This window comes from Canis aureus, chromosome 27 (genome assembly GCF_053574225.1).
Source record: "Canis aureus isolate CA01 chromosome 27, VMU_Caureus_v.1.0, whole genome shotgun sequence".
NCBI classification, from domain to species: Eukaryota; Metazoa; Chordata; class Mammalia; order Carnivora; family Canidae; genus Canis; species Canis aureus.
Window position 1 is genome coordinate 19,460,096 of NC_135637.1, and position 566,482 is coordinate 20,026,577.

The following is a 566,482-nucleotide window of genomic DNA, read 5'->3' on the forward strand; positions in this document are numbered from 1 at the left end:
ACAGAGCAAGGATCTTAGGGCTCGTTCTGGGCTCTCACAACTCACATAAAGCTCAGAAACTCATTTATTTTGCATTTCTGGCCATTGATAAACTCTCCTTGCACAATGTTGACCTAAGGGCAGGATTCAGAAATGATTTGGGACCTCCAAATATGATCGGAAGAGTGGCTGCCCTTGTGGGAACTGATCAGATAATTCATTTTAATCTCTTCCTGTTGCTAACTTATGATAAGGAAGTGTGAGCTCCATTTTGTGGATAAGGCAAATTGAGGCCTATGGTGGTAATAGACTCAGCTATGGCGTGTCAGGCACTAGCAAGGGTACTCACATTTCATGCTGTGCTGAGCTCTTAGATCACTTCTGTCACATATTATCTACCTGCCTAGACACCTAAAAATAGAACTAGAGACTCCTGAGGGCTTAGGAGGGGCAGGCCAAAAAAAGAGAAGGAAAAAAAAAAAGGTCAGGGTTTTAAAATTATAAATCTAGTTTAAATGATCAGGACATGCTTTATAGTGACACAGTGCAGGCGCTCAATGGTGACTGACTTTTAAAGAATTATTAAAGTGGTCCAAAACAAATACTGATCCTTCCACAATTTTATGGGTAGAAATCAAATATCATGAGTAAGTATGCAAATTAACAGGTGCTCACATGCCAAAGGTCTAAAAAAAATAAGTCAAGAAGTTATTCTAAGATAACCTGCAATAGATTTTGCTTTCTCCTTTATTAGCATTTGGTTCAGTTTAGTTTAATAAATATTTATTGAAAAAATAAATAAATAAATAAATAAATAAATAAATATTTATTGAGTACCTTCTCCATGCACAGCACTGGGCATCATGTTTCCATTTGTATGATGGTCAGCTGTCACCTCAATTTTCTCACTAAGCCCTTCCAAGTAGAATACTGTCTTTGTATCCTAAGGCTGCCATCACAAAGTACCACAGACTGAACAGTTTGAACAATAGAGTTTTATTCTCTCATAGCTCTGGGGGCTAACAGTCCAAAGAGAGGTGCCTACAGAGCCATGCTCCTTCCAAAGGCTCCAAAGGAAGAATCTTTCTTGGCCTCTCTCAGCTCTGGTGGCCCTGGTGTTCCTTGGTTTGTGAGTACTTCCCTCCAGTCGCTGCCTCTGTCTTCATGTGGCCTTCTCTGTATCCATGTCTCTATGTGTCCCCTCCTCCTCTTCTAAAGATCACCAGTCATTGGACTTAGGACCTGCCTAAGTCCAGGATAATTTCCTCTTGAGATCCTTAAAGAGTTATATCCGCAAAGACCCTATTTTCAAATAATGCCACATTCTGAGGTTGTAGGTAGATATGAATCTTTGCAGGGGAGGGGGTACTATTCAATCCACTATAAATGCTATCTCAAAGAAGTGTGAGTGAGCAATGCCAATTTCACCAAAGCTTTTGGAAGACAGGAGGAGGAGATTTAGATTACTCACTCAACCCACGGCAGATACCTTGAAATCTCATTGGGTTCCCAGGAAGCAGACTCTAAGATGGAGATTAATATAGAGGATGTTTATCAAAGAATGCTCTTGGGGTCTCAACCCTTGCAAATGAGGGGAAGGACACAGGGGTTGGGTGGTGATACAGGCACATCAAAGGCCTGAGTCTGTCACCAGCTAGATCCCAAGACCTGACCATTATTGCTCTTGTGCTTATACCCCAGTGACCGTTGATCTACATTTTCCCTCAAGCTCTTCTTTCCAGCTTAACTCTTTTTTTCTTTAAATATTTTACTTGTTTATTCATAAGAGTCACAAAGAGAGAGGCAGAGACATAGGCAGAGGGAGAAGCAGGCTCCCTGTGGGGACCCTGATGCAAGACTTGAGCCAAACGCAAATGCGTTAGCACCAAGCTACCCAGGCATCCCTCCAGCTTGACTTTTAACTCAGGCAAAAGACCTGATGGACACAGCATCTATAATGGAAACCAAAACTACCCCTCAAGAAATAATGACTGCCTGGACAAAGAGCTCTAGTGGCCCAGACCACCCAAACCAGTTTGCGCTTAACCCCTGACTCAAGCCTGTGTGGATGGACCATGGAGTAAGCCACAACATGACCAATGGCTACCTTTTCCTCATTATAATATAAACATCTCAGCCCAAAGAGGAGCACAAGCCTCATTTACATAATCTACAATGTATGTATAGGTATGTTTCCTTAAGGTACATGCACACACCTTATGCCTGCCTCTACCTATGATGATAAGGCTCCCCTCCCTAAATAGTCCTCCTAAACTGAAATGAAAGGAACCCATTCACCCTTGCTCAGGGAGCTATGGCTTCGGACCTCCTTCCCCATGATCTCTTTACTTGCTGCAAATAAAGTTTTCTTGTGTGACCACTCCAGCTGGTGTAGTTTCTATCACCAGGCACAAACTCATGGTTCAGTTACACATTGACCCCATGAAGAGCCTGGGATGAAGGGTTACTTCAGAGCCTTGGTGTCCCCCACTGATTTTTGGATGTAGGATTCCGTGGAAAGGGGCGTGAGTAAATCCTTCAGCCTTAAAGAAGATCCAGGTAGCACATCACAGTGCCTACCAAACCTCCACTGTCATTTTTCTCTCCCCAAGGCCACTAGCAGGCAGGGCTCTATTTTTCTCCTGTTTTTTTCACAATGCTGAGAGGAAGAGCCACTCACATTTCTCACCCCCACAGAAGCTTCTTTCGCCAAACGTGCAGATGCAAGCCCATCCACAAAGAAACTGTCTGTGTTACTGTTAGCTACAATGCAAAAGAACTACTCCAGTAAGAAGGCTGAAAGCTATCAGCAGAAGGGAGGAAGGAGACAAAAGCAGGGAATGGATATGTTTTGTTTTGTGGAATCATCAGTTCCAGCCAAGGAGACAACCAAGTAGGCATTTTACCTGATGGCCTCTTGGTAGGTGTGTCTCTCCTGATAGACCCCTCACCTAAGCCAGTTTGAGCTGGAGTGGAGCTGAGAACCTGCACAGAAGCCTCCCTGGGTTGTCCCAAAATTACCTTTAGCTCGTGATACTAAGATCTCTATAGATGACTACTATAATACTATGATTTTTCCATCATTGTTTGAACATATGAAGTAGGCACGAGCATGTTGACATGCTAGGCTATGCAATTGAACCAAAATGGATGGGTGGATGGATGGATGGGGTGGATGGATGGAGAAAGGGAGGAAAGGGAATATATGACAGAAGAGGGAAGGATATTAATGAACTCACTCTAGTTACGTTTTGCTAAAGGGTCTGATTGCATATATTTTTGTGGTAAAGGATTTCAAAATATTGAGTTAGGTTTGGATTCTTTAAAGAAAATAAGCTATAGAAATCACTATATTAAAATCCTAATGAGGAGGAAAGATAACCAAGTATATTTTTCAACATATCATCAGAATGAATGAGCTTTGCTTTGTTGAATATACTGTAACTTTCAGAGCTTAGTAAGTTTATGGGAAGTCTTTTGCAATTGATATAGTTTCACAATATCATTAATTTCCACTCTAAACATCTAATACATGTTGAGCACTTGATGTAAAAAAAAAAAAAGTTTGCCATGCAAACTCCCTGCCCCTGCCTCCTCATACACTGAATGAAAGCTTCCTGTACTAACCCCATGCGGAGATAGTGCTTTGAGAGCTAGCTCCCTGTCTCCTTACTTATGACAAGTAATAAAACGGTCTTTGCTTTCAACACTTCCTTCCACTGTATTCAATATGATGCACCTCAAGTGGCAAACCTCTTGCGTTCAGTTACATTACCACTATTGCTACCTCCCTAAAAGATACTGAAGGGAGTAATAAATAGCAACCACGGTGTTTGTTAATGTTGTTTATTGCATAATGAAATGAGTGCTGGGTTTTGAGGAAGACAGAGTCTATGTGCTAGCTCCAGCACTAGCTGTGTAACCTTAGGAAAATCACTAGTCTACAAGACTTGAGGACATGGACTGTGTCTCTTCTGATTATCACTGATTATGCACCACCCAGGATAGTGAACTCGCATATAGCAGGTTTTTAGTAAATATTCCCTGAGTGTGTGAAGGAATACCAGTTGTGCCTAAGGATAGATTTCCTTGGAGTAATACTGAATTAGTAAGGATAGGCAATGTAATGATTCCCAGAATGTGATCCAGGCACCAGGAGCAGCAGGATCCTCCAGGAACTTGTTAGAAATGCAAATTATTGGGCTCCACCCTAGATCTGCTGAATCAGAAACTTTATAGGAGCAGTCCAACATTTCCCCTTTTATTTTTTTTAAGATTTTTTATTTATTTATTCATGAGAGACACACAGAGAGAGAAGCAGAGACACAGGTAGAAGGAGAAGCAGGATCTACGCAGGGAGCCTGATGCCGGATTGGATCCCGGAGCTCCAGGATCATGTCCTGGGCCGAAGGCAGGCACTAAACCACTGAGCCACCCAGGGATCCCCATATTATGTTAGTTTTTAAATTAGAGTAAAATCTCTACCGATAATCTGCAGACCCTGCTAGAACATTTCCCACCACTTACTAACTTTCCACTCGAAAGCTACGCTGATCTTTTTTTTTTTTTTTTTTTTTTTTTTTTTTTTAGAGAAAGAGGGAATCCTAAGGAGGCTTCATACCAGCTCAGAGCCCCAGCTCAGGGCTCAATCTCACAACCCTGAGATCATGACTTAAGCTGAAATCAAAAGCCAGATACTCAACTGACTGAGCCACCCAGGCATCCCTGAGCTTCTTTTTCTTAAGATTTTTTTATTTATTAGAGACACACAGAGAGAAAGGAGGGAGAGAGAGAGAAACAGGCAGAGGGAGAAGCATGGAGCCTGCATGGAGCCTGACGCGGGACTCGATCCCAGGTCTCCAGGATCAGGCCCTGGGCGGAAGGCGGTGCTAAACTGCTAAGCCACCGGGGCTGCCCTGAGCTTCTTTTTCTTAAAGAGACCAAGCTTATTCCTGCCTCAGGGCTTTTGCACCTGCCATTCCCTCTCCCTGGGCTCTTCTACCAGCCCCACAGATGGCTAGCTATCTTGCAGCTTATTTATTGGTTCAAATATCCCCTCACTATATAAAGATCATCATGTTGTACACCTGAAACTAATATGATGCTATATGTCAATTATATGTCAATTTTAAATTGTGCCCTCCTATATGGGTGGCCACACAATCCAAAATTAGCCATCTTAAATCATTTAGTTCTTTCCTACCACCACAGCATTTTTTACTTTCTATAACCATCTTGTTCATCTGTTTACCAGTTTATCTTTCTCATCATTTATATATATTTATGTCATATCATTTTCTTAAGAACAGGGACCTCAAGTATTTCCTTTACCTTTGGAACCCAAACCCCAAAACAATACCCAAAGCGTTAAGTCAGTACTCTCTAAATGTACGCTGAATGAAGGATTCAGGACTCTGCTTCCCTTTTGAGATACTGGCACTCTGCTCTGTGAGGATATCCTCTCTATAAACTTGAGATGACAATGAATTTCTGCAGCAGAAACATTTTTCACATTAAATAGATGGATCCCAAAATGAAGTGTATCTGGGAGCCATGTGTCAAGGAAGTGCCATTTTTAACAAAGGGCTTGCAGGGTCACCGTTCCAGCTGATCCACTTCACAGCCTCTCCACAGATGCCCAGCAAAATATTGTACTCACAGCCAAATTATTTTTGCACATTACTATACAAGAGCTATGCACAATGTCCTAACAACTGTGTATAGATTTGTGTAGAGAAAAATAACATTTCTTGTAAGTTTTTAAATTTTCTAATCTCAGAAGAATCTCAAGCTCATTGCAGAAAATTTGGAGGATAGAGAAAAGCACAGAGAAAACACCAATCTTCCAAACAGTAGAATATTTTGATGTATGTACTTACCAGTCTTTTTTTTATGAATGTTTTAAAAACAAGTCTACACTGGGGCGCCTGGGTGGCTCAGTCTATTAAGCATCTGACTCTTGATCTCAGTGCAGGTCTTGCTCTCAGGTTCATGAGTTCGTGAGTTCAAGCCCATAGCTCCACAATGGGCATAGAGCCTACTCAAAAATACATACATACATATACACATATATACATACATACATAAAAACAAGTCTGTACCATCTAAACTGTCTTGGAGTCAAATTTTTCCCTTAGTAGTATATCATGGATATTATTATTTATTTAATATACTTCTACGAAAATGTTTATATATTATAATCTATTTAAATAATTTAAAATTGTATAAAAATACATGCCCATGGTAAAAAAAAATCTCAACGGTAGAGAAGAGTAGAAAAGAAAAAAAAAAAAAAACTTCATGCTACTCCTGTTGCTGAAGGTTTCTTCTGAATCCTTCCAGAATATATGCAAATGACACCACTGTATTATTGTTCCACAAGTTATTATTTAATGTAACAATATATTTTAGACCTATTTCTATGGCTACATGGTGTTCTGTTGCATAAATAGGCCATAATTTTTTAACTAGTCTCCACTTGGACACTTTTGTAATTCTTAGTTCTTTTATACACACAATGATGAAATATTCTTTATTGCTTTGCGTCTCTCTCATAGATAGAGGTGCATGTAAGATTATCTATCTATCTATCTATCTATCTATCTATCTATCTATCTATCTATCTGTCTATCTATCTATCCCTCTTGTAAATTGCTTAGAATAGTGCCCACATAGAGTATTTGGTGTGGTGTGGTTTCTTAACCTCAGCACTACGGACATCTTGGACCAAACAAAGCTTTGTTGCTGGGAGATTTTCTGTGCTTTGTAGAATGTTTAGTAGCATCCCTGGCCTCTACCCATTAGATCCAGTAGCATCTTCCTTCCCAGTTGTGACAACCAAGAAATGTCTCCAGACATTGCCAAACGTCCCCTGGGTACAAAATGCTCCCTTACCTTCCCAATCCCCAACCTCAGTGGAGAACCACCAATATACTGTCTTTAAGTCCCCAAGTGAATCTGCTATGTAAGCAGAGGTGAGAACCACTGATGTAAATAATCCAACAGTCAATGTTTGGGGGTTTCTTTATTTAAGATTTTATTTATTTATTTATGAGAGACACAGAGAGAGAGGCAGAGACATAGGCAGAGAGAGAAGCAGGCTCCCTCAGGAGAGCCTGATGTAGGCCTGGATCCCAGGACCCCAGGATCATGACCTGAGCCAAAGGCAGATGCTCAGACACTGAGCCACCCAGGTGCCCTGTTTTGGGGTTTCTTGTTTTTTTTACTTTATTTTTTTAGATTCGTTTAGGTATAATTGACATAACAATATATTAGTTTCAGGTATATAATATAATGATTAGATATTTGTACATATTGTGAAATGATCTGTCACCATATCTAGTTACAGAATTGTTTCTTGTGATGAGAACTTTTAAGATCTTCTCTTTTAGTAACTTTAAAATATATGATATGGTATTATTACTTAACATCGCTGTGCTGTACATTGCATTCCCAGGACTTACTTTATACCTGGAGGTTTGTACCTTCTTCACCAATTTTGCCCATCCCTCCACCCCTTGTCTCTGGCAGCCACCAATCTGTTCTCTGTATCTAGGAGCTTTTCTTTCTTTGACATATAAATGATCACATGGTATTTGTCTTTCTTTGCCTGACTTATTTCACTTAGCACTCAAAGTCCATCCATGTTGTAGCAAAAGGCAAGATATCCTTTTTTATGGCTGAATAATATTCCATATAATAAACACACACCCCACTTTCTTTATCCATTCATTCATTGATAGACATCTAGGTTGTTACCATAACTTAGCTATTGTAAATCATGCTGTAGTGAACATAGGGATGTGTATATCTTTCTGAGTTAGTGTTTTCATTTTCTTCATATAAATACCCAGAAGTGGAATTGTTGGATCATATGGTAGTCCTATTTTTAATTTTTTGTGGAATCTCCATGGTGGCTGCACTAATTTATATTGCCACTCACAGTGGGCAAGAGTTCCCTTTTCTTTAATCCCCACCAGTACTTGTTATTTCTTTTCTTTTTGATAATAGCCATTCTGACAGCTATGAGGTGATACCTTTTTTTGTTTAAGATTTTACTTATTTATTCATGAGAGACACACAGAGAGAGGCAGAGACATAGGCAAAGGGAAAATCAGGCTCCACACTGGGAGCCTGATGTAGGACTCAATCTCAGGACCCCAGGATCATGACCTGAGCCAAAGGCAGATGCTCAACCCCTGAGCCACCAAGCGTCCCACGGTGATACCTCATTGTGACTTTGATTTGCATTTTTCTGATGTGTTATGATGTTAGGCATCTTTTCATGTCCCTGTTCGCTGTCTGTATGTCTTCTTTGGAAAAATATCAATTCAGATCTTCTGCTCATCTTTAAATGAGATCGTTTGGGGTTTTTTGCTATTGAGTTGTAGGAGTTTGTTATATATTTTGAATAGTAACCCCTTATTGGAATATGATCTACAAATATCTCCCATTTGATACATTGCCCTTTTGTTGATGGTTTCCTTTTCTGTAAAGTGAACAATTTTAAGCAAATAATGTTGCATACATCTCTAATTATTTCCTAAGGATAAACTCAGAAAGTTTGCACCTCTTAAGACTTTTGACACAGTTTTGTCAATCACCCTTCAGAAATTATACTAGTTACTCTCTCATCAACACTGCTTGAGAATGTCCTCTTCCACTCACCTTTGCCAATTCTGAATATTATTTTGTACCAACATGATAGGTGAGAAATAATATCGCATTTAGAAGTTGACATTTCAGGGGCACCTGGGTGGCTCAGTCAGTTACACGTCTACCTTCGGGTTAGGTCATGATCCTGAAGTCCTGGGATCAAGCCCTGCATCAGGCTCCCTGCTCAGCTAGGATCCTGCTTCCTCCTCTCCCTCTCCTTCTCCCTCTCCCTGGTCCTCTGCCTGCCATGCAGTCTCTCAATCTCTCTCTCTGTCAAATAAATATATATATATTTTAAAAAGAAGTTGACATTTCATAGACCACATTAAAAAGAAAATCTAACAGAGAATATACCAAAGGTGACATTCAGACCAATCTTTTTCATCATATTTCCTAATTGGTTCTATCACTTGTGAAAGCCTGAAGGGTTCAGATAAATTTCTATGCTGATCCAGCACCAGTCATGTGCTGGTAAATGTTTAACAACTGGCTCTTTGTGAGCTTAAGAAAAAAACATCACAAGAAACAAAAACCTAATTTGTTATGTTTGCCAATTTCTGTGGTATAAATAGGCCTATTGTAGACAATTTCAAGTTATTGATGTGATGTCACTGAACTTGGAAGTAGGAAGAGATGTACACAGCAGTTTCTTGGTGGCTACTCAGAGGGTCTGGCTCTAGCCCACTACAGCCTTGTACAAATGTTTGAAATGATTATATAATTCAGGTCAAGGTTCTACATCTGAGAGTAAGAACTTAACCTATTCCCATTAGACTAGGTCTATGTTAGCAAAGTAGACAACAAGCAATTAAGTGATGAATTTGGCCTATGAGTTAAGCTTGTTTATACAAGCTTATTGTATAAAGCTTTATTGTATAAATTATGAAAATTTGGAAAAAGTATAAGAATGGCAAGTGACAATGAGAGCTTATGTCATCCAAGATGCTTATCTGAATGTCTAATGACCTAGAGTATTACCAGCTCACCATTTTGTATAGTATAACCTGTCTTCAGGGGCTCTAGATTTGACATTGACACTTGCAAGATATCCAACCTTGAGCAGCTCCCTTAAATTTCTGTGCCTTATTTTCTCCTTTGAATTGGGGAGAAAAGGAGGTATATTTTTTCACAACTGTGGAAAGCAGTTGACAGGCACCAGGTACTGCAGAAAGGCCATCTGCCCCGCTGATTAACACAAAGCCCCAGAATGACAAGTCAGCCGACTCCAGCTCTGCCCACACTCAAGATAATTTCAAGACTTTAATAATCATCATGCCCAGCACAGAAGAGAATTGCATGACTTGACTTGCTAAGCAATTTCCCACTGACAGCAGTCAAAACAAGAATGAGTTTTCCTCCTTCCCAACATAAAAAAAGCAACATATAAGATCAGATTCCAGAGAGAAAATCACCTCCTAACTGCAGAAAACATTCAATTCCATTATTCAGGGATTGTTTAACTAGTTTAAGAATTTCCTAAACCAGTAGTTCTCGATCCTGCCTGCAAAACAGAATCACCTTGGGGAAGTTTTAAAACAATATAGGGTCCCACTTGCAGGGATTTTGGCTCAGGTGGTCTAAGGTTGGGTCTGAGAATCTTTTTTTTTTTTTTTTTTTTTTTTTTTTTTTTTTTTTTACCATCCAGGTAATTCTCATGTGCAACCAGGTCTGAAAACTCCTGACCTAAACCAGTAGTTCCTAAACTTGAACCTAAACTTGAACATGCAGCAGGATCTCTTGGGGAAAACTTATCAAGTGTGCAGGACCTTTGTCCTTGCCCAGAAATTATGATTGGGTGGGCTTAGTCTAGAGACCTGGAATCTGCAGGTATCCTGATGCTCTCTTCCTCTTCTTTTTTTGTTTTTTGTTTGTTTTGTTTTTTGTTTTTTAACCTGCCCAGTCATATTTGCAACAGAAATAGAAAAAGAAAAGAAAGGAGTTGATATTTGAATCCATCGGTTTTGCAGATGCCCCAGAGCCCTTTGAGGAAGCTGGGTGAAGCTCTTCACTGTAAAAAGGTTTGGAATAAGCAGTCAAATTCACTATTCTGTGCTCTTAACCTGGCAGGACACACACACACACACACACGTACACACATGTATACACAGGTACACAGGCTTCCACACAAGTCCCTACTATGCAGCCAGTATGTCCACACTGATTGCTAAAATGTTGAAACACTTCTATCCCCATTAGTAAATAGCTGTTTCCTTCAAAGTTTTCTTCCTGCCCTCCACCATGCTACTATTGAGATGATCTGGGGAAAGCAAGAGGGACTTGACTCCTTTGAAGCCGCTGGTCTAAGGCAAGAGTTAAGTTTGCACATGCTGGGGCATTTTGGTGGATCAGCTGGTTAACATCAACTCTTGATCTAGGCCCAGGTTGTGATCTTGGGGTCCTGAGATTGAGCCCTGAGTCAGGTGCCCTGTTCAGTGGGGAATCTGCTTCTTGCTTTCCCTCTGCCCCTAGTTTCTCTTCTCTCTGATGGATAAATAAATATTTAAAAAATAAAATAAAATAGGGATCCCTGGGTGGCGCAGCAGTTTAGTGCCTGCCTTTGGCCCAGGGCGTGATCCTGGAGACCCAGGATTGAGTCCGTTGGGCTCCCGGTGCATGGAGCCTGCTTCTCCCTCTGCCTGTGTCTCTGCCTCTCTCTCTCTCTCTCGGTCTCTCTGTGTGACTATCATAAATAAATAAATAAATAAAATTTAAAAAATAAAATAAAATAAATAAAAAATAATAAAAAAATAAAATAAAATAAAAAAGTTTCCATATGTTTAGAGACAAATACTTCCTTCAGGGAAAGAGAACAAATGAGAGATAACAGCCTTCAGGGAGTAATGATTGTCTGGGCAAAATTAGAAGTAACAGTTTAAAGCCTGCTTGCACAAGTATTTCTATTTTACAGGAGCCCAGAAAAAATGTCGACCCTGTAGAAAGACAACCTGTGACTATCTCATGTCCAGCAAAAAGTAACAACCAGATGATAATGACCAAGAAACTAGAAGATGCTTCACCACTGCCAGCCCCTCACCTTTTGCAAAAGTGCCCTTATAAGCCTTGCCCACCACCCCTTCAGGGAATGACATTCTTCTTTCTTGTCAGCTCCCTGGTACCAAACTATCTCTAATAAACTGTGCCTGTTTTCTTTCTCTCAAGTTAAGTGTTCATTTCTATGACATTGAAACTCAAGAATCTGGTCTTGGGGATCCAGGAACACTACTACCCAGTCCTTCCTGGGGTGATTCTCCCCACAAATCAAACACAAGAATGTCTCAATCTTCAGAGTTCTTATTGACCTGGTCAACATGCCATACTGTTGTTGAATATTTTAAACATCCCACCCACCCCTCTCTACAATAAAAATGTGATACTGGAAGTGTGTCCAGAGGGGTATGAAGGTATAGCGAAGGGAGTGATTAATTTCCACCAAGAAGAGTCAAAGAAAGACTTGGAAATAAGTAGCTTTTGAAATGGACCCCAAAAGATGTGGAGGTTTTTCAGCAGGTAAGAAGAAGAAAGTATTTTAGACAATGAGCAAAGGTACACAAATGTAAACTGTAGTTTGAATGGGAGGGTAGCTGACATCACTAGAGTATGGAACAAGAAAAGCATAGGTTGGTGCCAGGTCAGGATGAAAATTGAATGCTATGTTTTATTTCTCTGATATTGCAGTGTTTCTTCAAAGTATGGTCTTAAAAAATAAAACAAAGTATTGTCTTAAGAACTGCCCCACAGAGAATTACCTATATGTTCATTGTTTAAAATGCATATTCCAGATCTCCATCGAATAGTAAGTTAATTGGAAGCTCATCTCTACAGCACAATCTGTACTTTTAACAAACTCCTCTGTTCAGGACTCACTGTTAATTTAGACAGTGGGGAATGGTCCAAGAATGGAGCAGTGATGGGGTTTGATCATACTGGGATTGTAGTAAGATGACTCTGGAGAGGAGAAAGCCAGGAGTAGTCATCAGGGAGCCCTGGGAGAGTTGATGGTGAGTTAACTCATCCATTAACTCAGGTTCATGGATGCCTGAATACTATCCACATCCTCCCCAAGGATCTGTGGATCCTGGTTAGGAACTCCTAGTCTAGTGAGTGTTGGGGAAGAGGTGACATGGAGAGACCAGAGGAATAGGAACAGAATCAAGAAAGTCATGACCAAAGTGTGGAAATGTTTCCTATGAGCTACTCTGGAAATGTTGAGGCAAAAAGTGGGGGGGAGGAGGGCAACCAGTGTCCCAACTAAACTATCAGCCCTTTGAGGACAAGGATGGTGTCCTGTGCCATCCAGGGGTGAAGGGTCATAGAGTTATCAAAGAACTCTGTGAAGTCAATTCAATCCATCACCAGCTATAGACTAAAGAAATGTTGCCTTCAGAGCACATACACAATGAGGAATTTTCAGTTATGTATAGATGATGTCGTAATAAATAAAATAAATAAAATGGAAATCTATTGAATGTCCTTGAATCCTCATAGCCTTTGATCACTGTACATTTTCCCCATTGGAGTGCACTAAATTTCTATGGAAGTCTTCGGGCCATCCAGTACACTATAGCCTCTATGTAGAGGGCTCTTACACACTCTTTCCTCCCTCCCTGTTCCTTCGTCTAGCCAGATCTTACCCATCCCTGGATCTCAGCTTAAGTATCACTTACCCAGGGAAGCCCATCCTGACCCCTCCCAAAATTAAATCACATTATTATGCATCTCCATGGTTCCCTAGGTGGGTCATGTCACACATGTAATTAATTACCTGTCCAATATCTGTCTCTCTTCTCTCCATGAGGATTGGAACTGCACCTGTATTCCCAAGCCAGGAGTAAATGTTGAATGGATGATGGGTGGATGGATGGCCCTGGGATAGGAGCTTAGAGAACACGTAATCTGTTTAAGTACTTCATTGCTTCATTGATTTTCACTGATTTTGCCCTAAATTTAGTTCATAAACCCCCTAGGTTGAATCCCTATTACCAAGTCATATTAACTTCAGGCTCTGAACAGAAAGATTGCTGTCACTCCCAATCTATCCTTCAGTGCTTCCTTGCTTGCTTCTTGCTTGCTTTTGTAGCTTTATCATGGTAGGACATATGGGTGGGTTTGGAGTAGGGAAGAGTTGGGGAGGGGCTAGTGAGTGAAGGGGAATCAGCTTACCGGGGATCAAGGAGAACCCTGTTTATTCCCCTTCTAAAGCCCTCATGGACGGACCAGAGGGAGCCTCTGAGGGGAAACTTGCTCTTTGCTGCCATCTGGTGGCTTTTATTGGAGCAGTTCCCATAGGGAAAAAAAAAATCCAACAGTTATGAGGCGCGTACGGTGTTCAAGGCTCTGTGCCAGACAATTTAGAGCTAATTCCTTACGTTGTTGTTTCTTTACCAATGAACCATTTTCACATACAATATTTCAACTCATTTTTATAGCCTTGAGCAGGTAAAATTATTCCCATTTTGCAAATGAGTAAACCAAGACTCAGCTTGCATAGAGCATTGCAGCTGGTGAAGAGTAGGGTTTATTTATTTATTTATTTATTTATTTATTTATTTATTTATTTTAGGATTTTATCTGATTTATTCATAAGAGACACACAGAAGGAGGCAGAGACATAGGTAGAGGGAGAAGCAGGCTCTCTGTGGGGAGTCCTGATGCAGGACTCAATCCCAGGAACCCAGGATCACGACCTGAGCCCAAGGCAGTCCATCCCTGAGCCACTCAGGCATCCCAAGAGCAGAGTTTAGACGAGACTAGAACTCGGGTTCTCTGACTCCCAGTTCACTGACTACAGCAAAATGAGTGTCACTTCTTTGACTTTATCCAGGGCAGAAGACAATATATATATATATATTCTAAGTTCTCCAACAGTGAAGACACGTAGATCCTGGAAAGTGACAAAGAAAAGGAAAACAGATGAAGAAGAGAGAGAAGGAAGAAATGGCATCTCTACTTTTTTTCCCAGTTCTAAATTTATTGATTCCATGTAATATCCCCAAATGTTAATATTTCAGATCAGTGAGAGACAAATAAGAATCAATGAAGATAGTAAGTCCTGAGGATAACTTAGAGAATGGCGACTATAGTTAACAATACTGTAGTGTATATTTGAACGTTGTTAAGAGAGTAGATCTTAAAAGTTCTCATCATAAGAAAAAAAATTGTAATCTTGAGATGGTGGATGTTAACTAAACGCGTGGTAATCATTTTGCAATATATAAATATATCAAACCATTATGTTTTATACGTAAAACTAACACAATGTTATATATCAATTATATCTCATGAAAATAAATAAATTTTTAAAAGAAAAAAAAGAGGGCAGCCCCGGTGGCGCAGCTCTTTAGCGCCGCCTGCAGCCCAGGGTGTGATCCTGGAGGCCCCGGGATCGAGTCCCACATTGGGCTCCTTGCATGGAGCCTGCTTCTCCCTCTGCCTGTGTCTCTGCCTCTCTGTGTGTGTGTGTGTCTCTCATGAATAAATAATAAAATCTTAAAAAAAAAAAAAAAGAAAAGAAAAAAGAGATCAACCAGTGCTTGACTTGAGGCTCAACATTAGAAGGAACCCAGAAAAAACTCTTCCTTCTAAAGCAAGTGTCTTCTACACAATGGTCTCCAACCTCACTGTGCACACAAACTCCCTGGAGGTTGTGTTAAAATGCAGCTTCCAATGAATTTCAGTCTGGGGTAGGGTTTGTGTTTCCACCCATCCTCTAGGTGATGCTGATGATGCTGGACCAGGGATCATACTTTGGGTAGCAAAGGTCTGGAGAAGGGTCTGCAAACTTTTCTGAAAAGGACCAACTGTTTAAGGCTTTGAAAGTCATACAGTCCCTGTGTGACTACTCGACTCCATCATTGTGAGTTCTCGACTCTGCCATTATAATGCAAAAGCAATCTTAGATAACACATGAAAAATGGTTATGGCTAGGTTTCAATAAAACTTTATTTACCGGGGATCCCTGGGTGGCGCAGCGGTTTGGCGCCTGCCTTTGGCCCAGGGCGCGATCCTGGAGACCCGGGATCGAATCCCACGTCGGGCTCCCGGTGCATGGAGCCTGCTTCTCCCTCTGTCTGTGTCTCTGCCTCTCTCTCTCTCTCTCTCTGTGACTATCATGAATAAATAAATAAAATCTTTAAAAAAAAAAAAAACTTTATTTACAAAAATGAAAAGCTAACTCAATTTGGCCCACAGGCCATAGTTTGCTAACCCCTACTCCAGATACTTCTATTCCTGGATGAAATTCATGTATATATTGAAAATGTGTTGGCTGAGTTGTGTGTGGAGTACTGTCCTGGTTGAGATCACATGTTCTTAAACTCAAAGACCCTTATCACCACTCCATACTAAGCCATTACCATTCATTTAAACCTTTATATTGTGTTTGTGTATCAGTCTGACACCAAATGTCAATAAAGAAGTAGAGAATTGAAAATAATCTTATTAAAAAAAGAAAGAAAATAATTTTATTCACACATAGTATTTGTTATGTTCCAGGCACCATTCTAACTTCTTTATATATATTAACTACTTAACTCACAACAACCTGAAAATGAGGTACTATCATCATGTCCATTTTAGAGATGAGAAAAATAAGATTAATTAAGCCATTTGCCCAAAGTCATATCAATAGTAATTAGTAGGGTCAGGATTTGAATCAAAGCAGGCTGAAGCCAGAGTTTCTGCCTTTTTTTTGCCTGGTTATATTACTTCTGAAAATAAGAAGAGTTGGTAATATTAGTTGTTAAAACTATTGTCTGTTGTATAATTTGCTGAGACCAGACCTGTTAGTGGGGTTTTCTTACATTCTATTTTGTCATTCACTAAGTTCCCTTAATGATAGTATATGAATATCATTTTCCAAGGGTCAGAAGAGAAATAAACCAAACACTGGAAATTCTCATGTTTATTTGTAATCTGAGCTATCCTTCTTTTACTAAAGTGCTTTAAACACCACTCTTAAAGCAAAGAGTCCCGCAGAGCTTGGAAGATTGAGTTTTCTAAGCAGTGTAGCACTTAGAAAGCACTAAGCACTGGGCACCTTGAAAGCTTTTACTTGTCATATTCAGTGCCCTCCTTCCAAAATTGGAAAACAGGACCTCCAATGTATCTCAATACACCAAAGTCAGCCATAGAGTATGCTGCCAAAGTTTTTCTGTAGAGGCAAGCCTTCTTATTGAGACCATATCCAAAACCAAAGACCATATCTATTTGTATAGATCAGGGATTCTCAACCTCAACACTATTGAGATTTGAGCAAGATAATTTTTGGTTGTGGAGAGCTGCTATTCATAACATCATAGAATGTCTAGCAGCATCCTGTCCTCCTATTCACTAGAAGCCAGTAGCATTGCCCGAGTTGTGGACTGTCAAAAATGTCTCCAGATATTGCCATTATCCTCTGGGAAGGCAAAATCACCCTCAATCAAGAACCACCAGTATAGATCAACGACAGTTTACAATTCAAGAATGCCCACCACCATCTGTTTGTGGGAGTATACGTTAGCACAAACCCTTTGAAGAGTGATTTTGGAAGTAGTCTTTGGAAAGCAATCATTAAAATATTCAAAATATTTGCTTTTGGAAGGAAAGGGCTACTACTTATAGCCCTGAAAATGTAATAGATTCATGAGGAGTAAAGGTTTGACAAAGTATAAGACTGTATTTTTACTGAATAATAGGCACAGATCCAGTGGCTGCTAGCTCCCCACGATCCCTAGAGACCCTGGATAATTGATCTGAGGTGTGTGCATCTGGTTTAACTGATTTAGTCTACACATTATTCCTTGAACTACAGTGGTCAGCCCAAGGGTGAGCCAATCAGAATATTTCCCTAGGGTTCTTCTGGGGGACATTGTTGAGGAAGAGGGTGTCTTACCACTCTGGTCACAAGGCTATAAAGATGAGAGCCCAGCATCTAATAGCCATGTACCACTCTCACCTAGTAAAGAAGTTGTTCTGAGAAAATGAAGCCCATATGCAGAGAGCAGCATAGGTGAGAGGCATGGAGAGTCCTTATATGTTCAAGTGTCAAGTTCTTCCCATCCCTGTAGCCAATGCCAACCAGGACATTCCTATAATTTTATTATGTAAGCCAATTTATTCAATCTAATTCATGTTGAATTTTTGTGTCTTGCAACCATTAGGTTTTGACTAATACACTCTAGCAAAGATGTAAAGAGAATTCACATAATGACCAAGAATACTGACAAAATTCTGACTTGTAAATGTCCTGAGGAAAGAATTTTTGTGCAAACTGGGGTGTGGGGGGGTGCAAATTCTCCTATAGTCCTATTTTGTAAATCTTGTGATGGCTCTTGAAAACTCTCAGCCCATCTGGCTACCTCTTTCCATATACAGAGAGCCTCCACAATGGCTCCCATTTGTTCAAAGGTTCTACACTTTTCCAGAGCTTTTGTACTCATTACCTCATTCACCTTCCACCATAATTCAACCAGACAGGAAAGGAGAGTCTACCATCCCTGTTTCCAGGTGAGAAAATGGGGACACCATGTGGCTAAATGACTCTTTTATGTAATGCAGGGATTTGGAACAAGATCAGCAGTTCTCAAATTCGATCAGTCATGAACTGTGTCATGCGTGATTTGATGCTAATGGTTAAAGTACTGAAGCTTGAGAATGATTCATCTTTTTTTAAATAATACATTATCTCTATAACAACCTAATTCTCGCCAGCATTCACTATGCTGTCCCAAGTGGAAGAAAAAGGAGTACAGTTACAGCTGGTATATTGGGAATTCCCATAGGGATGTTAGGCTTGTGAATGCCCAACCATGTGCATCGTAATAGAAAAAGGTTAAGAGTCAATGGATTAGCCAGGCCTGGAAGTTGCTTCCAGTGATAAAACTTGATGATTCACCCTTAATAAGCAATGGATTGATGGCATTCAAGATCAAAACCAACAACTTTCCTGTCCATGTATCTTATTAAGGATTACTCAATTTAAATAGTGGTAGAATGATCATTGAGTATGTCATCCAAACCAAGATTTTTTTCCCCAAACATTCTCTTTATTAAACCAAGATATTTTTAAGAGAGAAAGGGCATCAATAGAATGGAACATCAGGCCACCAGATAAAACAGGAATTGTGTTGAGAAAACCAGAATTTGAGTCACTTTAAGTATATGTAAGTCAAGAAAAGTAAATGTATATAACCAGAAACCAACAGACCTGCCCCTAGGAACATCTCTCTAAAGAAGTTGAATATGTTTTGGTTTCATTTTCCCAGAAGCAGACCCTGAGACAAGGATTTAGGTACAAGTATGCAGTTTATTGGAGTGGTGAAGGAAGTATCTATAGGAGAGTGGGAAAGTAAAATGAGAGAAGAAAGGCAGCCCACTCGGATGCCTGGGTGGCTCAGTGGTTGAGTGTCTGCCTTTGGCTCAGGATGTGATCCCAGGATCCAGGGATCAAATCATGCATTGGGCTCCCCGCAGGGATCCTTCTTCTCCCTCTGCCTGTCTCTCCTTCTCTCTCTCTGTCTCTCATGAATAAATAAAACAAAATCCTTAAAAAAAAAAAAAAGCAGCCTATTACAGCATGCTGTCAAGCCAGATACTACTGTGGCAACTGGAATATGCTCCCTATTAGTTGTCATGGAGTGTGCTACCCAAATCCCCCTTCAAGAAAAACTTGATGTTTAGCAGGTGGCCCCCAGTTGTCGGCTTCTTCAGGGTCTGCCTCACTCAAGGTTATGCCCTTCCCAGAATAGCCTGTACCTGCTAACCAAGCAAGACGAGGCTGTAAAGGCTGGCCATTTCCACCTGCGGCAGGACCTTTCAATGGGCGATCCTCACTCCAGAGCTTTCCTCTGGGTTGGCCAAGCCTTTGTCAATCCCATATTGCAACTAGACTTTTCCTCCCCTTTGAGAGGGGTTGACCCCAAATAAGCATCTTTATCCCAAACTCCCTATAAACATCTGCTTGCAGGGAACTTATCCCTAAAACCAACCCTCTAGGGAAACTCTGTGTATTGATCACATTTTCTCTTTTCTGTATCTTATGATGTTTTGACTTTGGGGGGCCAGGGAAAGACTGCCTCTACCAGGCTAGCTAATTCCTAGGACTGGCAGACAGCTTGCCTGGAGCATGCCCAATCATGAGCAAACCACATGATTCAGTGTCATGCTCCCACGTGCCTGCTTATCTAACTTTCACACACCAAGCTAATATGTCCCCTGCCCTGAATCAACCCAGAACCAGAAACCAAAGCCCACTGGATTTATTCAAACTAGCCAATCCTAAAGTGTTTAACCTGGCTCACCTTTTCTGTCAAACCAGGAAAGCTCTGGCTTAGGCTTTCCCCTCATTCCTGCTTCTGCCTTCTGATCGAAACCTGATGCCTCTTCTATGGACCTGTATGGCATGGCATACCCCTCTTCTTTTGGGAACGTAACTAATAAAAAAGCTTTCAATGTCATTGGCCTCTCCGTGTCATCACTCAATCACTGAATGTCTGTAGCAGCTTTACTCATAATTGCCAAAAACTGAAAGCAACCAAGTTGTTCTTCAAAAGGTGGACAAACAAGTGAACGAAGCCAAACTGAAAAGGCTAAATATGGCATGATTCTAAGTACGTGACATTCGGAAAAGACAAAACTATAGAAAAAAGTCAAAGAGTATTACAGTAGAAAGAGACAGTAAGAGAACAGTGCTTGCCAGCAGTTTGGGGATAGGTGGGAGAGAAGAAGAAGTGAAGCACAATCTTTAAGGCAATGAAACTATTCCATATGGTTCTATAATGGTGGGAATATGTCGTTATGTATTTGTCAAAACCCATACAATCACAGAGCACCAGAAATGAACTCAAATGTAAAGCTAGGGACTTCAGAGGCACCTGGGTGGCTTAGTCAGTTAAACACCTGTCTTCAGTTCAGGTCATGATCTCGGGGTCCTGGGATCTAGCTCCACCTCAGGCTCAGTGGGGAGTCTGCTTCTCTCTCTGCCCCTGCCCCACCTCCACTCTACCCCCCCCCCACACACACACAAACACATACTCATGCTCTCTCTTACTCTTTCTCTCTCAAATATATAAATTTTTAAAAAATATTTTATTTATTTATTCATGAGAGACACAGAGAGAGAGAGAGGCAGAGACACAGGCAGAGGGAGAAGCAGGCTCCATGTAGGAAGCCCCACGTGGGACTCAATCCCCGGTCTCCAGGATCACACCCCGGGCTGAAGGCAGCACCAAACCACTGAACCACCCGGGCTGCCCTCAAATAAATACATTTTTTAAAGATTTTATTTATTTATTCTTGAGAGACACAGAGAGAAGCAAAGACATAGAGGGAGAAGCAGGCTTCCCACAGGGACCGCCTATCTGGGACTTGATCCCCTGACTGGGATCACGCCTTGAGCCAAAGGCAGACACCCAACCGCTGAGGCACCCAGACATTCCAATAATCTTAAACAAACAAACAAACAAACAAAAACTAGGGACTTCAGTTAAAAATGTATCACGGGCACCTGGGTGGCTCAGTGGTTGAGTGTCTGCCTTCGGCTCAGGTCGTGATCCCTGTGTCCTGAGATAGAGTCCCACATGGGGCTCCCCAGAGGGAGCCTGCTTTTCCTCTGCTTATATCTGTGTCTCTCATGAATAAATAAATAAAATATTTAAAAATAAAAAATAAAAATGTATCACTATTGGTTCATCAATTGTAACAAATGCATCACACTAACATATGACCTTACCAAGAAGGCAACCTGAGCAGAGAAGGTGCATATGTCAACTCTATACTATCTGCTAAATGTTCTGTAAACATAAAACCGTGCAAAAGACAAAACAAAACAAAATTTGAAAGCATGTGAAAGAAGGAAGATGGAAAACAACACTGGAGGGAATGTTCCAGAACAGGTGTCCCTGGGCTTGGACAGGACAGAGGAAAATTAAAGCTTTTCCAAAAAGTAACAGAAGTAACCCATAAGACACTGCTTCACATCCATTAGAACAGTTATAATTTAAACAGCCACAAGAATGAATGAATGAGGGGCAACTGGGTGGCTCAGCGGTTGAGCATCTGCCTTTAGCTCAGGTCATGATCCCGGGGTCCTGGGATTGAATCCCGCATTAGGCTTCTGAAAAGAAGCCTGCTTCTCCCTCTACCTATGTCTCTGCCTCTCTCTGTGTGTCTCTCATGAATAAACAAATAAAATCTTTTTTTAAAAATGTGGTATATCCATTTACCGATGGAATATTCACCAGCCATAAAAAAGGAAGTACAGATATGTGTTATAAACAGATGAATCTTGAAGTCATCATGGTAAGTGAAAGAAGCCAGACATGAAAGGTCACATATGGTATGGTTCCATTTATATGAAGTATCTATAAGAGGCAAACGCATTGAGACAGAAAATAGATTAGTGTTTTCCAGGAGCTAGAAAGAGGAAAGTGAGTGCTAATGGGTACAGGGTTTCTTTTTGGAGAAATGGAACTGTTCTGGAATTGGATATTGTTGATGGTTACATAACATAGTGATTATACTAAAAACCATGGATTATTCACTTTCAAGGGATGAATCTTATTTTATGTAGATTATGTCTTAATTAAAAAAACCCATAAATAACAGAAGTGCCAAACCATCTCTCTCCTCCTTTGCTAAGATCTACATGAAAAATGAAGCTTCCTAGAATAACCTACTTGTGGATAATTGAATGGCAAGGATTCCTCTTTCAAAGGCTAGACTTTTTTATTTTAAGATTTTATTTACTTATTTTAGAGAGCGGGCATGCAAGTTGGGGGAGGGGCAGAGGGTGAGAAATCTCAAGCAGGTGCTCTGCTAAGTGGGCAGAGACCCGGCTTGATCCGAGGATCCTGAAATCACGACCTGAGCTGAAACCAAGAGTCAGGTGCCTAACTGAGGGAGTCACTCAGGTGCCCCTCAAAGTCTATACTTTATAGTTTCTAGTTAGTGCTTTATTAAGTAAAACTACTGTGCTGGCCTCTTTTTTTTTTTTTTAAGGTTTTATTTATTTATTCATGAGAGTTGTGCTGGCCTCTTAAAGGAAAAATGTTACAGCCTCAAACTACAGACAATGACATGCCTGTGACCCATGACTTAAACAATTTTATCTGATTCATGGGATAGAAAGCAGTTACTCAATTTTTAGTATCTGAGAATCCTAGGGATCCCAGTTTCCAGCACTGCTGGTAATTCCTTTCTCAATAGGGATGTTATTGAGAACAGTTTGCCAGGACACCTACAAGCAAAGATTAGGTGCATAAACAAGCTGTACTTGAATTACCATTGGGTGTGTTTAGACACACATAACCTGCTGTGTATACATTTTAAAATACCATCTCTAGATCTATCTTTAGTGCCTACTTTCAAGCTTGTGCCCACAAAAATAAGTGCACCCACATGATAGTAATTTCAAGGGCAACCTTGACCCTTCTGAAACACGCAATTCCAGTATGTTGGTGGAGCTGTAAGTGGTGGTGTGTAGGAAGCCTTATTGTACATAAGTCCTAAAAATATCAGCTGCTCATTTTACAAGTTATTTACTGGGCACCTACTGTGTGGCAGGCACTGTTATAATCATTGGGTTCAAGAAGGAAGAGGCCAGAGACTCCTCTGACTCTGTATCTGCATCTGGTCACAGAGCTGGGTTTATAAACAGTCTGTGTATCTTTGTGCTGTGTGCCATTCTGCAGAACAATAATGAAATGCTTTCAATGCTAAGCACAAGTGAAAAAGGCTCTGTTCCAAGAAGTTCAAAGAAGCGGGGAAAAGGGTCAATAAATAAAGGAGAAAATGTTAGACCTCAGTAGTATTTATTTATTTATTTGCAATAAATAAATTCTGCTGTGTTCCAGAAAAGATTTAAGGCAGCTTACTAGGATATGTAAAACATAATCAGTTCCCATGATAAGAAGAAAGGAACAGGGCCAGAAATGAGAGTAATACAGAGATCAACATGATAAATTCCTCTATGCTCATAGCCATTAGTATAGTAAATGCTGTGCGGGCCCCACCCCACCCCTCAACACTCATCTCTATACACCAAAGCATACTCATTGTTATACCTCAGACTTTCTGAATAAGGGCTCTGTTCTGGCTTCTAGGATAACCCAGAGTCTCAGGGAGTTCGTGTTCCTAGAAACAGCCCCACATGATGATGGATGGGAGCTGGTAGATGAATATCCCAGCTTTCTCTCTCTCTCCACTGAGATTACATGAGACTTGTTCTCCACAGTCTCCCAGAGTTCCCAGGGGCACTAAGCTCCAATCCCAACTCTGACCAAATATTGAGTAGGTTCCACACCCAACGTGGGACTTGAATTCATGACCTTGAGATCAAGAATCACATATTCTACTGACTGAGCCAGCCATGTGCTCCTTTTTTTAAATTTTGAACTTTGTTTTGAGTCAAATTTGTCTCTCCTTTTGATGCATTACCTCCTGGGAGGTCCCTAGGTCCCTTGTGCAAACAGGATCCATGTAAAATACACAAGGTTTCTTAGAATATGAGATTATTGACTAAAATACTGTTGAATATTGGAGGGCATCTACCAAAATTAGTTCTTAGTTCTTCTTCCAGCATTAAAGAACAGAGCTATTCTTTGAAGCTACTACTAGATCATCTGTATGAAAAATGCTTCTGATTACTCTTGTGCTCTAAAATTATCAATGGCTCCCCATTACCCTTAAAATAAAACTTAGATATCTTAATACAGCCTACCGGCTCCTGCTTGCCAACCCCATCTGCTAACCCTTTCCTTTCTGCTCATCACATTCTAGCCATATGACTTTCCTTTCCTGTTCCTTAAACACATCAAACTCTTTCCAACCTCTAGGTCTTGACTTCTGTTGTACCTTCTGCCTGAAGTATTCTTCCCATGGCTCTTCTGTACGTTTTTTTTCTTTAACTGTTGTCTTCTCCACGAGATTGCCCAGCTACCTTGTGTAAAATAGAGAGGACTCCACCTCAACTTCCCATCATTGGATAAAATTACTTTTTTATCAAATCAATATATTAATTTTTTTCATAGACCTTATCACAATCTATGATTATCTTACTCATTTGTTTTCTGTCTTCTTTCCCTGGAATGTAAATTCTATGAGGGCAGGGACTGGCATTTTTGCAGTGAAATTCCCAGCATCTACCACAGTATATAGCAAACAATATCCCGCTAATATACTGTTAGTGAATGAATGTGTATAAGAAAGTGCTTATCTGGGACCCCTGGAAGGGCTCAGCAATTGAGCATTTGCCTTCTGCTCAGGGCATGATCCTGGGGTCCGGGGATGGAGTTCTGCATCAGACTCCCTGCAAGGAGTCTGCTTCTCCCTCTATGTCTCTGCCTCTCTCTCTGTGTGTCTCTCGTGAATAAACAAATTAAAATCTTTAAAAAAAAAAAAAGAAAGAAAAAGTGCTTATCTTTCTGTTCTTAAGAGCAGAAAGGCATATACTTTTGATTTATCCCAAACAGATAGTAATATTGTTAAGTTATGGGTTAAAAAGCAGGAAGACCAGTACATAATGCTTATTTTCCCTCATTTAAAACATTTTGATGATTGTGTTATAAGACCTTCTCTAGCGATTCTGTCTCTCTTTGAGCATCAGTAGCTAGTAGAAGAGGAGGAAAGCTTTGTCAAACTCTTGCAACTTAATTCATAGACAATTTCTGGTCCAGGCCAAAGTCTAAGGAAAGGTCAATAAGATTGGCAAACATGTTATTCCTAACTAGTTTATTCCACATGTAGCAAAAAACTATACAAGTCCACAGCAGGTACTCAAAATGATTTTTTCAAAAAAATTACTGTCGGCTCAAGTTAGATCTTTGACCAAACCAGTACCATTCAATATGTGAATCATATTCCATAATTTTGAATTTTCTAGTAGCTACAATGTAAAAAAGAAAAAGAAAATAGTTGAAATTAATTTATTTAAAGACTTAATTCATTTATTTATTTGAGAGAGAGAGAGAGCAAACACAAGGGGGCTGGTTAGGAGCAGAGGGAGAGAGAGAAGCAGACTTCCCGCTGAGCAGGAAGCCCTAACTCTCCACACTAGGCTGGATCCCAGGACCCTGGGGTCATGACCCAAACCGAAGGCAGACACTTAACCAACTGAGCCACTCAGATACTGCCAAAATTAATTTTAATAATACATTTTATTAAACCCAATATATCTAAAATATTATTGTTTCAACATGTAATCAATATATTTTTAAAAAGAGATAATTTACTTTTTTTCTTACTAAGTCTTTGAAATCTGGAGTGTTATTTTATACTTACAGCACATCTCCATTGGGATGATAAAATTTGGGGAGGGGGATGATAAATTTGAATTGGAAATAATTGCTCTGCATTTTAATTTCAAAAATTTATACTGGAAAAAGTAGATTCATTTACCCAAGTAATTCCAAACATACTTAAAATTGTTTCAATAGCAGAACCAAGTACCAGTTTTTATTTTTATTTTTTCAGTTTTTAAATTTAACATGACAACTAATTACATTATGCTAAGTAGGAGAAGCCAGACACAGAAGGTCACATATTGTATGATTCTATCTATATGAAATGTCCAGAATAGGGAAATCCATAGGGACAGAACATAGATCAGTGGTTGTAAGAGGTTTGCAGGGAGAGGAGAATGAAGAGCAATTGTTTAATGGGTTTGGGGTCAGCTTTTGGGGTGATAAAAATGTTTTGGAACTAGAGAGAGGTGGTGGCTATACAACACTGTGAATGTGCTAAATGCCATAAAATCGGTAATTTTAAAATAGTTAATTTGGGGGCATCTGGCTAGCTCAGTTGGTGGAGCATCCAATTCTTGACCTCAGGGTTGTAAGTTTGAACCCTACATGTCAAGACTACTTAAAAATAAAATCTTGGGATCCCTGGGTGGCGCCGCGGTTTGGCGCCTGCCTTTGGCCCAGGGCGCGATCCTGGAGACCCGGGATCGAATCCCACGTCGGGCTCCCGGTGCATGGAGCCTGCTTCTCCCTCTGCCTGTGTCTCTGCCTCTCTCTTTCTCTCTCTGTGACTATCATAAATAAATAAAAATTTAAAAAAATAAAATAAATAAAATAAGCAGGGATCCCCAGGAGGCTCAGCGCTTTAGCGCCTGCCTTTGGGCCAGAGCGTGGTCCTGGAGTCCGTGATCGAGTCCTGCGTCCGGCTCCTGGCATGGAGCCTGCTTCTCCCTGTCTCTGCCTGTGTCTCTGACTCTCTCTCTCTCTATCATGAATATATAAATTTAAAAATCTTTAAATAAAATAAAATCTTGGGACATCGGTTGGCTCAGTGGCTGAGCATCTGCCTTTGGTTCGAGTCGTGATCCTGGGGTCCTGTGATCCTGGGGTCCTGGGATGGAGTCTAGCATCGGGTTCCTCCTGGGGAGCCCACTTCTCCCTCTGCCTATGTCTCTGCCCCCCCTGTGTGTCTCTCGTGAATAAATAAATAATCTTAAAAATAAAATCTTTAAAAAATAAATTAAAATAAAAAGGTTAATTTTATGTGAATGTCGCTGTGATTAAATATTTGAAATTAATGGAATTCAAGTAGAAGAACAACTTGACCTCTTCCAACACACGGCCTCAATCCAAGTGCTTAACAGCACCAGACTATGACATTGTACGACACAAGACCAGGTAATTCATTCCAAGCAGAGGCTGCAGCTTTTTTAAACATGTATTTCTGTTTTTACAGGACCTGGCTTCCCAGCACTCACGGAAAGCTTTCAAGGTGAAGTGTCCCAGTTTATTTAAGCACCACCTGGCAGCCACTGAAGTGTCACATTTCTATTTCACGAGAGGTAGCCATGAATCTGATTGCTACTGTTCCACATGATTAGCACGCTTTGGGTGACAGATTGTTAGGTTCGCCACACTTTTGAGCATGTTGTGATTCTTTCATAGTTTTTCTGAAGGGCGTGAGGCATCCAGAAGTTTGCAGTCTGTGCTTCAAGAACTGACTTTCCAGCAGCCCCCACCCCTCACCACCACCAGGGAGTTAGAGAGACATAGACAGGGAATGAACTCACGGACAGTGAGCATGTGCCGGTAGTGACACATATTAAAAGAATAATTTAAATGATGAGGGGCAAAAACTTTAAGAACCCCCAAGGATGATTCATAGGACTTAGAAGGATCTGCTGAGCTCACCTAGTCCATCCCTGATGAATAAGAGCAACTCGCCCATTTCTTTCAACTCTCCAGAGATAAAGATCCACAAGTACTCTTGTTTGCTCATTGCACTGAAATGTACCTCTTGGGTATCAAGAAGTGTTTTTCTAAGTCTTCCTTATGAAAACCTCTCTTATTAGTGTATCTTTAAACCTCTTAGCTAAGTCTGATATCATTCCATGATGACTGTCCCCTGAAGGTCATGACATTTTACCTGGAAATTAATTACCTCTTTAGCATTTTCTCACCTTTTTTTTTTTTTTTTTTTTTTTTTTTTTTTTTATAGATAGAGAATGGCAGGGGTGGTACAGTGAGAACCTTTTTTTTTTTTTTTTAGATTTTATTTATTTTTTTTATTTTTTTTAATTTTTTTTTAATTTTTATTTATTTATGATAGTTACAGAGAGAGAGAGAGGCAGAGACACAGGCAGAGGGAGAAGCAGGCTCCATGCACCGGGAGCCCGACCTGGGATTCGATCCTAGGTCTCCAGGATCACGCCCTGGGCCAAAGGCAGGCGCCAAACCGCTGCGCCACCCAGGGATCCCAGATTTTATTTATTTATTTATTTATTTATTTATTTATTTATTTATTTATTTGAGAGAGAGGGCATAATTAAGATGAGGGGCAGAGGGAGAAGCAGACTCCCCGCTGAGCAGGGAGCCCTGATGCGGGCTCAATCCCGGGACTGGGGGATCCTGACCTGAGCCGAAGGCAGATGCTTAAGGGTCTGAGCCACCCACGCGTCCGGGAAAGAGAGAATCTTATGCAGGCTCCACGCCCAGCAGAGAACCTGACTCAGGAACTGGATCCCACCCCCCTGAGATCATGACCTGAGCCGACACCAAGATTCAGTTAACCAACTGAGCCACCCAGGCACGCCTAGAATTCTCTCACTTTTGATACTTCATTCACTTTTGATGCTTCTGCATCTCAATATGATTATTCAGTTTGTAGATTGCCTGGACTATTTTTTCCCCTCTCTTGCCGCCCATTGCCTTTTTTATGTTCCTCCTCATCAAATTAAAGGGAAGAGTAAATAAAATTTCTACCTGCTCTTTTTTTTTTTTTTGGCCAGTGTAATAGTGGAAATGTGTTCAAATTTTATCTAATATTGAAGTGATAGCTATTGCCATAAATCTATACCTCTCTCATTTATTTGTAACACAAGCCTTGGGTAGTTTCTTTAGAAAACAACAACAATAAAATATAAACCGTGGTGGCACATTCAATCCTGTTGCTGACAAAAGTGATGGCTTTTATGGATGCCTCTAAAGAAATGACAAATATTCTCCAAAGACTTGCTGTCATTTATACCTCTTTCAAGGTTAAACTTGGCTGTATGCAATGTTTTGTTTCTAAAAGTTTGATTCCAAGTAACAGAAATGTCCTATGGCTAGGATAAACCAAACAAGAAAAAAGGGTGAGGCAGATGAGAAAGTTAATAAAGGGATGCTAGAGATAATTTTGTAGCATCAAAGGAAAAGTTAAATAACTAAAATTTAGAAAAGGAAGAAACTAGGGTCAGTTTTTTGAATTCAGTAAAACGTAGAGTTTATTATTTTTCAGGTATAAGGAGGCCAACAGTTCAGTAGATGGTTGCCATTGAAAACAGAATTTGTTACTCAAGATGCCAGAGAGGAAGGTGTGCACCATGCGAAGCAGGGCCACACAAGGAGCAATAGGTCAGTCAGGTGATATGAACAGCCAGAGTGTGGGGTGTGGAGGGAAAGTGGGGAGGGAAGAAGGAGCCTTTATTGTGGTTTCCATAGGAAGGAACATAGAAGGCAGGGTAAGTAGGTTTAAGATTGGCTATTTGAATAATTTCACTAGGCTCTAGGGTGTAGGGGCTGTCTGCAGGTGTGTGGTACCTGGCCCTGAAATAGGGCAGGTAAACAATGGCCCAAAAGTATAAGAGCCCAATAGACAAGGTGGAAGGGCATATGGGCTCTGGGTTGGTTGGTTTTGCAAATGAAAGACATGCTCACAGGCAAGTCATCTACTGTCTCTAAGAATTGGCTAGTTGTGGGTTGGGGGGGAAGCAATCTTTCCAGGGTAAGCAAGGCCCCAGATGTCAAAACATCAGAAACACATAGTTACTACAATAGGCTGTTCTATCATTCTATCAGACCAGCCATTTTGGGGTGATGGGGTACTTAGTAAGAGCAGTAAAGTCCATGGTCACATGCCCATTACCATCTTCCTTTGCTGTGAAATGGGTCCTTTGATACTCAAGTGAAAACTTGAGGATATAATGCCATTACATGCCATCTGCAAGCCACCAGATGGTGATACTAGTAGAGGCACTTAGAAAGGAAGGGAAACCTATATCTGGAGTATATAATAACTTGAAAGGATGAATTTTTAACTTCTCCAAAGTGCAGGTCTCTGACTGATGTCTTGGACCTGCCACCTGGTAGCTATGGCTGATTTCCCATGAAGATTGGTGCCACACTGATCTCTACTTGCTAGCAAGTGGATATTTGGCAATGACGTTGCTAGAGATCCTTGGGAGGGTTTGTGGTGTTGTTGGGTCCATACATGATCTCCATCCCTGTTGCCATTCACTTTGTTTATGAGCCATTGTAAAAGTTATGAGGGCATTGGACAATTAACCACACTGAAGATACAATTTTTTTATAACCAGCATAATAATGCCTTTTACATAGTCGTTAATAGATGTCATTGTAGTTGATTTAACAAACATTTAATGAAGACCTATAGTGTGGTAGAAAATGAAATCGGTTAAGAATTATCAGCTACAAGTTTCTGGAAGCAAACACTAAGTTTTGGGCTGGGGTCGGGGTCACTCAGTGAGCAGGATATTTAAAGAATGTGAAAAGGCAGAAATCAGTTTCTACTACAAGTCTAACAGGGCCTTGGTCAACCCTTATCTTAGTCCATCTGGGATGCTATAACAAAATATGAAAGATTTGGTGGCTTAAAAATAACAAATTTATCTCTCACAGTTTTAGAGGCTGGGAAGTGCAAGATCAAGGCATTGGTAGATTCAGTGTCTGGTAAGAGCCTTGGTTCATAGTATTTTCCTGCTCTAACCCCACATAGCAGAAAGGAGAAGGAAGTTCTCTGGGATCTGTTTTGTAAGGGCACTAATCACATCCTGAAGGCTCTATCTCCAAACAATATCACATTGAGGATTACGTTTCAGCCTATGAATTTTTGCAGGGATCCAAAAATTGGGTCAACCCAGCAGAAAACTCTTAGGACAAAACAGTCATCCCTTTATATGCCCTCATCTCTTTTAGCCCAGATGCAGGCTGCTCTGGGAAGGGTGGAATCTTCCCAGAGTGTTGCCAAACTCTGAAGGAGCTGATTACTGGAAGCCATCTGCTGACCACCGTCCTCACAACTGGACAGGAAGCCCTTTCCTGAAGAGGAAATGGCATATTTCCATGTCTCCCAGAGTCCACCTCTTGCTCTGCTTGAATTCACGTCTCCATGTACCCTCAAGAACCAGCTCCTCCATGGCCCCAGTGGGCTTCTCTTCCTGAGGGAGGACTCAGAGAGGAAAGGATTAGTTGGATGAGCCACAGCCCCCACCACAGCAGTTGATCTCAAGGATGCAACTGAGACCCATCCTCTTCCTCCTCCACCACCTCTTCAGGATTCACCTTGGCCTCAGCTACCATCTAAGCTGGTTTTGATGTCTTACCCAGTGATATGATTCAGACTCTCATCACTAGAGGTTAGCAAGCAGGAAGTTTATTAGAGAAAGCTGTTGGCATGAACAGCTAGGTGGCAGGGCAGTGAGGGAATGGAGGAAGCAAGGTTAGACAGAGGGAGATGTTATGGTATGGTCACACAACAAGATTTCATCTCATCCCATAGGGAGATCTGAAGGTGGGCTCAACCTTCAGAGGTGTCCCCAATGGGGGCGAGAAGACCAGGACTTTTTGGCTCCTGCATGGACATCTCATTGGATGCAGGCTGCACTGGGGGGGTAGGGGTGGGGGGTGTGAGACTGGGAGAGATGGCTTTCTTTGGCAGAAGGCAATTCCCACAAAGGGCTGACAGCTGAGGGCTAGTATATGTGGTGTGTCAACCAGCAGCACTCACAGCAGCTGGGGCAGGTATCCTTCAGTCCTGGGGGGAAGCTGGGGTGCTGCCAAACACAATAACCCTGTCTGTGTTCAGGACCTAATGCTTGTCTCTCCCTGTCACGGTCTCCAACTCATCATCAACGTTGTTTCTCAATGACTCCTCTTCCCAGGACTTTTCTTTTAATTGTGGTAAAATAGACATCATATAAAACCATCTTAATCACTTTTAAAATTATTTTTAAAGATTTGCTTTTTTTTAAAGATTTTATTTATTTATTCATGAGAGACACAGAGAGAGAGAGAGGTAGAGACACAGGGAGAGGGAGAAGCAGACTCCATGCAAGGAGCCTGACATGGGACTCCATCCTGGGTCTCCAGGATCACACCCTGGGCTGTAGGTGGCACTAAACCGCTAAACCACCTGGGCTGCCCCAATTTACTTATTTTTTGAGAGAGATTGAGAGTGAGCACAAGTGAGGAGAAGGGCAGAGGGAAGAGTCTCAAGCAGACTCTCCATTGAGCGTGGAGCCTAATCTGATGCTTGATATGGGGCTCGAGGCAAGGCTCGATCTCATGACCAATGAGATCATGACCTGAGCAGAAACCAAGAGTCAGACATTTAATTGAGCCACTCAGGCACTCCCCACATCTTAACCATTTTTAAGTTGTACAGTTTGATATTGTTCAGTATATTCACAATGTTGTGCATCAGATTTCCAGAACTTGTTCATCTTTCAAGATGAACTCTACAGCCACTCATTAAACAACTAACTTCTGGGCAGCCCGGATGGCTCAGTGGTTTAGCACTGCCTTCAGCCCAGGGCGTGATCCTGGAGACCCTGCATGGAACCTGCTTCTCCCTCTTCCTGTGTCTCTGCCTCTCTCTGTGTGTCTCTCATAAATGAATACATAAATAAAATCTTAAAAAAACAAACAAACAAACAACTAACTTCTTGTTTTACCTTTTCCCAGACCCTGGCAATCACCATTTGACCATTAGGAATTTTACCACCCTAGGTACCTCATATAAGTGGAATCACAGATAGTATTTGTCTTTTGGGGACTTTTTCACTTCGCATAATGTCCTCAAGGTTCATCTACTTTATAGAATATGTCAACATTTCCTTCTTTTGTACGGCTGGATAATGCTCCACTGTGTGAATATACCACATTGTGTGTATTCATTCATCCATCAATGGATACTTGGGTTGCTTCCACCTTTGGCCATTGTAAATCATGCTGCTAGGAGCATGAATATACAAACATCTCTTTAAGATTCTAAGATGTTTTTGTCCAAGATGGGTTTATTTCTCATTAGCTGAATTCTTTCTAGGCCCCAAAAGAGGCAAGAATGAATGACCTTCCGTCTTCCTAGGGAGGCAAATCTTACAAGTCGGAACACTCTGGTAGGGTCAAGTTGATGGATATTAAACCTGGCTCATGATTAATTATGAGCCAATATATGCCATGAAATAGTTTCTGCTTTTTCTACCAAAGGGAAAGAAACCATCTGTAAAGGAAATTTCCCACATGCTGCTTGAACTGCTTCACCTTTTGTTACCCTAACTGCCAAGGTTAGTTAATCACAAACAGGACTTTGAGAAATAATTTCTGTGATGAAAGAAATTCAAGCCTTCAGGGGGCCAGCTCATTACCATGCTGAAGTGGATGAGGATACCTTTGGAATGATAAGGGGAAAGCTGGGGCTGACAGGGGAGAGGAAGACACAGGGAGGGGAAGTTAGGTGGAATTGAAAAAAAAAAAAAAAAAAAAAACTTTGTTAAGAATATAACAGTTACATCATTTTGTGGGCCTCCTTGTATTAGGCTGAGCAATACAGGTTTCTGCTCCCCACTCCACCCCTGCTCCAAAAGTAGAGCCACATTGATACAAAGCAAATAAACAATTACCATTTTGTGAAAGCAAAAATCCTCTTCAGATTTCTTTCAGTTGAAATAGGTACTGTTGTTAAGTCTTTCATAAAAGCGAGGTAGCATAAAGCAAACTTTCAGATAGCAGGGGTAAACCATTCCTGAGATTTCCAATAACAGAATGAAAAGTGCCTTCCTTATGAATTTTTTAAAAAAACTCGGGCTTCTTGTCTAGAACCTATAAATTTGGAAGAACACATACACTTCAGGGTTTATTTCTTCTGTTCCTATTAAAGTTAAATCCAAACTGCATGACTCAAACCAAAAGTTAAAAGCAGCAGCAGATGTCTTTTGAGCTTTTCTTCATCCCAGGTAGCCAGATGAAACGGGAAAGTGATAAAAGTAAACTTAAAATTCAGAATTCATTTTCTTAAGGAAATTCTCAACTCTGCAACTCACCCACACAGAGCTGTGTGCAAGTGGATAATTGATACTGAATATATTAATAGCGAAATCATAAGCATGCTTCCTAAAATAAGCAGAACTGTAGCACAGTGGTTGGGAAGCAGCCTTCAAAAATAAATAACAGAACTTTCTACCATAGACAACTCATTTTTAAAAAAGATTTATTTATTTATTTGAGAGAGAGAGAGAGAACATAAGCAGGGAGAGGGAGAGAGAATCCTCAAGCAGACTCCTGCCAAGCTTGTAGCCCGACATAGGGCTTAGTCCCAGGACCCCAAGATCATGACCTGAGGCAAAATCAAGAGCTGGACACTCAGCCAACTGAGCCACCCAAGTGCCCCTAGATGACTCAATTTTAATGATCATTTTAAATAATATTAGATGACTGTGCTAGACACTCCCAAGAATGTGTTCTGAAAAGATCAATCAACCCTAAAGATTACATTGTTATGGTTCAATGGTCAGTTAGCTGTAAGACAATTAAAGCTGGTAGAGCAGTTGTGTGTGATACTGTATATGTTTTCAGTTTGGTACAACAATTCTTTATCTAAAATGACTTGCCTTTTTTTCATTGAAAAAAATTGACAAAAAACAGTACAAAACAAACAAAAAACTCCAGGGCACCTCTGACTTTCTCCATAGTTCTCCCTTTAATTGGTAGAAACAGAGACAAATTTAAAACCTCCTTTCCTTTGTTCCCTTTGGCAAAGATGAGATCATCTATAATTTTCAAAAGAGGCTTCACTAGTAAACACAGGAAGTACCAAAAACAAGAAAAGAAAAAAAGCCAGTTGAAAAATATAGGTTCCCAAGTTTCTGATTCTATAAAAGCTTGCTAGCTTACTGAGACAGCTGGTTCTGATCTGACACCTTGCTCAAACAATTTCCGCTTTAATTTCTCTGTTCTTTCTCCTCTGGCTCCTATATTTGCACCCACCCAGAAGAGGGTTCCACTCACTCAAAATTTCAAGGGAAAAGTTAATGGAAGGTAAGTGAGGTTAGGGACCTGAACTTGTATGAGCAATGAACTTTTTTTCACTCTTTTCCAGGTAGTTTCAACATAGAAAGGCTTCCCCAGCCCTAGGAAATGGTCTAGGTAGGGTTCATTCCTTAAAATAACAGTTTGAGGTCATATGTAATTTGTAATACCTATTACACAAAAATCTAGTGAGCTTCTACAACCCAACTAAAGTCCTGGAGACTTACTCTTAGCTTTAAAGTCAAATACCATTTATGTGACAAGGAAACTAGTTTTTATCATGGCAGTTGTGACTGTCTTTTTTTTTTTTTTTTTAATTTTTATTTATTTATGATAGTCACACACAGAGAGAGAGGCAGAGGGAGAAGCAGGCTCCATGCACCAGGAGCCCAACGTGGGACTCGATCCCGGGTCTCCAGGATCGCACCCTGGGCCAAAGGCAGGCGCCAAACCGCTGCGCCACCCAGGGATCCCCAGTTGTGACTGTCTTTGATATAGAATTGTACCCTTCACTTTTTACTTTCAAAACTTCCTGCAGCTGAAATCAACCATCCTGATCTGTTTTTCAACAATTCAAAGAAGCCCAATTACCCTAATAACCTAAGTGCTAAATTAAGGGCAAAACTTTCTGAGAATGTTATTACTACATGTTGATATAAATGTCCAATATAGTGAATCAGCTTAGGTTGACACAGACTAACTTCTGTTTTTATGGTTGATTATAATAAAGTGCTACGGCGGAAGAGATTAATAAAAAGCTCATTTGTGTATTACTCATTCATATTTGGATGTTCACCATGGCCATACCCTTCGTAAGCAAGCCATACTATATAAACTAGGTCCTAGCTCACATTCCAACTTCTTTTTTTTTTCTTTTTAAAGATTTTATTTGGGGATCCCTGGGTGGCGCAGCGGTTTGGCGCCTGCCTTTGGCCCAGGGCGTGATCCTGGAGACCCGGGATCGAATCCCACGTCGGGCTCCCGGTGCATGGAGCCTGCTTCTCCCTCTGCCTGTCTCTCTGCCTCTCTCTCTCTCTGTGTGTGTGTGTGACTATCATAAATTAAAAAATAAATAAATTAAAAAATAAAGATTTTATTTATTTATTAATGAGAGACACACAGAGAGAGGCAGAGACTTAGAGGGAGAGGCAGGCTCCCTGCCGGGAGCATGAGGCAGGACTCACCAGGACCCCAGGATCACGACCTGAGCCAAAGGCAGATGCTCAACCACTGAGCCACCCAGGTGCCCCCCATTCCAACTTCTTAAGCAGTCCAGAGTCAGTAAGCTAAGTGAATGATTCCAGAGTCAGGCAATGAGCATTTTCAGAAAGTTTTATTTGATTTGAATTAACATCCTCAGTGCAAATGGAGAGTAATTGATCATTGCTATGAAGGTTAATTTTATATGTTAACCAGACTGGGCTAAGGGAAGCCCAGAGAGCCGGAGAAGCATTAATTCTGGAGCATCTGTGAGAGTGTTTCTTGAAGAGATTAACATTTGAATCAGTAAACTGATAAAGAAGATTGCCCTCACCAGAGCAGGTGGGCATCACCTAATTTGTTGAAGGCACAAACCGAACAAAAAAGCAGAGGTGGGGTGTATTACTTTTTTGGCTTGAACTGGATCATACACCTTCTCCTGCCCTCGGATACTGGTGCTCCTGGTTCTCAGGCCTTTGGAGTCAGACTGAAATACATCAGCTTTCCTGGCTCTCAGCTTGCAGATGGTAGATCGTGGGACTTCTCTGCCTCCATAATCACGTGAGCCAATTCCTACAATAAATATCCTCTTATATATGTATCTTATTCGTCCTTTTTCTCTGGAGAACCCTAATACAACCACTTCCAGTAAAATAACACAGGGTATGTTATTACCAACTCAGGTTAAATAATTCTATTCATTCACATTTTCTTTAAGTTCTATTTACCAATTGTTTAACCATATTTCATGACTCTCTGAACCATCTGTAGTTTGGGCTTCATATATGGACTCATAATTAGAAAGTAGCCAAATGGATAGTGGCTAGTCTCTCTCCTCACATCAGGCCCTCCGGACCAAGCCTAGTTTCCCCCAGAAGAAATAGCCTGTGCTTGTCCTAGACTCAGATCAGCTTCTGTTCATATTACTCTTCTGCCTCCCATCCCAAAGTACGTCATACTTATTATTCAGCAGCTTACTTGCTCCTGAAACTAGTAGTTTAGCCCAAGAATTTCCCTAGTCTCACCCAAAGTCCTGCAAATCTCATAAAATCCAGTTCACGCAAGAACAGAAGTTCTTTTTCTGTAATGGCTCAGAATTTTTTAAAGGGACGATGGAGAGGGAGGCCTGGGTGGCTCAGCAGTTGAGCATCTGCCTTTGGCTCAGGGCATGATCCTGGGGTCCAGGGATCGAGTCCTGTATCGGGCTCTCTGTGAGGAGTCTGCTTCTCCCTCTGCCTATGTCTCTGCCTCTCTCTATGTGTCTCTCATGAATAAATAAATTTTTTTAAAAAGAGGGACAATGGAAAGAAAACAGTACACCTGAGAGGTGGCACTGAATAGGCCTCATATGACCCCAAAGGTTTTTCCCCCTAAACTAATCTCAGTCAGTTAAATTCTATAATTTGAAAGCATTCATTAGGATGTTGGCAATAAATTTCTGGGAAGGTTAAAACATACACATACATATAATCATTATCAGTCATGACTTCATTGGCATCAATAAATTTCTCATACTGGTCACAGTAACCCTGCCAAATCCAAGTAACTTGCAAGATGGTTATGTGAAGGCCAGTGCTAGGGGTACTGCTTGGGGGGGCACTGGCTTCATCTTGCTATGGCAGAAAATCCTGCAGGTGTGAGGTGCTTAGAAGCAGAGGGATGGGCACCAAAAAAAAAAAAAAAAAAGAAGTTAAAAATAGGCAACCAAAATAAGTCTCACAACTTTGCTTGCACTTTGCATATGAACTATGCAGATTCCAACAGAAAAGAAGAGTGTGAGCTCTGTGAGGTCAGACTGTTTCTATCAAGAAATATCATAATGTAAGAACATCTTGGAGAATTTCCTATTAATAACAGGATTCAACCTTTATGTGGTACTTATTATGTACCTGGCACTGTTCTGAACATTGTATATAAAGCTACTTATTTAATCATTACAACAACTCTAAAAGGTAGGCACTATTTTAATCTCCACTGTCATATAAGGAACCTGATGTTCAGAGACATCTGTGGCTTGGCCCTGGTCTATGATCTGAAGGATTAAAAAGCTAAAAGGATTGATTTTGCCAGGACATCAAGAATTGGTCTATATTTTTTAATTGAACTCACATTAATTAGAGCTTACTAAGTGCGACATTCAACACTGGGAGGCTAAATTATTAATTTATGATGAGAAATTTAAACTCTCTAATATCACAATGCTGAGACTGGCATGACTAAAGCATCCCCCCCTTTTTAGGGCAGAGAAGCCAAATTGCAATCAGAACACAGTTTAAGGGGACACCTGGCTGGCTTAGTCGGTAAAGCATGTGACTCTTGATCTTGGCCTTGTGAGTTCCAGCCTCACACTGGGTGTAGAGATTATTTAAACACACACACACACACACACATATGCACGCACACACACATACACACAAAGCTTAAGGAACATATCATTAGAATGAAGAGAATTAGATAAATGAGCTAAACAAGCATCCCTCAGCTTCCTTTTTTAGATACATTCTGCCCTTCTTGGGATGACTCTGTAATACTAGGAGTCCATTACTGAGCCATATTTTAATAGGATTCCTCTCCTGATATTTACCCCTGTATGTCCTTATTCTATGCTTTCATATAAACCAACTTCTCTTCTGGTAGACAATGTTCTTAAAAATTGTGTTGAACCCCTGAATTCAAGCCTTGCTCTGGCTGAGGAGTGACTGTATCTCTCTATCCTGAGACGTTGTATATTAGTTTATAGATCTTTATTGTACTGTCAAACTAGTCATATTTGTAAACTTCTCAGAGCCTGGCACAGTCAGGCAAGTCCTCAGTAATGTTTGTTGAAAGAATGAGCATGAAGGAAGGAAAGAATAAATGCACCTGATGTCCAATGACTTAAAAATAGCTCTCCCATCACTATGGAAAACAGAATGGTACTTCCTCAAAACATTAAAAATAGAATTACCATATGATCTGACAATTCCTCTTCTCGGTACATACTCAAAGAATTGAAAGCAATTTGAAAGGACTCAGAGATATTTGTACACCCGTGTTCATGGTGGTGTTTTTCAAAATAGCCAAATGGCAGAAGCAACCCAGAAGTCCATCAACCGATAAATGGAAAAACAAAATGTGGTCTATATGTACGATGGAATCTTATTCAGTCTTAAAAGGGAAGGAAATTCCAGTAGATGCTACAACATGGATGAATCTTGTTGACATTATGCTAAGTGAAAGAAGCCAATCACAAAAAGGACAAATACTGCATGATCCTACTCATGTGAGGTACCTAGAGTAGTCACATTTGTACAGACAGAAAGGACAATAGTGATGGCCAGGGGCAGGGGAGAGAAGGGAATGGAGCTTTAGTGTCTAATGGGAACAGAGTTTTAGTTTTGTGAGACAAAAAGAGTTCTTCAGCTGGATGGTGGTGATGGTTGCTTGACAATATGAATGTACTTAATGCCACTGAACTGTACACCTTAAAATGGTTAAAATGGTAAATTTTATGTTGTGTGTATTTTACCACAACTGAAACAAAAGCAAAAACAGAAACACAACAGGGGCACCTGAGTTGGTTGAGCATCTGACTCTTGATTTCAGCTCAGGTCATGATTCAGGGTCTCGAGATTGAGTCCTGCATCATCTCCAAGGGGCTCTAAGTTTGCAGGGGAGTCTGCTTGAGAGTGTCTCCCTCTGCCCCTCCCTGGCCTCAAATAAATAAATCTTAAAAATAACACACACACACAAAACCAATCAAATGAAAACCTCCTCCATGCTGACTCATGGCTTGTGTTTTTAAATCTGAGCTCTGTTTCCACAAAACCAATATGTCAACTCCTATATTTGTCCTCATTTAGAGCAATGGCTTGTCTTGTTGGATTTAATCTGTTTAAGACTCCCTACTCTGTGATGTCAGGTATCAGTTATACCACAGAGTTGTGCAACAAAGAACAGAACATTTCAAGTAAAACCACATGCCATATTGTCCTTACTTGCCTATTAAAAGGACAGACTTTCAATCAAGAAAATAAATATAGGGGCACCTGGGTGGCTCAGTGGTCGAGCGTCTGTGTTTGGCTCAGGTCATGATCCTGGAGTCCTGGGATCAAGTTCCATGTCAGGCTCCTCACAGGGAGCCTGCTTCTCCCTCTGCCCATGTCTCTGCCTCTTTCTCTGTGTCTCTCATGAATAAATAAATAAAGTCATTAAAAAAAAGAAATGAAAAAGAAAATGAATGCATTATTCATGGTTGATAAACAAAGCAATTTGATGGGGTTGACATCTACTTTTGCCATCTTAACATACTTGGTTTTTTTAGATCTGCAAGGAACAATCTACCAGCTGAGTGCTGTTGAACAAAATCATTATAGGATTAGCAGTTTTCTGACCCACTTACTAAAAAAAGCTGACTCACTCAGTTGAGACCCCCGGGAAATGCAGATTTATACCTTTTACGTATTGCTTAGTTTTTTTTTTTTTTCTTCAAGTAAATTAAATTCTGTAACCAGTTTTCAAGTCCTGGCCATCTTCTCTTCTTTTAATTGGGTAATTTCATACGTCTTCGTGAATATAAGCCTTTGTAGACTCTTGATATTTTACCTTTTTTTTAGACTCTTGATTTTTTTTAATGCAAATATATAATAAAACATGCATATAGCTTTCTTCTATGCAATTATTATCTAAACCCATCAGGAAGGCCTGCTTTTCTTCCTAATCCTTTCTTTTATTAGATGGGGGTGGGGGGGAGGCTGGGTGGAGTGGGCTGTTGGGAAGAGAAGCCCCATGGGCTTTGCTGCAGATGGAGCTCTGGGAAGATGGGAAAATTGGTCACTCTGCCCACGGTTACACAGACCTGGTGAAGGAGAGGGGCTTGCATTCCCAAGGCAAGGAGCCATGGTTACCTCTTTATTTCCTACCCCCAGGTCTCCACAAGTATTTTTCTAAACACAGAGAACTTTTCTCTTCCTGTCAAATATTCTAGTCCTTCTCCACCCAGTGTAACTTCCTTTAAGAAGCTTCCTTCCAGATGAAAAATTCTTCATTTACAAGCCCACTGATACAATTCCAAACCCAATATCTCATCAACAACTCACTCATAATTGCTATATTTATACTGATTACATACTTGTCTTATTTCTCTGCCTAGGCCAGATGTCCCTGGCCATAACCAAATAAAAGGACCTAATTCTGTAATTATCTCTCTTTTTCTGGCTTTCCTGTTTCTGGCAATAGCACCATCATTCTGTTGCCCAGGTTAGTAACCTCAGAGGCATCTCTGCATCCTCCTTCTTCCTCACTCCCACTCCCAAATATCCAATCAGTCTCTAAATCCCAGCAACTCTTTCTTTATTCTGACATCTTTTTTCATTTCTATTGTATCTTCCACCTAGACTGTTCCAGCCTCAGCCCAGCTGGTCTTCCAGATTCCCAACCTCCACCTTGAGTTCATCCTTAACAACAGTGCCACATTAATCCTCCTGAACTACTTATTCAGATCACTTTCCAGTTTTAACATGTCAATGGCTCCTTGTTATCTTTAACATTCAACACTAGATAGATGGAGAGACTACAGGTTACATAAGCAACTCCCAATGTTCCCCTTAACTGGTTGCAAGATTTGGGGTAAGACCCTCACCCTCTCAATACCTCAGCTTCCTCATCTATAGTGTGTGGGTAAAAATACTCATCTGAAATGGTTGTTGTAAGGTTCAAGCAAGACAATGTAAGCCAATCCTTTTTTTCTTTTTTTTAAGATTTATTTATTCATGAGAGACACAGAGAAAGAGAGAGAAGGCAGAAACACAGGCAGAGGGAGAAGCAGGCTCCATGCAGGTAGCCTGACGTGGGACTCGATCCCGGGACTCCAGGATCGCGTCCTGGGCCAAAGGCAGGCCCTAAACCGCTGAGCCACCCAGGGATCCCCCCAATCCTTGGGTGCCTAGAGTAGATACTCAATAAATGGCATCTTTCCTTCTTCCTCAAGCTAGGACCAGCCTACCTTTTCTCCAACTTATTCTTCCCCTCCTTTGCTCTTCTCCAAGACAACTTCCTGGCCTGTTTCTTCGGAAAAGCTATTCCATCTACTTGCCTTGCCTTCCATATTTGTCTATGGAAACTTCTATGTCTTTTAAGGGCCAATCTCATGAACCATTCATGACAATATTCGGCATGCCATTGTCAAACATTGTCAATGGCATGCCAAGGGGAGGTGAGAGCTTGCTGCCATTAACACTGTTTAGAATTGCCAGCTCACAGTGATAACAAAAAAGCACACTTTTACTTTTATGCCACTGTTATCTATCAATCTCTTCCTTCTCTGAATTCCAAAAACTATATAGTATAACTTATAATGTGTTTCATATACTGTTTACTATTACTCAATACTACTTACAATTGACCCTTGAACAACACAGGGGCTAGGGGTGCCAACCCCCACAGCAGTAAAAAAATCTGTGTATAGCTTTTGACTCCCTCAAAATGGAACTACTAATAGCCTGCCAGTGAGCAGAAGCCTTACATAAACAGTCACATTAACATATGTGACTGTTAACACATATGTTGTGTGTTATTTATATTATAGACTTTTTAAAAATATTTTATTGATTTATTTTGAGGGTGCACGTGCAAGTGGGGGGAGGGGCAGAGGGAGAGGGAGAGAGAATAACTCAAATAGACTCCATTCACACTGAGCACAGAGCCTAATCCAGGGCTGGATCCCATGACCCTGAGATCATGACCTGAGCCAAAACCAAGAGTCAGATGCTTAACCGACTGAGCCACCTGGGAACCCCTAGACTGTATTCTTATAATAAAGTAAGCTAGAGAAGAAAAATGTTATTAAATCAAAAGGAAAAGAAAATATATTTACACTACTGTACTGCAGTTATCAAAAAAATCCACGTATAAGTGGACCCACGCAATTCAAACTCAAACTTGTTAACACATCAACTGTATATTTATAGTTACTTCTTTTTTTTTTTAAGATTTATTTATTTGAGAGAGCAAGTGAGAGGGAGGGAGAGAAAGAATCTCAAGGAGACTCCCTGCTGAGCATAGAGCCCAATGCAGGGCTTGATCTCACGATCCTGAGATCATGACCTGAGCTGAAATCAAGAGTCTGATGCCTGACTTACTGAGCCACCCAGGTGCCCCTATAGTTGTTTCTGTTCCTGTTTTCTATCCTTTATTAAATTTTAAATCTTTTGAGTACAAGTACCATAGCATATATGCCTCTGTTTTACCTGTATAAAAACCAACCAAACACCACAGAACAATAAATGTTCTAAGTAAATGAAGAGCTTACTACAAACTATATAGACCATGTTAATCTGTGATAAATCTGGCATTCTAAGATCAGGATCCTTTTTCAACATCTTATCTATGAAGAAGTAATCTCTTGGTGTTTTACATGCATATTCATTCATCATAAAAATTTATCTAGTTCCTACTATATGTTAGGCACTGTACTAGGTCTTAAAAACATTAGTGAATAAAAATATTAGTGAACAAAATTATTTTCTACACAATACCTGGTTACACAGAGGTTAGCTAATTTGCCCAGGGTTATTCAGCTATTAACTAGTGAAGCCTTAGCTTGAAACTGGGTCTTCCCCTGGAAGTTATGTTCTTAACCACTATATATGTATTTCCTCTGATGTAAGCTATAGACAAGCCACAGTGACTGGTGGACGCCCAGCCTGACCACACTCTTTTACACAAACAATGATAGAATCCTCCTTAAGGATAGGGATCATGTTTTCATAAACCCTATGGTCTCATATTTTAATACCAAGTCCATAACAATTTCTGATGGTTATTCAGTAAATACTCACTGCCCACTGTCTTGATAAACTATACAACTCACTGACTTTTCTTATAATTTGGGAATTTTATTATGATTTTTTAAAGACTTATTTTATTTGAGAGAGACAGAGTGTGAGCACGAGTGGGAGGAATAGAGGGAGAGGGAGGGAGAATCTCAAGAAGACTTCATGCCAAGCACAAATCCCAATGCAGGGCTTAATTTCATAGCCCCAAGATCATGACCTGAGCCAAAACCAAGAGTCAGGTGCTTAACAAACTGCACCACCCAAGCACTCCTATAATTTATGAATTTAAAAAAATTAAATTCACCCATAAAAATATTTAATCACCAACAAAAACATAGTTCTTCTAGTTGCTGTTAATTAGAAATTAAATTATATTAGCTGGTGTGTTATTCCAGCTATCTTCCAGGAACACCTAACATGCCTACATATCTCACATCTACACATACACTCCAGAAGACACAAACATAGCTACGTTCTATAGGACATGCAGTGAAACCTTGACCCTTCAGAAAATGACAATTTTTCTTCTGATAACAGGAAAATATCAAGAAGCCCACAAAGACTTTTTACTAAAAGCAAGGACAATAGTAGCAATGATAACACAAACTACGAAAAATAGATTAAAGTTATATTACCTACCCACCAGTGGAAGTTTTCAGTTGGCCTGGCAACTGGATGATAAACCATTTCTACAATCAGTTTCCTTTAAATGGACAAGGTGGAAATTCACTGTAGAAATTATTTTTTTAACATGTTTTTTTAAAAGATTTTATTTATTTATACATTCATGAAAGACACACACAGAGAGAGGCAGAGACACAGGCAGAGGGAGAAGGAGGCTCCATGCCCGGAGCCTGATTTGGGACTCAATCCTGGGTCTCCAGGATCTCACCCTAGGCCAAAGTCAGGCGCTAAACCTCTGAGCCACCCAGGGATCCCTAAGAAATTGTTATTATGAGCAGTATCAATAGATATAAATAACTTGCCTGCCAAACAGATTAAGCCAGAACCTGATGCAGAAAGGACAACATGCAACAAATGTTTGGCAAATTCTTAAAATGAAATAAAAGGAGGAAATGTCTAAAAATAGCATCAGATGAATGATATATATGCAGCAAAACACATCAGCAGTATGTTTAGGCCAAGATTGCTAAAAAGAAGCAGGAAAACATGAACAGCAAGAAAATTAAATCACAAATCTTTCTAGGTGTGGGCTTTGGAAGAACCAAAAATAGCCAACCCTTGAACATAAAGCAGTCATTTTCTGATGAGTTTGGGCAGTGAAGACAGTCACATCATTAGAAGAGGGAGGGGAGAATAGGGAGTAAGTCAGCCCCAAACAGAAGAGTTTTGTTGTTGTTTATCTATTTGTTTACCTAAGTGTATGGCTCTAGCCGGGCTGGTTTCCTGGTAGGAATTCCTGAAACCAGCCAAAAATACCCTTGGGCTCACATACATCATGTCCTCTCTTGTGCAGAGCCAGCCCATTTATAACTTTCTCAGGCAACAGCATGGTCAAATTTAGCAACCTGTTGTTTTATTTTATTTTATTATTTAATTTTACTTAAAGTAGGCTCATACTCAGTGTGGAGCCCAATGCAGGGTTCAAACTCATGACCGTGAGTTCAAGACCTGAGTGAGATCAAGGGTCTGATGCTTAACTGACTAAGCCGTCCAGGCACGGACCCCCCCACACCCGCCCCCAAGAAGCTAGTTTTATCAGTTTCTCAACTTCTGCACTATTGACAGCTAGGGACAGATAATTCTTATTGTGGGGCTGTCCTATACATTGTAGAGTGTTTAGCAGCATATCTGGACTCTACCCACTAGATACCGAGTAGCCACCACCGTTCCCAGCTATGACAACCAAAAATATCTCGTCCAATGTCCCCAGGGAGAAAAAAAATTACCCCCAATTGAGAACTACTGGTTTATAGGATGAAGAGAAGGTCATCCAGCCCAACCTCGTACCATACAGATGAGGAAACCAAAGCCCTAGCATGTTGAATGCCTTGTTCCAATGTACTTAGCTGCTTAATGGCAGATCTCAGCCAGGAACCCCAGATTGTCACTTTCAATAATTCTACTATACCTCAACTTTAATCATTTGCATGGCACTATGGTTTTGCCATACCTGCTGCCACCTATATTATAATTTTTAATTTAATGCATTTATTTTATTTAAGATTTTATTTATTTGAGAGAGAGTGTGTGCACATAAGCAGAGGGAAGGTCAGAGGAAGAGAGAGAAGCAGACTCCCTGTTAAGCTGGGAGCCCAATGAAGGCCTTGATCTCAAGACCCTGATATCAGGACCTGAGCCAAAGGCAGACACTTAACCAACTGAGTCACCCAGGCACCCCATAATTTTTTGGCACCCCATAATTTAATGCATTTATTTTTTTTTAAATTTTTTTATTTATTAAAAAAAATAAAAAATAAATAAATTTTTTATTTATTTATGATAGTCACACACACAGAGAGAGCGAGAGAGGCAGAGACACAGGCAGAGGGAGAAGCAGGCTCCATACACCGGGAGACGTGGGATTCGATCCCGGGTCTCCAGGATCGCGCCCTGGGCCAAAGGCAGGCGCTAAACCGCTGCGCCACCCAGGGATCCCTAATGCATTTATTTTAAAAGGAAATATGTATATGGGGGAAAAGAAAACAAACATAAAAGTTAAGAAAGATCATGGTGTCAGAGGGAAAGATCTGTGCTCGGTTGTCTTACACATTCGTTTCTTTATCAAGCACCTACATTGTGCTACCATGTGCCTAGAACCATTTTAAGTGCTTTACAGGTGTGAAATCTTTTTGTCTTTATAACAACCTCATTAGATAAGAACAATTAAATGAGGTTACTGAGGCATATAGGTCCCAGATCAATCACCCAACTCTTAAGTCAGGGAAGCCTGGCTCAGGAGTCCAAGCTCTTAATCATCGAGGGGAAAGATGGAAATGCCTGATGAGAAGGAACAGAGAGGAGTCTGAGGCTGAAAATAACTGTAACCAGGGTATAATGGGCAGAGGTAAAAGGACAGGGGACCTGAAGTGTTAAAACAAATCTTTGGGGGCATCTGGGTGGCTCAGTGGTTGAGTGTCTGCTTTTGGCTCAGATCATGATCCCAGGGTCCTGGGATGGAGTCCCACGTCGCGCCCCCCACAGGGAACCTGTTTCTTTCTCTGCCTATGTCTCTGCCTCTATCTCTCTGTGTCTCTCGTGAACAAATAAATAAAATCATAAAAAAAAAATCCTTGGGAGAGGGGAATTCTCACCTGAAAAAGTGGACAGGAATAGTGGTGGGAGGGGATAGAAGCTCAGAGGAGAGGGCATCAGGGCAGGGGCAAGATGAGAATTCAAATAAGTAAAGTAGCTGGTACTGAGAGAAACTAGTGGCTAGCAGGATGGGGGATGGGGAGGTTGGAAGTGGAAATTTAGGCAGAATGTTAATCTGGGAATAGGGTTACAAGAAGTGTGGGCTGAGGATCCAGGAGAGGACCCTGGGAGGGGTAAGGGGGAAGATGTGAGGGGGCTATCAAAGGTGAAAACCTATTGATGAGAGGGCAGCTGGGATTTAGGTGGGGCTTGGGAGGGGTCCATGCAGGGAAAGGGAGGCACTGTAATGGGGAGCAGAGGAAACACACTCCCACACCAGGCAAGGCTGATGCTAGTGAACGCCAGCCATGGAAGTTAATGTTTTACCCTTAAAAATCAAATTGAGAATCACTAGGGGTGTACACACTACATTTTGCAAAATGTTGAACCAATTCGTCTCCAAAAAATATAAAAAGCTTTTGGGTAACATTTGAAGAATTTTTGAGACTTTTATGTTCCCACGACGAGTTCATAAATAAAATATACAACTGAAAAAGCGCGTGCATGCGCACACACACACACACACACACACACACTTGTAATTGCTGAATGAGAATACCAAGCTCAGAACTGCTTTATCACATGGTTTGCCAGTTTTTCATGCTTCTTCAACACCTGACTTTTCAAAAACAAATTTTCTGGAAAAGATTTTGTCTTTTACACTTTTTGCAGATCAAGATGTTAATAAAAAGTAAACAACTGGGAGGAAATTTGATGAGTGTTGTCATATTTGGAAATATCAGGATCTCTAAAGAAAGACAATTTCACATTTGCCCTTAGTGATGTAACAGCGCTCATGCAGAAATCCATCCATGGTATGTTAAGATGGGTTGTACCCAGGTTTAACCAGAATATCGAGTTACCAAAAGCAATGCTAATGCACGTATATCTAAAGTAACATGTAAATGATTAAAATGTAAAGTGAAGCATAGTAACTCAGGCAAGCACTTTAGGGTCCAATGGGCCTAAACTACTAGCATCATATATTGGTGTTCCATACTAGCATTATGGAGTGATTATGAGGATTAAATCAGATGTCATATAAAGGATGTAAGGAATATAATGCTAAATATATTTTGGATATTATCATTCTAATATAAAGCAGAATAGGCTAAACAATAAGCTTCTCAGAAGCCTGAGGGTTTTCATAACTTTGCTTTGACGAATTTTGATTCCTGGCACTAATTTCCATGTAGGCAGGTACTTGTTCATTCTTCTATGTCAAGGCCAACCAGAGGATTTTATTTTTTATTTTTTATTTTTTATTTTTATTTTATTTTTTATTTTTTTTTATTTTTTTTTTTTTGTTTTTTTTCCAACCAGAGGATTTTAAATGGCTCTAAGCCAACAGTTCTCTAAGTGTGATTCACAAACTCCAGGATTCACAAACTCCAGGAAGTCCCGAAGACTCCTTCAGGGAATCTATGAAATAAACACTATTTTCATAATAATTCCAATGCTAGTAATTCTAACTTTGTTAATAATAGCAAAACTGATTTCTTAATGATATTAATTGTCTAGGGAGGGCTTAGGTGGCTGTCAGTTAGGCGTCTGTCTTCGGCTCAGGTCATGCATGATCTCAGGGTCCGGGGATTGAGCCCCACATCATCAGGCTCCCTGCTTAGTGGGGAGTCTGCTTCTCCTTGTCCCTCTGCTCCCCCACCCTCACTGGTGCTCTCTTTCTCTCTTTCAAATAAATAAAATCTTAAAAAAATAAATACCTGAGTGGCTCAGTCAGTTGGATGTCTGCCTTTGGCTCAGGCCATGCTCCCAGGGTCCTGGGATTGAGCCCCATATGGGGCTTCCTCCTCAGCAAGGAGCCTGCTTCTCCCTCTCCCTCTTCCTCTCCCCCATGCTTGTACTCTCTCTTGCGCACTCTCTCTCTTTCTTAAATAAATAAATAAATAAATAAATAAATAAATCTTTTTTAAAAAAAGATTGGAGGGCACCCCCAGTGGCCCAGCGGTTTAGGACCGCCTTCAGCCCGGGGTGTGATCCAGGAGACCTGGGATGGAGTCCCATGTCAGGCTCCCTGCATGGAGCCTGCTTCTCCCTCTGCCTGTGTCTCTGCCTCTCTCTCTCTCTCCCTCTCTCTCTCTCTGTCATGAATAAATAAAATCTTTAAAAAAAAAAAAAGATTGGAGCTTTTCTTTATTAATTAATTTGAGGTGGGGGGAGAGCACAGAGGGAGAGGGGGAGGGAGAAGCAGACTCCCCACCAAGCAGAGAGCCAGACATGGGCTTGATCCCAGGACCCTGAGATCATGACCTGAGCCAAAAGCAAATGCTTAATGAAGGACGCCACCTAGGCTTCCCAAGACTGGATTTTAGGTGGAAGTTAGAATTTTGAAAAATTCATATTCGCCTCAATGAGCTTGATAGCTTGCCAATACTTGAAGACTTTTCTGATGAGATTAGTGGTGATATTAATGACACTGATTTTTAAAATATGGTATAATGACATGTTACAATATTTGGAAGATCTGTACAGTTTAGTGAACTGATATTTTCCAAATGACCAGTATGTGCTGTTACAGAATCAATCATACATGTTGTGAAACATAGATTAGTGTATTTCCTTGATAAAGTTTTAGATTCTACATAGCAAATAATCTTTAAGAAGCTATTATTTGCCGAGTTTTGATGTAATATCAAGGAAAAATATCTACAGAGATCTGTAAAAGCTATTAAAATATTCCTTCTTTTCCTAACTATATCTTTGTGAGACCAGATTTTCTTCATATATTTCAATCTAAATAAAATGTCACTAATTGAAAGGAGAAGCAGATATAAAAATCCAGTTTTCTATTACGAAGTCAAACAAAGAATCGTGTAAGTGAAAAATGCTGCTACTTTTCTCACTTTTTAAAAAAAATTTGGGAATATATATTTATTTTCATAAAAATACATTATAGTAACATGTAACACGTTTAAGTGTTTTTATTTTTATCTATTTATTTATTTATGTATGTATTTATTTATTTACTTATTTTAAGCAGGCTCCATGCCCAGAGTGGAGCTCAATGTGGGGCTTAAATTCATGAGCTGAAATCAAGAGTCAGATGCTTAACTATCTGAGCCACCCAGGTGCCCCATAACCATGATCCTAAATAGTTCTCCAAACTTGAGCTGGTCTTTGTTTACAGAAAGATAGTGCTTAGGGCAAATATACAATAGCAAATCATCACCTCCTCGTCCGTTTAGGTGAGTGAACATTGTTTAGAAGAATATTTAGGGGATCCCTGGGTGGCGCAGCGGTTTAGCGCCTGCCTTTGGCCCAGGGCGCGATCCTGGAGACCCGGGATCGAATCCCACGTCGGGCTCCCGGTGCATGGAGCCTGCTTCTCCCTCTGCCTGTGTCTCTGCCTCTCTCTCTCTCTCTCTGTGACTATCATAAATAAAAAAAAAAAAAAAAAAAAAAAAGAATATTTAGGACGTAGAGTTATTTGTAGTTCGTTTTCACATTAACAGGTATGTCTGGTAGAGTAGGGCCATTGAATTCAAGAAAGGCAAGTCAAAGACCTTTCAGGAAAAATAGGCTGCCAAGTCTGCATCAAGGAAAAAATAAAGAGCTGACCCCCTTTTTTTTTGTACATCTACATGCCTACACACTATTACTATTGGTGTAGATATTAAAGTTATATGCTTCATTAAAAGCATTTGAAAGATTCCCACCCCCCCTGAAACTTTTTCTTGATAAGGATTTCTATTTGCTCTTGAGATTTGTGTCTCTATAAATAGATTATGGAGAAATGCATCTTTTTTTTTTTTGTGATCCAAAAAGACCAAAGGGGGTTGCAGTTGGATCTCACCGCGGGCCTGCGATTTCCACTCAAGGGGGCATAATAAAAAGGGTTAGAACAGTCCACTGTTGCTAGAACAGTACTGTGATCAACTTCCTGAATTTAGCTCTAAGATCGATGAGGGAATCCCTCAGTTGTCTGTCTCCTTTCCAATCAACAAGCAAACAAAACCAGACCCGCGGTTCAGTCTAAGGGTAGAAAGTCATGTCTGCACTAGAATATTGATAGTCTCTGAATTTAATAGAGAATAAAAATCCGGAGAAGCCATTTGACCCATTTCAGCCTCTTGGTGTCCTGAAATTTCCACCTCACTGTGATGAAAAGAATCCAGGTATGACCTAACTCAAAAGTGGGTTGTTATTCAAGAGGAAAAGAATAGGGACCAATTCTAGCTTCAGATGGGATTGTTTCTGAAAATAGGAGACAGAGCATCACCTGTCTGGTTAAAGCAAGAACTGCCTGGAATCTCCCGGGAGGCTCTTCGATTCTCGTTTTGACCATCGCAGGAAGCTTCCTGATAGCCACCTTCTATATCCAGCCGGGCCACCTTGGTCACAAATTACTATTTCTCTTCCTCGAGACTTCTCACGAGTGAGGAAAGGAAGGAAGAATGATTTACGGGAACTCTGGAGTCAGCCCGCCTGGATATGCTCTCTTGTAATGACCTGGGCCGCTGACTCGACCTCTTGAGGCCTCAATTTTCCTGCCTGTAGAATGCAAAGAGCGACAGCACCCACTTGATAGGTTCTCGTGAGGGTTATCTAAGATAACGCGTGCAAAGCACGCAACACAAGTACCTAATAGACAAGATCATGATCACGGCGATTCTTTGCTTCAGATTCCCATCTGTGAACAGTTTCCGTTATTTCTCAACATAATCGTTTCTTTCGGGGCTGTGGATCTCCAAGGCATCTGGTCCCTCATATCCCTGAGTCATCATCACCAAGATGCCGGGGTTCTGAAGTCATCCCTCCCCCGCTCCTGCTCTCTAGGGCTCCCTCTCCTGACTGCCGAGCTCCGGTGGGGGCCCAGGCCGAAATCCCGTGACCACGAGTCTCTCTCGGCCTTGGAAGAATGTCCGCAGTCCTCTCGGAGGCCACCTAAGGCGCGACAAAACTGACGTCCACCTGCCCGGAGAGACGCCCAGCCCCGAGTGGGCGCGAGCCCGGAGGCGGGGCCGCGCTCGTAGGTGGGAACGCGGCGGGGGGCGGGGCCGCGCTGCGAGGTGAGCGCGAGGCCACACCCCGAGGTGAACGTGCCGGGGGCGGGCCCACACCCGACGCGGGCGCAAGGCGGGGGGCGTGGCCGCGCCGGGGAGCCGCCCGGACCGTTAGGGATGCGCCAGCCGCCTCCGCAGGCGGCGCGCGCAGCCGCCCTCAGGCTTGAGGCGGCGCAGGGGTTAAGGCTGCCGGCGCCACCTGGGCGCTGCTGAGGAGACCCGCGAGCCGGCGAATCCCGCGCGGGCGCGGCGAACAGGTGCCCGCGCGCGTCAGGCGCCGGCAAGGGGCGGGGACAGGGGGCGCGGCCGGAAGCCCGGGGCGGGGTGCGGCCGGCCCGGTAAGCGGGAGGCGCTGAGGGAGGCAGGAAGGAGCCCGCCCGGCTGCGCGGCGCGCGATGTGGAGCCGCCGCCTCGGCGCCTGCAGCAGCCGCCGCCGCCGCCGCTGCTGCTGGAGCTGCCGCCGAGCCGAGGGACATGGAGCGCGGCTGCAGAGAGCGGCCGCCGGCAGCAGCAGCAGCAGCAGCGAGCGTCGCAGCGACAGCGGAGCGCAGCCCGCCCCGTGAGGCGCTGCCCGGCCGGCGGCGGCAGCGGCAGCAGCAGCAGCAGCAACAGGGCGGCTGAAAACTCGGCGGCGGCGGCGGCGTTCCTCGCAGCCTCCCCTCCCGCTTCGCCGCTCCTCGGTCTTCCTTTCCTCAGCCTTTCCCCTTTGCCACCCCCTCCTCTTCCCCAGCGCGCGCCGAGCGGCTGAGCTGAGCCCCGGGGCGGGGGGAGGGGGCGCGTGCCGCCGGCGCGGGGGAGGGGCGGGCCGGCGCGCGCCGCGCCCAGGGCTCGCGGGGACCCGGGGGGCGCGTGCCGCGGCGCGGGGCGAGGCGCGGGGCGCGGGGCGCGGGGCGGCGCGGCGGGGCCCCTCCCCCCTGCAGCCTGGCGCGCGCCGGCCGGGCCGCACCGCTGCGGGCTCCGCGCGCGCGGGCCATGTCCGCCTTCTGCCTGGGCTTGGCCGGCCGCGCTTCAGCACCCGCCGAGCCGGACAGCGCCTGCTGCATGGAGCTGCCCGCCGCGGCCGCGGACGCAGTCGGGAGTCCAGCCGCCGCCGCCCTCATCTCCTTTCCCGGGGGCCCCGGGGAGCTGGAACTGGCGTTAGAGGAGGAGCTGGCGCTGCTGGCGGCCGGGGAACGGCCGTCCGACCCGGGGGAGCATTCTCAGGCCGAGGTCGGGCCTCCGGCCGAGGGGTCCGAACTGCAGCCACCGCCCGCCCAGGATCCCGAGCTGCTGTCGGTGATCCGGCAGAAGGAGAAGGATCTCGTGTTGGCGGCCCGGCTGGGCAAGGCACTGCTCGAGCGGAACCAGGACATGAGCCGGCAGTACGAGCAGATGCACAAGGAGCTGACAGACAAGCTGGAGGTGAGGACGTCCCTCGTGGTGGGCTGGGTAGGAAGCGTGGGGAGCCACTCACCCACCCCATTCCTTCCTTGCTCACGCTGCCTCTACGGGAAACCACCCGGACGGAGGGGTAGGATGGAGGTTTTCAGTGATCAGGCCGGGACAACATTGAATCCACCTGACTTCAGCAAATGAGTCCAGGCACAGCCCCAGACCCGCTGTGGGCCGTTCTATATATGTGCTGTACACTGCTTCTAAAATAGAGCTTACAGTATGGCTAATTTATACAGCGCTGAGGTGATGTCTACACACAGAAATGAGAAAGTCGGGAAGCATTTAAAATATGCCCCAGGTTTCCAGAGTAGTTAATCTCTAATCAGGGTGTTAGCCTAAAGCTTTCCAGTTTTGGCGTTAAGGCCTCCAGATGCCCTTGTCTTAACTTCTCGGCAGCTCAGAGTTGTGGGAAACAACTGCCCCTAAAGGAGCTTTATATAGCCTTCAAATACTCAGGGATTAGGAAATGTGGTCCTATTGCAGAAATCAGGCAAGCCTGGGCTCAGCATGTGACTGTTGGTAGTGGATTTAATTTGGACCTCGGTATTTATGTGTATTTTGTATTTAAACAGTACCCTTCTGTGTTCTGGGCCTCATGCATGCAATTCAATGGCCAGTGCAATTTATGAGAACCATATTACTTTAGCTGTTATAAATACCTCTTAAAGTGTCTAAGATTTCTACCAGTTTTCTGGACCAAAGTCTTTCAGAGCTATGCCTGTTTGTTTTCTTGCCCCTTCCTGGAAAAGGGCCTTGAAAGTGGTATGGAATGCCAGCTTTTCTAAAAATCAAAGAGATTTTTTTCAAAAGGGGGTGGGGGGCATCTGTGGCGGTAGAGAGGAGCTTATTTTTTTCTGCCTGTGCATTTACTAATGTTACCCAGTATGGTTGCAACCAGTTCTTTTTCTTAGCTACAAGAATACAGTCCTGAATAAGGTGTGAAATTGACCCTAGTCGGCTTCTGTATCTATGCTACTGGTTGAACAGTCAGAATGTAGATTCAGAAACTTTTCTGTAATAAGATTTAAGCCTGTGTTTGTAGTCTAGTGACCTATCAATCACAAATTAGGAAGGAAAACAGGAAACCGGTGAAGGCCCTGTAGTTCAGTTGGCCTCTTAACTAGGTCTGCCAGTCGATGAACTCCTGAGATATCTCTCTGAAAAGTGGTTTGTGAAACCTATAGGTAGACTGCCAAAAAAGCAACCCAATGAATTGAATTGCTTAATTTTCACTTGAAATAGAGGTCTAAAATAAAAGGGTGTCTTTTTTTTTTTTAAATGGGATTCGGTTACATGACTCTATATAGAAGGACTACTGCAGAGATTTATACTTGTGATTTTAAATTCCTTCAGTGAGGGACTTGATTGAAGAGACAGCTAACTTGAAAGGAACATATCAGTTTGATTACTGATAGATTTCAGAGTAATTCTTAGTGTGCAATTACACACATCCTGGGTTCCATGCAGAGCCTTTGTACATTTCTTCAACAAAAGAAAAATATGTAAAAATTCTGTAACAAGAAGGGTTCCTTTGTAAAAGAATAATCTTTGACTTTTTGCTATTGACAAATAGACAGTAATAGAATAGTTTAAAGCTCTTAAACTAGTTTTTAAAATCTTCATTCCTCTACAGGTTACCATGTGAACTCTAGTGTTAAACATTTATTCTAATTTATGGAAGTTGTGGTTGCACAAGAGTGTGAAAGTACTTAACACTATTCAACTGTATACGTAAAATGGTTACGATGGTAAATTTTGTTATGTATACTCACATTTTTTAAATGTTTATTTTTTTAAAAGTGTGAGTATACATAACAAAATTGATCATTCCTGCAGATGAGTATTGAAAGGTTCAGTTATACTATTTCTTCAAGGTATATCTCAAGATGATCATTAAAAATTTTTAGTTTTTTTAAAAGTACATTTAGAAATCTCTCGTAAAGATATTGTCATTGTTCCCTTGTTAATTCTTTTATTTCTTGTTAGTTGACAGAAACCGAGTAGAGAATGATTTCATTTGATACCTGCAAGTGAATTTTCCTCCCAGTATATTTTTTTAGGCAGCCTAGATTTTAGATTTTTAGATAAAATACTATCTGAAGTTTAACGCTGCCACTTTGCTATATTTTCAATTAAATTAGATATTTAAGAGTAGGGGACTGGCCCTTACTTTAAAAAGCATTTGTAATTTTCCACAAAATGTCAGTGGAGTCAAACACATTTTCTCATAGATTTGGTTTGAAAAATTAACACGAGTGGACTCCTAGAGAATGTTGGCTTAACTGTTAAATAATGAGACTTTTTTTCTTAGTCCCCTTTGTTCTCTTACTATTTCAAAATTGGCACCTTTCTAATTTGAGGACCAACAAGCCACTGTCAAGGTTTTTTTCTACCTATTCATTAGTTAATATTTGAATACCTTTCCAGTTCTGTATGCCAAACCTAAGATCTTATTTTGTCATTTAAAACATAAAGTCTTGGGGATCCCTGGGTGGCTTAGCAGTTTAGTGCCTGCCTTCGGCCCGGGGCGTGGTCCTGGAGTCCTGGGATTGAGTCCCACGTTGGGCTCCCCGCATGGAGCCTGCTTCTCCCTCTGCCTGTGTCTCTGCCCCCCCCCCCGTCTCTCTGTCTCTCGTGAATAAATAAGTAAAACCTTAAAAAAATAAATAAAACATAAAGTCTTGATTTTATACTGCTCTCTCATTGAGGGCACGTTTTTTAAAGTCTTTAATGGTTTAAACATTAACAGAATATTTTTTAGCTGTGTATCTCTTAGGGTTAAAATGAAGGTTAAATTCAATTTGAAAGACTGGAAGATTTTGATTATTTTTTCCCACCCTTAAATTGACTATATTGTATTCATTCACAGAATTATATTCTCACATGCTTAAAAGTTCTAAAGTAATTTTTAAAAGATTTTATTTATTTAAAGATTTATTTATTTGTGGGGTGGGTGAAGGAGAGAGAATCCTGAAGCAGATTCTCCACCGAGCACAGAGTCCCAAGTGGGGCTTAATCCCAGGACTCTGAGATTATGACCTGAGTCCAAATCAAGAGTCTGGGGCTTAACTGACTGAGCCACCCAGGCACCCCTTAAGATTTTATTTTTTAGGTAATCTCTAGCCCACAGTGGGGCTCAGACTCACAACTGAAGACCAAGAGTCTCACACTCCACCAACCGAGCCAACCAGGTGCCCCCTAAAGTTTTCTTTTTTTAAGATTTATTTATTTATTTGAGAGAGAGAGAGAGAGAGAGAGAGAGAGAGAGAATGTGGGGGGAGGGGCAAGGGAGGAGAGAGCTCCACACCTGGCTCCCATCATCTCAGGGCCCTGAGATCAGACCCCAGTTGAAATCAAGAGTCCCACACTTAACGGACTGTGCCATATAGGTGCCCCACTCTTAAAGTTATTTATTAAGATGTATTTCTTCTGGGGACACCTGGGTGACTCAGTCTGTTGAGTGCTGGACTCTTGATCTCATCTCAGGTCTTGATCTCTGGGGGGTGAGTCCATCCCCCTCCACTGGCTCCACACTCAGCATGTGGAGTTGTTTGTTTGTTTGTTTTTTTATAGATTTAAAAAAAAAATCTGCATCTACAGTGAGCCATTTTGCTTTTAAGTCTTTTTTTTTTTTTGCTTTTAAGTCTTATATCCACCCAAGTCCTTAGTTTTTTCCCCCAAAATGTGAACTAAGACATTAACTTGCATTTAAACACTTTTCTTCAAAAATTAGATATTTTGGTTTTTAACATGCAAGATCCCCCTTTTTCCTATTCCAGCTGAGAGTGAATTATCTCTTACTGCAGAGGTAGTCTTTTTCCTCAACTACATTTTCTTCTCTCTTCCCTAGGCTAGTTCTTAATGATTCTAGTATAGTTTTTAAAGGGCAAAACAAGTAAAATGAAAGTTATCACATAATGACAGTCACTAGTAGAGTTGGGGAGGCAAACCCAGAGGCCCTTATTTGTATTCAATACTTGGTCCACTTAAAAAATGGTACTTTTTCATTGTATTTTTCAAGAACCATATCCTGGACTTAGGAGAATGGTGTTGCTTTTTTGATTCTTTGCAGAAATCCACTTTTTGTAACAACCAATGTTAGATGGACTGATGATATTTTTTCAGAGTTTTCAGTAAACCTTATTTTTTTTATTTTTTATTTTATTTTATTTTATTTTATTTTTTTAAGAATGGTTTCAGATTTACAGAAAACATGGAAAGATGGTACAGTAGGTCTCCATATGCTCTGCACCCAATTTCCCCTGTTATTAACGTATTGTTATGGTACACTTGCCATAATGAAAAAAATCAACACTGATAAATTGTTAACTATATACTCCTTAGTTTTTCCTTAGCCTTTACCTATTGTGTTTTCTATTCCAGGATCCCATCCTGAATACATTGCATTTAGTTTTCCTATCTTAATCTCCTCTTTGCTGTAACACTTTCTTACACTTTCCTTGTTTTTGATGACCTTGACAGTCTTGGTGTTAACTTTCCTTCATTTGTTTATTGAAAAATAATTAATATATAATGTAACATTATTATTCGTTTCAGGTGTAGATATTAACTTTAAAATAGCATATAAACTAAAAACATATACAATGACACATAATATAAAACAAAATGACATATGACCCCTGACTGTCATACTTCTAATATGCTGTCTAGAGTTTCCTGGTTAATTTAACACTTAGTTGAAAATACAATTTTAGGAAACCTTTTTTTTCTCTGAGTAAACAAAAGGCTAGATTCTGTATATTCATTAATAGGAAAGTCTTGATTGTTTTTTTTTTTCAGTGTTCAGGGAAACCTGAATTAGGAAGTTTGTCACATGACCAAAGAACTATAAGGACAGACTACACTGATCAGCACCACCTGTATCAACCCCTCCCCCAACTCCAAGTGGATTGGATTGTTTGAGTTGCTTGGTTGGGCTGTTCACTAACAGCTGTTTGCTGAATATTTTTAAGTCTCTCTGTTCTTTTAGAACACAAGCCTAATTTATCTGGCCTCTCAGTAACACTGTGATTACTGAGTTCTTGCTGTTGCCTTCTGCTCAGTCTTTCTCATTTTGGAAAAACTGAATAAAACCAAGTATCACAATTTTAGGATTGCAATTAGCATTTGTTTTTGCATTTCATCTTTCTGAAGTCTCTACAGTGACTAAAACATTCTCGTTTTTGGAGTTTAGCAATGTGAGGGAAGTATAAAGCAGAAAGTTCTCATGCTGTTGAGTAGAAGTCCCTCCCTTGTCCTTCCTTTCCCTTACATGCTCCAAACTGAAGCTGTATAAAGTATAACTATAATGTAATTTTTTTAATTTTTTTTATGATAGTCACACACAGAGAGAGAGAGGCAGAGACACAGGCAGAGGGAGAAGCAGGCTCCATGCACCAGGAGCCCGACGTGGGACTCGATCCCGGGTCTCCAGGATCGCGCCCTGGGCCAAAGGCAGGCGCCAAACCGCTGTGCCACCCAGGGATCCCCTATAATGTAATTTTTAAACAAATACGGTAGAGACACTGTATCCAAGTGAGTTATCTCCCAGAAACTGTCAACCTGGGAGACCATACATTTATTTTTGTAAAAACTGCCTTTACTAACGTGATCAGAATTTTCATTTTGGATCACTGGTTTTATCTTTTGGCACGTTATTTTGACTGCTTTGTCATGATATATTTTCATCTTTGGGGGATAAATTTGACTTTTAGATACATCAACAAGTCACTCAGCAAAAGAGGAGAATAAGATGACAGGATGAAATGGAGTGATCTCTTTTTTAGACACATCTTAGATGTGAAGTAAGGGGACTGGTTTTCATTTTCTTGTATAACTATAAACTGGCCCTTAAGGCTTTCCGAAAGAAGCATTCCAAAAAATATTCAATGAGTGAGAACTTGGGTAGAATAAGAGCATAGCTTCCCAAGTAGAAGAGATGACTGACTACCTTGAAGAAGATGATTCCTGTGCTCATCTTAGCTTGTTGAAACAATAGCAGTGCTTGTTATCAACCTTCACTGCATCAGAATTTCCTGTAGAGCCAATATAGATAGGCAGATAGATGGATAGATAGACGCACGTCTAGGTTTCATCCCATTCCTAACTAATCACAATCTTTAGGATTGGGGTCCAGGTGGATATATGAGCTTTTCTGAGAGCTCCCCTTAATTGAGGACCATTGCTTTAACAACTTTTTAATATACTCCTTGGGGTATAGACTTTGCTTTCTTGTACATAATGTGCTTTTTTTTTAAATAAATATTTAATTTATTTATTCATGAGAGACACACACAGAGAAGCAGGCTCCATGCAAGGAGCCCGATGTGGGACCCGACCCCAGGACTCCAGGATCATGCCTTGGGCCAAAGGAAGGCACCAAACCACCGAGCCACTCAGGGATCCCCCATAATATGCTTTTTAAGTAGAGCATACTTGCCTCTGTAAAGAGACATCCATATTTATCTCACAGAAACAAACAGATATTTCCTTCAAAAACATCCTTTTTTATTGAGCTGCTGCTTTAAGACATCTATACTTTTACTGCATACCATTTGTCACACACAACTTACTCCTTTTATCAGTCTTTTCCACTAGAATGAAAGCTCCATAAATCCAAGGACCAGGTCTGTTTTACTCTTCACTGTATCCCCAGCACAGTGGCTGACCCATTGGCACTTAGAATGGTATTTAAGGTACTTAAGAAAGAATGGATGGACCAGAAATAAATATACAAGGCTAATGATTTAAAGTAGACCTGAAGCTGAACTTACTTGATATCGAAATACAATGCTGTATATCACAAAAAATATTTATTGAATTGTGATTTAGAGCACTAAACAGAGTCAGATGATTTAAACACAATCCTAGCTCTGCCGTTTACTAGTATTGACCTTGAGCTTGTTACTTGACCTCTTACCTTCTGTTACCTCATTTGTAAGAAAAGATGGTTAATCTGAAGGATCTCTGGAGTTCTTTCCATTCTCTGAAAATTCTTTGAATCTAAGTGCCTGGTATTATGCCAGGCATAATAGATGATTCCAAAAGAAGCCTTAAGCACTCATCTTAAGTTGTTTAAATGTATAGTTCACCAGTTAATTGGATGACTTGCTGAATTTCAAGTGAATTCCTAAGTCCACAATCCCATTTTCAAGGACAAGAATAAACATAGTAATATTAAGCATTTTAAATAGGAATGACATTCTCTTTGTGAAACCAACTCCTTCTCTACTGTGAAAGAAGGGAATATTTTCATAGCTGTGAAACGGGCAGCTTTTCCTATGTGGCAGAGTGTTTTGTTGTGCTGACTGACTGGGAAAGAGAAGTTAGGAAAGTGTGAGAAGAGAAAAAAGGAAAAGGCTGCGAATTTTGAACAATTTTAAAATCTCTTTGCTTCTCACCCAGCACTTAGAACAAGAGAAACATGAACTAAGAAGACGATTTGAGAACCGAGAAGGGGAATGGGAAGGACGTGTGTCAGAACTGGAGAGTGATGTGAAACAACTTCAGGATGAGTTGGAGAGGCAGCAAGTTCACCTACGGGAAGCAGATAGAGAAAAAACACGAGCTGTCCAGGAATTATCAGAACAGAACCAGAGGTTATTGGATCAACTCAGCAGGGTAAGTCACAAGTTAAGAATTTATGGTATCAAATATTGAAAGTGGAAGCCAGAGTGACTGTGTGATGTCAGTCATACATACGGTAAGGGTAGTTCTGATTTTTGTCGCCTTTGGCGTTGACATCAACAAGTTAAATATTTTTCACCTGAGAACTTTAGCTATACAAACTAGGAGTCAGGAGCTAAAACCCATATCTGTCATTAGCTATGAGACTTTGACAATCACTTAACTTGGGAGTTTTTTCGTTTTTAAAGTGAAAGAGCTGTGCCTAATGATTTCTGGTGTTCAGAAAGCTCTAAAGGTCTGATTCCTTACTTAGAGTAATTAAGTCTATCATAGACAAAATTATGTTAATGCATTTAGTTCAAATATTAAATGGTGCCTTCTTTAAACTGAAAAGCTTGGGGAAAATTACTAGAGCAAATGATTTTCATTGATGTTACATTTGTGAATGTACCTTTCTTCATATTATTTAAATGTGAAAGGAGATATGTGTGTCTGTATTTAAAATTTGTTCTTTTTATTTCATATTAAGTAAAAATTGTTTACTTGTACCTGTATAGGGTGACATGATAAAAGTATTAATTAACCAAGGTCAAAATTACAAAATCATTGCAAAGAAGAAGTTTGAGGGCTGAATAGGTAGAAATCTAATTTAAATACAGAACATACCTTTATAACAAATGCAGGAATGTTGTTAATGCTCTGGTCTCCAAATCCACCTACTTTTGAAAATTAAAAGCTGAATTTACTATGGTACCTCAGTCCTTCTTATGTGTTGAAAAATAGAACTGTTAACTCTTTAGTCATCAGAGGAATAAAGAACTTCTAGTCTGGTGTCATTCCATAGGTCATGCTTAGATCTTCGGAAAAGGAGAGCAACACATGGTAAATTCTTGGCATTCCCACTAATTCAGTGGGTAGTAATGTGTGACCTTATTTCATTAGTTTGTCATAGTTGCTTCCCATGGATACTCTGAGACTGGTCAAAACCTTCATGCCTCACTAGGAAGTGTGAGGTAAATGCTACTACTAGAGAAAGGGGAGAAGAGGTTGAGGAGAGACTGGGAGTGGGGAGGAGGGGGAGGGAGACAGGGAAGGAAGGGGAAAAAAAGATGCCTAATACCTTGGAAAATAGCTACTTGCAGGAAATATCAACACATGTGAAAGGTGAGAATCCAGATGATAGGTAGAAATAAAGATCTTACCTGCACACCGCCCCTCTAGGGGATTAAATCATCATTTGATTATCTGGAAAGGAAGAATTGGACAGTTCTTCAAGAAGTTATTTCAAGGCCAGGTTAGTAGCAACATTTCTGATTCAGTTCTAAAACCTTTTGCAACAACTGGGAAGGGATTTTGTAAGATTTTTTAGGTTTTGAGTCGTCATTCATTATTTATGAAAGATTAAACTAACTGGATACACCTAGCCAGATTTATTTGTTCAGCAGCATTGACTTAATACTTAATTCTGCACAAGTGTTTCTTATGGACACCTATGCAAGGAATACAGCAAACCAGAATGATTAAAGGGGAAATGAACATAAACAGTCTCAACTTCGCTTTTCGACCTGGTGAAAGATAGATGGCCAAGAGAGATAAAGGGACAAAGCAAATATTAACATGACACAGCAAAAGAGCAGAGAACTTGGGATTTACATGGATGTTGAATCTTGGCTCTGCTTCTCCTTGACTGGATGACTTTGTGCCTCACTTATCCATAAAATGGGGATAAAAATCTGTACCTTATATAAATACCATTGAAATGAAAGTATGATAATGTGTTTATGTTATGCTGAAGCATATGAAGGTAAGGATTTTAATGTTGACAACTGTTTTAATGAAGCAGTGTCTTCGTAGTTGAGGTTCCTTTGCCTAATTTCTCTGTAGAAAATCCTGGTAAGCTGTTCCCAAAAGGATATACAGGGATAGCATTTCTACTAGATATAGATTCTTGTTATCCTTTCTGGCCTTGAATGTAGGCCCTTGGTGAGTATTGAGGCTTTTTTTTCCCTTTCTCTTTTTAAGCAGGACAAGCCCCGGGGGTTTCCATCAGCAGCCAGTTTAGATTATCATTTTATTAACTGGGTATTCAGGACCTAGAGGAGTTGAGTACTTTGAAGTGAATTAAGATTCTCCTTGAACAAGATAACAACCAGCAGAGGTAGTAGAAGAACAGGATTTTTTTTTTTTTACAATGTATTTAACATGTCTTTATAAGCATGAAATGTATAATATATAAAGTATAGTACAATATTTCTTTTTTTTTTAATTTTTAAAAAATTTATCTATGATAGTCAGAGAGAGAGAGAGAGGCAGAGACACAGGCAGAGGGAGAAGCAGGCTCCATGCACCGGGAGCCAGACGTGGGAATCGATTCCGGGTCTCCAGGATCGCGCCCTGGGCCAAAGGCAGGCGCCAAACCACTGCGCCACCCAGGGATCCCTAGTACAATATTTCTGTGATGCTTTTGTCCAAAGTATTTTTTTTATTTTAAAGTTCATTTTTTTTAGTAACTTCTGTACCCAAAGTGGGGCTTGAATTCATGACTTCGAGATCAAGAGCTGCATGCTCTTCACACTGAGCCAGTCAAGCATCCCCAAAGTATCTTTAAGTATATTTCTTTTGCCACAGTGGCCTCCAAAGTTTTGTTTTTTTTTAAATAACAGCTTTATTGATATGTAATTTATAGACTATAACATTCACTTTTTGAAGGTATAAAATTTACTGGGTTTTAATATATTCAGAGTTGTGCAACCATCACCACGATTTAATTATAGAACATTTCACCCCCTGAAAGAAAGAAATCTTATACCCATTAGTAGTCACTGTTCATTGCTCCTAACCTGCTACTCCATTCCCTGACTTCCTAGTAACCACTAATCTGCTTTCTGTTTCTATGGATTTGCCTATTCTGGACATTTCATATAAATGAAATCATATATATGTGATTCTTTTGTCTGGCCTCTTTCCCTTAATATGTTTCAAGGTTCATCTGCATTGTAGCGTATATCAATACCTAATTTTTATGGCTGAAAAATATTCCATTGTATGGACATAACACATTTTGTTTCTTCATTAGTTGATGGACATTTGGGTTGTTTCCATTTTTTTGGCTATTATGAATAAGGTTACCATAAACATTCATGTACAAGTTTTTATGTGACCAAGCTTCTTTTCAGCTCTAACATAGGATGCTGAGAGCATATGTATCGCATAAACTTCTGGATCCTCATTATCATGAAGGAAGAGATAGGTATTCTAATCTTATAGCTGGGAAAACTTGAGAGACAGAAAAGCATGTGGCTTTTTTAAGGCTTTTCTAATTTAAGACTCAGGGTTTCTGTGCCTCAGTTTCACATTTCTGAGGCAGCAATTAAGATCACAGTTGGAGCCAGATGGCCCTGGGCCAAACACCAACTCCTATTACTAGCTGGGTGAACATGGGAAAGGTTTTTCGCCTTTTTTCACCTTAGTTTCCTTCCTCGTAACATAGAAACAATTATTACTATTTCCTGGTAGTGTTTGGAGGACTGAGATAACATATGTAAAACTCCAACTATAGTGTCTAGCATATTGTAAATACTTAGTTGATAGTAGCCATGATTTATAATTATCGTTTCTTCTTTGCGTAGAAGGGATTTTTGTATCTAGTCAAACATGGATTCTCTAACCTGATGACAGAAAAATCTGAAATGTCCCCAGCATATATTAGTGCCTGAAAATGTTTTGTCTCACAGTTAAATCTCTATTCAGAAATATTTGAGTAAAAATGATCCTTCTAGGAGTTGAGTCAGGTTCATTATATGGCATCTTGTATCCTCTAGAGTATCCTTCATATACTCTGGGGATACCATTTTTTTGAGTTTATTTGTTCATTTTGGGTAAAATGCCCTCTAAATTCTTTCCTAGTGTCTAAGATTCTGTGAGTCTTATCTTTATGAAACTCAGGCTGACATATTTGGAAAACGTGTAGTTCAGTTTTGGAGTTATAAAGTAACACCATGATGGCATTGACAGTGGGGTTTAATAGGACGTGTTAGACACTTATAATCCTACCTCAGAAGTAGAAAGAATACAATGGGTCTTGCTTTTGGGAAGAGAATAGGAGAGACATGGGCTATGCTTGTCGCTTAAGAAGAGTATTTCATGTAGAACTTAAAGTGGAGGTTTTTTGAAAATCCCTCTGATACATGTCTAATACAATACTTTTCGTTAGCATTATAGCAGAATCCTCCAGAGAGCCCCTAGATGATTTTCTCCCCAGCAGTAGCAGCAAAACAGAGTGTTCTGATCAGTGTGAAAGTGTTCTGAAGTGATCTTTCACTAATTTAACCTGCTACAGCTTATACCACAGTTTAGGACCTGTGGAAACTTCTTACAGTTTGTGTGTAGGGCAGCAAGCCAAAATAGGGATTTCAACAGTATAGACACAGTCTTGTTCATAATGTCAGTAGCCTTTTCAGCCTTCAGAAGCAGTTGATGTTAAGATATTTTCAAAATGAATCTCCATAGTATTAGAAACTTCAGTAAGAGTTAAGTCATTTTCACAGTTTGTACTAATTAAAACATTGCTCACGCAACTTTGTAAATGCTAAGGTCAGACTTGTTGACCAAAGAATAGAAAAAATTATTGATTTCTTCTTAAAAAAAAAAAAGAGGGGGAGGATTTAAAATTGCTTAGGGACTTCTAAAGTTTTCCTTCCCCGAAATATAGTTCTAGAGTTTGTAGAAACTGACTAGGAAATTTTCTTATACTTTTCCCCTACAGTTTTATACATGAAATATCATCTGTACCTTTTACCCCCCCTCCTTCCCTTGCTTCTCATCCTGCCAACAGCAGAACCATATGTTTAATCCTAATCGCATTTTCTCTACTAGGGGTCAGAGCTTCATACTGCAGGACTGAATATATACAGACTTAATGACTGTTGAGTATGTACTGGGCTATAATACAGATTTTTGCTTTTTCCATTTAAAAAAACATAACAGGGCAGCCCCGGTGGCGCAGCGGTTTAGCGCTGCCTGCAGCCCAGGGTGTGATCCTGGAGACCCTGGATCGAGTCCCACGTCAGACTCTCTGCATAGAGCCTGCTTCTCTCTCTACTTCTCTCTCTCTCTCTCTCTCTCTCTCTCTCTCTCTGCATCTGTAATGAATAAATAAATAAAAATCTTAAAAAAAAAAACAAAACATAACAGGGCAGCCCCGGTGGCGCAGCGGTTTAGCGCTGCCTGCAGCCCAGGGTGTGATCCTGGAGACCCTGGATCGAGTCCCACGTCAGACTCTCTGCATAGAGCCTGCTTCTCTCTCTACTTCTCTCTCTCTCTCTCTCTCTCTCTCTGCATCTGTAATGAATAAATAAATAAAAATCTTAAAAAAAAAAAAAACATAACAGGGCAGCCCAGGTGGCTCAGCGGTTTAGCGATACCTTCAGCCCAGGGCGTGATCCTGGAGACCCAGGATTGAGTCCCATGTCGGGCTCCCTGTGAGCCTGCTTCTCCCTCTCCCTGTGTCTCTGCCTCTCTCTCTCTCTCTCTCTCTCTCTCTCTGTCTCTCATGAGTAAATAAATAAAATCTTTAAAAAAATTTAAAAAACCATAACATACTTCAAACAGAAAACTGCAGAGAATGATATAAATCCAGCTTCATAAAATCTTAATATTTTGTTGTATTCGTTTTTTTTTTTTAATTTTAATTTTTTAAAGATTTAATTTATTCATGAGAGACATGGAGGGAGAGAGAGACATAGGCAGAGGGAGAAGCAGGCTCCATGCAGGGAGCCTGATGCGGGACTCGATCCCAGGACCCCAGGATCACACCCTGGGCTGAAGGCAGTCACTAAACCGCTGAGCCACCCAGGCATCCCTGTATTCAGGTTTTTTTAAAGAGATAAAACTTAATTGATACATTTGAAGGTCTTATGTCCTCTCCATTTTTCCATTTATTCTTCTTATTCATGTGTTTGTACTACATACATGTACACGTGTGCATGCATGTGAACATATATATCCTATTATATATTCTATATCCACTAAAAATGTATAATAATATTCCCATGTTTCAAACATAATAAATGGCAGCATCATATTCACATCATTCTACACTTCATTCTTTTTGCTCAAGGTTACGTTTTAGGGATTGACCTATATTAATAAATACAGTTCTAGTTCACTTATTTCAAATGTTATTTGTGCAATAACACAAATATATTTGTACAATATATTTCCATTCTTTTTTTGATAAACATTTAAGTTCCCAATTTTTCATTATTATACACTTTCCTATAGTGACTGTTCTTGTGGTTTTGAGTTACTGTGGTTAACCTAGGAGTGGAATTGCTTGGTTCTAGAGTAAAGACCTCTTCAGCCTCATGAGATATTGCCAAATGACTCCAAAATTGTTGTACAAATTTACATCTTCACATCTTCAGCAATGTTTGTGAGAGCCAGTATGTGTGATTGTTCACATCTTCACCGACACTTGGTTACTTGTCCAGTCTTAAAAATTAGTCTAAAAAAAAAAACAAAAAAAAATCAGTCTCCCAGGGATCCCTGGGTGGCGCAGCGGTTTGGCGCCTGCCTTTGGCCCAGGGCGCGATCCTGGAGACCTGGGATCAAATCCCACATCGGGCTCCCGGTGCATGGAGCCTGCTTCTCCCTCTGCCTGTGTCTCTGCCTCTCTCTCTCTCTCCCTGTGTGACTATCATAAATAAATAAAAATTTTAAAAAAATCAGTCTCCTGTATGTGATACGGAATTTTTATTCTTAGGGGTTTCAAAATTTTTTATTGTTTTAATTTTTATTTCATGAATTGCTAGTGAGGTTGGACATCTTTTGTTTTTGTTTATTGTGAATTGCCTGTTTATATCCTTCACTTGTTTTCTTATTGGTGTATAAGTATGTTTTTACAAGTTCTTGGTATTATTCTATTTTCTCTTTGTTTCTGGAATCTTTTACTAAACAGAAGTGTGTCCTTTCAGTGAAGTTAAATTTATTAATTATTTCCTTTATGATTTATCCTTTTGTGTTTTGTTTTATCCTGTTTTCCAAGTCTTAAATGTATTTTCCCATATTAATTACTTAAAAACTTAAGGCATTTTACATTTAGATCTTTAATCTGTCTAGAACTTTGTAGTGTGAGATGACATAGGAATCCAGTTATGTTTTCTATATGGATTACATCTCAACACTGTTTATTTCTCCATGGATTTCCAATGCTATATGGATTTTTTTTTTTTAGCGAAAAAAAATCCTAACATTTATTCATGACTGAAGAGCCAAGATAACAAAATAAAGATTTCAGAAGGTTTTAGAAAACTATAGTGTGCTAGGGCTGCTGTGCTACGAAGTACCGCAGACTGGGTAGCTTAAACAACAGAAATGTATTGTCTCACAGTTCTGGAGGCTGGAGGTTCAAAATCAAGGCATTATAAGGGTTGATTTCTCTCTAGGACTATGAAGGAAGGATCTGTTCAGATCTTGCTCCTTGGCTTATAGATGGCTATCTTCTCCTTATGTCTCTTCCTTTGTATATAACTCTGTTTCCAAATTTCCTCTCTTTATAAGAATAACATATTGGATTGGGGCCCAGCCTAATAACTGCTTTTTAATTGGATTGCCACTGTAAAAAAACTTTGTCTCCAAAAAGGTCATTTTCTGAGGTACTGGAGTTTGGACTTTAACATAATGAATCTCAACCCATAGCAACCATTTTGAGGTGTTTCTTGCCAATAGGTCCGACTCTTGGATGGATGTTAGTGCTATGTGTGGTAGGTGTTCACAGGGATGCCACTTTCCTTGGAGGTTCCATACATTCAATAATATATGGTCACACCAAAGATACATATGCCTGTGACCATATGACTGAGGGCTACTATGACCAGTGGGGAGAGATTTCAGATGCTTTTTGTACTCTTAATTGTAGTCTTTGAAAATGTTCTAGATCCACCTCTTTCTCCTTTAATGACTAACTGGCTTTCCATTCTTTTGAATAAAAGTGAGATATTTATTTATTTATTTCTCCTTTAATTCAACATTCAGTAAATATTTATTGAATAAGGCACAGGGGATACAGTGGAGAACATAAGACGTCTGATATGCGAAGCTTGTAAGAAGAAGTATATAAATAACTAAACAAATCCACCAGATAATTATAGGTTGTAGTAGGTCCTATGAATGGTGATGTGATGGCAAAAGGCCAGAAAGAAGAGAGCAACTTTAGAAAGGGCAGGTAGCGGGATCCCTGGGTGGCGCAGCGGTTTGGCGCCTGCCTTTGGCCCAGGGCGCGATCCTGGAGACCCAGGATCGAGTCCCACATCGGGCTCCCGGTGCATGGAGCCTGCTTCTCCCTCTGCCTGTGTCTCTGCCCCTCTCTCTCTCTCTCTCTCTCTGACTATAATAAATAAATAAAAATTAAAAAAAAAAAAAAAGAAAGAAAGGGCAGGTAGGGATGGGTTCTCTCTGAGGAGATAAAATTTGAGGTGAGACCTGCAAGGGTGAAGAAGCAGCCATAGAAGAGATGGAAGAATAGCATTCTTTGATGGATGCTATTAGACTGCAGAGTGTTTGGGATCAGGGACTATGGTCTGGATATACACATCTGGCTTGTTTATTGTTTGTTATAAACAGGTATCCAGTGGAGTGAGCATTAAATAAATGCTGGTTGTTTTTTTGTTAAATGACAAGGAAAGATACTTAATAAAGGAATGTTTAGAACTATATTATCTTTCTGAAAAATATTCTACCCTTTCATGCACTCTCTTGAGGTACTCTGGACTGTTTCAAATGCATTCTTAGGCTTATGTGTGCTGTTTGGAAACCAGTGATCCAAGAGACTGGATGTCAACACTGTGACAGACAAGGTACAGATAATGGTGACTCAGTTGCCTAGACATCTAGTGTTGTCTTCATAGATACTCCTGGAATTGCATAAAAACTCAGCCTTCCTGGGCAGTCCTGATGGCCCAGCGGTTTGGTGCCACCTTCAGCCCGGGGTATGATCCTGGAGACCCGGGATCGAGTCCCACATCGGGCTCCCTGCATGGAGCCTGCTTCTCCCTCTGCCTGTGTCTCTGCCTCTCTCTCTCTCTCTGTGTCTGTCATGAATAAATAAAATCTTAAAAAAAAAAAAAAAACTCAGCCTTCCTTGAATTGAGAAGAGTGACTACAAAATGAACAGAGTTTTTGTGTATTTTTTTAAAAGATTTTATTTATTTATTTGACAGGGAGGGAAAGAAAGCACAAGCAGTGGGGCAGCAGAGGGAGAGGGAGAAGCAGGCTCTCCATTGAGCAGGGAGCCTGACCGGGGGGGATCCCAGAACCCTGGGATCATGACTTGAGCCAAAGGTACATATCTAACTGATTGAGTCACCCCCCAGAGCTTTTGTGTATTGACTTAAAGCCTGCAAGTACTTTTGTGTTGTGCTGTGGTTTCTCCAGTAACCTTTATGTTGGTCAGTTTCTGAGTGACTGGCCCTGTGGTCTTCTGACCTTGCTAATGGAGATAGAAATCAGCATTTTAGGTTTTACGAAAAAACTTTGTTGTCTCATAGGAGGATTGGCTGTTATTTGAGTTTGGATGTCATTATGGCTCCCTCGCTCCCTTGCTGGGTGTATACACTCTAGACAAAAGACCTCTCTACCTCCAACTGTCTTGTCATCTTACCTATCTTAGGATCCAAAATGGCCTTTAGTGTGGAGACTGTCAAAGGTTTCCCTTTGGAAATCTGATAGTGACTGCTTTTGAACAGTCTCACGAGGATGTATAGTTGTTCTGTGTGCAGCCCTGGGTGCTAAACTCTTGAGAATTCACCTTAGAAGTCATTATCTTCTGGCACCTGGGTGGCTCAGACAGTTAAGTGTCTGACTTGATTTTGGCTCAGATCATGATCTCAGGGTCATGAGATTAAACCCTGCATTGAACTCTGCAGTGAGTAGAGTCTGCTTGAGATTTTCTACTTCTCTGCCTCTTCCCTCTGCTCTCATGTACTTTCTCTCTCTCGCACTCTCTTAAAAAAAAAAATCGTTATTTTTCTCCTTTTTTTTTTTTTGTTAAATTGTATTTATTAATGATAGACACAGAGAGAGAGAGAGAGGCAGAGACACAGGCAGAGGGAGAAGCAGGCTCCCATGCAGGGAGCCTGACACAGACTCGATCCCAGGTCTCCAGGATTAGGCCCTGGGCCAAAGGCAGGCGCTAAACCGCTGAGCCACCCAGGCATCCCAGTTCTTTTCCCTGTCATTGCAGTTCTGTAAGTGTCTCTAACAAATCTCTCCCTCCTTCCTCGCAACCAGAATTTGATCATGTGCCTAGTCACTGTGGCTTTGGGTATTACTAATTGTGCCAAAGGGAGAACCTGTATTGGGGGCAGTATACAAAAAGACCTGTTCCAAAAGGTGTGTGAAACCATAAAAGATTGTTACTATAGAATCACAGATAGGGAGGGGGACAGAAAGAATTTAACAGGAAGTCAGGCGTAGGTCCAAGGCCAGGAGACATCAAAGCCTACATTTTAAACTGGAAGGGTTTAGACCAAGAGATGCCTGGAGGGATAATCTGGAGATGAGTAATGAAGAGCTTGAAATGAAGGAACAAAGATTCACTTGTGGTTAGGTGAAGCCAGGCAGTTTGAAATCTATTAAAATTTTGCACCCAGTGAAACTTAGCTTATCTAGCTAAGATAGGAGTAGCTTCTTTTTTTTTTTTTAAAGATTTTATTTATTTATTAATGATAATCACACAGAGAGAGAGAGGCAGAGACATGGGCAGAGGGAGAAGCAGGCTCCATGCAGGGAGCCCGACGTGGGATCCAATCACAGGTCTCCAAGATCACAGGTCTCCAGGATCACGCCCCGGGCCAAAGACAGGTGCTAAACCGCTGTGCTACCCAGGGATCCCGATAGGAGTAGCTTCTTAAGGAACTAAGCCTCGCTGAATATTTTTTACAAGATATCAAGGATTCTAAGTTTGCCTCTGCCCTAAGTTTCCACTCAGGTTTTTCATTTAAAAATGTATACAGTGCTTTTCCCCCCCAATGGCAAAAAGAACTCATGTTTCATTGTTAAGTAAATTTAGACAGTAACAGAAATATTTGATATAAATGGTGAAAATCCCCCATGATCCTGTCAAAATACTAATAACCGTTTGATGTTAATATATTTGTATTTTTCCATGTCTCTCTTACACACTTTTCTGTTTTCGCTTTGTTCTTTATAAACAAAAATGTCTTGTTAACTTTTTTACTTACAGTATCTTGGAGTTTTTTTCATATTTTTTTTAAAGATTTTATTTATTTATTCATAGAGACACAGAGAGAGAGGGGCAGAGGCACAGGCAGAGGGAGAAGCAGGCTCCACGCAGGGAGCCCAACGTGGGACTCCATCCAAGGTCCCCAGGATCACACCCCCGGCCGCAGGCGGCGCTAAACCACTGTGCCACCGGGGCTGCCCTGTTCATATTTTTAATGATTGTATATAGTTTCTTACATTTAAAAGGGTATACATTAAGAAAAAAAAAAAAGGGTATACCATAGTTAGTGTAACCATTTCCTATTGAAAACCATGTGCATTGGTTACAACATTTTAGTTATAAATGCTGCAGTGAACATCCTTGTTTACATTTTTGAACTCTTATATCAGCCTTTCTCTGGGATGGATTCCTAGAAGTGAGGTATGTAGGTCAAAAGATATATACATTTAAATTTTTAATAGATATTGTCATGCCCCCCCCAAGTGTTTTCATATTTTTATTCCCCCTAGCACTTACCTTTATTTTTTTTAAAGATTTTATTCATGAGGGACACAGAGAGGCAGAGACATAGGCAGAGGGAGAAGCAGGTTCCCTGCAGGGAGCCCAGTGCTACACTTGATCTGAGGACCCCAGGATCACGACCTGAGCCCAAGGCAGATGCTCAACCACTGAGCCACCCGGGTGCCCTGCATTTATCTTTAAGCTGAATAGCTTATCATTCTTCATGCATAAGCAGTAAAACTATAAAGAATGCTGAAGTAATTTTTATCACAAAATTAAGGATAATGATTACCTGAGGAGTGTGAAGGGGAGAGAGTTGTCATCATGGAAAGGTGCTTGGGGAGGAGGATATTCTGCTTCTTGGCATTGGTGGTAATTAAATGGATATTTGCTTGACAATTATTTATTAAACAGTACATATGTGTTTTATGTAATTGTCTTTATATATGTTTGGTAATAAAAAAGAAAAGTCATTCAACAAATATTTATGGTGTGTACCAGCTATGTATGAAAGCACTGTTCTGTGTAATAGAGTTACTGTGGCGAACAAGATAAATTCCTGTGAAAAATAATGTAGGAGGTTGACAGTAAAGAAAGAAATACATAAATAATATAAATGAGGAAGTGGTAAGTGCTAGACATAAGGTATAGCCAGGTAAAAGGGAGAAAGTGGTAGCCATAGGGACAACTTAATTTTGGATAGGGTTGTCAAGTAGGAACCTTTAAAGAGATGAGGTTTGAGCAGACATCTGATAGATAAAAAGGAGTGCAAGAATATTCCAGGCATTTAAAAGCCTAGGAATAAATGGAAAGCAGGTTGATGTGACTGGAGCATAGTCAGCTTGGGAAGGGTGTAGGTGATGAGGTCAGAGGGAGTCTATAGCCATATTCTGTAGGGCCTTACTAAGCTATGACACAGATTTGGGATTTTATTCAGTGTGCTGAGAAGCCAGTGATCTGTTTCTGGCAGGGGAGCATCATGACCTAACTGATAACTGTTTTTAAAAGATTATGTTAGCTACTTTGGGAGAATGGATTGTGGGGGCCTGTAGTAAAAGCATGGAGATCATTGAAGGACTCTCCAAGGGGACAGTTGATGGTAGGTCATGGAGGTGGTGAGAAGGGTTAGATTGGGTGTATGTTTTGAAGGTAGAACCAATAAGACTTGTTAATGGGATGGATAAATGTGAGAAAGGGAATAAGGAAAGAAATAAAAAATGGTTCCTAGATGTTTGTCACAAGCTACTAAGTTAAGAGACCAAAGACTAGATGAGAGGTAGGTTGGAATATAAAATCGAATAATTGTTTTTAGACTATTAAATTTGAGCTATCCTTTAAACATCCATGTTAGGGGCAGCCCCAGTGGTGCAGTGGTTTAGCGCTGCCTGCAGCCCAGGGCGTGATCCTGGAGACCCTGGATCGAGTCCCACGTCAGGCTCTCTCCATGGAGCCTGCTTCTCCCTCTGCCTGTGTCTCTGCCTCTCTCTCTCTCTCTCTCTCTCTCTCTCTGCATCTCTATGAATAAATAAATAAAATCTTAAAAAAAAATAAAATAAACATCCATGTTTCACATTAGTAGAAAAATGAGAATTCTCTCATACTGAGGTGAAATTTTGAGTGAAATCTCCCATCTGAGCTCTCTGAGTACCTGAGATAATATTCTGGTGCTTTTTGTTAGGTTGTCACCTGAGTATTTACTCATTCAGAGCTTCTGGAGCTGTATTCTGATGAGTGCCCACTTTCCCTCCCTGACCTTGCCCTGTGATGCCCCATCTCCTCACCCACTCCCACACTCTAAGCTCCCAGAAAAGCTACTCTTAGTGAGTTGGTATCTGAGGTGTGACACATGTGGGAGGAAGTTGTGCAAACAGGTGCTTTGTCTGTTTCCTGCCTTTGGGGAGCTGTATTCCTCAGTCTGCCTCTGACAGTCTTCCCCACACACAAAGGATACAGTGTGCATACTAGCTGGAGCTAATCTTCCCTGAAAAGACTAATTTTCCTCTGAAGAGTAAACAGATCCCTCTTCTTTAAACAGCTCATTTGAGATTTGCAGCTCTGCATCTGGCACACTTCGTGAAGCAAATTTCTCCTGGGTTTCCTTCTCTGGGTTAAAGGCGTTTAAATAGTTGCCATTGGTGTCACAGTTGCTCTGCCACTGGTGGGTGACATGTAGCCATCCTTGCTTCTGGAGCCCTTTACAGTGAACAGCTGCTCATCAAAAGTAGTTTTAATTACTGAATGCACTTTTGTACCTTTTGGGGTAGGGGCTGTATTACTATTTTCTTTTTCAAATCTGCCTTATTTATAGGTCTTTGTGGAAAAAGACGAGGAGTTTTTAGTCAGCCTATCCCTGAAAGAAGTTGTGAAAAAAAGATTACTTCCCAACCAAATAACAGTTTAAATTTCCAAAGGACATCATACATGGTACCTACTCAAATAGAAAGTAATGCTAGTTATTCTTTATTTGGCAAATAAGGAAACTGAAGATCAGAAGTTTAGTGACATTGCCCAAGGCCTTACACTGGTTACAGATTAACCACTGGTTTAAAGATTGGTTTTTGTACATTTTCAAGAATGGGTAATTGATCAGAAATAAAAACCTCCCCAACAAATTGTATTTCCATCTCGTTGAATTACTTTTTAGTTGATATTTGCTGGGTATTATGGTCTGGGATGCCCCTTAACTTCAGAGTCCCTGAATAAAATGAATCCAAAGGTTGGGATCCACTTTTTAGTAATTTCTGTTTGTAATGTCAAACGTGTGCTAAAAGAATTGAAAATGATTTGTTGAGAGTATCACTTCAGCTAGAGCAGAAAAGGGGGTTTTGCATCTAGGAGCTCTCCTTTCTGAAGACAGTATTTCCAGCTTTTTCCAGATCGGTAGTACTGCTAATTAGTAGGTTAAACACATTAGGGTGGTAATTGCTTATTCTTTCAGCATATGTGTGTTTTTATTAGTGGAGTCATGCCTTGATTATTTGAACCTGTTCTTAATTATTTACAAAAGAGAGAGCCATGCCTGATTCCAGAATCTTCAGTTTGATAGTATTTACAACTGTATCTAGTTCTGATGATCTTTTTCAAAGAGGAGAGTCTCAGTTCTAGCATATTGTCTAAATTTGGGGAGTTGCAAGGCTCACAATTCAGATAAATCACTCTAAGAGTAGATCTTAATGCTTCTAGATTTGACATAATGGCAATCAGCCTTTTTTTTTTTTTGGACATTGACTCTAGATTCCCTCCTCCCCTATAGACAGCTTAGTGTTGGAAGTAGAGTTAAATGAGCTGACTCTGCCTGATGTGAGATGGGACCTTTAGATTTTATACCTGGCAAATGGGTTGCAGGTGGTAGCAAGATTGGACTTTATTGGCAGCAAACAATGCACTATTTTGTTATCTATGCTGGTTAACTGATGGTTCTGACCTCTAATTAATGTTGCCATGGGGCACCGAGTGGCTCAGTCTGTTAAGCATTTGCCTTTGGCTCAGGTCATGAACCCAAGTCCTGGGATCGAGCATCACATTGGGCTCCCTGCTCAGCGGAGAGCCTGCTTCTCCCTCTGTTGCTCCCCCTGCTTGTGCTCTCACACGCTGTCAAATAAACAGTCTTTTAAATAAATAGTCTTGCCTTAAAAAAATGAAATATGTGTATTCAATGAGTAAACACAATCAGCAGAAAAGCAGGTGGTATTTTGACTCTTGTAGCATCTTCTCCATTGCTCTTCATTGGAGTCCAGGACAATAATCCAACTCTAATTGTAATTTTCAGAACTGAAAAAGAACTTCTAGTCTAGCTGGACTAGTGGTTTATAAAATGTTTGCTTTTCAGAGATTCTGCAAATTTGATTGTTTTTAAGAACTTGTAACACTTTTAGACACCATTACCAAAACAAATATCATGTATTCTCTTGAAATACACGATGCCACATTTAACATATGAGGTATTTGGTACCTCAGTTTGTGCTGCCAGCTTACGTTGTCTTTGTGGAGACATTGGCATACTGCCTTCCTGTTGTCCATCTCTCATATGCTGTGTAAGATGAGCTGTGTAAAAATTGGTGGCATTTATACCTACTTCACTGAGTGAATAAAAAATGTGTTTCCAGTACTTTATTTTTTTTTTTTTTAAGATTTTATTTGAGAGCGAGAGAATGAGAGAGAGCAGGAGCACGGGGCAGAGAGGACAAGCAAATTCCCCACTGAGCAGGGAGCCCAACTTGGGGCTTGATCCCAGGACCCTGGGTTCATGACCCAAGTCAAAGGCAGACACTTAATGGCCTGAGCCACCCAAGTGCCCCTGTGGATTTCAGTTTGACATTAAAGTACTGAAAACAGGGGCACCTGGGTGGCTCAGTTGGTTAAGAGTCTGCCTTCAGCTTGTTTCAGGGTACCATGAGCCCAGCATCACAATGGGCTTTCCGCTCAGTGGGGGTCTGCTTCTTCCACTGCCTCCTTTCTGCCTTGTGCTCATGTGCACACTCTCTCTCAAATAAACAAAAAATTTTAAAAACATAGTAAAATCCACAGATACATTATATAGTCTAATTTCAGATTTTTTAAAAGCCTCATTGTTTTTACGGAGTTTAAAAATTTTATGCACTTAAATTTATAAGATATTTAATATTAATAAAAGATTAGCTTTATCTGTTTATTGAGGCTTCAAATAAGATTTCATATGGAAAAGAGTTCTGAAAAAAAAAAATCAAAAACCCAAAACAAAACCTCCACATAATTTGGAAAACTACTGGCTTAGGTTTTTGAGGGTTTTTTTTTAAAGATTTATTTTTTTATTTTACTTTATTTTAAATATTTTTATTTATTTATTCATGAGAAACACAGAGAGATAGGCAGAGACATAGGCAGAGGGAGAAGCAAGCTCCCCTCAGGGAGCTTGATGCGGGACTCAATCCTGGGATCCCAGGATCATGACCTGAGCCAAAGGCAGATGCTCAACCACTGAGCCACCCACATGCCCCTATTTATTTATTTTAGAGAAGGAGGAAGGGAGAGGGAGAGAGAAACTTAAGCAGATTCCACACTGAGCATGGAGCCCAATGTGGAGCTTGATCTCACAACCCTGAGATCATGACCTAAGCTGAAATCAAGAGTCAGACACTTAACTCATTGAGCCACCAGGTGCCTCAACATGTTCATCATTTTGTTCCAAACAGAACTTGTTGTGTTTTTTGTACTAAGGTAAGATCTCTGGTAATCACAGATTTGGGTAAATTTCTGTGATGCTGTAACTAATCCAGAATCAACAAAAATTTTTAAAGTCGGTGTATTGTTTAGATTGTCTTGGGGTAGGATAGACCCATTCATGGTTATATTAGGTAGGATAACACTATTATAAAAGATAAACCCCAAGGTCTCAATGGCTTTACATAATAGAAATGTATCCCTCATTCCTATAAGTCCAAACAATGTTCCTGTTAACATAAGGAAAAAATACAGCAGCATGTTTTAATGGAAAGACTTGGCCTGGAAAACAGAAGACCTTCTTCTAGCCTGTGCTCTGTCACTTTCTGATCTTAAATATGTCTTTAGACTGGGTGTGAGTCAGTAAAACAAGGGGATTGAACTAAATGGTTCTTTCACTCTCTAAATATATACATATACATATATATGTCTCTACATACACATATATATGTATGTGATCTCTTTTAAACACAAGATTCTTAAGGGGCATTCTCACATTATGTGGTATGTTATGAGTCTGGTAGCTTTGTAATGCTGTGTTCTTTACATGCAGAACCTATCCATCCTTCCCTAGAACCAAAGGCAGTACCCCTCTCACCAAAATTCAGTGCCTCTATATAGTGAGACCCAGAGAGGTTGAGATGTTTGGTGCCACAATGAAATTTATTTTCCATTTCAGTCATGACACATAAGGTACTTTCCCTGCACACGACTGCTGTTGTGGGCAGTGAGGAAGTGTTTGCTTGCTTTTCCTGTTTAAGATTATGCAGCATAGTACTAAGGTTTTATGAGGCTGACATTCCCAGCCCTCTACAAGTAAGTCATATTTTCCACATTGCCCTGGTATTACCAGTCACATTCAGTACTGCATGTTTGGCATTTGCAGAACTGGAGGAATTCCCCCCACACACATCTCACGTCATCAGTTGCTAGGTTACAGCTTTTTGCATTGTCCCAGTCTGGTGATGCTGCCATGGATACCAGTTATTCCTCTGCTTATGACATTGTTCTGGTCAAGCTCAGAGCACAGGCAAGACGCAACTGTGATGTCAGAGATGTTTTAGCATATGGCTTTCCCTCTACGTTAGTGATAAGGTCTAAGTAATAGATACCAATTCCATGTCGTCTAACATTATATAAATTAAAGAAAGGAGGTATTAGCTGAATCCAAGACATGCTCCATCATATAGGACCTTTATTCCATTATTATTTTACAGAAGTAAAACTAACATTGTGAACTATGAATGAGAAACCTGCCACACTGTGTCCAATTCATGTCCCACACCAGCGTGCTGCCTCCTCTAAGGGAGGGTTAGCCATAGAATATAATCATTATTTTTGACGTTGCCCTCAAATGTTAGGGGCATTTGGGGATGATATTTGTCTTAATTTTTTTTTAAGATTTTATTTATTCACTCATGAGAGACACAGAGAGAGAGAAGCAGAGACACAGGCAGAGGGAGAAGCAGGCTCCATGCAGGGAGCCTGACGTGGGACTGGATCCTGGGTCTCCAGGATCCCGCCCTGGGCTGAAGGCGGCGCTAAACCACTGGGCCACCAGGGTTGCTCTATTTGTCTTAATTTATTAAATTATAAAGCCTGCAGTCTAAATTTTATTGCCATTTAATATCATACATGGTTATGTTTGTCTATCTTCAGTGTTTTAGACCGCACGAAGGCAGGGACTATCTTTAACTGATTTATACCCCCAGTAATGATTAGTATAGTGCCATACACATGGCAGCAATGGGTAAAAGGCTTATTGATGTGTTCTAAAGACCAAAATAACAGGCAGTTACTAATTTGACTTTAGACTTCTAGCATAATGTTTTAAGTTAGTGACAACTGTTTCATATTATAGTAGTTGAAGGTCAGCTTAACCCATGTTACTTAGCTTCTACCTGGTCTGTTTGATCTCACAGTTGAAGAAACAACTAAGGCCTTAAGAGGATGTGACTCATCTAAGGTCACAGAGCAAATAAAGCTGTGGCTTAGGCAAACGTGTTATAAAAAAATCTGTAAAAAGCAGATTTTAAAATCTTTACAGTAAAAATAATTGTTTACTTAAACAGTAGTTTGTTTTATGCCATTAGTTTACCTAAAAAGCTGGTAAACATTATTAAAGAGGAACTTCAGTGTTTAACAGGAGCTTTGTGAAGAGCATACCAATTTTTATTTTATGTCAACTCAAAGCCTTGTAGTCTACCTATTTTACTTATTCCTCAAAACCAGGTTGAAATTGAACATAGCATAGGATTGAGGACAGTCTTTCAAAATTAAGATACTATTTTAAAACTTGCAGAATTTGAATTAAAAAGTCATCCCTTGGGGTGCCTGGCTGGCACAGTTGGTTAGGTGTCCAACTCTTGATTTCAGCTCAGCTCATGATCTCAGGGTCATGAGATCAATCCCTGGGTGGCTCTATGCTCATTGTGGAGTCTGCTTAAGACTCTCTGTCCCTCCCCTCCCTGTACGCATGCTTGCGTTCTCTCTTTCAGATAAATAAGTAAATCTTAAACAAACAAACAAAAAGGGTCCCGGGGTGGCTCAGTTAGTTAAGCATCTGACTCTTGATTTCAGCTCAGGTCATAATCTCAGGATTGTGGGATCACCCCTCCCCACCCCCACCATGTGCTCAGTGTGGAGTCTGCTTGACTCTCTCCCTCTGCTCCTCCCCCCTGTTTATGGTCTCTGTCTCTTAAAATAAATAAATAAAATCTTACCAAAAAAAAAGTCATCCCTTGAATGTGGTGGCGCTTCCCTAAGTGAAAGGAATTTATTTACCAAATACAATCCTTTTGTTTGAGGAAAAAAACCAAAATGAATATAAATGTGTCTTCTGAAACACATACTGCCAAAGATATCGGTTATGGACTTTAACTATCAGCAGGACACACAGACAAATCCCTGAGAGTCAGAGAAAGCAATAAGGCAGGAGCTCTCAAAAGATGAAGTGTAGGGCAGCCCTGATGGCTTAGCGGTTTAGCGCCGCCTTCAGCCCAGGGCATGATCCTGGAGACCCAGGATCGAGTCCCACATCGGGCTCCCTACATGGAGCCTGCTTCTCCCTCTGCCTGTGTCTGTGTCTCTCTCTCTCTCTCTCTCTCTCTCTCTGTCTCAAATAAATATAAAAAAAATCTTTAAAAAATAAAAATAAAAAAAGGAAGTTCAGCCACTTTCTGATTAAAAAAAAAAAGCTTCCTATTCTAAAAAAAAAAAAAAAAAAGATGAAGTATAATTCAAGATGAATGTCCCCTCCTTCCTAGGACTAGAGAATCAGAGTCTGCCCCCTCCTTTCTCTTCTATTGCCATATCCCCTGTTGAGGCTCTCTGAACTTCATGCAGTAATCTGCCATGTATCTCCCTGCCGTGATGCTCTGCCCCTCCATTTTCTCCCATTGTCAGATGACCAGGGAGACGTGATCCATGGATGTGTCAGACAGCTCATGCTTCAGGAGCTTTTTCTTTGCTTACTAAATAAAGTTGGAGCTCCATGATATGGCTGTCAAAGACCTGTACCATCTGGACCTAGCCTAGCACATATTTTGAGCCTTTACCTTTCTTTTTGGAGCTCCATGCTTCAACCAAATTGGCCTATTTCCTGTGAATGTCCTGTGCTTTCCCACCTCATATTGTCTCCTCACCTGTTAGAATTTTACCCAGTCCTTAAGGTCGAGCGTACTTGCCATGTCCTTCATAACACCTTTGCTCTCCTTCCCCCACCAGTTGTCATTTCTCCTTCTACTAACCAGCAAGAGCACTTTAGTACCTTTCTTTTGTCACTTACATTCTACCATCTATGATGGTTGATTCATGTACTTGACTCTGTTGCACCAAAGGCTGTATACTCAGGGTACTACCCACAGAGGGCAGAGCCTTGCATGAAATATGGATGCTTAGTTAGTATTAAAACTACATTCACAGTCAAGCAAATATATATTATGTAGTTCTGTGATTCAAGTGTGTAACAAATTTGAGTGTTTACTGAAAGATTTTACACACCTAGATAATTAATATTTTACTTCCTTTAATGTACACTCTTTTTTTTTCCTTAGGAAATACTTATTAACTTTTTTTAAAGATTTTATTTATTCATGAGAGACAGAGAGAGAGAGAGGCAGAGACACAGGCAGAGGGAGAACGAGGCTCCATGCAGGGAGCCCGGCATGGAACTCGATCCCGGGTCCCCAGGATCACACCCTGGGCTGAAGGCGGCGCTAAACTGCTAAGCCACCGGGGCTACCCACTTACTAACTTTTTAAAAACTTTTTTTTTTTTTTTTTTTTTTTTTTAAGATAGACAGAGAGAGAGAGAGAGAGAGAGGCAGAGACACAGGCAGAGGGAGAAGCAGGCTCCATGCACCAGGAGCCCGACGTGGGATTCAATCCCGGGTCTCCAGGATCGCGCCCTTGGCCAAAGGCAGGCACTAAACCGCTGCGCCACCCAGGGATCCCACTTTTTAAAAACTTTTGAGATAATATTGACATGTAACATGTTAGTTTCCAGTGTATAACAATGATTTGATATTTGTATGTATTGCAAAATGATCACCAAATGTACACTCACCCTTGTTGATTTCCTTCACCATTGTCTACATCACTGGCTTCCGGTCTTTCAGCATGAGGACTCTTGCCTTTTAAAAATCTAATCAGGGGTGCCTGGGTGCCTCATTTGGTTCGGTGACCAGCCCTTGGTTTTGGCTTAGGTCGTGATCTTGAGCTCCTGGAATCCAGCCCCACATCAGGCTCCCTGCTCAGCAGAGAGTCTGCTTGTCTTCCTCTCCTGCCTCTCTCCCTGCTCATGTGCAGGCTCAGGCTTGTGTTCTCTCTCTCTGAAATAGGTAAATCTTTTAAAAAATTAAAAATAAAAATCTAATTGAATACCCTTTATAGTATTTTTGGATACCCTTATAAAAGCCTTATAAAAAACCTTATAAAATTTACCCATTGGAAGTGTTACAACTGAGTTATTTTTAGCAAGTGTATAATAGAGTTGTGCAGCCATCACCACAATCAGTTTCAGAACATTTCTGTAATTCCACCCCCTACCCCTGCCCAGAAAGGTCCTTCATGTCCTTTTGTTTTTTTGTTTTTTTGTTGTTTTTTTTTTAATTTATTTATGATAGTCACAGAGAGAGAGAGAGAGAGGCAGAGACACAGGCAGAGGGAGAAGCAGGCTCCATGCACCGGGAGCCTGATGTGGGATTCGATCCCGGGTCTCCAGGATCGCGCCCTGGGCCAAAGGCAGGCGCCAAACCGCTGCGCCACCCAGGGATCCCCTTCATGTCCTTTTGTAGTCAGTCCCCATCCCACCCTCAGCTCCGGGCAAACAATCTACTGTATTGTCTGTATTGACTTACCTTCTCTGGATATTTCATATAATTGGAATCAGAAAGCATATAGTTTTCTTGTGTCTGGTTTCTTTCACTTAGCATAATGTTTGTGAGGTTCATTTGTGTTCTTGCACATATTAGTAGTTCCTTTTTATTGTTGAATAGTATTCTCTTTTATAGCTATACTGCGTTTCACTTACCCATTGATGGACATTTGGATTATTTCTAGTTTTCGACTATTATGAATAGTGCTGCTATGAATATTCATGTATAAGCCTTTGTGTAGACATATGTTTTTGTTTCTCTTAGGTAGATAGCTAGCAGTGAAATTGCTGTATGGTATGTTTAAGAAACTGCCAAACTATGAGGATGTGGAGGAAAAAGCCTTCGTGCACTGTTGGTGGGAATATAAACTGGTGCAGGCACTGTTCGAAACAGTCTGGAGGTTCCTCAAAAAATTAAAAATAGAACTACCCTAGGTATTTACTCAAAGAATTTTATTTTTTTTAAGATTTTATTTAGGGATCCCTGGGTGGCGCAGCGGTTTGGCGCCTGCCTTTGGCCCAGGGCGCGATCCTGGAGACCCGGGATCGAGTCCCACATCGGGCTCCCGGTGCATGGAGCCTGCTTCTCCTTCTGCCTGTGTCTCTGCCTCCTCTCTCTCTCTCTCTCTCTCTGTGGCTATCATAAATAAAAAAAAAAAAAAAAAAGAAACTGCTTTAAAAAAATAATAATAAGATTTTATTTATTCATGAGAGAGACAGAGAGAGAGGCAGAGACACAGGCAGAGGGAGAAGCAGGCTCCATGCAGGGAGCCTGATGTGGGACTTGATCCCGGGTCTCCAGGATCACACCCTGGGCCGAAGGCAGGCGCTAAACCAGTGAGCCCCCCAGGCATCCCCAGATTTTATTTCCTAAATAGCTTTCTCCACTAAAAAGAACCAAGGCTCGGAATAACAACTAATTCCAAGTAAAGTAGGAACTTAACAGAGTGAGCTTGAGACATTATCTTGTGCTAAACACATGAAAGCTTTCAAAATCTAATGGATATATACTTCAATTAGAAATGGAGTTGTGTCAGAAGGACAGAGACATCTGTTTGAAGGAATTCCCACTGGCAAAAGTTGGAAGTACTGGAGCATTAGGGAGAAAAATGGCTGCAATTAACTTATACGCATGAATTTGTAAAAATCTGAGTCCACAATACTCAGAAAAAATAGTCCCCCACACAAACACAATTGTCAGCATTAAAAATTCCTCTAATGTTATTAGCTCATTACTCTAAATACTGATAAAAGGAAATAACTGAGTATTTTTCCAGGAGCTCTTTATTTTTTAAGGTAATTGAATAACTCTAAGTGATGATGGAATGTTCTTTCACAAGAATGCCAGCTAATATTTTTAGAAGGAATGATATAATTAGAGAATCACCATTTCAACTCCTAAGAAAATAACGGATTCAGGCAAAAATATCTATAGATGGTAAAAATAATTAGGTAAAAGAGAGCTGGACATATCACCCCACAGATTACTTGATTATTTCTTTTCTTTCTTTTTTTTTTTTTTTTTTTTGATTATTTCAACTTTACCATAGAGGAATCGTCTTAACCTAGTGATCTGTCTTGGCATCATGAATCATGGGACAACAGACATTATGTGCTTCTTGTTGAGATGCAGCATAAAGGAAACAGCTTCACCTATGATGGATTTGTGTGAACTTGTTTAACTTGATTTAAGGCTTTTAGAGTGACTTTGAGTTTACGGAAAATACTGAGATGAGAGCAGGAGTCAGCAAAATATGACCCTCAGGCCAAACCAGCCTAAGCCTTGTTTTTCTATAACCCTTGAGCTAAGAGTGGTTTTTACATTTTTTTAAATTTTTATTTATTTATGATAGTCACACAGAGAGAGAGAGAGGCAGAGACATAAGGCAGAGGGAGAAGCAGGCTCCATGCACCGGGAGCCCGACGTGGGATTCGATCCCGGGTCTCCAGGATCGTGCCCTGGGCCAAAGGCAGGCGCTAAACCGCTGCGCCACCCAGGGATCCCATGGTTTTTACATTTTTAAATGATCATAACAACAGCAACAAAACATGCAAAAAAGGGTATGACAGAGATATTATGTGGCCCACAAAGCCTAAAATATTTACTTTCTAGATCTTTAAAGAGAATTTGCCAGCCCTGAGTTAGAGGAACAAGTTAATTGATTTATAATTATAAGGGTGCAATCAGACAGATACAGAAAGTGGACATCCTACAAGAAAACTGGCTAGGTCACAGAAAAACTAAAGAGAATTATTAGCTTTAAGAGATACATTGGTAACTGCCATTTCAACTGAGCTGGAATAATAGGAGCCAGATTTACCTTCCTGCTTAAAAATACCAAACTGGGGCTCCTGGCTGACTCAGTCAGTAAAACATGTGACTCTGATCTTGGGATTGCAAGTTCAAGCCCCATGTTGGGCACAGAGCCTACTTAAAAAACAAAAATTAAAAAACCCAGCAAAGTATGAAACAATGGTTTTCAAGACACTGGGAATCAGGAAATGAAGGACAGTGATCCCTGAGAGATGGCAAACAAAAGAAGTGAGCCCTACAATTCCCCATTCTGCCTTGAGTTTCCAGGCTCTGGCATCAGGAGCAGGAACTGAAGGAGAGCCCAAGAGACTGCCTGAGTTGACAAGGAGCTGTGAGTCCAGGAGATCAGTGCAACTATAGTTCATAGGACAGAGCACCAGAATGAAGAGAGATAACAGAACCACAGAGATCTATAGAAGGTCTCCCTTGAATACTCAGAAGAGACTGATCAACGCAAGCATTTGAGCAAACTACTCCAGACTAGAGTTTCAGAGTTTAGAAGGAATGGAATCCAGTGTTCACACAGTGGTAGCAATAGGAACTGTTACTACCAGCCAAATTAGAGAATTTCATAATTCATGAGGCATTAGGTAGAGTACTTGGGACAGTCTTGAGTTAATAGTAGGGAATAATTCACTCTAGACTGAGTACTGCTCTGTACTTGCCTAACACAAATATTAAAGCAAGATTCAAAAGGATCAAATTGTGCCTAAGTAATTTTACTATATCCCAGAAAAAAACTCAAGCAGAGTTGTAGGAATACAAAAATACTCAACACCTTACAAGATAAAAATTATAATGTCTGGCATCTAATAAAAGATTATCAGGAATGGAGGGAAGCAAGAAAACATCCATAATAATCAGTCAATTGAAATCAGTCAATTGAAACCCATCCAGAGCTGACAAAGATACTAGAACTAGCAGAGAAGAACATTAGGGTTCTTATAACTTGCACTCTGTTCAAAAGATAAGTAGAGACATGGAAGGTATAAAACAGACCCAAATAGAATTTCTAGAAATGAAAATTATGTCTTAGATGAAAAATAGAGTAGATTAATGGCAGATTAGACATTGCAAATGAAAAAATTAGGGAAATTGAAGGCATAGTAATAGAAATTATCCACAGTAAAATACAGAAAGAGCATCAGTGAGCTCTAGGATAACATTAAATGGCCTAATATATGTGTAACTAGAGTTCTTTAAGAGGAGGAGGTGGTACAGAAAAGATATTTGAAGAAATAATGGCTGAAAATTGTCCAAACTTGAAGAAAAGTATAAACATACAGATCTAAGAAGTTCAGTCAAGCCTAAACACAAGAAACATGATGAAAACCATAATTTATCTGTTTATTACCTTTCAACTCCAGATGCATCCTTCAATATTATCTGAGAAAAAGGAATTCTTTTAAGTCTGTTGTCTTTGAAGTTGAGTGCATGATGTTAAGCTTTCTTATATAGGGCATTGGTGTTGGAAGGAATTATAGGAGACGAGCTCTCTTGTTTCTGGTGCAGGTTGTGAGTTGGAGGAATGGGTGTGAGGATATCCAGTGAGCCTCACTGGAATGTGGTCTCTGCAGTGTTTACACCTCAGTCCTTTTTCCAGTGTTCACAATGTATAAACTGGAACTTCCTTGTGACCTTGTGCTCTGAAGGCTTCCTGTCCCCCCACCCCCACCCCTGCTGACATTCATAACCCCACTCCACCACATGTCATTTCTTCTGATTACCTGCTTCCAATTTACTCCAGAGAATAGCTTATTGTTTGCCCAGGAACTCAGGACTACCTCTGGTCTGGCCAAACGAGCAAACTTCTCTGCTGTCCAGGGAGCTAAATTGTATCTTCCAACTTTGTCCTTTATGGGTACTTTCAGTCAGCTATGGGTACCATATAGGGTTTTCTTATTTCTTTTAGTTACTCTTTTGTTATAGTTAGAATCCTTTGTTTTAAATTTTTCCTTTTAACCTACTGTGTGCTTTCTGTTTCCTGATTTGACCCAATTTCTACAGACACCAAGGCATATAATAATCAAACTGTTAATAAAGAGAAAATATTAAAAATAGCCAGAGAAAGACTCTACCTAAAGAGGAACAAAAATATGAATGACATCAGATTTCTCATAAAAAACAATGCAAGTGAGAGTATAATGGAGCAATATCCTTAAAGTTCTGAAGGAAAAAAACCTGTCAATCTAGAATGCTATACCCAATAAAAATATATTTCAAAATGAAGTTTAAATAAAGACATTTTTCAGATGTAAAAAATTCCAAAAAACTTCATCAGACCCACACTACCACAAATGTTAAAAGAACTCATTCAGGTAAAAGGAAAATGATATCAGTTGGAAATCTAATTCTGTGTAAAGGAATGAAGAATACTAGAAATAGAAACTGTATGGATATTTTTTCTTATTATGTAAATCTGTTTAAAAGATAATGACTCTTCAATAAAAAATGACAGTGTTTTATAGGATTTATAACATAAGTGAAAGTAAAATGCATGACAATAGCTTAAAGGCCAGAAGGGAGAAATGGAAGTATACTATTGTAGAGTTCTTTTTTTTTTTAAGATTTTATTTATTTATTCATAGAGACAGAGAGAGAGAGGCAGAGACACAGGCAGAGGGAGAAGCAGGCACCATACAGAGAGCCTGATGTGGAACTCGATCCCTGGTCTCCAGGATCACGCCCTGGGCTGCAGGCGGCGCTAAACCGCTGCGCCACCGGGGCTGCCCATAAAGTTCTTGTATTATATGTGAAGAGTTGTGATATGTTAAAGATAAATATTATACACTTTAAACCAACCACTTAAATTACAAAGAATTACAGCTTATAAGCCAACAAACAAGATAAAATGGAATCATAAAAATACTCCATTAGTGATGCCTGGGTGGCTCAGTGGTTGAGTGTCTGCCTTTGGCTCAGGTTATGATCCCAGGGTCCTGGGATTGAGTCCTGCATCGGACTCCCTGCAAGGAGTCTGCTTCTCCCTCTATGTCTTTGCAACTCTGTGTCTCTTATGGATAAATAAATAAAATCTTAAAAAAATACTCCATTAATTTTTCTAAAGGCAGTAAAAGAAGTCAAAGAACAGATCGCTCAAATAGAATACAAATACAAGATGACAGACTTGAACTTTAACATAATAAAGCACATTAAATATAAATGATCAAAATGTCAATTAAAAAGCAGAGACCATTTGAATAAAAAAGCAAGAGACTAATAAGTTAAAAATTAAAGGGTGAAAAATTATACTTTGTTAACACTAGTGAAGGGATGCCTGGGTGGTTCAGGTGACTAAGTATCTGCCTTTGGCTCAGGTCATGATTCTGGGGTCCTAGGATCAAGCCCCAAGTCAGGCTCCTGCTCATCAGGGAGTCTGCTTCTCCCTCTGCCCCTCCTCCACTCATGTTTTCTCTCTCTCTCTCTCTCATAAACAAATACAATCTTTTTAAAAAGCTGTAGTAATGACATTGTTTAATGTAAAATACAGTACATTTCAGAACAAAGAATATTAGAGAAGATAATTTCAGGATGATGAAAAAGGTCAGTCAAGAGGACATCATGATTGTAAATGTATATGCTGTAAATAACAGTTTTAAAATACATGAAACAAAAAATGGTAGAACTATAAGCAAAACAAAATAAATTCACAATTCAGTACAACTCTCCCACCTGATAGAACAAGTAAACAGAAAATAAACAAGGATATAGAAGATTTGAACCAACTGTTAATCAACTTAATCTAATTAGAGCTAGACCTGATAGAACACTCCACCTAACAATAGCAGAATGTACATTATTTTCAAGTGTACATCCTACCAAGATAAACCATATTATGGGCCAATAAAAAAAAGTCTCAGTAAATTTAAAAGGATTCAAGTCCCAGAAAGTATGTTCTGTGACCATGATGGATTTAATTAGGAATCAGCAGCAGAAAGATCACTGGAAAATCCAAAAACATTCAGAAAGTAATACTTTTTTTAAGTGGGCTTCCTGCCCAATGTGGGGCTGAACTCACGACCCTGAGATCAAGACCTGAGCTGAGATCAAGAGTCAGACACTTAATCCACTAAGCTACTCAGATGCCCCTGGAAAGTAAATAGTACTTCTGCATAACCCATAGATAAAAGGATAAATCAAAATGGAAATTAGAAAGTTTTGGGAACTGGATGAAAATGAAAACATATCATAATTGGTGGAATGTTACTAAAGCAGTATTTGGGGTACTTTATAGCACTAAATGCTTATACAGATAAGACAGTCCCCGACTTACGATGATTCTCTAACTTAATGATTGAAAAACTTCATGACGGTGTGAAAGCAATACACTTTTAGTAGAAACGACACTTCGGGTTTTGGAAGTTGAGATTTTGAAAGTTGAGATCTTCCCTAGTGATATGTGATATAGTACTCTTTTGTGATACTGGACAATGGCAACAAGCCACAGCTCCCAGCCAACCATGTAATTATGAGGGTAAACAACCGATACGCTCAGAACCATTCCATACTCATACAGCCATTGCAATCATTCTCTTTTTTGCTTTCAGTACAGTAGTCAATAAATTACATGAGATATTCAACACTTTATTATAAAAGAAGCTTATGTTTTTAGATGATTTTGTTGTTAGATGATGTTGTTAGGCCAATCTAAGTGTTCTGAGTACATTTAAGGCTAGACCAAGCTATAATATTTGGTAGGTTAGGTGTATTAAGTGGATTTTCAATATTTCCAATTTACAGTGGGTTTGGGGGGATATAATCACATCATAAGTTGAGAAAGATCTGTATTAAAAAAGGAGAAAAAGGATGCCCGGGTGGCTGTGTTTAAGCAGCTGCCTTCAGCTCAGGTTGTGATCCCGGAGTCCAAGGATCGAGTCCCACATCGGGCTCCCGGCCTGGAGCCTCCTTCTCCCTCTCCCTCTACCTGTCGCTGCCTTTCTCTCTGTGTGTCTCTCATGAATAAATAAATAAAATCTTTAAAAAATGAGAGAGAGAAAAGTTTTAGCTTCCACCTTAAGAAACTAGGAAAAGAATAGATGAAACTTGAAGTAAGCAGAAGAAAGGAAATAAGACTAAAGCAGAAATCAGTGAAATCGAAAACAAAAACAGCAAATAAAATCAGTAAAACCCAGAGCTGGTTCTTTGAGAATATCAATATAATTGATAGACCTTTAGCTAGAGTGAGCAGGGAAAAAAAGAGAAAAAAACCACATTATTGATGTCAGGAATGAGAAAGGCAACATCACAGATTCTACAGATATTAAAAGGAAGATAAGGAATTTTTTTTTAAAGATTTGTTTGTTTTTAGAGAGAGCACAGGTGAGAGGGGCAGGAGACAGAATCTTAAGCAGACTCTGCTGAGCATGGGGCCCAATGCAGAGCTTGATCTTAGGACCCTGAGATCATGACCTGAGCTGAAACCAAGAGTTGGATACTTAACCTGCTGTGCCACCCAGGCCCTAGAAAATAAGGAATGTTATGCCAACATATTTAATAACTTAAGTGAAACGGAAAAATTCCTTGAAAGACAAACTACCAAATCTCACTCAGGAGCAGTCTTAACTCTTTATCTATTACAGAAATTGGAATTATAGGGTAGCCCCAGTGGCTCAGCAGTTTAGCGCCACCTTCAGCCCAGGGTGTGATCCTGGAGACCCAGGATCGAGTCCCATGTCAGGCTACCTGCATGGAGCCTGCTTCTCTCTCTGCCTGTGTTTCTGCCTTCTCTCTCTTTCTCTGTGTCTCTCATGAATATATAAATAAAATCTTAAAAAATAAATAAGAAATTAGAATTATAGTTAAACTTTTCCCCAAAGAAAAGTCCAGGTTCAAACATTTAAGGAAGAAATAATTGTTCTATACAAATTCTTCCAAAAACTTGAGGAGAAGGGGATATCCCTAACTCATTGTATGAGACCAGCATTACCCTGATACCAAAAAAAAAAAAACAAAAAAAACAAAAAAACAAAAAAACAAAAAAAAAAAATGCAGACATTACAAGAAAACCACAAACCAGTATCCTTCATGAATATAAATGCAAACACTTTAAACAGTATTTTAGTTCATTGAAACCAACAATATATTAAAAAGATAAAAGCCACGGGCAAGTGAGATTTGCCCCAAATATTTAGGGCTGCTGTAATGTTCAAAAATTAATATAATTCACCATTTTAATAAACTAAAAATCAAAGATTACATAATTATCTCATGGACACAAAGCACTGAACAAAATCTAATCTCCATTCCTAAAACTCTCAGAAGACGAGAAACAGAAGAGAACTTTTTTAGCCTTATAAGAAACATTTGCAAAGAAAACTCCAGCTAACATTAAATTTAAATGGTAAAAGACCTCTCTCTAAGGTCAGGAATGAGACAGGGATGTCTGTTCTCACCACTTGTATTTATTTATTTTTTTAAATTTTTTATTTATTTATGATAGTCACACAAAGAGAGAGAGAGAGGCAGAGACATAGGCAGAGGGAGAAGCAGGCTCCATGCACCGGGAGCCCGACGTGGGATTCGATCCCGGGTCTCCAGGATTGCGCCCTGGGTCAAAGGCAGGCGCCAAGCCGCTGCGCCACCCAGGGATCCCTCACCACTTGTATTTAGCATCATCCTGGAGGTTCTAGCCAGTACAGTCAGGAAAGAAAAAGAAATAAAAGGCATCCAGAAAAGAAGAAGTAAAGATGTCTTTTTCACAGATAATATGATTGTCCATGTAAGAAACTGTGATGGTACTACACACAAAAAAGCTACTAATGACTCAAAAGTTGTTTTAGGAAGGTTGCAGGATTCAAGATGAATATACAAATAGTAATTGTATTTGCATACCACAAGTACCAATAAGAAATTGAATTTTTAGAATGCTACTTAGAACAGCATCAAAAAATAGGAAATGCGGGGCAGCTCTGGTGGCGCAGCGGTTTAGTGCTGCCTGCAGCCCGGGGTGTGATCCTGGAGACCTGGGATCGAGTCCCATGTCAGGCTCCCTGCATGGAGCCTGCTTCTCCCTCAGCCTGTGTCTCTGCCTCTCTCTCTCTCTGAATAAGTAAATAAATAAATCTTTTAAAAAAAAAAATGAAATGTGGGACACCTGGGTGGCTCAGTGGTTGAGCATCTGCCTTTGGCTCAGGATGTGATCCCAGAGTCCTGGGATCAAGTCCCACATCAGGCTTCCTGCATAGAGCCTGTTTCTCCCTCTGCCTTTGTCTCTGCCTCTCTCTGTGTGTCTCTCATGAATAAGTAAATAAAATCTTTTTTAAAAAAAAGTGAGATGCTGGGGCACGTGGGTGGCTCAGGCAGTTGAGCCATCTGCCTTCAATTCAGGTCATGATCCCTGTGTCCTGGGATTGAGCCCCACATTGGGCTCCCTGTTCAGTGGGGGTGTCTGCTTCTCCCTCTCCTTTTGTCCCTTCCCTTGCTTGTCTCTCTCTCTCTCTCTCTCTCTCTCATAGTCTTTTTTTTTTTTTTTTTTTTTTTAGTGAAATACTTAGGTAATCTGATGAAAGATGTGGAAGACCTGTATATCACAAAGTACAAGAGGCACCAGTCTGGTTCAGTTGGTAGATCATGACTATTGATCGTGACTATTGATCTCAGGAGTTGTAAGCCCTACATTGGATGTAGAGATTGGTTAAAAATAAAATCTTTAAGAAAAAAGTAGAAAACACTAATGAGTGAACTTAAAAAACTAAATAAATGGCATTATATGCCTTCAGAATGTCTTAAAGGGGAAAAAATTATAAGGGTGGCAACAGTAGAAATGTGAAGCACCTATAACAAGGAAATACACTAATAACAGAGGCAAGGGGGCTACTTCACCTTGGAATTTTATGGCTTTCTGTAGAAGCAAGGAGTAGTAACCAATGGGACTTCCAGTACTGCTTTGGACTAGGGTTTGAGAAGGTGGTTTGTGCTGGTTTGTCACTAGGCTTTAGCTTACTACTCAGCTTTCTTGCTTTACTTGCTGTCTTTGGATGTGCTCATTAGTATGAAATCTCTATGCTATGGCCTCACAAGAGCCTTGGGGCTGCAAAAAGTTGTTTTCCTCATATCCAACTCAGTTAGAGTTGGTATTAAATTGTTGTGGGAATTCCATGAGGAAATTGAGATCGTATAAAGAATATGAATTACTGTGTTTCAGTGCTTGAGATGAGATGAGAATGATGGATCACATGCCTTTGAAATAAAGGTTGATTCTCCTCCTATATTCCCTTTTAGGTACCAATTGCTAAGCAATTTAAATGGTACCTCAAATTGCTTAGAAATTGCTTAGCAATAATATTTTTGTGCTTTAAAGCTTGGTCTGTTTTCATGCTAATTTGAGACTCACAACTGTATTGTTAGTTTCCTTATTGTAGGAAAGAATGATAATATCTGAATTAGTTATGTATTATCCCCCTATTTTGCAGTTAAGGAAACTGAGACCCAGACAGTTGTTGATCAGCTAGATCCTGCACACATTGTCATATTATTATCACTTTCTGTGTTCTATCATAGCTATTTTTCCTCCGACTTCTTTGAGATCTTTAAAAATCTGATTGTACTCCCCAGGTGTTGTTGAAAATATGACTTTCCTTGTTTGTGCCCCAGAATTTTCTCTTGGGTATAATGTAGCTAGTATCCAAAATATCTTTGGTCCTAGTAGGACTAGTTTAGCTATTTTCATCCAAGACCAAGGCTAACCTCTCTTAACACCACTATTTCTAATTAACAGGTTTGTTTACTCTAAATTTGCAATTATAATACAAGGTAGACAAACAGCAAGAAGATTCAGATTCAGAAGCACTAAAATGCTGATTTTCGTGTTTGTAAATGGATGTTTTAAGACAGAGTTTTAATGGAGGCAGCGGTGGTTATTAATCTCACTCTGCTTTACAATAACCCTGAGCTATTAACTCAGAATTCATCCAGGAAATTGGCTCTTTTGGAAGACTAGCTGTTAAATGGCTTTTTCTCTTAATATGGGATCACTGGGTCATGACTTTTAATTTGGTTAAGACTCTGGAATTGGAATGTAGCTCTAACATTATCTGGGACTACAGGCTTTGTTAGGAATATTACTTTAGAAATCTTTCCCACTGTCATTCTTTTTTTTTTCTTTTTAAGATTTTATTTATTTATTCATGACAGACACAGAGAAAGAGAGAGAGAGAGAGAGAGAGAGAGAGAGAGAGAGAGGTAGAGACACAGAGGGAGAAGCAGGCTCCATGCAGGGAACCCGACATGGGACTCGATCCTGGGTCTTCAGGATCACACCCTGGGCTGAAGGCAGCGCTAAACTGCTGAGCCACCCAGGCTGCCCCCAGTCTCATTCTTACTAGAGTTTTAATTGATAAAATATCTCTAATTCTGGGTTTTGCTTTCTACTTTCTGACACTCCTATTTCATTGGCTTCACCAAATGTTTCAAAGGCCCATTGTGAGCCAACCTATTTGAGAACTGGTTCCCCCCAGAATGATGAATATTTAAAATAAAATGTGCTGTTTTACGAAATAGGCAGCAATGGGACAGGAGTGGCCAGGAGCCTAGCTATTGAGGCAGAGTGTGCAGATTCCGTAGTCACAGGTAGGCAAGGAATCAAGTCAAAGGGCAGCCAGCTAATTTAGGAAAAAGCAGCCTTCATTTAAAAAAAAAAAAAAAAAAAAAAAAAGATAGCTGAGGTGGTCTCAATCCAAGAAGCCAGTGAGGAGACTCTAGTAAAGCCTGCTGAGAAAAGGCAGGCCCTGATCTGAGAATGTGGGGCCTTAGAACCATGACTCTTAATGCCTGTGGTCAGAGGCCCAGAGTGGCTCTGCTCTAAGGCATACAAGGTAGACATGCTAAGTTCACAAGAGGTACAGAACAGAGTGTACTATGGAACCCCAGAGCAATACTCTCTGTGCTGTGAATTACATAGCTGTAATTTTACCTAAAGGTTAGCAGCATTTTTCTTCTCAATAGGTAGAACAAAGTTTGCTCAGCTTTATTCTATAAAACAGTCTCTGACATTGTCATTATTATAATTGAGTGGGGTTTTTTGGTTTTGTTTTTAACTTGGCTGCAATCAGTAGAGCCCTGAATTGAAATGTAAATCTGTTTAGAATTTTCCAGTATTTACAGCAACTTTCCCCAGTGTGCCATTATAGCATCCATCGTGAGAAAATAAAAAAGATTGGAATAAAAAAGATTCCATAGTCAAATGAGTCCAGGAAACACGAAATACCGTGTCCTTCTTTTGGAGATTTGCAGTGCATATTAGTAAACTAAAGGACTTTTGTGAGTCTTAACAGTAAAGAAATGTTTGATCCAATGTTTCTCAAAATTTTTTTGGCTTTGGAATTTTGTTTTTTTGTGACTAATATCTGCCAGTCTTCTTTTGAACTAGTATCTCTTCAACACTTGGGAAACATACTCTTGGAAGTAATAGCCATATGCCTAGTGGATTGAGCTTGAAACAAGTAAAAGATCTAGATTATCATAAAGGTAGTCATATGATTTAGATTTTATTTATTTACTCATGAAAGACAGAGAGAGAGGCAGAGACATAGGTAGAGGGAGAAGCAGGCTCCTCGCAGGGAGCCTGATGTGGGGCTCAATCCCAGAACCCTGGGATCACGCTCAGAGCCAAAGGCAAACGCTCAACTGCTGAGCCACCCAGGCGTCCCTAGAGAAAATTTCAAACCCTCATTAAAGGAACAGATAAAACCCAGGAAAGGGGCTGTACTGACGATCCACTCTATTTTCCCAATGAGGTAGGCATATTATGGAAAATGGGACAGGCTTGGGTCACTTAGACCTAACAATGATAAGGATACCTCACATTTGTACTGTGCTTAAGGTTGGGACACGTAGGTGGCTCAGTCAGTTGAGCCTCCAACTCTTTTTTTTTTTTGAGTCTCCAACTCTTAATCTCAGCTCAGGTCTTGATCTCAGGGTTGTGAGTTCAGCCCCACATTGGGCTCCATGCGGGCATAGAGCCTATTTAAAAAAAAAAAAAAGTATTAAGCTTTAAGACTCAGAAAACTTAAATTTTCATGATCGGAACTCTGTGTGGTAGAAAGGTGGAATATATATTGTCCCCATTTTACATACTAGTATATAGGAAAGCTAGTATGTCTAGAACTCTGAGCTTTCATCTCCACATCCAGAGTTTTTGCCCACATCCAGAGTAGTTGCCCACATTTATGATAATGAGTGTACTTTTAAGAAGGGTACACTTTCACTTACTTATTTTTCCCCTTAAGTACTTCTTATTGCATTTCTGTCCTGAGGTTCCTTTTGCCTTTGCTAACTGCCCATAGCATCTGAGTGATGAGCCCAGTCTGGGCAAAACAAATACCCAGGTTGTCTCAAGGCAGACAAAAAGATCAGAGGATCAAAAACTGAGCAAAATTTCAGATTTCTCTTCTAGAACATGTTTTCAGATACAAATTTAAAGCCTACTGTGTTTAACCTTTTTTTTTTTTGGTTTCATAAGTTAGGCAAACATTTATTCAGAACTGCCTACCAGCTGTAGGCAAGGCATTAAGCTGTATATATTTTTCCCCAACGTTTCATTTTAAAATAATTTTTTGGTAAGGCTGTATTTTTTAGAGCAGTTTAAGATTCATAGCAAAATTTGAGAAGGTATAGAGAATCCCCATACACCTCCTCCCCCATACTAAAAATTTCCAAATATGCAGAAAGTTGAAAGAATTATTCAGTTAAAAACTATATATCCAACACCTAGATTTTACAGTTAACCTCTTACTTTGTTACTTTTTTTTAACCACGCATCTATCCATCTTTCTATCCACCATTGGTATTATTTTCTGATACATTTCAAAGTAAGTTGGACACATCAGTACACTTTATTCCTTAATACTTCAGAATGTGGGGGTGCCTGGGTGGCTCAGTGGTTGAGCGTCTGCCTTTGGCTCAGGTCGTGATCCGGAAGTCCTGGGATTGAGTCCCACATCAGGCTCTCCGCAGGGAGCCTGCTTCTCCCTCTGCCTATGTCTCTGCCTCTATGTGTCTCTTAGGAATAAATAAATAAAATCTTAAAAAAAAAAAAAAAAAAAAAAAAAACCTTAGGGCAGCCCGGGTGGCTTAGGGGTTTAGCACCGCCTTCAGCCCAGGGCGTGATCCTGGAGACCCGGGATTGAGTCCCACATCAGGCTTCCTGCATGGAGCCTGCTTCTCCCTCTGCCTGTGTCTCTGCCCGTTTCTCTCTCTCTCTCTCTCTCATGAATAAATAAATGAAATCTTAAAAAAATAATAAAATACTTGAATTAAAAAAAAACTTAATGTAAAAAAAAAAAACTTAATGTATATCATTAACTAGAGGTCAACATTTGTTTACTGTTCCTTTTGTGTTTGTGTATGTAACCTTTTGTGTGCCAGGCACGATAGGTGCTTCTCAAATGTCAATTGAATGTGTAAGTGACTCAGGTCAACTCACAGAGAAGGGAAAGAAGACTGGAAGGTACACATTCACAAAGTGGTATAACCGTATACATTTCAACAAGGCCACATTAATGTTGCCATCTTGACAGTCTCAAAATAAAATTCTTTCTACCATATCTTCTCTTTACCCCCGTGCATGTATACAGAGCCCCACACATACCTGTGTTAGAACATTCCATTCTCAGAGGCGAAACATTCCATTCTCAGAAGTCAAAAGAGGCATCTTTTAGGAAAATGAGGCCAGAATAAATCAGTGCTTATTTCTTGGTAGTGGCTTTTAGATCATGAGCAATGACAGAAATGAGAAGCAGCTGACTAGAATTTGAAGGGAGAGGGCTTTTTGCTCTAAGTGTCTCCTGGCCTACCTAGCCAAGCTGTCCTCTATATAGCCCTTTCACTTTTAGGCCAACTGATGGGATTAAAGAAGTAATAGTTTTTACCTGTCCAAATAATGCCTATTTTTCCAGGACCAGATCATAATTCATCTCTACCATGAAGGAATCATCTTGTTGGCATAGTGATTGCTTCATTTTCTGAACCCACTATCATTTATTATTCACTGCCTTGGAGACTTTATTTTTTTAACCTTTTATTTTTTTTGACTTTTTATTATTGCAAAAGCAGTACATGTGCACTGAAGAAAGAATATAGAAACAAGTCAAATAATTAAAACATTTTTACCTTCTAGAGATGACCATTGGAGCAGTTTAGTACAAATCTTGAGAGACCTTTTCCTAGACATATATAAATGCAACTATAATTTTTAGACATAAATCATATCATATACTGCACATACTATTTTGTAACCTACTTTTTTTTGTTTTATTTTTTTAAGATTTTATTTATTTATTCATAAGAGACACACAAAGAGAAGCAGAGACATAGGGAGAGAGAGAAGCAGGCTCCCTGGTGAGAGCCCTATGTGGGACTGGATCCCAGAACTGCGGGATCACGCTCTGAACTGAAGGCAGATGCTCAACTGCTGAGCCACCTAGGTGTCCCTGTAACCTGCTTTTTAAATCCGTGATCTCCACCTTTCCCCTCCAGTAACTTGTCATTATTCTACTCTAAGTCCATATTCAAATTTCCCCAGTTGACCTCAAAAAAAGTCCTTTACATTTAGTTTGCAAATCAGAATGCATGCGGTCAAGGACCATGCATTTTATCTATTGCGTTATGTCTGGTCCCTCAAGTATACTCATTTTAGTACAATTCCTCTTTCTGTTGACATGTGGACAAACTGGGCCAGTTGCCCTGAAGAAAGTTCCAGCTTCTGAATTTGTCTGGTTGCTCCCTCCTAGTGACATTTAGCTCACTCTTCTATTCCCTGGCATTTCCTATAACTGGAAGCTATATATTAAAAGCTTGATGGGTTCAAGTCAAACATTTTGGCTAGAAGATGTGTATTTATGATGTGTTGCATCAAATATGTTACAATATAGCGGTTGTCCTTTCATCGGTGATACTGACATTGACACCTGGACTGTGGTAGTGACATGAGATTGATTCTCCATTGTTCAGTTATGTTTTCCCCCTTTTTGTAAAGAAAACTACTTGGTTTATTCATGCATTGATTCTTCTTCCAACACCACCAAATACTGGAATATAAGGTCTCCTCCTTTGTGGTCATTGAGCACCTTAATAAAAGTAGCATATTACCAACTAACTTTGTAACTTTCCTGCATGCTTTTGGTCCATATAATTTAACTGTTCTTATTTCAAAAAATGAGCCAGTATTAGTTGCAGACTAACAGAAGTTATACTTTATCTAAAATAATGAAATTAGGAAGATGAAATGTGCCCCCTTAAGAAATAAATAAGAATTATCTCTTATTGAAGATAGGTTTAGGAACATAGAAAGTTCAGACAAGACTACTTGAGTATAATCTCAGGAAGACATGACTGGACTATATTTTTAACTAAAATTATATTAAAATTAACTAAATACGAAGGGGTTTGAGAGCTTCAGTCTGATAGTGGGTCTCCTTCCCTGAATTGGGAGTGCTGGGCTTAAAGAAGCATCTGGTCCTGAGCAGTCGATCCCTGGAGAGAGCATGACATATGACTTTATGACCATTTGGGACTTCAGATCATCCAATTGGCTTCATATGCCAATTTCTTTCGAGGGATACCAGGGATCAGCAAACTTTTAATTTATTATACCATTATTACTGGTGATTAGAAATTGGGCACAGCTTAACTGAGTCCTCTGCATGGTCTCACAAGCCCAACCCCCTTCTTCCTAGATAGAGGAGTCACTATCCAGACTTTTATGATAATCAGTCCTTTCCTTTACTTTAGAGTGATTTTCACTAGCTAAGTATGTACCTATAAATAATACTGTTTTGTTTTGCCTGTTTTGGAGTTGAGCAGAAGGGGAATCATATAGTGTGGATTACTGTGTCTGATTCCTTTTGCTTAATATTTTGTTTTTATAGTTATCTTTGTTGATATGTATAGTTTAGATAATTCATTTGCTCTGGTGTGTTATATTCCATTGAGGGAATATGTAACACACCTAGTTTACTGGGTGGTAGCTATTAGCAAATAATGCTATTATAATAAACCATCTTGAACATATATTCCGGTGAAAATAAGTACACAGTTCTGTAGGATATATCCCTAGGAAATTGCTGGGTACGTAAATCTTTGACAGCTTCTTTGATTATTCCTGAGGATAGATTCCTAGCAGTGAAATTAACAGATCAGAAAGTGGAAGGTGGTTTCAGGACTTCTGTGAATTTACTCCAAAATAATAGGATAACCTTTTTGCCAGTCTAATTCTTTCTACTGCAGTGTAAACCAGCTACACTTTGTTCATTCTGTGGAAACAAACTCTAGAATCAGTAAGCAATTTCCTTGTACTTGAGAGCATCAGACTTGCTTTTCTCTTAAGGTTATTTGAAAATGTATCTCATGAGGCATGTGGGTGGCTCAGTCAGTTGAGTGTCCAGCTCTGGATTTTGGCTCAGATCATGATCTCAGGGTCCTGAGATGGAGCCCTGAAAGGGGCTCTCTGCCCACGGAAGAATCTGCTTGAGATTCTCTTTCCCTCTCTGCCTCTCACCCTGCTCACGGGCTTGCTCTCTTTCTTTTTTTCTTTCTCTCAAAAAAAAAAAAAATCTCTTTTAAAAAGAGTTGAGGTATTTCATGCTGTGTTATAGCCTATTCTTATGGCTGATTGGCTGGAAGCTTAAAACTGTTAGTGAGTCTTATTGTATAAAATTAGCATATATCAAAATTCACAATACTCAAATGTATAAAGACATTGATTCAGTATGCTTTGAGGATCCACTATCCATAACTTAAGTTCTGCCAGTTGAATGTTTTAATATATGTACTTCTATGTTGTTGCTTTTACTTTAGCAAATGTGATCCTTAGTGTTTCATGACTTTTCTGCATCTTATTTAGTGCCTAACATAATTGCCTTGCCTGTGTTGTTCAGTAATTGTATGTTGAAATGGTATTGGATTAACACAGTATTTTGAATTGTTGTATTTTTGTTCCTCCTTAATGATCATTTTGATTTATAGAGTACCTTCTGTCCCGCTAGGAACTCTGAGGTGACAGGTTATTTGAGTTCTCTTTGCCTTGGAATAATCATTCTGACATTTAAATGAGCCTCTGTCTGAATGTGCCCCAAATTTTCATTTCTATCTTTTTAAGCCTCCCTGCTTCTGAGAATTTTCAAGCTTATTTGACTGAAACTAATTAATAATCTCCTTCATGGCATCCCAGATAGACATGGTAGTTGACTGAGAGAAAGGAAGCAGAAACAAGTTTAAATAGAATAATGTTTAGCTGCAAGATAGCACTGTATACCACCTGAAAGCCTTCACAGACATTAACTAATCAATTTTCCAATACCTTGGAGAAGTAGAAAATGGGTTTTTCTTATGTATTTAAAAGCTGAAGAAGTGAGATATGCCTTTAATTTCTTAACTCTTCCTGAGAAGTTAATGTTCACTTGGGAACAACTTGCTTTGTTTAAAATCATTAAGACACTTTTTTTGTAGCCTGGTTCACATAATATATTCTATTTTTTTAATCTGACTTTTTTTTTTTTTTTTTAACAAACTCATCCTTTGACCCTCCATTTTTCTCAGAAAGAGACAACTGAGTCAGCTTCAAAACTTACTGGTTTCATTTTTACAAAGACAATCCGCTAGGCAATTTCTACAGTTGCCCCCTTACCATTCAGAAAAACAAGAAAATAGAACATACGCCAACTAAGAACACTAAGTAATGTGTCTAATTGCCCCTAAAGGATAGTCTGGCAGTAGGTGGAGTTGGTTTGTCCCATGTTTTTGAAGTCCTGAGAAGATAGAGGCCACATGGCTTATCTGAATTGCTTATGTTCACCCAGTGAGCCAGAAACAGTTAGGAATGGGGTCCAGTGACAGGTGATCCATTCCTGTCACAATACTTTTTTTTACTAGTGGTTCATAAACTTTTTTTCCATCAAGACATACTTTCAAAATGCTTCTGCAGTGTTTGCTTTGCCAAGAAGGCTAGCTCTAACTATAGCTTTCCTCTCCTACTGGAGAAAATGTAGTAAGTGAACATTTTGAATTTGCTGCTATTGTTATTTTTTGAAGTATTTACTTCATTACTTTATTAGTAATAACAAATGAATTGCAACATATCTCACAGCTAATCATGACCAAACACCAGTATGTTCGTAGCTATAGCTTTATATAAGATAAAAAATTTTTTTTTCAAAATAGTACATGGACTTTGTTAGAAGTCTCTTACTACTTTTGATTTTTTTTTTTTTACTACTTTTGATTTTTTTTTTTTTTAAGATTTTACTTTATTCATGAGAGACACAGAGAGAGAGAGGCAGAGACACAGGCAGAGGGAGAAGCAGGCTCCGTGCAGGGAGCCCGACATGGGAGTCAATCCCGGGTCTCCAGGATCACGTCCCCCTCCCCCCCCCTCCACCAGCCAAAAGCAGCACCAAACCGCTGAGCCACCGGGGCTGCCCTACTTTTGATTTCTTAAGAACATACACACAACATACAAATAGCAGTCTCTGGCCCTCTTAGCTATTCACATAAAATTTAGTTCTTTATATTTTTTTCATTGTTGATTTTCTTTAAATCATTTTTTGTTCTTTGATCACCTGTTGTGAGCCACCCTTTCTGAATACTGGAGAACTGGCAAGAGATGGTGAGCCACCCTTTCCTTTGAGGAACCTATAGTCTGATGCTAGTGATAAAACTTGTTTTAGGAAATAAATTGTTTTGGGAAAGCCATTTGATCTCTCCAAACTTCAGTTTCCTCATTTATATAGTGGGTTCATAATACCTGTCTAATAGGCATTATGAGGACTTAGTGAAATAATTCACGTGACAACACTTGGCACTGGTGCCTGGCTCTGGGTAGGCACTTAGTAACTGTTCATTCATCTTGGATGTAAGGAACCATTCAGGGCAGGGCACTATCATTGGATTCTTAAATTATGATATGAAGGCCATTTTTTATTTTGTGGGTTTTTTAAAAGATTTTTATTTAATTGAGGGAGGTGAGGGGTAAGAGGAAGGGAGAGGGAAGAACAGATTCTTTACTCAGCATGAGGATTCCCCAACCCCAAGATCATGACCTGAGTCCAAACCAAAAGTCAGATAATCAGCTGACTGAGCCACCCAGGTGCCCCTGAGGCCATTTTTAAAAGTGTGAATTGAGAGACAGCAAGAACTGATAGCTAGAGTTTATTAGGATAGGCTTCATGGAGGATGGAGGATTGAAAGAGGCTCGGAACTTAGAGGATGTGGCTATATTAGGGTGAGGAATGGAGGTGCTGATTTGGAGGAGGAGCTAAGGGACCCTATCCTCCCCCACTTATAGGGGGTTCTCACCAGCTCTTTGTCCCTACATGATATCTGTGTTGCTTCCCTAGTGACCTCACAGAAAGTAATTCTGCACCCAGTGGTAAAACCCTGTGGGGCTAATCCTTGTTAGCATTACTACTATTTCCATGGCAACCATCAGAGGATATATAATGTTACTAAGGCAAGATGTGAGAAGTATTTTCATCAACAAATACCCAAATTTACTCGTAAAATGTCCCACTGGGAGATTGCCCAACTATTTAGCTGCTGTCTCCAGAATCTTAAGCCCTGCTTTTCCACATTTTCATGTTTAAACATTTTATAGGAGATATTTTTCAGAAAAAAATCTTGCCATGAATTTTTTCTCTAAGGAAATAGCATTTTGCAAAATAGACATAACAGATAAGGTAAATCTCAGTAGTTTTATATCTAATTTATATAGAATCTTTGTGACTGTTGATAATGAGAGGCAAAGATAAAAATTGGCATTAATCATTTTCTGTCTATTTTACTTAAATAAAAGGAAAGATTTTTAAATGAAATTTTTAATATTTAAAAATAAAAATTTCCTGCTGAACCTGAACTCATTCTGTAATATGCAGATTTTAAAGAATTTGTTTTGCTCCCTGTGACATTCAGGAGTATGTTCTAGACAACCCTAAGGTTGAATGTGAGTGAATACATGCATGTTTTACCTGTCCTCAACAAATAAGTCAACTGTGTTCCTGGTACGGTTCTCAGTAGTGGGGTTGTGAGCGGCAAATGAAACAGAGGCCCTGCCCTTTTGGAATTTGACATCAAGGGCGGAGAGAGAGGCAGTAACTCAATTAACAAAGAGCTATATGTCAGCTAAGTGCTACAGAGAAAAATTAAACAAAGAATAGAAATAGAGACTGACGCATGTAGGGTAAGGTAAACAAAGCAGACCTTTCTGATGAGATGACATTTGAAAAGAGACCTGTGTGCGTGACTGAACAGCCTACGAAGAGCTAAGGGAAAAAAGTTCCAGGCAGAGGAATAGCAAACACGGACATCGTGATGTAAGAGAATGCTCAACAGGGCTGACTTCAACAAGGAAGCCAGTATGAGTGGAACAGAGAGAATACAGTGGGTAAGAGTAGATGAGAGATGAGGTTGATGTTGGGAGGGAATCTTGTGGAATCTTTTAAGCCATGTTAAGAACTTTCTCATATTTTATTCTGAGTAAGATGATAGCTTCTAGACCATTTTGAGCAGGGACATGATCTGACTTGGGTTTTTAAAAAATTACTCTGCTGCTTGGAGAATGAGCTGTAGGGGAAAAGGCTGAATGCAGGGAGACCAGTTAGGTGATTACGGTGGTCAGTAGTCTAGGTGAGCAATTATTCTCGCTGGAAGTAGGGTGGAATAATGGAAACAGAAGTGGTAAGATGCTGAATATTTATTTTTACTCAGTAAGTACTCATTCAGTGCTTGTTATAAGCCAGGCAGTGTTCTAACAGCTTTTTAGATACCAGCTCATTCATGCTCCTAACAGTCCTTTGTGGTAAATTTCAAAAGTATAGACCACAGGATTTGTAGATGGACTAGAGGTGGGTGTTGGGGGGAGAAGGGAGTCAACGATGCCTCCTGTGTTTGGGCCTGAAACTCCTCTAAGAATGGAGTTACCATCTCCTGAAAAAGGGAGGACTCAGGAGAAGCATGTTTTGGTGGAAGTCCTATAATCAGGAGTTTGGTTTTTGTACATGTTGAGTTTAAGGTGCACATTAGCTTTCCCAGTGGATGTATTGAGTAGGTAGTTGGATATCTGAACTTAAAGTCAGAGAAGAGATCAGGCTGGAGATAAATTACAAAAGTAGTCCCAAAGCATTCAGGAAGAAGTGTAAACTGAATGTCTGGATTTTGCTGCTAAACCTAACCAGTAGATTTGAGGACAGTCTTTTTTACCTCAGGTGTGGTCATGTGGTGGCATTTTTGTTGTCTTTGGGGTCAGACCTGCATTTGAATACTAGCTCTGTTTACTAATTAAGTGACCTCAATTATGTGACTTAATCTCTTCTAGTTTCAGTTTCTTCATCTATAAAATGGGTTAATTGGACTCATCCCATAGTGTTGTTGAAATTAAATGAAATAAGAGCAATGCTTGGACATAGGAAGTACTTAATAAATATTTATCTACCCCTTTTTTAGGTTTAGTTTCTTGCATTCAACCCAAACTAAGAGAACATGAGCTTCTCTTCCAAGATAAAAGAAATCTGAATTTAAAGCCTACTCCCGCATACACTTTTTTGGTGATGCCTACTTAATAACAAGCCCCAAAAGGGATCTCAAGTCTATTTCCTATCAAATGATAACAATCTTTTAAAAGAAAGAACTCCAGTGAAGTTTATAGAAGGGACAGGGAAAGAAGTTGTAGATTCTATTTTTTAAAATATTTTACTTATTTATTCATGAGAGACACACAGAAAGGCAGAGACTTAGGCAGAGGGAGAAGCAGGCTCCTTGCAGGGAGCCCAATATGGGACTCAGTCCCAAGACCCCGAGATCACGACCTGAGCCGAAGGCAGACGCTCAACTGCTGAGCCACCCAGGCGTGCTGTAGGTTCTAGTATTAAAAGGTTTCACATACAAAAGCAGAGTGAAGGTTCAGGTAGAAGCACCAAGCAGCAAATCCACCAATCAGTCGTGGGTAATTTACATCAAAGCCTAAGTAAATCCACATGAGCCATGATGATGACCTATAGAAAAAAATAGTGCCCTTTGCAGGCTGGACTATTTAAATCAAAGGGAATTATCTCATTAATTCCCTGATGATCCTGGTGGAGCTTTGCTAATGGGACACTCCTGGGATTTAGCTAAATCCCACATCTATTTTCTATAATCATAGCTTGACTGTCTCAAAAAGTACCCACTTAAGGTGTTCACATTTCATTCATTTCATACAGTGAATATTTGAGCACCTACTATGGGCCATGTACTTCTTGAGGGAAAGAATGATAAATAGGTATAATTCCTGTCCTTAAATTCTTCACAGTAAATAAGTAAATAAGAAAGAAAACAATACATGTAAACAAATAGAGTGTATGCTAAATGCTGGAATAGAGTATTACAGCACTGAAAGTAATGTAGTCATTTTACCCTGGGAGATTATAAAAGCAATATAGAAGTTACCTCTAGACTGAGCTGTTAAGATTTAGAATTGCTCACGTGAAAAATTTCAGGTAAAGTCATTTTAAAAAGAGCACACCATAAGCAGAATCATGGAGGCATGTTCAGGGAAAAAAGAAAAAGGCATAATTTGATTAATAGAAAGTTTTGTTTTTATGGTGGTGGGAAGGAGAAAGTGACCACTAGTTTGGAAAGCAATTTTTTCCCTAACCCTTCTCCAGCTCCAGACAAGAACATTTTAACTTTCTAACCATCTTTTGATGAGTTCCCTAGTGAGCCATGTGACCAAAAGACCAAAAACAACCAAAAAACATTAAAAATACTAGAATTTTCTTTCTTCATTAGGATTAGACATGACATTTATTTTCTAGGGGAATCCTGAACTGGTCTCTGTAACATCATTTGTCTTCCAGTGAAGGACACCTAAGAGATTACCCCCAGCATATTCTCATCACTGTCCTAAATTAAAATTTATTAAGTAAAACATCATTCAGAGTAGCTGCCTTCTCCTCAGCCTTCCTGTTTGTTATGAAAAGGTTCTCAGTTTCTCCTCCAAGCATCTTCCAGCAGTCTTCTTTTGAAAGCATAAATATTTCACATTGCAGGAAATCCATGGTACTCAGTATTTTCAGCCCTGAGGTAACAAGAAAGCCTGTTCACAGTGCCTTGGTTTAGCTAGATAGTAATTCCTTTAGCTTGGTTCCCTTCTCATATCTACTCCTCCCTCTGCCCCTAAGAACTTTCAAGTTTTCTCTACTATTACCACCAACCATGGATGAAAGAGAGTGCCTACATTTTCTGCAACTCTCCCCACCCTCCATCAATCCCTGTGCCAAATTTTCTCGGTCGCTTTCTTTTTTTTTTTTTTTTTTTAAAGATTTTATTTATTTATTTATTCATAGAGATGCAGAGAGAGAGAGAGAGAGAGAGGCAGACACAGGCAGAGGGAGAAGCAGACTCCATGCAGAGAGCCTGACGTGGGACTCGATCCAGGGTCTCCAGGATCACGCCCTGGGCTGCAGGCGACACTAAACCGCTGTGCCACCGGGGCTGCCCCTCGGTCGCTTTCTTTGGGCTTTTTAAGATCTGCCCTCATTTACTTTTTTGTGCCAGTAACTTAAACACCAGATCTTCAGTTAGCATTGATCTTTGAGATTAGAGCTAATGATGATGACGATGATGGCAGTAGTGACAAGTGCTACCACATGGAGTATTTACTGTGTACCAGACACTGTCCTAAGCACTTTGCCTCTAATAATTTATTTCATCCTCACAGCAGCCTTTTGAGATAGCTACCACTTTATCCTCACTTCACAGGTAAAGAAATGAAAGCATGGAGAGTTAAGCAGTCTGCCTGAGGTCACACAGTATAGTATCTGGTAGAGGAGTACCCCATTCTGTTTCAGACCCTGAGTTAGCAAGGCAGTTTTCCTGCAAGAACTGAGTCTTATTCATTTCTGCATCCTCAATTCAAAGCATAGAAAGCAAGTGTTCCATCCCTGTTGGAATTAGTGCAAAGTGCCAGACCATCAAGTTAATACAGAGGATTGTGTCATTTGGGGTAAAAAAAAAAAAAAAATGTACAGAGAGTGATTCAAAACTCTGGTTGAGAATACAGTATATTGGGACCATCTGGACCTGTTTTATTATGAGTCCTCATAGAACATTTAAAAATAAAATCTTTTTAGTCTCTTCTCTCTGGCTTCTGAAATATTTTTTATTAACTAGCAATAGGGATCTGACATTGAGTAATGGCCCTCTTTCAGAAACAAAAGTGGATTGACATTTGTCCTTTTTTATTTTTCTATTAAAGCCTGTGCTGCCAGAGGTGCTGGTCTTTGATGTTAAGGTATTATATTTGTGACCATGATTAAAAGGATGATAATAAAACCATTAGAGTGTTCTAATTTTAATATTAGTTCAAATACAACAAAATTAGGCATGGCCTCTATCTCATGGGAGTACTCCATCTAAATGTTAAAGAGCACATAGTTGATATAAATAGGACCAACAGTCATGCATTGACTATAATATCAAGCATTCCCTAAGTATAAATGCTGTTAATAGCATCCAACTTGCCTCATTCCAGGGGATGAATTCAGCATCCCTGAAACTTGTTCACTATGTGATTATTAAATTTTCGTCTTTTAAAAAAATAATAAAATGGAAAGAAACTGGAACAGGAGTCGAGGGTAATTCACTCTGTGATCTAAGGGAAGTCCCTTGCCATCACTTACTCCCATCATGTCCTGTAGACCTGACTTTGTTGACTCACGCCCCATTCCATCACGTGCTGTATTCAGGGTTTAAAAAATACGGTCTCGGGTAGCCCCAAGTGGCTCAGCGGTTTAGTGCCGCCTTCAGCCCAGGGCCGGATCTTGGAGACCCAGGATTGAGTCCCACGTCAGGCTCCCTGCATGGAGCCTGCTTCTCCCTCTGCCTGTGTCTCTGCCTCTCTCTCTATGTCTCTCATGCATAAATAAAAGTCTTTAAAAAATAAATAAATAAATAAATAAATAATAAAATAAAATAAAAAAGATGGTCTCTGAGGTTTTAACTTTAAAATTACATGTTTCCTTTTGAATGAATGCACGCTCTATTTGGGGTTTTTACTTTGTCAGAAATAATAATAGCTCAATATATTACATATTTAATCTGTGTTAGATGTGTTGTCCACATTATTGCATTTTAATACTGGCATAACTTGAAAGATCTTTTAATTACCATTTTTCAGACAATAAAACTGAGATATTGTGGTTGTATAATTTCTCAAGGTCACCCAGATGTTTACTTTGTTCTTCCTCCTCTCAAGACTTACTGTATTTTTTCTCAAGTTACTTGTGCATTTCTCATACCATCTGCCATATGTACAATATTTACTCTGTGATTTATATTGGCTGTTTCATGAGTATTCATCTCATCTCCTTCAGCTATTTGAGGATGGAGATTTTGTCATATTTCTTTATATTCCTCGTAGGGGTTTGAAACTTTGTCAATTTTCAAACTTAAAAAGTAAGAAATAAGTGAGTAACTTCTCTCACCCCCTCAACCTTTCTAAGTTCATGCTGTTTGAGATTCCTTGTGACTATTGTATCACTCTCCCCAGCCTCATATTACTGAAGATCCTGGTCTTTAATTCAATGTTTACAATATTATTTTCTTTCTTTCACTTTTCTCCCTAGGTTGATGTCTTATAAATTTACTTATTTTTTAAAAATAAAAATATCTTTACTTCTCTTTTTTTTTTTAAAGATTTTATTTATTCATGAGAGACACAGAAGAGAGAGAGAGAGAGGCAGAGACACAGGCATAGGGAGAAGCAGGCTCCATGTAGGGAGCCTGATGTGGGACTCAATCCTAGGACTCCAGGATCACACCCTGAGCCGAAGACAGGTGCTTAACTGCTGAGCCACTCAGGCATCTCTAGCTTTACTTTTTTTTTTTTTTTTTTTTTTTTTACTTTTTTTTTTTATATCAAGATAATACATACTTCTGTAGACTATTCAAAAATTACAGAAAAATAATTTTTCCAAAGTAAAAATCTTTAGGAATCTTATTCCCCAGAGGTACAGATATAACATTTTAATCCTTCCAGACATTCGTACAGAAGTGTGCATTCTTATATGCATGTGTGCATATAAATATGTCATAACTTTGATAGAGTGAAATGTGCTATTTTTTTCTTTATATTATGAAATCTTTCCATATTAATACAGGTAGATGGGCAGCCCCGGTGGCGCAGCAGTTTAGCACTGCCTGCAGCCTGGGGTGTGATCCTAGAGACCCGGGATCGAGTCCCACCTCAGGTTTCCTGCATGGAGACTGCTTCTCCCTCTGTCTGTGTTTCTGCCTCTCTCTCTCTCTCTCTCTCTCTCTGTGTGTGTGTCTCTATGAATAAATGAACAAAATCTTAAAAAATAATAATAATATAGGTAGATGCATATAGCATTCCATGGCATTGATTGACATTTTATATCCAGTCTGCTAACTGCAAACATTTAGGTGGCTTCCAGCTTTTCACTGTTAAAAACAATGCTGTGGTGAATATCATTGTATAGCCATACCTCATTTTATCGTGCTTTTGCTTTATTGCAATTTGAAGTTAATACAGCAAGTCTGCCAATGCCATTTTACCGACAGCATTTGCTCACTTCATGTCTCATGTATTGCATTTTGCTAATTCTTGCAGTATTTTAAACTTTTTCATAATTATTGTATTTCTTGCGCAGATCTGTGACCCGTGATCTTTGATGTTATTATGGTAATTGTCTGGGGTGCCACAAAATATGCCCATATAACGTGGAGAATTTAATCAGTAAACACGGAGTATGTTCTGACTGTTTCACTGCTCTTCTGACAGCCATTCCCCCGTCTCTCCTCAGACTTCCCCATTCCATGAGACACGACAATGGTGACATTAGGCCAGTTACTAACCCTACAGTGGCCTGTAAATGCTCAAGTAAGAGGAAGAGTTGTACATCTCCTCACTTTAAATCAAAAGCTACGGGGATCCCTGAGTGGCTCAGCAGTTTAGGGCCTGCTTTCGGCCCAGGGTGTGATCCTGGAGTCCCGGGATTGAGTCCCACATCAGGCTCCCTGCATGTGTCTCCCTCTGCCTGTGTCTCTACCTCTCTCTCTGTGTCTGTCATGAATAAATAAATAAAATCTTTCAATCAATCAATCAATCAATCAAAAGCTAGAAATGATTCAGCTTAGTGAGGAAAGCACATCAAGAGCTGAAAGAGGCCAAAAGCTAGGCCTCTTGTGCCATCCGTTAACCAAGTGGTGGATGCGAAAGAAGAGATCTTGAAGGGCGTGACAAGTGCTACTCCAGGGAACACACAAATGATAAGGAAAGAAAACAGCCTAATTGCTGATCTGGAGAAAGTGTGAGTGATCTGTAGGGAAGCTCAAACCTGGTGCAACACTACCCTAATCCAAAGCCTAACCCAGAGCAAGGCCCTAACTCCCTTCAGTTCTGTGGAGGCTGAAAGAGGTGAGGAGGCTGCAGAAGAAACATTTGAAGCTAGCAGAGGTTGGCTCATGAGGTTTAAGGAAAGAAACCATCTCCATAACACAGAAGTGCAAGGCGAAGCAGCAGGTGCTCATGGAGTAGCTGCAGCAAGTTCCACAGAAGATCCAGTTAAGATCATTCATGAAGGTGGCCACACTAAACAACTAATCAGATTTCCAGTGTAGATGTAAAAGAGTCCACTACCAGAGGAAGATACCACATAGAACTTTGGTAGCTAGAGAGGAGAAGTCAATACCTGGCTTCAGAGCTCCAAAGGACAGGCTGACTCTCTTGTGAGCTGCTTATGCGGCTGGTATCTCTGAGTGGAAGCCAGTGGCTCACTTACCATTCTGAAAGTCCCAGGGCCCTAAAGCAGTATGCTAACTCTACTCTGCCCGTGCTCTGTAAATGGAACAACAAAGCCCGGATGTCAGCACATTTATTTACAACAAGACTGCCTGAATATTTCAAGCCAGCTGTTGAGACCTGCTGGTCAGAAAAAAAAAAAAAAAAGAGAGAGAGAGAGAGAGATTCCTTTTGGAATCTTGCTGCTCACTGGCAGAGCACCTGGTCCCCCACAAGCTCTGATGGAGTGGAGATGTAGGAGATTCATGTTGTTTCCACGCCTGCTAACACAGCATCCTTTCTGCAGCCCATGGACCAAGGAGTCATTTCAATTCTCAAGTCTTACTATTTAAGAAATACATTTGAAGGGCTAGAGCTGTTGGAGATTGTGCGTCCTCTGGTGGGTCTGGGCAAAGTAAATTGGAAACTTTCTGGAAAGGGTTCAACATTCTAGAGAACATCGAGAACATTCCTGATTCACAGGAGGGGTCAAAACAGCAACATTAACGGGAGTGTGGAAGAGGTTGATTCCAACCTTCATGGAGGACTTGGAGGGGTTCAAGACTTCAGTGGAGGAAGTAGCTGCAGATGGGGTACAAACAGCGAGAGAACTGGAATTAGAAGTGGAGCCTGAAGATGGAACTGAATTGCTAGAAACTCATCATAAAACTTGAACCAATGAGAAGAGTTGCTTCTCGTGGATGAGCAAAGAAGGTGGTGTCTGGAGATGGGAGTCTACTTCTGGTGAGGATGCTGTGAAGACTGTTGACACGACAACAAAGCATTCAGAACGTTCCATACACTCTGTCAATAAAGCAGCTGCAAGGTTTGAGAGGACAGACTCAGTTTTTTTTTAAATTTTTATTTATTTATGATAGTCACAGAGAGAAAGAGAGGCAGAGACACAGGCAGAGGGAGAAGCAGGCTCCATGCACCGGGAGCCTGACGTGGGATTCGATCCCGGTTCTCCAGGATCGCGCCCTGGGCCAAAGGCAGGCGCCAAACCGCTGCGCCACCCAGGGATCCCCAGACTCAGTTTTGAAAGAAGTTCTGCTGTGGGTAAAATGCTATCAAATACTACTGCCTGCTACAGAGAAGCGGTTCGTGAAAGGGAGAGTCCATTGATGTGGCAAACATTTTGTTGTCTTAAGAAACTGCCGCAGCCTCCCCAGCCTTCATTGACCAGCACCCTGATCAGTCAGCAGCCATCAACAGGGAAGCAAGACCCTCCAACCAGCAAAAGGAGTCTATATGGGGACACCTGGGTGGCTCAGGGGTTGAGCGTCTGCCTTTTACTCAGGGCATGATCCTGGGGTCCTAGGATCAAGTTCTGCATCGTGCTCCCTGCAAGGAGCCTGCTTCTCCTTCTGCCTGTGTCTCTGCCTCTCTCTGTGTGTCTCTCTTGAATAAATAAATAAAATGCTTTAAGAAAAAAAGAAAAGGACTATCTGAACGCTCAGATGATGGTTAGCATTTTTTAGCAATAAAGTTTTGGTTTTGTTTTTTTTTTAAGATTTTATTTATTCATGAGAGACACACAGAGAGAGGCACAGACACAGGCAGAGGGAGAAGCAGGCTCCATGCAGGGAGCCTGACATGGGATTTGATCCCAGGTCTCCAGGATCATGCCCTGGGCTGAAGGCTGGGCTAAACCGCTGAGACACCTGGGCTGCCCCAGCAATAAAGTATTTTTAAACTGAGATATATAAATGTCTTTAGACATAATGCTATTGCACACTTAATATAGTGTAGATGTAACTTTTGTATGCAGTATAAAACCAAAAAATTCTTTTGACTGTCTTTATTGTGATATTTGCTTTATTGTGCTGGTCTTGAACTAAACCAACAATATCTTCGTGATATGCCCGTAACATAAATTTTAGGTACAGTGTGAGTTTCATTTGCCTATATCATGTATCTGAAGAAAGTATTGATTAGCAAATCAGTATAGCAGATGTCTATAGCCATACTGTTATCATGTAGCAGCAAAAATGTATGAGAACCCAGTAACACAACATGGATTATGTGGATAAACCTCTGCCTTTATAGGCATTAAACTTTGGGTTTTCAGAAAAACGATTCCTATTAAACATTAAAATGAAGGGCTTGGGGGCATCTGGCTGGTTCAGTCAGAAGAGCATGTGACTTTAGATCTCAGGGTCATGGGTTTGAGCCCCACATTGGGTGTAGAGACTACTAAAAAATAAATAAAAGGGGAGCCTGGGTGGTCATTCCATTAGGTGTCTGCCTTCATCTGAGGTCATGATCCCAGGGTCCTTGGGATCAAGCCCTGCATTGGGCTCCCTGCTGAGCAGAGAGCCTGCTTCTCCTTTTGCCTTTGCTGCTGCCCCTGCTTGTGTTCTCTCTCTCGCTCACTCTCTCTAATAAAAAATAAAATCTTCTTTTTAAAAAAACTAAAAATAAACTTTGGAGTGCCTGGCTGGCTCCATTTGTGGAGCATGAGACTTGACCTCAGGGTCATGAGTTTATGCCCCACATTGGGCATGAAGCCTGCTTAAAAAAAAAGAATTTTTGTTTGTATGTTTAAATAAAATGGGGGTACCTGGTTGGCTCAATTGGAAGAGCATGCAACTCTTGATCTTGGGTTCATGAGTTCAAGCCCCACATTGCATGTAGAGATTACTTAAATAAAAATTAAAATTAAATGAAAGGCTTCAACAATATAAAACTTGATTTCGTTCTGTAAAATCTCAAATTTTTCACTTGAAAGAATTATTAGATGCTTATTTCTGTTTGCTCTGTCTTGGTAGTAAAGTTGTACTTTGCAGAGTTTAAAGAGGATGCTCTATATTATAAAATGGAACATAACTTCCTAGGAAAACTGATTTTCTAATAAGAAAACATATACCATTCATTCTCCAAATATGCATCAAACACCAATGGTTTGCTAAATAATATCCTGGATACCAGAGCTCAAGGTCTAGTAGGAGACAGATTAAAATAATTAGTAAAATATGCTCCACACTAGTTGAAACCTGAGAGACCAGGAAAAGAAAATGCTTTAAAAAAAAAAAAAAAAAAGCTAAAAAAAAAAAAGAAACTAAAATGTTTTTCTTTGAATATCTGCAAACATTAGTATGACTTCACTTGTATGCCTCATGTTTTATTTATTTTGCTTGGGCTTCTTGAGGACTGAATTGGTGTATTCATCAGTTATGAGATTACCAGCCATTATCTTCTCTCATTCCTTCTGCCCTTCACAGACTTAGGTCAGCATATGCTCTGTAAGTATAAACCCTATCTCTTCTGTTTTCCATCCCTGTCTCTGTGTACTATTGTCTGGATAATACCTCTGACTAGTCTTCTTACTCCTTCTGATTAGTCTTTAAATTGGTAATTTGCTCTTAAATTGTTTCATGCGTTCTTAAACTCTGTTTATAAAAAATGTAAGGCTTTTGGGACGCCTGGGTAGCTCAGCTGTTGGGCATCTGCCTTTGGCTCAGGGTGTGATCCTGGTCCCAGGACTGAGTTCTGCATCGGGCTCCCTGTGAGGAGCCTGCCTCTGTCTCTCATGAATAAATAAATAAAATCTTTAAAAAATTAATATCAAAAAAATGCAGGGCTTTTTCCCAAAGTAGATTTTGCCATTTTACATTCCCATCAACAATGTATGAGAATTCTAGTTGCTCCACAATTGCCAGGATTTTGTGTTGTCAGTCTTTTTAAATACAGCCTTCTTAAAGATGTGTAAGGTTATCTCATGATTTCAGTTGACATTTTCCTGGTGACCAGTGATGTTGGGCATTTTTTCATGTGCTTATTGGCCATTCGTAAGTCTTCTTCTGTGACATGTCTGTTCTACTTCTTTGCCCATTAAAAAAATCAGGTTGTCTTTTTTTTATTGAGTTAGGGATTTTTATATATTCTGATACAGGTCCTTTGTCAGATATACTTTCTCTCAAACTGAACCTTACAGACTTATTCTTTTAATGATGTCTTAGAAGTCTTCAATTTTGATACTATCCATTGGGTTTTAATTTCAAATATTTTTTCTTTCTAGACATTTTGGGTTTTAATCTTTTATGTATCTAAACATTATGGTCAAAGTCATCTTATGATTTATATTTAATAATTGTAGGATTTGAAGTCTTTTGTGGATCTCTCTGCTGGTTCTTGCTCATGAGTCCTTTTTTTTCACGGGTATGTTTGGCTTTGTTTTTATTTTACTATAATCTGACTTTTTTTTTATTAAAGATTTTATTTATTCGAGAAGGAGAGATAAAGAGCATGAGCAGGGAGAGGAGCAGAGGGAGAAGCAGACTCCCTGCTGAGTAGGGAGCCCGATGTGGTGGGACTCAATCCCAAGACCCTGAGATCATGACCTGAGCCAAAGGCAGACACACTTAACCAACTGAGCCACCCAGGTACCCCAATCTGATTGTTTTTATTAGAAAATTGTGGAGGTAATTTGAACTTTGGGTGGAGGTACTATCCTCCAGAGAGGATTTATTTTCTTCTGCTGTGTGTCTGGGGGCACTACCATTCTGACTTTTAAAAAAATGATGTTAATCATACAGAGAAGTTAGAAAAACAACATAGAAATTCTCATGGGGGGCAGTCCGGGTGGCTCAGCGGTTTAGCGCCACCTTCAGCCCAGGGTGTGATCCTGGAGACCCGGGATCGAGTCCCAGGTCGGGCTCCATGTATGGAGCCTGCTTCTCTCTGTCTCTCTTCTCTGTGTTTTTCATGAATAAATAAAATCTTAAAAAAAGTATATTCTCATGGGCATCTTGGTGACTCAGTTGAGTGTCTGACTCTTGGTTTCGGCTCAGATCATAATCGCAGGGTCGTGTGATCAAGTCCTGTGTGGGGCTCAGCATTCAGCTTGGGATTCTCCCTTTCCCTCTCCCTCTCCTTCCCCCTTTGACCCTCCCCCCATACGTACACTCATGTTCTCTGTCTCACTCTCTCAAATAAATAAATAGATAAAATCTTTTAAAAATTCTCAAAGACCCTTCATCCAGCTTCCCTTGATGTCAACATCTTATATTCATATTACAGTACAGTGGTACAGTACAGATTAACACTTAGACAGTTATGTTAACTAATCTCCATACCTACTGGGATGTTGCCAGTTTTCCCACCAATGTTTTATTTTCTTACCCGATCCAGTTCAGGCTCCTATACTGCATTTAGTTGTTATGATGTCTTGTTGTTTTGTTTTGTCTCTTCCAGTCTCTGACAAATCCTGTTTGTCTTTGTTTTTCTTGAACTCGATATATTTTAAGAGTAGTGACCAATTATTTTGTAAAAAGTTCCTCAATTTGCATTTGTCTAATATTTTGTCGTGATTAGATTGAGGTTGTACAATTTTTTAAAAAGATTTTATTTACTTATTCACAAAAGACGGGGGGGGGGGGCAGAGACAGGCAAAGGGAGAAGCAGGCTCCATGCAGGGAGCCCGATGTGGGACTCGATCCTGGGACTCCAGGATCATGCCCTGGTCTGAAGGCAGGCGCTAAACCACTGAGCCACCCAGGGATCCCCTGAGGTTGTACAATTTTACAGCAATAGCACAGAAGTGTAGTTGTGCGCTTCTCAGTGCAGCCTATTGAGGACATGTGTTGTTGTTCCTTTTACTAATGATACTAACTTTTATCACTTGTTTAAAGTAATGTCTGCTTGGCTTCCCCACTATGAGGTTACCATTTTTTACTTCATAATTAATCAATCTTATGGGGAGATACTTTGAGACTGTGCAAATATTCTGTTTCTCATCAAACTTTTGCATTCATCCTCTAGTTCTTGCCTGCAGTGGTTATTACTGTGACACTTGCCTAATGGTGATTTTCTGTTGTCATCATTCTTTCTACATTTATTAATTGGGATTCTTCTGTAAGAGAGAAGGCCTTTCCCCCTGACCCCTGTTTATTGGTTTATTCATTTATTTATCAGTGTGAAGTCATGAATATTTCTCTTATTCTACATGTTATAATCTATCCCTGTCATTATTTTATTGACCAGATGGTCCAGCCTTAGCCATTGGGAGTTCCTTCAAGTTAGCACCTATGTCTATTCAATATGCCTCCATCATTTTTTGAACACTTCCTTTCTTTCTGGCATCACAAAATGTTCCAGGCTCATCTTGTATTTTTCCTGCACTAACCCCAGAGTCAGCCATTTCTCCAAGGAGCTTTGGTTTATTTATTGGAGAATGGCAATTAGAAACCAAGATCTAGGGACACCTGGGTGGCTCAGTGGTTTGGCGTCTGCCTTCAGCCCAGGGCATGATCCTGGAGTCCTGGGATTGAGTCCCACATCAGGCTCCCTGTGTAGAGCCTGCTTCTCCCTCTGCCTCTCTCTGTGTCTCTCATGAATAAATAAATAAATAAAATCTTTAAAAAGGGATGCCTGGGTGGCTCAGCGGTTGAGCGCGTGCCTTCAGCCCGGGATGTGATCCCACAGTCCCGGGATCGAGTCCCACATCGAGCTCCCTGCATGGAGTCTGCTTCTCCCTCTGCCTGTGTCTCTGCCTCTCTCTCTCTCTGTGTCTCTCGTAGATAAATAAATAAATCTTAAAAAAAATAAATGTTTCATAATACCCAGTAGTGGCAAGGTATTGAGAAACAGACATCTGTATACTCTTTTTGGTGGGATGTAAACTGGTGTGATGTTTTTGGGGATTGGTTTGGTGATACTTTTCAAAGTGAATATGCATACTCTTTTACCTAGCAATGCCACTTTTAGGAATTTATTCACTTATAGGATATTTTCCCATAAGCACAAAGATTGTTAAGCTAGGATTTTTTTTGCAGTGATGTTTATAATAGCAAAGAATTGGAACATTCTAAATGCTCATAAGCAGGGATTAGTTAAATTTATATTCACATAACTAAATACAGGCAATTGTTAAAAAGGGTAAGGTAGGGATCCCTGGGTGGCGCAGCGGTTTGGCGCCTGCCTTTGGCCCAGGGTGCGATCCTAGAGACCCGGGATCGAATCCCATATCGGGCTCCTGGTGCATGGAGCCTGCTTCTCCCTCTGCCTGTGTCTCTGCTTCTCTCTCTCTCTCTCTCTCTCTCTCTCTCTCTCTCTGTGACTATCATAAATAAATAAATTTTTTAAAAAAGGGTAAGGTAGATCTATATATTGACATGGAGGGATGCTGGGGTAGCTCTGCAGTTGAGCGTCTGCCTTTGGCTCAGGGTGTGATGGAGTCCCAGGATCAAGTCCTACATTGGGCTTCCTGCATGGAGCCTGCTTCTTTCTCTGCCTATGTCTCTGCCTCTCTCTGTGTGTCTCTCATGAATAAATAAAATCTTTAAAATATATACATATATTGACATGGAAAGGTGTTAAAATTACATATATATATATTTATATATATATATTTTTTATGTATGTATGTATGTATGTATGTATTTTTTAAGTAGGCTCCATACCCAGCATGGAACCCAGCACGGGACTTAAACTCACAACACTGAGATCAAGACCTTAGCTGAAATCAAGCTGGATGCTGAACTGACTAAGCCATCCACATGCTCTATATGTATTTTTAAAGGCTAAACTTTTGGGATGCCTAGGTGGCTCAGTGGTTGAGCATCTGCCTTCAGCTCAGGGTATGATCTCCGGGTCCTGGGATTGAGTCCCACATCGGGCTCCCTGCAAAGATCCTGCTTCTGGGGATCCCTGGGTGGCTCAGCAGTTTAGTACCTGCCTTCGGCCCAGGATGTGATCTTGGAGACCTGGGATCGAGTCCCATGTCGGGCTCCCTGCATGGAGCCTACTTCTCCCTCTGCCTGTGTCTCTGCCTCTCTCTCTCTCTCTGAATAATAAATAAGTAAATCTTAAAAAAAAAAAAAAAAAAAAAAAGATCCTGCTTCCCCCTCTATTTCTCTGCCTCTGTGTCTCTCATGAATAAATAAAATCATTTTTATTTTTTTTTTTTAAATTTTTATTTATTTATGATAGTCACAGATTGAGAGAGAGGCAGAGACACAGGCAGAGGGAGAAGCAGGCTCCATGCACCGGGAGCCCGATGTGGGATTCGATCCCGGGTCTCCAGGATCGCGCCCTGGGCCAAAGGCAGGCGCCAAACCGCTGCGCCACCCAGGGATCCCATAAAATCATTTTTAAAGGCTAAACTTTGGGCAGCCTGGATGGCTCAGTGGTTTAGCGCCGCCTTCCGCCCAGGGCGTGATCCTGGAGACCCGGGATCGAGTCTGCGTTGGGCTCCCTGCATGGAGCCTGCTTCTCCCTCTGCATGTGTCTCTGCCTCTCTATCTCTCTCTAATAAATAAATAAATAATCTTTAAAAAAAAAAAAAGGCTGAACTTTTTGTAATGTTTTAAATATGGATAAACAATTTCTAGGATTCACATGAAATATCTGTAATATAAACGATATTAAAGATCTCACTGGAGAGTGGCACTGATGACTAGGGATAAGTATGGACTGTAACTCATTTCAGTCCTTTAACTTTCAGTTATATCCTCTATTTTTACTCTGAACATTTGTTACTCTTTTTATGGAAAAAATTTTGATTTCAAAAAGCAAAGAACAAATACCTGAATTAAAATTATACTATCTTTCTTATATTCGCCTATGATTACAGATATCATACTTTGCCACAGTTTTGCACAGCTATTCCTGGCCACTTAATTAGGCATAGTAGCCAAAATTCATTTTGAGAAGTCCACTGTGCTAGTCCCTGCCATTTTCTACTATATGATTGAATTAGGGGCACCTAAGTGGCTCCATTGGTTGAGCATCTGCCTGAGGCTCAAGGTCATGATCCAAGGTCTGGGGATTGATCCTTGTATTGGGCTTCCTGCCCAGCAGGGAGTCTGCTTCTCCCTCTTCCTCTGCCCCTACTCCCCCTGCAAGCTTATGTGTGCATGTGTTCTCTCTCAAATAAATACTTTAAAAAAAAAGACTGAAAAAAATAAATAAAAATTTTAAAAAGACTGAATTAGGGGCACATGGGTGGCTGAGTTGGTTAAGCATTTGGCTCAGGTCATGATCTCATCAGTCAAGGGATGGAGCCCTATACCACATTCAACACTCAGTGGGTAGTGTGCTTGAGATACTCTCCCTCTGCCTTTCTGCCCATGTGTGTGTGCTCCCTTGTTCTCAAATAATCATTAAAAAAAAAACAACAACCCTGAATTATCCTAATATTACCCCCTCCCCATTACCAAAAAAGGTCTCAGGGCCATGACTGCTGTCCCAAAACTAGAAGTAGGAAAATTTGTATCTCCAAGAGGGATGTGGCTCCCGAATACTGGCTATCGACCTTTGAAAGGCCACCAGTAGATCATTACTGAAAGATATGGCTGCCATATATTTGTTTCTCCATATTTTTTTTAGCTTGACCCACCACCTCCATGATGTTGGCCAAGTCACTTAACAGGCTGTTCTCAATGCAAGTGCCAGAAGTGGACTGTGCTTATGACAGCACCCTATAACATACACATGGTGTTCTCAGTAGTATTTTGTTTTCAAACAAACCAACCGGAAAAACAACTGATCCTTAGGTCCTTTAAAATTTCCCAGAATTGTCCTAAATTTGTACACATTGTGATATTTCTTTCCTTCATTTCCCTAAACTTCAGTGATTCAACTCAATCTCACAAAGTCCTGAATTAGAAATAAGAAAAGGACATCCCTTTAGACCTGCCCTTTTGTGGTAGTATGGAAAAGAGGAGTAAGGCTATAATTTCGCAAAATGAGACTCAGATTAAATGACTCCTGTAACTTGTACACACACATGTATGGTAGGAGAGGAGCTCTAATCCTTATCATTTGACTCAACTTTTTCCCTTCCATTATACCATTCCGCTTCTCAACGGCAAAGCAAGTCCCTCTTCAGAGACCACTTTTGTCCTGGCTTACTCTGCTACTTGAGGAACTTCAAAGATGGTCTGAAATTCATTATGGTACTAAGACTGGCTTTGCAGGCTTCCCCATATTTTGATCAGGAAGCATCTAGAACATTAGCATTATGTACAAACTTAAGAGATTATTATTTCATTTATGTGTATAAATAGCTAATATTCATTCTTTTAGGTCTAAAGATCTGAGCCAGGGTCATCTCTGAAGAAGAAGAAAATAATTTACTTACAGCAGTGCATTAGCTCTTGCACAGTAGGTTTATTGTTCTGAGTGATGCAACCCCTCCATCATTATGACAAGCAAATGACTGGCCATGTGGCTAGAGGTGGCTGGCTGTATGTGGTAGGAGAGAGCAGAACTGGGAGACCAAAGAACAAGGTGTTGCCACATTTTTTCAGCCTCTACCTTCTTGTCTGCAAAACAAGGCCACTGATTCTTGCTTCTTAGGACTTTTGGAGATTCAAGTGTAGTAGGTTAAACCCTTTGTGAATATTACATCCCTGGGCACATCTGAGGAGTCAGACTTTTAAAGGAGATACATGGGATGCCTGGGTGGCTCAGCGGTTGAGTGTCAGCCTTCGGCTCAGGGCCTGATCCTGGAGACTCAGGATTGAGTTTCATGTGGGGCTTCCTGCATGGAGCTTGCTTCTCCCTCTGTCTGTGTCTCTGCCTCTCTCTGTGTGTCTTTCATGAATAAATAAATATTAAAAAAAATAAAGGAGATACATTATAGCTTAGTGGTTAGTAGCTCAGACTCTGGAGTCAGGCTACCTGATGGGAAGAGACTATTTTTATGTCTAGGAAGATCACTTGAGGAAAGACCAGTGTCCAAGAGCATCCTCACTATAGCTTGAGCTACACTGATGGCATTCAGTGCACCTTGGTGCCTTGGTTGTCTCACAATTCCAGTCAGGCTGTGATATTCAGAATAAGGTCGGCTGCCTAAAGTACTCAGTGCTTTTTGCAAATCGAAACCTATTTGAAACCTTGGTAGTTAACTGAACTCAGTACAGGCAATCAAACTGCAGCATTTATTAGAGGGACTTTTCCTTCTTTTATGAGCCCTAAACTCTATTAGAAGAAATTTCAAGAGGCTAAAATAAAATTTCTTATTGAAGAAGGAGAAAACAAAGAAAAAGTCTTGCTAACTTGAACTGGTTAAACTGCTAAAGTTTTGGTTTTAATAGTGGGACACACAATTAGGAAAAACTGTTTACAAGATACAAAAATCCTACCTCAGAGATACTGCCCAGTTCGGTTCCAGGTCACCACAAAGAAAGCCAGTCAAATGTATTTTTGGTTTTCTAGTGCACATAAAAGTTGTATTTACACTATACATAGTCTATTAAGTGTGCAATAGCATTGTGTCTGAAGATATTTACAGATCGGGCAGCCCCGGTGGTGAAGCGGTTTGGTGCCGCCTGTGGCCTGGGGTGTGATCCTGGAGACCCGGGATCGAGTTCCACATCGGGCTCTCTGCATGGAGCCTGCTTCTCCCTCTGCCTGTGACTGTGCCTCTGTGTGTCTCTCATGAATAAATAAAATCTTAAAAAAAAAAACAAAACCAAAACTTTATTGCTAAAAAATGCTAACCATCATCTGAGCGTTCAGATAGTCCTTTTCTTTTTTTCTTAAAGCATTTTATTTATTTATTCAAGAGAGACACACAGAGAGAGGCAGAGACACAGGCAGAAGGAGAAGCAGGCTCCTTGCAGGGAGCACGATGCAGAACTTGATCCTAGGACCCCAGGATCATGCCCTGAGTAAAAGGCAGACGCTCAACCCCTGAGCCACCCAGGTGTCCCCATATAGACTCCTTTTGCTGGTTGGAGGGTCTTGCTTCCCTGTTGATGGCTGCTGACTGATCAGGGTGCTGGTCAATGAAGGCTGGGGAGGCTGCGGCAGTTTCTTAAGACAACAAAATGTTTGCCACATCAATGGACTCTCCCTTTCACGAACCGCTTCTCTGTAGCAGGCAGTAGTATTTGATAGCATTTTACCCACAGCAGAACTTCTTTCAAAACTGAGTCTGGGGATCCCTGGGTGGCGCAGCGGTTTGGCGCCTGCCTTTGGCCCAGGGCGCGATCCTGGAGAACCGGGATCGAATCCCACGTCAGGCTCCCGGTGCATGGAGCCTGCTTCTCCCTCTGCCTGTGTCTCTGCCTCTCTTTCTCTCTGTGACTATCATAAATAAATAAAAATTTAAAAAAAAACTGAGTCTGTCCTCTCAAACCTTGCAGCTGCTTTATTGACAGAGTGTATGGAACGTTCTGAATGCTTTGTTGTCGTGTCAACAGTCTTCACAGCATCCTCACCAGAAGTAGACTCCCATCTCCAGACACCACCTTCTTTGCTCATCCACGAGAAGCAACTCTTCTCATTGGTTCAAGTTTTATGATGAGTTTCTAGCAATTCAGTTCCATCTTCAGGCTCCACTTCTAATTCCAGTTCTCTCGCTGTTTGTACCCCATCTGCAGCTACTTCCTCCACTGAAGTCTTGAACCCCTCCAAGTCCTCCATGAAGGTTGGAATCAACCTCTTCCACACTCCCGTTAATGTTGCTGTTTTGACCCCTCCTGTGAATCAGGAATGTTCTCGATGTTCTCTAGAATGTTGAACCCTTTCCAGAAAGTTTCCAATTTACTTTGCCCAGACCCACCAGAGGACGCACAATCTCCAACAGCTCTAGCCCTTCAAATGTATTTCTTAAATAGTAAGACTTGAGAATTGAAATGACTCCTTGGTCCATGGGCTGCAGAAAGGATGCTGTGTTAGCAGGCGTGGAAACAACATGAATCTCCTACATCTCCACTCCATCAGAGCTTGTGGGGGACCAGGTGCTCTGCCAGTGAGCAGCAAGATTCCAAAAGGAATCTCTCTCTCTCTCTCTCTTTTTTTTTTTTTTTTCTGACCAGCAGGTCTCAACAGCTGGCTTGAAATATTCAGGCAGTCTTGTTGTAAATAAATGTGCTGACATCCGGGCTTTGTTGTTCCATTTACAGAGCACGGGCAGAGTAGAGTTAGCATACTGCTTTAGGGCCCTGGGACTTTCAGAATGGTAAGTGAGCCACTGGCTTCCACTCAGAGATACCAGCCGCATAAGCAGCTCACAAGAGAGTCAGCCTGTCCTTTGGAGCTCTGAAGCCAGGTATTGACTTCTCCTCTCTAGCTACCAAAGTTCTATGTGGTATCTTCCTCTGGTAGTGGACTCTTTTACATCTACACTGGAAATCTGATTAGTTGTTTAGTGTGGCCACCTTCATGAATGATCTTAACTGGATCTTCTGTGGAACTTGCTGCAGCTACTCCATGAGCACCTGCTGCTTCGCCTTGCACTTCTGTGTTATGGAGATGGTTTCTTTCCTTAAACCTCATGAGCCAACCTCTGCTAGCTTCAAATGTTTCTTCTGCAGCCTCCTCACCTCTTTCAGCCTCCACAGAACTGAAGGGAGTTAGGGCCTTGCTCTGGGTTAGGCTTTGGATTAGGGTAGTGTTGCACCAGGTTTGAGCTTCCCTACAGATCACTCACACTTTCTCCAGATCAGCAATTAGGCTGTTTTCTTTCCTTATCATTTGTGTGTTCCCTGGAGTAGCACTTGTCACGCCCTTCAAGATCTCTTCTTTCGCATCCACCACTTGGTTAACGGTTGGCACAAGAGGCCTAGCTTTTGGCCTCTTTCAGCTCTTGATGTGCTTTCCTCACTAAGCTGAATCATTTCTAGCTTTTGATTGATTGATTGATTGATTGAAAGATTTTATTTATTTATTCATGACAGACACAGAGAGGTAGAGACACAGGCAGAGGGAGACACATGCAGGGAGCCTGATGTGGGACTCAATCCCGGGACTCCAGGATCACACCCTGGGCCGAAAGCAGGCCCTAAACTGCTGAGCCACTCAGGGATCCCCGTAGCTTTTGATTTAAAGTGAGGAGATGTACAACTCTTCCTCTTACTTGAGCATTTACAGGCCACTGTAGGGTTAGTAACTGGCCTAATGTCTCCATTGTCGTGTCTCATGGGGAAGTCTGAGGAGAGACGGGGGAATGGCTGTCAGAAGAGCAGTGAAACAGTCAGAACATACTCCGTGTTTACTGATTAAGTTCTCCACGTTATACGGGCATATTTTGTGGCACCCCCAAGACAATTACCATAATAACATCAAAGATCACGGGTCACAGATCTGCGCAAGAAATACAATAATTATGAAAAAGTTTAAAATACCGCAAGAATTAGCAAAATGCAATACATGAGACATGAAGTGAGCAAATGCTGTTGGTAAAATGACATTGGCAGACTTGCTGGATGCGGGTTGCCAATTTGGAAAAACAGTATTTGCAAAGTACAATAAAGCAAAGTGCAGCAAAACAGGGTATGCCTGTATTGAATTATGAATTTGGAAACAAGACACAAACCCAAAGTTTACCATTTTAATGCTGTTACTTAGAAGTTGGCAAGTTCTTTCATTTCCCTGAACCTGTTCCCTCATTAGTAGATTGAGGGAGGGTGATAGGCCCTACTCTGGTTATGACAATTGAGATAATGCATTTAAAGCATTTAGCACAGTTCTTGGCTCACTATTCAGTACTGAGTACTCAGTACATATTACTAATGTTAGTTTAGGCCAAGGATGACTAACATTGTGTTTCTGACTGATTAAGAAAACTGAAACAAGGGGTGCTTGGGTGGCTTGGTTGGGCATCTGCCTTTGGCTCCAGTCATGATCCCCCCACGTCCAGATCTCTGTTTGGCAGGGAGCCTGCTTCTCCCTCTTCCTCTGTGTGCAGCTCTGCCTGCTTGTGAGCACCTGCTCACTCTCTCCCTCTCTGTCAAACAAACAAATAAAATCTTTAAAAAAAAACAAAACAAAACAAGTTGATGGTGTCTGAAATTAAATTTAGAATAAGGGGCAGCCCCGGTAGCGCAGCGGTTTAGCACCGCCTGCAGCCCAGGGTGTGATCCTGGAGACCCGGGATTGAGTCCCACATCGGGCTCTCTGCATGGAGCCTGCTTCTCCTTCTGCCTGTGTCTCTGCCTCTCTCTCTCTCTGTGTCTCTCATGAATAAATAAATAAAATATTAAAAAAATAAATAAATAAATTTAGAATAAGGAAAAAAAAGTGATTTTGTTGTGTATTTTTTTTTTTAAGATTTTATTTATTCATGAGAGACACAGAGAGAGAGAGAGACAGAGACACAGGCAGAGGGAGAAGCAGGCTCCATGCAGGAAGCCTGACATGGGACTCAATCCCCGGTCTCCAGGATCAGGCCCTGGGCCGAAGGCGGCGCTAAACCGCTGAGCCACCTGGGCTGCCCTTTTGCATGTTTTATAACTGTTTAAAAATTAGAACTATAGCCCGAGATTCTTATAAAGCTTTCTTGTGCAGGGGAGCAACATTTGTTGAATCTGTGGGACCAAAACAACGATGAGCAATTGCTTATATAGCACTTGAAGATAAAAACAACCATGGAGGGGCACCCAAGTGACTCAGTCCATTGAGTGTCCGACTCTTGGTTTTGACTCAGGTTGTATCTAAGAGTCATGGGATTGAGCCCCACATGGGTTCTGTGCTCGACAGGGAGTTTGCCTGGGTATTGTCTCTCCCTCTGTCATCCCCCACCCCTGTACTAAATAAATACTTTTTTTTAAGTTAAAAAAAGGGACGCCTGGGTGGCTCAGCGGTTGAGCGTCTGTCTTCGGCTCAGGACGTGATCCCGGGATCCAGGATCGAGTCCCACATCGGGCTCCCTGCATGGAGCCTGCTTCTCCCTCCACCTGTGTCTCTTCCCCCACCCCCTCTCTGTGTGTCTCTCATGAATAAATATATAAAATCTTAAAAAAAAAAACTATCAAACATGTATCTATTAATGGGAGAGCCTCACTGAACAGCTAGCCTACCATATCAACATTATTACCATCCCACCTCCTCCAGAAGCCTTTCCTAACCATTTCAGCACACGGTGATCTTTCCCAAGAACTCTTAAAGCTTACTGACCCCTTTTAGCCTCAAAAAAGCACTGAGGCAGTTACTTAAACTATCCTGTGGCTATCTTCTCTCAACTGGGCAGCGTTCAGGGCCAGTGCACACAGGAAGCTGGGGTGGGCCTTCAGGAGAAAGACGAGAGTTCAAATCTTATCAAGAAAGCATTCTTTCAAAATACTCTCCTGCGTATTCAAGAGAAGGTGCTGATATACTAAATGTCTTTGTTGTTCTGTGATGGAGCATTGGAGAATAGATGGATTAGGGTGGAAAATAACTGCCTTAGCCAACACTCCCCAGAGAATTAAAAATTGCAAAATATATCCTTGAGGAATAAATGGCAAAAATCTTTTTTTTTTTTTTTAAGATTTTATTTATTCATGAGAGAGAGAGAGAGGCAGAGACACAGGCAGAGCAAGAAACAGGCTCCATGCAGGGAGCCTGACGTGGGACTCGATCCCAGGTCTCCAGGATCAGGCCCTGGGCTGAAGGCGGTGCTAAACCGCTGAGCCACCCGGGCTGCCCAATGGCAAAAATCTTAACAGATATTGGTGCCTGACTGGCTCAGTTGAGGGAGTGTGCAACTCTTGATGCCAGGGTTGTGAATTTGAACCCCAAGCTAGATGTAGAAAAATTCTTTAAAAATAAAAACTTAAAAAAAAAATCTTAACAGACAAGACAGAGAACTTCAAATAGTGCCTGTGTTGAATGGAAATAAGAAATGTAGACAGAGATGATTTACCTGGGCTCTGCTAAGGAAATGAAAATAAAAGAATGAGAGAATATAAATACAGAAATTTCTAAGAAATAAAGGGATTTCTAAGGTAGTAGGTTTATCTGTCATACTCTTACATAAAACACTGAAACCTTCTCTCAATTTAGTAGATGTTTGCTGAGGTTCTGCTGTGTACCGAGTAATTATAATTCTATCGAACATTTGAGAGCTTACCATTCCTAGGCCTGTTTCTTCTGACTAGTAAAGTGGTCTTTACCAAGACAGACTCATCCATAGTGAAAGCAGGGATGGGAGTTTGTCTTGTTGGAGCACTAGGGAACACATGAACTGGGGTGGGAAGCCAATATTTCATCCTATTCTCTTTACGGAGTAGGAAATTGGAAAGGGATCCTTGGGAAACAAAAGGCTGAAATCTTAACAGACTTCCTTTGCACAGCCTCTGAATCCACCCTGAAGGTCTCCTCTGCTTGCAGGCATCAGAAGTTGAGAGACAACTCTCCATGCAAGTCCATGCCCTCAGAGAAGACTTTCGGGAGAAAAACTCATCAACCAACCAGCACATCATCAGGCTTGAAAGCCTTCAGGCTGAGGTGAGCCTTCCCATGTGGCAGTGCTTGAAGATGGAAGTGCTTTTCTCAGTGGAGGCACTGTGCTAGATGTTTTGGATAAGGAGTCTTCTGAACTGGGAAACAAAACCCTGCTATATGTAAATTCTCTAAAGAGAGATGTATCTGTAGAAACTAAATGAGAAACATTCGATTCATGTTGCAGTGGGTAGCCTGTTGTCTGGAAGAATAATGTTGCTCAGAGTTACTGCTGAGTGTGTTGAAATCATGAATGACCTACTTTTACTGAATGTGTTGATTGGTCCAAAAACATTCTTGCCAATCCTAAATAGAAGATGGGAAAGAGCATTTTCCCTTTCTCCGTTCCATTTAGGTCCAGTTCAGTCTACTTTGATGGGATCTCTTATATTCTCACATATAAAATGAGAGAAACACAAGTAGCTACCTCATCGGGTTGTTGTATTTGATGAATTAATACATGAAAAGCACTCAATGTGGAGTGTTTGAGAGGCCAGAGCATGGTAGTCAGGGTCTGTGGCCCTCAGTGGGCCAGAGGGAAAGAAAAAGTAGCACTTAAGGTCCAACTCAGTGAGAACCCAGTTGTGGGAGGTGAGGAGAGGGGAGTCTTATCACCAACCCAAATGGGCTCTTCCCCGCCAGAGGCTTGCACCTAATCTGATCCTAAGGGCCCTTAAGCTAGTTTGTCTGGACAGCAACCCTTTGGCTAAGTTACACTTAAAGGGATGGTCTAGAGCCAAATGAACGCACACACCCCCTGTGGTTAAGGAATCAGTAGGTGTAGTCAGGCCCAGAGAAACCCAGATGGCTGCTCCCTTTTTTTGGAAATGACCTGAAGATGTTTTTCCTAAAGTCTGTCAATATCTTCTCTTTTCTCCTGCCTGTCATTCCCTTCCCTTCTCCCTTCCCTTGGAAATACTACTGGTATTGAGCAGCAGGTTCTTGAAGTAAGTAGTTGGTTCTGGTGGGGTTTGGCATGCCTGTCTGTGACCACTTGTGTGCATGACTTGCCGTTCAACTGCCTTTACCAAGGTCTGACTCCTTCGAGTTGCCTGTTTTCCTCTTCCCTCTGCTTACTCTTTCAAGACCTTCGTGACTCAGAGTCATTCCCAAGAATGTTAATTGGCAGATTTGGTCACAAGTCTCAGGGTGTATAGGGTGGAGTTAGGCAGTGCCGATGCCTTACTTCATCCAGTAACACTGCTACTTTAAAAAGCCAACCTATGAAATTATTTAAGCATGTTTCCTCATGGAGCTCTGAACTTCTACGTTTTTTTAAAAGGGCTAGGATTGCCTGTTGGAACTGTATTATCTCATTATTTCACTGAGTGGAACTTGAGAAACAAAGATTATTCATGGAAGGAAAATATAAAGGTCAGAGGGTATTTAAATGAAAATCAACTAGAGTAAGAATTTCTTCATGTGGGTAAAATGCTTCAGTGTGGGGAATAGTGGCCGCATTCAGAAAGAGCTCTATTCCTTTTTGTCCCTTACCCAGGTGCACACTTGAGACAGTATTTCTTTGTTTGGCCAGATACCTGATCTCTCTGAACAAAGGCCACATACTTCATTTCCCCAGGACAGCATCCTATCTGATTGATTGGTGGCCAGGGAAGATCTCTGCCCTCTGAACAGAATTCTAGTGTGGCAAGTGAGAAGAGGCAAAAAGCAGAAGGAAAGGTGGATTTCAGAGAACTTCAGACATGTTAGACATTCATTTCCAGATCTCCCAGGAAAGAAATGGACTGTTCTCCAAGCCAAACTGGAATGCATGGAGAACATCTTAGCCATGTTGGGAGCAAGAAGCTGGTTAAGGGATGAGCCCAGCAGGGAACTGATAGTCAGGAGGAGCCAGTGGGACCTGCCTGCAGGACTTGGGAAGGCTTCCATAGCCCCTGAGTGGGGCAGTGTTCTTGGGGTGAAGCATCACTGACCTTGTGGAATGCTGGCACAGCTCCTGAGCCTATAGACTGTGAGGCCAAAAGGCTTGGCATATCTTTTCTCCTTTCCTTTGTTTTCTCACAGACATTGAAGAGACTAGACAGGCCTTACTAAAAGAAGATTTATATCTCTTGAGACTGGATAGCTATGCAGTGTACAGACATACCAACCTGTTTAATAAAAGGAGTGCAATTGCTCCTATTCATAGATTACTTGCTCAGGCAAAAAGACACTTTGAGTAAAATCAGTTACTATGTCCATGTCCTGTTCCTTCCAGGACACAGGCTGATGCAGGCACTACTTTGTTTTCTGTACCCTGCTGGCTCCCACATTAACGTGGGGCACCAGGTCTGTACTGCCTGGTGATCCAGACCTGTTAGCAGTAGGGGAAAGTACAGAAGAGAGCCATCAAAGTGTATGACAAGATAGCAGCTCAAGAGGCTGTCTCAGGCATTTTCCTGAAAAGGAAGAATGGAATGGAGGGTGGGTTCCACTCCCCCATAAATTGTGGGATTGAGGTGAAGTCACGGGCAGGCAAGGTGGAGCCCTTCGCTGTCTTATCTGTGGAATTTCCAGAACACTGACCTTCCCTTCCTCTGCCTGGCATCCCACATTCCAGCTTCCCCAAAGCTCATCTCCCACCCCTTCCCAGACAGGTTTCTAGCAGGGAGGGGCTTTCTCTTCAGCTCAGGAGTTTGCAGCTGTTCTTTCAGGGATGGGGGCCCCTGGACAGACACTTGCCTTCATGTTTGAGGCTAGTGCCTCTTTTCCTCCTCCTCAGCCTGGGTGTGACTGCCCACCACTCCTGTGACTCTCCACCCTTTCAGATCAAGATGCTGTCAGATCGGAAACGGGAGCTTGAGCATCGTCTCAGTGCCACCTTACAGGAGAACGACCTGCTGCAGGGGACCGTGGAGGAGCTACAGGACCGGGTGCTTGTCCTGGAGAGACAAGGCCATGACAAAGACCTCCAGGTACTGCGGCAAAGAAGCTGTCCTGTAGGGCCAGGGCCAGATGAAAGGCTTATCTGCCTAACCAGCACCCCATCAGGGGTCAGGACAGGATAAAGGCAAGGCCCCTCTGTTGGCCTTGTCATTGTTCTCCTTGGGCACTCACCAGCTAGGCCAGTCTGGCTCTGCCGAAAACAAACACATTGCTACCCACGGGTCATCTTTCCAATTTGTTCTGAGCCAATGGCCCCTGGAGCAATTTCTGAGAGTTCTTTCTGGGCTGTTAACATGACTGGAACATGGGGCGTGTCATTCTGCCTCCTAGGGTTTGTGAAATCTGCTAGAGATTTCAGAGGGAGCCTATGACTTTCTGTGCTTGGCTCACGATGCTCTTTGCGGCTGCTTTCCCAGGCTCATGCACTTAGCTTGCACTGAGCAGAATTCAAGAAGCTGCCTGCTGAACACAGCAAGACTTACATCCTGCTTCTAACAGTTACTAGAAAAGGCATAGGTTGACCCCTTTGTGAACCTAATTGGCCTCTTTTTCCTTCCTAAAGGAAAGTGCTTCGTGGCCATATTTGTCCTTATTTGGGACCTGCCACTAGTCCTCAGCTGAATCCCCAGGCTCACACTTGACAACCCCCTAAACAAAGATAACCGCTCCTAGCCTCCTCAGAAATAGTGTGTGACATCTGCTACAAAGGCAGCTTTGCCATAGTGGCCTAGGAGCACCTGGGGCCAGTGGCTAAGAGTGTACTGCTCCCCCTTGGGTACCCTCTGAGCATGCCAGCCAGTGGGGGAGATTGCAACAATGTCATTCATGTGGAGGCGGTCAGCCAAGCCCCAGATGAATCTCTCCCCAAAGACCAAGCCACGGCAGACCCCACTGGGCTCAGTGGTCAGCCATTGAGGAGAGCTGTAGGATGTGGGATAAAGTAACATCTTAAGCTAACATCACTTGTTATTGACACCATCAGCTAAGCTGCCATCTGAGTAATTAATGTCTTTCAGGGCAAATGAGCAGTATTACACCTTCCATGGTTTTTTTGTTTTTTGTTTTTTGGTTTTTTTTTTTTTGGTACCTTCAGCTTAGAACTTTGCATACAGTAGGGCCTCTATAAATGTTGAAAAGAGAATGATGCTGGCCAAAGCCTCATAGCTATTCTCAAGGTGGAAAAGAGTTGGCTCATACTCTAAGCTGATGATGATAATAGTGGTGAACATTTGTATACTTCTTTACAGGGAACAGGGTGCTTTTGTATACATTCTAAAATTGAGGCTTAGAAAAAAGTGGATCATTTACCAAAGTATTATAGTTAAGTCCTGGTAGAATTGAAATTAGAGCCCTCCCACCTGCTTCACGTGGTGCTCAATGATAACATCTAGTGCATCCCTTGCTTCTGCCAGTCAGTGTCTCACCAGAATTTCTTACACCATCAGGCATTCTTCTGAGGTTGAGTATGAAGAAGGAAGAGAAATACAGGAAAACGGGTAAATGACCCCTGCCTAAAAGAGCCTTTCAGTCTAGCTTGAATTCACAAATGAGAAATCCTTATATCAAACCAAGAATTGGGGACCGAAGGATGGGGAAGAGCAGGACCAGCGTGCACCATCCAGTCCCTGGCTAGCACTGTGGGTTGTAAGCTCTCTGGCAGAAGGAGCTCCAGGTCACACCACATTTACATTCTCACTGTCCGCACATCCACTGTCTTCTGGCTACGTTCTTCAAGGATGAGAGTTAGTGCCCCCACATCCTTTTTTTTTTTTTTTTTAAGATTTTATTTATTTATTCATGACAGACAGAGACAGAGGCAGAGGGAAAGAGGGAGAGAAGCAGGCTCCATGCAGGAGCCTGACGTGGGACTCGATCCGTGGTCTCCAGGATCACGCCCCGAGCTGCAGGCAGCGCTAAACCGCTAGGCCACCGGGGCTGTCCAGTGCCCCCACATCCTATATCAAGTCAGGCAGTGTACGCTTTGATTGGTAGAATCTGGGTTTGTGGGCTGAATTCTTATCTTTCCCACCTTTTTGTGATTCTTTTCCTTCAGCTCATACGAAATTTTCCTTAAGCTGCTGCTAATTAACAGTGTCCTCCAGAAAGCCCTTTCTGTTGCTGACATGGCCTGTACTGAATACAGAAATAAAAATGCCAACTTGTCCAGGTAGTAATTGAGGGGTCTAAATCAGACTTGTGGAAGGTAGAGCTGGTGGCTTTAGAATATATATAATAATTCCATGATTTTAATCCTTTGTTTCAGATAAAGGACGAGAAGAAGGCTGAATAGGCAGGGCATCAGGCCTACATGACCAGGGTAGCCCCTGTCTTTAGTTCACTCTCTCCAGTTCACTATGTAGTTGGGGTTCTACTATCTAATGTGGATTTTTAAACCACCAATCAACTCCAGCTCTAGTTATTTTTCAGACTGACAATAGGTATAACAATTATTATTTGTTGAATACCCAATAAATTAAAAAACTGGACATTTTTCTGAACTCTTAATACCCAGTAAAGCGGGATCCCTGGGTGGCGCAGTGGTTTGGCGCCTGCCTTTGGCCCAGGGCGTGATTCTGGAGACCCAGGATCAAATCCCACATCGGGCTCCCGGTGCATGGAGCCTGCTTCTCCCTCTGCCTATGTCTCTGCCTCTCTCTCTCTCTGTGTGTGTGACTATCATAAATAAATAAAAATTAAAAAAAATTAAAAAAAAATACCCAGTAAAGGATTTTGTCCCTCTAAGGACCACTTAAATGCCATATATGACTCGATTCATATCCACGTGGGCATCTTACAGATATGTGCAGGAGCCTTGTCCCAGGATTTCATCAGCAGAAAACATAGCCCCCACTCTGTGGGGTGACCCAGGAAGCAGGTGGCCTGCAATATAGACTGCTTTGACACTTAACATCATACCATAGTCTTAGTTCCCTCAGTGTGAAATGGGAGGGGGCTCCCACTTGCACCCACTCTAGGGGCATGAGCATTGTAAGCTTAAACCTAGTGTACTACACCAACACAGGAATTTGGTGTCTTTCTTATTTGTACATATATAAATACATTTAGTGTCATCTTTGTTATACAAAATATGGTATTTCTTATTTTAGAGATTTCTTATATTTAATAGACTCCTCTGGTTCAGTTTTTCTGCATATGCTTGTGGATCAGTTATTGACCAGAGAGGGCAGACCTGTTCTGGTCTTTTGCTCTCTCACTGTTATAATTAATTAAGCATCCTCTAGTGTGCATGAGTAATTGAACTAATCTTGTCCAGTGCATAAGAACTTGTACTTGTCTGTGCTGAGCTTCTCCTGCTGAGATGTACGTGGAGTTGCTTAGAAAATAATTGTAAAGCATTTTGCTTATTAGTATGCCATTTGTAATTGTGCCAAATGCTTCCTAGGAATGTCCTTTTTTTTTTTTTTTTTTTTTAACCCTACTTTCTTCTTTCTGAGTTTTCTCAAAACTGGGGCTGGAGGAGTTCCCACTGACCAGCAGGTATTGCTGATCCATGGGAACTCTGTAGAAAGAGCAAGGTTGCCAGTTCCATTTTCATTCTCTGAGCAGCCAGGCTCCAGACTCTTCCTAGTTAAGGTACATCCGGATCACTGGTGCCATTAGGCAACTGTTGTCTGATGCTGATCAGCAGAGGCAAGGCCCTAGGACACCTAAAGTATTGGCTAGAGGCTCTGCAAGGCAGCTTGCCTCATTCATGAGAATGACAGAGCTCTGAGTTGCTACCCACTGCTGCTCAGTGTCTGCATTGCTGCAGGAGCCACAAGCCGATCTGGCCAGTAGTCTGGAACAGGCAGTAACATGTCTGCTCTATTTTTAATGAACAGGGGTAACCCCAGAAATCCTTTGTTATAAAAGAATAAATTAGTTAAAATTAAATCCCAGGAAACTCTTTTCTCCTGCCCCCCCCCCACTGCCCCACCCCAAAATCTCTTAAAAAGGGGTGGGTGGGCAGTCCACAAATACGGGAGTGGAAACATTGCTCTTGTGTAGGTGTATGTGCATAATGGTTAGCAAGCAGATGAAAATTCTGCAGTTAGGATCTGTTGTGTTAAAAGCAAGTGTAGTGATGGAGTGCACTAGTAGAGTACAATGTTTAGCAGCCATGGTGGAGTCAACATTGAGCAGTGCTAATCTTAGCAGGTAGCAGGGCCCTGTTTGGACTCCACAGGAAAGAGGCCACAGAGCATGCAGAGAGGAGTGAAGTAGCAGTAGCAGGAGAGAGGGAAGGAGCCCAGGCCTGTAAGTCACGATGGCTGCACTGCTGTCCCTTCTATCACTGGCATCCCTCTCCTCCTCTGAGCCACACATGCTGCATAAGACCCCTCCCAGGCCTGGCCTTATCTGTAAACTGAGATACGACACAGACAGTAGGCAGAGACCACTTTTCTCATGGGTTTGGGAGTTCTTGGTGTTTCTACCCAGATGTTATTCCAAATCCTACCCCTAACTTCATTACAGACAGCCCTTTTCCCCTTAAATTTTTTCACTAAAATACAACATACATACAGTAAAGCATACAAATCTTAAGTGGACATCCCAGTGAATTTTTACAAATATATACCCCTGTGTAACCACCTCCCAGAGCAAGATAAAGCCCATTATCAGCACCCTGCAGACTTCCCTTTTGTGCCTCCCAGTCAGTACCCTGGTAGTTCTCAAAGGCAGACTTCTCTTCCACTTTTATCTCTTCTATCTCAATGAAGTTTCAGAATTTTTTATGGAACACCTGGGTGGCTCGGTTGAATAAGCTTCTGCCTTTGGCTCAGGTCATGCTCCTGGGTTCCTGGGACTGAGCCCTACATTGGGCCCCCTGCTCAGCAGGGAGTCTGCTTCTCCCTCTACCCCTACTCCTGCTCACTTTCTCTCTCTCAAATAAATAAATAAATCTTTTTAAAAAGAGAACTTTTTAATATTATAAATGAATTCTATATTACATATTGTTTTATGTCTGGCTTTTCCTTGACATTATGTCTATGAAATCCATCCATGTTATGGCATATAGTAGCAGTGTGTTCTTCCATTTTTCACTGCTGTATAGTATTCCAGTTTGACTATATCTCTCCATTCTATATTGGCATTTGGATGATTTCCCATTTGTGGCTCTTAAGAATAATGCTGCTGTAGACATCCTTTCTATCTTACGGGCACATACACAGCCATTTGTGTTGGGTCTGCACCTACAAATGAACTTCTGGGCCATGAGATAGCTGCGTATTCCACCCAGTAGAAAAGCCAGTTACCCCAGAGTGGTTGTACATCTTCACTCTCAACAGCGGGGAGACTCTCGGGTGTTCCACATCCTCATCAACACTTGGTATCATTATTTTATTATTTATTTTAGTCATTCTGGTGAGAATTGTACCTTACTCTGTGTGCCTTTATATGTGGTGTGTTCATTTTTTTAGTATGGAGAATTTTATACAAATTCAAAAGTAAAATAGTGTGATGATGCCCCATGTACCCCATTGCCAGCTGTACAAATCATTGAGTCCCAGCCAGTCCTGCTCCAAGTTCATTACATCTACCTGTTTCTCTTTTGTATTATTCTGAAGTAAATCCCAGAATTTTTATACTTTATCTATAAATAAAGAATACCTCTAAGTGATAAGAACTTGAAAAAAAAAAAAAACATAGCCATGAGGGGCACTGGGGTGGCTCAGTCAGTTAAGCCTCTGCCTTCAGCTCAGGTTGTGATCCTGGGGTCCTAGGATCGAGCCCCATGTTGAGCCCCTTGCTCAGTGGGGAATGTGCTTCTCCCCCCACCCCCCGTCCTCCTCTCTCTCTCTCTCTCACACACACAAATGAATAAAATCTTAGAAAAAAATAGCCATAGGACTATTATATCTAAGGAATAAAAACAATATTTTCCCTGTTTTTTTCTACTTTTTATTTTTCTAAGTAGGCTCCACGTCCAACATGGGGCTCGAAATCACAACCCCAAGATCAAGAGTCACATGTTCTACAAACTGAGCCAGCCAGGTGCCCCTGCAATATATTCTTAATATTAAATAGCCAGTGCTCAAATTTTTAAACTGAATTATAAATGTCATAATTGGTTTTCACATTTATTCCTTGAATCAAGATACAAATTAAAATAAGCCTACACATTGCAGTTATTATGTCTCTTAAGTCTCTTTTAATCTATAGATTCTCCCTTTATCCTTTCTTTTTTTCTTAAAATGTGTATGTCGAAGAAGCTGAGCTGTTGGTCCTGTAGAATTTCCCAAATCTGAAGTTTACTGCCCGCACACACACCCCTAGCGTAATCTAGCACGTTCTCTCGGTATTTTTCTATAAATTGGTGGTTGGACCTAGAATCATGATCAGATTCAGGGTCATGTTTTCTTGTTTGTTTTTGGCTTGGGAAAGCCTCACTACCGTTTGTTGTCTCTTTGACAGCTACATCAAAGCCAGCTGGAGCTTCAGGAGGTACGACTGTCCTATCGGCAGCTGCAGGTGAAAGTGGAAGAACTGGCTGAGGAGAGGAGTCTGCAGAGCTCTGCTGCCACCAGCACGTCCCTCCTGTCTGAGATAGAGCAGAGCATGGAGGCTGAGGAGCTGGAGCAAGAGAGGGAGCAGGTACTGATACCCTGTCACTCTGGCATGAGAGGTTGCCCAGGGATCCCCTAGGGGCAGTCCCCAGACTTCAGGAGCCAGTCTGCGTCGTCACCTGGTGCCTCCTGTTTCTACTTTATCCCAGCCAGGGCCCTGGCCCTATACCTGCCTAAGCCTTGGCCTGCTGGCTAGAGACATCAGGAAGCAAGCCCTGACCAAAGCATGTCCCAGGCTCACTGTTGCCCCAGCGCCTCTTAGGAAATGCTTTTTGGCTAATCCTCAGCCTGCTACCTCCTACTAACTGGGTTCTAGAACATTCATGATCCATTCAGTTGGCTATTTTTTCATGCTACTCCTAACCACTCACTTCCCTAATCATGACTTCTAGCAAAGGAACCAACAATAAAAGAAGGGCTTTTTATGACAAATGATAGGGGAGTAGAGGGCTGGGGTGTTAATAATTGGGAGTCTGGATAGATGTACTGGGCTCAGAATAAGTATCAGTATTTCTTGGGACAGAGGATTTAAAAAAGAAAAACTCCTTTTCTTGGAACTAGTCTCTTGGGTGCCAGTATGCTAGGTTCCTACACTAGAAAATGATGAGCAGCCAGCAGTCTTCTCTAGAGTCTGTAATCAGGAACGATTCTTTGTGGAGCAGCTAAGACTGCAGCTCTGGGAGGCCTACTGCCAGGTTCGCTATCTCTGCTCCCACCTCCGAGGGAATGACAGTGCCGACTCGGCCGTCTCTACGGACTCCTCGATGGATGAGTCTTCCGAAACCTCGTCTGCCAAGGATGTGCCAGCCGGCAGCTTGCGCACTGCCCTGAGCGAGCTCAAGAGGCTGATACAGAGCATCGTGGATGGCATGGAGCCCACGGTAAGTGGCCGGGCCAAGAAGCCCCTCACCCTACACGACCTGGCTGGTCGGAGGCTGAAGGCAAGTGCGGGGGATGAGGTTAACCCTGGAAGCAGAACCTTACAAAATCTGCAAGAATTTCTTGTCTGAGCCCTTATTGCCTGAGAGCACTGAACACTGGTGATGGGGCAGAGTGTCAGGGAATGGAAGTTCCTTGGTCATCTTCCTGAAGACACTGGCGTGTGTGTGGAGCCCCTTCTCCATGTGTTTAAGTCCAGGCCATAGTGGCCTCGAGTTCAAGGGCTTTCCTTAGAAGCTTTGAGTAGAGGAATTTGGATCCAGCTGCAAACTGCAAATTTCTTTTCATTGGTCCTAGTGGTGGAGTTAGCTGTGAATAGGCAAACTTAAAAGATCTTAAACTCAAAAGATATAGGGGAGCACAGAAAGTTGAGAAGATCAACAATGGCCTTTTAGAATTCCAGGTGCGGCTCCTCTTAAGGAGAGGAAAGTTCCTGTGGGCCTCCTGGGCAGGCTGGCGTTTCTTCCAGCTTCGTGACAGATTTCTGCCGTACTTACTCTGCATTCACACCCCCGGCTCTCAGGCAGTTGTTTCTCTGCAGGGCCCACCCTTCTACAGAATAGTTAACGTCTTTCTGCCCCTATCAGATGAAATCCTGTGAAAGGGTGGTTGTCTTTACCTGAACATGCCATGTGGATTTGTGGAATGTGCTGTGGGTGTGGAGGCCGGGACATTGTGGGGCAAGGGAGAAGTCAGAGTGAGATGTGCTCTTCATGTGACTTCCCTCCCCTGAAGCCTGAAACAAAAATAAGTGTCTAGCTAATGTTTGCAGATCAAAATTGGGCAAGAGAGTCTCTCTTCTCTAACCCTTTCTTTCTTCCCTCCTGTGTCTCTCCTCTTTCCTCCCTCCACCTTCCCACCCCATCTCCTCTCTCCTGCTTTCCTCCACACCCACCCATCTCTGCCTCCTCCCCGTACCTCCCCTCTCTCTCTCTCCCACTAATTGTCTCACCACACCCACCCCCACTTGCACCATCTCTCTGGTTTGGTGGCTTTCTCTTTTGCTGTCAGAGCTCCCGGAGAATTGATGATGACTCCTTAGAAGAACAGATAAGGCAGACCAGTGAGGACTCGAGAGCCCTCAGGGAACTCATGGAGGGAGAGAGGGGTAAACTGAGGCAAAGCCTAGAGGAGCTGCAGCAACTGCACAGTCAGGTGAGCACCTCCAGGCTCTCTGGGCCCCTCATGAGTTTCCCTCTCTCACATCTATTTGAGAAGTGGCTCTCCTCTGACGAATCCTCAGAGGACGGTGACCTGATGTTGAGGTGAGCTGGGAGTCTTCAAGAGAAGAAGCCAGCCTTCTGGTTTAGCCCAAAGTAAAATTGTTAGAGGTAAGAATAGCTGACCTTCCATTTCCTCCAGTGACATGCTGCCTGCCACAGAGCCCAAATTATCTGGCGGATTCTGGCAGTTTAAAGTGCTGTAGCTCTCAGGATATTCATGGTTGTTTTTCCAGCAGCTTCTAAGCAGGGAAGTTTGCAAACCAAGAAGTAATTGATCTTTACAGGCCTGTTCTCTCTCTAATGCCATCACCTCTGCCAGCCTGTTTTTAAGCTTTAGAAGCACTTACTGCTGGTCTTGCTGTTCCATTCCTGTTTGATCATGATTTCATCTTTCTCGAGAATCTGGGAGAAGGGCATCTGTATTCCAATCTGAGAAGTTCTAAAGGGCTTAGGAGCACCCCCACCCAGAAAGGAGCTTTTAACACAAGCTAAGGAGATGGATAAGGCTTTTCCTCTTGACAAGGGTAATGTGTGGTATTCTGTCCCATTTGTGGGGAACACCAGACAGGTAGCGTTTTAAACCGTGCCCCCACCCAGCCTGCCCCCTTTCTTCTTCAACCAAAGCTAGTCATCCCTTCCTGCTGCACCAGAGTGCTGAGAGAGGGAAGTTCAGCCTGGCTTTTGCTTCAGTCAGTATTTCTTAAATTTAAAGGACCTTAGAGAAATAAACTCCTTTTGGGAGTCATAGTTTTTGGACATCCTAATATAATTCTCTTGTAAGATACTGGGAGGCCTTCCCGCAGCTGTTGCTATAATCTTGCATCTTGCTGGGAGTGACCAGATAGTGAGGAGAGATGTTGTTGAGAGCTGTCGCTGGTCTCTGTCCAAGCCCCAAAGAATGGCATTGTCATGCCTAGAACCTAAGTCCTTCAGGTGGTCGTTCAGCCAGACTTAGCACAGGTCTTCAAACTGTAAGAATAAAAACTGGAAAAAGTGGTTCTAAAAGTTCTTTGGGTTAATAAAAGTGTTATTTACTTTAAAGCCTATTTAAATTTTTGTGGGGGTGCTTCTGCTTATCAGCTCCTTGAGGTCGGCTGGTTTGTTTCTTTGCTTCTCAGAGTAGCAGAACTAGAAATAGCAGGGTCGTTACTCAGAAACACGAGCAAGGCACAGGTTGCTGAGGGCCTGGACCCAGCTCTTTCGGAGCCTTTCTCCACCAGGGGATGCTCCTTAAAAGTTCAACTGATAAGTGGTTTCTGCCATTTCCTGTGGATTCCCCCTCCAATAGCTCATCAGGCAGATAGTTATCCTCAGTCCCATGGGGGATAGGACTGTGCCCCTTCAGCAGGTCCTCTCTGCCCAGAAGCTTTGTCAAAGCAACAGCTCTCTCAGCCAAACTCCATCCATCCAAAAGCATCCCGTGACAGGAACACACTGACCTCCCAGGGCAGGGGTTAGGATGCAGATTGAATCGCAGAATGCCAGTGGAGACGTGGTGGCTGTCAGAGCGGGCACAGCACTCCTTGTGCAATTAGTATGGCAGCTCTTGAGCACTGCCCTCCACTGCCCTAGACCCTGAGATGCTCAGGAGTGGCTTGACTATGCCCTGTGCTCCCCAGCTTCTAGAATTGTGAGGAGGGGGCTCACACCAGCTCTGTATCCTGGTGGGGCTGGGGATGAGGTGGACAGAGCCCAGACAAGGTTATGTGAAACCAAAGTCCCAGCAGACAGCTCCAAGACTAAGAGGAAACCTCATCCAAGGGATGATCCTCCAAGCCCACTGCTTTCCTACCCAAGAGTGTTATTTTTTCTCCTGGAAACTGAGCCAGAAGTAAAAGGTGGGGGACCTAGAACGTGAAGTGACCAGACCCTCAGAAACCTATCCAGATTTTTATTTTATTTTTTTTTTATTTTTTAAAAAGATTTTATTTATTTATTCATGAGAGACACAGAGAGAGAGAGGCAGAGACACAGGCAGAGCGAGAAGTAGGCTCTATGCAGGGAGCCCGACGCGGGACTCGACACCGGGTCTCCAGGATCACGCCCTGAGCCAAAGGTGGCGCTAAACCGCTGAGCCACCTGGGCTGCCCTATCCAGATTTTTAAATAAAAGAGCACTCAGGTTTAATTTTAACTGATAATTATTTTGAGACAAGAATCTGTAACTAGACCTGAGGACTACCCCACACCCTTGTGCCATGGAGAGCTCCCTACCCCCTCTCTGCATTCTCCACAGCTTTGCAGGCTCCTGTTCCCTCCTGATCAGGGTTTACTGGGATCTGGAGCAACAGCTGGGAGGCAAGGAGGATGTTCAGAGCAATCGGAAAACCAGTTATCTATGGAGCCTCTCCACCAGTTCCCAAGCCAGCAAGCCAGGCTGTGGGAGATGCAGTGAGAAACAGTCCCAGGCCTGGGACTCCTGGGTGGCTCAGTTGATTAAGTGGCTGACTCTTGATTTTGCCTCAGGTCATTATCTCAGGGTCCTGGAATCGAGCCCTACATCGGGCTCTTTGCTCAGCAGGGAGTCAGCTTGAGATTCTCCCCTCACCCTCCCTGCTGCTGCGTATATGCTGGCTCTTTCTCTCTCTCTCTTTTTTTTTTTCAAATCAACCAATCAGTCTTAAAAAACAGTCCCAGTCCTGTGTTGGGCTCCTTGATAGGGCTTGACTGGAGCACTAGCCAGTTATTCCAGAGGAGCATGAAAACACAGTGGAGCATGTACTGGGGACATGGAAGGCCTTGGCTGATGACCTCTTGGTGACCCCTCCTGTGTGAAACTCACTGTATTTTTTTTCCTTGCATCTTAGCCACTGCCCTACTTCAGACCTTCATTCTATCACACCATGGCTTTGGTCATCACGTCCCCCACCCACTTACCCTCCACATGATTTGGGTTGATTTTCATGAAGCACAGCTTGAGCTCTCTTACAAATTCTGGACTGACTTCCTATCAGCAAGTGGTGGGAAGCCGCCAGCTCCCATGGCCCCACAGTCTGACTGCATACTGACCATGTAGCCTTCTTCCTTATTGTTTGCATCTCCCCTCCTTGGCTTTCACCAACTGAAAGGGTTGCATCTCCCCTCCTTGCCTATGAAAGGGCATGACACACACACCCTGTGCTTCCCCCCATCTGGGCCTTTTCTCCAGCCCTTCGCCTCTACCCAGAAGACTTTCCCTGGCCACCTGCACATATCAGCCCTACTCATCCTTCAGGTTTCACTTCCTCCTTCCAACTCCTGATCCCCTTCCTCCTGGAGCCCCTGGCCCTGCTGGGTCATGGTTACTATCCTCACTCACATCTCATCTTCTCAGTTAACACTTAGACCGCGCCCCCCCATGAGGACAGGCTCGAGGTTTGGCTTCTCTTTGCCTTTTCCTATAGCATCTGGCACAGGCCTTACCAAGTAGGCACAAAAATAATTACCAAACAAAAGGGCAGATAAAGCCCTAGATATATGACTTCAGCATGTTTTCTTAGATCCTATTCATTCTCAAGAACACCTACTTTGTGTAGGAAAAGTGGATTTAGGGGTGGCTGCAACCTAAGTCCCTGTATAAACAAGCCAGGTCAGTCCTCATGATAGCCATCAGTAGGTCCACACAGGTTCAGAGAAAAGAGAGGAGTAGAGCTTGCCACCAAGTGCCAGGCATTGAGCTAGGTCCTTCGAGTCATCTGCCTCATTTGATCCTCACAACAACTTGATGGTGGAAACTAGTTATTTTGATTCCTGCTTTTTATGAAAAGTTTGTGCAGCTCAAAGAAGGTAAGTTCCCTGCTACTTCTAAGGCAGATAGCTGATGGTCTCTACCTTGACCACATTTTCCAGACTAAAGCACAAAATTCTTGTTGAGTTTTTTCGGGAGCATATTAAATGTCGGCATTTCCTCTATTGCATGTAGTTTTCTCTATAGCTTACTCAGCTGACAAAACCCTTGTCTGGAGCATAGCCAGCCCAACGTCACATTAGGGCTTACTTGGTTGGAGGAGGTCTGGTTTTCTGATATTTCCTGGGTCTTGAGTTTCTGGCCTACCAGGCTCCAGAACCTACTAGTAAGTAGGGTGAGGCTGGGTTTCTCACCTGCTGCCTGCTTGCCTCAGGACCAGCTCCACCCTGTGGCCTCTGCAGGCACCCCAGCATGCTCTTCCCTATAGCTTGTAGCCCTGCTCACCGCAGCTGTCGCCACCATGAAAGCACAGAGCACTGGGTCCTAATGTTTCCTACAAGGCACCTAAGTGTTCTAAGATACAAAGAATATCAGTCCCAGGAGGCACGTAATGTTTCCTACGAGGCACCAAAATCCATGGCCCACAGTAAGAACATACTGTCCTGTACACCTCTTCATTGCTGGGTGTCCCCTGATTTCTTCCCGAGCGCCTCTTCCCCAGGAGCTGGCAACTCTGCCATCTCAGTCCAGGGAGTCCAAAGCATCTTCAGGGAAGCTCGATCTTCAGCCTTGTTCCTGGGGTTTTTGTACCATTTCAATCCATCTGAAGATGTTTAAGCCTGGGACTTGAGAAGGGGGCGGGGAGTACACTGGAGGGTGGTATCTGTCTCCTTGTGGGAGGGCTGGACCGGTATAGATGAATCCTCTCTTGGAAAAATGTCCAAGTATGTGTAATATTTAACAAGAGGGCAGAGCCAGTCTGACTCCCAGTCTGAGCCTATTGACTGAGAGCTCCCACCCTTCCATTCATTCAAATATTTACTGAAAGTTCTACCAAGCTGGGTTTCTGGTTACAAACAAAAACTCTCTCTGCTTAACTTAAGAAGACAGAGACTATATTGAAATTAAATCTGATACCTGACAGAATCAATAGGAAGGCTGGGGAACTGAACTCTAAAACAGGAAGGAGCCATAGGAAGTGGGGGCCACAGAAACAATATGCTGTCACTGTAATAATTTCCCCCTGGCCTGTGGCTTTGCTGAATCCTCAAGAATATCAGTCCCAGGTAGGGGTGTGTGACTGGCACATCTAGGTTACCTGTCCATGCCTGTGTGCCTAGGAAAGGACATGTCTCTCCCCTTTGGACTTCCTTAGTGAGAGAGCATCCCCTATCTCCCACCAAAATTCCTGAAACCAAGAATGTCCTCCAAATAGGAAAGGATTTGGGATGATGACTGGCAAAAAGAAGACCACTGTCTACTGCATAAGCGTTTGGGGATTAAGCATTATACAGTCAGGCTCTGAGATGCACAGATGAATAGAGCATGCTTCCTGCCATTGCAGAACTCTAGGTGTACAGAGGGTAAGTTGTGGTCACTGAGGGAGCCACTAGGAAGGGCACCTTACCACCAAAGGATGACTCCCAATGAATGGGCTGTGGGACCACTCACGAGGCGTGGACCACAGAAAAGTGAAAGATAATGTCTCATAGGTGTCTAAATTTCATATGGCTTTGACCAGGGAAGCTGAATTACAGGTTGCATCATGTACTGCTACAGAAATGGGAGCCAGGTCCCAGGCTTTGCTTTGGGGTCCTGCCAGGGCCCTGTGGATAGCAGTATTCCAGGTTGAGTGGAAGGTGGCTGGAAACAAAACTTGAGTCCCTACCCTTAAACGTGTGTTTCAGAGCCCTGATGCATGTGGGGTCTTCATTAGCTCCCTGGGAATGCCTTGAAGTGGAAGCAGTGGTGTGGCGTGCCACATACAAGGGGGACCAGCCCCCGTGGCTGCTGTCCAGGGCTGACTTTCATCCCCTACCCTCACCCCTACCTGGCCCCTGGCCAGTGGGCTCCAGCCCAGCATGTGGCATCTTTTCTCCAGAAGAGGTGGATGTCTTTCAGAGCCAGGGGCCCCAGGAAGCTACAAGCACCCATCTGGAGCTGCTTGTTTCTTTCTGCCTCTTCGAGAGCAACACCCCAGGCCAGCAGCAGTGGTGTCCCCACATTCATCCCTGTGGTCCCCTGTCAGGTAACACTGCTGAGTGTGGAGATGACTGCACTGAAGGAGGAGAGAGACCGACTCAGAGTGACATCTGAGGACCAGGAGCCAAAGGAGCAGCTTCAGAAGGCCATCCGGGACCGCGATGAGGCCATTGCAAAGTGAGTGGGCATAGCTTGCTAAATTTTACTTTAATCACAAGCAACAGGAGTATATGCTCAGTTTTAAAAGTAAGATTATACAGAAGAAGACAAAAGTGAAAGGGTTTCCCTGCTACCCATACCCACCCTCACCCCCAGTCTCATTCTTCTCCCCATACAGATACTACTGTGGAAAGTCGTGTGTGTCTCTTGCAGATCTTTTTCCTATGCGTGTGCAGGTGTGCATGCAATAGTTTCAGCTTTTTAAGTATCAATAGTATGTATCCTGTACATGTAGCTTTGTATCTTAGCTTTTCAATTTCATTATATAGATCGACCTCAACCTCTTTATTTTTAGTGTTTTTTAGGGGAGTTGTTATTTTTATTATGGGCATATTCAAGCATACACAAAAGTAGAAAAAAAATAAGATTAATCCCTACCTACCTGTGTTTTAGTTCTATCCCTAATCAGCATATGGCCTACTGTTTCATCTGTATCCCACCTGCTTTGTCCCCCTCCCCACTGGATTCTATGGAAGCAAATCATAAGATACCTCCTCATCTCATCTGGTATAGATTCTACTAGAAAAAGACTCTTTCTGGAAAACACGCAAGCACAATACAGTGGTCACACTTGAAAAAACTTACACTAATTTCTTAATATCATCTAGTAACCAACTGGCCTATAAATGTGTTTTTATGATTGATTAGAATCAGACTCCAAAATCCACATACCCCATTTAGTTAATATGTATGTAAATCCCCCTCCATCTTTTTTTCATACTGCATTTATTTATTGAAGAAACTGATCATTCATCTTCTAGAATTTTCCTGCATTCTGGGTTTGATGCATCCTTAGAGAGTCATTCAGCAGTTTTTCTCTATCACCTTATATTCCCAACAAACTGGGTCATATCTTAATGTTTTGGGTTTTCTTCAGAGAAGAAATGCATTCTCTCACATTAAAAAAAATTTGGACATGCGTAGGCAAAAATATACTTCCATATTCCCCATCCCCCTCTAAATGATTTCTTTATCTTTCTTTATCTAAATGATTTCTAAATGCATGCAATCTACCCTCTTCACTGTGAGGAGATAAAATGTACTGCAAATGTGTCTGCTCATTGCACTTTGCAACACATTTATAACGTCTGGGTCACTTCACTGCTGACAAAACATTTCATCTTTTAATCCTTCCATCCACAACAAGAAGTAAAAAATTTTTAATCCCAATTTTTACAGATGAGGAAACTGAGGTACTTTCCCCCATTCCACAGCTAGTGGTGATCACTGGCCTCCACCTCTCAGGTCTCTTGACCCGGTCCCCACATCCTTTCCTCTTACCACACAGGCTGCTTGTGAGCAAACTAAAAGCCCACTTGAAACAAATTGTAAATAGATACTATATACCTTTTTAAAAAGTAATAGGACACATTTTAATTTCTGACTTTAAAAATTCCTCACTCCTTCCCCCTCCTCACCTGCACACATACTTGTCTGCTCCCTTCTGTTCTCTCTAATCATTTCATCATCTGCACTACTTAGTTTTACCTTTGGGTCCCTTTTCCAGTCTGGCCAGGACCTTCTGTGAGGCTGGCTGACAATTTCCAGTTCATTTAGGAAGTATACACTGAGGTTCACAAACCTGTGTGTCTCTGCCACTGGATTCCTGGTGAATATTTGATTCAGTAGCAAATACATGAATAGCAGTATAATATTTTGGAGTGGGAGCATACTTTCATGAATAACAAAGGGTGAAATTGTGTCATACAATTAGGGAATAAGATAATAAAATTAAGGTGCTAATTGTGGAAGCCTGTTGGGAATAAAAAGAATGAAGTTAGAAGTAGGGAATGGCTAGTCCCCTTCTCTTGGCTGGACAAGCATAAAAGAGTTGAACATCAAGCTCTGACCATAATCTGCCATCAGCATGGGAGGTGGGAGATACAACCAGAGAAGTACCAGGGTGCAGGAGAGAAGAAACAAGTTGTCTAGTCCCTTCCCTTAAAATAAGTGGAACCTAGCTCTGACATGTAAGCCAGCAAGTCTCCATGAAACCTTGAAATGCATGCTGTCAGCTTCTGCCAGAGGAGGCCCAGTGAACCTCCTGGCGTCTGACCCAGCTGATGAGCAGATTCACCTGCCCGAGTACCCAGGGAGGATTCTGCAGTGAGGCCCTGTCCTTCATGGACCCTACATAAGGCTGGCCCTGAGGGAGGGCATTAGATCACTCCAGGAGGAGAGCTCTTACTCTGTCCCTTAGAAATTAAACTGGTGGTATAAAGAATTGAGACCGCAGTCCTAAAGAATCACTTAAATTGTGTAGGACCTTATGAGTTTTACAAGATGCTTTCATAGCCATCATCTCTGATTCTCCATCCTGACTGCACTTTAGAATCATCTGGGGAATGCCCTAGATGCCAGGGCCCTCTCCAGAACAATTCAATCTGAATCTCCTCGTTTGGGGCTACTTTTAAAAAGTGTCCCCCTGGCAGGGCAGCCCAGGTGGCTCAGCGGTTTAGTGCCGCCTTCAGCCTAGGGTGTAATCCTGGCAACCTGGCATCAAGTCCCACGTCCGGCTCCCTGCATGGAGCCTGCTTCTCCCTCTACCTGTGTCTCTGCCTGTGTGTGTGTGTCTCATGCATAAATAAATAACATCTTTAAAAAAATAAAAATAAAAAGTGTCCCCCTACCCCACTCCCTGATTCTAGTGTGCAGTCAGTAGTGAGAACCCTCAAAAATAACTTCTCTCTGTCCCTGGGCTGCAAAAACCTTAAGGTGTTTTTATCTGACACAGTAGTGAGTTCCAGAGAACTTAAGTAAAAATTTTATATCCTTGCAGGTACAGGGCCCTCACCCAAAATATCTGGGGTTAGCAGTCTGCCTCACAAAAACAAAAAGGCAGTTACTAGCGGTTTCATTTTAATAAGGAATTCTTCAAAAAAAAAATACATATATATATAAGGAATTCTACTAGCCCTTTGAGACATTACTTTTTAAAATTACGATTAATAGATCGATCAGCGGCCTCTGCGGCTTAGCTCTCCTGGTCCAGGGTTTCCCATGAATTAAGCACCGAGATTCCCCGGTGAGCAGCCTTTCTCTGGGGTACAGTCCGAGGCTGGGAAACGGAGGTCGCCAAGACCGCCCCGCTTCGGGGGTTTCCGGAAGGAAGGGGACCCCCTGCGAGCCCAGCCACGCCCCTGCGCCCGGAGGTCTCCGTCACCACATCCCGGGCTCTCCCGGCTTCTGTGGCGCCACCTGCCGGGAGACGCCCAGCTGCTCCCGAGGCCGAGGCCGCCGCGTCTCCAGCGTGGGGGGGGGGGGGGGGGGCTGCGTTCGCCGGACCGCGGGGGTGGCGGCCGGGCGTCCATGGCAACCGGCGCTGCGCGAGGGGTTCCGCGGTGCGCCGCCAGCCAATGGCAGCGGGCGTGACAGGCAGCCTGGGGCGTGTGAGACGCCGGCGCCCATTGGGTGGCCTCTGCTCCTGTGCCCCAGCCGCAGTGCGGCGGGCTGAGCCGGTGCTGCGAGCCGTCCGGGCGCCGTCCGGAGGCCCCGAGGTGTCAGGGGAGGGGACTCCCTGACCCCCGGACGTGAGGCCGGAGAGGAAGCGCCGGCCCGGCCGCGGCCCGACTGCTTTAACCAGCTGCCCCGCCTCCCGGCCGCGCTTAGCACTTAGCTCGCTGCAGCCGAGGCCTCTGTGGGCGGGGCCCCGCCGCCCGTGGATGCGCCCGCGGGCCGCCGCCGGGCTTGAGGCGTGCGTGCCCTGCCCTTGCAGACGCAAAAGGTGGTCGCTGAGGGGGACTAAGTAATGCCCATTTTGGCATTTGGGCAACCAGTGCCGCCTTGACAGAAGCTGCTCAGTCTCTCACACTTTTTATTCCCATTCCCCCACTCCTGAAAAAAAATTAATTTTCTTTTGCATTGAAGGACCGTGATTTATCAATGTTGGAAAAGGCAAACCCAGTAGTATATGAAACATTAAAATGTGAAAATACAAAATGCAAAAGTAGGGATCCCTGGGTGGCGCAGCGGTTTAGCGCCTGCCTTCGGCCCAGGGCGTGATCCTGGAGACCCGGGATCGAGTCCCACGTTGGGCTCCCGGTGCATGGAGCCTGCTTCTCCCTCTGCCTGTGTCTCTGCCTCTCTCTCTCTCTCTCTCTCTGTGACTATCATTAAAAAAAAAAAAAAAAAAAGGGCAAAAGTATGGGGGAATCCCATCAACGATCATCATCCAGAGATAGCCAAGCAGAGCTTGTTGTGTATGACCTTTAAATACCCTCCGGCAGTTTGTCTTTTACAGAGCTGGTGTCCTACCAGACCTTGTCTTGTGATGCGTTCCCCACTCAGCAATACATCATGTCTCCCCGTTGTGAGTGACTATTCAGTGTCATGGTTGTTACTGGAGACTGTGCCCCATCACATAATTTACCACCAGTGTCCTAAATTGTGGGCGACTATGATTAGCTAAGCTTTGATCATCACCTCTGTGTGGCTACTTTGCACACCTGTGTACCATTAGGACAGATCCCCGATCCCTTTAGAGGGGGGTTGCTAGTGAAAAGAAGGGGACCAGGAGGACATGGTCCCTACCTCCCGTGGGAACTGGCGTGTTGGGAAAGGAATAGCAGCTCTTTAGTGCCTTGTGAGGCCTTTGAGGTCCTCTGGGTTCCAGTCCTCCTCTATCCTTGTTTCTGAGCCCCCTCTTCGTCTGGAACATGGGGAGGACAGATAGTCCCTTCACTACACGTTGTTAACACCGGTTAAGGAAATGGATGTGAGCCCATGCTGTGGACTTTCCAGCTCTCTGCAAGTAACATCCTAGTTACTGTCACAGTTCCTATTTGTTTTGAGTTTGGTCAGAGCCTGTTTCCTCATCCTGTGGACTCCAGGTGCCCCAGGTAGAGAGTCACATGCCTCTGGCACGAGGCATCCACGCTCACCCTGACTGGTCTATTTTCAGGAAGAATGCTGTGGAGCTGGAACTCGCCAAGTGCAAGATGGATATGATGTCTCTGAACAGCCAGTTGCTGGATGCCATTCAGCAGAAACTGAACCTCTCGCAGCAGCTTGAGGCTTGGCAGGTAAGGAGAGCTCTGAGACCCAGGGTGAGGGAAGACAAGACTGTGGCAGCAGTCTCTGAACCCAGGCAGAGTGTAAAGAGAGTTTATTACGAGAGGGTCCCATGCCAGTAGGTGAGTAGTAACCCACCTTCACCTGGTGAAATTCAGAGGTTGTGCTCCCTCAGCCCCCAGGGAAGAATGCCTGAGGGTGCTGTCCAGAGCGGTGAGCCCCGGGCTCTGCCGCTTAGAGCTGCAGTGCCCTCCAGGTTTGGAGCAGACGCTGCCTTCAGCTGGTCATCTCAGCTTTGTTTCAATTAGCTGGAAAGAAACATCTGTTAACACAAAGGGCCCAGGAAGCCCTATATGGCAGGACAAAAATTTGCAGCTGGGGGTGTCTGTAGTTCCACAGTCCCTGGGTTGCCAGCAGCTACTGCCCTTCCCATTCTCGAAGGCCAGCTTCCTTTTTCCAAAGAGCACTACCCGGGGGAAAATGAGTCAATGTGTCCTCTCTAGGACCACCATTTTCAAAATCCCTCTGCCTAGGCCGCCCCATCCCCAGCACAGCTCCCCACTGGGCCAGGGCTGTACTTTTTGTTAGTGAAGTTCACATCGTACAATTTCAGGATATGGGTGTAGCCATTCATGTCTCTCCCCACGCAATCCTAAGCAGACAGATGAAAAGCCCTCCACTGGCGGGCAGGTTAGCGGTGACCGTTCCTCCAAGGGCCCTGCCGGCCTGGCTGCAGGAGCACTTGTGTGTGTCGTCCCCTCAGCCTCAGGGAGATGGTTCCTGGCTCCTCAGCTCCTGCCCTACCACCAGCTGGTCAATCCCTGGCTTACCGCCCGTTCTTCTCTCTTCTCTCCCGGCTACAGTTTGCTTCCTCAGGGCTTTTTACTATCTGGCTCCTTTGGTTTCTGATCTAGTGGCCTTTCTCAGTTCCCGTATCAACAGCTTTAGTTGTACACCCCTCCTGCCTTTGAGGTGAGATCGAGCCCCTATTCCACCTACCCTGTCCCCTGCTGCCATCACCCCCGCCTTCCTGTGGCCCACCACGTTGTGTGTGCCGGCGTCCGGCGTCATCTCTGTGCAGTGTGCCATGCCATCACCCGCAGCCCCCCTCCCGTCACCGCCACGTCCAGTGGGCGTGCAGCACGGAGGCCAGGGCTTGATAGGCCGACCCATTTCTGACTGGCTAAGCCCTGGTCTCTTGGTGCTGTCTTCTCATGAATGGGCTGTTTTGCCCACAGAAGTACTGGCTGGTGTAGAATTATAAGCGGTTCATGTGTGTGTGTGTCTGAAGTTCTAAGGTGATCTAGTTTGTGGGATTGCCTTAATGAATTTTAAAGTATAAAAAGGTACAGTTTGCAATGTGCCAGAAAAAGCATGGGTGCTCTGAAAGGGTTTCTTTCTTTTTTTTTTTTTGAAAGGGTTTCTTTCTGAAGGACCCTATAACATTCCTAGTGTTCCATGTAACTGATGTTATTGAGCATGTCCTGAGTGCGGGGTGCTGTGCCCAGAATTTGCCACTGGGACACCAGAGGTAGAGAGCATGTCTCCCATTTCTGTGAGTAGGAGGAAGGCACTGGAAAGAAGTAGAGTGTGAGGAAAGAGGAGAGGAAGCCAGGAGAGCAGGACATGAACGAGGGGAGGAGCAAGAGGCCCATACTCGCTTCTTGCTACCTGGTGCAGGGTAAGGAAAGTCCCTTTGTTTCACACTGAAACCTACAGAGTGGCAGGAGCGTGGGTGTGAGTGCAAGAGGTGATGGATGGGGGGCGGGCGCCAGCCCCACTTCCTGCCTTGTCAAGCATGCGGCTGCCCAGAGCTCAGCCACTCTCCCGCACTCAAGCAGGACACGATCAGCTGACACACCCCAGGGTTCAGCCAAGGTTTGGTATCTTCACCAGGGCATCCAGAGCCCACTGAGTTTAGGGGTAAAGGAATCCGGCAGATGCGTGTTCCGTTCCTGCTGATGTTAACTAGACAGGGCCGTTTCTATTTCTACAGCAGTAGCTTTCATCCTTTGTCAGCGGCAGAAGGCCTTTGCCGAGTGGAGTCTTGTGCAGAATTGGAATCTAACAACTAGAAGGGAGAGTGAGTGGAGCTGCTGTCTAGAAGCCCCTCTGTGGGGTAAAAGCTGCTGTGCTGTAAGGCAGTCGGGGTGAGGGAGGCATTTTCTAGGCAACTTTAACAAATTGGGGAAAAGTGCTACCCCAGTGAGGAAGGCAAGGATATGGGCCTAAGCAGGAGGAAGGCAGGCCCTTAGCTAGTGACGCCCGTGGCCTGTGCCACAGGTGGGACCATGCCCGGGGAGGCCTGCAGCGTGTGGTTGGTTGTGGGCAAGGGCCGCACCAAGGGAACCGTGTCCTGGCCACGTGGGGCTGCTGGTGGTACCTGGGCATCAGCGGTGCAGCCTGGTAGAACTTCAAGGGGGCAAGGAGGCCGGAAAGGCCCCCTGAGGCTGACCCTTTGGACTAGAGAGCTGGCAAGCAGAGGTGGCCCTGGGGCCTGGGGAGGGACGCGAGGGAAAGGCACACTCAGCCCCAAGGGATGGAGGAGGCAGGACGGAGGAGGCCAGTCACAAGCAAGGCCCGAGTAGAGACAGGGAATTATCAGCTTCGGCCCCAAGCCTGCCCCTCTCTGGGCAGGGATAGGGATAGACCACTGGCAGGGTCAGCCAAGGAGCTCATGCTAGCAAGGAGAAGCCCCATGCCCTGAGGATACGGAGGTGTCGGTGGCTCCTGTGTGGCTCCCTTGTGTCCGGGCATCGTGTCTACATTCGCTTTCTCGCTCGGGCTGACCTGGCTGCAGCCATTCAGTCATCTCATCCCATCCCATCCTCATCTGGCATCCCCCTGACATTTGCTGCCCTTGGCACCAGGTCAGAGCCCTGCTCAGCCCCTCTGCTCTGCCCCCCGCAGGATGACATGCACAGGGTCATTGACCGGCAGCTGATGGACACCCACCTGAAGGAACAGAGCCGGCCTGCTGCCCTCTCCGGGGCCCAGGGCATGGGACGCGGGGACGAGCCCAGCACCACTGAAGGCAAGAGGCTCTTCTCATTCTTCAGGAAAATTTAGGTCGGGAGGAGTCAGGCCAGCAAGGATGGGTGGACTAGAGGTGACTGAAGCAGGGTGCGTGCAAGGGCTCATCGCGCCATGCTGGCACACGAGGGCTCCCCTGGGCCGGCTCAGCGGCCGCACTGCCCACCCACACCAGAGCCGAGTCGTCCGGAAGGGCCCACTCAGCCTCTGAAGGTTGCCCTTGACAGAGGGACGGGCAGGAGCCCTGTCCCCACTGCCAGGCCATGCCTAGCCCGGGCTCCCCGACGGATCGCTGTTGAGTGGGGCTCAGGCTGCCTCCAGCGCGGCCCCTCGGTTGGGCTCTGCAGCTCAGACGCGGTGGATCGCAGCCCACCCCGCCCACCCCTCAGCGGCTCCCGCGTCCAGTCCCAGGCACTGCTGCCCTCCTGTTTTGGAATACGGGGAACAGAAGGAATGGAGGCCGTTCTCTGCATGCCTCAGGAGGCTGTCGCGGCCCCCAGCTAGCCTGAGCTGCGGGGGCCTGGTCCTCTGGGACACCGGCCCGAGGCTGAGCCTCTAACTCTCCCCCAGGCTCTGGCCCAGGGAGTAAGGCGAGGCAGCTCCTCACCCTTGTGCATGCACCTCTGCCCGGAGCGCCTGTGCGGCAGGAGGCCCAGCCTGCAGGGGCCTGACGGCTAGGGCCGTTCTCTTGCATTTAACCACGACGGGCTCTACCGGGGCTTGGCTGTCGCCGTCCCAAGCTCAGGAGGAAGAAGGGCCCTGCCCTGGTCGCCCCTGTTCTCCCTCCCTGGCCTTCAGGCCAGCCGGTGTTTTCATGGGCCCTCTGCAGGCTTTAGCCATCTAGTCCTTTCCCCTTCATGGGGCCAGAGCTGGGAGGAGGGTCTCCTCCTCTTCCCACCGCCCCCTGCTCCCCTCCACATACAAGTTCTTGGCTCAGCCAAGCAAGTCCAGGCCACAGAACAGCCCCAGAGGGGTCTGCAGTTGGCCACCTCCACCTCAAGGGCAGCATTGGCACCAGAGGGCGGATGCCACCAGATACTGCCCACCAGGCCTGCAGAAGGATGAATCCTGCAACCTGCTGCTTCTGCTCCTTCCTCAGCAGCCATTCCACCCTCTCTGCTGAGGCCCCAACTCAGAGGCACCCCCGGGCTGAGCCAGCCCGAAAGCTGCTTTACAAAGGATCATCTCCCTCCCTCCCAAGGGAAAAAGCACAGCAGGGATGAGCGGAAAGAATGTACCTATAGATATGTACATACCACAGTGCTGTAATTTTGTATGTAGCAATCATGTAAATACGTGTATGGATTTTATAATATACATATTATATATAAATCTATAAAGGCATATTTTTAGAAAAACAGCGCACCACTGCTTCTTTTGAAAATAGTCTAAGAATAAAATGAATTTCTACAGAGCCTCCCGCCTCAATCATTGGGTACCCAGAGGGCTCGTATGGGCAGAATGCAGCGCACATCTCTGAGCCACCACCAGCTGGCTACAAAGCGGCAGCAGTAGTAAGGCCTCCATGTGTTGGGAGGTCACCCCTATCTTGGTACCAGTGAGTGGACTCCGCCAGGAAGGGGCACCTCCCCTGGACGGTGCAGGCATCCTGTCCAGGACAGCTCTTAGGGGACGGCCTCCACACCCACCCTGGCCCTGGGCGCCCTGCCAGGGCCACAGCTGCCCAACTACAGGCCAGCCCTGCCAGTGCCGCTCCCCAAGCTTGAGCAGGCCCCACAGCTTGGCAGACTTTGAGCCAGAAAGAAATCACTGCAGGCAAAGCTTCCACTGCATCCTTCCGGGCATGCAGAGAATAAACACGGCGCTTCCCCCTGGCATCTTCCCACGCGTGCTCCCAACCTATGCATCCAACCAGGGGCGGGGTTGCGGGGGCCTCAACCTGGGCCAGCCTTCTGTGGAGAAAACACGTTTGGCTTCTCCAAGTGTCCCTGGGCTTCAACAGGCACCTGTGCTGGACTCAGACCAGAACAAACAAGTGCTGGACACAGTGGGTGGGAGGAAGGCAGGCCCACCCAGAGCACAGCTGGAGGAAACAGACCCTGGAAGAAAATTTGGCAGCTTGAACCTTTATTTTTAGTATTTTTTTAAAAAGCATAATTAGAAACTTTCAATACAGAAATAATCCTAGCAAACCATTTAAAAGTTTTGTTGTTCGACAGGAATTTCACATCAGGTCCACCAGGACGTCAGCCCAGCCCTGTGAGTCCCCCACCCCCACCCCCACCCTTCATGCGTGTAACACTCAGTGGGACAGACACTGTCGTCACCAAAATCACCCCACCACCTGGGTCTGGACATCCAGTTGCCAGACCCATAGTGTCTTCTAGCCTGGGCTGGAAACTTCCAGGACCCCTTCTCCCCTTATTGCTTGAATTTGCAAGCACTGCCACACTGATGTCACGTGAATGCTGAGTTGAGTACGCCGCCCACCCCAGGAGTCTCGAGCTCTCTGCGTCCTACACAGGCCTACGGTCACCCAGCACAGCCCTGAGGATGGAGAAACCACACTTTTGCTCCTGGCCCCCAACCAGTCAGAAAATGCCTGTCGGCTGGCCCCATGGCCACCCTCCACAGCACTGCTTCCCAGGCTCAGAGCTCCCCCACCTCTCCAGGTGGCTCTAGTGAAGGCCGGCTCACAGAGAACCACAGGCTTTTGGCAGTCTGGGGAAGTGGAGAGACAGGTCAGAAGAAACCCCCAGTTTTTATTGATTAAAAACCCATCAACAATGTTAACAGGGAAAATCTGCAGTGTGAACTGTAACGTGATTGTCCAATCAGGGCTTTGCCTGGAAATCGCCTAGGAAAGGAAATCTAAAACATCATGGTGTTGAAATAAATTATTCCCAGGTTACATGATCCTTTTAGGGGAAAGGTGAATGGTGGAAGTGTCCCGAGGGGGGACAGTAATCCAGTACAGATGACCCTGGTTTCTTCCCCCAGGGGACCAGGGATAGAGCTGGCTGGCTCCTGGCCCCGGCCACCATTCCTTCCCACCCCCTAAGAAATCCTCCTGCTGCCTTTGTACTAAAAAAGTTCTGTCGGTGATCCAAAGCTGCTTGCCGTCCAACTCCGAGGTGGCGTCCCCATGGTCCAGCACCAGCACCCACTCCTCACATTCAGAGGGACCTGGTGCCACAACGGAGACCCAGGAACTCCGGGGAAAGCCCTCTGCTGACACAGATGAGGGTGGGAGGCCCGCTCTCCTTCCCCACCAAGAAATGGCCAGGAGAAGGCAGGGCTGCTCTGCCAAGAGCCCAGCCCCACAATGGCAGGAAGCCATTCGATTTTTCTAAAAACACGGACCCAAAGTGAGGAGGCCACAACTTTTGCTGCTGTGCCAACCAAACCTCAGGAAGAGAAAGTGTAAGGAACTTAATTCATTTGATTTGGCTTCATTTTATGTTAAAATAATGTTCCTCAGTGCCCCTACAAGCCCCATCCCTACACAAACACACCCCTACCTTTCTGTGGGAACTGAAACAGGTTGGTATAAATTAAAAGCCAAGGTTTCCCTGGGTTGTAGTTCAGAGGCATCTAGAAGGCAGGACAAGAAATCTGGTGACCAGAAGGCAGGAGCAAGTCTTTCTGCAAGCCAAAAGGCTAGACCTCTAATGGGAAGCCCCAGGCCTACCTCAAGGCCAGGTTTCCCCCAGCTGCCAGGATGGTGACGTGGGCAGGGGACAGGGAAGGGTGGGGAGGGAAGGGAGCTGGACTCGGAAGACACACAGCACAGGCCCCGGAGAGAGGCGAGACCCTACGTGCCAGGAGAGGAAGCCGACAGCCTGTAGGAGAGAACAAGAAACGTGGAAGGCCCACTCCACCAGCCCAGGTTGACAAAAGATGTGGCTAGAACTCGATCCTGTCTCCTCAGGAAGCTGCTGGCAGTAAGATGGGGCGGGGTGGGGAGGGTCTACTGCAGCAGGCTGGCATTAAGGAGGCAAAAGCCAGAGCAGGACGAGGGTGATGCGGCTGGTTAAAGCAATATACATTATGTACAAACTCTGGTTAATCAGTCCGCTCGGCTGGCAGCGTCCTCGCCGGGCCCGGGTGCCTTGGCCGGGGGCAGGGGCACCAGAAGGGAAGGGCAGGTCGTCCAACACCTTCTTGGCACTCAAAGGGGGAGGGGAGGAAGTGCCGATGGCGCCTCCCGATACAAAAACGTGGAGAGAATTCTTTAAATAACGGCACGAAACTGAGACTGTCCCCGAGGAGCCCCGCGGGCCTCGGGCCGGGGAGTGGCCGCAGTGCAGTCTCTGCAGTGGGCTGGGGGGCATTAGCAGCAGCGTTTCTTTCGTTTACTGTTCTTCGTGAGCTTCACCACGTCGTTCTGTTGTTGCTGCTGCTGTTTGGCTAAGTTGTCTTTCTTTGCTCGGAGGACCAGCTCTGTGATGCAGTTGAACATCTGTGAGGACGAAGGAGGTGAGGTGGCCTCAGACCCAGCTCAGAGTCTCTGCTGGCCGCCACGGCCGCCTCCCCGGGCCCCGTGTCCCATTTGCTATTTCTACTCGTGAGAGGGTTTTGCATGTATGTTCTCAAACCCTTTCCAAAAAAAAGTCAAAAAAGAACATCAAAGCTCCATGAGCTGTGTCTTAGAGAAATCAATCTCAGGGATTTTCCAGTCTTTCTTTTAAAAAGAGAAAAAGAACCTCTCCAGCTGGAATCTTCAGACAAGATAAAGGTGCCCCTGATCTGGTGACAGGCCAGAGGGACCCCACAGCCTGCCCACTTCATGCCATGTCACCACATGTCCTGCGTAGAACATGGGTCCCCAGACCCTACCCCAAGATGTCCTTGTGGTGCCAGGATCCAATGGGACTCCACCTGCCAACCCACAGGCCTCTCCTCCACTGTGCCAGGAAAGGTGTCAAGCACTTGACGTAATTTGCTCCACTTACCCCTCACGACCCAGGAGGCAGGGGTGCTCACCCTACCCCGATCTAAGGAAGGAACAGGTGCAACCTAGAGAGGTTAAGTCACCACCTCAGGTCACACAGAAAGGCCTGTACTGTGATCCCAACCTGACTCTGAGGCACCCGGGCTCCCTGCCATGATGCAGTCGGGTGTCCAGGACACACGAGGGGGATCCTGGCTTCCCTGGGTCTCCAGATTCCACACACTGTGGGACAGGACTCGCCCAAAGCTACGAGCATGGCCGCCTGGGCTTGTGGCCAAAAGTCCCACTTTTCTCCCACAGACTCCCAGCTATTTTCCAGCAGGCCGAGTGGAAGGGAAGCTGCCCCTGGCCGGAGGCTCAGCTGCTCCACGGGGGACGGGTCTCCCCAAGAGCCTCTGGGGCCTCGCAGCAAGTGCCCACCTGAACTCTTGAGGCCACAGGAAAGCAACCAGCTGTCTGCAGGGGCCCCAAGGAAAGCCCAGAGAGCAGGAAGGCCTGGGGCCGGGGTGGGCAGTGTGGCTGAAGGCTGAGCGGGAACCCTGCATAGCTGGGCTACAGAGTCTCCATTTGACCTGGCTTCTTACAAGCTGGGTGATAGTCCTCACTCCAGAACCTCAATTTCCCATATAAAACATGGAGGTGACTTAGAGGACGGCTGAGATGTGAGCTAGCGCCCGTTAAGGGCCTAGCACGATGCCTGGCTCTCAACAGGCACCGAGAAATGGCAGTTACTAAGAGGTTTCCTGTCAGCCCTCTGGGCACTCTGGGCAGGCTAGAGGCGGGGAGAGGGGGGCTGTGGTGGTTGCACGGAGTGGGCCCCGCTCCCTCCCTGCCCCCACTCTGGGCCCTCACCTCACCTCTTCCACATTGACGTTTTCCTTGGCGCTGGTCTCAAACAGCTGAATCCCCATCTGCCCTGCGAATTTGTAGGCATCTTCTGTTTCCACCACCTTTCGCTCGGGGTCATCATTCTTGTTCCCCACTTAAAGGCAAAAAGCAAAGTCAGCCCAGCCCTGCGGGAGCACCCCCCTCCCACCCTCCAGGCCAGCGTCCCCACAGGGGGTCCAGCCTCACCTAATATTCGGCACACATCATCACAGTTTTGGTTGATTTCATGAAGCCACCGCTTGACGTTGACAAAGGACTCGGCACTGGTGACATCATAAACCACGATGACCCCGTGGGTCCCCCGATAATACCTGGAGGGTCAGGATCTGTGTCAGAGCTTCAGCCTGGACAAGAGTAGCCCCTTCACTAAGACACAGCCTGCCCACATCCGGACAGCAGCCAGGGAAATGGTGATGGGGCGAAAGCTCTCCTGCAAGACACCCAGCATCTGTCCACCTGACCCCGGCTGGACATACCGGAACCAGGCCCCAGCCCAGCACTCAAGAGCACTGCTGCTCACGCTCATGCCCAAGGCACCAGTGAACGAGGAGCCGCCTTTGAGGCGGTCAGTCAAGTTGTTCAAGTCTGCCACTAACTCAAAACTTCTTTGAAGTTCTTGTTTTGTTTAAAATGCAAGTAATTTTTGTATTTGATGCTATATTCTCACTGTCTTTGTTTTACCATTCAAAGATTTTTCTCTCCTCCAGCCAGGCTTTATAAAATGCCATTCCAAGAAGACACACCATTTGAGAAGCCCCGCCAACGTCTCATTCACTCCTCTGGGGGCAGGTGGACACCTCCCTTCCGCCATTCTGGGCTCATCCACGCCGGTGGCAGAGAGAGCATGAAAATGGTGTGGGGCATCCAGTCCCAGCCAGGAAGGTGTCCCAGATGTGCCACCGTCCAAACGTGCAGACCCTATGGCGTGAGGTCAGCCAGAAGGTCTGGAAGGCAGGAAGATGTAAACGTTCCCCTCCAGACACCGTGACCCCACTCATTTACAGTTCAGAGGGACAGCTGGAGGACATCGACCCCACGCACCCCGCCCGCCCCTTAGGTTTAGCAGGGCTGAGCACTACTGGGCCCTCAAGCCTGTGGGGGAACAGCCCCTCCGCACCAGAGCCTTAGTGAGGATGGAGCCGGGGAGGCCGTGGGTGCAGCCGTCTTCTCACCACTAGCTCGTCGGCGCTCTGGCCACTCTTGCTTTCTACACCCAGTCACAGGACAAAGGCTACCGGGCACCATCTCTGCAAGGCGGTGGGAGCCCAGGAAGGTTACTGCAACGCACCTCAGCGCATCTCCTTCCTCAGCTATTAAACGGATGTATCAGTCCTAGCTTTGGGGACAGTTGCGAGGAATAAAGAAGATAACTTATGTTTTCACAAGGGCCAGGGGGTTGTCAACCGTCAAGGAATGGTGGCTCTCTACCGTTATTAATATTCCTTCAGTGACAAGCCGGGGCCTCTGACACCAGTGGAAGAAAACCAAGGGACGGCATCAAGGCAGCTTTCCCAAGCCAGCTGTCAGGGCTGCGGGCAGAAGCAGCCCGTGCCGTGCCCAGGGGCCTAGCCCAGCTGGTGTCCCCTACCCCGTCTCTCTGCCCCTCAGAAGCCCGCTGGGGTCCCAGGGGCTTCATTCTGCCCTGGCTCTGCCTGCCGGGGACATGGTGTCCCTGCCCTGGGAGCCCAGACTGTCAAGCTGTGCAGGTGCCAGGCCCTCAGAACCAGCTGCTGCCCAGAGCACCAGGTCATCACCCAACTGGGCAGGAGTGCACACCAGGACCAGGACAAGTGACTGTCCCCTGCTGGCAAAGGTAGTGCAGGCAGAGGCACACATCACCAAGCTCTCCTATGTTGAAGACCATTGAGAATGCCAAGAAGTGCTGAAAGGGACTTCACCAGAGAGCGAGAATAGTTTGAGGACAAGACCGGGGGCTCAGAGCTCTGACAAGGGGGTCACTGGTGCTTCTGGGCCTCCTGTCACCGCCGCCACCAGTAATCACACACACTCACCTGTGCTCAGCTCTGTGCCCGGCACAGCGCCCAGCACTTCATATCCACTGCCTGTTCATCTGAAGCAACCTGCTATGACGGACACGAAGGTCGCCATTTCAACAGTGAGGACATGAGGCTGAAGGGAGTGACTGTGCTGAAGTCACAATGTCTGGGTCTGACTCCCAGGCCAGGGCCAAGGCTCCAAGGGGCTTCCCTTGCCCACCATCTGGCACCTCGTTCCTCCCTCTTCCCCAACCTGCACCCCAGCCACGCCTCTCAGGGGCAGCAAACCCCAGCTACAGAGAAGAAACAGGGTGACAACAGGGCAGGATGCAGTTTTAGTTTCTCTTTTAATGCCCTGAATCACAAAAGGCCATACTACTCCACCCCGACTGCCCCAACCCCTGAGAACAACTCCTAAACTCTTTCAAGACTCCCTTCCTCACCAGCCGCCCACACAGGACGTCAAGTCTTTCCATGGCCCCTCGCATGGCGTGTGCAGTGCCTCCTGCCTCATGAAGCACAGAGCGGGGACCCACAAGATGGAGCTTCCTCAGCTTCCCCAAGACAGGCAAGATGGCCAGCAAAGGCTGAGCCGGTGCCCACAGACCCCCACTGTGCAGCATGCCCCCTCCTCGAGCACCCCAAACACACACATATTGCCCTCAGGTAGCTGAGCTGTTCCAGTGTCCCCAAAAGAATGAAGGAGGTGCTTCACCCTCTTCCCACCCTGCTCCTAAAGGAGCTGACCTCAAGGTGGCCACGGGCTCCTCTGCACCCCAACAAACCGCCCTGCAAAAAGCCCTTTTCATGGCCATGGACCCAGTATGCTCAGCCACCCTGAATGCCCTGAGTGGTTTTAGGCCACAGGAGACACCAGAGCATCAGCCTCGGCCCCAGTCTCTCAAGGTGGGGACTACAGAGAGCAGAAGGCTGAACCAGAAGGCAAGAGCTTTGGCATCAAACGAACCTGAATTCAACATGTAACTTACAGACCAAACTAAGTCACTTTACCCTCTCTCCATAATTTTCTCCTCAATTTTCTCATCCATAAAATGGAAATAATCACAGGACTCTTTATCTGGGATTCAGTGAAACAAACAGGTAAAATCGTCAGTGACAGTCGCAGCTCAGAGGAAGGACGTCTGGGGTCAGTGTCCAGACCTGACACAGATGAGAGGTCTTGTTCAGGTCTGGATGCTTGCGCTGCCCGTGACGTCCGTCCTCCCGCAAGGAGCCTCTGAGCAGCTGCCCTCCCCAAGGACTTGCTGGCAGCTGCTAAGACACAAAAGGACTCAGGGAGCTCATCAGCAAGAAGCCACGGAGAGCTGCACTGGGCAGCCCCCAAGCGTGGGGACCCACAGAGTTCAGGGAAGCACAGGCCACGGCACAAACGTGCTCCCCACAGCTGACCCAGTGACAGAAGTCTCTCCCGCTCAGGGGCTGCTCAGGCTCCAGCCGCTTGAACCAGGGCAGCTCTGGCCTCACCCCTCTCCTTGCACGGCAGCACCCCCAATAACATCCCCCAATACTCCCAGCCACCACTGTAGGGGCTTCTCACCCCTCAGCAGATCCTCACAAGCCACAGGATGGGCAGCCAGCCTGGGGTCTGTCCCATTTCCATGCCGAAATTTCCACGCCACTTCCCCAAGAGCCTCCAGTCACACAGGAACTTCTGGGGGGAGGCAAAGGAGAGGCCTACCAAAGCAGCAACTACTGCAGGCCAGACACTGACTCCTAGTCTGCACCCGCCACAGTGTGGAGCTCAGGCTTTGCTACTCACTGGGAGGACCCCTCTCAGAAGTCCCCCCCACCTGTAAAATGGGGAAAATAATAGTTCCAACTGCAGAGCTTAATGAGATCATCTGTGTGAAGCACCTGGCACAGAGGACTGAGCATTAAAGCAAATCCTAAGGAGAAACCCTCTGGAAAACCGAAGCACAGAGAATTTAGGCAACCGCCCAAGGTCACACAGTAGAACAGACATATAAATTCTAAGCTGTCTGCCTTCAAAGCCCTCCTCTTTCCTGGAAGCTTCTCTATTAACAGCACAGGAACCAAGAGCCCCTCCCCAGGACTCCTGCTCTCTGGGGCTCCAGCGGGGCTCCCCCATTTACAGCTGAAGACCACAAAGATGCTGGAACAACAAAGGAGGGCAGCCCACAGGGTGAGCCAGGTTCTGGGTAAATGGCTTTGGGGAGGCAGAGGAGAGGCCTCCCAATGGCCTCCTATGTACCAGTACTCCTTCCTAGCCTCTCAAAGGAGAGAAGCCGCCTCCAGGTGACAGGAGCCTGCACGCCAACCCTGGCTGTCGCAGCTGGCCCCTAACAAGAAGCACTCACCAAGTATGTGACCATCTAGGTAGGCAGCATCACCATGCTCCCATTTGCCTACAAAGGAACTGAAGGCTAGAGGGGAACTGAAGACTGACTCGTACTCTCCTGCCAGGCACCCCGCCACTGGCCCCTGTGGGCTGCAGCCTACCTCATCACCTCCTCCTCTCACACAACACCAGCTACTGTGGCAAGGAGTGCCTCTCCTGACGGCTCAGGGGCCCACCCCAGGGACATTGCTATGACTTGGGACCCCCGACACTGCATCCAAATGTAGGTGGCAAGGGGTCAGAATGGGAGTGGGCCAGCCTGACTCACGTGGAAGTGATGGTGCGGAAGCGCTCCTGCCCGGCCGTGTCCCAGATCTGCAGCTTCACTTTCTCCCCATTGATCTCCACAGTCCGAATCTTGAAATCCACTCCGATTGTGGTGATGTAGCTGCCTGCGCGCACACACACACGCACACACATGCACGCACACACACATGCACACACATACATACACACATTAGCAAGGCCGCCAGGGCGCCCCGATCGGACGCATCTGCACCCGCACAGGTGACCCCAGCCTCTGCCATCCCTCCCCACTCACTCTTTGCACCCAGCAAGTTCGAGGTCCCAGGGACACAGTCCTGAGCAAGAAAGACAAGGTCCACACCCCAGTGGTGCCCGCAGTGGAGGTGAGGGTGAGACAGGACACAATGACACAAAGTGATAAAGACCACAATTTCAGGAGTGAGATGCACCACAAAGGAAATTAAACCAGGTTGAGACAGGGGAGGGGACAGGCTCCTTTCGTTAGAAGGGCCAGGGCAGATGTGTCAGCAGTGGCCTGAGTCCTGGGGTCCCCCAGCACACAGTGTGGGGGTTTGCTTCCTGGGCTACACCCAACACTGTAATGACCCACAACGTTTACTTCCTAACACACAGGTCACAACTTGTATTTTGGAAAACACTGCTCCGGGAAGAGGAGATGATAGCAAAAATAGCAATGGGGGAGGCTGAGGGGGGTGGGGGGTGGCGGTCATGTGAGGTCAAGCATGCGGTGGGAGGCAGATGGGGGGGGCCCGAGGCCAGGTCTCAGGGCCTTTGTACCATTTTGGCAAGCTTGTTTCTCTGGTTGTGGCAGAGTGGCAGTGAAGGGTCTGAATCAGAGCCTGAGCTGTGCTGTAAACAGTTCGCTCGGGCATCTGTGTGAAAGACGGAAGAGAAGATCTAGCCGATGTCCTAGTCCTGCCCAGGCTGACCAACAACTCCTGTTCCCGCTGTTTGGGGCTTACTGTGTAACGAGAACACAGTGCTGCAGAAACACACAGCCCTCCTGACCATACGGAGTGTATGGAGGGCTCAAAGTTCACAGAAGGGTGGAGATCCAGGAAGGCTCTGGGGAGGAAGTCACACGTGGGCCTCACTTGAAAGAACAGGTACCGTTTCCAAGGCCGAGAGAAGGCAGGGGGCGCAGAGCTACCAGCCTCTAGTAGGTGGGGCCCCGGGCTGCAGCTCAACATCCTTACATGCACAGCAGCCCCTTCCACAAGGAAGCATGGGGCCCCAGCGTCCGTGATGACCACATGGAGAAACTCTGATATAAACTCCACTCACGTGAGGAGGCCTTGGAGGTCTGTACTGACAAGGTGAACCGAGCTTCAGGTACAGGGTGGGCAGAAGCTGCCATGACGTGTCAGGCCAGAACCTACGACGGTCTCCACTAAGACACTGGCGGTAGGGACGGAAAGGAGAGAGAGCACATGGGGAGACCAGAGCTGGAAGCCACTGGGGCGAGGAACACGAGGGACACCAGGAGGAAGAGCGGGGATCCCGAGTCTGAGGAAGCTGCCCAGTAGTTACCACCCCTGAACAGAACAGAATAGCAACAAGCCCTAGCTGCCACTTCTGACCTGGGCCGGTTCACTCCTCCTTAGGCAACCTGGTGGTCCCCCGCTCCCAGGAAGTCACCATATTGATGCCGAATTTAGGGCGGACACCCAATTGGCATAGCGCACTACAGCCCAGAACTCTTGGGCCCATCGATCCTCCTGCCTCAGCCTCCCGAGTAGCTGGAACTACAGGCGCGCGCCACTGCGCCCAGCTGGCTGCCACTTCTGAAGGGACTCCTTCGCCCAGGCAAGAGAACACGGGCATCTCCGGTAATGCTCGCAATAACCCTACGCTGAGTGGTCCCATTTTCCAAATAGGCTGAGGCTTAGCCATGCTCAGGGGCACAGGGGACAGACAATTCTTTCCGCCATCACACCACCAGTGGCCCACTTCACCAAGAGGGAAGTGTTCGCCATGTAACTGCTTCCTAACTCTAGCTCGATGGTCAAGCATAGCACACGGAATCCCGATGACAGAGTCACATTTGGTCCTTGATCAGAGAGGCCAAGCCAACTCAAAGCCTCTACTATGAACCTGATGTATTCAACAAACAAAAACAGGTCCAACTTTACCGGGGATCAGGAAAATGCAAATTTATATGATAGCACTTTCTGCCTATCGGCTTAGCAAACGTGAAGACTAAGACACAGCATGGATCAGAGTTGACAAGGAGCACTTCTGAGCCCTTCAGTGGGAGTGTCACTTAGCACAGCTTCTTTGAAAGGCAAGTCGGCAGTTTCAAATGCATTTACCCCCTGACCTAGTAACTCCACTTCTATACAAAGATAAACATAAGACGCATCCCAAATAATGCATAACTTAAAATAGAAGCAGCCAGAAAGCACGCACATATCGAGAGCAATGCTGGTAAATGATGCAGATCAGAACCAGAGGTCTGCTAGAGATGGGGAAGGATGGTCCGTGATGTGCTGAGGGGAAGGCCAGTTGCCAACCCACTGCATGTGGAGTTGAAAAAACCAGGAGCCACGCACTGCGCCGAACAGTGGCCACAAAGGCACCAGAGTAGGAGCAGGTGAAGGGACAGGTTTCTCTCTCCACCTCGGAGTCTGCCTGTCTGAAATTCTACCCAGGCATGTACTAACTCGTAATATTTTAAGGAAGGGAAAAAAAGTTAACAATGGGGCACAGAAAGTCTCCGGGTAGAAAAAGGGATGGGCCTACCAAAGGATTTTTTAAATAAGACAGACATCAGGCAAAGGCACCAGGTAAAGGGATCTCAAACCCAAGAGCCCAGCAGCACCCCCGGGGCACACTCACCTGAGAAAGTGTTGTCTGCAAAACGTAACAGTAAGCTGCTCTTGCCCACACCTGCAGGAAAGAAAGCAGGAGATGAGAGGGGCCACGGGTCCCTCCCTCTCACCCTGTCCTCCAGGGAGATGGCACCCAAATGCTAACTCTTAAGAAGCTCAGCAGACCCATCTCCCACCTCAATGCTGCTTATCTCCCCGACCGGCCATATGCTGAGAGCATCTCTCCAACCCAGTGTCTGACCTTTGCCTCTGTCCCGAAGGGAGAGAAGTTGCCCCCGAGTCCTGCATGATGAGATGAGAAAGGGGCTCGTGGCCCTATGCTGAGGAGACCCAGAGGGAGACACCAGATGACAGAAAAAAAAGCAGGGGGAAGGTAAACCAAATGATATGGATTCCAAAGCATGTCTAAAACACACAGTCCTGGGGATCCCTGGGTGGCTCAGCAGTTTGACACCTGCCTTCGGCCCAGGGCGTGATCCTAGAGTCCTGGGACCAAGTCCCATGTCAGGCTCCCTGCGTGGGGCCTGCCTTCTGCCTGTGTCTCTGCCTGTGTCTCTGCCCCCGCCCCCCTCCTCTGTGTCTCTCATGAATAAAAATCTTTAAAAAATAAATAAATAAATAATAAAACACACAGTTCCTAGAAAAGTGTACACCATGTGTGGAGCTGCAGTCTGTGTACAGCATCACACGAGGAACTGTGGACCTGGAAGAGACTCTTGATCAAGGCCATTTTGCAGGTGAGAAAACTGAGGCCCAGACAACACAAACCAACTGACAGCCATCTTCCCCCTGCCAATGTCACTGCCAGCTGGGTTGGTGAGGAGGGGCTGTCTGCCTTACATCTGTCAGCCCAACAGCTCACATGTGCTCAGACGACTTCACTTACCACGGCACCCCCTGACACAACCTGACCCAAGGATGAGCAGAACCCTATAAGCTTGGCTTCTCTTTACCTCCAGACTAGCAGCTTCAGCCGGGGCCCCTGCCTTGTTTCCCCCGTCCCATCCCCTATCCTTGCCAGCCCTAAGGCCAACTGGGTGACCCAACCACAGAAGGAAAGAATCTGTACACACAGAGCTGTGTGTGTGGCAGGCACCTGAGCTCTATGGGAGGCTGAGCAGCTGGCCTTCGGGCCCTCGGCAGGGAAGCGTGGGGCTGAGCTGTGAATCCAGGGCGGTCTACCCCAGGGCTCTACAGCTCTCTCCAGTACATACTGCGAGGGGAGTCTTCCTGTGTCTGTTTCAGGAAGTGGAATAAAAGATGCCGAAAGGGCTCCTCATCTCACTCCTGTTAGATTCAGAGCAGCAGTGCTACCACTGCTAGACGTGAGATCTTAAACTGGGGTCTCAAGAGCCTCCAAGCTAAGTGCAAATTTGTGGGGAGAAGCCCACAAGGTACATGAGCTCCTGAAAGGGCGCTATGACCGCCCCCTTCCCCTGCTGTTTCTCTAAACCTGACCAATCCCAGACACCCTCTCTGGCCAGTCCTCTCTGAGAATCTCTTCCGGGGACTTCTCCAATGAGTGAGCTGTGTGGGGATAACCCAGAAGAACTTGCTTCATGGAGTGAACCTGGGGCTTACTCCCCCAACACAGGCTGGGGTGCGGCTCTGGGCAGACGGGTGCTGCGCCCACAGTACCTGCAAGCTCTTGCTCAGAGGCACTTCCTCATTGCCGCCTCTGCGAGGCTTCCTGCCGAGTGAAGGAGAGCCCAGGCCCTGGGCTGGGTCCCTCACAGCGCTCTGCCCAGTGCCAACACCCCATCGGGCCTACCGGCTCCTTGGCTTCCTCCTGGAGCCTTCTGGGTCCGCTTACTCAGCTAAAAGCTGTGTCTGGGCCACTAGTTGGGAGTTCCCCTAGGAAGGAGATCGCGCCTTCCTCACCCTGGACATTTACAGTGCTGGGAGCTGGGCCCGGCACTTAGGAGACACCAGCAAAACACGGTTTAATGAATTTAGGACAACACAAATCACATTGACAGCTATGCCATCTAATGCTATGACCGCGGCATTCACAGAAGCCAAAACAGTAGTTTTCAAACTTTCAGGGAGCAGCACAGTCCTTCTTTAAAATTAAATTTTATCTGAATCCCATAGATCTAAAACAGGTAAGGGGGGTGCGCCTGGGTCAGTTAAGTGTCTAACTCTTGATTTCAGCTCAGGTCATGATCTCAGGATGAGACTGAGCCCTGTATTGCTGGGTGTGGAACCTACTTAGGATTCTCTCTCTCCCTCTGCCCCCTCCCTCCCCGACTGCTCTCTCTCACTCTAAAAATACATAAAATAAAAAATAAGAGGTAAGGGGGAGGTGTTTTCTCTGCACGAAGCAATGAAGCAGCAGTGTGCCCTCCAACCTGGCCTCTCCGAGTCCCCTCCCTCACCCCGCTGCTCTGCAGAGCTGCTGAAAACCACCAGGCTGCAGAGAGACCACTACAGCCACCACAGTAACTGTTGCTCTGACCTGACACCAACCTCCGGCACTGCTCTTTCCTTTGAAAGGAAGAGAAGCCCACCCTGAGACATGACATCTCCCAAATATCCTTGGAAGAGGCCTCCTCAGGAAAACAAGCTGCTTCCATTTATCCCACAGCACTGGCCTAAGAGAGGAAGTGATAGGTACCAATCTACCTTTACCACAGCTGAAGTCAAAGGCTTTGCAAGGGCCATACGTAGCATGAAACCCAACTAGTCCAGCCCCGTCACCTTCTACCCAGCAAAGAGTATAGGCCCCGGCACCCAAGGCCTCCTGGCAGCCAGGAGACAGATTTACCCACAAACACCACGCATGCCCCTCTCAGCCATCACCGCTCTCCCCTGCTCCCTGCTTCTTGGCCTACACAGGTGCTCTGGTCCTCAAAAAGCCCCCACAAAAGTCCCCACCCCGGCCCGGCTCCTCCCCTGGGCTATAGTTAGTCCCTCACTCATCTGGACTTCAGTTCTAGACTGCTGAAGACCCTTAGACCTTTGAGTAAAGCATTTGCAATTTTAATCCTGGCTCAGCCACCCATTCACTGTACAACCTCAGACAAGTCACTTCCTCTCTCAGAGCCTCAGCTCACTCATCGGTAAAGTGAAAGGCTTTAACTAGTTCTCTGATGGCCACTCCAATCTCCAGGTTCTAAGAATAAGGATGGCTGGCCCCAGAGATCAGATGAAATGCTGTTATAACCGAGCTAATGTCAGAAGAGCACAGGAGAAAGTAGAGAACTTTAGCCATAAGGAAGAGCTGCAAAAGCTGAGGGAACGTGTTCCAGAAGCTTGTACAATGTGGCAGAGTGGGAAGAACTCTAGATTCATAAAGAAAGAAACGAATATTCATTGAGGGCCCCCCTTCGCCAGGCCTGACACCAGCTGCTCACGCATAGCACCAATGTGCATTAACCCCAAGCTTTACCTGGGATGAGCTGTATGACTTTGGGCAAGTCAGTCAGCTCCTCTGAGCCTCAGTTTCCTTTTTGACAAAATGCACAGGCAGCAGGTGAGAATCAGAGGAGAGCGTCTGTGAAATTATTTGAAAAACCTTCAGAAAGCCTCCACGTAAGGAGCCAGTCCAGGGCAGTGTCCGACGTTTGCCTCCTCGCTCAGCTGCCAAGTTTGGTCTGAGCTTCCTGGCTACCATCTCCCAGTCTCACGAGGGTCCAGCTGACTCCTGCACCCGATGTGGTTCTACAAGTGCAGACTGAACTAGGAGCCAGCCACGGAACTTAACAAGTCTTCTCCCACACCTGACTTCCCAGTGAGAAATCAATATACCAGGCAAAACAGACTTTGAGAAGGCGGGGGCGGGGGGGTGGGGGTGGGGGGGTGGACCAGAACCATCCCCTGGGTTTTACAGAGGAGAAAAGCCAACAAGCTGCATCTCCTTGCAGAGTTTATGCTTTTCAGTTTTGGATATCAACACACAAAGCCCTAGATGTCTTGCAGAGGGCTAAGGACCCTGACCTTGGTGGGCTTACTTTAACTCCAAAAGGAGAGAAACTACCCTAATGTCAAGTCCCTGGGAACCATGGCCGGGGCTAAAATCAAATCCTATAAAGGCCTAAGTCTTGGGACACTGAGGAATGCCAGAGTCCACCCTCCAAGGGTCCACCACCTCCACCAAACACAGCTTGTCTGGTTTTCTTTCATTCAAACCACAACGAATCCACCCTCCACCCATCTAACTCCTTCCTTGACCACAGCTACTCTGCATCTCCCTCGTCGGCCCCTAACTTTTCCCCTTACCTCTCCCTTCTACCAGGAACCGCAGAAACCTCAGCCGTCCTTCACCGGATCCAAACCACCAACCACATCCCAATCTAGCTTCACAGTTGAGACCAAAACCCACTCACTTCCATGGCCATCACCCAACACTCCATCAGGGTCTTACAACCCCTGTGATTGGTCCCTTCTTTCCTTAACAATCCATGGGCTCCACCACCAACCTGGCCTTCAGTCCTGTGACTGCCTTGCCCATACTCAACTCAGGTCTGGTCTATAAACGTGGCATGCTCCCAAGCCTCCTTCCCCATCATATAATCCCAGCACCTCAGCTATGCTCCCATAAACCTCCCAGAGCCTGCCTCCCTGACCTCTTGATCACCTCATAAACCAGCTTACCTGCCACAAACACCTCTAAAACCCTCCACCCTCTCCCAGAAACCAACCTATCTTTTCTAGGGATACTTAACATTCATTCACTCATTCATTCATTAGATGTGTTTTAGGTGCCTACTGGGTGCAGGACACTGCACCAGGCCGTGGAGAAGGTGCAGTGCGCTCAGCTAGGAGCTCTCCCAGGGTGTATATATGGTCAAAGCCCTTTTGTGTTACTGGCTGACCCACCTCCAATACCCGTCTAGGATACCGTAGAGCGAGCACGTACTGAGCACTCACTACGTGTGGGCATGGTCCCAACACTATGTGTGCATTATCTCACTGAATACTCCGTCAGCCCCATAAGGCAGATCCTGCCTACTATTATTCCACTTTGCGGATAGGGAAACAGAACGATACAGATGATAATTCAGCAGGAATGTGCCAGGCCCTGTGCGAGGTAATCCCATGAGACAGGTTCTGGGATTATCTCCATTTGACAGAGGAAGAAACTGAGGTTTACAACGAGCACTAACCACCACATCAATAGCTAGCATCTACCTACGGCTGACTTTACGCCAGGCTGGGCGCTGAACACTTTCCCAGCTTTATCTCATCACAGAGTCATACCACCCAGCCAGGCACGTCCCCACTTCGCAGACGAGGGAACCGAGGCTCAGAAAGGCTAAACAATTTGCCCAAGGTCACGGAGTGAGGAAGCTGGTAGTCCCAGAACTCGAACCCGGGTCTGTCCAACTCCAGACATCGCGGGACTTGACCAAGGTCACACGTGAGGCAGCGGCAGGCGCGGCAGGAGGACCGGGCGCCCCGGCCCGACCCCTGCGCGCCCCGCGCGCCCTGCCCTGCGCTCCGACGCCGGGCGCCCCAACCTCAGCCCCTCGGCGCGCCCCTCGGGCCAGCGGCCGCCCGGCAGCCCCGCCCCGCGCGGGCCGGCACCTCCCCGCCCGCCTGCCCGCCCCGAGGCCCCCGCGGGCCGCGCCCGGCAGGGCCCACGCCGCCTCCGGCCGCCGCGGCCCTCACCGCTGTCGCCGATGATGAGCAGCTTGAAGAGGTGGTCGTAGTCCCGGGCCATGGCGGGCGGGGGAGGCGCGCGCGGGCGGGCGGGGTCGGTGCTGGCCTCGCGATCCGCAGCTCCCTCCCGGCTGCTTCGGCTGCGGCGGATCCACTTCCCGAACAAACAGCCGGAACTGACAGAAACACCTCCCTCCGCTCCCCCCCCCCTCCTCCTCCTCCTCCTCAACAGCCGCCGCCGCTGCCACCGCCTCCCTCCTTCCCGCCCCGCCCCGCTAGTGCGCAGGCGCAGCACTTGACACCGCCTCTGCGCAGCCGCAGCCGCGGCCGGCCGCGCCCTCTCCGCGCTCGCCCGGCGCGCAGGCGCCCAGGAGGATCCCCGCGGGCGCGGGCTCGCCTCGCCTGCGTCTGCCCGGGGGACCTGGGCGCAGCCGCTGGCGGCCGCGGGCGTCGGAGGACGGGGAGGCCGGGAGCGCCGGAGGACGCCGAGAGCGCCGGAGGAGCTCGGCCGTGGCCCGCGACAGCCTGGCTGCCTCATCTTCGAGAGCTGCAGGCGCCGCGGAGACGGAGAGACCGGCGCCCAGTGACCGAGGAGGCGGGGCTACGCCGGGCCCCGGGCCCCGGACTCTCCGCCGCCTCCGGGGCGCTGGTCGCGGGCCGCGGACTGAGCGCCGGGGGCCCCTCGCCGGCCGGCTTGGCAGGGCGGAGTCGCCTGCGGAGCGGAGCGGAGCGAGAGAGGAGTGTGGCCTTTGACCCACACCTCGTGCCGGTGACCGGCGCGGCCCGAGCTGCCTCGGTGGAGGAGCGCGGAGGGCAGCTCCAGAAGCCAGCCGGGGCGAGCGGCGCCCGGAGCCCGGAGCCCGGAGCAGCAGCCCCCTCGGCTGCGGTGTCACACCGCCCGCGCAGCCACATCCCGAAAGCGTGTGGTTAGGAAGACCTGGGCTGCCAAGAACTAAACGGGATTGGGCTTCTCATCAGCTCGTTTTTTCCCCGTTTTAAATTCCCACCTGCCCTAAAAGTGCGACGCTCCCGCTGCCGTTCTGATTAGAGAATTGCAGAGATTTCGAAGTTCCTTATGGCCCCTATCCCTTGCCAGACAAGTACCTGTTGAATATTTCTACTCCTTTCATCATTTTTATTTTGATGTTCTAAAAAGTGATGCTCGTGGCTAAAGAAACCAAATATGCAGAAGCTTACCCAAAAGTACAAGTTACTGTTTTTCCTTCAGACTCACTCCTCACAGGTAACCCTTGTTATTAATTAAGGTCCTTGGACACGTTAAGAGGCTCAAAAATATTTGATGAATGAATTAATTGGTGTCTTTCAATGAATTTCTGTGCCTGTGCAAGCACATATATGTATGAACGTTGGCCTTTTTTACAACATGCCTGAACGTTCTGTCTTTTAACAGTTGCGTGGTATCGTGCGTTGTCATAAGGTTATACTGCAATTTAACCACTCTGCTGTTGGTAAGTCTTCGTGTTATGATTTTTCGTTATAAACAAGGCCGCAGGGAAGATCCCTGAACAGCTCATGGAATATTCAACTCAAGTTTTGAGTTGTTTTTCCAGGAGCTAAGAATTAAGTGTGGTGATGTCAAAAGAACATGGACTTGATGACCCTGAGGTCAGGAGTTGCATACTGTACGAACTGAGGCAGCCAGGCGCCTCAAATGCTAGCTTTGAAATCCTGGCTCTATCCCTAAAAGCTTTGAGATTTAGGGTAAGTCACAGCACATCTCAGAGCCCATTTCTTCACAGAATAGTTGTGAGGATTAGAGAGGTTTGTAAATTGTCTGGCACATACAAGCATGAGATAAACAGCAACATGCTGTTAGCCACAACCATTTTGCACTGACTCATTCATACTTTCAGCCGTTTGCTATTGTAGATACCTGTTGCACACATTTCCAAGGCAGCCTCCTGATATCTGGCTGCAGGATACTTTTACTCAAGTGGAACAGAGGGGCACCTGGGCAGCTCTGTGGTTAAACATCTGACTCTTGATTTTGGCTCAGGTCGCAATCTCAAGGTCATGAGATGGAGCCCAGTGTTGAGCGGGGGTGGGGAGGGGGCCTTACCACAGAGTCTGCTTAACTTTCTCCCTCTTCCTCTGCCCCTCCCTCCCTTGAGCACATTCGCTCACACTCACTCTCTCTCCCCAGAATAGGAACCAATCTTTAAAAAAAAAGGTAGGGCAGAATTGGCCATTGTGAAGACCAGATTCCTGACGTGCCTGTACCTGTCTTCTGGAAAGCAATAGGCATTAATCATTTATTCAGTAACTGTTTATTCTATGCCACAGGTTGTAGAATAGAGCCTGTTCCCTCTAGGAGCCAATAGTCTTGTCAGAGGTGAGACATGCTTGTAAGGAATTAAAAATACAAGACAATGCAGTAGATAAAACAGCTGTCAAATAAAGGAGTCTAGACTTCAGAGGAAAGAGAGCTATCACTTTTAGCTCAAATGATGGGGAAGATTTCATCATAAAGACTTCATGATGGAATTGGAACTTAACAGCCTGGAATGACAGGTGTATTTAGACAGCTGCTGTCACATTCTGTAAGAATCCAATTTTGGTTTTGAGGGGGAATTCCCTATAGGCCAGGATATGTGCCTGGTGTCCCCCAAATGAAATGGAGTGTATTTCCTCTAGAAACATTGGTCGGGTTTTTTATTTAGCTAATTTTTTTAGGAGGGTGAGAGTGGGTAGAAAGAATCTCAAGTAGACTCCAAGCCCTGCATGGAACCCAGCGTGGGGCTCAATCTCACAACCCTGAAATCACGACCCTAGCCAAAATCAGGAGTCTGACACTAAACTGACAGTCACCCAGGCGCTGCTAGAAACGTACGTAGTTTTGCATTTATTTAAACAATTCAGGGATCCCTGGGTGGCGCAGTGGTTTAGCGCCTGCCTTTGGCCCAGGGCGCGATCCTGGAGACCCGGGATCGAGTCCCACGTCGGGCTCCCGGTGCATGGAGCCTGCTTCTCCCTCTGCCTGTGTCTCTGTCTCTCTGTCTCTCATGAATAAATAAATAAAATCTTAAAAAAAAAAATTCAGTGGTGTGCTATGTTCTGGTAGGTGCGTAGGTAGATAGGTAGATAGAGATAAAGAGACGGAGAAAGAAACTGTAAATGTACAAAGACATGAACTGCAGGGACCTGAAGTAGACATCCGTATGCGCCACTGATAGGAAACTTGTCCTGCTGTTCTGAACAGCCAGTTTATGGATGAGATTCTGCGGCGCCACCTGCTTGCATGGCAGAAACTCTAAAGGGGAGGCGATGAAAGTTTCTGAGCAAAGGAGCAATATCAACATACTATTTTAGGAAAGCAGTCTAATGCAAGCACGCAGAGTGGATTTCTGCTGCTGAGCTTTCAAGGAGGTTACCGCTGAAGCCCAGATGTGAGGGTAGCAGCAGGGACAGATGCAAAGGACAATATGCAAACAACAGTCCACTAGAGAAAGCAGCATTGCAAAAAACAATCACAGAACATACCTGGCAACTGGATTCGTTTGCTAATTCAAAAAATACTTGTGCGCCTACTAAGGTGCCAGGCACTGAAGACCTAACATGAGCCAAATAAGGCCCATCCATCCTCATGGAGCTTTTGAATATCGGGGGCATCTGGGTGGCTCAATCAGTTAAGTGTCCAACTCTGGATCTCAGCTTGGGTCTGGATCTCAGTGTCGTGAGACCTGGTGTGGAGCACACTTAAAATATGTGTCTGAAGAGAAAGGAAGAGTGAGGGCAGCAGCGTGCAGGGGTTCATAGGAACAGACAGTGACACCATGGAGCAGGACGGTTTGCTCCTTGTTCTGGAAGTTGGGTGGTGAAGGAAGAGAGAAATGGAGTGGTGGTGATGAGAACAGCGGGGCCGAGTCATGTATATTTCAGGATCACAGAAGCAGAGGATGAGCACCCGGTGGGGAGTGAGGGTTGAGTAGTAAGGGTTGGACATGGGCTAAGGGCACTTTATTTTTTTAAAGATGTATTTATTTAGACAGAGCATGAGAGGGGACCTCAAGCCTGAGGCCTTGTGACAGCCAGCAGTCTCTCCAGGGAACGGTAGGAGAGATGAAGGGTGGTGCAGCAGAGGCCTGCAGAAGAACCTGTGAAATCTGGATTTCAGGCTGGCCAGCAGTGAAATCTGCAGTTGCGAGAGAGGCAGACGTGCTGCGATCCTAAGTAGGCACAAGTGGGTGGCAAACAAGAATTTAGAGCAGGCAGGTAACCTGAAGACAGGGACTTCCAAGAGGAGCCACAATGGGACGTGCCCAACATGCTGGCCCAAGAGAGAGAGAATAAAGGAAATGTTGATGGAACTGGAAATTGGCTTGATCCCAGCCCTGCGTACCTGGTCGCACAGAGAGACTTCCAGTGGCCTTGCCCTGCCCTCAGGTAGCCCCCAGAACCAAGTGAGCACGAAGTCCCTTGATTGCAGGGACCATCATGGTGTTCTCCAGGACCCAGCACATGCATGGCAGGCACTAGGGTCTGTTGCATTAAAGTGAAGCCACACACAACTGGCAGAGTTTGAAGGAACATCAGAAATAATGCATTTGAACTCTCTCGAGTTTGCGTTATATGGGGCTTGGGCCAAGTATGGGGCCTGGCACCAGACCACAGGGTCAGCCCCTCACCCTCTGAACCAAACACTTCAGTAGGATTTCTCTCCCCTCGTCTTTTGGATTAGATCAGTGGGGGACGCCTGAGTGGCTCAGCGGTTGGATGTCTACCTTTGGCTCAGGGCAGGATCCTGGAGACCCAGGATTGAGTCCCACATCAGGCTCCTTGCAGGGAGCCTGCTTCTTCCTCTGCCTCTCTCTGCCTCTCTCTGTGTGTCTCTCATGAATAAAGAAAGATTAACGACAACAACAAAAAAAGATTAGATCAGTGGTTTTCAAAGTATGGCCTGGGGAGCCTAGGACTCCGTAAGACCCTCTCAGAGGACCTGTGAAGTGAAAACATTTCCATAATAGTGAGATGTCCCTTGCCTTTTCCACTCTCACCTGCTTACGAGTGTATAGTGAAGGCTTCAAAGAACCCATGTGCTGTGGTATTGCAACAGATTTAATGCAGAAGCACACATGAAAATCCAGACATTAAAGATAGATGTGAAAAATGTAAAACAATGCCAGTCTCCTCACTAAAATAACTTTAGTTTTGGAAGACTTAGTTCTATCTCTTATGGTTACTTATGGTAACATGTAACAGGCTTATTTTTTAAAGGGTACAATTTATAAAAGCTAACCAGTTTTGATGTCTGCAGTGTAAGTATCAATAAGAGATGTATAAGCAAGAGCTCTTTGCAGTTTTCAATACTTTTTCAAAGTGTAAAGAGGTCCTGAGGCCAATGTGTTTAAGAAATGCTGGATTAGATACTGCTGTACCCCAGCTTCCCACCTCCCTTTTGGATGGGAGTCCAAATGGTGAGAAGGATCTAATGTAACTTCTGACTGGCTTATGCCATCTCAACCAGAGAAATCAGTCTCAGAGAAGGTGACAGGGGCGTGTGTTCCATGCGGGGCCCACACAGGAGTGTTGCACAGACACCCCACTGAGGGAGTAATCCTTGGACCAGTTCTTCCAGTTCCCTGAGCTTCATTAATATCAACACTATCTTTCCAGCCACACAGGCTGCGGGGAACCCTCCTGACCCAACTGAGTGGCCACTCAGAAAACCCAGTACAATAACTGGGCTCCATCTCTTATAAAAAGTGAAACCCAGTCACTCCACAGAACCACATGCCAACAACTTGGCTAGTGTCTCTTGTTGAATTCACCTCAGATTATTTTTACAGAATGACCCTGGGGCCTGGTGACCAGTCTATCAAGAAATAGAGGTTTTTCCCAGTTCTGCAAGCCAGCTGGCTACATGATCTTAGAGACACTCCTTTCCATCTGTCTCTCAACTTCCTTCCTCCTAAAATAAGGACCAGCTCCTTCTGGCCTCCCAGGCTCTGCTCGAACAATGATGTTAAAGGGCTTTCCTGCCCGGGGAACAGTGAAGACTCATCCTGGTGCTTAGTGCACTTCTCACGCAGTGTCTTATGTATCCAAACACAGTAGTTCATCACTTCTCAGAAAGAATCTGATTTTAAGTTCAGAACTCTTTAACTTTCAGGCTCAAAAAGTTACCAAGGCATCTGCAGATTCTGGGTCTGACAGGAACTCCTGAACAAGAGCCCGGGACTTGTGACACGCTGTCGTGGTAACAGTACTATGGCTCAGTCTCATCCCACTGACATGGCTTGTTTCAATGCTCATCATCCACCAAGTGAGCACCTCCTGTGTGCTGGGCCTCGTGGGGGGTGTCATCTCACTCCCTGCAGACAAGCCAGTGACTGTCCTGTCACTGTACAATGAGGACACGTGGTGTCCCAGGTGAAGGAACATGCTCCAGATCACCTGGCTTAACATCAAGTGGTGAAGCTAAGGTTCCAACCTCCTGAGAGTTCACACGGCTCTGCAACAGTATGCCATGTGAACAGAGCAAAAGCGTGCTCTGCGTTTCCTTAAAAACTTCTCAGAACCTAGACCTTGTGGGGAGGCTTTTCCTGTTTCTCCCTATTGTTCTAATTTAGAAGGCTTGAAGCAATTTACCACACATTCATACAGATTCATACCTAGAAAAACATTCCTAACTCCTGATCTTGTTTCAGAATCTGCTCTCAAGTAAAATGATGTCTCCAAACCCCTATAAACAGAAGAATCAGTTCTGCAGGTCCCCTGCCCCTCTCCCAAGTGGGCAGGAACCTCCCAGTAGGTTTGATTCCTAGAAGGATGGGAAGCATGTCACAGTCTCCCATATTTTATTTTATTTGCTTATTTGTTTTAGTCTCCCATATTTTAAAATAATCTTGATACTCGTGATTCCAGAGGCTCCCAGGGTTAGGTGGAGTGAGAGTTTAGTTTTCCCTGGGTTAGCTAAGGGCACGTCATTTTGTCGCTGCCTTTTGGCTACGTGAAGAGAAAAATGGGGGTGTCTTCCCTTGAGGACCACTGGAAGTCATAGAGAGTAACTGTCTTATAAAGCAAGTCTCCTGTGAATGGGGTGAGTGAGGTATTGATCAGCCAGGACGGCGTCTGGGTAGAGGCCTGGGCCCGCCACTCAGAGCCGCTCGGCCACATACTCAGCGTGCTGCACCAGGGCGGGAAAGCGCTGGAGGCCTGGCTACAAAGAATGGAAAATGCTCAGGCCTCACTAGCAAGCACCGAAGAGCAAAGCCAAGGATATGTGCTCTGGGGACAGACTGCCATTGATTAGCCCTATGACCGCAGGCGGATGCTCACTCTCTCCAATTCCCTCCTCTGGAAAACAATAACCACATAGAACCTACTTCATAGGTTGAGAGGATTAAATGAATAAAATGCCAAATGTCATCGATTATAATCACTATTTTAACTTTGAGAACAAGAGATTCTTAGAGCTTCGATGCCAAATCCCTCATTTTACAGATGAGAAAACTGGCTCAGAGAGGTCGGGTGGCTTGCCAGGGGCAAAACAGCTCTACCAATCACCAGGGCAAAGAGCTTTGCTTCTCCGCTGTGGAGTGCCACTTCCTCCAGTGTTCAGACAGGGCTGCTGTTCCTAGGACTGCCAGGCCTCCTCCCTCTGGGCCCACAGGGACCTTTGGGCTTGCTCCACTGTCAGGCCTAGGACAGCCCCTCGAGCCCACTTCCCAGGAGCCCACGGCACCCCACCCCCCCTGAAGATTCAGGGAATGCTCTGGGAGACTTTGAGTCATCTCTGAATCAAACTCCATCTTCCATTCTCAACAGAGATTCCCTTCCTCCTCGTTTCTGGAACTGGAACCTGGTGTTTTTCCTTTGGATCTTGCTGAAGGTCTTCTACTTCTCAGCACATCAGGCTTCCCTCCTGATTTCACAGTGGGGGCTAAATGCCAGAGATGGACAAAGCATCTGTTCTGAGATCCTGGAGGACATGCTGAAGACGACAGCCCTGAGCTTCCGGAGCTTTCTCTGCCTGCCCAAGGCCCCCTCACACACAAATTGCATGTACCTCCCCATGGCTGACTGGCAGAGGCAACCACAGCTTGCTGGACATATGCCCCTGGCAGCTGAGGAGACGCTGATGACCATCTGAATCCCAGAAGCAGGGAACAGTTGCCATAGCTACCAAAAGCTGCGCCACCCATTGGTTGCTCTAGCTCTGGGGACTGACTCGGCTGGTCTCAAGGCTCCCCGCAGTCCTGGGAGAGTCTGCAGTTACGCTGAGCCAGCTGAGCCCATGCCTGCTGCAAGAAAATAGGAAGTCCTGTGACACAGAAGGTTCGGGCATAGAAAGCAGGGATTTCATCAGAAGTATCTTGGAGGTCACCTTGTCTGACTCCTCAGAATTGCTGAGTCACGGAGCTACTTTCTATCTCTGCTGCATTAATAAGCCTCGTCTTGCTTTTTTTTGATACATTTTAGACCTTTTACATACTGAGTTTGCTACCACCACACTGAATTTTCTTTCCTTTTACAGCTCTGGCCAGTCATTTCAATGGAGGTTTATTCTATATTGTGACTAAGGAACAGCCCAGAAAACCTTGCGTCACTGGGGCCAGAGGGGTGTGCTCCATCAGACAGGACATGTGGATCACGAGCCTTCTAAGAACCAAGAGGAAGGAAGTCATTCATAAAGGAGGCAGATGCTGAGCTGGAACTTTGCTTCCCCCCCGCCCCCCGCAAGTCCTCTGACTACAGGAATGTGGTTCTTTCTTACTGCATGGAGGGGATGGACTTCTCTTTAAAATTTGACTGTCAGAAGCAGCCCACCTTTCTGAGTCAGGACAAAACAGGCAAGTGGCTTATTTGACCCCTGCATGCTCCATACTCGGTGAGATCACTGGCCTGGCTGCACACTGCCCGAGGCCCAACATCAGGACAGAGAAGTGTGTAGATTTCTGCAAGACTTGCTAGAACAGGAGAGACGCCCAGAAGCCAGAGCACAGCCGACATTCACAAGAACAGTTGTGAGCCTTGCCTTATTCCTGATGCAGAAAGCTTCATGTTTAATGGATGCTTGGAGATTTTTTTAAAAATCTGCTTATGTTAAGATTAAATCAAAGCCTTTATTAAACATTCCTCCTTCAAACAACCTGCATTTAAACCAGTACCCCTCCCCGACTTGTGAACTGCCAGGGCGCTGTGAGTGTCATGTTCACCCGACAGGGGTCAGATCCATTCAGGCCACACATTGTAAAGCCAGCCACGCCAAGACACAGCACCCGGGCCGACCTCCATGGTTCAGTGCCCCACTCAGGATCTAGGCAAAGGCTAGTAGCACTGGCTCCCAAAGCAGAGCTCAAGCACAGGGGAAGGGGAACCAGAAGTCTGACCCCTCGTGTTCCAGACCTAGCCATGCTTAGCTGGATTATCAGCTCCTGGCTACCATTTGGTGAGGCTCACACATGTGCTTTTTCGTCTCTTCTCCAAAGAAAAAGGTGAGAGATGAAGGAGGCAATTTTGAGTTGTGTGTGGGTTTGATTTAAGGCTTTGGCTGTGGTCTGTTGAAATATTAAAATATTTTCTGGGAACTTTCTGCCATCTTCTAAGCTCCTCATCAGAACAAACGTATTTTCAAAAATGAAAACATTGAACAAAGAGGTGGAGCCCAGCGGGCGGGGCCCAGTCCCATCAGGTCAGAATGGTGTCATCCACCTGCTCCATGGAGTCGGCCTGGCTGGCCAGCTTCTTCAGGGACCGGCGGTTGCACTCATTCAGCACCTCCAAACTGGCCACATCCAGGATCTTAGAGAGGGCCTATGGGGAAGACGGAAAGGAGATGTAGTCAGAAAATTTGGCTTCGGGTTTCTCCAAGCCAAGGCAAAAACCAGTTAACCTCAGAACTAGATGCGTTCTGATGGAATCTGACAAAATAAAGGAGTTTGATAGATCCCTGGGAAGCCAAGACAACTGTGCCTCATGCTTTTCCTGTGCTGAGATGGGGTGCACCTGGGGGCAGGGAGGGTCTTCAGTGCTTTAAAGGTGACTGGGGAACAGGGGGTGCCTGGCTGGCTCGATTGGTGGAGCATGCGACTCTTGATCTTGACGTGAATTCAAGCCCCATGTTGAGTGTAGAGATCACTTAAAAAAATTTTGGGGGGCAGCCCGGGTGGTTTAGCGCCACCTTCGGTCTACGGCGTGATCCTGGAAACTCAGGATCGAGTCCCACGTCGGGCTCCCTGCATGGAGCCTGCTTCTCCCTCTGCCTGTGTCTCTGCCTCTCTCTCTGTATCTCATGAATAAATAAGTAAAATCTTTAAAAAAAAATTTTTTTTTTTGTAGGATGCCTGAGTGGCTCAGTGGTTGAGTGTGTCCCCTGGCTTAGGACCCTGGGATCCAGTCCCATATCAGGCTCCCCACAGGGAGCCTGCTTCTCCATCTGCCTATGTCTCTGCCTCTCTCTCTTATGAATGAATAAATCTTAATTTTAATTTTAGTTTTTTGTTAAAAGGTGCCTGGGGGTGGAGGAGCGCATGAGCAGGGCTCTGGGTTTCACCAGGCAGTCTTCCTGGGATTGGTTTCATAGGTTTGGGTGCCATGTAAGACTTTATTTGGAGAAAGGGCTCTGTTGCTGAAAGAAGCCTGAACGCCACAAGAACAGAGGATTGTTTTTAGGTACTAGACTAGTCACCTGACCACAATCTGCCCCTAACATTCAGCATAGGGGGTGGCTGAGCAAAGTGTGATACTTGAAGATGCCTCACAGAAGGAGCCATTAGCCAAGTGCCCACAGCAGGCTCTGGGGAGGCTGCCAGCCTAGGTGCCCACCTGAAACACTTCTTCACCCTGCCGCATCTTGAGGAGGTTGACAATTGCCTGGTCGCTGTAGGCCCTCACGACAGTGTTTTTATCCTTGGTGTTGTCCAGAAGAGCCTTTAGGATGGGTTTGATGGCCTGAGGGTCCAGAGGAGGCAGTGGGTCCTTGTTTGCCCACCAGATCATCTTCTCGGCTACCAGCCTGATGTCACTGGATGGGTTCTGCAGACACTGTGGAGAGAGCCAGAAGCTTTTAGTCAGGTACATCCAGTCTGTTTCTCAAGGAAGCCCAAATTTCCACCCTGACACTCCCTCCTCGTCTGGAAACTGACCCCACGGCTCCTTCCCGATGCCTTCCGTCCCCCTCGTGGGTGATAGACAGGCTGTGACTGGATGCCTCTCTCCCACCTTCTCTCATGCCACTTTTGCTCACTACTCCCTTTTGCTCACTACTTTTGGCCCACATGGGGCTTTCACTTCCTCAGACACACATGCTCCTTCCTACCCTCGGGGCTCTGTGCTGATTGATCCTACCGCTTGGGATATGCCTGCCCCGCTTGGGATATGCCTGCCCCGAGGCCTCCCGTACTTGGCTCCTCCTCCTCCTTCAGGCCTCAGTTCAAGTGTCTGCCCTTGGAGGTTTCTCCTGATGACCCCTCTCTAAATCAGGAGCCTCCCCACCCCCACAAGTTTTCTGTTGCTCTCCAACTCTGCAGATCTGGTCTGCCCTGTGCACCTCTATGCCCTGAGGGTCCAGCCCAGCTGGGCACACAGAGGAGCCTCACTTGATAAACACGGAAGTAGAGCTGTGTGCAAGGTGAAGCCGTCACACAGGCTCAGTCTAATGGGAGCCCTGAGAACTTTCAGCAGGGCTCTGGGGGTCTCCAGGAACCTCACCACTCAGATCAAGGTCTGTACACCAGCAGCACTGACTTCACCTGGGAGCTGGTTACAAAGGCAGAGTCTCATAGGTGGCTCCGCCTCTTAATGCAGACTCTGGTTCTGAGGGTGTGCCTGCTGGTGTTTGAGAAGCATGCAGTAGGGGCCCCACTGGCTCCTGGGCTTCCGTAATTGGGGCCCTGCAGCCACCACAATAACCATAATAAGTGCCATACAAGCAAAAAGAAGGCAGGGAAGAAAAGATTTATCAAGATTTGAACCCAAGTCTATCCCAAAGCTTACTAAATCCAGATGCCTAGAGAAAATGCCTAAGATAGTGGTTCTCAAAGTTCTTATGTGCAGAATACATAAATAGCTCTTAATACTTCAGTATCAGAAAAGAAAGAATGCAATTTTAGGAACCGTAGAAGATTTCAATAAACACTCCATCGAGTGAATGTGGGAATGGCTACTAAGCACATAAAAATTGTTCTACAGGGGCACCTGGATAGCTTAGTCGGTAAAGCAGCCAACTTGACTCTTGGTTTTAGCTCAGCTGGCAATCTCAGGGTAGTGATATTGAGCCCTGCAATGGCCTCTGCACTCAGGTGTGGAGTCTGCTTGAGATTCCCTCCCCACTCTACCCCTCCCCTCAATCATGTGTGCACTCTCCTCCACTCTCCACCGAGGAGGAAGCCCAGTGTGGAGCTCCTGGGATCATTACCTGAGCCGAAGGCAGATGCTTAATTGAATGAGCCACCGAGGTGCCCCAAATAAAATCTTCAAAAAAAAAAATCTGTTCTACATCATTAGCCATAGACAAATGCAAATTACGATGTGATACAACAGAACACATTTGAGAAAGGATAAAATTAAAACATGTCTTTTAAAAAATATAAAATAGTGGTTCTTGATTTGCAGTCGCAGGTCTACTTGAGAATTTGGCAAGAAGTCAGGCACTCTTCCAGAGAAAAAAAGCAAACCGAGCCACTCTTGTGTTCCACGCCCAAGGGTTCAGAGATGTCCTGTAGGTTATGTGCAGAGAACTCCTGAAACACATGCCAGTCTGACAGCACACTCCTAGTGTTCTTCGGTCATGGGTCCTCTCACAAGCCAGCCTGCCCCCACTCACCTTAACGAACAGGCTGGAGAGTTTGGCTGGCAACTGTCCTCCTCCTGTCTCAATGTGATGCTTCATTAGGAAGCCCATGCCCCGGATCCCGCTTACCGCAATGGGGATCTGTGGGGAGAGGAGATAGTTAGACGGGGCGGCACCCTGCTCCTTCCTCGGAGCAGCAGGGACAGGCTCTTTCCCATTCCCAGGAACCTCCAGGACCCTGGCCCCTCACACAAGCAACCCTTCCACACATACAACTTCACATCCAAGACTCCTTGACAGCTCTCTTGCAGACAGGCTGCCCTGGCTATAAGGCAGACAGAGCCCGTGTCTCTGCTTCCCAGGAATGAGGTTCAGAGACCTTCTGACCCAGAAGGGACCTCTAGATGCTCCCACCCAAACTCCTTATTCTTTACAGATGATAGAACTGAGGCCCAAGGGCACAGAAGGTTATTGGCAAAGGCAAAATTCGAGCCCAGGCCTCTCACCGCCCCAACCTATGTTGCATCAGCCAGCCTATGGTAGTGGATTTTGGGCTAGGGAAGGGGGAAGACAGGTCTGGTGGCCCCTAAGCCTTACCCTGTCTGCCATGGCATTGCTGAGGATCATGTCCTGAACTTCACTGCTATATCTGCCCACACAGAGTCTGCTGGGAGCCACGTTCACAGCCACGGACAGTGCCAGGCTCCGCCCATGCCGAACCATCCAGTCAATGCCAGACACATCCGCTGAGTGGAAGGACACAACTGGGTCAACGTGCACTTTACTGTAGGCCCCTACCACCCATGACACCCCCAGACCTACCCCACCTAAGCCTAGCAGAAATCCCTGTGAACACTGCCCATGGAAAACCCTCCCCCCCCCGCCCCCCGCCCACCCAACGTGGCAAGTTAAGGAGAGGTCTCTCTCAAGCTGCTCCAGACTTGCAGCTGTGTTCTCTGAGCAGAGACACAAGGGGCTACAGGACCCACTGGAGACTCCATTTTGTTTCAAGGGCTCAATTCCCTAGGAGAAGCTAGCTGCTAGACAACCCCTCAAGGCAAAAGGGAGACAGGCCCTGCAGGGGGTCCCCCAGGGGACCTACCCAGCAAGCACTGCTGAAGAACAGCGCTGAGCTCCTCTTCAGTCAAAAAGGCACACAGCTCACCCAGGCAGCCGGCTGAGGAGACGCGAGTATTGTCCTGACAGAGCACAGAAGCGAATGAGGCAGCATGAGCCGCTCCACCAGCTCCAAGGTCAGCGGGGCCAGCCGCTGTGCCCAGGATGGAGGGCCGGGGAGGTGGCAGACCAAGGCAACTCGGGAGCTCTACGTCCTGTCCTCACTCCAGGCACTTTGTGCTCCTGCTGCCAGAGCAGGACTGCCATTCATGGCAGCCGCCGCTGGGTGTGGAGTGAACCACCACACGCCCAGCACTTTGCTCAATTATAGAAAACTCCAGTGTGTGCATATGGTAATTGTCATCATAACAGCAGTAATAACCGTACTGACGTAGCACCTTCCTTCTTGAAAAGTCGGCATGTTTTCTGTGTATTATCTCAATCACTATCAACAGCCCCGGGAGGCTGAGAGGGGCACAGAGAGGGGAGGCCCCTGCCCACGACACTGGACATCAGCTAGAGAACTGCTCTGGGCTCCTTTCCCTCCCAGCACTCCTCCCAGCCACATTGTGTGTCATCCTATGTCCAGAGCGACACCCTGTTATCTCTCTACTGTGTTGGTCCCCTAGTTCCACCTTCATTATTTTGGGTTTGTCCTAGGAAGTCAGAATGAAGCCAGCCACTCATCAACCCAAGGAAAATAAGTGAAAACTGAGCACTTTCTGTCAAAATCAGCCAGACAGCAACCTGCTCCTTGCTGCTCCTCCATAGCCAGCTAACTATGGGAGAGTGAGGAGGTGGGTTTTAAGTTATGAGTTATTACTAATATGCACCAACCTGATGTGTCTCCCCCCAAACCAACCAACCAACCAAGCAGGAACTAATGACCTGCTGAGAGGCTAATGCCAGGATGGCACCCTGGCTACCACTGATCCATGGGACGTTCTGAGTAGGGAGAGAACAGTCTGACCACAGTTTGGGCCTCTGAGCTCCAAGCAGAAGCCCAGGTGCCAAGCAAGGCTAAAGCTGGCTCTCTCTGACACCCACTCTCTCCAACAGGATCTATTTTAAGCTTCACTGTGGTGAAATGCAAATTGGCCTAAATACTAACTTTTGCTTACACTGGGCACGGCTGTGTAAAAACCCTGACAGGCTGTGACCAAAGGAAAGCAGAGTCTCCCATCTGTACCCTGAGAGAAGGTGGGGGCTCCAGTTGGAGAGCATCAGCTGGGGACTAGGCTGGACTTCCTGAGCAGGGTTAAGCCCAAGAGCAATCAGGGCCAGGCCCCTATGGGCACATACCAACGTGCAGACTATGTGAACCCCAAGGCTCACTCCAGACGTTAGCCCCACAGATGTAAAGTAGGTCGCACCACAGAGGGCTAGCTGTCAGAGGAGAAAGAAAATTCTTATCCATAGACTGACTCAACCCACAGTTGGACCTGCCACAGCGCTGAGCTGCCAACAAGTACTTAACAGATGCTTCTAGGCTGGAGAAGGAAGGAACTAAGACCACAGGAGAGGTCACAGAGCTTGGACTCGGGCTTTGGTCCCACCTCTTGCTAGAGGGCAGCCCTGAGGGAGTCTCGCCCTCTCCAACAGGGCCAAGACCTCCCACCTGGTGTCCCAGACCCCAAACTCCGAGTTTCTTAAGGGCTGCAACAACACTTGCCCCACCTCTGTGCTAGGCTCTTTGTCTCAGCAAGTGTTTCCTGAACCAATACACGAACTTCTTCGTTTTACACGTGGGGAAATGAGGGGCAGAGACAGAAAAAGTGGCTTAAGGTTAGACGGCAAGTTCATGAGAGGCCTTTACTTTCCTTACTGTGAAAACCTGACCTTTCTGTGAATCAGAACCATCAACACTACCCGCCCCCGTGTCCCTCACAACTGAACGCTTGGCAAACCATAAGGGGCAACAGGAACATCAGGAATGACTATTGGGATCCCTGGGTGGCGCAGTGGTTTAGCGCCTGCCTTTGGCCCAGGGCGCGATCCTGGAGACCCGGGATCGAATCCCACGTCAGGCTCCTGGTGCATGGAGCCTGCTTCTCCCTCTGCCTATGTCTCTGCCTCTCTCTCTCTCTCTGTGACTATCATAAATAAATTAAAAAAAAAAGAATGACTATTACCATCGAGTGGGTGGCAGCTGTACCAAGTTCTTCTAACACAAACCAGAGACACCAACCAAAGCAAAGAGAAGGGGAACCAATGGAGCCCACCAGCCCTGCTATCCACCTGCAGTCATACCTCATCGTGTCCCAGCATGCTTAGCAGGAGTGAAACAATGTTCTTCCGAATGACCACGTCCACTTTGGCCCCTGCTCCCTGAATCACAAACCTCAGCGCCTGCAGCATGGTGTCCCTACAGAACCAATGCACTCAACTTAAACCCTTCCTCTCCTTTACCACTGCTCCCACCCACATAGGCCACCCCGGCCCTGGGAGGCGTCAGCAGCTGCCTGGCCTCCTCATGGCCATAGCATTGCCCCAGCAGCACCTCACCTGACACCCGGGTCTTCCATGACACGGATTCCATTTAGGAGCTCTGTGAAGAGGGGGTCCACCTTGATATGGATGGAGATGAGCTTCCCTAGCGCGTCAGCAGCCTTCAGACGTACCCCCCGATTGGAGTCCTGCAAGGCTTTGGTAAAAGTGGTCTGTAGCTGGGGCAGAAAGGGCTTCAGGGCAATCCCAACCTGTTTGAGAGACCCACACATGAAAGCACAGCTGTGGTAGAATCCAAGGCCACAGCAACTACAGGCACGAAAACAATCATAAACCACCATGGGCGGAACCAGCTCCTTCATGAAGGCTAGAAATAGATATTCCACAAGAGAGGACAGCCAGCATGGACAGGTTCTGCTCAGTTCCATTTTCAGCATCCTTCCCTAAACTGGGAGGAGCAGGAAGAGGACCACCAGCACCGCCACCACCACCACCACCACCACCTCCAAGGGAGCCATCAGTTGGCTTTAGTGGAGACCAGTCCACATGGACTAATGACATGAAACCTCCATCTCCATATATATGAAAGAGCAGGGCAGGGACACCTGGATGGCTCAGCTGGTTAAGCAACTGACTTAGTTTTGGCTCAGGTCGTGATCCAGGGTCTTGGGATCGAGCCCCACGTTGGGCTCCCTGCTCAGTGGGGAGTCTGCTTGTCCCTCTCACTCTGTCCCTCCCCGGGGAGGGGAGGGGAGGGGAGGGAAGGGAAGGGAAGGGAAGGGAAGGGAAGGGAAGGGAAGGGAAGAGCAGGGCCGGGCCGGACAGGACAACGGCTGTCAGCCCTACTGAAGGCCTTTTATAGCACCAAGACAGGGCAATGGACTAGATGCATAAAGGCAGATGCATCTTCTGAACAATCGATATACAGGATAAGCGGCTAAGCACTAATATGAAGCCCTCAGAACAATCCTATGAAACAAATGATCTCAGAAAGAGATCCCCTCCCAAGACTGAAGATTTATCCACTGCTAAATGGGATAATCAAAGTAGCTACTTGAAGGTGGGGAAATACTGGGGTCAGGGGTTACAGGCTGCTGGGAGGCACACTATGGAATGAATCCAGTCTATCGGAGGTAGGAACCATCCAGCCATGGATGACATTGAATTATGGCCCAAGAGACAAATTGTGTGAGGGAAGGGCTCCATTTGGTTTTTTTGTTTTGTTTTGATTTATTTATTTATTTTTAATGATAGTCACAGAGAGAGAGAGAGAGAGAGAGAGAGAGAGGCAGAGACACAGGCAGAGGGAGAAGCAGGCTCCATGCACCGGGAGCCCGATGTGGGATTCGATCCCAGGCCTCCAGGATTGCGCCCTGGGCCAAAGGCAGGCGCCAAACCGCTGCGCCACCCAGGGATCCTAGAAGGGCTCCATTTGTATACCAAGCTATAGAACACCATAGAAAAGAACAATACAGAAGTGCCTGGGTGGCTCAGTTGATTAAGCATCTAACTCATGATTTGGGCTCAGGTCATAATCTCGGGGTCATGGGGTTGAGCCCTGCATCAAGGCTCAGTGCTCAGCAGGGAGTCTGCTTCAGTTTCCTTCTGCCCTCCCTCTGCTCATGCTCACACACGCATGTTCTCTCTCAAATAAATAAAGAGAACCTTTTTTTTTCTTTTTAAAGAGAACAGCACAGGGCAGCCCGGGTGGCTCAGTGGTTTAGCACCGCCTGATTGATCCTGGAGACCCCGGATCAAGTCCCATGTCAGGCTCCCCGCATGGAGCCTGCTTCTCCCTCTGCCTGTGTCTCTGCCTCTCTCTCTCTCTCTCTGTGTGTGTCTCATGAATAAATATATTTTAAAAATTAAAAAAAAAAAAAAGGGATCCCTGGGTGGCACAGCGGTTTGGCACCTGCCTTTGGCCCAGGGCGCGATCCTGGAGACCCGGGATCAAATCCCATATCGGGCTCCCGGTGCATGGAGCCTGCTTCTCCCTCTGCCTGTGTCTCTGCCTGTCTCTCTCTCTCTCTCTCTCTCTCTGTGTGTGACTGTCATAAATAAATTTAAAAAAATTTAAAAAAAAAGAGAGAGAACAGCACAGAACGCAGATGAAAATGATACTTAACTTTTTAAAAAAGACCCCATCTTCTATAGAGTAAGACTGATGCTCATAAGACCATGTTTTATCTGGGAAGTTGCTCCCCACACCTTTCCCTCAACAGGGGAAAATAAAGCTACAAATTTCAAACTTGCTTTAGTTTCCAAACTGCAAGTAAGAATTAAAAAAAAAGTTTTTGTAACAACAAATATTAGCTCTGTTTATAATTTTTTAAATTGAAAGGGCTTAATAATTGCCCCATAAAATGTTAGAAATGGTTAATATGCTGGCTCTTTGCTTCTTACACTTTTGGCAGACTGAAGTTATTCCCAGCTGCTCTAAAACTTCTTTTCATCCCTGATCAGACCCTCTGCATCCCTCTTTATAAGATAGCAGTAAGGAACAGAAGCATATCTAAACAATGTGCAATTGCATTTATGTAGCCCAGGATTTCTTCCTTTGAACCAACAGTTCTTCAAAAACCAGCAATGTAAAAAAAAAAAAAAAAAAAACAACAAAAACCAGCAATGTGCATTAGTCTGGAGTGCTCAGGATGTCAGGCAATGTGCCCAGTGGCACCTCTTCTGGCTGGGCACCACTCCCAATCATAGGAGACAGGCTCAGAGATCACTGGACTTTCCCAAGGTCATTCCAGCCACATAGGTACTAAATGGTAGACTGGAATTGACCACTGGGTAGAGAGCATCCAATGTCACAACTGCCTCTACCATGCTGCTTCTCCATCATAAGCTGTCACTTTGCTGCCACGTGACACCAACGGGCACACAGATCTAAGACCCAAACGGACTGAGAGATGAACGCATAAGTGGCTCACCTTAGCCAGCAAGAGACTGAGTGTTTCAAGCAGGGCTGCCTTCACGTTCCAGCTGAACCGGTCCCCCAGGATGCGGATCAGAGGACCAGTGATGCTGACCACAGAGGGCCTCAGGGCATCAGCAGAGGTCAGGCGGATCACCAAACCTAGAGCTTTAGCCGCTTCCTCTTTCTGTTCTGGGCTGCCAGTCAGGACACCCTCCCGCAACACTGGAAGGATGGAGGTTACTCCCTGACAAGAGAACCACACGTGAGAGTCCAATCTCAAAGGCACTGGGCTCAGCAGTCTCCTGTGCAAAGCACAGCCCTCCTGTCAGCTATCCTCTCTGTGACTCCACAAGAGAGACTGGTTCAGGTGCCACAGTCACAGCCTAAGAGGGTGCTGGCTGGGGAACAGTCCTGACTGGGCAGTCACGAGAAGCGAAGAGCTCTGGCAGGCCCATCACACATAGGTTCACAAGTTGTCCCCTCTGTGACTGGCTTCCTCTGGCTAAGATGGCCTCCGCAGTTTAAACTGAAAGTGGCACAGGCCCTGTCCTCATGTGGCCACCACAGGGAAGAAACAAACTTCTGTGAGGGTGCAGAACAGCACTAAGAACTAAGTCCTCTGCCCTGCCACAGAGCTGGGACTGAGGGTGGCAGCAAAGGAAGGCCGCGTGCCTGTAGCACCGCCCCTTGTGGGGCCCTGGCTTACCTTCTTAGGGAGGCAGAACCCTGGCACATGCTCGCCTTTGCTCTCGTTCCCTATGAGTCGGATTTCTTTGTGCAGTTCTTCAATTAGTGCCAGTTGGTTGCCAGCATCAAGCTTCTGTAGGAAGCCAGGAAAAAGCAGAGAGGATATCAGTGCTCTAAGTACAGCCCTCCCAAGACTGCTTCAAAATAATACAGCAGGGGGAAGGGTGTGGGTGGGAGTATGAGAAAGATTGGCCATGGACTGATGAACACTGAAGCTTCCCGATAGGTACGTCATGGTTTATTTTAAGAGTCTAATTTTCCAAGCATCTGGGCTGGTCTATAATCAAAAGCTGGTTATGCAGTCAGTAACCCCCTCACCTTGGTGATGGCATTCAGGGCATCCCAACTCTCTTCCAGAACCACTGAGCTGGAGTCATTGAAGAGGCGGATCAGGCCAGAGACCAGGCTCCGCAGGTGGCTGGTGTAGTCAGCCTTTGAGCGTGAACAGTAAATGTTGAGGATGATGGCGGCAGCCTGCCTCATGCCCACCTCAGGGCTGCGAGTGGCTTCCAGCAGATCCTCGATGATGATCCGATGCCCAGTATCATCCTCCACTGAGAGGATCACGGCCTGACAGTTGGCCATCTCCTGAAACCACAGGGGACACCCAGGCTGAGCACAGCTCTTCCAGGGCAGATCAGGATGGCTGTTAGAAAGCTGCCAGGAATAATCGTGACACTCACCAGCTGCTCATCTGGAGTCCCAAGCTTCTCCTTCAGGGCCAACATGACCGCCGGGAGGATCACTCCAAGATGACGGGTCAAAGCATCACCGGCCACAGATGAAAGGAAAGCCAGCACCCGGGTGTTGACAGGTGGAGTCGTCAGCTGTAGGACGATGAAAGTCAGTAGAGTGACCGTTGCCCCGTGCTGGCAGCTTTGCTAGGCTCTGGGAGATCCCATCGCCGCTGTTCCAGGCAGTGTCTGCTCCAGGGCACCCTGCGCCCACCACCAGCCTCCCCCAACGTCTGAGCTCAGAAGAGGGTCTCCACAGCAGGCCTGGGAATGATCACATGGCTGTGGTTTCTGGGCCAGCGGGGATTTGCCACGGGGTGGGATTTACCTTGGGCACGAGGTAGGGGAGCACCACACGACTCTTGATAGCCATAACTTGCTTCAAACCATCCAAGGCAAATTCTGACACTTCCTCATCATCCTGCAGAGGGGCATCAGGGGGTAACGCTCAGGAGCTGGCTCCTGTCCCCACCTGTGCTGTCTAGACCAGCCACCAACTTCCTTCACTACTTTCCTCCCTCCCTGCCTGCTGCACCCACATTTACTGACTGTTGAAGGAGAAGCACAGAGCCAAGTCTGAGCCTGCTGCACCCACTCTCTCAGGGGCCCACACTGTGGCTGCCTTGGCAGAATAAGTCCCCTGCATTTTGCTTCTACAGAGACAGCAAAAGCCAAACTGGTAGGTGTGTGGCAGATCCACTCACCAGCTGCTTCAGTAAAAATGGAAGGATGTCCTCCAGAGCCTGATGGCCGATGGTGGAGTGCAGCTGCTCAAAGGTCTTGGCCGCGGCCTCTCTGACCTCCTCCAGTGGGTCACACAGAGCCTTCCTCGCCGTGGGTACGAGGGACTCAGAGAAATACAGCACCTATGAGAACACCCGTGCACTGTACCTGAGGTGGCAGAGGTGGTGAAGGAGCACACGCAGGTGGGGGGTGTAGTGAGGGGGGTGATGAGGACCTCTGGCCCAGCCTGGCTGCCACCACCCCTAGGCCTGACTTTTCTTTTAACTTACTGGTTTAGTGAAAATGGGCAAGTAGAAAGAAGCAGTGAGGATATGCAGCCTACACTTAAGGAGCCTGATTTTTTAGATGAGTTCTCCAGATCCTGTCCATCTCCCACAGGAGCTCCTTCCCACAGCAGGACCTTGCATGGCGTGGCTCCTCTCCTGATTCTCTCTCTTGCTCATCTCTTGGAAAACTCCAAGTCCTTTAAGACTCAACTCAAACACTTGCTCCTCGGTGACATCTTTGGGGTGACTGCAGGACTGAAGATAGCTCTGCTCCCTTTAGAACCAGTCCCCAACAAAGTAAAGCCCACTATGAATCAGAGGGCTGATTATGCATCAACCTCATCAATAGAGAGGTCTCAGCCTTTGAAGGGACTCAGTAACTATTTGATGAATCACAACTTTAGATGGTGACAATTTGTATTTTTTGCCAAATGCAAAGGTGAACCCCCAAATGTAATACCTATACTGATACACATAGGAGAAAGGGCCAGTAGCTCAAAGGAGGACGCTCACTCAGGCTAAACAATTGGCCACATGCTTACATTTCTTTTTTTTTTTTTTTTTTTTTTTTTAATTTTTATTTATTTATGATAGTCACAGAGAGAGAGAGAGGCAGAGACATAGGCAGAGGGAGAAGCAGGCTCCATGCACCGGGAGCCTGACGTGGGATTCGATCCCGGGTCTCCAGGATCGCGCCCTGGGCCAAAGGCAGGCGCCAAACCACTGCGCCACCCAGGGATCCCACATGCTTACATTTCTAACCAGCCACTTCACAGCTTTTATGCCAACTGAGAGTCCTATGCCTGCTCCATCTATTTCCCAGGAATGTTTCGAGGATCACTCTCAGAAAGTAAGCTAAGGGCAAGGATCACCGGCCTCCTGAATGTGGCTGCTACAGGACAGCATCACTGGCAGAAATGACACATTTCCACCAATAGGGTACTTACACTCATCTGCTCTACTCTATAAGAATGCGCACACCCCACCCCCCTCGGCTTTTGCAGCCCTAGCATACCCATGCGTGTATGCCCTCCCCTCTCCACCAAGGATAGCACACATTTAAATGAACTGCAGTAGAGGCACAAAAGGGAATAATCTGGAGCAGCCTCAGTAGTGGTTAGAAAAAGATCATCTCCAATTTCCACAGGCCACTCAAGGCTTCCAAAGTGTTTCATTCTTAGCCTGTGAAACTGACGAGGAAACTCTAGTCCAGCTGGTTGCCAGCAACACCCTCCAGCAACACCCTCTGGAGTAAGGCTTGCATGTCCTGAGGGTGAAGTATTCCTAGCTTCTACTGTAACCTGCCCACAGCCCTGCACATTGGGTCACCTGTGGAGCCCTTAGAAGACACTCACGGCGGGACACCTGGGTGGCTCAATGGTTGAGTGTCTGCCTTCGGCTCAGGGTGTGATCCTGGGCTTCCCACAGGGAGCCTGCTTCTCCCTCTGCCTGTGTCTCTGCCTCTCTGTGTGTCTCTCATAAATAAATAAATAAAATCCTTAAAAAAAAAAAAAAAAGGAAAAGAAAAAAAACACTCACGGCATCCCGGCTGGTGGACTTCATAATCTCGCTCAGCCCAATGCACACGCCCTGCCTCTCGTCGCTCTTCTGAGACCGCAGGCCTTCCTCGAGGATGGGGATGATCTCGGGCAGGATTTTCTCCCCTAACTTCCGGACGAGATCACCCAATGTCCTTGCTGCAATCTGTCAGGAGAGACAAGCCAGAACATCAACGCCTTACAAACGCCAGGGTACCTGGAAAGCAACTCCAGAGTGAGGGCCCTGGACCTCCTAGATTTTATCTGAGTCACTCACAACTTCCCCAAATGCTCTTGGCCCTGAAGAGCCACCAGAGTGCTTGCAAAACATTAAAAAAACACAATTATTTCTTTGTGTCACACATACCTACACAACCTAACGCAAGAGCCAGCACCTTATATATGAACAGAAAACTCATCATATGATGCCTGATCAAGAGCCAGCTTCCCTAAACTGATAACCACAGCCTAGAAGTCACTTCATTCTGCACTGTTGCCCAAGGGGAAATGAACTGGACACAAATGCTTTTAAGGAAAAAACAAATCCATCTCCTCTGAGGCCTTATGCAAACCCTTCTTTAGAGCCAATGCGTAGTTTGCTTGCCAGGGATGGGGCTGGAAGTGGGTCAGAGGGGATTGGGAGAAGCAATCACGAGCCCAGGCTGGGCCTGTCTTCCCAACCATAGAATATGCTTGGCCCCACCCCCACCTAGGTCAGCCCCAGCTCATACACTTGCCTCAGTTTCTCACTCTAGACCCAGCAGCCCCTGTCCAGCCTCTACTGATGGCTTCTGCACATCCTACCCTTACATCTAAAGCCTTCTCCCCCTGGTGTGGAATTGACTTTCACACGACCTCACCAGGTTAGTGCTTACCCATTTTCTATCCTTACGAATCATTTCTCCTGAGCAGTTTCTCCTGTCCCCCAGCTGGTCAGAGGCCCATTATATGCATCTGTGGCACTCATGCATTTGCTATAGCTGCATTTACATCTGTTTGTGTGATGAGCTGATTAACATCTACCTCCTCTATCAGAGTATAGCTCATGAGGCTAAGTCTGCCTTTCTTCCCCATCATATCCCCAAGTTTTAGGCCCCTGCTTAGCACAGAGTAGGTGCTTAATAAATATTTGTTGTGGGAAAATTAATAAAAGGAAACCTCCTTCAGAATGGAGTCAGGAGGGGTGCCTTGGTAGCACAGTCAGGCATCTGACTCTTGGTTTCAGCTCAGGTCCTGATCTCAGGGTCATGATATCAAGCCTGGCACTGGAACCCTGATGAGCTAAGCACTGAGTGCAAAGTCTGAAGTTTCTCTCTCCCTCCCCCTCTGCCATCCCTCCATGCGCTCATGCATGCATGTATGTATGTGCGCACTCTCTACCAAATGAATAAATCTTTATTTAAAAAAGTGGGAGCCAGGAACCCAGAATGGGACACTCCCACACCCTACCGCTCTTCATCAACTCAGACACAACAGGAAAAGATGAACCTTGCAGACTGAACAGGAAGAAACATACTTTACTGGGCCAGCAGGACGAAGGAAGATTTTCTCCTCTGCCAGCAAGAGCCCAGCCAATGAGAGACTATCACAACTCAGCCAATGAACAGCCACTAATCTTCAATCTCCCAGTTTCCGCCAACAGACCTTTTTGTTTACAACAGCCCTCCTGACGGCCCCTTTCCCTCTATAAGAGAATGTATCACTCCTTTGTTCAGCAGAGTTGCCTATAGTTTTGCCAAGGCTTACATTTCCCAAACTGCAATTCTCTGCTATTCCTGAATAAATCCATCTTGCAGGCAAAATATCTGGCTGTTTCTTTTTTTTTTTTTTTTTTTTTTTATGATAGTCACACACAGAGAGAGAGAGAGAGAGAGGCAGAGACACAGGCAGAAGGAGAAGCAGGCTCCATGCACCGGGAGCCCGACATGGGATTCGATCCCAGGTCTCCAGGATCGCGCCCTGGGCCAAAGGCAGGCGCTAAACCGCTGCGCCACCCAGGGATCCCTGGCTGTTTCATTTTTAAGAGTAACCATTGAATGACTACGTAAATAAATAAATGCTCTCCTCTTAGATATGGGGTGGCCCTAGGCACCCTAGCCTCTGATGCTGGTTCAGAAGCAATGTCCAGAAACTTACAGTTCTCTTATCTGCACACGTGCTAGCCAAGAAACCCAGCAGCAGCCCAAAGAGGGTGGGAAGGATCTCACGCAAGGTACGGGGGGTATTAGAGACCACAATCTTCCAGACGTGCAAGGATGCCTGCCGTACAACCAGCTGGGTGTCTGAGCGGCCCATGTATAGCCCTGCCAGCACTCGGTTCCGTCGATCTACACCCAGGGCAGTAATGATAGCCTGCAGCAATAGAAAAGAAGGGAGAACACAGGGCAGTGAACCTCCACAGCATGAGTGCCAGAGCACATCCCTACCATCACCAAAAGCAGAAAACCAACCCAAGGTACACACCTTGTTGGACTGGGCAGTTCCAAAGTTATCATCTTCAGAAGCAGTTTCTGTGGTCATCTTCCCAGTGACCCCGGAGATATGGAACAGCAGATCCCCCAGAAGCTGAACAGAGCTGAACCTGAGGAGGATGCCAAGAACAGAGTCACAGCACCACAATGGGCAGTCTCAGAGGAACAATGGAACCCTGGCCAAAAAAGGCGCTGGAAAGAAGCGCACCCAAAATATTCCTGGTCATTATCTTGGAATGAGGGAAGTTACAGATAATTTTCATCTCTTTGCACTTTCCCACTTTATTTTCTTCCTAAGTTTACTACTAATGAACATATTTTAATAATGGGAAAAACATTTTTAGAAAACATATGTGAACATTTCTGTAATAAAGTTAGAAAGAAGAGAGATGGAGGGTACATAAGAAAGCATTAACAGGAAACCAGGAGTGCTGGTCATTAGAACTGGACATGTAAGGGGAGGCCTAGAAGGATAAACTACATTTCTCTTCAAATTACATTAGGTTTATTGTTTTTAATAACTGCAAAAATAATAGTGCTATTCAAAGCAAAGAATCAAAAACCACAGAAAAACACAAAGAAAGTGAGTGTAAACAACCACCCATGGAATGCCTGAGTGGCTCAGCAGTTGAGCATCTGCCTGTGGCTCAGGGAGTGATCCCGGAGTCCTGGAATCGAATCCCACATCGAGCTTCCTGCATGGAGCCTGCTTCTCCCTCTGCCTATCTATGTCTCTGTCTCTCTCTGTGTGTCTCTCATGAATAAATAAAATTTAAAAAATAATAATAATAACCAACCACCCAAACTCCCCCTACCAAGGCAGCCACCCCGACACTCTGGTGACACTCCATACAAGTCACTATCTAAGAGACATGCACAGTCCCTCCCATCCAATGTGGGAAGTGGGCCTGCACCACAGGCACTGGGCTGTGGCCCACACTTCCTGCGTCAGCTAATGTGGTCTTCTTATACCATTTCTTGTAGTGGCTGAATAAAAGCTCACCATGTGAATAGGCTGGCTTTTTTAAAACCAACTTTCAATTTTTTGAATGATAAAGTATACTGCAACAAGCATCCTTCTACATAAATCTTTACGTGCCTGACCAAATCTGTCCTTAGAATCAATGTCTAAGAATCAACTTCTAAGTTAAATTTTCAGATTAAAGAGCATTCATGTTTAAGGTTCTAATACAAACTGAAGCACTAAGTAGAGCAAACTTTTCAAAAGAGAATCAGGATAGAGACACTGTTACACAGAACTGGAGAGTTACTGAATGGCTAAGAGCAAGAATCTAGAGAAGTTGAGAGTTCCTGGCAACATTTTCCTCCTCATTTCTTAATCAGAATTCCCAAAACACAAAGCTAGAGCCGCTGGATCTTTCTGCTCGAGGCCTTACCTTATTCTCCAGAGATCGTCAAAGAGGCCTTGCTCCAGCTGGGGCAGCAGCAGGGCGATGGCCGTCTCGGCATACATGGAGATGACCCTCTGGCCTGCACGCAGGGCGGTGTCACGCACAAATTCATTCTCATCAGCAAGAGCCTGTACACACAGAGGGTGGGTCAGCCATGGCTGCCTCCCCCAAGGCACCAGACCCAAAGGAAATGGGACCTCCTGAAGAGTAGGATGAGGATTCTGGCCACCCAGTCCCAGCTGGCAGGGAGCCCTGACTCCAAGGAGAGCACGTGCATCCTGCCCCATTCAGTAATGCTACCCTTGGCCTAGTCCCTGGTGCCTACTTTGAGGATACAGGGGATGATGGGCCCCACGTAAGGAGTGAACTTGTCCCCGAAGGTGATAGGCAGGTAGTTGAACATCATGATATAGCCATCTCGGACGTGGGGTGCAATGTCGACTTTGCTGGCTGTAGCCACAATTTCTGGCATCAGCTTCTCCAACTTCTCCACCCCCAAGCCAGCCATGACCTCGGCCAACCCTGCAACAAAAGGAGGAGTGACCCACTGGATCTGAGGGCCCCTAGATGGCATTCCCAATTTGGTCCCTGGGCCTGCCCTGGCCTCACCTTGTGCAGCGCCTGAGCGATCCACGGAGCTCTGCTCATAGGTCAGCGTCTCCATCAGCCACGGTAGCAAGTCCTCAAAGCACGACTCCCCCATGCCCTTCACCATAGCCCCAAGGGCCTTTGCAGACACTGTCCGTACCTGTCAGGGAGCCAAGAGCCAGGGCCATAGGAGTTGCAGCATTTCAAAACGAGGGGCTCATGCAGGAGTAGGGAGAGGCCCCTCGGTCTCTTTCCTTCTACCAGACAGGCACAAAAGCACCTTATTGGGAATTCTCAGGAATCAATCTTCTGAGGAGTAGACTAAAATACCCCCAGCCTCACCTCAGGTACAGGGTCCAAAAGGGAGGCTTTCAGGCCAGGCGTCACGCTTGGTAGGTAAGGAGCCAAGTCCTGCAACAATACGAAAGGTGACCTGGTAGAAGCCTGGCTCCTGCTTCCTCTGGAACTGGTTCCACCATGGACCCTGACCTCCTCACTCTGCTGACAAGGAAAGCTCAGTAGGGCCGCTCACAGGGCCAGCAGGGAAGAGCACCTGGTGAGGAACCCCCCCTGACTGGTTCCCTGGAGGCCCCCGTGACTGCCTGGGAAACGACAAGGGACCTGAGGCCCACCCTTCATATGCTGAAAAAAAACCCTCAGCTAGAGATCAGTGCTCTTCCTCCTCTTGCCCTTGTCTCAGAACCAAGGCCCACCTCACCTCTGGAATCTAGGAAATCATTTCTGGCACTTCCCTTTCAGAACAATGTTATCATCTTCCCATTCTCACCCTAAAAGGTTTATGTCTCTTGGTATAGCATTTGGGTTTAGGCAACAGTTTTAAATATAGAAAAAACCTTATGTTCCCTGAAGCATCATTTAAAATAGCAGAAAACCTTGGACGGTATATGACCAACAAAAGGATTATGTAAGTTATGGTAGATAAACTTGTTAGAATATTAAAGAACTATTAAAAACCATTTTTGTGAATAAATCATTGTAACTTAAAAATAAGCTTATGTTCAGGAATATAATTTTTATATGCAATAAAAAACGTGAGTAATAATTGTTTTAGTGTTGGAACTATGTATACAATCATTTGTTTTAGCAATTTTCCCATTTCCTAAATTCTCCAGGATTGACATCACTTGCCTACTTTACCTCTTATGCCCATAGCCTCAGCAAGCAAAGCATGGCTGTGGGAGACCGTGAGCTCACACATGGAAACCCTTGGGATAGAGTAAACAAAGTAAACGTCCCAAACTAGCCTAATTTCCTCTAATTTGGAGGCTTATAGAAGCAAATGCTTGTGACAAGAGAACTGCAAGCAGTCAAAACAGCAGCCATGTTGCCAACATAGGGCACGGCTGGGCCTTTCCTCCTCCTCAATCTGTAAAAGAGCCCAAGGATGGCCTCATCTGGTGGCTGAGCTAGTAAGAACTTCAACCACAGTGCTCTATAAGATGCCCAGAGAGCCTAGTTTTCTACCCTCTACCCCAAAATGGTCTTCTTCCTCTAAACATAATCAGGGACCAAAAGCCTATAGCCCTGTGTCTGCTGTGGGCAGAGATTCTGTGCCCTGAACCAGCATCTACTGGTCTGTCCTACACCAGCCCCAGTTGGGCCGCTACCTTCTGGTCTGTCAGGGAGTACATGTTGCCAATAATCTGGGCTGCCATCTTCCGCGTGTCCGTGGAACGGTCCTGGAAGGCTCTCTGGACAATGGGCATGATGAGGGCCAGGGATGGGGCATCAATGAAGTGGACAAACTTGGTATCCAGCAGAGTCTGCAAGCATTTCTGGGTCTTCCTGGAGGGGTCCGTCAGGGCATCCAGCAGGACTGGGGCAATGGCTGCATGTCCAAACAAGAGGGAGGCTAGTTTACACAAGTCTCAGGTGTGGCAAAGCTGCCAGGTCCCCAGAACTACAGGCAGTCAGAAGAGAAGGGAATCTGGGGACACCCCTCCTTGGAGCCCCCCAAGTCACCAGCTGTGGAAGCCAGTCTGCTATGCTTGCTTCGGTAGCACATATACTAAAACTGGAAGCCAATCTGCTTGCAAAGAGCAATCCTTGCTCAACTAGGAAGAAGGTATAGCCATTACCCCTTTGCACTGTGCAGCCTGATCTTGCAAGACAACTGGGGGGTGACCTTCAGTGGGCACCGAGCCACAGCCACAGTACTGAGCCTCCATGGGAACACTGCTCAGATACCACGTGCCTCCTCATGGAAATGGCAGCACAAAGTGGTTTTGCAAAAATACTGTTTTGAGACACCAAAGGCTGCTGGGCCAGTGGTAGCAATGAAGCACACGATGCTCAGAGCAGTTAAACCCACATAAAACAAGCTCTCCAAGTCAGCACCATCAGCCTAGCAAAATAATTGCCAAGAGAAATACATGGCTTCTCTTTTCCACAAGCCCAGGGAATTCAGCCACTATAAAGACCCATGCTAGTCAATAACTAAAAAAAAAAACTAATAACTCAAGTAAAAAATGGACAAAAGATTTTAACAGTTCTCCAAAGAAGATATGCAAATGGCCAATAAGCCCACAAAAAAACAAAAGACATTCAACATCATTAGTCATTAGGGAAATGCAAATCAAAACAACACTGAGATGCCACTTCACACCCACTAGGGTGGCTATAACCAAAAAGACAGACAGTAACAGTGCCAGCCTTGGGAACTCTCACACATTGCTACTGGGAATGTCAAATGATCCAGTTGCTTTGGAAAACAGTCTAGCAGCTCCTCAGAAAGGCAGGCAGTTACCATACCAGGACCCAGCAATTTCCATTCCTAGGGGTCCAACCAAGAGACCTAAACACATTTAAAAAACCACTCAGGGCAGCCCGGGTGGCTCAGCGGTTTAGCACTGCCATCAGCCCAGGGCCTGATCCTGGAGATCCGGGATCAAGTCCCACATTGGACTCCCTGCATGGAGCCTGCCTCTCCCTCTCCCTGTGTCTCTGCCTCTCCCTCCCTCTCTCTCTCTCTCTCTCATGAATAAAAAATACAATAAAATAAAATAAAAAAATAAATAAAATAAAATAATGAAATAAAATAAAATAAATAAATAATAAAATAAAATAAAATAAAATAACCACTCATATACAAATGTTCACAGCAGCATTATTCTGAGCAACCAATAAGTGGAAACAACCCAAATGTCCATCAACAGATGACTTGATAAACAAAATGTGGTCTATCTATATGATGGATTATTGGGCCATAAAAAGAAATAAAGAGGGGATCCCTGGGTGGCGCAGTGGTTTAGCGCCTGCCTTTGGCCCAGGGCGCGATCCTGGAGACCCGGGATCAAATCCCACGTCGGGCTCCCGGTGTATGGAGCCTGCTTCTCCCTCTGCTTGTGTCTCTGCCTCTCTCTCTCTCTCTCTCTGTGTGACTATCATAAATAAATAAAAATTAAAAAAAAAAAAAAAAAAAAAAAAGAAATAAAGAAATGACCCATGCTACAATATGGATGAACCCTGAAAACATGATGCTAAAGCTCAAGAAACTAGCCAAAAATGATCCTACCACATGAAGTATCTGCAACAGGCAAGCCCAAACAGAAAGTAGATTAGTGATTGTCAGGGCCCAGAGGAAGGGAAGGGAAAGAAGAGGTATGGGGTTTCTTTCTGGGGTGAAGAAAATGCCCCAGAACTAGACAGTGGTGACATTTATGTAATTTTGTGAATATACAAAAAAACCCACTGAATTGTATAAATTTTTTAAAAGTGTCTTTAACACTATGCAAATCATATCTCAGTTAAAAAAAAAAAAAGACCCATGCTGGATTTCCAAAAATGCAAGCACTTCCCCTCATCTGATAGAGACTGAGACTGCATTAAGCCCTAGGAATCCCCCAGGCTGCTGGACATTGCGGAAAAACAAAACCCAAGGATACCTATTCATCTCTTGCAAAACAAAAACACACAAATCACAAATACTGTTTTCTGAATGAAAATAAGTCTGGTAACATCCTAAGTACAGTGAACAATCACCTATGTCCCACCCTGATGTTTAACATTTAACAAGTGATATGCTGGGTGAGATAGTAGCTGGGTTTTGTTTCTAGAAATCAAGTCTCCTGCCATCACTCCATCAGAAACCACACTACAGAGCATAGAGGACTAACCCTTCCCTAAGCTTCTCCTCTATCACGTCTTCTGGAATGAGACAGAATAGAAAGTTCTCAAAAAACATTTGATACTGATGTGGTCCAGAGCATGTCACTCATTTCTCTTGACCTCAGGGCTCAGCTGAGTGCGCAGGGTTCCCTGGGAGCCAAGCTCAGCTGAGCTGATGACTCAGTTTCCCTATCTGTACAGTCAATGATGAATGCTCCAGGGACCAGCGGCAAAACTGCTTCCAAACTACTTCCCACTAATTATCTTAGAAATTAGAGGTTATTATCCCAGAATTTCAAGGTTATTTCAATGTGAATCTATCTTTAGAGGGGAAAAATCTTTGCTGAATGCACACATTTCCTGCAATGTCCAGGAATGGAAGAAGAAGCCATAGCCAGTGTGCTCATGGGAGAAGCATACCTAGGATCTCTGGGTTCCTGATGACGGAACCAATCTGCCTTAATGCCTGCTGTCCAGCCTTCTGCACTTTGACGTGGGAGTCAGTGAGTACCTCCGTGAGCTTGGGCACGATGTTGGGCAGGCAGGATGACAGCTGCTTGGGAGCACAGTACGCCATTGCCCCAAGCAGCTCCACTGACCCTGGAGACAAGAGACACAGGCCCAGCATGAGATCACTAAGCATAGGCCAGGGAGCCACTTGTGCTGGCTGCCAGGCCAAGGGACAACCAGCCGGCTCCTCTGCAGACTGTGCTGAAACAGGCCCCAGTAAGTAAGTAAGTAGGGGTGGGTGCCCTCCAGCAGAGTGAGCACAATGCTCCCAAGGCCTGCTGAGCCATGAGATTCTGGGTGTGATGCAAGGTGATGTAGGGGAGTAGGGGAAAGAGGTAAGACCAGGATCGGGGAAGACCTGGCTGAGTCCTGGCAATGACCCAAGGCCAATGCACTGAATTACTCTAGCCTAGTTTCTTTATACATATATGAAGAAACTCATTTAGAGCTGTGATTTTTCAAACTGCAGGGTGGAGCCTGAAGGCCTGAGGGGGAGGAAGGACCAAGTGGGAGGGCCCCGATGTTGACCCTGACCAAACCAAAACAGCTCCACTTGTATCTGTTTTGCATATTAGGATGCCAGAGAAGATTCTATTTTTAAAAAGGGACTTGGGGGGGGGGGGGCTTTAAAGTCACAGAAGTTGCCACAAACTAACTTTAAAGCTCTAGGACCTCCTCACTTAGGGCTACAGTTCCCACGAGAGGCCTGTTCTTTGTATGAAAGCACACAAGCTATTGAAGCTGCCTGATTACTCTGAGGGTCTCAGCCTTGTCTGTGGGCTGGGGAGCACACATACACAGGACAAGATCCCTGGATGGCTCTCTTGATCCCTGCAAGGGCAGTCTTCAGAAAAGGAGGCTGGGACACAGACACCAAAGGGGAGCAGCCTTACCAGCTTTGGTTCTCCAGGATTCCTCCTCCAAGGCAGCCAGTAAGGAGGGGAGCACCAGCTTCACCCCGTGAGCACTCAGGTTGCTCATCACAGCTTTGGCACAATCATCTGCAGCCTCAAGGGAGGAGAAAAGGTGTTCAGGGGCCTCCTTGCCCAAGAAACGGTCAAGGCTGATTTAGATCGAATGTTCCTCCTGGCAACCAACACTGACTAGAGGTCTCCTGTGTCAGACCCTGTGTACAGACATAGCTGAGGAGAGTTCCTCATCTTACAAAGCTTCAATACTTTACTGGAAATTGGAGGAGTCCATACCAGTAACTGACGTCTGGGGGGGAGGGGGGGTTCCCAGCAGTGGGCCCTCCCATCTCCTCAGACCTTGGGCGGAGACTCACAGGCACTGGCGGCCCCAGCTGGCAGCAGGTCTCACATGCAGCCTCAGGACTTACCTCACGCACATACTGGTTCCCATCTCCGAAGCACAGCAGCAGATGGGGCAGCACATGAACCACATACGGCTCGAAGAGCTTCCCCAGCATGGTGCACAGCATCTCAAAGGCAAAGAGGGCTCCTGGGGGTGGAGGAACAGGTGGAAACAGATTGTGCTCTGGAGGCAGCCACAGGATAAACTCCCTGCCATCTCCTCCTCTCAAGGCAGTTGTGGGACTACAGCACCCTCTACCTCCCCAAGAGCATGGATGTGGCTGAGCAGGAAGGAGGAGAGAACAGGGCAGTGTCTGTCACTTCGTGGCACTAACAGCTAGTAAGGCCAATTCTGTCTCAGCGGATGGTCTCAAAGCTGAGTAAGAAATAAAGTCCAGGCTACAGGAGCAAGGACGGGATGAAATGGGTTACACAAACTGCCCCCTCGACAGGACACACACAAACACCAGGCCTTCAGTGGGGAAGGAAAGGCCAGATTCCTTCCTCTGGAAGCTGTGGGGACTGACTTCCCAACCTGGGCAGCCCCAAGCTCAGAGACACTCACCTTCTCGCCGGCGGAAGTTCTTCTTATCCTGGATGGCATCAGTCAGCGCTGCCATCATCTCCTGCTGCTTTAGCGAGAGGATGCCCAGGCCTTTCACCAGGCCTGCCAGTCCGTAGGCGGCCCCTTTGCGCTCTGCGTACTTGTCTGACTCCAGCAGCTGCTGCATCAGCCTCTGGATCATCCCTCCTGCGTCCTCTTTGATGGCTGGCACGAGAGGTGGTAAGCAGCTGGCCACGGATTCCTGGACCTATGGGAGGGGCCTGCCTTGTTGCAGCTCAACCACAGCCACTCCTGGGGGCTGCCACAGTCCTATGCAGTGCCTCACCACTAGATGTCCCCAAGCCCCATCTCAGCCACTGCCTGTCAGACAACACAAGGCATCAGACAAGCAAACAGTGTTAGGTGCCCGTGGATGACACGGGCTCCATCAGGGGGCACACTTGATCTGTGAGGCCTAGTCAGATGACAGAAAACTCCAGGAAGGCACACTCACATAGAAAGATCTAGAGAGAAGTGCGTGACTGCGCCTTCTTAAAAATGGCCTGAGTCTCTCAGTGTTCTTGTCAAAGGCACAGGGAATTCAGCCTTGCCTTACAGGGCGAGGCCCAAACTGAGTGGTATCCAAAGGCTGCACCAGTTCTGCCTTCCAACCACAGTTCATTAAGCTCAACAAGAGAGTATACAGCAAAGCATTGTGCTGCCAGAGGCCCAGGCAGATCCTTTGCAGGTGAGTTTTCAAATTTACTTGACCACAGTTTTGTGAACCTACATTTGAAATACTATGGGTGACCCAAAATGCAAGTCACTTTAGGGGGGAAAAATACACACACACACACGCACACACACACGTTTTTCAAAAAAGAAAACAACAATCCTTGCACTATGCTTACAGTCCACATTAGAAAGCCCCTGAAATGTGTAAGGAACACACAGAGAGGGACACCTGGGTGGCTTAGAGGTTTAGCGCCTGCCTTCCGCCCAGGGCGTGATTCTGGAGTCCCAAAATCAAGTCCCACATCGGGCTCCCTGCATGGAGCCTGCTTCTCCCTCTGCCTGTGTCTCTGCCTCTCTCTCTCTCTGTGTCTCTCATAAATAAATAAATAAAACCTTAAAAGAAAAAAAAAAGGAACACACAGAGGGTCAGAGAAAGCTCAGCAGAGGGAGCTGTCTTTTTTTTTTAATCTTGCTATCCCTAGTGCTGGGTTTATTCTAAGTGCAAAAAGAGATTATTAGTAAATAAGTAGGAAAAAAATCAAAGTACTTAGGAAATCTACTAGAGCAAAGTAACTCCTTCTCCAGGGGTGCTCTTCAGTATAAACCAGGCTGCCCCAAGAAAGAGGATGACTCCTTGCTGAGAACTAGGCCTCCGGGGCCCTGATACCCAACTGGGCCCTAGTATCCCACTACACACATGCAGTCTGTCTCAATTCCCCAACTGGCTTGTGGGGCCCAGGCCAGGAGGCAGGTACCTGTTGGGAGGGGGTAGAGAGAGCAGCGATGAGCTTGGCAACGATGGGCTTCACTTTGGGGTCACTCTTGTCCAGATGCTTAGCCAGAGAGCCCATGAGGACCACTACACTCTGCCTCACAGCATCATAGCTGGCATCGTTGGGCGCATTCTTCAGAAACTCCTCAAACACTGGCAGCAACGAGTTGACATTCTCCTGAAAAGCCAAGCCCACCCAAAGCCTCATGTCAACTCTACACGCTGCATCAGGGATGACAGTTTCTGCCTGAGGATGAACCCCAAGTCTGGCTTGGGACTGGCAGCCCAACAATGCCAGCGGGTTTCCCAATTTTCTGGCAGCAACGCAGCAGACTTACAAGAATTTAACAGCCTTTTGGGTCTTTCTGGCTCAAAAAAAAAGAAATGAAATTTTCCATGGGGGCCAGTACCCAGCCAGGCCTCCTGGCACTCAACCTCACTAAGTCCCACCACTCAGTCCCGCCTCCTATCCTGGCCCAGCCTGCTGAACCCACCCCTCGACTGGCTGAGATCTCTCACCTTCCCATGGGTGTTGAGTGTCGAAAGGGCTGCATCTAACATACACTTCCGGACATCTGGGTTTCGGTCATTGAGAGCATCAGGGACAAAAAACTGGAAGAGAGGCTTCACCTGAGAGCTGTCCAAACACTGGGAGAGCTTGTTGAGGGCCAGAGCCAAGCCACACCTGGGAAGAAGGGGGGATATGTCAGGCGGTGAGAGCTGACCAGGGGCCTCCTCTGCTGATGGAATCTATCCCAGTATGCCACAAGGAAAGGGAGTTTGCACCAGCTCCCTCTGAGGTACAGAACCAGTACAGAGCCCATTGCCTCGTGTTTACCCACCAATCTACACCATGGCCTCAAACACCCATTTGTCAAATAGAGACCTGCCATCTGCCCAGAGTTTACCTCCTACAAGGGTGACTTTGGGCAAGGACCAGCTCTGCCTCTGTTTCCCCACATGTGAGTGTAATGCTTACCCTTCTACCTCCAGGGCAGGCTCAGGAGGGTAAAGAGGTAAAAGAATCAAATGTGAAGTCACTTGACTGTGAGCATACTCTACAAAGACAAAGTACTACTATCTTTTTCAGCTACAGAACAGTAAAAAGGTCCCCAAGGATCTCTGAGGAACCAGGCCCAAGAAAAAGAAGAAACACACCCAATATCACTTGGCTAGCCCAAGAGGAGCCAGGACTTGAATTCAGGTCTCTCTGACTCAGAGGGAGGTCTTGCCCTTTCCTTCCACTGTCCCATGACTCCACACTATCTCCTCTCAGCACCCAGCCCAGCCAATCTGTGGTATCTGAGAAAGCTCTGAGTGGAACAAGACTGCAACAGCTGTTACTGTACCTGGCTTCCCACTGATCTGGAGGAGATTCGGAGATAACTCGTCCCAAGGCATCCAGCACTGGGGGAGGCCGCTGCAACAGACAGGTTGATAAATGCACTGCAGTGCTCTCCCCAGCCGAGCTATGTGAGCTAGTACTTTGCTTGTTATGTGAGGTAGGAGATCAGTCACAGCCACCCTAGGCCACAGTGAGTTCTAACAAAGCATGTTGGAGGCCAAGCAGAGTCCAACCTACCCTCCCGTAGCCCAGCCTGCAGCAGGGTGCGCAGGCCACTCACATAGAGCTTCTCCTGGTAAATCTCCATAAGTCTGCCCATGACCTCTGCCGCCTGCCGCTGGTACCGGGCCACAGCTTGGGAGAGGGCTTCGGCTCCGGCCTGCCTCACAGCTGCCTCATGATAGATGACATCATCGATTAGCAAGGAGCAGAGGTCTGGCTGCAGATCTAAGCCCATTGTCGACCAGAGCCTATAGGAGACCAGAGGCAGGGACTAGTCAGAAAAGGATCTGTGGCACCCACCCTGCCAAACCCAGCCATCTGGTCCTTCTCTTATTGTTGGCTAAGCACTCTGGGGCCAGTTTTTCATAAGTGGAGAGAGGATAGAACTGGAAAAAAAAAACAAAATCTTCTAGTGGCTCCCACCTCTCGGCCAGCTTCCGGATCTCCTCCTCCTTATCAAACTTGACCACCCAGAGCCTCCGCAAAAGATTCAGGCCATTCTTCTCATCAGTATCAGGCGCTGGCAATACCATGTGGAGTTCCATCAGCCCCTGAAAGGGGGTGAGATGGGACTCAGTGAGGTCTGACTTTTTGTAAGAGCCTCTGACCTGTCTCTTCACCTTCCTCTAACGCTGTACTAGCCAAGACATAGCCACCAGCCACACATAGGTCTTAATTAACTCTAAGTTCCTCAGTCACACCAGCCACATTTTAAGTTCTCGACAGCCATACATTGGCTAGTGGCTACCACACTGATCAGCACAGATATTAAATATTCCCATCATTACAGAAAGCATCATTGGACAGCACTACCAGTACCACGCATCAATTCAACTCATTAGCTGCTCTGGCTTCTCCCACAGCTTTTCCTTTGTGAGATGATGGTGGTAGAATCTTTTTTAACATAAAATTTAAAACCTCTCAATGTGGGGTGGCTGGGTGGCTCAGTCGGTTAAGCATCTGCCTTTGGCTCAGGTCATGGTCCCAGAGTCCTAGGATCAAGCCCTACATCAGGCTCCTTCCTCCCCCCCTCCCCCCCGCTCATGCTCTCTCAAATAAAATCTTTAAAAGAAAAATAATAAAAACTTTCAATGTGTAAGACAAAACCTCAGAAAAAGGACATTCCCTTGGTCTTCAAGAAAAATTCACATTGCTATTGTTTTCCACATTTTGCCAAGAGCCAGTGAAAACTCTGTCACAGATCAATAGCATGGGGCTGAAGACAGGCATTTGGGAAGCCCTGTCTCATACTTCAAGGAGAGTATGCTTTTTTGATCCAAAAGCACTAAGAAAAGCCAAGTATAAGGTGATAGGTTGAAAAAACAAACTAATCCTCTTAGTTGATCATTGATCTATCTATAAAAGAACCAAGAGACCACATTCATTTTAGAAAACTAGTGAAGCCAGGGCACCTGCGTGACTCAGTTGGTTAAATAGCCAACTCCTGATTTTGGCTCAGGCCATGATCTCAGGGTGGTGAGATCGAGCCTTGTGTTCGACTCTGGGCTGAGCATGGAGACTGCTTAAGATTCTCTCTCCCCCTCTCCCTCGGCCTCCACCCCACCCACTCCCTCTCAAAAAAAAAAAAAAATCACATAAAGTCTTCCAAGGTAAATTCAAAAATAGCCAGTGATACATTGTGACAACTGCTTCATCATCCCCCTTCCTAGAATGATCCTGACCCACTCCATGACTTTTTCCCTTTGTCTCCAGGATACACAAGTGCAAATGTGAGACATCTCCTCTATCATTTGAAGGAATGTCTCATACAGTTCAAACACCTGCACTGAGGGAAGAGGAATACCACAGTGGTCCTGCAAGAGAGGGGGAACGCACCCGGAGCGCAGTGTCCCGCACGCTGGCACAAGGGGACTGCAAGGCACAGAGCAGCACATCTACCTCCTCCTGCTCTGCGAAGGCACAGCCATCCTCGCCACTGCTGCTGGCACACAGGGTGGTCAGGGTGTCTGAAGCCAGAACCTAAGGAGGACATTGATGCACTAAGCTCAGTTCACCAAATTATTGACTTTTATGGGGCCAGACATGGGGCTGGGTGATGGATGGAAGAACCCAGAGAGGGATCTGAACTGAGAATGCCTACCCTGAAGCCCTAGTGGAGACAAGCCCCCTGCTCCAGCCCAGGACAGTGGCAGGTCCCAAGCAAAACCCCTCACTACCTGAGAATGTCCAGGCTGGCTCTCTCAAAAGCAGCCCTTTAGCTCAAATAGAAAAGTGAGGGCTGAGAAAGATAACAAGGACTCAACACCACCAAGTGCTAGGACCAGAGATCAAGCTCACAAACTCAGGTGCAGCAATAGCCAGCTGAAAACCAGATCACCTGCAGGCGGGGAGAGCCCGTCCCGATCACCCAAGTCAGAAGGCGCAGCATGGCCACTCGAGGCAGCAGCTCCGGGCCATTCTAAAAGAGAACAGCACATAAGTCAGGGTGAGGCTCTGGGAGGTATGTAACAACGCCTGGCAGCATGAGCAGCAGCATCCTCTCCCCGCAGGGAACCCTGTCAGGCTAACCACTAACTCCATGGGAGCCAATTCCAGTTAGCCACACCAGCTTCAGGGATTCTGAACAAGTACATTCTGAAACATATTTGAAACTCACAGACAGTGAAATACAGATGGCCCCTAAACACAGGGATGCTTACCTTGAAAGTAGGAGAGAAACAAAATAAAACGGGATACTATCTTTTTCCCTTTTGTTGGCAAGATTAATTACTATCTGAGGCTGCATTAGGTATGGAGAGACAGGAACTCTTGGTGAGTTCAGAACATGCTCCATAATCTAGTAACTCCACACCCAAGAATGTGTCCTGTAGAGTGCTCACATGGGTGCACAGTGGGGCATGTGTGGACAAGGACGCACACCACAGTGCTGTTCAAATTAGGGAGAAGTTGGAAACAATCTTAAAATACCTATCAATAGGTAAAGACTTATTAAATAAAACATGGTGTACTCAGAGCATAGAGCCCTACACAGTCCATGAAGCATGAGAGGAAACCAGAATATACAGTCATATGAAAGAAGCAGGGCAATCCACCTATGCCTTACTGTGTGGAGCAATATTTCCTTTTTTTCCCCCTGCTTTCGTGTTCATGGAATTTTTAAACACATGCACGAATTTGGCACATTTTCAGAATACAATCTATGAAGGAAATCCTTCAGTGAATGAGGTCCAATCCCATAACCACAAGCAAGTCAAAGGAAGAGTGATCACTATTATCTTCTGAGTTATATAAAAAAAAAAAAAAAAACTAACACAATAAATTGATTTAAAATCCTTCAATGTCTCTAGGTCAGAAACTTTCAGGAAACCTGTAAGCTGCTTTGAGGCTGTGAGTGCTACACTAAAGAGAACATCTGGGTTCTCCTTACCAATGACTGCTGCTATAAATACATGCACACACTCCACTACCCTGCCAGAAATGCTGATGGTCCAGGACATATGGAGGGCCCCTGCCTCCCTGACCCCACTCAAACCAAGGGTGGAGCCGAGCTCCTCTGCCAACCTCGTCCACACGCCCAGGGGGATGGCTGGGTGAGGCCCTCAGCTGGGCATGGATGGTGAGGATCTGAAGAATCTGGGCCATGCGCTCCTCCTCTTCCTCGCTATTGTGGGGCAGCTCAGTCAGCACCATCTTTAAAAATGGGAACACTAAGGAGAAGGCTGGCGCAGACAGGGGCGCAGCATCTGTGAGGGCAAGAAGCAGACACAATCTTGCAGGCATCTACAGAAGCTGCGGCCTGAGTTTCCATCCTCCAGGTGAGTGGGGTCAGGGGTGAAGGAGGCTGGAGACCCTTTCTGATGCCCAGGAACACAAAGTATGATAACAGGGACAATAGCCAGCAGCCCAGCTCTGAATCTTACTCCTACCCCAAACACTGCTCAGTTCCAGGAGGAGAGAATTAAAAGACACAGGTAGATCCCAGTGAGGAGAAGCAAACTCTCAGTGGGGGTCACAGTGACTCAGAATACCAGGACTCAGAAATTCCACCATCCTCCCAACCCTTTTCAGAGGAGGAAATGAAGGCCAGGAACAGAAGTGACTTGCCCAAGGCCACAGCCTCAGAAAGCCTTGGAGGGACACTGAGACTCACAGGCTTGAATGAGCACACACACTGCCTTTACTTGCCCTGTTCCTTACCTGGCTCACCCTTGCCCACCCTGCTGGTGATGGTGTGGCTATGCAGCAGGGTCACCGCCCTCTTCACAGCCACCGACAGCTCTTCCTGGCACCATGACTTATCCAGGGCACACTCTGGCTTCAGCAAGCGTAGAGTCACATGGCTCACCAAAGTGCCTGTGTCCAAGAGAAGGAACCCAAAGGGGATGACCAATGCAAGGACACGGACTCTGGCCTGGGCACAAACCAGGGACCCCCAAGCAGAGATGCCTCATCTCTCTGACTTAAAGGAATTAATTCTGCTATGCCAAAACGTCCTCAACCTGATATCTCATTTCATCTTCATGACAGCACTGGGCGGGGAACAGTGCAGGTAGGCAGGCAGGAACTGTCCTTATGCTAAGAAATTAAAAGTATGAGCCACCCAGGGTTGTTTAGCTAAGGGTATAAGCTCTACTTGTCACCTGGAGCTCCCATCTTCCATGTAATAAACCCAGCCAGTCAGTAACAGTTTCAGGAGGCTCCATTAAGTACCAACTAATTTTTCCACTCTGAACTAGATTCTAGCCTCATACCTAGGAACATACCCTTCAAGCTATGAAGTCTGCTTAATGCCATTACCCCACCAAAGTGAGGCCATCGCAGTGCCCGGCTGCCCCACCTAGTCTGTGTATCTCCGTAGTTAACCAAACGCTAAGGGCCACAGGGACCTCCCATCACTGAGATGGGGCTGCACCAGGAGCTCTGGGCTGCACCAACTGGCCATATGGTACCAAACCAACCCCGTTACCACTTAATTTCTGACTCCTTAGTTTGAAAACTTACAGACAGATCACACTGATTAGTATCTAAAACTTCGTACTCAGAGTGAAGGCACAGCAGATGTGAAACATGAGGGAGGAGGCAGCTCTATGTGGCTCCTAGGGATCTGCAGCCTGGGGTTCCAAGACTGTTTCCAGATGGGCACAGAAGTCGATGCCTAGACCACTCCCTACTCCCCATAAGCACTCAGGTGCACCTCCTGCCCCCCCTCCCAACCTGCCCAGGGCCATGCCCAAAACCAGCAAACAAGAACTGACCCAAAGCCTTGAGCCTAGGGGGCATGACGCAGGCAGCCAAGGACAGGAAAGGGTTCTTGATCCTGGGAGCAGCCAGGGGAGATTTCAACAAAGGCAGGAAAGAGTCGACCAAAACTGGGATATACTGGGTCAGGCCAGATGGGTTCTTGGCCAGGATGGTGTCCAGCAGGCCCAACGCCGCCTCCAGCTCACCGTCCAGCTGCAAGCAGAGTTGGCCCGGTAGGCAGGTCAGCAGGGCCTGCTCCAGACAGTGAGGAGCAAGCTCAGCCTGTGGTGGCAGCAGCCCCTCACCTCTTGCAGCCGCCTCCGGATCTGCGCCTCCTTGTCCAGCTGGGCCTGCAGCATCTCCTTCTGCTTACTGGTCAGCTGCACTTCCTCTTTTATGCCTTTCTTCTTCTTTATCTCCTAAAGGCAATGAGCAAACCAATTCCATCTCCTGGAATAGACCTCCCTGCCTACCACAAAGCAGGGCAAGATCAGTCCAATTGGCACCAAGCCGGCTGTAAGTCTATGACCTGGGCCTACAAACCACCATATGGCCTCCCTGACCTCCCACAGAGTCCACAGCCACCTGGTTTCCAGAGGATGGAGACAGCAGTAGAGAAGTAATTTCTTACTGGATTCTCAATTGACAAAGGCAAGAAGAGCCTTTTATATGTGAGAAAAATGAGAAGTCCCTCAATGTGCTGGAAATGGTATGCTAATCATGCGGCTTCAGAATCTAAACCTTAGCCTCCCTCCAACAGATGCTCTCCCCCAGTATAAGCTGCAGCCTGGAAAAGGCCAAGAAATCACTCATTCATTCAACAAGCATTTACTGAGCACCTCCATTGGTAGGGGAACCCAGGACTGGTGGAGGGTTCAGAAGAGTGTGCATGGACCTCAGGATGACCCCAGGGAACTGTATACACGAAGCACAGAAAGTCGCCAGGCTGAGGCCACCAAGCTCAGCAGCTACCCTTCTTTGCACTCACCTCCTTGAGCTCCAGCTCGATGATCTGCTCCTTGAAGGAATAAGCTTTATTCTCTCGCTTCATGTTGGCCTTCTTTATACTGTCCTGCTGGGCACTGAAACATCAAAGCAGGTGATCAGCCAGCTCCAAACAGCCAATAGGTCCTCCTGTCTCCTGCCAGCAGTGAAACCTCAGCTGGCTTTGAAGTTGCATGCACCAGCAAAGTGCTAGATACTTGACGTGCTCTTGTATCCCAGGCTTAAGCATGTGCCTGGAACAGAGCAATACTTGTCCAATAACGAATAAGCGATCTGATTTATTCCTTAAAACATTTATTCCTTAACCCTATAAAAGACACCTCTTTCTCTTACAGGTAAGAAAACCAAGGCTTAGGGCAACTGAATCCACGAATGGGGACTCACCTCTGGATAATAGATTTGTCATACAGCTCCCCGGCAGGGGTCTGCATAATGGCAAACTCTTCCCGTGTCACCTGGCAGAGCGCAGGGTTCTGGACGGAAGCAGTGATGGTGCTAATGAGCTGTGGGAGGACCCGGTCCGGGGACAGGATGGAGAGGGAGCCCATGGCATTCATGGAAGACTGTCAGACAAACACCAACTCAGTCAGGGTGTGCCATAGGCTGGCACTGGAGAGGGGTCCTACCATGCCTAATGCTCCCAGCTACAGGCTCCTCTTCTTGCCCCTGCCTATTCTGAGCACTGCCCGCCACAGTAGACAGCTGCAGTGTGTGCCTGCCTTCTCCCCAAGCATTTCCCAGCTTGTGGCACCAGCATCCTGACTGGGTTTCATACTACCCCTCTACCCTCAATCTCTGTGGTGCAGGTGGAACTGCTCCTACCTTTTCCGGAGGTGGGCATGTGACTTTGACCAAAAGGACAGGCTCAGAAATAGCACAGGGCCCAAGCCAGGTCAATGAGGGTAGTGAGCCCCCATGCCAGTTGAAATGACTGGAAAATGCAAGCTTTTTCCACTGCAGGTGATGGGGTACGAGCTATAAGCCTGGAAGTGTCAGCTGTCCCACTACCAGAGAGGAGGAGACTGCTGGAGAATAGAGCCCCCCTCATGGAGAGCAGAGAGGAGACACAAATGCCAGAGACAAAGAGAAGGAAAGCAAGAAAGACACCACCTATATAGCGTTCTATAGCCAGCATCATGGGGGCCAGTCATACCCTGTGACTCAGCAGTCAGAAGCAGCAGGAAGCCCCTCCTTATGCTTAAACCACTTTGCATTTTCTGTCACTTGCAACCCAAGAATTCCAAGACCACATTTTACAACACCTGCACCTATTTCAATTTCATTGAAGCCTCCCTCTGACACACTGAACCTGAGGCCAAAATTAGTCCACATGCCAGTCACCTGGTTCAGGGGACTCTGTGTGGTGATCCTAGGGATGATCTGATCCAGGTGCCTGGTGATGAAAGCTTCCAGGTCAATCTTCATCCTGGTAAGGAGCGCCGGCCAGAGTCCTGACTGCACTGCCACTGCAGGGAAGTGGAGCAATTTGAGGCCTCTTGCCTGGCCTGCCCTTATCCTGCCCAATAGAGTCCCTGGCCCTCCTGCAAGTGCCCCTGGCACAAACCTAATGACGGGTGGTGTGAGATGATCAGCATCTCCTGGGCCAGCTGCTCGGTGTTGGTGACGTCACCCTCCAGTCCTGGCACCCCGGAGATGACACAAAGAGCTTCCTGCAGGACCCTCGGGGGTATGTAGGCCCTGCCTGCCTCAGTTACCTCCCCAGCATCTGTCACCAGAGCCTCTAAGGGTAGCACCTATAAGGAAACAACTCATGAGACTAATGCGCAGAGCCCTGTGCTAACTGGGGACACAAGGGACACAGATGCCAGGAACACAGCTGCCTTTCACACATGCTGTTCTCGGGAGCTCCCACTAGAGTGGAGGCTGATGCCTGGCTCCCCACAGGCTGGGAGATGTGCCTGGAAGGAGGAAATACATGTGACTTGGTACCTAAGAAGCCCATAGGGGGAAAAGCAGCCACAGAAGCTGGTCCAGGAGACCCAGTCAGAGACCACAAGTCTGTCACTGGCCCACATCCCTCAAGAGCGATTAGGGAACAATGAAAAGGGACCAGGTCTTTGGGGTCACTTCTGCCACCCACTGACTGGGAGCCCTGCCAAGTCATTTCAGCTGCCAGAACCCTGGACAACTCATACAGAATAAGTGTATTTAGTCTATCTGCCTTTTAATAGCAAGGTGAAAAAAAAAAACAAAGGAAAGAATGGGTAGCAAATGCTCTAAAAATCATTAAGTGCTTCAAAAACAAAGTGTTATTTCATCACTCAAGAATAAAAAGGTTGAACTATATGTCACAACACATGGGAAGAAAGAAAAGCACCTCAGGGGAAAAAAAAAAAAGGAATTCTGTGAAACAAGATGTTATCAGAGCTCAAGGGCAGGGCAGAAGATTCTGGCATCACATGATATCTGAGTGAGAATAGCCCAGGAAGAGACCAGCCAAACTCCCTCAATAACTGGGGTGATTAGCTAACCGTGTCAGCAAGCCCTAGTTCTGGACCCCAGATACCCTCACCTTATGAGAACTGAGGACAGCCTTCAGCTCCTCCAGAAGCCCAAACGCCAGTTTAAAGCCCCCAAGAGAGGACAGCAGCTTCCGGACTGTGTGCTGGGCTTGCCTGCGCACGCGCCAGGTGCGGCTCAGGAGCACGGCCACCAGAGCCCGGTGGTACTGCCTGCAAGCACAAGAATACAGCATCCTGGGGAGGGTGAGCGTGGGGCTCTCCACAGCCAGCCCTCCCACCCTGCACACACCACTATTTCGCAGGCTTTTGCCACGGTTTGCCCCACTTGACCCAAGAGGAAAGGTAAACAAATTTCACGTACTGAACTTTGTTGCCTGTGAATCTATGTGGGTGGTCAAGGAAAAGCCTCTCCGTCAACTGTAACACGGTACACAGGGCTGGGAAGGGAGACAAACAGTGGAAGTGTTTTTATTTATTTTTTTAAAAGATTTTTATTTATTTATTCATGAGAGACACAGAGAGAGAGAGGCAGAGACACAGGCAGAGGAAGAAGCAGGCTCCATGCAGGGAGCCTACATGGGACTCAATCCCGGGTCCCCAGGATCACACCCCAGACTGAAGGCAGTGCTAAACCGCTAAGCCACAAGGGCTGCCCTGGAAGTGTTTTTGTTTTTTTTTAAAGACTTATTTATTTCATTTTATTTATTTATAATAGACATAGAGAGAGAGGCAGAGACACAGGAGGAGGGAGAAGCAGGCTCCATGCCGGGAGCCTGACGTGGGACTCAATCCCAGGACTTCAGGATCGTGCCCTGGGCCAAAGGCAGGCACTAAACTGCTGAGCCACCCAGGGATCCCCCTGGAAGGGTTTCTAAATCATAGAACACATCTAGAGCACCTGTGTGGCTCAGCTGGTTAAGCGTTTGGCTCAGATCGTGATCTCAGGGTCATGAGGTCAAGCCCCATCTAGAGCTCCGCACCCAGCAGGGAGTCTGCTGGAGCTTCTCTCTCTCTCTCTCTCTCCCTCTCCCTCTGCTCTCACCCCATGCGTGCACACTCCTTCTCAAATAAATAAGTAAAATCTTAAAAAACATATATAGAATACATCCAAAAAGAACTGGAAAGTCCTGAAGAATTAACACTAAAATGTACATGTGATTAACACTGCATGTAAAATTACAGCTCATCTGAAGTTCCTTTTTTGCTGACAATGTATTTTGTACTAATGAAAAAGATACATTTTATTCTAATTAATTTAAAATTACTATGCAGTTCCAAAAAAAATGAGGACACATGCATACTGAAGTAGAATGACTACAAGTCTACAATGCATATAGCAGGCATATTACCATTTGTGTAAAAAAAAGGTAAAGAACTAACACAAAAAGTTATCTGCTGGTATGAATTATAAAATACTAAGGATATACAGAAGCTAATACAACTGGTTATCCATGGCCAGGGATACTAGGTGGCCAGAGATCAAAGCGGGGGTATGATTTTCAACATAGGCCTTCTTGGATCTTTTATTCTTTGAATTATGTGACTGTATTTCCTATACAAGAACTAATTTTTTTTCCTAAATCAGGAAGTGACTAACAGTTTTAGTTCATTAATAGGATGTTGTGATTTGTGAGTCAAAAGACTTTTCAAATCACCGATTAGCAGCAGACACCCCTAAGGCAACCTAGAATTTTAAACATACACTTAAAGATCAACTGTTCCTTCTCTGCCAGGAGAGAAACCAGTAGTTTTGTGTCTCCTAGTGGGGGAGTGCAGCCAGCCACACTCCACCAGAGCTTTTCAGCTGTCTTGTAATATAAGAAAACCTCCAAGACAGCACCAATTACCCAATCAGCTATAATTACACCTAACATCGCAGCCCCGCAACCATTAGTGCTCTGTTTCCACAAATCTACCCACTCCCCCACTTCTCAGCTTCCATGCCACACAATGCGTGTGTGTTCCATGTGTGTTCATTCCCACAGCAGCCTATGACACAGTAGCTGACCACAGCACTCTGACCCGGGTTTTTGCAGAGCTGACTGCTAAGGTTACAGGCACTCAGGAAGGGTCCTCTCTGAAGACCCACCAGAGGGACACAGGCCCAATCTCAAGTTCAAGTACGTTCAACTAAGTAACTCACCATCCTCTGAAGCCATGAGCAAAAATTTCTCAGAAGTGAAAATCTGCTTCTTTTCATCTACAATCAGCTGCCAGAAACCACCGAGTTTGGCCTCTGCAAGAAACAAAAGGTCACTCCCTGATATAGCTCACTCCGCCCATCACGGTTGGTCCCCTCCTGCCTGAAGATACTGGGGCCAGCTACATTGACAGACCCTCTTCTGCAGTAGGCAGTAGGGCTCCCCCAGCATGTATACATCACTCCTAGGCTAACTGTCTCCCCTCCCAGTCCTGCAAACTAACCCATCCTTCCGGTATCATTGCCTATATGTAAACTTTCAGTGGTTCTCTGCTGCCTACAGGAGACCAGGCAAGCATTTCCCACCTGGAATTCCCACCTACTCCAGGTGGCAGGCTGCGATACTTGATGTTCACACATGGTGCCTTCCCTGCTGGAGGCTAGTCTGAACGCATCCTGGGCTGTTCCCTTCCAGTTGGTGAAATCCTTCCTAGCCTTCAGGGCCCTCGTCCAAATGCTCCCTCCATGAAGCCTTTCGTGATAGCCAACACCTAACTAAGAGCAATCCCTCCTTCAAAACTGCCCTAAGGAGGTATATTGTCTTATAACTACAGAAATATTTTTGCATCTCCTCTCTCCCACTGGAGTAAAGCAGCTTAAAATTAAAGCCTGGTCATGTTCATCTTTGCCTCCCTGCCAAGGCACCTGATGAAACATGACCAGAGCTGAACTCCACTTCCAACCATGGAAGTAAGTTCACGTCCATGTGCAGGCAGAGTATGACTAAAGCAGACATAGAATACCAGGTGGCCACAGAAAGAAAGAGAAAGCTCTTTGGGTTGCACTGACTAGGACTCTTGTCCAAGGAGTGTTCAGTACTTAATATGGCATATACACAGAACACTACCTGGTGTTGGTCGATTACATATTGACTATTTCTGGACAGTAAATGGTAATACTAGCCAGAGATGGGAACTTAGGGCTAGAAGATTAGCTAAGGGGAAGCTTTTCAAGTTACTCCCTAGAAAGGTATAATCAATTAAAAAATGCCCCACTATACTAAACCCAGGCCAGTCTGGGCATTATATACAAACCCCCATCCTAGAGCACTAGAGCAACAGAGCAAAGGAGGACAGTGACAAGAGTCCCCTGGCTATATTCCCACGTCCAAGTGTGACCCTGAGGCTCATCCCTGCAGATGACAAGGGGCACCATGGCCGAGGCAGTGTGGTAGTGACCACACCAATCCTGTCAAATTCTAAACATCAAAACACTCCTCCCGGGGACTCTGAATGAAGCCTCATCTGCTACCACGGGGAACAAGTCCAGACCCTTACCAGCCTGTGAGTCAGCCACAGAAAGCTTTGAGAGCAGCAAGGCTGCAGCGGCCCCTTCGGTGACAGTGGGAACCTGAGTGCTTTGGGAGGCTGCCTTCTCCACTGTCTGGATGAGCAGAGGCAGCAAGTCCAAGGCCTGCAATAGTGTGTCACCTGTGGAGAGAGGACTAGCACCTTACAAAACACTATCAGGGGTGACAAGCTTACTCAAGAAAGGAGTTATCCATTCACGTCTGAATTGGTTGACTAAAATGCTTCACCTTGTCAAATGCTGTGAAGTAGGAGAAAGAGAACCAACCATGTTACAGCTAGAAGGATCCTTACAAATCCAACAGTCCAGCTGTTCATTTGATGCGTAAGAAAACAGACCAAGAGAAGTTAAAAAAGATGCCCAAGGCCAAACAGCTGGTTCAGGGAGAGCCAGGGGCACTGCACACCTACCAATTTCTGTCTGGGGCTCTTCCCCAGTACCAGACAAGTTCCCGATCCAAATTCCAAAACCAGAACCAATCTGCTGACCTACAAACTAAACCCACTTAATAACTGAAAAAATAAAAAAATAAAAAAAATAAAAAAATAACTGAAAAAATATTTTGGAAATCTATTAAAACTATAGCTAAATCCATGTTTTCTTAACTACTAAACATATTTCATTTGGAAGAGGTCATGGATTTGAAACCAAAAAATATTTAAAGGCTTATTTTATATCATGTATATTTTAAAAGCATCAAGCAGAAACATCTCAAACTGAAGAGCCTAGTTTAAACCAAGTCTCTGCTATCTAGAACTCAATCTAAAAATCAAGATTGATCAATGCAGCAGAACTGCAAATTGACAAACAGGCACTGTAGAGAAGGGATACCCTTCTGTGGAATCAGCAGTTCTGGACTCTCTTAGATGTTTCTTTAAACACAGTTCATCAGAAGTGTACTTTCTTTTCTTTTCTCTTTTTTTTAAAGAAGTACAAGCCTATCTCAAAGGTGGAGATCAAGTTCCTAAGCAGATTGGAAAGTTTCCTCTAGCTTTGCTTAGGAAAGAGGTGGATGCCCACACTCAAATGACAGGTTTGTCAACCTGAAGAAAGGGCAGTGGTTGGTTTTTAGTAAGTCAAAAGTCAAGTTTCTATGAAGCTGGTCCTTTTGAATCAGGCCTCTTGCAATCAATCACTTCCCCATGACCCCAGATAATATAGTGACACAATCTAGTTCCAGACCCTCTCCAAATAAAGCTTTGTGACTTAAAAGTCTGATAAAGGGGAGAAGCTGGAGTCGGTTGTGAAGATTGGGCACTGATTCCAGGCTTTATGGATGACTAAGCCCGATGCTGCCCGAAACTCAAAGAGAAGTGATGCCAAGTAAGCTGGGCCACCAAGGGAAGGCCTGGGATGGTGAGGATGCCCAGAAGACGCAGTCACCCCTGCAGGGAAGGCATCTCACCTCGGAAGCAGGCCAACATGCACTGCAAGTAGGCATGCCTCACTGCAGAGGTGGAGGTCTTAAGGCTGAAGGCTTTCTTAAACCATTCGGTGAGCTTCTTGGGCACTTCTGTGGTAAACCGGTTACACCAGAGAGCCAGGACAGAGACGGCATGCACCAAGGTGCCTTCGTGAACTAAGGCAAGAAGTAGAAGTCTGGTCAGTTCAGCATCTCAGGCCCACGTCCAATTGCTGCCAGCAGAGCCCCATAGCAAGCAGGAGTACAAGGGGGAAGAAGCAGTAATGCTTCAGGGGAGTTTTGCTGTGAGAAGGGGTTCATGGCTGCTCTGAATGTGAAAATGAGTTGGAGCAGGTCTAAACTGCATCCTCCCCATGCTGCACAGTTACCTTCTTGGTGCAGGAATGGGATGAACAGCTCAGTCACAGTCCCATTCAAGACTTGACTAGAAGGCCCAGACACCACATGATGACTGACACTCCCGATCCCTGGAAGGCAGGGGATTTCCTGCTCAGCACAAAATCACAAACACGAGATTCTTCTTGCCGAGGCCCACTTCCCTAGCAGCCATGCCTCTCCTCTGGCCATCAGTGTCTTTCCCTCAATCCATCCTCAAGATGATCCTGACTTTTATAAAAACCAGGCCTCCCGCTGGACTCAAACAAGTCCCACCTGCCCACAGATAGGCAGCAGAGTCCTAGGAGCCATGCTGGGCTGTCTATCAAGAGTCCAAATCCAATGAAGGACCTGCCTTACCTAACAGTTACGTTACACCTCATCTACTTCTTCACTTACCGCTACCCCCAGGAGAGATTCTATACCTGAGAGGACGCTGATCTTCTGGGCTACAATAGTCAGTTTTCCCTCCGAGCCTGAGAGGAGAGATGGTAAAGATACAAAATTCATATCTACCACATTTCCCAAGGGGGTGATGATTAATCATGTGTGTGACACCAAGACACAGTTTCTGATTCCAGAAGTAGCCTTTCTTTAATGAAGCTGGATTTAAAATAACATTTACTAGATTTTTTTCTGACTAAAACAGCAGTAAATTCTTACAGAAAATCTGAGAAACAAAAAACATAAAAATATTTAAAAATCACCCACGTGCCCACTACCCAAAGACACTATGAACAATTTGATGTATTTCCCTCTAGCTTTTCCCTTCATACATACAATAACGTCCACACTTAAATTAAAAACAAAACAAAACAAAACAAAACCCTGAGATCACCCCTGTCTTCACTGCCCAGCACATGCTTCTGTTCACTTCACATGTCCACATCCTAATGCAAGTGTTCCCTTGGCCACACGGCTTCAACACACACAGACTTGGAGCCCCGAGTCCCAGGCAGGTCCCGGCACCCACACCTCAGTCATCCCCATAGCCAGGAAGGCTTACTCACCGCCAAGGATAGCAAACAGGTGCCTGGTCAGGGCTTCTGTCGCCGAAGAGTCACTGCACTGGCGGGCCAGGTTCCGCAGCGCCAACACGGCTTCATCCATCAGGCGGGGACTGTTGGACTTCAGCTGACCTGGACACAGAGAGCTGCAGCTCAGAAGCTGCCAAGAACTGAGCATCCAGGCTTTCATTTCTGTCTTTTCCACGTTCCCCATTCTCCCACCCCAGCAAAGTGTTCTTATAAGGATCTCGAGAAACTGTGCAAATGTAGTTTCTTTCTAAACTGAGCTATCCCCTGCCCTTTTTCCTAAAATAATTAGGAAAATACAACCAAAACCCAAGGTGCCACTCTAGGAGCTGGAGAGGGGTCACAGTACTCACTAGCCAGTCCTTTCACAATGTCCAAGGCATACTGGCTGAGATCCAGAGTCACTGATGCCAGCAGACTGGAAATAGCTAAGGAGGACAGAAAGTACACAACATGTCTGTCTCAGATATAAATGCCCATTTCTGCCCTACACTCCTATGCTGTAAGGCCTGCTGTCTGGTCACAAAGAACCCAGACCCCTCTTTATCTCCATATGGTCATGTGAATGGTCACACCTTTGTTCCTACAGTTTCTTTCTTTTTTTTTTTTTTAAGGTTTTATTTATTCATGAGAGACACAGAGAGAAAGAGAGAAAGAGAGAAAGAGAGAGAGAGAGAGAGAGACAGAGAGACAGAGACACAGGCAGAGGGAGAAGCAGGCTCCATGCAGGGAGCCTGATGTAGGACTCGATCCTGGAACTCCAGAATCATGCCCTGGACTGCAGGCAGCACTAAATCGCTGAGCCACCTGGGCTGCCCATTCCTACAGTTTCAAGTGCCACCTCCACACCAAGTTCAAATTGTGTTGAGCAGAGGTTCTTAACCTGGTTTCCAGAAAGTTCTTGGATCTCTAAAATTGTTTGCAGTATATACTTTTGTGCATTCTTTTAGCAAAAGGGCCCATGACTTTCAACATATTCTCAAAAGGGTCCCTGATCTCTCTCCCAAGGTCCCAATGAGGAACAAAGTGAATACATACTTCACCCCACCCACACCACTTCTGCTGCCAAGTATCAGAGAAGCAGCTCATCAGTCAACGCATCTCCCTTCCACCAACCTGTCTGGCAGTGACCTACTTTCAATAACATTCTCTGGACTCCTAAGTAAGGACTTCTGTATGGTAGGCAGTATCAGATCCTTAAATTCCGAGTGGGACATGTATCGGAGCAGAGGGGCACAGTTATCCTACAAAGAGAAAGGAGTCAGGCATCCAGACCTCATGGGAACAAAGAATAAAGGATAGCTTTGAATCAGAATTTAAATTGGATTTAGCTTGTCCAGCTAAGGTCCACTTCTCACTCACCAACAGATATTTCGGAGGCTTTACTTTGCTCATCAGGATGTTCTTCATATAAAAATCCAGCAGGGCACTCTAGAGAATACAAAGACTATTTAGACCAACATTCTGAGCATCTCATCGCTGGCCTAAAAGATCCTTTTTGTGGGAGTGCCTCTGAAAATTACAAATCAGTAAAAAATAAATAAAATACATACATACAGAAACAAAATACAAATCAATGCCCAAATTTCAGTGTCACACACAGAGGGCCCACTGATCATGCCACTCATCATTTTAAAACCTTCCACAGCTTTCCAGAGCTGCTTGGATTCAGTCCAAAGTCCTTGGCCTGGCTGCCAGGCTGCCTCTCACATCTCTCCAGCCCCAATCGCCTCCCCTGCCTAGCTTCTCATGGGCTGCTTTCTCTGCCCAAAATACCCCTCCTCACATACTGACCTTGCTAATACTATTCACCTTTTAAGTTCCTTCATAAGAGCTATGCCCCCAACACATGGCCTCTGTCAGGTCCCCCAATACACAGTATTACTGCTTCCTGCCCTTTTTCTTTGTAGCACTTATCACATTTGTAATTAGATGACTATCTGTCTGATGGCAGACTCCTCATATGCAACTCCCCGAGGGCAGGGATCACAGCTCCCTGGATCCCTGCTGCAACCCAAACAGCTAGCATAGTGCTTGGCACACGGCAGCTGCTCAGCTGCAGGAGAATAAATCACTGCATGAACAGGCAAATTATCATCCCAATAATTGCCAGGATTCTCCCCAAGCCAGAGCTGGAGGGAAAACTTTCTGGCTCCAAAAACTTCAGATATCATGGAGAAAAGGCCAGGGTTTCATATGAGAAAACCAACGAGCTCCAGATGAGGACAGGAGCTGGGGCCACCAGAGCAAAGCAAGCTCCCCCTCTTTGCCCCCAGCAAGTCCACCTGCCTTGTGTCTGTTGACCACATCCATCTCCTTGTGGCTCGTGCAGAACTGCACCAGCAGCCCCAGCATGCCTGCATAGTTCTGGTTGGGTTCTAGGCTGAGAATGGCTGACAAGTACTGTTCCACCAGTCCAGGGTTCTGAAGAGGAAAGTATAAAACAGGTGTTATTATCACATGGCAGCGGGGGTGGCACAAAAGAAGCGATGCCCACCACCCTCTATGCCTCCTGTCACCTCTTTCCACAGCTTGCTGAGCTTCTTCACAGCACCATCCACGGCGTGCCTGTGGGAGCCACCCAGCACCTCCACCAGGAGCAGGCACTGCACCTCCACCTGTCAGGACAGGGAGAGGCTCGAGTCAGGACATGAAATGCAAATGGAGGTCCCGTGGCCCTCACAAGGGAGAAAAAGATACCACAAAATAAAACACACAAATGAATATATAATTCCAGTGAAGTAAGTGCCATTCAGGAAAAGGATACGCACCCTGTTTCATACCTGCCTTAACTCTTCCTTTATTAATTCCACAAATACTTGCTGAATATTGACTAAATGGCAGGCACTACACTAGGCACTTGAAATATAGAAGTGAAGGGATCCAATAGGATGATCCTAGCCTGTGTGGAGAGATCACTATTCAATCCAGAGTGAAACACATCATCGGTGCTCAATTTAAAAATCCTAGAGATGGGCAGCCCGGGTGGCTCAGCGGTTTAGCACCGCCTTCAGGCCAGGGCCTGATCCTGGAGACCCGGGATCGAGTCCCATGTCGAGTTCTCTGCATGTAGCCTGCTTCTCCCTCTGCCTGTGTCTCTACCTCCCTCTCTCTCTCTCTGTGTCTCTCATGAATAAATAAATAAAATCTTAAAAAAAAAAAAAATCCTAGAGACTTTCTATATCACAAACACCCACGGTGACTGGCGAGCAATGTGACTGGCCACCCTGAGACAAAGGGTATGCTTAGGAAGTCTGCTGTGCTCCATTTGCATGTATACAAAATGACACATGTACAAGTTTTTTCACTGTAACATTGCTTACAGTAAAAAATTGTAGATAACATAAATAGTCATCAGCAGGGTACTTGTTACATATACTGCAGGACAACCACTCAGGATCATAAATCAAGAATGAGAAACTCTGGGGCACAAGGGTGGCTCAGTCGGCTGAATACCCAACTCTTGGTTTCACCTCAGGTCACAATCTCAGGGTCTTGAGATCAAGCCCCACCTTGGGTTCCACACTCAGCAGAGTCTACTTGTCCCTTTCTTTCCCCATCTGCTCCTCCCCACATGTGTGCACACTCTCTCTGTCTCACTCACAAATAAATAAGTAAATCTTACAAAAAATTCTTTAAAAAAGAGGTGTAAAGGGGCGCCTGGGTATTCAGTGGTTGAGCATCTGCCTTTGGCTGAGGTAGTGATCCCGGGGTCCTGAGATTGAGTCCTACATCAGGCTCCCTGCAGGGAACCTGCTTCTCCCTCTGGCTGTGTCTCTGCCTCTCTCTGTGTCTCTCATGAATAAATAAACTCTTTAAAAAAGAAGAAGAAGAAGGTGTAAGCTCCAAGAGGGCAAGGTCCTCTTTCTTGTTCCCAGCTTTGCCCCAGCTCCTAGAACAGGGGCCAGCACATAGAGGCCCTCAACAGATACTTGAGTAACTGAATGCATTTCAACCTATGTGTATAGTTGAAGTCAACACTGGCAACAAGTAAAGGAAAAACCCAGATTCAAGACACAGGAAAAACAAACATGGTCTCATGCCCCTGATGTGTTTTGTACCATAAACACAACACTCCAGGGATGATCCCTGCCCCTCACTAACCCACAAGCATACTTACTTACCTGGGATAATGGCTTTAAGAGATCACTGGAGATATCTTCAATGAGGGAACCATGATAAAGCATCTTATAAAGAGGCCTTGGTAGCAATGAAACCCACACTCTGAAGGGGGTCCAGTTCCAATATCTATTACCTGCCAGGTTTCAGTGTTCTTATCCTTCAGTCATCACTGATGGCCACTCCATGGTCATCCCCAGAGGCGTGCTAGGTAAGCTCCCAGGGACAGGACCGTCACTGTTTCCTACTAGTAGGCTACTTCGGGAGAGGCGTTACAGTTTTCTAGTGCCACTCCTCATTCACCTGTACAGCCCTCTGTACATTTCCATGGCCCTTTCACACTTCGTCTTGAGCCCCTCTTCATAACAACTCGTGGAGGTAGATGGGGTAGGTAGCACTTTTTCCCACTTTGCAGACACGGGAAGCAGGCTCAGAAGTTACATATACAGCCAAATATAATGACTGAGAATCACAGCCATACCTCAGGCTCCTTTTTAATGAACCGTAAGACCATTCCTCTTGCCCTCCACTAAGCATATCTAGATATTCAAAACAACCTCCTGACCTGGCCTATTGGACCATCTCTGATTAGCAGATATGTAGATAGGCAAGGCAGGGAATGTGGAAGAAGAAGGCACAGAACAAGAGGAGAGAATTAAAGGACCAAAACACATGGCAAGAATTCCATTCCATTAGCCAGTTCAACACTGAAATCCAAATACAGGGAAAGGAATGATAAACCAGGAAAAAAAAATTATTTACATTATTATATTTTCTGATTGACTTGCTGTCTTTCTTGCTGTCTTCCCTGCTCTGGCCTGTCAAGTCTTCCACATATGCCATGAAGGCAGGAATTGCCTTTCTTTTGCTCATCAGTGGACTCCCAGAACCCAGTACCACGCTTGACAGAAGCTCAAAATATGTGATAACCAGATGGGTGTAATGATGTTACACCCATGCTCAATCCACTGAAGTCACATACCTCGGGACAATTCACAGTGCTAAGTCACCCAGCACCAAGAAGAGCCATTGGCCAAAAAAGGTGCTTAAACAAGTCCTAACTCTATGCAGAGAGCCGACCGTCACTACTCCAAAGACCTAGGGAACCTACCAGTTTGTTCCAGATGTCTCCTTGCCGCTTGGCTCTTGAGGGAAAGACAATGTGCACCAGTAGGCAGGTCCAGGACAGGGCCAGCAAGGCAGCAGAGCCACTACTCTTACTGTAGAGGGGAGGGGAGGCAGAAGGTAAGTGCAGGTCAGCACCCTCCATCTTGAGGACAAATGCTCAACACAAGGCTCTGCCTGGTATATAGGACTCTCCCTTGACCTACAACTGGACAGAACTGGAAACTGGCTCCTGATAAGTCATCTGTAACAACTCATGACAAGGCATGCAAGCCTCATTAGCCAAACTCCCACCTCTTAGAGCTCACAACTATAGAAACAAAAAGATGGTTTCCCATATTGTGTCCAACGGGTATACGGTTCCCCTCAAAATGGCCTCACTTCCACTGGTTTCTCAACCCTGTTCCTTGGGAAAGTGGTTTGCGCACTGGGCCTGACATCCTGGCTCCTCCTATCGCAATGGGTGGACTGCTGGCGTCACTCAAAGTTTCAGAGAGGAAAGAGAGACATGCTCACACCTGCTCGGCGCAGCTCATCTGCACCAGCTTCTCCTGAACAGGACTCCAGCAAGCCCCAGTAGGCCGTACCTTTCTCTCTTACCTGGGGGCACCAGCTTTGGAGCCAATGCCTGAAGACTGCAGAGAATGCAGAAGATTCTTAGCAGTGGCTTCTGGCTGGGCCTCTGCCAACTGCTGGATGGCTGCCTGCAGGGCCCGGCGGGAGGCTGCATCTCTAAGGAAAAGAAAGAAAGGAAAAGGTGAACACTGGGGGCAGGGACAAGGTGGCTTAGGCTGAGTGCTGATCTTTCTCTGGAAGACTGGATTGTACTGTATTCCAGTGGATCACAGAGGATGGGATGAAGAAATAACTAGAGAAATCTACCTCCTTCTGGAGTTCTGGAGGCAGCTAATAAGGGCAAAGGAGACATCAAGGCTGTGAGGGCAACACATTTATGGAACACTGACTTATGGACCTCAAAACTGGGCCAAGTGCATGCATGCCTGTTGACAGCATACAGACTCATGACGTAGCAGACACTGTTCTGGAAGCTCTACACTTACCAACTACCACCTGAGGGGTGGGTAACAGTACCACCCCCATTCTGCAGATGAGGAAAAGAGAGGCACAGGGAAGCTGAGTAACTTGCCCAGGATCCAATAGCTAAGATGTGACACAGCTCCAAAACCTGGACTCTTAACAGCTCTCCTGCACCACCTCTTTGCACAAAGGGCTGTGGGCACAGGGCCTTCAATTGAGACTCACCTGTACCGGTGCAGAGTCAAGCAGAATAATTTGCAGAGCCCTTTCACTGCTCCCTCTGGCAGATCTGAAACCAAAGATCACACACAGAGTAGTCAATACAAGCTACTTCGTGAACACCTGCTTGAGCCAGGCATTCTACCAGACATGAGCTCCTACCCATCAGACACTTCCTGTAGGTTAGAGATGGAATTCCCTGGAGGAAAAATCCACAGCAAAATCGGACTCCAGGAAAAGACTCTCGGGGGTGCCTAAGTGGCACAGCCGGTTAAGTGTCTCTTGGTTTCAGCTCAGGTAGTAATCTCAGGGTTGTGAGATCAAGCACCATGCCAGGCTCCCTACTCAGTAAAGAGTCTGCTTGTTCCTCTCTCTCTGCTCCTACCCTCACTTGCTCCCCCACGCCCTCACTCTCTCTAATAAATAAATTAAAAATTTAAAAAGGCTCTCAGGTAGATACCCATTACACGAACGAAACTAAGGTGATACAGTGGCCTCAAAAACCTAACATCTGGGCAAGTGGCACTTCTGGGGCACAAGGAGTATTCTGCTGCTTAGACCTGGGTGCTGGTTACACAGGTTTGTCTAGTTTGTGAAGACTCAGTTGGCTGTTTGCTTATGGTATGTGAACTCCTTGTGTTTCTTCTAACAAAATTTTCTAAAAATAGGACAAAATTAAAGTGCTCTGAGGGATCAGAGAAGGGCAGAGCACCTCTAACTGGAGTGGCTTCTGAAGGTTCTAAGAACATAAGTTTAGCCTAATAGATCTGTAAGCTATAGAAAAATGGCAAGAAAAAAATGTACACCCTGAGTGATGCTAACCACAGGAGCACAAGTGCAGAGGCAAGATGCATGATGGCCATCAGGACACATGAGGAGGAAGAGAAGGAAGACTTAATTAGTACTCCCAAAGTGCAAAGTGCCAGATCCTGCCCTAAGCATTGACACATGGTTCCTCACCTAATCCCTCTATGATGGGTATATGATATATGACTGAGGCCACCTCAAGATGAAGAATGGAGGCCTAGGAACCCGAGCAGGCCAGCCACATGAAAAGAGATACTCTGGCTGGAACGACAGGGGTCAGTAATGGAAAACCAACCTGTGGCCATTTCTGCCTGTCAGACGCTATTCCCCTGGACTCGTGGTTACTTCAGTGACCAAGGAAAAGAGAGATGGGGACCAGAAACCGGTGTGGCCAAGGGCTAACATACACTGGGTGCTCACCAGAGCCAGGCACAGTGTTAAGCGCCATCCACACGTCTTCTCATTTACTCCTCACACTAACCCTGCGGGGGACGTACTATTGCAATCTCCATGCTCAAACCAAGGAGACAGGCTCAGACAAGTTAAGGAACTTGAACCGGGTCACACGGACTCACTTCATTATCTACTATTCCAAATGAAGGAGAGGCCAGAATGATTATCACTGTGCAATACCTCCTCATTAGACTCAGAAAATTAGAAAATTGAGAACTAAAGATTTCATGTGGGGTAGTTAACTTTCCACCATCAACGTGCACATCAAAGGTGACTAAACATCTTACATGGGATGCCTGGGTGGCTCAGTGGCTGAGCATCTGCCTGGGGCTCCGGGCATGATCCCAGGATCGAGTCCCACATGAGGCTCCCCATAGGGAGCCTGCTTCTCCCTCTGCCTATGTCTCTGCCTCTCTTTCTCTCTGTCTCTCATGAATAAATAAAAAAAAGTTTAAATAAATAAATAGATAGATAGATAGATAGATAGATAAAATGTTTAAAAAATAAACAACTTACAAGTATTATTCACCCTGAATGGCAGAACTTTAGGGTGGCTAATGAGTAAAATCACCCTGAAAAAGTCTTGAATGGTTCATAAACTTCACCTGTGTGTCAAATGCCTTCCTCCATAAGATGGGAAAAATGTAGTATTCAGCAGTTACATAGCAGGAGGGTCAACCACTAAGGCTTGGAAGGTGTGTACAGCCAGTAAGTACCTTGTCACATAGCAGCCTCTTCTAAGTACAACTCTGTTACGAAAGGTGACGAGAGAAACTTTTGAAGGTGCCATAAAACTCATATATTAAAGTGTTAATGCAGAGGAGACTCTCTTTGAAGCTGACAAACAGGAATGTACAAAATTTACATGCAACTTGAAAAGGCTTGGGTATGGGACGCCTGGGTGGCTCAGCAGTTTAGCGTCTGCCTTTGGCCCAGAGCGTGATTCTGGAGTCCTGGGATCAAGTCCCACATCGGGCTCCCTGCATGGAGCCTACTTTTCCCTCTGCCCCCGCCGCTCTCTCTCTGGGTCTCTCATGAATAAATAATAAATAAAATAAAATGCTTGGGTATGTAACCAGGCAAAAGTGAATCAGAAGCAGCAAATGAGCGATTGGGTGAAGCAGGCTCTTTACTAACAAGAAGTGAAAGCTGGGGGACAGGGAGACCCAACTCTACAAGGCCATGATGCTCAGACTTCAGCAAACACAGGAATCACTTAGAGGGCTTGCTGAAACACAGATGCTGGGCGCTGCCCCCATGGTTTCTAAATCTGAGTTTCTGGGATAGAGCCAAGAATCCGGATCTCAAACAAGTTCTGACGTGATGGTGATGCTGCTAGTCCAGGGACCACGCTTTGATAATCAATGCTATACAGTAAAAACACACCAAAGGTAATTCAAAAGCTAATTAGGATTTATTGGATGAAAGCAAACTAGTCTTTTTTTTTCAGTTCCAGTATAGTTAACAGTGTTATATGAAGGCAAACTAGTCTTACACATCCCAACTGAATGTAGGGATAGACCTCAGTTGCGGAACAGTCATGATAACCACATGTGCTCAGGATTTCTCAAAATGTGTTCCCCCAACCCTGAACAGGCTTTCAGGAAAAAAAAAAAAAAAAGAGGTTGGTTCAAGGAAAGCACTGGATTAAAAAAAGCTTAATGAAATTAGAATATCTTCCTGGAATATGCTGTGAAATCTCCCAGAGGGAAGTAGAAAATGTTGACATTTCCCAAACTTATCTGAACTTGAAATCTTTTTTTTTTTTAAGATTTTATTTATTTATTCATAAGAGACAGAGAAAGGCAGAAACATAGGCAGAAGGAGAAACATGCTACCCCCATGTGGGACTTGATCCCAGAATTCTGGGATCATGAATCCTGGGAGCCAAAGGCAGACACTCAACCACTGAGCCACCCAAGCATCCCTGACCTTGTAATCTTTACTGGTCAATCCCCTGTTACCATCTTGCTGACTTCCATGGAACACAGCCTGGGAAAAATGGTGCCCCAAGTCATAAAGAAAATGTTTTTGCTTCTAGTAAATTACTTAAGATTCCTAGTATCTTTTAGAAATATTTCCAATCAAAATGGTGAAAACTGTAAAAAAAACCTTTGGTACCTAAATGGATCAACTCTCTGCTAAGCCAACTGTTTGTTTGTTTGTTTCTTTCTTTCTTTCTTTCTTCTTTTTCTTTCTTTCTTTCTTTCTTTCTTTCTTCTTTTTCTTTCTTTCTTTCTTTCTTTCTTTCTTTTTCTTTCTTTCTTTCTTCTTTCTTTCTTTCTTTCAAGATTTTATTTATTCATGAGAGACACAGAGAGAGAGAGAGGCAGAGACACAGGCAGAGGGAGAAGCAGGCTCCCTACAGGGAGCCCAATGTGGGACTCGATCCTAGACCCTGGGATCATACCCTGAGCCAAAAGCAGATGCTCAACTGCTGAGCCACCCAGGCATCCCAAGCTAACTGTTTCAATGCGCAGGACAACAAGCAAATATGGCAAGGGAAGCAGCAGCCATGGTTCTACACAGAGAGCACAATTTACTTTGAAATGGAATTGTCTCTTGGCCACATGGATAGAAAACAAATACCTTTTCTGGCAACACATTTCCCCAGTTCACTGAGGATTTCTCTCCGTTCCTTCACACTGGCTGTTGTCACCTTCCCCGCAAAACGTTTTAGTGTCTCGGAAACCTGTGAAGACCAAGCCCACAAAGAAAATTTCAGCAAACTACAAAACCATGAGTGTGTATGCTGGGGAAGTGGGTACAGAATTCAAGGTGGTTCTCTTTGACCCAAGGTCTCTCAACCTCCACACTACAGACATTTGGGGCTAGATAATTCTTGCTGTGAGGCTGTCTTCCTATATTGTAGGATTCTGAATGGCATTCCTGGTCTCTACCCTCTAAATGCCAGTAACAGTACTCCACTCCTCCTGCCTCAGTTGACAATCCCAACTGTCTCCAGACATTGTGAAATATCTCCTGGTGGGCAAAATCACCCCCAATTGACATGTACTACTTTAACCCAGTCAACCGGCCAATACACCTTACTCAAATTTACACAAAAAAAGGCAAGGCAGAAGGCCAAACCCTCACCACAGAAAATATCCTTCCAGAATTATGTAAAATCCAGTGAGGACCCACTATATGCCAGTGCGTTTCCTTTATTCAGCTCTTGTTAGCCTCCCACATGGGGAATATCCACATCCTGGCAGGTCATTAGCAGAATGGAAGTACAGTGGCTGAAAGATGGAGAGCAAAGAGATTGAATCCTAGCTCTGCCTCTTACCAGCTGTAGACACTCCGTCAAATTATGTCATTTCCCTAGGGCACCTGGGTGGCTCAGGAGGTTAAGCGACTTGATTTTCGCTTAGGTCATGATCTCAGGGTCTTGGTATTAGGCCCTGCACTGGACTCTGTGCTTAATGAGGAGTCCACTTAAGATTCTTTCTCTTGGGCACCTGGGTGGCTCAGTGGTTGACTGTCTGCCTTTGGTTCAGGGTGTGATCCCGGGGTCTTGGGATCAAGTCCTGCATCAGGCTCCCCACAGGGAGCTGCTTCTCCCTCTGCATCTGCCTCTCTCTGTATCTCTCATGAATAAATAAGTAAAATCTTTAAAAAAAAAAAATTATTTCTCTGCCTCTCTCCAAGCAGGCTCTCTAATAAATAAATCTTAATATATATATATCTCCTCTCCTTGACCATCAGTTCCCCATCTATACCATGCAGGTAATAGCACCTATCTCATAGGACAGTTAGTGGCTAAGCGAGAGAACCTATGTAGAACATTTACTCTTCTCTTGGCACAGGTCAGCTACGAAACTAGCAACGCTCGAGCCTCTGAGGTAGGCATCAGTATCCCCACTTTACAGGTGATGAAAGAGCAGATTCCCAGTCACTGCTCAGACTGGGTTGAAAGCCACAGCACCTGTATTTTTGAAACTAAGCCTGAAACCGATAGGTCTATAAACCACTGCCAACTGGCCCTTAGTTTTCAACCACCAACCATGTTAGCACAGCTGCACGGCAGGGGGGGTCACGGGGGACGGGTCGGGACAGGACAGATTTCAAATACTCCTGAAAATCTGCTCCTGAGCAATATTCCAATATTCTCTAAGCTAGAGAACAGAAAGTCATGGATACATGAGCACTAGGAGAGGCCATGGTAAGCCCCAAGTAACTAACACACTGGTGCCCTCATCTTTTTCTTCTAAGGCTATTTCAGAGACAGGCCTTATAGTAAAGTCAGATTCAAGGGTTTATAGAGAAACAAAATTATGCTAAGGTTTTTTTTTTTTTAATATTTAATTCCCTGATATAATTCTACCAGCAGTGAGTAAACTCATGTCAAAACTCTTTCATATAAGTGATTGTTTTAATACTGTCTTTTCTTTTTATAGTCATACATACAGATAATTAAGGAGTCAACATCATGTCAACTATACTTGAAAAAAAAAAAAGTCAAAGCTGAAGAGTTCTGGAAACTCTGCCAGAAAAATCAGTCTCTTGTCTTCACTCCCCAAGGGCACCCTCTTTTACCAATTCTGGCTCATGATTTTGGGAGCTACCTCCATAATCTCTATAACTTGTCTGTGCTACTACTACTTGTTTTTCAGTTGTATTGCCTTCTATAGTAGCTCTTTCTCCAACCCCACCTCCTACCCTCCCCATTTCCCCAACATAATTCCTCAGTTTCATAATATGGGCTAGCTTACTATTCAGTGTTTACACTGTATGTAAATGGAAGGCATTTAACCACTAATTTTTTTTAAGATTTTATTTATTTATTCATGAGAGACACACACACACACACACACAGAGGCAGAGACACAGGCAGAGGGAGAAGCAGGCTCCACGCAAGGAGCTCAATGTGGGGCTCGATCCCTGGTCTCCAGGATCACACCCTAGACTGTAGGCGGCGCCAAACCGCTGCGCCACCGGGGCTGCCCAACCACTAATTATTTTGTTAAGATTTTATTTACTTAGAGAGTACACGCATGTGCATGCACCCAAGCATGAGGAGGGGCAGAGGTACAGAGAGAATCTCAAGCTGGCTCCCTGCTGAGCTTGAAGCCTGACCCTACCACTCTGAGATCATGACCCAGAGATCACGACCCGAGCCAAAAATCAGGAATCTGACACCCAACGGAACCCAGGCGCCCCACTTGACCTCCATTTAATACATTATGTTTACTATCCTACACAGCTTTATTAACCCTGGAGTTAATAAATGCACTTTTCCACCTGCCCTCAGTTTGCTTTATCTGTTCTAATTTGCACTTTGATCCCAAACTTTTTACCACTTGTACATTTGGGCAGACCAGGTATTCTACCAAATTCCAGCTTCCTAAAGAAGTCTCTCCCAGAACTTGATGACCTGGCCCGATTTGGTAGGTGACCCTCTATAGCTGCAACACAGTGTATCACCCTAAAAATGTACTTTTTCTTGTGTTTAGATGGAGCACGTTCTCCATTTTGTGAAGTCCTTGCAAATCTGAAAATGTTCTAGCTTCACATTTAAGTTTGTTTGGATACAGAATATTAGGTTGAAATCATTTTCCCTCAGACTACTGGAGACATTCTCACTGAGCTACAGCTTTTAGTGTTACAAAGTTCAATGCTGTTAATTTTTTTTTAATATTTTATTTATTTGAGTGAGAGAGAGAGAGAGAGAGAGAGAGGCAGGCAGAGGGAGAGGGAGAAGCAGGCTCCCTGCTAGAAGCCTGACTCCAGGCTCAATCCCAAGACCCTGGGACCGTGACCTGAGCCGAAGGCAGGCCCTTAACCAGCTGAGCCACCCAGGCACCCCTGCCATGCTGATTTTTGATTCTTTGTCTAAGACCTGACTTTTGCCCTGCAAAGTTCTAGGATCTTCTCTTTGTGTCCAAGGTTCTAAAACTTCACACAGGGCACCTATGTGGCTCAGTTTTTTGGGCATCTGCTTCGGCTCAGGTCATGACCTCCAGGTCCTGGGATTGAGCCCCATGTCTGGCTTTCTGCTCAGTGGGGAGTCTGCTTCTCCCTTTCCCTCTGTCCTCATCACCCCCACCCAGCTCGTGTTCTCTCTCAAATAAATAAAATCTTTTTTAAAAATTAAAAAATAAAATTTCACACTAATGTGCTTTGTTGTGAGTCTATCTTCATCCACTGTGCTGAGTATTTTTGATCTGGAAACACACCCTCCAGTTGAGGACAAGTTTCCTGAATTACTCTGCAGATGATTTCCTTGGATATTGGACCTCCTACACTAGTCCTCACAGTGATCCTGTTTTACACTTTCCAGAGAGAAAAGTTCAGGCTTTTGCCAAGGTGGAGAAAGACAGCCAGCGGGGATCTGACTGCATCAGAAAAGGGCTTTCCACCAATCTCCTAAATTAGCCCCGCCCAGTCACCCTCACTTCCAGAGGGTAGCTGATCCCCCCAGCTCCCATCTGTCAGAGATTCTGCCATGTGAACCAGCTGGCTTCTCAGCTTTCCCAACCGCTGGCTTAGGATTCATTTTCCTTAGGTCTGCTAAATCCTTCCCAGTCATCCCTTTCTAGTTTCCAAAAGTTTGCTGCTGTTGTCTGCTCTCTACTCTCCCAATCTCTGTGGGAATCCTTTTAAAAACCTTTTATTACTTTTAGTGAGGGTTGAGGAGACAGCAAAAATAGATGCATGAATACAACCCACTCTCTACCTAGAATTCCCACAGAGCTGCCTTTCCTGGATAATATTAAATTCTTGGCTATAGTTTCTCTCAAAAAGTTGAAAGAACTTTTTAGGTTCAGGGCTCTTCTTTCTCTTCATCAGAAAATGAATTGAGACCCCGTCAGAAAACTAAAGAAATGCATACCATGATCTTTCAGAGAAGTCTTTTGTTGGTGTGACCAGATGCAAACAGCTTTAAAGTTCACGTTTCTCTCTAGAGTGGCACTGTCCAACTCTGTGATGATGCAAATTGTTCTTTTGCACTGTCCAGTACAGTGGCTACCAGCCACATGTGGCTATCCACATGCTGAAAAGTGGCTAGTGCAACTGAAGAACTAAATTTTTCATTTCATTTACTTTTCACTAACTAGCCATTTAATACCCACATGGCTAGTGGCTACCATCCTGAATAACACAGCTCTAGAGAAAGGTTTCTGCACTTGAGTATTAATGTTAAACATTATGTGTCCCCCTAACTCCTTCCAAAATACCCAACAGACTAAGCTTTTCTTTCCAGGATTCAGTATACCTGAACTGAAACAAATTACCAGCTCCTTGCACAGGAAGTTCTCAAATACACAACTTCCCAATGTTCCTTAAGTGCTCACTCTCCGGCCTCAGAACCTCCCCATCAAAATCAAATTTAGTCTCTTCTCCCTGTTGATCCAAGGAAGCCAAGCTGACCCTTAGACACCGGTTCCTTTTTCCATATGATTGTCTTTTCACTCTAAAACACTCACAACTACAAGCAAGGCTAAGGTGGAGGAAAAAGTTTTTCCCCAAATATTTTCCTGAATTACAAGGAGTGATAACACTCGAGGGTCATAAGGCCCTTCGAAGGTAGTAAAGCTTCTTTTATTTTTAAGCAGGCTTTAATAACAACCAGCAACGTATAAAGTGCCCTACTTTATCTCCCTGAATCCTCACAGCAAACCTCTACCGTAGGTACTACCTTAGCCCCATTTTATAGACGGAAAGAGGCTTGGCGGGACTAAGTAACTTGCCCGGCATCTCGTGGAAATCAACGAGCTGAGACTCAAACTCGGCTCTGTAGAAATCCAAAGGCTGTGCTCTAAGTCTCTGCACATAGCCGGTACTACAGAAACCTCTGCTGAACGTAAAGTTTGAGGAAAAGTCGGTGTTGGCCGGGGCTTCGCTGCCGGGGGACTCGGGGAAACGCAGCAGAGACTCGTAAAGGCGAACTTCTGCAACTCCAGGGTGAGGGAGGGCCCCGCCGGGCGCCGCTGCGGAAGCCGCGGCCGGAGTCCCGGACTCCTCCAGCCCGGGGACGGTCTGCGCCGCGCGGGCCGGGCCGGACCAAGACCCGCGAGGAGCCCGGCCGACGCGGCCCCAGGGTCGCCCCCTCCGCAGCCACTGACCCCCGCCCCCCCGGCCCCTCCGGCCCCTCCCGCCCCTAGGCCAGCGGCAGGAGCGGTCTGGCTCGGCGGCCGCCGTCCACACCCAGTCGCTGGCCGCGTTGGCCCCGCAGCCGCCCGCCTCACCTGCGTGTCCGCCGCCATCCTGCCGGCGCTGACTCCGGAACCGCTTCCGGAGCGCTTCCGGGTCACAGCGCGGGCCCACGCGGCAGGGCGAGGCCGGGAGCCCGCTGGGGACGGGCCTGGCGCCCCCGGGCGGGACGGCGGCCGCGGCAGCCCCGCGGGGAGGCGGGCAGCGGGATCGGGTGCCTGGGCCGGCGCTGGGAACGGTCGAGGCCCCCCTCCCCGGGGCCCCCTCCTCAGCTCGGGGGCCCCTCTCAGCCTGGCGTCGTGGGGGACGAAGGTCTTTGAGAATTTGTAATGCGGGGAGACCGCCCCGTAGCCTCCGACCCGCCTTCCCGGACTCCCCCACGTGGACCTGTACTGAGTGAAGACCACATCCTTTAGAGCAGAGTTTTAGGTGGCAGAACTGACCCAGTAAAAGGGACACCTCCATCTACCATCTTCTCCCGAGCTGGTAACCCAGGGGTGGACGACCCAGCAGCTAGGGACCAAGGGGCGGTCTGGCTGCCGGCGGAGGATCCGGATGAAGAGGGGCCTGTCCAGGCAGAAGCCTGCCAGGCTGGGGAGTTGAAGGCAAGGCCATAGAGTGGGAGGCGGACATTGGGAAAGGGCCTCACCGTCCACAGGGCACGGTCTGAATTTTCAGTGTATGGATGGGCCAACTACATACTAATGTAGGGAAGGGGGTCTGGGGATCCCTGGGTGGCGCCGCGGTTTGGCGCCTGCCTTTGGCCCAGGGCGCGATCTTGGAGACCCAGGATCGAATCCCACGTCGGGCTCCCGGTGCATGGAGCCTGCTTCTCCCTCTGCCTCTCTCTGTGTGACTATCATAAATTAAAAAAGAAAAAAAAAAAAGAAAGAAATGATAGGTTAGGGACCCCTGAGGACCCCTGGGTGGCTCAGCGGTTTGGCATCTGCCTTCGGCCCAGAGCACGGTTCTGGAGTCCCAGGATGGAGTCCCGCGTCGGGCTCCCTGCATGGAGCCTGCTTCTCCCTCTGCCTGTGTCTCTGCCTCTCTCTCTCATAAATAGATGAATAAAATCTTAAAAAAAAAAAAAAAAGGGAAGGGGGTCTGCACAGCTTAGCTCTTGGAACTCTTAGCAGTGGCCTCCAAACCATAGTCAGAAACCCAGTTACAACAAATACCTTTACATCAGGACCCAGGTACATATTTCTAATCAGAAGGAAAACACCTACCCATGCAGCAATCACGTTTTATCTTAGTCACCACCTCTCAAGAATTGGATCTCCATGGTTAGATAATGCACTGGCATCATCTGAACGGACACTACACCTACTCAAAAGTATCTTAGAGGGACGTAGGCTAGTAGCCGGATGGCCATGGAAATAAGAAATCTGGTATCATAGAGTTAGGGGCACTGGCTGCTCTGTCAGTGGAGCATGCACCTCTTAATCTCTGGGTTGTGAGTTTGATCTGAGTTGGGATTAAGAGATTAAAAATAAAATCCTTAGAAAATAGTTAAAGCTGGGTGGTACTGAATGCTGGGAAAGCAACACCTCACTTAATTACAAAAAGAACACTGGAAAGAAAAAAAAAAGGAAAGAAACATCCACTTCAAATAAAGCTCTACTGCTCTACCATGGCTCTAATGTCTAGTATACAGCACTGTAAACCTCAACAAGTACAAAATGAAAAGTTCAGAGACTTTTAAGAGAAGTAAGCCTTTATTTCCTTGTTTCACAAATAAACTTGGCTGAATTGGTTGCTTTTTGGTGATTAGTCAAAGAGACCAAATCCCATATCCTCGTCCGATTCCTCCGACTCTTCCTTTGCTTCAACCTTGGCTGGGGCTGCGGCAGCAGCAGGTGCAGCAGTGGTGGCAGCAGCCACAGGAGCAGCAGCCACAAATGCAGATGGATCAGCCAAGAAGGCCTTGACCTGAAGCAAGCAGAAAAGTTCATGATCAAAATGGTCACCCACAACCCCTACTAACCACAACCCCTCAGCTCTAGCTCAATGGCCAACAACTTCTAAGCCACTGAAGCCTTCCCCAGAAATGATCAGACAAGACAGCTTGAGTATGGCCTGGTAAGTCTTAAGCCCCACTCTTATCCATCAACTAACCTCTTCCAGTCTCCTGTCATTTTTAAAGTCCAGGACACACCTCCCTGCTCCCAGCTTAAGTATACTCTTAAAAACGTATCTGCTTTGTAAAATACGATTAAAGCACAACTCCACACACTGCCATCCATTTATCCCATTTAAGGCCACTGTGGTCCTAGTGGGTTTTTACCTTTTCAGCAAGTGGAAAGGTGTAATCAGTTTCCACAGACAAAGCCAGGACCCGCTTGTATCCATTGATGATAGAATGGGGCACTGATGCAACAGTCGGGTAACCTATCTGCAGACATACGCTGGCAACGTTGCGGACACCCTAGAGAGAGGAAGAAATTAATTTCATTTTTAAAAAAAAATTTTAAAGACTATTTATTTATTAAAGAGAAGACACAGAGAGAGAGAGAGAGAGAGAGAGACGGAGACACAGAGGGAGAAGCAGGTTCCATGCAGGGAGCCCAATGTGGGACTCGATCCCAGGTCTCCAGGATCAGGCCCTGGGCTGAAGGTGGCGCTAAACCGCTTAGCCACCTGGGCCGCCCAGAAATTACATTTCAATTGAGGTATCTTACAGACAAGACCGTGAAGCTCAAGCAAAATTCAACAGCAGATAAGACTTCAAGACTGACTTGCTGTGTCTCACACCAAATGCTCCTGGCAAGGCAATTCAGACCCAGTAATTCATAAACATTTTTTGCCCTTACTCTAAACAGGAGTATTTCATACACCACAATGATGGCATTTACTTCAACAGTCACCATTCTGTCATCATTCAGTTCCATGAGAAAAAAAAAGTTAAGCTAATTCCGATGAGAATTTCATCCACCATGAAATTTCCAAAAACAGCAGTATACGTAACTGCAAATTTTTCATTTGTCCAAGAAAAGGAATTACATCTTTTATCACCTTACTTATCCATTTAAAAAATTTTTAATGGGGATCCCTGGGTGGCGCAGCGGTTTGGCGCCTGCCTTTGGCCCAGGGCGCGATCCTGGAGACCCGGGATCGAGTCCCACATCAGGCTCCTGGTGCATGGAGCCTGCTTCTCCCTCTGCCTGTGTCTCTGCGCCTCTCTCTCTCTGTGACTATCATAAATAAATAAAAAATAAAAAAAAAAAATTTTAATGCCGATGCCTGGGTGGCTCAGCAGTTGAGCGTCTGCCTTCAGCTCAGGATATGATCTCAGTTCTGGGATCGAGTCCTGCATCGGGATCCTGTATGGAGGCTGTTTCTCCCCCAGCTGCCTATGTCTCTACCTCTCTGTCTCTCGTTAATAAACAAAACCTTAAAAAAATTTTAATGGTAAAATCTTTTTTTTTATTTTAAAGATTTATTTATTTACTCATGAAGACAGAGAGAGAGGCACAGACACAAGCAGAGGGAGAAGCAGGCTCCCTACAGGGAGCCCAATTCGGGACTCAATCCCGGATCCCGGGATCACGCCCTGAGCTGAAGGCGGACTCTCAACCGCTGAGCCATCCAGGTGTCCCTAATGGCAAAATCTAAGCAAACTAATCTCAGATAAAGTCAGTTCTCCCCAGAGTGCTTGGCAACAACATTTATGTATCACACAGTCCTCACTTTTCTTTCTTCTTTACCTCAGGATACTACTCAAAAATTCCATGTTTTATTGCAGTCGCTAGAATAACAACGGCCCTCACTTCGTGCCCAGAGCTGCTAGAAAGCTTTCTATTCGTTATTTCTTTAAATCTGGGACGCCTGGGTGGCTCAGTGATTGAGCATCTGCCTTTGGCTCAGGGTGTGATCCTGGGATCATGGATGAGTCCCACACTGGGCTCCCTATGGGGAACCTGTTTCTCCCACTGCCTATTTCTCTGCCTAGGTCTCTCAGGAATAAATAAATCTTTAAAAAAAAAAAAAAAAAACAACAAACCAAACTCTTTAAAACTTCAACAACCTTATATTATTTTTATATTATTGCTGTTCTACAGATGAGGTAACTAAACAGATTAAATAACCATCTTGATTATGCGGCTGATTTCAGCTGCACAGCCGGAATCCAGTCTGAAGCTAGCCATACTCTCAACCATTAATGTACCAAGGGCCTGAAATGGACAGCTTGTACCTCCAGGAAGCGAGAATGCAGAGTTTCCTCTGTGATGTCAAGCACTTCAGGGTTGTAGATGCTGCCATTATCAAACACCTGCTGGATGATCAGCCCAAAGGAGAAGGGGGAGATGTTCAGCATGTTGAGCAGTGTGGCTTCGCTGGCTCCCACTTTGTCTCCGGTCTTAATCAGCTGCACATCACTCTGAAGAACAAGTAACAGTGGGCGGTCAACACCTGAACAGCCAGCAGGTCCACAGCAACCAAGCCCCCACCACTTGCCTGGCTAGCACTGGCCAGCCAAGTCCACTCACCAAGATTTCAATGGTGCCCCTAGAGATCTTAGTGGTAATGCCTAAAGCCTGGAAGAAAGAGGTCTTCTCGGGCCCCAGACCTGTGTTCTGGGCTGGCACAGTGACTTCACATGGAGCTATGGCACCAGCACGGGCAGCAGCAGGAACCTGAAGGGAAACAATATTAATTAGTCTCCTCTCCACAAATACAAGCTGAAAATGGTCAATTTTCCTTGTAAGAAGCAAAATTAATTACGAGACTCTAGCCAACCTGATTATCTTCTTACCTTATTGGCCAGCAGCATGTCCCTGATCTCAGTGAGGTCCTCCTTGGTGAATACAAAGCCCACATTCCCCCGGATATGAGGCAACAGTCTGCAAAGAAAGTTTGCAAGAGAGTGTCACCATTCAGTACTGATTCTTCTCTGGGAAAGGGGAGAAGGGTACCGAGAAAGGAGGACAAAGATGCCCAGGAGAATGAACTGACTTCTCCAGGGCTGGGTTGTTCTCCAGATGCCCTCGGATGGCCTTGCGCATCATGGTGTTCTTGCCCATCAGCACGACAGCCTTCCCGCGGAGGGACATGCGGATCTGCTGCATCTGCTTTGAACCCACATTGTCTGCTCCCACAATGAAGCATTTTGGATAATCATCCAAAAGTTGCTACAAAGACAAGCCAGAAACAACGTTTAGCAGGAGGAAAGAGAAACATCAAGAAAAACCAAACCCCATAATCACCGGCTTCCATCTCACTCCCTTCCTTCTAGGCTTTTTAAGTGACTCAGAAATTGGGACAAGTCCTCCCACTGGGAGCTATGAGTTGTAAAACTGTCAAATTTATCAAAGATTTGTACACTGAGTACGAATAGTGAAAATGAAGTTTCTAATTCAATCCCCCAATTTTTTTTTTTTATCGTAACATTCATTTTTGCGGCACCTGCATGGCTCAGTTAAGCGTCTGCCTTTGCCTCAGGTCATGATCCCAGGGTCCCTGCATTGGGCTTCCTGTTCATGCTCTCTCACTCACCCTCAGATTTTTTTTAGACTTTATTTATTCATGAGAGAGAAACAGGCAGAGACAGAAGCAGAGGGAGCAGCCTCCATGCATGAAGCCCGATGTGGGACTGGATCCCGGGATCTCACTCTGAGCCAAAAGGGCGAGATCCTGGGATCTCAAGATAATCTTCCCCAATTTTTAGGGATTCATTAAATGGCTGCATCATCAACAACAACAACAAAAAAGCCATTCCAAAAAAGGTAGGCTTAAAAAAAAAAAAAACAAAAAAAACAAAAAAGGTAGGCTTACTGCAATAAACAAATACCAATAAAACAAACAACAAAACGCTACCTGCAGGATCTAGATTGTGGATATGGGACTACTGGACAATTCTTTTAAGTTTTCTGTGTCTGAAAACTTTCATGATAAATAGGGTAGAAGAGACTAAGCTCCACAAGGCAGCCTAATGCCTGCAAAACAGGATGGTCTGCATTTCTGGGCAGGGAGGATTCCCCCACCCTCAAGACCATCCATGAAAACACATTAACGGGATTTTTTTTTTTTTTTTTTAAGATTTGAGGATCCCTGGGTGGTGCAGCAGTTTGGCGCCTGCCTTTGGCCCAGGGCGGGATCCTGGAGACCCGGGACCGAATCCCACGTCGGGCTCCCGGTGCATGGAGCCTGCTTCTCCCTCTGCCTATGTCGCTGCCTCTCTCTCTCTCTCTCTCTGGGACTATCATAAATAAAATAAATAAATAAATAGGATTTGAGAAAAAGGTGCACTCAGGAGCAGGGAGGGGCTGAGGGCCAAGCAAACCCCCCACTGAGCAGGGAGCCCCAAGCTGGGCTAGTACCCAGGACCCTGGGATCATGATCCCAGCGGAAGAAGGCAGATGCTTAACTGTCTGAGCCACCCAAGTACCCATGAGGTGTTTGGTATCGTGATAAGACCTAATATGCAACAAGTTACCACTTTATAATGAGTCACTCATTGGCTCAGGCGTTCCCAAAACGGGGGCAGAGGAGCATTTAGTATAAATGCTATTTGGAAGCCAGACAGACCAGAGTATGAATGCTGTCATCTTAGGAGCCACTCAACCTGCCTGAGCCCATTTACCTGCAACAAGGAGGGGAGGAGGCGCAGATCTCCGCACACTGCGAAAATTAAACGAGATTTGCCTAAAATGGTCATTTAGTAGCCGGTACCCAGGAGATGCTCATCACCCGACAGACAGCTCACGGTCCCTGTCAGTGCCCAGGGCCCAAGCAGCAAAACGGGTTACCGCGACCCATCTCCGCACTTACGATGATTTTAAGGAAGTAGTTGGATTTCCAGGTCGCCCTGTCTTCCCTGGGCATCACGGCGGTGCGTCAGGGATTGCCACGCAGGGTTTAAAGACGATGTCACTGCGGGGAGAGAGGGAGCTCAGACAGCCCTCGACACCCGTCACCTCGGCCCCACCGGGCTCCAAGCCCGAGGCCTATGCGGGGCGGGCCACACGTGAGCGCGCGCCCGCCCGCCCGCCCGGCTCGGGGTTGCCGCCGCCGCCGCCACTCGGGGAGCGCAAGCCCCCGCCGAGGCCCCAGGCCCAAGAGCCCTGGGCCCGGCCCCCCCCGTGATCTCACAAAGAGCCCCCCCATCTCCCCGCGGCCCGGGCCCGGACCGACGGCAGCGGCCACACGAACCTCCCACGAGGACGCCTGGAGAGAGGAGGGCCGCGCGCCGGCGCACACCTTTTATATGTGAGCCGAGCGGCCAATCAAAAGACCCAGACCGTCTCCCCACCCCTTAGCTGGCGCCGACGTCTGCCTGGTGACGCCACCCTGAGGTCGGCAGCCATTGGACGATGGTGCTGCCACTCTAGACAACGGGAAGCCGCCTTTAAACCAAGCGGTTAAGGAAGACGCTGTTTCCTGTTGGAGGAGCCGGCTCCAAGCTGCTGCCCTCTGCTGGGCTGGAGGTGCTCGGGTGCAAGGGCTAGAGCTCGCGAGCTGAGCGCTGTTTCCGCCTGCCCCCTGGCCAAACCGCAAACTGAAAAGAATACTATGTGGAACTGAGGAATAATTGCACATGCTTTTTAGAAACAGCATGGTCTCTTGTCTACTTGACAATTTGTTCTTCTCCCTACCAAAACGGAGGAACCCTTTAAAACCTAAGTCACGGGCCGCCCGGGTGGCTCAGCGGTTTAGCGCCTGCCTTGGGCCCAGGGCGTGACCCTGGAGACCTGGGATCGAGTCCCACGTCGGGCTCCCTGCATGGAGCCTGCTCCTCCCTCTGCCTGTGTCTCTGCCTCTCTCTCTGTCTCCCATGAATAAATAAATTATTTAACAACAACAACAACAATAATAACAACAACAAAAAAAAGCCAAGTCAGGGGCACCTGGGTAGCTCAGTCGGTTAAGTGCTTTAGGCTCTAGTCATGATCCTGGGGTCCTGGGATCCAGCTGCGCATGGAGCTCCCTGCTCAGCGGGGAGCCTGCTTCTGCCGCTCCTTCCTGTTTCTGCTCTCTAATAAATAAATAAAATCTTTACAAAATAAATAAAACCTAAGTCAGATCATTACCTCATCTGCTCAAAATTCCTCAAAGGTTTCCCATTTCCTCAGTATAAAAGCCTAAAACTTAAACTGCGTACGATCTGCTCTGGACCTCCCCCTCTGTAATCTCGACTCTTTTCCTCCTGACTCATTCCCTTCCAGCCTGTCGAGGCTCTTTGCGTTTTTCCAAAGCATGCTCCCACTTGAGGGGTCTTGCACTAGCTAGTGCCTCTTCCTGGAAGGCTTGCTGACATTCACAAAAGTAACTCAACTTCATCAAGTCTTGGCTCAAATATCATGTGTTCAAAGGAGCCCTACCCTAATTGCCCTGTTTAAAATTACCCAAAAAATCCACTACCACTCCTCCCTTAACTCTGCTCTATTTTTAAGGTAGCACTTACACCTTTTTCTTCTTTTTTTTTAGCACTTACATCTTGTAACAGTGTATAATTTACTATGTTGTTAGTTGTCTGTCTCTCACTGCGGGAATGCAGGCTTCCCAAAGCAGAGCCATTTGTCTTGTGCCTGGCACATAGCAGGCATATAACAAATATTTATTGAGTGAATGAATGCAAGGTTTGCAGTCAGAAGACCTAGATCCTTCTTCTACCACTTGCTAACTGTGTAACTGTGTCCATCCTAGGAAGCGATTGATTGATTTTTAAGATTTTATTTATTTATTTATTCATGAGAGACACACAGAGAGAGGCAGAGACAAGCAGCCTCCTCACAGGGAGCCTGATGCAGGACAATCCTTGGACTGGGATCACTCCCTGAGCCAAAGGCAGACACTCAACCACCAAGCCACTCAGGTGTCCCTTAGGAAGTAATTTCATCTTGCTGACCCTCCGTTTCCCTTTCCTTAACTGTAAAAATGGGAGTAATGAAGTATCCCCATTCTAGAGTTGCTATGAGGATTAAATGAGATATGTGTTAAGACTTAATATAGTCCCTGGAATGTAGGCAGAAATCACTAAATTCTTGTTTCTTTTATTATACATTCATTCAACACTTATTTGAATATTTGTGCTATATCTATATATCTATATCTATATGTTTTTTTGGTAATGATTGAGGTAGATTCTAGGCCTGAAGGAGTGTTTCTATCTTCACCCTTTCAAGTTAGAAATTTCTGTGTTTTTCAAAGCTTCTGATGTTGCTTCTGGTGACCAGCTGTTTAGAGAACTGTTAGAGTCAATTACTGCTAAGATCTTTTTTTTTTAAGATCTCTTTTTAATGACAATATATTACTGCATGCTCAGCATTGCACTAAGTACTTTGTCCACATTACTGCTGTGAATCCTTGCAACAATTCCCTGAGGAGGTACAGTATTAGCATTTCCGTTCATCAATGATAAAATTCACAGAGAGGTTAAACAACTTGCTCAAGCCCCAATAAACACTGACTTGGGAAATGAAATCTAGGAGCAAGTTCAAAGCCCATGGGCTTCATGATGCTATACATTGCCTTCTAAATTCTGAGGCTGTCTCTCCCTAAATGCCCTTTTTCAACTATATACATACTCACATGGTACCTTTCCAAGGACATCCTGGCTCTGATGATATGAATATCTCTAATTGTAGTACATCAATATAATGGAACATCATGAAGCCATTAAAAAATGATGCAGGTCTCTATTTATTGACATGGGAAAATACTCACAAAGTACAGTTGAGTGAAAAAGCAAATTACAGTGAAACGTGCCATATCCATTTCTATAAATAAAATGAATTCAACATGGTCCAGAAGAATAAACCATCAGCACTTTCAGTGATGGTCGAAGGTACTTTCCACTTGAGTGCACCGTGAAATGGCCAAGATTCCAACTAAAATTCAACATGCTGCTTTTGGAAAACCATTCTAGAGAACGGAGAAATTATGAAGCATCTCAAAGGGGAACAATGCTATCCAGGAAGCTCCTGAGGCTCAGGACTATAGCATGCAAATATGGATACAACCACCAGGGGGCAGAAAAGACCCACCCTCAAATGTAAATTTGCCAACTTCCGCTGGGAAGGTTCCACACCCAAGGTGTGGTGCCAGCACGTGGGGTGGGGGGTGTCTGGCCAAAGCAGGAACACAGGCAGAGGCAAGCCCCGGGTTCACATCCTGCCTCTGTGCTCACTCAGGACCGTTTTGTGCATGTCAGTTCTCTTCTCTGAACCTCTTTCCGGAGCTGTAAATAAGGGTGAGGCCACCCACAAGCCCACCTGAGGGTGCCCTCAGCAAGTCTACAAGCAAAGCACTAGGGCAGGGCCTGAGCCACACAAGGCCCAACAACACTGTTCCCCCTGCTTTTCCTCACCAGCTGCTGGAGAAATGCAAAGCTCACACAGGAATCCCATCCCCCAGGGCTGTCTGCCTCAAAGAAGGGAACATCACTGAGTTACCTTCAATATGGTCCCCCTGAGTCTGGGGAGGGTTTGGTCTCTCTTCTGGTACTAAGTTGCTACCTCGGACTGCCAAGAAAAGGAACTAGGCATGGGTGAAAATAATGGCAAACTTTATTGGCATAAATCACAGGAATTGACATGGGGAAAAGCCAGGTTAGAAGTTTACAGAGAAAAAAATAAAATCAAATCAAATAACCATTGACCCAGAGGGTGGACCCCAGACACCCCAGTCCCCCTAGGGGAGGGGCCTGGGGCAGGTCACTGTAAACAGAGCAATAAGGCTTATGGGTGGAGTGGAGTTATCAGACCTTTGGAGGGGCCTGGCTGACCTCCTCAGACCGGGGCTGCTTCCAGTCCTGCCTCAAGGAGGGGACCCTCTTCTGAGACCCCCACATGCTCAGCCTCTGCTGTGAAGCTAGTGAAGTGGTCTGGACCTTCCTCACTTTAGACCCCACGGGGGCCCCTTTCTGCTGACTCAGAAGCCCAGGCCTACCTGTTCCTGTTTCATCCTTGAGGGACAGAGCTCTGGGGGCTTCCTGCTACTTTAGCAGGATCCTGTCCCGCTGCCCAGAGTCCTATCGGGCTCTGTTGCCACATCCTGGGCCCTTTCCCCTAGACCTCCAGTCTCCAGGGAGGGCAGGAAATTTGGGGAAACGGTGGGCCCAGTGGAACCAACAAAACTAATGGTCAAAACAACACACCAGCTTTCTTGACAAGGCAGAAAAGCGGTGTGGAGGCCAAGAATGTTCAATGGGTTCTCTTGTTGCCAAAAAGTTCACAGGGGAGCAAGGCTCCTGATGCCTTACTTGGGCAGGAATCAGCACCCCTAAAGTATACTTTCCCCTTTTCCTCCCTCAGGAACAGGACAGATGAGGTTCAGAGTTCTAGGCCCCAAAGGGCAAGACATCCTGAGGCCAGTGTCATTAAGAGCTTGCTGGCCCAGGTAGTATCCAGGAAGGGGTTTTAAAATACAGCAGTTTATAAAACAGTCCTGGTGAGCTGTGAAGTTAAGGAAGGGGAGTCAGAAAGCTGCTCCCAATTCACCTGCTTGTGCTAAGAAAAAATAAAATACAAATTGCTTCCCCACCCCAAGCCCTCAGTACAAGGCAAACCCCATACCACAGCCATCATCACCAACAGGACCAGTGGCCATGGATGAGAAGAGTACAAAAAGGGACAGCTTTAAAATCTCTTCAAAATCATTTTGTATAGAGAAGTAAAAGCAACTCAGACAATATGAATTCAAACCTCAGTGTAGAAATCTATCAAAGTCGATACAGTGTCCAGGCACGGGGTGAAACTCCCCACCTCACACCACCCCAGAGATGGAGGAAGTGACTATAAAACATTATTGCTGGAGAGAGGCCTTTCTCAGTAGAACCAGAGCAGTTGTGGGGGTTTGGGGGGCAGCTGCCCAGGCCTGGGGAGACTGGAAGGGCAAGAGGAGCCCGAGAAACCCTCTGCGGCCCCTCGAACACTTCCACCCTTGGACAGATGGATTTATGCTGGCATTGTCTGAAGGGAGTGGGTATCCCCCATTACTCTCAGGACAAGGATAATTAGGTTGGGACTGGGTGGGGGAGAAGGATAAAAAAAGACCCCATCTGACCCTGCCTGCCCTTCCCCTGGCTCCACTGCCAAAATATGAGTAAGAGATGGCTCCAGTGTGGGGTGCTGGCCTGGCCAGGCGGGTGCAAGGGGACAGACGCAGTGGAGGCTGGGGCCCTCCAGCCTCCACCTCCAGGGAGGATGAAGAGCTGACAGCCTGGGGAGGGCTGCAGGAGAACAAAGGCCCAGAGGCTCCGGCAGGGGAAAGAAGAGCAGGCCCTCTTGCCATCCTGCACCAGCCAAAGACATGCGTTCCAGTTGCAATTGGGTTTGTCCCTTCACCCCTGGGCAAGGCCTCTGGGTCACAGTAGCAGTTGGGGAGGCTGGGCCAGGGCAGGGGGGCCATGGAGGGTGCCTAGCAAAAGAGTTTGAGGAAGCAGTTCTGACAGTAAGGCTTGTCGTTCTGCTCCTTGAAGGTGCCCTTGTTGAGCTGCTTGAGGCAGAAGGCACAGACGAAGTGCTCCGGGTGGAACTTCTTGGCCATGGCGGTGATGCAGCGGCCCGTGATGGGTTTCTGGCAGCCAGAGCAGAGTGAGCCTCGCCGCTCATGATAGTGCACCTCACAGTAGGGCTGCCCATCGTGCTCGAAGAAGCTGCCATTGACGAAGGGCGTGAAGCACTCCTGCCAGGCAGAAGGGGGTGAAGGGGGCTCAGGCCGGGGCTAGGGGCTGAGGCCTCTGCCACTGGGATGGGCAGAAGACAGTCATGGTCATGACTCTCACTTGCAGAGCACTTCATACATGCCAAGCGCTGCACTAAACTCTGACTAGATTCTCCCAACAGAGGAGGCAACTGAGGCTTAGAAGTTCAGTAACTTGCCTAAGATCACACAGCTAGCTACTAAGTTGCACAGCCTGGACTCTAGCATAGGTCTGACTCCTGGGCAAGTGGCTGCAACACTGTGCCCAGAAACCAAGCTGCATACTTGGGTATAAAAGGCACTGAGAAGGAACGCCTGCCTCAGTGGCTGAGTGGCTGAGTGTCTGCCTTCAGCTCGGGGCATGATCCCGGGGTCCTGGGATCAAGTCCTGCATTGGGCTCCACCCAGGAAGCCTGCTTCTCTCCCTTCTCCCTGCCTATGTCTCTGCCTCTCTTTGTGTGTCTCTCATGAATAAATAAATGAAATATTAGGGGGCCGGGGGAAGGCACTGAGAAGTCCTGCAGTGAGTAGTGTTTCCCAAACTTATCTGGTCTGAGAGCCCTTGTCAGACCCCTAACATCTGTGGACTCCCATTACCACCAGAACACAGTTTAGAGACCAGTGCCTATTTCCACTGTAGCTTGTCCACACAGCACAAAGCTGGGGGATGTGTCTAGCTTCCTCTTGGTTTCTCCCAGTCTCACTCTGAGCCTTGGCCCAGGACCCACTGTATCCCCTATCTGCTCACCCCTTTAAGAATCCCCAAGTTAGATCCAGAGAGCATAAGGGGGTGAGGATAGGGGGGACCTTTTCTCCCAGCTGCCCACTCCCAGCTCCCTCCAGACAAGGGGGCTCCTTACCCGGCACACAAAGCATTCAGGATGCCAGAGAGTGTTTAGGGCCGAGATGTAGTTCTCCAGGATGGCCCGGGCACAGCCGCCACACTTGGGTGCGAACATGTCAAAGTAATCCTTCCGGCAGTAAGCCTTGCCATCTTTCTCATGGAACCCTGAGAAGTAGGGGTTTGGGGGGCTGAGTGAGGGTCTCTAGAGATGGAGCCATCCTGACTCAAACAACAGCAGTCTCCTGCCCCTGCTTCACAGGAGCAGCAGGGGCGGGGGCAGGGGAGGGGCAGCGGGGTAGTCTGCCTGTGGGTCATAGTCATACCTTCAGGACCAAAGAAGGCCCCACACTGGGCGCAGAAGAAGTGCTCAGGGTGCCACGTCCGGTCAAGGGCTGTCACCACTTTCTGTGAAAGCAAGGTGTGGGATCAGAGCTCAGGTCCCACAGCAGAGACTCCCAGGCAGGACTGTCTTTCCTGCCCCCACCCTACCCAGAGATCAAGTCTCTCCTCACTGTGCTCTCATTACCACCAGGAATTCCAATTTAGTGAAGGGCTGTGACATGCCAGCCACACTCTCTCCTCCTGGATCTTCACATGCAGTTAATGTCACAGGTTCTATTGTGACTCCCATTGTATAAATGGAGGTATCAACAGCAGGAGAGTGAGGGAGCCAGCACTCCATTCCATTTATCGGGGCAGGACTCCTAACCCCTGGAGTGTCAGCAGAAAGGAATCTGGTGTGGGAGGTGGAAGGGCGGCAGAAGGGGCCTGCACCCAGCCCGGGTGTGAATTCCAGTCCCATTTCCTAGCTGTGTGAGCTCGAGCATGAGTGACCTCTCTGAGCATCAGATGGCACAGACAACAGTGAAGAAGGAATGTGCCAGCACGGCTGGCCTCCTGCCATGCCACAGGGACTCACATCCAGGATGGGACCGTTGCAGTAGTAGCAGCGTGGAGAGAAGAGGTTGTGATAGTCCTTTTCACAGTAGGGCTGTCCATCCCGCTCAAAGAAGTTCCGGGATCCAATCTCCTCTTGGCAGTGGGTGCAGACGAAGTGCTCCGGGTGCCACGTCTTTCCCATAGCAGTCACGACCTGACAAAGGAGGCAGAACGTGGCTCGGGGTCCTGCCTACTGTGGAGCACCCTCCCCAGAGGAGCAAAACTCCCTGTGCCGCTGCAGCTCCCACCCCCACCCCCATCCCCATCCCCATCCCCTTCCCCCTCCCTCCACCCACTCCACTGCCACCTTCATCACCTGCCCGGCAATGGGCTTCTTGCAGGCCCCGCAGACCCCTTTGGCAACTGTGGCGACCCCCAGTTTGTTCAGGTCAGACTGTAGGCTCCCCAGCATACTATCAAGCTGGCTCCCAGGCTTTGGGGGCCCCCCGGGGGGAGAGCTGCTCCCCGTCTTCCCCTGCGCCATGAACTGTGGAGAAAGAGAGAGGGGCAGTCAGGACTTCCAGGCCTGGGATGATGCCTTGTGGCACCGTGGCACCGCGGCACCGGGGGCTCGTCTCCCTCCTGGACAGATGGGTCAATAGGGGCAAGCAGTACAACCTCTTTCAGGGCCTCTAGAGCCCAGAGGGAGGGAGTGGCCTCCACAAGACATCCTGGTGGTCAGAGGGCTCGAGGCACCCCACTGGCCTGACCAAGGCCCAGAAAACAGGCAAGCAGGACCCTAAGCCCCCAACCTCAGCACTGACCCCTCCCTCGTCCTGCCCTTCGGGACTGCTCTGCCTGTCGTTCGGAGGCCAGCCGGCCGCCCACGCTTCTCCATCCGCAATTTGTTCCAGGCCCTGGATCTTGGATAGGGGAGGAAACGAGGACAAGAAAATGTTTTTTAATTAAGGAAAAAAAAAAAGACCTCAGTATCGGACCATTTCACAAAAGGGAATCTAGGATGAGATAAGAGGTTTCCACCACTGCCCTCCCACCCCCACCACCACTGGCAGTACCAGAATCAGGAGGAAACGTCAAGGGAAAAATGACCCAGAAAGAGAGGCCCAGGGAGGGATGAAGGAGGGGAACAAGGTAAGCCAACTAAAGGCATGGACCCAGGAAAGGAAGGCAACAGGCGCTGACAGCAAAGAGGCCTTCCAGGTACTGGCCCGGGGGCTGGAGGGGAGGAGCAGGCTTGGTTTCCCTTTTGGGAATGGTCTCCTCATTGGAGCCTGGGGCAGGGCCAAGGGGCATGGGGAAGGGGCAGCAGAGAGAAGCCCCACTGGGAAGCAAGACATCAAGGGGCTGGGAGAGTGAAGAGCAGGTTAAGAGAGGGTCCAGGGTCAAGGCATGGTCTACGGAAGGGCTGTGGTACTATCCTGACTTGTGGACAGAGGGCCAGAGGGTGTGTGCATGTCAATGTGCCCGCAGGTGTGCACAGTGGGGATATAGCCTGGGCAGCAGGACGGGGACAGGGAGGCCTGCCTGCATCAGGGGGAAGAGCGGGTCCTCGTCAGTCTGGCAGCCCACGGACCTCAAGGTGAGGGGTGCAGGAGGGGGAGGGGCAGGGCCCTGCACACCCTCCTCCCGAAGCCCGGCTGCAGCGCTCGGGACCCCAGGGGAACCTCGGGCGACAGCAGAAGGCCCCAGGGGGGAGGGGGCACGCAGGCTGGGCGAGCAAGAAGAGTCTTTGCACTGCTGGAGCAAAGGGACAGGAGGAGAAGAAGCCAGAACAGAGAAGGTTCTTCTTAGGGGAACGGGGGAGCCAGGAGGGAAGACGACCTGGGAAGAAAGGAGGGAGAGATGAAGCAGAGCGGAGGAGAAGGCAGCGGTGCCATCCCCAGGCTCCCCCCTGGGCCTTCCCACCCTGGCACCAAGAGTGAGGCCAGGCTCACCAGGCACACGGTGCAGGACTCCTCCCCCCCTCCTTCCCCCACACAGTACATCTCCCTTCCTGGGGAGGATCAAGATGCCTGCTGGCCCTGGCCCAGCCCCGGGCACTGCTCGCTACCTTCTCTACAAGCTGCCCCCCAGCCCGCCTCCCACGAGGCTGCACGGTGATGACGACGCCCTCTGTCCGCCAGTCCTCGGCAGAGGCCCCCGCCACCCCCGTGGCCTCCTCTGCCTCCAGCTGGATGCCCAGCCGCCCCTGCAGCTCTGCGATGAGCCGCTCCTGGGAGGGGGTCCTGCTCAGGGTGGCGGGATCCAGCCGGCGGCGAGGGGAGGGCTCCCGGGACATGGGGTGCGCGTGGCCAGTCTCCCGGCTCCTCCTGATCACAGAGCGGATCTGAGGGGGGAGGGGGAAGCCGTCACAGTCCCACTCGGGACTCAGCCAAGGCTGCTCAGTCCATACAAGGTGCCGCGGGTGGGAGAGAGCAGAACAAACCGCCCAAGAGCCAAGCTGAGGTGAGGTGGAGGCAGGGGGCAGAGCAGACACCCAGTGCTCACCTCCAAGTCACCAATGACCTTGGGCAAGACTTCACTTTCAGGGGCGTCAGCTTCCCTAAGCCTTGAAATGGGGTTAGAGTATTTTCTTGGCTGCCTAAAGGGGTTATGGCAAGATTAACTGAAAGGATGTAAGTGGACATTCCTGAAAAGGCATAAGGCTCTTTCTTTTTTTGGTCTGTAATAGAAAAAACGTGATCTTTCCTCTCGGTAAATCTTTTAATTGTTTTTTTTTTCCTTCGGTGTATTAGAACCTGCTTGTTTGTAGTGGTTTTGGTTTTGTTTGTTGTTGCTTCACTTTGCTTTTGAAAAGGACATAAAATTTTAATCAACCAAGAAGCAAATAAGAATAGTAACGTCAGCCATGGCTTATTGAGGACCAAGAGCTGAGTTCTCAGCAGTTTCCAGGCATTACTTCATTAACCCTTGGACATGACAGGGGAAAATGGTCTATTATAACTTCCCTTCTCTTCTTTTTTTTTTTTTTTTTTAAGTAGGCTCCACATCCAACATGGGGCTGGAACTCACGGTCCTGAGATCGAGAGTTATATGTTCTACTAACTGAGCTAGCCAGGCCCCCTTACTATCACCCCCATTTTAAAGATGAGAAAGCTGAGGCTGGTGGGGGATTGCCCAAGGTCACACAGGGTGGCAAGTACTGGAAGCGTGGCTTGAATTCAGTACTATCTGGTTCCAAAGCCCATGCTTTTAACCATTTTGCACACATCACCTCAGGAGGTCAGGGACAGCCCATCTAGAGGAAAGAGCCTTAAAACAAGCAAGAGGCAGGTTGTCACTAAGAGAATTTCCAGGGCCCAGAGGTTCCCTGCCCCACAGAACCCACTGCTGGTCAGTAGGGTCACAGGCCACGCAATCTTGGGATTTGCTGCCCAAGCAGACATGCACAGAGTGGGAGGCTACATGCAGTTAGCCAGGAGTGGCCCACACTCAGGCCTGCCAAGGGCCATGCCTAGCAGCCGTGCGAGCTTGCGCCTGCCTGGCCAGAGGTGGAAATCCTCTCAGTGGTGTTGGGTGTGTCCATGACCATGGCAGGTGGAAGCTCCGGCTGTTCCCTCTTGGCCTCAGCAGCAGCTTCGGTGGTGGCCCCTGGCCGCTTGGGGGTCTCAGGTCCCTGGGTTGGCCTAACCAGGCTTCCCCTCACGGGATTCTGTCCACCTAACTGCTCCTTGTCAACTGGGGCCAGACAGCTGCTTTCTGGCTCCCCTGGCTCTGGCTTTGCCCTCTGCTTCCACTGTCCACATTCCTTTGTGAGACTCCAGGTATCTGGGAAGATAGCCTGACGGTCCACGGCCACGACAGCTGGCTCAGTTACTTCCTGGAAGCTGGGTGTGGCTCCGTGGGGGATCTCAGGCCTGAGTGCCTCCAAAACCCACAGCTGCTCCCGAGTGACAGCCATGGCTTCCTCTGGGTACAAAGTGTTGGCCAGCAGCCCATGGGAGTCTCCAGGCTCCTGGGGACCTGCATACCCAGCTTGGCAGGGTGGCGTGTGGCAGGGGGGAGCCCTGGAAAGCTCACTAGTAATGTTTGGTAGGTCTTTCCAAACCTGAGCCTGGCTCTCTGCACCACATGGCCCCAGAAAACCCTCCACAGAGGGAGACCTTGAGTTGAGAGTGTCAGGTGTTGCCTGGAGACCAGCCAAATCTAGCCAGCTGGGAGCCATAGGAGGCAGAAGGCCCTGCCTGTTATCAGGGTCTTCAAAGCAGAGGACCTCCTGGGTGGGAGCATGGCCTCCAGAGGAGAGCTTAGCAGTGGATGGCAAGAATCCAGAGGGCCCAGAAGGAGGAGGAGAAGGAAAAGGTATGTGGTGTGGGGATGGAGCTGGTTTGGGCAGCAGCCCCGGGGAGTTCAAGGCCACAGCAGAGGAACTGGTCTGGAGAAGGAGAAAGACAAAAGGCAGAAGAAGGGAGAGGTGAGGAAGGGTGCTCACTGCATGGGGTGGGCTTGGCCTGAGGTTTCTGAGAGGCCATCTACACTTACACTAGACTGACGTGGCTGAGAAGCTGAAGCATGGGGACTGGTCTTCGAAAAAGGCCCAGAACCCAAAAAAAGGTTTGCCTGGGATCCACATCCTAGCAGAAAGCAGCCACTGAGCCCTGCCTGCAGGGCCACCCCAGTCGGAGTAGGAACAAGGGAGAAAAGGCTACAGAGAGTGGACCATGAGAAACAGGTGACCAGGAAGGGCAGCCCAAGCACCAATCAAGGGAGAGTCGGCCACAGGCAGCTGCTCTGCTTCTTCCAAACTTGGCTCAACTTGGCTGTCTCCCCCCGACAATCCCAGCCTTCCTGTGTCCCCCAAAACTTCCTCTCAAGACATGGCTAGAACAAGCACAGCTTCTTGTGGGGCACAATACTGGCTGTCTCAGAAAGTAAAAACAGGGGCACCTGGGTGGCTCAGTCGGTTAAGCGTCCAACTCTTGATTTTGGCTCAGGTCATGATCTCAGGGTCCTGGGATTGAGCCCTACATTGGGGGCTCCGAGCTCAGTGGGAAGTCTACTTGAGATTCTTTCCCTGTCCCTCTGTCCCTTTCCTGCTCATACTCTCCCTTTCAAATAAGTAAACAAATCTTAAACAAAAAAAGTAAAAACAGCCTCAAGGGTGATAGCGCAGGGCTTCTCCAAGGCCAACACCAAAGTCCAAGGAACTTATTTCTGATGGTGGCCACTCACCACCCAGAACAGTGGCACAGAAGGGTCATAGGGCCAGGCAGCTCCCATCCCCCACTGTGAAACCCCAGCTGGAGGGACTCTTGGAGATATCCTTAGAGCCAAGAGCACTCAGACTGCTTGCTCCCCTTCTCATGTTCCCTCCTTCATGTCCCAAAGGTCCTGGGCAGACCCACATGGAAGGGTGAAGTCAGCAATTGCCAGAGAACAGTCAGTATCAATCCCCACAGAGGCATAGCATCTTCTAAATAAAACATCTTGGGTCTAGCAGGTCTGGGAGGCCCAGGAAGGAGGGGAAGGGATGCCTCATGCAGGACAGGCCCAGAGCCCTGTGGTTAGGTTTCCCACAGACATAATCTGTGGGGACTCAGGCCTGTGGAGGGTGGTGGGAAAGATGGGGGGAGGCTGGCAGCAGAGACCTGTGTATTCAGGAGCCAGAGGCAGAAAGAAAAGGGATGTGTTGAGGACAGCCAGCCAGTGTAGGAGATGGGGCTCCAGGGCAAATGACCTCTCAGGCACAGGATCCCAGTCCCACACGGTCCAGCAGAGAACACCCTCCCCCACCAAAAGCAGCCATTAACACAGAGGCCTTTGTCTCAGCCTCCTGATCCCCTTGCTTGGTGGTTGGGAGCTGGGAGCAACCCAGGAGGAAGGAATTTCCCTGCTAAGTGCCTCTCTGCCTTCATAGGCTGTGGGGCAGCCCAGTTCCCATGAAGCCTAGACTGACCCTCCTTCCCTGGCATCCTGGCAAACCAGAGTACAGTAGGGTCCCAAACACTGAGGGCCCAAGTTCCCGCTACTCACACTGAGGTACAGAGGAAGAAGGAGGGGGCAGGGAAGAGGAGAGGTCTTGGGGCACCTTGAAATCCGATAGGGAGGCCATCAGCTCGTCCAGCTCCCTGGTGGCAGAGGAGGCTGAGATGCGTGTCTGCTGCTGGCTGGAGGTGACTCGTTGAGGGCTGCTCATCTCACCCTGGTTCACAGTGATGGCAGGGCTATAGGGCAGGCACGGCATCAGCAGGGACCCCAGAGTCCAGCTCTGGGTTCCCCCAGAATAGCAGCATCTTAGCTTTCACATTGGAGTCCCCCCACCCCTGACTCCAGAGAAGCCCAGCAGCATTCCTGAGAGGGAGGGGACAGCCCTCAACTACTGGGACAGAGCTGAGGTGAACAAGCTGGCATGGGAGAAGAGGGCAGCTCAACCAGCACCCTTCTCAGGAGGACACCTTGGCCCTCCTAGCCCGAGTTCAAGCTCATCTATGAAACAAGTCCGAGCCTGTGTGCGTCCCCCCACAACATGGTACACATCCATGTGAGATGCTTCCAACAACACGGTAACATGGGGAAGAAATAACATTAGTAACCACCAACCACGTGTGAGCCCGAAACCATTCCAGGTATATTACGTGTACTATTGGGTCTCATCCCATCAAGGTAGGTGGTCTTATCGCCATTACCCTATATCCCTTTATCCCATTTTATAGACAGGAAAACTAAGGCTTGATAAACAACAGAAAAGACAGAGGCAAAGTCTGAACCCTTACAGTGTGGCTCCGAAACCCCTGCAGACAGCCACTGGCACCCTCGGCGCGCACCGTGTCATCTTTTCTGATGGGTGGTGGCTCACCAAAGGCAGGCAGGGTGTCCATGGGACTCCACTAACCCCCCAGGGCCTGGTCCGGGGCCTGGCAAACAGCAGGCCCTTGTGGAGGGAATCGGTGACAACTGGGCCAAGTGGATGGACACAGATGCAAGGGTACTGCTGGGCAAGACGTTCCCCACCCAGGAGAGCCCGGTGATACTCACACGGGGCTGGGCACGGAGCTCTCCAGTTCGTCCAAGAGACTCTCCACACTGGGCCGCACGTCCTCCAGACCCCGGCCCCCATTCCGCTTGGGCTTCTCTTTCGTTAGGGGCCCGGCTTTGCCCCCCACTGGGCTGTTATTTTCTGGGATGCCATAGTGGGGGCTCAGAGCCCCGGGTAGCGGGGGGCTTGAGTTGGCCTCATCTTGGAAGAGCAAGAGAGAAAGGCTGCTTAGTCCTGCCCCCCTGGGGATCCAGAGCCCAGCAGGTGGGCCCCGAAGGCTCCCAGGAACCAGTCCTACCTGTAGGGAAGCCTGGGGGGTTATGCTGCACCGCGTTCAGTTCCAGCAGCAGGCGGTCAAGTTCAGAAAGATTGCTGCCGAGGGAGGAGCTCATCACCGTGGGTGAAGGCTCGGCCGACTTCTGCTTGTTGGGGAAACTGAGAGGCAGAGGGGAGGCCACAGTGAGAGGCGCCTCTAAAGTCCTCAGGGAGAAAAAGGGAGGAGGACTGTGAAGTCTCCCCCAGCAAGAGATGGGAGAATGGGGAAGGGATGTGGTGAGAAGAGGGGAGGAAGTCTTGCCTCAGCTCCTCAACGACACAGGGTGACGTGACAACCCCGCCACTCCATTGAGATGGCAGTGCTGAGGCAACTGGGCCAGTTCAGAGGCAGTGGGAGCTGGCCAGGAGCCTCGGGGCCTTCTGCGGGCTGTCACCAGGCCTGATCCCTGGCCTCAGGCCTTCCAAGCAGGAGGGGGAGGAGCGCACAGAGGGCTGCACCAGTACCTGTAGACGTGCTCTTCCTCACCAGCTCGGGGACACGGAGGGCCAGAACTGTCCTGGGGGACAGGGGCACTGGAAGTTTTGGTACTGGAGCTGTACACAGGTGACGGGGGCTGAGGCTGCAGGGAAGAGAATGCTCAGGGCCTCCCCCAAGGGGAGGAAAAGGAACAGCCCGAGTCACCCCCAGGAGGCTCCTGCTCACAGTCAGTCTCACCAGGGAATTTCCACACTCTGGCCAGGAGACAGGTGATTAACACTTGGTCACTTGCCCCTTCACGTGGCATCTGGGAGACCCAGCTGCTTCCTGGCCCCTCTCCCCATCCCCCTGATCCCATTCCTCCCCCAGCTCCCCAAGCTGCTGCCAGACAAGCTCCTACTACCCCAAAGCCTCTGTTCCCTGTCTTCCCAGCCCCTGTCCCCACCTTACCTGCTGGTGGGTGAATCGGGAGGCGCTGGGCTGCCACTGGTCTAAGGGGTCAAGGATTGTCCCATTGAGGGCCTCACTGGATGGGGGTGGGGGGACGGGGGGTGGCACAGCGATCTCCTGGTATGTGTGGTTTCCAGTTGGGTATGAGTAGGGGGTCTCCTCAGACAAGAACACGGGCCGTTTGGAGATGTGGGAGGTGGTGGACTCCAAGTCTGCCAGCAGGGCGTCTGCAGAAAGAACACGCTGAGAGCTAGTAGAAACCAGGGATCCTGGGAACACACTGTCCAGTGGCAGTGCCCTCCCTGCCTGCTGCACCCAAGAGTCAATGACTTCTGAGCACCTGCCCCACCCCTGGGAGAAATAACCAGCCTCAGGGCAGGAAGCAATCAGCCCAGACCAGCCTGGGTAAGACCAGCTTCTAAAACTAACCTATTCTCCCCAGCCCAAGACCCAAGATGCTGTGGAAGCTCCTGGGCTGCCCTTGGGGCTCTCCTACCTCTGGCAGTCGGGCACCTGCATTCCCTCCCGACAGGGCTGTACAGCTGGCTGGCTGGAAGTCAGAAATGCCTGCCTGGAACTCCGCACTCTGACTTCACAGGGCAAGGCGGGGAGAATGGGCGGGAGGGGCCCCACGTCACAGGGGAGGGGCCCAGGCAGTGCCAGGTCCCACTTAAATTCCAGGAGCTTAGGCTTTCTCAGCAACATCCCTCCCACCCCAAACTGGAGTGGTCTCTGGCGAATAGTACCTGCCTTTCTGACCAGGTAGAAGCAAAACCCCAGGCTCCATTCTCCTTCCAAGGCCCTGGGCTACAGGGTGAGGTACGTGGGGAGGTGGGGGCTGGGTGGAAGCTGGTGCAGTATTCCCCACCCCCTCAGCAAAGCAGGGGGCAGGACTGCTCTGTAGGCTGTTTCTGCGGAAGCCTGGCAAGCAGCCTGGGCCCAGAGGCTCCAGGGCCCCGCTACTCTGCTTTTAACAGCAGAAGGGAGCCGAATCGAGTACAAGCTTCCATTACCCGGGCACTGGGCAGACAACAGGAGGGCCCTGGATCTTCCCAGTCTCCAGACATAAGAATAGCGGGAAGGGCAAGAGGAGGAACTGCTGACAACCCCTCAGCTTCAATCCTCCCCTCCTGAGACCCTCAACAGCCCCCACAGCCCAGAGGGCCTGGCCCCAACACCACACCCTCATTCCTATCATATTCAAGGACTTGCTCACTCTCATTTCCCTGCCGACCTGCTGGGGGTCAGGAATGCTCAGTCCCTGGCCCTCAGGATATTACTTATCAGAAAGTAATGGCTGTATCTATTGTGAATCACTAGTAACAAGCACTACTCTGTGCACTGTGCTCTGCAGTGTGTGTATGTGGTCTCTCCATTAACCTAATACTGGATAAAGCTGAAATTCTGATCCTCCCTTCATAGATGGGGAAAGGGGCTTCAAGAGGTGGTGGAACCTGCCCAGATAACAGAGCCAGTGAGAAAGGACTGTCTGGCTCTTCAGTAGCCCCAAACCCCAAAAATCTGACCTACAAGAGTATGCTATGATCACAACATGATGTAATATTTAAACGGTACAAGCTTTGCGCAGTGGCAGTATCGTAGCCAATGAGGATTATCCGAGGCGCGATTATTGCTAATTGAAAACTTAAACGGTACAACTTCCTGAATATCTGGGCCAAGGCTTCCTTCCTTACAGCCCTGTCCTCAAGCCTACCCCTGCTAGGTAGAGAGAAGCAAGACCTCCCAGCTGTCTGCCCTGCCCTCCTACCCCCAAGGCTGACCACATCTACCCCCAGCTCCTACCCAGCTGGTTGGACGGGGAGCCTGTCACAAGGTTGAGGTCCCTGGCGCCAGCAGCCCAGCACAAGGGTCTCCTGACTTCCAAGCAAGGTCAGTTCCTATAGCCTCCTCCCCCTACAGATCTGCTAGAAGAGTCTGGCTTCCTGTCTCTAACAAAGCAGAACTAGAGGCAGTCAGTGTATGCCTAGGTAATGACAGACCAAGAACCGGTGTCGAGGGCCAATCTTACTGGCCTCTGAACGACTGCACCTGCTGCCTTGGCTTCATACATTTCCCCCGCGCCCAATTCAGTAGGGGCAGGGGCTCCCCTTCTCCATTAAAGGCAGTTTGGAAAACCCCACAGGGTTCCCCAGTGCAGGCACCATGTGCAACCCCACCAGGAATAGCAGGAGCAGCTGCTATGCTTGACCACCCACCAGGACCTTCACTTGTGTTGTTTCCCTTCCTCCTCACAGCAACACCAGCATGGAGGGTAAAAGTGAGGCACAGAGAGGTGAAGTATGTGCCCATGCTGCCAATGCTGGCTGACGGGATACAGCCAGGATCTGAACTCAAGTCTCTCATGTTTCACACACTCAGTAGAAGATAAATGGTTCCCCTCTCCCATCAGACTCTCTGCATGAGGCCTTCTATCTCCAATACCCTCCCCTAACTTGCCTGACTCTAAGTCTAGTTTACAATTTCACCAGGCTCTTTTGAACACAGATACATGTCTGTTGGTCAGAAGGAGCAGTCCTGGGGGTACGGAAACCAAAGATCCCAGGAGTTCAAGTCCTAGCTCCTCTTTTTACTCTCTGCAGCCACACAGAAAAATCCCTCTGCTCCACTGAGCCTCAGCTGGTGGGGTAAGCCGAGGTTCCTAACTCCTACCTCCCAGTATTGGTGTGAGGTTCTGGGACAGCAGATGCTACAGCGCATTGGAAGCTGCAAACATCAGATCTTGTTTGTTTTGTGAAATTCTGAAAAACATCGTCCTCCAAGGAGATCAGAGTAGGAAGCAAAGTACTGACAGCTCCTACATCTTCTATGGGTAGAATCTGGACAAGACATGACCAGGGCAACCTTCGTGAGAAAAGTGAAATACAGTAACGTTCAAAGTGAAGTGTGTGTGGATGCCGGGGGAAAAGCCATCAAACTTATGTCTATCTGAGTGAGAGAGCATATGCACAACCCAGAGGACCTCTGGGGTAGCTTCCTTCTCTCTATGCACCCCTTATTACTTTGCTCAGTGACTGCACAGGACTTGGTATCACTGTCTCCCAAAGCCCCCCACAAATGCTTCAGGGGAGGCAGCCAGGAATATAGGAAGCAGGAAAGGAGGCCTCTGGCCTCTACTTCAGATTCCTATGGGGGCAGAAGGCTGCCATGTCTCCAAAGCCTGCAAAGTGGTTACAGGCCAAAGTCTCCTTGCCAGCTCAGCAAACTCCTCCCCTGCTTGAGTAAATAACAGACGGCGAAGGAAGGCTGCTCCAGGGAGTCCACTCACAAGAAGTAGCCCATAGGTGGGTCCTCCAGTTTTCAGCTACACCTACTACCTGGTACCTAACTCTAAATACCTGGCTCAGAGTCCTTCTAAACCCAGACCCCAAAGGAGGTGGGATATCATCCCTCTCCCAGTGTTTGTAGGATATGCTCCAGATACACAGAGCAGTACCGGAAGCAGGCTAAGGAAAGCTCCTTACTTCCTGAGGATTTCTCCACTAAGTTTCTGGATCTAATGCTGAAACCGTGCAGACAAGTCAGAGCCACTGGGACCACCCAAGCCATCCTGCACAAGGAAGCTCTCCCTGGGGCTTCCCTTCCCTCTTCTGGAAGAAACCACCCAAAGTGCTACTGGCTTTTTGCCTCTCTGGGCCAGCTGATGCACGTCCTGGCACTTCCACCCACACAAGAGGGAAAGCGGAAGTCTCTGGGTGAGACAATCTGACGTGTTGGGGGGAGGGGTACTCCTCTCCAGGTACGTGGGGGAGGGGATGGCAGGCTGGGTGCAAAGTCTCCAGCCCACCAGGGGCAAAGGACACCCAGCTCCGCCCCCGGCGAGGAAGGGGTGCGGCCCGTCCGCCGCTTCCCGCCAGAGGGCGCTGTTGGCCCGCCTGCTCCCGGCCGCCGGCACAGTAACCGAAGGTAAACTCGCGCAACCACGGAATTTCGAGCCGGGGAAGACCTGGGAGCCCCTGGCCATGGGCTCCCTGGGGAAGTTTCTATCCCGAGATAGAAACTCGGCCGACGGGAGGGAGGGTGCAGCTACGGGAGGAGCACGAGGAGGCCTGGGTGCCAGACCTCCCACCTGGGGGCCCGGAGCACACGAACATGAAAGGCTCCACCGAGGGGTGACGCAGCCCCGCGGGGCCCCGAGACCCCCAGGGACGCACGCCCCCTCCGCAGGCGCAGCGCCCGCGGGCGTCCCCGTCCCCAGTCCGTCCCCGTCCCCAGTCCGCGGCCCCGCTGGGCCCAAGCAGCCGCTCAGATCAGGAGCGCCTTCGGGCCCGCAGGCCGCTCGCTGGGCAGGCGGCCTGGGCGGCCGGGGGCCGGCGTTTACCGGACAGGCCCAGGCGAAGAGGCCCCTTTCCCGGGCCCCACGTAATCCTGAGGGTGGGGGTGGGGGTGGAGGTGGAGGTGGGAGCGGGGGAGCCTCGGGGTCTGCAGCCCCGAAGGGGTTGAGGGGGTTAAGACGCAGACGTCCCTAGCTGGCTGCCCAGGGAGGGAGGGGATAGAGGGGCCGGTCTGCCTGCATTCCGGGATGCGAGCCACAGCTGCGCCCCTCACATTCCCAAACCAGCCCAGCGACGCAGGACAAGGGCCGCCAGGACTAGGGCAGCCGGGGCCCTTTTCATGGCCTGCAGACTGTGGCTCTGGGGACCCAGGCTGACCCAATGACACATGACACCCTATAATAAGTTAAAGAGACACAATGGACCCCTTCCACCTCCACCCCTAATGAAGTATTAAAAACAAGTTAGACTCACAAGCCTGGCTTCCTCCTACCCAAGCCCTGGCCACTTCTGAGTGTGTGATAAAGACTGTCAAGACCAGAGCTGGACAGAAGCCAAGAGATAAAAGTCTATCCAACAGGATCCCTCAAGTATGGGGGGGGGGGGGGGCATTAGTGTGGGTGAGGGAGGACCCAGGCTACTCCATCCTCTCCTCCCAGGATTTAGACACTAGATGTGGGACACCTGGGTGGCTCAGTGGCTAAACGCTCTGCCTTTGGCTTGGGGAATGATCCTGGAGTTCCAGGATTGAGTCCCACATCGGGCTCCCTGCATGGAGCCTGCTTCTCTCTCTGCCTATGTCTCTGCCTCTCTCTTTCTGTATCTCTCATGAATAAATGAATAAATTCTTTAAAAAAAAAAAAAAAGACACTAGATGTTAAACTTGCACAGGGGGATTCTCAGTCACACAAACTCTGCTCAGTGACCAAACTGCTTCGCTGGGCTGCTTAATGGTTCTTGTGTCTCAGTTTCCTTGTCTGTCTGATAGGAATTCCACCATTTGACTCACAGGAGCAAGGATCAACATGAGAAAATGGATACACAGTGCTTGCTTAGCACTGTCCCTGGAATAGAGCACACTCAGTAAATTGCTAACCTGAGGAGATCTGGTTCTCAGAGAGATGATTAGCCCTGGAGGGGCAAGAGAATGTACCTCTCCTTCTTTTTTTTTTTTTTTTAAAGATTTTATTTATTTATTCATGATAGTCACAGAGAGAGAGAGAGAGGCAGAGACACAGGCAGAGAGAGAAGCGGGCTCCATGCAGGGAGCCCGATGTGGGATTCGATCCCGGGTCTCCAGGATCGCGCCCTGGGCCAAAGGCAGACGCCAAACCGCTGCGCCACCCAGGGATCCCGTGTACCTCTCCTTCTTATCCCAGGCCTGAGGCTAAGGATGCTGCAATCCTGGATGAGTGGTTAGAGGTATAGTTCTGGGGAAAAGAAAGCCACCCTGGAGAAGTGTCTCCACAAGGTCTTCACAGTTGGGGCAGGTACATGGGGTAGAGGGTGGGGGAGTTGTCATCCCTTTCCAGAGGCCACAGGATCCCCTGCCACACTAGCCCAAGTGCTGGGCCCCTCACCACTCTTCCACTGGCAGCCCTAGGCTGAACAAGAAGAGGTGGGGTCCTTTAGCCTTCAGGAAGACCCCACCTCAAAATGCCTTGTATTCTTAAGGCCTGGCCTAGGAGAGTCCAGTCACCCACCTCCTTTCCACAGGCTTTAACTCAACTTTTGTCACCCCAGGGCAGGGGTTGGCATGGCAGCTCCTTAGGAGCTAACGAGCAGAAGGAAGGAGCAGCAAGCACCACCCTGAGAGCTCCAGCACAGGAGGCAAGGGGCTGCCATTGCACAAGAGACCTCCCAACAGTCCAGGGCCAGCTGTCCACCCCTGCCATTTAATATGATATCGAACACCGGCTCAGCAATTCTCTTTCTCACAAGTCCTAGAGAGGCCCAGTCTTGGGCCTGTCTACACTGCTGGGTTCAGAACTCTGGGCAAGGGAAGTTTCAGCTCCTTGCTGACCAGCTGCTCAGTCCAGTGGCCTCAAGTGTCAGAGGAGAAGCTGCCCAAGCTCAGGGGTACAAGCAGTGAGTGGGCTGGGGTTCAGCCCTTCCTAAGGTAGGAGCTATGTAAACAGCGGGACAAGCTATTCAGGGATGGTCTCATCTCAGCCCCTTTGCCGAGAGACTCTTCCAGATTAGGAAGGAAGCAGGACAAGAAGGAGGGTTCCCCCTTCCCCCAGCCCTGAGCACATGAGCAGTTAGAGTAGAGGTAATCTAATCCACAGCTGGGTACTTTTACTCTGTGAGTAACTCCCCAGGAATGGGGAGCTGGGTATATTTATCCTGATAACTGTCCTCGGAGGAAAAGGCAGATCTGTGACCATAAGGGCCAATCCACAATTAGGCCAGATCAACTCTGCCCCTACTGGGCCCAGGCACCCAGGGCCTGGACACTGTCTAGGAGGTCAATATCCTGGAGGGGCCTTCCCTGCCAATTTGGGTCTTTGTCCACTCCAATAATTAAGCACTAGAGAGCAGGCGCCTTGTCTATCTTGCTTGATGCCTCTCCCCAGAAGCTGGGATGGCAGGGGCTGTGAGGCTGAGGAAGACGGGGAGGGAGCTGTGAGCAGAGCAAAGCCAGTGCAGAGTAGGAGCCGGGATGCAAGGATTCCAGGGCCAGCCTGCTGGGTGCCTGGCAGCAGGTCGAACCACCTGCATGGGTCATCCTCTCTTCTGTCTATAAAATGGGCAGAACCCAATCTGTCCCCATTCCTGGGAGCAAGCTCTAGGGAGGAGAGAATACAATTTCAGGTAAGATTTATAGGGCATGTCTGAGCTCTTTGGAGTTGTCTAAATCCAAGACATTGCAGTTATCTGAATCCCAGACAGGAACTGCTCTCCCTAAGGGGATGGATGAGAAAACAATCAATACTGTAGTGTCATTTAAATATTTCATAGCCATGCCTGGAGGTTATGAAGACTTAGCCACCATTCTCCTTCGCTGACTCATGCCTCACTTAACAGGAACTGCCATTTCACTGTCTCAGCCCTAGAGGAAGTGTGGGCTGGGGGTGACACACGGGAAACCAGGGGGGCAGGCCGGAGTCCTCCAATCTGCTGCCAAGAAAGCTGGGAGGTGGCCCTCTGGCTAAGGCATTTCTTCCCTGGGCTTTCCACATGCCATAAGAGGGTGGTTTCCTGTCTGCCAAGGAGCCCTTCCTTGCAGGCGCTGACACAACATGAATATGCCAGCTGGGTCACCTTTACTGGGTGCCTGGCTTGTGCCCAAGGTCACAGAGCTCAGGTAACCCCAGAACTCGAGAGAATAGAGGCAGAAAGGCAATTCCAGAGGTCACCCTGAGCTGTAGGCAGAAGCCCCGACTGATCAGGCCCCTGGCTGCTACTGAGGCTTCCCCAGGCAGCAGCAAGTGGGAGGAGGCTGCTCCTCCTGTCCAAGTTTACCTGCACACCTCCCTGTGGGAGGGAGGCAGGTCCAGGCTGGCCAGACAGCAAGTCTCTTCTATTGTAAGGAACTCCTCTCCCGTCTGGGATCAGTAGGCCCTGCCCTCCCTGAGGTCCCAGAACTGCTTGTGGACGCATCCCATTGGTCAGATTTCATTTACCTCTTGGGGGCATCCAGAGACTGCTGTTCAAGGTCAAGCTAGGGCCCAACCCCAGGCCCATCCCACAGTTCCTTCAACATAGATTTACATACAAAAAGAACCACAAACCCAGGAGGCTCAGGTGCTAGAAATCTCGGCTATTTCACACTCACTCCAATCCACTCCTGCAATCAGACTCTTGCAGTCTAGTCGGTCCATTTCTGTTGCAGGACAGGGTGGCTCCTTGGGCCTCTTAGCCTGGCTAATCACTACCAGAGGTTAGGAGGAGCTCAGAAGTGAGTCATCTGCCCTACAGAGACCCGAACTGAAAGTTCAAAAGTTTGCCTATTGCAGGTCTGAGCTACGCTCTTCCCAAGTTTGTGGATTTGACAGCAGTAGTTACCCAACTCTTTGCCCATCAAGTTCTGCTCAACAAACACAGCTCGAGATGGCTGGAGAAGGGGCCAGTGCTTCCTGATCTTGGGCAATTGGGTCATTTCCCTAATTCAGCTCTCTCCCTCCTGCCTTTCGAGTTTTCTGACAGCAACCCTAAGAGCTTCGGCCCTCCCCAGCTCCCACACTTCCTGTCACGTTAATTCTTCCTTCCCAGGTGCTTCTCCCATTACTGGCTTCCTTTCTTTTCATCGACAGCTTAGACCAGCACCCAAAGCCACATCAGCCCCTTCTCAGCTTTGCCTGCAGCCCCCTGCCCCGATTCCCCAACTCTGATCCTTTCAGCAGACACTAGCAGTGTGAACTTCTTGGAACTCCCTTTTTGGTGTATGTTATCTTGCCCAAGAGACCACACACCCCATGTTCCCAGGGCAAGAACTCCCTTCCCTCTCACTAGATCCATAGCACAGATACCCTCATAAGCCTCTCCTACAGTGAGTGGATGTGTGCCAAGCAAGGAGGAGTCACAATGTTCAGCCACAGATGGCCCTCTCTACCGGCAGGATAAGATCAGAAACCTTGGGGTTAGCACTTCCTAGTCTTGAACTTAGAATATGGCCTCAAACTAGCTTTTATCTCCTCCTGGAGCACACTCACTGCAACCTGCCCCTCTAGACAAAGTGGACCCCCTCTTACCTTTCCCCAGCTGTGTGCCAATATTCACAATGCTAAACATGCCCCCTCAATCTTCTGTTGGGCTATAAATAACCCCAGGGGACACATGGAGGCCCGGGGCACAGGATAAATACATTCTGAGGATCACATTTGCCCAGGAGAAAGAAATTTAAATCATTGCTTTAATACAAGCAAGGCTACCTTATGGAGCCAAACACAAAATGCGAATGAATTGTAGGACAAAAAGTGAGGCTTCAAAGAGACTCTTTGCACGTGCACTTGGGGACTTTGGCAAACAATTTTAAGCAGGACCACAAAGCTACCACTGTCCACACATAAAGCCACCCCTGTCCATACCACAAATTTGGCTGCTCTAGGGGCATTGGGAGTGTGGGGACAGTCACATAGCTCTTTGTATGCTCTCAGCATCCCAACCCCCAGGGTAGTGTGGCAGGAGGGAAAGAATGCTCCCCCACTCCCCCGCCACCCCAGAGGAGCAAGGCAGATGGGTCCGAGTCCACCACTCACCAGCCTGGGTGGCAATTTAACTAGATCATTCCAGGCTGCACTTACTCAGACAACCCATAGAACACATGGTAAGGAAGCAATGACAAAGTATGCAAAAGCCACGGTGGTGGCTGGGGAGAACCTCCTCTGCCCTCCCACTGTGACACAGAGGGGACACTCAGTAGATAAACCCACATCACTGGTTTTCATCTCCCTTAAGGGTGGGAGGGGTGGAGGTGGAGCCAGGGACAGCAGCCAGGAATCTTGGGAGCTATGACAGGCCCGTCCCTAACTCTGGCCTCCTTGCTGAGTAAACCACTGACCTCACCCCTCCGTGCCTGGGGTTCCTTCCAAGTCCTCCTCAGAGTACATCATCTGAGCCCAGAAGCCTCAGACTCACTCCCTAGCAAGGACAGAGGCAAGAGAGAAGCTGCAGGGCTCCAGCACAGCACCCCCCCCACACACACACACACACACCCGCCCAACACCAGCACTACTGCCTGCTGAGAGCCCTGTGGCTCTGAACCTGGAAGAGTGACAATAGAAGGAGCTGCCCAAGCTTCACAGAAGCTGTCAGCCTCTGAACTCCCAGAGGAGCAAGCCCAGGACAGGGCAGCCTCAGCTCCTGCCACTGAGGCTCCAAACCCAGCAGAGTGCCACAAAGGAACCCAAAGACAAGGAAGACCACAGGGCCAGGAAGAAGCTCAGACAGGGTGGGGGGGAGAGGAGTAATCCTTACTGAGCATCTACTAGGAGCCTGGCCTCACAACCTCATCTTACAGGTAAGGACAAAGAGGCTCAAAGATGTCCACTGAGGTACTCTATAGGCAAGAGGAGTCCCTGTAAGGGCAGCTCTGCCTGACTCCAAGAGCTTATCCTATCCTTTCCACAGGTCCACAGGGAGAGGACCAATCACCTCCTGTAACCATCTCTTGTTCCACCTGTCCCCAACGTCCTGCTTCTAAAGCAGTCTCCGGAGCACCTCTTGCAACCCAGAAAGGTTGGCCGTGGGGCTGCTCCACCACTGCCTCCTCCAGGCCCCTTGTTCTTGGTCTCTCCTGTTCTCTCTCCCCTCCTTCCCCGCCTCCTCAGTCTCCAGCAGGGTCCTGAGCCCCTGCTGGGCCCCTAGTAATGGCCCCCGGAGCCCAAGAACTCCGAGAAGGCCGGAGTGCCACGGTCTAGGCTAAAGCGTTTTTCCCTCTTGTGCCGCATGGACAGCTGCCAGATCCCAGCGGCATGATGCAGGATGGGGCTGCCCCAAGCACTGACCTCTGACCTGCTGCCAAGCAGCCTTCTTACTGCATGACAAGGAGGAGCCTGGGCCACTATTTTGAGGGGACAGACAGACCAGTGGCTCCACAGCCTCCACCAGAAACTGGCAAAGGCAGCATGAGAATCATCAGGAGACAGATGCTCGGGACTTCACTGAACTCACTAAACAGCCAACTGAGGGACAGGCAGACAGCTGGCCTAGACTCTGCAACCCAGTCAACCTAGATCCTTCAAGATTTTTTTTCTTTCTTTTTTTTTTTTTTTAAGATTTTATTTCTTTAGTTGAGAGAGAGAGAGAAAGCAAGTGGGGGGAGGGGTGAAGGGAGAGGGAGTAAATCTCAAGCACTCTGCACTAAGTGCGGAGCCCCACTTGGGGTCCAATCCCATAACCCTTAGATCACAACCTGAGCTGAAACCAAGAATTGGACACCTAACCGACTGAGCCATCCAGGTGCCTGTAGGTCTTCCTTTAATAGATACCCACACGTCTCACCCAGGCACTTACTCTTCCCAGCAAAAACGTGGCAGGCTCTGGCTTCCTTTCTCTGTAAATGCTGTTCCCACCTCCCACCAGGGGCAAGAGGGTGTGGAGTGCACTAGCACACCAGGGAAACACAAGCTCCAGTCAAGAGGCGAGAGGCGTCCTCACACTGGTTCTCACACTAGCTCTTAGGTGGGAGGGGGACAACTAGCCCTCCTCGGCTAACCTTCATAAACTACTGACACTTGCAACTGATTTACTTTTAGTTTTAGAAAATAAGCTGAAGTGGGATCCCTGGGTGGCTCAGTGGTTTGGCGCCTGCCTTCGGCCCAGGGCGTGATCCTGGAAGTCCCAGGATTGAGTCCCACATCGGGCTCCCTGCATGGAGCCTGCTTCTCCCTCTGCCTGTGTCTCTGCCCCTCTCTCTCTCTCTCTCTGTGTCTCTCATGAATAAATAAATAAAATCTTTAAAAAAAGAAAAGAAGCTGGAGTGGGTTTAAGACTGCTCCGTGACTGTCAGTCCCACCCACATGTGGTTTAAACTGCTTTCTTAAGAGAAAGAGCTGGGAAGGGCACAGAGCCCCAGGCATGCCCTCGGGAAAAAGGATGGGCAGCATGTGATCTTTATGTGCCTGAAGTGTCACCTGTAGGATACATCCTGGTGGAACAAAAGTTGGAACCACTGTGAGACAGTCAAGAGCTCTGAAAAGAAGGGGCAGGTGGGAGAGAGAGAGAGACAGGGCCAGCTGCCCTGGATTCCCAAGTTGACCCCCAATGACACTTTCACTTCCCTAGAGGCATCATTTCATCTAGCTGTAGCCTTCTTTGGTCTCACATATTTTGGAAGCCTCCTGCTTCATTCTGGGCAAGACAAAGCTCTCCAAAAACCATTTGGCAGCCAGTGCCACAACTGACAGCTGGCACCTCCTAAGTAAGAGGATGGAAGGTCTAGGGAGGGCCCATCACACCCACAGGAGCCGTAAGTCTTATTTTCATCCCTCTAGTGCTCCCCACACTCGCAGGTGGTGGGCCTGGGTGGGATGGTGTCACTAATCTTTGAAGGAAGGATGCCTCCAGCCATTGTCCTGAGGAGGGCAAGACGAACTTCTCTGACAGCCCAGATCCTTGCCAACTCTCCGCATTGGGAAATCAGCCTCAACCTGGACAGGAAGGGAGCAGATGCGGGCCACAGTCCTCTGGGCTTGGGGTAACCAGAGTCACACTGGTAAACCACAAAAGAAAAGAAGGTGGGAAAGACAGACTTCCCAGAAACAAAGAACATCCAAGGAGACCTCTGGACTGTCGGCCCTGCTGGCAGGGCTCACACATAGGGCTACGAAGGTGCAGAAGAGTAGGACAGGGTGGGAGAACTGAACCAAAGTAAGACCCTGCAGTCGGCCTGCAAGAAGCCCACCAACCCCAGAGCTGAGGCAGTGACCAAGCAGATACCAAGCATCTGTGGTCCAGGGCTCATGCAGCACAGAGGGGTCCAATGCTCCAACTTGACCTATCATGGCTAGCCTCCCTACACCCCCATCTGCTGGGCCCAGCTGGTTACAGGAGATGGAGGCAGGGGAGGGGAAAGTATCCTCCTCAGTGCTGATTTGGATTTTATTGCAAGAGACATGCTGAGGCCCTGGGAATCCAACCCAGCAGAGCCAGGACAGATGGCAACAGCAGTGCCCAGCCATAGTGCCCAAAAAGCATCACACAGGAAGTCTACAGTGTACATACACAGAATGTTCCAAAGGTTTGCTTGGAGTTGGATCTGAACCACAGGGAATGTCTTCTAAAAGAAACAACGTTCTGAGGGGAAGATTTGGGGGGTGATGCTTGAAAAGACCATTTCTATCACTGACACCACTGGACACTAGACTCTACAATATTGACAAGGATTGCCTTCTCACTCTGAGGGGCCACGGGAGAGGCCCACCTGGGGTGGCGGGGGGGACAGGCCAGCATGACTCAGGAGCATTGAACCCCATCATTCTTCACTCACAGCGCCTGCTCCGTGCCTGGCAGTGTGCAGTGCACCAGGGGGTACTGCTGCCCTGGATGCTCCTGGTCTCAAATTCCCAAGGATGGACTGGGCAAGAAATCCTATGCTTCTGCACCTGAACAACTGTCTGGAAAACCAGGGAGCCACATGGTTAACCTGACAACCTCTGATTTGAACAAGCCTGCCACTGAAGCTGCTGCTTCTCCTCCTGTCTACCTCTACATCCAGAGAGGAAGTGGTCATGACGCAAGTCAGCCAGCTGATCAGATACCACCCACTAACTGCCCTCTTTCACATCAGTTTCTCTTCCAAAAGTGGAAACCTCAGTCTCCACCTGCCCCAGACCCCACTCTGTTGTGCCCCAAACTGCATTGTCTTCCTCCATGGTCACTGACCCTTGGTCGAGGTGGGGGCTGTATGCAAGCAAACAGGGTGCCTGGCCCCATTCCACATCCTTAGTCCAAACCAAGCTGAGGTAGGAGAGAGGAGTCAAATCTCACAGACTAGGAACAATAGCTCCAGTTTCCACGTGACAGGGAAAAATCTGAGAACCCAGGCACAAAGAGTAGCCACAGCACTCTCCCCTGGTGTCCAGATCCTCTGAGGGATCTGGGGCTGTGCCACCCTTAGAGCCGTGGGCAGCTCAGCATGGAGTAGCAGACAACCAGAAGTGCCAGTGGCCTCTAGAAGTGAGAAACAGGCTCCCCAGGAATCAGAAGGTCAAGTCCAAACTGCTCTGGCCCATGAGCAAGGGCTCCCGAGTGTAGATTTCCCTGTTCCTCACCTTTCCACACCTCCTTATCTTTCTGGTGAAACAGGCATCATAAATGGCTAAGGGTTGGCCCAGATAAATCTTCCAAGATCCCTTTCAACAATAAATTCTGATTCTTCTTCCGGGATGAGGGGGAGGGGGGCTGAGGGAGGCAACAGAGAATATAGCAAAAGGCCATCTGCCCGAGCCTGAAAGCCTGTGCCCCACTCCCCGGTGAACGTCATTATGCTTTCTAAGAAATCTGAGGTGGTCCTAAGAAATGGAGAGATTGGGCACCTCGGTGGCTCAGTGGTTGGGCATCTGCCTTCAGCTCAGACCATGATCCCAGGGTCCTGAGATTGAGTCCTTCATCAGGCTCCCCATAGGGAGCCTGCTTTTCCCTCTGCCTATGTCTCCACCTCTGTCTCTGTGTCTCTCATGAAAGGATAAATAAAATCTTAAAAAAAAAAAAAAGGAAAGAAAGAAAGAAAGAAAGAAAGAAAGAAAGAAAGAAAGAAAGAAAAGAAAAGAAAGAAAAGAAAAGAAAAGAAAAGAAAAAAGAAAAGAAAAGAAAAGAAAAGGAAAGAAAAGGAAAAAGAAAAAGAAAAAGAAAAAGAAAAAGAAAAAGAAAAGGAGAGATGTCACTTGAAAGCCAGGATTACTAGCTTTCTGGGAGCAGCCCGAAAGCTAGCAATAACAGTCTACTTCCCTGCAGAGCAACCACCAGCTGCAGCAATGAAATCTAGCTTTCTCCTTTGGCCCACTTCATCTGTGCATAGCACCTACCTGGTCTCAGCAGCTATGTGAGTTTGCCACACAATGCAGTGTGGGTTTGCAGCTCAACAACTTTGGTTCAAGTCCAAGCTCTGCCCCTTGCTAGCACTGCACCTCTCTGAGCCCGGTTCCCTCAGCTCAGAAGAGGCGTAACAATAGCCCCTCTGTCATGTGGACTGTGGAATCCCCAAGCCTCCCTCAAGCCATTTGGAGGAACAACTCAGATAATGAATAGAAAGTCTATCTGGCGAGTCACAAGCACACAGTCCGTACATATCCTTCATGCCAACTTCACCAGGTGACAGCAGATGACAGATGGGGGCTGAGTGGCTATCCCACCCATACAGCTAACATCCCTGACTGCCCCACCTGAGCAGGTGCGAGACAGCAGCCAGCACTACAAGCCATGAGCAATTGTAGAGAAGGTGCTCTGAAAGGTCAGGCGGGCAGCCCAACCCCACCACACAGCCCCCTCTAGGTCCAGTTAATACACCAGAACCCATCTCTGGTCTTTCCCAACAAGGAGATCTTGGCTGAAAAGCTGACAGGCTTCTGCAGAACCCAACCAAAACTGTGATCTCTCTCCCTGGCTTCAAAGACATCCCCAAGCTCAAAGGCATGCCAACTGGAAGCATCTGGAGTGCCCCATGCTCAGGCATGGGGAGCTCAGTGTACAAAGCCAACAGGAGGAAGGGTACTCACTGCTGGTCCTCCCGGGAATCTGGTCCAAAATCCAACCTTCCAGCCCCACAGTACCATCTGCTCCCAACACTCCAAGTTCTGAGGAGTAAGCCCAGGATGGGCCGAGGTAGTCCCTGCTGCACATGCCCATCTAAGGGCTCTAACTTCTAACTCGGCCAGAGCTCAGCCTTTGCAGCAGCACTGACACGAGCCTGCCCTGGACTTACTCTGAGGGCCCCCAAGCATCAGGCATGACAAGTACTTGCCTGCAGCCTGCACCTGGCCCGCATTCCCCCTTGTCCTGCTGACTTAGTTCACCTCCCCACCTATGGGGTTCCCCCTTCCAGGTGGAGAGAGCCAGAGAGCCCCCACAGCAAAGGAACTTAACCTTACTCCAGAGGTATGAACCTGACACCCACAGATAACCCTCCAGGGGATGCACACGCCACCTAAAATTATACACAGAACATCTTGCGCGCATCCCCCCACAGCATTACTCAAGGGAGATGGTTCATAATATTCATGGTCCAAAGGGGCTGGGAATCCACAAGGTGAAACCATGGTGGGAACCGAGGGCTGACAGTGGCCACTCTGCACCTGTAACTCACTGTCAGGTCCTTTGAAGACAAGTCTGACTGCCTGGGGCTGAAGCAGCTGCAGCTCCAGCTCAATCCCAGGTGACCAGAATTTCTTCCGAAATGACCCTCACTGGTCAGTGACCCAGGCAGCACACAATCTCCTCTCCAGCGAAGCTGCTGCCAGTCAGAAGGCACGAAACGTGGAAAGCCCTATTTGGGTATCCAAGGCTAGCCCTGAAAATGGATGAATTCTGCTTACTTGTCCCACCTGCCCCTGCCAGTGCTTCCACTCCTCTCCCTGGGGGCCACCTCATCTTTACCAGTGGTGGCCCAAGTCACATCCATGAACAGGTACTATGCACAGGTGCCGTGCTGGGCAAGGGGGAGACAAAGGTACAGTATCTATCCCCAGGGAGAGCTCACTAGTGGGAGACCATCACAATCTGGGCTGGCGGGAGAAGGAAGGAGGGGCTTTCCAGGCAGACAGAGGAGTAAAGGTAGAAGTAAGAAAGAGCCTGCTAGACAGAGGTGGAGCTCCGAGTACAAGTCTCAGCTTGGTGGAAGAGGAGTCAAGGACCCAGGGCCTGTTAAGGAGTCTGGACTTAGAAGCGCAAGCCATCCAAGACTGTTGGCAGGGGATAGGGAAGGCAGGACCAGGCTTGTGTTTTAGATCACTCAGGCAGTGTGTGCACGAGAAGGGGGGGCTCAACTGGCGGAATGCTCTAGATATAACTAGGTAAAAGCAACGAGACCTAGTAATTGAGTGGCTATGGAGAAATAGGGAGGAACAGAGGCATCCCACATTTGTTTCCTGTGGGAGTACGGAACATCCAACAGATGAGATTGTAGGATGGGAGAAGGAGCAGCGTGAGGGCAAGAAGGAGCATGGAAGGGTCAGCAATTGAGGACAAGCAGGACACGGGGCCATGGAGCCAGGCCTGAGGGACTTTCTTTTCCCTTGGCCACATCACCTATGAATCTCTTAGGGGCCCAGAAGGTAGCTATTTGGGAAATGATCAGTAATGCCATTTAGTTTGCTCTTCCTTTGAAAACCAATAGTTCTCCCAGCAGGGCCTGGCAGGAGCTGTAAACTACAGGCAGTCTGTTCTGGGGGTCCTCAGAGTGTCTGGTAATACTAGGGGCTCCCTTTCTTGGCCAAGTCTTTTGGTGAAGCCTGTCCTGAAATCCAAATACAAAGGTATCTCCATCCCCCAACAGCCCCCGTCCGGAAGAGGGACCAGGCCAAGCGTGTTATCACAGGAACCAGGTCCTTCCTGCCACATGGACTCACCACTGGGGCCAGTGAGCCCAGGATGAAATCTCAGGCCCCAAACTCTCAGAGAAATGCCCTTCCGAACTGGCCCAGAACCCCACCCCAGCTAAGCCTAGGCAGTTTACACACACACACACAGAGCTCAACATCTGACCAGAGGATAAAAGAAGCCCCAGAGATGGCCCTATATCAGCTGTCATACCAAGGCCACCCCAAAAGATCATTCCACTGAGGAAGCAAAGGCTGGTGACTGTCCTGGGCCTTGCAGCTCAGGCTGTCTTATTAGTTTGTAAGATCAACTAAAAGGGCACAGGATGTGAAATCACAGCCAACAAATTTAGCGCACGCGCATAAAAGCCTCCTCCCTCCTGCCCTCCACATGTGTTGTTTCTGTGCCTAGACGACCCTCTATTTTCTTTACTAGGATAAATCCTTTCATATCCCTGATACTCATCACAATTCAGTTTCCTCTTCTACAGCATGAAGATAAAGACTTTGCTTTGCCTACCTTAAAAAGAAAAAAAAAAAAAAAAAAAAGGTATGTGTAGTTTTTATGATGGGGGCCTCTTCTGTAAGAAATTCCCAAATCTTTTTACGGAATAGTATTAAAGGATGAAGGTTTGGGGCTCATATAAATGTCAACATTCCTTTTTTTTTTTTTTTTTTTTGAAGATATTTATTTATTTATGAGAGACAGAGAGAGAGAGAGAGAGGCAGAGACACAGGCAGAGGGAGAAGCAGGCTCCACGCAGGTTGCCCGATGTGGGACTCGATCCCGGGACTGCAGGATCAGGCCCTGGGCCGAAGCCAGGCACCAAACCACTGAGCCACCAGGGATCCCAAATGTCAACATTCCAATTAAAATAAACACACAATGAAGAGTCAGCTTAGGATACCATTTCTTCCAGGAAGCCCTCCCTGATCAGATTCCCTGCACAGGGTTCAAGGCCCCCCTCCTTTGAGTTCCAAAGCAGCATGCACTTCCACTACAAGAGCATGTATCCAACTGGTAAGAACCAGTCTGCCTAAGTGTCTGTGTCCCACCAGCCTGTGAGAGCTTGGTGAGGACAGGAAGTGTGTCTTTATCCATCTTCACCTCCCCACATTAAGCAGAGCCTAGAACACTTGGAGCTCCAGGGACAAGTGCTAAATGAAGGAATGACCTTGCCAAGCCCATTTGCAGCAGAGATCTACCTCACCACCTCAGTCTGTGCTGCTTCCAGGCCCTCCATGAGCACGCACTACATGCAAAGCACGGGAAGGGTGAGCAACACATGCACACAGGGCCCAGGCCTCTCTAGTCCTCTAACCCAGGACATTTCCCTCTACAGTGATCTAGTCACCACCACCTTGCCGAATAGCACCACTTCCACCCTTCAAAAAAAAAATTAGAAAAGGAACACTCCACAAGACTTTGTGGCCAGAGCACAGCAACCCTTTGTGGGTACTTAAGGTTTAAACTCCCTGTGTGGCCTTGTCTAGCTTCCTCTGTGGATGGGTGAGGGCGAGTCAGTGAGGTGGGCGAGGCGGGCCGGCTCCCAGGAGGCCAGCACCTGGAGGGCGTCTGCATAACCCAGGCAGAGTCGAGACCTGGGACTGGGAAGCACTTTCACTTGGTGTTGGAGGAAGAGGATGATGGGCGGGCAGTAGCAAGCGACAGGGCAAGAAAGAACAGGGAGAATGGCAGCCCTAGAGCCCAGCAGATCTCATCTTATCACACCTCTCCCTGTGGGGGTAGGGGAAGCAGGAGAGGCAGGAGAGGCAGGAGATGGAAGCTGGAGTGTGAGGATTTTCTGAACTGTGTGCCACTGGAACGTGTTAGCAACACCAGCCATGGGCTCTGCAGCCTGGAGTGGCAGAGAGCATCGATTATCATGGCAGAGCCACAGAGGAGCCGAACCACAAAAGCACACACAAGAGATACTGATGCTGAGGGAAGTTCCATGGGCAGGGAAAGCTAGCTAGAGAACGACAAAGTTTTTTGAAAAGGGAAAGGAAGTGGGGAAACACTGTTTTGCAAACATTCTTGTTAATTTCTTTTGATTTTAAAAGGCCCTTTTTGGGACACCTGGGTGGCTCAGGGGTTGGGCGCCTGCCTTTGGCCCAGGGCATGATCCTGGAGACCTGGGATTGAGTCCCACATCGGGCTCCCTGCAGGGAGACTGCTTCTCCCTCTGCCTGTGTCTCTGCTCTCTCTCTCTGTGTCTCTCATGAATAAATAAAATCTTTAAAAATAATAATAATAAAAAAATAAAAGGCCCTTTTTACCAAGGAAGAGAGTGTACTAGAAAGAGTAAATTTGCCTATCAACATAGCATGAGTTTTATAATATGTGTAGAAATAAAATTTAGGACTACAGTAACACAAAAGACAGGAAGAGAAAATGGAAATATATTGTTGCCAGTCTTACGTTATGTGTGAAATGGTATAACATGACCTGACAGCAGACTGTGATGAGTGATACGTGTAAACCATATAGCAACCACTTAAAAAGATAAACCAAAGAAGTATGGCTAAATAAGCCAATAGTACAGAGTCGATGGAATCCTAAAAAAAAAATACTCCATGAATCCAAAAGAAGGCAGGAAAAGAAGATTAAAGAACAGATGGTATAGGGGCACCTGGCTGGCTCAATAGATAGAGCATCTATCTGACTCTTGATCTTGAAGTTGTGAGTTCAAGCCCCTATAGGGAAAATAATGTAAGTAAGGCACTTAGAGCAATGTCTAGCACAGGGTAAACATGGTAATGGTGGAAATTATTCCATTATGTAAGTATAAATGCACTGAGAAGATTTTACAGAAATGCACTAAAATATTGTGGTTCTGATTATTTTTTTTAAGATTTTATTTATTTATTCACAAGAGGCACACACACTCACACACACACAGAGGCAGAGACACAAGCAGAGGGAGAAGCAGGCTCCATGCAGGGAGCCTGACGTGGGACTCGATCCCGGGTCTCCAGGATCACACCCTGGGCTGAAGGTGGTGCTAAGCTGCTGAGCCGCTGAGCCACTGGAGCTGCCCCTCTCTGATTATTTCTGTGAGTTTTCATCATTTCCTTCTTTGTGCATTTCCGCAGCTTTTTTTTTAAGTAGGCTCCCCACCCAAGGTAGGGCTCAAACTCACAACCCTGAGATCAAGGGTCACAAGCTCTACCCACTGAACCAGCCAGGCACCCTTGTAGTTTTCAAATTTTCCACAATGAATATGTAGGACATTGATAATCAGTAAAAACATATTTTTTGAAGATTTATTTATTTGAGAGAGTAAGCAAGAGAACACAAGAATAGGGGGGAAGGGCAGAGCGAGAGGGAGAAACAGACACCCCCACTGAGCAGAGAAGCCCAACTTGAGGCTTGATCCCAGGACCCTGAGATCATGACCTGAGCTAAAGGCAGACACTTAACCAAAAACACAGTTAAATATTAAAAGTAACATGGGGTGCCTGGGTGGTTCAGTGAGTTAAGAGTTTGACTCTTGATTTCCACTCAGGTCATGATCTCAGAGGTCGTAAGATCAAGCCCAGATGGGTTTCTGCCCTGGGTGTGGAGCCTGCTTAAGATTCTCTCTCTCCCTCTGACCACACACACCCCCGGCTCCGCTACCCACCACACACTCTCAGTCTCTCTAAAAAAAAAAAAAAAGATTCTCTCTCCCCCTCCCTCTGCCTCTTCCCCCTCAAAAAGGTAATATGAATATGATTAGTCCTTTTATTGGGCATTTACAACAATATAGAAAAATAAACTTTAAAAGCAGTGAAGAGATGTAAACCAAAAAGAACTGAAAACAGGTATGCAAATAAAAACTTGAACATGGGGGATCCCTGGGTGGCGCAGCGGTTTGGCGCCTGCCTTTGGCCCAGGGCGCGATCCTGGAGACCCGGGATCGAGTCCCACATCAGGCTCCCGGTGCATGGAGCCTGCTTCTCCCTCTGCCTGTGTCTCTGCCTCTTTCTCTCTCTCTCTGTGACTATCATAAATAAATAAAAATTAAAAAAAAAAAAAACTTGAACACGAACACAAATGGTCAGAGCAGCATAGCCAAATGCAGAAATCACCCAAATGTCTACCTATGGACAAATGAATAAACAAAATGTTGCATATATCCATACAATGTAATATTATTCAGCCACAAAAAGGAACGAAGTATTGATTCATGCTACAATGTGGATGAACCTCAAAATCAGCATGCTGAATGAAAGAAGCCAATTACTAAAGGCCACATACCCTAAGATTCCACTTATATGAAACATCCAGGAGTGCCTGGATGGCTCAGCAGTTGAGTGTCTGCCTTTGGCTCAGGGCGTGATCCAAGGGTCCAGGATCGAGTTCCACAACGGACTCCTTATGGGGAGCCCACTTTTCCTTCTGCCTATGTCTCTGCCTCTCTCTCTCTCTGTGTCTCTTGTGAATAAATAAATATTTAAAAGAAAAAAAGAATGAATGAATGAATGAATGAAGAAAGAAAGAAAGAAAGAAAGAAAGAAAGAAAGAAAGAAAGAAAGAAAGATCGATCGATCCAGAACAGGCAAATCCATAGAGACAGAAAGTAGAGTAGTGCTTGCCAGAGGCTGGGGGAGGTGATAAGGGGGAAAGACTGCTGAATGGGTATGGGGACTCCTCTGCAGTTGATGAAAATTGTTCTAGGGGACCTGGGTGAATCAGTCAATTGGGCATCCAACTCTTGATCTCAGGTCTTAATCTCAGGGTCGTGAGTTCAAGCCTCCACACTGGGCATGAAGCCTACAAGAAAGAAACACAGAGAGACAGAAAGAAAGAAAGAAAGAAAAAGAGAAGGAGAAAGAAAAGAGAAAAGGGGATCCCTGGGTGGTGCAGCGGTTTGGCGCCTGCCTTTGGCCCAGGGCATGATCCTGGAGACCCGGGATAGAATCCCACATCAGGCTTCCGGTGCATGGAGCCTGCTTCTCCCTCTGCCTATGTCTCTGCCTCTCTCTCTTTCTCTCTCTGTGATTATCATAAATAAATAAAAATTAAAAAAAAAAAAAAAAGAAAAGAGAAAAGAAAACGATAAAGAGTTCTGGAACTAGATAGAGGTAATATTTACACAAACTGTAAATGCACTAAATGCCACTGAATTAATTGTACACTTTAAAATGGTTAATTGTGAGGGCACTTGGGTGCTTCAGTCGGTTAAGTGTGACTCTCTTGATTTTGGCTCAGGTCATGATCTCAGGGTCCTGGGATTGAGCCCCTAGTTGAGTCAGGCTCCGCACTCAGCAAGGAGCTGCTTCTCCCTCTGCCTCTGCCCTGCCCCTTGTTTGTGCTCTCTCTCTCTCTCTAAATAAAAATTTTTTTAATATTTAATTAAAAAATAAAGTAAAATGGTTAATCACATATGAATTTCACCTTAGTTAAAAAAAAACACAGTGAAGGGTATGTATATCATACGAGTGCTTACATAATTACAAATGTACAGAAAATGGTTGGGAAAGATAGACACCGAACTATTAACAATAGTTACTAGTTATCCCTGGTGGGAAAAGGTCAAAGGACTTTCTGTTTTGTACCTTTTTAAATTTTTTGTAATAAGCATGTATCTTTTTCTTTGACATAAAAACTTTTTACAGGGACACTTGGGTGGCTCAGTGGTTGAGCATCTGCCTTTGGCTCAGGTCGTGATGCGGATCCTGGGATCAGTCCCACATCTGGCTCCCCACAAGGAGCCTGTGTCTCCCTCTGGATACGTCTCTGCCTCTCTCTGTGTGTCTCTCATGAATAGATAAATAAAATCTTTAAAAAACTAAACAAAACAAAAACAACTTTTTACAAAAGTAAGTAACACTACAGATACAAAATGACATGAGAGGGCAGCCTGGGAGGCTCAGCAGTATAGCGCACCGCCTTCGGCCCAGGGCATGATCCTGGAGACCCAGGATTGAGTCCCACGTCGGGCTCCCTGCATGGAGCCTGCTTCTCCCTCTGCCTGTGTCTCTGTCTCTCTCTCCTCTGTGTCTTTCATGAATAAATAAATAAAATCTTTAAAAAAAAATGACATGAGAAAGGTCCCTTGAGGACGCCTGGGTGGCTCAGCAGGTGGGTGCCTGCCTTTGGCTCGGGGCGTGATCCTGGAGTCCCGGAATCGAGTCCCACGTCGGGCTCCCTGCATGGAGCCTGCTTCTCCCTCTGCCTGTGTCTCTGCCTCTCTCTCTCTCTGTGTCTCTCATGAATAAATAAATAAAATTTAAAAAAGAGAGAGAGAGAAAGGTCCCTTGAGAAAAGCAAGCTTGAGGCTACACTGTGGCAGGTGTGTAGTAATGAAGAAAACCAGGACCCCCACATATCTCCCAAAAAGGGGAAGAATGAGAAAAAAGCACAGTTCTGCTCTCCTACTAAGTGTTGTGGGCAAGTACTTTCTCCTCAGTGGCCTCAGTTTGTCCATCTATAACACACATGGATTGAATCTTGTAAGTGATTTTCAAATGTTTTCACACTGTTATTTTCCATGTCTTAAAAAGCCACAAAACTCCTTATGTAATTGCATTCTTGGATAAAAGTCCAATACATAAACTGCTAAAAAAAAGTGAGTCACCCTGGTTGAGGAAGATGATGGGCTGGAGACCCCCACACACATGTGTACCCAGAGTGGATTATCCTAAGACTTCTTCCAGCTCTGGAAGCGTAGGGAGGCATCTAAGGAAGATTGGATGGGTCCAGGACCACAGAAAGAGGAGTGTTGACTCATCACACCCAACAGAACATTCAGAGGACAAATCTCACAGGCAGAAGAAGCAAGGGAGAAGAGGAAGGGCAGAGGAGAGATGACATCCAAGCCAGAGATGCCAAAAGGAGCTACTACCAGCAACACCATCAACAGCCAGTGACCAGCAAACCAAAGGTTCCCAGGGACAGATGGACTGTGACACCCTGGCCCGCATGCCGCTGAACAAGGTCAGGCAGAGAACAGCTGTCTCCAGGTCAGTGTTCCTGCTGCTCTCGGGGTGCAAACAGGATGTTTGGAAGCAGATGACCACAAGTGACCACAGGAAGCTGTGACAACCACCTCCAGGTGACATTTCTCTTCTTTCCCCAGCTTGTTTCCGGCATGACTGCCTCAGGCCAGCAAAAAGACATCAAGTGCTAACTTCCAATGAGGGAGAAGGGGCAGAAATTCTTGGAAAGTTCAGGATACAGGAGAAAAGGCATCTGAGATGGTGAAGGGGAGAGGAAAAGAGGCCACTCCACTATCCCCCCAGGGTACAGCTAGGCTGACTCTACTAAGAAAGGGGGAGGAAGTCACACATCCACTCACAAGCCAAGACAGGCAACACATGACCAAGCAAGAACTTTTCCAAGACAGGCACCACATGACCAAGCAAGTCCAGGAGGGTAACCACTTCTGGTCTCTCTCCTTTAAGCCCACCCTAGAAGAACCAGCCCAACTTGGCTGTCCTGGACTTCAGCAGTGATGAGAAACCACCCCAGTGGGTCAGCCAGGCCAGGAATCCAGGGGCGGGGGATGGCAAGTCCAGAGGAAACCAAGTGCAGGCTGTGGGACACTCCCATTTCCACCTAAGGAAGAGGAATGTTCCTGGAAACAGAGAGCGAGAAAAAGCCTGGCCAAGACTCTCTGAGCCATTTCTACCTTCCCATAGGCCCCAGGGCTGACCTAACAGATCAACTACCCCTAAAAGGCACAGAGGCAAGCAGGGCAGCCTAGCCACTGGGACAGCTTCTTGCTTTAGCTGGACTCATTCACTGACAAAGACCTCAGCTTATGGTCCAAAAACCAAACTCTCCCTTTCTTTACTGATACTTGGAGCCTCATTGGCCCAGACCCATCCTATGAGGCTTTAGAGATGTCACAGAGCATCCTTCACAGCCTTCCTTGACAGAGGAAGGCCTGTGGATTCTGGGACAAGCCCAGTGCTGAACTGGAAGTGGATCCTAGGGCCAGTCTCTGTGGCAGCTCTCCAATGTTAGTGTTAGATGAGCAGTTAGTATAAACCAAGCCACGGAACGACCTCCTTCCCCAGCCACTTCCTCTCCAAAGCCACCAAAGAGGCTCTGGGGAAATGCAATGTCTTATAACCAAAACCAAACCTAATACCACCAGCACTAGGGGACAACTATCTTATCTGTAGAGCTGTGCCCCCAAGCTCTCTACCCCACAGGGCCATAAGAGTCCCAAATCACATCCTCCCAGGAGATAACCCAGGTCAGATTCAGCTGAATGCTCAACCAGGCTCATATGCACTACATGTTTGCCACCTATCCTCTTTACCCACTACTATTCAACACTGTAAAAAAGTAACAAAATTTTAAAATTAAAAATAAATAAATGTTTTCCACCAAGACCACAGGCAGCTGACTAGCAAAGTGAAGAGGTGACAGAGAAAACCAAGACCCCAAAGCAACGGCTAGAGTTTTACAAGGAGGAGGTGCCTGGGTGGCTCATTTGGTAGAGCATCTCCCTTCAGTTCAGATAGGTCCTGAGATCGAGCCCCTACATCTGGATCCCTGCTCAGTGGGGAATCTGCTTCTCCCTCTGCCACTCCTCCTGCTTGTGCTCCTCTGTGTGTTCTCTCTCTCAAATAAATAAAATATCTAAAAAAGAAAAGAAGCCCAATTTACATTAGATCTGTGAAGTTATATTGAAGTGGGAAGGTCAAGAGGTTGGGTGGTTGGAACCAGAAAAGAGCCTTCTCAAGGACCAGCTGCAAAGATATAAAAGGAGGAAGGGGAGGGGAGACAGGTAAGGAGGCAATTTCCTGCAACTTGGACAAAGATCCAGACTCTAGGCAAAGCTAAGTGCTTGGAGTGGTCAGAAGTGATATCTAATGCAGAAAATGAAGCTTAAGAAAGTCCCTAGATGGGGGCAGCCTGGGTGGCTCAGCAGTTTAGTGCCACCTTCAGTCCAGGGCATGATCCTGGGGACCCGGGATTGAGTCCTGCATCGGGCTCCTTGCATGAAGCCTGCTTCTCCCTCTGCCCGTGTCTCTGCCTCTCTGTGTGTGTCTCTCATGAATAAATAAATAAAATCTTTAAAAAAAAAAAAAAAAAAGAAAGCCCCTAGATGGGATGCCGGGCTGGCTCAGCCAGTGGAGTATGCAACTCTTGGGTCTCAGGGTTGAGTTCGAGCTCCATGTTGGGTGTTGAGATTACTTTTTTATAAGTAAATTAATTAAATCTTTTAAAAATCTTAAAAAAAAAAAGAAAAAAGAAACCCCCTAGATTTAGCACATGTGCATATGCCATAAACATGAGGCAGAAAGATAGCATTCTTAGAACTTCCCCTGGCAGGGTCAGGCAGGAATATGTACAAAGGAGCTCAGCCTACTGTAGGCAACAGAAGAGGACCGACAAGAGGGCTGGAGCTGTAGAGGCCAACCCAGTGGTGCCTTGGAAGAGGGGCATCCAGTGCAGCCAACTGATTCTTCAAAAGAGACAACATATGGATTTTTATGTGTAACTCCTAATGTTTTAAATGTTGGCAACCATAGTTGACAGTTGAACAACATGTGGGTTAAGGACACTGACTCCCTGAGAAGCTGAAAATTCACATAGAACTTTTTTTTTTTAATAACATCAAAACTTTAATAAGCAGCTTATGTCAGTCAATAATGAAAATCCACATATAACTTTTGAGTCCCCCATATTTTAACTGCTAATAGCTTACTAGTGACCAGAAGCCTTAATAATAATACAAAGAAAACATACTTTGTATGTATATCTTATGTACATATTTTGTATGTTACATACTGTATGCTTACAATACAGTAAGCTATAGAAAAGCAAATGTTAAGGAAATCATAAGGAAGAGAAAATGCATTGACAGAACCATACTGTATTTACTTTTTTAAAAAACCATGTATAGGAATGCCTGGGTGGCTCGGCAGTTGAGCATCTGCCTTTGTCTCAGGGCGTGATCCCAGAGTCCCGAGATTGAGTCCATCAGACTTCCTGCATGGAGCCTGTGTCTCTGTCTCTCTCTCTCTGTGTGTCTCTCATGAAAAAATAATAAAAAAATAAAACAAAACCTTTTTAAAAAACCACGTATAAATAGACTCACACAGTTTAAAACCATGTTGTTTAAGAATCAAACTGTAAGGACGCCTGGGTGGTTCAGTGGTTGAGCGTCTGCCTTTGGCTCAGGGTATGATCCCGGGGTCCTGGGATCGAGTCCCACATCGGGCTTCCTGCATGGAGCCTGCTTCTCCCTCTGCCTGTGTCTCTGCCTCTCTCTGTGTCTTTCATGAATAAATAAATAAAATCTGTTAAAAAAAAAAAAGAAACTGTAATTTGGAATATTTTTAAATACTAGGAAGGCCAAGTAACACAGGTCTTCAGGTCAAATACAACCTATGGTTCCAGTACGAAGAACCAAAAAGAGAATGAGTTTGGTGCCAGAAGACCTAAGGTCACACACTCAGGTCAAGCTCTTGCATCAGGATCTGGGTGACACTGGGTGTGTCCCTAAGTCCCTTGAGCTGCAGTTTAGCTTCCTCATCTTCAAAATGCGGAAAACTAGGGATGCCTGGGTGGCTCAGCAGTTGGGCAGCTGCTTTCGGCTCCAGTTGTGATCCCCGGATCTGGGATTGAGTCCCACATAGGGCTCCTGTGAGGAGCCTGCTTTTCCCTCTGCCTATGTCTCGGCCTCTCTCTCTGTGTCTCTGATGAATAAATAAATAAATCTTTTTAAAAAAGGGGTGGGGTGGGGAACAAGCATCCACCTCAAAGGACTGCAGTCAGAGTCACATCAACAGTGATGAGGCACACAAAAAATGTTGCCTAAATCTCAAAGTGTTGAGCAAAGGCCTGTGATGTCACATAGGCCAAGAGAAGAAAAGGGGACAATAACAAAGAGAGCAGACAATGCCTGAGGCCATGAAGAGACAGTGAGGAGGAAATGAGCTGAGTCTTTGCTGGTGCGCAGGCTGGCCGGAAGAATCTGGACAATAGAATCCACGTCAGGGGTGGAAATATAAATTTAGGGAGTCGCCAGCACGTAAGTAAAAAAAAGAGGTCACGCAAGTAGATAAACTGACCTAGGTACCTAGGAGCAAAACAGGGAGCCAGCAAAAGCCTCTGGAATAACACAGAGGTAGACCCCCATGAAGGGATTAGAGAAGGAAGTGGGGAAGGAAGTAGGGGGGAGTGTGTCTGTAGAAAAGAGATCTCAAGGGAGAGAGGGGGAAATAAGGCCACTAAAGAGTAGGATGCATTCTTAGCAAAAGAGAAAATGTGAAAGAATGGCCCAGGCTGTGCTAAAAACAAAAAAAAAGGAGCAAAGTAAAGACATGATGAAGAAGTTAGAAGAGGTAGATGGGTAAAGAGAGAGAACCAGAAGAAAAAGGGACCTACGGATGGCCACATCAGGTCTACACTGATGGGATATAAGGGGAAGAGGGCTACTGAGGCTTATAAAAGGTGGTGAGGTGGAGAGACATGTGGGGTGAATGAACAGACAGCCATGGAGGGTCTATCTATTGTGTGCCAGTCCCACACCCCTCATCTCCTGCACACTCCCAACACTGCAAGAGGCAGGCTGTAGGCCCATTTTCAACAAGATTTTTCTGTTGTCGAGAGTGGGGCCCAGGTCTCCATGGCTTATTCAAAAGGATACACAGACTGTTGTCCAGAGGTGTCTCAAGCAGCATGAGGATCCATGAGCTAAACTGAAAAGGGCTCCCCAGAGGCTTCCACCCACCTTCATGCTTATCCAGGGCTCTACTATTCAAAACAGCTGGAAATGTGCACCCTGCTCTCCCCAACAAGAAAACAGAACAGAACATGGCTGTCTCTGCCAAGTGAGTTCTGAATAAGCTGCATTCCATTTCATTAAAACAATTACCTGAGTCCCAGCCAAGAATTACATACGGCTTCCTCACGGCACCGCCCCTCCCCCCCATAAAACACACATCGTGCTGTGTTTCAAACAGGCAGAGAAAGGCCATGACACACCACTCTGAGACCTCACTAGGAAGATCCCTCCTTCATCCCTACCAAGTGGCCAGCCTCTGCATCCTTGCATGCTGACAGACAGGCGTGAGTCTCAAAGAAGACCCTCGAGTGAAGTGCTCCCCTTACAAGAGCCTGCTGGCTTCCCAAAAGGTTTCTAGTAGGCATCAGGCCCTCAAAGCCAAGGGGCCACTGGCTATTTCTCCCAAACAGATGGGAGGCCAAGGTGGCCCATCTTTGAGTTAGACAAGAGGGACCTGGGAGTGGGGATTCCAGGACTGGGGATTCCAGGACTGGGAGCCTAAATTTGGAGGATTGAATGGCCAGATCTGAGCTGCAGGGAAGAGCCCAGGGCCACTCTGGCCCACACTGCCCACAGGCTAGTGGTGTTCTTTGGGCCACAGATAAGAGGTTCATGATGTGAAGCAAATGGCATTTCATCCCCTCCCCCAGGCTCCAGCTGCCCAGAGGCTATTCTTTTGTAAAGCCTCGCTCTGCATCCCACCCAAGCAACCCTCTCCAAACTCTGACCGGAGCCCAATATCTCCCTTGTCCTGACCCTGGTCTGATTAATGTCACCACACCCAAAATAACCCCAGAGGCTGCCTCCACACTATGGAAGTTCACTGTCTCTGGCTGGCCCCATGCTTTTTACTGCATGGGTCATTGTGGCTGTGTGCCCCCACCAGAGCTGAGGGTTACCAGTCTTGATCATCACGGGCCTGCCTGGCTCCTGTCTGCCCACCCAGCCTTTCAACCACTGGCACAGTATCACAGGAGGCCGAGACACTATGTACACTCCTGGCTGAATAACCCTGAGCCCACTATGGAATAAGCAATGTTTTCTTAACTTTTTCCCAACTTTTGATCATGACAGTGTCTAAACATACAGAGAGAGAGAAGTTGGAAGACCATTTCAATGAGCACCCATATATTCTCTATCTAGATTCAGTCATTAACAGTTTGCCATTTTATAAAAACACATGCACGCATGCTTGCAGGCTGTGTGTATACATACACACACATATATATATGTATGTATGTATATACACACACACGTATATATACCCCTCCTTTCTACTGTATCATTTAAAACTCAGTTGCAGGGACACCTGGGTGGCTCAGTGGTTGAGCATCTGCTTTCAGCTCAGGTCATGATCCCAGGGTCCTGGGATCAGGCCCATATCAGGCTCCCCATAGGGAGCCTGCTTCTCCCTCTGCCTATGTCTCTACCTCTCTCTGTGTCTCTCATGAATAAATAAAATCTTTAAAAAAAAAAATGGGGGGCAGCCCAGGTGGCTCATTGGTTTAGCACTGCCTTCAGCCCAGGGCCTGATCCTGGAGACCCAGGACCGAGTACCAAGTCAGGCTCCCTGCATGGAGCCTGTGTCTCTGCCTCTCTCTCTCTCTCTCTCTCTCTCTCTATGTCTCTCATGAATAAATAAATAAAATCTTTAAAAAATTAAAATTAAAAAAAATTTTTTAAATGGGGATGCCTGGCTGGCTCTGGTTTAGTGCCTGCCTTTGGCCTAGGGCATCATCCTGGAATCCCAGGATCAAGCCCCATATCGTGCTCCCTGCATGGAGCTTGCTTCTTCCTCTGCCTATGTCTCTGCCTCTCTCTCTCTCTCTGTGTCTCTCATGAATAAATAAATAAAATCTTAAAAAAGAAAAAAAAATGAGTTGGGACGCCTGGGTGGCTCAGCGGTTGAGCATGATCCCAGTTTGGGGATTGAATCCCACATCGGGCTCCCTATGAGGAGCCTGCTTCTTCCTCTGCCTGTGTCTCTGCCTCTCTCTGTGTCTCTCATGAATAAATAAATAAAATCTTAAAAAAAAAAAACGAGTTGCAGACATCATGACACTTCACTCCTAAATACTTTTAACATGCACCTAACAATGACAATATCCACCCATAAAACCACAATACCACAATCACACAAGAAATAAGCATTAAAAAGCCGTTTTTAAGGGAAAACTTGGCCACCAGGGGCTCTGCTGGGCCCGGCCAACCACACGTTCTGCCTGCCACTGGCCCAGCATCCAAGGCCTCCCTGGAGAGGCCAGCCCTGAGTCCCACTGGTTAGGCAATCAAGTCTTTAGCTGGAAGACTTAACAGGACGTGAATGCACACTTCAGGCCAGATGTGAGACTCCTAACAGGACCCCAACTGAAAAGGCAAAGTGGGGGCTGGGGAGGCTATGGGCCTATCCCGGGTAAGGAGATAATTCCTGGACACCTATTTTAATCAGGTGATTTGTCAAGGTTTCTGGGAAAACTCAGCCCCCTAACTGTCTGTCTCCCTCTCTCCCTCCCAGAAGACACCCTCAATTCTCCACCTTAAACATTTTCATCGACTTCCTCCTCTGGAAATGGGCTGGCTCCAACTGACAGAAATGTACAAACACCTGAATGAAGACAGGAGCATGTCTGTATGGGCCAGGGGCACAGAGGGCTTTATTCCAACCAGGAGTAGAAGAGGGACCTCAAAGGACAACACTCTGTCCTGAGGAGAACAGGTGACTGGGGATGGGAGGGCACTGAGAGGGAGACTCTGCCACAAGTGCCTAGCAGCCCATCCCAAGAAAGAACAAATGAGTAAAAGATAGGGAAGAAGCCCAAAAGCAGGAAGAAGATGGATGTGGGAGACCGAACAGAGAATGGGGGCTGTGCAGAGAGGGCAGGAAAGATTTTTAGCATATGGAAAACCACCAAACCAATAGGCAAGCAAGATCCGATCCAGTTTCACGAACAGAGGTGTAAACACGGTTACAAGCCTGACTCTGCATTTAAACCCCAGCCCTGCCAGTCACTAGTTAACAGAATCTGGGCAAGGGAGCTAACCCTCTCTGTACCTCAGTTTTATCATTTGTAAAATGGATAGCAGTAATAATAATTGAACCCATGACTCCTACAGCCAACATGAGTCAGTGAAACAATGCATGTAAGGTGCCCAGTACAGTGCCTGTACATAGTAAGTGCTCAATAAACATTATGGGAAAGAGTTCTACAAATGTTTGTTATTGAGACCAGGCCAACCCAGGGAAGAACTGCAATGAGCGTGAAAGTTTTCAACTTTCTGGCCTTGGGCCAAGGCAGAGGCCCAGGGAAGCTGTAGAGGGCCAGCACACTCCATGCAAGAAGAGTTATATGGGGGAGCGGTGCTGCTCGGTGCCTCAGCGGTAACTCTGGCCTTCTGTGGGCCCCTCCAGCCAAGGACCCACCCAGCTTCCCAGTGCATGGCTGTCACTAGGGAAGCTGGAGGGAATACTGCGATGCTCCCTTGGAAGGTCTCCAACCCACAGCAGCAGGGCTGTGGCCCCAGCAACCCAAACCTCTCTACACTGACCTGGGGCTGCCCAGGAAGCAGACAGCTTAGCACAATGGAAAGGGCACCTGCTTAAGAATCAAATACCCCGGGGTTCAGAGCCCAGGAGTATTTGGGCTCACCAGTGTACAGCCCCGAACAAGATCAGTGCTGACGCAGAACACACCATCACTCCCCGGACTGCCTCTGCTGCAGGCCCAGCAGCTGGGTGCCCTGACCCTGGCCTAACACACAGAGCCACCACAGACAGGCAAGCCCAAAGTCCAGACTTTCCATGGAAACAGGGAGGCTCCATAGCCCGGAATGCCCCAGGCAACTCCCCTGCCCCCCTAGCACTCCCCCTAAGGACAATGAGGCACTGTTTTTCAGGGGGTCAAGACTGCTGAGAAGCTGAAAGAAGACATGTCCAGATTCTAGCAGCAACTGGGCATGGCCAACAGCTGGCTGCTCCCCCTCTAAGAGATGGGAAGGCAAAGCTATCAAGGTCTCAACTGGACCCACCCTTTTCGAGAGGCCATTTATACAGGATGGCCCCCAGGGCACAAATTTTGAAGGTAACAAGCAATTACTCAGCAGACCCATGGCTCACCCCCCAGTTAGTCACCTCACCAAGCACTTAATCTTATGATGATTTAGATGACCAGATCTGGAATTAGATCAGTCTGGGTTCCAATCCCAGCTTCCCCCCAGTGAACCTCCCAGAGCTTGTTTCTCCATCTGTAAAGTGGAGATAAAACACCTCCCAATTGGAACGGCAGTGATCAGACCCCTAAAGTGCTGAGTCCGATGCCTGTCTCTCATCAAGCACACGTGACCATTACTGGGCCGCAGCTGTGATCACAGCCCCCCAAGAGCAGGAGCAACATGAGCAAGGGGAGAGCGAGGAGTTGGGTCCGAAACCGTAATCAGAGTACATCTCAGTGTTGTGGGAACTCTGTCCAGGAAACTCTAGCCAGAACTCAACAGAGCAAACTCCAGGCCAAACCAGCATCTAAACAGTAATGGGAAAAGCCACCAGCAGCCACCCCACAGCACAAAGAGGAGAGAACACACAGGGAAGGGCAGTGTTTATGCTTTCCTGCCCAAAGAGCTATAAATTTGTAACTTATTAAACAGCACATGGTGAGTCTGTCACTAGCAGCTATAAGGAGGGAGGAGTTCCCCAATTTTTAAGACCAAAAAAAACTAAAGTCGCAACAGAGACTGCCCCCTCCAGCCTTGCCATAAGACAGACCATAAACTCTGTTTCAGGGACCAGGAGGCTCACAGCTGAGAGCACTCTCAGGAGAAAAATAAAAACAAGAGGCCTGGCCTTTGTGTCCACCCTAACTAAGGAAAACAGCTGACAGGCAGTGTGTTGAGCAGCCATCCAGACAGCTGATGGGGCCTGAGCACAGAGGCAAATTCCTCTCCCCTTCCTGATCGCCCCACTGCTCCCACCCTGGGGCTGCAGTGCAGCCAGGCATGGCTGGCCTCCTGGGAGCTTAGGCCAAGGAAGTCAGGCAGCCCTGACAACTGGGGAGTCTGTGCTGGAAGGCAGCAGAAATTACAGGTGGCAGCCGTCACCCCTGCGACCCCTCCTTCACCCCCTCCTCAGGAAGAAAGGCCTCTTGATACACAAGAGCTGCAGATCTAGGAGCTAAGGACTCGGTTTAGTCATGTTTTTTTCATTCTGTGGTGGTGCAGCCTTGGGCAAGTCTGTCTCTGTTAGTCTGTTTTCTCCAGTTGTAAAAGGCAGGTACTAATGACAGCAGTGGCCCTAATAAGGGGCTCTTATAAAGGGCTGCTGGAAGGGAGAACGGGACAAGTTGAGGTATGGGGAAATACTCCATAAGCAGCAAATTTCAATTCCTGCAGTCTCCTTCTGCCAGTATACTCTTTCCTTGAGATTAACTCCGTTTCCTGGCCCTAAATGGAAGACTGTCAGAGGACAGGAATTCTGGACTCCAGCAGCAAACTCTACAAAACTTTCTCAGACCTTCAAACAGTACCGTGTGGAAGGGACCGTATAAAAGCAACAGAAACACATCAGCATTTTAGAAACTCTAACTCTGCTACCCGGTTCCTGCTGGGAAAGCCTAGAGACTTTCAGATCCTGATTCAAAAACTATGCCCCAGTCTCCTTTCAGCTTATTTTTTATGTGAAAAAAAATACCTGCCTGCAAGCTATGCCAACCTTGAGCGTGTTGGAAAAATGGGTGCCAATCCTGACCCAAAGGCAGAAGTATGCTTGGCAGCCATCACGCTCTGCAAAACAGGCAGGACTATACACCATCCCCATCACCAGGTTCTTTCAGCGGCACCCTGATCTTTTTCAAAAGGAAGCTGGCGGTCCTCCTCCCTGTCCCCTTGGAAGTCCAGGGCCTACGAACAGCCAGTCTTCACTCAGTGCCCTGTGTGCTTGGGGGAGGCCAGTCAGTGCTGTCTGATGAATCTACTTCTCAGAGCCTGGGACACAGAAAGAATCAGTGGTCACACAAGCCACCCACAGTCCAGAGTGGGAAGACAAGGCTCCTACAGAGAAGAAACTACCCCCACCCCTTACCTCCCCAGCTCAGAGGCCCTCTGGCTACAGGCATGAAGGGCAGGGAGACAGAGGGAAGAGTGAATCCTCTCACTCTAGGGTTCAGGCCATTCAAGGCATTCCTAGAACCCTGGCATCAACCCCCTTGGGTTTAGTGTCAGGTTCCAGGAGATACCTTTCCCTGTCCTAACACCAATCAAGACTGGACTGAAAGGAGTAGTTTTGGAGCTCTGATAACATGAAAACAGTAAAACTCTGTTCTGGGCATCCTGTCCTCCTTACCTGTGTGGCCTCCAGCAAGGAGGCCGATGCTGGGGGGTGGGAGGAACCCTGCCAGCCGGGGCAAGTCCAGAGATGGCCATACCCTGGGGCCCGCTTCCCACCTCACTCCCCTGGCGCTGCCCCAGAATCTGGGAGTGGGGGGGGGGGATCATGTCTCCCCGGCTTACTCTTCTAGGATTAGGCTGATCTGTGATAGGAAAGGGGAGGGGCTGGTCCAGACTGGACAAGGCACCCGGCGAAATGCAGTGACCGGAGACGAAACAGGGCGCCCAGACCTGGGGTGGGGGGTGGTTAATGGGGACAGATGAGAAACTTGTCTTTGTGGGGGTGTGGTCAGCGGAGGCTCTGCTCTAACTTGCGAAATGAAAGGGGTGGGCGTGGAGGGGCTACCCCTGAAGTCGGGGCCCTTGAAGGGGTGGGCGCAGGTCCACCGGGAGTGCAGGCAGCTGCTCCCCCGAGCTGGGCGGTCGATCCGGGAGGTGGGGGCTGGGGGAGCCGGCTGTGAAGGGAGGGTCCCACGGAGGGGGGGGCGGGGCGGGGCGGGGCGGGCGGCAGGTCCCTAAGGTGCAAGCTGACCCCGGCGGCTGGGTCTCCGGGGTCCGGGGTCCGGGGTCCGGGGTCCGGAGGCGCGGCCGTACCCGAGGCGGGGGCTGGCGGCTGTGAGGACCGCGGCGGGGCCGGCCTGGCCCGGGACCCCCGCCCCGCGGCCCCCCGCCGCTCGCTCGCGCCCGCCAGGCCCGGGGCCGCGCGCCCCTCGCAGCCTCCTCCCTCGGCCTCCCGCTCACTCACCGAGGTCGTCCATGGCGGGGCCGCGGGCGCCGGGGGCCGGCTCGGCGTCGCGCTCTGTGCCCGTCCCGGGGCCGCTGCTCGCCGCCCCGCAACTTTTCCGCCGCGAGCCTCGGCCCGGAACGGAACGCGCCGCCGCCGCGCGCGCCCCGCCCCCGCGAGCACGCGCGCCCCCCGACCCCGCCCCCCGCCCCCCGCCCGCGGGCGCCCCCGGGAGCCGCCGGCCCCGCCCCGTGCGGACGCTGGCCCCGCCCCGCCGCCGGCCGCGAGCGCGCGCCCAGCCTGCAGTGGGCCGGGCCGGGCCGGGCGGGGCGGCGGCGCCCCCTCGCGGCCGAGCCTGCAGGCGGGAGGCTCCCAGACCTGCGGGCCCTGCGGTCAGTCTCGGCCTCAGTCACATGCTTGACTGTCTGGCTGACAGACCCATCGGCTTCGACATCTCACAGTCTGACCGGTGTCTGTCCATCCACCAGTCACCCACGCATCCGCTGGAGACTCAGGCTTGTCCGCCAGTTTGTCCGTCTCTCTTCCAGTAGGTCATCTCCCAGGAGGACCCCAAATCAGTACCGAGCAAAACAAGGAACCTTTGGAGGACCTTTCTTGGGGTCGCTCTCTGGTGCAGCCTGCAATCCAGCCTTTGAAGCCAGATTCAGTACTTTCAAGGTTGTATATCCCTTAATGTTCCACATGTCCACCCTCCCTAAAGGGAGGCTTTTCCAAAACTCTGCATGGAGCAGAGGGGAACCCACCTTAGTAAGGCATTCAGGAAAAAACTTCAAGGCGATTACACCCAGTGCCAGGCACAGTTTCCTGAAACACCCACTGCTACCCCAGAGCCCAGAGGGGCTCTGCTCCTGTGCACTCGAAAATCAGGTAATAATAACAGCTGCCATTCATGGAGTGCCAGATACTTCATAGCTACTATCAAAATTAATTCTCGGGATCCCTGGGTGGCGCAATGGTTTAGCGCCTGCCTTTGGCCCAGGGCGCGATCCTGGAGACCCGGGATCGAATCCCACGTCAGGCTCCCGGTGCATGGAGCCTGCTTCTCCCTCTGCCTGTGTCTCTGCCTCTCTCTCTCTCTCTCTCTCTCTCTCTCTCTCTCTCTGTGACTATCATAAATAAATAAAAAATAAAAATTAATTCTCAGGGCAGTCCAGGTGGCTCAGCGGTTTCACACTGCCTTCAGCCCAGGGTGTGATCCTGGAGACCCAGGATCAAGTCCCACGTCGGGCTTCCTGCATGGAGCCTGCTTCTCCCTCTGCCTGTGTCTCTGCCTCTCTCTCTGTCTTTGTCTCTCATGAATAAATAAGTTAAATCTTTAAAAAACAAAATTAATTCTCATAGAGGCATTTATTACTATCAGCCCTTCCCCACTCTTTGCAAAGGATGATGATAGTTTGTCCATTCTACATAAAAATGCTCTGTAAGTACAACTTCAAGTCTCCTTGCCCAAAAGAATCCAGCTCCCAAGATCCCAAGACCCTCTAGGTCAAGTCTTGGAGGACCCTTCCAGTCCTCCAGAAAGCAGATATTGAGTTAGAGGGGGTGGAGGGTGGGGCAGTTAACGCCCATGAAAGAGAAAGGGGAAGAAGTAGGATTGGGCAAGGACTCTGATCTGACAAAAATAAATAACCTAACAGGGGGTGCCAGAACAAAAACTCATTGGAGGAGGCCCACTGGGCAGAAGTGTTCAAGCCCCAGTACCCCCATTGTGTTCAGCCACAGGCTGGGGATGCCCTGGAAGAGTGTAGCCTTGCCCTGAAAACCCTGTATCTGGAAGCCACTATTCCTTGATCTGGGTAACAAGATCATTGAAGGCAGAATCAAGTGGTTCACCTCTGACTGCCACATCCTCTTGTATTAAAATTCAAGAGCCAAGATTGCTCCCCATCTGGGCAGTCACGATATCTCATGCCATCCAACACCTTTAACGTATCTCTGTTTTGTAGGCACTTCTCATTACTGCAATTTACATGTAGTGGTGGGATTATTTGATAAATGTCTCTCATCCTATTAGACTAAAAGCACGTGGGGCAGAAACCGTGTCCATTAGTATGTGTGTGGCATAGAGGAGGTGCTGCTCAATATATATTTGCTGAATGACTGGTGCATTATGCCGACAGTTGGAACAGAGCAAACCATAGTGCCTTTCCTCAGAAAGTTCAGTTTAATTGAAGACACAGAAGATCAGTTGTGAAGTCACTCATTAATTCACTCAGTGGTGAGATATTTAACAGTGTCTTCACTGTACCAAGAGCTGTACTCAGGCTGGAGATACAGTGATGAATAAAATTGATATGATGCCTGCCTTCTTCGGGTTTCCAGACCAAAAAGGCAGGCAGAAGAGCAAATAGGTGTGTATGAAGGATAAATAGCCTTCCACCATTCCCAGCTGCCTAAAGCAGCATATGCAAAGCCTGTGGAAAAGACAGAGGCCATGGTGCCTTAGAAGGAATTTGCAGCATGAAATATGAGGTGGGAAGTAAAAATGGGGAGACAGAAGGGTCAGCAGAGCCATATTTTTTTTATGTTGATTACAAGTTGATACAGTAACATTTAGGATATACTGGGAAGGTTTAACATTAATTTTACTTGTTTCTTTTTATCTTTTAAAATATGGCTACTAGGAAATTGTAAATTACACACATGGCTTGCATTTTGTTTCTAGTGGATAGGGCTGAGTTAGTGCTTAGTGGACCTTTATAAGTATGCTTCCTGGGGGCAGCCCCGGTGGCGCAGCGGTTTGGCGCTGCCTGCAACCTGGGGCATGATCCTGGAGACCCAGGATAGAGTCCCACATCAGGCTCTCTGTATGATGCCTGCTTCTGCCTGTGTCTCTGCCTCTCTCTGTCTCTATGAATAAATAAATAAAATCTTTTAAAAAAAATAAGCATGCTTCCTGGGATTCCTGGGTGGCTCAGTGGTTGAATATCTGCCTTTGGCTCAGGACGTGATCCTGGAGTCCCAGGATCAATTCCCACATTGGGCTCCCTGCCTGCATGGAGCCTGCTTCTCCCTCTGCCTGTGTCTCTGCCTTTCTCTCTGTGTCTCTCATGAACAAATAAGTAAAATCTTTTAAAAAACCCAATAATCATAGATTTTTTTAAAAGAAGATTAACTTGCATTGACAAGGCAGACAGACACCGCTGCTAAAACTGAATTCAGAGTTTCCAGGATAAGGAAACAGCCACCAAGAAAGCAGAGGTCCATCTAGTCCATGGAATGTCCCTGTGCTGCTCCTTCCACTCTGATGGCTATGGATGTCCCAGCACAGTAGAGTTAGGTAGAGGTTAAGTGCACATTGGTTAGGCAGAGGGACTCCTACCCAGGTTCAAACCCCCGCTATACTCCTTGCTGGTGATGAATCTCTGGCCATTTACTCCCTGCACCTCAGATTTCCACCTCTGCAGAAAGATGAATACTAGCCACCTCTCAGAGTCAGTGTAGGATTAAATGAGATACTACATATTTAGTACTCAGAACAATCCTTGCTGTCAGTAAGTGCTCTCTGGCTCAGCCCTATCCACTAGAAAGAAAAAAAAAAAAAAAACGCAAGCCACATAGGTAATTTAAAACTTTCTAGGGGCACCTGGGTGGTTTGGATGGTTGAGCATCTGCCTTCAGCTCAGGTCATGACCTCCAAGTCCTGGGATCCAGCCCCACATTGGGCTCCCAGCTTGGTAGGGAGTCTGCTTCTCCCTCTCCCTCTGCCTCTCCCCTGCTTGTTCTCCCTCTCTCTCTCTCTAAATAAGTATAGAAAGAAATAAAATATTTTTAAAAAATAAATAAAAAGGTAGAAAGCAACAAGTAAAATGAATCTTAATATATTTTATCTAATCCAATATATCCTAAATGTTCTCATTTCATCTTTATTTCTTTACTTTTTTTTTTTTTTTTTTAATTTCTTTACTTACTTAGGATAGAGAAAAGCTTTGCAGGGGGAGGGGCAGAGGGAGAGAGAGTGTTAGGGAGACTACAGCAGAGTACCAAGCCCACACAGGGCTGGATTCGTGACCCTGTGATCTCAACTTGAGCAGAGACCCAGAATCAGATGCCCAACTGCCTGCACCACCAGGTGCCCCTCTCATTTCAAAAAAAATTATTTTAAGATTTTGTTTATTTATTCATGAGAGACACAGAAAGAGGCAGACATAGGCAGAGGGAGAAGCAGGCTCCCACGGGGATCCCTGGGTCACTCAGCGGTTTAGTGCCTGCCTTTGGCCCAGGGTGCAATCCTGGAGTCCCGGGATCAAGTCCCGCGTCGGGCTCCTGACATGGGGCCTGCCTCTCCCTCTGCCTGTGTCTCTGCCTCTCTCTCTTCCTCTCTAAGTCTATCATAATTTTTTTTTAATTCTCATTTAAAAAAAGAAAAAAAGAAGCAGACTCCCTGCGTGGAGCCCTATGCAGGACTTGATCCCAGAACCCCAGGATCATGCTCTGAACTGAAGGCAGATGGTCAATGACTGAGCCGCCCAGGTGCCCCTCTTTTATTTTATTTATTTCAGAGGAAAGAGAAGAAAGTGCAAACATGAGATGGGGGAAGAGCAGAGGGAAAGGAAGAAGTAGAGTTCTGGGTGAGCAGGAAATCCAAGCCACCGACTGAGCCACTCAAGCATCCCTTTCATTTCAACATTTATTTATTTGTTTCTTATTTATTTATTTATTTATTTGGACATCTGCCTTTGGCTCAGGTCATGGAATGGGGTCTTGGGATCAAGCCCCATGTTGGGGCTCTGCACTTAGCCAGGAGTCTGCTTCTCCCTCTCTCCCACTGTCCCTCCCCCTGCTCATGCTCTCTCTCTCTCTCTCTCAAATAAATAAATAAAATCTTTTTTTTTTTAATTTTTTTTTTTAATTTATTTATGATAGTCACACAGAGAGAGAGAGAGAGAAAGGCAGAGACACAGGCAGAGGGAGAAGCAGGCTCCATGCACCGGGAGCCCGATGTGGGATTCGATCCCGGGTCTCCAGGATCGTGCCCTGGGCCAAAGGCAGGTGCCAAACTGCTGCGCCACCCAGGGATCCCCAATAAATAAAATCTTTAATAAAAAAAAGTAAAGATCCAAGTAGAAAAAAAAAAGTATCAGAAATTTCTCACTCTTTTTGCATGTGAAGTCTTCAAAATCCATTGTATATTTTGCATTTAGAGCACATCTCAGTTTAACTAGCCACATTCCAAGTGCTCAGTAGCCATATGTGGCCAGTGGCTACCCTATGGGACAGTGCAGCTTTAAATGTGAGCTGGCATCATTATTTTTGGGGATTTTGACCCAAAAGCCATTTCCTTAGAAAACCATGCCCTGACCTGCAGTGCCCCTGTTATTAAGATCTTTTTTTAGCACCAGGAAGGCACTCCTGACAATTATAATTAAACAGTTCCTGTGCACTCGTTTGCAGCTCTGTCTCATACTTGACTCTAGACTTCAGAAAGCTAGAGACCATGTCTTAACTGTGAACTGACTGACGTTGGGAAGACAGAAGGGATTAAGGGGAGGGGGAAAGATTTAGAAAAGTAAATTCCAGGGCTTGCTATATAGACGTGGAAGTTTTCTTTATAGTAGTTGTTCATGGTAGGAAGACATTTAGAAAAAAAACAGATCAACTAAAAGATTAAAATCAAGTGTCCAGGGATCCCTGGGTGGCGCAGCGGTTTAGCACCTGCCTTTGGCCCAGGGCGCGATCCTGGAGACCCAGGATCAAATCCCACGTCTGGCTCCCGGTGCATGGAGCCTGCTTCTCCCTCTGCCTATGTCTCTACCTCTCTCTCTCTCTCTGCGACTATCATAAATAAAAAAAAAAAAAAACAAAAATCAAGTGTCCAGGAATGCCTGGGTGGCTCAGCGGTTGAGCGTCTGCCTTCAGCTCAGGGAGTGATTCCCAAGGTCCTAGGATTGAGTCCTGCATTTGGCTCCCTGCATGGAGCCTGCTTCTCCCTCTGCCTGTGCCTCTGCCTCTCCCATGAATAAATAAATGAAATCTTTTTTTTTAAATACATGAAATCTTAAAAAAAAAATGTCCATAATTCCCTCCCCTTGGGCAGCCCCGGTGGTGCAGCGGTTTAGCGCCGCCTGCAGCCCAGGGCATGATCCTGGAGACCCTGGATGGCGTCCCACATAGGGCTCCCTGCATGGAGCCTGCTTCTCCCTCTGCCTGTGTCTCTGCCTCTCTCTGTGTCTCTATGAATAAATAAATAAAATCTTAAAAAATATATATAAATAAAATCTTAAAAATAATTCCCTCCCCTCAAAAAAAAAAATCTTGAAGTACATCCTTAATTATTTTCTGGAGATCAGTTTCTAGGTGTGGAAGTGCTGTTTCAGAGATTAAGTGTACTGTTGCTGTTGGTTCTTTTGCTGGGTGTTGACAAAGTCCTGTGCAAACCAGCTGTGTCCAGAGAAATGTATAACCGATTATTTCATACACATTGACCTGCACACAATACTTTAGGGTGACCTCATGAAGAAATCCCCCCAGATGTGGTACAAGGACCACCAGGGGAATGAGAGAGGTATAAATGGTATATAAGTGGAGATTTCTTATTTTAATAATTATATATTCACATATGTTAGAAAAATACCTAAGTAACCCATAAAACCAATAAAGCTATCCCTTGAATAACACAGGTTGGAAGTGTGCAGGTCCACTTATATGGGGATGTTTTTAAATAAATTCAATATTAAAGAAGTGACTGGATTGCTCAGTTGGTTAAATGCCTGCCTTCGGCTCAGGTCATGATCCCAGGGTCCTGGGATTGAGCCCCACATCGGGCTCCCTGCTCAGCGGGGAGCCTGTTTCTCCTTCTCCCTTTGCCCCTTCACTCCTGCTCTCTCTCTCTCTCTCACTCACACTTGCTTTCATTCTCAAATAAATAAATAAATAAAATCTTTAAAAAATACAATATTATAGTTTAGGAAGAGGCTAAGTTAAATAAAAAAGTGAGTCATTTACAGAGAAATATATAGTAAGTTACAGCACAGTGGGTTTTCAGTGACAGCAACACTCATGGAGTTTGGGACACTTCCTGATGTGCAGCCACTCCTCAAAAGCACAGGTTAGTTGAAGGAGTCTAGCTGGGGCAGAGGAGCACTCCGGAAAAACTGGACAATAGAACAGAAAGTGAGACCTCAGCTGGAATCCCGACCTCCTGTTACCAGTCTCCGCCATAAGGTGGGGCAATGGTGAGGATTCTGCTCAGTAACTGACACTCCGTATCTGCCTGGGAAGGGAGGGATTTTACACCAAGAATTGTAGGGGCAGGAGGGATCCCAAGAGACTATCAGTCCTTCTGTGGGTGAAACGGGCTGGATTCCCTCCAAAGCTGCTCCACATTCAGTGTCCCCATGGCAGCTAAGATCCCCACATGTTGACAGGTGCACACTGAGAAGTCATTCCCAATCCTCTCTGTCCTCCTTTATACATAAGACACACCTAATCAAGTGTACTAGTTCAATGGGCTTTGACAGATGGATATACCCATGTAACCACCAACTCAATCAAGACACAGAACATTCCATTGCTCTTTCTTGTCCTTGGTTTTTGATCCCCTGTCCCCTGACTGCTGGCCCCAGGTAACCACTGATTTGTTTTCTGTGACTATAGATTATCTTTGCATTTTCATTTTCATTTTCTTTTTTTTTTTTTCACGATTGTATTTATTTGAAAGAGAAAGCACGAGTGTGGGGGTGGGACAGGGAGAGGGAGAAACAGACTCCCCGCTGAGCAGGGAGTCCCTGGGATCATGACCTGAGCAAAGGTAGAGCTTAATTGCTTAACTGTTTGAGCCACCCAGGCGCCCCTGCATTAACTTTATAATGCTTTTATGTAAATGGAATCATACAATATGTATTCTTTCGCTCTTTTTTTTTTAAAGATTAATTTATTTATTTGTGAGAGACACAGAGAGACAGGCAGAGACACAAGCAGAGGGAGAAGGAGGCTCCATACAGGGAGCCCAGTGTGGGACTCGATCTTAGTACTCCAGGATCACACCCTGAGCCAAAGGCAGACGCTCAACTGCTGAGCCACCCAGGCGTCCCTCTTGCTCTCTTTTTTTGCAGGGTGTGTGGACGCCTGGCTTCTTAGGCCTCAGCATGTTCACAGGATTCATCCATGTCATGTGTATCAAGAGTTTGCTCCTTTTTATTGCTGAGTAGAACTCCTGTGTATAGGTTCTCCACTGTCCTGTTGATGGATATTTGGGTTATTTCACCAGTTTTGGCCTCTGTGAATAAAGCTGCTATGAATATTCATAGAGAAATCTTTGAGCGGACATATGTTGTCATCTCTCTCAGGTAGTCACCTAGGAGTGGAATGCCCAGGTCTCAAAGTAATGTCTAAAAAATGTACATGGTCCAGGGTAGCCCGGGTGGCTCAGCGGTTTAGTGCTGCCTTCAGCCCAGGGCATGGTCCTGGGGACCCGGGATCGAGTCCCACGTCGGGCTCCCTCCATGGAGCCTGCTTCTCCCTCTGCCTGTGTCTCTGCCTCTCTCTCTCTCTCTCTCTCTCTGTGTGTCTCTCATGAATAAATAAATAAAATCACAGCTATGAGTCTCTTTCTAGAACGTTCTTCCCAGTTCTTGTTCCTGCTCATCATTGAGATCTCACTTCACAAGTCACTTCTGTGGATCCTGGACATGCTATCTACAACCCCTCAACCTCCATGTCAGACCCTATATCCCTTTATGCCAGCTTATTTTATTTACTTTCACCTTTTGACATTGTGTTCTGTGTTTATTTGCTTATCTGTTGATTATTTGTCTCTCCCTCCCCCAATAAAATGTCAGTGCTATGAGAAGAGAGGCCAGGCTTATCTTCTCCACCAGTGTCTAGAATGGCAGGTGTTCAGTAAATATCATTTGAAAGAAGGAAAGGGGGGATCCCTGGGTGGCTCAGCGGTTTGGCACCTGCCTTGGGCCCAGGGCACAATCCTGGAGTCCCGGGATTCAGTCCCATGTCGGGCTCCCGGCATGGAGCCTGCTTCTCCCTCTGCCTATGTCTCTGCCTCTCTCTCTCTCTGTGACTATCATAAATAAATAAAAAAAATTTTTTTAAATTAAAAAAAAAAGGATGTTGTTTTAAAAAATAAATAAATAAATAAATAAATAAAATCTTAAAAAAAAAAAAAAAAGAAGGAAAGGCTGGGACACTGAGGCATAAAGAAATATATTGCCTGGGCTGTGGGGTTAGTTGCATCTGGATGAGAACCCCAGCCCCAGTCTCTCTGCTCAATCACACACCATGCACAGAGTTTCCCAGGATTGACAACAACCTCTCAAGTAGAGGGGTCTTAGCTACAGTGCTGTTTTGTTTTAAGATTTTATTTTTAAGTAATCTCTATACCCAACATGGGGTTCAAATTCACAACCTCAAGATCAAGAGTCACACACTCTACTGACTAAGCCAGCCAGATGCCCCTGCAGTGCTGTTTTTAAGAGCAAAAGACTGGAAACAACCCAAATGTCCATCCACAGGGGAATGGTTAAATAAACTACATAAGGTCCTACAACGGGAAACTGTGCAGCCACAAAAGAGATCTGGGAAGATTATTATGTACTAATATGAAACAGTTTCCAAGATCTAAAAAAGAAAAAAAGAAAGAAAGAAAGAAAGAAAGATGAACAGTGTGTGTAACATGTGCATCATTTGTGGGGGAAAATGGGAAAAATATATTTGTTTATAAGCTGCTGCTATATGCTGGAGATACCTGTAAGAATACATAAACACTCCTGTTAACTGGCAGGCCATCGGGGTGGGAAGGCGATTTCACTAAATACCTTTTTGAGTCTTTTGAACTTTTTTTTTTTAAGATTTTATTTACTTATTTGAGAAAGAGAGCTAGCATGAGCTGTGAGAGGCAGAGGGAGAAGCAGACTCCCTGCTGAGCAGGGAGCTGGACAGTGGGCTTGATCTCAGGACCCTGGGATCATGACCTGAGTCAAAGGAAGGGGCTCAAATGACTGAGCCACCCAGGTGCCCCTTGAATCTTTTGAATTTTGAGCCATATATGGGATTTTATGTATTCCCATAATGAGTTGATATTTTATTTTTTTATTTTTATTTTTTAAAAGATTTTATTTATTTATTCATAGACACAGAGAAAGAGAGGCAGAGACACAGACAGAGGGAGCAGCAGGCTCCATGCAGGGAGCCTGACGTGGGACTCGATCCTGGGTCTCCAGGATCACACCCCAGGCTGCAGGCAGCGCCAAACCGCCGCGCCACTGGGGCTGCTCTGAGTTGATATTTTAAAAATAAAATTACAATTGCATTGTAAAAATGACACTGCAGACATGAACATGAAGGGGAATCAGCTGCTTAAGAGTAATTCAAGGGAAGCTTGGAAATATTTTCTGGAAAAGAATGAACACTGACCTGGTTTTTGGTGAATGGGAGGCAAGCGGTGAGAAGGGCATTCCAGAAGAAGGGGCTGGTGTTTCCAATATATGAGAGCCCCAGAGTAAGGGCAGCAAAAATGAAAGCTTCCAGCCTCCCCTGCTTATATCCCCAGAGAGTTCAGAGGGTGGATCTTCGCAGGAGCATCAGCCCTCTGGGGGAAACCCTTAGGGTCCAGGAGTCGCAGGACAGACAAAAGTTTAAACCCTGCCCTGCCACCTGCCAACTGTACAACCTTGGGCATGAGACTTCATATTTCTGAGCCTCAGTTTCCTTATCAATGAATGTGTGTGAGGTTGCAGGTCTGATATTTACTTAGCTGGGTGGTTTGAGGCAAGTGCCTTGACCACTCTGAGGCTTTGTTGCTGTAACTGTAAAATCTAGATAATAAAACATATGTTTCCCAAGGTTGTTATGCCATTTCAACAGCCAGAAACATGCAAGAAAAGGGCTGAGAAACTGAAGCCCTAATTATCATGGGAGTGGGATTTTAGGGCTGGGAAAGAAAAACACAGATTTAGGGGTATCTATCTAGTCACCAAAGAGTTGCAGAATCAAGACTGTGAATATTATTAATCATATTAATAGCTATCATTATATGATCATTATTATATTAGAATAATTATTATTGGGAACATTTATTGGTTGAAATGTGGGATGCACCATGTTAAGTCTTTTACATTATCTCATTTAATCCTTGCAAGGGATCCCTGGGTGGCGCAGCGGTTTGGCGAAAAATCTGGGGCACCTGGTTCAGTGGTTGAGCATCTGTCTTTGGCTCAGGTTGTGATCCCAAGGTCCTGGGATCAAGTTCCACATCAGGCTCTCTGCAGGGAGCCTGCTTCTCTCTCTGCCTGTCTCTGCCTCTCTTTCTGTATCTCTCATGAATAAATAAATAATTCTTTAAAAAAAATCCTTGCAAAAATCCAAGGAGGGGTTGGTTCATGCCTATTTTATAGGTAGGAAACCAAGGTTCATAAAGTTACCTGCTGGTGGCCACATGGGTACAAAGTGGTCAAGTCAGGATTCAAAGCCAGAACTTGAGAGTCCATGGGCTGGTTCATGAATGGGAGTACGAGGGTTGCATTGATGCTTTTTGGAAGGTTGGAGCTTCCCATCTGGCTTGGACACACAGCCTTAGGAAGGCCCCTATCTCTGAATTAGGAGGGAAGGCATGGTCTGGGTCTCTCACCAACCTGCTGAAATCCTTCAGGACACCAGAATAAAACCCAGTGGCTTTCCATGACCTCTAATCCCATGAGAAGACCCAGTGTAGGGGCACCTGGGTGGCTCAGTGGCTAAGCATCTGCCTTTGACTCAGGTCGTGATCTTGGGGTCCTCGGATTGAGTCCTGCATCGGGCTCCTCAGAGGGAGCCTGCCTCTCTCTGTGTGTCTATGATGAATAAATAACTAAAATCTTTTTTTTTTTAATATTTATTTATTTATTCATGAGAGACAGAGAGAGAGAGAGAGAGAGAGAGAGAAGCAGAGACACAGGCAGAGGGAGAAGCAGGCTCCATGCAGGGAGCCCGATGTGGGACTCGATCCTGGGACTCCAGGACCACGCCCTGGGCCAAAGGCAAGCGCCAAACCGCTGAGCCACCAAGGGATCCCCTAAATAAATAAAATCTTTAAAAAAAAAAAAAAGGAATAGAATAATTTGGAAGAATAGTCTCACCTACCTGTGGCTTTCTCCTCTAGTAGTGAAAGTGGGCTTATGGTGGGGGGGATCTTTGACAGTCTTTTCATATATATAATGCTTGGATATTATATGCAAAATTACATGCAGTGATTTTATAATCAGAAAAATTAAGTGGTGAAATAGAAAACAATATGTTATTTTTATTTTTTTAAAGATTTCATTTATTTATTCATGAAAGACACAGAAAGAAAGAGGCAGAGACATATGCAAAGGGAGAAGCAGGCTCCCTGCAGGAAGCCTGATGTGGGACTCAATCCCGGGTCCCCAGGGTCACACCGTGAGCCAAAGGCAGACGCCCAACCACTCAGCCACCCAGGCGTCCCAGAAAACAATATGTTAAAATCACACAGATTCGCCTTCAAACAGCTAATTTTATGGGGTTTTTTTTAAAGATTTTATTTATTTATTCATGAGACACACACACACAGAGGCAGAGACACAGAGGGAGAAGCAGGCTCCATGCAGGTAGCCCAATGTGGGACTCGATCCCGGGACTCCAGGATCATGCCCTGGGCCGAAGGCAGACACTCAACCACTGAGCCACACAGGTGTCATCCCTATTTTTTACTGTTTTACATCATATTTTACTCCAATTAAAAAAAAAAAAGTCATCACAACTCAAATTATCCAGCCAAAAGAAGATTCCAGTAGACTTGAGAGCAAAATATCATATGGATATTCTAAAACTTTTCCCTTTTAAAAAATAAAAACATTATTTTGTTTTCCTTAAGCTATTTGTTCATCTCTTCTGTGGTCTTTCTTTCTTTCTTTCTTTCTTTCTTTCTTTCTTTCTTTCTTTCTTTCTTTCTTTCTAAGGTTTTATTTATTTATTTATGAGAGACAGAGAGAGAGGCAGAGACATGGGCAGAGGGAGAAGCAGGCTCCCCGGGGTTGGGGGTGGGGTGGGGCGGGAGAGCTGGATGTGGGACTTGATCCCAGGACCTCCGGATATCGACCTGAACTGAAAGCAGACATTCAACCACTGAGCCACCCAGGTGTCCTTATTTATTTATTTATTTAAATTTTCTTTTCATGCTTTTCTTTCTTGTGTTTGCCCACAAATTAGTCACCATTTTACTTACTTGCTGTTATAATTTCTAAGGAAATCACTCACACACACACACACACGCATGTACATCACATCATATGGGTCAGTATTTACCAGAGCATCAGCTGACATTCTGATCAATACAGAATTTGCCAGGGAAGCACTATCTAGTTTCCTCCAGACCCGGTTCAATACCCTGATTAGCCATCTTGGCAATCAGCGAAGGTGGAAAGAAATGGTTGGGGTGAATTTCTAAACCACATTATCAAGGGTATTTATTTATTTATCTATTTATTTTTAAAAGATTTTATCCATTCATTTGACAGAGAGAGCATAAGCAGGGGGAGTAGCAGGCAGAGGCAGAGGGAGGAGCAGGCTTCCTCCCTGAGTAGGACCATGACCCAGGTGAAGGCAGACACTCAACCAACTGAGCCACCCAGGCAGGCCCCCACCAAGGATATTTATATTGGGACACCTGGGTAGCTCAGCGGTTGAGCCTCTGCCTTTGGCTCAGGGTGTGATCCAGGGGTTCTGGGATCAAGTCCCACATCGGGCTCCCCCACAGGGAGCCTGCTTCTCCCTCTGCCTGTGTTTCTGCCTCTCTCTGTGTCTCTCATGAATAAATAAATAATCTTTTAAAAAAGGATATTTATATTGAAATTTCAGCCTCTGGGTAGCACTTCTGGCTCCTCTTGAAGTTTTTTTCAAGATTTTATTCATTTATTCATGAGAGACACACAGAGAGAGGAAGAGACATAGGGAGAGGGAGAAGCAGCCTGCACGCGGGGAGCCTGATGCAGGACTGGATGGATCCGGGACCCCAGGATCAGGCCCTGGGCCAAAGGCAGGCACTAAACCGCTGAGCCACCCAGGGATCCCTCCTCTTGAAGTTCTTAATCAATGTGGAGTCTCTAGGATGCCCCCCATTTTGCTTCCCAGGATCCTCCTTTAAGCAATTTTCACCCCCCTCTTTTTTCCATCATGTTCGCTCAGTTCTGATACATTAGCTTATCAGGGGACTCTTATCAACTTCCTGCGACCACAGGTCCTGAATGCAGGACATCCCCCAACCCCTATTCTGGGTTCCAGAGAAGGAGTGACATTAATTTATCTTACTCAGCCAGATGTGATGACTGATCAGGAAGTAGTTTAAGAAGGTGGTCATGGAAAGCAAAGGGCTTTTAGTATCAAATGGTTCCTAGGGCAAGTGTTCATTCCACAGATTACTGATGACTTTTACAGTAGAGACAGAGCAGTTACTGTCTTAACCAGGCGATTAAATTCAGCATCACAGACAGTGGAAGATGTGGTACAAAGTTCACAGAATCACCCTTCAACTTCTCTTGAATCTAATCAAGCCAGGAAGTCTTGGTTACAGGAAATATATGGTGATAAAGGAATATGTTAATCAACACCTCCCGGGGATAGGATCAGATGAAGTCAGAATGTGGAACTTCTACAAGATATCTGTCTTGGGCTTTTCAAAAAAAATATATCAGTATAATGAAGGAAAGAAAAAAGGCAGACAGACTTTGTCTAGATTTTAAAAGACCACACATGGAAAGTAAAATGATGCAGCCACTCTGCCAAATAATCTGGCAATTTGTTACAAAACTAAACATGTAATTTCCCATATGGCCCAGATAATCAAAACTTTATGCTCACACAAAACTTGGAATTGTTTTTTATTTTTTCTTCTTCTTTAGTAAGCTCTATGCCCAGTTCGGGGCTTGAACTCATGACCCCAAGATCAAGAGTCACATGCTCTACTGACTGAGCCAGCCAGGGGCCCTTGCTCACATGGAACTTGTACACAAATGTTCTTAGGAGCTTTACTGGTGACAGTAAAGTACTGGAAGCAACCCACATGTCCTTCAGTGGGTGAATGGTTGAACACTCTGGTACTTCCATAAACAGAATACTACTCAATGAGAGAAAGGAATGAACAAAATATTGATACATGCAACAACCTGGATGGACCTCAAGGATGTTATATTTGGTGAAAAAAGTTAATCTCAAAAAATCACATACCCTGGGACGCTTGGGTGGCTCAGCGGTTGAGTGTCTGCCTTCAGCTCAGGGCGATTCCCCCTCCTTCCCAGGATCAAGTCCCTCATCAGGCTCCCTGGGAGCCTGCTTTTCCCTCTGCTGTGTCTCTGCCTCTCTCTGTGTGTGTCTCTCATGAAGAAATAAATAAACCTTAAAAAAAAATCACATACCCTATGATTCCATTTATATAGAACTCTGGAAAATACAAAGTCTAGTGACAGAAGAGAGTGGGGGAAGAGATGAGAGGTGGGGATGGTTTACAAAGGAACATGAAATTTTGGAGGAGCGATGAATGTGTTCACTATCTGGATCACAGTAATGGTGTCATGAGTGCACAAGTTTCAAAACTTAGAAAATTGGGTGCTTTAAATATGTGTAGTTTATTGAATGTCAATTATAACCCAATAGAGTTATTATTATTATTTTTTAAATGGAATGGGGGGAAATCCCTGGGTGGCGCAGCGGTTTGGCGCCTGCCTTTGGCCCAGGGTGTGATCCTGGAGACCTGGGATGGAGTCCCCTGTAGGGCTCCCTGCGTGGAGCCTGCTTCTCGCTCTGCCTGTGTCTCTGCCTCTCTCTCTGTCTACTGTGAATAAATAAATAAAATCTTTTTTTTTTAATTTTTATTTATTTATGATAGTCACAGAGAGAGAGAGAGAGAGAGAGAGGCAGAGACAGAGGCAGAGGGAGAAGCAGGCTCCATGCACCGGGAGCCTGATGTGGGATCCGATCCCAGGTCTCCAGGATCGCGCCCTGGGCCAAAGACAGGCACTAAACCGCTGCGCCACCCAGGGATCCCAATAAATAAAATCTTAAAAAAAAAAAAAAAAAATTGGAATGGGAGGGCAGCCCCACAGGCCCAGCGGTTTGGCGCCATCTTCGGCCCAGGGTGTGATCCTGGAGACCCGGGTTCGAGTCCCACATCGGGTTCCCTTCATGGGGCCTGCTTCTCCCTCTGCCTGTGTCTCTGCCTCTCCCTCTCTATCTGTCATGAATAAATAAATAAAATCTTTATTTTTTTTAAGATTTTATTTATTTATTCATGATAGTCACACACAGAGAGAGAGGGAGGCAGAGACACAGGCAGAGGGAGAAGCAGGCTCCATGCACCGGGAGCCCAACGTGGGATTCGATCCCGGGTCTCCAGGATCGCGCCCCGGGCCAAAGGCAGGTGCCAAACCACTGCGCCACCCAGGGATCCCTAAATAAAATCTTTAAAAAAATGGAATGGGAGAACGGTTTCTGTGAGAATTAAATGAAATGAAGCATATTATGCACTTTTTGTGTAGTGTGGCATATGGGAAGTGCTCAATAGTGGCTGTCGGAATTTGACTGGTGTTCTGAATGGCTCCATCACATTTTCCTGCTTATTTTCTTCAGAGCACTGAAATAATCTGTAATTTTCCTAGCTTATCTCTTCATTTACTTATTTATGGTCTGTCTCAAGACTGAGCTCCAGGGAGCAGGACTGCGTCTAATTTACTGCTGGGGCAGTTTTCCCCAGGGCCGCCCGGAACCAACAGATGCCCTTTCACTACCTTCGCCCTTAACCACATCCTTTTGCTTACAGACCAGAGAAGTGTTTGATGGGTGTTGGCCCACGCGTGTCCAGCTGGATCTGCTATGCACAAGGGTAGGCCTCTCGGAGGCTTCTGTCCCGGGACACCCCTGGCCTCCCTCCAGGCAGCTGGGGTAGTGGAATCCAGCACACCACTGGAGGTGAGGTGACTTGGTTTCAAGAACAGCTCCTGGAACTCCACAATGGAACCTGAGTAAGTGTGCTAGGTCCGTTTTCCCGGATTGCTTTAAAAAGCATTTGGATAAGAGAATTGCGCATTCTCCTATTTTTTGCAAATCTTTCAGAACAGGATGAGTAAGTGTATCGTGTCCATTTTCCCCAAATGCTTTAAAAAGTGTTTGGGTAGGGATTGCCTGGGTAGCTCAGCGGTTGAGTGTCTCTCAGGGTGTAATCTCAGGGTCTGGGACCCCGGATCGAGTCCCGCATGGGGCTCCTTGCGGAGAGCCTGGTTCTCCCTCTGCCTCTCGTGAATAAATGAAATCTTAAAAAAAAAAAAAAAAAAGGCGGGGGGGGGGGGGGGGCAGCCCGGGTGGCTCAGAAGTTTAGCGCCGCCTTCAGCCCGGGGCGTGATCCTGGAGATCCAGGATCGAGTCCCACGTCAGGCTCCCCGTGTGGATCTTGCTACTCCCTTTGCCTGTCTCTGCCTCTCTCACTCATGAATAAATAAATAAAATCTTAAAAAAAAAAAAAAAATGGGTAAGAGAATTGCACATTCTCCCACTTTCTCGCAAATCACAGCTTCACAATGGTATTGTTCATCTCAAATCAACAACAAAATAGCAAACTTACTTCTTTATTCGGCGTTGACAGTCCGCACGATGTGTAGCCAAATAAGCTGAACTTTCCCGGCGCAAACACAGCCAGGAGGAAAAGTAAAAGGCGAAAAAGCCACCAAACTACCTAGTTCATTCTCAACGCCTAAAGCTTCCAAGCTTTCTTTTCAGACAAAAATATTCAGTCTCCGTAGAGACTGTCAAAAATTGCCAATGCCGACTATATTTCAAGTCGTCATGGCGGGGTATTGGGAAAAGTTTTCAATTAGCAATAATCGCGCCTCGGATAAACCTCATTGGCTACGATACTGCCACTGCGCAAAGCTGGGGAACGTGAGCACGCACCCTGCTCCCCCACGGATGACAACGGCCTTTGCACTGAGGGTGAGCGACTGCCGGCGAGTTCGTGGATATGACGCGTTCTGCTTCCAGCAATTACATTCGAGGTCTGTCTGCACGGGAGGCTTCCTGTTGTTCGATCATCTCGTGTCGAACATTCAGATTTTGGAAACGGGAGTGCATCCGCTGCGAATGCTGGGTAATATTATGCAAATCTTCATGACATCACAGAGACGGCCAGGTTAGTTGAATTTTGAGTAAAAACAAAAAACAAAAAAATACCCTGAGCAGCCGGAAGGCAGGGAAAGGGCGAGTGAACCAACCTAAGAAAGAGCAGCTGCGGGCGTAGGTGCAGACGGACCGGCGGGCAAAAGTTGCAGGAAGCATTTGTACAACCTCGAAGGCTAACGGAACAAACGAGGGAAAAACAAAATGTAACTAACGCGACGCAGGAAACCCCTAATCCGACTTCTAACACGGACCATACGTACAGAAAAACCTCACGGTAGCATCACTAAGAGCTCGGAACTCTTCTTACACTGAATCGCCGAATATATGACCTCAAGGTACTATTGTCTTTCTTGAAAACCTCATAAATCAGTCTCCGTAGAGACTGTCAAAAATTGCCAATGCCGACTATATTTCAAGTCGTCACGGCGGGGTATTGGGAAAAGTTTTCAATTAGCAATAATCGCGCCTCGGATAAACCTCATTGGCTACGATACTGCCACTGCGCAAAGCTGAAGAGCAACGCCCCCCGCTCATCATCCCCAATAGGCAAGGTTCCTATTACAGAAAGGCGAGTTTGAGTCTCATGGAAAAAATCACTAATTATTGCCTGGTTGGAAATTAAACAATCATATGAAGATCTTCCAAAAATGCATAAGCTGTTTCCAAAGGTTTCTTTTCTTGCTATCACGTAACTAAGTTCTGATGGAGCATAAAGCAAAGCATTATGGGACGGAACATGCTAATCGCTTCATTCATAGAGTGAATTGGGACGGATGAAAAATGCGCTGCGTCAGCATGCTGCTCGCTTCTCTACAGATTCACAACGTAACTATCATCTCCAAAATTGTTTATTTTTTTTAATAAATTGTGGTAACCGATATATAACAAAATTTACCACTTTAACCGTTTTAAAATATACAGTTCAGTAGCAGTAAGTACATTTGTTCTTTGCTACCCTCATCACTCTACCTCTCCAAAATTTTTTCATCATCCCAAATTGAAACTCTGTACCCATTAAACACTAACGCCCTCCCCATTCCACCCTTTCCCAGCACCTGGCAACTTCTGTTTTCTGACTCTACAAATCTGACTCCTCTAACTACCTCATATAAGTAGAATCATACAATATTTTATTTTTTGTGTCTGTTTTTGTGGGAAGTTTTTAGGTTTATTTCTTTAATCTCTATACACAATGTGAAGCTGGAACTCAGGATCTCTGGATCAAAGAATTGCATGTTCTTCCCATGGAGCCAGACACCTGTCTGGCTTCTCTCACAGCATTTTTTTTTTTTAATTTATTATTTTTTTTAAATTTACTCACGATAGGCACACAGTGAGAGAGAGAGAGAGGCAGAGACACAGGCAGAGGGAGAAGCAGGCTCCATGCACCGGGAGCCCGACGTGGGATTCGATCCCGGGTCTCCAGGATCCCGCCCCGGGCCAAAGGCAGGCGCCAAACCGCTGCGCCACCCAGGGATCCCTCATAGCATGTTTTAAGGTCTATCCATGTTGTAGTATATATCAGAATTTCATTCCTTTTTATGGCTGACTAATATTCTACTTATGGAATTTTATTATCCATCCATTATTCTATGAATTCACATTGCTTCCACCTTTGGCTATCGTGAATAATCCTTCTACATGACAGTGGCATACTAGTATCTGTTTGAGTCCTTGTTATCAACTCTTTTCTGTGTATAGTTGGAAGTGGAATTTCTGGATTATATGGTAATTCTTTATTATTGTTATTATTGTAACTAAGATGTAAACAGAAGTCTCCAAGAAAGTGACATTTTCCCATTTTATTACATTTTTACAGGTTTTATTTACTTATTTTAAAATATGTTATTTATTTGAGAGAAAGAAGGAAAGCACAAGAGGAGGGAAGGGGCAGCAGGAGGGGGAGAAGCAGATTCCCCCCTGCCCTGGAAGCTGGAAGTGGGGCTTGATCCCAGGATTCAGATCATGATCTGAGCCAAATGAAGACACTTAACCGATGACCCACCCAGGGGCCCCCTCCCAACATTTTATTTTATTTTTAAAGGTTTTATATAGGGCAGCCCCGGTGGCGTATCGGGCTCCCTGCATGGAGCCTGCTTCTATTTATTCATGAGAGAGAGAGGCAGAGACATAGGCGGAGGGAGAAGCAGGCTGCCTGTGGGTAACTCTGTAGAACTCGATCCTAGCCCGGGATCTTGACCTGAACCGAAGGCAAACACTCAACCACTCCCCCAAACATCTTACTATAAAAAATTTCAAACATGAGGGGTGTCTGGCTGGCTCAGTTGCTAAACCAAGAGACTCATGATCTCAGGGTTGTAAGTTTGAGCTCCACTTTGGGTGTAGAGGTTACTTCCAAATAAACTATAGTTGTTGTTTTTTTAAGTGTTGTTTTTTAACATGGGCTCGAATTCACAACTCTGAGGTCAAGACCTGAACTGAGGGCACTTGGGTGGCTCAGGTCATGATCCCAGGGTCCTGGGATCAAGCTTGGCATCCGGCTCCCTGTAGAGCCCATTTCTCCTTCTCCCTCTACCTGCCACTCCCATTGCTTGTGCTGTCAAATGGATAAATAAAATCTTTTTTTTTTCTTTAAGTAAAAAACAAAACAAAACAAAATAAATGCCCAAACCTGAACTGAGATCAGGACTCGGCCAAGTAGGGCAGCCCAGGTAGCTCAGCGGTTTAGTGCTGCCTTCAGCTCAGGTGTGATCCTGGAGACCCGGGATCCAGTCCCACATCAGGCTCCCTGCATGGAGCCTGCTTCTCCCTCTGACTGTGTCTCTGCCTGTCTCTCTCTCCTCTCTGTGTATTCTCATGAATAAATAAATTAAATCTTAAAAAAAAAAAAAAAGACTTGGCCAACTAACCGACCGAGTCACCTAGATGTTCCTAAAATCTTTAAAAAATTTCAAACATGAAATATTCAAAGTATTGCTCAGTGAACATTCATACAGTCATCATCTAGTTGCAAAAATGATATCTTTAAAAGTCCTGTTTGGGAGTGCCTGGGTGGCTTTGTCGGTTAAGCATCCATCTTTGGTTCAGGTGTGATCCCAGAATTCTGGGATAGAGGCCCCCTCTCCATCTGGCTCCCTGATCAGCAGGGGAGTCTCCTTCTCTCTCTCCCTCTGCTCCTCCCCCTGCTTGTACTCTCTCCCTCTCAAATAAATAAATAAAATCTTTTTAAAAAGTTCTGTTGGATGCTGATGTGTAACCAATGTTTTTTTCCACAGGGTAGGAAAAATTAGTGGAAAAAAGGACTAGCAACTTGATTGATTTTAGATTATTTTACTTGATCCAATCAATGACTTAGTCATTAATTCCTGGTGTGGTGAAATTGTGTGTTTGACCAGCTGCCTTGGATGACTTCATCCTCCATGGAATGAGTTTCCAGCACTAAGAGAAATGGAAAAGTCAGCTCATTTCTCCCCAGAACCTGAGATTCTTTGGGACCTAAAAGCACAATAGCTCTGTATTAGCAGTCTCTCAATTAATGGTGCTCAGTCCACTTGGCAAGCTGAAAAACAATATGGGTTGGAATTTTTTTTTTTTTTTTTTTTGGGGGTTGGAAATTTTGTATAACAAAATTTGGCTGGGGGAACATCAGTGTTTTGGCATTTCAATAGGTTTTGGTGAAACACCCATAAATGCAGAAAATATTCCTGATTACAATTTTTTTTTGACTTAGTAAAAATTTTCAGTCTACATTTTGGTCCTTTCTTTTAGCCAGTGTGGTCAGGTTAAGTAAGACACAAAAAGCTGTCATGTCAAGTGATTAGCAAGGTGACCTATCTGAGCTGTTGCTGGAGGTACTTCTCCCAAACTACTGAACTGGGTGACTTTACCAATATTTACCTCCACACATTCAACGAGAGGACCAGGAGTCAAACTCGGACTCCAGCTTTTACAATACTCTTCTGGGCTTCAGTTCATCTTAAAATGGGGGAAGTGGGGTGCCTTGGTGGGTCAGCGGTTGTGTGGCTGCCTTCTGCTCAGGGGTGTGATCCCGAGTAGGGAATCTAGTCCCGCAACAGGCTCCCTACGAGGAGCCTGCTTCTTTCGGTCTCTGCTTCTCTCTGTGTGTCTCTCATAAATAAATAAAATCTTTATAAAAATAAAATAAAATAATAAAATAAAATAAAATAAGATAAAATAAAATAAAATAAAATAAAATAAAATAAAATAAAATAAGGGAAGCTATTTCTTAGGTGGTCTTCAAGGTCCTAGTTAGCTGGCCTTTGATTATGTTCTAAATGCAAATTGATTGGTATCTTAATTTAGGTTATGCAAGAGCACAAAGGTTCTCATCGGCTGCATATTAGAAACAACTAAGAAGTTTGTAAACCAACTTGATGCCTAGACCAATTAAGTCAGAATCTCTGTAAATGAGACGTAGGCATTAGTTTTTTATTTTTAAAAAAGATTTTATTTATTTATTCATGAGAGACACACACAGAGAGAGACAGAGATATAGAGGGAGAAGCCGGCTCCTCACAGGGAGCCGCATGCGGGACTCGATTCCCAGACCTCGGATCACGCCCTGAGCTGAAGGCAGATGCTCCGCCGCTGAGCCACCCAGGCGTCCCTAATCTAGATCCATTATTAAAGCTTCTACCTTAACAATGAATTCCTAACTTAGTGCTTTTTGGATGTACTATTTTGCACCGAGCACACTGTTATGGAAACTAACCACTTCTCTTAAAGGGATGCCGAATGTTAGTTTAGGAGACAGCGATCTATCTCCAACCAAAGTTCAAAACCTCTGGCCACGAAAACCAGACAGGAGGCAGTACTAGACAATCTGGGCTCCTGAACAGTGAAGCCCAGAGGATTGTGGGACTTGTAGTTTATCAAGCATCACTTCCGCCTCGTGAACTACATTTCCCCAAATGCAAAAGTAGCCAGGCAGCTGCGTCGTCAGTCGTAAAGTGTCGCTTCAACTGAGAGAGGTGAGTGTGTTCTGCGTGGGCTGCGGGTTTCTAGACGTAGGGGGGTTGTTGTAAGGGGTACCGTATTAACTCCTTGACTTTGGTGGTACCTGGCGGAGAGCTGCTGTTCTCAAAGAGCGTGTTTTCGGCAGGGTTTCCCGAGCCCTTTGGCTCAGGGATCCAGACTAGCTATGGAATGTTGAGAGAAATCGGCGTCCTGGATCTAGGTCTGGAAAGCCAAGCATATATGATAATGTTTACTTAGGGGGTGCGTATCACTACAGAATTTCTGCATTATGTTAAGGAATATGTCAGAGCCTTGTTTTTACAGCTACAAAGCTGGGGTAGAATGGCGTTCCAGGTGTCACTATTGTGCTGTGTCCCAAGTAGCAGTGTTTGCAATTAAGGGTAAACTGAAAGAATATGGGGGAAATAGAATAAAAGATATGCATGCGCTTCGTTACGTTAATGAATAAAAAATCATAAAAATCATACATCTGAAAAATGAGTAACGACTTCGTCAGCACCTGGCACACTAGAATTCACATGTGCTCTTTAGTTTTTGTTTTCTATTTTTATTTATTTATTTTTAAATAATTTATTTATTCATGAGAAACACAGAGAAAGAGAGAGAGGCGGAGACACAGGCAGAGGGAGAAGCAGGCTCCATGCAGGGAGCCCGACGTGGGACTCGATCCCGGGTCTCCAGGATCACGCCCTGAGCTGAAGGCGGCGCTAAACCGCTGAGCCACCAGGGCCGCCCTGTTTTTGATTTTTAAAGATTATATTTATTTATTAATGAGAGACACAGAGAGAGGCAAAGCAGAGACACAGGCAGAGGGAGGAGAAGCAGGCTCCATGCAGGAGCCCCATGTGGGACTCCATCCCGGGACTCCAGGACCACATCCTGAGCCGAAAGCAGACGCTCAACCGCTGAGCCACCCAGACGTCCCTGCTCTTTAGTTTCTCAAGAAATACTTCTGATTTATAAAATGGGAAGTAGGTTTATGGAACACATGGTCTCCCAAGGGATGGGAGTAACCGCATTTATAAAGGTAGTCCTCAGATGGAGACGTCTTTAGATGTAGTCATAGATGGAATAACAATGAGTTATTAAAGGATTTAAAAGATATTGGTAGTAGGCCATTAATCTTTTGAGATTTATAAGAAACAATTTCTGACCAGCGAGATTTTGCTGGGAAAAGCAGAAGAGGCCTCACGTTATGCTAGAATCCTGCTTCACCAACTTTTATTTTACACTCCCTTATTATTATTAATTATTATTATTATTTATTTATTTTGAGAGACAGTTTGTGCTCAGGGGAGGGGCAGGGAAAAGGAGAGGGAGAGAGAGAATTTTTAAAAAGATTTTATTTATTTGACAGAGAACACAAGCAGGGGGAGCAGCAGGCAGAGGGAAAGGGAGAAGCAGGCTCCCCTCTGAGCAGGGAGCCTGATGTGTTTGGCTCCATCCTGGGACCCTGGGATCAAGACCTGAGCAGAAGATGGACGCTTAACTAACTATACCGAAGCACTGGGAGAGAGAATCTTTTTTTTTTTTTTTTTTTAAAGATTTTATTTATTTATTCATGAGAGACACAGAGACTGAGAGAGAGGCAGAGACACAGGCAGAGGGAGAAGCAGGCTCCATGCAGGGAGCCCGATGTGGGACTGGATCCCGGGTCTTCAGGATCATGCCCTGGGCTGAAGGCGGTGCTAAACCGCTGAGCCACCCGGGCTGCCCTGGGAGAGAGAATCTTAAGCAGGCTTCACACTCTGTGCAGAGCCTGACTTGGGGTTCAGTCTCACCATCTGGAGATCAGCCCTGAGCTGAAACCATGAATCTGCCACTTAACTGACAGTGCCACTCAGGGGCCTCCACTCCCTTTTAAAAATAGACATTTTTATTTTTAGAGTCCCTTGCGCCATTTTTTAAAATAAAAAGTGTACAGCTTTTCTTGGATGCAGAAATCCTTGGCAGATTCAGCAACCATTTTAAGTTCATTTCCATCTGATGGCCATGGCATAGGAGAGCTCTGGTTGTAGGGATTTTTTTGTTTGTTTGTTTTTATTTTTTATTTTTTTTAATTTTTTATTTATTTATGATAGTCACAGAGAGAGAGAGAGAGAGAGAGGCAGAAACATAGGCAGAGGGAGAAGCAGGCTCCATGCACCGGGAGCCTGATGTGGGATTCGATCCCGGGTCTCCAGGATCGCGCCCTGGGCCAAAGGCAGGCGCCAAACCGCTGCGCCACCCAGGGATCCCGTTTTTATTTTTTTTTTTAAGATTTTATTTATTTATTCATAGAGACAGAGAGAGGGGGAGGCAGAGACACAGGCAGAGGAAGAGGCAGGCATCATACAGAGAGCCTGACGTGGGACTCTATCCAGGGTCTCCAGGATCACGTCCTGGGCTGCAGGCGGCGCCAAACCGCTGCGCCACCGGGGCTGCCCTTTTTGTTTGTTTTTAAAAAAGATTTTATTTATTTATTCATGAGAGACACAGAGAGAGAGGCAGAGACAGAAGCAGGCTCCATGCAGGGAGCTGGACATGGGACTCGATCCTGATTGTAGGTTCTTAAGAGGTCAAAAGGACAAGTTTGACTTGGGCTGTTATGAAATAGTCCAGTGTGGAGATTTTATTTTGTGAAAGGTATTAGAAATTCTTGACCAAAAAAATTATTAAAAAGATAATAAAAAGATAGCCTTGTTGTTTTGGGTTAGACTCAAGAAGGTGTGTTGGAATTAGTTTTTACTGGTGAGGGCCAGTTGTTAAATATTCAGGGACTTGCTAGCCAATTGCTAAACCATTGGTAGCCTGAAATATGCCTTGATGGCATTATTTTCTTGTACCTTTTTGGGGGGGTGGGAGACAGTGGTGGGAGAAGGTAGTTTACCAGCACAAGCCTGGCAAGAGTTAGTTTTCCTATAAGCCTGGAGCCCCAGTGTTCACTACATTCTTAAGTTCTCAGATCCTGAGCTAGCTCACTGTCTCCCAAATTATACAAAAGATTGACTTGAATTACAAAGTAAAATTATAAATATACTCTAGATGTGTGTGTGTGTGGGGGGGTGGAAGGTGTACATTTCCAGTGAAAGATACTCTTCTTTTAAAGATATTTATTTGAGGGATCCCTGGGTGACGCAGCGGTTTGGCGCCTGCCTTTGGCCCAGGGCGCGATCCTGGAGACCCGGGATCGAATCCCACGTCGGGCTCCCGGTGCATGGAGCCTGCTTCTCCCTCTGCCTATGTCTCTGCCTCTCTCTCTCTCTGTGACTATCATAAATAAAAAATAAATAAAAATAAAGATATTTATTTGACAGAGTGTGAGTGCATGAGCAGGGGGAGGGGCAGAAGGAGAGGGAGAAGCAGACTCCCTGCTCTCAGGACCCTGGAATCATGACCTGAGCCAAAGCAGACACTTAACTAACTGAGCCACCCAGGCACTCAGTGAAAGATGTTTATTTGGGTGCCATCCTTCAAGATACCGAAGTCACTAATTCATTATCAGTAGGTTGTTCATAAAAGCATACAGTCTGCCACCAGAAATAGTATGGTCTGGATTATCTACCTTATTTTTTTTTTTTTAAGATTTTATTTATGTATTCTTGAGAGAGAGTCAGAGACACAGGCAGAGGGAGAAGCAGGTTCCATGCTGGGAGTCTGACGCAGGACTCAATCAGGGGTCTCCAGGATCATGCCCCGGGCTGAAGGCAGGCCCTAAACCGCTGAGCTACCAGGGCTACCCGATTATCTACTTTTAAAGTGAAACATTCCACATTTTAGCTTCTCTTCAAACTGTTTTGTTCTTTTTTTTTTCCCCTCACTTAAAAAAAAAAAGTTTTTTTTTATTTATTCATTTGAGAGAGAGTGTGCATGTGCACCTGACTAGGGGGGAAGTTCAGAAGGAAAGGGAGATGCAGATTCCCTGCTGAGCAGGGTGCCCAACTCAGGGCACAATCCCAGGAATCTGAGATCACGACCTGAGTCAAAAGCAGATGCCCAACCAACAGAGCCAGGCAGGCGCCCCTTTCTCTTCACTTTTCTGATCATATCTTTTAAGTCTTTAAAATATTCAAAAGAGCCCCTCCCCCCCAATATACACTCTTTATATATATAGGAGCAAAAAAGATTAACTGCCAATAGGGAGGACCAGACTCTCTTTTTTGTGATGTTGAAAGTGGAGGAAGCTATTGATGGTTAATGCCTAGGTGCTCCTTTACTTTTCAGCTATAAATAAGATATCACCTTATACCTGCCAGAATGGCTAAAATCAAAGACACAAGAAATAACTAGTGTGGGCGAGGATGTGGAGAAAAAGGAACTCTCATGCACTGTTTGTGGGGATGCAAGCTGGTGCAGCTAATGTGGAAAACAGAATGGAGGTTCCTAAAAAAATTAAGAATAGAATTATTATATGATCCAGTAATTCCACTACTGAGTATTTACCCAAAGAAAACAAAAACATTAATTTGAAAAGATACATGCTCCTCTATGTTTATTGCAGCATTATTTACAATAGCCAAGGTATAGAAGCAATCCAAGGATGGAAGCAATACATTCGTAGATGAGTGGATAAAGAAAATGTCAATACATGCACAGAAATATTATTCATCCAAAAAAAGAAGGAAATCTTGCTATTTGCAATCAACATGGATAGATCTAGAGGATATAATGCTAAGTGAAATAAGTCCAAGAAAGACAAATACCACATGATTTCACTTATGTATGGAATTTAAGAAACGAAACAAATGAACAAAAAAGAGACATTGACCACTACATTTGAAACTAAGGATGTACTACATGTCGGCTAATTAAAAAAAAAAAAAAAGAGAGAGACACAGACTCTTAAATATAGGGAAAAAACTAGTGGTTGCCACAGGGGAGAAGGGATGAAAAGGTTGGTGAAATAGGTGCAGGAGAGGGGTGCCTGGGTGCCTCAGTTGGTTAAACGTCTGCCTTCAGCTCAGGTCATGATCCCAGGGTCCTGGGGTTGATCCCTGTGTCAGGGTCCCTGCTCAGCAGGGAGTCTTCCTCTCCCCTTAACTCCCTACCCGCCCCCCCCCCCCCCCCCCCCCCCCCGCTAATGCTCTCTCTTGCTTTCTCAAATAAACAAATAAAATCTTTGAAACAAATAGGTGAAGGAGGGACGCCTGGGTGGCTCAGAGGTTGGGCGTCTGCCTTTGGCTCAGGGCGTGATCCTGGAGTCCCAGGATCGAGTCCCACATTGGGCTTCTTGCACCCAGGTGTCACCTTAACGTAATGTTTTTTTTTTTTTTTTAATTTTTATTTATTTATGATAGTCACAGAGAGAGAGAGAGAGAGAGAGAGAGAGAGAGAGAGGCAGAGATATAGGCAGAGGGAGAAGCAGGCTCCATGCACCGGGAGCCCGACGTGGGATTCGATCCCGGGTCTCCAGGATCGCGCCCTGGGCCAAAGGCAGGCACCAAACCGCTGCGCCACCCAGGGATCCCCTAACGTAATGTTTTTAATGTTTATTTACATTGTAGCATAGATCAGAACTTCATGCTTATAGGTAAATAACATTTCATTGTATAGATAAGCCCCATTTTGTTTATCCATTTATCAGCTGATGGTTGCCTCAGTTTTTTGTTGTTGTTGTTGTTGTTGCTTTAGTTTTTAAAACCAAGTTTCTCACATCAGGTTTCTTTCTCTGTAGAACGAGGATGAATTTGGGTTTGACTTTAAAGGCACCAAAAGGCCTCTTGATGGTGAACATCAGCAGGCAGTACTCACGCAGATCCATTGGGTTCTTTGTGCCATCAAGTCCTCCTCTGGACCCTGAGAAGGTCAAAGAGTTACAGCGCTTCGTCACTCTTTCCAAGAGACTCCTAGTGATGACAGGGGCAGGAATCTCCACTGAGTCGGGGATCCCAGACTACAGGTCAGAAAAAGTGGGACTTTATGCTCGCACTAAGCAGAAACCCATCCAGCATGGGGATTTTCTACGGAGTGCTCCAATCCGCCAGCAGTACTGGGCAAGAAACTTTGTAGGCTGGCCTCGGTTCTCCTCCCTGCAGCCTAACCCTGCACATTGGGCTTTGAGCAACTGGGAAAGGCTCGGAAAGCTGTACTGGCTGGTGACCCAAAATGTGGATGCCTTGCACACGAAAGCCGGGAGTCAGCGCCTGACGGAACTCCATGGCTGCATGCACAGGTGCAGGAAGGTCTAAATGGTTTGAATGCAGAAATGTGGGCTCCATTAGAGCAGGGACCATGGCTATCTTGATCGCTGTTGTTTTCATTAGGCCTTGAGAAAAGGATTTGGAGCAAGTTGTTTTATTTATTTCTTTAAAAAGATATTTCATTTATTTATTTGCACCTGCTCGAGAGAGCAAAAGAGAGCCCAAGAAGGGGGGAGGAGAGGGAGAAGCAGGCTCCCCGCTGAGCAGAGAGCCTGATGTGGGGCTCGATTCCAGGACTCCGGGAGATCATGACCTGAGCTGAGGGCAGATGCTTAACTGACAGAGCCACCCAGGTGCCCCTGCAAGTTGTTTATTGTGGAGTCGATCTCAGCAAACTCACTGAGGAACAAACTCAGTGGGGAAATGAAAAGCCAAGAAAAGGGTAAATTAATGAATGGGTTACTGCTTTGGTAAGCTAAAGCTCGATCCTTTGAGGAGCCCTCTGACCGTTTAGAGCATGCTTCAGAATTGTCTCACTAAAGGTTGAGGAAACTGGGGTATTTGTCCATCATGTCTCATCCCTCATTGGTTGAGGGTAAGTCTAGGGGAATTAATTCCCTAACACTGACTCTGCAGCTCTGGAAAAGGCTTCCTTGGCCAGTGAACACACTAAGAGAGATGCAGGAAGTTGCTTATAAGAGAACTGTGTGCTAGCCTGAAGGGTATTTTGAGGGGACTATGTGCAAAGTGTCAACAGCATAGGCTATAAGCTGGTGGATATCTGGTCCTAGACACGCAGAACACAGTACAGTCTGGCATATAGTCAGAAACCAGTAAATATTGATGGAATGAACACATGTAGCCCTGGCAATAACTTGAAGCTAATTGGAAACCATTTCCTTATTTTTAAGCCCCAGAGATCCTCCTGCCAATCTAGAATATATCTTGGGTGCCTACAACATGTGGTGTGCTACCTGGTGGTGTATACAATATATACAATGTGAGAATTTTATTTTATTTTATTTTATTATTTTATTTTATTTATTTTATTTTATTTTTAAATTTTATTTTATTTTATTTTATTTATTTTTTATTTTATGACTAATGAGAGACAGAGAGAGAGGGAGAGGCCAAGACACAGGCAGAGGGAGAAGCAGGTTCCATGCAGGGAGCCCGATGGGGGACTCGATCCTGGGTCTCCAGGATCACGCCCCAGGCCGAAGGCAGTGCCAAACCGCTGAGCCACCCAGGCTGCCCCAATGTAAGAATTTTATATGTGAGAACTTTGTGATCTCTTTGAAGTGGGGGAGGGATCTAAAAATAATAATGTTTAACAATAAACAACTTCACACAATTGTTAAATTATGAGGTCTTTAAATTTTTTTTTTTTCTTTTTTAAGATTTTATTTATTTACTCATGAGAGACACACGGAGGGAGAAGCAGGCTCCATGCAGGGAGCCCAACGCGGAACTCGATCCTGGGTCTCCAGGATCATGCCCTAGGCTGTAGGCGGCGCTAAACCGCTGGGCCACCGGGGTTGCCCAAATTATGAGGTCTTCCATAGACATGTTTTGCAAGTTCAGAGAAAGTTTTGTAAAGCTTGGAGTAATTGGTCAAGCTTTTATAGGAAAGGTGGGGCTTAAATCTAGCTCAGGTCTGACTAGCAAAAGAAGGGAGAGGGCTTTCTAAATGAAGAGGACTGGCAGCCCGGGTGGCTCAGTGGTTTAGCGCCTGCCTTCATCCTAGGGCGTGATCCTGGAGACCTGGGATCAAGTCCCATGTCAGGCTCCCTGCATGGAGCCTGCTTCTCCCTCTGCCTGTGTCTCTGCCTCTCTCTCTGTGTGTCTCTCATGAATAAATAAATAAAATCTTTAAAAAAAAAAAATGAAGAGAACTTGTAGAGCCCAGAGGAGTCTGGCCTGGCATCTGTGGGGACTACTATGAAATCAGATTGTCTGGGAAGTCTAGACCCAGATCATGGGTACGTCTGAAAATAGTGCAGTGCAATTTGGGTCTGTCTTTAGAGACCAAAGGGGAATATTAGTGGTTTCTGAGCAAGAAAGCAACATGATAAAAATAGCATTTGAGGAAAGTCACACAGGATTAGAGAGAGTGGCTCAGGGAGGTCAGCCTGAAGGACCTAGATCTAGGTGGTACCAGGGGAATTCAAGAGTTAATGATGGCCGTGGGTCCATTAAAACTTTCTTTTCATGATGAAAATTTCAAATGTTCCTAAAAGGAAAGTAGTATAATGAACTCCCATATACCATCACTCAGATACAAAGATTTTATGATGTCTGATTTATCCCCTTTTCATGTCTCTTAAAATATTTTATTTTTTTTTAAGATTATTTATTTATTTATTCATGAGAGAGAGAGAGAGAGAGAGAGAGGCAGGCAGAGACACAGGCAGAGGGAGAAGCAGGCTTCATGCAGGGAGCCCGACAGGGAACTTTATCCCAGGTCTCCAGGATCACACCCTGGGCTGAAGGCGGTGCTAAACCACTGAGCCACCCGGGCTGCCCTCTTAAAATATTTTAAAATAAATCTAAGACTTTTCATTTCATAGGGGGCTGGTTTTTCAAGATAGAATTAATTAATTAATAATTATTATTTTAGAGGAGGAGAGCACACACACACACACACACACACACACAGGTGGGAGGGACAGAGGGAGAGGGAATCTTGAGCAAACTTCCTACTGAGTGGGGAGCCCAATGAGGGTCTTGATCTCATGACCCTGATATCATAACCTGAGCCAAAACCAAGAGTCAGATGCTAAACTGACTGCACCACCCAGGTACCCTCCATTTTTTAAAAAAGATTTTCTTAAGTAATCTCTCTACCTAACGTGGGGCTCAAATTCACAACCCTGAGGCCAAGAGTCACATGTTCCACCAACTGAGCCAGCCAGGCACCCCTTGTTAGGGGGCCTAATAAGTAAAATAATCAACATAATCTGATACTGACTAGATAAAAAGGAGCAAATGAGTAACAAGCTTTCCCAAGGGTTCCAACCCAAGTAACTGGAGAAAGGATGGTGATGGAGAAGTTGGGGAGGGGCAGGTGAAGACAGAGACAGAGGGAAGCTGGACGGGACAGTCAAGAGGACTTGGGAGTTTGGGAGGTAGAGTAGCAGTGGAGTTGTTTTTTTTTTTTTTTTTTTTAAGATTTTATTTATTCAAGAGAGAGAGAGAGGCAGAGACACAGGCAGAGGGAGAAGCAGGCTCCATGCAGGGAGCCCGATGTGGGACTCGATCCTGGGTCCCCAGAATCATGTCCTGGGCTGAAGGCAGCGCTAAACCGCTGAGCCACCCAGGCTGCCCCAAGCAGTGGAGTTTTGTACAGGGGAGGGGACCATTAGCACAGAGGCATTGCAGCAGTGAAAATGGAGCATCCCCAGGGTGGAGAAGATAGAAAACTGGCCTACTCCTACTAAACTCCTACTGAGGAGTAGAGAAGAAATCAACTAAACCACCTTTTGTTCTTTCTTTTAGCAGCTATTTAGTGAACATCCACTGTCTGTGGGCACTGTTCGAGGTGGTGGGCATAGCACAGTGGTCAAAGGACTGAGAGTTCTTGCCCTCTTGGAGCTCATGATTAGAGAGGTAAGAAGAGACACAGAAGACACTGGGTAAGGACACCAAGGGGGAAGAGAGTTTTAAAGAGATGATGGTGATGGACAGCAACAGTCACCCCAGAGGGAAGGAGAGGGAAAGAGGGAAAAGCACTGGTTTGGCCACTAAGGAAGTCATTTGCAGGTTTATTAAGGATAAAAATGAGCCACGAGGATAAGCAGGGAGTAGTGTAAGTAAGGAAAACAGATGTACACTACTTGTTCTACAAGGTTGGCAGTAGAAGGAAGGTGAGAAGTGGTAAAAAGGTCATGAGAAGGGATTCCTAACGTGGGGGAAAGAATGGCTGTTAGGAATGGCAAGGACGGGCAGCCCGGGTGGCTCAGCAGTTTAGCGCCGCCTTCAGCCCAGGGCCTGATCCTGGAGACCTGGGATCGAGTCCCGCGTCAGGCTTCCTGCATGGAGCCTGCTTCTCCCTCTGCCTGTGTCTCTACCTCCCTCTCTCTCTCTCTGTGTCTCTCATGAATGAATAAATAAAATCTTAAAAAAAAAAAAAAAAAAGGAATGGCAAGGAATGTTGGAGGAGTTAAAAACGTCAGGGATGAGACGTCTTTGGCACCTTCAGGCCTCCCCAGACCAACCATTCAGTCAGCCTCTTCTTTGGTTTCAGGGTCCTTTGCTTGGACTGTGGTGCACAGATTCCTCGGGGGGTGTTGCAAGAGCGTTTTGAAGCCCTGAACCCCACCTGGAGTGCTGAGGCCCATGGCCTGGCTCCTGATGGTGACGTATTTCTCACAGAGGAGCAGGTACAGAGCTTTCAGGTCCCATCCTGTGCTCAATGTGGAGGCCCCCTGAAACCAGATGTCGTTTTCTTCGGGGACACAGTGAACCCTGACAGGGTTGACTTTGTGCGCAGGCGTGTAAAAGAAGCCGACTCCCTCTTGGTAGTGGGATCATCCTTGCAGGTATCTGCCTTGGTCAGGGTGGTAACTGCCCCTTTTGTGGGATAGAGAGCCCCGGGGTGGCTCCCTATTTGGTTTCTCTCTTCCTGCATTGAGACCTGTGTCTTCTTCTTGTAAGGTATACTCCGGTTACAGGTTTATCCTCACTGCTCGAGAGAAGCAGCTCCCAATTGCAATACTTAACATTGGGCCCACACGGTCGGATGACTTGGCATGTCTGAAATTGGATTCTCCTTGTGGAGAACTGCTGCCTTTGATAGACCCACACTGACCACAACCTGATGTTTCTGAGCCAGAAACTGGGACTTTCACTTTAATCCTATTAAAGGTAAGTTAAAGGCTTTCTTAGATACCAGTTTCCAGTTTGCATTCAACTGAGAGCACTGACAAAATATAGAAAGTTCTAGGCTTTTTAATGTATGGCCATTCTTTTTTTTTTTCTTAAAGATTTTGTTAATTCACGAGAGACACAGAGACAGAGAGAGGCAGAGACTCAGGCAGAGGGAGAAGCTGGCTCTCTGCAAGGAGCCCAAGGTGGGACTTGATTCCCAGACCCCAGGATCATGGCCTGAGCCCAAGGCAGACACTCAACCACTGAGCCACGCAGGCGTCCCTGTATGGCCATTCTTTTTTTTTTTTTTTTTTTTTTTAATTTTTATTTATTTATGATAGTCACACAGAGAGAGAGAGAGAGAGGCAGAGACACAGGCAGAGGGAGAAGCAGGCTCCATGCACCGGGAGCCCGACGTGGGATTCGATCCCGGGTCTCCAGGATCGCGCCCCGGGCCAAAGGCAGGCGCTAAACCGCTGTGCCACCCAGGGTTCCCATGTATGGCCATTCTTAATTAAAACTAAGTTTGTTATTCTTTTATTATTTTTATTCATTTATTTTATTTTATTTATTTGAGAGAGAGCATGAGTGGGAGGGAAGGGCAGAGGGAGAAGCAGACTTCCCCCACTGAGCCTGGAACCTGACACAGGGCTTGATCCCAGGACCCCAACAACCTGAGTGGAAGGCAGCCACTTAACTGAGCCACCCAGGTACCCCACTTATTTTTAAAATATTTTTATTTTTAAAAAATATTTTATTTATTTATTCATGAGAGACACAGACTGAGAGGCAGAGACACAGGTAGAGGGAGAAGCAGGCACCATGCAGGGAGCCCGATGTGGGACTCAATCCCGGGACCCCAGGATCACACCCTGGGCGGAAGGCAGGCACTAACCCACTGAGCTACCCAGGGATCCCCTATTTTTAAAATATTTTTATTTATTTGAGAGAAGAGTGTGAGCATGTGAGCAGGGAGAGAGGCAAAAGGGGAGGGAGAGGGGAAAAATCTCAAGCAGACTACTCACTGAGGGCACAGTTGAACTTGGGGCTCAATCTCATAAACCTGAGATCATGACCGAGCCAAAAGCAAGAGTCAGCACCCAATGGACTATTATTTTTTAAGATTTTATTTATTCATGAGACACACACACACACAGGCAGAGGGAGAAGCAGGCTCCACGCAGGGAGGCGCTAAACCACTGAGCCACCCAGGGATCCCCTGGACTATTATTTATTTATTTATTTATTTTAGACTTTTGTTTATTTATGATAGTCACATAGAGAGAGAGAGAGAGAGGCAGAGACACAGGCAGAGGGAGAAGCAGGCTCCATGCACCGGGAGCCTGATGTGGGATTCGATCCCGGGTCTCCAGGATCGCGCCCTGGGCCAAAGGCAGGCGCTAAACCGCTGCGCAACCCAGGGATCCCGACTATTATTTTTTTAAAACATTTATTTACGGGCAGCCCAGGTGGCTCAGCGGTTTAGCGCCGCCTTCAGCCCAGGGCCTGATCCTGAAGACCCAGGATCGAATCCCATGTCAGGCTCCCTTCGTGGAGCCTGCTTCTCCCTCTGCCTGTGTCTCTGCCTCTCTCTCCCTCTCTCTCATGAATAAATAAAATCTTTAAAAAAAATTTTATTTGGGATCCCTGGGTGGCGCAGCGGTTTAGTGCCTGCCTTGGGCCCAGGGCGCGATCCTGGAGACCCAGGATCGAATCCCACATTGGGCTCCCGGTGCATGGAGCCTGCTTCTCCCTCTGCCTGTGTCTCTGCCTCTCTCTCTCTCTCTCTGTGACTATCATAAATAAATAAATTAATTTAAAAAAAGAAAAACAATTTACGTATTTGAGAGAGAGTGTGCACACGCATGTGTGTGTGAGTGGGGGCGGGGCAAATGGAGGAGAGGGAGATGGAGAGGGGGGGGGAGAGAGAGAGAGAGAGAGAGAAAAGCAGACTCCTCACTGAGTGTGGAGCTCCACTCTGGCTTGATCCCACAACCCAAGTCAAAATTAACAGTTGGACGCTTAATCAACTGAGCCCCCCAGATACCCCTTAATTAAAATTAATTTTTAAGTATGCATTAAGCTATAATGTTCCAGATCTAGGCACGTGCCATTCATTCACTCATTCATGAGGGAGGGAGGAGAGAGGGACAAAGGGAGAAGGAGAGCAAGAATCTTTAAGTAGGCTCCACACTCAGCTTTATTGAGACATAACTCCACCCTTTTGGTTTTTTTTGTTTTTTTTGTTTTTTTTTTTTCTTTTTTTCTTTTTTTAATTTATTTTTTTAACTCCACCCTTTTGAAGTATACAATTAAGTTGCTTTATAGTACACTCAGAAAATTGTACATTTTCACCACTAATTCCAGAATATTTTCATCATCCCAAGAAGAAACCTTATACCCATTAGCAGTCACTCCCCATTCCCCATCCCCACCACCACTCCCCAGTCCCTGCCAACAACTACTCTATTTCTGCCTATTCTAGACATTTCATGTAATATGTGGCCTTTTGTGCCTGGCTGCTCCACTTGGTGTAATTTCAAGATTCATCCATATTGTAGCATGTGTTGGTACTTTTTTATCTACTTTATGAATATAACCACTTAAAAAGCTTTATTGAGATATAGAGTTCACAAACCATACAGTTTACTTATTTAATATGTACAATTCAATAGTTTTTAGTATATTCCAAGAGACGTACAACCAGTTTTTAAAAAGAGACTTTAATTTTTAGAAGAGTTTTAGGTTCACACTAAAACTGAGCAGAAAGTACAGAGTGTTCCCATACCATAGTCTCCTTTGCCCTGTACACTCACACAGTATTTATCATTCACCTCCTGACATCTTGGTTGTTTCCAAGTCTTTGGCAATTATTAAGTTGCTGTAAACGTGTGTGTGTTTTTGAGGAGTAGAGAACTTATGTGGGCCTAAGTTTTCAATTCATTTGGGTAGGTACCAAAGAGCAAGATGGATGAATTGCACGATAAAACTATGTTTAGTTTTGTATGCAGCTGCTAAACTGCCTTCCAAAGTGGCTGTATCATTTTGGATTCCCACCAATGAATGAAAGTTCCTGTACAACCACTCTTTAAGAACAATTTTAAATTGAAGTATACTATACATGCAGAGAAGTGCATGTACTATAAGTGGACAGCTTGATGAAGACACATAGCATCTTGATGAAGGAACAGAATACTACTAGACTAGCACCAAAGAAGCCCCCTTTGCACACACTTTTTTTAAAGTAGTAGGCTCCATGCCTAGCGTGCCCACAACCTTGAGATAAGACCTGAGCCAAGATCAATAGTTGGAGGCTCAACCAACTGAGCCACTTAGGTGCCCCAACATACATACTTTTTAAACTAGGTTATTACTAGAATAATACATATTTATTGTAGAATGTTTAGATGATACAGATAAGTAAAAAGAATATAATACAAATTACCCGTTATTTCACCACCAGGATAACCGAAACTTAACATTCTGGTATAACTAAATGTTTTTACAAAAATCAAATCAAGCTATGCATATTTTAGCGCATCCCATTTTCATTTAACAAGATACGTTGACCATCCTTACATGCCCTAAATGCTGTGGTTTTTTCAGTGGTTGGCTGATGTTCACCATCATTACCCACTCTCGGCTTACTCAGCATTAACCTGTTTCATTTCTTTTCAGATACTTAAGGACTCCTCCATTCTTCCTCTAAACAATCGAAGCTCACTGAGTGCAGCCTGTAGAGGGCAGCAAACTGACTCTTTCTCCCAGACCCTCTCTGAACTGGGCAGGCTTCAGAGTCAGGTTGCCAGAGATTTGACCCTAAGGACTTTTTCAAAGCAGCAACCGCTCTTGATAGGGAAACTGCCTTTACTTGCTTTTTATCTCACCAGGTAGAAGAAATGGCCCAGGAAATATGTAGGCCAGAACGGTCTTTGGAGTGCCAACCCAGAATCTCACTAATGTAGAGGGTGAGGGGAAAAGAAAATGACTTAATTTATAATTACAAATGGTTAAATGTCTCTGAAACGTTCTGATATATATTTTTTAAAGATGAGCAATAGTGTGAATGAATTTTTTATTGACTAAGGAATAAAGGGATCATAACACACCAGGTATGTGGGCTGTACATTTATATTCTTTGTTTTGTTTTAAAGATTTTATTTATTCATGAGAGACACACAGAGAGAGGTGGAGACACAGGCAGAGGGAGAAGCAGGCTTTCCACAGTAGCTGGATGTGGGACTCGATCCCGTGACTCCAGTATCACACCCTGGGCCGAAGGCAGGCTCTCAACCACTGAGCTACCAAGGCATCCCTTCTTTTTTTTAATCAGCTAAAAGAGAATGAGGCTTTATGATATGGTTCTCTAAGGATTTCTGCTGGATTTCAGCTGCCAGAATGAGACACTTGCCTCCAACCTGGTTTGTAGAAAGGAAACAAGTGGGCTCTTAAACTGGTTTCTTGCCAAGTAAGGCAGCAAGACCTGTTTGATAATTGTATTAGCCAGAAGGAATCACCGTACCAGGCTAAAGGTTTCAGGACAATCTCATCACAAAGTAAAGCGGATGAAAGAATCACAGTCTATTCTAGATGGTTTTTGTCTAAGATTAGGGCAAGCAATACATGTTCATCCTGCATCTGCCTAAGAAGTGAGTTTTAGTGAACTGGGATAATCCAGGATCTTGAAACCAACACAGTTCTTTAGTCTGCACAACTGGATGTTTTCCCATAGTCATTAATTCTGAAGAGGTGTAAGGTTGTTGTAAATCTCCTTCTAGGTTTTTTGCAGAGGAGGATCTGAAGGTGCTTTGAATCCGATTTGCTCAGTTACCAAAAGTCAGTACCAGTAACTGTATTCAAATCTGGGTCTTTGGGATCCCAACCACAAATTTCATCAGTGGTTACTGATAGACATTGTAATAAAGTACTAAGGCTACAAAGATATAACTTCTTGGTTTAAAGTGGCTCACAGAGAATGTACCATTTCCTTCTCCTTATGCTCTACCAGAAAACATCACAGATTCATGCATGTAATGACAGAACGAGAGCAAATTTAATGCATCCCCTCTCATTTTATTTTGGAGGAAACTAAGATCCAGACTTACCAAAGACCATAAAACGTTGTTTCAGAGCCAGAACTAGAATCCAATACTTTGCTCCCAGGTCTTTTCTTTTTAAACAACTGCTTCGTATTTGTCCGAGGATTATGCTTACAAAGAAGTCAGCCTGAAACAGAAGTAGAAGCCAGCAGTACAACTGGCCAAGGAGACCAGGAATGGTTAAGATGCAGGAGACAGTGGAGAGCATGTTAGGTTGCTAGGGAGGAAGGCAGGCTCTATCACCTAATGCTGGCACAATTCATGCAACCAAGTCTTCAGGACCTCAGGAATGTTCACATTGTTCAGTTCTTCCTGAGGTGGAATTCCTCCCCAAAGATTTGTCCCAAAAGGAACTTGGCATTTCCTGAAGTTGATGTTCCTCATGTCTCACCTTACGTTTTTTGCTTTCTACCAGCATGGCAGTTCCTAACCCACTATAAGTGCCCTTTGTTGTAATAACAAACTGACTAGTGGCCGCTATCAGTTTGTCATTGCCCTGGTTTCAAGCTTTTAACTGCATAAGCCCAGCTTTGGGCATGACTTTCCTCAACTGCTATGGCTCTGCTATCACAGTTTTAATAAGTAGAAGTTACAAAGGCAAACAAGTACATAACACTCAAAACCAATTTTCTACTAACTCATATTCCTTCTTTTATGCTGTCATAAATTGAGTATCTCTCACCTCTCCCTTAAATAATAGCATTCTTTGAGCACACTGTATCCCAAACACTATTTTATAACACATTATTAGCTCACTTAATGAGTTAACCCCACAAGAAATGCTTGGCCATGCATAAGTCAGTTTCAGTGAATGCCAAACTTTTCCTGAGAGGATCAATTTAAGGACCAACAGGAAATTCAACACTCCTAAGGGTGACCAGCTGTCCCAGATTGCCCAGTACTGAGGGGGTTTCCTGGCTTGCAAGACTTTCAGTGCTAAAACCAGGGTGAGTTGGTTACCCCTGTTCCTAGGAACAGGGTATAATAGTTAATTGGAATAGTTAATCTGGAATAGTTCATTCCAGATACTCTATCCTTGTTAGACTGACGGTGCTCTGAGATCCAGATTTTTAATTTAATTTTTACGTCACAAAAACACTTTGTGAAGAAAAAAAAAAATCGTCTGAGAAAGGAGTGTTTTTTGTTTTTTTCTCTACTAGAAAAGGGATATAACATGGCATCGAAAGCACTGAGATATACACAGACCTGGGTTTCCATCCCTGTCTTGCCACTTACTAATTACGTGAATTTGGGCAAGTGGTTAATCTTCAATCTCTTTATAGATGAGGATACTAGTAGCTACCTCACTGGGTTGTTAGGGAAGATTAAAAAAAGGTAGTGATGCATCTGAAGCTCATAGCACAGTGGCTGGCACACAGTAAGCAAATATCAGCCATTATCACTAGGCCAAACCTTTCTCTTCTCTTGAGTACTCCTTTAACTAGACTCGGGTGGATCTCCTCCAGAGCCACATTCCCTTTTTGTATACCTGTCTTTTTAAAAAGATTACAAAAGCTAAGTCTTGCTTGATATAATAAAGCCTTTCTAAAGTAAAGAGTATCCTTCTCTCTCATTCCCCATGGGAAAGTAGTATTTATGGAACATTTACTATAAAACAAGCACTGCAGGAAGCCTTTTACAAGGCGTTGACTCACCTAATTCCCACAACCCCATGATCTGCACACTATTAATTCTTTTGACAGATGAGGATCCTGAAGCTTGGAGATTTTATGTAACCAGCCCAAGTTCACCTGGGGTGACCAGGCCAGAAATCAAAGCCAGTCTATCCAGTTCCTAACTGTCTTTAATGATCCAGAAGCCCGGAGGGGAACTGCGCAATGGCACTTTGGGAGGGAAGAAGGGCAAGACTCCAGGCACTTCCCGAGGTGACCCCCCCCCCCTCCACTAAGTCCTGAGAAATGAACAGGCAAGCACCAGGCGGGAAAGGGAAGAGCATTCCAAATGGAGGTCAGAACTGCAAATCCCTCCACCTTCCCCTCTTGAAACTGGGGACTTGGGGCGTAGAGGCCCTCGGCTCGCCCAGCGTCCACCTGCCTACCTCCTCGCCCCAGTCTGGCTCCCGGCAAACCAGCTTCTCCGCCCCCTCGTCCCTTTCCGGATGGAGGCCCCGGAGGAGCATCAACCAGAAACTGGCAGGGGGCTGGGGGAGGAGGGCCGTGGGGGGGGCCGAGACGCCCAGACAGGCACGCGCACCGCAGGAAGGTGGGCCCCAACGTCATACCCACGTGAGCTCGCCCTTTTTTCGCACTTGGCCCGCCCCTTCTTTTCTTCCTGCCGAATTCTGACCCTGGAGAACAGCGCACGGAAGACCCAGGAAGCCGCATCCGAAGCCCTGACCGCCACCTCACCCTGACGCCGCCTGGAGCAACCGGCACCGGCCACTGCGCCTGCGCCAGCTCGGGCCGACGCGAGAGGGGGCGGGGTCAGAGCCTGGGGGCGGAGCTTTACACTTTTTTTTTTTTTAAAGGAACCCGGACCACGTGTCCAAGAGATACCCAATCACATTTCTTACTCGGAAGTCCCGGCGGGGCCGGGGAAATGATTGGGTTGAGCTCAGGATCACGTGATCTGAAAAGGTAAATAGAGCCACGTGGTTTTTTCCTCGAGTGCCGCAAGCCTTGGCGCCAAGATGTACCTTTGTTGAACAATTATTTAATGAGCGTATGAGGTGTGCTAAGCACTGCGAAGGTACTGTGGCTGCTGGGATATGACTGCTACCTTAGAATACCCAAAATTCAGTTCATTAAATTATTTATTTATTTAAATCTCAGCCACTGTACTAGTGTTTCCCATATCCATTTCCCTTAATGAGCACCCAGCGGATACTCATTAAAAGATTGTTAAAGGGGTTTGTTTTCTCTCTCCCCCCAGCCCTTGGGATAATGAAAAAGAGGTAGGGTTGTTTTTTCTTTTTAAAAATATTTTATTTATTTATTTATTTGAGAGAGAGAGCCTGAGTAGAGGGAGAGGAAGAAGCTGACTCCCTGCTGAGCAGGGATCCCAGGTTAGGGCTCAATCCCAGGACTCTGGGATCATGGCCTGAGCCAAAGGCAGAGAGGCTTAATCCGCTGAACCGCCTAGGCGCCCCAAGAGGTAAGTTTTTACCTCAGAAGATATATATTTTTTCCATCTAGCACAGAGTAAATAATCAGTGATTATTAATCATTATTCAGGTCTTATGGTGTTCACTTCCTAGAAGTATGCCTCTAATTCCACTTCCAAGCCTCGAAGGCATGATGCTCACAAAGAACTAGAAGAGACTTAGTCATGTTCCACAAACAGAATAAAAGTCTCCAAACATGAGGCCTTTCAACAAAGTGCTTTATTGGAGGACACAGGGTAGGGTGAAGGCCACGAGGCATGTAGGAATGATGCTTTCCAGAGAGGAGACTCAATTCTAGCAGTACTTCTTAGTGTCCAGGTTCTTGTGCTCCTTGTTATACGGAGCCTTTGAAAAGCAGATGGCAGCACTGCGGTCACAGTTGCAGATAAAGGCCTGGCAGTCTTTGTTTTTGCCTGGAAAAGAGCAAGAGGAGAGGATTGAGCCAAGGAGATCCTGCTTTGTTCAATCCGGAGGCAGGAATAATTAACTGAAATAATCTGGTGGCCATTCCACTGATACAAATTTAGTGTTGACAGATTTAGCAAATAAAAATACCAGAATATCAAATAAACAATAAGTGCAGTGTTTGTAAGGTAGAATAAAAAATGTTAATTGTCTAGCTGAAAGGTGAATTTAACTGGGCAACATGTGTTTAATCTGGCAATCTTAGGTGTGATGGGTGCCTTTTGGAAGGTCCTATTTGACTTAAAATGAGCTTGAAAAACCCATATAGTTATAGATCTTGGATAATATAAGCAAGCAATTTATAAACAATATGAAAAAAACAATATGGAAAACACTAAAACATATACTCAAGGCAGCAAAGTATTGTATATTTCAATTTAGTGAAGTTTAGCAAGGCAATTTCTCTATTTTATTTTTTTAAAGATTTTATTTATTAATCATGAGAGACACAGAGAGAGGCAGAGACAGGCAGAGGGAGAAGCAGGCTCCATGCAGGGAGCCCAATGTGGGACTTGATCCCGGGACTGCAGGATCACGCCTTGAGCCAAAGGCCGATGCTCAACTGCTGAGCCACCTGGGCGTCCCTCTATTTTTATTTTTTAAAGATTTTATTTGAGAAAGAGTGAGCACAAGCAGTAGGGGCAGCAGAGGGAGAAGGAAAAGTAGGCTCCCCGCTGAGCAGGGAGTCCCACGCAGATTCCAGAACCCTGGGATCATGAACTGAGCTGAACCCAAGACTCAGATGCTTAACTGACTGAGCTACCTAGGTGCCCCATTAAAAAAATATTTTATTTACTTATTTATTTTAGAGAGGATGGAGAAATACTCTCCAGTAGACTCAAAGCTGAGTGTGGAACCCCACAGGGGAGTCAACTCCAGGACCCTGTGATCATAACCTGAGCCAAAACCAAGACTCAGACACTTAACTGACTGAGCCACCCAGGAGCCCAGGCAATTTCTCAACTTTAAAGCACATGTTCTAAAAATTACAGATTGTTCTTACAGTAGAGTATTATATAGATATTTAAAATAATTAAGTATGTTTATATGTGGAAATGTTTCCAAGATATTTTATTAAAGGAAAATGAAGAGCAATATATACAACTGGTTATTTGGGGAGGTAGTATTATAGGCACCTTCCACTTTCTATGATACATTTCTGAAGAGTTTAAAATTACATTACTTTGGCCTTGTTTACTTTTTTAACCAAAAGAAACAATAACAATAAATTTTAAGATACATTTCAACTTTGTTAACCATAATTTCATTATGTACCTCTGCTTACACTCAATAATTTTATTTAAGTTTTGTTTCTCTCTGATCCTTTCAAAAATAACAAATGTGGGATGCTTGGCTGGCTCAATTGTGGGAACATGCAACTCTTGATCTTGGGTTGTGAGTTTGAGCCCCACATTTGGTATAGAAATTACTTAAAAATAAAATCTTTGAAAAAACATCAATCACAAATGCTTTTCTGGCCCAGTCCAGTGAAGCATAATTAGCACTTAATTAGATTATAAAGTGTGCATAATGAGATATTTATATATCGAGTTGTTAATATAAATGCCCTTTGATGCAGGCTTCTTTTAAGATTTTATTTATTTATTTGAGGGAGAGAGACCGAGCAGAGGGGAGGGGCAGACTCCCCACTAAGCAGGAGCCCTACACGGAGCTCAATCCCAGGACGCTGGGATCATGACCTGAGCCGAAGGCACTTAACCGACTGAGCGACCCAGGCACCCTTTGATGTAGGCTTCTTAACTTGCCTTTGGGTGGCAGCTGTATTAGTAAGTTATTTGCAAAATGTGTGTGTGTGTGTATGTGTGTGTATTTGTGTGTGTGTGTTTTCTGGGGAGAGGGTCCATAGCTTTTATCAGATTTGTAAAGGAATCTAGAATCCATAGAAAGGAACCCTGCTGATCATGTGGTAGTGCAAAAATATGATTTCCCATTATATTTGTCTTTCTAAATTGGAGCACAACCAAAATAGCTGGGACCAGGGGACTATGAAAGCAAATTAAACCATGCCTTGCAGAGATTAAAGGAGTAACAAGAAAGACTATGAGGCAACATGGAAAAATAGAACATGGTGATAAGTGAGAAAAAGCAGAACACAAGATTGCATCTAGACTGTGGATTCAACAGATGTTTTCTGAGCACCTACAATATACCAGCCGCTGCTCTAGATTCTGGGCATAGAGTAGTGAAGAAAACAGAAAAGAATCTCTGTTCCTATGGATCCTGCTTTCTAGTGGAGAGATAGAAAAAGAAATAACATAAACCTATTAGCTGCTGAGAAATTCCATGGAAAAAACAATGCAGACAAGGAACATAAAGGATGCTGGAGAGATGGAGGGAGTGTGTATGTGATTTAAAAGAAAGATTCAGAAGGGAAGACAGTATCGAGAAAGAGACACACAAAGTCCTGGACCGAGACTTCAGGTGGCAAGTGTTTCATGCAGAAGGAACAAAGGATTTGAGGTGGGCACATACATGCCTAGCTATGATTATGATGATATACAGCTTATTCCAAGGATAAGCACAAATGAACACAGAGCTATGAAATCGTTTATTCCTCAGGACGATGGGATTCCTGATAATTTTTTTCTCATCCTTCTGGATTTGGATTGTGGTTATTCCAACACCCTATGTACAGTTTTGAAAAGTGGGACCCATATATGGGTGCATAGTAAAGAGCAGTGCAAATCCAGAAAGTACCCTTCACCTCTCTAAATTGTCTGCTTTTCAGACAATTAGAAGGACATGCTTCACCATGAGTTCTGCATAACTTAATGGTTAAGACCGGAACCTTTGAAATCAGACACAGCTGAGTTCAAATGTCAGCCCTACCACTTAGAAGCTATGTGATTTGGGGCAGGTAGCTATTTTGAGTCTCTGCTTCTTCACCTGTAAAATGGGGTTAATAAAACCTATCTCATATATCGCTTGGCCTAGTATCTGGTATGTAATAAGAAACTCATAAATGGTAGTTCTAAGCTCTTTTTATGAAATAACGAAGCTGTATAGCATGGCAGTTAAGAGCAGAGACTTTGGAGTCTATAGATCTGTGTCCAAAACCAAACACCACCATTTACGAGCTGTGTGCCCCATGGCAATTGGCTCAACCTTCTGAGGCTGTTTTGTCATCTGTAAAATGGGTATAATAATAATTCCGATCACCTAGGGCTGTTGCCAAGATTCAAGGAGACACAGCCTAGCACCAAGGATGTGATTGATCAATGGTGGATGTCATTATTATTCTTTCCTCCCATGTCTACTGAGGGCTGACAAGCCAACAAGGGGCTAAACCTACTGCTGCAGGTGATCTCAGAGCCGGAGCATGAGTATGAGTAGATTTTGGTGTAGGGGTTGTCCAGGAGGAATTTACAGCTGTCCAGTTTCTTGGCTTCTGAGTAGCAGTGGTCATGCGTCTGGCAACACCTGGAGAGGGAGAAGAACAGGGCTGAGGAAGGGGTAGGGAAGCAGCTCAGCCTCAGGAATAGGTAGGGAGGGATGATTTAGTGGACATGCTCCAGAAGTTATTGGTCCTGTGGCTCAAAAAAAAACTTAAATCCTTTGATCAGGTTTATTTATTTATATTTTGTATTTTTAAAAAAGATTTTCAAAGATTCATTCATAAGAGACACAGAGAGGCAGAGACACAGGCCGAGGGACAAGCAGGCTCCCTGAGGAGAGCCTAATGTGGGACTCGATCCTGGGACTCCAGGATCACACCCTGAGCCAAACGCAGATGCCCAACCACTGAGCCACCCAGGCGTCCCTGATCATGTTTATCGAAGGCGATGTGACAGTGGTTGCAGGCATAGAGTACAATATATTCTGAAGATGCAGCGGGAGTCTTCCCCAGCACGGGGAGAGGACAATTGAATCGTTGCGGTGGTGTCTTGTGTTGCGACATTCTGCCACTAGAGGGCAGCCGCCGCCGCGACTACTAGACCTCTCCACCTCTCGCTTTTCCTCCTAAGAGAGCATTGGATTCAGGGGCCTCTTGGAGCCTGTTTGTTTATACGATAAGAGGTGAAGCTGTGTTATCTTTATCAAATATGCAAATCCCCCTTCTGTGTCTCCTCGTGAGGTCGTTGGCTTGTGCCCTCCCCCCACTCCAAGAGCACCCTGCTTTCCCTGCAGATCCATCACTCACTTGTCCAACTCATCCACAGGGGTGCCGGATCCACCCAGGCCACAGTAGCAGCCGTAGTCGTTGTAGTCCTTCAAGGGGTCACTCTCGGGGATCGTGCACTTGATCATGTTGCGGAACTGCCAAACTGCCCGCGGGCTGATGCCCCCCTCGGCAGCGGCCACTGCAAGAAGACAGGGCCAATATGTTAAAAATAAAGTCTGTTCTTGAGAAAAAAGAAGAAGAAGAAGACAGGGCCAGAGTTTACATCGGTCCTGATCAGCTCTGCCAGTGCCCAGGGGCCCCGCTGACTGCCTGTGCTCTCTGGCCCAACGCGGCCTCTGGGAAGACAGCTGGATGCAGGAACCTGGTAACTGGGTAAGGATCCTTTCTGTAACACTTTTTTAAAAAAATAAGTTTTTATTGAGGAAAAATTCACATAACTGTAAAATTCACCATTTAACCACTTAAAATGTACATTTCAGCAGATTTCAGCAGATATTCACAGAGTTGTGGAACCATCACCACTAATTCCAGAACATTTTCATCATCCCTAAAAGAACTCCCTCTACCCACTAGAAATTGTTCCCCCTTTCTCTTCTGGCAATCACCAAACTGCTTTCTCTCTATAGATTTGCTTATTCTGAACACTTCATGTAAATGGAATCATAGAGTATGTGGCCTTTTGTGATTGGATTCTTTCACTTAGCATAATGTTTTGGGTTTTTAAAAAGATTTTATTTATTTATTCATGAGAAACACACAGAGAGAGGCAGAGACACAGGCAGAGGGAGAAGCAGGCTCCCTGCTGGGAGCCCAATGCAGGACTGAACCCCAGGACTCCAGAATCATGCCCTGAGCCAAAGGCAGATGCTCAAACACTGAGCCACCCAAATGCCCCATAATGTTTTTGAGGTTCATCCACATTATGCCATATAACAGTACTTCATTCATTTCATAACTGAATAGTATTCCACTCTATGGATAGACCACATTTTGTTTATCTGTTTATCACATGATGGACATTTGGGTTTATAAATTTGACTCTTGTGAATAGTATGTTATTAATATATAATATAATATAATATAATATAATATTAGTATATAATATTAGTATATAATATTAGTATATAATATTAATAGTATGCCCTATTAATAGTTGCATACTAGTTTTTGTGTGAACATATGTTTTCAATGGGTTCCCCATTTTTAAAAAGATATTTTATTTGAAAGAGAGCAAGAGAGAGCACAAGCAAGGTGAGGGGCAGAGGGAGAAAGAGACTCCCCACTGAGCAGAGAGCCTGACGCAGGGCTTGATCCCAGGACCCTGGGGTCATGACTTGAGCAGAAAGCAGATGTTTAACTGACTGAGCCACCCAGGCACCCCAAGGGTCCCCATTATTTATCCAACAAGTATTTACTAAGCACCTATTATGGGCCAGTCACTATCCTAGGAACCAGAGATACATCAGCAAGCAAAGAGAAAATCTATAACCTCATTGAGCGTACGTCTTACTAGGGGAGAAAAACAGCAAGCAATAAATGAAATAAATAAGGAAATCAGATATTGTTTTAGGAGATGGAAAAATTGGAACATGGTAAGGGGAATCTAAAATGGGTTAAGTGGGATGCCTGGGTGGCTCAGCGGTTGAGTACCTGCCTTCAGCCCAGGGCTGATCCCCTGGAGTCCCGGGATCAAGTCCCACATCGGGCTCCCTGCATGGAGCCTGCTATTCCCTCTGCCTATGTCTCTGCCTCTCTCTGTGTCGCCCATGAATAAATAAATAAAATCTTAAAAAAAAATAAAATGGGTTAAGTGGGGGTGGTGGTGGTGGTGGTGCCTTTGGCTCAGGTCATGATCCCCCAGATTGAGCCTCGTGTGGGGCTTCCTGCTCAGCCAGGAGCCTGCTTCTTTCTCTCCCTCTGCTCCTCCCCCACTAGTGCTCTCTCTTGCTCACTCTCTTGCTCATTCTCTCTCTCAAATAAATACATTAAATCTTAAAAAAAAAAAAATGAGTTAGGCGAGAAGCGAGGGGAATGGCGAGGTTGAGATAGGGCAGGAGTATAAGGAGTGGTGAGGAGGCCTGTGTGTCCTGCCATCCTCAACAGGACAAGCTCTCTTCTGCTTCAAAGCCTATGTACCTGTTGTTTCCTCTGCCTGGCACACTTGTCATCTCACTTTTCAAAAAGCTGGAGGATCTTGGTTTAAATCCCACCTCCTCAGGGCACCTGGATGGTGCAGTCAATTAAGCATTTGACTCTTGGTTTTGGCTCAGGTTGTGACTTCAGGGTCATGGGATCAAGCCCTGCATGGGGCCCCACACTCGGCAAAAACAGACCAGCCTGTTTGGAATTATCTCTCCCTCTCTTTCTGCACATAAATAAATAAATAAATAAATAAATAAATAAATAAATCTTTAAAAAAAGCCACTTCCTTTTTCTTGACCACCCAAGCTATGTGGCTTCTCTACTATCACCTTTCTTTATGTTCTTTGCTTCCTCATACCTCTAGCAGTATGTATCCGTCTATTTATTTAATGCCTCCCTCTCACTGGACCATAAACTCAAGGACAGGCCTCAGGGCTTTTATTCCCCCAGGGCCTGACACATGGTAGGCACTCAGTAAGTGTATGAGGAGTTATATAAATGAAATAATCAACATACCAATTAAAGAAAGTACCTGGCACATAGTAGATGCTCAATAAATATCTAACAAATAAGTTTTTATTTTATTATTTATTTATTTAAATAAAGGGTTTATAGTTTTCTTTTTTTAAGATTTTATTTATTTATTCATAGAGACAGAGAGAGTGAGAGGCAGAGACACAGGCAGAGGGAGAAGCCTGACGTGGGACTCGATCCAGGGTCTCCAGGATCATGCCCTGGGCACAGGTGGCGCTAAACTGCTGCGCCACCAGGGCTGCCCACAAATAAGTTTTTAAAAAGTCTGCTTGTAGCTGAACACTTGCCCAACCAAGCAGTGTTTCACACAGCAGACTCAGGAAGCAGGACCCCTTTACCTCATTTTCAGAGCCATATGCTGTGAGATTTGGTGCCCTAAAGAGAAGAGGCACTATATGATTTTGGGGGCCCCATTCAATCAGCCACCAGTATCATCTGTTTGCCCCACACCTTGCTTTTTCTTCCCTTGATCTGCTGTGCACACTCGAGCTGCTGCATATGTTTAAACCCCAGGGCAGGGGTGCCTGGGTGGCTCAGTTGGTTAAGCATCCAACTCTTGGTTTTGGCTCAGGTCATGATCTTGGGATTGTGGGATCAGGTTCTGTGCCGGGCTTATGCTAAGTGTGGGGTCTGCTTAGGTTTCTCTCCCCTATTCCCCCTCACCCTCCTCAAATAAATAAATAAATCTTAAAAATAATTAAATCCCAGGGCAAAGAAAGGGTGGCAGCTGGACACTGTCCCCTGTGAGCAGCCTCCACACTAGCAGCAGACAGGAGTAGCCTGGCTACATTGGTCCATCTCTAGACCTCCCTCCTGGTTCCCTGGTTTTCTCTGTCTCTGATCCAGCCAGCTCTGCTCTTTGCACAGGCCAGACCTGCACAAAGCTGCTTCTCATGTGTGTGTGCACGCACGTGCGTGTGTTCCTTAGGGAGCATGACTCGTTCATCTGTGAGTCCTTAGTCGCAACCCAGAGCTGGATCTTAGAGCCTCTGATACATCAATGTTGAATAAATGAAAGAATGATAAATGAATGAGGTGGGATCTGAATTCTAATGCATCTTATTTCATTCATTCAGTCAATAAATGGTACAAATAGCTCTATCACTGCTCTCATGGAGCCCACGCTTTGGTGTACGTGGAGAAGAAAAAGGAACTAGCTCAGTTGGTAGAGCATACAGCTCTAATCTCAGGGTCTTGAGTTCAAGCCCCACTTTGGGAGTAGAGTTTACGTAAAAATTAATTAAAGCTTTAAAAAAAGGAAATCTTGTTGATACAAGAAACAAGATACAAATTGCAGGCAAAGGTGGGTAATTGAAGACACCATGCCAAGGCCATATGGTAGAGAGAAAGGAGAGAGTTCTCTCTTTTCTCAGGTGGGCAGGTAGGCCCTTCTGAGAGGGGTCATCTGACCCCTAAAGGTTGTAAAGGTGCCAGCTATGGGGGGAATTTGAAGGAACCCCAGGATGGGAGCTGTTAAGCCCAATAGAGAGCCCAGAGTAAAGGCTTCAGGTCCAGCCAACCCTGTGACCCACGGCCCCCATTCCTGTGGAGTGAGATCTTAGCACCAAAGGGGTGGGACTGGGGGATACTCGCCTACCTGTGAGCAGAGCAGCCAGTACGAGGAATTTCATTTTGTGGTCAAGTTGCTGAGCAAGAGAAAGGACTAAAATCACTCATGGCCTCCCTCTTTATACCCATGCTATGTCCCCAAGATAAGGCTGTAGTGTTTGCTTTGCTCGGAACCTGTTCTCAGTTGGCCTTGAATCTGTCTGTCGCAGAAATAACTTTTACGAACAAGCAAGCCCTGTCAGCAAGAGATCATTGGAAGTGGTGTATGTATTTTCATTGGCACCTTTTAATGGAAGGGATTGTTTTGGGGGTTTGCATGGCTTGGAACCTTAACCCTCACCCCATCCCTTTGCACTCAACCTAATTCTATCATTGCCTGCATGTCTTCTCTTGGGCCTAGGTCTCAGCTGTGGGTCTCAGTGAATAGTCCCTACCAATCATGCATTTGGCAGATGAGTAAACAGGTTCAGAGAGGTGAAGTAACTTTCCTGAGGTCATAGAGCCAGCAAATGGCAGAGCAGGGGCCCAAAGATAGGCATGTCTGATTCTAAGGCACATGTTTTATTTTTCCCCACTACATTAATATCCCCCATCCCCCATTCCCCAGTGTAGGTTTGCAAGGAAATCCCTGGCTTTGAAGTTTCAAAAGCTTGGATGTGATTGTAGAAGAAAGAAAAAAGATCATATCGAATGCTTTTTTAAAAAAATCATTTTATTTATTTTAGAAAGAGTGAGCGAGCAAGCAAGAGAAGGAACATGAACAGAGGGTGGGGGAGGGGCAGCGGGAGAGGAAGAAACAGATGGGGTGGGGGGGCAAAGTGTTGGGGGGTGAGCAGGGAGCCTGACAACAGGCCTGATCCTGGAACTCCAGGATCATGATCTCATCTGAAGGCAGACGCTCAACTGACTGAGCCACCCAGATGCCCTCAAATGTTTGTATAACATTTTTTAGGGGAAATTCACATAGCATAAAACTAACCATTTTATTTTTATTTTTATTTTTTTAAGATTTTATTTATTTATTCATGAGAGACACAGAAAGAGGCAGAGACATAGGCAGAGGGAGAAGGAGGCTCCCTGCAGAAACCCCAGTGAGGGACAGGACCCCAGAACCCCAGGATCACAACCTAAGCCAAAGGCAGATGCTCAACCACTGAGCCACCCAGGTACCCCCCATTTTATTTTTAAAGTGAACAATTCAGGGGCACCAGTTGGCTCAGTTGAAAAAGCATATGACTCTTGATCTCAGGGTTGTGAGTTCAAGCCCCATGTTGGGTTTAGAGATTGCTAAAAAAAAAAAAAAAAAAAAAAAAAAAAAAGCAACAACAACCAAAAAACAAAAAACCCAAGACTTTTTTAAAAAGTAAAGTGAAGGGATCCCTGGGTGGCACAGCGGTTTGGCACCGGCCTTTGGCCTAGGGCGTGATCCTCGAGACCCGGGATCAAATCCCACATCGGGCTCCTGGTGTATGGAGCCTGCTTCTCCCTCTGCCTATGTCTCTGCCTCTCTCTCTCTGTATGACTATCATAAGTAAATAAAATTTAAAAAAATAAAGTGAACAATATAATGGCATTTATTACATTCACTGTTGTGCCACCATCTCCAGTTCCAGAACATTTTCATCCCCTAAAGCCTGCAAAGGCAACCCTCTACACATTAGCAGTCATTTTCCCCCAGCCCCTGGCAACCACTAATCTGCTTTCTGTCTCTATAGATTTACTTATTCTGGATGTTTCACATAATATGTTCTATTTTGTAATTGGTGCCTATCTTTTTTTTTAAATTGATTTATTTATTCATGAGAGACACAGAGAGAAAGAGATAGAGGCAGAGGGAGAAGCAGGCTCCCCTGCGGGGAGCCTGATGTGGGACTTGATCCCAGGACCCCAGGGTCATGCCCTGAGCCAAAGGCAGATACTCAGCCACTGAGCCACCCAGGCACCTCGAGGCCCTCTTATTTTTATTTTATGTATTTATCTACTCATTCACTTATCTTTCCAGAGCAAAGAGTTCCCACTTAACCTCCTCCGCCACCACACCCTATCCCATAGTTTCCACCTGTTATTTTTTTTAAGGTTTTATTTATTTATTCATGCGAGACACAGAGAGAGAGGCAGAGACACAGGAAAAGGGAGAAGCAGGCTCCCCGCAAGGCGCCTGATGTGGGACGTGATCCCTGACCCCAGGATCCTGCCCTGAGCCGAAGGCAGATGCTCAATTGCTGAGCCACCCAGGCGTCCCAGTTTCACCTTTTATTAATATCTTAAATTACTAACATATCTAACATTAATAAATGGTACTTTTGTTATAATTAGCGAACCAACATTGATATAGGATTACTATCGGAAATAATAGGGATCCCTGGGTGGCTCGGCGGTTTAGTGCCTGCCTTTGGCCCAGGGCACGATCCTGGAGTCCTGGGATCGAGTCCCACATTGGGGTCCCGGCATGGAGCCTGTGTCTCTGCCTCTCTCTCTCTCTCTGTCTATCATAAATAACTAAATAAATCTTTAAAAAAAAAAAAAGAAAGGAAATAGTAATAAACTCAAGCCCATAGTTTATTCAGATTCTCCTAGTTCTCACCAAATGTCCTTTATTTTGTTCCAGGATTCCATCCAAGATAGCACCTTATATTAAATTGTCATGTCTCCATAGGCCCCTCTTGGCTGTGATAGTTTCTCAGACTCACTTATTGTTGATGACCCTGACAGTTGTGAAGAAAGCAGTCAAGTGTATCACAGGATGTCTCTCTGTTAGAATTTCTGTGATGTTTTTCTCATGATTACAGTAGGGGTTGGTTATAGGTTTGAGGGAGGGGGATCACAGAGGTAGAGTGCTATTTTCATCACAAGGCCATGTTATGTTTAATCATCTTTTGTCTTGGGGCAGCCCCGGTGGTGCAGCAGTTTAGCGCCTCCTACAGCCCGGGGTGTGATCCTGGAGACCCGGGATGGAGTCCCACATCGGGCTCCCTGCATGGAGCCTGCTTCTCCCTCTGCCTGTGTCTCTGCCTCTCTCTAGCTCTCTCTGAATGAATATATAAATAAATCTTTTTAAAAAATCATCTTTTGTCTTGAGATGCTTCCTGGCCACTTTCCGGATGAGGGCACTGAGGCTCAGCCTGATGTGGAGCTGGAAGTGGCTGCACCTCTATGTGAACCCATACCTGCCTCTTCCCACTGAACCATTTCCCTGCACTCTGACATGATCATGCTGTGTCTGAAACAGTACAGAGTCCATTGGCTTAATCCTAACCCTGTGGACTCTGCTGAAGCACTCCAGGATTCTAGCTCCTCTCTACTTTTCTCTTGAGCATGCACCAGGGCCAAAAAAGAAGAAATCCATCTGAAAGAGCTCCCCTGTTTTGTGCCAAACCAGAGTCCCAGGAAAACTCCTTCAGCAAATGAGATAACACTGAAACAGCATTTAGTGAGTAGGCGGGGAAACTGAGGCCCAGAAAGTGCAAGTGGTTTATTTACTTGGGCCTGACCCTGTCTCCATTCACCATTCAAGTCATCCTACTCTTCATATGTGTCTGAGGTTTCTACATATGTCCAAAATGGTAGCCGTTAGCCACATGTGGCTACTTAAATCCATTACAATTAAATAATATTAAAAATTAGTTTCTCTGGGAGCACCTGGATGGCTCAGTCGGTTAAGTCTTGCGTTCTTGATTTCGGTTCAGGTCATGATCTCAGGGTCGGGCTCTGTGCTCAGCAGGAAGTCTGTTTCTCTCCATCTCTCACTGCTCATAGCTTCTGTCTCTCTCAAATAAATAAATGCATCTTTAAAAAAATTAGTTTCTTGGGGCACCTGGGTGGTTCAGTGGTTGAATGTCTGCCTTTGGCTCAGGTCATGATCCTGGGGTCCTAGGATCGAGTCCTGAGTCAGGCTCCCCAAGGGGAGTCTGGTTTTTCCCTCTGCCTATGCCTCTGCCTCTTTCTGTGTGTCTCTCATAAATAAATAAATAAATAAATAAATAAATAAATAAATAAATAAATAAATAAAACATTTTTTAAAAATTAGTTTCTTCGGGTGCCTGAGTGGCTCAGTTGGTTAAGTGTTTGACTTCATCTTGGGTCATTATCTCAGGGTCCGGGGATCAAGCCCTATGTGGGGCTCCCTGCTCAGTGGGGAGCCTGCTTCTCCCTCTGCCTGCTGCTCCCCATGCTTGTTCTCTCTCTCTCTCTCTCTCTCTCTCTCAAATAAACAAAATCTTTTTTTAAAAAAGAAAAAAATTAGTTTCTCAGTCCCACTAACCATTTTTCAAGTGTTCAGTAGCTACATGTGGCTAGTGGCTGCTGTGCTGGACACAGAGATGTAGAATGTTTCCAGAGTTACGGAAGATTCTATTGGACAGTGCTGCTCAGGCTGACACAGAGATTCAGCGCCTGCCAAGAGGTGAGTGGGGGCTGGGAGAGCCTCTGGGGGGGGAAGAGTAAGGTTAGCTCAGGACCCCACATCAGCCTGATAAACGAGTCTGCCTGTTTAGCCTCCAGAATAGGTGACAGCTGTCCAAGGAAAGGGAAAAGTTGGCCAGCAAAATGCTAAGTCCCTCTTGTGTGGGTTCCCTGGGGTCGGAATGAAACAGAGGAACAGACACTGCTCCTGTCGGTCTGAGGAAGGAGGGGAAGCTGCTGCTATGAAATCCTCTAAGGCTAGTAGTATTAATCACCATTTACTGAGCACTAACCCTACTCCAGGGCGCATGCTCAGAACCCGGGCATAAACCTCTGAGGTGGGTCCAATCACAAAACTCCATTTTGCAGAGAAGACGATTGAGGCTCAGAGAGGCTAAGGGGCTGCCCCAGTGTCACATAGCAGGCCCAAGATGTGAGCTGGGTGTCACCTTGTGACAGGGAATTGTAGCAGCAAGTGGGAGTGCTAGAGGCCCCCTTGAGGCCAGAAAGAGGGTAAGTTCTACTTCCCTCCTTTTTTCCTCCTTCCTCCACCAACTGGAGGCCTTCTACAAAGGCAGGCTGAACAAAGTCCCATGTGCATTTGGTGCAGGGGCATAGGCGAAGTCCCTGGTGGGCGAGGTGCCAGGCTACTACCAGACCCTCTCCCTCTGGAAAGAGATATGCTAAATGTAACAATGCACACCTCTGCAGAGGACATCAAGATGGCAGAGGAGGGACCCTGCAGGCACCAAGTACCCTGCCAGGCCACTACACTCTGTACCATGACCTCATGCTGCCCCAGACTCCTGCACAGGTGTGTGCCACACAGCTTCTCCCAGCCTGGGAAAAGCACACTATCCAGTGGAAAGAACAACTAAGGATAGCTTCTTGGCTCCTTCAGGTGACGGTGTACCCACACTCCAGCAAGGTCACCCCTGCCGGGCCCCTGAAGGACAAGGCTCTTGATTTCAGGAAATGCTTAAAGGGAAGTATCAGCTACCACGTGCTGAGTGCTTCTGTTTGCTTGGCACTGTGCGGAGAGCTTTGCATACATAGTACTCTGGCCTAGCAACAATCTTCTGACATAGTTATTATTGTTTTCACCATCTCCTTTTTACAATTGGTGAAACAGGTTCAGAGAGGTTAAGTCACGGGCTCAAAGTCACACAGCCAGAAAGTGGTAGGGCTAGGATGTAAACCTGAACGGACCTGCCTCTTAGTCCAGAGCTCTCTTCAACAACAACAACGCAACAGCAACAGCGGCAAATGCTCCTTGAGTGCTGAGCCAGGAAAGATGCTAAGAGCTTTACACAGGTGACCCTACGATCAAGTGCTATTCCAGTTGAGCCAATTGAGGCAGTACATCAAAGTATCTAAATCTTTTTTTTCCCCACACTCTAGCCATCCAGACAGAAGAGGAGCTCTTCGTGTATTCCGGATACTAACTTCTTACCTGATAGATCATTTGCAAATCTTGTCTATTCTGTAGGTCACTTTTCACTCTGTTGTGTGCACAAACATTTTTCAATTTGATATAGTCCTATTTGTCTAGTTTTGCCTATGCTTTTGGCGTCATATCTAAGAAATCATTACCAACTCCAATGCTTACATGAAGCTTTTTCTATATGCTTTTTTCCTAGGAGTTTTGTAGTTTTGGGTCTTACGTTTAGGTCTTTAATCCATTTTGAACTTTTTTTTTTTTTAAGTTAACTCTATTCCCAACGTGGGGCTTGAACTCACAACCTCAAGATCAAGAGTCACATGCTCTAGGGACCCATGGCTTGCTCGGTTGGTAGAGCTCAGGCCCCATGTTGGGTGTAGAGATTACTTAAATTTTAAAATTGAGAGAGAGAGAGAGAGAGATAGAAAGAGTCACATGCTCTACCAACTGAGCCAATCAGGTGCCCCTGAGCTAATTTTTGTAGGTGGCATAGGTTAAGGGTCCAATTTCATTCTTTTGCATGTGGGTATCTGATTTTTCCATCACCATTTGTTGAAGACATTGCCCTTTCTACAATGAGTGGCCTTGGCATGCTTGTTGGAGATCATTTGCCCATGTAAGTGGGGTTTATTTCTGGGCTCTCTAGCTCTCTATTCTATTCCATTGGTCTGTATCTGTCTGTATGCCAGTACCTCAATGTTTTGATTACTATAGCTTTGTAATATGCTTTTGGTTTTGTTTTAGTTTTTTGTTTTCCTTTGTAATATGTTTTGAAACCAGGAAGTATGAATCCTCCAACTTTTTCAAAATTATTTGGACTATTTGGGGTCTCTTGAGATTCTATACGAATTTTTCTATTTCTGCTAAGAATGCCATTTTAATAGGTATTGCACTGAGTCTGCAGATCGCTTTGGTAGTATTGGAAGTAGACTTCCAATGCACGAACATGAGATGTCTTTCCATTTATTTCTGTCTAAATTCTTCAATTTTTTTCAGCTATGTTCTGCAGTTTTCATAGTACAAGTGTTTTACCTCCTTGGTTAAGTTTATTGAGTAACTATTTTATTAGTAGTATTATTTTTAAAGATTTTATTTTTAAGTGATCTCTATATCCAATGTGGGGGTTGAATTTACAACCCCAAGACCAAGACTCACATGTTCCACCTACTAAGTCTGCTAGGCACCCAGTGTTTTTATTATATTTGATGCTACCATAAGTGGAAATGTTTTCTTACTTACCTTTTCCAATTGTTCATGTTAGTGTGTAGGAACATACTTGGTTTTTGAGTGTTGATTTTATATCTTTCAATTTTACTGAAATTGTTTATTAAAAATATTTATTCATGAGAGACAAACAAAGAGAGGCAGATACATAGGGAGAGGGAGGAGCAGACTCCCTGTGGGGAACTTGATGTGGGACTCAATTCCAGGACCCCAGGTCACAACCTGAACCGAGGGCAGATGCTCAGCCACTGAGCTAACCCAGATGCCCCTAAGTCTGGCTTCTTTATCCTTTTCCTTTGACACATGAGAAAATTGAGGCTCAGAGAGGTTGGGGAGCTTGTTCAATGTCCTTCTGCTAGGAAGGGGAAGAGCTCAATGTTAGAACCCCTATGTCTCACCATTTAGCTACACCCATACCCCAACTTCAGCCAGTTTCCCCACCTTATCCTGTTAAGATACTCTGAGTTAAAAGAAAACTGGAGCAAAAGGTCCAGTGTTCAGTTTTTGCTGGTTTTAGATATTGGACTATAGCAAGAGATAACTAATATTTATGTATTTATTTATATTTTTTAGACAGCAAGAGAGCACAGGCAGGAGGAGGGGCAGAGGGAGAGGGAGAGAGGAGCTCAATTTCATAACCCTGAGATCACAACCTGAGCCAAAATCAAGATTATGCTTACATGACTGAGCCACACACGCGCCCCTGTTTGTTTTGCCATCTCTACACCCAAGATGGGGCTTAAAACCACAACCCCAAGATCAAGAGTGGCATGTTCTTCCAACTGAACCAGCCAGGTGCCCTAGTTTTTTTAAAAATTGTGGTAGAATGTACATAACAAAATCTACCATTTTTACCATTGTAAGTGTACAATTCTGTGGCATTAATTATATTCACAATGTTGTGCAACGTTCTGTTCCCTCTATTCTACATTGTCCCAATGAATTTGCCTATTCTAGGTACCTTATAAAAGTGGAATCACACAACATTTGTCCTTTTCTCTCTGGTTTCTTTCATTTAATATAATGTCTTTCTAAAAAAGACTTTATTTTTAAGTAATCTCTACACCCAACATGGGGCTTGAACCTACAACCTCGAGATTAAGAGTTGCATGCTTTACCTACTGAGCCAGCCAGGTGCCCCTCATTTAGTGTAATGTCTTTAAGGCTCATCCATGTTGCAGCACATATGAACACTTCATTCCTTTTTATGACTGAATAATATTCCACTGTATGGAGAGAGCACATTTTTGTTTATCTATTCATCTATTGATGGATACTTGGATTGTGTCCACTTTTTTTTTAAGATTTATTTATTCATGAGAGACACACACACACACACACACAGAGGCAGAGACACAGGCAGAGGGAGAAGCAGGCTCCATGCAGGGAGCCTGGTGTGGGACTCGATCCCGGGACTCCAGGATCACGCCCTGGGCTAAAGGCAGGTGTTAAACCGCTGGGCCACCCAGGGATCCCTGATTGTGTCCACTTTTTAGCTATGGTGGATAATGCTGTTATGAACATTGGTGTGTAGGTATCTGAGTCCCTGCTTTCAGTTCCTTGGGATATATGCCTAGGAGTGGAATTGTTGGATCATATGGTAATTCAATCTTTAGCTTTTTGAGAGACCACTAGACTGCTTCTCATTGTAGCTGCAACATTTTATCTTCCCACCAGCTATGCATGGGGTTTCCAATTTCTCCACATCCTCATCAACACTATCCCCCGCCCCCACATATATTTTTTTAAATAATAGCCATCCTTTTTAAAAACATTTTTTTTAAGATTTTTTTTTTTTTTAATTCATGAGACAGAGGCAGAGACATAGGCAGAGGGAGGAGGAGCAGGCTCTCTGTGGGGAGCCTGATATGGGATGTGATCCCAGGACCCCGGGATCATGACCTGAGCCAAAGGCAGACCCTCAGCCACTCAGCCACCCAGGCGCGTCCCTATAATGGACATCCTAATAGGTGTGAAGTGGTATCTCATCATCAATGCTAAGCTTTAAAGCTGGTCAAGAAGTTGTAAATGGAAGCTGGGTCAAGTGGGAAGTGCAGACTTTCAGGAAAAGACAGAAGGTAAGAGAAAACAAAGTGTCATGAGCGTACCTTGACTTGAATGTACACAGAAATGCAAGAGACTCACAAAGCCAGCACCGTTTTCAAATAATTTATTAGGAATTTAAAACTGAAAATAAAACCTGGAAAAAGAAGTTACAGATGTGGAGAGAAGAGACACCGGAGGGTGGTAACCTGCTGGCTTGGAAACACCGTGTAACATCTTTTTAAAAAAAAAAATTCCCCAAACAAATCAGAAAACGGAATTCTGGGGTCCTGAGCCCATGGGTGGGCCCAGTGGGGTTGGGATGGGGTCACAAGAAGGGGAGGAGAAGGAAGCTGAGTCTCTCATGACTCAGCTCAAACGTGTAGAAAATTAAAAATAAAAACCAATAAAATGCAGCTTCTCTTTTATTAGGAAACATTAAAAAAACAAAACAAAACAAAAACAAAAACAAAAAAACAAAACAAAAAAAAAAAACACGAACAGCCGCGCATCTCAGTAACAAAGATTATTGCTTTGTGTTCTCAGGGCTAATAGGTTAAGCACCTCACACAGACAATTAACTCTCCAAAGGGTGTTTTCAGGGATGGGAACTTTGATGGGGAAGAGAGCTTGGGTCCCCAGCCTCAGACCTGGGGTTTGGGGGACACGGAGAAGGGGACAACAGGTAGGTGGGCCTCTGCCCTGCCGTGCCGTGCCGTGCCAGCCAGGTCACTTGCTATTCATGAAGAGTCAGACCCTGAGCCTCTTTTTCCTTTGAAGGGGGCTTGGGGACTCGGGGCTGCCAAGGGGCCCTGGCCGTGGGACCATCCTGGTGCGAAACTTCAGTGAGAGAATGTGGGGGTTCCCTGAGAAGCCTTTTGCTTTCCCCTGGGGTCCACCCCTTCCCAAAGTACCCCCTCGATGCCCACTCCTGGGGGCTCAGAGCAGAAACCATGAAGTCCTGACCTAGGTAGAGGGCAAGGGGAGACCTTTGGAGAGTTAATTCCTTTCCAGCAGTGGCTCTGGGCGAGCCCTTCTCTTTCCTCACCCCTTGTCCCCACGCTGGGTTTTTGGGGTGAGCAGGCCCAAGGCCTTGACCCCTAGGGCCTGAACGAGCGGGCTTGCCTTGGCCACAGTTGAGACCTGCAAGCTTACAGTAACGGTGTCTGAGGAGGAGACAGAAACACAGGGGGAGACCTTTGCCAGGTGGGGCGAGGCAATGCCCTCACCTCCAAGGAGTAGTAGAGAGGGGTAGGGGCTTCACCTCACAGTATTTACATATGATACAGGACGGGATGGTTCCAGGGGCTTGGCCTGGCCTACGCAACCCTGTCCTCCTTTCCAGGGCTGGAGGGAGGTGGCCAGGGGCCCACACCCACATAGACATTTTGTTCTCAGCTGGTGGGGGGCACCTGGCCCCTTGCCCCCTGCGGCCTGGGGCTTCACATTCACAAACCTAGAAATAGTTTAAAAAACGGTTTCTTTAAAAAAAAAAAAAAAGAAAGAAAGAAAGAAAAGAAAAAAAAGTTAAGAGAAAAGGAGGGGGAAATCAGAATAAAAAACAAGCATAGGGCTTTCGGCCTGTAGCAGACCCCCTCCGCCCTCACTCTAGCTATGAACAAATACAAAAGCCTTCGGGGTGGGGGGGTCCTAAGGGGGCGCGGCGGGGGGAGAGGGGCACAGACCTGAGAGGGCAGAACCAGGAGGGTGGAGGGCAACCGGCTAATCCAAAATAAATAAAAGCGGGCAGGATAGGGGTGGTGGTGGGGTTTGGAGCCAAGGACGTAAGAGGGGGAGGTTAGTAGGGGAGCCAGACGCGGGCGGTCCGGGGGCTGCAGGGCAGGGGCCGAGCCCTGGGAGTTGGGGGCAGGCAGTAGCGGTCCGAGTCGCTGCGGGGGAGGGGGCGGCGGCTGCGGCTGAGGTGTCCCCGCCCCCTCGCTGGCTCACTGTGGTCCTCAGTCAGCTGCAGGCCGGGGCGCTGCAACACAGCGGGCGGTTAGGGCCCCCCCTGCAGCAACCTGTCGCCCCCCCCCCCCCACCTCGGGACTCCCAGAACGCAGGCAGCCTCTCCTGGAAGAGCTCTGCTCGCACACTCCGCAGGCTCTGTTCCCTCTTTGCTTCTTCCCTAAGATTTTCAAGGAGTGGATTTATTCGGTTGCCACCATAGCAGAGGCACCTTCTCTGAACCTCTGAAGTGGCCCCTTCACACGTGATTTGGAAGTCCCTCACATCCCTCCTTCCAGAAGCAGTGCTCCATACATACTGGCTGGAGTGTAGGAAGGAAGGAACAGACGAAATGTCGCAGCTTCACATAGAACCCCCGTGTGACCACGTGTACAGAGATGCCACTCTCGGGACATGCCTGTATGTTGACAGACTCCTGTTTCAATGGCTGCGTGGTATGCCGACGCATGCATACACTCTGATGTATTTAACCACTCTCCTTTTGATGGGCATTTCAGTGTTTTGCAGTTTTTAATTTTTTTTCATGTTATACTTATTTAAGTAATCTCTCCACCCAACGTGGGGCTTGAAAACTCAAGATCCTGAGATCAAGAGTCACACGCTCTTCTGACTGAGCCAGCCAGGCCCCCCAGGTTTTTCGCAGTTTTTAAAAATAAATGCCTTGAAGTGGAATGGTGGGGTCCAGGGCCTGAATGTTTAAAATCTGGATAAACAGTGCCAGTCTGCCCTTTGGAAACGCTGAGACAATTTACATGTTGTTTCTCCTATACTTTCATCAATGTTGGGCATTAGCAATCATAAAAAATCTCTGACAGGTGGTATGTACGGCCTTATTGTGGTTTTCATTTACATTTTTTTATGTAGCAGGTTGAGCAGCTTTTCAGGTTCTCTGGCCACTGCTGTTCTGAAGTTGTCTCCTCCCTGGCCTGCAGGCTCCATGAAGATGGAGACAAGGTCTGTGGCCCACACGGGGCGGCCCTCCCCCGTGCCAACCCCCGCCCCAGGCCCCTGCCCACCTCCTCACCTCCTGCTACCTGTCTCCTGCTTCAGTGGTACCCATTGGTGAAAGCTGTGGCAATCAAAGGGCCCTGGGGAGAAAAGAATTTGACTTCTAGGTTCCTGGGGGAAGCAGAGAAGGCATAGGGTCTCCTTTCTTCTGGGGAACACCGAGTGTGAGGCACAGACCCTTCTGGAGCCCTGTCCATTATCACCCCCACTGCACACCCACTAAAGGACTCTCTGGGGTAGGGCTTGGAGTCTGCATGTTACCAGTACCCTGGGTCAAATGAGGGCACCCCTGAGCTAGAATCTAGCCTCTGAAGAGGCTAGAATCTGGCGGGCAGAGATGGTGAATCTGCGCCACATCCCCGGTGCCCACCTCATGCCTGGCAGACGGAATGAATGATGAGCCTCACTGTTACCCCCTGGTGACAATCTTTCTCCATCCTTCCTCCCTCGGTCCCCTTCTGCTCCTGCAGAGACAAAACCTCTCCCTCCTCCAACTTCTGAGTCTTCCAGGACTGGCCACTCACCCCAAGACTGTGGCCAAAGCCGGTGCTGGGGGCGGGGCTGGCAGCGCTGATGTAACTGCTAACCCCCGAGTCCTGGTTAGCTGCCCCATAGAGCTCAGCCATGGGGCCAGGGCTTGTGGTCCCCAGGAAGCCCCCTGTGCGGCTGGGAGTTGAACCTGGAGGGGGAGCCATCGTCCAGGGGTGAGAGCCTGGCAACCCAGAAAGAAGATGGTGAAAGCCCCGGCGCCCACTGTTGCCCCATTACACCTGTTCTACCCACCCTGACGTTGACCCCTCCCTTTCCCTCAACCCTCCATCCCGCGGGGCCCTGTGGGTCTACCTCCTGGAGGCCTTCACGAGCCCATCCGCCGCCACCACCTGGTCTGACCACTTAGTAGCTTCCTCACTGACTTCCAGGCCTCCCCTCCTGATCCCCTGCAAACCTCTCCCCATCCTGCTGCCAAGTGCATTTTCCAAAATCGACATCACTCCACTGCTTACATGTTTGGTGTCTCCCCAGGACCCGGTTCCTCCTGCCTCCTCTTCTCCACTCCCCATTCTCATACTCCCCCCATGCTAACTGGCCTCTACTGGGGACACTTCTCTTCCTCTTTGCCTTCAAATTGAAAGTTAAGAGGCCTCTCCTCCTGGAAGCCCTCCTGAGAGGCTCCAGCTGTGGGATCCTCTGGTACCTGACTTCCCCCAACAGATCAGGGTCATCCTTCGGAAGGACTGCCTTTGTCACACCTGACACCCACCCATCAGCCTGCAAGCTCTGGGTGACAGGGAGTCTTTCTTCCTGGCTGGCTTGCCAGCTGCTCAGTAAATACTTGTGGAGCAAAGAATAGATAAGTCCCTCTGGTAAAGGGTGGCCGTGGCTACCTCCTCTCCCCTCTAGACTTCTCTGCCCCCTACACCCCTCCTGCTTCCTACACCCCAGAAGTCCTCACCTGTCCCTCGAACCACAGCTGCTGCTGCCGCTGCTGCTGCCATTGGTCCATAAGCAGTGAGAGGAATGGCTGAAAGGAAAGGTATGGGCAGTTCAGTGTGGTGGGTGAGGGCACAGAGGTAGACAGCGGAGGCCCCCTCTGGGCAGAGTCTCTCCAGCCTTACCCCACCTCAGAGGGTCAGGGCAGTGCCAGCACTGGGGCAGAGTACTCCCTTGGGCCACCTCCTATGCCTTGACCCAGGCAACGGATGGAGAAAGGTAGGAGAGTGGATGGCTTTCTGGCAATGGACTCAACCTCAGTTTTCCCCCTGGACTCAATGGACATGCTTGAACAACACAAAACTCAATGGTGGGGGAGCGGGGCATCCCACTCTGAGCAATGCCCCTTTCTCTGGAGAGTGCCCTTGGCCGCCGGTTGGGCCCACCCTCCCCAGGAGGTTATGGCCCTCATCCCAACCCCAGCTGTCTGGAGCCAGACAGGAGGTACAAGAAGCCAGGCCTGTTGCCTCGAGGTGGGACCAACTCAGAGGGGCAGGGCCTGCCCCAGAGCTCCCTGGGGGGGTCAGGGGAAGCCAGACTCCAGGCAAGGCCACAGTCCGGCTCCAGTGCTGACTGTCCTGTTTCTCTCACTGTCCTTCTCCTGAGACCACACCCTTGGTAAACTATGTGCACCCAGTTCCCTGCTTCAGGGTTCCCCTGACTGCCACCCAATCAGAAATGGCCACTATCTCCCCCAAATTCCCCTACCCCCTTTTCTGATCCCCTCTTCAGACAGAGACTGCCCGGCACCCTGTCTTAATTTATACACAGTAGATGTTTAATAAGTGTCTGCTGAAGGAGTAGACACTCCTTTTTTTTCCTTCAAGATTTTAAGTAATCTGTACACCCAACGTGGTGCTTAAACTCACAACCTCAAGGTCAAGTCGCATGCTTTAGGGACTGAACCAGCCAGGCACCCCTAAAAGGAACCTCTTCCTAAAATAGTGGTTGGTTTGAACCTGGAGCTCCCTCGGGCTAGGGTAGTGGGGTGAGCGCCCCCTACTGCTTGGCTCTGCCACTGCAGCCCCTGAGGCCACAACCCCACCCAGAGCCAGAGTCTTCTGAGTTGGCATTCGCCCTCAGGAGTACCAGTCTCCCACCCCAAAAGGCATCCTTTTGGGGGCTGTTTTGATGACCTTCGCCCTGAACTGCTACTGGACTTGGGGCTAGGGACTCCGGAAACGGCCCCTGAAAATTCTTGGCAGGCCCTTTGGTCTGGGGGATTCCCACACTGCAGAGGAGCCTTGTCTAAGAGCCATGCAAGCGGCTCCTCACCCAGACATCCCCCTCCTTCACCACCCTTGTTGAGGCAGCCCCTTGCCCCTGGTCCTAAGGCCTTAGAACATCTCCCTGTTTTATTTTCCTTGGGGAACTTCTCACCCTCTGCAATTATTTTGTTCGTGTGTTTGTTCCCTTGTTTACTGCTGTCTCCACTGAAATATCAGCTCCAGGAGGGCAGGGACCTTGTGCATCTCATTCATTGCTCTACCCCCACCTGGAACAGTGCCTGGCCCAGTAAGTATCTACCGAATGCACGAAGGAAATACCTACATCTCCTGAAGGCAAGAGAAAAAGTTTAGATCTCAGACCTCCAGGGAAAACCTCTTCCTCTATACAAAGCTATCTGCTGAGGGGGACATTTCTTCTCTCACTTCTTTTAAGGGCAGGGGCTGGGCTCTGAGGTCTGGTTCTTGGTCTGGTTAGGCACATCCACAAAGCAAAGTCAGCGTGGCCAACCTACATAAGTGCTTATCACAACTGTAAAGGATCACTCATTTATATAATAAGTATTTGTTTTCCTCTCTAGACTGCAAGTCCTGTGAGAGCAGGGCCTGGCCCCGTCTTGTCCCTGTTCTAACCCCAGGACCTGGCAGAGTGTCCCACAGAGTAGGTCCTCAATACAAAGTTCTAAATGAGTAGAAAAGAACCCCCATTTCAATACCCACACAGTGGGTCAAAGCCAGCTCTGCTCAGGTAAGGGCCCCCTACCACCCACATCTACAGGACTCTTTACTCCCTCCCTTCTCCTCACCCCTCCCCCATTTTGGGGGGTCCCTGAACACCCCTTGGAAGGAAGGTCTCATCTAAAGCAGCATCCATGCTCGCGTCCTCCACACACGGCCAGGTTGAGGGGGAGAGTCTGGGGTGGGGTGGGGGGAAAGCAGGTTGAATAGAGAAACCCCTCCCCTCGCACTTGGCCGCGCCCCCCCAGCTCCAGAGCAGAGCTGATGGGCCCAAGCGGAAAGCTTCAGCTGGACAAATGGCTCCCGACAGCCAAGCGCCTTCATCCCCTCTTGCTCAGAAGTTGCAAATGGGCAGCCTGAGGGCTGGATTTGGCCCTCCAATAGGTTTCATTTGGCCTGCAGTGGTTTAACAGTTTGGAATTTGTTGCCAACATTTGAAAACGATTGAAAATCCCATTCAAAAGCAAAAGCTGGGTTTCTGGCTTCTCTTAGAAACCAAGATCTGAAGGTACAAGGTGTGCATCCCCTCTGGGCAAGGGTCAGCTGGCACAGCGTGGAGGCATGCATGCTCCAGTCTGTCAAACACCCCACCTGGCCCATGCTACTCAGAGTTTGAGACCCTGGCTTCTTCACTGCTGGATCCCAAAGTCTACTCGGTGCCTGGCACATGGGAGGCGCTAGATAAATATTTGCCAAATAGATGAATGAGTGATTTCTCCTCCATCTGCTGGGCTTGGCCCCATGCCCCACCCTTAAGGGCCGTGTAGCTACACAGACTGGCCAGGGCCTGGGCAGAGTCTGCGGTGTCCCCACAGCCAGAGGGCTGGTGGGCAGGGGGAAAGGGTCCCACTAGCTTTCCCCAGCGAAGACCCCTGGGTCCTTCTCTTTCTCCCCGTGTGGCCTGTGAGGTGTAGGAAATCCGAGCGACTGACCTGTAAGCTCGGGGAGGACTGGGGCGCTCGGGAGAGGGGTCCGCTCTACACGGAATTCTAAAATGAAACGTAAAACAGCTTAGGAAGATACAGGGGAGGCCCCTGGGGCACGGCCCAGGGAGGACAATGCACCCACAGGGACACTGGGCGGGGGACAGGCCATGCACAGGACCCAAGAGCTGGGATGGGGAGAGCACGGTGCCCAGCAGGCAAGGTGGAAAAGACACAGGCAGAGAGACAGGGAGAGAAAGAGCAGGCCAAGTTGCCACCTACACCATGGGCAAGGGGCAATGCTGGAGTGACCATTCTGGTGTTTCTTAAAAGATTTGAGATTGCACCAAAACACCTTTCAGAATCCTCATCTTTATCTGTTTGTTTTGGGGGAGGAGCTGGTGAGGCAGCACTGATGAAAAACCAGTGACCCCAGAGCAGGTCAGACTCAGGTTGGGTTCCCAGATCTACTACTTTCTAAATGGGTCGTCTTAGCAAGTCACTGCACTCTGAGACCATTTCCTCACCTATAAAATGAGGATGAGTGTTATCAGGATTAAGACAACATAATGTATAGAAAAGGACTCCCAAGCCGGACAGACTGAGAGGCACAGGATGCAAGTGCTTAGGGACCCTCTAAAAAAAAAAAATGAGGCCACAAAAAAAAAAAAAAAAAAAAAAAGCTTGCAAAAATTTGATATCTGATATTTCAAAGAAAACAACACTGAATAGCCATCACGGCAAAATTCAGAACTTTGTTGGGCTTCCTGCCACTTATTCTAAGGTCTAGTGTTATTTTTATTTTGAATTACAAATCAGGGTGGTGATCATCAGGCTCTTAGATTGTTTTTCAGCAGTCAGGGCCACAAAAGGTCTGTCGGCCTTGAAAGGGCTCAGCGTAGCACGTGGTCATTATAAGTGTGTCTATAAAGACACAGCTGGCGGTGGCCCTCCGGGACGCTTCCACCACAAGTCTGATGCCTTCTTTGGGTGGAAGTGGCAACTCAGAATGGCGTGAGGAGGGAGAAAGGGAGGAGGCAGGCAGAGATCAGCCTGAGAGAGAACCGTGCCATGCAGGACCACGCAGGGGTGGGGATGGGGGTGTCCCCAACTTCTGGGGAGGAGGGGAAGAGGGGATGGGTGGGGAGAGGTGCTCCTTCCTCAGACATGCCCTTCCTTCCAAGCCTCCAGCAGGCAGACCACCCCCGCCCCCCCAGCCATGCACCCTCAGACACCGCCCTGAGGAGTCAGACTGCCTGGGAACCGGGGACATGCTGGCGGCAGAGGGACACCAAGCAGGACTTACCGGGGAACTGGTAGGTGTAGCCAGGGGCGAGGCCTGTATAACTCCGGCTGGCATAGGTTGTGGCCTGGAAACCGGGGTAACCTGATAGGGCAAGGGAGCCAGTGTCAGAGGCCTCACCTCCTGCTCAGATCCTGCTCGGCAGGGAAGATCCGAGCCCCTGAGCCCGAGCAGGGAAGGTTTCCCTCCCCACCTTGTAGCGCAGATAATGATCACATTTACCAAACACCTTCTGCATGCCAAGCCCTGTGCTAAGCGCCCTGCACATAGTTTATTCTCTCCTTAAGCCTCACAAGAATCCTAAGAGGCAGATACTCTTGGGAGCCCCATTTTACAGACAGGGAAAACTGAGGCTCAAAGAGGTGACACATTGGCTGAGGATAATCCAAACCCTTACCAAGACCCTTGGTGCTCTGGATTCTGCCTCCGTCTCGTCCTCATCTATGCTCTCCTCCAGTCACATGGCCTCTCTGCTGTTTCTCAAGGCCACCAAGCTCCTTCCCACCTCAGGGCCTTTGCACAGGCTATTTCCTCTGCCTGGAAGGCTCTTTCCACCCCCCCACCCCCAGGGTTTTCCCATGACTGTGTCCTTGTCATTGTGTAAGTTGCAACTCAAATGTCACCTCCTTGGAGAGGTCATTACAAGAGTCCTCCCTCCCATTGCTTACAATGTTTAGCAATTTCCCCACAGCACCAATGATCATCATCTGAACTTCTCCTGGGTTGTTGTTAATTTTTTATTTATTTATTTTAAGTAACCTCCACACCCAGAGTAGGGCTCAAGCTCACAGCCCCAAGATCAAGAGTCACATGTTCCTCCCACTGAGCCAGCCAGGTGTCCCTCCCAGGGTTTTTAAAAATAGCTGATCTTCTGTTTCCCCCATCTTTTATTTCTGTATCTCCAGGACAAGCTCCCAGTGCCTGCGACTTGTGTGTATCTAATAAATGTGTGCAGCTTTGCCTGAAAAATCAGATAGTAACAATGGGTAGCAAGAGTAATAAATGTGTAACTGGGATTTGCATTCAGAGCTAACTGGTTCCAGGCCTCTAAACCATCAGTGTCACTCTTTCCCTCTTCGTCATTTTTTTTTTTAATATTTTATTTATTTATTCATGAGAGACACAGAGAAAGAGAGAGAGGCAGAGACACAGGCAGAGGGAGAAGCAGGCTCCATGCAGGGAGCCTGACGTGGGACTCGATCCTGGGACTCCAGGATCAGGCCCTGGGCCAAAGGCGGCACTAAACCACTGAGCCACCAGTGTCGCTCGCCCCTCTTCGTCATTTTTAACATGGACTGAAACCAGTTAATGAATCACCCTGACAAGAAAACAGGTCTCAATGTTCCAGACCAAAGGAGGCTAAAGACATGGGACAACTAAATGCATTACTTGATTCTAGCCTGGATCTTATTTGAAGGGCAAAAATATGCTAATGATCAAACTAGAAAATAGATTGAAATACTGGATCAATATAAATGTATCCGGTGGATTATTATTGTGTGGCTTCATGAGAAAAATACTGCTAATCTTAGGAAATACACACTGAAGTATTTAAGGGGTGAAGGCCATAATGCATGTAACTTGAGCTCAAATGATTCAGTGGACTATCACAACTGTAGTGTGTGTGTGTGTGTGTGTGAACATCTATATGTATATGTACGTACATATATATGCATACAGAGACAAAGTAAAAGATAAAGTGAATGGGGTATAATATTAACAGGTGAGTCTGGTAAAAGGTATGTGGATATTCTTGGTATTGTGATATTTTTGCAACTCTTCTGAAAGTCTGGAATTACTTAACAAGAGAAAGTTAAAAGAAAGCTTCAAGAGATGACAGTGCTGTTTGGAGGGTGCTCTCCTCACCCACTCTACTTGTGGTCCCCATCTTGACCCTCTGGGCCATGCCATGCACCCCGCCTGAGTTTCCAGAGCAGTCCTCCCTCTGTACCTAATAAAAAGGTACTGTTCTCTTTCTGTGTGGATATATCTTGTCTCTCCAGGGAGACTAGGAGCTTCCTAGGGAGCCCAGCTCAGATTTTCCCCCTCACACTTGTGGGCCTCAAGCCGTGCTGACTCCTGCTTACCTTTCAAGACTCATGGTGACCTGCACTTACCCCAGGGACCCTCTATGGGTTTAGGTGCCTCCTTGGGCCTCCCACAGCCTCCCTATGCTATGTGTTATCATTACCTATTGATTCTTGCCTCCCACTTGATGGGGAAGCCCATGAGGGCAGGTCCTGCCTCTCTAGAAACTGCTCTTTGTAAATGCTGTTCCCTCTGGCTGCAATACTTTACCCTTCTCTTCTCCCCTGATCTCCTGTAACTAGCACCTCTTCAACCCACAGCCTCAGCTTAAATGTGACTTCCTTTCTGGCTTCTCCAAATCTTGGTCCAGTTCTCTATGCCTGTGTTCTCTGGGCACCCTATAATTCTCCATCCTAACCCTATTTATTTATACTCTTACTTCTTTTCCCTACCAGACCATAAAGCTCCCAGGAAAGTCACTGTTGTATTTGTTGGCATAGTTCCTAGCATTTACAGTTGCTCAATAACTACTGGATGGATGGATGGATGGATGGATGGATGGATGGATGGATGGATGGATGGAAGGAAGGATGGATGAACAAATGGACAGATGGACAGAAGGATTGATGAATAAGGAGCAGCTGGGCCATTTTCTGGCTACCGCCAGAGGGCAGCACCCTGCAACCAAATCGCCCCACCCTAGGTTGGCTTGGAGGCTTGAGATCCTTGGTCCCCACTCCTGCCCAGTGATTCAGGCAGGAGGGCAGACCACAGAGAGGCAACACCTACACAGCCGCTGGTACTCCTGGGAGCAGTTCCGGGCAGGGAAGGAAGTACCCACAGGTGTAGGCCTAGCACATACCCAGCATGCCGATGCCCAGCATGAAGGCGTCCATCCCATAGGGCATGACTCGAGACCTCCCCCGGGCTGAGCCTGTCGGCGACATCACCTCTTTTGGCTGAGCTTTCTTACATTCCACCTGCAATGAGACCTGATGGTCAGTCTCTCCTCCAGACATAGGGTCACAGATCTTCTGGTTCCCTAACAGGCCTCCTTTAGTTTCATAGATACCATTTATGGAGTGCTCGCTAGGTGATAGAGATTATGTAAACGGCTTTGCAGGCAGTAGTGGTTTACACCAACCCCAAGATGGAAGCAGTATTGCCAGCTCTCATTTTACAGATGCATAAAAGGGCTCAACTGGGGAAGTCATCTGCCTAATGAATAGACTAGCAAGTGGTAGAGTGAGGATGTTAATCCAGGTATCTCTGACTCCACCAGCCATGCTTTTTAACCACCATGAGACACTGGCTTCCTGTCCAGATCTTCAGGAGGTAGGAGAACTGGCTCTGCCCCACTGACTGGGTGGTCCTTCTGCCTGCCTCCAGAACCTCCAAGCATCCCCTATCTCTCCTTCTCTGCACCTCCACCTGTCCAGTCCCCCCTCACCATTTTGTTGTTGATTTCATGGAAGTGGATTTCACACACTTTCTCCACGATGTCCTCGCTCTCAAACGTGACAAACCCGAACCCTAGAGGGCAAAAAGGCAGGGACAAAGCCAGGGTTTATGGTCAAAACCCAGCCCTGAGTTATAATACACCACCACTCCTCTCTCATGGGCGAATGCCCGAGAATTAAGGAAAGCCTCTGCCCGCAGCCTAGGAATCTCTCAACTCCTCGCCCACTGAGACAGGGTTTCTAGCACCCAAATTACAGATGTGAAAGCCAAGGCTCAGAGAAGTGAAGTGACTTGCCCAAGGCCACACAGAAAATTAGAAAGCTTTAGAGCAGTCATGAAAATACGCTCAACATGCCTTTTCTCTTAGATGCTTTCCAAAAAGAAAGAACACACACACTTACTTATTTACACAAAAGTATAGACACCCAAACATGTGTTTGTACGTGGTCACATATATACAGGACATAGAGATACATGCACATGTGCACCCCGCCCCCACACACACATATACCTAGGGACCAATATATCATACAGATACTTGGGAGTGCTCACAAAGGCCTCCCTACATATGAATAGTTACCATGACACACCAGACCCTACAAATATTCAGACACAGACCCTCTCACATGCACAGATACAAATATACACATACACATACATGCACACACACACCTCCCAGCATATATCCCAATCCTCAAACAGGCTAATATGCCCAAAGCCCTGAAGCAACTGGAGAAACAACCCCATCTCCTCCGGGTGTGCCCCAGGGGTTGGAATGGGATTTCTCAGAAGGCAAGGCCCTTGGGAGAAAAACATCCAGGCAATGCACACTGTGGCCCAGATGCTCACAGGTTCAGGGGCAAGGGGGGTGGGGGCTGGGTTCAGTCGGGGGCGGGGGGGAGGGGGGGGTGCGGAGGGCAGGAGCAGGAGCAGACTGCCCGGGGCTGTGGAGTCAGCCTGACCCTGGGGCGGCCTGGCCTAAGCTCTGGTTACCAGGGACAAGGTAAGCCCCAGCAGACACAGGCTGGGCAGACACAGGCTGGGATGGGGGCGGGTGGAGGGCTCAGTTTGGAAGGGGGAGGTTGCTCCTCTGCTCCTCTCGGGTGTCTGCAATTGGGCAAGTTTCTAGCACAGGAAATGGCGGGACAAAAGCCTTCTGTAAGGCCAGGCTGGGGAGAGGATGCAGATCCTTGGGGATAGGATGTCAGGAGGCAAGATGAAAGGGCAGCTGTGACCTGCAGCCCCCTGGCTGACCACAGGCCCCCAGCCTGGCCTGGGAAGGGGGAGGGGGCCACACTCACCTCGGTGCCGGTTGGTGGTTTTGTCGAACATCAACATGGCATCATCCACCTGAAATAGAGCCTGCCATGGTGGACCAGATACGGGGGACCTGCCACAACCTAGCAGCGGCAGCTCCCACACCTATGCCCCTCTTGCCCAGGCCAGGTTTTATCTTAAACTTGCTCCCTGTACAGGGGATGACTTTCCATCCACAACCCCAGCCCGGTTGCCATGGCACCTCTCATCCAACCACCAGATTCTCAGTGGACCAGCCTGCAAATATGAAGCACCAAGTATTTGCCTGGCACTTTGCCCTGTCATCCTCTCTACGGTCCCTGCAATGTAAGAGCCCCATTTTGTAGATAAGGAGATGGACTCAGAGAAGGGAAGTCACCTGCCCAAGGTCACACAGCAAATCCTAGACCAAGCTTGGGAGGAGGAGAAGGCATGGAGTGGGTGCCAAAGAAGGAAACAGGGGAATAAGATAGAAACAGGGAAATGAAAGCCTGTTCCCTTTCTGCAAAAGGCCAGAAGGACAGCAGCCACTCCAGCCAGTCTTGACTCCCCTCTCCTGGTTCCTCTAATTGAGGTTTCCTTTTGCTAGAGGCTGTAATTAAAGCAAGTAGAGTTCAGTGCCTGGGCTGCTTGCCTCCCACTGACTGGGGGGAGGGGCAGGGGGCTGAGGAAGGGGGGTGGTCTACATGCTTCCCCCTCTCCTCCCTTGCACCCCAGTCTTCTCTTCTTGCTGCTCCCTCAAGGCATCCCCTTGGATACACAGACAGCCAAAGGCCTTAGCTCCCTCCTGCAGTCCCATCTCCCTCCCTTTGCCTGCAGCTGGTGCTTCCTCCTTGTCCTCTTAATTCTTCAGCCAATGTCAGCCACCTCATGGGGTTAAGCTAAGGTCTGATTTGTCCTTGGTGAAAATCCTCCCCCCACCCCACTGCAACACACACATCCCACTTCAGCTGCTGACCCTCCCCTAAATGGTCAGACACCCAAGGGATGAAGGAAGACTTCCTGAGGCCATGGGGTACGCCTTTCCTCCACTCTCCTTGGCTCTCTTTCCAGCCTGTCATCTGCCTCATTAAAGTGACGAGGGCAGCCTCTGAACAGGGTGGTCCTCCAGCTCTCCTTAGGTGCCTACAGCACCAGGTCTCTGGTGCCACCCACCCCTGGGAGAACCAGGACCCCACAAAGCCAGGAAGCAGCTGGGTCCCTGGAGGATCTCAGAGGGACATGACACCTCCCTCCCCGAGGAGCTTCCTGCTCCAGGGGTCTGCAGGAGAATGCCACTGCCACTCCTATCCATATGGACCTCTTCTGAGTCCCAATCCCAAATCAGCTAAATGGCCCAAACTGGGCAGACACTGCAGGCTCAGCTCATCTCCCCCCACCCCCTTGCTTAAACAATGGAAAAGAGAAATCTAGAAAAGAGAGTTGTAATAAAAATACAGGCTTTAAGTAGGGCAGACTGGAATTGGAATCCAAGGTCCTGCATTTGCTGGGTGGGTAACCCTGGGCTAGGTTTCCTCATGTGTAAAATGGCAATGGGCATCACAGTGTCTATGAATTGTATAGAGGGGGTAAATGACATAGCACCTGTAACACTAATTCACAGCACCTGCGATACAGTAAGCGTTTAAGAAACAACAGCTAGTATTACGGAGGGGCTTGCCCAGGGTCCCATGGAGAAGCAAAGCAAGAGAGCAAGCAGCCCAACACCCTTGCTTTAAAGGTTCCATGAGGACAGTCCCTGTGTCAGTTACGGTGACAACGACGGCATCCTATGGACCATCTTGGCTTGTGCTCAGGAGTTATTTTTTGACTTAATGAATGAATAAAAGCCACACCCTCTTCCCTAATCCTATAGCTGAGTTCCTGCCTGACCCAACAAAGTGATTCAGCCCAAGGCCCTTCCGGCCTTGCCTCACCAGCTCCGCCATCCCTGGCCCCTGGGACCCTTCAACCTAGGCCTCGGAGGGACAGACCCCTAGCGGGCCAGCCGGGTGGAGGCCAGGGCAAGGAGCAGGGAGCAAGGCAAGTGGCTGGGGGTCCCGGGGACCCCCACTGGTGTCCCCTCCTGGGGCCAGCGGAGAGGAGGGAGCCTCCCAGCCGGGTGTCCTTAATAGGCTTTGGTCTCCATGGGAACCCGGGGGCAGGGGGGCTCCGGCAGGGGGAGGGGAGGCGGCCGGGGCCTGCTGACCAGTGGGAGCCGCCAAGTTCGGCGGCCGCTAAGCCTGAGTGGCAGCCATGGCGGCTGACCATTGTTCCCCCCTCGGCGGCGGCCCCTCGATCCGGGCGGGGGGCCCCCCGCCGCGGGGCCCTTGGCATTCCCGGCTGTCCCCCTCGCTCCCTGGCAGCCTATTCTCCGGCTCCCCCTGGCCTCCCCGGGCCGGTTTCACATGCCAACGCCGATTTAGGCCCGAACAAAAGACGCGGCCGCTGACGGCTTCTCCTGGGGCCCGGTTGCCATGGCAACGCCGGCCCCGGGGGCAGGCGGCCTCCAATCACAGCTGCTGGATCAGATTAGTGCGAGCTCTAATGCTCGGCGCTCAGACACAAAGACACCCCGCCGGAGCCGAGCGGGCCTGCGCTTCCCAGGAGCGCCCTTCCCTCTGGGGCCCAGGCCACCGACCTGCCCTCAGTCCTGTACCCGGGTCCCCGTGGGCGCGCCTGAGCCCGGGCCTCTGGCCCCCACGCCGCCAGCATCCGCTGGCCAGGGGACCTCCCATCCTCTCCCCTTCTACCCTAGAGACGGGGCCCTGGAAACCCACCCAGTCCCCAGCTCATGTCCCATTCCCAAGGCCTCTGCCCTTTGCCTACCCAGGCCACTGAAAATACCTCGCTGGGCAGGTAGAGAGACCTGGCTCTAGCCTGTCTCCTCTGACAGGGACCCCAGCACTAAGCACAGCAGCCCTACTTCGCCGCCAGTCTTAAAATTCGGCCCCCTCTTTGCCATATCCCCATGGGACCTCAACGTTCACAATACTCACCTTACTGGGGACACCCTATTGTCTGATGATGCCACATCTCCTCTGTAAGCTAAATGGTCCAGCTCAATGCACCTCAGAGCTGAGGGCCAATCTGTTGGGCCTGATCAGGAATTTAGGGTGCTCTCCTTCACCCCTCCCAAAACAGCTAGGGGATCAGTGCCTCCCCCAGCTCCCACCTGTACAAGCAGGGTGCTGAGTGCAATTGGGAATCATATTTATTGCCTCCTTATCATCCTCACCAGGAAGGAGTGGGGGAAGGTGCAACCGCCCATGGCCTGGACAGGTGCAAACTCCCAGGAGGCCAAGGGGTGACTGGATTGAACTGGCGAGGGGGAGAGCAGCCTCCCAAGGGAGAATCACGATAAGCGAGAGAGAAAAACACAGGGGAAGGGCAACAACAGGGACAGCCACTGTATGGCTTCCGTCCCTGGGGATGTGTCCAGAGGCTGAGGCCCACAGATAGGACAGGATCCTGAACCGTGAGGAGCCGGGCCTCGCCCACAAAAGGAGCCGCCTCCACCCGCCCCCACCCCCCCCACCCCCCCCCCCGCCGTCTTTTCCCCTCTTTTGCAGGAACTGGAAGGACCTCATTGGACTCTGCTTAATACTAACCAATTCTACAGGGCTTCCACAGTCCCCGAGAGCACCCCAGCAAGCACCCCCAGTTCTGACCCACCTTCCCAAACTGCTCAAAATATTGCTTCACGTCCTCCACCGTGGTGTTCACTGACAGCCCCCCCACAAAGATCTTCTTCGTTCGAGTCACCATCTGTTAGGGGGAGGGAATGAGAAAGTGGGCATCTGAGTCCTGTGGCCTACTGCCACCAGCAGGGGCTCGAGCCCTCCTGCCAGGGTGCCAGCTGACAAGCTCTCTGTGGCCCTAGCTACTCGGAAGCCCCCCCGCCCCCCGCAAGCTCCCCTTTGGACCCCCGCCTCCAGGCCTGTCATAGGCAGCTGTGCACCCCACACACTGGCTGGCTTGAGTGTGCCTCCCGCCTGGCCACCAGCCTCCATCACTGGGGTCTGTGTAAGGGGAAATGCCTTCCATGAGGACCAACACAAGGAAGGGGGCAGGTTAGTGATCCACACTTACAGTGCAACTCAGAGACCCCACCAGCACTCCTGGGAGAGACCAAGGCCCACCGCAGGGTTCCCCTGAACTCAATGCCGACATTTTCCTCATCAACCTTCTCCCAACCCAACCTCTGGCAGCCCTGTGGCCCCAGCCCTGTTTTAGGAAGAACACATGGTCCTAATTACCCCAGGAGCGCATGGCTAATCCACAGCAATTCCCAGCCCCATCCTAACACTAAAGCACCTTCTGTCACCAACGTGCTTAATGGAATTAACCCAATTCCGACCATGTGCTCCCTGGTGCGGCTTCCTTCGAATACCTGCTTCATAATTGCTTTCAGGCCCTCTGCTGGATCCTTCTAGAGATGTCCCCTTCCTGTGTCCTAAAACTTGTCCCTCTCCCTTGGCTGTGGCAGGAGCTGGGCACCATGGTGGAAGCCACCTGCTCAATACCTTAAAGCATCCTGGTTCCTGCCAAACCCCCTGCGAAGGGGGAAACAGAGCTCCTGGAGGGGACCTAGTCCTAGGACACAAGTTAAGTCAGCAGCCTCAGAGGTCTTCAGCTCCCTGTACTGTAATCGGCCTTCCTTCCTGTTCCCTGTATTTAACCATTTTAAAAAATAAGGTCCAGCTAGTTACCTTGAGGCCAGGAATGAGATCTCAGGCCCCTGCCCTGCACCAAAAGTTTCGAATGCTATATAGCTCAACTGCTCAGAATTCACCCACACCCAGAAAAACCCACCACAGCACAAGGGAAAGAGAGCCTTGGGAAAGCAACCACTTGCCCAAGTTGAAAGACAACAGGTGACCAACTCCATGGTCCCCTCCCTCTCTGCAAGCTGAATACAGTGAACCCCAGAGGTAGGAAGGTGACTGGGGCGGGGGTGGTCAGAGATAGCTCCCTGGCCTGATCGAGCTCGGCCTCAGGGGGTGTCTATCCTGGGTTTGACCTCCCCAGGAGCATTGGGTTTAGAAGCTGTGATCTATGAGGTCAGAATTCGACTCAGAGTCCAAAGAGTAGTGGCTTCCAATACAGGACAATGAATCCCCTAAGGGGCTCCTCCTTCACCCAACACATGCAGTCCCTCCCAGTCCATCCCAGAGCAGAGCACAGATGGAAAGATGAAGGATGTCTTCAATCCACAGAGCAAAGACATTAAGAATCCTCCCTCTTCCCATCCCAGTCTATTCCAGACACACTCCAGAGGTTCCAGAAGCATTTCCCATAGAAGGGAATGCTGGGAAGATTGTTGCCTGAAGTAACACAGCTCCTCTCAGACACACACATACCCACCTTAGGCTGTGCTCGCCGAGGAAAGGCCACCTTGGGATCAATCTGAAAGAGAAGGGAGAGGTAAAGGGGCCTTGGTTATCACACTTCAGATGGGTGACCACACAACTTTCAGCCCTGAGGACTTCTCTCATCCCATGACACAGAGGTGACACAGAAGTGACAGAAAAGTGTAATGGCTAAGCATTTAGGCCCTCATGCCAGGCTGCTGGGTCCAAATCCCACTTATACCGTTTCCCAGCTGTGAGACTCTGGGAGAGTTACTTAACCTCTCTGAGCCTCAGGGCCAGGCTCACCTGCAAATATGGGCAAACGGTAAGATCTATCTCCAATGGGTCGTCCACAGACTATTTGAGATGATGCTTACAAAGCACTTGGCAAGGTGTCTGGCTCACAGCAGGAACCCCCACAAAGTAAGCAAAGTCTTCTTCCTTCAAGCACTTGAGGTCTCTGCTCACCTAACTGACTTCACACAGGTAGATATCTGTCTAGGGGAGGCATTCAATCCACACTTTGGAAGCCTTGTGGATGGAAATACTCTTTGCTTCAAGATAAGAGTTCATAAGTCACCAGGAATGGACTCAGTTCTGTTCCCCCAATACTACTGACATCTAACAGCCCTCTTGGAGGCTGCAAGCAAACAGCTCCCTGATAATGCATCCAGCCTTTGGTAATGTGCAAGGGCATGGGACTTGGACTCTGTGAGAAACTTTGGGCCCCAGGCCAAATCTCTGATCTTGATCATTTGCTCAACCATCTGAGCCTCAGTTCCCTCGTCTGCAAAGTGGGGATGATCACAAACATTTTTCCCAGGGGCAGCCTCAAGGAATCAAATGAGATAACATGGGTGAAAGCAACCCTTTGTGAACTGCCCTTCATTGTGCAAACAAAGGTGCTATTACCAGCGGGCCACCTTTGCCCTTGGCTGTGAACAACCAAAGGAGAAAAGCAAGATGCACCTGGGTGCTCCTGGGTATATACTCATACTGATAAACAGCAAAAGCCAGGGCACTGAGACATCGTGATCAATGCCAGGACCTAGGGGGCCTGGTCATTCCAGAGTTTCTTGCCACCCACATGGGTAGATACCACTCAGAAGTTCACCAGCCAATCGCAGGGAAGATCTATCTTTTCCCAAAGTTCCTTTCATTCACAACTCAGCCTCGTTCTAGACAACTGGCTCTGGCTCCTCTCTGCCTAAGTGGCATGAACCAGGAACCAGCCTCCTCTGGGCTCCCCTACTGGATCTGCCCACAGAGCTGAGGCAATGTCTCCTCTCTCCCAAAGTCCCACCGGGCTCCAGGGAAAATCACGACTGCCCATTTCCCCTGTCTGAATGGGTGATTTCATACCTCTACGGACATTTTCATCCTTCTCTCTTTCTCCTGGAAGCAGCCTCCCCAGCCACCAGAGCACCTCAGACAGTCCCCCTGCGCAGACCCTGATGGGGAGACGGTACCCAAGCCACGTCCCACAGACCCACGCAACCCGATCCCTGACACACCCCACCTCCACTCTGACTCACAGCTGGTAACATAAATAAAACCCAACAAGTAAATAAAAGGTGAAAGTCAGAACCCAAAATAGATTCCCCACAATAAACTGCCCTCCCACCCCCCCACCAGGCCAGCGAATGCCAAACACAAAAGCCCAAACCTCAGAAGAATGCCCACTGTGCCCTCCTTCCCCTCTTCTCCTTATCAATCTTCTATGACCCCGCCCCGCCTCCAGCCCCAGTCCCTAAATCTCAGCTTCCTGAGCGCTGCTGAAGCCATCAGTGCATTCTGAGGACAGGGGATGGTAGGAGAACTGGCAGCTAGATGGTAGATAATCACCAAAAACAATAGGCCACTGTCTCTCCATTCCCAGCCTGGGTCACTCAGTCTGCGCCAAGAAGATCCTTTCAGAGCCGGCAAAGTTGAGGCCTGGCCTCATTTGCTCATTACTGCGAGCAGGAGTGGGAGCCACTGGGCAGAGATAACAGGAGCTGGGGACAGGCGGTAATTTAGCAAATTCTTGGGCACAACCAGCTATTGTTGCAGGTAAACAGGAGCCAGTGACTGACCCAAGCAGGGAGGCCCAGGGCTGGGGAAGAGAGTGGGGGAGTGTGGAGAGAGATCATACTGTCCCAGCCCCTTGGCCTCCCGTCACCCCATCACAGAGTGACCCCTCCTCTGACTTTCTCCTCTTCCTTCTCCCCTAGAGCAGGGGCCTGGGCCAGCGCCCCCTGGAGGGCCCAAGACACTGGGGAGCAGTGGGACAGCAGGAAAATGTTTTAGGAGTTTGAATGCTAGAAAAGCAGCGTCTCCTCGGATCCAGCCCTCAGAAGGTTTGTTTCCAGCAGGCCAGTTCCCTTCTCATAAATCCCTTCCTGGGCAAAGCAGGTTCATGTCTTCCACACAAAGCAGGGAGCTCATAGACCAAAAGGGTGGGGGGGGGGGGAGTGGGGAGAGGGAGGGGGATTCAGTAGTGCTTTGCCATTGGTTTGGAATGGTGGCGGTGGGGAGCCAAATACTAGAGTCCAGAGAAGCCACGGGGTGGGTCACTGCAACCCTGACTCACCCAGTTTGGGCTAGGGGAGGGACCCAGCCCCACCCCAAGCTGCTCCGAGAGGCATCAAGATTACTAGGTATAGGGAGGGGCTGGGGGATGTAGCATCTCACCGCAGGCCTGGGATTTTTCTCCTCCCTCTGCCCCCGGACTCTAGTGACAAAGTTTCAGAGCTTGGCAGCCGTTCTGCTGCGAAAACTCCCTCCTTCCTTGAGGACCCCGTCCCTTCAGGGCTGTCCTCTGGGGAGAGTCCTGACCCTCTCCTCCGGCGGCCTCCCTCTCCCAAAGGACCCCCGAAGCCCGGGGGGCCACTCACTGTTTTGGAGTCGAGCTCGTGCCGCGACTGCGCCAGCACTTTATCCACCCCCGCCTGGTCCATGAAAGTGACGAAGCCGAAACCCCTGCGCGCGGTAGTGAGGGAGAGGCAGATGGTTACAAGGCAGCGAGGGGCGGTGGAGGGGGGCTAGCCGGGAGCAGGGGAGGGGGTGAGGGGCTCACCTGGATCTCTTGGTTAGAGGGTCCCGCATCACCAGACACTCCTTCACTTCCCCGAACTGGCCGAAGTACTCGCGCAGCCCTTCTGTAACCACACACTCGCCTTCGGACCAGCTCGGGCCCCGCGCCCTTCCCCCCTCCCCCGTCCTTTGCCCCCGGTGACCCCGCCGCGGCCCGGCCGCCCCCGCGCCGAGCAGCCTGCGCGCTCTCCACTGCCCCCCCCCGCCCGTAGCCCTCACCCAGCTCCGGTGGAGCCTTCTGGCGCCCACGGGGGCTCCAGGAAGCCAAGGGCCGAGCTGGGCTGGAGGGGGGACGGCTCCGGCCGGGTTCCCGCCGCTCCCGGAGCCGCCTCACAAAAGTTTGAGCCGCAGGTGCGAGCGGAGTTGGCGCTGCCGCCGGCGGGTCCCGGGGGCCCAGCCCACCCCCCGATGCCCCCTGAACCCCTCATCGCCTCCCCTCCACCCGCTGGGCCGTGCGCGCTCGCCGGTCGCCCTGCGCTCTCGGGGTCCCCGGGCGGGGCGCGAAAGAGGGCGCGGGGGCGCCCGGGGTCAGCAGGGCGCGGGGCCGGGCGGGGGTGTCCGGTTCCGGGGCGCCGGGGGGTCCCGGGTGCCCTGCCTGGCCGGCGGGCGCTCCCGGGCTCGCTCACCCTGCGTGGTCTGCCAACTGAGTCCCCCGATGAACATCTTGCTGCGGGAGGAGGAGAGACACAAAGGGCCCGCGTGAGCGCCGGGCGCCAGGGCGCAGGGGGCGCGGGCCCGGGCCCCGGGGAGGCCCGGCCCGACCCGGATCGGCCATGTTGGCGGGGTCGGGGCGGGCGCGGGCCGGGCAGGCCGGGCCGGGCCGGGCCGGGCCGTACCAGGGGTCGTGCGGGGAGTCCGGGGAGGCGAGGCCGGGCTGGGGCGCGTCAGTCTCCATCGGGAGCCGCGGGCGGCGCGGGCAGCGGAGCGGCGGCGGCGGCGGCGGCGGCAGCGCTCGGCGCGGGGCAGATGAGGAGCGCGGCGAAGGGGGCCGGACGGACAGGCCATGCTGCCCCCTCCCCCGACCCCGCTCGGGCGGGCGGGCGGGGACGGCCGAGGGGAGGGCCCGCCGGGGGCCGACCTGCCGGCTCCTCCCCCCGCCGCCCTGCGCGCATAAAGCCCCGCGCTCGCCCGCGCGCCCGGGCGCCCGCGGAGGCGGCGGCGTCCGGACCCCGCTCCCGCCGGGCTCCTGGGTCCCCGAGGGCGAGAGAGACCCCGAATCCCGAGGCGGGCCGGGACCAGGGCGCGGCCGCACCCCCCACCCGCCCCGGCGCGGGGCCGGGCCGTGGGAACGCCCTCCCGGAATGAAGCGCTTCCCGGTGCCTTCAAGGTAGCTCGGTTCCGGATCGGGGACCCCCTAGTCCTCCCTCTCAGGTCCCCGCCACCAGAATCTAAGAGCTCCCCAATCTCCCTGGGTCGGGGGGGAGATGGCCCCAGCGCCCCCCAACTCCATGCCCCCCGCGCTCCAACTGGTGGAGAAGCCTTCCGCGCCCCCAGTGGGAACGAGAAGCTGCCCCCAGTTTCCTCCGACCTGATTCTGGGCTCCCCCTCAGCAGCCCTCAGTCCACTCCCAGTGTCCCGTATCCTTTATAACCGGTCTGAGGAACCCTTGCAAAGCCTCGCGTCTCGAGTGGGGAGACTCCAGCAGCACCCCAGGAGAAACCGTATCAGGTTCCCGAATCCCTTCTCGGCTCCTGCTTCCCCTTCAACTCCCCCAGATCCCTTCCGTGCGGTCTGTCGAGGAACACTCCCTCCCACCCCCGTTCCAAGCCCGGGGTCCCAGTTTGCTGTCACCCGCACCCCCCAGTGTGGAGTCTTCACTGTTTCTCTCGCTCCTGGCTCACTCGTCAGCCCCACTCAGACTTGTGTTTGGATTTGGGAAAGCCGGTTCCGGACGCTCACCGGCCCTCCCCACCGAGGCTGGGGGAGAGGTCAGTGCCGCCTAGAACCTCCCGTTTCCAGTTTAGGAGGCCTCCGGCTCAGCTGTCCACCTTCCCCTCCCACCCCACCCCCCTTCTTTGGCAGAGTTCTAAGTCCAGCCGGGTCGGATCGGAGGACCCTCAGCTCCCTACCTACCACGTTTGGAGTTGATTCTCTCAGTCCGTTTCGGTCTGAGACCTACTCCCCATGAAGGCAAACTCCTTCACTTCTCCTTCCTCCTCCCTCCGCCTCCACCTCCTGGGGCTCTGAGATCTCTTCCCGTATTTTCACCCAAGACACTTAGGAGTCCCCCTCGCCCTGCCCCCAAACTCCTTCCCTCCCTCTTGGGAACCCTAACTTCCATTCCAGATCACCTCTGGAGCCAGGGGCCACCCTCCCTGTCCCCACCTCGCCACATCCGTCTCCTCTCCTCAATTTCCTGGCTGAGACCAGCCAAGAAAGGGTCAAAGCTGGAGGCTCAGACAGCCACTCCCCCACACACACACACCCCCATCCCTGCTGGGGATCTCGGTGCCACACGAGCCCCTCCCTCCCAATTCACCTCCCACCCTTTCCCCCTTCCCCACCTTAAATCCACCCTGCATAAGCCATTGACGACACTTGACGACCAGCCCCTTGTTGCTCACCTTGACATCCATCCTGCAGTCATCCACCTTTTATTCATGTGTGCTGCAGCTCTGGGCGATATAACCCTGACCTCTGGAACGGTGCCCAGCCCCCTGTTCTCAGTACACCTTCCCTCCCCTCCCCTAACCACCACACATGTAAGAACTGAGAGACTCAAGTTAATGGTTTCCTTGGGGACCTTCTGAGAACACCCAGCAGGTATATCCTGCCACCCTAGGCGCTTAACACTAGAAACAAACTTGCTTTTTCCTGTTTGTATTGTCCCACTCACCCCACAGTTTCTCAGCATCCCCTGGACTGGGGGTGGGGGTGGGGCACCTCACCCTGCGTATTTCTCACCACCTTGGTACAAACTGGAGTATCAGATGTGTCCTGGGAGTGACACGGATGAGGGTCAGCAACTAGCAAATCTGGTGTTAGGGAACTGGCTATTGGGAGATCTAAACCTCAGGTTCTTTGTGTGTGAATCGGGGTCGATGGGGGGGAGTGCAGGGGGGGGCAAGTGAGCATTGATTTCTGTGCTGGTGGTGTTGGACAGGTGGCTTGGAGGGTAGGAAATGGGGAAGGATCATTTATTTAGAGCCAGCCAAGGCTGTGTGTATGGTACATCAAGATAGGATCCATTTATTAGCATTCTCCTTCAGGTCCTCAGAGGAGACAGCATCTCATTTATTTGTCACTACCTGGTTTGAGGCACGGTCGACTTACAGAAGTCTCCTCCTACCATAGGTTCATCTCAGCCTAGCTACTTCAGTCCACTTTGTTCACAGTAGGGGTAGCCCTCACAGGACAATGCAGCTGTAAATGCATGATCCTTGTAGTAAATTGAGGATCTCAGTGGTATTAGGAAAAAAATGATCTTTAGAGCAACTGGCCCAGACTCCAGAATTAGGAGATTAGAGGATGCCATTCCAGCTCTTTCTCTCTGCTACAACACACACCGAGCATCACTCAGAGAATGAAAGAATAATTTGCTTTACAGTTAAAAAAAACAATCCTTTCCAGAAAGCCAAGGGACAAATGACATTATGCCCAAGCACTAAGTTACAACTTGGCATGCTCATTCATTCTACAAGTATTTATTGAACACCTGCTACCTGCCAGACACTACTTTGAGTGCTATATTCCTAGCACTACCTTTGTGAAACTTGCTTTCCAGAGAAAGGAGTCAGATGAGAAAGAAAGAAATAGATAGATAGATAGATAGATAGATAAATAAATAAAATGTCTGATGTTGATAAGTGCTGTGGAGAAAGGAAGGGGGATAGGGAGGGTGGGAAGCATGGAGGAGAGGGTGATAAGCAACTTTAAATCAGTAAATTTATATTGAGGAGTCATGTTTTATCAAAGACTTGAAAGAAATGAGGTACATTAATCTATTGTATGATCTAGAACCCTCATTTAAGCAGAATGCATCTCCTGAGTGCAATAATAATTGATATTCATAATTTGACTTTTATCGCTCTAAAACAGTGGTTCCCAAACCCTAATGTGCATTAAAAAATCACCCAGTGATTTTCAGTAGACACAGAGTGGGATGGGAGTTCTGAAGAATGCATTTTTTAAAAGATTTATTTATCTATTCGTGAGAGATACAGAGAGAGAGAAAGAGACAGAGACACAGGCAAAGGGAGAAGCAGACTCCTCACAGGGAGCCCAATGAGGGACTCGATCCCAGACCCTGGGATCATGCCCTGAGCCAAAGGGATACGTTCAACCACCGAACCACCCAAGCATTCCTGGAGAATGTATTTTTTAACAAGTGCATCTATCAGATGAGGCTGATAGCTGAGGTTTTCTTCAGAACACTCTTGAAGAAACATTGCTCTAAAATATACTGAAGAGCCTTCTAGAATGACAACAACAAAATTAAAGATTAAATTACAGTCCATGTGGTTTTAGTGTTGAGAGTATTTCACTGTGTTTTCATTCTTTGAAAATGCAAAGACCAAAGCAAAACCCTGGATTACTCAGAACATTCCATTTCTTGCCCATACAGAGAAGGAAAATTTTATCGTAAGCTGATTAGGAACCAAATATTTATAGTCAGTGTAAATATTCCCATCATATAGTCAGTCACCCTTCCCATCATTTTTGCCCCAATTTTTATGTTTTTTTCCTTCTCCCAAATTTCTGAACTCAACCTGGAGTCAATGGACCAGGATAATGAGAGTACTTGACAGGTTGGTTCTGGAACTGCCACTGTTTCTGGTTGAGTAAGTCTAGGGATATACCACTTAGCCTTCTGAGCTTCCACATATTCTCTGAGTTGCTGCAAGATTTGGGTGAGCTCATGTGTATCAAAGTACCTTAAAAATTCTAGAACACTATGGAAAGATAAGGAAGTTCTGTGACTCTGCCTTCCCAGGTCAGTTAATTTGGCCCACGTCAAATTGAGTTACCTTCAAGATGGTATGGTACAGATCAACAGAATAGAATTGTGAGTCCAGAGATACACTCACATGTTCACAATCAACTGATTTTTTATTAAGATACCAACACAATGTAATAGGGAAAAACAGCCTCTTTAAGAATGCCAGGACAATTCGATGTCCACATGCGAAAGAATTAAATTGCACTGCTACCTCACACCATATACAAAAATCAACTCAAAATGAATTAAAAACCTAAATGTAAGATCTAAAGTTATTTTTTAAAGATTTTATTAAAAAAAATAAAGATTTTATTTATTTGAAAAAGAACAAGCGAGAGCACAAGCAGGCAGAGGGGCAGAGGGAGAGGGAGAAATAGACCACTGCTGAGCAAGGAGCCCCAACGCTGGGCTTGATCCCAGGACCCTGGAATCATGACCTGAGCTGAAGGGAGACACTTAACCAACTGAGCCACCCAGGTACTCATAAGATCTAAAATTATTTAGAAAGAGCAATCAGACATCATTAAAATTAAAAACTTTGGTGCTTCAAAGAACACCATCAAGAAAGTGGAAAAACAACACACAGAATAAAATTTTTTTTGCAAGTTGTATATTTGATAAGGGGCTTATATCTAGAATATACAAAGAAGCCATACAACTCAAAAATGAAAAAATAAGTCAATTAAAATGAGCAGAGGAGGAGCACCAGCCTGACTCAGTCAGAACAGCATGTGACTCTTCATCTCAGGGTCATGAGCCCCACATCAGGTGTAGATGGGACTTAAATAAATAAGTAAATAAACTTTTAAAAAATGGATAAAGGATCTGAATAGACATTGCTCCAAAGAAGATCTATAAATTGCTGATAAGCACTTGAAAAGATGCTTAATATCATTAGCCATCAGGGAAGTACAAATCAAAGCTATGATGAGATACCACCACACAACCACTAGGATCATTTATAATCAAAATGATAGATGATAAGAAGTGTTGGCATGGATTTGGAGAAATTGGAACCTTTGTACATTGCTGGTGGGAATGTAAAATGGTACAGGATATGAAAGCAGTCTGAAAAAGCAGATCCTCAAACAGTTAAATATAAACTTAGCATATAATCCAGCAATTCCACTCCTAGGTATATGCCCTCAAAGAAACGGAAACATTATCCATGCAAATCTGGTACATGAAAGGTCACAGCAGCATTATTTTGTAATGGCCAAAAAAGTAGAAGCAACCCAAATGTCTATCAAATCTATGCAATGGAATATTGCTCAACCATAAAAAAGAGTGCAGTACTGATCCGTACTACAACATGAATGAACATCTAACACATTATGCCAAGTGAAAGAAGCCAGAAACAAAAGTTCACAAATTGTGTGGTTCCATTTACACAAGGTGTCTTCAATAGGCAAATCCACAGAAATGGGAAGTAAATTGGTGGTTGCCCACAGCTTAGGAAGGTCAGGGGGACTCTGGGGGCAAATGGAGAATGAATGAGTTACGATGAATGAGTGGGTGAGTTGAATGAATGAGTTACGATGAATGAGTGGGTTTGGGGGTGATGAAAACATTCTAAAATTGATTATGGTGATAGCTGTGCAATTCTATGGATATGCTAAAAACTTGAAATATACACTTTAAATGGATAAATTATATTTTATGTGAATTAATCTTTTTTAAAAAAGATTTTATTTATTTATTCATGAGAGACACACACAGAGAAAGGCAGAGACACAGGCAGAGGCAGAAGCAGGCTCCCTACTGGGAGCCTGATGCAGGACTTGACTGGACTCCAGGACCAGTCCGCAGCCGGAGGCAGGTGCTCAACTGCTGACCCACCCAGGGATCCCCTATGTGAATTAATCTTAATAAAATTGTTACTCCCCTATCACTTACCTATTATGAACCTTTCTCTTATCCCAGTGCCTATCCATCAAAACAGGTTCACTCGTCTCTCCCATAGCACCTTGTTTTTATCATTATCACCATCATCTAGAAATTATTAAGTACTTTCTATACACCAGACACCACGCTAAGCACATTTCAAGGATTTTCTTATTTCATTCTCCCATCAATTCTTCAAGGTAGGAACTATGGTATTTTTATTTTACTGACCAGGAAAGCAAGTCTTAGAGAAGTTATTTGTCCAAAGTCACATAGTAAATGGGAAAAGTAACAGTTAAGATTTGTTGAGCAGTTATTATGTTTTAGGCATGGTAGTAGTACTTCAGGAAACTCCTTCAATTCTTACAATAACCCTATATGGCAGGCTCCTATTTTACAAATCCAGAAACAGGCATTGACAGGTAAAGTCGCCAATAAAGATCAGAATGGTGGCAAGCGGGGGAGCTGAAACTTGAATTCAAGTCTGATGTCAGAATCTCCACCATGCACTACTACATTGTATTATCTACGTATTCAATGCATAACAATCCACTTACTAGTATAGATGATTCTGGACTGTTATGCCGGAACAAGAGCTATATAAGGGCAGAGCCCCTGTGCTAAGCCTTTTTGCAATCTCTTTCACCACCATCCCCATCCTCAAGATCATACCTTACATTGGGGGCTTAAGAGTTGCTTCTTAAGTATTTGCCTAGGACCAGTCACCACACTAGGAATGAAGGACTCAACGGTGAAGAAGACAGACAGCTATCCCCACTCTCATAGAGCTTACAATCTAGAGACATATACTCACAAGAATTTTCCATGCATCTTTTTTTTTTTTTAAGATTGTATTTATTTATTTGACAGAGAGAGCCAGGGAGCACAAGTAGGGGGAATGGCAGAGGTAGAGAAAGAAGCAGGCTCCCTGCCAAGCAGGCCCAATGGAGAGCTTGATCCCAGGACTCCAGGACCAGGACCCAAGCCAAAGGCAGATGCTTGAACCGACTGAGCCACCCAGGAGCCCCTGAATACATCTTTTTAACCGAATCATTTTCATCAGTGCAATAATCCAGTATAGCAGGTTCTATTAATATGCTTGTTTTATAGACAGAGAAACTGAGATTCAAACACCTGAAGGGACATGCTCAAGGTCACACAGCTAGCAAGTGGGGGTGGTTGCAGAACCCAGCTTAAAAAAAAAAAAAAAGACGGATCCCTGGGTGGCACAGCAGTTTGGCACCTGCCTTTGGCCCAGGGCGCCATCCTGGAGACCCGGGATCGAATCCCATGTCGGGCTCCCGGTGCATGGGGCCTGCTTCTCCCTCTGCCTGTGTCTCTGCCTCTTTCTCTCTCTCTGTGTGTGTGACTATCATAAATAAAATAAAATTAAATAAATTAAAAAAAAAAAAAAGAACCCAGCTCTATCTGACTCAAACATTATGCTACCTTCTGTCCTCATTTTTCCCCTCTGACTTTTCCCCCTTGCCCAGGCAGGGAGAGCATTAAATAAACTATTCTGCTCACCCAGCTGAGAACACCCACAGTCTGTCCAGACCTGCTGACTCTCCCACTTTCTCACTGTCGCTTCCAATGACAGCCAGAGTCGGTTTGATGTGTTGGTGAAAGGGGGATGCTTTCGGAGTTTTATGGTTTCAGCATCTGAAGTCGTCTCTCAGCTGTAATTAACTATTTGATTTCACCTGGTCAGTTAATAATTCCACAACTCTGGGGCTGAAGGCAAAGAGCATGCCTCCTTTATTTTTTATTTTTTTAAATGTTTATTTTGGGAAACTAAACTGCAGACCTGGAGAACAGAAACCGCAGGTCTGTCCGTTGTGACTGTGGGGAGGGGATGCCAATCTGTTGCCAGGGGCTTCCAATTATACTCAGGGCGTAAAGGTGAGGGGCTGGCTAGGGGAAGGTTCCATCTAGGAGTCCTGTCCAGGGAACAAAATGTCCTCTCCCTAGAGGGAGAGGTTTTCAGGATCCCGGGGAATTGGTTTTTGGAGTCCATGAATGTAGTAGGAAAAAAAACATAAGACAGGGAGTTAGGAAGCTGGGGCTCCTTTTTGACCTTGATGCAGGCTCTTTCTCTAAGTCCTACCTAGTTTATTTATCAGCAAAATGGAAGGTGGCCAGATTATTTCAGAGATGGGAAATTGGTTTCAGTTTTTCTATTGATTAGTAGTGGCTGTGGCTGGGCAAAGATAGAAAACTATGATTGATTAGCAATGTCTGCCATGGGTACAGGTGATCAGGGAATAGTGGAAAGAGTGCCATATTTTTGCCTTCCCTACGCTATTCCTATATCTTTTCCAGTTTTGGTCTTCTATAAACTTTAGAGCAAGAAGTGCAAAGATCAAGGGCTATGCAGCCATCCCCAAGGGTGAGGCAGCCAAGACAGGAACCACCAAAATGACAACTTCATTAATGGCAATAGTACATGATTCTAAATGTGGAGGGAAAGGTCTGAAAGGATTTACACCAAACTGTAAACCGTTAATATCAAATTGTTAACAAGGGGGTGGTGTATGTTGTGTGTTGCTATGTGTATGGATTTTTTTGAGTATGAATTTATTTTAATGATAAAAAACATAGTAAAAATAATTTGAAAGAGAATATGAAAGATTTTTTTAAAAGATTTTATTTATTCATGAGAGAGAGAGAGAAGCAGAGACAGGCAGAGGGAGAAGCGGGTTCCACGCAGGGAGCCCAACGTGGGACTCGATCCCGGGACTCCAGGATCACGCCCTGGGCCAAAGGCAGACGCCAAACCGTTGAGCCACCCAGGGATCCCCTAAAGATTTTTTCAAGAACAATAATAGCAGCATTATTCATCATAGTCAAAATTTGGAAACAATTCAAATGTCCATCAACAGGAGAATTAAAAAACCATGATATACTCATACAGTGGAATACTACACAAAAATTAAAAGGGACAAATAAATAGTATATGGATGAATTTCAAAAACATTGTGTTAGCCAAAAGAAGCCGGACACACACAGAATACATACTGTATGATTCCATCCACATAAAGTTCTAGAACAGGCAAAACTAATCTATGGGGGAGAGAAGGCAGAATAGTGTTTATCTTTGGGGGAAAGGGAGCAGATACGGACTGGCAATTAAAAGAGAATTTTCTGGAGGATAAAAATGTTCTATACTAGTATTGTCCAATAGAAATAAGATGCAGAATGCTCAGTCAATTGAGTATTTGGCTCTTGATTTCAACTCAGGTCATGATCTCAGGGTCAGCAGATTCAGCCCATCAGGCTCTGTGCTCAGTGCAGTCTGCTTGAGATTCTTAATTTCCCTCTTCCTCTGCCCTGCCCCCTGTTATGTTCTTGCTCTAAATAAATAAATAAATAAATAAATAAATAAACAAATAAATAAAATGCAATCCACAGCTGTGAACCACATATGCAATTTTATTTTATTTTAATATTTTATTTATTTATTTGACACACAGAGAGAGCACAAGCAGGGGGAGCAGGGGGCAGAGAGAGAGAAAGAAGCAGACTCCCCAGTGAGCAAGAAGCCTGGTGCGCAGCTCAATCCCAAGACTCCGAGAACATGACACCAGCCAAAGGCAGACATGTAACAGACTGAACCACTCAGGTAACCCCCACATATGTAATTTTAAATTTTCAGTAGTCACATTTAAAAAGTAAAAGAGAATAGGTAAAATTAATTTTATAATATATTCCAAGCATTACATTTCAGCATGTAATTAATATAAAATTATTAATGATATATTTTACATTCATTTAAAAAATATTTTTTATTTATTTACTTTGAGAGAAATAGAGAGCAGGAAAGAAAGAGAGCATGAGCAGCGCAGAGAGGCAGAGGGAGAAGCAGACTCCCCGCTGAGCAGGGAGCCTGATGCGAACTCCATCCCAGGACCCTGGGATCATGACCTGAGCTGAAGGCAAATGTTTAACCAACTGAGCCACCCAGGCACCCTAGATTTATTTCTTAAATAATCTTTTATATCTAATGTGTATTTTGTGCTTATGGTACTTCTTAGGTCAGACCAGCTACATTTCAAGTGTTGAGTGCTAAATGGTCACTGTAGTAGATGACATAGCTCTGTATCTTAGTCTGAGTTGTGGTTATATATAAAAAATGATCAGATTATAAACTTAAAATTTGTGCATTTTACTCTGTGTAATTATAGCTCAAAAAAAGAGAGAATAAAGCTTTACTAAAACAGTACAATTTTTAAATTTAAAAGGGGGCTAAGATTGGGATGTCTGGCTGGCTCAGTCTGTAGAACATGCAGCTCTTGATCTAGGGGCCATGAGTTCAAGTCTCACGTTGGGTATAGAGCTTACTTTAAAAAAATAATAATAATGATAATAATAACAGGTTGCTAAAATGAGAGAGTGGGGATAGAGTAACCAGGCAAAGAAAAAATGGATTACATCCATCCATAAATCTGTTTCTCATCTTAGCAGGAAAATCCACCAGCACTCAGGATCCCTAAGACTGGGTTAGAAAACCACAAAAGAAAAAAAAAAAAAAAAAAAAGAAAACCACAAAAGATCAGTTGGTGGAATCTAATCAAGAGTTTAGTCTTCAGGGATCCCTGGGTGGTGCAGCGGTTTGGCGCCTGCCTTTGGCCCAGGGCGCGATCCTGGAGATGCTGGATCGAATCCCACGTCAGGCTCCCGGTGCATGGAGCCTGCTTCTCCCTCTGCCTGTGTCTCTGCCTCTCTCTCTCTCACTGTGACTATCATAAATAAATAAAAATTAAAAAAAAAAAATAAAGGTATTGCCATATTATAAAAAAAAAAAAAAAAAAAAAAGAGTTTAGTCTTCAGGGGTGCCTGGGTAGCTTAGTTAAGCATCCAGCTCTTGATTTAGGCTCAGGTCATGATTTCAGGGTTGTGAGATCTAGCTCCATGCTGGGCATGGAACTTGCTTGAGATTCTTTCTCTTCTTTCTCTCCCTCTCACTCTGCCCATTGTCTTCAGTATTATATCCTAATTTTCTAGTGTATTACATGAGAAATACACTATTTGTTACTAGTAACAAAAGTAGATACTGACAACTTTACTGAGCCCTTGCCAAATGTTTAGGATGGTGCTAAGAATTTTCCATCATGATCTCATTATTTAATCCTCTCCACAGACCTCTGAGGTCAATTTCCCTTATGATCCTCCCATTTTGCGACTGGGAAACCAAGGCTCAGTAACTTGCCCAAGGTCACTCTACTCAGGAGTAGCAAAGAGGGGATTTCAACACAGATCTCCTAGCTTCTGTTCTGGTATTTTTACCACTTCCTCTACTGAAGGCTGAAAATGCTTTACTTGGTTTACAACAGATCAATAAATAAATCAGGGGGCAACTGTGGCTCAGTGGTTGAGTGTCTACCTTCAGCTCAAGTCATGATCCCAGGGTCCTGGCATAGAGTCCCACATCAGACATAGAGCGGCATCATCAGATAGAGTCCCGCAGAGCAGGGAGTCGGCTTCTCCCTCTGCCTATGTCTCTGCCTCTCTCTGTGTGTCACTCATGAATAAATCAATAAAATCTTAAAAAAGAAAAGAAAAGAAAAAAGTTAATCAGGAAGGAAAAGAAATAAGCAGATGAGGAAGAGTGGACTCAAGATTATGTCTATAATATCATCTTTTCTCTCTGGCCTTCAGACATGTTCTTCTGAGACAAAGAGGAAGAGTTGGGTTATGTAGAGCTTCAGGCATTCTTATCTGAATGCCCATGGAAGCATGCATCACACGGGAATGCCATTCATCAGGAATGTCCCAATTTCAAAAGGTTGAGAACAGCTACCATGGAGAGCCTCTAATGTCCCTTTCTTGCTCTACTGATAGAGAAACTTAGAGATCAGATGGTGGTGTCTTGCCCAAGGTCAAACAGGTAGTACTTGGTGGTTCCATCTTTCCAACTTCTCGTCCCTTGAATGAATTAAATATGCTTTCTCCACGGTGTCATTTATTTTAGAAGTATTTTCTTCTTCTTCTTTTTAATCTTTTTCAAAATTTTTATTTATTTATTCATGAGAGACACAGAAAAAGAGGCAGAGACACAGGCAGAGGGAGGAGAAGCAGGCTCCATGCAGGGAGCCCGATGCAGGACTTCATCCCAGGACTCCAGAACCACGCCCTGGGTCGAAGGTGGCGCCAAACCACTGAGCCACCCAGGGATCCCCTCTTCTTCTTTTTTTAAGTTTTATTTAAGTAATCTCTACACTCCACAAGGGGCTGGAATTATGACCTTAAGAACAAGAGTCACATGCTCCTCTTACTGAACCAGCTAGGTGCCCCATTATTTTAGAAGTATCTAGGGTTCCCTGGGTGGCGCAGCGGTTTGGCGCCTGCCTTTGGCCCAGGGCGCGATCCTGGAGACCCAGAATCGAATCCCACATCGGGCTCCCGGTGCATGGAGCCTGCCTCTCCCTCTGTCTATGTTTCTGCCTCTCTCTCTCTCTCTGTGACTATCATAAATAAATAAAAATAAAAAAAAGTTTTAATAAAAAAAAAAAAAGAAGTATCTAAATACTCCTGGGTGCCTGGCTGGTTCAGTTGGTAGGGCATGCAACTCTTGATTTTGGGGTCATGAGTTCAAGTCCCATGTTAAGTATAGATGATAGATAGATAGATAGATAGATAGATAGATAGATAGATAGATAAAAATAAACATTCCTGAATGAGACTTGCTGCCATCCTAAAGGGACATATTATATCAAACAAAATATGAGGAACTTAGAGCTTTGGAGGTGCGGGGAAGGGAGAGAGTATAACAGCTTGGAGAGGAAAGGGAAAATTGGCATTCGAGCTAGGTCAGGAAGGTAGGAGTGGTTAATCCCCAAAAGAGAGCCAGTGGGTACCTGTGTTGGGTGAATTGTGTACTTATCTGCCCAACTATTGCCCTGCCTCTACTGTCCAGTATGATGCTGGGTCTACAATAAGGCTCAGTTAGGGAACGCCTGGGTGGCAAAGTTGGTTAAGCGTCTGCCTTCTGCTCAGGTCATGATCCCAGGGTCTTGGGATAGAGCCCTGGGTTGGCCTCCTTGCTCAGGGAGGAGAGTCCTTCTCCTTCTCCCTCTGCCCCTCCCCCCTGCTCATTCCCTCTCTCTCTCTCTCTCTCTCTTAAATGAATAAATAAAATCTTGGGGGAAAAAGGCTCAATCAGTGTTAGAGGCAAGATGGAGCTCATCAGAAATGTAGAGAGAAGGGTACATTCATTCATTCATTCATTCAACACTTACTAAATGTCTATTATGTTCCACCCATAAAGCTAAGTGCTTTACCTGGGACTTAAGTCAAATATCCTAACTGTCCCCAGGTCCATGTCTCTCTGTCTGACATAATAGAACAACAACAGTAGGAGTAGGAGTTATAATTACCATCTATCACATGCTTACAATGTGCCATGTGCTTTGCTAAACAAGTTACATTAATTGACTCATTTAGTATCGCTCCCCCCCCCCCACCCCGCGCCTCAAACTGAGGTATACACAACAAAGATATAAGATGGTGGAATTTGAATACAGGCAGAATCTAAACTACTCTTTTTTAAATGTATTTATTTTAGAGAGAGAGATCATTAGCAAGGGGAGGAACAGAGAGCGAGGGACAAGCAGACTCTGTGCTGAGTGCAGAGTCAGTCTCAAGGCTTGATCTCACAATCCAGAGATCCTGACCTGAGCCAAAATCAACCGATGGTGCTACCCAGGCGCACCCCCCCACACACACTTTTCAAAGATTTTATTTATTTGAGAGACAGGGGGCACGTGCACGCACATATAGTGGGGGGATGAGCAGAGGGAAAGGGACAAGCAGACTTTGCGCTATATGCTGAGCCTGATGAGCCTGATGAGCCAGACTCTGAGCTCAGTTTCACGACCCCGAGATCATGACCTGAGCTGAAATCAAGAGTCAGCTGCTTAACCAACTGAGCCATCCAGGAGCCCCACTTTTTTTAAAAAGTAAACTCTCCCACTAATGTGAGGCTTGATCTCATGACCCCAAGATCACAAGTCTCGCACTCTACTGACTGAGCTAGTCAAACACCCCTAAACCATTCTTGAATTCAATCACTTCTTCCCATCTTCTTGTTCACCATGCAAGTCCGGGCACCACGTCCTCAGCAAGATGTCTGTAATAGCATATCTGATCATACAGAAACTACTGTTACCCTCTGTTCGAGCTCCGGTGACTTCCCTGCACTGCTGGAACACAATCCAAACTTTCATAGTGGCCTACAAAGCCCTGCACAATCTGGCCCCTGCCTCTCTCCAGTTTCATGTCCCCCACACCCTACCTCCCTTCCACTCCACTGGCCTTTCAGAGCCTGACATCACCAAGCTCTTTCTCAACTGGGGGCCTGTGAACAGCCTTCCTCCAGCCTGGAACATCCATCCTTCAGCCTGGAGCACTCTTCTGCTACAGCACCCTGCCCTCTGCCTGGAGCAGCCTGCCCTTAATCCAGCCTGCAGTACTTGCTTATCCTAGAGCACTTTCATCTTAGCCTAGACCTCCTCCCCCAACCTGATCACATTTGCCCCAGACTGGAACACCCCCCTCTCCCTTCTGTGCTTGGTTATTTCCTTTCCATCTTTCAGATTTTAGCATAAATGTCTGTTTCTCAAAAAGAAAAGAAAAAAGAAAAGATGTCACTTTCTCGGGAGACTTCCCTGATCACTTCTCTGATCCCTTATTCTTTCCTTTCCCCCATGTTTTTCCCCTGTAACACTTGCCACTGTGTGTGTGTGTGCGCGTGTGTGTGTACTGCTTATCTGTGACAATGTCTGTGAATTCCTAGGTCATAAGCTGCTTGAAATTAAGGATTGTTTTCTTCTTATTCCCTATTGTTTGGCTGGCACACAGAGTAGGCACTCTATAAATCTTGGTGAAATGAACAAATAGGTAAATACTGTGGTAGACATATTACCCTCCTTAGACATGAAGTGTAATAGTCTCCATGCCCCCTTATCCCTGGTTTTCCTTTGCATGGTTTCAGTTATCCCCACTGTCAAATGTGGGTCCAGAAACAGATAATTATCCTTCCAACTATCCTCAGATGGTCAGTCGTAGCCTACGCTATGTCACAATGCCTACAATCATGTACCTCACTTCATCCCATCACGTGTAGGCATTTTATCATCTCACATCATCACAAGAAGCAAGGAGTTCAGGACTTGGGTGGCTCAGTGGTTGAGCAGCCTTTGGTTCAGGTCATGATCCCGAGGTTCTGGGATCCAGTCCCACATCGAGCTCCTTGTGAGGAGCCTGCTTCTCCCTCTGCTTATATCTCTGCCTCTCTCTGTGTGTTTCTCATGAATAAATAAACAAAATCTTTAAAAAAAAAAAAAAAAGAAGGAGGAGTTTAATACAATAAGACATTTTGGGAGACAGAGAGACCATATTCTCACAACTTTAATTTCAGTAAATGGGTATAGTTGTTCTATTTTATGATCAGTTCTTGTTGTTAATCTCTCACTGTGCCTAATTTATAAATGAAACTTTATCAAAGGTATGGCTGTATAGGAAAAAACACAGTATACCTAGTGTTTGGTACTAGCTTCAGTTTCAGGCATCCCCTGAGGTTCTTGGAATGCATCCCCTGAGGATAAGGACTGAGGGGACTACTGTGATCATAGTAATCACTGTTGTTTATCGATCTCTTATTGCAGAACAAGCACTTTCACATGCTATTTCATGTACTCAGATAAATATTATACATATATAATTATTATTATCTCTATGTTATAGATAAGGACACTGAGGTTCAGAGAAGTGTCACCACTTGGCCAAGGTCACATGGCTTCAAACCAGGCCTCTCCTCTCCAGATAGGACTCGCCCACCATGCCACATTGCCTCCCAGAGAGCAGATCCAGGCCTTTATCCCTGCTTCCCTCTCCTGTCTCTGCCTTCAGTTCCTTCATTGAGGGCTTCCTGCCTTGAATTCTTTAGCTGAAAGAAGAGGATCTGAGGTCTGTCAGGATCTGGCTCCTTGATACAGTCAGTAATGATCATTGTTATTGTTAACTGAGAGGTGACCAGGTGCAGACCCTGCATTCCTTCATATACCTTCACAGAGCCCTCATGGCCATGCTATGAAGTGAGGACTATTATCCGAGGGTCAGGAAGCCAAAGCTGCTTTCCTGAGGTTAGACAACGAGGAAATAGAGCCAGGGTTCCAACACTTGTCCTTCTGTTATCAGACTTTGTGACCCATAAGAGGGAAGACAGATCCACTCTGGAGGATTCACTCCCACACCACGCCACAGCAGTTCCAGCTGTCTCTTTAGAAGGACTGCTGATATCACTCTGTCATCAGGACCAGCAGGTGCCAGAGAGGGTTGAGAGCCTTGGGAACAGTCAGGATGATCTACCAAGAAAACACCAGGCCTTCTATGTGTATTTTTTCTATTTCATCTTTTAAAAATTTCTTTTGTGTATGTTTTATAACACAGTTATTATAACAGCATAATTGTACACCTATATATGAATAGGTAAATCTACATTTATAAGTAACATGGGCTCAAAGATTGTTTCCTCTTAGGGGTGTATAATCACAAAAATTTGGAGGTCATTGGTTAACACAGTAAAGACAAGGATTGAAATAATTATATAGAATATCTACATTTAAAAGAATGATGTTGGGCAGCCCGGGTGGCTCAGCGGTTTAGTGCCGCCTTCAGCCCAGGGCATGATCCTGGAAACCTGGGATCAAGTCCCATGTCAGGCTCCCTGCATGGAGCCTGCTTCTCGCTCTGACTGAGTCTCTGCCTCTCTCTCTGTATGTGTGTCTCTCATAAATAAATAAACAAAATCTTAAAAAAAAAATAGAAGAAAAGAACGATGTTAGGGGCACCTGGGTGGCTCAGTTAAGCATTTGACTTCAACTCAGGTCATGATCTTGGGGTCCTGAGATCAAGCCCTGAGGGGGGCTCCCCACTCAGCAGGGAGTCTACTTCTCCTTCTCCCTTTTTCCCTACACCCATTCTTGCTCTCTCTGTCTCTCTCTCAAATAAACAAAATATTAAAAAAAAAAAAGAATGATGTTTGGCCCCTACCTCTTTTTTTAAGACTTTATTTATCTATGCATGAGAGACACAGAGAGGCAGAGACATAGTCAGAGGGAGAAGCGGGCTCCATCTGGGGAGCCCAATGCAGGACTCGATTCCAGGACCCCAGGATTACAACCTGAGCCAAAGGCAGACGCTCAACCACTGAGCCATCCAGGTGCTCCAACCTCACATCATATTTAAAAATTAATGCAAAATGGATCAAAAGTCTAAAACTATAAAACTCTGAGCAGAAAACAAGGGTAAATCTTCATGACTTTGGATTTATCAATGGATTCTTAGTTATGTCCCCAAAGCAGAAGCAACAAAAGAAAAATTGAACCTTATCAAAATTAAACACTTTTGTGCTTCAAAGGACACAATCAAGAAAGTGAAGAGACAACCTATAGAATGGGAAGAAATACTTGCAAGTTTTATAACCGATAGGGGTCTAGTATCCAGAATATATATTAAGAACTCTTATGGGCAGCCCCCGTGGCTCAGCGGTTTAGCGCCGCCTTCAGCCCAGGCAATGATCCCGGAGACCTGGGATTGAGTTCCACATCGGGTTCCCTGCATGGAGCCTGCTTCTCCCTCTGCTTCTCCCTCTGCTTGTGTCTCTGCCTATCTCTCTCTCTCTCTTTCTCTGGTCTCTCGGGAAAAATAATTAAAATCTTGAAAAAAAAAAAGAAACTCTTACAACTCAATAATAAAAAGACAACTAACCCATTGAAATTAATTAATTAATTAATTAATTTCAATGGTGATCTCAACACCCAATGTGGGGCTTGAGCTCAATGACCCTGAGATCAAGAGTCACATGCTCTACTGACCAAGCAAGCCAGGCACCCTGGAAAATAACTCATTTTAAAATGAGCAAAAGAGGGGCAACTCTTGATTGCCTGATGGGAGATAGGGTCGGCGATGGACAAAATGGGTGAAAGGGATTAAGAAGTACAATCTTCCAGTTATAAAATAAATAAGACACCTGATATAATGCACAGCATAGGGAATATAGTTGACAATATTGTAATAACTTTGGGTTTTTTTAAAGATTTATTTATTCTAGAGAGAGTGTGTCTGTGTGCCAGGGGAAGGGGCACAGGGAGAGGGAGAGAAACTCAAGAAGAGTCCACACCCAGTATGGAACCCCATGCAGAGCTCCATCTCTGACCCTGAGATCATGACATGAGCACAAATCAAGATTCAGACATGCTTAACCAACTGAGCCGTCCAAGTGTTCTATGTTTTTTTTCTTTTGTAAGATTTTATTTTTAGGGGTACCTGGGTGGTACAGACAGTCATTCAACTCTTGTTGAATCATGAATCTAGATCATGACTAGAATCATGATCTTGGTGTCGTGGGATTAAGCTCTGAGTTGGGCTCTGCGTCCAGCAGAGAGTCTGCCTCAGATTCTTTCCTCCTCTTCTTCTGCCCCTCCCACTCATGTTCTCTCTCTCTCTTTCTCATTAAAATAGACAAATAAGTCCTTTTCTTTAAAAAAAAATATTTTATTTATTTATTCTGAGAGACACAGAGAGAGAGACAGAGACATAGGCAGAGGGAGAAGCAGACTCTCCACATGGAGCCTGATGTGAGACTTGATCCTGGAACCTCGAGATCACGCCCTGAGCCAAAGGCAGACGGTCAACCAGTGAGCCACCGAGGCATCCCTAAATAAGTCATTTTTAAAAAAGATTTTATTTTTAAGTAATCTCTACACCTAACGTGGGTCTCAAACTCACAACCCCAAGATCAAGCATACTGTGCCCCACTGACTGGGTCACTCAGGCACCCTTGTAACAACTTTATATGATGACAGATGATAATAAGAGTTACTGTGGTGGCTATTTTGTAATGTATATAAATACTAATCACAGTGTTGTACACCTGAAATAAATACAATATTATATGTCATTTATTCTTCAATTAAAAAAAATAATGGGGCACCTGGCTGGCTCAGTCAGTAGAGCATGGACCCTTGATCTCAGGGGTTGTGAGTTCAAGCCCCACATGGGAGGGTAGATATTACATTAAAAAAACACAATATAATGTTTAAAATAAATAAATAAGATCTTTAAAACAATAGAAATAAGGAAGGAAAAATGCTCAGCATCATTAACCATAAGGGAAACACAAATCAAAGCCACAATGAGATACCACTTCATACCCACTAGGATGGCCATAATTTTTTTTTTTTTAATTTGAGAGAAAGAGATAGTCAGAAAGAGCATGAGCAGTGTGGGCAGAGAGAGGGAGAAGTAGGCTCCCCACCGAGCAGGAAGCCCCATGCAGTTCCATTCCAGGACCCCAGGATCATGACCTGAGCCAAAGGCAGGCGCTTAACCAACTGAGCCAGCCAGGTACCCCAGGATGGCTATAATAATAGTAATAATAATAATAATAATAATAATAATAATAATGATGAAACAAGTTAAGGAAAATTACAAGAGTTGGCAAGAATGTGGAAAAGTTGAAATCTTCTGCACATTACTAGTAGGTATGTAAAATGGTGTGGTGCTGTGGAAAACACTTTGGTGTATCCTCAAAATATTAAACATGGAATTACCAGGACACGTGGGTGGCTCAGCGGTTGGTCTCAGGGTGTGATCCTGGAGTCCTGGGATCAGGTCCTGCATCAGGCTCCCTTGCATGGAACCTACTTCTCCCTCTGCCTGTGTCTCTGTCTCGGTCTGTGTGTGTGTGTGTGTGTGTGTGTGTGTCTCATGAATAGATAAATAAAACCTTTAAAGATAGATCTTATCTATCTATCTAAAGATAAACAAAGAATTATCTATGACCCATCTACTAGCCATCTATCTGAAAGAATTGAAAACAGGTATTCAAACAAAAACTTGTACTTGAATGATCCTACCAGCATTCTTCACAGTAGCCAAAAGGTGGAAACTACCCAAATGCCCATCAAGTGATGAATGAATAAATGAAATGTGGCATATCCATACAATGGAATATAATTCAAGCATAAAAAGGAACAAAGTGCTGACACCTGCTATGACGTGGCTGAACCTCAAAAACATTATTCTAAGTGAAAAAAGCCAGACACAGAAGGTCACATATTTTATGATTCCATTTATATGAAATATCCAGAATAGATAAATCCATAGAGATAGAAAATAGATCAGTGGTTGTTGGGGGTAGGGGTGGTGGCAGAATGGGGGTGACTAGTTCAGGAGTATGGGCTTTGACTCTGGGGTGACAAAATGTTCGGGAACTAGACAGGAGTGATGGTTGCATAACATTGTAAATGTACTAAATGCAACTGAATTGTACACCTTAAAATACTTAAGTTAACCTCAATAAAACAAAAATAATGAAAGAAATTCATGATCGTGATAAGAAAATATATCTTTTTAAACAACACAGAATGGCACCACGTGACCTCTGTTTCACTTCCCATTTGTACTCTCCAAAGGAAATGAACAGATGCCACAATTTAGTATGTACTCTTCTTCAAAGGTTTTCTATATAGAGATGCACAGTATGTGTATATGGGTATTTATGTGCAGATATTTCCTTTCTCTTTTACACAAGTGGGATTATGTTACTCTCAGCATATCGCCTTTTTTCCCTTGGCAATATATCAATGACCATTCCATATCAATACGTTTTTCTTAATGACTCCATTGTCTGGAAGTACCATACTCTCCCCACCTCTCCATCCTCAGAGTCCTGAATTCCAACTCCCCTCCTGCCACACACTCCTCTGTGACTTTGACCTCCATTGTTGCTTCTTCCCATGGCATTGTGAGGAGTCGCTAATATTCAGCAGGTGCCTGGCCCCAGGGGCTTTGTGAAAATGACAGCTCTCTTCTCCCTCACTCTGCTACCCTAGGACCAGCTGAGGGTACTGAAGCATAATGCTGGAGAGTCTAGACTCCCCCTCCCGCTAGCTGTGTGACCTCGGGCAAGTTCCCCAGCCCCTCTGCGCCTCAGTTCCCTCCCCTGCGTTAAAGATAGTATCAGTCCTACAAGGTGGAGCTGGTGAATCTGAGCACAGGGTCCAGCTCAGAGCTGGCTGCCCTCATCTGATCCTTCAGGAGGAAAAGGTGGGCCAAGCCCCGGGTCTGTGGCCACCTGCCTTTGGGTAGGGCCCTAATGCGGGGTGCTGAGGCGGGAAGGTGAGGCCGAGCTGGGCGGCCCTGGGAACCCGCGAAGGAGGCTAGGCTGAAGTGGAAACGATTAGAATGAGAACAAACTGGCTCCTGAATAGAAGCTTTTATTCCTGCCGGAGAGGGCTTTGTTCCGTAAACACGTGACACACAAAAGCCTCTACTTGAATTCGGGAACCCTAATTGGTTCTCAGGTGGGGGAGGAGAGGGGTGTCCGGATTTAGGGATTCCTTAAAGGGACGATACTATGGAGAGCTGGGCTCAGGGTTCGTTCTCATTGTCAGGGGGAGGGGAGGAGGGAGGGAGGAGAGCTGGACCAGTGGGGGTGGGGCAGCTGTTCAGAAGAGGAGGGGGAAGGGAGAGGAGGAGAGATGGGGAGAGAGGGAGAAGGGTGGAGAAACTCACAGGCCCTCAGCCCCTGGCCCGGTGCCTAGAAAATAGTAGGCTGGGAGGGAAGGGAAGGGAAGGGAAGAAAAGAGAAGGGAAGGGAAGTGTTGGAGGGAGGGAGAGAGGGAGGAAGGGAATCCTCATTTCTTATGGAGTCCCAGAAGCCCAGCCTGGTTAGGGCCCTTCCTCTCACCTCACTCTTACCTTCTCTTACGCTGCTCCAACTCCAGGGCTGCCTTTCAGCGCCTCAACACTTCAAACCCCACCCTGCCCCAGGATCTTTGCACTTGCTCCTCTGCTACACTCTCCTGCCCCATCTTTGAAGGTTTAGCCTAAAGTTCAAGTAGCACTTCCCCAAGAGAAGCCTTCTTGGACACCCATGACTCTAGCACATCATCTCATTTTACTCTCTTCAAGGCCCTCATCAGTCACAGAAATTACGTGATTGCTGTCAGGTGCCAACTCCAGGATAGCAGAATAACTGAATATGTCTATCTCACACTCAGTTCTGTCCTCAGTTGTCAGCACAAAGCTCAACACACAGTACATGATCAGAAGAACCGAGACTTGGCTAGCTGGTTGAATGGGAAAGGGGTAGTGGCCACAGTAACTGCCATCCCTTCCTGCCCCCTGAACCATTGTTGTTAGGAGTAGCTGAGCTTAGGCCTCCTTTTGAAACCTTCTAGCTGGGTGGCCTTGGGCAAGTCACTTTGCCTCTCTGAGTTCATTTTGCTCTTCTTTGAACAGTGTAGATAGAACTCACCTCACATAGGTGTTTCAAGGGTCGGAGAGAGAATTTAAGTGCTGAATGCAGACTGGCATATTATGGGCATTTAATAAATGGGGTGGCCCTGGGAACCCACAAAGGAGGCTAGGCTGAAGTGGAAACAATTAGAATAAGAACAAACTGGCTCTTGAATGGCTACATTGGTAGTAAATAACACAGTGGATGTTTCTATAGAAGGCAGAGAAAGGATGCCCATTTCCTGAGCCCCAATCATGTGACATGCACTCCCAAGTGGTATTTTAGTGAATGCTCATAAAACATGTTTGAAGCGAGTTTTGATTATTGTCCCCATTTTATGAATGAGAAAACTGAGCCTCAGAGGTTAAGAGGCATGCCTAAGATTATATAGTTGATAAGTGGCAGAGTTAGGACCAAACCCAGCTTTATCTCTGTGCTCTGCCCAGTCTAACTCAGGTGCTCTGTTTGACTCCTGTTGCCAGGAGGCTGGAGGGGCAAGGGGCAGGAAGGGGGGGAGGGTTGTTTAGTACCCTGAGAGTGGGAATGGGCCGAAGGAAGACCCTTACGGACCTGCAAAGGTGGGGCTCTCTCAGTGCTCTCCATTAGCACCCAGCATGGGGCCTCATTATATCAGTAGGTAGAGACTTGAGCACCCACAGGCTCTGTGCTTGTGACTTATTTGAGCACCTACTCTGTGCCAAGCACCAAGATACAGCTCTGAATAGGATATATCCTGTAGTTGTGCACTAATGAGGCCAAGAAGGGTTGAAGCAGGAAGCTCTTTGAAATCGCTAGTGAGGATAGTCATTTTTCCGTATGGCCCAGGGTGCTTGGCACCCACACTTTGCCAGAGCTGGAGGTACTGTTGGGACCTTTCCCTGCTCCCAGCCCCAGGCTGGGTCCTGGGTGATGGGGCCCTTTAAGAAGATCGTGTCTCCCCTATTTACCCCCCCTCCCCATAATTAGCCAGCTAAAGAAAGAGCGGGCTTGAAATGGGATTGTGCAGACCCAGCTTTGGGCCCCAGGACGCTAGATCGGGATTGTTATGCTAATCGCCTGAGATCAGCAGTTCCCGTGCCCTTCAGATGGCAGGTAGCTGATGCCGGGCTCTGCCCAGCGGCTGTGACTGCAGTTCTGCAAGAGGGTTGGGCTTTTCCTCCTGCTTCCTGCTTCCTCTGCCTGCCCCCCCCCCCAACCCTGTCAGACTCGCCCTGCCTGTCCTCCCACTTGCCCGGTGGCTGGGAGGCTTGGCCTCTCCTAGAAATGTCCAACCCAGCTCTTTCCATTCTCCAAAGAGAAACCAGGCCCCACAGCCACCTGCTTGCCTTTAGGTTGGGTGCTATTGGAGGACACAGAGACGGGAAGGGGAAGGTGCCCAGTTCTCTTTTCCAGGCTGAGCCTCATCCTTCCTGGGTCATTCCTGTTTCCCCAGCTCTGGAAACCACACTGGGTGATTGGCTTTGTCTCTTGCTAACTGGCCATCACAAGCAAGTGACTGCCTCCCAGAGCCTCAGTTTCCTCATCTGTAAAATGGGCTGATAATCACAGCACCTGCCTCAAAAGTTTGAAATGAGGATGCAGTGAGGGCAGGCATCAATCCAGAGCTTGATAGGGGCCCTGATGTAGACCACCCACTACATGCTCAGCCTTTTTAGATGGCATTATCCCATTTTGCCTTTCAACCATCCTGTGAGGCAATTAGCATTATCACAGATGAAGAAACTAAGGCTCAAAGGAGCTAACTCACTTGCCTAGGACCCACTCTGAGCCTGCCTGTTCTCTTAACTTTTTTCTGCAGTTTGGCATGTGGCCATTGACCCTGCAGAAGGTGAGCTTGGTTGGCATAAAAATACTCACATAAACATGTGGAATAGTTATATATTGCATGTGTAGGGGGGAAAAATGAAACTAGCATTCCAAGCCTATGAATTCACAAATAGTATCGCTTAGGTTAAATATATTTAAGTCTGTACAATGACTAGTACAAGTCTGATCATAGCAGCTTTATTCATAGTAGCCAAAGACTGGAAACAGCCGAGACATCTATCAACGAGAGAACGGAGAACCAACCTTGGTACAGCCATCCAATGGAATACTCCTCAGTGGGCAGTGAAAGAGAACAAGCATACGGATCCAGGCCCCAACATGGACCAATCTCACAAACATAATGTTGAGTGAAAGAAGCCAGACTCAAGAGACTACATTCTATATGACTCCATTCATACGAAGTTCAAGAACTAAAACTAATCTATGGTGAGGGAAGTCAGAATAGCGGCTGCCAACACGGGATGTTCTGGACAGGAAGCAATATCCAAGGAAGCCTTCTGGGGTGATGGGGTTCATGATATTCTGGTCACATGGGTGTCTGCATCGGTAAAAAAAAAAAAAAAAAAAAAGTACCCAGAGACATATTAATATTTGTTCAAATTAATGTATGTAATCTATGCATCAGGAAATCATTGTTAATAATTTTTAAATTAAAAAATTCATTTAAAGGGAGATATAGTCTCTACCTGGTGGTTCAGGGGTTACGACGACATGGTCAAAAAGCAAAAGCAAACAAACTGCCAGACAGGAGAGGTACCAGCGTTAAGTGCCGCGCAGTGCAGTTGTATTAGGCTTCCCCTTTGATAGGTGCCAGATGACACACAGGATGGTTAGTTAAATTGGAATTTCGGACAAATAAATACTTTTTTTAGTATAAGTATGTCCCACGCCATATTTGGGACATACTTACACTAAAAAAGTGTTTGGTGTTTTTGTTTTTGTTTTGTTTTGTTTTGCTCTTCCTCGTTGTTTATCAGAAATTCAAATTTAATCGGGCGTCCTGTGTTTGTATTTGCTAAATCTGGCAAGCCAGCCCCCTGGGGACCCCGCCCCGTCTCGCAGCCCGGTGCCCACCGCGAGCGGGAGCGCCCAGCGCGGTGCAGTCACGCCGGGCGCAGCCTGGCAACGCGGCCACAAAGGGAGCCCGGGAGGCGGAATCTTTCCACATGCCTGATCAATGGGGGCGCGGAGACGGCGGTGCAAACAGGCCTGAGACAGCCGCACAAAGAGAAGGCCCCTCGGCCGCTCCCGCCTTCCATTGATCCGGGCCCTTTGTGGCTCGGACAACGGGGGCGCGGGAGGCGCCTCGCAGGGACTTGGCCATTCTCGCTGGGGGGAGGCGGGTGAAGGCCCCGGAGGACCCCCGCCCCGCCAGCCCACCGCACCCCGGTTCCCCCTCCCGCGGGCTCCAGGTCTGAAGTCTGGCGGTGTCCATGTCCCTCCCTGGAGCACGGGGCAGGGCACAGGGCGGTGCTGGGCCAGGCCAAGGAGGGCCCTGTATTCCAGAAAAGTCTGGAGCCTGACAGCGGGGCCAGCCACCCAGATCCGGCTTCCCCAGGACCCCCCAGTCTGCCCTGGCAGGCTTTTCTATCCCCCTGGTTACAGGCGGGACTTGCGCAGTCTTTATTTTGTTTTATTTTTTGTTTATTGAGCAAATATTTATTGAGCATTTGCTCCAAGCGATTCCCACTCTCTTCTGCCCCTGTGGCCACTTAAACTGGCCAACTCCTCCTCAAGCATCACCTCTCTGGGAAAGCATCCCTGACCCCTCTCCCACCCTCAGGTTGGGTAGGGAGTACCCCCTTCTCTGTATGCCCTCCAGCTCCCTGCTTTTCATTCATGATAGGAACAGCTAACAATTACTGGTCATTTACTGTGCACAGTGTGTCAGACATGGGATGTCCCCTGCCTTCCTTCATTTTCACATAGCCCTTCAGGGCTACTTTGCTCCATATTTTCCAGAGGTGGACACTGAAGCATGCTGTGTTCCCAAGGTCACACCACTAGCCAGAAGCAGGGTGGGGATTTGAATCCAGGCATTCCTGGGGCCCTCACTACCCTCAGCCACCACCCTCCCCCCCCAACTCAGGGCTTGGGCTTGGTGCAGTATCTGTTACTACAACCCGGTGGGCACACGCTTGATGTCTCACTTACCCTGTCAGAACATAAACTGCACTGCATTGTGCCTATTTGCCCGTTTTCTCCTGTTTCCCCCCCTAGGCTGATTGCTCTGTGACCTCAGCACCCAGCACAAGGGAGGTGCCCAAGATGTATTTGTTGATCTGAACTAGTAGGTTTGAGAACGTTTTTGTAAGGCCCAGAATCTGATCCAGTTTCTGCCCACAAACGAACTTGAAATCAGACACTCAAATGATATAAGAAAGGTTGCAGGGCTCTGAGGTCTGGGGCAGTTTTCCCGTCTTCTTTTTAAAAATCAGATTCATTGAGATAGAATTTAGATGCAGTGAGATGCACCCATTTTCAGTGTCCGGTTCAGTAAGCACTGACAAATGATTACATCCATGTAACTAGTGTTACTGTCAGATATAAAACATTTCCGTCTCCCCAAAAAGTTCCCCCACGCCCCTTTGCCATCAATGCCTGCCCTCCTCCCCTCACCCCCTGTTCCCAGGCAACCACTGATCTGCTTTCCGTCACTATAGGTTAGTTTGCATTTTTCTAGAATTTCATGTAAATGAAATCCTACAATGTATACTCTTTCACGTCTGGCTTTTTCCCTTAACATGCAGTTTGGAGATTCATTCATGCTGTTGAGTGATGCCCACCTTAGTTTCAAACCCCTTCTCGGTTCCTGACCTCTGAGCTGAATTCAGCCTCTTCATATATAAAATGGGGGTGAATGCTGTGAGGTTGAGTGAAGGTCTGCAGAGCGCACAGGACCCATACACAGTAGACACACAGTAATATGTTCTAGATTAGTGTGGGTTTTCTAGTAGACTGCGAGTTCTTTGATGTGGCAGGCACAGATTGCCGCATGCAGTAGGCATTCAGTAAATGCTCTTGATTAGCATAACCTTTCTAGCAGTAAGTTCCTTGTGGACTGAGACTTTATCCACCCACCCTCCACTAATGGCAATGGTCACCATTTATTCAGATGGTGAATCCAGAGGCTCAAAGAAGTACAACAACTTGGCCAAGATCACACAGCCATGAAGAGGCAGAGTTGGAACTGAACCCATGCAGCCTATTCCTGGGGTCCTTATTGTTGTTTTTTTAAATGAAAATATATGGGGCTCTGGGGCACCTGGGTGGCTCAGTGGTTGAGCGTCTGCCTTTGGCTCAGGTTGTGATCCCAGGGTCCTGGGATTGAATTCTACATCAGGTTCCCCACAGGGAGCCTGCTTCTCTCTCTGCCTGTGTCTCTGCCTCTGTGTGTGTGTGTCTCATGAATAAATAAATAAAATCTTTTTTAAGAAAAAGAAAAAAGAAAGAAAGAGAAAGAAATATATGGGGTCCTTACTCTAAATCACTGTACTAAACTCCCTGACAAATAATTTTTCTTTCCTCTCATGATCTCCCTGAACCTTCTCTAACATCCTTGTCCTTTCCTGAGCTCCCCTTGGAGGCAGCATAATGTAAAAAAGAACAACCCCACTACTCTTATATATTTGTTGAGTTCTGTGCCAGTATGCTAAGCACGTCACAGGTACCTGCTCCTGTAGCTCCCTGACCACTCTGTGAGGTAGGTTCTGTGTTTCTCCCCATTTTACAGGTGAGGAAACCAGAGGGTGGCTGAGAGGCTGTGGTTTTGCATCAGGATATCCTCCTTTTGAAGTCCAGCTTGGCTAGACACTCCATGGGACTTGGGCAAGTGTATTCCCCTTGCCTTGGTCTCCCCCAGAGCCCCTCCTTGACCTGCCGTTTTTTTCTGGACACATCACTCTGATCCCTCAGCAGGGTTTCCCCTTCCTGCTGATCCTAAGGTTTTCTTTTCTTTTCTTTATTTTCCCCCCTTAGTCTATCCCTAGGCCTTAGCAAGCCCAGGCTGCAATTTCAAAAGGAGTTGAGTTCCTTCTTGAAAGGGGCTGGGACCGAGCCCCTCCCCTCCCTCTCTTCCCATAAATACCCCCTGTGTGCAGCGCCCAGGGGCGCGGGGAGGGGGGAGGCAGACGGCTGACCTGTAATTAGAAACTTTTCTCCCTCCCCAGCCCAGGAGGAGGGAGGGCCCGGGTCTGGGCCAGCCATTTTGTTTGTCATGAATTATTCAGGAGATGGGAAGAGGAGTTGAGAGGGCCCGTCTGCTGACCAGACATCTCAGGCCCTGCCCCAAGCAGAAGCAGCCGAAACCACCCGGCTCTGTCCCCTTTCACCGTTTCAGACTCAGCGTCAACAAGCCAAGTGCTAGGCAACTTTACCAAGGGGGTTTTCATGAGGGAGATGTGTTCTTCAGCTGAGGAGGGGGCGGTGATGGGGACTTACCCAAGGTCACAAAGCTGGGAAGAGGACAACTGAGCTGGGATTCAAACCCAGGAGGAGGAGAGGATGAGAGCACGGCAGCTGGCCAGGAGAGAGGGTGCTTCTCCTTTCTTTCCCTGCTGTGTCCTTTGCTAAATCTCTAGGATGGGAAGAGGGATAATGCAGAGAGAAGGAACTTCATGGGACACCAATGGGGTGATAGGCAGGCAGGACTTCACATGCAATGTAATCCTCACATCCCTTTGAGAAGGTGTTATTGCGCTCATTTTATGGATTTGGAAACCGAGGCTCAGAGAGATTAATGGAGTTTATTCGAGGACACATACGGCTTGTTACTGGCAGAACAGAGGATCGAACATCAAACCTAACACAATCCCTCCATGGCACATTCTTTATCCACCACTCCTGGTGGGTGGGAAGATGAGGGGAGGGCACCTAGGATTCTAGGCCCTTAAACCCACAATGATCCTTGGGTTGGACTTCTCTTGTCACAACTTGCGGTATTCATGGCACTAGGTCCATGGTGCTGCTCTGGGACAAGCCCTCTGAGAGTCATGAATGACTCTAAGTGAGCATCAGTATGCTATCTGCCATCCCACACCAGGTAGCCTTTGCAACATAGCACTTTAGAAGGCTCGGAACTTCCTCTTTGGAAGATGCTGGCAATTCTGAGAGACCAGTTCTAAGCGTAGTTTGTAGAGAAGCTAAGAGCACAGGTTTGGGAAAAGGACTACCTGTTTCCACTCCTTAAGATCCTTATGAACTGGGCAGCCTGGATAGCTCAGAGGTTTAGTGCCACCTTCGGCCCAGGGCATGATCCTAGAGACCCAGGATCAAGTCCCACGTTGGGCTCCCTGCATGGAGCGTACTTCTCCCTCTGCCTGTGTCTCTACCTCTCTGTCTCTCTGTTTCTCATGAGTAAATAAATAAAATCTTAAAGCAAAAAAAAAAATCCTTATGAACTTGGAACAATTCCTAAAATCTTCTAAGCATCAGTTGGCCCATTGGGGAAGTTAGATTATGATAAGGAATAAACATTACGAGTAACTATGATAATGTGAGGAATGAATATGATAATGTCAATAAAGGATTTAGTATTATACCTGGCACATTGTGAGGGCTCATAAGAGCTCGCTATTATTATTATTATTAATTATTATTATTATTCCTGATGACAGCCTCTCCTTAAGCTTGGTTAACAGAGAGGCAGGAACTACCAGATGGTGAACGTGTGTTGTCTTTTGGAAAAAGCACCCCAATTTCCCTGGGGAATTCTCCCTGCCAATATCAGCCTCTGTACCTGGGGTTTATTTTGCCTTGGTGACTTATTTTGCCTTGGTGATCCTGCCTGACCAAAGGATTGGTTCAAAGATGAGCATGTGACCCAATTGACAGCGAATCAGGGGGAACCCTGAGATTTTTAGCAGGAGACAGGCAATCTCTCTTCCAGCAGGGGAAGAAAGCAAGCCTGGAGCTTCTGAGGGCCATCTTGTCACCCTGGAGAAGAGCTTGTGTGCCTGAGAACAGAGCCATAGAAGAAAGCAGAGCCAAGATATGGCAAGGACACTAAATGAAATCCTTGAATGACTAGATCTAGTTGTGAGCCACTAATAATAATTATTATTGGAAAAAAAATAATTATTATTGGGACACCTGGGTGGCTTGGTATTTGAGCATCTGCCTTTGGCTCAGGTCATGATCCTGGGGTCCTGAGATGGAGTCCCACATGGGGCTCCCTGCAGAGAGCCTGCTTCTCCTTCTGCCTATGTCTCTGCCTCTCTCTCTGTGTCACTTATGAATATATCAATAAAATATTTTAAAAAATAATTATTATTAACTATTTTTTTGCATCCGTTTGAGTTCTCTGTTGCTTACAACCACAAGTTCTGACTAAATATGCCAATGATTCTCTCTCCCTCTCCCTCTCCCCCTCCCTCCCTCTCCATATATATATGTGTGTGTGTATATATATATATGTGTATATATATATGTGTGTGTATATATATATGATTAAAATGACAGTGTGTGTTGAAGACTCACTTTTAATTATTACTTTTGTTTTACAAACTTAGGTCAAGAGAGAATGTCTAGTAAGACTTTAAGATTCACAACACCTAGGTACAAATTATAGGCCTTTAACTCACTAAACTTATACTGCCATGGAGTCACAGACTTAGAGTCATGGCTTGGCTTTAACCATGGTTTTCCTTTCTGCTTCAGAAAAACATTTAATTTCCACTCTGGGCGTAGTCTATCCCAGCTTCCTTGTGGTGCGCTGTTTCTGTCTGCCTTTTGTCTGCGTGCTGGTGGTGTCAGAGCCGGTAACTATCTGTTTACAGTTTCAGACAGAAGCATTAATTGCCTTTTGAACCTCCCATTTTCCTCTAAGAGCTCCCTACTCGACTGTCTCAACCGTCTTGTTTGTATTTCTTTCTGTACAAAGAGAAATGTCTACTTTTTTTTTCATAAAATCTGACCACCTGCAAATCCCTCCATATTCCCTTTTGAGTAGGCAACATGAGAAAAAAACATGTAGGCAGCAAAATATCTGTGTTGAACAGAGTTTACAGGACAAGTTGTCACAACCCAGAAGCTTCTAGGCCAAACAAGAAGGCAGCTGTGGTGTGGTTAAGAACATTGGAACTGAGTGAGATCAACATTTGAAATCTGGTTTTGCGGCACCTGGGTGGCTCAGTGGTTGAGCATCTGCTTTTGACTTGGGTTGTGATCCTGGGGTCCTGAGATCAAGTCCTGCATCAGGCTCTCCGTGGGGGGCCTACTTCTCTATGTCTCTGCCTCTCTCTCTGAGTATCTCATGAATAAACGAGCAAAATCTTTTTTTAAAAAATGAAATCTGGGATGCCTGGGTGGTTCAGTGGCTGAGCGTCTGCCTTTGGCTCAGGGAGTGATCCCAGGATCCAGGACTGAGTCCCGCATCAGGCTCCCCTCGAGGAGCCTGGTTCTCCCTCTGCCTATGTCTCTGCCTCTCTCTCTCTCTCTCTGTCTCTTTCTCTGTCTCTCATGAATAAATAAATAAAATCTTTTAAATAAAATAAAATCTGGTTTTGTCACTTATTGACTGTGTGACCTGGGGCAAGTTACTTCATTTGCAAAGCCTCAGTTTCCTCACCTATAAAATGGGCATGAGGGACACTTGGGTGGCTCAGGCTGTTACGTGTCTGCTTTTGGCTCAGATTATGATCCCAGGGTCCTGGGATCAAGCCCTGCATTGGGCTCCCTGCTCTGAGGGGAGTCTGCTTCTCCCTCTCCTCCCTGCTTGTGCTCTCTCACACGCTCTCTCTCAAATAAATAAAATTTTATTTTATTTTAAAAAATATTTCATTTATTATTCATGACAGACACAGAGAGAGAGAGAGAGAGAGGCAGAGACACAGGCAGAGGGAGAAGCAGGCTCCATGCAGGGAGCCCAATGCGGGACTCAATCCCGGGTCTCCAGGATCACACCTTGGGCCGAAGGTGGCACCAAACCGCTGAGCCACCCGGGCTGCTCAATAAACAGAATTTTAAAATAAATACATAAAACAGGCATGAGAGTACTGGCTTTACAAGGTTGGATAACGTAGCTGCTGACAAAAGCATCTTCCTCTGCCCTTTACTTGCCTGGTGTGGTTCAAAATAATAATAAAACTAGCATTTATTGAAGACTTACTAGCGGCTCAGCTTTATTTCAAGAGGTATTCAGCCTTACCATAAACCTTATGAGGTAGTTACTATTATTAGACTCCCATTTTACAGGAGAGAAAGTGGAGGGTCAGAGAGGGTAGGTAAGTTGCTGAAGTCACACAGCTACAAGACAAAGCTGGGATTCAAACCCAACATTTTCACTCCACAGCCTTATCCCTGCTCATTGCTATACGGCCCCAACAGAGGTAAAAGATACCAATCACCCTCACTGGAGGCCCGGCAGGACCAAAGGCTGGACTTGCTGCCTTTGATGCAAATCGCATCATTCTCTTACTTCCTTGTCTCACTTGTCAACTCTACTCCACAGAAAGCTTGATGTTCCAACAGTCTAGACCTTACCTAATCTTGAGAGGCATGATGGGAATACGGAAATGGCAATTTGGCTTTGGAATCCAAATCCTGTCCTCCCACCACTACCACTGCCACCATCCGCACACACTCCTGCCTTCTGCGTACCAACAGAAAAGAGGAGGAGCCGGGGAGATGGATCCTGTGGGAACCTGAATGCGGGACTCCATGTGCACATACCTCCCTACACGCCTTGCTCAGTCACCCTCATGCCAGCTGAGCAAGCTTGTGAGAACAGGAGCATGCACCCATGCAATCACACTCGTAGTGAACACACAGGTACACGTGCAAGTACATGCATCCCCCCATTCACACACGTGCACCTCCACCCATCCCACCCGTGTTGAATTCCTGCACTTGGTCAGAAGTTCATTAAGAAGTGTAGTAGTAGTGGTTAAGTGCATACATTCTAGCTCCTGACTGCTGGGTTTGAATGCTGCTTCTACCATACACCAGCTGTGTGACTCTAGGCAAATCCTCTCTCCTTTGTGTGCCTCAATTTCCCCATCTGCAAATGGGAGTAACAAATAATACCCATTCCCTGAGAGCGTTGTCAGGAATTTTGTATACATTACACATGGTGAACAGCCTTTAAGTGATGTTGTGTTCTTTATCCAATAGGGCAGGTTCCTGAGAAGCCGACTCAGAGATGGAGATTTGCATGCAGAACTTTATTAGGATGTGCTTTTGGGCCAACACCCATGGAAAAGCAGAGAAGGAAGCAGTTATAGGGAGAGTCTGTGAGGCAGTCTTCATGGACGCTTCAGCCACCCCAACGGAGGCTCTGAAGCTCAGATGGTCCACTAGAGTTACCCTGAGCTGACAAGAGGGGGCTGAATATTTATACCTGTGTTGAGCAGTCCAAGGATATGAGCTGCCCTGAGAAGCTGGCATGACCTCAGTGCGACAGGTCCCCTTAACTATGGGCAAGTTGCAGAGAGGGACTTGGCTGTGAGCCATCAGTTACCTCCTCCTGCAGCTAGGGACATACATGTCTCTGTCCTAAAGGTGGGGACCAGGGCAATGCACCACAGCATCTGCTACATGGTTTCCCAAACCATGGCCGAGGGAGTCCAGTCTCCCCTCTGCTCATCACTGGATTCCAAACGAGGACCCTGAAAACAGTGAATTGAGGAACAGGAACCTCAGCTTTCCCAGAGTTGGCCCTCAAACCAAACTGTTTGCTTTTGCCTCTGTATTCCACCACATTGTATTCAAATTTTTAGAGATTTTATGTATTGAGAGAGAGACAGAGACAGAGACAGAGACAGAGAGCATGTGATCACAAGCGGGTAGAGGGGCAGAGGCAGAAGCAGACTCCACACTGAGCAGGGAGCCCAATGTGGGGCTCGATTCCAGGACTCCGGGATCATGACAAAGCTGAAGGCAGATGCTTAACCGACTGAGCCATCCAGACCCTCCTCATTGCACTTTTTTCAAATTCAGGATCCCATTTAGCACATCCTTAAATAGTAATAAGTGGCGTGATGAACCAGTTCTAAGTACTTTAAGTGGATTAACTCATTTAACACAACAGCCCTGTGAGGTTGATATGATATTGTTATCTGCATTTTATAGAGGAGAAAACGAAGACACAGAGAGGCTAGGTAATTTGCCTAAGGTCACATGGTTTATATGCAGTGGAGCCAGGAATCAGGGAGTCTGGTTCCAGAATTCAGTCTTAACCAGGACACTCCTGTGATTATCAATTAGTGTTAACATGGATGATGGATACCCATGGATGTCCCTGGGATGGATAGATGGATAAAGAGAAGGACTGGAAGATGAATAGACAAATCAATGGATATATGAATGCATGCGTGAATGCATGGAGAGATGGATGGATGGATGGATGGATGGATGGATGGATGGATGGATGGATAAGTGGATGGATGGATGGATGGATGGATGGATGGATGGATGGATGCCTACTGTCCTGGCCTTCCTGGAATTTTCCATCCCACCAGTTGCCTCTCCATCCTTGGCATCAGAGCATCTGGATCCACACAAGCAGGGAGCACAGCACAGCCTTGAGCAGGGAAGACAGATCTAGATCTTCACTTCCTGGGGCTCTGACCTCCAGTCAACAGATGATGGGACAATGTGACAGAAGGCAATGTCAGAGGCAACTGCAGAATCCCAGGCTTACCAGGTCTGTGGCCCAGAAAGAGTTTCTCTCTCTCTCTCTGCCATAGAGGCTTTGTCTGTAAAATTCAGTTTCTGGAACTTCTAGGCCAGACTCCCTACAATTCTTTGAAGCGGGAACTCAGACTAGGATATTAAGTTTTTGCTTACCTGAGGGGATCAGCTGATTCCAATTCACTTCTTCCAGACATCATCTCCTTCTCCACTGTCTCTTTTCGGGGTCCTTCTCAGAATGCACTCCTTCTTTGGGCATTTTCCTTCTTCTCTTCACTCATCTCTTTTATGTTCATCTTAATACTTCATACTTCTAACCATGGAATGGCCATGGCTGAACATGCATTGGGGCTGCCTGATTTCCTCCCTGCCTGGGCATGTGGGTGCTTAACTATTTCCTTTCTTTCCTTCTTTCTTTTCTTCTTCTCCTTCTACTCGTCCTTGTCCTCGTCCTCCTCATCCTCCTCGTCCTCCTCATCCTCCTCGGCCTCCTCGTCCTCGTCCTCCTCCTTCTTCTTCTTCTGATGGACAGGCAGCACCCAGCCCTGGAGGGGAGACACACAGCTGGAGCTGTGGTTCTGAGAGACTGAGTTTTTTTGGAACCCACAAGCCCCACAGGAAGATTTTTCTAAGACAAAGAATTTTGGAGCGCCTTCAGTCCCAACTCCCTGGATTAGCGCCCTGTGAGCAGACAATGGAGCATAGTGGGAAAAGGTCCAGCAATCTGAGCGAGGCTACTTCTCGGGGCAATTCACATCCCCTCTTTTGCTTCAGTTTTTCTATCTAGAAAATGGGAGTTTGATCGGTCTATAAATTTATGCAAAAGAAATCCGTTTGCTTGATTCAAATCTCAGCCACCCCACTTCCCAGCTACATCATCTTGGGAGTACAGTTGCCTCCGTAAACCTCAGTCTCTTCATCTGTAAATTGGGGATGAGAGACCACCCACCTTTTAGGGTTCTTGTGGAAATTAAATTGATAATGTATGTCAAGTGCGAAGCACAGAGCAAATGCTCAGCAGTTGGGGATAGTTGCTGAAATGTTAGGAGAGAAAGGGGAAAGCCACAGCAGACAGGCAGAGAAATATAAATTCAGGTGTTCCCACCCAATCTTGTCAAGCTGAACTCTCTCCTTCCCATCTTTTCTCCTCCTCCAGTATGCCTCTGTTCATTGTACACTCAAGAAATGATTGAATGATGCTTGTTAAGAGCCTGAAAAAGGAGAGCTTGACTGGCTTAGTTCTTAGAGCACGTGACTCTTGATGGGAGGGGGGGTTGTGAGTTCGAGCCCCACACTGGGTGGAGAGATTACTGAAAAATAAAATCTTAAGAAAAAAAGAGAGCCTGAAAAACAGACATACCCTTTAGCCTAGTAACTCTGCTGCTGAGATATGAAGATACTATTTGACATAGAGGAAAAAATGTAAGTATAACCTGTTCATCTGAGTTGTTTATAATCACAAAAACTTGGAAACAACTTAGCTATCACTAAGAGGGAAATGTTTGAGTGAAGGACTTTTTGTTTACGGCTGTGATATTTTGTAACTATTAAAATTATATTTGTGAATCGTTTATAATAACATAGAAGAGCATATAAAAATGCATGAATGAATAAAAGGAAAACAAATTTACATATATAGAAGGAATGGTGTAAGAAAAAAAAAAAAGCAAAAACAAAATCAACTCCCCAAAGAAAACGCTGCAGGGAAGCATTCAAAGTTTATACACGAAAATGTAAACAGTGGTTATTTCTGAATAGCAGGGTTTGAGTGGTATTTATTTTCTAACTTTTGTACAAATGCATCGTTTGTGTATATTTTCCATTAGTATATTTTTTTAAGTTAACAAAATATATTTAGAAGTAAAACTAGAAAGAAATAAACCAAAATGTTAATAATGCTTGTCTTCAGATGGTAATAGGGAATTGTATTTTTTAAAATCAATGCTGCATTTCTTTAATGAACTTTGTGTTTATTCTGTGAACATCATATTTTCCTTAATAAACATATATTAGAACTGTATATAGCTAGAGTACTTTTATTAGTTTTTTAAATTACAAATATATGCTCACATTAAGAAAAATTCAATTGATACACAAAGGTGTGAGGTGAAAAGTAAAAGTTCTTGACTCCTTTATACCCCTTAGTCTCCTTCCTCAAAAGTAACCATTACCAGTTTCATGTGTGTTCTTCCAGAAAATTTCAATTTTTTGTGCATATACATTTAGGTATAATCATATATATATATATATATATATGGAGAGGGAGAGATTCACACAATATAAATTATTCTGAAACTTGCTTTGTTATTCAAGGCAGCATAAATTTTGGGGTATCTTGACATGTGTGATATTCTCTTATAATGCCTACAAAACATTCTACTGTAACGGCACATGATAATTTCTTTAATTAAGCCCCTACTGATGATCATCGAGGTTGCTGGTGAGCATCATTATTATTGCTAGCTTACGCTTTTATAAACACTGCTACAATGAACGTATTTGCTTATATTATTTACCTTTTCCCACCCCGTGAGCACATCTGTAGAATAGATGTGGAACTGTTGGGGATCCAAGGGTTTGTGTATTTTTAAATTTCAAGATACTGCCATGCATTAACATAAATACATAGAAGACACATGAAAAGACAAATGGGGAAAAAAACCTCAACGTGTTAAGGTTGTGCCAAAAGTGCGCAGTGCAAGTGCGCAAAACAAACACACAGAAGTAAACCCGAAAAGCTTGGCGTAGAAATAAATCATCAAAGGCCTTTTACTTAAATATTAAAAGTGACTTTCTTTGGAGGGGATCGTGGATGGTTTTTATACTTTATTTTCTCAACGTTTTACACTATGAATTTCTTTACTCCTCAGAAAACCGTATCGCAGATATTATGAAAAGTATCTCTCTTTTAATTATGAAAGACAACACACAGTCATTGTAACAAGTCAAAAAGAAATGAGTTACAAAAAGTGTTAATAATGTCCCTCTCCTTGTCTCCGAATTCATTCCCCGAGGTAAACAACGTTCAGGGCCCCGTGAGAATACCTCCCTACTTTTTTTTTTTTTTCTAGAGCATGTTATTTTTACACAGGAAAAGAAAGAAGGAATAAAAGACCTTGGAGGGGGGAATCTTTTTTTTTTTTTTTTTTTTTAACGTAAGGCCTCCCCTGGGCCTTTCGCAGACCATCGCTCCCTACCTCCCACTCTGCCAAAGCTGTTTGCCCTCTTTCCACGTCCAAACGTCTTGGCGTCAAAGAAACCCCCTTGGGGCCCTGCTCCCCGGAGGCACCTGCGCCTCCTCCCTGGCCCGAGCGCAGCCGAAATCAAGGCCAGGCCAGGACGCGCGCGCCCCGGGCCGACCCGGGACCCGGGGCCCGCGGAGAGCCGCCGCTCCCCAGCCCGCGGAGCGAGGGGCCCAGGCCGGGCCTCCCTGGCCGAGGGTGGAGTCTGCGCCGGCCCCGCTCCCGCCCGCTTTCTCCAGGAGTAATTAAGAGTGAAATCCTCCTCCCGGTGACCCCGGTGCTCCGGGCCCGGGCTGATTTACACATGAAAGGTCTACGGAGGGCCTGGGCTTTCTCCTTTTCACATTCACAATGAGGCGCGGCCTATAAATAAAACCTCTCGGAGAAACAAGAGGCTTCAAAAAATGTCTTTGTGTGTGTGTGTGTGTGTGTGTGTGTGTGTGTGCGCGCGCGCGCGCGTGTGTTTTAGAGACAGAGACAGAGAGACCCAGAGGGCGAGGGAGAGCTGGAAAGAGCTAGAACCGGGAAGAGGGAGAGGGACATCCCAGTAACAACGACTGTTTATTGAGCGCTTACTGTGTGCCCGGCATCCGCACATCATCCCCGTAAGAAAGACCTGATGGTCCCTATTTTACAGGTGGTGAAACTGAGGGTCAGGGAGGGGAGGACCCGCCCAGGTTCCGCGGTGAATCGGGAGGTAAGCTTGGACCCGGGGGTGGGGTGGGGGCGATGAGCCGCGGAAGATGTTCTCTTTCTTTCTTTTTCTCTTCTTTCTTTCTTCTTTCTTTCTTTCTTTCTTTCTTTCTTTCTTTCTTTCTTTCTTTCTTTCTTTCTTTCTTTCTTCTTTTCTTTCTTTCTTTCTTCTTTCTTTTTTTTTTTTTAGATTTTATTTATTTATTCATTTTGAGAGAGACAGAGAGAGGCAGAGACACAGGCAGAGGGAGAAGCAGGCTCCATACAGGGAGCCCGACGTGGGACTCGATCCCGGGACTCCAGGGTCACGTCCTGGGCCAAAGGCAGGCGCCAAACTGCGGAGCCACCCAGGGATCCCCGAGGTTCTCTTTCTTTATCACGACAGTGGTCACAGCTCTGTGGATATTTGTCAAAAGTCACAGAGCTCTACATCTGAAAAGGGAGAATTTGACTCTACGTAAAGCGTACTGCAATAACCTGACCCTTAAATGATCGAATAAAAATAAACCACAAGAGTACAAGACCCCCGCCCCAAAGACGCTAATGGGCTTTAATTGATGAGGTCCCCTGGGTATTTGAGGGCCTCTCTCTATACCTTTCCCGCCTCTAAGCAGGGCTGTTTTCCTCATTTCCTCTGTATCTTCAGGCTCAGGGCCCCATACTGGGGAAATGTAGACACTGGGGAAATATTTGCTTGCTTAATGAATGAATGAGCCAAATCATTCTCTCTGGACTCATTTCTCCAGCTACAAAATGAGAAATTGATGAAACGCTAAGGTGGACACCTTTCAATCAACTTAGAGGTCACCTCCTCCAGGAAGCCTTCCAGGTTTCCTCTCCCACTCCTGAACTGGATCAAGTGCCTCTTCTGGGCTCTGGTGGAGCCAGGTTGTATTTCCATGTCTGCACTGACCCTACTGTACGGTATTTATCTGCTTCTGTGTGTCGTTTATTTGAATATTCAGGTTTTCTGCAGTAGGGTCCATGTCTGTTTTGCTCTTCTCTGTACATTGCCTGGCACATCACAGGTGGAATATCTGATGAACTAATGATTTGATGCATTATTAGTTCTGGTCGGAGGTCCGAAACTGAATCATGCTAGTGTTGGCTGAAGCTGGGGGAGGGTCCAAAGCAGCAGAAATGGCCAGGGTATAGAACTAGGAAATCCTGGTGCAGCAGGGATTAGTTGAAAGGCCTGACTTCTGGAGCACCTAGAAAACAATCCTGCCATGACTTCTGCAGGAAATTCAAGTCTTCTCCCACATGAGGCAAGGGAGTTGGGAGAACAGCCAGACTCTGGAAGACAGGTTGGGGGTGGGGGCAGGGCCAGCCCTGGGAGCCGCCAATCTGCCTACATTTGTTTGGGGCAGAGGATGGATTGGGACACATGGGACACATGGAATTGGTCAGCTTTCAGATCTTCTTAGCTGTCATTCAGCCTCATCAAGCCTCAGTCTCTGCATCTGGGTAGTGGGGAGAGTATAATTGTACCTAGTTGAACACATTTGTTAGGAAGGCAAAGGGTCATAATGAGGTCAAAGTGCATGCTATTGTGTAGGTGCTCAGAAATATTTTATTTATTTTTTTTTAATTTTTTTATTTATTTATGATAGTCAGAGAGAGAGAGAGAGAGAGAGAGAGAGAGGCAGAGACAAAGGCAGAGGGAGAAGCAGGCTCCATGCCCCGGGAGCCCGACGTGGGATTCGATCCCGGGTCTCCAGGATCGCGCCCTGGGCCAAAGGCAGGCGCCAAACCGCTGCGCCACCCAGGGATCCCTATTGTGTAGGTGCTCAGAAATATTTTAAAACATCTCACATCTTTTCCCATTTCTCTCACATGTTTTTAGCCCTAATTAGAGCCACCACTTGTGAGTCTCTGATAATAATATCAACTCTTCCCTGCCATGGGTCAGGCACTGTACTATGCGTTTTACAGGCATTATCTCATTTAATCTTCGCAATCTCCTTGTAAGGAAGGTTTGTTACCATTCTTATTTTCCAGAGAGGAAATAGACTCAGAGAATACAATGACTTGTCTGACACAGCCCCTAAGTGATAAACCTGGGATGTGAAACATCTGTTCATTTAAGGGAGCACCCCAATCCCCTGGAGGGCTTGTTCAAACACAGATTGCTGGGCCACACCCCTAAATTTCTGATGCAGCAGGTCGGGGGTGGAGCTTGAGAATTTACATTTCTAACAAGTTCCCAGGTGATATTGCTGCTGCGGGTCCTGGAGTGCACTTTGAGAACCACTGCCTAATACCAGGATTTCTCCACTGTCATTATCCCACTTAGGCATGTTATGTCACGTCCAGCCTATCCTATTACAATAGGCTCAATTCAAAGAATTTGAAGTCTAGTATATTCATCTAGCACTTGGCATATGTGACCGTATATTAATTAACTGAAAAAAAAAAAAAAACCTTTCACCAATTTTAAAGGTGCAAAAAAAAAAAACCCTAAAAAATATAAAATATAAGAAGGAAGGACAGAATCTGCTTTAGTCTTGCAAATTACTCAGAGAATGACTTTTTGTTATACGCAGTGGTATAGTAGAAGCTTTCTGGATTAACTAACTCACTGGATTAAGAACTCACTGAAGCTGGCTCACTGGATTAACCAACACTCATCTTGCCTACTGTAAAATCCGGAACGATGCCATGCCCACAGCAGCTGGAGGACTCATTTCTAGTATGACCAGTAACTAACTCCTCTTGCTGACTTAATGATGTGGCTGTGTGCTTACCAAGAGTCAGCTGGATTGGTTCTTCCATCAATTACTCTTGTAATTAAATCATGTAATTGTATGCGACAAATTGATAACATGGAAGTTGGAAAAGAAAACTGATGTTTCTATAAACACAGTTGAATGTTCTGAAAAGATTCTTTCAAAGTTGGTTGGTACAGGTCATTACATAATTGTCCAAACCCATAGAATGCACTGTGTTGAGAATGAAGCCTAATGTAAACTATGGACTTTGGGTGATCTTGATGTGTCAGTGTGGGTTCATCAATTCTAACAAAGGTACTTCTCTGGTGGAGGATGTTCATAGTGGGAACGGCTATCCATGGAGTGGGGCAGGGAGTGTATGAGAAATCTCTGTATCTTTGGCTAATCATTGTTGTGAATCTAAAACTTCTCTAAAAAACAAAATCAATAAGAAAGAAAGAAGGAAAGCCCCAGCTTGACCCACTATGGTCACACAGTATGAGCAAAAAATAAACTTTTGTCATAAGCCACTGACTGTGGGGGGAGTTAATTGGGTTAGGTGTGGTTTAGACAACGAAAGACTTTTGGATGGGGATAGAGGTGGAATTCTAAAAATCTGGACAACCAGGGCCTTCAGATCTACATCAACTTTTAAGAAGCTCAGGGGAGTGGTTCCTGTAAGAAGCATGTGGGGAAACTCCAACCAGCTGGCTCAGATCAGCCTCAAAGACAAGGCTTTGGCCCAACATCAAAAGACTGGTGAATGAATATATAGCAATAGGTTTTTACATTAAAATAGGATATTTAAGGGTTGTAAGTATTATTTTTATCATTTCCTGTTTCAGTGGACTTTTTCAATAAACTTACCAACCACTCATTTGAGCAGGTTGCATAAAAGCTCCTACTACAGAATAATATTTTGTTTTTTTTCTTTTTTTTAAAGGAAAGGGGTGGTATGGTTCTTAATTATTAACTGATTTCTATTTCATCTCTCTCCAGCCAGTAATGTCTAATATTGGCATAGCACTTTACAGTTTGTAAAACACTTCCAAGTCTATTTATTTCTCACAACTACTCTGGGCTGCAGGCATTATTATCCTCTTTCTAGAGGCTGGGGAAAACGAGGTTTGGGGAAGGGAAATAAAGGCTTCCAGTAAGTAGGGCATTCAAACTGGGGCAAGAATTTAGACTTAATCGAAGAGCCTAATTTATCCCCAGGACACTGTGTTAACAAAGGAATCAGAATACAGGCCCTAAACTTTTATCAGTGGTGGCCAAGAGTCTTAGAGTGTGAGGGAGGGGTTAAGGGATAGAGACTATGTCTGGTTCACTTCTGGATCCTGGCACAGAGTAGGCCCTTGGGAAATATTCAATGCTTGGTTGAAGACATGAGAGCACAGGTAAGTTTTCTATACAGATTGTGAGGGTTGCCAGAGAAGGCTTCTTGGAGGAGGTGGCCTTTAAGATGAAATCTGAAGAATGAGCAGGAGTGAACAGGGCAAGAAGAGGGGGAAGAGATACAACAATGAAGAAGCTGGTCTCTGCCCTTAGGGAGATCACAGTCAGGGGAACCGGGAATGGAAGGTACAACCTAACGGAATGATGAAGCCAGGGGCCTGAGGAAAGGTGGAAGAGATGCCTGACTCAGCCTGAGGTGTCAGAAAGACTTTGCAGAGGAAGTGACTGTTTTCCAAAGCTTTCTTAGATAGAAGCATCTGCTTCATTACATTTTGGGTGAAGAAAATGGGCGTGGAAGAGAATTCGGGCTGGCTGGGAGGTGTGGTCTCCCAGGACGTTAGAGGCCTCTCTTATCAGCCTAATGGTGGGTGGAAGCTGATCATCCTCTAATCTGGATGCTGTTTTCACCTCCATTGTCAATGCTAAGCCTTTGTTTGTTTGAACTAAGGCCTTCTATCTAGAGTTCTTAGCACCCAGCAGCAAATGGTGACATCTGAATAAGTGGAAGAGAATTCCTTTGTAAAGGGTTCCCAGAGAACACCTGCTCCTTAGATCTACCCTATTACAGAGCAATTGCAGGATCTCTTCCCAGTTGGAATAACCCTCATGGTCCCCATTGATAACTTATCTTGAAATGGGTAGTAGGATTCTGGCCCTGGCTAACCCGGATTTAAATCTGCCCTTGGCCACTTTCTAGGTACCTGTTCTTTGACATCTGTTACTTGACCTTCCAATGCTTCAGTTTCCTCTCTGGCAAAGGAGGCTAGTAATAATACCTACAATCTCCAATGAGGTTTGTTTTTTGTTTTTGTTTTGGTGGGCTTTTTTTTTTTTTTTTTTTGGTGGGCTTTTTTTAGGTTTTGCTTTTTAAGAATAAAATGAATTTTTCTATGAAATACTTAGAAGAGTACTTAGCACACAGTAGGACCACAGAAAATGTTGGATGTTAGCATTCAGGCCCAGGAACAGTGCAAAGTGTTGGGGATACAGCAACAAAAGACAAATCAAATTCCTTCATAGAACCTACACTCTAGGGGAGCCTAGGTGGCTCAGTCAGTTGAGCCTCTGCCTTCAGCTCTGGTTGTGATCTTGAGGACCAGGCATCCAGCCCCACATAGGGGGGGCTCCATGCTCAGTGGGGAACCTATTTTTCCCTTTCCCTCTGTCCTCCCTGCCCCCCCCTGCTTGTGTGCTCTTTCTCTCTCTCTGTGTCAAATAAATAGAATCTTTCTTTTTTAAAGATCCTATTTATTTATTCATGAGAGACACACACACACACAGAGGCAGAGACACAGGCAGAGGGAGAAGCAGGCTCCATGCAGGGAGCCCGACGTGGGACCCGATCCCAGGACTCCAGGATCACGCCTAAACCACTGAGCCACCCAGGGATCCCCAAATAAATAGAATCTTAAAAAAAAAAAAAAAAAAAAAAAAAGAACCTACACGAAGAACAAACCAAACTAGAAAATAAAACAAAAAACAGGTTATGACTTGTGCTACTGAAAAAATGATGCTTGGGACACGTGGGTAGCACAGTTGGTTGAGCCTCCAACTCTTGACTTTCGGCTCAAGTCATGATCTCAGAGTCGTGAGATCAACCCCTGTGTCAGGCTCCGCACTCAGCAGAGTCTGCTGGGAACTCTCTCCCTCTGCCTTTGTGCAGAGTCTGCTGGGAACTCTCTCCCTCTGCCTTTGTCCCCTCTCTTTTCTCGCTCCATGCAGGGAGCCCGACGTGGGACTCGATCCCGGGTCTCCAGGATCAGGTCCTGGGCTGAAGATGGCGCTAAACCGCTGAGCCACCCGGGCTGCCCTGTAAATAAATCTTTAAAAAAAAATACTTTCGTGGTGCCTGGTTGGCCTAGTCAGAGAAGCATGTGGCTCTTGATCTCGGGATCGTAAGTTTGAGCCTCATGTTGAGAGTAGAGGTTATTTAATAAACTTTAAAAATTTTTATTTAAAAAATACTTGTGGGGCCTGAGTGCCTCAGTTGGTTAAGCAGCTGCCTTCAGCTCAGATTGTGATTCTGGGGTCCTCAGATTGATCCTGGGGTCCTGCACTGGGCTCCCTGCTCTGCAGGGAACCTGCTTATCCCTTTGCCTATGTCTCTGCCTCTCTCTCTTTCTCTCATGAATAAATAAAAGTCTTAAAAAAATAAATACATGATACTTGTGATAAAGACAGGGGGCTTCCTTTTGAGAAAGTGACCAGGTAAGATCTCTCCTGGAAGGCTGATATTTAAGGGGAGGCACACCACGTGACAGGTGGAGGAAGAGGGTTCCAGGCAGAGGGCCCAGTAACTGCAAAGGCCCTCAGGTGAGAACAAGATTGGCTTCTTCCAGGAACAGAAAGCCAAACTGCTGGAGTGTGACACATTTAGTGATGAAGGCAAGATTCAAACTTGGGTTCAGTTTGACCGGGAATTTCATTAAGTGTTTCAATTTCACCACTTCACATCAGGGTTCAAGTTCATTTGACGTTCGCAAAGTTGAATGGAGACCTAGAGTCTGACTGAAGTGTGAGAGTGGTCTTCATCACAGGTAAGGTTTATTTATTTATTTATTTATTTTTATGACAGTCACAGAATGAGAGAGAGAGAGAGGCGCAGAGACACAGGCAGAGGGAGAAGCAGGCTCCATGCACCGGGAGCCCGATGTGGGATTCGATCCCGGGTCTCCAGGATCGCGCCCTGGGCCAAAGGCAGGCGCCAAACCGCTGCGCCACCCAGGAATCCCACAGGTAAGGTTTAAAGAGACCTCCTCTCCACCAGAATCACGTATGCCAACTTCAACACGGATAAGGTATAATGTCAGGAACAATGCTATGTGCATAACCAGGGGGAGGATGGGGCCCAGAAATTAAGTGGAGGAGCTGACCATGGGCAAGCCAGGTTGCCTTCTCTTTCTCCCTTGCAAAGTCTACAAATAGAAACAATGTTATAAGTGTCATTTATTTAATTTATTTTTTATAAGTGCCATTTATTTATTTTTTTTAATTTTTATTTATGATAGTCACACACACACACAGAGACACAGGCAGAGGGAGAAGCAGGCTTCATGCACCGGGAGCCCAACGTGGGATTCGATCCTGGGTCTCCAGGATCACGCCCTGGGCCAAAGGCAGGCGCTAAACCGCTGCGCCACCCAGGAATCCCTATAAGTGCCATTTATTTTATTTTTATTTATTTATTTTTTATTTATTTATTTATTTTAATTTTTTTTCTTCCTTTATTTATTATTTATGATAGTCACAGAGAGAGAGAGAGAGAGAGGCAGAGACACAGGCAGAGGGAGAAGCAGGCTCCATGCACCGGGAGCCTGATGTGGGATTCGATCCCGGGTCTCCAGGATCGTGCCCTGGGCCAAAGGCAGGCGCTAAACCGCTGCGCCACCCAGGGATCCCTAAGTGCCATTTAAATCAAACAATAGATCTATAGGGAGGACCCACTGGGGACTTTTACCTTCTGATTTATTTCTGTCTGAAATTTTTACGACAGGAATATTTTCTTTTGTCATTAGAACAACAGCAAAATAATAATAAAAATTTTCAAGGTAAAAAAAAAATTTAGGGGCGCCTGGGTGGCTCAGTCAATTGAACATTTGCATTCGGCTCAGGTCATGAGGTCCTGGGATCGAGCTCCACATTGAGTTCTCTGCTTGGAGAGGGCCTGCTTCTCCTTCTCTCCTTGCCTGCCATTCTGCCTACTTGTGCTCTCTCTGTCAAACAAATAGATAAAATCTTCAAAAAATAAATAAAATAAATTTTTTAAGAATGATTAATATTTGTTACTGTGCTGCCCATCATGGGAAATGCAGACCTAGGGGTATGGTGATTTCCTGAGTGGAGTTTGGGCTATAGCAGTAGAGTTAGAGTGCATAATGCTATCAGATGAAAACAGAAGATATGACATTATATTGCATGGTAGACTCTAAAAGTTGTGTCAAAATTTAAAGAAGTAGAATTTTGGGGTGCCTGGGTGGCTCAGTTGATTGAATGTCTGACTCTTGATTTCAGCTCAGGGTCATGATCTCAGGGTCCTGGAATGGAGCTCCGCATGGGGCTCCTCACTCAGTAGTGAGTCTGTTTCTCCCTCTGCCCCTCCCATGCTTATGTTTTCTCTCTCTCTCTCAAATAAATACATACATATATATATTTTTTATTTTTATTATTATTATTTTTTTTAATAAGGAAGCTGGGATGCCTTGGTGGCTCAGTGGTTGAATGTCTGCCTTTGGCTCAGGTCATGATCCCAGGGTCCTGGAATAGAGTTCGACATTACACTCCCCATGGGGGTGCTTCTCCCTCTCCTTGTGTCTCTGCCTCTCTCTCTCTGTGTTTCTCATGAATAAATAAATAAAAGCTTAAAAAAATAAAGATGCACAATCACCTTGTTTAAAAAATATTAAGCAGAGGATCCCCAGGTGGCTCAGGGGTTTGGCCCCTGCTTTTGGCCCAGGGCATGATTCTGGAATCCCGGGATCAAGTCCCGCATCGCGCTCCCTGCATGGAGCCTGCTTCTCCTCTGTCTGTGTCTCTGCCTCTCTCTCTATCTGTGTCTCTCATGAATAAATAAATAAAATTTAAAAAAATATTAAGCACTGTGTATGGTGTTAGGGATATAGAAGTAAGCAAGGCAGACAAGGGTCCCTGCTCTCATGGAGCTCCCAGGGTATTAAGACATTAGGGAGATAAGTGGTGGAAAGAGCACTCCTAACAGAGGGAACAGCATGACTAAAACCCCTGAAGTTGGAAATAAAAACAGAGAGAAACAGAAAGAAGGCTAGCTCAGAGGACGAATGGAGTGTCCTTAGTAAAAATAGTGGGGATAAGCAGTGATTGTAGCTTTCAGGATGGTGGAGGTCAGAATAAGGGTTTTATCTTAGGGGAACAGAAACCCATTGAAGGGGTGCAAAGTGGAATGGTCATATGGTCAGAGCTGGGCTTCAGAAGGGACACCCTGGCTGCTATATGGAGAATAGACAGAGGGCAGTGAGCTACAAGGAGAGAGATCAGTCTGGAGACGACTGTAATAGTCCAGGGGAGAGTGAACAGTGCCCATAACTAAAGGGGGAATGGAGAGGATGAAAGAGACATTTCTTAAAAAAAAAAAAAAAAAGATTTTATTTACTTATTCATGAGAGGCACAGAGAGGCAGAGACATGGGCAGAAGGAGAAGCAGGCTCCCTGTGGGAAGCCTGATGCAGGATTGATCCCAGGACCCCAAGATCACGACCTGAGCCAAAGGCAGATGCTCACCCACTGAGCCACCCAGGTGCCCAAGACATTTTTTAAAAGATTTTATTTATTAATTCATGAGAGACACAGAGAGAAGCAGAGACACAGACAGGGGGAGAAGCAGGCTCCCTGCAAGGAGCCCAATGTGGGACTCAATTCTGGATCTCGGGATCATGCCCAGAGCCAAAGGCAGACACTCAACCGCTGAGCCACCCAGGTATCCCTTCACACTCAGTTCTAAAGAAGACTCAGTCCTTCCTGTGTTTTAGAAAATCAGTGGTGACTGTATAAAAGGCAGTAAAACAAGTGCTCGTCTATGCACAGAATATCTCTAGAAGATTTATTTTAAGTCTCTAGTATGGTGGCTTTCTTTGCAATGAAACGGTGTGGCTGGGGGACAGGGATAGGAGGTGACTTTTCCTTCTTTAATTTTTATTTTTTGGTAATTTGAACCATAGAGATGTATTACCTAGTCAATACTCCAATACTTAAATAGTTAAGAAAAAAACATATACTGGGGGCGCTTAGCTGGCTCACTCAGTGGGCATGTGACTCTTTAAAAAAAAAAAAAACATTTATTTGGGGCACCTGGGTGGGTCAGTGGTTAAGGTCTGCCTTTGGCTCAGGTCATGATCTTGGGGTCCTGGGATCAATCCTGCATAGGACTTCCCAAAGGAAGCCTGCTTTTCTTTCTGCCCATGTCTCTGCCTGTCTCTCTGTGCCTCTCATGAATGAGTAAATAAAATCTTAAAACATAATAAAAATTAAAAAAAAACATAATAAAAATTAAAAAACTTAAAAATACACTTAGTTTTTAAAAACTTTTTAAAAAATGTATTCATTTGAGAGAGAGAGAACAAGAGCATGAGCAGAGGGAGAAGGAGGCTCCCTATTGAGCAGGAAGCCTGACCTGGGACTCAGTTCCAGGACCCCAGGACCCCAGGATCATGACCTGAGCCAAAGACAGATGCTTAAGGAACTGAGCCCCCCAGGCACCCTGGAGCATGTGACTTTTGATCTCAGGGTCATGAGTTCAAGCCCCACATTGGACTAGAGTCTACTTAAAAAAAAAAAAAAAAAAAAAGAGCATGTGCTGGTTGAATGCAGAGTGGGGTCAGCTGTGTCTTTGAATCTTGCCTCAGTCAACTTGTCTCTACTTGTGTCCATTTTTGCTTCTCTGAGGTCCAGTTTCCTCATCTGTAACATGGCGGTAACAGTACTTCTTCATGGGTTGCTGGAAGAATTAAATGAGATAGTATATGTCGAGTGCCAACCCTACAGTAAGGATAGGCTAAATAGATGCGATTAGTATTAATAATTTAATGGTGAGTTAGATGCACACATGCCCCCACCAAGGGTAATCTCAGCCTGACACATAGGCATCGATCAAGGGAAGGGATTTGGAATCAAACACAGCTGAGGTCTGTCTCTCTAAGCGATCACTACCTCTCTAAACCACAGTAGCCTAGCAAGAGGGGGATGCTAACACACCTCCCTCCTAAGATCAAAGAGCTACTGGGTGGGGATAGTCAATGCCAAGCGCAGCGCCCTGTGAGTTATGAGTTACAGAGATGAAGATTTTTCTTTCTTTTTAAAAATTTTTATTTATTTATTCACGAGAGACACACAGAGAGAGGCAGAGACAGGTAGAGGGAGAAGCAGGCTCCTCACAGGGAGCCCAGTTTGGGACTTGATCCCAGGACCCAAGGATCACACGCCGAGCCCAACGCAGACGCTCAACCACCGAGCCATATAGGTGCCCCAAAGATGAAGATTTTCAGAATGATCTCGATCTCTCTTTCCCGCCCACCCCGCCCCCCTGCCCCAGGGGGCTTTTCAGTCTCTCCTGTCTGCCATCCACTAAGGCGCGAGTTGGAAGAGCTGGGGAACATTCTCTAGGAAGTGAAGATTTTCACAGGAAAAATTTCAGAGGCAAGGCCTTAAGAAGGAGCCCCGAGGGAGGGACGCCTGGGTGGTTCAGCGTTTGAGCGTCTGCCTTTGGGTCAGGGCGTGATCCCGGTCCCCAAATTGAGACCCACGTTACGCTCCCTTCGAGGAGCCTACCTCTCCCTCTATGTCTCTGCCTCTCATAAATAAAATCTTAAAAAGAAAGAAAGAAAAAAAGAGCCCCGAGGCAAGGGCCAGGCTTCTTTTATCCCTCTCGCAAGTTCCACCTCCTCCCTTCCTTCAAGGATCCCGAGACCCGACAGCCAAGTTGAAGGTCGCAGGCTCTGATCCTGCGGGTGCAGACCCGTGGGCGGTGCCCGCACATGCGGAGCCTGCCACCCACAGGGAGAGAGCGGTACTGCAGGCGCGCGGGTGCCGGAGAAGCTCCTCGTCCAGTGACCTTTGTGTCAATATTTGTTCAGGGCCCTTCTGCGCCAGGCAAAGTGGGTTCCCTGTCCTCATGGGGTTTCCACTCTCATGGGAAGAATACCAGCAACAGAAGTGCTAATCTGCTTTTTTGGTGAAAGCCTTTGTTTGTTTTGTTGTTGTTTTGTTTTGTTTTTAAAAATTTCTTTTAGAGAGAAAGAGCAGGAGCTGGTGGGGCAGATGGACAGGGAGAAAAAATCTCAAGCAAGCTCCACGCTGTGCGAGGGGAGCCTGATGTAGAGACTCGATCTCATGACCATGGGATCACCACGTGAGCTTAAACCAAGTCCAGCTATTAACTGACTGTGTCACTCAGGTGCCCCTGAAAGCCTTTGTTCTTATAACATAAGAAATATATACTCATTGTAGCAAATTTTAAAAGAAAATTAATATCCAGATGTTACTTCTGTTAACATGCGAGTATAGTCCTTCTGGCATTTTGCAAAAAATTGGAAACATACATTTTGTAACATTTTGTAGCCTGCTCTGTTGTGTTTAACAGCTTTATTGAGATATATTCCACATAACATACACAGGCTTTGCTTTTAACTTAATAGTGAAAGGTTAATCATAATTTAATGCAAATTTCTATTTGTTGAGCAAGGTGCTGAGATCTTTCATACACATCACCCCATTCAGTCCTCCCTAAAACCGTAGTAGGTAGGTACTAATATATTCTTTGTTCTGAGATGAAGAAACTGAGGCACAGAAAAGGAAACTAAGAGGTACCTGGCTTGCTGAGAAAGTGGAGCATGCAACTCTTGATCTGGACTTTATGTGTTTGAGCCCCATGTTGGACGTAGAAATTACATGAATAAAAAGGTGGGCAGGGGAAGCGATTTGTCCAGTAAAAGTAGCAGAACCAGGATTTTAATTAGGCCTTGTCTGAGAACATAAGTTCTTTTTTAAATTAAAAAATTTTTTTTAGAAATCTCTGTATCCGGGCAGCCCCGGTGGCGCAGCGGTTTAGCGCCGCCTGCAGCCCAGGGCGTGATCCTGGAGACCCGAGATCGAGTCCCACGTCAGGCTCTTTGTATGATGCCTGCTTCTCCCTCTGCCTGTGTCTCTGCCTCTCTCTCTCTCTCTCTCTCTCTCTCTCTCTCTCTGTGTGTGTGTGTCTATCATGAATAAATAAATAAAATCTTAAAAAAAAAGAAATCTCTGTATCCAATATGGGGCTCAAGCTCACAATCCTAAGGTCAAGAGTTGCATGCTTTTCTGACTGAGCCAGCCAGGTGCCCTGAGAACATGACTTCTTAACCATTTTGTTATTACTGCTCTGTGCCCAGCTGTGTGGGAATTCAGAAGAGTGAAGAAGAAAAGGGGAGAGGCTCTCCTGGAGCTCAGAGTGGAAACAAGGACATAGAATGGTCGTTACACATGGTACAGTGAGCTTAAACATCACCGAGGCTCCAGAGTAAGGGGGAATGATGTAATTAGGAAAGGCTGCCTGTAGGAGTGAGGACTGGGTGGGGGACGTGTAGACATAGATGGGCAACAGGGTGGGAAGGGCACTTCCAGCCGGGAGGGGCCAGCCTGAGCAAAGTCTTAGGTGCAGGTATGTGTATGACAACAAACAGGGCCCAGTAAGGGAAAATAATTGAGCACCAAGTTCTATGGGGATAAAGAGATGTATGACACGTGCAGCCTGCCTACCAAAAACTGCCCAGGGTGTTGGGGGAACCAAAGAAATAAATAATAGTTACCCTTCACTGTGCACACCCCACATTCCAGGTTCTCTACCTACGCTATCACATTTAAGTTCACAACAGTTCTGGAAGATTGGCAGTTTATACATTTTTTCAATAAATAGAGAAAGGAAGCCTGAAAGAGATAAGTGCCTTGCTGTAGGTCCTCTGAAGTAGGGAGGACAAGGGCCAAGAAAGTCAACCAAGGAGGCTCAGGGTCCAAATCCAGTGCTCTAACCTGCAAGCTACACTATCTGCCTGCTCTAACTGCCCCAAAGAGACAGAATTTCACATCCAGCCCCCTGCAAACCTCTAGCTGCACTACAACCAGAGATCTTTCTAGATTACGAAGCTAATCATCTCTATCCTAACTTTCAGATAAAATCTTAACTCAGCATGACCTGCAGGACCTTTTAAGTTCTTGCTCCCTCCACGCCTTCACACCTCCAGCCTTAAAGGCACCATTTGGAATTCCAGATCCAGTACCCTTATCTTTTCTCTGTGGTGATGTCTGCTGGGAAAACTCTTCTTATCTCCCTCCTCATCCAAATTTGTCCCTGACTTAGTCATATTTATTGGAAGGAACCATGACTTAGATGTCATCTCCTACAGAAAGACTTCTCAGATTGCCCCTCTATAATCCAGGCCCTTCTGCTCTGCTTCCATGACCCTATACCCTTTCTCCTAATCAGGGCAATAATAATAGTTAACAATTTTTGAGCATTCACTTTGTGTTAAGGTTACTTGAGTTATTGAAGCAGTATCACATAGTAATTAAACATGCAAACGTGGGATCCCTGGGTGGCGCAGCGGTCTGGCGCCTGCCTTTGGCCCGGGGCGCGATCCTGGAGACCCGGGATCGAGTCCCACGTCGGGCTCCTGGTGCATGGAGCCTGCTTCTCCTCTGCCTGTGTCTCTGCCTCATTCTCTCTCTCTCTGTGACTATCACAAATAAAAAAAAAAAAACATGCAAACGTTAAGGCTAGACTTTCTGGATTTGAATCCTGGCTCAATCAATCACTTAGAGGGCTGTGAAACTTAGGCAAATGACTTAACCTCCCTTTGTACCTCAGTTTCCTCATCTGCAAAACAGGAATAAGAATAGCACCTATCTCATAGGACTGTTGTACATGTGAAGGGCCCAGTACATGGTAAGTGCTTAATAAATGTTAGCTAATAACTATTATTCTGTTAATAACTCTGATTCACAGGTGGAGAATCTAAGGCGTAATATGACTTCCCCTTGATTACATAGGTGAGTAGCAGAAGTGAGACTTGAACTTGACACCAAGATCCATGCTGCACTGCCTCCCATTGTAGAACCCAGCGTGCTGGTTGTAATAACTGCCTACTTTTCAGTCTTTCCCTCTAGACTGGGTGTTCCATGAGGGTCAGTTCTGTCACCCTCGTCCAAGGACATAGTTGAGACCCTAATTAAATGAACTAATGATGCTGAACAGCTCAGATAAGTTATTCAGAAGATGGAGGTGGTAGTCATAACACCCTGGCTTCCCCTGCAGTGTGCTTGGAAAAATGTTTCAGTGCTTTCTCGTAGGATTAGTCTCTTAGCAGACAAATATTTATTGGTTCCTGGAGGTGCTCTTATTGGGAAAAACCATGTTAGGAATAGCAGGCAGGATACCCCCAGATAAGCTTTTCCCTAAGCAAGCCCTGTCCTTGGCTAGGCAGCCTCCCCCAGTCTGACAACAATGCCTCCCCTCATCAGCCGCCCCCAGGATTGGGATGTCCACCTGCCAGCTCCCTGCTTCAAGGAAATAGAGCATCAGAGACCTTAGTGGCTTCAACATGAGAATAAACATCACCAGCTGCCAGGGAGGATGACGTCAAATCCAGGCCTGGCTGGCCATGGCCTTGGGGAGGCTCCCTGCACAGAGAGGCCTGGTGCCCTGGGGGTCACTGTGAGAGGCAGCACAAGCTGAGAACTGCCAGTTCAGTACCCTGAGGACACATTTGATGGTTCTGTCCATTCTCAAGGACCCCATAACTTGAAAGATTTTTCTTTCCAAACCCACTGATGTCAGAAATCAAACAGTTATTCCTTTTCTTTTCAGAGCCTCAGATCAGCATGAACTCTTGGGCTTGATATCATTTCACCTAAAGCAAAGCCTCTATGCCTTTGAGGTTAAAAGAACTGGCTTGAGTCCCAAACTGCCTGGGTCCACCACTTGTCTAAATTAGTTCTGACTCTGGGCAATTTCCTACACCTCCCAGAGTCTCAGTTTCCTTCTGTGAAAAGTGGGTAGAATAGTATTTAATTCACAGGATCTTGGTTGGGATTAATGTGTATTCAGTTAGTGATAGGCCCAATACCTATCATGGGCCAAGTACTGAGGTCATACTGGTGAACAAAACATAGTCCTTGCTCCATGGTGTTTGGTGAAGGAAAACAGACAATAAAGCAATTAATATTTAATACAGCAGATGGTGGTAAGTGCCATGAAGATAGATAAGGCACAGCAGGAGGATAAAGTGTCAGAGTGGGATGGAGTCATTTCACTTCTGGGTGGTCTGGGAAGGCCTTTCTGCTGAGATGACTTCTGAGTAGACCCCTGAGTGAAATGAAGAAGTAATTCATGGGGCCATCAGGGAGAAAACTCTTCTACGCAGAGAAATGAGCATGTGCAGCAGTCCTGAGGCAGAGGCATGCATGGCATGTCCAAGGAAAGGCAAGAAAGCCAATGTAGCTGGAGTGAAATGGGCAAGAGGTAGGGAGAAAGTATGGTGTGAGAGAGGTGGCCGGGGGTAGGGTGTATAGGACTAGCCTATTCTAAGGACTTGGGTATTTACTCTGAATGAGATGGAAGCCATGGAAGGATTTCGAGCCAGAGAGGAAGATGATCTGACAGACTTTAAAGAATCCCTCTAGGGGGCACCTGGGTGGCTCAGCGGTTGGGTGTCGCTTCGGCTCAGGGCGCGATCCTAGAGTCCTGGGGTGGGGTCCCACATCAGGCTCCCCGCATGGAGCCTGCTTCTCCCTCGGCCTGTGTCTCTGCCTCTCTCTCTGTGTGTGTCTCTCATGAATAAATAAATAAAATCTTTTTTTTTTTTTTTTTTTTAAGAATCCTTCTGATTGCCATTTAGGCAATAGACTGTAGGGGGACCAGGTGGCAGGAAGACGAGTCAGGGAGGCCATGGTGGTTGTCTAGGTGAGAGGTGAGGACATCTTTGATCAGATTGGTAACAATGGGGAGTAGGAAATGGTCAGATTCTGGATGTGCCTGAAGGAAGAGCTGGCAGGATTTGTTGATGGACTGGATATAAAGTGTGTGTGTGTGTGTGTGTGTGTGTGTGTGAAAGAGAGAGAGAGAGAAGAATCAAAGATGACTCCCAAGTGTTTAACTTGAAGAATGGAGTGATCAGTTAGTGAGGTGGAGAGGGCAATTTGTGTAAAGTCCTTACCATGGATATGGGCACAAAATAAATGCCCAATAAATATTAGCTATTCTTTTTATTGATGATTTTGGGTTCCTGGGTTGTCCAAACTCAAACACCTGAGGCTTCAGAAATGTTGAGCATACCTGGCAATAACATCATAAGCATCATGCTCAAGTATGTGCTGTGAGCCAAGCACATGATAGAATCTTTACTTAGCAGTACCACACTGCAAAGTGTACAAAAGCCCTATGAGAAAATGAATATTTGTTGAATCTTTAATATATTTCAGACATTTTTCTTTTTAAAAAAGATTTTATTTATTTATTCATGAGAGACACAGAGTAGGAGAGAGGCAGAGACACAGGCAGAGAGAGAAGTAGGCTCCATGCAAGGAACACGATGTGGAACTTGATACCGAGACTCCAGGATGATGCCCTGGGTCGAAGGCAGGTGCCAAACTGCTGAGCCACCCAGGCATCCCAGACATTTTTCATTTAATCCTTTCTCCACCACTAGAATGTAAGTTAAATGAGAGAGATCTTATGCCTGGAGTTCCTACCACCCATGGCTGGCACATAGTAGGCACCTTAGTTAATATTTATTAAATGAAATCTCATTATTATATTATAGGTGGAGGCTGAGTAACTTCCCAAAGTAGAGCTGGGTTCTGATAAATATTTATTAGATAAAGGGATGAATAAATGGGTATTACATTCCCATTTTAGGGAAGAGTAAACAGTTGGTGGCAAACCGAAGATTTGAACCTAGGATTTCCTGATCCTTGAGCTTGGACCCTTTCCATGGCCATACTATGGAGCCTCATGTACCATTTGGCTGTGTTTGAGGATGTCTAGGGATTTGACAATCTTGATGTATCACATGGCGTACCATAATATGTAAAAACCCAGCCTAAGCCCGGGTGGCTCAGGGGTTGAGCGCTGCCTTTGGCCCAGGGCCTGATCCTGGAGACCCGGGATCGAGTCCCACGTCCGGCTCCCTGCATGGAGCCTGCTTCTCCCTCTGCCTGTGTCTCTGCCTCTCTCTCTCTCTCTCTCTCTCTGTGTGTCTCTCATGAATAAATGAAATCTTAAAAAAAAAAAAAAAAAAAACCCGGCCTACTCAGAGAAAGGGAGATCTAATGCGACATCAGATTGTAACTCTCTGGTAGCATGACCCTAAATTTTTGTCTTCGTGAAACTGCATAGCCTTACAACATTTATTTTACCTTATTTGCCCAAAGTCACAGGGTGTAAGGAATGGAAACAAAATGTGAATCTAGTCTTCCCACACTGGAGTTCTTGTTTGTTCCCCTACTCTGGGTTCGTTTGTTTGTTTTTTAGATTTTATTTATTCATGACACACAGAGAAAGGCAGAGACACAGGCAGAGGGAGAAGCGGGCTCCATGCGGGGAGCCTGATGAAGGACTCATCCCAGGACCCCAGGGATCATGACCTGAGCCAAAGGCAGATGTTCAACCACTGAGCCACCCAGGTGCCCCTAATTTTAATTTTTAAAACTGTCTTTAGAGGAGTAGAAGGGAGAAAAAGGAAGAAGTGGGGGAAGGGGGTTTGAAGAGACAAAACAGATGTTAATTTTTGCTTCGAGTTTCAATGGAGAGAAGGCTAACATGACTAAAGAAGCCAAAAGTTAAGGATGTTGAGGCGGAATTAAAATCCAGATTTTCGGGCAGCGGTTTAGCGCCGCCTGGAGCCCGGGGTGTTATCCTGGAGACCCGGGATCGAGTCCCGCGTCGGGCTTCCTGCATGGAGCCTGCTTCCCCCTCTGCCCTGTGTCTCTGCCTCTGTCTTGCTCTCTCTGAATAAATAAATAAATCTTTAAAAAATAAAATAAAATCCAGATTTTCTGGATTCCAAGGGCTCCTCCTGGTTCCCGTTGCTACTCATTCATTCACTCACTCATTCATTTGTATTGAGTCCCTGCAATTCCAGGCTCTGGGAAGGCTGCTATGGAAAACTCTGGTATCATAGAGTTCATATTCTAGTAGGAGAGACAAACATAATAACGATGACGACGATTGTGTCAAGTGCGATGAAAAATGACGTCACAGGAGGGGGAGGAACGGGGTGGTCTGAGCTCGGAACCTCCAGCTGCTGTCCGCAGACTCCAACTAAGACACAGCTTCCGGACGCCGGAGCGCCCTCCATAAATCCCCCTTTCGTACTTATCCTCGCCTCGCCTCACCAGGGTGGGAACAGTAGGAGGAGGAGGTGCAGAGCGCATGCTCCCTCAAAACTGGTGGCTCTGAGGATTTTAACTGGGACTCCGACAGCCGGGAGGATAGTACGCAGGCTACTTGCGTTAAGGCTCCGCCCAATAGGAGCTTGCTTTTGGGTTGTGGTCCCACCCCCAGCCCATTTTCCACTTCCGCTTCCGGCGTTGAGGCTGTCCAGGTCGATAATGGCGTCGGCGGCGGCTGTGTTCCGGCTCTCTGGGCTGCTAGGTCGGTCCGGAGCACCCCTGGGGCGGTCCATGTCGAGCGGCGCCCACGGCGAGGAGGGCTCAGGTACTGGAGCTGCGGTTGGCGGGGCGGGCCTCAGCCCCACTCGAGCGAGGCAGGGCAGGACTGTGACCTTGGCTTGAGGACTTGGAGTGGGGGAGGCGAGCCTCGGGCTGGGTCCCCACACCAGGCCTAAGAGTCGTGCCCCCTCCACAGCTCGCATGTGGAAGGCCCTCACCTACTTCGTAGCGCTCCCTGGCGTGGGAGTGAGCATGCTGAACGTCTTCCTGAAGTCGCATCACGGAGAGCACGAGAGACCTGAGTTCATCGCCTACCCCCATCTCCGCATCAGGTCCAAGGTACGCCTTTGTAGGCTTTCGAGTATCCGTTCTCCTTTTATTACAAATGCCTAGTCCAAGTTCTTAATTCTCTATGATCGTGTACAATTTATCATATAATTCTTACAAATTTTTATTTTCTCCGGTTTTATGGGAAAGTAACAGCCTTGGGGGGGGTCACATCTGTTTTCTTTTTCAAGGTCATACAATAAGAGTCCTTCAGTTTTCCTTTTCTGATCCATCCCATCTCTGCTTTCTGATACTGTCCCGAAACGGTTGTCGGTTGTATGAGACTTGGATGTTTGGGAATCTCCCTTAAAGTGGCAAAATGGGAACGTGGTTTACCCTTCTACGACCTGGGCATCTGGCAGGTACTAGCTGCATAATGAGGAAACTAACAGCTTTTCCTATTCCGACCTCTGCTAGTTATTTTCTCAAGTGTTTTATCCTTGCTGTTGATGTAGATGCAATGCATTTGTTTTCCATTGCTTGTTGTAAGTATTCTTAACAAGAGGCCCGTCTGGCTCTTTAATAATTATTACATGACTTAGAGGAGATGGGACTGGCCTTATAACAACTTAAGCTAGATTCTTAGATTCTGAAAGAATTTTTTGAGTCTGAGCCCCACTCCCACCTTTGTACAATAGATGTAAAAACCATATAGCAGGGTTATCAGTCTCAGTACTATTGACATTTGGGGCTGGATAATTCTTGTTGGGGCAAGGGGCTATCCTGTGAGTCCTGGGATATTTAACAGCATCCTCAACCTTTGCCCACTGGATGTGCTGTGTCAGATGTCTCCAGATACTGCCCAATGTCCTTGGAGGAGCAAAATCCACGGTTGGAAACCACTGCCCTATAGCATTGTTTTTCAAAGACAGTGAGCAAAAACATTGAGGGTGAGGTGCCTGGGTGGCTCAGTGGGTTAAGTTAGATACAATTCAGGTGATTCCCTGCTCAGTAGGAAATCTGCTTCTTCTCCTCCCTTTGCCCCTCCCCTCTGCTCATGCTCTCTCGTTTTCTGTCTCAAATCTTTAAAAAAAAAAAAAAATTGAGGAGGGTAGGTTGCAGTTTCCAATCCAGAGGTTTATTTTAGGTCTGGAATAAAGCCCAGAAGTCTGCATTTAAGTAAGCATCTCCTCTCATTTACCTACCTCTACCATTCTGATACAGATCATGTGTGGATTATACTTTCATAAACATTGCACTGATAGGCTAATTGCCAGGGAGAGGCTTATGAATAATGAACTTGAGGTTGCTTTTCCTACTGTCTACTTTAAAGGCTCTCCTGGAAGTTATAAGAGAGCTCCATTAAATTACAGGAAGGCTGAAATACGCCAGTAGTTAAAGGACTAATTACCATTTTGTTGTTATGTATTGTCTGTCACTTCCCCTTTATCTTAAGCAGTTCATGGCAGTGCTGTTTATGAATTCTTTTCTGGAATTGCTAATTGACATCTTCACTCCACAGCCCTTTCCCTGGGGAGATGGTAATCATACTCTATTCCATAACTCTCACGTGAATCCACTTCCAACTGGCTATGAAGATGAATAAACAGAACCTGGACCACCACCCAGTGGGGACCACAGGACTGGTTTGGACCATGACTGCACACGGACCAGAAAAGTATATGGGACCTTAAGCTTACCTTCCTTACTTTGATGACCAGTATACTGATCCTCCATCCTTTTGCTTATGGCAGGAGATGGCTTAAATAAATAACTTAGATTGGTCCATGATCTGAGAGTTGTATTCTTTGTTTTTCCCTCCAAAATCAGCATTAAGGTTATTTTTATGTAATGAAGGTTTATGGCTGCTGCATACAGGCCTCTGGATAACATTGTTTATAACAGGCTTGTCCTTGGTTTCTTATGTCTGGGGGTGGGTAAAGCAAAGGGACCGTAAGTGGAGCTAATTTAAGTATCAAGATTGGGTCCTGACAGACTTTGGATGGCAAAAATATTGAGTGGCCGCCAGTAGAATATGTGCAATTTACAGAAAAGGGTATCTTGGATTTTCCAGAGGAAATACTTTCTGTGTCCTAGCTTTCTCTTGTCCCATTATACCAGCATTTGCTGAAGAATACTCCCTATAGTCAGGTAATTGTCTCCAAAAGTGTCAAGTTCTCATCTTGGAGTCTTCTCTCAGCACCCTGAAGGGTGAAAGGATTAGGAACTCTTGGAGAAATAAAGGCAGTATGACACATTTCTCCATATAGCATTAGCTTTATTTGTTTCTGGATTTAAAACCTTCCTGTAGCATTAAGAATTAGGGAGAAACAATAGTAACAGTAACAAAATCACCCTTAAAAGAGCACTTAATTTCTCTTCAAAATTAATCTTGAAGTAGCTGAGATAGTTGGAGTCACTTTATGGGCAGGATGAAGTCAAAATATAACGAAGAACAATTGGGCTCCTGGGTGGCTCAGTAGGTTAAGCGTCCAACTCTTGATTGCAGCTCAGGTCATGATCTAAGATTTGTGAGATTGAGCCCTGCACTGGACTCCATGCTATGTGAAGCCTGCTTTTAAGATTCTCTTCTCTCCCTCTCCTTAAGAAAAAGAACAATCAGAAAAAATTACTCCTTCAGTAGCAATTACAATGAAAGAACATGGTTGGCTTGGAGTGTTTTATTCTTGAAGCTCAACTGGTTTTATACTAAGATTCAAGAAGCTACCAGGTTTTGGTATTGCATAGTACATATAGTAAACTAGTACCACAAAGGTGAGACATATAGAAACACAGGGTGTGAAAGCCTTTTATAGTAAGAAAAAAAGGATCCCTGCCATCTTTACCATTTTGTGATCTAACCACAGGAGAGAGGATAATACAATTTCCACCTTCTGTAAATTGTTTTATACCATATTGGGTGGATATCATTGAACCAAATTACTCAAGACCTGCAATTTTGGTGGCTACCTAACTTTCCAAAGTGTGTAAATGCTCACCTGATCCTGACATCTTTTGTGCAGTTATAGAAGCATATTTACGTCGCTTGCTCTAGGAATAAATTTTAGAAATCAATGATGTTTCTAATTGTTTTAGCACACTACCTTATATAAATCTTCACTTTTTCTTCACCTTTAAGTTATAACACCCACCCACCCCAATATATGGGATATATAGGGTTACAGTGTAATACTTGTTCTGTAAAGTGCAGAGTTCTCCAGGGGCAAATAATGAAACTAAATGTTACAATTTATTCCGTCTTCATGATTACAGACATTGGAGGGCAGGGTGGGTACACAAGGCAAATAAAACAAACTCTTGTCCCATTTAATCAGATGCAGCATTTTGGCAGTTTTATGGTAATATAGGTAGACCTAATTAATTGACTTGGGCTGAAAGCTGGGAACAGTAAATCTCTGCAATTTAGGATCTTCTTCCATTGTTACTCCAAGGATCTTAATTCCTAAACTATACTATGAGCTCTGAAATGGTGTGTGTACTGCAACATTCTTCAAGCTTTCACACCTTAATCAGAAATCTGACACCTTTTCTTAAGGCAAGGAACTCTTAAGGCTGTCTTCCTCTTGGCTAACCCAGTCCACCAGCAATTTTAAAAGTTGTTAAATAAAAATAAAACCGTTCCCCAGTTTAAAACCGTTGTGCTGGAATCCCTTTTCAGAGCCTTGGCTCCCTGAGAGAAGAGAGATCCTAACCAGTTGCTTCCATGAATAATAATCCTAGTACAATCTACCTAATGTCCTTTGAAGCAAACTCAAGAGGTCAGGCAACCCTGATCATCCTGACAAGTTTATCAGTATTTACACACAAAGGATATTTAAAGCTGATCCTAGACCAAGTATTGCAACCATAATCCCAAGAAATCATTCAGTTTTAGCAGGTGAGGTTCCTGCAAGATGCCACAGCACGAGTGAGAAATCATCTCAAAGCAAAGAGTGATGGTTCATCATCTTTTACAAGTGAGAGGAAATCAAGGAGAAAAGAAAACTTCCTCCTAAACTCCTCATCAAATCAATGGCTATTTTTCATGGCCTTAATTGATGAGATCCAGTGTCCTCAATTTCCTGATTGGAGGAGTCTATTTTCAAGGTGACTGTCAAGTTCAAGAAGAGCTTTCAGGCTTTTCTTTGCCATGGCCCATGAATTCCAGTCCTTCAATGGGAATCTCCTTCTCCTTTATTGCTTTCTGACGGGAGAAGAAAACACATGATACAGGTCTATACGAAGCCTGAGGACCAAACTTTGTAAATATGATGGTACAGAAGTAAATCAGATCACACCAAAAGGCCACCCAACCATGATTCAACACTTGTACTCTTTTTAACCCAAGTACCATTACAGAGAAATTAAATGTAAGGCCAAAGAAGAGATTGGAAAGGAATTGTGATGAGGGACTCCTGGATGGCTCAGTCAGTTAAGTGTCTGCCTTCAGCTTAGGTCATGATCTCAGGGTCCTGGGATTGAGCCCCACATTGGGCTCCCTGCTCAGTGGGGAGCCTGCTTCTTCTCCCTCTGTTGCTCCCCCTGCTTGTGTGCAGGCTCTCTCTCTCTCTCTCTCTGCCAAATAAATAAATAAAATCTTAAAAAAAAAAAAAAAAAGGAATTGTGATGAGTCGTCCATGTTTCATACGTGGAATTTAAACAGTTTTCTACTGTTATGACAGACACAAATTTAAACCTGAGTTCCAGGACTTTCTGGCTAAGTGAACCTGAGCAAGTCTCACTTTCCTATCTGTAAATGGGATACAGATACCAACTTGTAATGACCCTGAAGATGTTTTAAGTTAACTAATTGGGAGTGCTGTGCTCAGTGCGGTTCTTAAAATCCAAAGCAGTTTCACATTCATTGAGCTGGAATGAAAATTTCCTAGCGGGTTGAGAGAGAGAACAGGACAAAGGAATTACAACAAAATGAGACCCTCAGGTCTAACAGCTCAGGCCAACACCCCGCTTCGCCCCCCCCCCCCCCCAACAATAGTGGAACAGTGCACCACCTCAAAAATCAAGGAAATGATTCTGGTGAACTTGAACTAATCACTTCCTATTTGGGGGCATAAACGTTCCATGTATAAAAATATGAACAACTATGCCCACTTTATGAGTTTGAGCACCAAATGAACCAAAGGATGTTCCTGTGCTCCGTAAAACGTAAAGCATTGTAAAAACATTTGTCATTCAGAGAGATACCGGGTGGCCTTAGTGCTGATGGTGGGGAGAAAGCCCCTGCCACTGCCCTCACTGAGGCTTTTCTTCAAATCCTTCCCACCCCAACTTCCGCCAGGTACTGCGCGTGTGGCCGGGGACACCGCAGGAGAACCAGGAGCCAGGGGATAGAGACGAAAGGGCCCTGGCCGCCTAAGGGCTCACCTGAACACACTGCTGATAGCGCTTGAAGAGGTCGGTGCACGGGTCTCCGGAGCCGTCCCCTTTAAGGAACTTCTCGGCAAACCAGCGATTGAAGCACTGGTCGTACTCGCGCTTCATGTCGGTGCAGGCCTCCCCTACGCTATTCATGGCGGCGGAGGCGGTAGCGGCGCACTTTGATGTCGTCACTCAAAAGTGCGTCGCTCGGCTTTACGTGAGGACGCCCTACGGCGACCGAAGAGAGAAATGTGGGCGCGGGCGGTGAGGTTTGGCCTTCGGTCCTGGGTGGCCTGGCGCCGGGGTTTCACCTCTAAGGCAGATCCTCAGGTAAAGGCCGGGGGCGTTTAAATGGGTGGCGAAGCAAGTCAGGACTCGATACCCTCATTCTCCACCTCATTCCCCCCAGGGTAACGGCCGGGTCTCGGCCCAGGTGATCGAGCACCTGGAGCGTCTGGCGCTTGTGGACTTTGGCAGCCAAGAGGCCGTGGCACGGCTGGAGAAAGCCATCGCCTTTGCCGACCGGCTCCGCGCCGTGGACACGAGTGGGGTGGAGCCCATGGAATCTGTACTGGAGGACAGGTAAATACTCGCGGCTGCGCACCCCGAAGCTTTGCCGGTGGCGCCTTCGCAGGCATTTGAGGTGGCGATTATTAGTGTCTATTCACAGAAGAGAAAAGAGCTTTAGCGAGATGCACGAACTTGCCACGGTCACCCCACGGGTTAAGTGGTTTCATGCTTTCCTTTGTTCATTTTGGATCCTGTCACTCCCGTTTGAAGTCCTCGAGGCCTCCCAGTATGATGAGGAACCGTAACCATCGCTTTTGAGGCCTTTACAGAGTCCCCACCTTCCACTCAGACACACTGCTCTTTTACTCCAGCTACATTAGCTTCGTTACTGTTTCTCCAACGTGCCCATTTGTTTCTTCTAGGATCTTTGCGTTTGCTATTCCCCTTTTCTTGGACAGCCTGTTTCCTTGGCAGGTCTTAGTTCATCTCCTCCGGAAGGCTTCTCCTCCAAATATCCTCTCCCTTAACAGTCACCGCTCTTGATCCTGTTGGATTTTCTTCCATTTCTTATTTTTGTTGATTTGTCTCTTGTGCTTATATTTGACTTGCTCGTTGGATTCCTGTCTCAAAATATGGCTTATACATATTTTCTGACCTAGTGGTTCCCTATGGAAACATATGTAAAAGTACATCAAGATGTATGCACTGGTGTTCAGGTTTTTGTTTATAATACAAAACAAAAAACAACAAAACACTCCCAAGAAGGAGCAACTTCAGTTGGTAGAGCATGCAGTGATCTCCAGGGTATGATTTGGAGCCCCACTTGGGGTAAAGTTTACTTAAATTAATTTAAAAAAATATAACCCCTCAAACAGAAACAGTTTAGGTGTTCTTCATGGTTAAATACATCGTATTTGACAATTTTTTAAAAAGATTTTATTTATTTGTTCATGAGACACACAGAGAGAGAGAGGCAGAGACACAGGCAGAGGGAGAAGCAGGCTCCATGCAGGGAGCCCAATGTGGGACTCAATCCCAGGTGTCCAGGATCACCCCCTGGGCCAAAGGCAGCGCTAAACTGCTGAGCCACCCGGGCTGCCCCAACAATACTTTTATACATAATCTATTCGATATATTCTGGTGTATGCATTAAGTTTTGTTCCCTCAGAGCATGCAAGAAACTGTTAACAATTAGAGAAAGTGGAATGCAGAGGGAAGTTCTTACTTTTCACTTTATACTGAGGGGCAAAACACAAATACCTAAAGGACCAGAGTAATAACACAAGAAGTGAGGTGGTTAGTGCAATAGGGAGGGGCAGGTCTTTGACAAAGTAGTTTGTGAATGTTATACCAAAAGGGTGCAGCCTCTCCCCACTTCTACCAATTTTTGCTAAATCTTAATACATTTTTAAAGAAAATGCTCTTTTTTTGAAAAGCAGAGTTTTTGCTGTTTGGGGACTACAGTTTCTTGGGAAGGATGGGTATGTACTTCATAAGACCAGCAGTCTACAGCTCTGTCCAACCCCCCCCCCTTTTTTTTTTAAGATTTTATGTATTCATTCTTGAGAGACACGGAGAGAGGCAGAGAGAAACAGACTCCTCATGGGCAGCCCAATGTGGAACTTGATTCCAGGACCCCGGGATCACGACCTGAGCCAAAGGCAGATGCTCAACCACCGAGCCACCCAGATGCCCCTGTCTTACCCTTTCCTTGGTGGGGTATTTTTTAAAAGATTTATTTATTTTAGAGTGTGGCACATGGCATGGTGTGGGGAGGAACAGAGAGAGAAGGGAACAAGCTGACTTCCCACTCAAGAGGGAGCCTGATTTGGGGCTTATTCCCAGGACCCCAAGATCATAACCTGAGCTGAAAACCAAGAGTCAGAGGTTCAACCTTTCCACCCATGTGCCCCCTTGATAGGATTAAAAAACATTCTTGGGGAACCTGCGTGGCTTATTGAGGTGTCCAACTCTTAACTTTAGCTCAGGTTTTTTTTGTTTTTTTTTTAAGATTTTATTTATTTATTCATGATAGACATAGAGAGAGAGAGAGGCAGAGACACAGGCAGAGGGAGAAGCAGGCTCCATGCAGGGAGCCCGACGTGGGACTCAATCCTGGGACCCCAGAATCACACCCTGGGCCAAAGGCAGGTACCAAACCGCTGAGCCACCCAGGGATCCCTTTAGCTCAGGTTTTGATCATGGGGTATGAGTTTGAGCCCCAGTGGGCTCCATGCTGGGCATGGAACCTAGTTTAAAAAAAAAAAAAAAAAAAAAAAGACACTCAATATAGATGGTATAGATGGGAACAAAAGAGATTAGCTGCCATTAGCACCAATAAGGAGAGCCAGACCTATCTGTAATCATAACCTCTTTGTAAAGTGCTTGCTAGCCTCCCATCCTCACCTCGTCTTTGGTTCCTTTATATTCTTTATTTTGTAATCTGATGCTCAGATCTACAGAAGTCCAACAGTTTCTCAAAATTACATAGCACTTCAAAATAGAAATCTGAGGTCATCTCCTACCCAAGCTCTTTGGGTACCTCTCCAGTGTTCTTCAGGATGAAGACAAAAGCTCCACCTGGGTGGCTCAATGGTTTAGCATCTGCCTTTGGCTCTGGTCATGATCCAGGGGTTGTGGGATAGAGTCCTGCATTGGGCTCCCCAGAGGAAGCCTGCTTCTCCCTCTGCCTATGTTTCTGCCTCTCTCTCTCTCTCTCATGAATAAATAAAATCTAAAAAAAAAAAAAAAAAAAAACTCCACCATATTTGAGTAATATTTGACTCTCCCCCTCTCTTACTGCTCATCCAAATTCCAGGGAGCAATACTATCTGTTATTACTCATCATATTCTCAGTATCTAACACTGAGCACTCAGTAAATGTTTGTTGAATGTTCTTTAAAGATATTACTTATTAGGGAGAGAGAGAAGGGAGGGCGGAGCAAGTAGTAGTAAGAGTCTCAAGCAGACTGCACACTGAGTGTAGAGCCCAGTGTGGGGCTCAATCTCACAACTCTGAGATCACCACCTGAGCCAAAATCAAAAGTCCGATGCTTAACCAACTGTGCCACCCAGGCACCCCATTGAATGTTCTTTATTAGTATCCTTGGGAAAGGAGGGAATAGAAGCACAAAGAGGAGACAGAATTTCCGAGATCATGTAGAGGGAAGCCATAAAGGAACTCCAATATTGCTCAGAGAAGAGTTTGAAAAAGATGAAGAGGGATTTGGATCTGGTAGCTGGAATAGTGACTTCATATTCAGTGATCTGCAGTCTTCCCATAAACTTGGAAAACAGTTTGAGTTAACTATTCCATTTTAGAGATGTAGCACTTATAGGACTGTTGTTTTTAAAAATATTTTATTTATTCATGAGAGAAACATAGAGGGAGAAGCAGGCACCTCACAGGGAGCCCCATGTGGTACTCGATCCCTGGACCCGGGATCACGCCCTGAGCCAAAGGCTGATGCTCTACTGCTGAGCTACCCAGGCGTCCCAGGACTGTTGTTTTTTTATTAACATATTGCCTCACTAATGTTTGAAATGGAACCCAGTTAAGACAAGTGTTAAACCATTTTAGGACACACTAGGTGTAAAAGCACTGACTGGCTATTAGAAATCTCTTGGCCCATTAAAACCCTATCTGTTGGTTTTAGCTAAAAAACCATTTAGTGCCCTTAGTGTCAGGTGCTAAGATTTTATATGCATTGTCTCAATTATCACATACAACTCTGGAAGGTAAATACTAGTATCTCATTTATTATTTTTTTATTTTTAAAAAGATTTATTTAGGCTCCATTCCATGCAGGGAACCTGACGTGGGACTCGATCCTGGGTCTCCAGGACCACACCCTGGGCTGAAGGCGGCGCTAAACCGCTGAGCCACTGGGGCTGCCCTAGTATCTCCTTTGTAAATGAAACTGAGGCTCAGAAAGTTTATCTAATATGCCCCAAAGTTTCACAGGTGTAGTGTGTAGTAAAGGAACCCAGAACTTGAAATATATATATTTTACTTATTCAGAGAGACACAAGAGAAAGAGAGGCAGAGACACAGGAAGAGGGAGAAGCAGGCTCCATGCAGGAAGCCCCATGTGGGTGGGACTCGATTTGGGTCTCCGAGATCAGGCCCTGAGCCAAAGATAGATGCCCAACCGCTGAGCCACCTAGGAGTCCCACAAATACTGTTCTAGATATGCTGTGTAAAAGTCAACCCTAGGGCTTCCTGAATGGAGCCTGCTTCTCCTTCTGCCTGTGTCTCTGCCCCTCTCTCCCTCTGTCTCTATGAATAAATAAAATCTTAAAAAAAAAAAAAAGTCAACCCTAGAACCTTTATTTTCTCCCATTTCAACTCTGACTCAGATGAGGACCTATGGCCAAATATTTCAGTATTTAGGGTGTGTCCCTCAGAATCTTATATGAACCAAATCATCTTTTTTTAAAAAAAGATTTTATTAAAAAAATATTTTATTTATTCATAAGAGACACAGATAGAGGGAGAGGGAGAAGCAGGCTCCCTATGGGGAACCTGATGTGGGACTCTGATCCCAGGATCATGACCCGAGCCAAAGACAGACGCTGAACCACTGAGCCACCCAGGTGCCCCTGAACCAAAAATTCTTAGCCTCTTAACTCTCTTTCCAGTCTGCATAAAACTAGAAATTCAGGGATCCCTGGGTGGCGCAGCGGTTTGGCGCCTGCCTTTGGCTCAGGGCGCGGTCCTGGAGACCCGGGATTGAATCCCACGTCGGGCTCCCGGTGCATGGAGCCTGCTTCTCCCTCTGCCTGTGTCTCTGCCTCTCTCTCTCTCTCTGTGTGCCTATCATAAATAAATAAAAAAAAAAGTTTAAAAAAACAAAACAAAACAAAACAAAAAAAAAACTAGAAATTCATTAGGAGGGAGGGAAGAAGCTTGTAGATAGAAATAGAGTGGTGCCCAGAGAAAGGACTCCTGGCAGCCCGACACCAGCAGCAGAGCTGTCCTATCTGGTCAGTCCAAGGGTCAATAAGCACTTCTTTAGTGCTGCCATAATGCTCTCCATTAAATTGCTTTTTTTTTTTTTTTCATTAAATTGCTTTTTATTAGAATTTCCTGCAGTTACTGGTTAAAGTGCTTTGTTAGCTTTAGAGGACAGGGATTCCTAGTTCACAGAAGCCTTCCTCAACCAGGAATTTTCATCTGAACCAGAACACATAAAAACTCAAGTGATTTTTTTTCAGTACTTCCCAGGATAGTACATAATTAATATTAGCCCATAGTTGATTTATTATCAGAATGGGTGTCCTATAGTATTTGAGCCAAATTCTCTTGTAGAACTCTGTGAAAGATGAGGTGAGATTCAGTGTAATTGATCAGCACCTAAAGGGTTCATCTGGTCCTGTTTGGAGTTTTTTTTGCATGATTCTGAGTTAAGCAATTTTCCAAGTGAACCACTGATGTGCCACCCTCAGAGACCCTGGGTTCAATAGCCCATGATTATGAAAATAGGAAGGTGTGGGTTTCTTCTGGAAACAGCTCCATCAAAAACAGCAATTAAGTGAAAATGTGTGGTATTTCAAGGAGTTTCTTCTGGAAACATTACTTATATAGGAAATCTGATTATCAAATGAGTGAATTAATCAACTGCTATTACATCTACTGTGAGGAAGCAGTACCTTTTAAGCACCTGTTGGTGGTAGTAGAGTCTCACTTCATCAAACTCTAAGAGCCCAGGAACCATGAGCAGCCTCCACTATGTAGGGACTAGGCAGGAAGTTCATGATGACAGCAGGTTAAGTGCTTAGGTATACTCTGAATGAGGAGTGGGGACTGAGGTGTGCCCAGGTTCACTAACTTTCTGAAAGGAGCAGGTGCTATTTAGCACCCACCTCTTATTGCAGTGAGAATATAGGCCCTGGATTATCAGTTCTTTAACATTTAACATTCCCAGCAGTTCTATGAAGCAGTCCACAAATAAGGAAACAGATACATGGAGAGTATAATTTGCACAGTGCCATGTGTGGCACCAAGATTTGAATTCACCTGTGACTCAGGAGCCCAAGTGTTAGCCATTTTGTTAGACCGCCCAGCAGAAATATAAACTCCAGAAGGTCCAATGGTCACCTTTACAGATGATTTTTATTTTGTTCTCCAAGTTTTCATAAGCTCCCATATGGTTTAAAAAAAAAAAATCAAGCGCAACCTTCACTTTTTTGGCAAGGAAGTCAAGGTCTGGAAAGATCCATACTTGTTCAAGGCCAGAGTTAAAAGACAGTGCCAGATCCTGGAACTGACTGCAGTTTTCTACAGTCCATACCATGAGTGCTTATTGTGTCTAGCCCTAGGGTGGGTGCCACAAAAGAAACAGAACTAGTCCTTTCCTAAAAGAATCATCATGACAACTTAACCCTCTGCAGCCTTTGCCTGGATGTTCATGTCATGTCCTTGCCCTTCTGTCCTGTTAGGTTTAAGCCCTCAGTCTATGTCTAGCTCAAAGCAGAAAGACCATGGCTGCTTCCCTATCAGTGACTGAGCAGAATACTTACTTTTCAGCCCATATATCTGGAAGCAGGCTCTGACATATTGCCATGCACTTTTAAACCTTGAAACAGCAGTAAAGCCCCATAGGTTATGTTCAACTTCTGTTTGGTTTCACTAATTCACCATCTGGACACTTTAATGAAGCCACTAAGCCCAGAGCAGAATGGAAGATTCTTGAGCTGTCAAGGGCAGGCCCTCCATGTCCACAAAAGTGGCTGCAGTGAAAAAACAGCCCATCTTAGGGGTATGAAACTGTGCTAATTCCAGTCCTGACACTGAGGACCTAATATCCTTAAGTCATTTATAACCACTCTTGAGCAAGTTTCTTCACCTGCTGGAAGTCCATTTCCCATCCCAATCCAGAGGTTTCTTGCCCACCCTTTAGCAATGACACCACCTATTTTAAATACCTATTCCTCATCCAGGCTGGTTTAGGTGCCCCTTCTTACTCCCTTGGCAAGCTTTGCTTACCTGTTAGACTTAACACATTGTGCTGTAATTGCCTTACCTGTCTCCTCCAGAAGCAGCTTACCCATTGTAATCATGCAAAAATATTTATTGAACATATTGGTCCTGAGGAATAATTACCACTTACCTGAGTGGTTGAGAATCTATGGAGATTTGGTCAACTGCTGACCATAGCTCCTCCATCATTGAGCAGTGACCATAACTCATTTTCTCTCATTCTTGACCCTCCACCCAATGCCCCAGAAGCTTGTTTTCTGAGAAGGTAACCTTGAGCTTCTGGTTTTGTAGATGTCTGTATTTGAGATCTGACAATGTGGTAGAAGGCAACTGTGCTGAAGAACTACTACAAAATGCCCATCGAGTTGTGGAGGAATATTTTGTGGCACCCCCAGGTATGTGTTGCCCAAAGTAGTTTAATAGATTGTACCTAAGTGAACCAAGAATATAAAGTATAGGTCCAAATTTGCAACATGAAAGTACTTTAAGATGTATAATGTGTGAATTAGGTGAAGGTGGTCAAAATTTACAAACTTCAATGTATAGCAGAATGACTATAGTTAATACTGTATTCTGTATTTGAAAGGTGCTCAGAGGTAATCTTAAAAGTTCTTATCACAAGGAAAAAACTGTATATGAGATGATGGATGTTAACTAATCTTGTTCTGGCAATCATTTTGCTATATATATTAAGTCTGTACAACTTAAACAATGTTGCATGTCAATTATCTCAATAAAAGTGGAATGAAAAAACCCACATATATTAAGTGGAAAAAAAAAAAAAGGTGGTGGCAGTAGAGTCAAAGGGTCACACTCACCTTTAGGAACCAATCTGTAATAGGAATGAGCAAAACAGGACCGGGGTGGGGAGGCATGTGTAGTGTACCAAATCCTGAGCTCGAGCTCTGCCTAAAGGGGCAGTTAGTACTCACTGCTGCTCATTCAGTGCCAGGCAGTAATATGAGCCCATTCTCCCTGAGAACCTGGACATCTGGCATTTTTATGTGCATATGGTATTTCCAAATTTTAAGTATGGGAACTAATTCAAAGATTTTTTAAAAAATAAAATACCATGTAAATAAAACATACCTGCAAGCCAGATGCATCCTGTGAGCCATCAGCTTAAAACCTTGGTGTTGAGATTTGCATCTTTAAAATTTACTGTGACTATTTTAAATGAAAACTTAAAAGTAACTCTGGGCTAATACTAAAATCCAGAATCTTGGGTGGGTTGAACTGTTTATTGCCTCTGCAGAGAGATGTATTTTCCGAACTGCTGGACCCTTCTGGATATTTGGGAATGGGACTAGCTTGAGCACTCAGGTAGATGGTTTTCCAAGTACCACCTTCAGGTTCAGGAGATCACCTCAGAAAACCATTTTAACTAGCCTCGGAAACAAACATGAGCCCCTCGGCTCAGGGGTTGTTACCTCTTTGATCAAGACCAGCCAATTAAAGGAAAGCTTTGCTTGAAGCAAGGATGGGAAAGAAAGCTTAAAAATTGTGCGCTCAACTCTTAATCATGCTTCTGATTCACTAAAGCACCTCAAATTAACTGTGAAAGAGATAAAAAGATTTTATAATCTCTCAGAGTCTGACAGTTGTCACTATTTTAGCAGACATATCCATTGATCACATATGCTATTTCTCAAAAAGAACTCTATGTCAGACTTTGCTTCTGGAGACAAAGTGAATTCATAATCATTAGTTTTTCTTTCCACTCCTATATGCATATAACTGTCTCTGCTCCTTATTGAAAAGTGTGCATTTATTAGGCTTCACTCACAACTGTTATTCTTCCAGGTAAGTCAGAAAAACAATAACTACACTTACTTGCATTGCTTATTTTTCATGACAAACCAAGTGATAAGTTAGCTCAGTAGAACCAGTTGGAAAGCAGGCTCAGCTATAACATTCTTTTTTGTTACTGTTTTCAAACAGGTAATATCTCTTTGCCAAAGCAGGATGAGCAAGAGCCTTTTTCATACAACTGAGTAGCTATTCTGGGAAGGGGTACCCTGTGAACATGTGGAAGCCCAAAGATAGTATTTTTGTTACTGTGAACAGGAATATGCCCACTTTCTTCAGTCACCTGAAAAAAACTGTTAAGTATTTTTTAATAACTAACTCTCTGAAGACAGAATTGGGAAATATCTAGCCAAAACAAGGCAATGAGTTCCTGCTGCTACTGGATTTAAGAGGTATTGTTACTTTCCGAGGAAGTGGATCAAGTATTTTATTCACAGACTGTTCAGTGTATAAGATGTTCTCCTTCTTTATCTCCTCCCAAACAGACTACCAAACTGCACTTAAATGAATTTTTCTATTGATGTAACTATAGACAATGCATCTGATCACTATGTGAAAATCTGTGTTGTACTTTTTAGTTGCTATTTCTATCAATCCAAGAAACCTTGTATCTTTACTAAACAAACTCGAATTTGTTCCTGGGTGCCCACTTTGTTCCCAGCAGAAGGCTAACTTTCTCCTAATATCTGAAGAGTATTCAAAGTAGACTCTACAGCTTGGCAACTCCTAACCTACAATCATCCACTATCCCACAAAATGATTACATGCGAAAGGGATCCTAGCCACAGCTACAGTTTTTCTGAAAAGAACTTATGACAAAAACAGCCCTGGGGTAGCTAACAGTGCTATGTTGTACACTAAAAATTTGCCAAGAGAGTAGATCTTATATTAAATGTTCTTAACACAAATCTTAAAGAAGTAAGGAGGAAAGTTTGGGAGGTGATGGATATGTTTATAGCCTTGATGGTGGTGATGCTTTCATGGGTATACACTTAACCCCAAACTCACTAAATCGTATACATAAAATAAGTACAACGTTTTACATGTTAATCATAATTCAATAAAGTGGCTTTTTAAAAAAGCCCCAGGGCCTGGAACACAGTAGCTTCCCCATCTCCGCCACGATTACTAATGGAGTAGAATCTAAGAGTTTTTTGGTTTGTTTTGTGTTTTAAGAAAGCTCAAATACCAAGGATAAGTGAAACAGATTTAGGGGTAAAAGTGACAGAACCAAAATTTAAGCATATTTTTTCCCCTCCAAACTGCCACAGTGGGTTTTAAGAGTCTTCCAATGATCTTTATGCTACTGGTGACTTTACAGTCTATTTTATTCTTATATTCCTTTACCCTATCTTAAATGCTCCCTCTTCTTTAAGGCAGCTTCATTTATAAGCTTGGCTTTGCATTCTAAGATAACCCTGAGTGACTCTTGGGATTGAGATTCTCAAATTACTGTCATAGCAACTGTCTTTGTTCCCAAATAAAGTTATCCATTCCTGCTCCTTACCAATTGGGTACAAGCTGCCGCTACAACTCAATGACTTTTTTTCTTTTTAATCAGTGTGCCTGTTTGGTGAAATCTATTAACTTAATCAAGGACAACCACACATATCAATTACTAAACGTTTAAAATATATTTCTAAACAGAATGGGCCGACTCAGTCACAGTAACTGCTGATCTCCATAGTAGAGCAACCCACAAAGACACAGCACTGATTTTTTTTTCCCATAATCCAGGGTGAAAAATATACAACTTATTTCTGAACCAAAACCACAATTTCTGCAGTTTAAAACGCTTCACTGCCAATATGGCCCTGGTAGAAATTATGTATTTCCTTAAAAAAAAAATTAAAAAAATTTCCTAGGACACTAAATCATCAATCTGGAATGTAGATTCTGAGCACAAAGCAGCTCAGTTCACCTAAAAAATAAAGAAAAATTTCCCATCACCTGTCTCAGTAGGGCCTGAAAGGAGAGAAGTAGTGTGGGGAACCCCTGCTTTGGTATGGAGAGTCACGGCCCCTTGACCCAGACCGAGACCGTGAGTAGCCATAGCTGGTGCTTCTCTCTGGATAAACTCGGATGTAGGAAGTTTCACCCTGAAATTCAAGCAAAAAGAGTAAAGGAAAAAATAAGACCCAGAGAAATAAAGCGCACTAAAACTTAACACGACTGCCTAACAATAATAGTTAAGTACTGAGCACTCACTGTTTGGCATCATGTTCTCATTAAACCCTCATAATAATGCTATAAGGTAGGTATGCTTACCAGCTTATTTCAAGAATGAGGAAAACAATGCTCTTATCTCTTCCAGGGTGATACCAATAATAGCAACTTCACATGTATTAAATGCTCAAATACTAGCCATTACTGTTAACATATCTGAATTATTGCCACTGACCCCTGAAACTAAGAACTAACTAGAAAGGATCTCAGAGGTCATACACTGCAATCCCCTGCCACCGCATATGTGCATCTTTGGATGGCTACCTATGGAAAAAGCTAACCTGTATTCATCACCTCTCAGGTGTCAGGACCTGGGTTAGTTACTCAGTTATCTTAAGTTAGCTTCCCAGCAAGTCTTATGAGACAATGCTATTGTTCTTATTTTGCAAAAGGAGGAACCAGCATTCAGAGAATAGCTCAGCTAAGAAATTATTAAGTGGCACAGGAGTCATGTCCAGGCTGGCCTCTCTTCAGGCCCTTTGCCCTCAGCCAACACTCTCAGAGAATCTAAAGATATTAAAAGGAAAGAAGTCTGATGCAGAATTCCCTAGGTGAAGTCAGTTAATTGTATTTATCCTTACTGAGGCCCTACTTTGCAGTTTTACAGGACCCGATCCTGTTTTGTTTCTGCTCCAAATTCAGTCTGAGCAAAAGTACTGTTAAGCCATGCACTTTCCAAGCCATAAAATCGGGGAATTATATGAACCCTTAGAAAAGGAAATGGACCCCAGATGAATCTAGACCTCATGGTAAGTTAGGACGAGATAACCAGAAAAAAATAATGTCCAGTCGGTCTGCTGGCTAGTCTCGGTAACATGTGAATCAGACTGAAAGATCTAAAGCAGCAGCTGCCTTCTCCAAAGGAAAGACATCAAGAATTAAGTCCTGAGGATAAGGTGATTACAAGAAAATGCCAAAGTGACTAATGTTGCAAAGAGGATCCTGCATTACTCTGGGAAAGGAAGAATGAAGTGACCTCTTGGCCCAACAGCAGTATCTGGAAGAGCTGAGATGATGAGGTTGGGTTGAAGGGCTCAGACTAGATCCAGAGAAAGGACAACCATAATAATTAGGTTCACAGAGGTACATTGCAGATCAAGCCAGTTGTGAAAGGGATGGTATCACAGAATAGCTCACCACATTATGACAGACTGCACCAGTATTCTCTCTGGGTTAAAAATACTATAACTGCAGACTTCTCTGTTATGACCCTGCAGGGTTTAGGCATGATGAATTTCTTGGCTTTGTCCATTTAAGATAGATCTTTAATGGTACTGTGAGGTCATCAAATGGTAAACACATGGCCTATTACTACTTCTGCTAGGTCAGCTTCAGATGGAGTGGCCTAGGTGAAAGCTCAACAGAAGGTGGGAACCCACCTCATGAGAGCGGAATTTGGTGTCATCCAGTTTACGCAGGGCGTATTCCATGTCTTCTTTTCTGAGATACTCAACCATCCCCATTCCATCCTTCTGCACATCTGCATAACAGACGTCCCCAGCTTCTCGCATATGATCCTTCAGGTCCTGCCAGCTGCCTGATGGTGGAAGTCCTAGGCATAGACAACATAAGAGAAGAGGCCATATCCTTCAGCCATGTTAACTGACCTGTTAAGAACCAGCAATACCTAGGGTTCCTTTTCCATCACTACTTTCAGATTCTGAGGATCCACAAATCACAAATCATAAAGGGCATAAAACCAGACAAGAGTACTAAAGTATGTGTGGTAAACCATTATAAGACACTAGTCCTAGGCTAATCTTCCAGAGACCAAGTCCTTGCAACAGAGCAAAGAGTCCACTCCATTACAGGTGTAGCATTTGTGAGAATTCACAGCCTTTCTTTATCCTTCACATTTAATATCAAATTCCCAAGAACGTTTCATAATGTTTTCCATTATGAAATTTATCAGTACCAATTATCTCTTGCTTGACTAGGTTCTCAGAACATGGGAATTTTGAAACTATCCAATGAAGGAACCAAGGCATAGCTGAAGGTGACAACACAACAAAAATCTAGTTTGTTTTCCTGTAGGTGTGAATGACTGACAAACCAGACAAAGTACCTTTTAAAAGATCACCAACATTCTTCAATACAATGGGGGAAAAGGTAAGACTCAGACGCTACAACTAGTTGGGAATTATACAACCCTACCTGATGTCATGAAAGGGAAATGTGCTCCTGCTCTCAAAGGCTGTGTTTACCGCTCACAGCTCAGGACTGCAGCCATTTCCTAATAGTTTTCTAAGCAGGATTTCAGAGCAGCATGGAGAGAAAAAAAGATATGTATGACATCCTGAAGGAGGGAATAGAGTTCTGGGGTTAAAAAATTACAAAGGGACACAAGATAGGCAGATACTGAGAGGATCACTGTTAAGTACCAAGGGAATCTGCTGTAACTGTGTGACATTCCTATCTAAGAAAGTGCCAGGTTTCTCAATACATTTCAATCCATCATGGTCCTAAAATGCCCATGCAATGTGCAGAAGGCCCCAGGTCTTTACCATTGTATTAATCTTTTGAAAAGATGCATAAACCTGAGCTTGGCATTTCACTGCTTGTCAACATTAGACATTTCATTCTATATTCTGCAAAAGAAGCCCTAAAACTCCAAGTTGTTTTGTTTTCTTTTTTCTATAATTCCAAAGCCACTACCTAAATCTGACCATTTTCAGGATCCAATGCTTGGCAGTAAATCTGGTTCCTGGAATGTCTAGCAAGTCTGATACTGAGTATATTCCAAAAGGAAACATCTCTATAGAATTCTAGCTCACAGGGTTTTGCCACCATCTTCCCTCTCAACACTAGAAAACTCCTTCATAAGAAGCAAGTTTATGTTCTACCAAGGCTGCATGACTGATGCAATTTCATTTGCAAGATGCCTACCTCAGTGGCAACATAGCAGGACCACAGACTGTGCACAGGCTATTGAAAGGAAAGCCGCACATGTCCCATGTACTGAAGGGTAACAACTAAATTTCTTGGAGACCAGACTGTGTGCTGAGTATTTTACATGCATCAGCTCATTCAGTTTGAAAGGAACATACCTGAAACAAGAACTCGGAAATCAGATCTTCTTGTAGGAGGCCCATTCCTCCCACCGCGGGGCCACCCACCCCGACTGCCATAAGTCCTGGGGAACTCCACACGAAGTCGACACTGGCCATAATCATAACCATTCCTCCCATAAATTGCATCTTCAGCATCTCTGCAAAGAAAAGTTTGGAGTTAGTGCTGACTGACCAGTAAGAAGCCCTGAGTAACAAGTATAAAAGGGAAACCTGGAGTGAGAAAAACAAAATAGAATCTTGATGCACTACTGCTTTCGTGTGAAGACCTTTCATGATATTAGAATTAAGCTTTATAGCTATCACACACAAGGTTTTCTAGGTATGAAATGATTAATAAAGGTGTAAACAAATGACTTATAAGAGGACTAATTCAGGAAAAAAAATTGTTGACAGGTGATTGATTTCACCAGTATATTTCTTTAACCCTGTGAGCAGTTAATCAAAATGCTCACCACACATTCATCCTTTAATATTCTTTAGCAAAGCCTAGTACCATCAAGTCTGTAAAAGAAAATTCATTAAAAAAAAAAATCAGGCTCGAAATACACACTTTGTGTTTTGTGAGGAATATGGAACTCTCTCATGGGTACTTTTTCAGCATCATTTGGAAAACTAAGTTGTGAAGACCACTCTCTAGGTACAGTATTGTCGAAAGAGGTAAATAATTCGAGGAAGTTACTTTCAGTCTTCCCTAGGGCTCTAGGAGAACCAAGCTGATTGTCAGGTATTGGACTGGAGAAGGAATGGCCTCAGAGCTTGGATGGACAAGCAAAGCCAAAGATGTACTAATGAAAGCATCATTCAGTTGTCACAGGCACATAATTGCTTATCTGATTCTAGTCACAAAGTTAAAAGCAACGAGGACTACAACCAGTGCAATCCTGGCTATATTTATAATGAAGTGAAGGAGAGGCAGAACCACTAGGGTTGAAGAGCAGATTTTGAATACTGATTTACGAGTTCAAATCACTCTTCAGCTACTTACTAGTAGCTATCTTTGGGTAAATACATCAAGTTTTCACATCTCTTAAATGTAATATGCCTATCTCACAGGGTTATTTGTAAGGATTAAATAAGATACTATGTGTGCAGTGCTTTGCTAGAAATTTGGCATTTAGTGACATCAAAAGACAGCTTTTCTATTATGGAAGAGATGAAAATGTAGTGTATCATACAGTAAGTTTGTGTTTTAAAGGGCAGTACAGGGGGTTCAAATCCTACCTTGATCCCTCATAGCATTCTCTTTTAACAGCAACTCTAAATCCTCAGTTTCTTCATTTATAAAATGTGGCTAACACTACCTCTTTTATAGGTTGTTGAAAATGCTAGTGATACTTGACACAGTTCAAAAGCCACACTGAAACTGTTACAGAGGTGCAACCTTCTCCAGTTTAGGTGTGAAAATGCGTACTTCCGTTTCTGAGACAAATGACAAGACACTAAGAATGAGCTCTGTCAGAGTCCTCAAAGCCTCAGAGTGCTTCCTACCTCCCTGTCCTCAGATGCCCTCCTTGCCCCATACCAGCACACCAGGTAGGCAAGACACCCTATGGACAGTCCCTGTAGTGAAGCCTGCCGGTGCAGACTAGGTAAAGCATTCCCTGGGTCAACGCTGGAAAACAGAGTGGGCCCTCTATTTACTCCAAATGGAGTAACCTGTCCAATGAGGTGGCTTCTAAGAACGACCAACTGCAGTTTTTAAAGTTCCCAGGCCTTTTCTGGCCATCAGGCGGACAAAGTTTGCAAAATCACAAAGACCCCTTTGAGCCAGTTTAGGGATCGAGAAGCTTCCAAATGCTTGGGGCCCTAAGCATCTGGCGGTGCCTCCCTCATGAGAGGAGTGAAGTGAAACCAGAGATCCCCCTCAGACCATTTTAGAAACTTTTTCAAATCCCTGGTGCTTTCAGAAGGACGAGGCCGTAGCCCTGCGGGGTGCGGCGCGCGCGGATGGAGATCTGTTCCATCACAGAGACCCTTTACGACTTCCAAAGGCAACCACGTCCCCACAGTCTGTTACCCTCTAACGGCGAGTTCTGGCTGGGGGGAGGGGTGCGCAGGGAGAGCGACTGGCCACTTCTCCTCACGGAGTCCTATCCCAACTGGTTCCGGGCCCAAGGTTCCGAGGCCCCGGGGCGGCTTCCCCTGAAGGGTGCCTCTCCACTCTGAGAGAGAATGGTCATGTGTACCATCCCCTAGGCCGGTCTGGGCGGGCCTGGGCCCTCCAAACGCCCAGCTTTTGTGTTTTTAAGTACCCAAAAAAAAAAAAAAAAAAAAAAAAAAACCCTAGAGGAAGTGACGACGGAGCAAAGGACGGCCTGAGCCTGCGGTGAGGAGGCCTCATCCTCCACCCGGGGGCGCCTTGAGGGGTCTGCGCGGAGGGGGGAGGGGAGGCCTTCGAGGGGAGGGGGAGGAGGGAAGGCGGGGGCCTGGGGCCTCAGACCGCGGGCGGGCGGAGCGGGGCCTCACCGGGGGTCCTCGAAGCGCACGAAGGCGAAGGGCACGAGGCCGTGCCGGTTCTTGAGCTCGATCTCGCGGATGCGGCCGTACTTGTAGAACAGGTCTTCCAGGTCCTTCTCGCGCACGTCGGTCGGAAGGTTCCCCACGTAGATGCGCCCGTCTCCCTCGCCGCCGCGTTCGTCCGCCCAGCCCGACATCCGCACCGCCCGACGCCGCGGGCCCGCCGCAGCCCACGTCGCCGCCGCCGCCTCAGCCGGGGTCCCCCCGCAGCGTCCCCGCGGGCTCGGAGACGCTCAGCCGCACTGCATTGTGGGAACGGCGGAGCGGAAGCGAAGGGGTCGGTGGAAGCAAAAAAGGAATCGTCTTAAAGGGGACGCTGCTGCGATGACTGCGCGTGCGCGCAGGCTGGCGCCCCCTGTAGGTACTGGCGCGCCCCGGGGCAAAGAAAGGGAGAGCTTGGAGTCGGGCGTATTGGGCTTGATTCCTGGAATTCCCTGAAAGCAGTTCACTCGCCAGCTTCATGGTCTTGGGCAAGTGACTCAAGTTTCTTGGGCCTCAGTTTTCTGCTTCCGTAGCGCTGCCTACCTCACAGGCTTTTGTGAGCACTCTCTGAGGTGATGCGAGCTGCGGCGGAGAGGACCCCGCGCGGGCTGTCACTCTGCGTGCGGGGCGCCGGAGGGAGGGAGCCAGGCCCGGGCCGCAGGCTGACCCCGCTGCGGCCTGAAGGAGTCCCGGACGGTGGGCTGGGTGGGGCTGTCTCGGCCCTCAGACTCAGGTCAGTAGCCCTCTGGGCGACCCTGCCCCCATTTTACCGTTGCTCAGAACTGAGGGCCTGAGATGGACAAGAGCTGGGTGTGAGGGGCCTGAGATGGCCTCGGGGACTTGGGCTTGACATTCAGGGGACACTAAGAGGGAAAAAGAGTCTCAGTTATCTCAGCTGTCGCTACAGAGGGCCTCCCATTATTTGTGCTTTTAATCCTCACCAGAGATGGTGGGATTCCGGTATTACAGGTGAGAGAATATTGGTGTCTCCTGGTGGGGTCAGGATTGGGGCCCGAAGCCGCGCTCCCAGCCTGTGGGCCGAGCCTCTGAGGAGCGCTGGTAGACTCCCACCATGGCACTCTTTCACACTTACTTCCCATAGTTCAGGGGACGCCGCAAAAATAGAGGTCTAAAAAGAGCTTGCATATTGAAAATGAATCTTCTGTGGACTGATGCACGGCGGGTAAGCAAAGGAAAATAACACACTGGAATGTTAACTGTAGAATCTAGACGGTGCGTGCGTTCAGTGTGTTCAGTGTACCATTCTTTTTTTCTTTTTTTTTTTAAGATTTTATTTATTTATTCATGGGGGGTGGGGAGCAGAGACATAGGCAGAGGGAGAAGCAGGCTCCATGCAGGGAGACCGATGTGGGACTCCATCCCAGGATTCCAGGATCACACCCTGGGCTGAAGGCGGTGCTAAACCGCCGAGCCACTTGGGCTGCCCAGTGTACCATTCTTTCAACCTTTTTTATGTCTGAAAATTTATATAATGAATGTTAGGGCGCAGGTATGAAACTTGTTGAAAACAAACCCTAGGGCTGCCTGGTTGGCTCAGTCACTGTGACTCTTTATCTCCGGGTTCTGAGTTTGGGCTCCACGGTTGGTTGGTATAGTCATTACTAAAACAAATAAACTTTTTTTTTTTTTTTTTAAGATTTTAATTATTTGAGAGAGTGAGCGGGAGAGGAGAGAGCACAAGCCAGGGAAGAGGCAGAGAGAGAGGGAGGAGCAGACTTCCTACTGCACAGGGACTCACTCCAGGACTCCAGGATCATGACCTGAGCCAAGGGCAGATGCTTAACCCACTGAGTTACCCAGGCGCCCCACAAATAAACTTTATAAAAACTAAAAACTCCATTAATGTTATCAATAGCAAGCGAATAAAACCAAACATTTAGGGGCGCTTGGTGGCTCAGTGGTTAAACATCTGCCTTTGGTCCAGGTTGTGATCCCGGGGTCCTGGGATGGGGTCCTGCCTCTCACAGTGTCTCTCATTAATAACTAAATAAAATATTTTAAAATAAATAAAACCAAACATTTAATCTGAAGGTACAGTAGTTGATTTGTAGTTATACCCCCTCTGAGCCCTTTTTTATTACAGTAGACTCCAGCCCAGGGGGGAGCCCAAGGTGGGGCTTGCACTCAGGATCCTGAGATCAAGACCTGAGCTGAGACCAAAAGTCTCAGGCTCAACCCACTGAGCCACCCAAGCTTCCCCACCTCTGAGCCTTTTAAAATAAAAACAAACAAACAAAAAAATAAATAAAATAAAATAAAAACAAATACAAATTAGGCACCCACGTGTTAACTACTGAGTGTATAACCTTTTTGGAAGGTTAATTGATGGTATACATCAGGCCGTGATAATACACATATACCTCTTGGTCCAGTAATTTTACTTGGAGAATTTTATCATCAGGAAATAAATCCTTACAATAAATTATGTATGTTCATTGCATTCTGTTCAATTAAAAAAAATTGAACCCCTGATAATAATGGAGTGGTTCAACATAATAATGTTGAATGTTACACAATTTTTATTTATTTATTTTTTTAAAGATTTTATTTATTTCTTCATAGAGACAGAGAAAGAGAGAGAGAGAAGCAGAGACACAGGCAGAGGGAGAAGCAGGCTCCATGCAGGGAGCCCGACATGGGACTCAATCCTGGGTCTCAGGGATCACACCCTGGACTGAAGGCGGCACTAAACTGCTGAGCCACCCGGGCTGCCCTTGTTACACAATTTTTAAACAATATTTTGAAGGATATTAAGGTCTTGCTAATTTAGTTATAATTAAAATGAATTTAGAATGTTGTTTGAGGGGTACCTGGGTGGTTTCAGTTGGTTGAGTGGCCAAATCTTGATCTTGGCTCAGGTGTTGATCTCACAATTGTGAGTTCGAGTCTGGGTTGGGCTCCATGCTGGGTATGGAGTCTACTTAAAAAAAAAAAAAAGTGTTGTTTAATATATACATTAAACACATGTAATTATATATTCTCAAGGAATCTATTGAATTGGTTGACAGAGTTACCTGTAAAGAATACAGTTGTGGAAACTTTCACTTTAGGCTTCATACATTACTGTAAAGTTGAAAATAGTTATTGTAACTATGTTTCATTTTTATATTTTTTAAAAATTATTTATGTATTTATTCATGAGAGAGAGAGGCAGAGACATAGGCAGAGGGAGAAGCAGGCTCCATGCAGGGAGCTGAATGCAGGACTCAATTCCAGGACCCCAGGATCATGCCCTGAGCCAAAGGCAGACGCTCAACCACTGAGCCACCCAGACATCCCCATTTTTATATTCTGGAAAGAAAAAGGGAAATAAGCAAAAATTTAAGTAGTATTATCCAGTTCTATTCAAGGGAATACACATACATGCACACATACGTACATATTGGAGGTTCTTCAAAAATAATGTATATATGTACATATATTCATTGCTTGTAACAAAAAAAGCATAGAAAATAACTTTCCAAATGTTTGTAGAGATATCTCTTGTGGAAATGATTTCTATATTTTTATTTATGTTTTTCTGTATATATCAAATTGTCTGTAATTAGCATGTACTACTTTTATAATTGGAATAAAACACAATAAATTATTTCTAAAATAAAACAGAACCATCTGTTGTATTCTGAATTATGTAAAGCTTTTAGCTGTTCCTTGCTAGCCAGAAGTCAAGCAGGAAAGAGTCCTGGCCAAATATGATTTTGAGTCTTAAGTACAAAGCCTTATAGAAGCTTACATATCCCAAAGGCATTGAGAAGTCCAGATGCCTCTCCATTTTTGTGGTGTGTTTAAGTGTGTTAATACCACTATCTGACTCCTACCACTCCTACATGATTGTTGCTTGGAAAGATTGCCTCCCCCCCCAAAAAAATGCTAGTTGGACAATGCTAGAAAATTTCGTCTCTTAGGGAGAGAAGTGGAATCAGCTAAGTAGTCTACTAGGACTCTAGGTAGAAGATTGCTTATAAATAGTAATGATTCAGCTTATATTATGCAAAACCTCACAGCATGCAATCACCAGAGGGGTTCATGCCTAGCTTAGAAAATGTTGTGTCCTGATGTGGGGATAGGGCAAGTACAGCCTTCCAGAATTAAAAGGAACACAGCAAAATTGCCAGAAGGTATTCATGATCATCCATGAAACCCCAAATGTGTTTTGTTTTTTTTTCCTGTGAACTCAGGTACTAACCTTTGCAGGTTAGAACACAAACAAGGCCTGAATTATAGCTTAATGCTTTAGAGGCTCATGGGTTCCATTCTCTACTAAGGCCACAGAATCTAGACAGACATGCTTTTGGGTTTTTGCTTATCTAGTTATTCAGCATCATGAGCACAACACTATAATTTAGGCCCTGTAAGAAGCCATGTCATGCAGTAATGCAATTCTGTCCTCAAGGTGCTATTCAAACAGCCATTGAGAGCACAGCTATGGTTAAGGATAAACTGCTGCAAGATCACCTAACACAGTCTTTTTTTTTTTTTTTTTTTAACACCTAACACAGTCTTAAAGATTATAAGGAAGGCTTCCAGGAGATGTTTAGGTGGAGCCCTGGAAGACCAGTCAGAATTAATCATAGGGAAAAAGGGGAGCATGACAGACTGCCCACAAAGAAGAGACAGCAGAGCAGGGGTGATCCCCAATGCCCTGCAGTATGTCTGGGGCAGAAGGGGAAGGAGCTGGGGCCGGGGCTTGCAAAGCCTAGTAGAACATGTTAGGGAATGTGGACTCTACTGAGAGCAGTGAGTAGCCATGAAGGCTTTAAGGAGTTATGTTGGGATGAGATCTTCTCAGAAGGAAGTGGCAGCTGAAAGGATTAGAAATGTGGAGGAGGCAACCAAGAACTAATTTAACTAGAGGGCAGCTGCAGGATAGTAGGGAAAGGAAAGGGAGTGAGAGAGAGAGGTGTGGCAATACCTGCCATAATGAAATTGGAGTGGAGGTGAGCAGAATCTTGAAGAGAAGAGACAGGAACTATTGCTGTGTAATTGCAGTGTAAGCTCCCACTGGGACTTCATAGATTCCTTCATTTAAAATTTTTTAAAAATTTTATTTATTTATTCATGAGAGACAGAGATAGAGATAGAGGCAGAGGGAGAAGCAGGCTCCATGCAGGGACACTCGATCCCAGGACTCCAGGATCAGGCCCCTGGCTGAAGGTGGCGCTAAACAGCTGAGCCACCTGGGCTGCCTGATTCCTTCATTTAAAACTACATATTCCATTAGTGATTTTGTAGTTGGATTCTTACTCTTCTGGGAACTTATGACACTGTAGTCAGATTAGCCTAAAGGTGAGTATAGGTAAGAACAGGGATAGCCCCAAATGGCCCATGGACTAGCAGGTTACATGGGGAAGCAACATGGGAGCCAATGCAGGGAGACACCTACTGGGAGACCTCTGCAGTCCTTAAAGTAAGAAATGCTGCTGGCCTGATGTAAGAGGACAGAGATAGATACTAAGGAGGTGAGTTATCCCAAGGAGACGATATCATAGGACATGGTGATAGACTGGCTGTGGGGGCTGAGTGAGGAGGAGTCCAGGTTGATTTACAAGTTCTTGGCTTAGGGAACTGGTTATGCAGTCATAGCATTCTGAGATGGGGAGTAAAGCAGAGGGAAGTGATCTATAGGGGGTGGACAACAATGAGTTTAGATGCATGTGGGTAACACAGGAAGGATAAGAAACATGATGGTTCTAGGCTCTATGTGCCCTCTTCACTAAAAACAATTCAAGGATGGGACGCCTAGGTGACTCAGAGGTTGGGCGTCTGCTGTCAGCTCAGGGCATGATCCTGGAGTTCTAGGATCGAGTCCTGCATCGGGCTTCCTGTGTGGAGCCTCCTTCTCCCTCTGCCTGTGTCTCTGCCTCTCTGTGTGTCTCTCATGAATAAAAAATAAAATCTTTAAAAATAATAATAAAAGATAAAAATAAAAGCAATTCAAGGAGCATGACCAAATGATGGTGGATGAGGATCAGAGTTCTCTAATACAAGGGATAGAACTGCCCTTCCTACAGGGTTAAGTTTTCACCTAAAATACAGGGGAGCTGAATAACATCGATCACTTCTAATATGAAGATAAGAATGGCACTGTTGGACTTCTCTTCAGATTGAAAAGAAGTCTTTGACCTTGGCAGAGTGTTAAGAGTTAATGTATTTCCCACAGCAAGCCATTCACTCCCTGCTAGGGAGTAGGGCAGTGCCCAATAAAAAGTAATAATAAAACAATTATCAGTAGGGATAAAAGATTCTATGAACCAGACCATCTGGTTTTCTTCCTTTCCCTATGACATCAGTTCCCTCTAGCATCCCAGCAATATGTTTTCTTCTGGGTCAGGCTCAGTCATGAATTTCTCTCAGACTCTGGTCCTTGGGAGCAGTGGATAGAAGAGGAAGTGATGCGGGGAGTAAATCATTGGTGGGAAAATGAGTCACCTCAAAGAAACTGGTCCAGGCTGCCAGGGAGAGCTGTGGGTTGGGTCACCGGAATGTGTGCCTAGTCACATCACCCCGAGAGCTTTCTCTTTGTTATTCTTTGCCACTGTATTTGTGTGACAGAGTAAAATAAAACATATTCTGCAGAGCTACATAATAGAGAACTTTGCTGAGCAGGGGAGGAAAGGGAGAAGCAGCGGCAGACTAGGTTTGAGGGGGTTTGGATGGGAGTGCAGAGAGCTTTCAGGAAGCAAGTGCCATGTGTGGGAGGATGAGAAGAGGAAAAAGATAGGAAAGATAATTCAAGAAGATTTGCAGTGTGTTGTGAATATTATTCCCCTCTGGTGTCTCTTTAAGAGATTACAGAAAATCCTTAACATTGGTTTTCAGTTATTTTTGACTAATAAGCTGATGTTTCTTTGAATATGGCCAGATAGGTAGGATTCCTGGTTTTACATGAGGAGGTACAATTAAAGCAGTGAGCATACTGGATTTGTAGCAGCTTTATTGCTTTATTTTTGTCAGCTTGCTATATTCTGAGATGGAATTCTCCAAAAGCTTGTCATATCAGGGCTTCTGTTTCTTGGATTCTGGGGCTCAGGGACCAGTGAATGACTGACTGCCTCCGCACCCAACCCCTACTCCAACCCTGAAAAACTGTAAAACTTGTAAATTTGGATAAAAAGTATTGCAAATTGAACAGAGAAGTTGTAATTCCGGGGAGAATATCCATGCAGTGCTGTCCAATAGAACTTTGTATAATGATGGATATGTTCTATATCTGAGTTCTGTGGAGTAGCCATTAGAATCATGTGGTTATTGAGCTCTTGAAATAACTCAATGACTAGTGCAAGTGAGATACTGAACTTTTCATTGTATTTAATTGTAACTAGTTCTTATTATTTTATAAAGATTTATTTACCTTAGCAAGAGAGAGGGAGAGAGAGAGAACACACACACACACACACACACACATATACCCCTGAGGAGTTGGGGGAGGGGCAGAGGGAGATAGGGAGAGAGAATCTCAGACTCTGCTGAACACGGAGCCCCATGACAAGGGGCTCAGTCTCACAACCCGTGAGATCATGACATGAGCCAAAATCATGAAATCAAGAGTCAGATGGCTAGCTGACTGAGCCACCCAGGCACTCCAGTTAATAAATAGCCAAATGTGGCTAGTGGCTACCATAAAGATCTGTAAATCTGCATCCCCCCAGAAAAGGTTAAGAACCACTGCAACCAGTCAGCCATGCTATGCTGGCACATGGTAGGTGCTGTTAAATAACAATAATAAAAGATACCATGGAACACCTGGGTGGCTCAGCCGTTGAGTGTCTGCTTTTGGCTCAGGGCATGATCCTGGGTTCAGGGATCAAGTTCCACATCAGGCTCCCTGTGAGGAGCCTGTTTCTCCCTCTGCCTGTGTCTCTGCCTCTCTCTGTGTGTCTCTCATGAATAAAAAAATAAAATCTTAAGAAAAACCTTAAATTTTAAAGATCTAATTGGCCTTATTTTTTAAAGCTTATTTATTTATTTTTTAGTAATCTCTACACTATTGTGGGTTGAACTCATGACACATGCTTGTCCAGAGTCACATGCTCCTCTGACTGAGCCAGCCAGGTGCCCCCTAATTGGCTTTATTAATTGATTCATGAATCAGGCAGCATCCAGTCTAGCAAGTAAACAAGAGTTCCAAAGGGCTATGGAAAAGGAAAGGTTTTTAAAGCTAGAGAAGGAATGGAAAAAAAGCAAATGGTTAGCAAAGAGTTCATTGTTTTAGGCAGTCACCCTCCTTAGGGGCACTGAAGAGGCCTATCAGTAAATTTCCTAGTGTTAACCCAAGAGTTCCCATGTTGACTGGTTAAAGATTACATTTGGGGGGGGGAGGTTGAAACTGCTGTTAGGTTAAGTATTAAGTCCTGGTTAATTGACTTGGGGCTTTAATCTCAGTGACACCATTTTGGGCCAGTGGTTTTCTAACAGTGCTTAATAAACACATTAACTAGTATTTAAAAAAAGAGCTATTCTAGCTCCAGAAAAGGGGAACTGAGGCACAAAATGATAGATGGGCTCCTCAAGTTCAACAAGTTTTACTTTCTCAGCCCCAAATTCCTTACCCTCAACCTAGAACTGTTCCTTAAACATGCTCCACCTTATCACATACCTTCAGAAACTTCTTTTATGGCAGAGTAACTCAGGGACACAAGCAAAGGGTTGAAGGGGTGTGAAATGATTAATGACGGTGCTAATGAGTTTTTTTTTGGGTGCGGCAAGAAGAAGCATTTATTTAATAGAATCCTAATACTTTTGGACTCAAATCAATTCTGTACTATGGTTTTTAATGAACTGAGTCAATATAATTTGGTAACAGTACCTCAAAAATAAAAACGTTCCTTAAAGATAATATATATATATATATATATGAAATTGGGAAATATCTGGAGTTTTTTGTTGTTGTTGTTAAAAAAAAAGAAGAAAGAAAAGAAACTCAGAGCCAAGAAGCTTCTAAGCCACACATCACTCAGTGCTAACATATGCACAGTAGCTGAACTCCCTCCTGTCTGGCTGAGGCTGGCTCTCCCCCTCAGCACATGTGCAAGGCTTCTGTGAATGTCACACTGACAAACATTCCCTGGAGCTAGGCAGCTGGAGACTATTTTCTTTTGTGATCCTATCCTTTCCCTTGGATTGCCAGTTTGTCTTATGACATACTCCTTGAAGGTACCTACAAGAAGTCAGGTTTTTGTTCCTTAAGGAATGCTTCGTCTCCAGCTTTAAGAGCCTCTGGTTGTGTATGTGGCTTCTGGGACTTTGGTGGCTTCCCCACTCCTCGTGCACTTGACGTTTGTGCATTCATTCAACCGATATTTATTGAGCCACAAAACCGCCTGGCTCTGTGGTAGGCGCCAAGGACAAAACAGTGAACAAGACCCAAACTGTGCCCTCACACTGTTCACAGACAACTGTGAACAGGGAATTACAACAAAGTGTGGGATACGTGCTACAAGAAATAACGGGGTGCTTCTGTAGCTCTTAACCCAGGCTGGAGTGGGGTATTCAGGAAAGGCTTCCTGGAAGGAGTAGCTTCTGAGACCTGAAGAACCAGCTGGTATTAGTTAGCCAGGCACTGAGAAGAGGAGAAGGAAAAGCATGTGCAGAGAAAGCTGGGAGGGTCCCAAAAAGAGCTTGGTGTTTTGGGGGAAGCTTAGTAGCACAATAATGCCATGAGTTGGGAGTGAGGGGTGTTCTTTCTCCGTCTATAATCACAAGGGACTCATGGGAAGCCCTAATATAAATCAGAGGCTGGGGGCAGCCCAGGTGGCTCAGTGGTTTAGCGCCGCTTTCTGCCCAGGGTGTGATCCTGGAGACTTAGGGTCGAGTCTTGCATCAGGCTCCCTGCATGGAGCCCGCTTCTCCCTCTGCCTCTCTCTGTGTGTCTCTCATGAATAAGTAAATAAAACCTTATATATATAAAAAAAAAAAAAAAAAACAGAGGCTGGCTGAGTCAGGGTATTTCAGCTGCTCCATAGAAATCCGTGTCAGTTGCCTTTACCATACAAATGTTTATTGTATATCCCTGAATAGGATGATTGTAAAGGGGCATAGGCTGGGGGGAGGGAAAAGCCTGAGGGGACTATATTGCACAGTCTCTGAAGGGACCATGACTAGCAAAAGGGTGCTTGTTTAGTTCCCAGAACAGGACCAATCAAAAAATCCAGGAGATCCCTGGGATCTTGAGAAGAAAGACCACAGGGGGCCTGTATTTGAAACGCTAGGATGTTTATTAATAATGATTCCCTAATACTAACTGGAAGCAACCTCAAGGTCCATCCAGTGGGACCTGTCACAGGGATTGGAATGTGGAAGCCTGAAGACTATGCAGACATTACAAAAACCAAGTCCATATATGTAGGTATGAAAAGATCTCTGGGGCACGTGGGTGGCTCAGTGGCTGAGTGTCTGTCTTTGGCTCAGCTCGTGATCCCGGGGTCCTGTGATCAAGTCCCACGTTGGGCTCCCTGCAGGGAGGCTGCTTCTCCCTTTGCCTATGTCTCTGCCTCTTTCCCTCTGTCTCTCATGAAATAAATAAAATCTTTAAAAAAAAAAAAGATCTCCGAGATGTTTATAGAACATCTACTGTGTGGCTAGATGCTAGGGACTCAGCAGCAGCAGAAGAGACAAAGCATCAGCCCCCTGGAGAAAAACCTGTTTCCACACCCTTATCTTGGCTCTTCCTCATGTGCCTCCCCCAGCTTCTCCTCGTCTCCCACTACTACTCAGCCTCCTTCTCTGGGATCTGCTGTGTCTGAAAGCCTGCATTTCATCTTTGCAGAGGCTACTTCTTGGAACATTGATTTCTCCACTTCTGCCTCCCCAGTCTTTTGCTTGGCCAAACCCTCCATGGCCTTCAGGTCCCTGACTTGGTGAGTTGGTGTTCAGTGGTAGCAAGAACTGTGGGACCCTGGTCTAGAACTTTCCTCCAAATATGTACTTCTGAAAGGCTTAGTTGTGTTGCCGATTTACAAAGTCTTTTGGGGGGTGGGGTCAGAGGGAGAAGGAGAAAGAGAATCTTTTTTTTCTTAAAGATGTTATTTATTTATTTATTTATTTATTTATTTATTGAGAGTGTGGGTGGGGGAGAGGCAGGAGGAGAGGGAGAGAGAGAATTTCAAGGAGACTCGCTGCTGAGCACAGAGCCCCACACAGGGCAGGGGCCTGATCTCAGGACCCATGAGATCATAATCTGAGCCAAAGTAATGAGTCAGACACCTAACCGACTGAGCCACTCAGATGCCTCAGGACAGAGAGAATCTTTTTTTTAAAGATTTTATTTATTTATTTATTTGAAAGAGAGCATACAAGACTGGGTTGAGGAGGAGCAGAGAGAGAGCAGGAGAAGCAGACTCCCCACTGAGCAGGGAGCCTGATGTGGGACTGGATCCTGGGACGCTGGGATCACGACCTGAGCCACAGGCAGACGCTTAACCAACTTAGCCACCCAGGCACCCCAGACAGAGAGAATCTTAAGCAAGCTCCACACCCAGCCTTCCCCAGAGCTCAGTCTCATAACCCTGAGATCATGACCTGAACTGAAATCAAGAGTCAGACACTTAGCCAACTGAGCCATCTAGGCACCCTGTGATTTGTCTAAGCATAATCTGCCATCCTTCTCTCAACTTCTGTACAACATCTTGTTGGTATTTTAATTGGAATGGTATTAAACCTATAAATTTACATGTGGAAAATTTTGTCATTATTGCTATATTTGGCCTTCTCACCCAGAAGAACCTTGATGTCACTTTCCATTTATTCACACCTTTTTTTCTTTTCTTTTTTCTATTTGTGGCTTATAATTTTTATATCTGTTGAAGTCTGTATCTAGCACTGTGCTAATAACCAATGACTTCCTCTGATGTCTCTCTCTCTCTCTCTCTCGTTTTGGACAGTGTCATTTTTCCTTATCAATTCTCCAACACCAACTCTCTGTCCAACAATTCAATTCTTTTTTAAAAAAGATTTTATTTTGGGACGCCTGGGTGGCTCAGAGGTTGGGCGTCTGCCTTCAGCTCAGGGCATGATCCTGGAGACCTGGGATTGAGTCCTGCATCGGGCTCCCTGCATGGAGCCTGCTTCTCCCTCTGCCTGTGTCTCTGCCTCTCTCTCTGTGTGTCTCTCATGAATAAATAAAATATTCTTTAAAAATAAAGATTTTAGGGATCCCTGGGTGGCGCAGCGGTTTGGCGCCTGCCTTTGGCCCAGGGCGCGATCCTAGAGACCCGGGATCGAATCCCACATCAGGCTCCCGGTGCATGGAGCCTGCTTCTCCCTCTGCCTATGTCTCTGCCTCTCTCTCTTTCTCTCTCTGTGACTATCATAAATAAATAAAAATTAAAAAAAATATAAAGATTTTATTTCTTTATTTGAGAGAGAGAGAGAGCGAGCGCACAAGTACAGGGAGAGACAAAGGGAGAGGGAAAGGGACAAGCAGGGTCCCTGCTGAGTGCAGAGCCTTATCCCAAGATCATGACTTGACCAAAGTCAGATGCTTACCTGATTGAGCCACCCAGGCACCCCAATTCAATTCTTCTGATGCTACCCAGAGTTAGTGCAGTACCCTACAGGTTAAGGACTCAATCCTGCAAGATATCCTTACTTCAGCCAAGGGCCACAAATGGAGTTCCCACTGTACCCACAGTTGTTTGTTGTTTTCTGGCTGACTACAAATTTGGGTTTTCCAGCAGATCTAATGTTTATGTACCCCCAAAATTCATATGTTGAAATCTGCCTGCCCCCGAGTCTGTTAGATTGGGAGTATTGAGGGGACACCTGGGTGGCTTAGCAGTTTAGCACCTGCCATTGGCCCAGGGCATGATCCTGGAGTCCTGGGATTGAGTCCCGTGTCAGGCTCCCTGTATGGAACCTGTTTCTCCCTCTGCCTGTGTCTCTGCCTCCCTCTGTGTGTGTGTATGTGTGTGTGTGTGTGTGTGTGTGTGTCTCATGAATAAATAAAATCCTTAAAAAGTATTGGGGAAGTATTAGGCCATAAGAGTAGAACTCTTATGAATAGAAATAGAGCTCTTATAAAAAATAGACCTCAGAGGGCAGCCCAGGTGGCTCAGTGGTTTAGCGTTGCCTTCAGCCCAGGGTGTAGTCCTGGAGACCTGGGATAGAGTCCCACGTCAGGCTCCCTGCATGGAATGGAGCCTGCCTCTTCCTGTGTCTGTGCCTCTCTCTTTCTCTCTCTCTCTCTCTCTGTCTCTCAGGAATAAATAAATTAAATCTTAAAAAAAAGAGAGAGAGAGAGACCTCAGAAAGCTCCCCTGCTCCTTCTGTCATGTGAGGACACAGAGAGAAGACAGCCAGGTATATAAACCAGGAAGTGGACCCTGCCTTAATCTTTGCAGGGGCTACTTGTCAGAACCCAACCATGTCAGCATCCTGATCTCGGACCTCCAGAACTGTGGAATTTTGGTTGTTTACAAACCACCTGATCTATGGTGTTCTGTTATAGCAGCCCAAGCAGACTCAAACAGGAGTCCTGAGAATGGAGATGGTTTTTAGAGCCAGAAAACAGGGATTATGAGAAGTGGCCAAAAGTGAGGCCTGGACACTCCTTCCTTCAGAGATAGAGGAGAAGAGGTGGAACAAGCAGATGAAGTTAAGGAGGAGGACCCAGGGAGATAGGAGAACTGTGAGAGTCCTGGGTGTCCTGGAACCCCAGCAAAGAATGAGTTTCAGAAGGGAAGAAAGCAAATTGTGACAAGCGTATCAATGAAAGTCACTGGATTGAGCACACAGTGGTCATTGGTCACCTTGATAAGCTGTTTTGGTGCTCTGAATTGAGAAGACAATGGATAATGGGCTGTGTCTCTGTCCTTTCGGGCTGCTATATCAAAATACCACTGACTGGGTGGCTTATAAACAACCAAAACTCATTTCTCATAGTTCTGAATCACAGATATTGAGATAGTGGTCCTCTCCTTTATCAACAGTTTCACTTTCCCCAGTTCCAGCTTCAGTCTTGAAGCAGATGATCCTCCTTCTGACTATCCTCGGAAGGTCAATAGTAACCTAATATTATGTCACAATGCCTGCTATTCACCTCACTTAATCTCATCACATAGGCATTTTCTCATCTCATATCATCACAAGAAGGGGGAGTTCAGTACAATAAGATATTTTGAGAGAGAGATCATATTCACACGACTTTTACAACAGTTCTGTAATTGTTCTACAGTTATAATTGTTCTATCATAAATTATTAATTGTTAATTACTGATTGTTAGTATAGTTACTGTTGTTAATCTCATACTGTGCCTGATTCATAAATTAAACTTTACCATAGGTATCTCTGTATGGGAAAACCAGTATATATCTAGGATTCTGTATTACCTGTGGTTTCAGACATCCATTGGGCATCTTGGGACACATCCTCCACGGATAAGGGGGGCATTAACCATATAGGCAACTCTTTGGAGGAAAGCTGAATGGGGTGATAGCTGGAGGACAGTGTATAGTTAAGGAAAGCATTTTTTTAAAGATTTTATTTATTTATTCATGAGAGACACAGAGAGGCAGAGACATAGACAGAGGAAGAGGCAGGCTCCTCTCAGGGAGCCTGATGTGGGACTTGATCCCAAGACCGGGACCACGCCCTGAACCAAAGGCAGACGCTCAACCGCTGAGCCACCCAGGCATCCCAGGAAAGCATTTGTTAAAGATGAAGAGCATGGCAAGATGTTTGTACACTAATGGGAATAATCCAGTAGATGGGGGAAATTAATGATGCAGGATTTGGCATACTGGCAATCACAGAAGTGAGAGGAGATGGACTCAGGGCCAAGGAAGATGGCCTTAGGTAGGAGAACTCATGGTTCATGCCTGGTACCTGGAGAGGAGGCTGTGTGCATATACATGTGCGTGGGTGGGAAGCGGTGGTGGTAGGAATGTAAGGAAGCTTATTAAAAGAATGAAGCAAATTTATATGTCGTGACATGGAAAACTCAGAATCATCCCATTTTGGTAAAAAGAAAGAAAAAAAACTGTTTTATGCATTTAAAAAATCTAATTTTAACAGTTGTTATCTTTGAGTTGTAAGATTACCAGGAACGTTCTTTTCCAGATTCTAAATTGCTGCAGTGTTTGACTTTTATACAATGAGTACCTATTACTTCTGAAAGTAGAATAAAACAGATTATTTTTAACTTTGAAGGGTGTTCATCAGAACAAAACGTTGTTAGAATACTGAAGAATTGGAAACAACCCAAGTGTCCAATGATAAGGGATTGTTTCAAAAAAGTTATGGATGGAAAATAGTTACGGATGGACTATTAAGGAGCTATTGAAAAATTATGTGGGAGGCGCCTGGGTGGCTCAGTCAGTTAAGTGTTTCCCTTTGGCTCAGGTCATGATCCTGGGATCCTGGGGTGAAGCACCGTGTCTGGTTCCCTGCTCAGTGGGGAGTCTGCTTCTCCCTCTCCCTCTGCCCCTTCCCCCCTTGTGTGTGCTCTCTCTCTCAAATAAGTAAATAAAATCTTAAAAAAAAGAAAAATTATGTTGCAGAAGGCTTTTAAGGACATGTAAAAGCATGTAACAAAAATAATTACAGTGTGATAGATATCATATGAATATTGATATATATACATATGCATAGAAAAATGATGGTGTTACAATGGTCCTTTCTATACAGTTAATAGTTATAATTTAATTCTTAGTGTTCTTCTGTATCTTTTATTTTGCCCATTTATTATTTTTATAATTTTTAACAAAAAATGGAAAGAAAACTGGTTAAAAATCCCATATTTCACACCTGTGATGGCTGTGACATTGAGACTGAGAACAGTCTGAGTGCAGCTAGCTGCACTAATTAATTATTGTACTTTATAGCTTGGTGGTAAAAGGCCGTAAATCTAGGATTCCTAATTTATATGAACTCCTATAGAAAATAGTCATAGTCACAGAAGCTCTGCCAGAACAACCAGGCACCTCTGCTTAATGAAATACAGATCTTCTTTGACTTTTGATGGGTTTGATTCCATTAAACCCATCATAAGTTGAAAATATACTAAGTCAGAAATGTATTTAATATGCCTAACCTACTGAAAATCATAGCTTGGCCTCGCCTATCTTAAAAGTACTCAGAACACTTACATTAGCTTATCGTTGGGTAAAATCATCTAACACAAACCCTATTTTATAATAAAGTGTTGACTAGCTCATGTAATTTATTGAACACTGTACTGAAAGTGAGAGGCAGAATGGCTGTAAATGTATCAGATTTTTACCCTTGCGATTGCATGGCTGACTGTGAGCTGTGGCTGGCTGCCACTGCCCAGCAGCACAAGAGTATATAGTACCACATATTGCCAGCCCAGGAAAAGATCCAAAATCAAAATTCAAAGTTGGTTTCAACTGAATGTGTATCACTTTTGCACCACCATAAAATAGACTAGAAGATTAGAAGAAATAGATTTTTATGTCCAGCTTTAAGCTCTGGCTTTGAGATCCCCAGATGTCAAGTTTGGGGGCACCTAAAATTCTTTCTTTCTTTCTTTCTTTCTTTCTTTCTTTCTTTCTTTCTTTCTTTCTTTCTTTCTATGATAGTCACAGAGAGAGAGAGAGAGAGAGAGAGGCAGAGACATAGGCAGAGGGAGAAGCAGGCTCCACGCACTGGGAGCCCGACGTGGGATTCGATCCCGGGTCTCCAGGATCGCACCCTGGGCCAAAGGCAGGCGCCAAACTGCTGCACCACCCAGGGATCCCAAATTCTACTTTTCTGAGACAGGACATCCTTCCCTGCCCTGGAGAGAACTGGAGCTTTGCAAACTGATGTCTAAAATGGAGTAAACAAGAGACTGAGGCAAAGGAGCAACAAATACTTCCTCAGTGGTGATCTGGCTGCCACATTGGTCCCCCTGCCCTGGTCTTCTCAGTGACCCTCTGATCACGTGTGCCCCCACCTACAGCCTTTCAGGGCCAATGGTGGCCTCAGGACAGAGTCCATATATCTTAGCGAGGCTTACAAGACCTTGAAGGTCTGGCTGTTGCCTCCCCACCCAATTCTAGCTTCATTTCTCCCACTCCCCTAGATCACTTCTCTGTAGCCAAGTTGGCCTTCCTTCAGCTGTCAACCTCCTTCAAGCCTTGAGAACTTTGTGCTATTCCTTTCACCTGAGAATCTTCTGCCTATCCCCTTCTGCAAGATCCTGTTCCTTTAGATTGCTCCCCAAATGTGACTTCCAAGGAAAGCCAGCCTAGGGCACTGCCCTCATTAACAGATTTTATACTGGCCTACATTCTCTATCATTGGATTTGTCACAACTGTAATCACATCATCATATGCATCTTGTTCAGTCCCCACCTCCTCCACATACAAAATGTAAACATCATTACAATGGAGCTATATCTCACTTACTTCCTTTCATGACCCTAGTGCCTAGATGGGAACCTTGTACAACTAGGTGCTCAATAGGTATCTGCTGAAAAAAAAACAAAAACAAAAAACAAGTGACTAAGAGGTAGGGCAGGAACTCCCAATGTCTATCCTCTAAGTGGCCAAAGCACTTAGACAGGAAAAATTAAATAAGTAATGGAGCATCTCTTGGGCAGGTGCTAGGGATATACATCTCTGTACCTTGCACCTACCTTAGGGCCTGGCCCATGTTAAAAGCTCAGAGAATTGCTAGCTGAATAAGCATTACCTCTTCCATCTTCACGTACTCCTCCCTCCATGGTGATCTCATCCAGTATCATGGCTTTAAATGTCACTTATAAGCTGATGACTCCCCAGATTATATAGCACTAGCCTGGACCTCGTCCCAGAACTCATATATCCAACTACTTATTTGATACCTCCACTTGGAATGTTTCTAATAGGCATCTTAAAGTTAAAATGGCCAAAACAACTTTTTATTTCTGTTTTGGCCAGCCTTCCCCAGCCCAACCTATTCTTCTCATTGTTCAGGCCACAAGTTTTGAAGTCATGCTTGACAACTCTCTTCTCTCACACCTTTCACACAATTAATAAACAAATCTGTCAGCTCCACCCTCAGAATATATCTAATATCCAACCACCTCTCTTCCTACCTCTGCCTGGTTCAAGCCATCTGATGCAATAGCCTCTACCTGGCCTCTCTGCCTCCAATGGCTTCTCCATACTCTATCCTCCACCCAGTAGTCAGGTCATCAAATCTTGGCTCAAATGTCACCTCCTCAGACAATCCTTCCCAGAAATCTCTATTTAGAACAATACTCATCCTATCACCATGGGTTCTCTTTTTCTATTTTATTTTTATCCATTGCACTTATCAGAGTATGACATATTTTTGCTTATTTATTATTTTTATTCTCCTGTTAGAATGTAGGTTCCATGAAGAAGGCATTTTGCTCATTTTGTTCTCTTGTACATTCCTTTTTAAAAATGTATTTTATTAGAGAGAGAGAACACACATGTGTGCATAAGCATGAGCAGGATTGAGGGGGGGGAGTGGCAGAAGCAAAGGAAGAGAAAGACTCTTAAGCAGGTGCCACACCCAGCATGGAGCCTGATTTGGAGGCTCCATTTAGTGACCCTGAGATCATGACCTGAGCTGAAATCAAGAGTCAGATACTTGGGCAGCCCTGGTGGCGCAGCGGTTTGGCGCCGCCTGCGGCCAGGGGTGTGATCCTGGAGGCCCAGGGTAGAGTCCCACGTCGGGCTCCTTGCATGGAGCCTGCTTCTCCCTCTGCCTGTGTCTCTGTGCCTCTCTGTGTCTCTCATGAATAAATGAATAAAATCTTTAAAAAAAAAAAAAGAGAGAGTCAGATACTTAACTGATTGGGCCACCCAGGCAACCCTCTTGTACATTCCTACTAGAGTTCTGGTCACCAATTACTATATATACTATATCACACCAACAAGCAGTTCTCTGAACACCAGCTGGGTGTCCTACAATTCAATTAAATTCTGAAACTATCTACTGGAAGATAGCATTAGAATCCACAGGTTAAGGGCTTGGTCCTGTAAGACTGCCCCACCCATCCCACAGCAGAAGCCAGTCACAAGCCCACGTTACCTGTGCTACTACTACTTCATCATTGTCTTCTCTCTCTCTCTCTTTTTTTTTTTTTTTTTTTGTTACCTGTGCTTCTAACTAACTGGCTATAAATCAGAGGTTTCCATGACCCTCTCCTTGGGTTTGATTAATTTGCTACAGCAACTCACAGAACTCAGAAAAACATTTATGGAATCACCAGTTTATTAGGAAAGGATATAACTCAGGTACAGCCAGATGAAAGAGACACAAAGGGCAAAGTATGAAGAGAGGGGTCAGAGCTTCCATGCCCTTTCCCAGCATGCCAGCCTTTCTGCATCTCCACATGTTCACCAACCCAGAAGCTCTCCAAACCCTCTCTTTTTAGTTTTTAGGAGGCCTCAAAATGTAGGAATGATTGATTAAATCATTGGCATTATTGAACTCAACCTCCAGCCCCTCATCCCTCCCTTGGAGGTCAGAGGTTGGGCTGAAAGTTCCAACCCTCTAATGGTTGGCTCCACTGGCAATCAACTCCTATCCTTAGGTACTTTCCAAAAGTCACTTTATTAACATAAACCTTAACATAAATGTAGTAGAGAAGGACCTGTTATGATATAAGACACCCAATTCACCCATTTTACCCATTTGAGGAACTGAAACTAAAGACCAAATGTTATGACAAAAGATGCTGCCCTGAGACACAAACATTTACAAATAAAATGATACAATAGCTGAGATGTACTTAAAGAGAAAAAAGAGATGTTGCCATTTTCAGGTAATTCCAAGTTTTAGGGAGCTCTGAGCCAGGAACCTGGATGAAGATCAGATATATCTATTTCTCATTATAAGTCACAATATCATAAACCTTCACCCAGAACAATGACGGACACCTAGTTTTCTCTCAAAAATCAGCAGTCAGGGATCCCTGGGTGGCGCAGCGGTTTGGCGCCTGCCTTTGGCCCAGGGCGCGATCCTGGAGACCTGGGATCGAATCCCATGTCGGGCTCCCGGTGCATGGAGCCTGCTTCTCCCTCTGCCTGTGTCTCTGCCTCTCTCTCTCTCTGTGACTATCATAAATAAAAAAATAAAAATAAAATATTAAAAAAAATCAGCAGTCAGGAAGTTCCAAATGAACTCTTTGTTCTAGAGAGTCGAGTTTTCTCCCTGTCAATGAAAAAGAATGCAGATGCCAGAAATCAAATACCCACTACTTGTCCTTCTGTCTGGGCCTTAAAATAATTGAGATTTAACTGGGGGGCACTTTTGCATATAATTAAAGAGTGACACTGAAGTCACTGGCGAGTCAGAGGGGGCTGTTCTCTCCCAGAGCAAATATAGGTCCTACTTCTTACTACATGCTGGAGGGAACCTGTTCTGTAATTATTGGATGTCCCATCCTTTCATCCATAGTAGGCCTTCCTGCCTTGTGGTCTTTTCATGGGGCTGTGACGTGGCATTTGTGACACTTGGACTCAGTCTAGATTGTTTACAGAAGTAGTTCTCAATTGGGGCCATTTTACCCTTCAGAGGACATTTGGTGCTGTCTGCAGACATTTTAGGTTGACAGTTGAGAATGAAATGCAATTGGCGTCTAGTAGGTAGAGACTGTAGATGCTGAGAACATCCTTCAATGCACAGAATAGCCCCCCCAACAAAAAACTTTCTGGTCCAAAATGTTAGTGCCAAGGTGGAAAAATCCTGGTTTAGTGTAACATTAATAATAATTGGTAGCTGGCATCATTGACTTTTGCTATGTGCCAACTCTTGCAGTATATACTTTACAAGCACCATCTCAATTTCCAAATTGTCCCCGAGAAATGAGGGCTATTACAATCCCCATTTTACAAATAAGAAAACTGAGGCTCAGAGAGGTGGGTTCAATTATCTATGGTTACACATCTTAGTAGGGATAGAGTCAGGATGCATACCCAAGTCCACCTGGCCTCAAAGTCTGTACTTTTAGCCTCTGCTCTGTGTTGGAAGTTGCTCTGCCCACCAGTTGGAAGTTGAGGGGGTGTAACTAGGCCTCTCTGGGTGTGCCTAAATTTATCTGCTGCCTCCATGGACAGGAGGCTGAGCGGTGAGCCTTCAGAGGGGTCTGTCCACTCAGTCAAGGCTTGGCTATTGGCCAGAGAGGAGATTTTTCTTCCCTGAGTTGTCCTAGCCTGTCTGGTCTCATGCTCTCTGCACTGCAGTACAGTACTTGGCTCTAAGGCTCAGGTTCCCCTGCCAGCCCCAGGCTGGTGCCAGACCTTCTCCATGGGGAGGAAGCTTCTGGATTCAGACTCAGGCCTTATGCACTCTTCCATGGAGCCCATCCTTTCTGGGCAGCAGTCCTTGAATCAATTATGGGAGCTTCAAGGTCACATCTCACATATCCTTTCAGGTAAGGGAGACTAGGGCTGCTAGGTTGGTGACAGAACTGGTCCAAGAAAGGGCTGGAGATCCCAGAAAAGCCTTGAAAAGTGATTGGTGGACAGGGCTGGGAACAGTGTAATCTTAGACCAGTGGCAAGTAAAGGTGGAGCAGGCTGTGGTCTTTCTAGCCTGTTTGTAGGAGGGTGGAGCTCCAAGCTCTGCAAGGAATCCCTCCGCCTGTTTATGAACAATCTCAACGGGCTTTCTGAAGGCTCTGGGAAAGTGTAGTGGCTTAAATACAAAGGTAGTTTGTCCAGGGAAGATCAAGACGGTCAAGGACCGGTTTAGGGTCAAGTGTGAGAGGAAGCAATATTGAATTTGTTTGAAATATCCATCCATCCATTCATCCAACATATTTGTAGGGAGCTTCTGCCAGGAGCCAGGGATACTTACAGTTTCCAGGAACATGCATCATCTGTCTTTGTCTGGGGAAACGGGCAGTTCAGAGGTTCCATCTACTTTATGTGACTGCGGAGTCAGCCCAGCTTTGTCATTTCTGAACAGTATAACTTTAGGCAAGGGACTTCACATCTCTGAACCTTATTTTCCTCATCTGTGTAATGGAGAGAACAGCAGTTCTTGATATCCACCCCATAGAATTGCGAGAAGTCAATGAGGCAATGAGACAATGTGTCCCAAATGCCTGGTATATAATAAGTTCTCAATACATAACAGCAATAGTTACAATCTTTTTGGACCTTGGTTAGGTCTTTAGATGCATTATTTAATATAATCCATTCCACCATCTTATGATGAAGGTATTATCTCCATTTAAAAGTCAGGAACCGGGATCCCTGGGTGGCGCAGCGGTTTGGCGCCTGCCTTTGGCCCAGGGCGCGATCCTGGAGACCCGGGATCGAATCCCACGTTGGGCTTCTGGTGCATGGAGCCTGCTTCTCCCTCTGCCTATGTCTCTGCCTCTCTCCTCTCTCTCTGTGTGTGACTATCATAAATAAAAATTAAAAAAAAAAAGTCAGGAACCTGGGGCACCTGGGTGGCTCAATTGAGCATCCAACTCTTATGTCAGCCTAGGTCATGAAATTGAGCCCCTCTCGACCACACAGGGTCCGTGCTTGGTGAGGAGTCTGTGCCTCTTCTTCTCTCTCTCCTTCTGCCCCTCCCCCAGCACACATGCTCTCTAAAATAAATGGATGAATCTTAAAAAAAAAAAAAAGAAAGAAAATGCATATTTTTCAGGCTTAGAAGATTTTTCAAGCAAATTTAGTAGCTTGAGTGGAATAAAGTGAGTTGCCCAGATACATGAGGCTATGGAACTCCAGGTGGGCCAATTCAAGTGGGCTTGGGCTCTTCATTCCAGGAGTTTGGGTTATTCTAGGGCAATTGTTCTTTATGTATGTTGAGTTAAAGTCCTTTGTACATCTGATGGAAGCTATAGATCCTCTCCTTGGAAAAATGCCTGTGAGCCAACACACATTTTATGCATAATTCTAGGGGGCTTGTAAAACTCATCCATGGACCCCCTTAAAAAACCCTCCTCTTAGGGTGGCATTTCCCAAATTGCGGACCATATCACTAATGGTCTCCAAGATTGGTTTAGCAATATGAGGACAAAATGTTTTATATTCTAATATATCTATTCATGTTTTATAATTACCTTCCATTTATGATAAATGAGACTGGCTTCTCATTTATGCATTTGCCTTTTTTTTTTTTTTTAGATTTTATTTATTTATTCATGAGAGACACAGAGAGAGAGTCAGAGACATGGGCAGAGGGAGAAGCAGGCTCCTCACGGGGAGACTGATGCTGGACTCAGTGCCCATACATTTGCCTTTTTAAAAAATACTTATTTTTGGGTGCCTGGGTGGCTCAGTGGTTGAGCGTCTGTCTTTGGCTCAGAGCGTGATCCCAGAGTCCTGGGATAGAGTCCTCTATTGGGCTCCTTGCATGGAGCCTGCTTCTCGTCCTTCTGCCTGTGTCTCTGCCTCTCTTTCTCTGTGTCTCTCATGAATAAACAAATAAAATATTTTAAAAATATATACTTATTTTTTAAAAATAGAGTGTAATTAAAGAAAAACATTGAATAGTAGTAGAGGTAGGGTGCCGGTATAGCAAAAATCATGAAGATGATTTAGGAAACTTCTCGGGGGTTTCTACTTGGTGAAGTCATACTGCATTTGGTCCAGTGTCATCTGAGCTTCCAGAGGACCCTGAAAATGACCTATTCTGGGGTTTTCTAAATCTGATTAGATGGTTCTCATCAACCAAGAATGAGGTTGAGTCTCCAGTTTCTCCCCTTCCCAGGGAAATCCCCTGGTGTCTATGATGAGTTGTCCCCTCCTTGCTGCCAATCAGAACTACACCAGATATTGTCTTTCTACAGCTCGAAGTGTAGGCATTTTGGTGCTATATCCATTCATTTATTCAGCATTCATTCAGCAAACATTATGTGCCAATTAGCAAGCACAGACCACACTCTATTTCACTCCTAGAAAGTATAAAATCCCTGGCACCTGACGATAAGCCAGTCTGTCTAATGTGATAGAGTACCAGATTTGGAGTCAGACCAGGCTCCATAACTAACTCGCTGTGTATTCATGAGGTCCTTTTCCTTCTGTAGTGTTATTTTTCTGATAACATTTCCATCACTATTTTCCCCCCAATAGCAAATACTTATTTTTCCATACAAATTCTTCAATTCTCCCAGCATCAACTGGGTGTCCAACAATTCTTTTTTTTTTAAGATTTTATTTATTTTATTTATTCATAGAGACACGGGGGGGGGAGGGGGCAGAGGCACAGGCAGAAGCAGGCTCCATGCAGGGAGCATGACGTGGGACTCGATCCAGGGTCCCCAGGATCAAACCCCGGGCTGCAGGCAGTGCTAAACCGCTGTGCCATCGGGGCTGCCCAGATGTCCAACAATTCAATTCAATGCTATCACTGATTCCCAGCATTAGCACAGACCCCAGTGGCTATGGGCTCAGTCTCATAAGATTGCCTCCACTTTAGGACCACCTGGGTGGCACAGCGGGTTGAGTTGCCAGCTCTTGTTTTTGGCTCAGGTTGTGATCGTGGGGTTGTGAGATCAAGCCCCATGTTAGGCTCTAAACTCAGAGTGGCATCTGCTTGGGATTCTCTCTGCCCCTCCCCCCATAAATAAATATATATATTCTAAAGACTGCCCCCACTTCAGATGTCCCTGCAAATGAGGTTCCCAGGCTGCCTTCACTTTGCCCAGCTGACTAAAAATTTGAGGGTTCCCATGTTGGCCTCCTGAGGTTTGATAATTGTATAGAACAACTCACAGAATTCAAGAAATACTCTACTTACAATTATAGATTTATTATAAAGGACAACTGAGGAACAGCCAAATGGAAGAGATGCAAAAGGGGGTGGTGGTACAGAGTTCCCACTCCCTCCCACCACCACCAGGGGTGCCACCCTCACAACACTTCATGGTTTGGGAGTTTTTATGGCGATCTCATTACATAGGCATGGCCACTGGAGATTGGATTTAATCTCCAGTCCTTCTCACCTCCCAAAAGGTGAGGAGGTAGGGAGGGTCAAGGAGGGAGAGAAGTCTGGGAAAGGGAGTGGAAAGTTTTAAACTTCTAATCACAAGGTTGGTTCCTCTGGTGACTAGCTACCTAGATATGTCAAGCTATCCAGCCCCCCTCCCGCAAAACAGTCACCTCATTGGCATAAACTGTGGTATCAGTGGTTAATAGAAGCTCATTATGAATAACAAAAGATGCTCTTATCACTCAGAAAATTCCAAGGCTATTTAGAACTCTGTGTCAGGAAACTCTAGACAAAGATCAAATGTATATGTATATATATATATATATATATGTATAATATATTTTTTTATACTAGATCTTCTCTGAGTATGTCTTCTGGTTGCGAAAAGAGAGTATTCAGCTGGATGAGAGTACCATAGGCCATATCTAGACTACACTGTATTTTATTTTAAATATTTTATTCATTTCACTAAGAGAGAGAGCAGAAGCAGGAGGTAGTGGCAAAGGGAGAGGGAGAGCAGGCTCCCCACCGAGTAGGGAGCCCTGATCCAGAATCAGGACCCGAGCCAAAGGCAGATGCCCAACTGACTGAGCTACCCAGGCACTCTGCACTGTATTTTTAAAAATCAATTTATGACTAACATTTAAAAGTGCTATTTCTCTCAAAAAGAATCCAGATGTCTCATCCCTCTTGAAAATCAGAAGATTTAGCAACATCGGCTCAGCATTCCCAAATGGCAACATCTGCATGGCACCTTTAAAGGGGCTTTTCTAGTGCACCTGGGTTGCACAGTCGGTTAAGTGTCCAACTCTTGGTTTTGGCTCAGGTGGTGATCTCAGGGTACTGGTATCAAGCCCTGTGTCAGGCTCAGTGTGGAGTCTGCTTGAGATTCTCTTCTCTCCCTCTGCCCCTCCCCCTGCTCATGCTCTCTCTCAAAATAAAAAAAATAAAATCTTAAATTTTTAAAAAATTTTTATTTTTTTAAAGATTTTATTTATTTGAGAGAGAGAGCATGAGTAGGGGGAGAGGAGCAGAGGGAAAAGGAGAGACAGTCCCAAGCGGACTCTGCACAAGCACAGAGATCTCATGATTGTAGCCGAAACCGAGTCCATATTTAACCGACCACACCACCCGGAATCCCAACATCATCCCATTTCAAACTCCTTTTCTCCAAAGTTATAAATAAGAAAAAGGCAGACTGTCAACTTAGCTAAATATGTTAATACTGAAGTTAAGAGGATGGATTTTAGGGGCACTTGGATGATTCAGTTGGTTAAGCATCTGCCTTTGGCTCAGGTCATGATCCTTTTTTTTTTTTTTTAAGATTTTATTTATTTATTCATGAGAATACACAGAGAGGAGAGAGAGAGAGGCAGAGACACAGGCAGAGGGAGAAGCAGGCTCCATGCAGGGAGCCTGACATGGGACTCGATCCCAGGTCTCCAGGATCACGCCCTGGGCTGAAGGCGGTGCTAAACCGCTGAGCCACCCGGGCTTCCCCCCCTTTTTTTTTTTTAAGATTTTATTCAGGTCATGATCCTGGAGTCCCATGATTGAGCCTAAGTTGGGCTCACTGCTCAGCGGGAAGTCTGCCTCTCCTTCTTCCTCTGGCCTTACCCTCTTCTTATGCTCTCACATGCGCTCTCTCTCAAATGAATTTTAAAAAACGGATTTTTAAATCATCCAGACCTGGAACTTATTATTTATTAACAATGTAACTTTGAGGGGCACCTGGGTGGCTCAGCGGTTGAGCTTCTGCCTTCGACTCAGGGCGTGACCCTGGGGTCCCCGGTCAAGTCCCAAATTGGGCGCCCTGCAGGGAGCCTGCTTCTCCCTTTGCCTGTGTCTCTGCCTCTCTCTCTGTGTCTCTCATGAATAAATAAATAAAATCTTAAAAAAAAAAAACAATGTGACCTTGAGAAAGTCAATTTCCTAATCTGTTAAATGGGGATATAAGACCTGGTAATTTTTTTTATTTATGATAGTCACACAGAGAGAGAGAGAGAGGCAGAGACACAGGCAGAGGGAGAAGCAGGCTCCATGCACCGGGAGCCCGACGTGGGATTCAATCCCGGGTCTCCAGGATCGCGCCCTGGGCCAAAGGCAGGCGCCAAACCGCTGCGCCACCCAGGGATCCCAAGACCTGGTAATTTTAATTCAATGCATAATACAGATTCAATGCAGACACTGAATTAGATGTTGAAAGTCGCAGTAGTGAACAAGATAGGGACAGAGAGACAATAACCAAGCAAATAAATATATGAGAGAATTCTTCTGAAGGAATAAATGAAGCAAGTACAGTGGAAATATAAATGTTGCAGAAAGTCACTGAAGGATGGCGGTAGTGACAAATAGAAATGGGAGGTCAGGGAAGGTGGCATTTGAGCTGAAATCTAAATAAGCACACAGCTATGCCAAAAGGAAGACGGGAGGAAAGCGTCCCAGGCCCAGCTGTTGTGAGGAGTAACTGAGTGAATAAAAGCACTTGGTGGTAAACAACCACTCAATAAACAGCTGCTATTCTTTTTTTTTTTTAAAGATTTTTTATTTATTTATTCATGATAGTCACAGAGAGAGAGAGGGGCAGAGACACAGGCAGAGGGAGAAGCAGGCTCCATGCACCGGGAGCCCGATGTGGGATTCGATCCCGGGTCTCCAGGATCGCGCCCTGGGCCAAAGGCAGGCGCCAAACCGCTGTGCCACCCAGGGATCCCTACAGCTGCTATTCTTATTAAGGCATATACTTTCTTCATTCCTTCTGTTCAAACAAGGAGAAGCTGGGCAAGCCATAGATCTATTTATTCATGAGAGACACAGAGAGAGAGAGAAAGAGAGAGAGAGAGGCAGAGACACAGGCAGAGGGAGAAGTAGGCTCTATGCAGGGAGCCCGATGTGGGACTTGATCCTGGAACTCCGGGATCACGCCCTGAGCCAAAGGCAGTCGCTCAATCGCTGAGCTACCCAGGCATCCCAATTATATATATATACATATATATATAATTGAATATATATATATATAATTGAAAAAAATATATATGAAAAGTAAATGTAGGGGCATCTGGGTAGCTCAGTCAGTTGAGCGTCTGACTCAGTTTTGGCTCAGGTCAACATCTCAGGGTTATGAGATAAAGATTTCCTCTTCCTCCCTGCCCCCATCCCTCCTACTTCAGAACCCTGGGCTCTTTCTCTCTCAAATAAATACATCTTTTCTGAAAAAAGTAAATATATAAATATATTCATGAAAAGTAAAGGCCCCCAAGAAAAATTCAGGCTCTGGCCTTGTAAGGAGATTCCACAGCTCTGAATCATACACCCAAGTCAGGTAGAAGCACTAACCCAGCCTCACCCCTGTCACCAACCCAAGTTCTTCCTCCATACATCATACAGAACTGTTTTAACTCCTGAAACTTGTAATCCCTGCACTGGAAACCTGGAACTGGGAAAAGCTTCTTCATTTTATTTAATTGATGTGCATATGTTGTACCCGAGGTTCTTCTTATTATTCCCTTCTGTTTCTCTTTGGAGTTGTGTGCCTGTCTGGTCCCATCGTTGTAAGGAGCTCTGGGTTAATGAGAGTAAGTGGTCAAGAAGGAAAATGCAGAAAAGTAAACAGAAGGCTTCTATTTGCATGATGAATTTGGTAGTTTGCTATTAAAGTGCAAACATACATTATAGGCATTTTAGAGTTGGTCAAAATCTTGCTGTGACTCTTAGGACAGTTCCATAAGCTGATAGTTTTCCATAAAATGCATTGAGCACTTAACTACATGTCACACATTGCGCTGAGGAACTTCAAAAGCATCTGTTCCCTTCATATCCCCTTCACGGATAAGTAAACTGAGATTCAAAGTGCTATGCTAGTAAATGACACTGCTGGGATTTAAATCCTGTTCTGACCCTGCTCCCCAACTTTCCAAGACCTAGCTTTTTAAAAGATTTTATTTATTCATGAGAGACACACAGAGAGAGGCAGAGACATGGGCAGAGGGAGAAGCAGGCTCCTCACGGGGAGACTGATGCTGGACCCAATCCCGGGGCCCCAGGATCACACCCTGAGCCAAAGGCAGACGCTCAACCAAGAGCTACCGAGGGGTCCCCAAGACCTAGTTTTTTTAACTGCTTAGTGGTAAGTCTCCTAAAGCTAGAGGAAAATACTTCTGAGGGATGCCTTTCTATCCATTAGGGTACTTCCACCCTAGAGATAAATCCCCAACCAAGAAACTCCCACATTGGAAAGACTGCCTCATCGTGCAGCAAGAAGCCCCACCCTGGACACATACACACACACCCGGGATCAGAACTCCCAAATCCACCCAGATGTAACCCTGGCCCCTTAGAGAAGTCTTAGTTGCCCAGCAGGGTAAGGACAAGCCCCCCCACTCCATTCCCTCCCCACAAGAAGACCGGCTACATAATTTGCGGGACCCAATGCAAAATGAAATGTGGGGTCTTTTGTTTAAAAAAAAAATTAAGAATTTCAAGAATGAGAGTGCTGAGCATTAAACCAAGCCCTGGGGCCCCTCTTCTACGAAGGCCCTGGTCACTCGACGATAAGGCCGGCCCTGCTTCAGAGATAACCCTTCCAGGGAAGCGATTGGCTACCTCAGAATCCCTAAATCCTTTGGACCCGGGGTGCAGGTGGGGAGTACGTAGGGCACCCAACTCCCCAATATATTCGAGAACACACCCTGGGATAACTTTCGAAAATTGGGGAGGCACTTCTCTTGGCGTGGGCACAAAGTAGCCTCCAACCCCTCCAGTCTCTGGGTGGTCCTCGCGACCCCGCCCAGCTCCACCTTCGGGGTATGTGGGCCTCACCGCGTGCTACCCATTGCCGGGGCAACCGACGCCGCGAGAAATGCATTGTGGTCTGCAACAAAATGCAGGAGAAAGATCCTGAGGGAGCCATTGAGTCCATGGACCAATGGGAGAGTCGTGGGGGCTGCGTCAAGCCAATGGGGACATGCCGCGGGGGGCGGGGTTGGCAGGAGCAGGGCGGGGCCTAGGCACTAGGCGGCGGCGGCTGGCGTGGGGCTCCTTAGATGCGCCACGGCTTCGGTAGCGACCGTAGCTTCAGCCGGGTCTGAGCGTCGCCAGCCCCTCCCCCAGGAGACCGTTGCAGTTGGCCGCCCCCTGCTCCTCGGTGAGAGACTCGGGGGCTGCGGGGGCCCTCGCTGCCTGGTTACTTCCCCCGCTGGACTTGTCCCGCCGTTCGGTCCGCGCGGCCCGCGCTTTCTGAGAAGTGGGGCGGGGGGCGGGAGGAGCGGGAGGAGCGGGCTGGGGGAGCTGGCACCTTGCGGGCGCAGCTTACACCACAACTCCTCACACCTTGCCCGGGCCTCGCCCCCCAGGTAACCATGTGCGACCGAAAGGCGGTGATCAAAAACGCCGATATGTCGGAGGAGATGCAACAGGACTCGGTGGAGTGTGCGACTCAGGCGTTGGAGAAATATAACATAGAGAAGGACATTGCGGCCCATATTAAGAAGGTGAGAACAGGGCGAGGGTGGGGGGCTCGGGCCGTTTGCGCACAGCCGGGGCGAGTCACAACTTAGCCCTTCTTTCCGATCCTGCGTCCCCAGAGCGTTTGGCAGACATCCTTGGAAGCACGCAGGGCAGCTCTCGTGTAGAGGTTTCCAGAAAGGACGCAGATGAATTTTGCGCTCCTGATGAGAAGACCAGACCCTCTGCGCCTGAAGTTTTTTTATTACCTAGCTCCGCAGGGGGAAAGCGCCACCTAGCAACGGTTTCTAGGATCAGGGAGCAGCGGTTCCCCCTTCTTCTGCATGATTCCTGCGCGGAGGATCCATCTGGGTGTTGGGGGTGGGGGTGGGGGCTGCGTAGGTGTTTCCAGCCGGGCCAGAGAGAGATCTTGCCAGCCTTCGTTAGTCGGCAGTTGAGGGAAAGTGGGTGGTAGTGGTGGTTAGGGGGCTGGGGTGAGGGCTTGGTAAATGGCAGTCTGTAGAAAGCTGGCAGGACTGCCAATTTCTCCGAGCTGTGTTTTCTGGAAGGGAAGGAAGCTGGCAGCCTAAGCCGTGGGAGGGTTCCCAGTTGAGAATGGGGAGATGAGACTTCAGATGGAACAGAAACACCTTTTTTGACAAATGCAGCAGTGGGTTTCTCTAGCTTGTAAGAATGTTATTCCAATTCCAGTAGATGTAAAAGATGTTCGCGCTGCATACAATATGAGAGCTGACTTTTGTGTAACTCCTCACAGAGAATTTTAAGAATTACATGAAGATTAGCTTTAGCCCCTGCCCTAGTCACCTAGTGAAGAAATTATCACAGGTGTTCTAGTTCTCAGAGTGTCTTTGGCTGAGGAAATAGGGAAAGTTCCTGCAATTTGCTATGCTTGTGTACCAGGTGATAGATTAGCACCATTAGGTTAGATGTGGAAGAGAGGGCTATTGAAATTATAATTAAGGATAGAATCTGACCTGGTGGCTCTCAGATTCTGCTTCTAGCATTCTTTTTGTAGGAACAGTGGATTCCAGGGTATCTTGTGCCGTTTAAATTTTGATCCACAGTGGTTTAGATGCTGATTGAGGCTTTGCCCTTTTGTTTTTAGTGATATTGGCATGCAGTTAAGGAATGGGGTATTTTGGGCTAAATATTTACCATTTGGATTTTGTGGTGTGCGACCTACAGTAGGATAATTTTCTGTTTACACATAATGTGATAAACTAAACCTATTATCACCTACTGTCAATTATTGAGCTACCATAGGAGCTATGAAGGTGAAATTACCATGTTAACAAAGTGCCCTGTCTTTGAGGCTGCCCTTTCTGCCTTTTACCTCCCCAGCCCCCATTCTCAGCTTAGCTCAGACTGCAAGTATGTGTGCATTAATGCACTATGTAGGCGACTTGGAGCTGGGGAACATTCTTTCATGCTAAGAATTTGCAGATGCTAACGTTCCTCCTTTCTTACCCCTACAGGCTCTGCTTATCTAGGAGGCAAACTCTGACCTCTGGTTTAGCACTGAAATTCTAGTATTCTCTTTTTCTTTCCCCTTCTCTCCCCCAACCAGGAGTTTGACAAGAAGTACAACCCCACCTGGCACTGCATCGTGGGGAGGAACTTCGGTAGTTATGTGACACATGAAACCAAACACTTCATCTACTTCTACCTGGGCCAAGTGGCCATTCTTCTGTTCAAATCTGGTTAAAAGCATGGACTGTGTCACACACCCAGTGATCCATCCAAAACCAAGGACTGCAGCCTAAATTCCAAATACCAGAGACTGAAATCTTCAGCCTTGCCTAGGGGAACACCTCGATCTTTGAACCTTTATTGTGTTGTTTTGTACAGGGCATTCTCTGTACGAATTTGTTGTGGTTATAAAACAATTAGAAAAACAGCTTACATTTGTATTTATTTTCTATTCCATACCTCTGCCCCATGTTTTTTCTCCTCAAAATCCATTCCTTTCCAAATAAATCTGTTGGAGAAGTGTGTGTTAGTTACGATTTGTTCACATCTAGGGTTGAAAATGGCCTATCACTTGATCTTGAGCAGGTTACTGGGTTTCAGGCCTTGCAGTGTGAGTTTCCGTGGGATATAATAGACTAGCCTATTCATAGTGCTCTTGAGTCCTTAATCTCCCCTCCTGCAGCTGTCCGTGCATGGAAGCATACTGCTTAGAAGTGCATGTTGAGAAATGCATGGCAGAGAAACCTTTGGATTAAATCTTATTACTAATCTGATAAATACTATCCTTAAGTGCTTGTTTTGTTAAAAGATGCTGTAGAATGTTCTGGACTTTTGGGCCTCAGGTAGTACTGATGAATATGTAGAACTTTATGAAAGCTTTTTATGGCTATAAAATAAGCCAAAACAAAGTTGAGCTAATGAGAAGTTTGCTGGGCTCTAGGTTGTTTGCACCTGCCCCCTTTTCCTGCTTTTCCCAAAAGGACAAAGATTAAAAGTGGTCTTAAAAGGGAAAATGAAAGTTTTTGAGCAGCAGCCCTCCATGTGATTCCAATAAAGTCTTTGCAGGAATTTAAACGTGTAAGCCTGCTGTGCCGTGCTTTAACTAGCTGTGCTTAGAAACACCCATTAACAATGAAGTGTGAATTGAACCTTTCATTAAAAGACCCAATTAAAGCTGTGGATAAGTAATCTTCGTTAAAGGTTTCCTGCTATCAATTTTAAGAAGACTTAAGTCTTCTCTATGAAGAAAAGCAAATATAGCAGACTTGGCTTTTGTAGGCATAAAGGAAACCTGCCAGAGGCTGAAACAACCCACACTTCTCTTGGGAAGTTGTAAGGAAAGCCCTGGCTTTCTAGTTCTAGGTTTTCAGTGTTCACGTGAGATAAGGCTTTTTGTTTCAAACTTTGGATCTGTGAGATGCAATCAGGATTTCTGAGCAGCCAAACTACTGCTACACAGAAGGGGAGGATGAAATGACTCCATCTTAAGAACAGCGTTAGGTTGTAACATCTTGGGGAGATTATAATTACCAGGTTTGGGATATTAGGAATTGTAGTGAAGTTGAGCTAGGTTAGGACTGGGAAAGTTTCAGGGTAGAAAGGCAAAAATGTCTTCTTGTTTATTGTGGCAGTTAAAAATGAGAGAAAAATTCGCCCCCTGCTTTTTGTAGGAGAGGATGAAGTTCTGTGGAATAGAAATAAAACTGAGGTGATTTAGGTTTCTATTTATATAAACAGACTAAAGATGTTCCCAAAATTCATTTCTAACTCCTTTCCCTCTTTAGTGACCTGGCTGTATTTCTATTTGAAGTCCCCAAAGCTGTATCATTCTTGTTCGATTAGTCCTATTTTCAAATAGTCTTCTGGCAATAGACCCTAGAATTGATTTAAGTCTACAGGTGGCTGGACATTGCGGGGTTAAATTTGATCAGGCCTATATCTACTGCCTGGAAGTGGCAGCTTTTAATATTTTATCTTTAGATTTAGCTGTGAGAAAACCACTCAGCTAGGGAGATTGGATTGGGCTGGTGGTTTATGAAATTCCTTGCGGCGTCTGTTCCTCATTACTTGTAATTTCAAAGGCCAATGGGCTCCAGCTGGCTGAAAAAAATGTAAACTAAAAGTTTAAGGTTTAGCACTTTGTCAAATGCTCTTTGCTGTTGTTTGAGATACAAGCTGTTGTATATGGATAGCTATGTCTGAAATATTTACAATGACAAGGCAAGATCTTGTGAGTGAAGGTCCATAAATGACCTCTACTGTGCTGGGCCTAGAAGCAGCATCTCTCTAAAGCTTTTGAAATAGCCTTGAACTAAGTTATCCACAATTAAATAGCCAGCCAAGTCACAGGTTGCTTTCTGCAATGTCTTAGCAAAGCTCCTTAAAAACCATACGCTTAGTCCACATTCAAAATATTTTTGGCCTCATTTTAACATCAAACAAGGGACTGTATTAAGGAGACAAAAGAGCTCTGCCCAGCTCTGCCCCTTAGTACTAGAGGGGGTTAGGCTAGATAGTTTTCTTTTTTGGCTATAAAACCTCTCAAATGTGTTCTAATAAACTCTCCATAGAAAACACAAAAGCCAGGAGTTTGCTGGAACATTCTTTCATCAAGAGTTTGTTTTCTTCATGACAGGCACTGATAATCTGATCCAATAGTAGTTTTGGTAGAAGAGGACTGAGTGATGATAATGTATTTCCCTCACCACTCCTTTCCCCAAGAAGCAATCATGAATACCACACAAATTGTAAACTCATTTAGTGATTCAGTTCATAATCCTAGTTGTGATTGTTTGCCCTCTGACTTAGTCCTAGGCTGAGAGATTGACTCAGGTTGAGCTAGGACATTTTCTGGTTCAAATCATTGAGTTCAGATGATTCATTATCCCTCTGGAAGGCAGCACCAGTCCAGAAGCTACAAATGCACTTCAAAAATGAAAAGTAGTATTGGTTTTACCTTAACCACACACACGCTGCACAGCCAAGAAAAATTAGCAGGAGTTGAGCAAAAAGTACAAACCAAATACTTCTGGGAGAAGCCCTGAAACAGTTCCTAATGAAAGCTGCCAGAGAATGACAGGGATCTGTTTCTTCCACTTTGAGATTGGTCACATCAGAACATGAGTCCAAGGCACACGTCTTTAAGAGGAGATGTTCTGCTGCTGGTCTCATTACCAGGTTATTCTTCAGTTCCAGGCTTTCAACAGGATGTGACTGGTTCACACTCCAGAATGGTAAAGGAGTTACAGTTTGAAGCCAGAATGAATAGCCACAATGCCTGATGTGAGACTTTCATAAGTCACCTTCTCAAAACCTGCATCTTCTATCATCTCTCTGAATTCCTCCTAAAACACAAAGATATAGCAAAGATATACATGGATTTAAGCTCTAGGGCCTTTGTTGTAAAATACAAGTTTTGTACCTGAGATGGGAACTGTCGGATACTTTCTACAAGATATTGGTAGGACTTCCAATCTCCTGCAATGACCTCTCCCAGGACAGGAATGACCTGGAAGCTATATAGATCATAAAGCCTAAACAAAAAAGGCAAAAGATTACAATTAGAACATATCCCCTGATAAGGAGCAAGAAGGTATAAGCCTAGAGTTATAAATTCAAATGCCTTTAGGGGGCAAGTACCTGAAAGTAATGTGGGCCAAGCGCAAGACCAGTAGGGAGTGGTGAGGATGTGGTGACAGGTACCATTAGGAAGTAGCATAAAATGGAGAAGGGGCAGGTACGATTCCATTCTTGACTCCTGCCATGTAGGAATGTGTGCTTGCTAAGCGTTGTCTTATATGATTTCTCAAGTGAAGCTGGAAACTCAGATTTTTATGTGAAACTTAACTGATTTTTAAATATGAACATCTAAGTCAATTTTTAAAAGTACGATGATTCAAACCAAATACATCTGTGGGCCAACTTAGCCCCTGGTTGCTGGTTTGAAACTCTTCTGGCTTCGATGTCATTCAGAACTGGCTGATCTCTGAGGTGGCACTGTCCCTTCGAGACTCTGAACTATGAGGTTCTTGCTTATTGCTTACTGGTTACTTTCTGTCTGTTGTGGAACAGGAAACCCGTGGCCAGACAATGAGAATAAAGCCCTGTTAACAGTGCCAACCTGGATATGAGGGGGTTGTTCACTTGACTGAACTCCAGACAGAGAAACCGTCCTCCTGGCTTCAGGACTCGATGGGCTTCCTGGAGTGCCTGAGCAAGGCAAGGAACAAAAGAACACACTCAATTCTATTAGGCCAAAACAGCTTTACCTTTGATGGGCATTATAAAAGTTAGCATTTCCCATAGATCCCTTGTGCATTCTCAGTGGGAAAGCTGTAGTAGCAGAGATAACCCCACAGTAGCCTAAATTTTATAAGCATTCTGCTGCCCGCAAAGAGAAGGCCACTTGGAGTACTCTGATTGGTACAACCACATGGTGGCCAATTTCACATGCATCTCTTTATTATTTACTTGTTAAAAGCGTCTTTCAGGATTTTTTTTTCTCTTTATTTTTTAAAGTAAATGCTTTGACCAACATGGAGTTTGAACCTAAAACTCCGAGATCAAGAGTTGCATGTTCTACCGACAGAGTCAGCCAAGTGCCCCTACAATTACTTAAATTACAATGGCTATCCTCTTTAATCTAGGAATTTTACGTCAAGGAATCTAGCTTATAGAAATGCATCTATTGTAGGGGCACCTGGCTGGCTCAGACGGTTAAGCATCTGACTCTTGATTTTGGCTCAGGTCAAGATCTCAGGGTTGTGAGATCAGTCTCCATGCTGGGCATTGATCCTGCTTGTAATTCTTCCTCCCCATCCTCCAAACAAAACAAAACAAAACAAAAACCAATGCATCTTTGTAGAGATGACATGCATATAGATGTTATTCCCTGTAGCACCATTTGAACAGCACAAGATTAGAAACATCTTAATTATCAACGAGAGACTGGTTAAATGATGGAATGTCTGTGTATATGGAATTGATGCAGCTATTTAAAAAAAGGAAGAGCCAGGTCTCTCCATGTACTGACAGGAAAGATCTCCCAAGATACATTTTTAAGGGGAAAAAAGCAATGGGCAGAATATTTGTGTGTTTTTCATATGCTAATATTTGTATTAAAGGAAAAAACAAAACAATATTTATAAAACATCTTTGCAAAGGTACACAAGAAATTGATGTTTGGAGGCAGGGAGAGGAGGCACTGAATGGTCAGGACACACGGGTGAGAGGCATACTTTGCCTGATATGCCCTTTTGTACTTTGAACCTATTAAAAAATTTTTTTTAATTAAAAGAAATAATAAACTGGCTACATACAGGGCAGGCCATATGAACCAAGCTAAAGTACACCATAAAGATGTCCCACTAGAAGCAGAGGAACCAGGTAACTGGAGGCCCCCCCCCCCCAATAATAGAAACAGAATATGGTTTGCACATTGTCTTCAAATGCTCTGGGGTAGTACTGAAGTAGAAATAAAGAAGAGCTGCATTAGGGGTGCCTGGCTGGCTCAGTCGGTACACTCTTGATCTCGGGGTTGTGAGTTGGAGCCCCACATTGGGTGCAGAGATGACTTAAAAATAAAATCTTAAAAAAAAAGCTGCATCAGATTAAGAGCTGAATGTTCCCTTCTCCCTATAGAGGAACCCATGACTCTAGGTACCTTCTGCCAAAATAAGTGTTTGAATGCCTTCTGTTGACCTTGGAAATGTCTCTGATCTGCAAACTCACAGGGTCAGACTTCACAAGTGAGCAGAAACAGATGGAATGCCAGCTCAAAGATGTAAAGACCAACTCAAGCATCAAAGGCTTCTATGGGGATCTGCTCCATGGTTTCAGTCTTTTTTAATTTCATGACTAGGAAAATTGGCAACTTCAAGGATTGAAGCCCCTAAACCTGAAACAGTCATTCCATTCAAGAGCTGGGCAGAGAGCAGAATCTCTCCCTCTTTCTTTGTTTCCTGTAGGGCCGCTCTGGAAGATCTAATAGCACAAGAGTCACACAAGCTGAGGATGCAGCCATACACACCTGATCGATGTGTGTGACATTCCGGATCCCAAAGGCAATAGTGTAAACATCAAACTTGTCATCATCAAAGGGCAGTTCTTCAGCATCTCCCAATACCCAAGCAAGTCCTGAAAGAGAAAATCATTCCTGGTCTCAGTGTGGATCTTTTCTGCACCTAGCAAACTGCCAAACCTGAGGTGGGCATTGTGGGAATCCTCTGATTTGTAGTCAGCCAAGCAGAAGTGTGGGTAGCCTGTGCACACCATTGGTGGCTAACTTCTGAGGGCAGTCTGTGGAATCTGAGACAAGCTCTGGGAGTCAGTGTCAGAAATGAACTGAATTGCTGGACACCTATTTGGTGTGGGAGAACTGGAGAACAGTTTGGTGCTGGGTAAATACCATAAGTGTAGTATCAGAAACCATCACACACCTGCCTTCATTGCTGGGTTCCTGGCCACTGTCTTCATGGTTTTGCCTTGGCTTGAGAATCTGAATTTCTTTTTTTTTTCTTTTTTTTTTTTTTTTTAATTTTTATTTACTTATGATAGTCACAGAGAGAAAGAGAGAGAGAGAGAGAGAGAGAGAGAGAGAGAGGCAGAGACACAGGCAGAGGGAGAAGCAGGCTCCATGCAGGGAGCCCGACACGGGACTCCATCCCAGGTCTTCAGGATCGCGCCCTGGGCCAAAGGCAGGCGCCAAACTGCTGTGCCACCCAGGGATCCGGAGAATCTGAATTTCTTGAAGTTCAGCAGGAAACTCTTTCCCCAAGAGTTTTAGAATAGAACCTGATGAATACTTAGTTATGCCCACCCTGAAGCAATTTTTACCCAATTAAGTGTTTTGTGTAAAGCACCGTGGTTAAGATACCAGGTCTGGGGTTTAGACTGCCTGGTTTTTTGTTTTTTAAGATTTTATTTATTTATTCATGAGAAACACACAGAGAGAGGCAGAGACTAGAGAGGGAAGCAGGCTCCCCATGGGGAGCCCGATGTGGGACTCGATCCTGGGACTCTGGGACCACATCCTGAGCCAAAGGCAGGCGCTCAACCATTGAGCCATCCTGGCGTCCCCAGACTGTCTGGGTTTTATTTTTTATTTTTTATTTTTTATTTTTTTTTCTGTCTGGGTTTTAATTCCAGGAATTAAATAATCAGCTTCACCGATTATTAGCTGTATAATCTTGAATAAACTACTTTGCCTTAGTTTCCTTATCTGTAAGATGGAGTTAATAGTACCAACTTCAGAGGATCATTGGAAGTATTCTAAGTATGGAATTCAGCCTAGTTATATTGGTTCTTTTTTTAAAAAAATATTTTATTTATTTATTCATGAGAGACACACAGAAAGAGAGGCAGAGACACAGGCAGAGGGCAAAGCAGGCTCCATGCAGGGAGCCTGACGTGGGACTCAATCCTGGGTCTCTAGGATCAGGCCCTGGACAGCTCCCCGCCCCGGGCTGCCCTAGTTATATTGGTTCTATTGGAGAATCAAAGTATCTAGACCCCAAGTCTGGTCACAAATTCAGAAAACACCTCAGGGAAACCCTTAACAGGGTAGATATGTCCACTAAAAGATCCTGATTCGGCTCTAACATTATTCAACTTGCAGCAAACTAGACATAAAATACAATATAGAAGGAAGGCTCTATAGACGAAAGTAAATGAAAATCTTGGAGGGCAGCCCTGGGGGCTCACCGGTTTAGCACCGCCTTCAGCCCGGGGTGTGATCCTGGAGATCCGGGATCGAGTCCCACTTTAGGCTCCCTGTATGGAGCCTGCTTCTCCCTCTGCCTGTGTCTCTGCCTCTCCCTCTCTCTGTGTCTGTCATGAATAAATTAAAAAAAAAAAAAATCTTAAAAAAAAAAAAAGAAAATCTTCTTGGAAAGCAAAGTAGCAGTATTTGACAAAATCCTTAAAAATAACCATACCCTGGGATCCCTGGGTGGCGCAGCGGTTTGGCGCCTGCCTTTGGCCCAGGGCGCAATCCTGGAGACCCAGGATCGAATCCCACGTCAGGCTCCTGGTGCATGGAGCCTGCTTCTCCCTCTGCCTATGTCTCTGCCTCTCTCTCTGTGACTATCATGGATAAAAAAAAAAAAAGAAAAAAAAAAAAACATACCCTGGGGCGCCTGGGTGGCTCAGTTAGTTAGGCGTCAGACTCTTAGTTTCTGCTCAGGTCATGATCTGGAGATCCAGCCCCAGGTGGATCTGTGCTCAGTGGGGTGTCTGCTTTCCCTCTCTTCTTCCTTTGTCCCTCCCCCAGTTCCCACACTCTCTCAAATAAATGAATCTTTAAAAAAAAGTAACCATATTCTTTGAACCAGCTATTTGATTTTAGCAGGATGACACTGATAACATCATTATCATCATCATCATTGCAACTGCCCTGCTCTTGATGGCAGGGTTTGTATTATCACTTTACATACATTTTTTTATCACGTTCTCATACTGACTCCATGGGATAGCTCTTACCATCATCTTCATGTTTTAGGTGAGTGGAGTATCAGAAAGGTTAAAGCAGCTAGTATCAGAAAGGTTAAAGCAGCTTGCCCAAGGTCACCCAGGTGGATTGGAACTCAGGTTTTTTTATCCCAGAGCTTCTGTTTTCAATAGCGATGGTACATAACCTCCACTACAAGGTGATTTTTATTCTGCTCTTTTACAGATGAGGTAATTGAGATCTAGAGAGTTTAAACACTTGTCCACAGTTATACAGTAGGTAGAAAAGTTAACAAGTACATGCAAAAATTTACAAATAAGGATATCATAATGTTGTGCCCTATGCAAAAGCATTAGAAAAAATGACAGATCAATTGGTTACTGATTATATAAATTGGTTATGTGAATCTTCATGACTCACATCCATACAGGAGAATATTGTAAATAATGATTTTAAGGAATTTTTAATGACGGAAAAATCTCATGATATAATGCTAATTTAGGGTAGGATAATAAATTGTATAAACAGGAAGTCTTTAATTTTATAAAAAGGAAACGATTAGGGAAAGCTAGGAAGGAAATAAAATACTGGGAGCATCTCTTGATGTTGGAATTATAGGTAAATCTCAATACTTTTCCAAAATCCAAAGTTCTCAAATATATCAATTTTTATAACCTACCAAATAATTTTTAAAAGATTTATTTATTTGACAGAGAGAGAGAGAGAGAGAGTGAGTGAAAGAGCAGAGGGAGCGGCACAGGGAGCAGGAGCCTGACTCAATCCCAGGACCCCGGGATCATGACCTGAGCCGAAGGCAGATGCTTAACTGTCTGAGCCACCTAGGCGCCTCCCTCTCAAATAAATTTTTTAAAGCTCCTGCCAACAGAGTTTCCATTTGGGGAGGAAGTGCTCCACATAAAATGTAAATAAAACACACAACAGTGCTACACACAAATACATCTTTCACACATCACCTTACTATTACAAAATAATTTCTAGGATCCTCCTTAGTTTCAACTCTTTTTGCAGGATATGTTTGACAAAGGCATCATTGTTGGGCATTGCTAGAGCAAGGAGGAAAGGTAAGGAAAACTGTCTTCTGCAGCACTTGGTAATTCCTATGTCAGTGGGTTTGTCTTGGCAGTGAGAAGAGGTTGAAAGGCAAGCTATGCTATGGAAGGGATGATTCCAGAAATGGAACATCGCCTATCATTTCTCTCTTCATTCTCCACTCTCTATGGCTGAGCACCAGAGGGAAGGGGAACACGTTTTTCAGTAGGAGTAAGGAAACATAGTGCCTTTGTCTAAAAACACTAGGGACTGTCTGCTTTTTGATCAGCATTGATGGTTAACAAAAGAGCCCTTCATCTTGGAGGCCAAGTGGGTTGTGGTCTGTCTAGGCAGCTCAGTCCGGGGGTGGGGGGGCGGGGAGGAGGAAGAATTGAACTACAATAACCATAGACACTCCCGGTGGGGGAGGGAGAGGACAGGACCCCTGATGCTGACCTGAGGGACTTTTATTTTCTGTCCCAGACCACTGTCTCTGCTGGTGGCTGCCTGCAGTGCTTAGCCATCTGGGGAGAGGGCAGTGCAGTGGCTCTGGGAAGCTGGGTGAATGTGGTACAGCTGCCCCATTGTGACTTCTACTGGATAAAGTTCGGTGAAAAGTATTTTAAAAGATGAAGATGGACAGTGAAATGGGAAATCTACATCTTTAAGCTAGGGCACAAATTGTCCAGTTTCAGGGTGTAGTGAGTTCCCAGAGACATGTAGTCACTCTCCTTTTTTTTTTTTTTTTTTGTAGTCACTCTCCTATCTGCTGCTGAGAGTAGTACTGTTTCCAGGTGTTTAACTCTACCAGTTGGGCCCTCTGAGGAACAGATGCCCAGAGGAGGGAAGCATGCAAAAGGGATTTGGGGGGAGGATGTAAGGGAGAACACCTTGGGAAGATAAAAGGAAGAGGAGGCAGGACTGAGCTGGGGGAAGCCTGGAGACCCTAGTATAGATCTGATAAAGCCTTTGCCAACCCATAGGGAGCTCGGGAGCACAGCCAGGAAAGAGCCTCATAGGGAAGCTGAGGCAGAGCTAAAAGGCTGTAAAAGCTGGTGGCTGCCCGCTGCCTGCATTCCCGTGTCTAAAGGGCATGTTCCTGCTATAAGTGCAGAGCCCCTTCTCAGCTTCCACATCAGTCAAACTCTGAGCACCCATGAGGAACGGGATGGCTCCCAACAACCAGGGCACTGGGATCAGCAGGGGGTTGCTGGCAACTGAAGGCAAAACTTCCATCTCACAGTCCAAGAGCTGAGATCCTAGACTCAAGCTCTGAGCCTGGGTCTGCCATTGAAAAGTTGTGTTACTCAGGGCGCCTGGGGGGCTCAGTCGGTTAAGCGTATGCCTTTGGCTCGGGTCATGATCTCAGGGTCCTGGGGTCAAGCCCTGCATCATCCAGCTCCCTGCTCGGTGGGGAGTCTGCTTCTCCCTCTGCCTCCTGCTCCCCCTGCTTGTGCTCTCCAGCTCTGTCTCTCTCAAATGAATAAATAAAATATTTAAAAATAAACAAATAAAAGTTGTGCTCCTTGGGTAAGGGCCCTTCAGCTCTTTGGGCTGTGATTATCAGCTCTGTCACATGGGGCGGATAATCAGACTGCCTCCCTGGGTTGCCAGAATAACGCATGTAATAGCACTCAAACTGGCTTCAGCCACACCAATCATCTTTGACTTCTGCCTATTGGTTCATTTTTTAAAATAAAGCACTTTAACATTTTATATATCCCATCTTATTTCATAAATACACAAACATTTCTGCCATGTCCACCCTCCCTAGTACTTGCCAGCTTTGTAGCCCTGGGCACGGGCTTTCTGCTTTCCAATCTTTAGCATCTCCTTGTTGATGTCGCAGACCACGACCCGGGAACCGCCCAAGGGGTCCTCTTCATTTTGGTACTTTTTGGCAATTTCTTCCCAGGATAAATTTTGCTGGGCCCGTAACTGCCTCTTCTGCTTTCCCTTATGCTGGGCCTGGACATAATTAAGGAACCGGAAGGCAATGTCACCTGTGGGAAGCCAAAAGGAGGAAAGATGCAAACACAAACACAAATGCGAACCCAACATTTCCAAAACCCAAACAGAGCAACAAAGGTACAGGATTTGAGGAGTGTACAAAAATTGAAGTTTCTCTTTATTTCAATGGTAACTTAAAAAAATAATTTAACTTCTAGTACTTTTTTTAAGATTTTATTTTAAAGTAATCTCTCTACCCAACATGGGGCTCAAACCTATGACCTCAGCATCAAGAGTGGCATGCTCTATTGACTGAGCCAGCCAGGTGCGCGGGTAACTTCTAATATTCTTAAAAACTTTTTAAAAAATTGCCTAAGTAATACATGGACACATTATCACTATAAAAGACTCACCCAAATATTTAGGAAAAAACATAAAAGTTGCATTTTCTCTCCACACCCTCTCCAGACCTAACCTGTGCTAACTCCTTAGTGTAGAACCCTATTAGTCTAATAATTGTTACCAAAGCAACATGAGGGTATAGTTACCAGCAAGGATCCCCTGCTCCACCACTTCCTATGCCTAGTTCAGCTCCCCAGGAACCATCTTTCTTAACCCTTTCAGCTGGGCTTTCTGTTGGTTCCAGCTCTTTCTTTACTTACCAAATTTATAATGATATATTGTTCCTCATCTCTGGATGCCTCTACTTCCCAATATATTTAGATCACATTTTTTTTTAAAGATTTTATTTACTTATTCATGAGAGACACAGAGAAGGAGGCAAAGACATAGGCAGAGGGAGAAGCAGGCTCCCAGTGGAGAGCCTGATGCAGGACTTGATCCCAGGACTCCGGGATCATGACCTAAGCCAAAGGCAGATGCTCAACTGCTGAGCCACCCAAGTGCCCCTAGATCACATTTCATAGTCCATCATAGATTCCTTTGGGAACTAGAATAACAGACTAATATTATATTTCTATGTCATCAATTACAGATGGTACCTCTTAAATCCCTTCAACCTTCTACTGTGTGTACTTTTACTCTGTCAAGACTGATAACATAGTTTGTTCTTTTTTAAAAAAAATTTTTGTTCATGAGAGATACAGGCAGAGAGGCAGAGACATAGGCAGAGAGAGAAGCAGGCTCCCACTGGGGAGCCTGATGCAGGACTTGATCCCACGGTTCCTGGATCACAACCTGAGCCAAAGGCAGACGCTCAACCACTGAGCCACCCAGGTGCCCCGACATATTGTTTGTTCTACAGCTATAGGTATGTCTTCTGTGCTTTGTTGTTTGGAGTTTAAAAGCTAAAAATCAAAAGTGTTTATGTTATTGTGACCAGGTAAATACTGTTTGGGCCAAGCCAATGTTTTCTAGGATCCCACTTCCTTTCTTATAGTGCTGTTTGTCTTTTTCTTATACTAGTTGACAGAAATATATCCTCAAGTTTTTCTAGTTTCTCCAACTAATTAGGTATTCTCTAGTTACTTTTCTATATGTTTAAATATTGTATATATATACTCCTATGAAACAACTTAAAAACATACATGGGGATATTATACGCATAGTCATACAACTCATTTGCTTTCTCCTCCTACAGAATATGTCTTTGAGAACTTTCCATCAGTATTTATAGGTTTTCCACATTCTTTTAAATAGCTACATGGTATTTCATAGAATGGGTGTATCTTAATTTAAAACAATTTCTTTACTGAGGCAGAAATAGGTTATTTCCAAGTTTTCACTACTACTAAAAATGATGCAGTGAGCATATCTATACTATATATTCTTAAAATGTCTTTTTTAATATAAGGGATTACCTTCTAACTACAGCGTACAGTAGTGCTATGGGTTAAGGCATAGATATAGGCAGCTCAATAGCTGTAGCTGTATCTTTGTGCAAACTTAAAAAAAATTTTTTTTTAGACTAGGCATGTAGAATTGGAACTGTGGGATCCTAGACTAAAGATTTTAGATTTTAATAGATTCTGTTAAATTGTCCTCCACTGAGCAAGGTATCTTTTTTTTAAATTTAATTTTATTTATGATAGTCAGAGAGAGAGAGAGAGAGAGAGAGAGGCAGAGACACAGGCAGAGGGAGGAGCAGGCTCCATGCACCAGGAGCCCGATGTGGGATTCGATCCCGGGTCTCCAGGATCATGCCCTGGGCCAAAGGCAGGCGCCAAACCGTTGCGCCACCCAGGGATCCCCCTTTTTTTTTTTTTTAATTAGAAAAATTATTTATTTCTGCTCCTTTCATACATCTTATTGTGCAGAAACAGTCTCACACATATCTGAATAATGTACTGTCACACTGTTTAAAGGCAAAGCACCATAGGTAAAGCTGATCAGAGTTCTCAGCTTATGGGATCTCGCTTCCTGATTTTACATTAATTTTTGAAAGTCAGAAATGTCATCTCCACAAAATGTTAAGGGGGCTGTAAGAAATAATCACTGTATTCAATATTATAGTTGTGGAGATGGGAGTATATTTTCTTTAAGAAATGAAAAACTAAGAAGAAAATGCCACTAAACATCATTGGTGTATCAGTACAAGCCAGCAGGAGAAATACTGTGAGAAATTTGTCTCTTTGATACCAAGAAGACATTCTAGTTCAAGCTTTAATATGATTCCTATTTCTCACGAGATGCTTCTTTTCTGCTGCTTCACTCTTTTTCCATATTTCACATCAGAGGATTGGTACAGCCTTAAAGCTTCATTAACAGGAGCAAATCCAATATCCACGGATTTCTTGTCAAAAGGCATTTTTTAACCCATCAGGTAGCCCGGCAGTTTCATTCTCATGAATACTCTAGCCATGAAAAAACTCAATAGGACACAGACGAATCCAATGAATAGAAGAAATCTATTGAGTTTTGGAATGTTTGGTGCATTCGATCGGTCCAGGATTATGAAGCCTAAACCTCCCATTGTAAACAGGAAGCTGGATGCAAGTCCTTCCATAATATATTGTCCATTTACTCTGTAGGCCAAGAAAGCTACTGGTCTCTGATGTCCATGTTCATCAGTCATAGAACCAACACTTGGAGGTTCAACAATAACATCATAAATTATTCCTCCGGTGATGAGGAAGTAAGACACCACCACCAGAGCGTACACCGTCATGGCCGACGGCATGTGCACCCAGGGCGGCTTCTTCAGCTTCAGGTTGGGGCATTTGAGCACTAAGAACGGTACACGGTACAAGGTCTCCATGTTGGTGGCGGCAGGGGTTTCTCTCCCGACCTGAGCAAGGTATCTTACTACCTTCTGAGCTTCCACTGGGGAGAGGACCACACCAGCAAAGCCAAACATAAACGTGTTTCACACAGAGAGATTGTCCTACTGTAATTTGTTATATTATTCTGTTGGTATAGATTATCACATCATTACATTATATGACACATTTTTCTGTGATTTAGCATATACATTAACCATGTAATAACATCACCAAGATGCATTTTAGAAACCCATGACATTTTTCTTCCTAAATATCTAGTGTGCAAAGGACCATGCATAAACTGAGCTTTTGAATTCTGATATGATAGTGGATTAGGCATAAAAGGTTGTCTAGGGGAGCCTGGGTCGCTCAGTCAGTTAAGCATCTGCCTTCAGCTCAGGTCATGATCCTGGGGTCCTGGGTCCCCGCATGTGGCTCCCTGCTCAGTGGGGAGTGTGCTTCTCTCTCTCCCTCTGCCACCTCCACCCCATTTGTGCTGTCTGGCTCTATTGCTCTGTCAAATAAAAAAAAAAGAAAGAAAGAAAAGGTTGTCTAGAAAGTTTATAGAATATGATAAAGGGCATCCCCCCAAAGAACGGGAAAGCGAATTAAAGGTTAAACAGAAAATAAAACAGTCATTCACATCGTAAGATGTCACTGGAGCAAAAAAGTAATCTTTTTACTTTGGAACCTTGTGCATTTTAGAAAAAATGACAGGCATAAACCTGATACTTTGTGCTTTCTGAGTGACATTTACTTAAAAAGAGTAAAGCTTTCTTAGAAGTGTATTGATTTCCAATGACCATCTTCAGCCTAATGGTAGGTAAGCTAGCTCATCCCAACAAAAGACACTAATTTCTATAAAAGGTGCTCAGTAATCCTCAAGGATACTCTAGACATTACCTGTGCCTCCAGCAACATCGAGCAGCTGGGTTCCAGGAAACGGGCGCATCTTGCAGAGCAGCAAATCCTTCCAAATACGATGGATACCAAGACTCATCATATCATTCATTACATCATACTTCTTGGCCACACTTTCAAACACATGATAGACTGACAGGAGAAATACAACACAATTGTGCTATTAACAAAATTAACTTGAGGAAGTCCTAAATGAAAGAAGTTGAAGCTTTTCTTCTCTAAATTTGCCTTTTTCAGGTGAAGTTAAGTTATACTGCTTGATGCCCATATCTACCCCTTAACCTCCTTTTGAAAAAGGCTTAAGTTATTTCATGTAAGAAGCCAACCTCTTTTCTGCCATCCTAGTTACCTTTAGTGGTCCTTTAGTGGACCTAGGACCATGACCCCATAACAACGCATTCACCTACATGGTACTAAGTAGGTTCCATTTCTTAGAGAATAGAGGGCATAGAATTTTTCTAATGGTTATTATAATAGAAAACAACAAAATCATTAGAAATCCATGACTAATGGATGGAGAGGCCTCAGTTCGTCCCTGCCTGGATCACAGAGAAAAACCTCAGGTACAATTGGGTGGGTAGATGAATGGCCAGATGTAAATCAGGGCCAAGCCACACTGCATAGGGTCCTCATAAATCTTCTCATAAATCTGATAGGATCAAGGGAGAATGTGGAATCTGGGCTAGTGGGAGAAGGAATTTACGATCTAAGGCACTTTAAAGTGGGGTGCCTGGATGGCTCAGTGGTGGAGTCTTTGGCTCAGGTCGTGATCCCCCTGTTATGGAGTCTTGCCGGCATCAGGCTCCCTGCAGGGAGCCTGCTTCTCTCTCTGCCTCTCACTCTGTGTCTCTCATAAATAAATTTTTTTTTTTTTTAAATAAGGCACTTTAAAGCACAGGCTACATTTTAACTTCTTTACACCTGTTTTTCTGCCCATAAGATGAAAAAATCAGTGTCCGTTCCCTATCACCCTGTCATAAGGCAGAATTAGGTAATGAATGAAGGGGAGATGCTTTGAGTTTATCAGATGAAAGTGCTGCATAGATTCAAAACATCACATCTTCTGCTGAATTAGCTGAGTATAGAGCTCCCCCGAACTCAATCTTGAATGCCTTTCTTAACCCCAGGGTCTGCTTTTTTTGTTTTGGGGGTATTCACGGGCACTAAAGATCAACCCACCAAATATAAGCAATCTTTGCTTTGCATGGTTCTGATATACGTGAATTTCAGTGACTGTGGCTTAGTTAAATAACAACAGTCCCCCAGCAACATCATTCAAGTGCAATGGTGTATTAACTGTGAGTAACTGCATAAAGTACAAACTTCGCAGGTAGTCTTCAGCCCATAAATCACTCTGTAAATAACAGACATGCATCATGATCAGTAGCCAATCATGTCACTTCTTTCAGTTCGAAGTTGGTAGGTCATTACACATCAGTCATTCAGGTCACACACAAACAGCAAAGCATGTAGTTGTGTCACCTCCTTATCTCTTAGTTGTAAACACATGTGGTATTTTACAAAACTACATCATTGAAAGAAGAAATTGGCCATGAAAATGAAAGCACCACAAAGAAATTAAAAATAGTAATACTGGAAGTGAAATGTCCATGGGATTATAGACCAACAGCTGACTGTGCGAATGTCAATACTCAAGAGACTCTAGATATGCAGCTGGAAGAACTATGTGAAGATGAACTTATGGACATAAATGAGAATGTGGTTGTGATGAAAAGGTAGATGTCCCAGAGGAAATGATGCCAGCAAAAAATCTCACACTAAAGGAATTCTTGGAGATATTTCATGACACTGACAGTGAAAGGATAAAATGTTACAAGCTGACTAAAATTTAGAAAAGAGTATGGCAATTTGCCAAGGCATAGAGAAGATGCTTGCTCCCTTCTGTAAATCATATGACCAGAAGGTAGCAAACACTGTTCAAACTACTCTTGGCATATTTTTTTATGAAGCATAAAACAGCTTAATGTTTCTAATTTTTTTATTAGAATTTTAACTTAATTAAAAACAAGCTTAAAATTTAAAAAAATCGAATTACATTAGGTTAAAATTAAACCTAATTTTAAATTATAGTTTGCTAAATGTTAATTTTACTATTTATTTCTTTTCTCTATACATTTATAACTAACAGTAAGAGAGTTTTTGATGTTCAATCGTTTTTTAATATTTTTTAAAGTAAACTCTGTGCCCAATGTGGGGCTTAAACTCACAACCCTGAGATCAAGAGTCTCTTGCTTCACTGACAGAGCCAGCCAGGCACCCCTGATGTTCAATAATTTTTAGAAGTCATAGAACAGTTGTAATTTTTCCCATTAACTGTTAATATCATACTGCATGATTTCAGCATGCATGGTCATTTTTACAGTCCTGTGCTATTGTGCAAAGGGAAGATTGCCTGTACTTTTTAAAAGATTTTATTTATTTATTCATGAGAGTCACAGAGAGAGGGGCAGAGACATAGACAGAGGGAGAAGCAGGCTCCATGCAGGGAGCGCGATGTGGGACTTGATCCCAGGACCCTGGGATCAGGCCCTGAGCCAAAGGCAGACACTCAACTGCTGAGCCATCCAGGTGTCCCAGTTGTCAGGCTTTTAATGTGCACCAGGCACTGAAGATATAGACATGAATGAGCCACTATCCTAGCTTTCTGGGGATTCACAGTCCAGTGAAATAAATGTTAATTTAAGGAGGCCCCTGGGTGGCTTAGCGGTTGACTCCCCTGCAGGGAGTCTGCTACTTCCTATGCCTGTCTCTCTGTGTCTCTCATGAATAAATAAAATCTTTAAAAAATAAAATAAATATTCAAAGAGTTACAGTAGAGCTATGTATTTAGTAAGGCTGAGTTGAGAAGAAAGATAACGTAGTAGTCCTTAAGAGGGTGGGCTATTCCATTGTGAATTCCTTCTGTTTATTTCCTGGATGACCACAGGCCTAGTGAAGGAAACTGTCTGAGCCTCAACATACCCACCTGTTAAATGGGCATAATACCTCCCCATTATAAATGGTACAGTTGGAGTTATATAACAGTCCTTTTCCTTTCCCATGCCTGTAGCACAATGCTGGACACAAAGAAACTGTTCAACAGTACCTAACCCTTATTGGGCAATTAGGAAGTGCCAGGCATTGTTCATAATACTTTAATGTATGAAGTAATCTAACCCTCATTGTAACTCTAAGAGAAAGGTTACTATTATTTCTACTTATACAATTTGAAAGCTGAGGCACAGCGAAGATAGTTTCCTCCTTCCTTTCTTTTAAAAAATGGTCCATCTTGGCATCCCGGGTGGCTCACCGGTTTAGCGCTGCCTTAGGCCCAGGGCGTGATCCTGGAGACTCGGGATCGAGCCCACATCAGGCTCCCTGCATGGAGCCTGCTTCTCTCTCTGCCTGTGTCTCTGCCTCTCTCTCTGCATCTCTCTGTGTCTCTCATGGATAAATAAATAAAATCTTAAAAAAAAAAAAATGGTCCATCTCTTTAGCAAGTGAAGAACATGAACTCTGCAGTCATACCAAAGTGGGTTGGAATACTGGTTCGGCCACTTACTACATTAAATTGGGCAAGTTCTTGTTTAATTTCTAAGTCTCAATTTCCTCATGTGTAGCTTGGGGATAACGATAGCATCGTCAGGAGGTTGAAATGAGAATTGGGAACAATATCTGCATGGTGCCTGGCACGTCATAAACACCCAATTTGGGGGATTTAGTGATAATTACTGTGTTTAACAAGAGGAGGCATCTAAGCTCTGCGATGTCAGGCCGGGGGCGGAGGATTCCTCGGAGGTCAGGCTACCGCATACGAGTCAAAACGACGTCAAAATCAATTCCCAGCTGAGCAGAAGAAACTAGATCGCAGATCCCTCCATCCGCCCTCTCGCCCCTTTCACCTTTGCCCCTCTTCTCCTCCTCCGAAACAGTCTCAAACCCGAAATGTGTTTCCGTTGCCGGCTTCTCTTGGGACAAGTGCCGGGCACCCAGCGGACCGCTGGGCCAGGAGCTACAAAGCCCGGAAAGCCGGCAGCATCGCATCACCCGCGACCACCTACGACCGCAGTAGCTCCATAGAGCGCAACTCCTGTGGGTCGCCATCTTGGCAATGGGAGGGCAGAACAGATCGCACGTAGAATTGCGCCACTAGAGGGCCAACGGCGGCCGGTAGGAGACATTATTAGCCGAACGCGTCCTGAAAACCTTTGCTAGGGAATTAAGTGTGATTCCTGGGATTCAAAGGCTACTTAGTTTTTGAGTACCGGAAATCCCTTCTTCTCTCTTCCCACTTGAATATAGAATTGACCAGAAAGGAAGGGACCTTAGGATGAGCCCACAATCACCTCTCCACGACCATGTCTCTGAATCTTGTCAGCCAGCAGTTATGAATGCTAACTCGAAAGACACCCAATAACTCTCGTTTTCTGGTACAGAAGTAGGAAACTAAAGTATGGTGTGGTTACAAGGAAGAGATTACAAGATCAGTTCTCTTATATTTTGATGTGCCTAAGGATCACCTGGTTTGATCTTTAAAACGCAAATTCCTGCGGGCATCTGGGTGGCTCAGTAGGTTAAGCCTCTGACTTTTTATTTTGCTCGGGTCATGATCTCAGGGTCGTGATATTGAGCCCAGATAGGGCTCTGTGCTGGGCATGGAGACTGCTTGGGATTCTCTCTCTCCCTTTGCCCCTGCTGTCTCTTTCCTTTTTTTTTTTTTTTTTTGTCTCTTTCCAAAAAAAAAAAAAAAAAAAAAAGTCAGATTCCTGGGCCCAAATACCAGAGTTTTTGAATCTGTATATTTGGAATGGAATGGACATTGGGAATCTTTATTGAACAAAAGTCTATGGTGATTCTTTTTTTTTTTTTTTAAGATGTATTTATTGGAGGGGGAGGGGCATAGAGAGAGAGAGAGAGAATCCAAAGTAGGCTCCACACCCAGTGCAGAGCCCCATGTAGGGCTTGATCTCACTACCCTGAGATGAACTGAGTCAAAACTAAGAGTTGATCACTCAACCCACTGAGCCACCCAGGCAACTCACAAACATGTGATTCTGATGCAAGGAATTTGCAGACCATTCTTGAGAAACATGTGCTAGACTACTCTGAAAAATAAACGTACAAAAGATTGTTCTTTGGTCTTTACATTTTATGTACCTGAGAAGTTCATAAATGGGAAGGAAAGCTCTGGTGTCTATTTAGTGAGTCAGACCCAATCACCACTCACCCTCGTTCTGTCACAAAGCTACACTTCTAGAGCCAACTGGCGTATCATGGATGTTTACTTCAACCCCAGATTTTCCTGTATTTTTTTATGGAAAGGGTAATGTAGACCATCTTGTGCAAAAGAGGATGGAGGTGGTGAGTTTTGCTTGGATTTCTATATGTTTCTGCTTTGATTCTCTTTTTAAACGTATGTTTCCTGTAAATACTTCACAAGGAGAAAGTGCCAAGGACCCTAAGAAACTATTTTGAAAATGAAAAATCTCTTCCTGGTTTAATGTGTAGCCTGACAGATGGACACCTACTGCTTTCTTTTGGAAGAGCTGCATGGATTTTTCTTCTTTCCCTCTCTTTTATTTTTAAAAGTGATAGAAAGAATGATTCATCCATGTAATTAGAGTTCTCACATCATTGTTAAAAAAAATTAAAATTCATCAAGGAAAGTTAGTTTATCTTCCATATCTAGTCATACATAAGAATGGACCTCAGGATTTGGGGTTGTTCCTTCTCGATATTAAAGTAACCAGACTGAGACACCTGAGTGTCTCAGCGATTGTCTGTCTTCGGCTCAGGGCATGATCCCAAGGTCCAGGATTGAGTCCTGCATCGGGCTCCCTGCGAGGAGCCTGCTTCTTCCTCTGCTTCTCCCTCTGCCTTTGTCTCTGCCTCTGTGTGTGTGTCTGTCATGAATAAATAAAATCTAAAAAAAAAAAAAACCAGACCAACATTATGTATTTGTTCTCATTTTGATATGACATGTGGGGAAAAAACTGCAAAAGGTGAAGCAGGACAAGGACTGATGAAGGCTGTTTTAAGGAAATTTAAAAATATGAGATTAGGGGCACCTGGGTGGCTCAGTTGGTTAAGCGTCCGCCTTTGGCTCCGGTCATGATCTCAGGGTGCTGGGATCAAGCCCCATGTTGGTCTCCCTGCTGAGGCAGGGAGTCTGCTTCTCCCTCTCTCTGCTCGTGCTCTCGCTCTCTGTCCCTCTCAAAATAAATAAATAAAATCTTTAAAATAAAAATATGAAGGGATCCCTGGGTGGCGCAGCGGTTTGGTGCCTGCCTTTGGCCCAGGGCGCGATCCTGGAGACCCGGGATCGAATCCCACATTGGGCTCCGGGTGCATGGAGCCTGCTTCTCCCTCTGCTTCTCCCTCTGCCTATATCTCTGCCTCTCTCTCTCTCTCTCTCTCTCTCTCTCTCTCTCTGTGACTATCATTAATAAATAAAAGAAATAAAAAAAAATATGAGGGACGCCTGGGTCGCTCAGTGGTTGAGCATCTGCCTTCAGCTCAGGGCATGATCCCGAAGTCCTAGGGTCGAGTTCTAAGTCCCACATTGGACTCGCTGCTGAGAGCCTGCTTCTCCCTCTGCCTGTGTCTCTGCTTCTCTCTCTGTGTCTCTAATGAATAAATAAATAAAATCTTTTAAAAATATAAAAATAAAAAATAAAAATATGAGATTAGTATCTCATTTTCTTTATTCGAGTTAAAACTATTAATTTCAAGAAATTGATTGACTTATATATACATACTTATTGTTTTATATCCCATATGGTGATGCTGCAAAAGAAGCCAAGAAGGACCCAATGAGGGGAATTCTAGGATTTTATCTATTTACTTGTTCAGATATGACTGCTGAAATTCCACTGATCCTTCTATGCTCAAGTGACACCTCTCTGAGAAGCCCTCCTCTACCTCCTCAACTGTTTGTACATCTCCTTGGAGCCTTTGCTATAGTCAGCATTTTGTGTTAACTTTATGATAGTTCTTGTTACCATCTTTCCTTATAGTTTTTCTTCCTTACTCCCTCCCTTTCTTCCTTTCTTTTGGGTGAATGATATGTTAGTCAGTTTTGTTTACAAGTGAATTCTGGGAATTTAAAGTTAACATCCTTGCTAGTGAACTTGTTATAGACAGCAGGAAAAGCTTCACCTTTGTGTTCCACATTGTTCTGCTATGTTTTATCCAAATGAACTATTACAAGCTGGCTGCCATCCAGTTTTGTGTGGATTTTCTTGCCCATAATTTCACTTAGGAAGACTAAGCCCTTCAGGATTGTATCATGCACAGCTATCAGAGTGTGGAACACTTGCTTATTTTTTTGTATAGTTTTTTTTGAGTTGGCTCAGGCAACTTGGCAATAAAAACATCATACTTCCAACTGAACTTTTTCTCCAGTGTACAAAATAGCTGGACTTGGATTTTATGGAGAGATTTCAGTTGAGGAATGGGAACAAAGATTATAATAGTTTTTTTAAAAGATTTTATTTATTTATTCACGAGAGACACACAGAGAGAGGCAGAGACAGCAGACTACTCGCTGGGAGCCTGATGTAGGACTGGATCTTGGGACTCCAGGATCACAACCTGAGCTAAAGGCATACACTCAACCACTGAGCCACCCAGGTGCTTCTGATCTAAGCTTTTTGAACCATTTTCCTTGTCTTTAAGTTTGAGTTGATGTATTAAGTGTGATAATCCATATAATCCACAGTGCAATGCCTGCTAATGATAAGCTCTCAAAGATAATACTATTAACAATGAAATACATATATTTTCTTGAGAGAAAGCATACACACGCGAGCAGGGGAGGTGAGGGGCAGAGGGAGAGGAGGAGAGAGAATCTTAAGCAGACTTTGAAAGCCAGGAGCCTGACTCAGGGCTCCATCTCAGGACCGACCCTGAGATCATGATCTGGGCTGCAACCAAGCGTTGGATGCTTAGGGATCCCTGGGTGGCGCAGCGGTTTGGCGCCTGCCTTTGGCCCAGGGCGCGATCCTGGAGACCTGGGATTGAATCCCACGTCGGGCTCCCGGTGCATGGAGCCTGCTTCTCCCTCTGCCTGTGTCTCTGCCTCTCTCTCTCTGTGTGTGACTATCATAAATTAAAAAAAAAAAAAAAAAAAAAAAAGAGTTGGATGCTTAACCAACTGGGCCACCCAGGCACCCTGACAATGGCTCCTATTAATAAATGACTTGTTAACAATGAAATGAAGTTTTGTATGAGGAAGTGCTGTGCAGTGATATTAAATGTAGGGTTTTGTCATTATTTTTGCCCTTATTAATATTGGGGGATAGCTGAGTGAAGTAAGTCAGTCGGAGAAGGACAAACATTATATGTTCTCATTCATGTGGGGAATATAAATAATAGTGAAAGGGAATATAAGGGAAGGGAGAAGAAATGTGTGGGAAATATCACAAAGGGAGACATAACGTAAAGACTGCTAACTCTGGGAAACGAACTAGGGGTGGTTGAAGGGGAGGAGGGCGGGGGGTGGGAGTGATTGGGTGACGGGTACTGGGGGTTATTCTGTATGTTGGTAAATTGAACATCAATAAAAAAATTTAAAAAATATTGGGGGATAGAGCCATAAATAAATTGATATTCATACTAGATTAAGAACCATAACCAATAAATAAACAAAAGGATTCCACAGATATTCCAATGTTTGGGTTATTAGTAGTGGTGCATATTATTGTGCACATTATTAGCCTACTTAAACTAAAACCTGAACTATAAGTCCCATCATCCTTTCAAACGGAGGGGTGGGAGGGTGGAACTCACTGGGCCCGGATGTAGGTAGAAAACTACATTTCCCAGAGGGCGTCACTCCTACATTGCCACTATATATAGTCCATCCGGGTTCTTCGAGATGCTGTTTGGCGACTCGTCGCCATTGCCGGAGCACCTCGGCCTCGGCCCAGAGGCGAGTGTCGGTTGCTGTGTCGGAGACACCCGTCCCCGACACCAAGACAGCCAGCCCTCTCCCCTGCCCCGCGGCGGGAGAGCGTGTCCGGCCGGCCGGCGGGGCTCGCGCACCCTCCCTCGCCTCCCCTTCCCCCGCAGCCTCCGCCCCGCCAGGCCCGGCCCGGACCTCCGAGCCCCGGCCTCCTCCTCCTTCTCTGTCGCCACCACCGCCGCCGCCGCCGCCGCCGGGCTCGACAGCCCCGCCCGCCGCTTCTCTTTCCAGTTTGAGAAGCCGAGGAAGGAAACAGGGAAAAATGTCGCCATGAAGGCCGAGAACCGCTGCCGCCGCCGACCCCCGCCGGCCCCGAACGCCATGAGCCTGGGTCCCCGCCGCGCCCGCTCCGCTCCGACCGCCGCCGCCGCCGAGGCCCCCGTTGATGCCGCAGAGCTCCCCCAGCGCCGCCGCCACCGCTTCCGACATGGACAAGAACAGCGGCTCCAGCAGCTCCTCCGCCTCTTCGGGCAGCAGCAAAGGGCAACAGCCGCCCCGCTCCGCCTCGGCGGGGCCGGCCGGCGAGTCTAAACCCAAGAGCGGTAAGGGCGTGCTCCCCGGACGGGGGGCGGGGAGCGGGGGGCGACTGCCCCCGAGGCTGGGGAGGATCCTCGCTCTGTTGTCCGCTGGGTCACCCAGGGACAGCTCCGCTTTCTACCATCATTTCTACCTTTCTCCCCTTTTCCGTGGCTCCCGTTATTTATACACTAACACTTCATGAACACGGTGCAGCGTGGTTTAGGTGAATGCTTGCATTAACCTTGCATTAATACTCGAAACAGATTGGTGAAGTAGGTGCTATTCTTATCCCCATTTTGTGGATGAGGAAACTGAGGTTCAGAAAAGGTAGGGTATGTGCCTCACGGCAGGCCTTAAGACCTGCTGGTTTGTCTGACTCACCAGTCCACGCTTCTAAACCACCGAGTTGTTCTACCCTTTAATGTTGAATTAGCATTGGAGAGTATTCAAGTTTAAACAGGGGAGGGTGGGGCCCAAGGACTTTTCAAACTCAAATTTCCTAGTCATCTGGTTCCGGATCCATTTCTCTGTTGAGGAAGACTGGTCCTCTAATGGCTTTGTTCATTGTGGAGGAGTAGTTAAGATCGAGGGCTCTGATTCAGCCTTTTTAGATCTGCCAAACCTTGAGCTTCCAAATTTCCTTTTCCGTGAAGGTAGAGATAATAATTAATTAAATTAACTTAGAAAACAAACGGAACTAAGAGCTTAGAAGAATACCTGACAGCTAGTCGCCACATACACATCATGCTTGTTTTCCTGTAGTAGGTTAGAGTCCTTTTGCAGGAAAAATTTTATTTTTGTAGTCAGGCCTTTCGATGTTATGACCATCTTGGTGATGATAGCTACTGCTTATTGAGGGCTTAACCATGCACCAGGGCCTAGGCTAGGTTTATACCTCTGTTATCTATACTCTGATTGTTAGCTTGTCCAGCAAGGTGGAATTGTTCATTTCTGAAGAAGGAAAAAGCTGAGAGGCCAGGAGTTTAGGAGTTGGCAGAGTCTGGAGTTGAATGTTCTCTATAGTACTTCAAAGCCTGTGTACAAATCTCTGCTATTTTCTGCTGTGATTATATGAGCAGTAACAGGAAGATGTTTGCAGTGGAAGTGAGGATGTGTGGCAGACAGGGAACATTTGAAGTCCCCAAATGTGGATGTCCGATTTAACACTTTTTAAGATTTAAAAACTGTCAGGCTTAAAAACAAAGAGAAAAAACAATCTTAAGACTGACTTGTTCAGAGTTGATCTTTTGGGTATAGCAAACTTGTTTACCTGGTATGCTGAAGACTTCTAGAAATTGTTTATAGGAGTTCCAGGTGGAGGCCAATTGTATCAATAATAAATGCTTTAAATAACTAAGCAGGGATTAGTGTGGACTTTCGGGCAGTATTATGTAGATTAATTTGGGGGTTTTGCCCATGTGTAGCTTTATCACATATCCCTCTAGAATTAGAGGGTAGCCACCCCTCTTGGCTAGTGTTAGAACTGCTGGTTTGGTTTAGTCTAAAAGTTTTTGGTGTAATTGATAAATAACTACTTTTAGTAGGTTAGAGTCCTTTTGCAGGGAAAATTTTATTCACACTCTATTCCTAGGTGTGAAGTTAAAGATGATGATTTTCTAGCTGTGTGAATTGTCAACTAATTTTTCTGGGCTTCCTTTTAAACCACTGACATAAAATAATGAGTCTATTGCAATAATTGTCTTTGGTTTATTCTGTAGTGAGGCAGTAGTGAATGTTTGTGACAATAATAAATCCAATAAGAAAACCGATATTTTAAGGCATTTTACTTATTTTGTCCCTAACTTTGAATATGTTGGTTAGACCTAACTCTGATTACCCATCAGGATGATAGAGAATTGTTGTAGTTTGACCAAGAAAATATTTGTTAGTGTTTCAGATAGACTTGTATAGAATACTTATTGTTGGTTTTCTGAGTAAGGTGATTTTTTAATAACAGTTGAATAGTATAAAATGCTCTTAAAACACTTGTTCACCTTCTTAATTGAAAGCTTTTATGGAAGGAAGGAGTTTTTGCCAAGTTTTATAAAATATGCAGTGTGCCATCTGGTAGCATTAGTTTTTAATATGTTAGCAAGCTTGTGCATGTTTGCCATTGCCAATGCCTACTTTTCTGGCTACTGCCATGTACCCTTAACAAATAGGAAGGATAGGTTTGTAGCTAAATACAGAGTTTATTAGGCATAATCCACTGCATGCATTTAGAAACAGATCAAAGGCAGAGTAGGTAGAAATTAAAAATGGCTTAGGAAAAGCTGGATATCGGCTAACTTTTAAGGTTGAACTGAAGGGCAGCAAATGCTGCCCTAAGAACGTTATAGCTGGGGATCCCTGAGTGGCTTAGAGATTTAGCGCCTGCCTTCTGCCTGGGGCGTGATCCTAGGGTTCCGGGATCGAGTCCCACGTTGGGCTCCCTGCATGGAGCCTGTTTCTCCCTCTGCCTCTCTCTCTCTCTGTGTCTCTCATGAATAAATAAATAAAATCTTAAAAAAAAACCCAAAAACGTTATAGTTAGGGGCACCTGGGTAGGTCAGTGGTTGAGCATCTGCCTTTGGCTCAGGCCGTGATCCCAGGGTCCTAGGATCGAGTCCCGCATCAGCCTCCCTGCAGGGAGCCTGCTTTTTCCTCTGCCTATGCCTCTGCTTCTCTCTCACGAATGAATAAATAAAATCTTAAAAAGAAAAAAATTTAAAATAGAACATAGCTAAGACCAATGCTGTTATGGCACATATCATTCAGGACCTCTTATACACTGATTCTAGAGGGTTCTAACAAATCGGTAGGCTCATATTCAGCATAATTCCATAGGTTTCTTTTTTTTTTTAATTTTTTATTTATGATAGGCACACAGTGAGAGAGAGAGAGGCAGAGACACAGGCAGAGGGAGAAGCAGGCTCCATGCACCGGGAGCCTGACGTGGGATTCGATCCCAGATCTCCAGGATCGCGCCCTGGGCCAAAGGCAGGCGCTAAACCGCTGCGCCACCCAGGGATCCCAATTCCATAGGTTTCTGTAGTATTTTAGCAGCTGACTCAATACTTCATGTACTTGATTCTGCTGGAAACTTGACCTCTTGAGTTTCAGAGCTCTGAGTTGAAGAAAGAAAAGGGAGGGTGAGGTGAAAATACATAACTTACCTTTCTTTGTTAAAGTAACAGGAACAGGGGTTGTTCAGATTTTAAATATTTAATTCTCCTTTCTTCTTTCCCTACCTCAGGTGAGGAAAAAAACCCTCTGTTCTGTTTTCTAAACTGCATGTCAGAAATGGTCATTTGCTTCCTAGCTACATGTTTAATATACTTGAATCTTTGTTTCTGCAGTTGGCTTAAGTTCACACACTCAGGAAATAGGTAAATTTGGCTCCTGGGATTTAACTTGGTCTTTTCTGCCATAGTGGCATACCACAGTTTCTTTCCTTTGGCTAATTACTTTAGACATTCACAGAACATTCCTTTTCTTGGATTTATTCCTACAGCTTTGTTCAGTAGGCCTAAGATGTAATTCTAAGAATGTTTAACAGTGAATAGCCCAAGAATATAGCCCAGAGGAGAAAAGTGGTGTAAAGTTTGGGGAAAGTCATTTAGAAAGAGCAAAGAAAGTAAAAAGAGGCAAGAGAGGTTAAGGAGTTTATGGACAAACAATGGAACCTGGCCCAGAACCAGGCTCTTGCCCCATTCCCCTAGGCGGGGGATGGTACTACCATGGAGGTTAAGGGAAGGTCAGGTATTATGAAGTAGTTATTTTGAGGTTGATGATATGAAGCACTATCCTGACACACTTCCTCCTATTCCGGTACCAGGAGCCAGGTTACTAGTGGTAATCTGCCTTGAAGACTTGCTTCTAAGCTGTAAATGGACCAGGAGGTTTTGATGGCTTTGAAAATTGAGGTGACTTGAAGCTTTTAATAACCATTTAAGAGAAGTTACAAGAATTTCCGGGCCTGTTGGCTGGAGTCTTTGGTTTATATGGCTTTGTTGGAAGTCTAGTGGGTGCTCTTGACAGGAATTATTTAGATTTATTAATTATAATAGTCTTCCAAATAATAATGGAAACTTTGTGCCAACCACTGTTGTAGGCATTTTACAGAAGTTTTAATCTTCATGACCCTATGAGGAGGTATAGTAGAGGATAAACCTTATTTCATGGACAAGAAAACTGAGGCTTTAGAGGGGATTGAGAGGATTTGTTCAAGTGAATTCTTTTATTTATTTAGGAGAGGGATGGGGGGAGAGAGAGAATCTTAAGCAGGCTCCATGCCCTGTGTGGAGCTCAACATGGGGCTCCATCCTGACTCTGAGATCATGGCCTGAGCTGAAATCAGGAGTTGGATGCCTAACCAACTGAGCCACACAGGTGCCCCTCAAGTGAATTCTTAAGAAGTCCTGGGCATTATTTATAAACTAACCTTTGTATAAATTCCCTTAGCAGGTGAGAAACTTGACATGTGTCATTCTTGATACTACTTCTCCCTTTTGTTCAGAATGAGAATTTCAGCTGGATTCAATTTGTTGTCAGTTGTTTCTGTAGTAAGGCCATATGTTGCCCCTCCGGAGGTGCTTGTCAGCCACTCTGAGTGATGGGTTAGGAACTTGCTTGTGATTATAGCATGAATCAGCAGTAGAAATTTCCTGGCTGCTATTCTGACCTCTAGGTTGTGCCACCTGTTAGAACTAGAGCTAGAAATGTTGATGATGCCAATTTATTTAACTGTGAAAAATTGATGGTCTTTAATTTGGTAATGAGGGGAAGGACTGAGATGTGTTATTTAGTAGAGACCTTTCTGTTAGGGAAATGTGGAAGAACTGAGACACTGGATTAAATTTTCAAGTCTCTTGTTGATTCTGTGATCCTGAGTTCTGGATTTGAGCCATTTAACTAATGGTCTTGTCCATTTTGGAATGTGTCTTGACAGTAGTTCTCAGCAGTTGTTCTCAGCTCTGGCTTGTGCATCAGAATTTCCCGGGGATCTTTTTTTAAAAATAGGGTTGTGTGGAGCTCTTTCTTAGGGATTCTTTTTTTTTTTTTTTTTTTTTTAACTTACTTGATGGAGAGTGTGTGCGCATAAGCAGGCAGAGGGAGAGGGAGAAGCAGGCTTCCTGCTGAGCAGAGAGCCCCACTCGGCGGGGACTTGATCTCAGGACCCTGGATCAAGACCCATGCCGAAGAAAGCAGCTTAACCAACTGAGCTACCCAGGCACCCCACTTAGGGATTCTTTCTGATTGTTTAGATCTGGGTTAGATCCTTGGGCCCTGGCATCCATGGTTTTATTTTTTTTATTTTTAAAGATTTACTTATTTATTTATGATAGAGAGAGAGAGAGGCAGAGACACAGGAGGAGGAAGAAGCAGGCTCCATGTCGGGAGCCCGACACGGGACTCAATCCTGGGACTCCAGGATCGCGCCCTGGGCCAAAGGCAGGTGCTAAACCACCTGGGATTTAGGCTGAGCCACCCAGGGATTCCCCCTTGGCATCCATAGTTTTAAAAGTCTCTATAAGTGATTCTTCTGCGTAGCCAGGATTGAGAACCACCACTTTGAAATTTAAAACTTGCAGCAGAGAATAAGTTTCTGCTAGGAACTTGACCTTTTTTTTTTTTTTTTTCTCTTTCCAAAATCTGAAGCAGATCATCTTCATTGCTATCTCCTTTCAGAGAAAGGAGGACAGATTCCACCCCCATGTTATTGACATGTGTGTCCTGGCAAGTTGTCTACAAGACATCCCAAAAACAGTACTCTGAACTTTATCTCTGGGTCACAGGCCTGACTGCACCTTCAATTTTTAGCTATCTGTTGCCTGGGTCTAGAGATAAGAATTGGCCTCTCACTTCAGATATCTGACTGCATACCCTAGGAAAATGGAAAACAAGATGAAGGAGTTGATTTTAGCAACTAAAATCGTAGATCCGTATGTGGTCAGTTTTGTAATCTGTTTTAGAAATGAGCAGTTCTGTAAAGATGATGAAACTGCTTCCTTGCCTGTGTAGTAATAAGTGAAGAAATGAAAAGAGTGCGCCTGCTGAGTACCAGCTTAACTTTCTTGAGCACTCAAAATGTAGAATGTGGCTTTACCTAAATCTTTGCAACTGGTAGGTGTTTGTCTTGAAAGTATTAGGGTCAAATGTAGTATCATCTGAGATGGTCTTGGGCAATGAGATTTGGGAAACTTAACGTTTTCTGTATATGCCTATTTTCATGAGATCTCATTTGTTCTCATGGTAAACTTGCACTCTCCCTCTGAATTTCCACTTATTTGAAATCTTATCAACTCCATAGGTAAGACAACATTTAAGAGATCTGGAGCTTCGCTTTATGTTACCAGTGATGCTGTGTTGGACAATAACTATGGCTGACTGAAGTAGTAGGTAAAAGTGTAGTTCTTAAGTTTATAGCTTCAGATTAAACTCTAGTCACTTTCTCTAACTGGGATTTAAGGTGACTGGTAGGAGTAAACCTTGTCTGGCAGAGTTTCTGTGACCATCTGTTCTCTGTTTACATTGCTGCCATCTCCTGTGCCTGTTAGCTTGATTCCCAGGTTGTGGTTTGGTCAGGTTTGGAGAGAATGGCATACCTCTTATTTGTCCCATGGTGGTGATAAAAGTAGTGTGAAGCTATTGCTTTCAAAATTCGGACTCTGATTTTATTAGCTGTTTCCTTTTTTTCTTTGAGGATATGCTTCACCTTGGATTTTTAAAATCTGCTATAAAATAAACTGGTCATCTTATCTAGAAATAATTTTTTCTAGGTACTTAATAGTTTTAAAAATTACCCAAATGGTAAGTATACAGAACTTTTTTTATATACATAAGTCAGCTTGCTGTGTTGCCTTTGCAGACCTGTTTCTGTGAGTTATATATACACATATATATGTTTGTGTGTTTATAAGTCTTACTGAGAATAAGTTATATTAATATGCTTCATAACTGTCAATGCTTATTGAAAAATATCTGCTAAAAAGAAAGCTTAATATTTTTACATATCTGGGGGGCATTATTGACCTTTTTGTGATATAGTAACAAATATATCCAATTTTTCATAATGAAAATTAATTTTCATTATGTTATCAAACCTAATAATGTTAAAATTTTTTTTTGAAATGTTAAAATTTTGGGATCCCTGGGTGGCGCAGTGGTTTAGCGCCTGCCTTTGGCCCAGAGCGTGATCCTGGAGACCCGGGATCGAATCCCACGTCGGACTCCCGGTGCATGGAGCCTGCTTCTCCCTCTGCCTATGTCTCTGCCTCTCTCTCTCTCTCTCTCTCTCTCTCTCTCTGTGTGGCTATCATAAATAAATAAAAATTAAAAAAAAAAGAAATGTTAAAATTTTCAACAGTTCCCACACAAATTTTTTTTAAAGATTGATTAATTAATTAATTAATTTATTTATTTATTTATTTATTTATGATAGACATAGAGAGAGCGAGAGAGACTTTGGCATATGTTAAATGTGTGTTGTTGGGATTCTTTGTTCAGTTTGGGACAAACTAATCTGTGCCATTCAGCACCTGAGTAGAAAAAATGGGGCAAAGAATATGAACAAGTGCTCTTTACACAAAATGCAAATGGTCAATAGATTGAAAAAGTATTTGTTGCTACTCTTCAGAAAAAATCAAATTTAAAGCAAGAAATTATTTTGACCCTTCAGTTTAATAAAGTTTATTCACCTCTATGTTGTCAACTATGTAGTGACATAGACTTTTTCCGTTATAGTATTGTTAGGATATAAATAAATAGGTATAATGGTTCTAGAAAGCAATGTGAGGATGCATAAAAAGCCTTAGTGATCATATTTTATCTGCTTTTACTTTGAGAGTTTGACATAATCATATACACACAGGCTCCCAATGCTAACTAGCAAAAAACTAGAAACCTTCTAAATATATAGCAATAGAAGATTGATTATATTGTAAACATATGGTAGACAGTGTAGCCATTAATCATGCTTTGAAGACTAGAGATGCATGAAAATGCTCATGGAGTAATAGAAGACAGTATATCTTATATGTCTGTCATTTTGTGGAAGATATGTGGCAAGTGTATAAAATGGAGAGTTAGGGGGCAGCCAGGGTGGCTCAGCACTTTAGCGCCACCTTCGGCCCAGGGCATGATCCTGGAGACCCTGGATCAAGTCCCACGTCGGGCTCCCTGCATGGAGCCTGTTTCTCCCTCTGCCTATCTCTTTACTTCTCTCTCTGTGTGTGTCTCTCATGAATAAATAAATCTTTAAAAAAAAAAATGGAGAGTGAAAGGAAATTATGTACTGTAAGTTGCTGTTCTGTGGATAGTGGCAAATTTAAATTATTTCAGATTTCAGAATTAAACATATATTCTTAAAACTGGAGGAAAAAAATATATTTATAAAAAGATTTTTTGAGGGAGTTTTAGAGGTAGAGAGTGCGAGCAGAGAGAGGGGCAAAGGGAGAGAGCATCTCAGGCTGAATGCAGAGTCCCGTGTGGCACTCCATCTCACAACCCTTAGCCAGAACCAAGAGTCAGACACTTAACTGGCTGAGCCACCCAGGTGCTCCAAGAAATACTGTTTAAAAGCATATGACTCATGCTGATCTAATATGTTCTTAGAACTCCATTTCTTCTGTTTTGTCAATTTAATGGCTTCTCAGTTTGATGTCTAGTGTATATGTAAATATTTTATTGTTATGTTTCTTTTTTTTTTTTTTTTATTCATGATAGGCACACAGTGAGAGAGAGAGAGGCAGAGACACAGGCAGAGGGAGAAGCAGGCTCCATGCACCGGGAGCCTGACGTGGGATTCGATCCTGGATCTCCAGGATCGCGCCCTGGGCCAAAGGCAGGCGCCAAACCGCTGCGCCACCCAGGGATCCCTATTGTTATGTTTCTTGAATGTACCTGCTGGGGCCTAGGCCAAGCCATTTCGTTATGTTGTAGTAATTTAAGGAGAATAATGTCCTCTACCCTGCTTCCAGATAAAATACTTTCTCTGATAGGCTGTTCCCTTTTTCTTATTTTTTTTTAATTAAAAAAATTTTTTTGAAGTAGGGTCCACGCCCATTGTGGGGCTCCTGAAATCAGGACCCCAAGATCAAGAGTTGTATGCTGAGCTGACGGCGCCAGCCAGTTGCCCCAGGCTGTTCCCTTTCCTATCACTTCATCTAAATTGGCTTTTATAAGAGCAGTGGTTAAGCTCTGTAAAAAAGACATTATGAACTGAGAATCTGTGGCTTGATCTACATTTTTTTTTTAAGATTTTATTTATTTATGCATGAGAGACACAGAGAGAGAGGCAGAGACACAGGCAGAGGGAGAAGCAGGCTCCATGTAGGGAGCTCGACGTGGGACTCGATCCCCGGTCTCCAGGATCAGGCCCTGGGCCAAAGGCAGGCACCAAACCGCTGAGCCACCGGGGCTGCCCCTGATCTATATTTGTATCCCTTCTGAAGGGAGGGATCCTTTAGTCTTTGTCTTTTTTTTTTTTTTAAGATATTATCCATTTATTTATGAGAGACACAGAGCAAGAGGCAGAGACATAGGCAGAGGGAGAAGCAGGCGCCATGCAGGGAGCCCAATGTGGGACTTGATCCTGGGATTCCAGAATCATGCCCTGTGCTGAAGGCAGGTACCAAACCTCTGAGCCACCCAGGTGTCCCAAGTCTTTATCATTTAAAAAACAAAAATCCACTTTACTAAGAGATGTCTTGCCCAAAGCTCTGGTCCAAACCTAGATTTCGTAGAGTTTGTAGAAGGGCCCTACAAGGCCTTTTTTAAAGATTTTATTTCCTTAAAACCCTGAGATAAGAAATCACAGGCTCTTCTTACTGAGCCAGCCAGGCACCCCTGTTTGTTTATTTTTAAAGATTTTTCTTTTTTAGGTAATGTCCACACCTGATGGGGGTCTTGAACCTACAACCCCAAGATCAAATATTGCATGCTCTTCCGACTGATCCAGCCAGGAGCTCTGTATTATTTCTTAACTAATTCTTTGCCTTTCTTTGCTTTCAGATGGAAAGAACTCAAATGGATCCAAGCGTTTTAATCGCAAACGTGAACCTTCCTATCCCAAAAATGAAAATTTTAGCAACCAGTCCCGTCGCTCCAATTCACAGAAAAGCAAAACTTTTAACAAGATGCCTCCACAGAGGGGCGGCGGCAGCAGCAAAGTCTTTAGCTCTTCTTTTAATGGTGGAAGACGAGATGAGGTATGGAATTTAAGAATGTTCTTTCTAGAATAAGGAGGAGCATAAGCTCTGATCCACTTCCCCACCCTGTCCCAGTAGTTGGGGAGGAGGGGAGAAAGAGGTGGAAGAGTAAATAACCAAAGCAGTCTTAAATAGTTTAGGGATTAACGAGGTTTGGAACTTTGCCTCCTTTCTTCCCTTGCAAGTTAAGAAAATTTCCTTGGAGGAAGAAGATAGTCATAATCACGGGTTGTGATAAATTATAGCAAATTTGTGGTACCTTACTTTGTATAGTCCTTCTATTATCACTCCTGAATTAGAGGTACCTATTGGATATTTAGGTAATAAAGTGACTTTAATTAATGACTTTTGCCTTGTGGTATCTAGCAAAATGTAAGATGCTATATCCTAGTCTCAGGTAGTCTGATTTTTGGAGTTTCTTAGTTTCTTTCTTTGTTTCTTTCTTTTCTTTCTTTTCTTGATTTAATTTATTCATGAGAGAGACAGAGAGGCAGAGACACAGGCAGAGGGAGAAGCAGGTTCCCTGTGGAGCCTGATGCAGGACTCGATCCCAGGACCCCAGGATCATGACCTGAGCCAAAGGCAGATGCTCAAACCATTGAAACCACCCAGGCATCCCTGATTTTAGGAGTTTCTTAGGTATCCTTTTGTAAGTGCATAAAGACTTCTGTACAAGGGAATTCATTATAGCATTGATGGTAGTTGCAAAATCTCAGAAACAACCTAAATTATTAAGGAACTGGTTAAATTATCTTCCTGTTTGAATGTTCTGTACTCTGAAACCATTATAGAATAAGACAGAGTTAATGTATTCATGGAAAAATTCATTCATTCACCAAAAATTTAGTCTTCTTGTACTGTATATCAGATAACATTCAGTTTGGAATACAATACTGAGTGGAACATTGTCCCTCAGGAGCTTATATTCTAGTTTAGGGAGATAAACACAGTTGACACAGTTTGACCCTTGAACAACACAGGTTTGAACTGCATGGGTACCCTTATGTGGTTGTTTTTTTGTTTTTTTATAGAGTACTGTAAATATATTTTGATTTTCCTTTTTTTTTTTAAATTTTATTTATTGAGAGAATGAGCAGGGGGAGGGGCAGAGGGAGAGAGAATCTCATCTCACACAGACCCCATGCTGAGCACAGAGCCTGACTCGGGGCTTGATCCCATGACCCTGAGATCATGACCTGAGCTGAAATCAAGAGTTGACACTTAACCAACTGAGCCACTAGGTGCCCCCGGTTTTTTTTTTTTTTTTTTTTTTATTAAAAGATTTTATTTATTCATAGAGACACACAGAGAGGGAGGGAGAGAGAGAGGCAGAGACACAGGCAGAGGGAGAAGCAGGCTCCATGCAGAGAGCCTGATGTGGGACTCGATCCAGGTCTCCAGGATCACGCCCTGGGCTGCAGGCAGTGCTAAACCGATGCGCCACCGGGGCTGCCCGGTGCCCCTGTTTTGATTTTCTTAATACACTTCCTTTTCTCTAGCTTTACTGTAAAAATACAGTGATAATACCTATAACATAAAACACGTGTTGTTATCGGTAAGGCTTCCAGTCAACAGTAGGTTTTTAGCAGTTAACTTTTTTGGGGAGTCAAAAGTTACACATGGGTTTTTATTTTTAATTTATTTTTAATTTTAATTTTTTTTTTAAGATTTTATTTATTCATAGACACAGAGAGAGAGGCAGAGACACAGGAAGAGGGAGAAGCAGGCTCCATGCAGGGAACCTGATGTGGGACTTGATCCCGGGTCTCCAGGATCACACCCCAGGCTGCAGGCGGCGCCAAACCGCTGCGCCACCAGGGCTGCCCGTACACATGGGTTTTTAATTGTGCAGGGGGTCAGTTTTCCTAATGCCTGCATTGTTCAAGGATCTTCTGTATAATAAATCCAAAGGTAAGTGCTGATCGAATTAACAAGAAGTAGACTGAAAGAGAGGGAGAGAGAGTAATAAAGAGTACAGTTTTTATTTTTATTTTTTTTTAATTTTTATTTTTTTTAAGATTTTATTCATTTATTAGAAACAGGCAGAGACACAGGCAGAGGGAGAAGCAGGCTCCACGTAGGGAGCCCGATGTGGGACTCCATCCCAGGCCTCAGGATCAAGCCCTGGGCTGAAGGCGGCGCTAAACCGCTAAGCCATTGGGGATGCCCTGGTTTTTATTTTTTTTAAGATTTTATTTATTTGAGAGGAAGAGAGCACACACTAGTCGGGTGGAGGTGGCAGTGGCAGAGGGAGAAGCAGACCTCCACTAAGCAGGGAGCCTGATGCAGGGCTTGATACCAGGACCCTGGGATCATGACCTAAGCTGAAGGCAGATGCTTAACCTACTGAGCCACCCAGGTGCCCCAAGAGAACAGTTTTAGGAGGTGCCTAAGGAAAGCTGCTCTGAGGAGGTGAAGTTTGAGTAGAGTCTTGAATGTAGCAAGGGAGCATACTGTATAAATTTGAGGAAGAGCATCTTAGCTGGAAGGAATAAGTGCACAAATAGCAGGGGATCAGAGATGGTAATGTTTGGTTTGTTTGAGGTAAAACAGTAGGCTATCTTGAGTGGAGCAAGAGAAGTAGGGAATGAAGCTTAAGATTGGGAAAGAAGGGTCAGATCATGTGGGGCCTTATGAGACTTTTGCTTTTTGTTCACAGAGATGGGAAGCTATTGGGGGTTTAAGAAGAGAAGTACTATAATCTGACTTGGAGTTTTAAAGGGGAGAGTGGAACCAGGGAGGCTCTTAAGATATTTCTGAAGAGAGTGATGGAAGCTTTGAAACAGTGATAACTGGTGAGAAGCATGCCTATTGGGGTGACATCGGAAGGTAGAACCAACAGAGTTTTTTTGTTTTTTTGTTTTACCAACAGGATTTTTAAAAATATGTTAGATATGGGGTCTGAGCAGAGAAATGAATAACTTTGAATAAATGAATGTTTTTGGCAGGAGCCCAAAGTGTGGAAGATTTCCAGGAAGTACCAGGTTTTGGGCGGGGGGTGGTTGGAAGAGAAGAGGGAGGAGTTGCGATAAAGAACTTCATTTTAGGAATATGTTTGTGTTGAGATGGTTACTGGATTTCTAAGTAGAGAGAGGTAGTAAATGGAATCTGGAGTTCAGGGAGGAGACCCAGGCTAGAGAGGTATCTGCATGCATTTGGTGTTTGCAGCTGTGGAATTAGGTGGGATTGTTAAGGAGTGCTGCAGAAAGGCAATTTAAGGACTGAGGCCTGAGTATGGATCATAAGGCATGAGCAAAAAGGGAGGAAAGATGGGCAGCCTGGGTGGCTCAGCGGTTTAGTGTTGCTTCAGCCCAGGGCCTGATCCTGGAGACCCAGGATTGAGTCCCATGTCAGGCTCCCTGCATGGAGCCTGCTTCTCCCTCTGCCTCTCTTTCTCTGTGTCTCTCATGAATGAATAAATAAAATCTTTAAAGGGGGGTGGGGGGAGAACCAAAAGGCTTTTGGAGAAAGTGACCAGTTTTGCCCTCTGCTGATAGGTTATGGAATATTAGGACAGAGTGAATCACTAGATTTGATAATATGAAGGTAGGTTGTTGGCCTTGAGCTGCTTTGGTAGAGCAGTGAGGACAAAAACTTGATTGGCATAGATTTAGAGAAAATGGAAGGATAGGAGGAAGAAACAGCAAGTTCAGACAGTACTTTCTAGTGGCTTTGCTCTAAAGGGGCAAAGAGAGGTGAGGGAGTGTGAAGTTGAGAGGTTTTAAATTTAGAGAAATTACAGCATCTGTCCGGTAATGGGATTGTCCTGTGAGGGGGCAAATATGCATAGGAAAGGGGGAGAATTGCTATAACCTTGTCCTTGAGTCCTTGAGGAGTTGGGATTTTGTATACAAGTGGAGGAATCGGCTTAGATAGGAGCTTTGCCAGTTCATCTTCAGTAACAAGAGGAAGGCAGAAGTATTGGTAGGAGGATGTAGGAATTCTTTTCTGATCTTCTTGTCTCAGTAAAATAAGGAAGGTGATCTAAGAGAGGAGCCTTGGAAGTCCTGAGGAATGGAGTTGTCTGGGTGACTGGGGAATTTAGCGAGTACAGAAATGCCATCAGGTTGTAGTATTGCCAGATGGCCTAAGGGTCTACTTAAGTGAGACTGATTGGTGTGATGTGGTTGTGTTCTTGTGTGTAACTGTCGGTGCTGGAGTGGAAATATATAGGCAGAGAGTTGGATTAATCAAGGGAAGGTTTTGCCAGGTAAGTATAGATGACAAAGAGAAGGGGGCAGTTGACCATAGGATCTAGGCCAAGTAAGAAAAGAAATTGTGAGGGTGAATTGGATCACTAGTTTGGAGATCTCAGAGGGGCTAAAGAATTGGAATCAAGACTAACGGGAGCAAGCTAAGAAAGGAGGAAGTTGCTGCTTGGATGTTGGTGCTCAGAGTTAAGATGGTGGGAGAAGTGTTGATTGTTACCCTATGGTCTAGATGTAGAGCAGTGCTGTCCAGTAGAAATGTCCATATATAATTTAAACTTTTCTAGTTGCTAAATTAAAAAGGTAAAGAAATGGTGAAATTAATTTTAATGTTTTTACCAAGTATAGCTAAAATGGTATTTCATTACATGATACTGGTCACATTTCAAGTGCTCAGTGGCTACATCTGGCTAGTAGTGGTTGCTGTATAGGATGGTGCAGCTCTAGATGGTATGTCCTTGGGAATTGGGTGCCTGAGGTAGAGTTGAGAGCCAGCTAACTGGATGAAGTGGGGGTCAAGGAACTGTGAGAGGGTCAGTGTGTTCGAAGGATAATTAGGAATTGTGATGGCCAGTTTTGGAGAAGGTTGCAGTGGGCCAGCTAGGATAACAAGGTGATAAAAGGTTGAGGGTGTGGAGGATTTTGTTGACTAAGCATAAGCTCTTACCTAAGGTTGGGTCATTGGGGGTGGAAGACTGATGAAGGGGATAGCAGAGCCACATGGAAATGAGCATCCAGGGAATGAGAGGCCAGGGGATGACCTGGAAGTCATGAGCTTCCTTGTGATGAGTTACATAAGCAGTGGGGGAGAGGAGGGTGTTGTCTCCCAGGATCTATTGAAATAGAAGGAAATTGTTTATGGTGAAATTGTTTATGGTTTGCCACTGTACTTAATATATACTGTCATATACTGTGGTCTATATGCATAAGCTATCTTAGGCCATATTGGTTGCCTCTGCAATGTAAGGTATTTTTCACCATGTTCCTTTTTGTACTCTTTAGATTCTTTTTTTTTTTTTTTAGATTTATTTTATTTAGAGAGAGCATGAACAAGGGAAGGGGCAGAGGGAGAGAAGAGTCTTAAGTGGACTCTGTGCCAAGCATGGACCCCGATGGGGGGCTCTATCTAACTACCCTGAGATCATAACCTGAGCTGAAATCAAGAGTTGGATGCTTAACTAACTGAGCCATCCAGGTGCCCCTGTACTCTTTATGATGTCTGTGCAGATGTTGCTTACTAATCTCTAAATTTTTAGACTAAATAGCAAAAGCCTTGAATTTGTATTTCCTTTGACCCAGTAATTCCTGCTATACAATAAGAAGAAATAATTGTATGTGGCCAAATATTTGTGCACAAAGATCTATCCAAAAATAGGTTTATCATAACATTATTTTGTTTTGGTGGAGAAGCTACGAACAATCTGTGTCCTATAGTATACCTACCTATCTGATGTAGTGGTATATAGCCATTTAAAGGGACTATATGCTAATACGACTGACGTGACACAGTGCTTATGACATTAAGTGAGAAATTGGTATTAGGAAATGGCACTAGCTTACTTATAACCGGTATCTACCACTTCAATTTGGGAATGTTAAGAAAGCCCCAACATGATTTCTTCCATCTTTGCAGTGGTATTTCTCCTGTGTGGTTTCTTGCCACTTTCTAAACTCTTTCAATTCTGCTGATTGGATTTATTTCTGGACACTGAAATTGTCTGCCTACGTGTTCTAATTCTGTCAGTTTTAATTAACAGTGAATAGCAGTGTGTGTCTTCGATGGGAGGTCTCTGGCAGGATCCTGAAGCCCATGGCAGTTAGCAGCTGCCTGCAAGTCGCCTCCAGACTCTAGTTCCACAAACTCACTTTTGTCAGTAACAGACCAAAGAACAAATAGGTAATAAGAGTGAAGGTGTAGGAGTCCTATGGGACTGTCAAAAGATTAATCCAGTAAGTAAATCTTTGTACTTCCAAGATAGCTAGAGGAGTTTGTGTTGGGTTTTGTCATTTAATAATTAATTGCCTTTTAGCAGGGCAGCCTGAACAGTGTAAGTGATTGTATGTTAAGAGGTTTTGTCCTCAACTTTGCTCCCACCTGGATCTTAGGTAGACTTTTGTGTTAACCCTCTCCTAAGAAGATTGTTTACTTTAAGCCTATGTTTCATTTAGTTAGTATTTTAAACCATGTGGAAGGAGGGGTTATTCTAGTTTCTACTATAAATCAGGAGGTGTCATCCTAATCAGAAATATTTGATTCATTCTTTCTCTAGGTAGCAGAGGCTCAACGGGCAGAGTTTAGCCCTGCCCAGTTCTCTGGTCCGAAGAAGATCAATCTGAACCACTTGTTGAATTTCACTTTTGAACCGCGTGGCCAGGCGGGTCACTTTGAAGGCAGTGGACATGGCAGCTGGGGAAAAAGGAACAAGTGGGGACATAAGCCTTTTAACAAGGAACTCTTTTTACAGGCCAAGTGAGTATGCCTCCTTTTAGGTGGGAAGTGCGGTTGAGCCTCTGGGCAGTTGTTGGAGCTGAGAAGCAGCTTTTATTTTTATTTTTTAGAAGAAGCTTCTTTTAAACTGCTGTGGGAGAGAGACAGAAAGGGAATTGGTCCGGTTCTTTTTCTCCTCTCTCTCTCTCTCTTTCTCTTTGTGTGTGGGGGCAACTTGAAAAACTTTTCAAATGGATGTTCCTGGTTCTTAAAATAATGCTTAAATAAGTATATAAATTAATGATAAAATTAAAATAATGCTTTTGTGTCATTATGAGGTAGTAAAAGTGTTTACTTTGAAATTGGACCTAGATTTGAATTTTATTTTGTCCTTCAACCTTGGGTAATTTAGCCACTTTGAGACTCAGCTTCTCCCCTATAAAGGAGGAGAATTACCTAAGGGAGAATTGGATGACAGGTTGGAGTGTTTGGCATACATTTGCTCAAATACTGATTCCCTTTTGTTTCCTTTTGTGTGTCATAATTATAATGTAAGATTTGACCTTGAATCTAGACTGAAGTATCTGGTTAGTACTTTATATAAATTGGTAATCAAATGATTGAGTGAGAAGAGTCTTTGTACTGCCTTGAGGACTAGCTATATGCCAGGATTTCTCAGGGGGAGGGAGGAAATCTGGCTTCCTGCTGAATGATGGGGCCATAGTCTGGGTTAATTTTAGTTCAAGGGAGGCTTACAGCAGCTTGACTGGGCTTGAAAGCAGAAGAAACAGAATTCATAGATTTAGACTCCTACTTGCCAAGTCTTTGGATTTCCTCAAGCCAGGGCTGAGAACTGAGGCTAAAGTCCTAGTTCAGTACTTCACAAACCATGGCTGCTAATGGCCTGTATTTGATTTTTAAGTCAAGGAGTCATGGTTTTTTGCTGATGGCATGTTGGTGGATTCTGAGAGTCTGCCTTTTCCTTGTCTTTTCCCCTGTTTCTAGCTGCCAATTTGTAGTGTCTGAAGACCAAGACTACACAGTTCATTTTGCTGATCCTGATACTTTAGTCAATTGGGACTTTGTGGAACAAGTGGTGAGTAGCCCAGCTAAACTTGTTAGCTGTTAGTGGGAGAAAGAACTAAAGAAAGGGACCCTGGTGACACAGCAGCTGTGGGGTGGTTTCACTGTTAATACCTTTTTCTGCATGGCCACACTGTAGACATTCCCCAGAGATCAGTCCTGGTTTCTCCTGGAGTTTGTTTTGCGCTAATTGCACTGGCCTACAGGATTGGGGAATTGGAAGACTCCTATCTAAAATGAAGGTATAAAAACAGTTCTATCTACAGCTTCCTCTCCTGGTAAGAAGTAACCAGGGAAATATTGAGGTTCTATCTACAGCTTCCTCTCCTGGGAAGAAGTAACCAGGGAAATATATGAGAAATGCTGGATACCCTCCTAACCTCAGATGGGCTCACTGCATAGACATGGCTTCACTAGTAGCCGTTTGTAGTAATCAGTATCAAATTAGGCCTCAGTCTTATGGCAGGTAAATGGGTCACCAGCTGCACTGCAGTCTCAGCCACTGGCACGTTTTGTTTTCTGTTGATGTTTGGAGCTCTGGGTATTTCCTTGCTGCTCTTAGCTTTTAGGGATATGGAATCATTTCAAAGCTAAAGGCTTCAAACCCTGGCTTCCCAACAACTGTGAAAATTCATAAAATGATCATAGAATGGCAAAGAAGTCCCATGAAACCTGTTTTATATTCACTGGTTAAAAAAAAATAGATGCATGTGAAGTGAAAATCTGTTGGAAAATTACTGGTACATTACTTCTTGACCCTTTTCATGCCTTTCTGTATGTGTACATACAATTTTTTTTAATTAATTGGATCATATATTGATTTGTCACTTTTCCTCTTTGATATAGAACCCCTAAAATACCTGTTATGTAGTTATTATATTTGTGTATAGATACATTTTAAAGATTTACTTATTTGAGAGAGAGTGCACATGTGCAGGTGAGTGGGGGGAGGGGCACAGGGAGAGGGGTACATGCAGATTCAGTGTGGAGCAGGGAGCCTGATGTGGGGCTCAGTCATAGGATCCTGAAATCATGACCTGAGCTGAAATCAAGAGTCAGATGCTTAACTGACCAAACCATCCAAGTGCCCCTTGGTATATATTAAACTGTTACTGTGGTTTCCTTAGCAATTTAAAGTGTTATTATATATCTGCATTTTTGAACAATTTTGTGAAGATGTATTGAGATGTACCAGGGATGGGGATAGCAGAGGAGAGACTTAACTTTGACAGTCCCATGTCAGCTTGAAAGTGTGACTTGTGCTGTTTTGTTTCAGCGCATTTGTAGCCATGAAGTGCCATCTTGCCCAATATGCCTATATCCACCTACTGCAGCCAAAATAACCCGTTGTGGACACATCTTCTGCTGGGCATGCATTCTGCACTACCTTTCACTGAGTGAGAAGACCTGGAGTAAATGTCCCATCTGTTATAGTTCAGTACATAAGAAGGATCTCAAAAGGTGAGATGGAGACCTTTACTAGATTAGACCCCCACCTGCTAACTCCTTGCTTTTTTCCCGTCTAAATGTCCATGTTATAGTGTTGTTGCCACAGAGTCGCGTCAGTATGTTGTTGGCGATACCATTACGATGCAGCTGATGAAGAGGGAGAAAGGGGTATTGTTGGCTTTGCCCAAATCCAAATGGATGAATGTAGACCATCCTATTCATCTAGGAGGTGAGTTCTGTTAATTTAGGGGTAAATAATCCTGTGGTACATCCTTTAAGGCCACTGGTTATATCTTTCTACTATCAGAAATTGAGCCTTTGGGCAAGCCATTTCTAGCATTTCCAGAACAATTTTAGGATTCTGGTAGGTTAGAGGGGAGTTTGCAGAGTAGTTTAACTCTTGGTTTCAGGTATGGTTTAGTTAGATACATTTTAAATTTTCATTTTATTGAAAATAGTGCCTGGCATCGTGCCTGGTCTTGAGGAAATTATTTGCACCAAGGATCATGTATAAGGATTTTTTTTTTTTTTTTTGGATTTTTTTTGTTATTACAGTGTCATAGAAATTGGCAGTAAGTTAAGTGTTCCATAAGGAACTTAAAGTAGGGTGTATCCTATTGTGGAACACAATACAGAAGGTAAAAATAGAATAGATCTCTGTATTAACATTTTTTTAAAGAGTTTATTTATTCATGAGAGACATAGGCGGAGACATAGGCAGAAGAGAAGCAGGCTCCTTGAGGGGAGCCTGATGCAGGACTTGATCCCAGGACCCCAGGATCATGACCTGAGCCAAAGGCTCAACCACTAAACCACCCAGGTGCCCCTGTATTAACATTTTGAGGGACATCTGGGTGGCTCAGCAGTTGAGCCTCTGGCTTTGGCTCAGGGCATGATCCCAGAGTCCTGGGATTAGGTCCCACATTGGGCTCCCTGCATGGATCCTGCTTCTCTGCCTGTGTCTCTGCCTCTCTCTCTCTCTCTCTCTCTCTGTGTGTGTGTGTGTGTGTGTGTGTGTCTCATGAATGAGTAAAATCTGTAAAAAAAAAAAAAAAAGTTTTGAAAGATTTTAGCACACGTTGGATGAAAAATGCAGAACAAAACTTAAAAAAGAGTTTATCATTTATGGAAAAACCTTTATTTCTTTAAGTGAACATGAGTATATAAATGTATAGAAAATGTATAGGACGGGGGGTGGGAAAATAGCATCTCGAGGGCTTTTTTTTCTTTTTCTTTTTTCTTTTTTTAAGATTTTATTCATAAGAGACACAAGAGATAGAGGCAGAGACATACGCAGAGGGAGAAGCAGGCTCCCTGTGGGGGAGGGCATGATCCTGAAGTCCCGGGATCGATCCTACATCGGGATCCCTGCTTGGAGCCTGCTTCTCCCTCTGCCTGTGTCTCTGGCTCTCTGTGTGTCTCTTATGAATAAATAAAATCTTTAAAAAATTATTTTTAGAAAATTATGCTAAATTCATCTTCACAACGTAGGAAAAAAAAAACTGTAAATGTTGTGTAGCATGTGGACACAGAGCTCTGAGTGTTGGGTTTCTCTGATTTTGCTGGTCCCCCTGTAGATGAACAGCACAGCCAGTACTCCAAGCTGTTGCTGGCCTCTAAGGAGCAGGTGCTGCACCGGGTGGTTCGGGAAGAGAGAGTAGCTCTAGAGCAGCAGCTGGCAGAGGAGAAGCACACTCCCGAGTCCTGCTTTATTGAGGCAGCTATCCAGGAGCTCAAGGTAAGACACACTGCAAACACAATAGGATGGTGAGGATAAGTTACCTTGGTCCCACATTTAAGATGACCCAATAGGGAGCAGCTGAAAAAGCATTTGCCCTGGGATTTGGTGTTAGGAGAGAAGGGCAGACCTATTGATTTTTAAAGTGTTGAAAGGAAGAAGTTAAAATGAACTTTAACTGAGTCAGTGAAGTCTCTTAGATGAGCTTAGTTAAGTAAGGTAGGTTTTTTTTGTTTTTGTTTTTTAAGAAAACACTTGGATTTAATTTTGGGGGGTTTTTTGTTTTTTGTTTTTTAGATTTTATTTATTTATGAGAGAGACACACACACACACACACACACACACACACACACACACAGAGGCAGAGACAACAGGCAGAGGGAGAAACAGGCTCCATGCAAGGAGCCTGACACAGGACTCAATCTCGGGTCCCCAGGATCAGGCCCCGGGCCAAAGGCAGGTGCCAAACCGCTGAGCCACCCGGGCTGCCCCAGATTTAATTTTTATTTGAGATGTTTTATTTGAGAGACATTTTGAAGAGAGTAATATGGCTTGTCCAGCAGGCCCTAGCAGTGCCTGGTGAGGATTTGGAATAGCAGGAATTCCCCAAATACAGGATTTCCTAAGCTCTCTACCCTTTAGCAGACATCAGAATCCTTGGGTGTTGGACTCCACCCTGTGAGGTGGATTCGTCTGAGCTTAGTAGGCTTAATAATTTGCATTATAATGAGTTCCAAGGTGATTTAGATATTGTTCATCCTCATATCATATTTTGAGAATTACCAATCTGAATTAGAACAGTGAAAGCCTTTGTGTATTGAGTAATTGGCATATGATAGGCCCTGTGCGAAGGTACTATATTTATGTTTATCTCGCTTAAGTTTCATATCCTGGTGTGATAGATAACAACTCCCCTACCACGGCTGAGGAAATGGAGTTATGAGTTAGATAAGGTAATTTGCTTGAGGATGTAGTACTAACAAGAGGTGAAGCTGTTACTTGAATTCTTTTCTTTCTGAGTCCTCCTTTAGCAGAGTCCTGTATATTTATTTTTTTTCCCCCTGTAATGCAGAGCATTTGTTCAAATGCATTTCAGAGAAGAAAAGCTCTTTGGAAATAGAGCTCTTCAGATTGAGGTGGGGGTTGACCAGACCCCTGCCTCTTGCATTGGGGCTCTCTCTCAGCATAGCTGATAAAAACTAGAGGACTAGTTCTGTGTTCTTGGATTTTTTGTTCAGAAAGATTCTGTGTAGTGTTATCATTGTCACTGACAGATTCTAAGCAGAATACCATCCTATTTGAGTCCCAAGTGCTTTTTGTTTCCTTTTTCCTTAAAGATTGAGGATTTTAAGTATTTAAACTCCTCCCATTGGGTTTTGTTGCCTTTTCTGCTCCTGTTGAGAGTCCATTGTAAGCCATTGCCCAAATTGTGTTTCTGGAAGCTTAGCTTTCTCTGGTTTTTTGGTGATCTAGACTCGGGAAGAGGCTCTGTCAGGATTGCCTGGAAGCAGAGGGGAGGCCGCTGGTGTTATGCCTGCTCTGGAACAACTGGTGCTGATGGCTCCCTTGGCCAAGGAGTCTGTGCTTCAACCCAGGAAGGTTAGTGCGTCCTGGTTATAGACTAAACGGCTGCCATTCCTCAGTGCTGCTGTTGAAGTGGTGGGCGCTGTGGGGAGAAGAGGGGGCTCTGAACATTTCCTCTGTGCTCCTTAGTTCTTTACCTGGGGATGTTAAATCAGTGAATGTGGCAACTAAGGAAAACAGCCCAGAGCTTGGTTCCTGTGCCTGCTTTTGCCACAGGTACTTTGTTTTGATGTAGAGTTGTCTCAACAGGGTGTGCTAGAGTATCTGTCTGCTTTTGATGAAGAGACCACCGAAGTTTGTTCTCTGGGATCTCCTCGTCCTCTTGCTCTCCCTCTGGTAGAGGAAGAGGAAGCAGTGTCTGAACCAGAGCCTGAGGCCTGTGATGACGCAGAGTTAGCAGATGACAGTCTTGGAGAGGGGACCATTTGTACTGAGTCCAGCCAGCAGGAACCCATCAGCAAGCCAGGCTTCACACATCTGAGCAGCTCTCCTTGTTACTACTTTTACCAAGGTGAGTGTCCCTGAGAGGAGGGCTGGGTTGCCATAGAGATGTATCAGCGAGATGACCTGGCCTCCTAGCAAGAGGAGGTATTACCACTAGACATGGGTGCTTGGGTCTGTTGTGCCTTTGGCCTCGGGGAGGGAGAGGTAGGCCTAGCTGTCTGGGGGGGCACTGTCTTGAGGAGTGGCCAAGACTGTTGTATGAGAGAGCCGCTTGTCTTCAGCGGAGGACGGGCAGCACATGTTCCTGCACCCTGTGAATGTGCGCTGCCTTGTGAGGGAATACGGCAGCCTGGAGCAGAGCCCGGAGAAGATCTCGGCGGTAGTGGTGGAGATCGCTGGCTACTCCATGTCCGAGGTAAGGTCCTGCCTGCCCCAAAGGGCGCATGGCTCCAGAGTGCCATCAGCTTGATCTCTTTGACGTGGCCTATCCAGGCCCTGCTCATAATCCTTCAAGGATCTTAGCTTTTGTATTTCTAAGTCTATTTTTTTTTTAAGATTTTATTTATTCATAACAGAGAAGGAGAGGGAGAGAAGCAGGCTGTATGCAGGGAGCTTGACGTGGGACTCGATCCCAGGTCTCCGGGATCCGGCCGAAGGCGGCGCCAAACCACTGGGCCACTGGGGCTACCCTCTAAGTATTTTGTCACCGATGATACCCACAAAGTTTTTAGGGATTGAATGGTACTCCCTTTCTTTGCTGGAGTTCTATTAGTCACCACTGCTAGGTTCATTTCTTGTGGCTTGGGAATATAGATGTCTCGACCCACTTTCATTCAAGAGGAGTTTGTTCTCCTTTTTCCTTTTGGCTTGGGAGAAACGTCCAAGGGAATCCAAAAGCTCTTAGAGGCTCTATACTAATTATACAAGCTTGAAACACATTTTTGGTTTAGCAGATACCAAATTAATTATTAATAATAATAATATTGTCTGTTAATTTTTGTTAATTATTGTCTGATAATTTACATATGTGAGTTTTTGCCCTTTGAGAGTTATCCTTATATTAATCACAAATTTGTTAACAGCCTCAAAATTAGAGACTGTTTGAGTACCATAAACTTTCCATCAAACATGGAGAAAATGAATGGAAAAGAAAATTAAACTTAAATTGATGGGCTTTTTTTTTTTTTTTTTTTTTTACTGTTTCAGGCCAAACTTTATTTGTAGGTAAATCTGCTCTACCTACCTTCCTAGTTATCATTAATTCTGTCAATGGATCCCAGGTTTTTTTGCCACCAACTAGTTTTTTTACCTTTCCTTGTTCTCCCCCCTCAATTGTGGGCTCCAGAAAATCAAACAGCTGATCAGCTTTAGATTATTTATTACCAGGCTTAGTTCATTTGTAGCACAAAGCTAAAAACTGCTTTTGGTTGCTCGTTCTACCTTATTGTATGTTAATTGACATTTCTGTTTGGCTTTGCAAAAATGGTGATAACTTGAGTACTGCTGTTTGAGCTGGGGTGCTCTTTGTGAGTTTGTGTACTGTTGGCTGTCTGGGATGGGGACCTCTGTCCTCAGAGTTCAGCCCAGTGTTGAGTTTTGGTCCCTTTTCCATGGTAGGACGTTCGACAGCGCCATAGATACCTCTCTCACCTGCCACTTACCTGTGAGTTCAGCATCTGTGAACTAGCTCTGCAGCCTCCTGTGGTCTCTAAGGAAACCCTAGAGATATTCTCAGGTAAGATTGCACCCACTCTGTTTCTCTTCATAGTGGAGCTCAGGGGTTCTGACTGGAAACCTGGTGTGGGAGAAATTAAGGAGCTCCATCATGAGCCTCCATACTTCCAGAAACATTCCATCCATTCATCCAATCTGGGTGCCTTCTTATGTGACCTTAGTTACTAGTCACCTGGGAGGAGTTCATGGCCAGATTGTCCTGAGTCTGCCTCCTCACCATCTGACCAATCCACAGATGACATTGAAAAGAGGAAGCGTCAGCGCCAGAAGAAGGCTCGGGAGGAACGCCGCCGGGAACGCAGGATTGAGATGGAGGAGAACAAGAAACAGGGCAAGTGTAAGTTCAGAAGCTCCCAGAATTGACGAGTACAGCTGTGCATCATCATAGAGAGGCTCAGTGCTTGAGCCCAGGGGCCAGAATGCTTGGTTCACATTTTAGCTCTGTCACTTAATTTCTTCAGCTCTTAAATGTGAATCATAAGGGTACCTCCTTCATAGGCTTATTTGAGAATTAAGTGGGTTAATGCAAGTCAAAGCTCATAGCTCTTAATAAGGGATGAGATTAAATTCATCTTGCATAGTGGATGAAAAAACATGTTCTGGGAAGAGAATTGGAGATTTGCTGAATTTAGGGGATAATTGTCTCCTGTGTACTCTAGATGGAACATTGATCCCACCTTTAACTGTATTAAAGGGGGACATCTCGGGGTGCCTGGGTGGCTCAGTTGGTTAAGAGTCTGCCTTGGGTCATGATCCTGGAGTCCTGGGAATGAGCCCTACATTGGGCTCTCTGCTCAGAGGGCAGTCTGCTTCTCCGTCTCTCACTTCAGTTGTGTGTGAGCGTGCACACAATCTCTCTCTCTCTCTCTCTCTCAAATAAAAATCTTAAATTATTTATAAAAGGGACATCTGTACCCAGGATGTCTGCCAAGGGGATCTGATATAGTAGAAACCTTGACAAACTAGGAAATATACAGAAGGTTAGATTCAAGAGCTCTCTTGTACCAATAAATACAGAGTCCTTTGATCTACTCCAATGTAAGCTTCTTTGAACCCAGATTAGTGTGACATGAGGACCTACCTGTCCTCCAGAAAACAAAGTACTGAGTACTCAGCTAGGGAAAAGAAAAGATTTCATTGTTCTTGACTACATAGAGTATGGTAAATATAAGTTTTATTTTTATACAAAACCAGAATAAATATATAACTGGGGCCCCAATGCTGTGTAGCTGTTTGGCACATATCCCAAATGTTTGGAAAAAAAAAAAAAAAAAAAAAGGATGTCGGGCAGCCCAGATGGCTCAGTGGTTTAGCACCGCTTTTAGCCCAGGGTGCAATCCTAGAAACCTGGGATCGAGTTCTGCGTTGGGCTCCCTGTGTGGAGCCTGCTTCTCCCTCTGCCTGTGTCTCTGCCTCTCTTTCTCTCTGTGTCTCTCATGAATAAATAAGTAAAATCTTAAAAAAAGGAAGAAAGGAAGAAAGAAAGAAAGAAAAGAAATGGATGTTTCATGAACAGGGGATTTTTTTTTACCCTTTTTATTTAGGAAATATTCATAGTATATAGAATAACCCCCTGTTTATCTTCTGGCTTCAGTTATGAATAGTAAGAGCAAGGGTTTTATTTATTTAATTTTTAAAATTTTAAGATTTCTGTATTTCAGAGAGAGTACATACGTGCATGGGCAAGTGGGGTAGGAGTATGGTAAGGGGATACGGGCAGAGGAAGAGAAATTCCTAAGCAAACTCCCCTCTGAATGCAGAACCCAATGCCAGCAGGCTCCATCTCACGACCCATGAGATCAAGATCTGAGCTGAACCCAAGAGTCGGATGCTTAATCTACTGAGCCACCCAGGTGCCCCTAAATCTGGGGTTTAAAGCTTCTATGTACATCCTTTGGACTCTTGGGAGATTCATATTGACTGTCCTCAACTGTTGGAAAAGATTTGAGGGATATTCTAAATTGGCCTACCATTCTCATCTTTTCTTTGCAGACCCAGAAGTCCACATTCCCCTAGAGAATCTACAGCAGTTTCCTGCCTTCAATTCCTATACCTGCACCTCCAATTCTGCTTTGGGTCCCACCAGCACCGAGGGCCATGGTGCCCTCTCCCTGTCTCCTCTTAGCAGAAGTCCAGGTTCCCAAGCAGGTAAATGAGTTGAGATTTAAAGAATGAAATTGGCCACCAGTTACAGAGCTTAGTCAAAGCCCTAATAATGTCTGAATTTACAACTCTGACCTACTCAGCATGGTGGGATCTTTAGATGACTAACATTACTTTGGATGGTTAATATATTCCTGAGATACATCAAATTTTGCCCATTTGATTCACCTTGCCCATTGGCTGTACTACTTTATACCCTGCTGTCTTACAAAAATCTCAAAACCTCAAGGCAGGTCATATGGCAGGATAGTAAAACTTAGATTCTTCCTTGTGACCCAGCTATTTCTAGTTTGTGCCTGTGATATAATCCCTTTGTATGCATAAGCATCTTTGTACATGTTTCCTTATCGTAGCATTGTTTATAATAGCGGGAGGTGGGGTGGGAGGAGCCTATGAAATCTGGTGGTAAGGCAATGGCTGAACTAAATAGTTATTTATACTGTGAAATACTTTACACTTGTTGAAGAGGGTAATAGCCGTCTTCAGGAACTAATAGGTGGACCTTTAAGATAAGGTGGTAGAACGAGACAAAAGATGATACCATTTGTGGTTTTATTTATTTTTTAAATGTACTCCACGCCTGATATGGGGTTTGAACTCATGATCCTGAGATTGAGTTCCATGCATTACCACATTTGTGGTTTTCAAAAGAAAAATGCAAAAATAGCATTTCGTTATGGGTTTATAATATCTAAATGTATAGGAAAATACTGATATGATTTTTTCCAAACTGGTGTTTTACTCTAGGAAGTGAGATCAGGATTCAGGTTGTTCAAAGAGGCTTTAGACATTTTTTTTATATATGGAGAGAATGTATTAATGTGTTATGAGATTAAACATTCAAGTGTTAATTATTATTTCAGAGAGCTGCCTTTTCTGATCTTCATCCTCCTGGCAGATAGTATTTGATAATTAAAATTTATTTCTCTGCCAGCCATTTTAATAAAATGTCCAAGAGCAGAATATTTAAAACTCTTGGAAACCCTTTTGTGATCATATGCCTGCCACTTTGCAGGTTAGGAGCCTGAGGCTAAGACAGGGGTTTAGTGATGGGAGGGGCTGTGACTGGAACCTGTATCTTGAGGGCTGTGTGCATGGCCATCGTGCTCTTGAAAAGTTTCAGGAGAGAGCTACAGGGAGGAATGTGGCAGAACACCAGCTGCATCCTCCCTGAGCAGAATTGTGTGTATGTGCTTTCACATACTAGCTTTTGTAAGGAATGGGCTTCCATGTATTTAGGGAGGAGAAGCTGGATGGTGCTAGGAATGGAAGTACTGAACAACCCTGCTGACAGTGGGCAGTGACTAGGCCTTCCCTCCCAGCAGTGATCAGGACAGTGGGTAGACCGGTGGGAAATACTCCGTTCTGGGGCACAAAGGATGGAGAAGACTATTACCTAGGGAGCACCAGGGAAAGGCTTGTGTCGTTGTATTGATTTGGTTTGTGTGTCTTGGATTCTAACTGAATATTTCCAGGTCTTTGACATCCAGCCAGAACATAAAAGCTGACGACCTTTTTTTTTCTTGGGACTTTTTCATTCACATAAAACCAGTCCATGGTAGTCCAGTACCCAGGCCTGGAAAGTCGGCTGCTACGGAAAGGGTTTTCTTAGTGTGGCAGGGGATTCTGCCCTGTTTTCTAGTGTTGCTGTGACTATGAAAGTTTTCTCTCCGTAGGTCACTAATGCGAAGAGTAGGCCATGTTCTTGACTTTGAAAGAACATGGCAGAGTTAGGGCGCCTGGGTCCTGGGTGGACCAGAAGGGTCTGCCTTTGGCTCAAGTCATGAACCCGGGGTCCTGGTATCAAGCCTCCATTTCCCTCGCCCTCTGCTTATACACATACACACACACACACACACTCACACTCTCTCTCTCTCTCAAATTTTCTCAAATAAGGTTTTAGAACAAAAACCTTGGCAGAGTTGATAGTGGATCAAATTTACTTTTTGAGGTGGGACTGGTAATTATCCAGACCTGATTCAGGGGTCATCTTTTCTCTCTTGTTAAGAGTAGACTAGCTCTTTGGAGCTTGACTTACATAATCAGGTCTCTGGTTTCCTTTCAGACTTTATGCTGACCCCTCTGTCACCCACTGCCAGTCAGGGCAGTCCTTCATTCTGCGTTGGGAGTCTGGAAGAAGACTCTCCCTTCCCTTCCTTTGCTCAGGTAAATCTTTTGTTTGTAAAACAGCCTGAGGGTATATAACATGAACTCTGCTGCTTGTTCTTTCCGAAAATCTTTCCATTGGAGGAGAGACTTCCAGGCTAATGTTGCATAGATGGTGCTAATCATGGAAAGCTTTTTTAAGAGGAAATTTCATGGATTTAGTCTCATGTTATTGTAGAGTTACTACCAAGGAAAGAGGCCAGGAGTAGCTGAAGGAGAATCAGAGCTTTAATTAACAAATCATTATATACTTAAGTACTGAGCACTGCTCTAGGGGCTGGGGAGACATCATTCAATTTCAGCTGGTCCCTAGTTCTAGGACCTTGGATTCAAATAGTCTGTATCTGTTACATATAATAAATCATTCCTCTTCGCTTTGGGAAGGGAAGCATGGTATTGGTTGTCCTAGAATCAGCTAAACCAGCTTTCTTGAGCAGCAGGTTAGAGGAATGCTAGGCTAGTGACCCTTGATGTCAAATTTTTTTTCAATAATTGAGATATTTTTATTTTATGCACATTGAGTTAGCATTAAGGTAGGTCTCTTGGATGACCCTTGAGGAAGTTCACTTAGTCCAACTTACTGAAGTCTGTTATCCTTCACATACTGATGGAAACACTGGTGGCACATACTGAGGCCCTGTTTCTGGATCAGACTATATAGGTCTGAGCAGAACAGCAAGAATGAGAACCCTGGCCAGATTTCCTCAGATGGCTCCAGTAGAGCTGCTGATGATCCATCTTGCTTTCATGCCACGAGGCAAACGGGTGTTAGATCACTTTATTAATCTTTAAAACAACAAACCTGGGATGTCTGGGTGGCTCAGCGGTTGAGTGCCTGTCTTCAGCCCAGGGCGTGATCCTGGAGTCCTGGGATTGAGTCCCATATCAGGCTCCTTGCATGAAGCCTGCCTCTGTGTCTCATGAATAAATAAATCTCTTAAAAAAAAAAAAAAACAACTCAGCCTTTCTGCGCTGAGATTACTAAGGAGGATGGATGGACAGCTTGCCAAGGACCCCCATTATAAATGAGTATTAATTTTTTGGGGCTAGTTTGGAATCATTAGCTTAACAGTTCTTTAGAGCAGGTGATAATGGATGTTTCTCACAACAAATGTCAGCAGATGCTGAGAAATAAGCAGAAATTGGACTTCGGTAAGGAGGACTTTATTTATTTATTTATCTATCTATTTATTTATTTATTTATTTATCGATTTGCCAACGTATAGCATAACACCCAGTGCTCATCCCATCAAGTGCCCCCCCCCAGTGCCCGTCACCCAGTCACCCCCACCCTTTCCACCACCCCGTTTGTTTCCCAGAGTAAGGAGTAGGAGTCTCTCATGTTCTGTCTCCCTTTCTGATATTTCCCACTCATTTTTTCGGTAAGGAGGACTTTGATAAGGAGAATCCTGAAGTCAAGGAGGAAGAAATAATTGAGAACAATCCCAAATATTAACTGGTAGGCTTTAGAGGTGATTATGCAAGTGGCTCCCAGGAGTTATGTCAAATGCTTAAGTGTTTTAAAACTAGGTTTTGGGGCAGCCCGGGTGGTGCAGCAGTTTGGCGCCGCCTGCAACCTGGGGTGTGATCCTGGAGACCCAGGATTGAGTCCCACATGGGGCTCCCTGCATGGAGCCTGCTTCTCCCTGTGTCTGTGTCTCTGCCTCTCTCTTTTTTTTTTTTTTTTTTTTTAATTTTTATTTATGATAGTCACACAGAGAGAGAGAGAGGCAGAGACATAGGCAGAGGGAGAAGCAGGCTCCATGCACTGGGAGCCCGATGTGGGATTCGATCCCGGGTCTCCAGGGTCACGCCCTGGGCCAAAGGCAGGCGCTAAACCGCTGCGCCACCCAGGGTTCCCTCTGCCTCTCTTTCTCTGTGTCTATGAATAAATGAATCTTTAAAAAAAAAAAAAAAAGCTACAGACCTCATGAATGACAGTTGACCACCAAGTACAATATAAGTGTCCCCCCATGACATTCTTCTGTGTAAGAACAGTTGTTAATGACCACATCAAAGAAATTCAGCTAATTGAATACCTAATATATGTATTTCTGTTTCTCCATTTGTCTTAAGGGTCCAGTATTATTTTCAGTCAGGTCCCATCAGATTGCTCATTCCCTTGTCTTTAGTCTCCTTTGATCCATAATAGTTTCTCTAACCTCTTTTTTTTTTTTTTTTTTTTTGGTTTTGTTTTCTTCCTATGGCATCCATGCCAGTTGTACCATAATAGTGTCCTATAGTTTGGATTGGATTGGTCTGTTTTTTTCATGAGTGGGTTCAGGTTAAACATTTAAACAACTGGCAAGAATAAAACACAGGTGATACATATTTTATTGACCTTTTAGGAGTAAAACGATTCAGATGCCATATTACTTGGCCCTAACTCCCAGGGACCAAGGGAAAAGATCATCAAAGTGGTACATGATGAAGAAAAGTTATTCAATGAAACCAACCTCTGCCAGCCCAACTCCATTTACCTTACCTCACTTTAGAACACATACTTTAGGACTTTCCTATTTGAATCTTACGGAGTTTATCTCTTGGTATTTTTCCAGAGCGGGAAAACTTACCAGAAGGGAATGACACAAAATCAGGACTCCCAACTTGAGAGTCTGAGTAAGAACCTCTTGTGCTGTCTATGCACTATTCTTTACCTGTTTGCTGAGAAACAACGGCTTTGATCCTCCACCTTGGGAGTTTGACTGCTAGTTCTACTGGTCAGGATATAGCGAACATGACTGGAATAGGGTGTTAAGGAAAGAAGTACCTGGAAAATCCCTTTTTTCCAGAGGCGATAGTTCTTTGTCCTCCCTAGCCAGTTAGTGTTAAGACACAAGTCTAGAAAATAAATTAGACTGCTTACTTAAATCCTTTTCTGTCCTCTCCCACTCCCGACAGATGCTGAGGGTTGGAAAAGCAAAAGCAGATGTGTGGCCCAAGACTACTTCAAAAAAAGGTGAGAATGGCCCTTCGGTGGAGAAGGAATTTGGTCTCTTTCAGAAATTAAAAGTTTCTATAGGGTCATCTCTAAAATTATGACACTGGTTATTTTATAGATGAAAACAGCTTAGTTCCTCCTGCTCCTGTGGACAGCGATGGGGAGAGTGATAACTCAGACCGTGTTCCTGTGCCCAGTTTCCAAAATTCCTTCAGCCAAGCTATTGAAGCAGCCTTCATGAAACTGGACACACCAGCTACTTCAGATCCCCTCTCTGGTAAAGGCAAAGAATCTGAGTGCTCGGTCCAGGGTTGTCATTCCCAAGTGCATCCATTGGCAGATCCCACTAATGAGTCAGGCACTGTTTTTCCTGAGCCTGTAGGTTCATATGCTGGTGTCAGCTAATAGTCCATCTGGAATGTCAGGACCTTTTGGCCACCCCACATGAATTCTTGAGGCCTGGGGGTGAAATTCTGAGGAACTCTTTACTTTTTTCCCTAATACATAGTAGCGGAGAGTAGATTTTAGAATGGCCAAGTTTGGTAGGGTGGCTAATAGATGAAAAAGTCCGGCTGGAAGCCCATACCATTCTGTGGGTATTGAGTTAGAGAAGAACACCAGCATTTAAGGTATGCCCTCTCTGTGCCTAGCATTGTGCTCATTTTATTCTCCCAACCACCGTATTAAATAGGTAGCACTATCATGGGTTGAACAGACGAGGAAATGGGTCTGGGGACGTACAGTGACTTGCCCAGACCAATACCTGGAGCATGCAAGGACTGGTATTTGGATCCAGGCTGTCTTCACCCCAGAACCTAGCTGCCACCCTGGGACTCTCAGGAATGAAAACTGGCTGGGGGCAAGGGGATGGCATTTAAAGCTAAACTTTCTCTGTTTCCATTCAGAAGAGAAAGGAGGAAAGAAAAGGAAAAAACAGAAACAAAAGCTCCTGTTCAGCACTTCAGTCGTCCACACCAAGTGACACTACTGGCTACCTTCTCCATCTGGTTTTCTTTTTTCTGTGCTTTTGTTTTGCTGCTGTAATTTTTAAGTATTTGAGTTTGAACAGATTAGCTCTGGGGGGAGGGGGTTTCCACAGCGTGAGGGGGAACCAAAATTTTAAATACAGTGTATTTTCCAGCTTCCCGTCTTTACACCAAAATAAAGTATTGACACAAGAGCTCTCTTCCTGCCAAGATTTTTAGTTTGGTACCAGGGTTAGTCTTTTTGACCCATGTAGAATTAGTTTTTCTCAACTCGCGTAAGTTTGAGTCCCTTCAACAACCCTTGGAGCAGCCCAAACCCCAGAGTGTTCTAGTACTGCTCTACCGACATGTCAAGGCATCATGGTTTCAACACACTGCTCAGCGTCTTTTAAAAATAGTTGAGCCTTTCCTGTTTAGTTTTCCTCTTGTTAAAGAAACAGAGGATGGGGAATAAAATGGATTTAGGACACCCAGCCTGAATTGCAGTTTTTCTTTGAAAAATGGCCAGGCTGTGGTGCCAGACCTGGACTGCTTACATACGTGCTCAAGGGTTTTACTTCTTGAGTGTGGCTTGTTTGGCAAGGAAAGCTATAATCATTAAAGAAGCCCTGAAACCTGCCCACTTTTAGGTGAAGCTTGTTTTAAGTGACAGTAGCCTGAGTTGTAGGAGCAGAGGAGTCTGACACACCTAGAGACAGCAGGGCAGGTTTGAAAGCAGTGGTATTACCCACTGCCTCCTTGTTGTCTAGAGCAGTCTGTGCCTTGGTTTGAGCTGAATTTGAGTGATGTGAATTATCTTGCTGCTTTAATAAAGTGACCTTCAGGTATAATAGAGTGTGAAGGCAAATAGTTGCAATAAATCACCTGCACAAGCACTGTGAGCTTTCTGGTTTTTTAAAGTTCATTACAGCTTAGCTAGACATGCTTCTTAAATAAAGTAACAATTACCATGAGCTTGAGCACTCTGCTGTTATGGGGCAATATCTTTCCCAGTGTCAGGCCTAAAAGGTTCCTGAGTTGGGCTTAACTTCATTTAACCTGTCATTCTTAAAAGGAAAAGGCTCGGAAATCCTGGGACAAGAACTGCCCTGGGTGCATGAGGGTGGTGCAGCCCTGAAAATGAGGGTACATGTTAGAGCAAATATTATAAATCTGTTAAATGCATAAGGGACATTAACATCTGTTTCGTTATACAAGAAGACAGACCCTAGAAAGGTCATCAGCAGGTAGTGGACCCAAACCCTCCTAACCTCTGTGAGTGTGGCAGTGTCACTTGTCTTCCCATGGCTCTACAGGCATAAGACAATAGGGAAGGGTCCAACTGCAGAAAATGACTGGAAGCTGGCAGCTGCTGCTTTGCTGCTTGGCTTTGTAATGTCTGGCAAGGCCAGATTTTGTTGCTAGGCCCAGCCCCTCCCGCCTTTCCCTAAAAAGTAGTGCAAGAATCATGTTTGTTATTATCTGATTAAGTACTAGTAAGGAATCTGGTTATTTTTAAGGCCCTGTGGGTCAGTACTGAGACCAGCTATAAATTTGTGCCAGTTCAGTGGCTGTGTCTCACTAATACTTTTACTCTAAATAACTTGGGTTGCTTAGGGTTCATCCTAGGGCCTCAGGTGGTAGGCCAGGCATCTAGTATCATAGGGAGCCAGTCTTCCCACTGAGGCCAGGGATAGAGCGGGAAGGAGACCTAGCCAAGCTTGAACTTAAGTATACTAAATGCTGCAGAAGTCAAGTACATTTATTAAACCTACCCTCAGCCAGGTAGTTACAGAGACTGTATAACCACTGGGGGGTTCACCACCTGCAGAACCATTTAGCCAGGCAGCACTAAGTAAAGGTAACTTCAATTGAAGTGAGTAAGTCCTCCATTTTGAGCAGATACCTTGGCCTCTGGTCAGCAGTCTTCCAGTTTGGCAAACTAGCAGATGCTGCTGCCTCCCAGAATGTCCTGTGCCAACAAGCAGGCTCTGAATCTCGGGCCCAGCACAGCCTGCAGGGAGGGTCACTCCATTGCCTTAGCAGCCTCCTCACCGCCACTGTCTGAAAGCTCTTCCTCATCTGACCTCTCCTCTAGTAAACAGCTTTTGGTGACAGACTTCTGGATAGCTTCCCGTTCTCCTGGAAAAGGGAGGCAGCAGGGATGAGAGAAGTCTTTGGGAGTGCTCTCTTACTTAGCCAGGCCATATACCATTCATTGGGCACTGGGGGAATGTTGCTTACCTTCATCAGTGCAGTTCTGCAGTAAGATTAACAGCTGTCTCCTGTTATAACGAATCAGGAACTTCTGACACGTTCTAATTGTACCTGGCACATGAAAGAGCTCTGTGGTCAACAGCCTGTGAAAGGTGGCCTGCCTCAGAGACTTCGGGAGCTAGGTGAAAGCCTCCTGTTCTTGGCAGGATAGCAAGAAGACCCACCCACCCGTCAAGACAACCCTAAGCCTGCTACTATTGAAAATTAGCCATACCACATGCATTCCTACCTCCCACGTGTAAGGTGTTGAGGAAACACGGGTAACGGTGTCCTTTGTTTTCCAAGTATGTGATGAAAGGAAGGGCTGAGCACACAAGTTGGTAGAATTCCTTCCGACACCGAAGTAGCACTATTCCAGTATAGGCATTGAGGTATCGCACTACGGCAGAAGGGGAAAATCACTTGGGAAACTTTGGATTCACTTAATCTTAGGGTAACATGAAAGTCTACTATGGGCCAGGCAGTGAGTAAAAAATTCCTGAAGGGGGGATCCCTGGGTGGCTCAGCGATTTAGCGCCTGCCTTCGACCCAGGGCGTGATGCTGGAGTCCTGGGATTGGGATGAGTCCCACATCAGCTCCCCACAGGGAGTCTACTGCTCTCTCTGCCTGCCTCTCTCTCTCTCTCTCTCTGTCATGAATAAATAAAATATTTTAAATTCCTGAAGGAAAAAAGTCTTAGGGACAGACCTTCATTTACAGGAAAGGGATAGACCATACACCCAGGACTTTGCACACCACTCAAAACTGGTGAATGAATTTGTAATTTTAAATGCTCTTCTAATTCACCGATTAGCTGAAAAGTGGGGTTGGAGCTGGTAGAGGAAATCCGTGTCTGAAACACAAGATTCTCTTCTAACTGGACTCTCTGGGTTCCTGAAGCAGTGGAGAATGACCCGATTTAAGTGAATTGTACCTATGTGTATGCAATTCTCCAGTACTCAATTTTAAGCAGAGGGTAAAAGGGAATTATTTCAGTATTAGTGTGGCTGGGACGCCTGGGTGGCTCAGCTGTTGGAGGCTGCCTTCGACTCCGGTCGTGGTCCCAGGGTCCGGGATCGAGTCCTGCATCCGGCTCCTGCGAAGAGCCTGCCTCTCCCTCTGCCTGTGTCTCTCATGAATAAATAAATCTAGAAGTCGGGGATCCCTGGGTGGCTCAGCGGTTCAGCGCCTGCCTTTAGCCTGGGGCATGATCCTGGAGTCCCGCGTCGGGCTCCCTGCATGGAGCCTGCTTCTCCCTCTGCCTTGGTCTCTGCCTCTGTGTGTGTGTCTCTCATGAATAAATAAGAAAATCTTTTTTAAAAAAAAGGACGATACCATAAAGGGGGGCTGTATCGGACCTGGAAGCTCCTGCGGTCGCTCGGACCCCTTCTCTCTCCCCCTTCAGGGCCCGTTCCCTTGTAATCCCGCCGACCGCCCAATTCCCCCGCACCCTCGCACCCGCGAAGCCAATGGAGCAGGAGGCCGCGCCGAAAGTCCCGTGCACGCGGGCGATCGTGTCCCGTATGAGGCCGCCCAGCGCTCGGTCCTCCAGACTCAGGCGGCAGCGGGGGTCATCGGACACCACTTCGCAGAGCAGGTACCTGCGGCGGGCGGCAGGGAAGTGAGGGCGGGGCGAGACCGCGAGGACTCGACGCCGCAGCGAACGCCGGGCAGCAGCCACTTACCTGTGCTTGAACCGCACCATGGCGGCCCCCGCGCCCCGCGGCCCAGCGCACAAGCCGGAAGTCGGCCGTTTTGCTGGTGGCCAATGGGAAATTACCTTCCGCAGTCTCGCAACCACTCAGAGAGGGAAGCAGGGTGAGAGGGCGGGGCTACGGGGTTGGCGGAACCCAGCGTCAGTTTCCTTTAGCCCCACCTCCCCCCGCTTCTGTGGAGCGCCTGCCCCCCGCTGACAGCCACGCGGAGCTGTTTGGCTGCGGAGGAGCGCGGACCCGTGGCGCGTGGCTGCGATGGGGGTTTCTGTTCCCTGCCTGAGTTTGCTTTCTATTCCCGTGCGGTAAAGTTGTGTATGCGCTTATGTTCGCTCCCGCAGCTTAGACGGCAGAACTTTTGAGGGCAAGACCCTGCGCTTCTACACCTGGGACGGACACAGGAAATCGGACCCTGGTTAGAGCTCGGTTTAATTTTTTGTCCAGCCAACTGTATTGCCACTGTTTGGGTCTTTCAACAATCTTACGGAGACGAGTGTATTGCCCCGGGTTTTGTTTGCAGAAACAGTCCGTGGTCGTTATATTTAACTTAAGAAAAAAAAAAAAGTACAAAGAAGGAAATAAAAATAAATGGTAATCTCAGCACCGAGAGAGAATAATTTATCATGTAATGAAGGTATTTTCTTCCTTTTCTTTCCCGCTGTACCAGCGGGTCTCAAAGTGAGGTCCAGGGACCACTGGATCTTCTTAGACTCTTTCCAAGTGTCCCTAAGGTCAAATTAATTTCATAATAATACTAAGATCTTTGCCTTTTTCACTTTCTCAGAATGGACAGTAAAGTTTTCCAGAAACTATGTGACATGTGCTGACATTATCACTCTGATGGCTAATGGGATTTTGTATTGTGTTTTAAACACTTCTCAGTTTTATTTTGTTATATTTACTTGGAATCCTCGCATTTCTCAGTTTTAATATACATAAGTATCAATATATCCTATAAAAACAAAAGCTTCTTGAGATGCTCAATAATTTAAGAATGTAAAGGTGTCCTGAAACAAAAAACTTAGAACTGCTGCCGTATGGTAATATATTTTCTTTTTATTATTAAGAATAGGATCAAACTGTTTATTGCACTTATTTTTGCTTGAATATCTTTTTTTGCAACCGAATTATTGAGGTGCACCATGCATAAAGTTTATATTAAGTGTAAGGCTCAATGCATTTTTACATACATGTGTAGACTCTTATTTAAGTATTAAATTACTTAAATTATTTAAGTACTTATTATTAAGTACTTATTAAGTACTTAAATTATTTAATACTTATTTAAGTATTAAATTACTTAAATTATTTAAGTATTAACTACCACCCAGGTTAAGAGGGAGCATTTCCACACCCAAGAAGGTTCCTTGCCGTCTTCCCAGTCAAAACCTTCCCAGAAGTAGCTCTGTTCTGATTTCTATCATAAGATTAGCTTTGCTTGTTCTTGAACTTTATTTAAAAACCCAACAATATGTTTCTGTGTGTGTGGCTCCTTTTATTCACTGTTAGGATATAACACTGCTAAATTGGTCAATATTCCCATGATAGACATTCAAGTTAGTTCTAGATTTTTAAAATTATACCCAGCATTCTGGTGCACAGCTTTGTAACTTGATCTTGATACCCATCCCTATTTGTAGAATTGTGGAATTGACTGGCCTGGTGAGGTCCATGAAGGGAGGCTAGGTATTTGCATAATCTGGAATGAATCCCCAATTTTACCACCTCTCAACTCTTTGCCACTTTTTTTTTTTTTTTTTTTTTTTTAGATTTTATTTATTTATGAGAGAGAGACAGAGAGGCAGAGACAGGCAGAGGGAGAAGCAGGCTCCATGCAGGGAGCCCGACGTGGGGCTCGATCCTGGGTCTCCTGGGCTGAAGGCGGCGCTAAACCGCTGAGCCACCCGAGCTGCCCAACCCTTTGCCACCTTAAAGAAGGGATGTTGAGGAAGAGAGGGGAAGAGGGGAAGGGAGGAGGCCGAGTGCACAGTTGTCCAGGCTATTTTTCTCCTCATCCCCAGCCGGTTTACCAAAACACGGTCTCGCCAGCTACCCCCTTCGGCCAGCAGGGGGCGTTAGAGGCCCGTTGTGCGCAGAGCAGAGACCCTCAGAGCACCCCTTCCGCCGCCTCGCATCCCTAAAATAATTCCGACACTTCCTCGCTCTCAACTCACTTAGTCCCAACACCGCGCCCATTTTATTGATGCGTTTGGGGCTCACACCAAAGTCCCATCCGGTAAGGAACTGGATTCGAATTCGGACCCAAGGCCATGAGACTCGAGTCCTTACCCTGGCTTACGCGGCTGCGGGCCTGCGCACGGTTTTGCCTGTCCGCTATTTTCCAGCCACTTGCTGCGGGGAGGTTAATTCACGTCCCTGGCCCTCATTTCCTCATCTGTGCAGCGGACTGACGGGGGTGCCTCGCTCACCCGGGAATAGGAGCTCAACGAGATCGCGTGGGCGAAACGGGTGGTGGCGCGGGGAGTGCACAGCACGCCCCCCCACCCCGGCGTAGCCCCCGGAGCAAGCACCCGGGGCGGGCCTGCGCTTCCCCTCCTCGGGACCCGGTCCGCTCCCGGGGGCGCAGACAGCGGCGGGGGCCCGGCGGCCGGGGCCGCGGCGCGGGCGGCGCAGCCCGCTCCCCGCGGTAATTAGCCGGTGCCGGCTCCGCCAGCCGCTAATTACACGTCTCCTAATGAGGCCGGCGGCTGTTTGCAATCACTCGGGTCCCCGCGGCGCGGCGCGGGAGGCCGCGGGGGAGTCCGCCCGTGGAGGCGTGGAGGGCGGCGGCGGGGCGGCGGGGCGCGCGTGCAGGGCCGTCTCTCCCGGAATCCTCCCCGACGCCGGGCCAGGACCGTCCCCGGCTTGCAGGGAGCCAGGCCGCGGAGGCCCCGCTCACGGCGCACAACTCAGGCCACCCGGCATCTGAGCCGGAAACCGTGCACTTACCGACCCGATTCGGGTTCTTCCTGGGTTGGCGGGGGTACTGGCTGTTGTTACTCCTGGGACTTCTCTGCAGGGTAGATCCCAGATCAGATAAATAAGGGAAGGTGGGGGTGCTTGGGAAACTTCCTTCCAGTGCCTTCCTTTCTTCTCATTTGAGAGTTGCCATTTGCTCTTTTGGATCAGACACAAAATGGAATATTAGCTTTGGCAGGGTTTTTTAGACTTACTGGAAACATAAGTCACACATCCCATTTCACAGACGGGAACATCTGGAACATTCCGTAGGACGCAGTTGGGCAACTGCTAAATTGGGCCCTGGATTGGGATGGGAAGATGGAAATGGGAAGCTACGGCTGTGTACCTTGTTCCTGGGCCTTTCTGCGGTGGGGTCCAGAGTAGCTGCCTTTATTCATCTATATCTTCAGGGCTTCCTTGTATTAGGCTCTCACTGTGCGCCAGGCACTGTATAAGCACTGGCTTCATTTAACCTTCAGGACAACCCCTGGGAAGGTGGTTCCCATTCTTCTCAGAGATAGGGAGCAAATGGCTTGCCCAAGGTCACATGGTAATTTCAGCAGACAAAAAATTTCAGAACCTTTTGTTCCCCTCACACCTGTGCTCTTACCCTCTTGCTCTCGACCTCTTCTGGGATGTCTGGGACCTAGAGGGATATTGAGAGGAGATGGACCTGATTGGGGTGCCATTCTGAGGTGACTTTGGCATCCCAGGGTTCCCTACCAGGGCTCGGATGCTGTCATGGTGGATGATGGTACAGGAACATTGTATCTGCATCAACGTTTTGTTAAGCAGCTGCTGCTCATTAAGGGCTCTTGCTCCTCTAATCCAATCAACCAATTCCCTGTAAAACCTTTATGGGAACAATCTGGATAAAATTCAACCTTCCATCTGCCTGGCCAGGGGCTTAGGGAGCTGCTGTGTCCTTCAGGTTCCTGGGACAAACAAACAGGTTCCTTCAGGTCTCTGGACCTCAGAGATAGGACACTGCATCTCACTCCTCACTCATCCTCACTGCCTTGTGGACCTCTTTCCCTCTTCCCTGCCTGCTGAGAGGGTTCACTCATCCAAAAATTAATTGAAATTACAAGGGCACTACAGTTTGACCCAGCAATTTCTCTGCCAGGGATTTATCCCACAGAGATTCTTGTGCTTGTGCCAAATGACAGGTGAATGAGGATGCGTCTTGCAGTATTGTGTGTGATAGCAAAAGGCTATCTCAATGTCTATCTGAAAGGATCCACCGTATGTGTATATTTATAGGACGACCATGTGCCAGAGAATGTTCTAAACACTTGACATAGATTGACTCATTTAATCCTCACAACTACCCCTTAAATTAGGTATTTAGGGACGCCTGGGTGGCTCAGTGGTCAAGCATCTGCCTTCGGTTCAGGATGTGATCCCAGGATTCTGGGATCGAGTCCCACATCGGTCTCCCCGCAGGGAGCCTGCTTCTCCCTCCTCCTATGTCTCTGCCTCTCTCTCTGTCTCTCTTGTGAATAAATCAATAAATAAAATCTTTTAAAAATTAGGTATTTGGGGATCCCTGGGTGGCGCAGCGGTTTGGCGCCTGCCTTTGGCCCAGGGCGCGATCCTGGAGCCCCGGGATCGAGTCCCACATCGGGCTCCCGGTGCATGGAGCCTGCTTCTCCCTCTGCCTGTGTCTCTGCCTCTCTCTCTCTCTCTGTGACTATCATAAATATATAAAAATTAAAAAAAAATTAGGTATTTAATTTTATTAACTCATTTATAGGTGAGGAAGCAGAGGACCACAGAGAACAAGTAACTTGCCTGAACTTCACAGAGATAGTAAACAGCAGTGCCACACAGTCCATTATCGTTTTTTTTTCTTGTAAAGGTTTTATTTATTTATTTGACAGAAAGTGAGAGAGAGCACAAGCTGCGGGAGCTGCAGGCAGAGGGAGAGGGAGAAGCAGAGGCAGGGCAGGCAGCATGATGTGGGGCTGCATCCCAGGACCCCAGGACCATGACCTGAGCCGAAGGCAGATGCTCAACCATCCGAGCCACCCAGGTGCCCTGGCAGTCCATATTCTACATCATATCACTGTGCGAATATAACTTCTCTTTATGTGCATGGAGAATTTCCAAAAAAGTGACACAAAAGAAGAAAATGAAGAATTAAAGGTGTGGAGTAGGAGGGCAACTCCCTTTTTACTGGGTTCCCCCCCCCCCTTTTTTTTTTTTACCATGTGCACATGTTAGTTTCATAATTTAGAGGACTTTCTGAGCCCCAGGCTCCAAAGCATGTTATTGCTAACCCTTACCTCAACCCTGGGGGTGGGTAATATCCTCATTTTACAGGTGAGGAGGCTGACCTCACTGCATGGCTGGCCAGCCACATGACTGGGAAATGACAAGAGGGGGTGGCTCTCAAGCCAGTGCGCATTCCACTAATTTATATTAGCCTCTTGGGCTTGCAAGTTTCAGAAGGAGGAAAAGCAAGGTTCAGAGGGTTAAAAGCCTGGACTCTGGGGCCAGCTTGCCTGTGTTCAAGTCCTGACTCAGCCACTCACCATCTGCGTGACCTTGGGCAAGTTACTTACTCTCTCTGAACCTCAGAGAGGTTTTCCTCTCTGGGAGGAGTAAATGACTTACCTCCACATCAAGTGCTTAGAACAGGGCCTTTCTCATAAGCACTCAAGGAACGTTAGGTATTTTTACATTATTGCCCGAATGTTGTCTTCCCCGATTTCAAGCTCAGAGCAGTTTCTCCTCCCAGCTGGTGTGTCCAGCTGCGGCCGCTCTGGTCCTCTCCCCGGAGGGCAAGGCCCAGCCGCCCTGTGCTCCAGCTTCTAGCAAAAGTCCTTGGGAATCGTTTCTCCTGGGTTAACCCGCTGTGGTGGCTGTGATCAGAACCGATCACATCGGCAGAGCCGTGGGGCTGGTGTGGCCCAGATCCAGGGCGAGGCTGCGACGGGCGGTCTCCTGGTTCGGGATGTTCCCAGCGCCTTCCCACCGCTTATGCTTGGAGGGAGAAGGGCCTCAAAATAGCTGTTGCTTCCCCAGCACGGCGCTAGGCCAGGGACAGGAATAGACATCTGGGGGTGGCCGCCTCAGCTTCCCTCAGGGGCCCTGGGGAGGGGGGCAGGAATAAGTGGAGGCCAGACTCCTCCCAACATGGGGACATTGTGCAGCTGTCAGTACGCAGTGACCTCCTGTGACGGTCCAGCCCATGGAAAATGTTGCCCTGGATGGGGCTGGCTGGTCAGCCAGGTCCCCAGCACTGACCAGATGATGGCTAGGGCCTGGGTTCCTAGACCAATAGGAAGTGTCCTTCAACACTGGCTCCTACAATTCTTTCTCGGCAGGTGGGGAAACTGAGGCTCGGGGAGACATTCACAAGCTTGAGACCACAAAGCAGGTTAGAAGCCAAGCTGACAGGAGAAGCAGGACTTGGGTGTTAAGAGGCAGTCTGTGTGGTGGTTAAAGGGTGAAAGGACTCAGATTGTCTAGGTCCAAATCTAGCCTCCAGTACCTAATGCCTACATGCTCTTGGGCCTCCGTCTCATTACCTGTAAAATGCACATCATAAGTGCCCGCCTCCTTTAGCGGTAGCAAAGATCGGACAAGTTAATACTTGCATGCTGTTATGATTATTATTGTTTTATCACCAGATTCCTATTCATTCCTAAGGCATTGGCTGAACGCCCGCCAGGTGCCAGGCACAGTGCTAGGCCTAGGTCCTGTAGCTCACAGCGCGGCAAGAAGAGACCAGTTAACATATCAGGGAGCCTGCCATGTGCCACTTACTGTGCTAGGCATTTTTACCGATGTCATCTCTATAGGTATTTCTCTATGAGAAGCCACTATCATGTTCTATTTTACAGATAAGGGGAGTGTGCTCAGAGAGGCAAAGTCACTTCTTCAGGGTCACATAGCCAGGAGGTAGCAGAGCCACGCTCTGAAACCCGAGATGCCAGCCCGCATAACGCATACAAGTAGCCATGGCCAGTCACTGTCTCTTTACTGGGGAGACAGACAAGTCAGACAGGTCGTTTTGTTGAGTGTTGGGCACATGGGGGGGGCTCCACTCTCCCAGCCTTGACAGTCCCGTATGACATGTGAGGTGGTCCCCAGCCCGCACTATCGAATTCCCTAGGGTTTCCATG

General features: G+C 45.7%; 16 protein-coding genes, 7 long non-coding RNA genes, 2 other non-coding genes and 2 pseudogenes across 59 annotated transcripts in view; 10 read left to right on the top strand and 17 right to left on the bottom strand.

The window, feature by feature from the left end:
• Positions 1-36,470: 36,470 nt before the first annotated feature.
• LOC144299957 (uncharacterized) lies at positions 36,471-52,582 on the bottom strand. 2 transcript variants are annotated; one of them, XR_013366627.1, is made up of 2 exons: positions 51,783-52,582; positions 36,471-36,929 (listed from the first exon to the last, which is right to left on the bottom strand). It is a non-coding gene; the product is annotated as an uncharacterized LOC144299957 (long non-coding RNA). The 2 variants fall into 2 exon arrangements; XR_013366626.1 differs by having other exon boundaries at positions 50,733-52,582.
• Positions 52,583-53,523: 941 nt separating this feature from the next.
• Positions 53,524-157,340, top strand: BICDL1 (BICD family like cargo adaptor 1). 6 transcript variants are annotated; one of them, XR_013366630.1, is made up of 11 exons: positions 53,524-53,967; positions 61,405-61,620; positions 130,069-130,185; positions 132,948-133,094; positions 139,483-139,662; positions 140,297-140,515; positions 141,585-141,728; positions 147,711-147,841; positions 152,784-152,904; positions 153,757-153,865; positions 155,804-155,940. XR_013366630.1 is itself a non-coding variant. In XM_077875881.1 (10 exons), the coding sequence occupies exons 1-10, from the start codon at positions 53,539-53,541 to the stop codon at positions 155,960-155,962; spliced, it is 1,863 nt and encodes a 620-aa protein (XP_077732007.1). In that variant the 5' UTR covers positions 53,524-53,538; the 3' UTR covers positions 155,963-157,340. The 6 variants fall into 6 exon arrangements, 4 of the variants coding, with proteins under 4 accessions (XP_077732007.1, XP_077732009.1, XP_077732010.1 ...); XM_077875881.1 differs by lacking the exon at positions 153,757-153,865 and having other exon boundaries at positions 155,804-157,340; XM_077875883.1 differs by lacking the exons at positions 153,757-153,865; positions 155,804-155,940 and adding an exon at positions 154,457-155,783.
• Positions 157,341-157,997: 657 nt separating this feature from the next.
• On the bottom strand, positions 157,998-175,010 carry RAB35 (RAB35, member RAS oncogene family). Of its 3 annotated transcripts, XM_077875894.1 has the most exons (6): positions 174,818-175,006; positions 169,212-169,262; positions 166,375-166,498; positions 161,916-162,040; positions 161,699-161,823; positions 157,998-160,349 (listed from the first exon to the last, which is right to left on the bottom strand). In XM_077875894.1, exons 1-6 carry the CDS (start codon positions 174,867-174,869, stop codon positions 160,221-160,223), a joined length of 606 nt encoding a protein of 201 aa, XP_077732020.1. In that variant the 5' UTR covers positions 174,870-175,006; the 3' UTR covers positions 157,998-160,220. The 3 variants fall into 3 exon arrangements, with proteins under 3 accessions (XP_077732020.1, XP_077732022.1, XP_077732021.1); XM_077875896.1 differs by lacking the exon at positions 161,699-161,823 and having other exon boundaries at positions 174,818-175,010; XM_077875895.1 differs by lacking the exons at positions 169,212-169,262; positions 174,818-175,006 and adding an exon at positions 167,658-167,770.
• Positions 175,011-181,661: 6,651 nt separating this feature from the next.
• On the top strand, positions 181,662-184,395 carry LOC144299966 (uncharacterized). Its single transcript, XR_013366634.1, has 2 exons — positions 181,662-183,106; positions 183,306-184,395. It is a non-coding gene; the product is annotated as an uncharacterized LOC144299966 (long non-coding RNA).
• GCN1 (GCN1 activator of EIF2AK4) lies at positions 183,808-243,153 on the bottom strand. 2 transcript variants are annotated; one of them, XM_077875876.1, is made up of 58 exons: positions 243,099-243,153; positions 237,496-237,598; positions 233,653-233,716; positions 232,990-233,121; positions 232,376-232,484; positions 229,665-229,763; positions 229,435-229,569; positions 228,508-228,576; positions 228,281-228,389; positions 227,499-227,573; positions 227,122-227,250; positions 226,537-226,587; positions 226,105-226,203; positions 225,719-225,892; positions 224,283-224,435; positions 222,949-223,041; positions 221,167-221,242; positions 220,856-221,015; positions 219,887-220,076; positions 219,664-219,788; positions 218,707-218,885; positions 218,306-218,399; positions 217,623-217,736; positions 217,332-217,530; positions 216,274-216,429; positions 215,638-215,819; positions 214,454-214,534; positions 213,952-214,095; positions 212,539-212,666; positions 212,174-212,363; positions 211,898-211,968; positions 211,068-211,233; positions 210,532-210,726; positions 209,063-209,309; positions 208,524-208,645; positions 208,078-208,192; positions 207,095-207,274; positions 204,175-204,395; positions 202,889-202,957; positions 202,568-202,706; positions 202,284-202,480; positions 201,944-202,086; positions 200,539-200,656; positions 200,212-200,427; positions 198,077-198,241; positions 196,232-196,393; positions 195,856-195,948; positions 195,477-195,620; positions 195,112-195,381; positions 194,753-194,866; positions 194,060-194,290; positions 191,184-191,377; positions 190,929-191,043; positions 188,665-188,761; positions 188,160-188,308; positions 187,596-187,703; positions 185,597-185,815; positions 183,808-184,585 (listed from the first exon to the last, which is right to left on the bottom strand). In XM_077875876.1, the coding sequence occupies exons 1-58, from the start codon at positions 243,114-243,116 to the stop codon at positions 184,460-184,462; spliced, it is 8,016 nt and encodes a 2,671-aa protein (XP_077732002.1). In that variant the 5' UTR covers positions 243,117-243,153; the 3' UTR covers positions 183,808-184,459. The 2 variants fall into 2 exon arrangements, 1 of the variants encoding a protein (XP_077732002.1); XR_013366628.1 differs by lacking the exon at positions 183,808-184,585 and adding an exon at positions 187,188-187,488 and having other exon boundaries at positions 185,685-185,815; positions 243,099-243,142.
• A 1,609-nt stretch (positions 243,154-244,762) lies between these two features.
• RPLP0 (ribosomal protein lateral stalk subunit P0) lies at positions 244,763-250,338 on the bottom strand. 2 transcript variants are annotated; one of them, XM_077875887.1, is made up of 8 exons: positions 250,216-250,338; positions 249,835-249,936; positions 248,020-248,195; positions 247,820-247,907; positions 247,554-247,700; positions 247,259-247,444; positions 245,351-245,491; positions 244,763-244,995 (listed from the first exon to the last, which is right to left on the bottom strand). In XM_077875887.1, the coding sequence occupies exons 2-8, from the start codon at positions 249,886-249,888 to the stop codon at positions 244,834-244,836; spliced, it is 954 nt and encodes a 317-aa protein (XP_077732013.1). In that variant the 5' UTR covers positions 249,889-249,936; positions 250,216-250,338; the 3' UTR covers positions 244,763-244,833. The 2 variants fall into 2 exon arrangements, with proteins under 2 accessions (XP_077732013.1, XP_077732012.1); XM_077875886.1 differs by lacking the exons at positions 249,835-249,936; positions 250,216-250,338 and adding an exon at positions 249,647-249,736.
• Positions 250,339-253,553: 3,215 nt separating this feature from the next.
• PXN (paxillin) lies at positions 253,554-301,900 on the bottom strand. 4 transcript variants are annotated; one of them, XM_077875878.1, is made up of 15 exons: positions 301,760-301,900; positions 265,633-265,859; positions 265,209-265,324; positions 264,727-264,863; positions 264,428-264,629; positions 263,481-263,616; positions 260,934-261,827; positions 259,503-259,778; positions 258,977-259,273; positions 258,256-258,354; positions 257,808-257,978; positions 257,472-257,645; positions 256,876-256,957; positions 256,569-256,717; positions 253,554-255,690 (listed from the first exon to the last, which is right to left on the bottom strand). In XM_077875878.1, exons 1-15 carry the CDS (start codon positions 301,770-301,772, stop codon positions 255,424-255,426), a joined length of 3,240 nt encoding a protein of 1,079 aa, XP_077732004.1. In that variant the 5' UTR covers positions 301,773-301,900; the 3' UTR covers positions 253,554-255,423. The 4 variants fall into 4 exon arrangements, with proteins under 4 accessions (XP_077732004.1, XP_077732003.1, XP_077732005.1 ...); XM_077875877.1 differs by having other exon boundaries at positions 264,727-264,908; XM_077875879.1 differs by lacking the exons at positions 258,977-259,273; positions 259,503-259,778; positions 260,934-261,827.
• On the top strand, positions 267,209-267,320 carry LOC144300071 (U4 spliceosomal RNA; annotated as a pseudogene).
• Positions 301,901-319,485: 17,585 nt separating the features above from the next.
• Positions 319,486-319,626, bottom strand: LOC144300101 (U4 spliceosomal RNA). The gene has a single exon (XR_013366741.1). It is a non-coding gene; the product is annotated as a U4 spliceosomal RNA (small nuclear RNA).
• A 273-nt stretch (positions 319,627-319,899) lies between these two features.
• On the top strand, positions 319,900-339,930 carry SIRT4 (sirtuin 4). 5 transcript variants are annotated; one of them, XM_077875890.1, is made up of 5 exons: positions 319,900-320,695; positions 330,483-330,980; positions 335,195-335,489; positions 335,605-335,814; positions 339,496-339,930. In XM_077875890.1, the coding sequence occupies exons 2-4, from the start codon at positions 330,490-330,492 to the stop codon at positions 335,755-335,757; spliced, it is 939 nt and encodes a 312-aa protein (XP_077732016.1). In that variant the 5' UTR covers positions 319,900-320,695; positions 330,483-330,489; the 3' UTR covers positions 335,758-335,814; positions 339,496-339,930. The 5 variants fall into 5 exon arrangements, with proteins under 5 accessions (XP_077732016.1, XP_077732018.1, XP_077732014.1 ...); XM_077875892.1 differs by lacking the exons at positions 319,900-320,695; positions 339,496-339,930 and adding exons at positions 324,670-324,822; positions 335,934-336,140; XM_077875888.1 differs by lacking the exon at positions 319,900-320,695 and adding an exon at positions 324,671-324,822.
• Positions 320,241-320,381, bottom strand: LOC144300104 (U4 spliceosomal RNA). Its single transcript, XR_013366744.1, has one exon. It is a non-coding gene; the product is annotated as a U4 spliceosomal RNA (small nuclear RNA).
• Positions 339,658-343,354, bottom strand: LOC144299965 (uncharacterized). 2 transcript variants are annotated; one of them, XR_013366633.1, is made up of 3 exons: positions 343,159-343,343; positions 340,923-341,073; positions 339,658-340,235 (listed from the first exon to the last, which is right to left on the bottom strand). It is a non-coding gene; the product is annotated as an uncharacterized LOC144299965 (long non-coding RNA). The 2 variants fall into 2 exon arrangements; XR_013366632.1 differs by having other exon boundaries at positions 339,658-341,073; positions 343,159-343,354.
• An 887-nt stretch (positions 343,355-344,241) lies between these two features.
• PLA2G1B (phospholipase A2 group IB) lies at positions 344,242-353,081 on the bottom strand. Its single transcript, XM_077875897.1, has 4 exons — positions 352,923-353,081; positions 348,668-348,827; positions 347,819-347,946; positions 344,242-344,453 (listed from the first exon to the last, which is right to left on the bottom strand). Exons 1-4 carry the CDS (start codon positions 352,954-352,956, stop codon positions 344,335-344,337), a joined length of 441 nt encoding a protein of 146 aa, XP_077732023.1. The 5' UTR covers positions 352,957-353,081; the 3' UTR covers positions 344,242-344,334.
• A 9,032-nt stretch (positions 353,082-362,113) lies between these two features.
• MSI1 (musashi RNA binding protein 1) lies at positions 362,114-384,817 on the bottom strand. Of its 6 annotated transcripts, none has more exons than XM_077875909.1 (15): positions 384,687-384,815; positions 384,477-384,517; positions 383,834-383,915; positions 383,652-383,736; positions 380,789-380,830; positions 379,097-379,189; positions 375,448-375,496; positions 374,136-374,218; positions 373,548-373,665; positions 370,661-370,741; positions 369,364-369,420; positions 366,430-366,498; positions 365,501-365,655; positions 364,993-365,056; positions 362,114-363,981 (listed from the first exon to the last, which is right to left on the bottom strand). In XM_077875909.1, exons 1-14 carry the CDS (start codon positions 384,743-384,745, stop codon positions 365,015-365,017), a joined length of 1,056 nt encoding a protein of 351 aa, XP_077732035.1. In that variant the 5' UTR covers positions 384,746-384,815; the 3' UTR covers positions 362,114-363,981; positions 364,993-365,014. The 6 variants fall into 6 exon arrangements, with proteins under 6 accessions (XP_077732035.1, XP_077732032.1, XP_077732037.1 ...); XM_077875906.1 differs by having other exon boundaries at positions 365,501-365,688; positions 384,687-384,812; XM_077875907.1 differs by lacking the exon at positions 362,114-363,981 and adding an exon at positions 364,047-364,894 and having other exon boundaries at positions 365,501-365,688; positions 384,687-384,813.
• On the top strand, positions 374,762-426,607 carry LOC144299980 (uncharacterized). Of its 6 annotated transcripts, XR_013366642.1 has the most exons (8): positions 374,762-374,997; positions 375,622-375,769; positions 380,679-380,848; positions 382,989-383,114; positions 394,147-394,295; positions 423,315-423,374; positions 424,117-424,928; positions 425,157-426,607. It is a non-coding gene; the product is annotated as an uncharacterized LOC144299980 (long non-coding RNA). The 6 variants fall into 6 exon arrangements; XR_013366640.1 differs by lacking the exons at positions 423,315-423,374; positions 424,117-424,928; positions 425,157-426,607 and adding an exon at positions 411,922-414,687; XR_013366639.1 differs by lacking the exons at positions 423,315-423,374; positions 424,117-424,928; positions 425,157-426,607 and adding an exon at positions 408,994-409,476.
• A 15,755-nt stretch (positions 426,608-442,362) lies between these two features.
• COX6A1 (cytochrome c oxidase subunit 6A1) lies at positions 442,363-444,765 on the top strand. Its single transcript, XM_077875916.1, has 3 exons — positions 442,363-442,753; positions 442,904-443,046; positions 444,497-444,765. The coding sequence occupies exons 1-3, from the start codon at positions 442,648-442,650 to the stop codon at positions 444,578-444,580; spliced, it is 333 nt and encodes a 110-aa protein (XP_077732042.1). The 5' UTR covers positions 442,363-442,647; the 3' UTR covers positions 444,581-444,765.
• Positions 444,766-445,931: 1,166 nt separating this feature from the next.
• On the bottom strand, positions 445,932-448,544 carry TRIAP1 (TP53 regulated inhibitor of apoptosis 1). Its single transcript, XM_077875923.1, has 2 exons — positions 448,360-448,544; positions 445,932-447,178 (listed from the first exon to the last, which is right to left on the bottom strand). Exons 1-2 carry the CDS (start codon positions 448,504-448,506, stop codon positions 447,095-447,097), a joined length of 231 nt encoding a protein of 76 aa, XP_077732049.1. The 5' UTR covers positions 448,507-448,544; the 3' UTR covers positions 445,932-447,094.
• GATC (glutamyl-tRNA amidotransferase subunit C) lies at positions 448,526-459,160 on the top strand. Its single transcript, XM_077875920.1, has 4 exons — positions 448,526-448,683; positions 448,763-448,935; positions 456,137-456,240; positions 457,787-459,160. Exons 1-4 carry the CDS (start codon positions 448,603-448,605, stop codon positions 457,837-457,839), a joined length of 411 nt encoding a protein of 136 aa, XP_077732046.1. The 5' UTR covers positions 448,526-448,602; the 3' UTR covers positions 457,840-459,160.
• A 105-nt stretch (positions 459,161-459,265) lies between these two features.
• Positions 459,266-465,695, bottom strand: SRSF9 (serine and arginine rich splicing factor 9). Its single transcript, XM_077875917.1, has 4 exons — positions 465,418-465,695; positions 462,928-463,088; positions 461,260-461,432; positions 459,266-459,753 (listed from the first exon to the last, which is right to left on the bottom strand). Exons 1-4 carry the CDS (start codon positions 465,603-465,605, stop codon positions 459,610-459,612), a joined length of 666 nt encoding a protein of 221 aa, XP_077732043.1. The 5' UTR covers positions 465,606-465,695; the 3' UTR covers positions 459,266-459,609.
• A 334-nt stretch (positions 465,696-466,029) lies between these two features.
• Positions 466,030-497,776, top strand: DYNLL1 (dynein light chain LC8-type 1). 2 transcript variants are annotated; one of them, XM_077875922.1, is made up of 3 exons: positions 466,030-466,183; positions 495,673-495,810; positions 497,352-497,776. In XM_077875922.1, exons 2-3 carry the CDS (start codon positions 495,679-495,681, stop codon positions 497,487-497,489), a joined length of 270 nt encoding a protein of 89 aa, XP_077732048.1. In that variant the 5' UTR covers positions 466,030-466,183; positions 495,673-495,678; the 3' UTR covers positions 497,490-497,776. The 2 variants fall into 2 exon arrangements, with proteins under 2 accessions (XP_077732048.1, XP_077732047.1); XM_077875921.1 differs by lacking the exon at positions 466,030-466,183 and adding an exon at positions 495,305-495,464.
• On the bottom strand, positions 484,619-495,210 carry LOC144299984 (uncharacterized). The gene is made up of 3 exons (XR_013366649.1): positions 495,009-495,210; positions 487,229-487,388; positions 484,619-485,582 (listed from the first exon to the last, which is right to left on the bottom strand). It is a non-coding gene; the product is annotated as an uncharacterized LOC144299984 (long non-coding RNA).
• A 2,067-nt stretch (positions 497,777-499,843) lies between the features above and the next one.
• Positions 499,844-516,978, bottom strand: COQ5 (coenzyme Q5, methyltransferase). 3 transcript variants are annotated; one of them, XM_077875913.1, is made up of 7 exons: positions 516,745-516,976; positions 512,825-512,974; positions 508,532-508,753; positions 503,283-503,389; positions 501,375-501,463; positions 500,676-500,787; positions 499,844-500,598 (listed from the first exon to the last, which is right to left on the bottom strand). In XM_077875913.1, exons 1-7 carry the CDS (start codon positions 516,944-516,946, stop codon positions 500,497-500,499), a joined length of 984 nt encoding a protein of 327 aa, XP_077732039.1. In that variant the 5' UTR covers positions 516,947-516,976; the 3' UTR covers positions 499,844-500,496. The 3 variants fall into 3 exon arrangements, with proteins under 3 accessions (XP_077732039.1, XP_077732041.1, XP_077732040.1); XM_077875915.1 differs by lacking the exon at positions 516,745-516,976 and adding an exon at positions 516,575-516,703; XM_077875914.1 differs by lacking the exon at positions 512,825-512,974 and having other exon boundaries at positions 516,745-516,978.
• LOC144299983 (uncharacterized) lies at positions 507,128-516,898 on the top strand. Its single transcript, XR_013366648.1, has 2 exons — positions 507,128-509,970; positions 511,691-516,898. It is a non-coding gene; the product is annotated as an uncharacterized LOC144299983 (long non-coding RNA).
• On the bottom strand, positions 510,913-512,965 carry LOC144299973 (oligosaccharyltransferase complex subunit OSTC pseudogene; annotated as a pseudogene). Its single transcript, XR_013366635.1, has 2 exons — positions 512,825-512,965; positions 510,913-512,435 (listed from the first exon to the last, which is right to left on the bottom strand). The product of XR_013366635.1 is annotated as an oligosaccharyltransferase complex subunit OSTC pseudogene (transcript).
• A 5,082-nt stretch (positions 516,979-522,060) lies between the features above and the next one.
• Positions 522,061-555,634, top strand: RNF10 (ring finger protein 10). 3 transcript variants are annotated; one of them, XM_077875901.1, is made up of 17 exons: positions 522,061-522,349; positions 532,320-532,516; positions 538,995-539,194; positions 540,158-540,248; positions 541,512-541,696; positions 541,777-541,913; positions 543,262-543,422; positions 544,896-545,021; positions 545,256-545,517; positions 545,732-545,865; positions 547,068-547,185; positions 547,420-547,521; positions 549,177-549,332; positions 551,413-551,513; positions 554,072-554,132; positions 554,415-554,472; positions 554,573-554,731. In XM_077875901.1, exons 1-17 carry the CDS (start codon positions 522,193-522,195, stop codon positions 554,574-554,576), a joined length of 2,250 nt encoding a protein of 749 aa, XP_077732027.1. In that variant the 5' UTR covers positions 522,061-522,192; the 3' UTR covers positions 554,577-554,731. The 3 variants fall into 3 exon arrangements, with proteins under 3 accessions (XP_077732027.1, XP_077732026.1, XP_077732025.1); XM_077875900.1 differs by lacking the exon at positions 554,072-554,132 and adding an exon at positions 555,363-555,634 and having other exon boundaries at positions 522,062-522,349; XM_077875899.1 differs by lacking the exon at positions 554,072-554,132 and adding an exon at positions 555,360-555,634 and having other exon boundaries at positions 522,064-522,349.
• A 1,529-nt stretch (positions 555,635-557,163) lies between these two features.
• Positions 557,164-559,502, bottom strand: POP5 (POP5 ribonuclease P/MRP subunit). Its single transcript, XM_077875919.1, has 5 exons — positions 559,362-559,502; positions 559,135-559,277; positions 557,926-558,075; positions 557,664-557,747; positions 557,164-557,561 (listed from the first exon to the last, which is right to left on the bottom strand). Exons 1-5 carry the CDS (start codon positions 559,379-559,381, stop codon positions 557,446-557,448), a joined length of 513 nt encoding a protein of 170 aa, XP_077732045.1. The 5' UTR covers positions 559,382-559,502; the 3' UTR covers positions 557,164-557,445.
• A 2,836-nt stretch (positions 559,503-562,338) lies between these two features.
• LOC144299981 (uncharacterized) overlaps positions 562,339-566,482 on the bottom strand; it is a 23,657-nt gene continuing 19,513 nt past the window's right edge. Inside the window, exons 5-7 of the long non-coding RNA XR_013366645.1 lie at positions 564,969-566,482; positions 562,696-562,995; positions 562,339-562,505 (exon numbers count right to left, since the gene is read on the bottom strand). The exon at positions 564,969-566,482 is cut by the window's right edge and continues 4,681 nt beyond it. This is a non-coding gene — a long non-coding RNA (uncharacterized LOC144299981). The remainder of the gene's footprint in view (positions 562,506-562,695; positions 562,996-564,968) is intronic.

Excerpts from the sequence above, each read along its gene's own strand:
- BICDL1 (XM_077875881.1), top strand. The coding sequence starts at position 53,539 with ATGTCCGCCTTCTGCCTGGGCTTGGCCGGCCGCGCTTCAGCACCCGCC. Across the intron at positions 130,186-132,947 it reads TTGAAAGCCTTCAGGCTGAG|ATCAAGATGCTGTCAGATCG; the intron begins GTGAGCCTTCCC and ends CCACCCTTTCAG. Across the intron at positions 152,905-155,803 it reads AGCAGCTTGAGGCTTGGCAG|GATGACATGCACAGGGTCAT; the intron begins GTAAGGAGAGCT and ends TGCCCCCCGCAG.
- RAB35 (XM_077875894.1), bottom strand. The coding sequence starts at position 174,869 with ATGGCCCGGGACTACGACCACCTCTTCAAGCTGCTCATCATCGGCGAC. Across the intron at positions 166,499-169,211 it reads TGCAGACAACACTTTCTCAG|GCAGCTACATCACCACAATC; the intron begins GTGAGTGTGCCC and ends GTGTGCGCGCAG. Across the intron at positions 162,041-166,374 it reads TTCCGCACCATCACTTCCAC|GTATTATCGGGGGACCCACG; the intron begins GTGAGTCAGGCT and ends CTGACCCTCCAG.
- GCN1 (XM_077875876.1), bottom strand. Across the intron at positions 215,820-216,273 it reads GGTGGGCAAGGGTGAGCCAG|ATGCTGCGCCCCTGTCTGCG; the intron begins GTAAGGAACAGG and ends TTGCCCTCACAG. Across the intron at positions 188,762-190,928 it reads GCATGCTGGGACACGATGAG|GACAATACTCGCGTCTCCTC; the intron begins GTATGACTGCAG and ends GTGCTCTGTCAG.
- RPLP0 (XM_077875886.1), bottom strand. The coding sequence starts at position 249,721 with ATGACCATTTTAGGCAAATCTCGTTTAATTTTCGCAGTGTGCGGAGAT. Across the intron at positions 247,445-247,553 it reads GGGGCACCATTGAAATCTTG|AGTGATGTGCAGCTGATTAA; the intron begins GTGAGTGGACTT and ends CTTGTTCTTCAG. Across the intron at positions 245,492-247,258 it reads TGCATTCTCGCTTCCTGGAG|GGTGTCCGCAACGTTGCCAG; the intron begins GTACAAGCTGTC and ends TCCTCTCTCTAG.
- PXN (XM_077875877.1), bottom strand. Across the intron at positions 258,355-258,976 it reads CGCTCTTCCCCCTGATGCAG|ATCCAGGGCCTGGAACAAAT; the intron begins GCAGGCCTCCCT and ends CCCCTATCCAAG. Across the intron at positions 256,718-256,875 it reads GGCCTTCTTTGGTCCTGAAG|GGTTCCATGAGAAAGATGGC; the intron begins GTATGACTATGA and ends CCTACTTCTCAG.
- SIRT4 (XM_077875890.1), top strand. The coding sequence starts at position 330,490 with ATGAATTTGGGTTTGACTTTAAAGGCACCAAAAGGCCTCTTGATGGTG. Across the intron at positions 330,981-335,194 it reads CTCCATGGCTGCATGCACAG|GGTCCTTTGCTTGGACTGTG; the intron begins GTGCAGGAAGGT and ends CTTTGGTTTCAG. Across the intron at positions 335,490-335,604 it reads TAGTGGGATCATCCTTGCAG|GTATACTCCGGTTACAGGTT; the intron begins GTATCTGCCTTG and ends TCTTCTTGTAAG.
- PLA2G1B (XM_077875897.1), bottom strand. The coding sequence starts at position 352,956 with ATGAAATTCCTCGTACTGGCTGCTCTGCTCACAG. Across the intron at positions 348,828-352,922 it reads ACTGGCTGCTCTGCTCACAG|TGGCCGCTGCCGAGGGGGGC; the intron begins GTAGGCGAGTAT and ends GTCTTCTTGCAG. Across the intron at positions 344,454-347,818 it reads CTCTGAGATCACCTGCAGCA|GCAAAAACAAAGACTGCCAG; the intron begins GTAGGTTTAGCC and ends GCTCTTTTCCAG.
- MSI1 (XM_077875906.1), bottom strand. The coding sequence starts at position 384,745 with ATGGAGACTGACGCGCCCCAGCCCGGCCTCGCCTCCCCGGACTCCCCG. Across the intron at positions 374,219-375,447 it reads AACCACCAACCGGCACCGAG|GGTTCGGGTTTGTCACGTTT; the intron begins GTGAGTGTGGCC and ends TTTGCCCTCTAG. Across the intron at positions 366,499-369,363 it reads AGTCCTCCCCGAGCTTACAG|CCATTCCTCTCACTGCTTAT; the intron begins GTCAGTCGCTCG and ends CTTTCCTTTCAG.
- COX6A1 (XM_077875916.1), top strand. The coding sequence starts at position 442,648 with ATGGCGTCGGCGGCGGCTGTGTTCCGGCTCTCTGGGCTGCTAGGTCGG. Across the intron at positions 442,754-442,903 it reads CCACGGCGAGGAGGGCTCAG|CTCGCATGTGGAAGGCCCTC; the intron begins GTACTGGAGCTG and ends CCCCCTCCACAG. Across the intron at positions 443,047-444,496 it reads ATCTCCGCATCAGGTCCAAG|CCCTTTCCCTGGGGAGATGG; the intron begins GTACGCCTTTGT and ends TTCACTCCACAG.
- TRIAP1 (XM_077875923.1), bottom strand. The coding sequence starts at position 448,506 with ATGAATAGCGTAGGGGAGGCCTGCACCGACATGAAGCGCGAGTACGAC. Across the intron at positions 447,179-448,359 it reads GCTATCAGCAGTGTGTTCAG|AAAGCAATAAAGGAGAAGGA; the intron begins GTGAGCCCTTAG and ends TTCTCCCGTCAG.
- GATC (XM_077875920.1), top strand. The coding sequence starts at position 448,603 with ATGTGGGCGCGGGCGGTGAGGTTTGGCCTTCGGTCCTGGGTGGCCTGG. Across the intron at positions 448,684-448,762 it reads CCTCTAAGGCAGATCCTCAG|GGTAACGGCCGGGTCTCGGC; the intron begins GTAAAGGCCGGG and ends CATTCCCCCCAG. Across the intron at positions 448,936-456,136 it reads GAATCTGTACTGGAGGACAG|ATGTCTGTATTTGAGATCTG; the intron begins GTAAATACTCGC and ends CTGGTTTTGTAG.
- SRSF9 (XM_077875917.1), bottom strand. The coding sequence starts at position 465,605 with ATGTCGGGCTGGGCGGACGAACGCGGCGGCGAGGGAGACGGGCGCATC. Across the intron at positions 463,089-465,417 it reads GTGCGCTTCGAGGACCCCCG|AGATGCTGAAGATGCAATTT; the intron begins GTGAGGCCCCGC and ends TTTTCTTTGCAG. Across the intron at positions 461,433-462,927 it reads TTTCCGAGTTCTTGTTTCAG|GACTTCCACCATCAGGCAGC; the intron begins GTATGTTCCTTT and ends GTCTATGCCTAG.
- DYNLL1 (XM_077875922.1), top strand. The coding sequence starts at position 495,679 with ATGTGCGACCGAAAGGCGGTGATCAAAAACGCCGATATGTCGGAGGAG. Across the intron at positions 495,811-497,351 it reads TTGCGGCCCATATTAAGAAG|GAGTTTGACAAGAAGTACAA; the intron begins GTGAGAACAGGG and ends TCCCCCAACCAG.
- COQ5 (XM_077875913.1), bottom strand. The coding sequence starts at position 516,946 with ATGGCGACCCACAGGAGTTGCGCTCTATGGAGCTACTGCGGTCGTAGG. Across the intron at positions 503,390-508,531 it reads TGCCCAGGGCTACAAAGCTG|GACTTGCTTGGGTATTGGGA; the intron begins GCAAGTACTAGG and ends TTTCTCTTTCAG. Across the intron at positions 500,788-501,374 it reads AACAACCCCCTCATATCCAG|GCTTTATGATCTATATAGCT; the intron begins GTTGGCACTGTT and ends TTTTTTGTTTAG.
- RNF10 (XM_077875899.1), top strand. The coding sequence starts at position 522,193 with ATGCCGCAGAGCTCCCCCAGCGCCGCCGCCACCGCTTCCGACATGGAC. Across the intron at positions 545,866-547,067 it reads CTGGCTACTCCATGTCCGAG|GACGTTCGACAGCGCCATAG; the intron begins GTAAGGTCCTGC and ends TTTCCATGGTAG. Across the intron at positions 549,333-551,412 it reads AAGTCCAGGTTCCCAAGCAG|ACTTTATGCTGACCCCTCTG; the intron begins GTAAATGAGTTG and ends GTTTCCTTTCAG.
- POP5 (XM_077875919.1), bottom strand. The coding sequence starts at position 559,381 with ATGGTGCGGTTCAAGCACAG. Across the intron at positions 557,748-557,925 it reads CAACACCTTACACGTGGGAG|GTACAATTAGAACGTGTCAG; the intron begins GTAGGAATGCAT and ends TTCATGTGCCAG. Across the intron at positions 557,562-557,663 it reads GCAGAACTGCACTGATGAAG|GAGAACGGGAAGCTATCCAG; the intron begins GTAAGCAACATT and ends TCCCTTTTCCAG.